This window comes from Melitaea cinxia, chromosome 22 (assembly GCF_905220565.1).
Source record: "Melitaea cinxia chromosome 22, ilMelCinx1.1, whole genome shotgun sequence".
Lineage (NCBI taxonomy): Eukaryota > Metazoa > Arthropoda > Insecta > Lepidoptera > Nymphalidae > Melitaea > Melitaea cinxia.
In genome coordinates, this window is record NC_059415.1 from 10,156,848 (window position 1) to 10,733,563 (window position 576,716).

At 34.9% G+C, this 576,716-nt stretch overlaps 13 protein-coding genes, 1 non-coding gene and 1 pseudogene across 15 annotated transcripts; 13 read left to right on the forward strand and 2 right to left on the reverse strand.

The window, feature by feature from the left end:
- Window positions 1–50,864: 50,864 nt before the first annotated feature.
- LOC123664614 (piggyBac transposable element-derived protein 4-like) lies at window positions 50,865–52,640 on the forward strand. The gene has a single exon (XM_045599132.1). The coding sequence runs from the start codon at window positions 50,865–50,867 to the stop codon at window positions 52,638–52,640; it is 1,776 nt and encodes a 591-aa protein (XP_045455088.1).
- An 87,406-nt stretch (window positions 52,641–140,046) lies between these two features.
- Window positions 140,047–222,913, forward strand: LOC123664615. Its single transcript, XM_045599133.1, has 2 exons — window positions 140,047–141,419; window positions 222,853–222,913. Exons 1-2 carry the CDS (start codon window positions 140,047–140,049, stop codon window positions 222,911–222,913), a joined length of 1,434 nt encoding a protein of 477 aa, XP_045455089.1.
- On the forward strand, window positions 154,781–154,868 carry Trnai-uau. The gene is given in 2 exon segments: window positions 154,781–154,818; window positions 154,833–154,868. It is a non-coding gene; the product is annotated as a tRNA-Ile (tRNA).
- Window positions 222,914–239,799: 16,886 nt separating the features above from the next.
- Window positions 239,800–265,739, forward strand: LOC123664616 (Down syndrome cell adhesion molecule-like protein Dscam2). The gene is made up of 29 exons (XM_045599134.1): window positions 239,800–239,991; window positions 240,844–240,935; window positions 243,063–243,214; window positions 243,364–243,454; window positions 243,633–244,011; window positions 247,335–247,470; window positions 248,332–248,451; window positions 249,475–249,651; window positions 249,980–250,124; window positions 250,403–250,551; window positions 251,060–251,228; window positions 254,768–254,907; window positions 255,449–255,598; window positions 255,880–255,964; window positions 256,499–256,581; window positions 256,872–257,006; window positions 257,512–257,664; window positions 258,236–258,365; window positions 258,582–258,742; window positions 259,146–259,325; window positions 259,752–259,952; window positions 260,396–260,596; window positions 261,325–261,470; window positions 262,200–262,374; window positions 263,104–263,221; window positions 263,711–263,865; window positions 264,387–264,509; window positions 265,140–265,217; window positions 265,711–265,739. The coding sequence occupies exons 1-29, from the start codon at window positions 239,800–239,802 to the stop codon at window positions 265,737–265,739; spliced, it is 4,245 nt and encodes a 1,414-aa protein (XP_045455090.1).
- A 4,897-nt stretch (window positions 265,740–270,636) lies between these two features.
- Window positions 270,637–475,633, reverse strand: LOC123664617 (flocculation protein FLO11). The gene is made up of 24 exons (XM_045599135.1): window positions 475,465–475,633; window positions 388,673–388,734; window positions 386,990–387,063; window positions 312,202–312,286; window positions 310,063–310,279; window positions 300,781–300,897; window positions 300,026–300,133; window positions 298,287–298,434; window positions 297,172–297,272; window positions 295,503–295,603; window positions 294,972–295,099; window positions 294,174–294,259; window positions 293,121–293,232; window positions 291,965–292,065; window positions 277,309–277,426; window positions 276,784–276,966; window positions 275,757–275,860; window positions 274,492–274,585; window positions 273,697–274,062; window positions 273,178–273,306; window positions 272,311–272,433; window positions 271,778–271,891; window positions 271,207–271,322; window positions 270,637–270,808 (listed from the first exon to the last, which is right to left on the reverse strand). Exons 1-24 carry the CDS (start codon window positions 475,534–475,536, stop codon window positions 270,701–270,703), a joined length of 2,967 nt encoding a protein of 988 aa, XP_045455091.1. The 5' UTR covers window positions 475,537–475,633; the 3' UTR covers window positions 270,637–270,700.
- On the forward strand, window positions 278,861–290,922 carry LOC123664489. The gene is made up of 5 exons (XM_045599027.1): window positions 278,861–278,946; window positions 281,305–281,337; window positions 286,753–286,942; window positions 288,908–289,047; window positions 290,420–290,922. Exons 1-5 carry the CDS (start codon window positions 278,879–278,881, stop codon window positions 290,499–290,501), a joined length of 513 nt encoding a protein of 170 aa, XP_045454983.1. The 5' UTR covers window positions 278,861–278,878; the 3' UTR covers window positions 290,502–290,922.
- Window positions 316,517–323,469, forward strand: LOC123664487 (phenoloxidase-activating enzyme-like). Of its 2 annotated transcripts, none has more exons than XM_045599025.1 (6): window positions 316,517–316,637; window positions 319,244–319,333; window positions 320,844–320,973; window positions 321,761–321,957; window positions 322,386–322,543; window positions 323,098–323,469. In XM_045599025.1, exons 1-6 carry the CDS (start codon window positions 316,571–316,573, stop codon window positions 323,362–323,364), a joined length of 909 nt encoding a protein of 302 aa, XP_045454981.1. In that variant the 5' UTR covers window positions 316,517–316,570; the 3' UTR covers window positions 323,365–323,469. The 2 variants fall into 2 exon arrangements, with proteins under 2 accessions (XP_045454981.1, XP_045454982.1); XM_045599026.1 differs by having other exon boundaries at window positions 319,250–319,333.
- LOC123664485 (phenoloxidase-activating enzyme-like) lies at window positions 352,884–370,835 on the forward strand. The gene is made up of 8 exons (XM_045599023.1): window positions 352,884–353,060; window positions 362,528–362,682; window positions 363,867–364,024; window positions 364,634–364,785; window positions 365,855–366,023; window positions 369,187–369,392; window positions 369,883–370,034; window positions 370,534–370,835. The coding sequence occupies exons 1-8, from the start codon at window positions 352,997–352,999 to the stop codon at window positions 370,789–370,791; spliced, it is 1,314 nt and encodes a 437-aa protein (XP_045454979.1). The 5' UTR covers window positions 352,884–352,996; the 3' UTR covers window positions 370,792–370,835.
- Window positions 377,863–386,240, forward strand: LOC123664486 (phenoloxidase-activating enzyme-like). The gene is made up of 6 exons (XM_045599024.1): window positions 377,863–378,023; window positions 381,876–382,030; window positions 383,475–383,706; window positions 383,956–384,100; window positions 384,762–384,958; window positions 385,126–386,240. Exons 1-6 carry the CDS (start codon window positions 377,954–377,956, stop codon window positions 385,515–385,517), a joined length of 1,191 nt encoding a protein of 396 aa, XP_045454980.1. The 5' UTR covers window positions 377,863–377,953; the 3' UTR covers window positions 385,518–386,240.
- Window positions 475,634–506,463: 30,830 nt separating the features above from the next.
- Window positions 506,464–510,740, forward strand: LOC123664618. Its single transcript, XM_045599136.1, has 6 exons — window positions 506,464–506,507; window positions 507,667–507,802; window positions 508,678–508,878; window positions 509,359–509,442; window positions 509,668–509,886; window positions 510,627–510,740. The coding sequence occupies exons 3-6, from the start codon at window positions 508,729–508,731 to the stop codon at window positions 510,738–510,740; spliced, it is 567 nt and encodes a 188-aa protein (XP_045455092.1). The 5' UTR covers window positions 506,464–506,507; window positions 507,667–507,802; window positions 508,678–508,728.
- Window positions 510,741–510,997: 257 nt separating this feature from the next.
- On the forward strand, window positions 510,998–512,248 carry LOC123664780. The gene has a single exon (XM_045599258.1). The coding sequence runs from the start codon at window positions 511,376–511,378 to the stop codon at window positions 512,123–512,125; it is 750 nt and encodes a 249-aa protein (XP_045455214.1). The 5' UTR covers window positions 510,998–511,375; the 3' UTR covers window positions 512,126–512,248.
- Window positions 512,249–516,384: 4,136 nt separating this feature from the next.
- Window positions 516,385–543,478, forward strand: LOC123664781 (structural maintenance of chromosomes protein 5-like). The gene is made up of 4 exons (XM_045599259.1): window positions 516,385–516,444; window positions 538,997–539,154; window positions 542,407–542,518; window positions 542,916–543,478. Exons 1-4 carry the CDS (start codon window positions 516,388–516,390, stop codon window positions 543,036–543,038), a joined length of 450 nt encoding a protein of 149 aa, XP_045455215.1. The 5' UTR covers window positions 516,385–516,387; the 3' UTR covers window positions 543,039–543,478.
- An 8,931-nt stretch (window positions 543,479–552,409) lies between these two features.
- LOC123664517 (armadillo repeat-containing protein 6 homolog) lies at window positions 552,410–562,348 on the reverse strand. Its single transcript, XM_045599054.1, has 9 exons — window positions 562,056–562,348; window positions 560,328–560,477; window positions 559,484–559,701; window positions 559,009–559,162; window positions 557,857–557,992; window positions 556,986–557,139; window positions 554,461–554,554; window positions 553,648–553,797; window positions 552,410–552,779 (listed from the first exon to the last, which is right to left on the reverse strand). The coding sequence occupies exons 1-9, from the start codon at window positions 562,170–562,172 to the stop codon at window positions 552,564–552,566; spliced, it is 1,389 nt and encodes a 462-aa protein (XP_045455010.1). The 5' UTR covers window positions 562,173–562,348; the 3' UTR covers window positions 552,410–552,563.
- Window positions 556,312–556,429, forward strand: LOC123664853 (annotated as a pseudogene).
- A 223-nt stretch (window positions 562,349–562,571) lies between the features above and the next one.
- LOC123664723 (charged multivesicular body protein 4b) lies at window positions 562,572–569,209 on the forward strand. Its single transcript, XM_045599221.1, has 5 exons — window positions 562,572–563,122; window positions 565,810–565,987; window positions 567,086–567,236; window positions 568,310–568,415; window positions 569,032–569,209. Exons 1-5 carry the CDS (start codon window positions 562,942–562,944, stop codon window positions 569,070–569,072), a joined length of 657 nt encoding a protein of 218 aa, XP_045455177.1. The 5' UTR covers window positions 562,572–562,941; the 3' UTR covers window positions 569,073–569,209.
- The last annotated feature ends 7,507 nt before the right edge of the window (window positions 569,210–576,716 follow it).

Here is a 576,716-nt window from a genome sequence, read left to right on the forward strand (position 1 = left end):
GTACAATGTACTCTCAAGTAGTATTTCATTAATGAGGTGTGAAAGGCAGCCAGAGGGTCAGCAACGCGCTTGCAATATTCCTAGTGTTGTAGATATTCATAGGTACGATATATATAGATAGATATATACGATATTCGCTTACCATCAGGTAGACCGACCATACGCTTGCCACCTTTATAGTGCAAAAAAAAATCTTAAATATACGTATAATAACATCCTAACGAGAAAGGATTTGAGTTTTTTGTTTCTATGTAAGATATAACTCAATGCTATTAGATCAAATTTGCAAATTCTCTCACTACCAATGAACCAATGCTACATTATCGCGGAGTGATGCAAGCTATATTTTGATCGACAAAATCATAGATTAAAAGCTAGTAAATAAGTTGGCTAGTAAGCATTACTAAATCATAAGGCTATAAATGTCGTGAACATTTTGTGAAAGGGATTTTTTTTTTTTTCATCTTTCCCCTAATCAATTTAGAATCTTAAATTTACTTACGTATAACAATAACGAAATTTAACTAAAATCCACGAATTTTTAAGTAATTCAATTTTGTTCAGAACTATATTATATATATTTAAAAATTTATAAATTCTAATACGTATTTATTGACTTTAAATTTATTCTATCAATATAGACAGTTCTGACATTGGACAATCTACCAAGTTTTGCTGATATTAATTCTTACTGATCTACTTTTAACAGATATTTATAGTACTAAACTATACCACCAACCAGGTCTGAACATTAAATTTTACTTATTTTACTTGTGTAGTTTAGAAGAAATAGCTAATTAGCTATAACTCTATCCATTGTAATTATTTATTTTAATCTTAAAGACAATTAAGTTATAACACTTAAAAGTTTGAAAAAAGGACATTGTAAGTTACCATAAGGAACGTACGGTGTGTAAGTCACGTAGACGCTCTATAGTACTCGACATAACTAATATAAAATCTTAAGTGCCTTTCGCACTAATCCTAGACAAGTAGCGATCCATAATAACACTTGGGAGGGTCGATTGCACCGTGAACTTAATCTGTAGTTTAATTATTTATTAATTTTAATACAATCGATATATTATCATTAATTTGATCTCACGAGTCTTTTCTTAATAACATAAAGTAATAACAGCACAATAAAAAAGTTCGAGAGACAAATATTCAGCAATCAACAGTTAGAAGCCTTTCAAAAGCAGTGCTACGGTTACAGAGAGTGTGAGTATAGAACGGGTCTTTTCAAAAATTGCTCAATTTGTTTTATTATTTATCACAATGACAACATAGTATTATAAATGATAAGAATAATATTTATTCTCATCATTTATAATACTATGTTGTCATTATTTTAATACCGATTAAACCTATATTAACATAATCATTATTTAAAGTAATACTTAATCACAGTTTACAAAAACGGTGTCATTGGACCAGGATAATAATAAAACTTTATGTACCGTATTGTCCATTCGACGAAAAGAAGAAAAAATATATACATTTATATAAAATAAGCTATGAATTTTTGTAGTAAATTACGACTTTCATGATACCAATGAGTTTCCTTGCTCCTTTCCTGTTCATTTCTTTGGAATAAATTGGCGTAAATTCGAATCGGAAACTATCGAGACATGAACTTAAATTGGAGATGTTTTGAGAAGCACAAAGTAAAATGTGTATTACTGGAATATATATGTATTTTGGCTTTATATTTTAAAGAATTACTTTTTTTAATAATATATAAATATAAAAAATATGTTTGTATGTGAATATGGAAGGAATTTTCTTACATAAAATCTTGAGTAGCATTCATCACTCATCATCATCTCTTCAGCCTATCTGTCCACTGCTAGACATAGGCCTACACAAGTTTGCGCCAAAAATGGCGTAAACTCATGTGTGTTGCCCATAGTCACCACGCTGGGCAGGCGGGTTGGTGATCGCAGGGCTGGCTTTGTCGCACCGAAGACGCTGTTAAGTAGCCTGACTGAGAAAGTATTTAACCTTTAACACCATAATAATACTTTTTCAAAGTAGCGGTTGTCGTATGTATGTATGTATATGTGTATGTAGTCAGTAAAATAGCCAAAACTCCTAAATATATGAAATGTTCAAAGAGAGGTAAGGTTAATGAAAAAAAAAACCGTTAGAACAGCACTAATATTATTTGCGTGAAGCAAATAATATTAGCGCGAAGCAGATAATATTAGACAATCCATTATAAAATTTATTTCGATGTAGATGATGTAGATTCGATGATGATGATAGATGTGTATGTAGTCAGTAAGATAGCCAGAACTCCTAAATATATGAAATGTTCAAAGAGAGGTAAGGTTAATGAGGTGTGAGTCACCGAGTGATGGCTTCCAGAAGCTACTCATGAGACAGTCCATAGTCTTGTTTTTAACCGACTTCCAAAAAAGGAGGAGGTTCTCAATTCGATTGTATTTTTTTTATCTATGTTACATTAGAACTTTTGACTGGGTGGACCAATTTCGACAATTTGTTTTTAATCGAAAGGTGGTGTGTGTCAATTGATCCCATTTAAATTTATTTGAGATCTAACAATTACTTTTCGAGTTATATCTAATAATGCGTTTTTACTTGACGCTTTTTTCGTCGACCTATATTGTATTATACCGCACAACTTTCTAATGGATGTACCGATTTTGATAATTCTTTTTTGATGGAAAAAAAATATCCCTAGTTTGGTACCATGATAAGGAAACCAGGATCTGATGATAGGATCCCAGAGAAATCGGAAATCGGAATCGGGAAACTCTCGAAAATCCACAATAACTTTTTACTAGGTGTACCGATTTTGATAAATTTTAATTTTATCGAAAGCTGATGTTTATCATGTGGTTACATTTAAATTTTATCGAGATCTGATAACTAGTTTTTGAGTAATCTTTGATATAGCGTAGTTACTTGACTATGTTTTCGTCGATCTACGCTGTATTACTCGTCGATGTAATTGAAGTCGGTTTTTTTTTCGTTTACGAGCAAACACAATTATTTTGTATTATAAGAAAAATCTGTTATATTACTCTCAAATGAAAAAAAACCGTTAGAACAGCGCTAATATTATTTGCGCGAAGCAAATAATATTAGCACGAAGCAAATAATATTAGACAATCCATTATAAAATTTATTTCTATTTTGAGATTCGTTTAAATTCAAATCAACTATCGTCAAATTGACTTCAAATATTGACTCGGTTCCCGCAATTTAGAGAATCGAGACTACTTTCAACATAATCAACATTTTAATCGCTAATATTTGTCAAGCTCTCGATTATTTGAATCGATTTATTTTGATAGACGATTTGGGAGTTGTTTATTGAGGATTTCTGTATTTTGAACGAGGAGTAATGTCACTGATTGTACCCTTTAATAATACCTGTTTAATTTACTTGAGAGAACAATGTCTGTTTATTCACATCGTTTTGTTAGGATTGTTTAAGATTCATTATTTAGTAATTTTTTTTAAATAATCTAATCAATTGACAGACGATCATTTGTATCAATGTAGTGGTGTAAAATCAGCTTCACGTAGCTCTTGCTGATTCAATTTCCACTTGGAGCAGATATTTATTTAACTGAGGTAGAGCACAGTAGGAATTTCCTGCTCAAAATTTGGAGCAGCCCGACTGGGGTAGTACCTCGACCTTACAGAAGATCACAGCAAAATAATACTGTTTTCGAGCAGTATTGTGTTCCTGTTGGTGAGTATGGTGACCAGAGCTTCTGGGGGGATTGGGGATTGGGTCGGCAACGCGCTTGCGATGCTTCTGGTGTTGCAGGTGTCTATAAGCTGCGGTAATCGCAGCTTATAGACACAGTATTTATTCGTCATGAACTCAACCTATTTTATTTTTATTGAGTTTTTGCATTAGTTTCAGAAAAAAAGGAACAAATTAAGTGTAATTTTAACAATTTTTTGTAGTATATTATATTTATTTTTTTATAAAGTATTAGAATAAAGTTATATATAGGTATGTTTGTATATAAAATAAAAATATATATAGAAACAGCGGTCATATTGGATTCTAATAATAGGTAAAAATTTGTGATGAGAAAATACCTTAGCATTTTAATTAGTAGATAAATAAATAATAAGAAAAAAAATACTTTTAAAAATGTAGTCTTTGAGATTTTCATAACTCCGCAGTCATATTATTCCAAATGTGACTTTAAATTTATATTCATTAACATAAAGATAAAGGTACCATCGTAGAATATCTACTTTTGTATTCACAACGACTTAACTCTTTCAGCTTTACGTTAAGGTATAGGAAGCTTCATTTCATCCGGAAATCACTACCGGTCTTATCGTTAAATCTGCTTTTAATTTTTAAGTACTATTCTAGTTTAAGGCTTAATCTTATGTTCCATGGAAGATACAAACTTTCTTTGGAAACTAGCTATGGTGAAAGTTTTTTATTAATCATGTCCACCTATATGCAATCCCATTTATGGACAAAAATGTCCTTTCTCTAGTTGTCTTAATATTATACAATATTACGAGTACTGTATCATTTTTTGTTTTCTTTTAATATCGTCGTCTGTATTATGCAAGAATGTCGCTTCAACTTGCCTAAGTAGCCGATTTTCGTGGAATTCGGTACCGGAATATGTTCCAATCCTTTTCTCTAATTGAGAATCGCATATTAACAGTCTTAATCTTCTTCTTCTTCGATGCGTTCTTGTCAAAATGGTCGTGGTCATTACGAGTGACTAGCAGATGTAACTCGCCTCACAATCTCTTGCTATCTCGGCCTATTTTACAATGTACAATGGTCCACCCACAGTATATTTTATCTTGTCCGTCCATTGCATGTGTGCTCTTCCGCACAGTCGAGTAACATAGAGTCGCTGTCTTGCCTCGAAACGTGTCCGAATAATTTGAGAATTAGAGTTTGTACTAGCGTGGACAGACACTGCTTGATGCCGAGCGCTAAGAGTATGTAAACATTTGTTCGGAATTCACAGTAATAAGTAGTAATAGCAACCCCTCTGGTGTAATGGTCCATGCACCGTGTCGGCGGCGCCTAAACACGGTCGCCGGTTCGATTTCCGCTCGGAGTAGATAATTATTTGTGTTTATATAAATATTTATTTCCAGTCTGGTTGTTAGTCCTTGTGGGTCTTCCCACCGTGCCTCGTGCTACGTTAAACTGTCGGTCCCGGTTGTTATCATGTACACCCGACGGCGATCGTTACTCATAGGGAATATATCCGCCAACCCGCATTAGAGCAGCATGGCAGATAAAGCTCTGATCCTTCTCCTACATTGGGAAACTATGCCCAGCAGTGGGATATTACAGATTGAAGCGTAAATAGTAATTAACAGTAGAAGAATAAGATAATATAATAATATAGATAAATATAGATAAATAAAATAATGTTACAATATAATTGTTAATTCTACTTTTATACCATTATAGACAAAACGTTGGAGCAGTAGTTTAGTAACTAGAGATCGTAGTTTCCGTACTTGAAAAGTATAAGTAGGGCAAATGTTTGTGCAGATCATGTATAGCTTTTGTAGTCGGTGGGTTGTGGTGCCGGTGCCTATTATGTTTATTTACGGACACTAACATAGAAAATTTTATTCTATTCGTCAGCCAAATGTGAAGCTTTTATTTATTATTCATTCATTTTGAATAACATCTGTTATATCTGTTTATATAATTTAGATATTAAATGCACCGAAATATAAATACGTATTCATAGTTAATTTTCAATGTAAAAAAAACCCAAAACTATAACTATTAAAAGTAAATTGATACTATTAGCTTTATACAATCATCCCTCATTAATCTACAATCAAACTACGAAACCACTAATATTATAAGACAATTAGAGTTTCAATTACTATAATAATTATACAAGTAATTATAATATTATCTATTATAAGCAAACAACTTAAATGTAACCTAACCTTTACTAATATTACGATTTGAAACATCAATTAATTGGCGCAAACTTCTTTAAAAATAAGTGGAATCAAAGTATTTGAACAAATCTTGAGCAAACATTTGCCGAACGCTCCCGCGGCATTTGTTCAGTGGAATAGTTCTCACGTCTGGAATGAAACGGTGTTTACCGTGATCGACTTTTTTATTTCACTACATTTAGAATTTTTACAATAACTAGAGACTTAATTCTTAAATATAGAAATGTAGTTTTTTTTTAAAGATTCTTAATTCATAAGTTTAAAACATATTTTAAATCGAATTCAAATACGATCAAACGAAAAAATCAAATTACATCGACAACTAATAAAACATAAACAAAAAAAAATAGTCGAGTATATATACGTGTCATCAAAAATTGCTTATCAGATCTCGGTCAAATTTAAATGGAACCACATAAAAAGCACTAGCTTTTGAATAAAAAGTAATCATCAAAATCGGTCCGCCCAGTAATAAGTTCTGAGGTAACACACATAAAAAATACAGTCGAATTGAGATATTCCTCTTTTTTGAAATCGGTTAAAAACACTATTTTACTATGTTCGTCTGTATGTTGTTCGCATATATCTTTACCTCGAAGATAGGAATGAAAATAGTGTTATATTATTGCTTATTGACGACGATGTTTTAACATCTACAGCCCTACGAAAGACGAACGCACTGACAGGGATTTTTAGTTATAGAGTTTGATCAGGATCATTTGGATGCGTAACTCATAATGCTAGTTAACAAGCCGCTTTGAATAAAATTTTATATGAAATTCCTGACCTACACTATGTTGTTTTTGTACTTGTTTCTAAATAATATTCCTTTAAATCATTTTTAAAATTAATCTAATTTTTTATAGTATAAAAATAAATAAATCATAAGTTGAAAAGGGACACAACTGCATACCAAAACCGTAGCGTTAGTCGCATTGTTTCACGACAGTCTAGAGATCGGCTTCGAATTAGCGTTTTCGGTCAAACTTCTTGACTTCAGCGGAATTGTTCTACAAGTGCCTTGTTCTTGTCATAACGTTTTGGTAATCAAAATTGTAATAAAATTTAATAGAATGAGGATGGATGACGCAGGTAGTAGTAGTATAATAGATCTTGAGTTAATTGAAATTGATGTAGTTCCCCCCCCCCCTTTAATCAACTTAAGTAGAATTAAAATTTTTGGAGGAGGTTCCATATTTTATATTATTTTCTTCTCGGTGTTACGTCATATTTTTTATTAGGTATGATGATTTAAACGAATAAATAAATAAATATCTACACAATACACACACGGTTGTCAATTCCTAAAATATGCAACTTAGTACTTGTGTTATAGGTAACAGTCGACTGGTACAGCTACATATATATTTTTTTTTCGATAAACATACTTATAAATAATACATATATGAATATATAAATAAATATTTATATTACACCCAGGCTCGGGTTGGGAATCGAACCCACAACCCTCGAAGCAGAAAGCAGGGTCACTACAAACTGTGCTGAGGGGCTAGTCATTTTGATGATTATTTTTTTATTCGATAGCAGGTCCTTGTTATATGGTTCCATTTCAATTAGAACGAGATCTAACAATAGCTTTTGAGTTATTCTTAATAATGTGTTTTTTATTTACCATACCTTCTTGTAAACGATTTGATTTGTACATTGGCGACTATTGGCGCAGTTGGCAGTGACCTTGATTTTTACTCGACGGTCGTGGATTTGAATGAAAGGGTGTGATCGGCTTACCTGGTGGTAAGCGATTATCATACCTTATACACCAGAAGCATTACAAGCGCGTTTTCGACCCTACTCGTAAACACCCCAGAACCCTGGTCACCTTACTCTCTATAGGAACAACACTGCTTAAAATCAGTATTATTTAAATGTGATCTTCTATAAGATCGATACTTTCTCAAATAAACTACTCGAAATTTAATCAAAATAGTGTTGTACCCTATCTCAACAACTTCTCTATCTTCAATATAATCATTTTATAATAATTATATTGAAGTAATTATTTTAAGCGTCAGCACTTAAACGATTCATTTACTACAAAAAAAAATGTGTCAAATGAAATGAAAACAAAAACATTTACTTCGCCATAAGGTGATACTGACACTTTATTATAGTCAAAATAAAATCATTTACAAAAAAAAAGTTAAGGTAGCAAAAGTATCAAGCAATAAAATAAATATTTACACATTAACATTAGGTACATTACAAACTTAGGCTATAAGTAACCTTAACTTAGTCAAAATAGTCAAAAAATTATGTTACCAAAGTTTTTAATGTCAGACGGCTGTTATCTAAAACATACTTAATATGTTACGAAACCTTACCTCGATACCTTACGAAACAAACTATCGTTTGTATATGTCAAACGTAATTATACTTTAATGAAAAAAATAAATAAAAATGAGTAGAAATATTTTGAACTAAGTTTTTTTTACAAGTACTTAGAATCTTCAAGTACTATCAGTAAGACTTGACTTCATCGAAGAGACACACCAAGAGTCAACAGTTATTCATTTTAAAAGGCTATCGAGGTTCCGCCGACTCTCGTAATTTGGAAGGTTCTTTTAATTCTCAACAACTGCTCGTTCATTTTACTGTGAATCAGTGAAAAGTGTCTCTGATTTTCCGAGTATCTGTTCCTTCTTTCATACAAGAAATCTTCTTGAAGTGTTCATAAAATAAAAGATACAAAATCGGTTTGAGTAAACAGGCTGATTTTAGCAGCTATAAGTTCCATTTGTAAGTAAAGTTATCTGATGGTAAATGGCATTCAACGGATAACGTTTATGAGGCTTTTTTTCTTTTTCATCATCGAATCCGGTGTTGCAGTTTATCAACAGAAGGTGAAAAAAATCTAATAATATTTGTAATTAAAATCTGTTACATTTTCATCTTATTTAACTGTTTAGTGTAAAAAAAAACTTAAATGATAAACTATACTCTCAAAAATAAAAACTATGTTCCGAATTACAAAATTACTTTCATATCTTAAGAACTAATGTTTTATTTTAAGATACTACAGTTTTTTCTTAAGCGTAGCTAAATCTAAGACTACAAGCTATAGCTAGTGTAAGATAAATTTGAATGGCTTTATTTCAGTGCAGTTTCGTCCACCATATATTGCCTTTGTTGGCTTTGGCTCGGAATCATCCATCGTAGGATAATTCCTGCGGATTTCCTTTAGTAAAGTGGACGGTAGGTACGTAGAATTATTAAACCATATTTTTAATTTTGGAAAGTAAATCCATAAGTGTATTCGTATAAACTATTGTACGGAATATAGATAAATTGTTTTTTTTTTTCAATTCTCAATTTTCTTCATATTTAAAGTATATTTTGTAGTTCATAGCGTAAATATGGTGTTATAAAAATATAGGTGAAGTCAACCAACGGACGGACAGCAGACAGCGGAGGAAGGACAAAGAAAGAAATGTTGTGCTCAAAATCTGGGGCTAATCTATAGCTACTGGAGCACCTTACAGAAGACTGGAGAAGTACTTCAACCTTACAGAAGATCACAGCTAAATAATACTGCTTTCAAGCAGTTGTGTGTGTGCAGAGTTGTGTTCCTGTGGCGAGTAAGGGACCAGAGCTCTTGGGGGGAATTGGGGGTAGGATCGGCAGCACGTTTGCAATGCTTCTATTGCAGGCCTCTATAAGCTACAATAATTGCTTATCATCAGGTGAACCAAGTACGCTTGTTTGACAACCTAGTTGTATAAAAAAAATTGGTAATTGATTACTCAAAGCAAGTGAAACTGCGAAATGTATATATCGTAAGTATTTTTTTTTTTTGTTTATTTGCCTATAAGAGAACGCTCTAAATGAAGGAGTGAAATGGAAAAATATATTTTCAATATTATTAGAAATAGATTCTTCTATGCTTTGCAAGAACTTGTCATCAATAAAATATGTATTTTGTGACATACAAATAAAAAAATTCTCACATCACTTTCCCCTAACGCGCCAAATCAAAAAAAAAATTTTTTTTCAAAAGTCAACGATGTCGAATACAATTCCCCTGTCAAAAGTGACAGATAAAGAATTATTCGCGTAAAACAGCTCTTACCAAATGAATGAAAACTTTTCTTCGCGTTCATTGACTCTGTAGCCCTAACCACATCGCTTTCTGACAGTTTCATTAGAACATCAAACGGTAATTGCAGCTTTTTGGGATTCATTTCAAAGTTAATGAGCACTGATAAACCTAGACGATTCATAAATTGAAAACACAGGAATCGATACCAGACTATCATAGGTTCGAATTTGGAAGTTTTCTAGTGCTAAATTTGTCTTACTACTTCTTCTAAGTTTGACCTCGTTTATAAGCAGAAACAACAGGAAAGTTAGATAATACACGTTTTAGAAGTACCAACCGCCAGTTTATAGCGTGGTGGCATGGGCGTACCCATAGTGGAGTAAGGTGGGGCATTTGCCCAACTTTGAGTCGAAGCTAATAAATATTCCAAATTATGAGAAAGACTAAAGTTAGATTTAGTCAAAGCTTCCGTAAGCTATTATTGAAGTGGTGTAAATTGATAGTGAAGGTAAATGAAAACTTGCACTAAAGAAAAAGCACTTTTGATTCCCACTACTTATTGAATTCTTACATTTGTTTGTTGGATGGGGCCTTACAAAATTCCGGCAATGCCTATGCGTGGTGAATTAAAATTTTGCAACCACTTTGTAAATTTTTAGTACGTCAGTTTTTTATCTCATGTATAATACAGAATAATAATAATAATAATAATACTCTTTATTGTACACCATTAAAAGAAACAACAGAGAAAAAAGAAACATAAAATGAAAGATGTACAAAGGCGGTCTTATCGCTGAAAGAGCGATCTCTTCCAGACAACCTTTGGGTATAGGACACGAAATAGAAACTGCAGTTAGGAAGTAAACAAACGATTGGTGTGCGAATTAGAATACTCGAACAAAGTACTAATAGACAATATATAATAATAATAAACATACATAACAATTACATATATAAAATACACATATAATACATACATATATATATACATAGTAAATATATATTATATCATACAAAGACGATATAGGCGATCATGACGTGCTTAGTGACAAATAATGTAGTTTAAGGTATTTTTTGAAGGAGAAGAGAGATTGAGCTTGTCTAATAGGAAGAGGAAGAGAGTTCCAAAGTTGGACAGCTTTAACGGAGAAGGAGTTAGAGTAATAAGAAGTGGTATGAGACGGAATTTTAAGGATTAAATTGGTGTCAGATCGAAGGGAACGATCATGGGTGTCGCAAAGAAACTCAAAGCGTTCCTTGAGGTAAGAAGGTGAATCAGGACGAAACAACACGCGATATAGCAGTGAGAGGATATGAGTATTCCTGCGGAAGCGGATTGGGAGCCACTTGAGTTGATTGCGGAAATTGGAGACATGGTCATATTTGCGAAGACCAAATATGAACCGTATACAGAGATTTTGGAGGCGCTCAAGTTTATTTAATTGCTCCTCCTTAAGGTCAAGAAAGCAAGTATCAGCATAGTCAAGAATTGGTAGAAGGAGTGACTGTGCTAACGCAATTTTGGTGGGCAGTGGAAGGAAATATTGTAGTCGACGAAGTGAATTGATTGCAGCAAACACCTTGCGGCTCAACTCGTTCACCTGAGGTGTCCAGGAGAGACAGTTATCAAAAATCACACCGAGATTTTTTACTTTGTCACAGAAGTTAATGGCAGTTTTATTAAAGATGACAGGTGGAACAAGTGACCAATCTATTCGACAAGCTAGTTTTGGACTGCCAATTACAATTACTTGACATTTTTCCGGATTAACCTTTAGTCCAAATGAGGTACTCCAACTATAGATTTTGTCCAAGTCATTGTTTATCTTATTTATACATATAGGCAGATCACTCAATTTAGAATGGCAGTAAATTTGAAGATCATCTGCATACAAGTGGTAGAGAGAAGATATTTGGAGGCATATTGAATTTATGAAAATTGAAAATAGAAGGGGAGACAACACGCCACCCTGCGGCACGCCAGCAGTTACGATTGACCAGTCAGAGTATGAATCCTGGACACGCAACCGCTGCCGACGTCCGTAAAGGTAAGTATGAAACCAATCAATTACTGATGGAGATATGTTAAGAGAGCATAATACAGCCAACAATAAATCAAAATCTACTGTACTAAACGCGTTGCTAAAGTCGAGCAGTGTCAACACCGTAAGATTTTGATTATCCATTGCAAGTCTAATGTCGTCGGAGATTTTGACGAGAGCCGTAGCCGTACTATGACCCTTACGGAAACCGGACTGGTAGGGGTTTAGGAGATTATTTGAGGAAAGGAACAGTGATAGTTGTTCATGGACAAGACGCTCAAGAACTTTAGACAAAAAAGGAAGTATTGAAATAGGACGAAGGTCAGAATACGCAGTAGAGTTAGGTTTTTTCGGTATAGGAATAATTTGAGCGTCTTTCCAAGAGGTAGGAAAAGTACTGGAGATAAAGGATTCGTTGAAGATATGGGTTATGACGGGCAGGATAGAATCTATGATAGGGATGATCATATTACGGCTAATAGAATCGGACCCTACTGCATTTGAACTAATGGCCAATATGCTCTTCTTAACATCACATTCAGATAATTGAGAGAAAGTAAAAGGAGAAGTCGAAGAAGTTGTAAGAGCAGAAAGGCGACTAAGTGTGTTAGACTTAGTTGTATGGTCTATAGAGACAGAAGAAGTAAAGTGCTTATTTATCGCATTAAGATCAAGTGAATTTGAAGTTAATTGATGTTTGGTTTTGCCAACTCCAAGCGACTTAAGGAATTTCCAGATCTTCGCAGAGTCTGGTTCCTCTAATACAGATACAGAATTATCCACATTTTAATAATTAAAGCGTAAAATATCTAAATTTTGGATACAAAGACGCCATTTAACAATTTCCATTACCGAAGCCAGACCATATACAAAGGTAATACGCACAAAACAGAGATGATTAAAGAATACCGTGAGTTCAAGCGAAACAATACGTTGAACGATACGATGTTTATTTCACATTACGTTCAGAAAGTAGAGAAAATGTTTATACGTTGAGTATTTTTTTAAGTTTCTAATATCTATCTAGACTATTCAAAACACTAATATAGCCTGTTTCTTACTGTCTTCTCTTACACTATTACGCCTGCAGTATTATCTTTTACCATCGTGGGTTTACTGGAATGGATTTCATTTAGACTTACGCCTTTGTCTATTCACCCGTCCCTTCTTCTTTTTTTAGGTATTAGCTGACTGATTAGATTTCTTAAGAAATATATAACATCTATACGAATATCAGAACGAGTGGCCTATTTGGGGTGGTAATCGAACCTACGACCTTGAAGTGAAAGGCTGAATCACTACTAATCGTCGACGGGTCAGTCCAAAGTGTTATGTGCCTCGAACAAGGGGCTATTTCTGTTTAAGTAGTGTAGATAGGACACGTAGTTCCAAACAGATAAGTTTTGGTTCGTTGTTTGCTATAAAAGCTTAAAATTGGAAGCAATTTATATTATAAATCATAGTAATAACAGATACGATGTACGAACATTATCAATAAAGCAATCAGAATTAGTAATAAAAATTAAAAAAAAAAAAAAAAATCAAAAATTTAATCTAGTTACGGAAGCTATCATGCAATCCGTGGTTTCCGTTAATTTAATGTAAATCACACTCAAAACTACTGAAGAAATTTTGATAAAATTTGGTATACACATGAATTTGCTCTAGTAAATAGATTAATTATAAATACATTTGTATGTTTCAATTTGAGATGAGTAAAAAAATATATATCTCAACATTTTACAACTATAGATTTAGATCCGCAGTCGGAATTTACAGGAAAAGAGATATTCAACTACAATGTTAACTTTGTTATTGGATTGAATTTTATTAGTACAATTCACACAACCCACTGCTTGCGGCTGCATCACAAATTCTTGAACAAATACTTATTTTAAAAAAAAACTCTCAAATCCATATCACGGTTCAGCCTGTAAGATCCTACTGCTAGGCGTAGGTCTCTTTCTTCTTGTACGAAAAGTATAGGAGCTTAATCCACCACGAGTAACGATCGCATATCAGGTACACATGATAACATCCGAGGCTGTCAACTTAACGTGCTCTACGAAGTACTTTGGAGAGACGAACAAAGACAAACAACGAAATCTGAAAGAAATATTAGTAGAAATACAAATATCCGTCCCGAGCGAGAATCGATCCCGTAAACCGACGGTTTTAGGTGCTTCTTTTATACAACTCGCTCCGCAAACAAGCGTACGGCTCACCCGATGGTATTACCGTAGCTTATAATGTACTACACCAGAAGCATCACAAGCGCGTTGACGACCCTTTTCTTTTCCTATGTAAATTTATAAAAAAATATTAAGCTTTTAGAGTCAACTGTTTATAACACAAGCATTAAGTTGCTTACCATGGGAACAAATAAATAAAATTGGAGTGTCTGTTTGTAATATTAAAATAACTGCTTATTAGTAAATGTATACACGGTATATATACGAAAATAACTTGCCTTCTTAATTATTTTGGTTTGTGAGACATGCAACTCATATTAACCAAATTTCAATTTCAAATTATTTTTTGGAGTACAATTCAATGTTCGTATAATTTTGTCATGCAATATACCAATACCCAATAACGATGAAAATTTAAACGATCTAGAAACTTTTATCGTGAGTGGGCACTGAACCCGCGATTAAAATTCGGTGGCGTTTAGTTTCCGTCTGCTGCTGTTCCTTTGTTAAGCCCTTACTGAATTTAAGTAAACTTATTTTTTGTTGTATAAATACATTTATTTTGCGTAAAATACAAAGAAATGTAATACCATTCACACTTTAAAATTTTAAGTTTTTACCAATAATAATTTGACTGATATTATTGTTAAGATCCAACGTGACCGTGTCATAGAGCGTGACCTTGCAAGTTTTTGCAAAAAAAAAATTAGAAATCAAAAATTGTATTTGATAAAAAGAAACTGGTTTTGTTTGATCACGTAATTAGCTGAATAACAGATTCACAAGAACCCATTTCTTTCCGTGGGTGTCGTAAGAGGCAACTAAGGGATAACACAATTTCGCTACCACCTTGGAACTTATTAAGCCGACTGATGGCGGAATGGCCATCCAACTGCTGGTTTTCAAATACACATGCCGAAGACGGGCAGCAGCCCGTCACACCAAAGGGTGTGACAAAACCAGTCCTACAGTCACCAACCCGCCTGTCCAGCGTGGTGACTATTGGGAAAAACACACAAGTTCGCGCCATTTTTGGTGCGGGCCATGTTCGGAGATTTTGATGTCAAGAGATCCAACTTCTTCCAGGGTGTCTCCTTCCTTGTATCTTCACCTTCGATGAGTTGGAGTTACTTGTACTTATCGCCATGCATTATATGCCTCATACTATTAAACCCTATTCGTAACTTATGTGCAAGATAAAATTTATCCACTACCTCTGAAACAGGCTCTAAAAGAACTTAGTTGAATATACCATCTATGTCCATATACATTTATACATAGACAAATGCGTGGGTATTTAAAAATTAAGGTTTTTTAGCAGTAACCATTGTAGCCGTTGTTCTTTATACTTGAACCGTAGAATGATTTTAATTACAGCGCAGGCAAAAATATTTATATAGAAGTATATAGTTGTATTTTCGTAAACAATGCACTTTCGACTCTTAACAAAAGTATGATCATTTTGTTTGTACGAAATCAAGGAAGTACGAAATTCAAGGATGTCTTTGCGTCTCGTGAATAAAAGTCAGGCCCCTGCAAGCGGGAGGGTGTTTTTGTACATTATACGGCTAAACTTAAATTATTTTTATGTAATTGTTCAACCCTAGTAGATACAATGCTCAAATTTTGGCTAAGAGTGGTATGTATAAGTCTAGAATAGAATGGAATGTACAATTAGCGAGCGAATTTTTTTTAGGGTAGTATGAAAAAAGTTTTGAGTGTGAAAATCGAGTGAAACAACTAACGCTGACGCTAAGTGACGCTGATGTTTTATTGCTTGGTGACGCCGATGCTTACCGACACTGAAAGTGAAGTGTTAGAGCGCTTTTACATGTTTATGTAAGACTAACTGTGCTCCGCGATTCTGCCAGCGCTAATTTGAGTAAAACATATCCCATTGCATTCCTCAGTAAATGGGCTATACAACACAAACATATTTTTTTCAATTCGATGCAGCTGTTCCTGAAATAATCGTATTTAAAAAACAAACAAACCTTTCAGCTTTATAATATTAGTATAGATATAATTACAATACTGTGCGAGCATTTACTGTACCGATAGAAATAGCATACGTCAATTTACGTTTTGATTTTAGAGTTTTATTATTCAAAGTAATTATAGTTGATCTCATTTAAAAATATTTTAATTTTTATTTAATAAAACACTTTTTTCGGATTTTATCGCGGTTTATTATTAAATTTTGATTCCCGACGTTTCGGATACTTTACAGCAACCATGGTCACGGGAGGACTGAAATTTAATAATAAACCGCGATAAAATCCGAAAAAAGTGTTTTATTAAATGAGTAAAATTCGCGTAAACATTAGAAAACAATATTTTAATTTTTATATTAAATATATATATTTGCCTTGTGGTGCCGAGTAGAATAGCACCACCTTTGCACCACTTTTCTTCCCGTGGGGGTCGAAAAGGCGACCGAGGGATAAACCTGGCTCAAAATCATCAAGGTCCTGGAGAAGGAAAACTTCATTTGAAACCCGGAATGGGGTCTCCGTCAAGCATTCGTGGTATAGCTCTAAAATGCGAAAGACTCCTGCAGCCGAACTGGCTCCACACGTATCGACTCGTCGTTCCTGTGGGCCTAGCCAGTGAGGTCGAGAGGGTCGCGCAGAGCTTAGGCAACTCTGCCTTTTCCTGAAGAGTGTCGTAGGCTACACAGTGTCTGTCTGACACTTTCAAAATCGTCTGCAATAATCGGACTAAGGCCAATGAATAATATATGTATGTATGTATATATAGCTAGCAATATCCGTGCGGATAACTCGCACTAAATGAGTAAAAAAATTACCGACTGTCAATCATGTTGACGTTATTTCAAAATAAAAGTCGTCATATATAATTTTAATAATTAATTAATTAATTTACAAAAATAAAAGCAATAATAATTTTTTTAATCCATTCGTAAGATAAAAAAAAAATGTTTATTTCACGAGCTACATCCTCACTTCGAAATTGTGAGGTGATTTGGAACGTTTAATTAATCAATAATGCACATGCAGTTAGTTTTAGCTGTATCAGGCGTCAATATATTTCAATTAAGCCACTTGGCAATGTTCTTAAGCTCCTTTTCATGTATGTTCGGGGATAACTTCGTGATTTATGAACCGATTTTGATAATTCTTTTTTTGTTAAAAAGAAGGTGTCCCAAGCGTGGTACCATGTTAAGGAACTTAAGATCTGATGATGGAGTCTTAGAGCAATCGAGGGAAACCCTCGAAAATCGTAGCGACGACTAGTACGTTTGTTAATTTTTTTTTTTCGTCAACTTACGTTGAATCGTTATCGTCGATAAGTATGTCGATGTATTTGAAGTCAGTTTTTTCGTTTGCGAGCAAACACAATTATTATTTTTCACGTCTATGATTAAACAAGGTTAAAAATTAAACTGTCAAAAAAATTTTCGAAAATTTATCGAGTCCTATACAGCAGACGTGTTTTTCCCATCACTAGGGTTTTTTTTAATCTTCAGTGCGTTGTGTGGTCAAACGGACCCTACAAATGTTATCTCTTTTAGACGCTAAACGAAATAAGCGAGCTAAAAACGCAGCTAGGTATATATTGCTAGGTTATTGGTCTTTGATCTCAAAATAAAATATATTCAATAATAATTATTTATTACCATTAAGAAAAACATATATCAAAATGAGGGCTTATTCGACCACACGACGTACTCTAAAAAGGTCCTCTATGAGTCAACATAACCACATGACGTACCAGCAAAGAAGACACTAAAAATCCTTACGCAGTGAACGTGTTATTATACTAAGACACTGAATATTATATCAATTCCAAATTTATAACTTCAAGTATTAATACATTATACTGTAAAGAAGGTCAAAGTCAAAGACCGTAAAAGAAAAAAATATATATCATAATATAATCTCTAAAAGCGAACTGAAAACGTAATACGAAGGAAACATTATAAGGGAGTACACATCAATCTGGTACATTAGGCGTAACATTTCCCGAGTTTTGTAACGTACATCCTTTCCGGCACACAAATTAGTGTCCATATGAAATCGGGAACCCACCGAAATGTAAACCGCAACAATGTTAACTTTACATTTACTCCAAAAAAATATGAACCCTACCTAAAAGAAATAAGATTTAGATTAGTTTGACATTTGGTTTTTGAAACGTTATATCGTTGGTTGTTTCCCGAGGGATGATTCTCGGTGCTCTTTCAGTGCGATTCTGAGTTCCGTGAAGGTTGCATGTGTTTTTCCTTCTAAGTTTTACGAAAGCGGTATCGGAAAAGTTTTGAATACGAATTTTTTTTTGTTTTTTTTTTTTTTTTTTGTTATTGTGAATTAAGTGATTATGGATTGTTTTTGATGGATTTGCGTAAAACTTTTTCGGAACTAATGTTTTGTTTGTTATCCGACATTTGATAATAGGTAAGTTTTTGATGTTCTTAAACTATTTATTAAGAACGATGTTCTATTTTTTAATTTAAAATATATATCAAAAACCTTAACATATTGATTACTATTTAAAATATTTTAAATTCTTTCTTATAAACAGACCACCAGTCTGAACAAAGAAATAATAATTCATTTTAGTAGTTTAGTTAATTTAGATTTCATAATACAATAATAAAAACAAAATGGTTTATTATTTTACGTCTAGGTAATTAGTTTTTTACTTGTGAAGATTATTAGTTTTTAACTTATAATTTCTACATTAACTTGATACAATAATAACAATATAACGAATGAAAATAATTTTTAACAAAAAAAACCGACTTCAAACAGGAAACTTCAAAATTATAAAATATTTATTTAATCATTTCTGATTAACTAAATCAAAATACGAATTACTTTGTACTAAGTAAATTTATTTTTCACTTTTTAGTTTCCTGTTTGAAGTCGGTTTTTTTTTTGTTAAAAATTATTTTATTTTACAATTTTTAGTGATGGGTAGACCTAGCAAGGATGCTTTTTCTCTTATGTCGGGGGTTCGGAAACATACACAAGCGCAAACACCCAGATCATGATAAACATCTATATGGCCAATACAAATGTCTGTCGTGCGCGGGGATTGAACCCACTAACGCCAGCGCAACAGCCGGTGCTGTGACCGCTGCGCTAACGCGTCGACTTACTATGAGTAAAGTTCGCTATCAGGTGTACGTAATAACAACCGAGACTGACAGCCTAGCGTGTTCTCCGAGGCTAGGTTGGGAGAACCACAAGGATTAACAACTAGACCAAAAATAAATATTTATATAAACATAAATATCTACTCCGAGCTGGAATAGAACCCGCGACCGTCGGTGTTTAGGCGCCGCCGACACGGCACATGCACCATTATAACAAAGCGGTCATCAAAGTGCAAAAGGTAACTGCTGTAAATTGTTGAGAAATTCCCTCGAGTGTTTATGGGCTCCATCATCAAACCTGGTCCTGCGACACAGATGATCACACAGCAGGAAATTACTATAAATCGTTGAAAAGTTCCCTCGACTATCTTTCGTCTCCATCATCAGACTTTAATGGCACTTGTAACTCATAAAGGTGCAAAGTTCTCATCAATAGAAACGAATTAAGTTCAAACAGCAGGTAATTGCTATAAGTTGTTGAAGAGTACCCTCGACTATCTTTCGTCTCCATCATCAGACTGAAATGGCCCTTATATGCAAAGTTCTCATCAATAGAAACGAATTAAGTTCAAACAGCAGGTAATTGCTATAAATCGTTAAAGAGTTCCCTCGACTAACTTTTGTCCCCGTCATCAGACTGTAATGGCACTTATAACTCATACAGGTGCAAAGCTCTCATCAATAGAAACGAATTAAGTTCAAAAAGCAGTTAATTGCTATAAATTGTTGAAGAGTTCCCTCGACTATCTTTCTTCTCCATCATCAGATCAACTCCAGACCTTTATTAAATAGTATTGCTTTATAGTACTTAATGAAAACATGATTAAATTTACTAGTCACCCATACGATTTTTGAAAGTTTCTCTCGATTTTTCTGGGATCCCATCATCAGATCCTGGTTTCCTTATCATGGTACCAAACTATGAATATCTCCTTTCCAACAAAAAAAGAATTATCAAAATCGGTTCATAAACGAAGAAGTTATCTCCGAACATACATAAAAAATATATATATATAATTATATATACGGTCGAATTGAGTAACCTCCTTTTTTTGAAGTCGGTTAAAAATTGATACATATAGTCAATGAATGTTCATTAATTCTTCCACACTAATATGACATAGTTTTTAATTATGTGGTTTTGGTTAAATCTGGAATAAATCTATTTAAATAACTTTTTTTTTTAATTATTATTATAAGTTATATTTATCGCGTTGGCTGGTATAAAATTTTTGAGGGAAAGTTTGAAAATTGTTCTAATTAAAAAAAAATATATTGACTTTTTGTAAACATCTTTTTATTTTATTTTAATAAAAGAATATATTTTATTTTAGTATAACTAAATAGAATATGTGATAAAGAGGATGTCAATGTAAAACTAATTATTAATGACGACGCGTTGGCGTAGCGGTCACAGTACTGACTGTTGCGCTGGCGGTCGCGAGTTCGATCCCCGATCACGACAGATATTTGTATTGGCCATATAGATGTTTGTCGTGGTCTGGGCGTTTGTGCTTGTGTATTGTGTGTTTCCGGATCCCTGACACAGGAGAAAATTCTACTACGTTTCTACGTCTTCTACGTTTATTTATTTATTTATATATTTTATTTCATCAAGAGTATTTTTTATTATTATTATTTTTTGTTATGGAATCAGTAATATTGAAAAACGAAATATGTATGATGAGTTATAAATTAGTAAATCTTGAAGGCTATAATGTTTATACAAAGAAACAGATAGAAGGAAGCAAATGGGATTCATTCACCTGCTATACACCAATAATATAGGAACTAAACGTCACGTTAGGTATACCTTCGAAAAGTTTACATAAATAAGTTAAGTTAAAACACAATACAAAAAAAATTTTTTTTCATTGGTATGCTGATAATAATTATTTTTTAAGATCTCATCACTTTCACTTTAGCCTATCGCAGTCCACTGCTGGATATAGCCTCCACAAGTTCGCGCCAAAAATGGCGTGAACTTATGTGTATTGCCCATAGTCACCACGCTGGGCAGGCGGGTTGGTGACCACAGAGCTGACTTTGTCGCATCGAAGACGCTGCTGCCCGTCTTCGGCCTGTGCATTTTTCTGCCACCAGTCGGCTTTTTAAGTTCCAAGGTAGTGGAACTGTGTTATGGGATGGCTATATTGTTTATTGCCGTAACCACACAGCAATCTCACTGTTTGCATGTTTGACTGTTCTGTTGCACTTTATAACAATTATTTACTCTTAGTGCCTGTAAGCGTCAGAAAATTCGCCAACAATCTAAAATTGAGCATCGTAATTGACCAAAAAGTTTTCTCGTATAATAAAAGTAAGAGTCCTTTGCTTAGCAGATAAGTTACAGACCGTTTCAGTTCGATTCAAACAAGTATATTGGCGGGAATTTTTTCTTATCATTAACATCGACAACGTGGTTGAAGTCAGTTAAATATTATTTTTTAATTTGCGTAACTCAAAAAGTAATCGTCAAATCCCGCAAAAAGAAAATTACGCGATAGGCACTAACTCAAAAAGTACGCGAATATGCAAAATTACGCCATAGGTACTAGCTTTCGATTACAAAAAGAATCATCGAAATCGGTAGCAGTAAAAAATTAGAAGATGACATACAATAATTGTGTTTGTAGGCAAACGAAAAAAAAACCGATTTCAATTACATCGACAAGTAATACAACGTAGATCGACGAAAAAATAGTCAAGTAACTACGCGTTATCAAAGATTACTCAAAAATTAGTTATCAGATCTCGATAAAATGTGACCACATAATAAAACATCAGCTTTCGATTAAATTAAAAAGTATCAAAATCGGTACACCCAGTTAAAAATTATGCGGATTTTTGAGATTTTCCCTCGATTTCTCTAGGATCCCATCATCAAATCCTGGTTTACTTATCATGGTACTAAACTAGGGATATCTCCTTTCCAACAAAAAAAGAATTATCAAAATCGGTACACCCAGCAAAAAGTTATGTGGTACAATACAACGTAGGTCGACGAAAAAAGCGTCAAGTAAAAACGCATTATTAGATATAACTCGAAAAGTAGTTGTTAGATCTCAAATAAATTTAAATGGGACTAAATGGCACACACCACCTTTCGATTAAAAAAAATGTCGAAATCGGTCCACCCGGTCAAAAGTTCTGATATAACATGCATAAAAAAATACGAATTGAGAAACTCCTCCTTTTTTGGAAGTCGGTTAAAAATACTCGAATTGAAAACCTCCTCCGTTTGTTTGGCTATCTGCAGTTTCCTGAAGACAACCTGTGTGCAAAGGAAATTAAGAAAATAAAATGGAAATAAGTTGTACCAATGATAATTAATTAAAAAATAAATTTCCAAATGAAAAATATTTAGTAAATAGATAAAAGGTAGCGAATAATAGACAAGTTCACAATATGGAATAACGACATAATTTTTAGCTTTAGTTTCGAACAATCAACCCTCGGGGACATCAGGATATAATGAGGCAAACTTTTACTTGTAATACCTGTATACTACATAGGTACATTTTTATTAGGTTTATGTCTATATAAGTTTCACTCCACCATTTTCTGTTAGTATTGTCCATATTATTTCAGTCGTTTAATAGATAACCAAGTGGAAAAATATAAAAGAAAATAGTACAATTATATTGAAAATATAGCCAGCTTTATTTTTGTTTTTACTTAAATAACAAAATTATATATTTGTTTGTTTATATTACATTTTTTTTCGACGACGCTTTGGCGCAGCGGTCACGTCGCTGGTTGTTGCGCTAGCGATCGCGGCTTCGATCCCCGCACATGATATATTGTATTGGCCATACAGATGTTTGTCATAGCCTGAGCATTTGTGCGTTGTATTGTGTGATTCCAGACCCCCGACACAGGGGATAATTGAGTGCCGTTGCAGTTACCGTTGAGTGTGAAATATTTATTTATTTATTATTATTAAATGCTTTCGCGCTACGGCGACTATTTCGCTCTGTTAGTTTAGATACTTTAACAGCTAAATATAAATTTGGAGAGTTGGATTATAACGATAAATTTTATAATTTAACAAAATCATTTACATTTTAAGTGAAAATTCAAAGTATTATTATTTAGTCGTTTTTTTAAGATGTTTCAAAAACAATTTAGATTCCATAATTTTTATTATGAAAAATAATTTTAAACATAGAATTTCCTTATTGTTTTGCGATGTTTACGCGAATTTGACTAATTATAATGAAACAAGTTATTGTTTACGCGAATTCGACTGATTATAATCAAACAAGTTTTCGGATTTTATCGCGGCTTAGTTTCTTTTAAAAGCCGGACGTTTTGGATACTTTACAGTAACAGAAACTCCTTCTGAATTTACAGTAATCGAATCTTCTTCCGTAAAATCGATTCCAAAAATAAAAAATAAACAATAATTAAATATTTCATACATAAAATGCAAACCAAAAATATTTCAATTTAAATTATTTACGCAATAAATCATTTTGTGTGCAGAAAGCCGTTGGCCATTATCGGCTTTCGACGCATTTAGTCGTTGTTTTATGTAAACGTAAAATATTTGGATTCGCTATTAGATTTTACGACTTCATCTTATATACAAAATATATATACATCAATAAATACATAGATAAGTAAATAAACGTCTAAAGCTCAAAGGACCTCGTTTTAATGAAAATCCTGTGCCAGGATTTCAGAAACACACACAACCAGAACACCTAAGCATAGAAAACATAAGCCTACAAACGTATTTACGAAACATACAAGTATAATTTATGTGTGAAAACTAAAGCCCCATCTGTCATTTGATAGTACCTGAGCCAGCCTCGACCGGGAATAGTGGGACTGCCGGGAAATGAGGGCTGAAATTTTTGGCGCGCACTCATGAGTTTTGCACATAATAACAACGCTGGACAGGTGGGTTGGTGACCGAAGTGGTTTATCGCACCGAAGACGCTGCTGCCCGTCTTCGGCCTGTGTATTTCAAAGCCAGCAGTTGGATGGCTATCCCGCCATCGGTCGGCATTTTAAGTTCCAAGGTAGTAGTGGAACCGAACCCAGCGTGGTAACTATGAGCAAAATACATGATTTCACGCCATTTTTGGCGTGAACTCGTGGAGACCTATGTCCAGTAGTGGACTGCGAAAGGCTGATGTGATTGCTTAGTAAGCCCCTAATACGAACTAAGTACAGAGGTGATTGTTTGTTTAATAAACATTTACTAAAACAAGAAAAAAGCACATTAGCGAATAAACAGCGGATACTTAAAAAGAAGAAATATAACTTAATACAGAGTTGTAAAATTAAAGTCGTAAGACAATTCTCAAAGTAGCAATTAAAGTTTTAATTCATAAAAAAATATTCATGGATACAAATCTTAAAGTAAGTAAGATTACACAGAAATAAGCGCCTCAGGGTAGGAATGCTTATGCGCCTAAACACCGATAGTCGCAGGTTTGATTCACGATCGGGGTGAAAATTACTATTTGTATTGGTCTAGGCATCTGTCCTTGTGGACCTACTCCAAATACCTTGAATAGCATAGAGCTGTATACATTAGGGATTACATGTGGTGAAATAAGCTCCAAACCTTTTCATACGTGGAGAAAAAGGCCCATGCCCAGCTGTTATATTACAGGCTTAGTCGATCAACCGAAAAATAGATAATGATAATATTATGTATAAATTCAAATCAGACATAAAAATCAAACACTAAAATTGTGAAAATTCCTTCCCATTAAATCACAATAGTCATGCAAAATATTTGCAACGTACCATGTAGTAGAAATTAATGATGAAAGGCTTAATTACGTGTTGTGAACTATATTCATCCCTTTTTCACTTCAAATTCTATCACTGATGACGACAATGTTGCAGTGATTATCGCAACTGTCTGTTGATATTTTAAAATTATTTATTATTATTATTATTTTTTTTTTTTTTTTTTTTTTTTTGTAGAAAAATTCTATACTTTTTTACACAATTTACGATAAAAAATAACTGAGATAAACGCAAAATTTAATATGAAGATCTATCAATATTCCAACTGTATTAAAAAATTAATTTGTTTCGTTAATTTTTTTTTTTATTATTATTATAGGAATAAATACGGTAACTATTAGATATTTACATGTCAAAACGCCAATTGGAAAGTACAACCTTATAGTTACAGTAAATCGTAGATTTAATTATAGTTTTAATTTTTTGAAAAACATCACGTACGACATTTGTGTTTAAAAATTAAGTAACACTAGGTACATATCAGATTATAATATCTTACTATTATATTATATTATACTTATAAATAGAGTTAGAGTATTGAAACGCAATTCTTCTCAGATCACCATGTACCATACCGTGACCGTGCTTTCTGCTGCCGAGGTAGTGAGCTCGATTCCCGCCACGAGTCTAGGAAAAATAGATCTATTTATTAATTATTAATAGTCCTATTTAGTTATATTAAAAAAATGCTATATTAGTTGACTGTTACATATAACCTATGAACTAACATATGACCGTTACTGTATGTTGAAGATATTTATATTGAAGAAATGATTTATTAATTTATCAATATAGAATAAAATAAGACAAAATATTTGGCGTTCTAATAACATACAAAGAAAACAACTGAACTAAATCACTAAAACATGTACATACTATCAATATATTTTAGGTCTGGCCGAGTTTCCATTATCCACACATTATTAATACGTCAGTTAAATTCACTAATAATGAGTATTTTTTTATTTTTTTTTTTATGTCACTAGGTTGACAAACAAGCATACGGCTCACCTGATGGTAAGCGATTACCGTAGCTTATAGACACCTGCAAAACCAGAAGCATCGCAAGCGCGTTGCCGACCCAATCCCCAATCCCCCCAGGAGCTCTGGTCACCTTACTCACCAACAGGAACACAATACTGCTTGAAAACAGTATGATTTAGCCGTGATCTTCTGTAAGGTCGAGGTACTACCCCAGTCGGGCTGCTCCATATTTTGAGCAGGAAATTCCTGCTGTGCCTTACCTCAGTTAAGGTACAGTACCTTAGTAGTCATAAATATTAAAATATAATTCAATAACGTCGTCTTACACTCGTTTACATAATATCGTCACAGTTTCCATTAAAACAACTTTCATTTTAAAGGTCATTAAAAGCCAAAGGTAAAATATTTTAATGAATATGGTTGTATTCTAATAGAAAAAAGTTTGTGGAAAAATTCTAAATAATGTCTCGTGTTCTTTTTGAAACAATAAGACATAATAATATTAATAACATCACGGACTCTTAGTTCCCCATACCATTTTTACTATATAAAATATTTGTTACTATACGGCGTACGTTTTTTTTTTTTTTTTTACAATAGTTAACTTCAGACCAGCATGCAAAAGATTTAAAAATATTCCTTTACTAGTAAAGTAGGCACTCGTATATAATAAATTTTAACCCGTTTTATTTATGATCTTAAGATTTATGATCTATATTACCCTAAGTATAATGACTGAGGTTATGTATAACTGCGTTACTTCACAGACGAAAAAAAAACACTTCAATTTACATCGACTCTAAATCAAAAAGTGTTAGTTCGAAATAAAATTTAAAAGGGGATGACGGGACAAGCACCATCTATCGATTTAAAAAAAAACATCATGATTAGTATACCTGATAAGAAATTATGAGGTAACACACATTAAAATATAGTAAAATTGAGAAACTCCTCCTTTTTAAAGTCACCTAAAAGAGGAACGATGTAACAAAAATAAGAGTTTTTACCATCCATGTCCTTTATGTATTCCAGCAGATTTTTGTCATAACCCTAACGAAGCATACTGCGCATATTTCCGCTTAGATAAAAATGTGACTCAAAGAAAATATAAAACCTAATAAAACTGAGAGTTGTCCTCTCAAATAAAAGGCATACAGAGTAGCTGGTATCACAAACAATACTAAAAATTATATATAATACGCTGCAATCGAATGAGGTGAGAGCAAAAATTGCGAAGGAAGGTTGAATTTCTAAAATTCGTTTAAGGTGTATGCAGGTCACGTTAATGTTTTCATACGTGAAATTTCTTGGAATTCTACCGTATTCCAGTCAGAAACTCCTGTAGCGTTAAATACTGCTTATTACCATTTTTTGGTATAAAATATCTAATTTACTAAAATATTTATATAATAGTTTTAATTTGTAAAATGACGATACGAAGGTGCTCTTGGAGCCTATTTGAATAAAGCTGTTTTTGATTTTGATTTGATTTTGATTTTGACATTAGTAAGATTAAAGGAACTTTAAACATGAAAAAGAATTTATAAATTTGTTTTTATTTTCAATTCAAGATTCGATATCTCTGCGTGCTTTGTTTCAATGATTTAGGTAGGCACAGCATCAAATAAAAATCTGTATCTGGTTGGTTAAGCAACTACCTTACGTAAATAAAACTGTTGAATGAATGGTGATGATGTATGATCAAGTAGTTGTGTTTTCCTGTGGTGACTGCAGTAGCCAGTGCTCATGGGGCAAGTCGGGGGTAGATTAACAACATGCTTACAATGCTTCTGGTTCTGCAGACGTCAATAAACTACGGTAACCGCTTATCATGAGATAGGCCGTACGTTTACTGGCCACTCTATCCGAATTAAAAAGGCTTATATCAAGTTGATCTTGAAAAACTTTTGATACCAAATTAAAAGAATGTCTTAAAATTTAATTCAACATTAAAAATAGACGATATAAAATTGTAATCCCATAAATATTAAAAGTCCAAAATGTCCATAATTTAGCAAACCCCTGGTATCCATCTGTCCTTAATTAGTAGGATAACGGCACACGCTCTAGTATCATCCACCGTCGGTTTTAGATTAAAGGCTGTAAAATCTCCAATTCAAATAGCAAGACCGAATTCAAATGAAGCTTCCCCCTACCAGGGTTTTTATCTCATTGTTGAGTCTTTTGTCACGTTTTTTTAATCACTGATTGTGTATATAGAAGGTAATAAGTTTGATACAATGTTTATGTACGTTTAACCAGTCTGCGGTTTGAATGCCTTGATCAGCTCTATTGTCTGATCGTCCTTTATATGAGATCTCTAAAGGATTTTAGAATTTCTTTCGCTCTTGTGTATATTAGAAAATTTGTCCCTTCGATAAAGATAAACTGACATCTTTTATCCAGTGTAAGAATTAATACAAATCTACTGAATTCGAAATTAACTTCAAACCATTGAGATTTATAAGATTATCAAAAATAATATTTGTGATTAAAACTTTATGACAACGTCGAGTACTTCAAGTAGAAGAAAAACAATTGCCTTATTGAAAAGTTCAACGTTCGAAGGTATCAAGGGATTTCTGGAAAAATCGATGATAAAATCTCACTCAGTATTCGATTCTATACAATTAGTAGCTCCCTGTACGTCCAGAATTACATAGCACTGTGGAATTTAAATGGGAGCCTGTGCAAATCGCCGGCGTCTTGGTGCGAGATTTATTTCGGTTTTTGCATTTCTCCCTCGTTTGTACGTCTGAGCGTTCGAGAGACAATCCCGTGGTGATTGGTTGAATAAAATCAAGCGAATTTGAATAAGGGTTAGTTGAGACTTTTTTCCTAGTGTCCTCCGTTTGTGGAATAATGATCCATTGATTTTTCAGGTGAATAAAATTGTTCTAGATATTGAAGTGTTTTCTGGATATCGTTATTGAATAAAATTCTTATCACGACGTCATCAAAATTCGATTATTCTGTATGAGAATATGAAATTGGCTGCAGCGTGTTTCATAGCTTGTAATAAAATTTCATAGTAGAGTCTATTGTATGTATACATTTAGATCAATTAAATGAATACGGTGATAAAACCTCCTTTCCATATGGGTAAGTGAGTTTACTCAGCAACCAGCTCTACTGCGGTTTGGTGTATTTTTTTTTTCAATACTCTACAAGTGTGATATGCCACAAACACATTATCAATTCTATCTTCAAATAAATAAAATTATAGACGATAACTATGATTTTATTGCTGACGCAGTGTTAGTGCAACGATCACGGCACTGGGGGTGTGCTGACGGCCGCGGGTTCGATTTCCATACATGGAAACAATTTATTTAGGTTATACAAATGATTTCCGTAATCTGGGAGTTTGTGTATTGTGTGTGTTTCCGGACCCTCGATATAAGAGTAAAGCTCAGCCCTATCTGAGAGAGAGCTGTTGAGTCAAAGCGTCTTTACTTATCGCTTGTTAATTAGTAAAGGAAGAAGTGTTTGTGAATTTTTTTTAAAATAACTCTAATCAAAAATAATTGAACATTAAAAAACAAATGAACGTCATTATTGAACAAATAGAATTAAGCGTGGATTTGTTCTTTTAAAAGATAAATATTAACGCCTCTGTTTAGTACTTCGCTCGAATGCAAGCACCGTGTCAATAAGAACAAAGTTTCCAAACGATTGTTCTTGTTCGAAAACTCCGGAATAACTCGCAGTTTTTGTTATTTTTTTATCAGTAAAGAACGATTCTTTTGTTCGCCAGCCTCGAAAACGATTTTTTTTTCGATTTCAACAGATCTGGTTTCGTTTTTAAACTACAATTGAGCGCGGAATTATTTTTTAAGAACTCCATTAATTATAGGTTTTACGTTTTTTTTATTCATTTATTTTTATTTACAATTCACTTTACGTGTAAAATGAAACAAAACCTTTAAATTAAAACAACGTAAACCTAGTATAATAGGCGGTCTTATCGCTTATGTTATAGCAATATCTTCAAGAGTGAGCATTAAGGAGATTGGAAAGTTAAAGAGGTAGATAAAACTTAACACATTCGTGTAAAACGTATATACATACAAATTCAACTTAATGTTATATATATGAATGTTGATATGATTTTGTATTTTCTTGCTATCGGAATAACAATCTTAGAAACAATTTGAAGACAATAAAAATAAAACGCTTTATCTTAACCTGTACAAATGTATCACTTATATATCTTTACTAGCTGACTCGGCAAACGTTGTTTTGCCGCTAAACGCTATTTAAAAATAGGGTTTGATGGTAGAAGGGTGAAAATTTTGGATTGTATGTATTTTTCAACGCTAAGTGATAATAAAATAAATAATTTTGTATTATTGTCAATTATTAAAAAACAGCATTCGTAAAATTTATTGTATTTTTTTTTGGTGTACAAAAAAGAATATTTCTATTTTATCTATCTTCTCCTTCTTAAAGTGTCATTTTCTCACGAAGTTCGGCGATTATTTTGGTAACTTGTACCCTTGATACCGCGGCCCTGAATAACGAACGGGTGCTTTTTCCCAAACCATTGGCGTAGATTTTTTAGCCAAGATGTTCTTCCACGACCCGCACTGCGCTTGCCTTGGATCTTGCCCTGGATAATAAGTCCAAGCAGCTGGTATTTTGAGTTCCTCATGATGTTGTCATGTTTTTCTCTATAAACATAACTAGAACTAATTACAAAACTTACCTAATACATAAATTCTTGTACTTGTTACAGTTTAATAGTTTAAATTCTTTGAGCTTTTAGCCTACTCAAGGAAAGTTAACTGTTTTAGGACGCACATTACATAATCGAATGACTGAATATTACTATTTGTTGGTGAAACTTCTATGGGCATATTAGGGTAATTTTTTTTGGATGAAATGGCAACGTTTTTATCAGACTTAAAAATTAGTTTGACCCGCGCACGCTCTTTTTTTTGTACGCAGACAAGTTCAATACGAAAGTATAAAATCATATAAAGAATGAAATCTGACTCTATCAGAGAAATGTAGAACCATGTTGTGCCTTAAAGTATGACATCAATCTCTAAATCTATGACGTGTTTGTGACTTTGTAGTAGGTGTAACTGAGGTAGGGCACAGCAGGAATTTCCTGCTCAAAATATGGAGCAGCCCGACTGGGGTAGTACCTCGGCCTTACAGAAGATTACAGCTAAATAATACTGCTTTAAGGCAATGTTGTGTTTTTTGTGGTGAGTAATGTTACCAGAGCACCTGGGGTAAATTGGGGGTAGGGTCGACAAGACGCTTGCGATGCTTTAGTGTTGCAGGCACCTATAGGCTACGGTAATTGCTTACCGTCATGTGAGCCGTTGTTTGCCGACTTAGTTATAAAAAAATAACTTGGGGATTGGGTCGGCAACGCGCTTGCGATGCTTCTGGTGTCGCAGGTGTCTATAAGCTACGGTAATCGCTTACCATCAGGTGAGCCGTACGCTTGTTTGCCGACCTAGTGACATAAAAAAAAAAAAAGGTAAACAAACAAACTTGTCCTTTAAATACATCGATATCCGATTCACACAGTATAGAAGAAAACAAAAATTATTTGAGGTTCAATAAGTAATTTGAGCTTTATTTAAAAACCAGTGGTACCCACGTTTCTCACATCTCCAAGGAATACGACATCAACTTGACAATCTTCGTCTTGGAGGAGTAACCCTCGTTAGTGGCATATTTATACGATTTTCAAATGTACTTTATCTTTGACGTCACCGTTACGTTATTCTAGGAACTTTTCGCTCTCTCATTATTTGTAACTAGCTTCTGCCTCTGACTTCGTCCGTGTGGAATATGAACAATTCTGTCACACATGATTTTTGCAAAACTTTTACTGTTTACACAGGGCACGCAGCGGAAGCTCTGAAAAGGAAAAACAAAGCCGATTTTGAAACATTCTTCATTGGTGCTCCGCTCCTATTAGTTATAGCGTTATAATATATAGCCTATATAATATATAGCCTATATAATATATAGCCTTCCTCGATAAAAGGGCTATCTAACTTTGAAAGAATTTTTCAAATCGGACAAGTAGTCACTGAGATTAGCGCGTTTAAGCAAACAAACAAACTCTTACGCTTAATAAAATTAGTATAGATAAAAAATTTGAGAACATGTTACTAGAATATTTTTGAGTAGTTTTTCCGATACTAACATTTTTCTTTATTCGTTTTACAGCCTTAATTCAAATGTGTCTAAGGAACAAATACATTGGTTTACGCATGTGTACTATGAAATCAAACAAACAAACAAACTCTTCAGCTTTGTAATATTAGTATAGATAAAATTTTGAGAACATGTTAATAGAATATTTGTGAGTGGTTTTTCCGATACTAACATTTTACTATATTCGTTTTACAGCCTTAATTCAAATGTGTGTAAGGAACAAATACATTGGTTTACGCATGTGTACTATGAAATCAATCAAACAAACAAACAAACTTTTCCGCTTAATAATATTAGTATAGATAAAAATTTTGAGAACGTGTTACTAGAATATTTGTGAGTGGTTTTTCCGATACTAACATTTTGCTTTATTCGTTTTTAAAGCCTCAATTTAAATATGTGTAATGAACAAATACATTCGTTTACGCATGTGTACTATGAAATCTGATCTTATTTGATACTATTTTATGTCCACTACTTAACTCTCAAGATAAATGGGAACGTTTATTATTAAAACAATTATTAACAGTAATTCCTACCTTTATATTGTTTTCTAATGTTTGCGTGAATTTCGCTCATTATAATGAGACAACATTTTCGGATTTCATCGCGGTTTACTAAGTTGTTTACATACTCGACGTTTCGGATACTTTATAGCGACCATGGACACGGGAGGACTTACCTACCATTATGGTAAATATGTAAAATAAAACGTAACGTGAAGTGGTTACAACACGTCTTTATTTTTTATGAACTTTTATATTTTATGAATTTTTTTCCAAAATAAGTACTTCAAAGTGATTCTTTTATCACAGCTCAATAAAACTGCTTTCAAGCAGTTGTGTTGTGTTCCTGTGCTGAGTAAGGTAAGGATATAGTTTCTTGTACTGGAGTAATTCACCAAATAAAATAAATAAATAAATATCTACACACACAGTCGTCTGTTCCTAAAGTAAAGCATTAATGCTTGTATGTTATAGGTAACAGCTGACTTCTATGGCTATATATTTTTTTCGATAAACATACATATAAATAATACATATATAAAGACCCGGACTCGGGGTGGGGTGGCAATCGAACCCACAACCCTCGGAGCAGAAAGCAGAATCACTACAAACTGCGCCAACGTGTAATTCATAAAAATAAAAAATATATTATTCTTTAACATATAAATAAAACCATTTAATATATATTTTTTTAATATTCTGTGCAATTACATAATACCCATTCCAAGTTAAAATGTTTCCTTCAACTATCATTAACAATGGAATTCTAGTCATCACTAACTTACCAACATACTTGTAAATTGGATTCATCCATAAAACCTTTCAGATTTTATAATCGACCGACAAAATACTTTAATTACCGTTCGAACACTTATTATATATCAAAGACTTAATCTTACAAAGGGATGTCAAAAATACCGGCTGCCTTTCAAGTCTAAATTAAAATTACTGAAAATAATAAGACATATAATACGTAGGTTAATAATGTTATGTAAATAGCTAAAATGTAATTTTGTTGTTATGTTTATTAAATAAAAATATCTTAATATATATAAATCTCGTGTCACAATGTTTGTCCTCAATGGACTCCTAAACTACTTAACCGATTTTAGTCAAATTTGCACACCGTGTGCAGTTTGATCCAACTTAAGAGATAGGCTATATTTTATTTTGATATATTATGTTATTATTATATTTCAGAAAAAAATAAGGTGATACAAAGTTCGCCAGGTCAGCTAGTTATATAATAATTTTTGTTTTATTATCACTATTGCGGTAAAAAAAAGCATGGCCAATCTGATAAATTAAGATAACGGAAGTCTAATTACATTTGCAATATTAGGAGCATCTCAAGTTCGTTGTTGACCTCACCACCGCTGTTCACCGGTAATCGCTTACCATCAGGTGAGCTGTACACTTGTTTGCCACCCTAGTTATATATATATATATATATATTTGGATGTAGTTGATAGCAACGAGAATTAAAAAAATAAAAACATAAGATTTCGTTTCTTGTACCATGATAAATATCTATATATATAACTAGGATGGCAAACAAGCGTACAGCCCACCTGATGGTAAGCGATTACCGTAGCTTATAGACGCCTGCAACACCAGAAGCATCGCAAGCGCGTTGCTAACCTTATCCCCAAGGAGGGGTCCAGGGGCTCCGGTCAACTTACTGACCAACAGAAACACAATACTGCTTGAAAACAGAAGTAATTAGCTGTGATCGTCTATATTTCTATAAGGTGGAGGTAATTCCTCAGTCAGACTGCCCCAGTTATTGAGCAAGATATTTCTTGCTGTGTTTTTTTAATAATAAATATGAAGCTGAACAATAGAATCATGTTGTGTCAGCTGAAAAGAATATCATTAAAAGGCGTTTTATAGTCAAGCATTCGCAAACCAGACAGTGGGTTTATGTTGTTGTAAAACTTTAAACAGAACGAATGATGAATGAATCTGTAAAACGCAGACGTGGAATTTTCAAACAATATAAAAAAATATTTAAAAAAGAAAATCTTATGAATTAGGTCACTCGATGATTGTTCCATTCATGATAAAATACTTTCACACTAAATTAAAAATGAGGTACGGGCGAAAAATTAAAGTGACTTGGACTGCCTTTATAAGGAGTACAAACTAGAACCTTTGAACTAAACTGAATCACTCTATAAGTATCCCATGGCTGGGCAAATGCCTCTTCTTAAGACGAATAGAAGACGAATTTTAGTTTAGTACGCCAAGTGACGACACTGCGAGTTGATGGATATACAATTGATCTACTATAAGAAACAAGCATTTGGATACGCTTCAGCCTGTAATATCCCACTACTGGGCATAGGCCTTTTTCCTCATGTGGGAGAACGATCAGAGCTTAATCCACCACCACCAAGACCCACAAGGACCGCACAAACACCCAAACCACGGCAAACACCTGTATGGCCAATACAAATGTTTGTCATGTGCGGGGATTGAACCCGCAACCGCCAGCGCAACAGGTACAATAGCATTTTTGGATAAATACAACAAATTTCAATGCAGTTTAATTGATTACGAATAAGGAAAAATAAAATGTATGTTTTTTAAATCTTTCACTTTGTGCCAATCAAAAAGCAAGCTTTAAATGTAAACTATTAAATTTTATGTCTTATTGAAATTAGAGTTAAACTAAACCCTAAAATGTTTAAAAAGGGCCCTTAACCGTATCTTTAACGTAAAGGGTCAGATGATATTGAATAAAACTTATTCGAACACCTATTACTTAATAGAAATTACCAAGATCCGAAACTCCATCCCTATTCGAATTCGGGTCCTTTGCCTCATTACCCTATCAGAAATATCTAACATACCCTCCGAATCCTATCCCTAAATATCTCACATTTCAAGCCCCTTGGAATTGATTTAATGAAATTCAAAATTTGCTTTATGTGGATCATATTGCTTTACATTTTACTTTGAGCTTTTAATAACGTTTAAGCTTAATGTTTTTGAAAATAGGAAAAATATTTAAATATTTTATTTCCTTCTGAGTACCTTTATTATAGAATAAACAGCTAGGGATAATAGGCTGGTGAAACCACCTATGAAAGAATTTATAACACCAGAGACAGCACTAGTCATCCAGAAAAGACATGAACTTAAGGAGAACGGTATACGCTCAACTGAAGATATGCAGCGCTACGCGGAACTCAACCGCCTAGTTCAACTTCACTGTCGGAAAGATTATGAGAAATACATCAATGAAATCTGTCTCGAAATTGAACAACACGCGATGAATAACGAAACCAGATATCTTTTTCAAAAAATAAAAGAATTAACTGGAACTCGTAAGCCAAAAGCCTGCGCCATTGAAGACAAAGACGGGCGTCTACTCACTAATATGGACCAAGTGTTAGAGTGCTGGAGAAACTACTGCGCAGGGTTATACACGGGAGAGTCCAGTAACGCTAATATTTCATGGTCGGAAGAAGAACCAGATATCCTTCCATCTGAAATTGAGCATGCCATCAAAGCTCTTAAGTGTAAGAAGTCACCGGGTAAGGATGCCATAACAGCCGAAATACTTCAAAATTTAGGTCGGCGAGGCACGCACGCGATTACTGAAATTTGTAACACCATCTGGAAGACTGGAAGGTGGCCAAAAGACTGGACGGAATCGGTGTTCATACCCTTACATAAAAAAGGTTCTTCGAAAGACTGTGGTAACTACAGGACGATAGCGTTAATATCTCATGCGAGCAAGATCCTCCTCCATGTGATTAATCGACGCCTGAACTACTTTTTGAGCCGTCAAATACCCGAAGAACAGGCAGGATTTGTGAGAGGCAGGGGAACACGGGAGCAGATACTCAACGTTCGGCAAATCATTGAGAAGAGTAGAGAATTCAATAGCCCCGTGGTCCTATGCTTCATTGACTACACTAAAGCCTTTGATTGCGTCCAATGGGACAAACTGTGGAGTGTGCTACTTGAAATGGGAACTCCGGAACACCTCGTTGCGCTTATTCACAATCTGTACACTGAGAACCGTTCTTTCGTCAGGATTGGTACGGAATGCTCCAGTATGTTCCAAACAAAGAAAGGTGTGAGACAGGGTTGTATTCTGTCCCCCGCACTTTTTAACATATACGGAGAGTACATTATTAGAAAGACGATTGAAAATTGGAGGAAAGGTTTTCCTATAGGTGGAAAAAGACTGTCAAATCTCAGGTATGCTGATGACACCATTCTTCTCGCAACATCCGTAGAAGATATGAGAGAGCTGTTCCATAGGCTGGAGTTGGAAAGTCTAAATATGGGGCTTGCAGTAAATCGAACGAAAACCAAGGTTATGATAGTGGATCGAGCCGGAAACCTATCAAAAGATACTCTCAACATTCCGGGCATTGACACCGTCGATCGCTACATTTACCTGGGTGCCCAAATCTGTAATGACGGCAGTTGTGTCCCCGAAATAAGAAGGCGTATTGGGATGGCAAAGGATGCTATTGCGCGTCTGAACAACATCTGGAAGAAAAGAGGAATCGGTATCAGAACCAAGACCAGGCTGGTACGAGCCCTTGTGTTCCCTATCTTCCTGTATGGAGTTGAGACATGGACAATCCTGGCCCGAGAAAGGCAAAGGATTGATGCATTCGAAATGTGGTGCTGGAGGCGAATGCTGAGAATACCTTGGACTGCGAAACGCACTAATGCGTCGATCCTGGCCCAGCTCCATATCAAAACCAGGTTGTCCACCATATGCCGACGGCGTATTTTGTCGTACTTCGGCCACACGATGCGCAGAGGCGATAAAAATCTGGAGAGACTGATTGTGGTTGGGAACACGGACGGCAAAAGATCGCGCGGTCGTTCACCAACGAGATGGGTAGACCAGGTCAAGAACTCATCTGCCACTAAGTTATACACGGTCGTAAGAGACGCCATGGACAGAGACCGGTGGAGGCACATCATCCGCTCCAGATGCAACCCTGATACTGACCACGATCCTCAGACATGAGGGACCGACAAGAGAGAGAGACCTTTATTTAGTATATATACGATTTTTTTTCTAAATAACTTAAACGTTTAGGCGATTTTTTTTTTGTAACTTTAGCTGTATGTTAAAATTAAATTAGTAAATTAAATAATTAATTATTAATTAAATTTAGTTGAATTTAAATTTGTAGTTATGAGTTGTGTTAAGCGAAATTTATGGAAAAAGAACACCTTATCGTGACCAAGTTTTTAATCAGATAAATAAATAAAAAAAAAAAGTATTTTATTCGTAACAAATAAAGGTACAATTCACACTTTTACAATTAAGGTTATATCAATAAATGTGTTCATAATTAAAGTGCACCTGTTATCTGAACTAGTAAGATAACTGTATCTCAGAATAACAGGGTTCAAAAAATATAAGAAAGAAAAATATAAAATATATGAGATATTACAGGTTGAATTGTAATCATTTATAGGCAGAGAGGCAAATATTGATAACCAAAAATCGAGTAAAGTTAAAAAACGAGTGGTCTAACCACACGACTTAAGTAAATCTCTGCACAATGGGCCTTCACTGTGTCTCAGATATACGAAATGTAACTGACTATGAGAGAAAGAGAGAAAGAAAATGTGTGCTCCTTTCTCTTTCTCTTGCTCCGTTCGCCTCACCTGATCACCCTTTTTGTAACGCTCTCGTCACGCATTCACCTGCTTACTCCCAAAGTCAGAAAGATATATAAAACTTCGGCCTTTACACATTTAACTTTCGGCTTTACCCTAGGTTGTAGTATGTACGTAGTCTACGATAGGCTACGATACTACCTACGATAGTCTGCGACGTAGCCCACAATAAGCTACGACATTCGTTTTGTACTGCATAACGATAGCTACCTATCATCAGACATGTACCATATGTTTGTTTGCCCTTCTCCCGCAAATGTGTTTCAATAGTAAATATACATTATTAATTTTGTACATGTCTATATTTTCTTTTTCGGTGTAAAATTTTTTTCTCTCTGATAGTGTACAATAAAGCGTATTTGTATTGTATTGTATTAATAAAATGCTTTGTAGATATAAAAAAAAAACATTATAAACTTTATAGTATTTTTTAACCGACTTCAAAAAGGGAGGAGGTTACTCAATTCGACCGTTTATATAGATTTTTTTAAATGTATGTTCGGGGATAACTTCGTCGTTTATAAACCGATTTTGATAATTCTTTTTTTGTCGGAAAAGAAATATTTCAAGTGTAGTACTATGATGAGGAAACCAGGATCTGATGATGGGATCCCAGAGAAATCAAGGGAAACCCTCAAAAATCAGCATAACTTTTTACTAAGTGTAACGATTTTGATGATTTTTAATTTAATTGAAATTCGATGTTTATCTTGTTTCACATTCAAATTTCATCGAGATCTGACTACAACTTTTGGAGTAATCTTTGATAATGCGTATTTACTTGACTATTTTTTCGTCTATCTACGTTGTATTACTTGTCGATATAATTGAAGTTGGTTTTTTTTTTTCGTTTGCCAGCAAACATAAATATTATATATAAATATACTTCAATATTTCAAAACAATCGCATTAAATAAACTATATATATATTTGGATGTAGTTGATAGCAACGAGAATTAAAAAAATAAAAACATAAGATTTCGTTTCTTGTACCATGATAAATATCTATATATATAACTAGGATGGCAAACAAGCGTACAGCCCACCTGATGGTAAGCGATTACCGTAGCTTATAGACGCCTGCAACACCAGAAGCATCGCAAGCGCGTTGCTAACCTTATCCCCAAGGAGGGGTCCAGGGGCTCCGGTCAACTTACTGACCAACAGAAACACAATACTGCTTGAAAACAGAAGTAATTAGCTGTGATCGTCTATATTTCTATAAGGTGGAGGTAATTCCTCAGTCAGACTGCCCCAGTTATTGAGCAAGATATTTCTTGCTGTGTTTTTTTAATAATAAATATGAAGCTGAACAATAGAATCATGTTGTGTCAGCTGAAAAGAATATCATTAAAAGGCGTTTTATAGTCAAGCATTCGCAAACCAGACAGTGGGTTTATGTTGTTGTAAAACTTTAAACAGAACGAATGATGAATGAATCTGTAAAACGCAGACGTGGAATTTTCAAACAATATAAAAAAATATTTAAAAAAGAAAATCTTATGAATTAGGTCACTCGATGATTGTTCCATTCATGATAAAATACTTTCACACTAAATTAAAAATGAGGTACGGGCGAAAAATTAAAGTGACTTGGACTGCCTTTATAAGGAGTACAAACTAGAACCTTTGAACTAAACTGAATCACTCTATAAGTATCCCATGGCTGGGCAAATGCCTCTTCTTAAGACGAATAGAAGACGAATTTTAGTTTAGTACGCCAAGTGACGACACTGCGAGTTGATGGATATACAATTGATCTACTATAAGAAACAAGCATTTGGATACGCTTCAGCCTGTAATATCCCACTACTGGGCATAGGCCTTTTTCCTCATGTGGGAGAACGATCAGAGCTTAATCCACCACCACCAAGACCCACAAGGACCGCACAAACACCCAAACCACGGCAAACACCTGTATGGCCAATACAAATGTTTGTCATGTGCGGGGATTGAACCCGCAACCGCCAGCGCAACAGGTACAATAGCATTTTTGGATAAATACAACAAATTTCAATGCAGTTTAATTGATTACGAATAAGGAAAAATAAAATGTATGTTTTTTAAATCTTTCACTTTGTGCCAATCAAAAAGCAAGCTTTAAATGTAAACTATTAAATTTTATGTCTTATTGAAATTAGAGTTAAACTAAACCCTAAAATGTTTAAAAAGGGCCCTTAACCGTATCTTTAACGTAAAGGGTCAGATGATATTGAATAAAACTTATTCGAACACCTATTACTTAATAGAAATTACCAAGATCCGAAACTCCATCCCTATTCGAATTCGGGTCCTTTGCCTCATTACCCTATCAGAAATATCTAACATACCCTCCGAATCCTATCCCTAAATATCTCACATTTCAAGCCCCTTGGAATTGATTTAATGAAATTCAAAATTTGCTTTATGTGGATCATATTGCTTTACATTTTACTTTGAGCTTTTAATAACGTTTAAGCTTAATGTTTTTGAAAATAGGAAAAATATTTAAATATTTTATTTCCTTCTGAGTACCTTTATTATAGAATAAACAGCTAGGGATAATAGGCTGGTGAAACCACCTATGAAAGAATTTATAACACCAGAGACAGCACTAGTCATCCAGAAAAGACATGAACTTAAGGAGAACGGTATACGCTCAACTGAAGATATGCAGCGCTACGCGGAACTCAACCGCCTAGTTCAACTTCACTGTCGGAAAGATTATGAGAAATACATCAATGAAATCTGTCTCGAAATTGAACAACACGCGATGAATAACGAAACCAGATATCTTTTTCAAAAAATAAAAGAATTAACTGGAACTCGTAAGCCAAAAGCCTGCGCCATTGAAGACAAAGACGGGCGTCTACTCACTAATATGGACCAAGTGTTAGAGTGCTGGAGAAACTACTGCGCAGGGTTATACACGGGAGAGTCCAGTAACGCTAATATTTCATGGTCGGAAGAAGAACCAGATATCCTTCCATCTGAAATTGAGCATGCCATCAAAGCTCTTAAGTGTAAGAAGTCACCGGGTAAGGATGCCATAACAGCCGAAATACTTCAAAATTTAGGTCGGCGAGGCACGCACGCGATTACTGAAATTTGTAACACCATCTGGAAGACTGGAAGGTGGCCAAAAGACTGGACGGAATCGGTGTTCATACCCTTACATAAAAAAGGTTCTTCGAAAGACTGTGGTAACTACAGGACGATAGCGTTAATATCTCATGCGAGCAAGATCCTCCTCCATGTGATTAATCGACGCCTGAACTACTTTTTGAGCCGTCAAATACCCGAAGAACAGGCAGGATTTGTGAGAGGCAGGGGAACACGGGAGCAGATACTCAACGTTCGGCAAATCATTGAGAAGAGTAGAGAATTCAATAGCCCCGTGGTCCTATGCTTCATTGACTACACTAAAGCCTTTGATTGCGTCCAATGGGACAAACTGTGGAGTGTGCTACTTGAAATGGGAACTCCGGAACACCTCGTTGCGCTTATTCACAATCTGTACACTGAGAACCGTTCTTTCGTCAGGATTGGTACGGAATGCTCCAGTATGTTCCAAACAAAGAAAGGTGTGAGACAGGGTTGTATTCTGTCCCCCGCACTTTTTAACATATACGGAGAGTACATTATTAGAAAGACGATTGAAAATTGGAGGAAAGGTTTTCCTATAGGTGGAAAAAGACTGTCAAATCTCAGGTATGCTGATGACACCATTCTTCTCGCAACATCCGTAGAAGATATGAGAGAGCTGTTCCATAGGCTGGAGTTGGAAAGTCTAAATATGGGGCTTGCAGTAAATCGAACGAAAACCAAGGTTATGATAGTGGATCGAGCCGGAAACCTATCAAAAGATACTCTCAACATTCCGGGCATTGACACCGTCGATCGCTACATTTACCTGGGTGCCCAAATCTGTAATGACGGCAGTTGTGTCCCCGAAATAAGAAGGCGTATTGGGATGGCAAAGGATGCTATTGCGCGTCTGAACAACATCTGGAAGAAAAGAGGAATCGGTATCAGAACCAAGACCAGGCTGGTACGAGCCCTTGTGTTCCCTATCTTCCTGTATGGAGTTGAGACATGGACAATCCTGGCCCGAGAAAGGCAAAGGATTGATGCATTCGAAATGTGGTGCTGGAGGCGAATGCTGAGAATACCTTGGACTGCGAAACGCACTAATGCGTCGATCCTGGCCCAGCTCCATATCAAAACCAGGTTGTCCACCATATGCCGACGGCGTATTTTGTCGTACTTCGGCCACACGATGCGCAGAGGCGATAAAAATCTGGAGAGACTGATTGTGGTTGGGAACACGGACGGCAAAAGATCGCGCGGTCGTTCACCAACGAGATGGGTAGACCAGGTCAAGAACTCATCTGCCACTAAGTTATACACGGTCGTAAGAGACGCCATGGACAGAGACCGGTGGAGGCACATCATCCGCTCCAGATGCAACCCTGATACTGACCACGATCCTCAGACATGAGGGACCGACAAGAGAGAGAGACCTTTATTTAGTATATATACGATTTTTTTTCTAAATAACTTAAACGTTTAGGCGATTTTTTTTTTGTAACTTTAGCTGTATGTTAAAATTAAATTAGTAAATTAAATAATTAATTATTAATTAAATTTAGTTGAATTTAAATTTGTAGTTATGAGTTGTGTTAAGCGAAATTTATGGAAAAAGAACACCTTATCGTGACCAAGTTTTTAATCAGATAAATAAATAAAAAAAAAAAGTATTTTATTCGTAACAAATAAAGGTACAATTCACACTTTTACAATTAAGGTTATATCAATAAATGTGTTCATAATTAAAGTGCACCTGTTATCTGAACTAGTAAGATAACTGTATCTCAGAATAACAGGGTTCAAAAAATATAAGAAAGAAAAATATAAAATATATGAGATATTACAGGTTGAATTGTAATCATTTATAGGCAGAGAGGCAAATATTGATAACCAAAAATCGAGTAAAGTTAAAAAACGAGTGGTCTAACCACACGACTTAAGTAAATCTCTGCACAATGGGCCTTCACTGTGTCTCAGATATACGAAATGTAACTGACTATGAGAGAAAGAGAGAAAGAAAATGTGTGCTCCTTTCTCTTTCTCTTGCTCCGTTCGCCTCACCTGATCACCCTTTTTGTAACGCTCTCGTCACGCATTCACCTGCTTACTCCCAAAGTCAGAAAGATATATAAAACTTCGGCCTTTACACATTTAACTTTCGGCTTTACCCTAGGTTGTAGTATGTACGTAGTCTACGATAGGCTACGATACTACCTACGATAGTCTGCGACGTAGCCCACAATAAGCTACGACATTCGTTTTGTACTGCATAACGATAGCTACCTATCATCAGACATGTACCATATGTTTGTTTGCCCTTCTCCCGCAAATGTGTTTCAATAGTAAATATACATTATTAATTTTGTACATGTCTATATTTTCTTTTTCGGTGTAAAATTTTTTTCTCTCTGATAGTGTACAATAAAGCGTATTTGTATTGTATTGTATTAATAAAATGCTTTGTAGATATAAAAAAAAAACATTATAAACTTTATAGTATTTTTTAACCGACTTCAAAAAGGGAGGAGGTTACTCAATTCGACCGTTTATATAGATTTTTTTAAATGTATGTTCGGGGATAACTTCGTCGTTTATAAACCGATTTTGATAATTCTTTTTTTGTCGGAAAAGAAATATTTCAAGTGTAGTACTATGATGAGGAAACCAGGATCTGATGATGGGATCCCAGAGAAATCAAGGGAAACCCTCAAAAATCAGCATAACTTTTTACTAAGTGTAACGATTTTGATGATTTTTAATTTAATTGAAATTCGATGTTTATCTTGTTTCACATTCAAATTTCATCGAGATCTGACTACAACTTTTGGAGTAATCTTTGATAATGCGTATTTACTTGACTATTTTTTCGTCTATCTACGTTGTATTACTTGTCGATATAATTGAAGTTGGTTTTTTTTTTTCGTTTGCCAGCAAACATAAATATTATATATAAATATACTTCAATATTTCAAAACAATCGCATTAAATAAACTAGTTTGAAATAATTGGTTTGGAACTCACAATGAACATAGCAACTTCGACAATTAATAGTTTACAAACTTGTGTTGTTAGTGACTTCAAATTCAGTAACTGAATCAACAAAATGTGTCAACTTTTGTGTTTATCATAAGTAATGTAATAACACTTTCAAATTGAATAACCTTAGTTTCGTTTGTCTAAAATATACGAATATATTTATTTGATAATATTTTATACTATTAATTAAATTTAAAATAAAATTAAATTATAAATGAAACACGATATCATAATATTTTGACGGACGTTAATTTTTCTGTTTTTATATTACGACCTCAAACTTCAGAAATTGTAATTTGACTTTAAATACATGTAGCCACGTATTCATCATTACAGCCTATACAGTCCACTGCTGGACAGAGGCCTCCACAAGTTTACGCCAAAAATAACGTGAACTCATGTGTTTTGCCCATAGTCACCACGCTGGGCAGGCGGGTTGGTGACCGCAGTACTGGCTTTGTCGCACCGAAGACGCTGCTGCCCATCTTCGGCCTGTGTGTTTCAAAGGCAGCAGTTGGATGGTTATCCCGCCATCGGTCGGCTTTTTAAGTTCCAAGGTGGTTGTGGAACCTTGTTATCCCTTAGTCGCCTCTTACGACAACCACGGGAAGAGAGGGGGTGGCTAAATTCTATAGTGCCGTAGCCACACAGCACGTATTCTATTCATTAAAAATTCTATTTTGTATAAACTGTACTGATATTATAATTTACATGTTATTAATAAACTATGTGACATTGGCGAAATCATCTGTGCTCATTTGGCACTATTGAAAGCCATTAATCAAGACGAAGAAGAAGAAGAAGTTATTGATAAACTAAAGAAAAACAACTTTATTCTTTACAACAACAAAGCTACATAACATAAACATAGACTTTAAAAAATCACCTTGTCTGACAAATGTGTTACAGTTAACGTACGCAAAAATGTTTAAGTGTTCAGATAAATTTAACACAAAAGCAGTTATATTATTAACAACATTAGTAAAAGATAACGTAAAACTTCCTAACATAAGCTCGGCCGAAGTTTAATTCGTAAAGTTGCTACAAATGTGGCCGCAACTTTCTTAATTAGCGGAGTTCAAACCAAATATCAGGTCTCGTGGCAGTTTACATATGTAACATTTTATTTATTATATAGAGTCTAGTAGATACTTCTTATATCATAACTTTTACATACATTTCGAAGTAAAACTTCTTTATGCACGCTTGACTGGGGTAGCAAGCTGGTGATTGCGTGATGAGAGCGTTACGACAAGTGTGATCGGCCGAGGTGGAAGAAGCAAGAGAAAGAGGTGCAAACACATATTTTATTTCTCTCTTTCTCTCATAGCCAGTAACGTTTCGTATATATCTAAGACACAGTGCAGGCCTATTGGTAAAGGAGTTTTACTTCAGTCGTGTGGTCTAAAGCACACTTGTTTTTTTTTACCTAAAATTACTTTCCAATTTTATTTTTCTTCTAAATATGTTACTTAGTTAATCTGACAGGTTTTCAGATAAGTTTATTCATATGACTACAAATAAACTTACTTTCACCCCACTTGCTCGACCCCATATTTGATATTGATTTGACATAATGTGTTTTTTTTTTCCATTATCGTCTAACGAACGCCATCCCAATGGTCGATCTTGTGTCATATCTTTTTCACACAATCAATCTATCAATTACCATATAATTTAACTTTGTGTATTTATAGTACTATTTTGATTACGCTGACTTTCTCGATACTTAGATGAGTCAAATTAATAGAACCAAATAATATATTTTTAAAAATTATATGTTCTGGTTGCATTGTTACTGGAAACGTAGTACAAAATCATTATTGTTTTTATTGCTCTGTTTATCATATCATCATATTTTTTTCTTAACTTTAATTGAGATAATAAAATATGTATAATCATGCAAAACATTGTCCTCATGAAGTGGAACAAGGAGAAACAACCTTAATTAATATTCTATAATAGAATAGGATATCCCAACGCATATTGCGCAGTAAGCGTCAGTTGAAACGCTCATAATATACACAAAATGTGCCTTTTAATATCCCATACATTTCTTGTAAGTGAAGTAGAATTGACATTATGATCAAATTCCCCTGTTAATTAGGAAACTTGGCTACGAGGTGCCATCGAACTCAAGGCGCTCACTTTGAGCTGCGAAAGCAATTAACGGCCAAAAGGATTCGTCTTACTAAGAACGAATGAGAAATTTAACGGTTACAAAGACGAACGCTATTGAAATACTTCTAATAACTAGTTTTTGGTATGTTTCTTGAAAAGTACTTTTTTGTGAAGAAAGAAGATGAGGATGAAAGATGGTTAAACTGGGTATTTATTGTTTGATTTATATTTCATTAATCCTACATTTTTGAAGTGACTAGTCTTGATATAATGTTAATAATAAAATGTAGCCACGCCCTCTCTTCCCGTGGATGTCGTAAGAGGTGACTAAGGACAATACTATAATACTGTTCCACGACCACCTTGAAACTTAAAAAGCCGACCGATGGCGGGATAACTATCTAACTGCTGGCTTTGAAACACACAGGCCGAAGATTGGCAGCAGCGTCTTTGGTGCAACAAAGCCAGCCCTGCGGTCATTAACCCGCTTGCCCAGCGTGGTGACTATGGGCAAAACACAAGAGTTCACACCATTTTTGGCGCGAACTTGTGGAGACCTATGTCCAGGAGTGGACTGCGATAGGCTGAACTGACTGACTGATTGATGTTTAATGATTTCTTAGGTTTTTCTAGATATATCTTCAAGACCTACCCATTCCGTAGGTTATTGTTTTAAGAATAAATTAATAATGGTCGTTTTATGAGTTACAAAGTGTTCACTTGAGTTGAGTTTGTAACTTCATAAAAGCACTCCCAAAGGCTCTAATACTCTTGAAAGTAAATTCCAACTTCAATTAGTTTTGTTAAAGGATGTAGCAACGATTTGTTAGCTACAAACTTTGTATTTGATATTTGTATCAGGTGTTAACAATCGGTTAAGCATTCAGTTTCCAACTCAATAACATGTAATTATGAGAAGTTGGAATGGAACAGCGTATGTTTTGGCTTAAGGGGCAAAGACAGGGTATTTGACTGCAGTATACCATCACAAGATATATCCTATTTTATAGATTCCCTTCTATTTCCTAAAGTACCATTGAATACGCACAGATATTTAATACATCTAGAGTAAATGAAGAATAGCTATCGATATGATGACGTCCGACAACTCGCAGTAGTGTATTGGACCAAGCTCTGATCCATCTCTTTAAGAGGAGAAAAAGGCTTATACCCATTAGTGGCATATTACACTAACTATTGGCTATCATAAAAAGTCTCTCTGGTCAACCCTATATGTCCTAAAAACCCAAGGCTACGCTAACATTGCGATATTAAGAAAATGTTTTTATTACTTGTATTTAAAACTATATCATCATAATATCACTGAGAAAGCCGAGAATCCGATTATATAACTCGGTTTAAACTGAATTTTATCCAATATTTGGCTAGAGTTCTACTAATTGGCAAAGTTTGGCGACCACGTGCATGCCAGACGCAGCGGTCATAACTTCGGAACGCAAACTAAACTGCTTCCCGGGGAGGTTTTTGTACATTTTATTGCTAAATATGAGAAAACTTTTACATTTGCATGACAGTTTTTAATTGAGATAAATGATAGGAATATTTTACTACTATAATTTATATTCACTAATTGTCGATTTTTTTTTTTGTATACTTTTTAAGCATTTTTTTTTTGTCTCAAATTATACATGCAATTTTTTTTTATGTTTATTTTATGTGCTTCGTTTCTGGTTGTTTTTATGGGTCTACCCACCGTGGCTCGGAGACGGCGACGGAGATTTGTTGTTTAAATTTGGATTTATTTATTTTTTGACGAAATAAATGTATTTATCACCTAAACTATAGTAAGATTTAGTCTTCAGACTATTACAGTATTGTGTACGTCCAACTTGATCTGTATTTTCTTGGTGTTCCATAAATAAATAAATTAACATCTACAGTATCGACTTATGATCTGCCTTACCGTTCATTAACAGCTGATAAATGTTCAAATACGCCTTAATATCAACAAATCGTGACGAGGTCCTTGAAGAAAACTAATTGCAGTTGGAGTTTACTTTTAGAGTATCAGAACACTTGCGCGTGTTCTAATGAATTTACAATCTCATTGAACTTAAGCCGATACGCTGTGACTCATAAAACGACTTATCTTTGATCTGTACGTAAACCAATATACAATTACTCTAGAATTTTCTGGAAATCTTCAAATTAATATTCTGAAGATTCAAATGGTCAAAAAATTTCTTAAAATATATAACTGGCAGACTTCTTAAATGCATAATGATGTCATTAATAGTCGACATAATTTTATTATCGTCATCATCATTATCATCAACATTTCAGCCTATCACAGTCCACTGCTGGACATATGCCTCCACAAGTTTGCGCCAAAAATGGCGTGAACTCATGTGTATTGCGCATAGTCACCACGCTGTGCAGGCGGATTGGTGACCGCAGGGCTGGCTTTGTCGCACCGAAGGCGCTGCTATATTTTACCATCGTAAATGATGCTAATTCCCGGGGTGCATCCAATGTGCTTGTGTGGTATATTTTAGGGATTTTCAAACATTGAGAGCACAGATAACTTTTCTCTTAAGGCCTTAAACTTTTGATTACTACAGTTGGTTATTGTAACAGTTTACCTTTAGGCCACGGCGTCTTTCATTTTCTTATTGTATATACCACAAATTGAAACCAACAATTTTTGAAAAAAATGCTATATGTGATGCAAAAGCTGCTTCTTTCAGACAATAATAATACCTACTGTAAAAGTTAAGAAAAGAAGAATAGAAGGTCACTAAATGAGACATACAAAAATAATTTCCCTCATTGCCAAGTTAACAAACAATTAACCAGAGACTTTTAACTGAGGTAGGGCACAGCAGGAATTTCTTGCTCAAAATATGGAGCAGCCCGACTGGGGAAGTACCTCGACCTTACAGAAGATCACAGCTAAATAATACTGCTTTCAAGCAGTATTGTGTTCCTGTTGATGAGTAAGATGACCAGAGCTCCTGGGGTGGATTGGGGATTGGGTCGGCAACGCGCTTGCGATGCTTCTGGTGTTGCATGCGTCTATAAGTTACGGTAATCTCTTACCATCAGGTGAGCCGTACGCTTGTTTGCAGAACTAGTGATACAAAAAAAAAAAACCAAAAATTAGGGTGTTGACCCAGGATTTGACCAAAATCCCAAACATGTGGAAAATCTATCAATAACATTAGGCACTATAAGCTTCTTACTGAACATGTGAGAACAGTGAAGCGTAGGATCATACTACGTGTTCTAAAAGCAATTTCGCTATTCAACTAGAACAGTGTACTGTTACACAATATTTTTATTTAAAATTTAAGTATAACATTGGTTAAGAGAACAAGAAAACATTGGGTACAAGAAAAACACAATGACTTGATGTTTTTGCATCTTGCTCGTTTGCTTGGGCTAGGTTTTTTTTTTTTAGTTTTACGATCAAACCCGAAAAAAGAAAGGTTTTTATACTTCAGCTAAATTGGGAATTTTATATAAATATGCGGCCATTTTTCGTGTGATATCCGTTATCATTATGTTGAAATGTATAGGCTATTCAGAAGTAATACATATGTAAAAATATTTTTAATGAACAACATCCCCTTTTAGGCCTTAGATATGATCATATAAAGTCTAGTAAATTACACGATATATAAAACAAGATACGAATACCTAAGTCACCAAGAGCTATAGATATGATAAAAATGCAGTCTAAATAAAACAAATATTTTTCTGAATAATTGCAGTATACATATATAAAGGACTGGTAATGTAGTAACTAGTCAATAGCTGTTGATTTATATGATACAAACAGTAGTATTAAAAAATGCTAATAATTATTCTGTTAACCCTTAGGGTGCCTGGTGGGTCTGACAGACCCGCCACTTAAAATAATTGACAACATTTCTTCGAATTCGTATCCTAGCCGGATGCGCTCCTGAGTAGCTTCGCGATATAGACTAGCGGCCATTTTGCCACCACTTCCGCAGTCCGCAACGCGCATCCGTAGCAGTAACACGCATGTTTTGTACGCACGGGTCCGTGAGACCCGACCAGGCACACGACGTAACTTTTAATTGGTAAGTAATTATTTTCATTTTTTATGTTGTAATGTGTTTTTATTGTAAATTATTCATGTAAATAATATTATTGCAGATAAAAATGGCCAGACAAATCACTGATACTGAAATAAGACAACTTTTAGAATTAGATTTGGATGAAAATGAAAATGAGGATGTAGTTTTTGATGAAAGTGGTGCCGAGTCGGACCACGTGAGTATCCAACATGATTCAGATGATACCGAGAAAGAAGAGGATGAACACCCTATTGAACCAAATAATAGTGACAGCGATAACAGTGATGTTGAGATGTCTCAGCCATTGAGTAATTTTGCTCGCAGATCAATTTACAAAGGTAAAGATAACACAGTATGGTACCGTAATCCTCCGAGTTCTCGCGTCCGCACAAGAGCAGAAAATATTATAACGGGAATACCTGGAGTAAAACCTCATGCAAAAAATGCCCAACAAGAACTCGATTGCTTCCATCTGTTTGTCACCGAAAGTATGCTAAGTGAAATTCTAGAACATACTAACAGTAAGATTCGCAATGTGAGGAAGGGTATTAACAACACTTCGAATGAATATGCCTATTCAGACACCACATTAAGTGAACTAAAAGCAGTTATTGGTTTACTCTTCTTGGCTGGATTATTCAAATCTGGAAGACAAAACCTAAAAGATTTGTGGGCAAATGACGGAACAGGCATCGACATATTTCGAATAACGATGAGTTTGAGACGGTTTGTGTTCATTGTTAATTGTATGAGATTCGATAACTTGGACACGCGTGAAGAAAGATCAGCAATTGATAAGTTGGCACCTATCAGATATTTGTTTGAAGAGTTTGTGAGAATTTGCCAAGACGTCTATGTTCCATACGAAAATTTAACAATTGATGAAGAGCTGGTAGCTTTTCGTGGTAGATGTGGGTTTCGCCAGTACATACCCAGCAAGCCAGCCAAGTATGGAATCAAAATTATAGCCCTTGTTGATGCCCAAACGTACTATTCTCTGAAAATGGAGATATATGCAGGAGAACAGCCAGATGGTCCATATAAGGTAAGCAATAAGCCCCATGATATAGTTGATCGTATAGTACAGCCAATCTCTCAAACAGGAAGAAACGTAACGATGGACAACTGGTTTACGAGCCATCCCACGTTTGAATACCTACTGAAAAATCATAAATTGACGGCTGTGGGAACAATGAAGAGAAACAAAGCTTGTATTCCACCAAAGTTTCAAGAAAAACGTGACGTGAACACCACACTTTTTGGGTTTCAAAAGGATATGACAATTCTATCGTATATTCCAAAACGAAATAAGAATGTTTTCATGCTGTCGTCATACCACCACGATTGCGAGATAGATCTTGAAACAGGTGATCAACAAAAACCTGCAATTATAACCTTCTACAACCAAACAAAAAGTGGCGTAGATAACGTGGACAAACTGATACGTACATACGATGTATCTCGAAACTCGAAAAGATGGCCACTGACAATTTTTTTCTGGATTCTCAACACCGCTGGAATAAACGCGAAAATTGTTCACATGTTGAAAAATCCTGGTGCAATTGCAAGTAGAAGACAATTTATAAAAAAATTAGGCATTGCATTGACGGCTCCACATCAGGCTGAACGACTTAATAATATGCGTCTGTCAACTACCCTACGTAAGAGAATTGGCTCTCATATAGGTGAACCCTCCGAGCCAACACCCAAAAGACCTGATTCATACATAAAAAAGCGTTGCTATTTATGTCCGAGCAAAAAAAATCGCAAGTCTAAGTACACTTGTGCCTCTTGCACAAGTCACATTTGCCTGGAACACGCGAATTTTATATGCGAAAATTGTCGCACAAATACTGAGTAGTTAGGAGCAATATTCTTTTTTGTATCCAAAGATAAATAGTCTGTAAGTTGATTAATCTGTGTTAAACTATTTTAATATATTAACCTTTTCAATATTGACCAAAAAAATTTGATATTGTTGATTTAAACTTAAAGAGTTGATTTTTGTTACATAAAATTAGAGGTTTATTCTTTTAGTTAATAAAATTTTGTAAAACAAATTCTGTTTTATTTTTTTTATTTTATCATATAAAGCAATATTCAGAATTAACAAATACTGGTTATTTCACTTTTTCAAATTTTGAATAACATAAAAAACAAAGATATTGTTTACGGGTATGATAGACCCACCAGGCACGCCATGTGATTTTTGCCCACCAGGCACCCCAAGGGTTAATGCAACACACATGATTTCACGCCATTTTTAGCGTGAACTTGTATACCTATGTCCAGCAGTGGACTGCGATAGGCTGAATTGATAATAAATATTGCAATAAAATACTAAACCTTATATTACTAATTAACCACTTATTAGATTATATAATACTTACTAATATAAAATCCATAACTACAACAGTGTCTTACCATAATTAATACAATATTGTAAGGTATAATGTTTCAGATTACGCAGAGTTGTTTATCTACTTAACTCGCTTACGATGCTTAAGTGATTCATAGTAATATACATATGATCTAAGTTATTAACGAAAGACTTTATGTCTGATAACAATCTATATAGGTATCTTGTACATAAGGGATGTCAAAGATCCGGCCCGCGATCGCAATGTATCACAGAAAGAAGAATCATGACTTCACTCGATTTCTCTACGGAAGTTTTAAAATGTGCACACTACATTTATAAGTAATTTCAAGAGCAGCGCTTGCTTAGACAAGCGAGAGAGCTAGACAGAAACGCCATCTTTTAGCAACAAGCGGAAATAACTTATTATTTTTGTTTGAAATTTTTTATTTAAATCTGGCCCATCACATCATCATCATCGTTTCAGCCTACCACAGTCCACTGCTGAACATAGGCCTGCACAAGTTCACGCCAAAAATGGCGTCAAATCTGGCCCATCTACACATTCTGAATTTTATAAATTTAATATATGCCTTAAAATAGTCTTAAAATAAAAAATACCTGGGTAACCGAGCTTAGCTCGGTATTTTTAGTAAATCGTGTTTTTTGGAAATCATATTTACGAATTACATATTGATAAAATACGAATAAATATGAACTGGTTATTTAAATAAAAAATCATGAGTGCAATTTAAAAAAAAGGAAAAAAAAATCGATCTGGGGCCATGGGGATTTAAAGCGTGGTTATCGGTTGATCTCGATCGACTGACTTGACTTTCCACCTGAGCTATTACAACTTTATTTACAATTGCGAAATTTGCGTTCGTATTCTAACTATATTGTAGCCATTTTTTCATTGTCTAAAAACAGGGACAAAGGAATTGCTCGTTTAATAGTATTAGATAAAATGTCTATTTAAATGATGACATAGAAGTTGATTATTCATAGAAAAATTATTTTTAAATGTTGTGTTTGTATTTGTATTAAAATTTATTTCTAATTAGAGCGTATATACTTGTGGGAGACCTTATAGTGCCTCGGAGAGTTGTCGTTACCGGTTGTTATCACCTGAAAGCGATCGTTACTCGTGGCTTGATAATTATCCGCAAACAGCATTGTTGATTAAGCTTCCAAACCTTCTCTTATTTTGATATCAATTCAAATTACTAATATTTCAAAAATATTACTGATTTTGCTATCTTTCAACCTCCAAAATCCATTAGGAAGGGACTAGTCGTATATATTACAACACTTTCCCTCGACGTTCAAATTTTTATCAACTAAAACAATTACAGTGAAGTGCTCCCTTAGTCACAAAGGTCGAGAGAATCTAATAAAATTTTATTAAATAAAAATTGCATTTGACGAAAATGAAGCTTGGTCTTTATTAAAATTATTATTCGCCTTTTCATTTTGTATTAAAGTAATGTTTTTCTGTCTATCTATGTCTATATAAGTAAAAATGAATGTTGCTAAGCGCATAACTCGAGAATGGCTCGACCAAATAGGCTAATTCATTTTTTGTATATTCTTTAAGGACCACGGAAGGTTTTAAAAGTAAAAAAAAAATTACTACTACAGAACGAAGTTTTTCCGGGCAGCTACTTTATAATAAAAATGAATTACCGAATTTTACGAACATAGTTTTTAAAAGACAGCACACATGGATGAGTAAATTTTTTTTGATCGTTATTCTCGAAACTAAAATAAAAAACAAATAATTATATATGTTGATATATATAAAAAATATTTGAACTAGCAGAAGATATGTATATACTTAGAATAGGACAAGTCTATTATAGATAAATTTAGATGTTAATCAGATTCTGTTGATATTCATTTATATTTACTGCGTTGTTTGTATGATACGTAAGTGTATATGTGATATTTTATACCCCATAAACCGCTTACTAATCGGCCGTGTCACAATCTTTGAAAACAAAATACATTTTTGAACATGCCTAGTGAACAGTCATTCAATAAGGGAGGTGATATATTTTTTAATATTTGATTCCCTCGCGTTTGATAAGATGCAGTTGTCAATTATAGTCACATATTTAACGTAACACAGCTCTGCAGTAAGCAACAACATTGTATTTAGAGATAAAAGACTGAGTTTCAGTTTTTTTAGCTTTTAATTATTGTAAGCTTTCTAATTATTATGTAGAATGAAACATAATATAAAATAGTTTCAACAGGTAACAACGAACAGGAAAAAAAAAATAACATGGAAATATTCATAAGTATTGGTAAAAAGAAATTATCATAAATTTTCGTGAATAACCCATATCCGTACGTAAAAATTAAAATTCGATATTGAATCAAGGATTACCATCAAAAAACCATCGAATCCGGTAAGCTTTTAAACAAATGACATCGCGATACGCCATCGTACTCAAAAAAATTAATGTTCCGCTCATGCATAGTTTTTGCATACAAAATAGTCATCCGTGTGGAAACGCATATCTGATATTAATCTCAACTGTTTGGGAGCAGTCTTTTGTTGGAATTAAAAATATATATATATACATATATTGTTTTGTGTGCGTTCGCGTATTAAAACTTATATGTCGCGAGGGTGAGCGCTGTGATTGATTTTTCGACTTTTGTTTGTAATATTAATACGTGAGTTATTTTGTGACATTGTTTGAAAAAAAAAAATCTTTTGTTTTCAGTTTTTTTTTCAATGTTACTTTATTTACAAATGTGTCTGTGATTTAGTTGTTTTATTATGGACTTATGTTTTGTGTGTGTGTGTATGTGTGTGTGTGTTCTTTAAAGATGGATTCCTTTGATATATTTTGTTGTGTATTGTGATTATATTTATCAACTGTACATACATATCAAGGATTATCACAAACTCCATATATCCAGTTATCAAATTATCGTATTATATATAGTATATAATATCAAACATTAAATATAATAAAGTTATTTCCAATAAAGATGGATTTTCCTTTGATATATTTTATTGTTTATTGTGATTATATTTATCAACTGTACATACATATCAAGAATTATCACAGACTCCATATGTCCAGTTATCAAATTATCGTATTATATATAGTATATAATATCAAACATTAAATATAATAAACTTATTTCCAATTTTACGATATTATACAATTCACAACTTAAGAACTAAATATTTACAGATAGTTATGACGTAATCATCCGCGTGGAATATGGTCAAGGAAAAAACGAATTAAAGGTCGACACTGTGTGACAAAACAACAACAACAAAAAAGCCTGGTGGTCTAGCATTCTGGCTCAATTCAAGTTCTTGACAAATGTTCGCATAGGCCATATAAATATTTGCTATTGGTCTGGGAAAATGTGTTTGAGTTATACCTACACTCGATATATTCAAATACCCGAAACGGAATCTTGGGAAAGCCGTTGAGACACATTTATAATATTAATGTTTAAGCACTGTACTAAAGACAATTTTGATCAAAATTTAACATGAATGACACCGTTGACACCAAAATTATCATAATTATGTTTTACGTTAAAACGACGACGCCGTGGCGCAACGGTCACAGCACTGGTTTTTGGCTGTTACGCTGGCGGTTGCGGGTTCAATGTCCGCACATGACAAATATTTGTATTAGCCATACACATGTTTGCCGTGGTCTGGGTGTTTGTGCAGTCCTTGTGGGTCTCTCCACCATACTTCGGAGAGCACGTTAAGCCGCCAGTCCCGATTGTTATCAGCCGGAGCAACATGGTGGACTAAATTCTGATCCTTCTCCTACATGGGGAAAGAGACCTGTGCCCAGCAGTGGGATATCACAGGCTAAAGCGAGCGACACCTGTCAAGATACGGGTCTATTCAAATAACAATTCAAAAGTTCCACAAAAAAACAAAATCATTCATAAAAACTCATATCTAAAGCAACTTCTATTAAAACAAATTTTTACTCACTGTTAACGTTTTAACAACACATTTAATATTTTAAGTGTTGTTTACCCGGGGGCGTCTGTGTAAAATTCGGCCCGTACTTGTAAAGTAGAAGTACGTTTTCGTTAATTGCTCTGTCGAAAAACAACGTTATAGGTTATAAAGAATGCAAGGCTTAATGCGAGGTGTTTGAAACTAAAACGAAGTTATTTAAGCACTTTCGTCTAGATTTAGCATTTATTATTTTTATGTTTTTTTATTTAATTTTTTTCGGCATTTTATAGTTTTTTTATTTTGATTTTTTATTTTTATGCATGGAATTTTTTTTTTAAATTATATTAGGTAGCAAATAATTATCAAAATTCGATCTTAATATTATATTGTGTGTTTTTCTGTATTCATATTCCTGTATAAGTATCTTATCTATACAAATAAATAAAATTAGAGTGTCTGTTTGTGATATTAAACTATCCGCTTTTGACTAAATTCATATGTATGACACGGTACATTTACTAAAATAACATCGTTATAATTTTTGTCTGTCTGTTTGTTCCGTTCCGGCTAATCTCTGAAACGGCTGGATCGATTTTGACGGGACTGGTTCACTTCGTTCACGGACTTCACTGACAGATAGCTGATGTAATAAGGAGTAACTTAAGCTACTTTTATTAGATTTTTTTAGTTTGTTAAATTCCACGCGGACGAAGTCGCGGGCACAGCTTGTTAAAAAACATCATGTATTTTAGTTCTGTGGATTCAGAAATATCAGTGATCTATAATTTTTTCTCTGCACATGACAATTATTTGTATAGACCATACAAACATTTGTCCTAATCAAGTCGTTTGGGTTATTCTACGTGTTTCCCGCCCGATCCATATCATCATACTGTGACTGAGCATCAGTACCTACATTTTTAATAATAATTCATAATTTTATTTAAAAAACAACACTAAAAATAGATAGTTGTTTATAGATCTCAAAATTATGAATATTATATTATCTACTTGCGTTTTAGACGAAATCCGACATCACGTGAGGTCTGCGGGAGTCAGAAGCGCTTTGTATTCATCTGTTTGTAGTAAAGACTTCAACCGTCGTGAAGTCCTATGTGACTGACTGGATTGAATAGATATATAACATGTTTAACTATCTTAAGTAGATCTAGTGTGTTGTTCATTGCCTTGTCGACCTGCTTGAGAGTTTAGAAGGAATATTATCGGATATAGGTTTTCTATCTGTTCTATTATATATATATTACACTGTAGTACCCCAAAACTTTATAGAAGGAATCAATATGTTAGCATGGAATAAAGTAATTTAATATCTGAGTCGGAGAACTTTTGTCAGAGTGACTCAGCAACTCCAGCTACATTAATCATAGAAATTTTTAAGGATTAGTTACAATTTTTTTTTTTTTTTTTACATGTGATATGTATTATGTGGATGTACCACGGGCTTATGAACCCATGTCCTTTTTTATTCTAAAAACATGCAATTTTTATTTTTATTTTTTTCTATTAGGCGTTACATTACAAAAATGTTAGTTTTACCCAGGTTCTTTACATGCAAAGCTGAACTGAGATATTTTATTTATAGTGAAATAGTGGCAAATAAGTAGGCAGGCCCTGATGTTTGGTGGTGGTAAAAGAGGTAGTGTGCACATTGTTGGCCTTTAGAGAAACTGTTATCACACTACATAAGCAATAATTTGCTTACCATAAAACAGACGACCGTATGTGTGTATTATAAAGAAAATCTACAAAATATAATCATAAAGCATGTTCTTGACATATAAAGTTGTTATAATATTTAACAGCTTCGCTTATAATAAATAACATCTTATCCTCGTTCCTTAATCTCTATAACATAAATTGTAACATATTATGACGTCGTAATATGCTAATGAAGTTGATGACGTCATAACGTACTAAAGAGGTTTGTAGGTTTAATAAGACAGAATAAAAAACCCACATTACAGAAAAACTTATATTAACTATTAGCCTTGGTATGGTGTTTAAAAACCTAAATTCTTCATAAAAAAACCTGCTTCTGAATACGAGTATACATTTGTGTTTATCTATGATAATTTTCATTCAAATATTTTTAACTGACTTCCAAAAAGGAGGAGGTTCTAAATTCGATTGATATTTTTTCCGTATGTTAGTTACGTCATAACTTTTGACGGGGGTTATCGATTTTGAAGATTTTTTTAAACGAAAGCTGATGCATGTGATTTGTTGCCATTTAAATTTAATTGAGATCTGAGAAGTACTTTATATTGTGTATCATAACTATACTACTACATAATAATTTTTACTGAGTGTACCGATTTTGATAATTCTTTATTTAAATTTGGTCGAGATTTGACAAATAATTTTTGAGCTATCTCTAATAACGCGTATTTACTAGATTATTTTTTTGTCTACTTACGTTGTATTACTGATCGATGTAATTGAAGTCGCCTTTATTTTTCGAGCAAATATAATTATATACAACATCCACGGGCTCGTAATTGCCCGTGCTTTTTTTAAAAACATCTAGCATTTTGTTACTTGTCCGCGAGTGGTTTTTTTATAACATTGGCACTTAAGGCCAGAAGTTCTCAAACTGCTTAGAAAAACTAGAATATGGTCCGACTTTGACGGTTTTTTTCTGTTACTGATTATTTGTGAAATATTTTAGATCTTGAAGAGATCGCTCTATAGCGAGTCTTACTTATGAGCAGAGTACAAGAAAGAATTATTATTTTGTTTGTAAAAATACTGGCTAACGACCGCCACCATAAAAAATTTAATCAAAGCGAGTAAATAGTTAACATTTTTTTATTGTAAACATCGGAAAATTCCACAAAAATGTTTTGATTAAAATTCTCAATAAATGCCTGATGTCTGTACATCACAGATATCTAGGAAAATAAGCTTTAGATATCTATGAAGGCTGTAGGAATAACAAAAGTATTGTTAGAAATTTTGTCTATCTGTATGCATGTTTATTTTGGCATCTAACGAAGTCTTTAGCACCAAATCTTGTTCGAACCATTTTTGTATGTACATATACTAACTCGGTAACGCAATTGTCCACTGCCATTACCTTGCTTTGGACTTTAGAGTTGTGACATCTATAACCGTCTCGATGTACTATATATCTCTGGATCTACTATATATTTACTTACATAATATCATCTGGATGTAGTATATATTTATTTACATAATTATGTGATATTTTTGGGCCCTTTGGCGCCCACTGGTTTGTATTGGCCCTGCTTTCTCATTCAGGGTTGTAGATTCGATCCGAGTCTGTGTGTATTATTTATAGACATTTATTTATAAATGTATTATTTCTATGTTCTAATAACAAAAATATTTACCTATGTCAGTTGGCTGTTACCTATAACACAAGCATTAACTTGCTTACCTTATAAACAGACGATTTTGTGTTGTGTGTTTAAAAAATCTTATATAAAACAGGGATTAAGTTGTTTATCATAGGAACAGGTAGATAGATAGATAGATAGATAGGAACAGGTTACGTATAAGTAAAGTAATTTATTACTGATTTTATTTTATTTTATTTTTTTTTATTTTTTTTATTTTTTTTTATTACTTACTGATTTGTATTTTTTCTTATTGAGGCAAATGAAATCGTAGTTATTAGTTAGGTATAAATACTAGTGGTCACTAACTAGTTGAAATTCGACCATAATTAATTTATATTATAAATTTCAACATATTAAGGTTCTGTTGTCAAAGACTATACTTCTATAATAATAAACAAAATAGTATATATGCGTGTGTGTTAAATACATAGTAGTGTGTGAAATGTGTTTTTATTGAATTCATTTTTCAATTAAAAAATATATCATTCTGCACTACTTTTCTATATAAACTGTAAGTGAGCGAAATTTGATACTCCTCCGTCCGCGCAATATTCGTAAAAAGGGGTACAAAGTTTTTGCTTCACGTATTAATATATAGATATCAATGTTAATCCTATTGGATGATTTCGTTTCTCAAATGAACTATTAATCGATTCAATCAAATTATTACTAACTTTGTTGACTGAACTCGTAAGAACAGTACAAGTTACTACAAGTTATTAATTACTTCGATACGCCACACTCTATTGTACAATATAATAAAGCGTCCTTATTTCCCTCTATTCATGTTTTGTAAGGAATAATATCATTATATTACTTTAGCATAATAGTAATACAAATAATAATTTTCCCTGAGGTAGGGCAGTAAATATCCTGCTCAAAATCTGGAGCAGCCCGACTGGGGAAGTACCTCGACTTTACAGAAGATCACAGCTAAATAATAATGTTTTCAAGCAGTGTTGTTTTCCTGTGGTGAGTAAGGTTACCAGGGCTCCTGGTGGGGGGGGGGTGTAAGGTCGGAAACATGATTGCATTGCTTCTTAGGTTGCAAGCGTCTATAAGCTACGGTAATCCCTTACTATCAGGCGAGCCGTACGTATGTTTGCCAGCATAGTTATATGAAAAAAACAAAAATAATATTTACTTTCATCATCATCATCGTCATCACTTCAGCCTATGGCAGTGCACTGCTGGACATAGGCCTCCCCAAGTTCGCGCCAGACATCCCGGTTTTCCGCAATCCTCATCCAACCTACACATAATTAGGTACTTTAAAGAAGGTAAACACCAAAAAATACAATATAATATAATATAATATAATGATATAATAAAAATACTATAGCGGTCATCTATATATTGTATAATTTTTGTACTTATACATACTTTGTAGGTAAACAATATTTTTATTACCTTAAAAAAGAAAAGGCCGTGATCAAAGCTTACTCAAAAAGTAGTCTTAAAATCTCAAAAAGTTCTGAGGTATACATGAAAAAATACAATTTCGATGTATTTAAAAATGGAAAAGGTTCTTAATATTATGTTAAAAAGTGTGTGTGTGTCATTTCACACACGGCAGAAGTGAAACATCTAAAAAGTCGTAGGGAGGTATCACGGTATTGTGAAAGTTCCATGCAAAACGCGTCCCATACGCATTTTGAACAGAAATGCATTTTATCAATCACTCCTATACGTTTATGTGTTTGTTTCTCTATCGTTACGCAGTTTCATTGAGTTTCAAATCAGAACGATTCTAAGAAATTTTCCCTTTACAATTTTTTTTTTTAATACGATCCTGATAGGGCAAACACTTCAACCATTCATAATGACGAACGAAATTTTAATGGGCTTAAATTTTGTTGTAAAATCAACTACTTTTTACTTCCGCAAAAACCTAACAAAACACGTAAAATGTAGGTGTATAATATATTAAAATTGATAGCAAATTGACACCATATACGCTGCGCGCCGCGGCGTCGGAATTCAATATCGCTTTAGTCATGACATACTGCAGAGTTTTTGAGGACAAGATGTCAGATTTTACCCTCAATATTCACGAAAATGATATGTGATATTAACAGTATGATAATAATAAAAATAAAACACATTCCACGGCTTCATCCAAGTTGAAATCCCATTAAATTTTGAAACTTTTTATTATTTTGTAAACACTTCGAATTACAAGCTGAAAAAAATATCCTAATACTATTATATTTTTTTTAAATTCAAAGCAAGGTCCTCGAATGACGACCACATCTCGGAAAAAGGAACATCAGTTGCCCTGCAACCAGGTGGACTGACTTCCTGGAACAGGACCAGATAGAGTGGCGAACAGTAGGTTCCCCTAAAATAGACCTCCGTCTATATCCAGTTAATTTAATGGTATATTCTTAAACAGCAAAAAAAAATACTACATTGACAGGTCTTTCAAATAACACAACATCAAAATAGCCAAGTTTATAACTGTTTTTTAGCTAGCTAAAAGTAATTAAGTCCAGATGTATTAATTAGTATATTTAGACTACATACATGACTTGCACTTCCATAAATAGTTTTGCTATTTCGTAGTTGATGGATTAGCCGTCGAACGTTGATCTAGCCGTCATTAGTGTCACAAATAGAGCGGTATCATATGGGCCGGTAATCGCTTACGAAATGACGGGGTTATTGATAGCCGTTCAATTAATCTTGATCACCGTAGGCTTTCGGCTTTCAGCTAACTGATTCCTTGATTCGATAAAAGAACGATTTGTTGGCTTAATATGGTTACGTTCGGTGGGTAAATTAGCATTGCGAACGGGAAATGTTTTCAATGTAATTATATAAGGACGTTCCTCGGGAGTTTTACTACAGGTAGGTATTTATTACGGTAGGACACAGCAGCGAATATCTTTCTTAAAATTGCAGCAATCCGACTCGGAAAATTTGTAAATACTACGCGCAGCTAAATAATACTGCTATCAAGTGGTTGCCTGATAAAATAAATAAATAAATAAGTGGTGTTTATGTGGTGAAAAATGTAACCTGAGACCCTGAAGAGGATCGAGATAAGGGTTGGTAACGCGCTTACAGTGCCTCTGGTATTAAAGTTGTCTATAGGCCATCTTGTTTACCACCCATGTAGTTTGAAAAAATACTAATGCCTGTAGTAATAAAATTGTAATCATCAAGCGCCAAGGACTAGTCAACATGCGAAATATATAAAACTAGCCTCATAATTAACAAAAATATTTCTTCTCTTGCATTATAAGCAACTAGCGACCCGCTCCGGCTTCGCACGGGTATAAAATATAATTATAGCCTATGTCATTCACTGAAAAAATGATTAAAATCGATCCAGTAATTTTGATTTATTCATTACTGCCCGTGGCCCGCACGGCCGGAACCGCCGCAAACGCTACGTACCCCAATGTCTAAATATGTAATAATTATCTTCGAAAATATTCATTTAAATCATATGCTGTAAAGGGCTATATAGATCTATATTAAATCAACAATGTATTTAAGGTATTTAATTAGATAAGGATTAATGCTGTATTGGTTAAAATCGCTTTGAAAATTAGCCGTTATTTGTCGTAAAAAGTAAATGACAAAAAAAATGTTATTGTGGGATATCTATAAGAGATAGACATATACCATAGCGGAGTTTTCTGTTGACCTTTTCAATGTGTACAATACTTAGTACATTATTTTGATAAATCTCGTAGGGTTCAGGCTGCGTTTGCAATGTAAGCGGAAAAAATGTAATTATTTACGACATCACATTAGAAACCTCAAAAATAACAGTATTTCTCCACTATTTAATGGATGTTATTATACATATAAACCTTTCTCTTTATTTACTCTATCTATTGAAAAAACCGCATCAAAATCCGTTGGGTAGTTTTAAAGATTCAAGCATACATAGGGACATAGGGACATAGGGAAATAGGGATAGAGAAAGTGACTTTGTTTTATACTATGTAGTGATGATGATGTACACGCTTGTAAATAGTTCTAACCTAATGTATCTCATCAATCCTAGGCCTTCCGTCTAATAAACCGTAAATCCATAACACTGTGTAAGCGGGCTCGTAAAACTTGACCCCGTCATAAGTCTATCCTGTTTTATGTTTTATGTCTAGTTTTATGTCTCTGAGTTTGCCTCGTGATAAGATATGAGACTTGTATTGAGTTTATGTGGAAAATTCTTTTAGTATTTTGTATTAGAAAGAAAATGTTTCTACGAGATTATTTTTTCTAGATCTCTATCTATCTATGCTATAAAGATAAGGTTAGAATTGTCGCAGTTATTCCAAAATGCATGCATGCATTTATGCATGTTACATCAGAACTTTTGACCGTGTGGACCGATTTCGACAATTTTTTTTTTAATCGAAAGATGGTGTGTGTCATTTGGTCCCATTAAAATTTATTTGAGATCTAACAACTACTTTTCGAGTTATATCTAATAATGCGTTTTTACTTTTTGCGTTTAACTTTATACTGGATGTACTGATTTTGATAATTATATTTTTGTTGGAAAGATGATATCTCTAGTTTGGTATCATGATAAGGAAACCAGGCTCTGATGATGGAATCCCAGAGAAATCGAGGGAAACTCTCGAAAATCCGCAATAACTTTTTACTGGGTGTACCAATTTTGATAATTTTTAATTAAATCGAAGGCTGATGTTTATCATGTAGTCACATATTAATATTATTGAGATCTGACAACTAATTTTTGAGTAATCTTTGATAACGCTAGTTACTTGACTATTTTTTCGTCGATCTACGTTGTATTACTATTACTATTTTACTATGTAATTGAAGTCGGTTTTTTTCGTTTGCGAGCAAACACAATTATTTTGTATAAATTAACGTGTATTTAGTATTTAATGGAAGAGTGACTGCATCTGGCTCAAATGCTTTCTGCACCTAATTGAGAGAGTCAATCACATGTGTAAAATAGCTCGATAGTACGGAAATAAACATTTTTTTTCTTTTTTTTAAGTTCCTTATCTCATGCTTAAAAAACTAAGTCTATATACTAATCCAGTGTGGTTTATGTGGTGTTTGTCATTGTGAGTTTCCCCATCGTGTCACGGACAGCGAATTAAATACCTAATCAGTGTGAGATGTTATTATAAACTTCTACCTTCAAACTTTGTTATTCTTAATAGGAAAATTATTCCACCCTTTTGTAGAACATTGCCTTTTAACAAAGTCTCGCGCTCTAAAGCGCTTTTTGCTGTTTAGTAATCATAGAAGGTTCCCAGACTTAAAACATCAATGTTTCGCTTAAGATAAACATAATGTGTGTCCATCTTTGCTATCACTGAATGCAACTTTATTTCACTGTACAATACAATATTGCATTAACAGGTATAATATACTACTATAGTAGCCTACGTGAAGATTTAAAGAGGTATTAGGAGTGACGAAAACCTCTTCAAAATACGATATATTTATTTCTCTACCTTTTTTCAAATCTTTTTTTTAATTCTTTTTGGGTTAATACCACTAAATCCCTATTCATCTTCATGTAAAAGCTATTGACAGGATTTTAAAAAAATTAGCAGGTTAAAATAAATGCGTAATATCGACATATTTTTAAACTATTCAGTTATAATGTTGACTTTTGTATCATCCATATAGATTCAACTCATTCAATCCTTCACTCAATCAATCTCTTGTTCTATCTTCTGAATTTTTAAAACTCCTTTGTATATTAACAATATTTTATACAAAAATGTAAACAGGAAAATTGCAACAAGTAAAAAAAATATAAAAATACTCTCAATCCGCGCTAAGAATCCATAACAAAAACAAATAAAAAAATCTAAGAAAGCAAAGTTAGTAAAAAAGAAGGTTTAATCGTTAAAAGCCTTCGAAATATTCGAATACAGCTTCCAAGTTTCGTAATTTCGCGATAATCCTTCAAAGGGACGCTAAACCCGAGAGTAAACAAACTTTAAAGAGAACGATTTAAAAACTCCGACATCTTAAAGCGTCGAGATGCACTCAATGTGAGGGTCGCCTTAGGAACCTCATGGTTGCGAAACGTAATACTAAGTTCTGGTGCACACCGAGCACTTATGTAATATTTAATTATTATTTATTTATTTCACAAACTCATTGGCTTCTGTTCTTTTGTTTAAGTATATTTATACGAGTATGTATATGTGCTGTGTGGCTACGGCACTAAAGAATTTAGCCACCCCTCTCTTCCCGTGGGTGTCGTAAGAGGCGACTAAGGGATAACAAGGTTCCACAACCACCTTGGAACTTAAGAAGCCGACCGATGGCGGGATAACCATCCAACTGCTGGCTTTGAAATACACAGGCCGAAGACGGGCAGCAGCGTCTTCGGTGCGACAAAACCAGTACTGCGGTCACCAACCCGCCTGCCCAGCGTGGTGACTATGGGCAAAACACATGAGTTCACGTTATTTTTGGCGTAAACTTGTGGAGGCCTATGTCCAGCAGTGGACTGTATAGGCTGTAATGATTGATGATGATTGATGATGTATATGTATGTGTGTTTATACGTGTAAATATATTTTCGTACGTATTGTTTAAAGCGTTTCTTTATTATTCTTTTTTTTTAATTTATTGCTTTTTGTTTTACTGTTTGTTTATTTTTTTTACTATTGTATAAACTTACGTCAACTCGTGTTTTTCTGTTTGTGTACATCTTAAGCAACATGTTATTTTGGGTTTTGTAATAATGTTTTAAAATATTTTTAAGTTATATGGCTGTTAGTGATTCCTCTTTCTTTTCGTAGTTTTTCAAATACTACAAAATATGCTAATATTAACGCATATAACACTTAATGTAGAGAAATATTGTATCTTGACGATGATCTCTTAATTACTATTACTAAAACATATACATTAATTTCATACAAGCACGAATTATGCTGTTTTTGACTATATTTTGTAAGTGTAATGAAACGTACTTTTAGTTGTAGGCAAAAGCTTTAATGCAATATTGAATAAAAATTATTTAGAGAAAAAGAAATGAATGCTGAGTGTACAGACAGCTTTAGACTAAAAATGACACCAGCCATTTTATATGAATATTTTATAAAATTATCTTTGAAACGTATGATGACATTCTTGGGTTGTTATTTCATTATACTCATAAAAAAAACATACAAAAAATAACTTTTTAGACATAAAAAAATAGATATCTACAACATACACACACGATCAACTGCTCCTAAAGTCACTACAAACTGCGCCAACGGGCCAGTCAAATGGGATGCTTTCTACATTTGTACACTATTTGTTGCCAATCTAAGTGTATGTCCTTGTGAACCGTGCCTCAGACAGCATTTTAAGCTATCAGTCCCAGTTATTATCATAGACAACTGATAGCAACCGTTACTCATAGTAGGGAATATATCCGCCAACCCGCATTGGAGCAGCGTGGTGGATTATATATCGCGTGCCTAAGTTATTGCTTCTTTTAGACTGTTTTTTTTTTTATAGAGCCTATGAACGGAATGTGGAAATATGTATGTCGGAGAATATGTCTTGAGAGGTACTATTTATTGTCAGTAAAGATTATTGCCGATCTAAAAATTATTACCAAAATTATCATAATTATATTTTACGTTAGAATGGCGACGCCATGGCGCAACGGTCACAAAACTAGTTTGTGGGTGTTGCGCTGGCGGTTGTAGGTTCGACCCCCGCACATGACAAACATTTGTATTCAGATGTTTATTATTAGTATTCAGATGTTTGCCGTGATCTGGGTGCTTGTGCAGTCCTTGTGGGTCTCCCCACCGTGCCTCGAAGACGTTAAGCCGTCATTCCCGGTTTTTGTCATATACACCTAATAGCGATTATTAGTCGTAGTAGGGAATATATCCCCCAAACTGCATTGGAGCAGCGTGGTGGATTAAGTTCTGATCCTCCCCCTACATGGGGAAGAGGCCCATGCCCAACAGTGGGATATTACAGGTTGAAACGTTTAGCGTATAGCGTGAAGCGTTACTTAAAAAACAATTATATTTGTTAAAATGCATAAAATGCATAAAATGCTTTGAATATATCACTAGTCACAAAGTAAAACTCTCCATTACTGCTGCGCAAACATTTGTTAATCTCTGCACTAAACAAATAACCTACGCGTTCACAAAGTAACACAACTCAGCGTATATAACACTACAAAAAAATTAATGTTATTTTTAAAGATTTAAAACGTTTTTAGTTCGTAAACTGTTGCGTTTGTATACAGATGATATTTTGTATTCCGTGGATAGGAAAGCATATCATATTTCATTTAAAATAAAACTCATATGAAAGCGAAAATCTGTACTATTATAAAAATTTATAACAGTTTGTTTTCGTTTGTTGACAAACTGATTGTTTGTGTAGACGCCTGAAATCGCGGTGTATAGTGCTGCGCGTAGCTGTCTAAGATACTGATTTCTACGGATTCGATTCCTGCTCGGGTTAGATATTTTTTTACGAATATTTATTTGTGATATTGGAGTGTGTTCTACCCGACGTTCCTCGAGAGCTCGTGAAGTCAACGGAACCGGTTGTTATAATTGACACTTGGTAGCGCTCGTTACATATGATAGGAAAATTTTCTGTTAACCGGAAGTGGAACATCGTGGTGATTCTCATCGAAGATAATAATTTACATTCCATTAATAGATTAGATCTATTGGTGTACGTAATAAACAGTGTGATATTATCAAATCCTTTCTTCAAAGTTAAACTACTGAATAATAATAGTGACTAACGCGTCTGCATAGTTTGGAGTCGCAGGCCTTCTCCTCCGCGGGTTGTGGGTTAGATTTCCGACCGAGTCTGGGTATAATATTTGTATTCATATATCTATATATGTATTATTTCTATGTGTATGTATTAAAAAATATAGCCATAACAATCAACTGTTACCAATAACACAAGAATTAAGTTGCATTTGTACATCTTTCACAATAAAGAGTATTTATTATTATTATTATTATTATTATTAAGTTGCTTACCATTGAACGATTGTTTATGTATGTATGTTATAGAATAAGAAAAATTAAATTAAATTTAAAAGTACTGACTTTGAATAAACTATATAAAATATTATATAAGCTATTTTACAATTATACTCTTCCAAATGTAGTTTTTCCTTGTACATAATTATTTTTATGTTAACAGGATACTCCATGGTTTACAGGATGGATCAGGGTAACATTCTTCTCAAAATTACTATGTACCGACCAAAACACAATTGTGTTATAATAATAAAGAATAATGAATACAATAATATCATTGAGGTAGGGTTCAGCAGAATATAGCGTACTCAAAATATGGAGCACCCCGTCTGGGGAAGTACCCAACCTAATAGAATCATTCCAGCCTATTGCAGTCCACTGCTGGACATAGGCCAGCGGTTAGATGGTTATCCCGCCATCGGTCGGCTTTATAAGTTCCAAGGTGGTAGTGAAACTATGCTATCCTTTAGTCGCCTCTAACGACACCCACGGGAAGAGAGGGGGTGGCTATATTCTTTGATGCCGTAGCCACACAGCATAGTAGAATATAGCGTACTCAAAATATGGAGCAGCCCGTTTGGGTAGTACTCAACCTTATAGAAGGTCATGGCTAAATACAACTGCTCTCAATACAATTCCTCTCAAGCAGTGTTGTGTTCCTGTGTGAGGGGACCAGAGCTCCTGGTGATGGTCGGGGGAAAGGTCAACAATGCTATATTTTTTCATAAAATAATATTTATATTAAACGTTTTATTCCAATATTTACAAGTTTACAATACTTTACAATCACTGTATTGAATATGAGTCTCTAATATCGTCTTTCGAGCTGTTCATTCTATCAAGTGTACAGCTTGTTCAGGCTTTATGTAAATTGGTTGAAAATTGTTGGTAATGTCGAAATAAATCAAGCCGTCTGGGAGCTTTCGTTGAAAACGCTTCCTTCTCACTTTGAGATATAACAAAACAATGTAATGCGGAATTATTACTCTTTTATAGTTCTACAAAATAGTCTGCAATGCGGCAATTGGAAAACTATTAAAACGACTACAGTAAAATCTTTATCAGCTTAAACATGTTAGTTACCTAAGGGACTTTATACACATTTTAAAGCCACATATAATTTGGAATTATATCTAAGTGCATGTCTCAACGATGACAGGACTCGCTTGACGCGACCACACGCCACACGCCGATACTACTCGAACGAACCCGAACGATCACGAACGAACCCGAACGGCGCGCTAGTAAATATAATATGACACATATCTTTTTATGCTATGTATCTTATAAAAGATAACATTTTATATGCTACAAAATATATTAATATCAAAATCGGTTCAATTCCTCGCTCATTCAATCGTACAGATTAATATATTTGAACAACGATAGATATAGTTAAATTTTCATATATAATAAATATCCTTTGTCTACCAGAACATAATAAATATTATATGTAGAGTATACATGTGAGTAATGCGTCAGTTTTCATTAAAACCCTCCTATGGTTACCGCTTTGTAAGTGACAGACGGATAGACAGACTGACGTTAACATAATATTTAAAATAAAAGTAATTCACTTGTGTAATGCTTATATGTACAATTTAGTTTATTAAATTACGAGTTTCGGAATTAAGACAATTTGTGACATGGAATTATATGTCACTGAGCTAAATGGAAACACTATTGTTACAAAATTGTTATATATATATACATGGTTAAATCGTTATTTTTATTTAATTTATATAATAATGATAAGTAATAATAAATAACGATAGAAATTAAGTCGAATGTAGACTCAACAATAAAATTGTTCTAATCGTTGTATGGGTCAATCATACCAAAACCATAAGAAACTCTCGCTTGACTATTGGACCAAGGGTCCAGATACTGTAGGCAGTATTGCTTGACAAGGCACGGTTTGTTCGGTTTCTCAACCTGGAACTATAGCTACCGTTGACCTGGGACTTAACCTGGGTGAGGTAGGGCACAGTAAGTAATATCATACCCAAAATTTTAAGAAGCACGACTCAAACCACATTACCAACCAATATTATATTAAGTAAACTAGCTTGTTGGTGTAGTTTGTAGTGAATCTGCTTTCTGATCCGGGGGTGGTGTGTTCGACTCCCGTCTCAAGTTTGGGTGTGATATATATATAATTATATTTATTTATATATAAGTATTACTTACATTTATTTATCTAAAATAAAATATGTTTTATTAATTAATATTAATAAACGCTTCACACTCAACGGATCCCCCAGTAGGAATTTCTCCTGTGTTGGGGGTCCGGAAACACACAGTACACAAACACAACGCCCAGACCACGACAAACATCCATATGGTCGATACAAATGTCTGTCGTGAGCGGGAATCGAACCCGCGACCGCCAGCGCAACAGCTAGTGCAATTACCGCTGCACCAAGGAACTGTTAATATGTATCTGTATCAGCCGTTACCTACAACACAAGCGTTAAGCTACTTACCGTAGGAACAGACGACCGTATGTGTATGTTATAAATATTTATATACATAACGTCAATTTTTGTTTCAGATAATAATTTATCTGACACCATCATGACATCGTTGGTCTTCCTTCTAGTTGCATCTCTGTCTCTGGACATACGTAAGTAAAAATATATATTATGTAAATTATTTTATAAAATATCATTACATGGGAAGTTAGCGACGACGAAGAACAGCCAAAAACAAATATATATTAGTATTTAATAACGAAACAAAAAAAAAACACATTTATCGGTGGGGACCGTAAGATGACAGTAGGAGGACAGTAAGATTTCAATACTGTTTGGATGTGGAACACGAAATCACAAACGCCCAGTTCACGAAAAATATTAATTTGTATAAATACGTCAAATCGCTAGTGCATCAGTCAGATGCTGTGACCACAGCAACAACATGTCGTCATGTACACGAACAGCTATAAGCTGAAACGGTCATTATTTTAAATGATCACGTCTTATAAACAAGAAGGATGATTAAAAAAATCTGCAGCTACCAAATACTTTGCAACATAAAACTTAATGAACCCGCAACCAACCCGCGTGGAGCAGCGTAGTGGATTAAGCTCCAGAACTTCTCCTACTTGGAGAAAGAGGTCTATGCCCAACTGTGCGATGTTACAGCCTGATTGCATAAAAAAATTAATTAGTTTATACCTTAATTATTTTATTTGTAACCTGCTCTTACTTTGTTGTGTATTACGTCACGTCAGATATTTGTAGATTAATATCACGTCATGTCAAATAACTTAGCTTCGTCTCGCATCGCGGTGCTCATTTTAAGACAGCGTCACAGATAAGTCTAGCCATAAGTCTTTTTATTTTTCAGACTAATAATATTATACATAATAAGTGGTGTAAATGGAATCGTGATACCAACTCTAAACCAACAATTCGAAAGTAAAATCGCTCCAGATAAAGTACAAGTCGTAAAGTACATTTCATTGGATATTCAAATGTAACAATTCGACTTATTATCGAAGCTTGATACCAAAATAATTGGAGGTTAAATTATATTCCTCGTCGTTTTTGTTTTAATATTCTGACATAAATTTATTTTAAAGAGTGTACTTTACGAATAAATGAGATTCTTCATAAATATTTAACAATGCGGTGTGTATATAGTATTGAGGTAGTCGGTAGTCGGCACCAAATTTCGAACAAGGTTTTTCCTGCTGTACACTAGTACAGCGCGACTGGAAATATACCTCAACCTTACAGAAGTCATAGTTGAATAATAATACTCTCGAATAGTGTTGTGTTCCTATAGTTAATAAGGTGGCCAGAACTCTTGGGAAAGGTCGAGGGTAGGGTCGGCAACGCGCTTGCGATGTTTTTATTGGTGCAGGACTCCGTAGGCTATACAATTGTTTGACGCCCGTTTTGTTAATCGAATATCAAAAAAAAAAAAAAAGAATTTGTACATTATGCCATTAAATTCGATCGCAGTTATAAAATAATCAATAAATTCAAAAGATTCTGTTGCTACCTAGGACCTTTTCTTAATAACAAGATCAATTCCGCGATTTCTATTCATGGGTTGACGAGATTTAAGTGCAAGCAGGCTGTGATTACATATTTACAAGATAAAAATTACGATGAGACAGAAGAATTATTAAAAATACAATCACAGTTACTTATCGTATTTACGTATTATAAAATATATTTATTTACAAATTATACAAATTACATATACTTATATTATTTTATTTTAGTACCTACATTATTTAAATTGACAAAGCTGTAGACTCTTGTGTACTTAAACTGATACATGTACTAGCTTAGACACTTTCGCACACTCACTCACACACACACATACATACACTTACACTCACACATACACTAACTAACTCACATATACTTGATTTCTTATTCAGCATCTCATGCTTTATTACTTTTTTAAGATTGTATCTGTTGTAAATATGTCTACCCCTTCTTATAGAACCTGTGCCAAAATTGTAGCATAGGGGAGGTTGGCTGATCATCCATAACACAGATTATATCTATTATCCATATAGGATGATCAGTCTGAACTCAAAAATTTTGTGTATTTAACCTTATGCATAAGTGAATTTTTGTAATTGTTACCATTTGTTCAAAATGTTTATTTTTAAATAAAGCTATTATTATTATTATTATATTATTATTATTAAATTGAATGATGTTTATGGTAAGTACTATTTCATTTACATACACCGAGCCCAAAGGAAGACGAATTGATCTAAGTGGTTCATTTCTTTTCTTGGGGGACTTAGGATTTACAAACTTCAAAGGGTATTTGCAGAAAAGCTAGACATCCTGCTTTTATCTTAATATAAACTATCGTTAAACGGTGGTTGTGTGACAACAATTGTCGAGCGGTAGCAATTACTATTGCTTACACTTACAAAAAAAATCTATTAAAGGCGACAGGTATCCATATAGAATTATACAATAAAAATTATCAGGGATAGTTCAAAAAATATTATACACGAATATACGGTAAGTTTCAGCTTTCGATTAAAGAGAAAAAAATCATAATCAGAATCGTAACTTGGTAAAATGTTATACACATACTAGCTGAAACGGCAAACGTTGTCTTACCGCTAAACGCTATTTAAAAATAGGGGTTTGTAGTAGAAGGGTGAAAATTTAGGGTTGTATGTATTTTTCAACGCCAAATCATAATAAAATAAACAATAAATAAGTTATCAAAAAATTTAAAAAAAAATTAAGGGTGGACTACCCTTAACATTTAGGGGGATGAAAAATAGATGTTGTTGGATTCTCAGACCTACCCAATATGCACACAAAATTTCATGAGAATCGGTCAAGCCGTTTCGGAGGAGTTTAACTACAAACACCGCGACACGAGAATTTTATATATTAGATAAATTATAATAAAAATATAATTGAATTGAGAACCTTACCCTTTAGAAATCGATTAGAAATATAATTAGAATGTCAAATTTCGTACATTGCGAACAATTTACATAATATAAAAACAATATTAGTTCGGGCGCAACGGTCATAGCCATGGATTGTACCTGTTGCGCTGGCAGTTGCGGGTTCGATCCCGGCACATGACAAACATTGGTCCATACAGGTGTTTGCCGTGGTCTGGGTGTTTGTGCAGTCCTTGTGGGTCTCCCCACCGTGCCTCGGAGAGCACGTTAAGCCGTCGGTCCCGGTTGTTATCATGTACACCTGACAGCGATCGTTACTCATAGTAGGGAATACATCCGCAAACACGCAGTGGAATAGCGTGGTGGATTAAGCTCCACTCCTTTTCCTACATAGAGAAAGAGGCCTATGCCCAGCAGCACTGGCTGAAGCCGCGATTAATTCGGAAACACTGCTACGCTTGCATAGAGCATGCCACAATGACAGCGTTCAATTTGGACTGCTCAAAGTTTTAATTACACCGCGAAATTAATTTAGAATTAAATTTCACAAGCAATTTATGTTACTGGGTCTGATGCGTTCCTCCACCTGCTACATGTTACATTGCTCATTAAGAAGTTGCAGTTTTGTTTACATTGAAAACATTCGGTTTAATTTTAATAGTGTTATGTTCCGCTCAATCACTGCCGTTTTCTCAATTTTGGATTTGGTTTTTTACCAAAGACTATTTTCCTCTTCATATTGTCTAGAGTGACATCTGAATTTATTTAAGATATTTTCTGTTTCCAAAATCAATAATTTGTAATATTCTATCTATACAAATAAACAAAATTGGAGTATCTCTTTGTAATATTAAAATAACCGCTATTCACTAAATGCATATGTATGTATACACAAATTTTGTCTGTCTGTCTGTTTGTTTGTTCCGGCTATCTCTGAAATGGCTGGACTAATTTTGACGGTACTTTCACTGGCAGATAGCTGATGTAATAAGGAATAACTTCGGCTACTTTTATTTTAGAAATTTGTTTATTTTATAATTCTGCAAACTGAACAGTAACTTTTTTGTTAAATTCCGCGCCGACGAAGTCGCAGGCAGAGCTAGTTCCAAACAAATACTTTTGACCTTGATATTGTTACGCGGATTACAAAATAAATACTTAAAGCTAACACACTAACAACCTTTCAATAAATAAAATAAAACAAAGCTTTAATATTTTTGTTAAACTTCAAAACCAGTATAAGCCTTTTTAGACGTAAAAAATGGTGCCTACATTTTTAAAAACCGCGCAAATCTTTAATTGGCGGAAAAGTTTTCAATATATCAAAGTAAAGTAAAATTAATTTAACTGGGGCAGGATACAGCAGGAATTTCCTGCTCAAAATATTGGAGCAGCCCGACTGTGTAAGTACCTCGACCTTACAGAAGATCACAGCTAAGTAATACTACTTTCAAGCAGTGATATGTTCCTTTTGTGAGTAAGGTGACCAGCACTCCTGGGAGGGATTGGGGACAGAGTCGGCAATGCGCTTATGATGGTTCTGGTGTTGCAAACGTCTTTAAGCTACGGTAATCGCTTACCATCAGGTGAACCGTACGCTTGTTTGCCTAACTAGTTGTATGAAAGAAATGTTATAGGAGTTTTTTAATAAAAAAATTTGGCTGATTTAAATGCAATTTTTTACGCAACTTAAATTCTCAAACTTAAAACTTTAACTAAATTTATAATCTTCGGTCAAAGTTGTAGATTTGTTTGTTCACTGTACTAGTTGTTTTCTAAAACAGTTCTAAAAAAATTGCTTCTCGCATTCAAAGAAACCTCAAGTGTTTATAGCACTGTTAGAAGCTTAAAACTTAAATATAAAACATAATAAAGCAATGACCACACCTGTTACTTCGCTTGGCTACGCTAGTGTGAACGATCCTTAAAGCGGGAAAACCCGATGCAATTCTATTGTACTGGATATATCCTTTGTTCCCTCAAATTCCGAATTCCAATTGTACAACTGTAAGCCTATAAGCCTTCACCACAGAGGTTTTGAATTGCAATGAGTTTTTTTTTCCTGTCATTTGTAAAAAAATATCACCAGGATCAAAGGCTACCGTATAGCCAAACATTGTTATATTTTTTTGAAGCCCTATTTACGTCCGAATATCATTTCCGAATGTCGCAATATAATAATTTTCGTAGCTTTAAGCGAAAATGAATCTTTTTCGATAGTGATAAAGTCATTTTTGATATATCTTACTCTATGCATAAACTTCCTTTGATTGTCGAGGTCTCCCAAGATAATATTACTGCTGAAATATCTAGATAGAAAAGAGGGCGCTGGAGGTGGACTCATTAAAATTTATACGGACCAGTGCGTCTGTAAGTGGTGTTGTGAACAAAGATCGAGTTTTTGTAGTTCGGGCAAAGAAGTTTTTGGTTCAAGTACGAACAAAAACAATGTTTAATCTCGTGCTGCAGTCTGTAGGTCTGTTCACGTTTTGTTTGACCACGTTTAATTGTTCTCACTTACCGATATCCACAACTTTTCACATCACTTGAACTTTTAGACGAGTTATATATATTAATTGGTATTGTTTTTTAATTTTTACGCGAATTTCACTCATTATAATGAAACAACTTTTTCGGATTTTGTCGCGGTTATTGAAGTTTTTTAGATGCCCGATGATTCGGATATCTTACATCAAACATATTCACGAGAGGACTGTCCTAAAAACCACGATAAAATCCGAAAAAGTTGCTTCATTATAATATTAATTCGTGTTCCAACAAAATTGAATGGTATGACATTGCTGCTAAAATCTCATAGGATATTAAATAACATAATGTGAAAATTATATTGTTTATAAGGGAGTCAAACAACCTTGATGTAAAAACTTTTTTCTTATATATCGAGGTATCAAAATAATATGAAACCCTAATAACAAAAGAAAAAATAAAGACTTAAACGGAATACACAGACAAGACATGATCATTATGTATATATTTTTGCTGACGTCACTAACAGAGCTAAGAGCGGTTGACAATAATATTTGTTGAAGTTTTAAAACTTATGGTACTAAAAGAGAAAGTAAGTACATTTATCTATCTCATGGTTCGAGGCGAAGAAAAAATCTTAAGAAGATATTGATATTTCAGAAAAAAATGTGTGTGCCACTCGACTGAAATAAAACTGCTCTAGTAGCCCGTGCAATAATATACTTCTATTTAAAACTTATATCTCCTTCTCAACTTCCGTGCGCCTCACCCGATCACACTTTTCGTAACGCTCTCGTCACGCATTTACCAGCTTACTCCAAGTGAGATACAAACGCAAAAATATGCGGAGTGAAGCGACGGGAATGTATAAAAAGTTATTACAACTATAAACTGTCCGATACAGTTGCATTAAATAATCTTAATTTTACTGCCTTATATAAGATAATATAGATATTCTGAATCAATAGTATATTGCCATTGAGTAAAAATTAAAGTCTGATTCAAATCACCAACCAATGATAATTCTTAAAAAATACTTGACAAGAATCTCCGCAAAAGACTCCTTTAAAAGACTATCGCACGCTTCAGCCTGTAATATCCCACTGCTGGACATAGGCCTCTTCCCTTTAGAAAAAGATATATAATTCTAAAGGTTATAATTTGTCATAAATTTAGTAATATCTTGCATGAAATATAGCGTCACGAAAACTACCAAACCAAATTATAATATTTCTATTTTAATTAATCAAAACAAATAACAAAAATGTCTTTTATTCAAGCGCTTCAAAAGCACTTTTCAGTCGACGTATATATTTTAGAACTACCAAATTATAATTAATATGAGACTACCAATGATTCGGAATGTAGATTTTAATGAGCAATTAATAAGATACTCCAACAGTCTTTCTTTTAATCTAACTTAAAAAAAATATGAGCCGTCACGTGACGACTGTCAGATGTGAAACATTTAATAAACATTTATTTTCTTTATATACAAAAATTCCCTTAAAATCGCGACAACTCAATTATTATATAGTATAGTACATAATTATATTCCGTCATATAGCGTGGCGTTGGGTCGCCACTGCCTGTATCGCCACGCCATCAACCAGGTTTCCCTCGCTTATAGAGATTTAACTGAGGTAGGGCACAGCAGGAATTTCCTGCTCAAAATATGGAGCAGCCCGACTAGGGTAGTACCTCGACCTTACAGAAGACCACAGCTAAATAATACTGTTTTCAAGCAGTATTGTGTTCCTGTTGGTGAGTAAGGTGAGCAGAGCTCCTGGGGGGGGGGGGGAATTGGGTCGGCAACGCGCTTTCGTTGCTTCTGGTATTGTAGGCGTCTATAAGCTACGGTAATCGCTTACCATCAGGTGAGCCGTACGCTTGTTTGCCAACCTAGTGATATATATAAAAAAAGAGGTTTCACAAAAAAACACAATGCCAATATAGGTTTCACAAAAAAAAATACTTATGTAACTTATTAATTATGAAAAGAAATCACCAGCTATTTTTTTTTTTTTTCATAGTAAACAGATAAACAATAAAAGACATGTACGTAATTTATTAATTATATAAATGTCGTACAAGAGAACAATCTTAAGTATTTTCTCTTGATCTTGGTTTGATTCAGAAATCGTAACAAACCGGTGATTAATTAACGTGCCTCATTACGTTGAGTCAAAGCCTGAAGCCTTAACGATACCTTTATATTTGTAACATTATGGAAAAAATATCTTTGACGTACTTCGCCAAATGATTTCTAAATACTGTTCATGTCTCTATTATGTATATTTTGGTTGGTATTAGGTTTTGATAAATATTATATTTCGTCAATATAAATAAGTAATTATTACTTAATACGTAAAAAGTATTTTGCTTTAGCTTCAAGAGTTTGGTTCCAGAGTTAGTCTAGTTTGATTTTTTTTTAATTTGTAGATAAATGTACTGAGAAAATTAACACAATAATGTTAGGGAGTGTTAATTACATGTAATAACAAATAAATACATTTAACATATACACACGGTTTTTTGTACCTAAGTTAGGCAATCATTTATAATAGCTACCCAAATGATCATTTCTACCCTCGATACAAATTCCACCGCATTTGAGGGTATTTTAGTGCGAAGTTTTTTTTTAAAGTATTGTTACTTAATCGCTTCAGCCTGTAATATCACACTGCTGGACATAAGCCTCTTTCTCCATGTAGGAAAAGGCTCACAACTTAATATACCACGCTGCTCCACGGTGGGTTTGGCTGATATATTCCCTACTATGAGTAACGATCGCTATCAGATGTACGTGACAACCAGGACCGACAGCTTAACGTGCTTTCCATTAAACGGTTGGGAGACCCACAAGGACTAACAATCAGACCGAAAATAAATATTTGTATAAACACAAATATTCACTCCAAGCAGGAATCGAACCCGCGACCGTCGGTGTTTAGGCGCCGCCGACACGGCACACGTACGATTATACAAGAGCCGACCGCTCTTTCTATTACTAAATATTAACGCTTCAGCCTGTAATATCCCACTACTGGGCCTCTTTCCCCAAGTAGGAGAAGGATCAGAGCTTAATTCACCACGCTGCTCCAATGCGGGTTGGCGGATATATTGCCTACTATGAGTAACGATCGCTATCGGGTGTTCATGATAATAACCGGGACCGACGGCTTGACGTGCTCTCCGAGGCAAAGTGGGGAGACCGACAAGAACTGCACAAATACCCAGACCACGGCAAACACCTGTATGGCCAATACAAATGTTTGTCATGTGCGGGGATCGAACCCGCAACCGACAGAGCAACAGGTATAATCCATGGCTGTGACCGTTGCGCCAACGCGGCTATTACTAAATATTAAGCAATAAATAAAATTTTCCTTTCATCTTTCTTTGGATTTAACTTTAATAAAATCTTTTAAAACATCTAATCCCATGTAATGTGCCTTCCATTTGACTCATTTGCCAAAATATATTACTTAAATTTTTTCCTGGCTTTAGGCTGAAAGAGCTCGGCGTAAAAAGAATCAATATCAATCAATCAAGAGGCAGACGCTTCCTGAAAAAAACGCTGGCGTCGACTCAAATACCATTTGGGTCATAAAACTATATCGCTTTCGGGAAAACGGAGAATAATTCAAGCTGAAACGAGCATTAGATTGAATATTTAAAAAACGATATCATTCACATTTTATGTGTAAAATTGTTTGTTCGTTGATTAGTCAAGCGTAGTAAGAAAAACTCTCAAAATCAAGTTTAACTTTATTCAGGTATTACAATATACTCAAAACTTAATAGCTGTGTAATAGCTCTTGCAAAAAGCTTACAACAACTGCCTAATTAAAAAAAGTGTATGTCAGCTCCGTCACATGACTGGAGTTTACTCCTTCAGATCTTCTGTCTAAATAGGCACAACTAGTCTTTCCTTAGACTAGGCTTACTAGTCTAAGGAAAATATTAATACCATATAAAATGATAAATAAACGAATCAAATAACGCCATCTATCGGAACCCTATTGGGTTCCAATAAGTGGCGCACAAAACGTAACGTTCAGTAGATTTTACTACTTATATTTTTTTTTCATACCGGGCCTTATATGAAAATCAATTCTTAAAGTGTAAACTCCAAAAAAATGACTAACTTTTCGAAGTAATTGTAACAAAAACAAAGTCGCTTTCATCCCATTATCGTACCAAGAATTCTTTACAATGCCATTGTATTCATAAGCACATTACAGCCTATAAATCAAGTCTATTTTGCTGAATCCATTCACATCACAGTATAAAGCCGCTATTAAAGCAGCATTATGGTAAACGGCATATCAATAACAAGGCTTTATATTCGATTAACGTGCGAAACGTATGGTGCCGACGAAATATATAGCCCAATATGTCAACGTCACACAAACGTAAGAGACGGCGAAGATGCAAACATACATTTATCTGGAGGAGTTTTTCGTGAATTACCTTCCTTCGTAAATTAGAAAATATACATTTTAACAGTCGTTATGAATCATTCGTGTTTCATTTACAGCTGTTGCATAGTATATATTTTAAATAAAATATGAGAAACATTTTTGTTAAGTGTGTGTGTGTGTGTGCGTGTGTGTTCATTTGCTTATTCCGTGTTACCATTGTCATATGTCAGTGCTTTGCTTTTTATAGACCTATATAGTTGTGTAAAGGAGGAGCAGTAAAAACCCTGCTAAAAAGCACAACCCGACAAGGCAAGTACCTAATCTTATAGACGACCCCAGCTAAATAAAACTGCTTACAACCAGGAGGACCATACGTTTATTTACCAACTGGAAAACAATAAAAAAAATACACACACAAACGCACAGTTCATAGACAACTTAATATCTGTGGAGATCACTCGGGATTTGCTTATTTGATTTTCATAAAGTTCACGGTTATAACTTTTTAGACCGGAATGGCATAGTTTTATTTCACCGGAAATTAAAGAATGTTTAGGGAATAGCCGACAAATGATATCTCTTCCAATATAATACTCTCACAAAGTAAATCGGTCACGACTCACTTAACCCAATTATTTTAAGTTAACCGAAACGTATGTCATTATTCTGTTCTTAAAATGTTTATTTTACGTAACAAAATATTGAATAAAAATTGTAGATATGTCAATACTTTGAAAATGCCCGTATGCGTGTGTGAGTGTGTGTGTGTGTGTGTGTGTGTGCGTGTGTATGTGTGTGTGTGTGTGTGTGTGTGTGTGTGTGTGCGCGCGCAAGATGTTTGGCTCGACGTACATGCGTGTGAGCTGACTTGTAATCAGTTGTTAAAATAGCGCTCTTTCACTACTATAATATTTCCTTATCTCTTATACAGTCTGTAGAAAAGCGCTAAAGTTAAGTTATTCTTTCCATCTTCAATCAGACTTAAATTTAATTTATTATAAACTGTTTGTTTTCTGCAGAAAAATTGCTATGATGTGAAGTCTTTTTCCGTAAAATATGAATTTAGAAAAGAAAAAAGACATTATTTCCGTATTTATCTAGCATATATACTCGTATTATACGATACTTCCGATTTTTCCTTCTACAATTAGTTCATAGAATTCAGACTTAAATGAAATTGTTAACTGGAGTAATTCTTTTGGATTGAAAGTAAACCCCGTGAAAGGTCATGCTATTATTATTGGTAGCTCTCGTTTGGTTCGTCGCTTAGATGAATCACTTCTGCCACCTATTATTTTAAACAACAATATCATTCCTTACAGTACAGAAGTGAAAAATTTAGGCGTCATTTTTGACCGAAATTTAGCTTGGAATTCACAAGTAAAGGAACTAAGCCGTAAGATGTATTGTGCGATCAGTTCTCTGCGCAGGTTACGAAATATTTTACCTATCCCCACAAAGATTGTGTTAGCAAAAACGATCCTTCTACCTATCCTTGATTATGCCGACACCTGCTATCTTGACCTAAGGGAAGACCAACTTAATAAACTCGAGCGTATTCAAAATCCCTCTATTCGGTTTATTTTTGGGTTAAGGAAATATGACCACATCTCTGATTTTCGGAAGCAACTCGGGTAGCTCCCAATTAGGTTCCGCCAAAATACTCACTCTCTATCGCTCCTCTACTGTTCACTGTTCAATCCGAAGACGCCTTGCTACTTAAAAGAACGCTTTGAATTATTATCGAATTCTCACGATCGGTCTCTCCGCTCTGATAGTAACCTCCTTCTTAAAATTCCATCTCATTCTTCTTCTTTTTACTCTAACTCATTCTCTGTCCAAGCGGCCCGACTATGGAATTCTTTACCCGTATGTATACGGCGCGGCGTGCACAATCATTAGAGTCATTTAAGAGCCATTTGAAAGACCATTACTTAAAGTTGCTATAATATCGTTACTGATTTAGTACTATATTTCTCTTGTACTCTGTCGTTTATATTTATAATATCTATTAGTTGTTTATATTGTATGTATGTATGTATGTATGTATGTATGAATATATGTATGTATGTATGTATATATGTATGAATATATGTATGTATGTATGTATGTATGTATGTATGTATGTATGTATATGTATGTTTATGTATGTACTCTTATATGTAGTTTCATGCCTGTAATTATATCTATTTAAGTGTATGTATAGTTATATAATTATATGTGTTTTACATATATTATTTTAAAGTACACCTCTATGCCGCTTTATTCTTAAAAAAAAATATAGTTAACGTTAAGTTGTTATTGTTTATAGATAAATTGTATTTTTTTTTTCTTTCTATCTTTTTGTAAATTTTAATTTATATAAGAATTAGTTATTTGGAGTTTTTGTTTTTTACATTTATATAAATTTAAAATAAATAAAATAATTACTACTTAGATGGAACTGTCCTTAACCACGCCGTGGCAACTTGTAAATAAAACAACACTCAGCAAATTATTGTAAACATTTATTTTTAAAATCTGTATTAGTGTATGTTTTGTAAGTTGTCCTAAAAAAAAAAAAATAAATAAATAAATTCTTATTCATGTCCTTTTTCTAAAGGTTATCTGGAAGAGATCGCTCTTTAGCGATAAGACCGTCTTTTGTACATTCCTTTTTTTTTACCGACTTCCAAAAAAGGAGGAGGTTCTCAATTCGACTGTTTTTTTTTTTTTTTTTATGTATGTTACATCAGAACTTTTGACTGGGTGGAGCGATTTCGACAAATTTTCTTTTAATCGAAAGGTGGTGTATGCCAATTGGTCCCATTTAAATTTATTTGAGATCTAACAACTGCTTTTCGAGCTATATCTAATAATGCGTTTTTACTTGACGCTGTTTTCGTCGACCTACGTTGTATTATACCGCATAACTTTCTACTGGATGTACCGATTTTGATAATTCTTTTTTTATTGGAAAGGAGATATCCCAAGTTTAGTACCATGATAAGGAAACCAGGATCTGATGATGGAATCCTAGAGAAATCGAGGGAAACTCTTGAAAATCCGCAATAACTTTTTACTAGGTGTACCGATTTTGATAATTATTTTTTTGTTGGAAAGAAGATATCCCTAGTTTAGTACCATGATAAAGAAACCAGGATCTGATGATGGGATCCCAGAGAAATCGAGGGAACTTCTTGAAAATCCGGGATAACTTTTTATTAGGTGTACCGATTTTAATGATTTTTAATTTAATCGAAAGCCGATGTTTATCATAAGGTCACATTTAAATTTCATCGAGATCTGATAACTACTTTTTGAGTAATCTTTGATAATGCGTAGCTACTTGACTATTTTTTCGTCGATCTACGTTGTATTACTCGTCGATGTAATTGAAGTCGGTTTTTTTTTTCGTTTGCGAGCAAACACAATTATTTGTTATTATTATTATTATTATCATTTCTCGCTTGTTTCTTTTTCTTTTATGTTATTTATATTGTTTTTGGTTGTACAATAAAGTAAATTTGTATTGTATTGTATTGTACTTAGTTGAAACCAATCAATTCAAAAAATCATAACCACAACCACATACTGCAACCATAAAGCCAATTATTATTTATTTCAAACAAGCTGAAACGTCGACCTTCGGACTGACTGATTTCTTTTTCTTTTTGTGTATATCGTTTTATTTCGAATTTTATTTTATAAATAGGAAAAGACTTGTATAAATGATAAATACAAATAAAAACAATAAAAAATGTTTTAAAGTTATGAAACTTAGTGGACTTATGCTATTTAAATTATATATTGCTTTGCTGCTCTGTCGACGATCGCCTTTCAATTTTAGCGATAGATAGACGAAAAATTTGTCATCGAAAAAAAAAGCTTTACAAAAAAATACGAGTATATAGGCGGTACATGGTTAAAACGAATTATAAATTACATTTTATTTTTATTGACAACCAAGTTCTCAAATGACAAAGGTAACTAAAATAAAACATGTAACTATAAAGAATCCATTTGATTTAGATTAAATCACTTCCGCTAAGTAATTCCTATAAAGATATCCGGAAAATGGACGGGGGAATTCTAGAAAAAAAAAAAAACATTGCATTTATTTATTTTATTGCATGTTCCTAACAGCCGACAAAGAGATTGTATTGTGACAGAGATTAAACAACGAGGTAAATGGGCAATGTTATTTGTAGTCAAACGAAACAATACAGCTTATTTCATTTCAATATTCGAAAAAATATTATCTTATACTCACTTATACCGATATAATAATTATGAACAATCATTAAAAGTAAAATTATAACTTGCGATTTGTCGAAATTAACTTCCCGTGTATATACCCTATCGTAATATCAAACACTTTTTATTTATTTTATTTTTTGAATTATAATTAAAATCTTTAAGACTATTTAATAGGTTTTAAATAGTAAGTACTTTTATTTTTGTAGTTTTATAAAAATATAACAATAAGGTAACGACGTGTATTTAGCAAAAACTTTAAATCCGTTTAGGTATTATGTAGCTTAAAAAGTATTTGAATTTAAAAAGTGACCTTTGACTCTCAGAGACGAGGTTATTTAGGGCGTAAAAATAACTTTTACTCTTTGACCGCTCTCTTCATGCATTTTAATGAGGGATATCCACACAAACATCGTACTGCATACGCTCATGGATTTTTTTTTTTTTTTTATTTGGAATGTTAAAAAAATTGTTTGGAAAGCGCTTTGTGATACAAATGACAACAGTTCGAAAAGTTCGTCTCTGTTCGGTTGTTTATTTCAAATGAAATTACGTCTACTGCGTAAAATGCCAAAATCGATAACATTACAATACAAATAGAAGATTCTATAAAAGTGTTATGTAGTTTTAAAAAGACGTAAGATGACAGGTTATTCGTACTTACGCTAGTTGTTTTTCTAATCTTTTTCATTATTTTTTTCAGTTTCATTATCAGATCAAAAGATGTAATTTGTACGAATCGATTTAATTTAAAAAGTGTGCCGAGTTCTTTTTATCTATTGTAATTTATTTGTGTGTCTTAATACAAATTCTTGTAGATCTTCCCACCTTGTCTCACTTAAAGTTGATATTAAGCATTTATAGAAAATTTAACACCTATTTTAATACCCAAGTAAAACAACGAGATTAAGTGGAAATTTCCTTCCCTGAGAAGAAGGCTTTTGCTTCATAGTGGGGCGGTAATAGACTGTTTAGGTTAAGCCTAGTTCAGTTAAACTACATGGTGTTGACTATTGTCGTAATGAAATAAATTCTCAGATCTTAAGACGAGATTTTCAGTCTTTTTGGATTTAGAGGTGGACATTATTATTGGAACTCTTCGTGTATATACCCATTTGACTGATTTTCTCACTTTATCATATTTGTGTTCATGTTTCACTACACAAGACCTTCCCCACACACAATGGGAAATTATCGTATCGGATGGTTTCCTACGCAGAACCGCATGTGGCCCGCAAAATGTATGAGTGTGTGTTATATGCGTGATTGAGATTGTGACGACAGACATTGAAGCCGTGGTCATAATTCAATAAGAGATAAATTAAATAAACTTTACTTGAATGTTATTCCTGAAATATGTAAGTAGAGTTATAATTAACATAAAAGAAAAGTATAGTTATTAATTTACATAAAAAAACTCATAATAATTTTAAAACTAAGACGTGAAAAATATAGAAGCTAAAATTAATATAGGTATAATACGGAGAAACGTCAAAAGAAACTATTATTGTTTTTTGTTTTGTTTCTCAGAAAGATTCAGACATATCTATACATATAATAAAATGGTAGGAAAGTCAAAATTGTACATTGAATAATTTTTTAAAATAATACTTGGGGTGTGATCTACAATCGATATCGAAGCCAAAAATATAGTTTTTTAGAATTTTTGTCTGTTTGTCTGTATGTATGTCCGGGATAAACTCAAAAAGTACCGCATGGATTTGCTTCAAATTTGGCACGAATATTATGAAGAAGTCGGGTCAACATATAGGCTACATATTATCACGCTATCACCCACGGGAAACGAGCAGTGAACCTTTATTTCTTCAACGCATTCTGTAACAACGTGTAATCTAACGACGCATATTTTAATGTTTTTGTTATTATGTTACTAACCATGCTATAAGCTAGCTTTACACTATAAATAAAGACATTCTGTAATATATTTAGTACCAGCATTGCACCCGTGCGAAGCCGAGCGGGTCGCTAGTTTTAATATTAAATACTATAAGTTACATAGAGTGATGTAGAAATTAGAATCTTGCCGAGCATTAGATAAAACAATCTTAAATGCCATGTACGAGTAGACGGCAGTATTACATATATCTAGTCAGACATGTATGGAATAATTTATAGCGACATAAATCAACTCTCTCAACTCCAATTCGAATAGAGTGAAGCCAAAGTTTACCGTAAATAAAACCATAGACAATATAACTAATGATAAGTAAACATGAATTCCTATTTCTATTGATCACATCATTACTGAAAAAGGACTTTACCGAGCAGTAAAGAATTTTTTAAAGACTGAAAAATAAAAATAAATAAACAAAAAATGACTTCAACAAACTTAATGAATATACTCGTATAACTTTAAATCTTTGACAGTTCCAAAGAGAGGAAACAATAGTTTATATAGTATACTAAAAACATTAAAAATCACTTATATCTCTACTAAACTTTACGTTTATAACTAAAATTTCAATAGTCGAAATTGAAAGGTTAAAATTTTCATTGAATGCGCTAGAAAGGAATGACAATTGGACACTTACTCGTCGATGGATTGAAATAAAAAATGAATTGTTCCAAGTAATGGACTAAGGTAGCAGCGACACTATTATAAATCTAAAATAAAATATCGTCCACAAAAGTTGTAATGTGATTTCCTTTAAGATAATTATATGTTTTTTTTTTTTATAAAGCATGTTGACTGATCTGTTAAAAAGTTGGCATTGTGTTAAAAATGACATTGTCATAAATTGCTGCTTTGCTTTTTAAGAACGTATATACTATAGTAGATATTGTTGTGTAATTTTATGTAACGTGTCATTTATTAAACAAGATCTAAAAAATATACTTTTATGGTATGGCTTTTGACAAAAGAATATCATTCTACTTAAAACAGATTATATTGCGACGCTAAAACAAATCAACAAAACGAAATAATACAATCACCTATACCTACCAGCAATGAAATGCACGAACTACTTATGTTTTCTGTCCATGACACCCTGACACAATTTCCTTGATGATAAGTGATACACAACGTCAGTCTGTCAAAGAAACTGCATTATCACTTTTACGGAAAACACAAACGTGCATTGTGCAGTGGATGTTAGCATTACTTTGTAAGCATACGAAAACTAAATCAAGCAAGAGACGTTAAATTAAGCTACATTCAAATAATTGTGTTTGCACGTAAACGGAAAAAAAAACGATCTTCAATTTCATCAATAACTACGTAAGACGTAGGAAGTCGATAAATTAGTCAATTAAATACGCATTAATAGGGATATCTCAGAATTGTCAAGTCTCGATCAAACTTCAATGGGAAATGCAACCGAATTAACGGACAAACCAATGACTTAAAGACTTTTGCAAAACCCGAAAGAATTGATATGGGCCTAAAGTTGCGATATTTTTCGTTCTCACTTTTAAATACCAGTACGACTCTTGCTTGTTTCCAGATAGTTGAAAAAGTTCCAGAAACTATCAGTTCAGTCAGTTAGGCCTATTGCAGTCCACTGCTGGACATAGGCCTCCCCAAACTCGCGCCAGACATTCCGGTTTTCCGCAATCTTCATCCAGCCCACACCGGCAATCTTACGTAGATCGTCGGTCCAACGGGCCGGAGGGGGTCCCACACTGCGTTTGCTAAGACGTGGTCTGCACTCCAGGATTCGTATGCTCCAACGGCCATCGGTCCTGCGACACAGATGACCAGTGCGCTGCCACTTCAACTTGCTAATTCTGGGGGCTATGTCGGTTACTTTCGTTCTCTTGCGGATAATCTCATTTCTAATCTTATCTTTGAGAGAAACCCCAAACATAGACCCCCGTACCATTCCCATTCCAGAAACGAATAAAGAGTTAAAAATTAGACATAAAGGCAAAGCTAAATACTTTGACGTTTTCTTTAAGAAGACTGGTGGTATACTATGAGGTTCCAAGACCACGAACATTTTGATATAAAATATTAAGTAACTACATCTTACTTATACACTATTCTTTAATAATTTTCTTTATGTCTAATTATAAGACCTAAACCTTTAGTTAGGTAATTTATTTTATTTTATTTATTTATTTTCAGTGGAAACAAACAGTATACAATAATTTTTTACAAATTAGCACATATTTTCAAAATCATCACCAGAACAGTTTCCAACGACTAATAACACATAACAAGTACGTTGCGTAGATGCGCCACAAAACAAAGCAAATTTACATAAGTCAATGAGATTAAAGAGAGTGTGAAACTATTCAATTTACAGATTACATCAAAAATACCATAAATAAAACAATTGTGTCGATCAATAAGAATGTCAACTAAAATTTAAAATCTAAATTAAAAATGATAAAAAGTGATAGTAATAATTATAATTATAATTTTAAATCATTTTAAATACGATTACCTTTAGACAAAATATCCCTAATATGAGAATTAAATATGGTCAATGAAAGATTAAATATATCACAGTCCAGAAACAACTTGTTGTACCTATTACAACTTCTATTGATAAATAAATTTCGTGCAAAATTAGTTCTGGTTGCAGGAACGCAGAATGTCTCCTTTCGTCTAGAACTAATTCGTGGACAATGGAAAAATAATCTCGAGAGCAGATACGGCGAATCAACATGACTATTTATAATTTTAAACAGTAGTATTTGGTCCCGTTGAACACGTCGATCAGCGGCCGTCATCATTGTAACAAAATTATTCTGGTTAAAAGTTGTGGTCGACTTAAGGGCCTTGACAAAACGATTATGAATACGTTCTATTCTAGAGACATGATTATTATACTGAGGATTCCAAACAGAAGAAGCATACTCTAAAGTAGACCTAACAAAAGCATTATATAATAATATAAGCGTAGACGAACGCTTAAATTCTTTAGAAATCCTCAGCACAAAACCAAGCATTCGGTAAGCCTTATCTGATATATAACCAATGTGATAATCAAAAAGCAGCTTCGAATCGACGTAGACACCAAGATCTTTGACAATGTTAACTCTCGAAATGACCTCCCCACACAATTTATACGCAAAATCAATAACTAATCTTTTCCTAGTGAACGTTATTACGTTACATTTTTTCAAATTTAGAAATAAGGAATTATTTAAACAATAGGAGCTGAAAGAGTCAAGATCTTCCTGGAAACACAAGCAGTCCTCAGGGTTTTTGATTTTTTTGTATATTTTATTGTCATCAGCATACAGTAAAAACTTTGAGTGTTTGAAAACTAAATTGATATCATTGATGTAAATATTAAAAAGCAATGGACCCAAGTGTGATCCTTGTGGTACTCCAGATGGCACGGGAATGAAAGAAGAGCAAAAACCCTTTATTGTAACCGCTTGGCTTCTATTAGACAAATAGGATTCAATCCAACGCAAGAGGTCGCCATGTACACCAATATATCTTAATTTTTCAAGGAGGATAGAATGTGAAATTTTGTCAAAAGCCTTAGAAAAATCAGTGTACACGGCGTCCACCTGGTAACCCTCATCCATAGCATTCGCGACAAAATCAATAAATTCACATAAATTTGTTTCAGTAGATCTTCTGTTAATAAATCCGTGCTGCTGTTCTATAATAATTGGTCTTAAAATAGGTTGTAAGTAGTCATATACGATCTTTTCGAATAACTTTGGGATGCAACTCAGTTTTGAGATAGGACGATAATTTTTGACATCGTGTTTATCCCCATTTTTAAAGACAGGAACTACGTACGACCTTTTCCAACTAGTAGGCATTATACGTGTTTTCAAGGATAAGTTAAATAAAATGTATAAAGGAAAACAAAGAGTTCCAGAGCAATTTTTAAGGAAAATTGCTGGTATACCGTCTGGATCACTACTTTTAAATGTATTTAAGGATTTTAAGTACTTTTCTACAGTAAACATGGAAATATTAACAGAAGACAAATTAGCACTAGTATTAGTTGGCGTAGAAACAACTTTATCACTAGAATAGTTCATTAGTGGAGTTTGTTCAAACGATGAATGAAAATAAATATTAAAAAGGTTAGCTATTTTTTGACCTTCAGTAGCAGAAATACCGTCCAAATAAACCATATCAGGCAAATCCATACACTTCCTTTTAGACTTAACATAAGACCAAAAGAACTTAGAGTTTCTCAGTATTAATGTTTCAGCATTATCAATATACCGCTTGTAGCATTCATTCTCAACCCTTTTCTGCCTCTTACGGAGAGTTCTAAATATACAATAGTCACTGTAGTTTTTGTATATTTTCCATTTCCTATGAAATTTTAATTTCTCCCTGATAATTTTTTTGAGTGATGAAGAATACCAAACAGGATACTTACCATTCTCAATAACCACCTTTGTAGAAACGAATTCATCGATAACACTATTTAGAATTTCATAAAATACCTCAACCGAACCCTCAACGTCCAAACAACCAAAACAAGCCAACCAGTCGACTTCAGATAATTTTTGATTTATGTCAATATAATTAGCCTTTTGAAAAGTTTTACAGTTCGTGGAATACCAGATATGTATCTAGTATATAGCGCTGAGAGCTCAATATCTAAGGCAGGATGATGAAGATCTTCCGGAACTAAAGGATCTTTACTACGTTTCACCAATAAGTCCCTGGAATTGCTAATAACCAAATCCAAAAATCGATCATTATGGTTAGGTACCGAGTTATACTGGCTTAAATTATTCATATGTAAGAATGCCGACAAGATACTCACCTGGTTATAAGTGTTCACATCTGAATTTGAAATTTTAAAATCATGCTTGTTGTCGTTCTGAATCCACTTAGCAGTAGGTATATTGAAATCACCAACCAGCAACAACATGTCTTTTGGATTGGATACAATAGATTCCGAAACTAACTCATAAAATTCAATTTGGTTTTCGCATTGCAGTAAACATTGTGGAAAGTAACAACAATACACCCGACAAAATACAAACTTAGTACAGGATTGAATACCGATACATATAGAGATAGAATCATAAGAACAAGTATCGGACGATGGCTGAACCATTACATCCTTAACAATAAAACACTTGCGACAAGCGATCAGAACTCCACCACCCATTCTATCACTGCGAGAAGCATAATTGCGGTCGCAACGATAAACAGTGTATCTACCGTCAAAAAGTTCAGAATCATAAATTCCTGGCAATAACCACGTCTCTGTCAAACAAATAATATCATAATCGGCGGACAGTAAATTCGAAAAAAAGCAAGATGTTTTAGAGCGTAATCCGCGTACATTTTGATAATAAACCTTAAGACAGGTATCCATCAAAGAAAAATTAAACTAAAATTAATATAAATAACGATTATAAGGAAATAAGACCCCACGCTCGAGCAACCAGAACCAATTAAAATTACGAAGAAATATTTCTGTGATACTTTACTTGATAATTTCATCACAAATGTCATGATTTCAGATAAAAAAACAAAAAATATATTAAGGTAAATTAAAAAATAAAAAGTCAAAACGCATAAGTACAAGTTAACCAAATTACAGCCAACAATAGTAACACACTCTCCCATACTACAGTAACAAATTTTAACAATAATAATGGAAATTATAAAAAATTGCGAAAAAGATTTTATAAAAAGAAAATTAGTACACAACAAGAAATTCATTAATATAAAAATTAAATTCATTAGTATTAAAATTACAAGTAGGATTAAATAAAACAATAAATTTACAATAAAATTCAAAACGCAATTACTTATGAAAGAAATATTAAACATAATAATTAATTTTGAACATGCAGTATTATGGAGATTAAATAGCACATGCATATTAATAAAATTGTAGGAATAGACAATATTAAAAATTCCTATATTATCTTTTTTAAATCACTTTCCGAATGCACATGTAAAACAGGACTCGTGTCATTTTTTCTTGCCATAATTGAACAGTTTTTAACCCACACAAATCTATAGTTTTTTTCTTTCGCCAGGTCCTTAGTTTTACGAAGGAGGGTTTTATTAAAGCTGGTCAAGTGATCATTAAAGTAAACTCTATTGCTATTCCCATTAAAGCCAATATCACAACACATCAAATTTTTTTCTCTCAATCTAGCCAAAAAATTATCTTTCTTGTATCTGGCAAGAAAACGGACTATTATGGGTCTAGGTTTACTTGAGTTATTTTGCTTCGGAGTAACTCGAGTCACGAAATCAATATCCGACTCTGTTAAAGTATTAATGTTGGCCGCACATGAAATCTTAGTTATAATATTCAACAAATTCTCATTTCTCGTCTCGGGAACTCCAATTATTTCAATATTTGAACGTCGAGCCCATTGTTCCTTATTATTGAGGTCTGACTCAAGCGAAGACACAACTCTTTTCATGTCCGAAAAATCTGATTTAATCGAATCTAATAGTTTTATTTTAGTTTCTAGGTTATCCACCTTTTTAGTGATTCTGTCATAATTATCACTAATAAATTGCAATGAATCATGCAAGGTTGATATCTCCGCCTTAATATCGTCAAAGTTATTCTGGAACATACTGAATGCCTGACTTATTTCTGCTTTGATTATAGACCGTATTTCTTCGATTGTAATCTGTGCCGGCATCGGGATGGCGGACTCTTGTACTATATTAGCCGCTTTGACGGTTGACATAGACGTCACCTTCTCGCATTTTTTCTTAGATCGCTTTGTAATGCGACAAGGGGTATCGTCATTGTTACCACGCGGAGAAGTGCCACAACATGATGGGCACCGCCACTCCAGCCTCAAGTCGTCATCCGGTTCCCACTCCAAAGATCTCGAAGGTAGCACACAAGCAATATGGAAGCGTTGCCGACATGATGAACAGAGTAACGGATCACGTGCGTCCGATGTGGTTTTTCTACAACACGCAAATTCCATAATTGTTTATAGATACAACAATAAATATTATTTTGTAAAGGAAAAAGACTCGAGCGATTGCAAGGTTTTGAACTCTGATCTCAACCGATCACTTGTTGAATCCGCCGTTGTCACCGTTCGGCCAACACAAGATTATATGCCTTTGCGAAAAATACAATGTGTATATTATGTTTTTGTTCGAATGAATATGAACTGCCGTCTTCGGAGCAAAGGTCATTCACATCAAACAATATTACCCGCACTAAGCTTCTTTGTCTATTTAAAATAATGTTAAATATAACCACTATTTTAAAACATAACTTGCACTTATAGTAATAAAATACCAAATCAACGATCTTTTAAACTAAAACTGCAAAAAGCCGCACTTTAAACAACTTTTACGAATTATTAAATTGGACAATAACGAAATCACATCCACAGCCGACCTTGTCGCACAGCACACTGATAATAAAATAATAAAAGTTTAAATTTTTTTTAACTTCAATTTACAATAATTAACCAAACGAAAAACATGTGTACACAACTTGCTTATACGGCGCATCAGCGTGAACTTTAGATCTGTAATAAATAAATTCGGTAATTTATTCAGAGGTTCAAAAAAAATTATAAATACGTGTATTTAGGTTATATTTTCATAAAATTTGAGATCGAAAACAAAACAAAATATCAAAACTATTAAATATTAAAAGCAAATAAATGAAAAGCTAAAATATTCATCAAGCAGGTGTTGTAAAATTTTTAATTAGTTTCGTCCAGAAGTCTAAAAGTTTGCCAGCGTTCGGACTATATCTGTGTATAGTCGACCCATCGCTTGTCGCCATCGGTGCGAACTCGCTAACAAGCAAACTTCTAAATCTAAATTACGAAAGTTGATCTTTTGTCCGTCTACGGTTTTATTATAAACCGATGAATGGAATTGACGCTATTATGTTTTTTTCAAATCTCTTCGTTACAGCCTATACAGTCCACTGCTGGACATAGGCGTCCACAAGTTTACGCCAAAAATAACGTGAACTCATGTGTTTTGCCCATAGTCACCACGCTGGGCAGGCGGGTTGGTGACCGCAGTACTGGCTTTGTCGCACCAAAGACGCTGCTGCCCGTCTTCGGCCTGTGTGTTCAAATCTCTTGCAAATAAATAAATTAATTAATTTAATTGCAGGCTACTACTATATATGTAAAATATTTATTAATAATATTTATTTTATACCTAAAAGTTTTATTTAGATACCAGGGACAAAAAAGAAGGTCAGTAATTGTAATCTTCTATCTTTATCTTTGACAATTATGGGGTAATTATTGGGGGTAACCTAAGTAATAAGCAGATATTTCAACAGATGATTATCACGATTACCTTTAATTCTTACAGCGCCAAAAAATTTAGAATGAGTTCCTTTGTATGTCATATGGTCTTACTTAAATTTAATTACGATCTAACAAGCTCTCTTTGAGCCACATCTGATAATGCGTATTTACTTAACTATATTTTCGTCGACTTACGTTGTATTATACCTCATAAATTTTCACTGGATGTACCGATTTTGATGATTCTTACTTTAATCGAAGGCGAATGTCTTGTAGTACTATTTAAATTTCATTGAGATCTGATATCTTGGCGCAACGGTCACAGCCATGGATTGTACCTGTTGCGCTGGCGGTTGCGGGTTCGATCCCCACACATGACAAACATTTGTATTGGCCATACAGGTGTTTGCCGTGGTCTGGGTATTTGTGCAGTCCTTGTGGGTCTCCCCACCGTGCCTCGGAGAGAACGTTAAGCCGTCGGTCGGTTATTATCACGTACACCTGATAGCGATCGTTACTCATAGTAGGGTAGTCATCCGCCAACCCGCATTGGAGCAGCGTGGTGGATTAAGCTCTGATCCTTCTCCTACATGGGGAAAGAGGCCTATGCCCAGTAGTAGGATATTACAGGCTGAAGCGTATTCATATGTATAAAGTAATATTTGATTTTGATTTTGAATAAAATTAATTATACATTTTCAAATTATTATTAAAAGATGTTATTTAAAACACTTGTGTAATGGAAAACGTTTCTTAGCTCTGATCTTTTAAGAAGTTGAAGACTTGAATTTTGAACTTTACCAAGATTGAACTTTCTTCGTAGTTATAACTCGTACAAGTATAAAGTCGGTAAGAGCACGGTCCCATTTAATGATATACTATCTCTGACATATGTTTAGTGGTTTCAGTGGACATGGAAACTTTATTTAAAAAGTCATAAAAAAACCTACTGTTTTCAGCTCAGTTGGTTAATTTTTAAACGAGATATTTTTCTTTCTTTTGGTCTTCTCTCTCTCTCTCTCTCTCTCTCTCTCTCTCATTAATTATCTTATTTTCTCTATAACCATCATTTCCTTATTTATTTAGACTAGCCCGTTGGCGCAGTTTGTAGTGATCCTGCTTTCTGCTCCGAGGGTTGTGGGTTCGATTCCCACCCCGAGTCTGTAATATAAATATTTATTTATATATTTATATATATTTATATATGTATTATTTATAAATATGTTTATCGAAAAAAAAATGTAGCTATATACCAGTTGGCTGTTACCTATAACACAAGCATTAAGTTGCTTACTTTAGAAACAGACGACCGTGTGTGTATTTTGTATATATTTATTTATTTATTTATTTATTTATTTATTTATTTATTTATTTATTTATTTATTTATTTATTTATTTACAAGTATAAATTGATAATCTATACTAATAAAGCTGAAGAGTTTGTTCAAACGCGTTAATCTCGGGATTATAAAGTCACGCTACGACCAATAGGAGCTGAGCAAGAACAAGAAATGTTACGATACGATAAAAAATATTCTTTTTCCAGTGCTTCCATCCATCTAACCAAAAACTGTGTATGACGGCATTGATCGCCATTAAAAGTTCTATAAAAATTTGGCGACAGTATATGTCTATCTCTTAAGCTTAGCTCATCATATTTAAGGTAATCAAGTTTGTTCTAAAATTCACTATTTGCAAAGGATTTAATAGACATGATATAAAACCTTATCCAAATAAATAAGTTATTCTACAAAGTATTTATTTTGAACTTTGATTCCAATTAGTATAATCTATATTATTATTAATACGCAAAAACTTTGTACCCCTTTTTACGAAAATTGCGCGGACGGAGGAGTATGAAATTTCGCACACTTATAGTTTATATAGAGAAGGAATGCAGAATGCTAACGTGCTTTCTAATTATGCGTAAAATATATTAAATCAATAAAAAAAAAAAACATTATACAAAATATACTGTATTTGACACACACACGCATATTATAACTCTTTTTTGTCTGATAATTCTAATTTAATTTCTGAAGTCAAATTGAATTTTTTTAAAAAGGTTCTTTATTTTCATTACTTTTTTGTTTTTAAATTTATTATTTTAATAATGGTCGAATTTCGACCTGTGTGACCACTAGTAATAATTAATTCTTTACAAACCTTAGCCAAATACTTTTGCAATTTCTTAACCCGCCAAACTGCGTGTCAGTTTGTCTGCGGAATTAACGCGTGTCAACATATTATAAAATAAATATATTTATATGTTTACTACATTTATATCATAAAAGTTGATCTTGTATAGCTATCATTTATTTAAATATTTAAATAATTTTCGAAAGAAAAAATTAAAATTACAAATTTAAAATTTAATAATTTTGGCGTTCTTGGTAGGTGTTTCAGTTTTCAATATTTTTTATTTATTTTATTAACTTTGTTTGTTTGTAGGAGCTAATCTTCGCAAATACTGATCCGATCATGAAAATTCTTTCATTAACAGAAAGCTGCACTATTCAGGAGTGATATAGGCTATATTTTATTGTTATTGAACAAAAAATTCAGTGAATCAACAGTGATTAAGTGTAAAGTAAGTCGGAGAAATACGAGCGAGATGAAAACTTTACTATATATTTGCATTACAAAAATATTTAACGCCCAACGAAGTGGGCACGGGTCGGCTAATAAATTTGAATGACATACATTTAGTATTTCGGGACATCACATTTCAAAATATAATATAACTAGCTGTGCCCGCGGCTTCGCCCGCGTTGAAATCAGTGTGTCACAAAGTTTTCCCGGCAAACTTCTAGTGAAACTCTCATCAAAATCGGCTTAGCTGTTCCGTAAACCTTCCTCTTGAAGCTCTCTCTTCATTGGTGAAACTGCATGAAAATCCGTCTAGTAGATTTTGAGGGAATCGATCACATACATTTTTGGGAACTTTGTTTTATAACACACTAACTGTTGCCCGCGACTACGTCCGCGTGGTTATGAAGATATGTATTGCTATTAAGATGCTTAATGCAATTTTTTTTTATTTCAGTCACTTGAAATGCTTATATCACACTGAGTAACTTTATAAAAGGCACAATTTAGTATAATTTATTAGTTATTTTTATAAAACCTCTCTATACACCACATTTTTAGTATTATTTTCAGGCTGCAGTACAAATAACCTAGCAGACGTACTTATAGCTGCTGTATATGTTTCATACAAACTATCAACCCCAATCAAAGCCCCTTAGCGGCATTCTTAGCGGACGTCTACTAACTATAATCTAATTTCAAATTTAACCTTTGTCCATCCTGGATGGATGGACCATCTAGCGGTTTTTGAGTTCTTGTGATGAGTGAGTCAGTGACCTTGCTTTTTTATATATATAGATTACAATGCATTATTTGGACCCCTCCTCACCATCTATAGAGCGTACATTTTAAATTTCAAGTCTCTTACTTCAAAACATAGGACTTTGCTACAAATTTCCAACCCCAGTTTTATCCCTTTAAGGGTCGAGTTTCGTAAAATCAGTTCTTAGCGAATGTCTACGTCCTATAATGAACCTACTTGCCAAATTTCAAGTTTGTAGGTGTTATGGAATGGTATTCCCCATTTTAACCCCAAAAGGAACGTTATTTCTAAAGATACATTATTTGGATACCTTCTCGCCATCTATAGAGCATACATTTTAAATTTCAAGTTTCTTACTTCAAAAACATAGGACTTTCATACAAACTTGCAACCCCCGTTTTACCCCCTTAGGGGTCGAGTTTCGTAAAATTCGTTCTTAACGGATGTCTACGTCCTATAAGGAGCCTACTTGCCAAATTTCAAGTTTGTAGCTGTTATAATTTCCTGATGAGTGAGTCAACCTACCATCCCCCGTTTTAACCCCAAAAGGGAGTTAATTTCTTAAGATCCATTATTTGGACACCTGCTCACCATCTATAGAGAATACATTTTTAATTTTAAGTCTCTTACTTCAAAAACATGGGACTTTCACACAAACTTCCAACCCCCGTTTTAACCCCCTTAGGGGTCGAATTTCGTAAAATCCGTTCTTATCGGATGTCTGCGCTCTATAAGGAGCCTTCCTGCCAAATTTCAAGTTTGTAGGTGTTATAGTTTCGGAGATTTCGTGATGAGTGAGTCAACCTACCATCCCCCGTTTAGCCCCAAAAGGGAGTTGATTTCTAAAGATACATTATTTGGACACCTTCTCACTATCTATTGAGCATACACTTCAAATTTCAAGTCTCTTACTTCAAAAACATAGGACTTACATACAAACTTCCAACCCCCGTTTTACCCTATTAGGGGTCGAGTTTCGTGAAATTCGTTCTTAGCGGATGTCTACGTCATATAAGGAGCCTACCTGCCAAATTTTAAGTTTGTAGGTGTTATAGTTTCGGAGATTTCATGATGAGTGAGTGACCTTTCGCTTTTATATATATTATTATTATAGATTAATTTTACTTTCGGAACCTTGCCTAAAGGAACTCCTTTTATTAATATTTTTTAGTTATTATATTATGTATATATATACTTAAGGATTTTTTTTTACTTTAATGTAATTTATCTGTTAAATATAGCTTATTATTTATAGTTACAAAAATCAAAATACTTGTTGTCTATTTCGTGCTTGAAAATCGCTTATTACAATATTATTAATTAATTTTTGTTAAGTGGAAATAAAAATAATATCTAAGCTGTTTTAATTTAATGAATAATAATTTATAGCTGCTAAATTGCAAAATGCGTATAAGGTAAGTCTCATAAATATGACCATGAAATTGGTGTGACGTAATTTATGGATATCTATTATTTATTAATTAAACAAAATTTAATGACAGAAATTTCTTATTGGACGAAAAAACGTTTAGAATGAATTATGGCAATTAAATACGAAACAAATAACATTATCAAGCGCATGAGAAATTTACGATCCTTTGGGTATAATTAGGCCATTTATTATATCCCTAAATCATTGTTATATAAGTGTTAACTGTTCAAACTCGAATAGTATGAAGCGCTTTTTACTAACGTTACGTAGATATGGAATACACTAAAAGAACGGCTGTAAGCTGGACTGTCGTTTTGGGCTTATAAGGTTATTTTATTACACCGGTACGGTCACCAACCCACCTGTTCAGCGTGGTGACTATGGGCTAAACACACGAGTTCACGCCATTTTTGGAGCGCTAACTTGTGGAGACTTATGTCCATCAGTGGACTGTATTAGGCTGAAATGAGGATTAAGCTCTGATCCTTCACCTACATGGGGAAAGAGGCCTATGCCCAGTAGTGGGATATTACAGGCTGAAGCGTAAAAAGCGTAGAGGAATTTACCTAAGAAACAACTGCAACAATGTAACAATGTTGGATAACTTTTTTATTGCGCAAGTATCTAATGCGTATAACCTAGCATTCAAACGTTATATTTCAAGCCAGAGCGAACCTATACAAATAATTTCTGACAATAGATAAAAATTTTTGGTGCAATGAATAAATTCGCATAGTTTTAAAAAAGGCTTCAGATAATGTCACATTGTATTATTTTTTAAAATGGTTCAATTTTATGTTACCTGTTAAAGCACCTTGTTAAAAACCTTGAACCCAGTGGGTGAAAGCTCTATGCTGAGATTCTTCAAAATGAACAATTGTTTTTGCGAGAAAACGAAAAAAACCGACTTCAGTTACATCGACAAGTAATACAACGTAGATCGACGAAAAAATAGTCAAGTAACTAAGCATTATTAGAAACAACTAAAGAAGTACTCGTCAGATTTCAATAAAATTTAAACAGAACCACGTTACAAACACTAGCTTTCGATTAAAAATATATCATAGCTATAATTTAAAAAATACAGTCGAAGAACCAGCTCCTTTTTTTAAAGTCGGTAAAAATGAAAGGAATTGAAACATAGAGGAAAAAAACTAAGCTTAAAACGCATACTAATCTTACTAGCTTGTAGATTTTTATACGATATATGTTTGACAATGTGTTTAGGATCTTCACAGTTTTGTTCATCACGCTTCTTCTTCCGAAAATATGGCAAAATTTGTTATGTCAATATAGTTAAGACCCAACCCGCTAAAGGAAAAAGTTTTTTATAAACATTTTATGATTTTTTCAGCGTCTGTGGTTTTTGTCACATAGAACTTAGTTATGAAAAGTTATGAAAAGGTATTTTCTCTGCAATTGTAGTCCAACTTAGACTACCCCCGCTTTCCATCGGGCAAGGATGCTTAGGCACTACACCATTGTGCATAAAACATATACATTTCGCATATATTATGATAAATTGTAAGCATCTATCCCTCTTAGTAAAGGGAATATAAAAAATAAACATGCAAAACTTCATTTCAATCAGTATATTAAACATGGAATTTTAACCATAAATACAATTGAAATAAAAACTAAAATCCTATGTACAAATGTAATTACTATGTCCTAATACCTATTGTTTGTTTGCAGATGCTCTCGGAGTCTACAATACGAGGCATGCTTCTATTGTGGAATCCCATACACTGGAAAATTTTATCAACGGGTAAGCTATATTCAACCTTTACGTTATAGGTATAAGAGTCTTTATCCCTTGTGCAGATATGGAGACTCGCTTGCCCATTCACAAAATACTTTCTGTCATTCCATTTTGAAACCTCTGTTTAAAGAATTTAGATATATTTTTCTACAGTCTTTTGATGTCGTGAAATTTAACCCAATTCAACAAAAGAAATTTTCGCACATACGTACGATTTTGTACCTTGATTTCATATAAATAAAACACATTTCTTAGTGACCAGGAATAATAGTTTCTATATTATAATGAGACTGAGACAGAAAAGAGTTTGCATGTAAAGGATTTTTCTGGATTTTTAAATGAAATGTTTGCTTTTATGTCTCCTAGTATAAATATTATACGACTATGTTAGAATGTCCTACTTTAGTGTAAAAGAAGTTGGAATATTATATACTTTTTAAATTATTATCTCTTTGACTTACCTTCGTATAACCCTAATTAAAAGGTTAAAGAACTCCAAATCTTCTTTTCAAAGACATAAATATAATTATTTGTACACTTCCTAACCGCTTTTCTATGCCGTGTCCTATACTCAAAGGTTGTCTGGAAGAAATCGCTCTTTTAGCGTAAAAACCGCCATTGTACCTTTTGATGGATTGCAAAATAGAATATTATTATTATTATAATTCGTTCACATTCTGCTATGTTTGTATATAATACAATAAAATTTAACGAAATAATTATATTTACAAAGTGATTTAAATGATTCAGCTGGACTATTTGTAGATCTAAATCTACAAATAATATAAGACATAAGAAGGTTTGGTTGTTTGAACACGTTGATCTCTTTGTCTGGGACCGAGGACCCAGCCGTATCAGTACATCACTATATAGTATAAAGCAAAGTCGCTTCCCGTTGTCTGTTTGTCCCTATCTGTGCTTCATCATTACATCATTACAGCCTATACAGTCCACTGCTGGACATAGGCCTCCACAAGTTTACGCTAAAAATAACGTGAACTCATGTGTTTTGCCCATAGTCACCACGCTGGGCAGGCGGGTTGGTGACCGCAGTACTGGCTTTGTCGCACCGAAGACGCTGCTGCCCGTCTTCAGCCTGTGTATTTAAAAGCCAGCAGTTGGATGGTTATCTCGCCACCGGTCGGCTTTTTAAGTTCCAAGGTGGTAGCGGAACTGTGTTATCCCTTAGTCGCCTCTTACGACACCCACGGGAAGAGAGGGGGTGGCTATATTCTTTAGTACCGTAGCCACACAGTACAGTATGCTTAGTTCTTGAAAACTACGCAACGGATTTTGATGCGGTCAGCATTGGACCCGTCTTGGCAAACGCAGTGTGGGACGTCCTCCGGCCCGTTGGAACGACAATCTACGTAAGATTGCCGGTGTAGGCTGGATGAGGATTGCGGAAAACCGGGATGTCTTTTGCGAACTTGGGGAGGCCTATGTCCAGCAGTGGACTGCCATAGGCTGAAGTGATTGCACCCGTGCGAAGCCAGGGCGGGTCGCTAGTATTATATATAGAACAGGCCACAAGATTGATATAGTGGATTAATTGGGAAATTTTGTCAGTCTCTTTTACACGATATCATATGTAGATGATTATAACGCAATTATAATGTGATATAGAAATGACATGTCAATATCAAATTATCTTTAAACTAAATTGGTTGAGTTTTCTGATTAATTAATTCAGTTTTATTAAATTGTTAATATTTTTTTTATCGTAATCTTCACTCACAAAATCACATAATCTTCAATCACAGCTAAATAACACTACTCTCAGTAGTGTTATTTTCCTATAGTGAATAAGGTGGCCAGAGTCGAAGTTAGGGTCGGCAACGCGCTTGCGATGTTTCTGGTGTTGCAGGCGTCTATAATAATAATAATAAGCGTTTATTTCAGACGTGAACATCCATGTGTATCCATAGTGTCTATGAGCTACGGTAATCGCTTACCGTCAGGCGAGCCGTACGCTTGTTTGACGAATTAAAAAATTACTTTGTAATTACCATGGAAAGACGATAGGGTCATCACCATGACTGTATTGTCATATTCTCCAGTCACTTCTTTTGAGTCAAGTAACAACTTTTTTAAAGATGTTTAATATGTATATACAAAGTAAACTGGAGTAGTCATTTGATGAACCATTTGAAGATCTAACAAGTACTTTTCGAGCTATATCTAATAATGCGTATTAACTTGACTACTTTTTCGTCGACCTACGTTGTATACCTCATAACTTTTTACTAAGTATCGATTTTGATGATTCTTGCTTTAATCGAAAGATGATACTTGTCTTGTTGATAATACTTGTCTTGTCTATTTAAATTTAATCGAGATCTGATCACTACTTTTGGAGTAATTTCGTTGATAACGCGTATTTACTTGACTATTTCTTCGTCTAATCACGTTGTATTACTTTTCGATGTAATTGAAGTCCGTTTTTTTTGTTTGCGAGCAAACACAATCACTTTATTTTTTCATACAAATTTTGTCCGGACAGTAACAAACACAAAAGGAAAGAATTATTTAATTTGGTGCAGTCATTCGAAAGTTACACGCTTACATACATATCGGCGATTCGTTTTCGTTATTATGCTATCGCGCATTCAGCCTGTAACATGCCACTACTGGGCATAATCTTTTTTATACATGTAGGAGACGGAAGGAATTATTCTTCTTATATTTCTCTAATTCAAACGAACCTCCGAACTGACTATTCATTGTCATTATTTATTAACATTTAAGTGATATTATACCACAGCCTACAAATAATTTATTTTTGGTCCAAGCAAAACCAGGCGGTTCGTTTGTAAGAAAATAAATAACTGCTTTATGGCATAACAACCACTGTGTATGTTCTTAAAAATAAATATAAGTAAGAAATATCATAAGTAACAAATCCGTAAAGATCCTTTGTGACAACGGACATAATATATAGGAAAAGCTCTAACACGGACTTAGCAACTGAAAAGCCTAGCAATAGGGCCACTCCACACTATACCCATAATTCATTTTTCTATTTTTCATGACGTTTTATTGTTGTTTTATTTTTTATGACGTTTTTACTGTTCTGAAATTATAAGGCTTGGTAGTAATAGTGGTATGATGAAACCTTAGCAAGTCGAATGTGTACCTATAATGTCGACGACACTAATGTCTGGTAAAACTGTGACATCTTACTGATATTTTTAATTTATATTCTTTCTTTTACTATCTTAATACGAGTATATAGATTATATTAATTTATTACTTTGTCATTATTTAATGATATTGTATTAAAATTAATTACATACTAAATTTTATATGACTTGTTATATTTTAGACCGGAGAAAGTGGTTGTACCAGTATCTACGGCTATTTTTAAATAATTATAGTTATGATTTTACCATTTATTATTTCAAAAATGACATTCATATTGCGACAAATTATATAAAACACTATTTCTATTACTGTATTATATATGTTTGAGCAAATAAAGAATAGGATTATTTTGAAACGAATGAGAGTGAGTTCCAGCAGAGTGTGTCGCGATCCTTCCAGTATAGGATAGTTCGTAAGCCGATTGGAAAAACTTAGAAACTCCGCTCTGTCGGTTAATAGGATTTACTCTACAAAGATGTGATTCCTTTAGAATGCTTGCTTTTCCACTCTGTAAATATTTATAGAGCTTACTTTTTTAAATTCTTCTGAAGTAAAATATTACTGCAGTAAATCTTCTAAATGAATTGAGTTATTTCAAGAACTAATGCTTATTTTTTTTTTTGAGAGTTTTTGAGTACTTAACAATATATAGGCTTATTTGATTTTTATTCAGAAACTACGTGAATCTGATAGATTCTAAGTACATGTTTAGCATATAAGGTCTACTGTATTGGATCTGATAAATTCAAAGTACATGTTAACAATATAAGGTCTACTATTTAATTTTTGAAATAAATGTTTTCGCCGACTTTATTGTTTGTTAAAACCCTTTTACAATTTTAAATATTTAACGTGTTTTCAAAATACCATAAAATAACACGAAAGCTTAAAAGATAAATCCAATCAAGGGGATTACCGACTCAATAAGCCCGTTTTAATCAAAAGCTTTATGCAATGTAGCAACTTTAAAAGAATAAATGGAAGTTATGCAATAAACGTCTTGGACATACACACACAATATGATAGATCCAATGCCTGTGTTTATAAGTAACAGCTGATTGATAAAGACACATTTTTTTGAACACACACACCGTAAGTTGTTTACGTCGGAAACACAATACTGACTAACCCGGCGTAGCTACTTTATACCGCCTTTTTTTTTCGTTAATATACAAAACTTGCACTGTCAATAAAATGCTTTTTTAACGGCCACCACGATATTTTTCTCGTGTGACGAGTATCCGTAAATATACACAATACACAACCATCAAATATCTGTATTGCTAATACAAATGTGCGGGCATCGAACCCGCAACTGCGCTAGCGCGTCGTCAAACTTGTGCTGAAATGGAAATATTGACAAAAAATTGACCAATTTAGTGTCGTGGTTTTAAAGTTCTGCCCATACATACATTTTGCTGATTCATTTATAAAAAACAATCAATTTCTTCTAATATTATAGAAGTTATTCAGTCCAAAACCTTAACAATCCCAAAGTTCCAGAATACCGGACAACTCATAACATAAGTCCATTGAATGTGAGGCGTTTATTGACGCCTCAGAAATTCGAGGCTTCTGACCAAAATTTTGCTTCATTCAAAGTTCATTTGAAATAAAATTCCACTAAGTTATCCTATAAAGTAAGGTGTAAACAATTTCCAAATTTCTGTAATCACAGATTTATTGCTTGGAAATGACCTGTTAGGTGTAATATAAAACATTGCGCCTTATAACACTAGTCAAACATTTGACCATTTCTGTTGACTTCCAAAAAGAGGAGGTTATTAATTCGAATTCTGATTCAAAGGCAACTCAAGGACGATTATATTTTAAGTAATATCTAATAATATACATTATACTATACTTGTCAATGTTAATTACAGTCATTTTTTCGTTGCTAGATATAAAAAACAATTATTTTCTCTTTCTGCTCAGTGATGTTATAGTGACTTTATTCTTGTGAAAGATGATCTTCATTCTCGTAAATTAACTTAAATATAATATTAATCAGTGGTTATTAGCAGTTGTGGCTTATTTATTCCAATCAAATCTCATAAATACAAAACAGACTAATATTGACTGCCATTAAAAACTACATTTCGAATTACAAATTAGAAAAACAATAGTAACTAACCTAACCTAACCTAACCATGATCCTATTACGGAATTGTGGAAATGTCATTCAAATTATCATCTATTGTACATACAAAAAATAATAAACTAGAATGAAATGAGCATAGACTATTTGTCAACAAGGAAGAATTTTAGAAGTAGTACATTTTTTATTTATTTATTAGACCAACCAATGTCTATTTTACAATCGTTCTTTCTTTCAAATCTACCTCAAATAATTGCAACAGATATTTATTGGTTAGCTCTGTTTGCATTTTTAACGATAATTAAAATTTAAATGTGTAAGATGACGATTCGGGGGTGCTTTTGAAGCCTATTTGAATATAGCTCTTTTTGATTTAGCTTTTGCATAAATTAATAAAAAAATCTTAACTATTAATGTAATTTTCCTGGTATCAATAATAACAAAATAATAAAAACTAAAGTAATAAAAACATTATTGTAATAAAATTTTGCAACATTATTGTAATATTAAAATGTGACTAATTGTAAAATCTATTTGATTAATTATTCAAGCGTCATTATTGTAAATGCCGTGCCCATCTGTAATTGCGGGTACACGAACATTTTAACGAAATGTACGTACGCTAGATAGTTAGCTGTGCACCTTGCGTTGATGAAGCCGTGAGTAAATAAATAAATAAATAAAAACGTATTAAGTTCCTTTTAAAGGACTGAAGAAAACTTTTGGTTCAAAATGTGATTAAAAATTAAAATTAAAACAAAACGTCAAAAGCACTTTTGAATCGTCATTTTGAAGGTATAATTATAAGAAATATTATATTTGTCTTCAATTAATTAATTATAATTAAAGTACATACTTCACTTCAGCCTAATACAGTCCACTGCTGGACAACGGCCTCCACAAGTTCGTGTCAAAACGGCGTAAACTCATGCGTTTTGCCCATACTCACCACGTTGGGCACGCGGGTTGGTGATCGTAGGGCTGGCTTTGTCACACGAAGACGATGCTGCCCGTCTTCGGTCTGTATTTCAAAGAATGAAAGTAAAGCTATCACCAATTTGGAACATAGATTCTACAAATATAGTGTTTAATAATGTAAATTCTATATTACACGAGTTTCTCAACCTTCTACCGTGTACGCGCCGAACAACCAGTGGTTTGCGGGTTTGATTCCTGCTTGGTTTGGATGTCTGTCCTTTGGAGCCTGGGAGGGCCTCGGAGAATAAATTAAGCAGTCGGTCTCGGAAGCTATCATATACAATTGGTAGCGATCGTTACTCATAGCAAAGAATAAGTCTCTCGTTTTAATCGCATCACCCAGTAATTTTTTTTAACATTTTCTTAACACGCTTCAGCCTGCAATATCCCACCACTGGGCGTAGGCCTCTTTCACCATGTAGGATTAACCTTTCCTTAATCTTCTTCAAATTCCCTTAGCCAGCAACGCCTTCATCATTCATATTTGTGAATGATGCTGGTTTATTATAAGTATGCAAGCAGTGGTTCAGTTGTTGAATATTTTGATAGTAAAAGATGTATGTAACAGTATTCTTAAATTCGCTTCAGCCTGTAATATCCCACTGCTGGATATAGACCTCTTTTAGCTCCTAGACCTCCTAGACCTCGATCAGAGCTTATTCCACTACGCTGCTCTAATGCGGGTTGGAGGATATATTCCTTACTATGAGTAACGATCGCTATCAGGTGTACATGATAACAACCGGGACTGACGGCTTAACGTGTTCTCCGATGCACGGTGGGAAGACCCACCAGGACTGCACAAATATTCAGACCACGGCAAACATCTGAATGGCCAATACATATGTTTGTCATGTGATGGGATCGAACCCGCAACCGCCAGCGCAACAGCCACAAACCAGTGCCAAAAGTCGTCATTTTAATCGAATTTGTACATAATTAGGAACGAAATATTGATGAATATGAGCTGTCAAAATGGTTCATTTCATTTTCTATTCACGATCAGGAACCTTCGTCACTTTGACAATTCGTCTTCGGTCTTCAATTTGTTCCGAATTTTAATTAGAACGATGGACAGCGGAGTTATTATTCCTTTTCATTCAAGACTAGGTTAACGAAAAACTAAATTGCCTTTAAAATTTAACTATAACGTTTCAAATAATAATTATAATAACTATTTTTTTTTTAAATAAAATTTATAGGTTTGCAATGAGCAACACCTTCCAGGCAACTTGTGGAAATGAATGAACTTGAACAAATAGTACATACCTATATGGGCGTACAGTTTTTATATTTTTATACAAAAAAAAAATATATATATATAAATGCTTGTGTGTATATAAATGCAAGACAAAAATTGTAAAAAAATGTTATGTCGGTACCGTGTATTAGTAAAAAGTGCATTAGTAAAAAGCGGTTATCTTAATTTTACAAACAGACAGTCTACTTTTTATCATGACATTTGCACTGGAACCGTGAGGCGTAACTTGTTTTATAATAATTTGACAACGTTGTCAATGATCACTCCTACAAGCTGTTCTGTTAACAACAAATATTTGAGTAGGACATGTATGTTGTTAGACCACGGCGAGTTTGCTTGTCTGTTATGTGAATGAGTTTGTCAGTATAGACTGGCACTACTGAATTTCCAATTTGTCTTTTTTTATCTTGGACTTGGTCATGGAAGATATTGTATGGAAAATTTTCATTTTTAACCGTCTTCAAAAAAGGAGGAGGTTCCTCAATTCGACTGTATATATTTTTATTTTTTTATTTGAGTCCGCGGATAACCTCGTCATTTATAAACTGATTTTGGTTTTTTTTTTTTTTTTTATTAAAAAGAAGATATTACATGGGGGTACCATGATAGGGAAACCAGGATCCTTCGAAAATCGTAGTGGTGACTAATGCGTATGTTAATTTTTCTCATCTACTTACGTTGTATTACTTGTCAATGTAATTGAAGTCGATTTGTTTCGTTTGCTAGCAAACACAAATATTATTGGAAGAAGTTTCGCAATATACTTATCAAACCAGTAAGTACCTGATGAAACAAATAGTTTATGCTGTGTGGTCAATATGATTGTCAGCATATCTAATAGTGTGTGTATTAATTGCACTAAACATTTAACATCGTTGGAAAATGTTAATAAAAAATGACATGATGTAATATTGCAATAACTTTGTTCTTGTTTCAACTTCATCAAGTATTTTGTGGGATTTATTTGAATTGTTATTATTAAATTAATTTCATTTTTGTTTCAGATCAAACATGGACACACACAATAAAGGTAAGAAATAATGATTATGACATTAATGAAACAAAGAAAGAAAAATACCAAACGTAATTTTACAGATTTCTTAAAAATACTCGTAATAATTGGATTTGTGTTCTTTACACTTATCCACATTAACTAAATAAGTAAGAAAATGTTATTTCACCCATGTGTTTATGTTCATAAAAACAATAATACAAAAAAAAATTGTTTCATTATTTTCTTTCACATTTGCATTCTCTCTGGTGTTACCAGTATCAATGAACAATCACTTAAACAATACAAAATAAGACAAGGTACCTCAACCTTGGAGCTCAGACACAAAACAACGCTAAGCAAAATTAGCAAACTAAACTAGTTAGTTAGTATTTCAAAAGAGCACAGTAAGTATTTCATTCAAAAGCAACATTCACAACAAAAAGAGATGCAAGGAATTTTTCATTACATCGCTACAGGGGAACCTTGTTTAGAAACAAGTCATCGCTAGTACGCCTCGGGAAATTGAAGATTCCGAGAAGTTTTACAAAAATAAACAAAAACAAAACTTTGTTTAATTACTTGACCGTTTTGTTTTGTTTTGTCCAAGTTGAGAAGAGCATTGGTCTTAACTGAAGATCTTCAATCAAGACTGAGAAAAAAATCTGTTTAGTAAATATTTCATCACTTTTATGTTTATGAAAGAAAGTATTTTAAGGAGACAATAATGTCGCGGCAGTTTTTTACATCGACTTGAAACAACGTGCTTTGGGAGAGTATCTGAAGCTTGCTCAATTTCCAAATCTCAGAAGACTATCGAGATATTGTACAATTTCCACAACACTCTGGGTACCCAGAAGACTTTCTGGGGCTTGTATAATCTGCATTGCTCACAAGACTCTCTATAAATAATACAACTTGCATTTCTCAGTAATCTTTCTGAAAGTAGTATAACTTTCATGTCTTAGAGGGCTGGTGATCTTTATAATCTGCATGTTCTGAAGGCTTTCTAACACTTTTACATTTTTTGATTCAAAGCGGAGTAGCATGAGAGTAAAACGTTCAGCTACAAATTATTCAGCTATTAATTATTCTCCTAAATAACAGAAGTTCCGAAAATCATTAGGCATGCATAAAAATGTATTCCTTTTTATTTTAATATAAAGGAAATGATTTTTATGACACACCATTGTGTGTATGCGTGTGTGTGTGTGTGTGTGAGAGTTTTTTTTTTATTTCAACTTAGTTTAATTTTAGTAAAGTTCTTATACTTTTTCACTGAAATAACTTAATAATTAAACATTTGCCAGATAAATAAAAAATCATTTTCTTTATATAAAAATGAAAATTTAAAATGAGAACTCACTAACAATTTTATATGGCAAATTAAAAATATTTCTAAACTTAAAAAAAAGCTTACTACACAAACCCGTAAAATTCATACTTTACACAGAACTGGCGACTATCAACTATGTATATTTATCGTTAATTAAAGCGATAAATATTACCTAACTAAATGGAATAGCTCCACTAGACAGGACACAAGCTATTGAACTCTGACCTATCTGAACCGACCGGGTAATACCAGTAGCATATATCAAGCTGTATTATGTAATGGCTGGAGGTGTTATATTGTTTAGATAACGATGTCTATGCGTAGATTAAACATTGTTATATATATGACTGGCATGAGAGGAACCAATAAAATTAATGTATATTTAAATTAGGCTACGCTTACGCTTTAGCCTTACATCCCACTGCTGGGAATAGGCCTCATTCTCCTCATCAATCTATATATAATTAATCATTATATAATTAATTAAAATAACCCGGCCGCGGATAAAATATTTAAATATAAGTCTATGTTCACATACATATAAGTCCGAAGAATAATGTGCTTAGAAAAAAATATATGAGCGAATTCATTTTAATATGTAAAAATAAAATATCAAATTCAATTGAATTACATAAATACTGTCTCATTAAAATTGTGTAATTAATCAATTGTAACTTTTCATTCCTTTCCAGGGCTCTTTATAAAAGTAATTGGTAAAGACTTGAATAGACGTGACCTTTTGTCTAAGTTTGTTCGTTTTCAAAACTTCAATATTAAATAAATTAGTAAATGTTGATAACGATTAAGTCGTGTATTTTGTCCTGTAGAAATCAAAGTGCATGAAAGTTCTACTTGACTATATTATTCTATAAGATTTATTTATCATTTGCTTCAGAAACAATATATAAATATACCTATATGGATATAGAAAAATAAATTAATATTTTATATAATTAATTTTTATTAATAAGTCATCGATATTGTAATTTTTTTTTACGTTACTGGGTCGGCAAACAAGCGTACGGCTCACTATTATGCTATGACGACTGTGACACTAGAAGCATCGCAATTGCGTTAGTGACCTTGTATGAAACTAAAAAACTCTTAATTTTTAAAATAACGTAGGTATAAAGAACTAATATGAAAAATAATTTAAACCACTTCAGATGACTAAACATCAGAAAGATCAGAACATGTCATAAAGTATGATCTACCTATACACTTTTTTCTTTACAATTGTACCAGTACCATATACTAGTTGCCTATTTTGTTATTATTTGCTGTAACAGTTATCGCAGAGCAATCTAATTTACAAATTTCATTAATTATTTGCCTTTACTTATCCGTCTGGGTAGGCAAATGCTCTTCTATTGCGTTCTTCGCCCATTTTTAGGCTATGGACTAATCTAAAAATAATTAACGAAAATGTAACGCAATTTAGAATTAATAGTTATGAAAAGGGCATAATTGAAATCATTCTAATTTCAAATTCATATTCCATTCGGTGTCGGTTTGACAGACCGATAGTCGCTATAAATAGAGATATATGTTGCACTTACGAGCGATTGCGCATTACTAATTTGTAGTTACCCACGAATCATGAAGCTACCAAAAAATCCAAAGTGCTAACGTAACCCACTTTATTAAAAATAGGCAAATTTATGTCGTTGGTCTGACGGACCAACGCGCGGGTATGGGAAGGTCAAGAAACGATATATAGGCAAAAAAATTAATGATTATATTTAAAGTAAAATTGTAAGAAACAGTAACGCTGAAGCCTGAGAGAGAGAGATAGAAAGAAGACGTTTTACCACGCAACGTCACTTGCCAAAAAGAGATAAGCATTTTTAAATATCACTCGGATCGTAAAGAGTAAACTCCAGTTGTGTGTCAGAACTGACACTTTTTTTAATAAGTAATGAAATAAAATAAGGACAAAATTAATCGTACTTATACAGTTGATACTATATGAAGTTATAACTATAATAAAACCTAGTTTTTATGTATTTTTGTCATAACTTTACGAGGATTATGAAAACAAATTGAATGCAACCTCATTTCAATTGTACCTAGTTTTATGAAATGTAGTTTTCAATTGTTGTTTGTTTTTAATGATGCTTTGTTACTACACTGTTCAGAGAGATTTGTAATGTATTACATTTTTGGTATAATTTCCTACTTTATCTATTTCTTTGGCATGCAGTGCTATGGTTAATTGAATTCAAGAAGGCCTTGGCCGGGGACAAAATATTTATTGTATTTTTAACTGACTTCAAAATTGAAAGAGATTTCTCAATTCGACCGTTTATATATTACTTTTTTTATGTGTTTTCACAGATAACTTTGTCTTTTATTAAACGATTTTGCTGATTTTTTTTGTTGGAAAGGAAATATCCCAATGGTGGTACCATGATAAGGAAACCAAGATCTGATGATGACATCTTAGAGAAATTGAGAGGAATCTTCGAAAATCATAGTGGCGACTAGTGCGTTTGTTATATTATTATTTTTTTCGTCTACTTACGTTGTATTACTTGTCGATGAAATTATTGAAGTCACTTTTTTTCATTTACTAGCAAACACAATTATTAAATATACTATAATATGAAAGAAATTAAGGTTTTTTAACCATATGTTACAAATATATTACTTAATACAATCCATAAATATATATACCTCAAGGGTCGGATTCAAATGAAAGTGTTGCTTGAGATGGCCTGCATTGTGAGGAGGTTCCTTAGCCTGTAGCTTTAACTACCGGCAGCCTGGGTCACTACCTGCCAACGGTGGACAACTGGTTGTATACGTATTTTAATATTTTATATTCACAAATATATTTAAAACGGAATAATAGATCAAAATATTAAAATAAAGAAAATAATAAATGCGTGAAGTCCTCATACTTTACAATCCTCAATAAAATAAAGATCGTCAGTCGAGAAACACAAGGCACAAACACACGCCCAGACCAAGACAAATATTATTAAGTCTTAGAAACACATATACTATGACAGAAATCGAATTCAGTAGTTAACATCAGTTGCAGATAACAGTGCAGTCACACATACAATGAGTAGAAAAACTCATAATATATGATGCGAAACTTGATGCTACTAGAAGATCACTTCGCTGTTAACGCGGTGGTCGAAAATTTCTATTATAAGGACTTGTAAATTTTTAAGGTGTTATTTGCTAAAATTACTGGCCATTTGATGAAAATTCTAAAAAAGATAAACTCTCTAAAAGAGACTACATCTACAAAAAGTCTCATCTCAAAATTCGTTTCCCAATTCGTTCTCTCCTCTTATCAGTACATATGACAGGCACATGATGTTCATTGCATTTAATATTCAGATAACAGATAACAGTAATTGAACACGTCTCCCATAATTATGCAATCTAATCCGCACATCTAGCCTCTTACCATGATAATCTAACAAACGTTCATAGCTAAGTCGGGAATTTATGTTGAACTGCATAAATCCGGATTTATCCGGTTTCGGCCGGATTTCGGCGGCCGAAACCGGCGCGCAGCCAATCAGTGAGCTTAGCCCGGTTAGCTGGATTTGCATTTTAATATCGTTACAAAGGTCTGTTTTGTTAATATTAAAACGTAATTTTATGATAGAATACTAATTACCCGTACTGTGTACGCAAGGTTTGAATTTAAAGTTGCCTTTGATGTTAGTCGACTAGCCCATTGGCGCAGTTTGTACTATCCCTGCTTTCTGTTCCGCGAGTTGTGGGTGCGATTTCCTGAGTCTATGAGCCTGAGTCTGAGTATAACATTTCTATGTATGTATTTACATATGTATTATTAATCAAAATAAATTGGTTGTCTGTAAAGTCGGTTTACGGACGATAATTTTACGTGATAACGTCATAAAGAAGCATTGATGTTTTCATTGCATACTTTTATTAAATCAATAAAAGTATGCAAGTATTATCACTGAGTTTTTTCGAACTGCTAGCTCTGACGTTACGCAAGAAGAGAGACAAATGTGTCACAAGCCAACGCTTGGGCCGATCATGCCTCTCTATCGTTCGTTCCGCGCTCTCGCTTGCACGCTTAGGCTCAGGCGGAACGGGCCACTTTTGTGTGTATTTTTCATAATTATTATAAATCAAGCTTTTTTAAAACCCAAGGATTTTAAACCTACTAAACTTAATCTAAATTTTAACTTGATAGATTATACATTAATTGACTGTTATCAAAAAACAGACCCTTTAGCCTACCTGAATGATAAACGACCGAGTGTGAACATAATCAATTCAGCCTAATGCAGTGCACTGCTGGACATAGGCCTCCACAGGTTCGCCCCAAAAATGGAGTAAACTCATGTGTTTTGCCCATAGACACCACGCTGGGCAGACGGGTTGATGACCGCAGGGCTGGCTTTGTCGCACCGAAGACGCTGCTGCCCGTCTTCGGCCTATATATTTCAAAGCCAGCAGTTGGATGGCTATCCTGCCATCGGTCGCCTTTTTAAGTTCCAATGTGGTAGTTGAACTATGTTATCTCTTAGTGGCCTATTACGACACCCACAGGAAAAGAGGGGGTGGTTATATTCTTAATGCCGTAACCACACAGCAATATGCACATAATAGAAAAGTAAAAAAAATCATTATTGATGACCGTTTATTGCACAAAACTTAAACTGACTTATTTGAATACAAAAAATAGTTAACTATATTTAATCAAAGCACTTTCTGACAGTAAAGCTAAAAATGAATCAATATTTCTTAAATCAGATCATTAATTACAAAATGTTTATAATAAACATAAAATAATGCAACACAAACATTTTTGTTACGGCACTCAAAATATTTTTTTAAGTTTTAACTTAGGGTCCTCGGTGCAAATCCGGGATAAACTCACAAGATCTCAGTAATAACATTAGAATCCTTTGCTTATGCGTAGGCTTTAAAATATTTGATATAATCTAGGGACAAATTCACGTACGGACGTTTACTATAACGTCATAATAAGCTTTATTGAAATATGAAACGCAAATTATTTTACTCGTATTTCAATGCAAATATTATAACGCAATGTCAAACGTTGAGAAATAAGCATCAAAAAATGATATACTAATGTTATCAATGTTAGTAGGCCAATTTAGTGCAATATGTGAGGAGATGATGAGGATAGAGATAGGTTAATAGATTTTCAATATTTTCCAAGCTGACTAATAATAAACGAAAATATAATATTAGTTAATTAGTCAAAATAATGTGCTGTGTGGCTACGGCACTAAAGAATTTAGCCACCCCCTCTCTTCCCGTGGGTGTCGTAAGAGGCGACTAAGGGATAACAAGGTTCCACAACCACCTTGGAACTTAAGAAGCCGACCGATGGCGGGATAACCATCCAACTGCTGGCTTTGAAATACACAGGCCGAAGACGGGCAGCAGCGTCTTCGGTGCGACAAGCCAGTACTGCGGTCACCAACCCGCCTGCCCAGCGTGGTGACTATGGGCAAAACACATGAGTTCACGTTATTTTTGGCGTAAACTTGTGGAGGCCTATGTCCAGCAGTGGACGGTATAGGCTGTAATGATGAGTCAAAATAAATAAAAAAACTATATTCAAATAGGGATCAAAAGCACCTTCGAATGTAACAGATAAAAGTTTTATTTACCGTTAAAAGTGAAGCTACTACCGATACGGGCAATAAATTCTTCAGGGAATAATCGTCAAGAAACTTCGAAGTTACTCATTTTGGAGAAAAGCTGTGTTTTTATACTAATTTGGTAATATTTCGCATGAAATACAAACAAAGAATTAGTTAGAAAGAATTAGTTTTAAATAGTAAGAATTAGCGAAAATAAAATGTATAGTTAATTATTATACTAACGAGAAATTTATTAATATGTTGGTCTACCAGCAGTTGTTGAAATAAAACATTAATTGCAAAAAGAACACGGTCTAAGTCTAATCTAAGTGCACAACTCATGTATGTAATTTATCAATAAAATATTTCAAAAAATAACAATAATACATAACTGTTGTCATATGCCATAACATTACACTTTATATTTTACATAATAATGACGTTACTGAACTGGATGAAATAAAATTTTCAAATTCAAAGTCTATTTGAATAAAATGTTGTTAAAATTATAGGTGAAAGAAAGGTATAGAAGCAAAAGTGATAATATCCATTTTCATTTGTTTTTGTAAAAAAGAAAAAAATTGTATTTTTGAATGATTATATTTGATTAAAATTTTTATTTCTTGTAATTTTATACATATTTATAATAATTACAATTCACAACTTAAGAACTAAATATTTACAGATAGTTGCGGTACAAATCATGTCCGCGTGGAATTTTACCAAGAATGCTGGCAGCATTTCCCCGTTGAATCGCTATGCCGATTCTCTGGGCAATAATTGTGTTTGCTCGCAAACGAAAAAAAAAACCGACTTCAATTACATCGACGAGTAATACAACGTAGATCGATGAAAAAATAGTCAAGTAACAACGCATTATCAAAGATTACTCAAAAAGTAGTTATCAGATCTCGTTGAAATTTAAATGTGAACATGATAAACTTCGGCTTTCGATTAAATTAAAAATCATTAAAATCGGTAAACCTAATAAAAAGTTATTGCTGATTTTCAAGAAGTTCCCTCGATTTCTCTGGGATCCCATCATCAGATCCTGGTTTCCCTATTATGGTACTAAACTAGAGATATCTTCTTTCCAACAAAAAAAGAATTATCAAAATCGGTACACCTAGTAAAAAGTTATTACCGATTTTCAAGAGTTTCGCTCGATTTCTCTAGGATCCCATCATCAGATCCTGGTTTCCTTATCATGGTACTAAACTTGGGATATCTCCTTTCCAACAAAAAAAAGAATTATTAAAATCCGTACATCCAGTAGAAAGTTATGCGGTATAATACAACGTAGGTCGACGAAAAAAGCGTCAAGTAAAAACGCATTATTAGCTATAGCTCGAAAAGTAGTTGTTAGATCTCAAATAAATTTAAATGGGACCAATTGGCACACACCACCTTTCGATTGAAAGAAAATTTGTCGAAATCGCTCCACCGAGTTAAAAGTTCTGATGTAACATACATAAAAAAAAAAAAAAAATACAGTCGAATTGAGAACCTCCTCCTTTTTTGGAAGTCGGTTAAAAAATGTACCAGCGTTCTTGTCACCAGTGGAATTTATTTTGTATTTATATTTCAATGTTTAGTACAGCCGAGGTAAAATAAGTTGTAAGGCCTTGCCTGCAGTACACATAAATTGTATTTTATTTCATTTTAGTGTGATATTATCAATGCTATTGAGATATTTTATTTGTTACTTTTTATTTTTATTTCTACCCTTTTAATTGTGTATACGGAATGTGGAATTGTGAATAAAGTCTTTGTCTATCTATCTAAAGCTAGTTTAAACTATAATACATTTATTTATATGTTTATATTTCATCTTTCAGTGTAACACCAATGTTATTTGTTTAAATAATACTGAAACAACTAATTTTCAGTCCGCGCTCAACAAACGAGCAACTGTGTAACGTGCTTTATGAGCTTTAGTTTTAATAAGGCGTCATTTCAGCGCGTTGTTTACCTAAATTCGTAATGCATTTTTGTGTAATTTTTGGGTCATTTATATATTTTTTTCTTTTCTTCAAAAAAAGGTTTTTGTTACTAATGTTTATCGAGATGTTAGTTTAGTGTGCTGTGTGGCTACGGCACTAAAGAATTTAGCCACTCCCTCTCTTCCCGTGGGTGTCGTAAGAGGCGACTAAGGGATAACAAGGTTCCACAATCACCTCGGAACTTAAGAAGCCGACCGATGGCGGGATAACCATCAAACTGCTGGCTTTGAAATACACAGGCCGAAGACGGGCAGCAGCGTCTTCGGTGCAACAAAGCCAGTACTGCGGTTACCAACCCGCCTGCCCAGCGTGGTGACTATGGGCAAAACACATGAGTTCACGTTATTTTTGGCGTAAACTTGTGGAGGCCTATGTCCAGCAGTGGACTGTATAGGCTGTAATGATAGTAATGATAGTTTAGTATACAACTTGAATCTTACTAAGTTGTTTCATAATAAAAGTGCTACTAGGTACTCATGACTTTTTTTTGTGTTAAGTTCACGTCCTAAAACTGCCAAATTCCAATTATCCAAGCGTACATTCTTACTCCGAACAAATAAATAATTATTGAAAATTCATTAATTTTCATATCAAGAGGTAAATTATTAATTATTTAAATTAATAATTTAATATTCACGCCACAGCTATCCATGTCATATAATTATTTAATGAAAATTATAGCATAATTACTCGATGTTTTTATCTCATAAAATGTCGAGGCCTGTATAAATGTACACAAAAAACATCGTTAGGAGTCAGGACCCAGTGAAGTGTACTTTAATGTGACAAGGTGACTCCGCTGAATAATCAGGGTACGAGATTCATACTTCTGCATTATTAATGTTGAAATTCAAATGAACTGGTTATTCTCGGATGACGTAACTCGCGCGTTATGTTTTATAATTTAGGTGCTGTGTTGACAACGTGAATGGACTTAGTTTTATAATTAATATCATTAAATATAAATAGCAATAAAGTAAGTTTTATAAAGAAATAGATGAAATTTAATTTATTAAGGTTATTAAGAAATAGATCATAAAAATTAAGTCGTAGGTTAGGTAGCTATGCGGTTACGGCAATAAAGAATATCGCCACCCCCTCTCTTCTCGTGGGTGTCGTAAGAGGCGACTAGAAGGTAACACAGTTCCACTACTACCTTGGAACTTAAAAAGCCGACTGATGGCGGGATAACCATCCAACTGCTGGTTTTGAAATATACAAGCCAAAAACGTGCAGCAGCATCTTCGGTGCGAGAAAGCCAGCCCTGCGGTCACCAACCGGCCTGCGCAGCGTGGTGAGTATGGGCAAAAAACATGAGTTCATGGCATTTTGGCGAAAACTTGTGGTGGCCTATGTCCAGCAGTGGAGTGTGATAGGCTGAAATGATGATGATGATGAAGTTAGGTAGTCTTGATGTAGTAGTAGGAAAATTCCATTAAGGTGTCGATCATATTTCAAGCGTGGCGAATAAAACTCTTACCATACTCCTTTTTTCTAAACTCTGTTTTCAAGCAGTGTTGTGATCCTGTTGGTGAGTAAGGTGACCAGAGCTCTTGGGGAGAACTTTTGATGGGGTCGGCAACGCGCTTGCGATGCTTCTTGTTGCAGACGTCTATAAGCTACGGTAATCGCTTACCATCAGGTAAGCCGTACGCTTGTTTTCCGATCTAGTTATCTAATAAAAGTAAAATTAAAAAAAATGTCGACCAATGTTTAGTTTTTAATTATTTTATTGTTGTAACTGGTAAGTCTGCAGGCAAGTTCGCTAAAATAAAAGTTAAAGATAAAATAATAAAATTTGGTACTTCCTATGACTTCTCGCCCCTTTATGACTTCTTGCTTACAAAGTATTTCTATTCCATTGACTTCACAATATACGAATTAAATACGTATCAATTGGCTACACCAACCCTTGAATATTAAATACAATTTTAGTTTTGAAGCTTCAAAAAATCTCTCAATAACTTTGAATCAGTCCAATTAATATGCGTGCATTAAAGAACCCTATCATCATATGCTGATTGGACGTCAATGAAACAGTAATTTGCTTTGATGCTATCTGCTATTGTAGCTAAACTATATACCTATAGCCTATTTTGTAAAAGAATCTAGTTTTATGTGTTAAGTATTTTGACTTAGTAATAAAAATTATTATATTTTATCTAAATGTTTTTGTTTTTTTTTTTTTTTTGTAGTTGTCGAATTAGTTTCTGACAGTAATTTTTAAATTTAATTTCGAATATTCCTTACTGTAAGATACATAAATAATTTTTGATTTGACTTATTTCGATGATGACGATATTGTAAGTAATTTAAGAACACCTGTGACAGAGTAAGCAATTATCCAAATACATCGGTAATTGTATTTGTCAATGTTGTATTTATTGTTGTACTGGTTGTTGAAATTGACTAATAAATAAATTAATAACTCGTCTGTTCCTTAGAAAGGCGAAATAATGCCTGTGTTTTAAATAAAATTAAATTTATATTTAATACTATAGCGAACGTAATACGAATAATCGGAAATTTTCAGTCCAGTACGATCCTAGTTAATAAATCTATACAAATAAATAAAATTGAAGTGTCTGTTTTTAATATTAAAATAACCGCTTTTACTAAATGCATTGCTATGCAAATAACATTTTTTACAATTTTTGTCTGTTTGTTTGTTCCGGCTAAACTTTAAAACGGCTGGACTGATTATGGTGGGACTTTCACTGGTAGATAGCTAATATAATAAGGAGTAACTAAAGTTACCTTTATTTTAACTGAATTATAACATTTTTTATTAAATTCCACGTGAACGAAGTGGCGGACAAACCTAGCACCGAAATAAAATTTCAAATGATTTATTCTTTCAAAAGTTTTGTTTTCTTGATTGATCTTACTAACAATTTTTGAATAAATAATATACTATTTAATTTTCTCTTAATATATTTATTTAAAAATAATAGAATAGAACAGAAGAGAACTGAATAAAACAGAATATTATTTATTAATAACTATTCTGTTTTATTGTTGTTTTTAGTAAAAAGTTATGCGGTAATTCCTTTTTTTGCATTCATTAAAAAGGTTATGGTAGTAAGCTCTGGTTGTTATTAATTGAAATGCCTAGAAATCATAAATGTTAACAACATTCATAAACACGTATTTGTTATATTTTATTGATGAAATAAAATAAAAGGACAAAAAAAATTGCGCTCGAAGTTCTATCGAACACAATTTTTTTTTCGTTCATTTTTTAAATGTTTATGATGCATCGTGTGTCCACTGTAAAAGAAAAAAGAGTTAGAAAATTTGCATGTGGAATTTTTTTCCCGATGGATCTTCATATCGGTCCTCAAAAAAATATTTCGAGCTATGGACATTACAGATTGGTTTCGAGTATGTTAAAAATGATTTTAAATGAAAGAAAGTTATTAAATTGTCACCGTTTTAAGTCTAACAAAAAATATCTTACCGATATCAGCATCAGCCTTACAAAAGGCCGAAAAGTAAATAATAGTATTGCTCTCGAGTAAAATAAGAATATTCCACGCATACGATTACAAACAAACGTAAACTTTATCGGAGTTTATTGGAGTTCCTTAAAAGTCGATTGTCATATAAGATATGAAAAAATTTGAGGAGTAAAATCTACTGAACGAATGACCTCGTTACGTTTCTCGTAACGCCATCTATCGAAAACATGAAATAGGGTTATAAAATAGGGTACCGATAGATGGCGTTGTTTGATTCGTTTATTTACCATTTAATATGGTATTCATCTTGTTCTTAGACTAGTAAGCCCTTTTTGTGCCTATTTAAACAGAAGATCTGAAGGAGTACACTCCAGTCACACTCCTCGCGTCGGAGCTGACACACATACTTTTTTTATATTAGTACAAAATGAATGTATCAAATACGCAGTAAATTTAATTACAAAAAATAAACTCTTTTATATATTAATAGCAATATTGAGTATACCTAAAATTATTTTGAATTTTGATGTGTGCAAAGAAACCGCTTTTAAATTTGTTTTCTTGTTTGATCTTTTGATAAACAATAATCAACAGACTTACGGTAATAGAATGTAAGTAGTGTTGGAGATATATTGTAAAGGGCGAATATTATTTTCACTTGTTGACGACGGATTATCATAGTAAACACTACAATATACTGTTGCGTTAGCAATCACGGAGCAATATCGCTCATGGAAAATAGTTGTAATAGTTCAAACAGATGCTTATCGTTGTCTGTACGTTCATTTTTTTTTTTCTAGTCAAGATTGTTGCAGTATTCTTTACAGAAAATAATAATATTATTATCCTCTTGGGGATTGTTATGTGTAAGTCATTTATATCATAGGCAAAAATCAATTGAAATTTTAGAAATTTAAAGAAACTGAAAAAGGAGAAGGGTAAAGGAATTATGATGCATTATAAACTAATTTCAAATAATTTTGAATAATGATTTTTCATAAATATCAAAGGAGCTGTAAGTAATAGGACCATAGGGTAGTTTTTATACAGATTTTCAAACATAATAATTTGCATACATCTTGCAAATAATTACATCGTTTTATTCTAGGTATCAGGTGAATGCAATCAGACTAAATCTCTGCACTGCATAACGCGTGCAACATATGTTAGGCTTTGTGGCTATCTCCGGACTGGCTTAGCGCGGGACTCGCTATGTGACCTATATAAAATAAGCCTGTTTACTTTAAGGTTTTAACACATGAATGATCTAACGATTAAAGTGGCCTGGTTTTTAGATCTTAATGTTAGTTTTAGTTCAATTTGATTAGAGTCAATATGATTAATTTTAAAACATTTAAAAAAATATAGAATGCAGATAATTATTAATTAAAAACAATAATATAAATTGCTAAATTTTAGTTTCCTTTAAGTATTTATCATTTCATCTTTCTATGATTAACGATGTTGACAGCTTTTAATTTTTTGTTCGAGCTGCTTAAGTAGGAATAAGCTTCGAAACAAATCTATTTTTGCGGAGCCAGTTCTTATCAAAACTTTATATCTATCACTAAAATTATGGGTAAGTCTAAGCTTAAAATTAGACCGTTTATCGACAATCTTTCGTTACAAAAAAAAAATAACCCTAACCTATCTGACTTCAATATGACGGCTCTTAATCTAAAGATTAGCCAAATTATTGAAAATGAGAGATATTTACCATGCTTTTTATTTTCATTTTGCGGCGCTCCATATTTCAACATTATCTACGAATGTCTTGTTGACGATACTTAAATTTGCGGGTAGATGTTGACGGCATTCGAAACATCCATACCGGCCTACCTACTTTCCGTACGTTTATAATACATGGTAAATATCCCGTTTTAAATAATTTTAGTAATGATAATAACCATGGTAATTTAAAAAACTCTTTATCTATTCTATCGGTAATCAATTTTGCTGCTGTTAACTAACCTACTCAAATTAGTACTCAATGTGTTAAGAGAAATGATAATTTGAGGCTGGCACTTCGTAGACAATCACTCTGGTGTAGTGGTGCGAGTAGACGCCTAAAAAACCGATTTGCCGGTTCGATTCCCGCTCGAGATGAATATTTTTATTTGTACAAATATTTGCGATTGTGCCTCAGAGAACACATAAGCTGGCCCTGGTTATTTCTTGCAAATTATGAAGTTTAAAAAAAATTGATTTTTTGAATTTCAGACAGTTTCATTTTATTTGTTTACGCAGTAAAAAACTTTAAGAAAGTATTAGAAAGTTCTTGTAAGACTTTTAGCGATTATTTTTTAAGTATGTAAGATGTTATAATGTATATTATACATAACTTAGCGATATATATTTGAAGTACAAATAATATGAACTCAGCGGTTTCTATGAAGATGAAGTCACGTACAGCTTGATATTTCAGAACGTCTGCAGAAGACTTGCTCTTATCAGATGACTACGTAGCTGAAGGGGAAAATGCATTTATTCGTAGTCTGCATATTTTTACTTACACTCTGCATTACGAACAAATGACTAATGGAGAAAACAGTAATGCCAACACGATAAAAAAATAAATATCGGATGCGTTGAATTTTTTTAAAATATTGTCTGTTTTACGTGTCCACAGAAGAAGACTATAGAACAGAACAACATGTTTCTATGTTTTTATTCGTAATTTAGGAACGATGATTTTTTAAAGTTTATTTATTTGAATTGTTGCTTAGTTTCCAAATGTTTGTTTAATTCAAATAATATACTAATTGATTAAATATTTTTAAATCACCGTCAAACTGAAGTGCATAGTATCCGAACAGTCCACAAAAGGGGATATTTTCGCTCAAAATAGATCCTTAAATTAATATTTTAGTCATCAAATCTGAAAAACTTTAGAAATTAAATTGCGCAAAATTTGACCTTGAATTTAAAAAATACCTGCAAGATAAAATAATTAATATCTATAGTTTATGTAGCCTGAACACTTTTATTAACGTTTTTGTGTTTGACCCACATCAGTAATTTTTTTTAAGAGTCAACATTAAAATATTAAAAAAAGTCATCGAGTTTTTGTAGTGGTTTGTTTGTAGTTATTTTAAATTGGCAATAAAGTATGCATAGCAATGATGGTAAACAAGCGTCTTGTTAGCATGATTGAAAGCGTAAAGCGTATAACCTATAGACGCCTGCAACGCCAAGAGCTTTTCAAGCGCATTGCCGACTCTATCTCCTACCCCCCCCCCCCCAAGCTCTGACCACTTTACTCATCACAGGAAAACAATACTACTTCTTTAAGGTACAAATACTTTCCCAATCGGGCTGCTTCAAGTTTTAAAACGGATAATTCCTGTGTGGCTTACCTAAACAATTAGACTTAAACAATAATTAGATCTAATATTAGTGCAAATTAGCAGAAATTACTTCTGCATATTATTATTTAAACAAAATCATGTTCGAGTGAACCACGCTTATATAATCAGTGATTAGTTAGCAGTGTTTGTTAAGCTCGGAATTAGGCAAATGATCGGATCAAACTAGGTTCGGCTGTATTGCAGGTAATACCTCTAAGGCTTCTGGGAATCTCACATAGTATGTCGTAGGTATATGACCTACATAAGTAGGTCACATACCAACCAAAATACTTGGTAAGATTTCGGATTCTGATTCTCCCTAGGTCTTATGATGTTTATTATACTTACGGGTATTTTTTAAATATGTTCCGCAGTACCGCTCTCGTAGTTCCCGATTTTTCTGAAATGTCTGAAGTGTCTCCAGCCATCTAAATATCATGTTTCATTATAATTAATTCAGTAGTTTTTTCATGAAAGAGTAAAAAGCATTCATTGACCCTCACGAACAAAACATACCTTGAAAAAGGTACAAAATTTTCAAATTTGACTACCTAGGCCCTAGCACTCTACCCTGATAGAGATCGTTGACTATGAATAAGGTATCAAAAAAGGTGACTGAGGTAAGGCACAGCAGGAAATTTCCTGCCCAAAATATGGAGCAGCCCGACTGGGTTAGTACCTCGACCTTACAGAAAATCACAGCTAAATAATACTGTTTTCAAGCAGTGTTGTATTTCTGTTGGTGAGTAAGGTGACCAGAGCTCCTGCGGGATATTGGGTATAGAATTGGCAACAACACGCTTGCAATGTTTCTGGTGTTCTAAAAGCTACGATAATCGCTTACTATCAGGTTTGCCTTATGCTTGTTTGCCGACCTAGTTATATAAAAATTAGGTACTAGGTATTTTCCTAGCTAAAAACCATCTAGTTTTATAATTTATATTATATTTATGATACGTGGATATATTTGTACACGACTATATATTATATGTTTAGTAAGCCATTAGCTGAACTAAAGGATTACGTGAGAACGATCTGGCATCGCCCCTATTTATTATACGGCTTATCTTAACGTTACATTTATAGGTTTGATACTCGCACATAGATATAATTTTATGTATACATAATATGTGTCCATAAACTTGTGTGTATATTAGTTGTAAATGTTGTAATAGATAATTTATAACGATGTAGGTTACTAAACTATATATAATTTGTTAATTGTACTATTTAATCGCTTTTGGATTTGGTATGGTAGTAATAGTTATTTCAAGCGAACACAGACATACACACGCTTACGCACATGCAATCGCACACGCGCACATGAAATATACACGCACACACGCGCAAAGCCACAGTTCCACACACACAGACACACACACACACACACACGCGCTCAAATAGTCACTTATACACATATAAAAAATCAGGTAAGGACACAATTTATGCTCGTGTATCGCCCGTGCACATACACAAACAACAACCTACATGCGCAATCTTTGGCCTGAAAATTCCATACATAAATTATTATTGTTATAATAACTTTGTGTTTTACGAAACAAAACGTTGGGGCTTAGAAAAACCAAGCTCCGCTGATTACACTCGTGCTTTGGAGAAGCAAAGTGTTTTGCTTGTTACCGCTCTTTGATCTGACGCATAGTTGTATTAAGTATTCATGACTTACATGCATGTTTACATAAATAATACGTAAGTTACTCTAATGTGGTTTATTTTAAAGTATAATTAAGGTGTGTATAATATGCGACGTGTGTTTTGTTAATTGTAAGCAGCAGAATGGACGTTTTGAATTAGAGGTAGCTTTACGTTTAGTGTTATTAATTTATTGATTTATTTATACTATAACGACCAACTTCTAGAAAGAATTTACATTTCTCATATAGGATGGTTGGTGCTATATTCATTTCACTACTTTATTTAATTGGCAGTGTTTCTCGAAGCACGGTAAAGAGATCTATATGGACATTCATCGTGCCTAAATACACTATTAATTAGGAGCGTTTTAAGGCGATTACACGTACCCCGAAACGGTTCTCAATCATACAATGTTGAAACTAGCCTTCTGTCTTTCATTCTTCCTGCCTATATATACCTGCCTATTTTTACACTTTTTTTTTAAATATATTCAATTTTAAATTAAATTGGAATTTTTTGAAACATTAAGAGAACGCTCTTAGGGGTTTTTATACACTAGAGGGCCGATTAGGATCTCTTTGGGATTCCTGCTGAGCCAGAAATGTTGACCCTCTGAGGGGTTTAGCTAAAGGATTCTAGTGTACGGCATCTTTTCTTAACTCAAACTAAAAATTTCTTCTACACATTATTATATGGTGACCGCATATACCTACCTATAGGTATATATAGGCAGTACTGGCTTTGTCGCACCAAAGACGCTGCTGCCCGTCTTCGGCCTGTGTATTTCAAGCCAGCAGTTGGATGGTTATCCCGCCATCGGTCGGCTTCTTAAGTTCCAAGGTGGTTGTGGAACCTTGTTATCCCTTAGTCGCCTCTTACGACACCCACCTGTTTACGACACGCCTGCCCAGCGTGGTGACTATGGGCAAAACACATGAGTTCACGTTATTTTTGGCGTAAACTTGTGGAGGCCTATGTCCAGCAGTGGACTGTATAGGCTGTAATGATGATTATTATATGGATTATGAGATTTTGTCTTTCGATGAGAAGACGAAGTTTTAGTTAAATAACCAGTTCCACTACCACTTTGGAACTTATAAGGCCGACCGATAGCGGGGTAACCATCCAACTGCTGGCTTTCATATACCCAAGCCTAAGACGGGCAGCAGCGTCTTCGGTGCGACAAAGCTAGCCCTGCGGTCACCAATCCGCCTGCCCAGCGTGGTGACTATGGGCAAAATACATCTATGGTCCATCAAGCATTGGACTGCGGTAGGCTCATGTAAAGAACACTTAATTTTACGCTACCTACCGAGATTGTTATTATAAAACTTCGGATATTCCCAGTCACCCGCATCCATGGCGCCTGCAAAGTCATCAAAATGTCAAAAAAAAACGAACCGAATATTAACCGAAGTGTTAAAATAACCAATTGGTAATAACATCCTTAATGTATTCAACATATTACGATTATTACTCTATTTCGATAATAAATATTCGCCTAACATAATCTTAACAAATTCAAGACGTTATATCTTGTTTCATTAGTGTACTGCCTTCATTACAACGTACACTACCTCATAAATATGCAAGCTTATGTGCGGAGTCGAGACTGACAGCATCTGTAATGTACGAATATGAATTATACATGCTATGGTTATAAGGGTCAGAATCGCTTGTACGTATGTAAATATACAATCAAACTTAGGAGCAATAGGAAGGTAAGTTGTATTGAAATTGTTTGTTTTAATATGAACGGTTACTTGATAATTTTCATTAATTGTTTAATTTAGAATTTTATCGTTTATCTATGATGGTATTTGACGTGATTTTATTATTTTTAGCCTGTATTTGAGGCCTTATAAGAGGCCTTATAGCAGTTACACGTTTACGAGTACAAGCTTATTCAGCTAAGTTCTGGACAAGTAGGTATAGGTACATATTATTACATAAAGCACAACGAAATATATAGGTATACATATGGCCTATTCTGTATGTTATCAATTTCAAATTAAAAAAAATTAGATACTAAAAAAAGTTAAAACAAATTCGTTCATCAATCAAGCGCTGTAATAAAGTTCTGTTTCACAATTACTAATTATGTTTGTACAGTTTTCGCCACGAACAAGATGATTTATTGTTCATTGTATGTTTATTATAGCTTAATTAGGATAAATTTCAAATCTTTTAAAACAACTTGCTTACATCATATTGTTATTTTCTTTTTTTTTTCTTCTGATAGTAATTACTTATTAATGAACTTAACCGAAAACCTGATTAGGTGATTGTTCTGGAACATTAGCATTAACGAAGCCTTGGTAGTTTGTTTGGTTAATGTCAATGTTTGATACCCATTATGAACAGACATTTGTATTTACAACTAGTTGTCCTCGCGACTTCGTCCGCTTGGAATAGTGACTTTACATGTTCCACGTGATTCTTTAAGTTGGTATAACTTTCTTATTTTTGAACCAATTGGCATGAAACGAACACTTCATATCAAGCTAAGTTTGCCACAATATATTAATAAAAGCCACATCTAAATTGGATAAGCTTTTTCTGAGATTAGCATGCACAAACGCACAGAAAAATAGACAAACAGACAAAAATTCTAACAATCATTATTGTGGGTGCTATTTACGTTGATAAATGTCTCGATAATATTTTTTTTTCATATATCTTAAATATACAGGCAGCGACCCGTTACATTTTTATTATATGTATTGATAATTATATGTTCTTGCAAAAGAAAAAACAAACTTCACTTCACATCATAAAACAAGTAGTTCGTTCTTATTTTATTATTTTAGTTAGAGAATTATCTACCAATCCGTAGTAAAGTATCGTAGCGCCTTAAACTCTATCCTTTCCCGTATGAAGTATATTTAATTATTTATAGATTGTCCCAATTTATAGAGCCTTAATTAATAATTACAGCTCGCACGCTGGCTGGACTAAAATATATTTATACTCTCCCAAAATATCAGCTAGAAATAGCTACCCTAACTGCATTGCTGCTGTCGACTGCGCTACGCTAGCTATCGTTGATTCAATACCTTTACGTGGCAAATGCTTGTATAGGCTACATAAATGTATGTCATTGTCTAGGGATTTGTATTTGTATTAAGGGTTTCCGGACCGCCAACAGGACTCACATCCCATTAAGGGCCGTGTGAAGTGTTTTTTTTTTATACAAGAACCGCAAATGCTCACATATATATACACAATATATACATACACAATATATACATACACAATATATACATACACAAGCACGAACGCCTAGACTACAGCAAATACCTGTGGCTCATACAAACGCATGGGCAGAATCCTACCCGTGACCATCAGCACAGTAGCCAGTGCTGTGACCGCTTTGCGCGTCGTCAGACTTCAATATTGCCTTTTAATGTATTTATTTCTTAAGAGTGTATGTTACCTCAAATTGTTTATTTTCCACTCGGCAGGATGTCCATATCTTCCAAACTACTGACTATTTAAGTTTGAAATTTATGTATGGTAAAGTTCAGGACATAAACTATCTGAAATGAAATGAATGTTTCATATGAAATGTTTCGAAAATACGATTCCATAAAATTTTCTCGATACAAAAAAATCGCAAAATTACCTCTATTTTTGTATTAAAACCTTAATATCTCAGTAAATATAGAAGTTATGGACTTGAGATTAAGCATGGTAATTGAAATAAGTATGAAGAACATTTTATATGTTGCGTTTTTTAAAAAATAACTATTGATAATGTTTGTGGGAAGAAAATAAATATAATTCGCGCGATGAAAAACCAAGCGCTCTCAATTCTCATGTGTATTTAGTACGGGTGAAATCTGAATTCGAGCTGAGGTTGTGTAGCCCCTTAATTACGTCTTATATGCCAGGCAGAACCCGATTCGTAACCATAGAAAAAAACCAGTTCGATAATATTATGATATAATTGTTACAATCTTACTAATATTATAAAGAGGTAAGTTTCTAACTTTGTTTGTATGTAGGGGGTAATCTTCGCAAATACTGTTCCGATCATGAAAATTTTTTTACTAATTAAAAGCTACACTATTCAGGAGTATCATAGGCTATATTTTATTGTGATTGGACAAAAAATTCAATGAAAAATCTTATATATAAAATTCTCGTGTCACGTTAGTTACAAAATACTCCTTCAAAACGGCTGGACTAATTTTTATGAAATTTTGTATGCATATTGGGTAGGTCTGAGAATCGGTCAACATCTATTTTTCATACAGCTAAGTTATAAGAGGGGGGGGGGGTTATAATATATAAGGCAAAACAACGTTTGCGGGATCAGCTAGTTTATTATATAATTGTATCACACAAAATCACATAAAATTCCCATATTATGAATCGATTTTGGGTTTATTTGGAATTTTGTCTCAGTTCTCTGATTTTTAAAAAGTAGAGAGATATTAATATTTATACTCAGACATTATGTAATAACTTCGTCTGCTAAAGAATTTTAATATAACATTGTATTCCGTTTTATTAAATACACTTAAGGAATATTAAGCGTCTGTCGCTGAGATATATTTGAAATTATGAATAAATTTCACAATTACAAAAAAATATAAACGGAATACAAAGATGGATTTTTTTCTCTGCTTGGATATACCTATATTAGGACTCGGGAAACACGCTTGCACATACGTATCTAAAAACAAGTTATTTTTATGACGTAAGGTCGCCGGATCAATATATATATATATATATATATATATATATATATATATATATATATATATATATATATATATATATATATATATATATATATATATATATATATATATACTATTATTAATTCATAAAAAATTTATCTACAGTAGGTAATTATTTTTTATTTAAATATGTATATGGTGGCTTAGACTAAAAACGTATTATAAGTTCACGCCAGTTACCCCGGCTTACCGCAATCCTCATCCAGCTTACACCGGCAATCTTACTTAGATCGTCGGTCCAGCGGGCCGGAGGACGTCCTACACTGCGTTTGCCAACACGCAGTCTCCACTGCCACTTCAACTAACTAATCCTGTGGGCTAGGTCGGTTACTTTCGTTTTCTCGCGTATAGTCTAATTTCTAATCCTATCTTTGAGAGAAACCCCAACCATAGCCCGTCCAATGCACGTTGAGCGGCTTTAAACTTGTGGACTAATCCCCTCATCAGTTTCCACGTCTCATAGGATAATACGTCGATATGTAACATTATACTACCACAACTAATACAATAATATTATTTAACAAAACACAAACTAAACACGTACTCCATAAACTTCCGTAACCTTCTCGAACATTCCTCCGTGATGTTGTAACGTTGTATTGTGAAACAATCTCGAAACCTTAATCAATATCTTACGGAGTTAGTTTATTTGTTACCAAATCTTCGTGTATGTTATTCATTGTATGTAAAAGTCAATACTAAACAGACACGCATCAAGTTATACGCGGAAAGCGGAATTATTTATTAAAAAATAATATTTTAGCTACACAACTATTTATTTTAAGATAGTTGTAACTGTGTTTTACGTCGCAGCCGACTAATATAATGATATTATTTTTATATATAATATAATATCACTACATAGTATAAAACAAAGTCGCTTTCTCTGTCCCTGCACATGTATGTACGCTTAAATCTTTAAAACTACGCAACGGATTTTGATGCGGTTCTTTTTAGTAGATAGATTGATTCAAGAGGAAGGTTTATATGTATAATAACATCCATTAAATAGTGGAGAAATGCTGTTATTTTTGAGTTTTCTAATGTTATGTCGTAAATAATTATTATTTTTTTCGCTTAAATTGCAAACGCAGGCTGAACCCTACGAGATTTATCAAAATAATGTACTAAGTATTGTACACATTGAAAAGGTCTACAGAAAACTCCGCGATGGTATATACCTATCTCTTATGGATATCCCACAATAACATTTTTTTGTCATTTACTTTTTACGACAAATAATGGCTAATTTTCGAAGCGATTTTAACCAATACAGCATTAATCCTTATCCAATTAAATACCTTAAATATATTTTTTATTTAATATAGATCTATATGGCCCTTTACAGCATATGATTTAAATGAATATTTTCGAAGATATTACAGATTTAAAAATCACGGTACGTAGCGTTTGTGGCGGTTCCGGCCGGCTTTTACTCTAAGTTAACGCGTGCGGGCCACGGGCAGTAATGAATAAATCAAAACTACTAATGACATAGGCTATAATTATATTTTATACCCGTGCGAAGCCGGAGCGGGTCGCTAGTAATTCATATTTTAGAAATAATAATATACTAATATTTGCTGAAAAGTTTGTTTTTCCTAATATCAGTAACTACTAGTTCGAAGTGAAAAATTATTTTCGTGTTGGATAGCCCATTTATCGAGAAATGCTATAGGTTATTTTTATCTTAAAATTAACGCCTGTAAATAATTTCGGAATTTAAGAAAAAGTAGGTTGTTATTTGAATCTCTGACAATCGGGAGTTCAAAACTTGTTATCTAAAGTTATCCAAAAACACCAAGAAACATTTTTCTATTTACTCACGTAAGCTCATACTTATACCCGATTATAGGCAAATTTTTAATACAAATGAAAATAAAAATAAAAACCTAAGGTAATTATATTGATATAGAAAAATAAAAGAGGAAGAAAACGCTTTACTGCTGTTACTTGCACCACACTGATACATAATTCACAGATAGCTTCTGCCTCCTAATGTATTAGAGCTTGCTGCTAAATATTTATACGTACCCTCAATCTACTAATGAATTTTAGCGAGTAATTGTGTTGCCATACATTTGTACCGGCGTTGTTACGAACATTTGACATCACCTTAGGTTTAATTAAACTTAAGACATATTTCATTGGTTGGTGATAAATAAATAATTATAACATCCGTTCTGGTTTAGTTGTGCGTGTGCCATGTACGTGCCTAAGCACCGACGGTTTGCGAATTCGATTCTTGCTCGGGATGAATGTTTGTATTTGTACGAATGTTTATTTCCAGTTTTGATGACTGTCCTTGTGGGTCTCCCTGCTGTGTATCGGAGAGGACGTTAAGCTGTCATTGTTGTTGTCATAGATATAGGTTATCAAACTACGGAATATATACGCCAAACCGCAATGGATCAGCGTGGTGGAATAAGCTCCGATTTTTCTCCTATATTGAGAAAGATGTCTATGCTGAGAAGTGGAATGTTACAGACTGAATCGTGAATTCTTAAATAATAATAATTTCACTATTATATTTATTGTGCTGTGTGGTTACGGCATTAAGAATATAGCCACCCCCTCTCTTTCCGTGTGTGTCGTAAGCGGTGATTAAGGGATAACACAGTTCCACTACCGCCTTGGAACTTAAAAAGCCGATCGATGGCGGGATAACCATCAACTGCTGGGTTTGAAATTCACAAGCCGAAGACGGGCAACAGCGTCTTCGGTGCGACAAAGCCAGCCATGCGGTCACCAACCCGCCTGCCCAGCGTGGTGACTAGGGGCAAAACACATGAGTTCATTCCAATTTTTGGCGCGAACTTATGGAGGCCTATGTCCAGCAGTGCTATCCAATGGAAATATTTTTCGTTTTCTGCGGTGTTTTTTGGTGATACTTCTTTGCAGAATGTACAGTTATTTTTACTCTTTATTGTACATAACAAAGATCAAAACAATAACATATTATAAATAAAGATAAGTTTACAAAGACGACATACATTTAGAATCAATGGTAGTTTCACATTAACTGCAGTTAATTTACTTAAGACAAATATAATTTTAATTTGTAAAAAAGAGAATCAAAAGTACTTTACCTACCTGAACCTACTTGTATGATGTAGATGTTAATTTTTTTTCTTTATTTAAGAAGTTTTAGTCCATAAGGACTACGCTACTCTATAGGAACATCGCACATGTTTTTAATTAAGATTTTTGTTTGGTAGTCGATAAATCTATAGGTTTATACGATCGATAATCTATAGATAGGACGTGTAATTCTATCTAACAGATAACGTAATAGTAGTTTATGATAAATTATTCTTTTTTACTATCAAACTCTGCTTTATCAGTCAGATATTTCTATTCATAACCTAAAACTCACAAACTTTTTAATTCATCTGCGTTGTATTACTTATCGATGTAATTGAAATTGGGTTTTTTATAATAAAACAACTTTTTCGAATTTTATCGCGGAGTTATTAGGTTTTTTTATATGCCAGACGTTTCGGATACTTTACAGCAACCACAGGTGTCAGACGTCTTAACGTTACAAAGTTATTGGAAACTTTCCTCTCTACGCAAAAAGTGCTAGCTGAGACTTTAATCTGTGGCAAATTATGCTTGGTTTTTTATTTAAATATTTTAATAATTAGATCCCAAGCAGGTGGTAAGGGCCAGCCATCTCTTCTATTGAAATTTAAATTGAAATTTGGATTTTTTTTTTATTTCAATAGCTTCATGGTTTATTATCATTGGTTGAAATCGGTATTATTTTGCAAGGACCTGTGGTTTATCAAATCCAATATAATAGCAGGCTCTGTCTATACAATGTTTACATATTGTTTAGTGTAGCGACAGTGTTTTAAGTCAGCAATACGACCTTTAACGGGAGTTTTAATCGATCGTTTGATTTGTCCTATATAAGAGAGACCACAGTCACAATCAAACTTGTATACTCCTGCATCTTGTAAGGGTATATGACAATTTACAGATGCTAAAAATTTACTTTTTGGCGGCTTGAAAAAAGTTTTTATAAATGCTCGCTTAAGGATGAAGCCAATCTTGTCAGTAAGTCCTTTCATAAATGATAGCACAGCAGGTACTCGTTCGATGGAGGCTGGTTGCACCCGTTCACTGTGATGAAAGCGGTTTTTTTTTCGTTGGCGAGCAAACACAATTATTCACTTTATTTATCAATAGATAAAGTGCTTAAATTACCAAAGTAAATAAATATTCCTAATAAAAACTTAAGATTTGTTTACAGAAGTAACAAGTAAGGTAATTGAAAGCTGCAAGCGGCTCGCAATCGTTCGCTACACGCGTCGTTTAACCGTAACTTATCTCCATGTATCAAATATTAGGTTCACGTTCATTTATAGAAGCGCGTATATGCGCTAGTCTCATAAACGTATACGAGACAACGGTTAAATATGATTCAGCCTGTAACAACACAAAAACATTTTTTTTCCATTTGAAACTGCAGTTCCTGAGATTAGCGCGTTTAAACAAACAAACAAACTATTCAGTTTTTGTTTTATTTTATTTATTTATTTATTAACGTTTGTTAGCAGTTGTTACATTTATGATACATTACAATATTAATTTTAAAAGTGAAGATCTTTGTAGTATTAGTTTAAGTGTTTGCTTTCGACAAGAAATTGAATATTAAAACACACAGATTATATTATATTCTAAGTATGTACGTGTCGCATTTATAGCAAATACGGTACCATATACGTGATAGCTTCAATTACCAGTTATGAGATAACTATTTATATTTTTTCTATCTATTTTTACTATATTTTCAGCACATACTCTACGAAATTCTTTATAATTTCCTTCTCAATAATAAAATCTTATAAATTTTAATGAAATAAATGGTTACACGATCGAAACCAAACATATTTTTAAGAAACGATCATAAATACTTCGATAACTTTGTAGTTTTTACGTGTTTACGAAAAGTGTACTTCAGAACTTTCGTTCAATGTTTTCGACATCGTATCTCAAACTTTGTTGCGTTTAGTTTGGCAGAAAAATCATTCAAGGTGGAAAGATTTTAAGTAATAAGCCTTTTCTATTCTATAAAAAAAAAATTGGCGAAATCATCTCTGCTCTTTTGACGATAATATTAAAATAAAAAATAATATTATTCAAATAGCCATCTAAAAACAAAACTACCTTCAATTCGTCATTTTACAAATTAAATTATTAAATATTGATCAGTAAAAGTAAAGCACGTATATGTATATATAAAAATTGAAGCTACCACCGATTCGGCTTGCATAAAATACAGTGTCGCCTAATCCTTGAGCTTTCGCTACTAATTTATTTTTAAAATAAAAACCATCAATCTAATATAAATTAAACTTGACATTTGTGTATATGTGGTTAACTTCAATAAAGATACAATACAAAACACGATTCAACGTCTCGAACAACCCAATCGTATCACAGCAAGATGGCGGCCAATATAAGTCACATGATAATCTCGCGCCAAAATATAACGTCGCACCCTCGTCACACGCGACCCGGCTTAACACTGACAATGTCTGTTTTATTCCGACTTTAACACATTCATATTCAAAAGGTTAGTTTTTTTACGAACTTATAAGTGTTTTACTTAAATAATTATTTTAATTTTTTTCCTTTTTTTTTTTTTTTTTTTTTTTTGTAGTAAAACTTCTTTACTCTCGCTTGACTTGCTGAAGCGAATGGAAGTTGAAATGGTAGGGAAGAATATATAAAGGAAGATATAAATTTGTGAAGATAGGAAGAGAAAGAGTTACGTTTCATTACTTTTACTTCAGTCATGTGGTCAAAAGTACCTACACTCGTTTTTTTTTTTTAAGTTTTTATATTAAATTGATTTAGCTTATTTCTTTTAAGTTAATTAATATGAATTATTCATCATAATTATTATGAACAGTATTCCATGTAATTAAGTAGATAATTAAAAATTTATGTGAATCAGTTGGCTGTAACTTAAAACATAGAACGAAATGTAAACAATTATAAAAATTAAACTGATGTAACGACAAAACAAAAAAAATACGCTAAACTTTAAGAATAGTAATATATCTTCAAACGATTCGCTAAGAAATAAAATTCACCATTACACAGTAATTGAACATTCAAATACGATAGTTAAACCCTCAAAAACAATCTTTTAAAAAGTGTCACTAAAGCTAAGATATTCGACGTAAACAAAAAACTTAAATTCGTTCTCCACAGCGTTCTAACGTTATACGAGTTTGACTCTTAAATCTTTTGATTTAAGGTTGAGTCTGATTCATGATTTTTAATCAATAGCAAGAATCTCAGCTATCCATCCTCTGAATCTTCTTTCATCCCTATAACTATTCGAAGATCACCCGATCAGAATTTAAATCGCTCTTTTGAATTGAATCACGCCTCCGAACAATTGGGATAACTTCAGAAAATTCCTATTACCATTCGTATAATAAATGTACCTAAACATTATTGTTGCATTCATTTGAATTTGCAGTTTAATTATAAATAGGTAAATAAGTTTAAATATAGTAATAAATTATTTATTTACATTTACAACAGACTTCAAAAAGGAGTTTATATTCCGAATGTTTTTTTTCATCGTGGGGAGCATCTAATAAGCTTCGGTTTGCGCCCCACAAGACAAACGCTATGGTTGTGACGCGCAAACTGAAGTATGACACCCCGCGTCTTCACATGGGCGGGGTCGACATTGTCCTGGCGAGCGAGATCAAGCTGCTGGGGGTCGTCATAGATCACAAACTCACCTTCAACGCCCACGTCGCGAACGTCTGCAGGCGCGCGCTCGCCTTTTATCACCAGCTGGCCCGTGCGGCTAAGGCCAGCTGGGGTCTCCATCCTGAAGTAATCCGCACTATTTACAGGGCGGTGGTTGAGCCCGTGATTTTGTATGCGGCTGCCGTCTGGGCGCCGGCCGTGGACAAGCTCGGTGTTCGCAAGCAGCTGAACGTGGTCCAGCGGGGCTTCGCGCAGAAGCTTTGCAGGGCATACCGAACCACCTCTCTGAACTCTGCATTGTTGCTCGCTGGGATACTCCCCCTCGACCTCCGTGTCCGCGAAGCCGCGAATTTGTACGAGGCGAGACGGGGGGTCCCCCAGCGGGTGATAGGGGATCGAGAGGTGGAGCGGATGTCCTCGGCTCTGCGGTCTCCGCACCCCGCCTCTCATATCGACCTCGAGTTCAAGCGCCTGGCGGACCAAGAACAGTTTACCGCAAACAGCGAGCACGCCTTTAATATCTTCACGGACGGAAGCAAGATTGAGGGCAAAGTGGGCGCGGCGCTGTCCGTATGGGCTGGCGCCGCCGAAACCAAAACCCTCAAGCTTGCTTTGCCGTCTTATTGTACGGTCTACCAGGCGGAACTCTTGGCGATATGTCGGGCGGCACGGATGGCCGCGGACACCTTGGCTGGATCCGTCGGGATTTATTCCGACTCCTTGTCGGCACTGCTCACGCTGGAGAACCCGGTAGCCCCCCATCCCCTAGCCGTTGAAGCGCGGGGACACCTGCGAAGGGCTCTGCTCCGGGACAAACGTGTTAGTTTGTTCTGGATCAAAGCCCACGCAGGGCTGGAGGGCAATGAGCGTGCCGACCATCTGGCCAAGGAGGCTGCGCTGAGGTCTAAACGCGCTTTTGACTATGACAGCTGCCCGGTTTCATTCATCAGGCGGAGCATTCGCATGCAATCGCTTGATGAATGGAACCAGCGGTATCGAGCCGGCGAAACGGCTGGTGTCACCAGGGTGTTCTTCCCTGACGCGATAGCCGCGTACAAAATCACGAGGAAAATAGGGGTGGACTGGTTTGTCACCCAGGCGTTGACGGGGCATGGCGGATTCTCCGAATACTTGTACCGCTTCAAGTGTAAGGAGAGTCCGTCGTGCGTCTGCGACCCTGGGTGCTCCGAGTCCGTCCTCCACGTCCTCCTGGAGTGTCCTGCATTTGCCTACGAGAGGCTTAGATTAGAACACCAAACGGGTGTGCAAATGGTGGAAAGGAACCTGTGTGAAATAATTGCAAACAACACAACTAGAGATCTGTTCCTACAATATTGTGTAAAAATAGTTAAAGCAGTTAATATTAGAAATAAGAATTAGTAAAATTATGTTTTCTGGATATAATTGTATATTGTAGTATAACATAAGCAAGTAAGATTTAAGTAGGAATAGTATAAGAATTAGAATAGCTTCCAATGTAAAATTAGTTGTAAATTTTCATTAGAAGTAATAATAAATGTGGAAGAGAATCTGTAAATATAACCTTGTAACAAATAAAATAGTAGTAAGAAAAGTAAATAAAATGTAAATAAAAATTGTTGTACCCAAACCCCACTCATTTCCCCAAGAGTTTATAATTTTAAGTAATACAGAAATAGTAGAAATAGATTAGATTAGATGGGAACCCACCCAGTGTGTGAATGAGGAATGAATGACAGAAAGACCTAGTATGCTGAATGAAAGTGCGAGAGGAATACTAGCGAGAACTGGAATGAATGAGTAGAGTAGGACAGTCTCACACCTACGTGTGGGGGTCTAGATAAAAAAAAAAAAAAAAAAAAAAAAAAAAAAAAAAAAAAAAAAAAAAAAAAAAAAAACCTAACCTAACCTAACCTAACCTAACCTAACCTAACCTAACCTAACCTAACCTAACCTAACCTAACCTAACCTAACCTAACCTTATATATATTCTTTATTGCACTTTAAAAAAACATAATTACAAGTCATTTTTACAAAGAATGTTGGCAAGGGCGAACTTATCTCTGTAAGAGATCTCTACCAGTCTACCCATGGTGGTGAGAGAAGATGTTATCGCGGGACTCATAAGTGCATTTGTGATAAAGTGGAAAAAAACTGCGTTTTGTTTATACTGCGTGTGCAGATTTCTTTTATTTGTCATGTTGTCAAATAGAGACGCGGCGAGTAGTTTTTGAATTATCCACTGTAATTTCTGTTGTCATTTTATGTAAATTGAATTATTACGCTTCGCTTCAGCCTGTCATATCCCACTGCTCTTGTTATAGTCCTCTTTCCCCGTGTAAGAGCAGGACCGAGGAAGGATAGGAAATAGAATAAATTATTATTTTGTATTAATTTTTATATTAAAAGGTCAATAAACAATGGATCCTATAATAAGCCTGTCTTTATTATTTAATGGAAGACTGAATATTGAATCTTAACAATATAGTAGTCTAAGTATTTGAGAGCTATTGTAATAAAGGATTCTATTCTATTCTACGAGTACGAAGACATTGTACTACAATTACAATAATACCCTTTTGTTACTTCAAGATTTATTGTTACTCGTGTACACAGATTAGCTTAAAAAAAATATGTTTTTGTAAGGGTTTTAAAAAACTCTTAGCTGTCTTTAAATAAAAGAAGGTTCAGCGTTTGTTAGTAGGTACGTATTATTTGTATGTACATATTTTATATAGTAAGGAGACAAACAAGCGTACGGCCCACTTACTGGCGGTTAGCGTACTCTATGCTTGCAGCACCATAAGCGTACCCCCAATCACCGCCAGGAGCTCTGGCTCCTTTGGTAACCATTGGAACACAACAATGTTTGAAAGCAGGATCATTTAGTTGTGATTTTTTGTAAGGTGGAGGTACACGTGGACGTGCACTTTTAATTTGTAAGATAGAAATGTTTTGATCGCAAATGGTGTAAAGATGTAAATCTGTATTGTTTATACTATTTAGTAAGTTAAAGAACCCAGCTATTACTAAGGTTAATATTAGCTTCAGTTATTAACAAGTTGAAACAAACAAACAAATATTAGAACTTTATTTTATTAATACAGTGGCTGAGCTCCGCGGTTTCACACGCATTAATTTGTGAACAAAAAAGCACATTACCCTTCCTTGGTAAATGAACTATCTAACATAAAAATTAATAATTTTTTAAATTGAAGTGAAAGAAATTTTCGAATCGGTTCAATAGTTTCGGAGCCTATTCAATGCAAACAAACAAACAATCAAATATTTCCTATTTATAATATCAGTATAGATATATTTTATACGAATATTTAATAAATAAAACTATTACTTTCATGTAACATCACAATATTATCAAGGGACATTTACTAAACAAGCTCTTATTTTTTCCATTTAAGTAAAATCCAGATTGCCCAAGAAACGGTTGAGATAACGCAACGCTGTCACATTTCAGCTTTAAGTAATATATCATTTTAGCTTTGAAAAAGTTTTACGAGAAAAACTCTTTCTGATAAGCGAACGATGACAAAAAAAATATCTGATTGTGATATGAGGGCACAACTCAATATTGAGGTCATTTCTATTATATCACCAAACAAAATTTTGTGTGGTATGCATTTGTGGATGTTATTATTTCTTAATTTTAGCGTTTTCAAAAAACGATTATTTTCAAGGAAGGGTTTTCTCAATTAGACTGCATTTTTTTCTGTGCTACCTCATAACTTTTTAATGTGTGTGATTTTGATGATTTTTTTTATTGAAAGATGGTGCTTGTCGTGTGGTCCCATTTAGTTAAAAATAACCAAAATTCAGTCCTTTAAAATTAAAATAAATGTTCAAAAATACATGGACGTACTATAGCATAGACACTATCTGCTTTAAACGTTAGTAAACATACCACTAAACAAAGTTATCATATCCGTACAGAAGAAAGTATTACCTTTAGAGGTTTGCTACGTCAATGTAACATAGTAAAGCAAATATTGTATCTATTTCATTAAAGGTATGCGAATATTTTAGCAAACGGAACTCAAATATAATGTTTGCAGTAGCCAAATAACCGGAGTAAATATTTGTCACAGCCTGAGCAGTAATATGCCAACTCGGTGTTTGTCCCGTTAGGTACAAAACATTTGATAGCGCGTATAGACAGTAATGGATAAATACTGGATGTTTAGGTGGAACGTAATTAACTTTTTAATAAAAAAACTCTACTAATTTTTTGTTGAGTGTTTTGAGGGAACTTATGTGTTTTGTGTGTCAAACTGGTTCTTTATTTGCATGGTCGATGTAATTTATGGGTACCGTTTTGTTTCTATCGCCGTTCACTATTCGACATAGAACTCCCCAAGTTCGCGCCAATTACCTCGGTTGTCCGCCATCCTTATTTAGCTTCCACCAATCTTACGTAGATTATTGGTATATATTATATGATAGTTTATATGTAATATTTGAAGATGGCGTTTTATAGTGGTCATTAAAGTTAAGATGACTAAATTGAAATAAAAAATTTTACTTAGATAGGACAGCAATGCCGTTTTGTAACTTCCTACAGCAGAAAAATATGTATATCTCAATAATAGAAATTATATGTACTTTTTTAATACAAAAAAGTTGTGATACTATTGAGTAGTTGTGATACTATTGACTTGTGATATAGTACTTAGATTTTAGTTTAAGTTTGTAAGCCATTTCATGTTCTAAATTCTGGAAATAATAATGAGAATTTTTCTTTTAAACTTTAACATAAAAGTTTTTGTAAATCTATATAAAAATATATCAAGGAAATATATGTACGTAGCTATAAGTTTCGAAAGACTGCACCAAATTAGAAAGGTATTTTTTTTATTAAAGGCGCTGGGCGTTTTGGTCTGTCATACAGTCAAAAAATACAATAAACCCACTATACAATAACCCCACTGCACCGAGGCAAAGTTCTCAAAACATTGCATTACCGAAATAAACCAAACATATTCGTTAAGAAAGGTAAAAGAGAATAGTTTCTCCATTGCCGCAATAGTGAAAATTATTATTAAAGTTATATATAACTTTATTCAAATAGACTTCAAATGCACTTTCAACCGTAATTTAAGGAATTAAAATTATATTCGTTATTAATTTTAATTCATTAATTATACTAGCCCACTTCACTTCATTTTGCCTTTTTGATGATCGTACTCTGTTTTGTTTTAAAATCTCCTCTACCCCAAGGTTGTCTGGAAGAAATCGCTTACTTAGCGATAAGACCGCCTTTGTGCATATTATTATTTTGTAAGTTTTTATTTCTTTAAGATACCTATGTACTTTAACTTTTATGCACAATAAAGTATGTAGTATTTCTTCTTCTTCTTTTTCTAGCCCGTTGGCGCAGTTTGTAGTGGCCCCTGCTTTCTGTTCCGCGGGTTGCGGGTTTGGTTCCCGCCTGAGTCTGAGTGTAATATATATGTATTATTTGTATGTATATTAAAAAAATAGTTATAACAGTCGGATGTTACCTGTAACACAAGCATTAAGTTGTTTATCATAGGGACAGACGACCGTGTGTATATGTTATAAGATATTAATATTTATATTTAAAGTGACGCTATGACCGATACGGAATGTAGATTCCGCAGAGAAGAACCGGCAAGAACCTACGCAGTTACTCTTAAAAACAATCAAAAAACATTATATATAAAACAATAAAAACATTCAAGTAATATTAATGCAGTACGTCGTAAACAAAAGTAAATTTTACTGTTCATTGTATATACACTAAATAATAACTTACCTTTAACCAATTTATTATGTACATCATACATGAACAACGTGTTCTAATATTAACGGACAAAATATTACGTTGCGCATTGAAAACGTAAATATCCATATATATATATATATATATATATATATATATATATATATATATATTGTTTTGTCCTATACAACGTACTAATAAACTGGCGTCTTTTCATTTAACTCTTATTGAACTTGATATTATAATCTACATGTGCAACTTACTCGTCCTAATGCTTTAATAAAAATAATAAAATTAATTATTAAATAATTATTGTTTATGTATTACCGTCGTGTGTACGTTAATATCGTGTCAATAACACCACAAAGTCACCTGAGTTTTACATTTAAATCGGTTATTAAAAGAAAGTTTTATTTGTCTTCACAATTTTTTTTATTTTTTTTTTTGATTTTGGCGATTTTCGTTACGGTGTACGACTTAATGTATCGTAGTAATGAGCTGTACTTACTACTGCTTCATTTTAATTTTAGCTATGGTATGCCTCCATGATTCTCTCTATATGTCACTAAACGGAAGGAAGGCAGTTTAATAACATGTTGGATGTATTTATATATGTATATAGCTTTTTTTCTATTCATTTACCACCACCATGCTGCTACACAGCGGTTTGGCAGATATAAAAATATATTAAGTCACAACTTCCGTAAACGTTTCACTAGTGGGGCCTCTTTTTTATATAGGGAAGGCTTGTAGGTCAATATCCACCACGCAGCTACTAGGTTGAAATGAAACATGCCCAAAGTCTCTTAATCTATTCCTTTTCAACTAACATATTTGGTTTTACAGCTTGCCCATAAATATATCTAGGTTATAGATAAAATAGAATTTAATGGTAATACCCGAAAAAAAAAATCAGACATTTATAGCTGCGAGGAATCTTAAAATATATAAGCTAAGTATGATTACATATTCTGAAGTATTTTAACTACTTACATTTTTCTCAGGATACACGATGAAATATTCCAATCTTTATAGGTAGTTATTTTCATGGTATACCTTTCCCTAACATAAATATGAGCATAATAACAATACAGAGTTTATTTAGTGCTTCAATAACTTTTTATAGAAGTCATAACTAATTGGTTTCAATCCCAAACTCGGCAAATTATTTCTTATAATAGACGAATATCAATACTATAGTACACTCAAATCAAATGAAATGAAATAAAATCAAGAATTCCTTTATTCAAGTGGGCTTCAAAAGCAGTTTGAATAGTCATTCAACTGCCCCACTTTTGGGCACGTGAAAGCTTCTAGAATTAGAAGAACGGTTAGAGCGCAACGCTGCTTATATGTAGGTTGGCGGGTAATTTCCTACCATTAGCAAAAACTGATGATATTTGAAATAATCTGCTTCCGTATCCAGGAGTAGTGGGACTGTCGAGAACTGATGGCCAAAATTTTTCATAGAAATTCCAAGGTGATAGTGAAACTGTGCTATTCCTCAGTCATCTCTTACGACATCCATGAAAACACCCTTGTGTTTCAGTTTGCCTCCTTAGTGGTTATATTATTTATTGCCGTAACCACATAGCACAATGATCAATGACAACTTCACATGTTGTCTGAGTCATGGTAGTGTAGCAAGGTACATAGTGGGACTGTCGAGAACTGATGGCCAAAATTTTTCATAGAAATTCCAAGGTGATAGTGAAACTGTGCTATTCCTCAGTCATCTCTTACGACATCCATGGGAACACTGGGAGTGGTTATATTATTTATTACCGTAACCATATAACACAATAATCAACAATGACAACTTCACATGTTGTCCGAGTCATGGTAGTGTAGCAAGGTGCATCACTTGTACAAAGTACAATAAGGTACAGTACTTGTATAGTGTAGTAAGCTACTTACACGTAACCACATAACGAAAGAAACGCGACAGGTAGGACACAACAGAGATGTCTAGATATCTAGCTCCTAATTTAAAGCAGCCCGACTAGAGAAGTACCTCACTTACCGAAGATCATAGGTAAATTATATTAAATTGTGGCGACATATATCGCGCAACATACTAACTACATAATTAGAGAAAAATAACTTATTCTACATCGCGCTATCAAAGTTGTCAGAGCGATTGAGTATATATACAAGAACCCGACAACAACCGTTGGGGCGTTAGCCCACCAGACTCAACACCCGTCTGGTCGGAGGATCCTCCCTTTTCGATGGCGAACAAGGAATTCGACACCCTGTTCTCCAAATTGGTGGCCCCGACGTGATTCTTCACACTTCTCCAAAAAAATAACCTATGATCTCCTGTAGTGTAGTATTTGATTCGTTTATTTTCCATTTGATATGGTATTAATCTTTTTCTTAGACTAGTAAGCTTTTGTTGTGCCTATTTAGACAGTCAATCTAAAAGGGTAAAAACTCCAATCATGTGTCGGAGCTGACATACACACTTTGTATATTTTAAATTTAAATTCATTTCTATTTTAGGGATGTTTCTTTACTGACCAAATTATATTGGTACCTAAATCTGTTTTACTTACTTCCTTTTGTTCGTTTGGTTTTCCTTTGGAATATATAAAAAAAGTAACTAATATAATAAATAACAGCTCACACTTAATGACCCCCAGTGGGATTTTGTCCTATTTTGGAGGTCCAGAAACACGCATAATTACACAAGCATAAACACCCAGACACTAACAATCATCTATACGGCCAGTACAAGCGTTTGTCATGTGCGGAGATTGAACCTGCGATGCTAGCGCAACAGTGATTGCTGTGAATACGTCTCCGTCTTTTCTATTACTAATACCAAACTAATTCCTTTCATATTCGTCATCAGTTTCATTGCAAAGACTGTAAGATGGTAAAAATTGTTTGATTACCGTCTTTAAAAGTAACGTTTTTAACCTGTGAATTCCGGCCATCATTTGTTCTCTATTTAAAAAAAGTCAGAACATTATTTAAAATCAAAAATTTATTTAGTATTAAGCAACATTTGAAACCAAACGGATACAAAACTCCTTGACGATTTTTTAATTTTATTTTTATAAATAATTAAAGAATTCACGTGAGCTGTATCTTCTAATATATAAAATTCTCGTGTCGCGGTGTTTGTAGTTAAACTCCTCCGAAACGGCTTGACCGATTCTCATGAAATTTTGTGTGCATATTGGGTAGGTCTAAGAATCGAACATCTATTTTTCATCCCCCTAAATGTTAAGGGTAGTTCACCCCTAATTTTTTTTTAATTTTTTTTAGATAAATTATTAATTTTTTATTTTATTTTGATTTGGCGTTGAAAAATACATACAACGCTAAATTTTCACCCATCTACCACCAACCCCTATTTTTTATTTTTAAATAACGTTTAGCCGCAAGACAACGTTTGTCGAGTCAGCTAGTCTAAATATAAAATTTGTCCTTGTTTAAATAGACGAACTACTTCGGAAGACTCGTTCCGCGTGATACCTTTCGTGAGCACGTCTGTATTCATAATAAAAAACATTCTACGAGCAAAATTAATTTTCATATGCGGTTGTTTAGTTGTATACGGCAGATAGTATTAATATTTCAATTTATCGATGGTTTAGGGCTAAGACAAATACTATTGAACTGTTTTGCAGAAGTACGGGATTTATAACACCTACAGAACCCCTTTTAAAGAAACGCAGTTAAGAGTCGAACATCCTATACATATATCTGATGGTAAGCGATTACCGCAGCTTATAGACGTCTGCAACACCAGAGCATCGCAAACGTATTGCCGACCCTATCTCCAATCCCTAGGAGCTGTGGTCACCTTACTTACCACAAAACAACACTGCTTGATAGCAGTGCTATTTAACTGTGATCTTCTGTGAGGTCGATGTACTTTCCCAGTCGGGCTGCTCTAGATTTTTTGCAGGGTATTTTCCTGCTGCTGCATCTACCTCAGTTTTATTAGTATCGAAATAATTAATTATTTCTTAATATTTCGGTATTGTTATTTTATATACCTAGTGTTTAATTGTTTTTCAATATTATTCAATGAACAACCGAGGCCAAGTTCACGGAAATTATTAAAATTAATTGTTCTCGTTAGGCACTAATGAATATGCATATACCTACGATAATAAAACCTTGAACTTTCCTTCTGGGTAATACTTTAAATTGATTAGAAATAAATATTCATAAAAAATAAGATTGTCCGATTTTTTTCATAATCTATTCTAACTTAATGCTGAAATATTTGTTTGTTTGAACGCTCTATTCTCAAGAACCACTGCTTCGAATTAGAAAAATTATTTTTGTGTTAGATGGTCCCTTTCCCGAGGAAAACTATCGTCCATAAATTGTTTTGGTACCTTTTTTTTCTCAAATATACGCTGGTAAAACTGTAGGCCACAGCTAATCTATAATATAAAAATAAGTCGCTGAATGTGTTGCTAAGCGCAAAACTCGAGAATGGTTGGACCGATTTCGCTAATTATTTTTTTTAAATATTCCTTGAAGTACGAGGATGGTTCTTACGGAGAGAAAAATTCTAAAAAAAAAAAAAAAATTTTCTGAAAAAGTCTAAAAACAACACTTTTCTATACTCCCATACAAAAGATTTGTGATAATACTTAAAAGTCAATTTGAACTTTAATACCATACGATAAAGTTTGTGTTAGGCGATACGAAGTTCGCCGGGTCAGCTAGTTATCTATATATGTATAGAAATTAATGAAAAATTAACTTACACAACAACAAGTTACATTTAATGAAAATGTAACTTCTGAACAGTCAAGTATGTGTTGTTGTGTATGAAAGAAAAATATCGACATATTTCCAAAAAAAATGGCCGAACAACATTCGTTGGGTTAGCTGGTATTATGGGCTTTGCTTGCAATAAATATTATTATACTAGGTGAAGAAAGAAGCCTTTGCCCAGCTGTGGGATGTTACAAACTGAATCATCGATCAAATGTTATTATTATATTTTTACAATACTTACAAAAGTCCTGCGTCCACCGCTTACCCAGCGTGGTAACCATTGCCCCGATAATTTCGATGCAGGCACTTCGGCCGTAAGATCGCCGGTAAGTGCTGGATGAGGACTGCGAATAACTGGGAAGTTTGGCGCAAACTTGAGGAGGCTTATATCCAGCAGCGTTCCGTGATAGGCTGAAGCGATTTACAAAACTTATGAATTCAAATCCTAGGCAAGAACTCTTACATAGGTAGGTAGGGTAGACGAGAATTCCCGTCATATGAATGTACCGTAAAACTCCAAGGAACGATATTAGTTTCAATTTTTACATATCTCTGTTTTGTAATATTTACGCTGACACGCTCATATATTTTATGAGATTGTATCCACGTCTCGGTTTGCTAGGACGTTAGAAAGGAGAGGCTTTTTATTATATTTAATGTAAAGTTTCGTATAAAAAGTAAAATTTTCGATGTTTTAAAACCGATAAAAAACACGTTGTTGATGAAGGGACTGAACCTTCCATCAGGTTAGTTTTTATTAATTTATTGATTGCTTTTGAAATAAGACTTCAAAATATTCCGTCTTGTAATGGACATTCAAATATATAGTTCAACTAGCCGCGACCCGTGCCCACTTCGTTGGGCGTTAATTATTATTATATTAAACAAATAACATACTTTAAAAAACAAATTTTATAGCACTTAAATAAATAATAATATGTTGCTCCCGTGTATTTATTATTTTAAATTACAGAACCAAATAACATACTTTAAAGAACAAATTTTATAGCACTTAAATAAATAATATGTTGCTCCAACGCCATCTATCAAAAACCGAGAAAACGTCGTCGATAGACTAAAATAAGACTAAATTAATAACGTCGAAAGACTAATAAATTGTTTTCCAATAGCAATAGATGGCGCTAGTTTATTTACCATTTTGATATTATATTTTAATCTTTTTCTTGTTTACCGAATTTTTTGTTCCATTACAATACAATATAGCCTATGTCACTCCTGAATAGGGTAGCTTTCTGTTAGTGAAAGAATTTTGATGATCGGATCTGTATTTGCGTAGATTACCCCCTACATACAAACAAAGTTATAAACTTTACCTCTTTATAATACCAGCATAGATGATAAGAGCTTGGACTCTAAACGTCAAGATCGTAGATATACAGAATGTAATAAAAGTGGGTACAGTTAATTTTGAGATTTTATTTAAAAAATCGCATCATAAGTGATGGCACGACCCAACATACACAATACAAACCTTCTTACTACCAGCAATTCCCACTAAGGCGGACTTATTAATTAGCTTAAGTCATAAATAAATTAATTGAAAAAATTAAAAAATAAACAAACAATAATTTTATTTGCTCGTAAACGAAAAAAAAAGCCGAGTTCAATCACACCGACTGTTTGGGACCAGTGCTCTGTGCCGCGGTGGTTAGGGAAAACTGGATATCCGAATGCTGGTTAATGAAGTGGACTGTATTTTAATCGTATCGTATATTGTTGTAAATTGGTAGGAATCTCCTAGGCGATGTAGAAATGATCAATGAGCGGATTTTATGATAACTTATCTCCAATAAGGATTGCAAGGGTGGGCGTTAACAATGAAAATTTTAAATGTATGTAACTCCAAAACTACTGAACCAATTTTTATCAAATTTTGTAATCATCAGTAATTTGGTCCAACTTGGGAGATAGGGTAGTTTTTATCTCAATCGAACCTGGTAGGTGACGCTGCTATCGGTATGTAACTCGCAAACTACTGAACCAATTTTTATCAAATTTTGCAAGCATCTATAATTTAGTCCAACTTGAAAGATAGGGTAGTTTTTAGGTATTTGCATCACAAAAATAATTAATGCTCAACGAAAAGGACACGGGTCGGCTAGAAATAATAATAAACGGTTCACACTCAACGACCCCCAGTAGGATTTTCTCCTTTTTCGGGGGTCCGGAAACACACAATACACAAGCACAAACGCCACAGACCACGATAAACATCTATATGGAAAATACAAATATCTGTCGTGAGCGGGCATCGAACCCGCGACCGCCAGCGCAACGGCCTTTGCTGAAACCGCTACACGAACGCGTCGTCGTAAATGTATTAAATATTTACGAAAATGTGTATGAAAATACAAAGTACACTTTTGTGTTATTGGATACAAATATTTAATGATGTAAAGAAAGTGTTTTCTCGTCGTATCCAATTTAATATTAATATTTATTCTAGCATTGAAAATAAACATCTGATTGCTTCACTTTCTCCAATTCTACTTGAGATTTGCTTAATTTTTTTTTATTTTTTTTTTATTAACAGAACCAAACAAAGTTAGCTTACGGGTTGGTGGATAATTTTCCAACGTGAATAGCAATCCTTTTGGCCAATTTTGGGACTTTTTCGGGCTGATTCAGTTTAAGGTTTCAAAAAATAATCGATTATTTTGTAATTACAATTGAATTTTAAAAATTGTTTATGTAAATAATAATAATCGGTTTTTAATTAAATCCATTGTTTTATGTAAACGGTGACATGTAAAGAAAGGTCTGCTGAAAAATTTCGCCTAATTGATGCGGTAATTTTAATCAAGATCAAGAAATGAATCGATAATTTATAAATCTCTTTTTTCCTCTACGTCTCACAACCCTAATTCAATTTGAGTTAGTATACCTATATTTTACGGTTATAGTACCACGTTTCACTAGTCCTGTCTACTAAGTCACGAATATGTAAAAAAAAATATTGTTCTGTGTGTGCAAGCAATATCGCTGAGTACGTTTCACGAGACGCAATTTAAGAGATCCTGACTCGGTCTCATTACTTAGACTGGATGTTGTTGCTTGTGCACATCGTACGTGTATTTAAAAATTACTTTTTAAATGATATTTTTAGCTATTTATTGAATTGAGGTACTTTAATTTTTTTTTTTTTTTTGAAGTTATACTTCTTTTTGCGCGTTAAGGAAAAATGATGAGAGTAAATTTTTACGATGCGCGCGCACACCGTGATAAAAAACTGACACCCTGAAGCTAGCTAGTCAACGAAGACGAAGTTAGTAAAGTTAAATTAGCTACACAATGAAGTGTAACTTCTTACGTTCATTCATATGTACACACATACACATACACTTTTTTATTTTATTTAAGTAATCAAATAATATCAATAAAGTTACTATTTTGAAATGCACAAGTAAAAGTTAGAAAAGTTACATTAAATTAGAAATTACTTTTTATCATTGTCTTTTTTTTTTTAATAGACTAACTATCAGTAAAACCAGCTGTAAATATTGCCAAAAAATCTGTTACTAGGGTCGCGGTTGCTCCTGAGGTATTAAATAAACATTGTATTATTTAAAAATTTACAAATAAGCAAATTTCATAACAATCTGAATATATTGATAGAACAAAAATATACCCAACAATAGAAACCTAGATGCGTGGTATTGGAACACACGAGTGCCTTTTATCTCCCTTCAAAGGGAAATTTATGAGCCCATACTTATATTCGTGACTATCACACCGACACACATCCCTATAAGTAAAAAAATGTGATAGGTTTTTTTTATATAATATCAAAATCCCTTTTTCTCCTGACGATGATCCATGATGACATGGTTCTTTTTTCACACATATATTTTGATATTAAAATAGAAAAAAAAAGTTTTATTGACAACACAGATATTTTTTTTGTTGCGTATCATGCAGAAGTACCAAACAGAAAAAAAGTTTTGTTCAGGACAAAAATCAAAATAAAAAAAAAATGTAGAAGTATTAAGTACTCATTAAATATCTTTATCCATAAATTTTTGAAGTAACGTTGAAGGTCAGCGCTCAATATCGGTTCCGATAACTATATTTAGGGATATAAGATTTCATCCCAATAGAGCTTGTTAAGCAGTTACAATTTTGACGGTAGTCCAACAAGCTCCAGTGGCGCAATCGGTTAGCGCACGGTACTTATACGACAGTACTAGGCATGCCGGGGTTGTGAGTTCGAGCCTCACCTGGAGCAAAATTTTTGTATGTAGTAGGCAAACTTTCAAATATCGAAAAACTATTTTTTAAACACATTATATGATATATCTGAGCTACGAACTCGTAGAATACTTTGATTGCCCCAACAGCAGTTGGTAGTGATCTCACTTTCCGTTCCAGAATGTCTGAATCCCATTTCGAGTCTGGTGTAGTTTTTATAAATATAAATGCATAACGCTTTTATTTAAAATCAAAACTATAAATTTTAATATCAGTTGGATGTTATCAGAAACAAAGACATTAATTTTGTCCTGTATGTACGTGTTTTATGTAACCTATATGAATATTATATATTTATATATAGGTATAATCTATAGATATATTTATAATAAAAAAAAATGACTATATCAGCCAGCTGATACCTAAAACAACAAGTACCTTAGGAAGAAACAACCTTGTAATTAAAAAGTAAGTGTAGGTACTTGTAAGGTAAAAAACATTTAATGTATTTTTAATTATTTAAAATCAAAATCAAAATCAAAAATATCTTCATTCAAATAGGCTTCAAGAGCACTTTCGAATCGTCATTTTACAAATTAAAAATTTAAAAATAAATTATTGTATTTGTAGAAGTAAAGCTACCACCGATTAGGAAATTAGATTCTGCAGAGAAGAATCGACAAGAAACTCCGCAGTTACTCTTTTGATAAATAATATATAAACTGTGTTTTAGTACAAAATTAGTAACATGTTGCATGAAGTACAGCGTCACTAAGTCCACACATCTTTATCAACTATGTAATCCTGCACCGACTAATAAGCTTTATCTATTAATTTTTTTTAGTGTTTTTTAAGCTTATTTTCAAGTGTTATCACCATTACAGTGTAACAGAGGGACCGTTGTCTCAAGTTGCCAGGATCAGATGTATTATATGTGAGCTTTCCCAAAACTCGGTATAAATTATATATCACTCTTACACTGAGCATTTACCTTGAAGCGTCGTCATGTTGATGTTATTTATGTCTTCCATTAGCTTTATGTTGTGTTCTGGTATTATTCCAATCACAACTTTAATTTTTCTACAGTTTAATATATCTACAGTTATGATATTATTGGCTAGATATCGTGATATTAACTAGGTTGACATTTGACATTTGGCTACAGCTACTCCACTGTGAGTATGAAAGTTTTACTTCTTTAATTTGTTTTGTCTTTTTCTTAATTAATTTCGTCGTTTCAATTATATATACATGTATATTTCTTCTATATATGTTCGGGAATAAATTCGTCGTTTATGAACCGATTTTGATAATTATTTTTTTGTTGGAAAGGAAATATCCCAGGGCATGAGAGTGGTACCATGATAAGGAAACCAGGATCTGATGATGGAATCCCAGAGAAATCGAGGGAAACCCTCGAAAATCGTAGTGACGACTAATGCGTTTGTTAATTTTTTTCGTCTACTTACATTGTATTACTTGTCGATGTAATTGAAGTCAGTTTGTTTCGTTTGCGAGCAAACACAATTATTATACATATTTTAAACTGTATACTATTTTAAAATATTTTTGTAAATATAATAAATTTCTACGTGAGCAAAACCACGGGTAAACACTTAATAGATACACATGTCAAATATTACCCCCTGCTCTTGTAGTCGTAAATTGAACTTTATAGCCTATACTCCAAATTATATAAAAAATCACTTCCTTTAAAATTCGAACTATAAACTGGAATTAACGACTCGAAACAAATATAGGCAAAATATGTTATGACGTTACGGAAAAATATGTTTGGCCGGTGCGAGAAATCTTTTTTATTTTTTTTTATTTTTTATTCTTGTATTTAAGGTCTTTAATGAGCTCTTTCAATGAAGTACCATAAATGCATTGTACATTTAGTACAAATCAATATGGCCCTTTACAGCATGTAATTTAAATGAATATTTTCGAAGATATTACAGAATAGAAAAGGCCGGGACATAACGGTTGCGGCACTACCCGCCGGGGATATTGCTTTGGCCCATTGCTTACTACGCCTGCCTAGAGATATGAACTCTCTGGGATCAAGCCCCACGACTTGTATAGTTTTTTTTATTCTTTGTCCGGGCCTACCGCCGGGGCGAGGTGGCGAATGCTAGCGCGACCCCATCTCGCCCCACCCAGGCGGAGGACTGCTCACACGTGGTGGTTTTTTAGTCAGTAGGAGTCTGACATAACCCTCTGGCGCTGGAGTGTATCCATGATGGATTTTCCCCAAGTAAAAAAAAAAATTACCGGCCGGGGGGTGCCCATGCCGGTGCGCCGCGACAATTTTTTCGAAATTGTATGTTCGTACTTTAGTCTGTATTAAGGTTAATTTTAAACCGCATTTATAGTAAGTACATTAGGTTGGATAGGATTAAACTAAAACCATAATTTATCATTCAGTAACCTGTAAAGAAAACATGTTTGTATTTGACAAAAAAGCTGCGGTCGTTGTATATATTTATAAATATAATTTTATACGTTGTTTTCTGTAAGTTGTAAAAAGTTCTTTAATGTTTCATTCTTTTGTATGTCATGAAAGAAAATTATCCACAAGAACATGAGGTATTTTGTCAAATTATGTTAGATTATAGACATCACATTTCGTATCTCGAATTTCTTTCATACCTTTTACTCTAAGTATCTATTCTAATACAAATTAAGTTTCATAATGTAATCTATAATTTATGATAAGCTAAATTACAAAAAACTTGCAATGAGAATATATTATATTGTCAAACACAGGGTAAAACTGGGTCACCGAGGAAAAGTCGCCAGTCTAACGGTCTTTTACAGATTGTAGTTTGGGAAGTGTGCCCCTACTAACTTTGACATATCTATAATATAAAAATGAGTCGCTGAATGTGTTGCTAAGCGCAAAACTCGAGAACGGTTGGACCGATTTCGCTAATTCTTTTTTTTAAATATTCCTTGAAGTACGAGGATGGTTCTTACGAAGAGAAAAATTCAAAAAAAAAAAAATTAAATTTCCTGAAAAAGTCTAAAAACAACACTTTTCTATACTCCCATACAAAAGATTTGTGATAATACTTAAAAGTCAATTTGAACTTTAATACCATACGATAAAGTTTGTGTTAGGCGATACGAAGTTCGCCGGGTCAGCTAGTTTAAAATATATTTCTATTCGTAATTACGAATCTAAAAAGTAATTCATTAATTGAGATGAAACAAACTAATTGACTATTTTACCTTCTGCTGTTAAAGTCTATTCGTAACTTAAGCTTGAAATAAACTTTATCCGCTGAACTGGCTCTAAGTGTTAACATATTTATCATAGAAACATATTTTATATTTAATAATCTTCCTCATTACATTAGCTACTAGGCAACGTATATTTCGCGTCATCTTGTTATAGTGTAATATACTTTTATACTTTGCGAGATTATAACTCGTCCGATTATTATACGAGATTTAACGAGATTACGATTTACGTGTGATACTCATTAATGTGATGTAATTTAAGCCATTTTCCAAATGTTTACTTTGTATTTATTTATACAGGAATTTATTATATTATATATAATTATATTTGCAAATTAAAATTTTAATTTGTAATTTAGGTGAATATATTAAATTTTTTAAATGTTTTAACACTTCATAAAATAAATATTTTAAATATTTTTACACGTCGAACATATTTATATATCAACACTTCAGATATTTTCTGATTATTTTTTGTCCTTTCACGATGCTTTTTGTTTTTTGTTTTTTTTTTTATTTCGGGTTCGATTCCCACTCGGGATGGTTATTTGTACAAATATTTGTTTCCGGTTTGGACGTCAGCCCTCGCGAGTCACCCTACCTTGCGTCGGAGCTCTAGTTATACTGTCGGTCCCGGTTGTTATCGTAAATACCTGATAGAACGTTATTCAAAGTAGTTAGAAATTTATTTATTTTTTAACTCTGCGAACTGAAAAATATATTTTTTTGCAAATTCCACGTGGACGAAGTCGCGTGCACAGCTAGTTGATTGGTATAATGATTCCTCAGACAGGACAAAGTTATTTCGTATAATTTTTATTCAGCTACGAGTAAGTACGTACTTAAAGAAATAGTTTTTTTTTAATAAACTTACAACGATCCCGTAGTTAGATTAGCGTATTCGAACAAAAACTAGCTCCCTAACTGTATTATAGTTACAATTAGAACGAGTTATTCGAAACTTTTATCAAAACCTAAGCATTGTCAGGAGTGTGAAAAAGCGCGTAACTCACGTGAATGGGGTAAATTTTTCAAACTCTAGTAATAATGGAGCAACAAGCAACACGGAACAGCGCTCCGTTCCATTATGAAATGAAAAATGATGTAAATTTTACATATATTATATTTTATTTCGTTAAAAATTACCGTTACTCGTGATATTGCTTCAGAGTGAATTTTGTTGTTAATGTTTTTGATGTACGTGCGTAATTTTTATTTTATAATCGAATATTACTTTTGTGTTTTAACCGTTTCTAAGATGATTTTTTTATAGGGCTGTCAATAATTTTGATTGCGTTTGTGTTTATTTTTGGAGTTTATTATAGCTTACCCCTTAAGAATCAATATTCATATAAGACCCCAGGTTGATAAAAATAAGAGGATTAAAATCTACTACACAAATGACCTTATTACTTTTCTCGTAACGCCATCTATCGAAACCTAATAGGTTTTCGATAGATGGCGTTATTTGATTCGTTTCTTTACCATTTGATACGCTATTAATCTTTTTCGTAGACTAGTAAGCCTTTTTATGCCTATTTAGACAGTCGATCTGAAGGAGTAAACTCCAGTCGTACGTCGGAGCTGATTCACACCCTTTTTTTTCTTTTTGTCGAAATCGACAGAAAGTTTTTTTCTTTTTTCAAAGAAAATGACACTTAATCTGCGATAATATAGTACAGCTTATTTTTTAGTCTGTATATACTCTATATTAGTCCCTGAAGCAAAACGTTATCCTATAGTTTTTTTTTTTTTTTGTATTCTGTCATATGTTTGTCTAATATTTTAATTGGTAGACCTAAACCTGTTAACCGATAGCAATGTTTGGATATCTAGCTTATCTTAAGCTGGCGCAGCGTGGGAATAGTCGTAAATGAAATGTCATAATACCTGTGGTTAAATAAAAATATTTAAAAAAACCTAAAAAAACACGCTTTTATAAATAAACCAAACTAAAAAGGAATAATCTTATCAAATTAGTGTATTGTCATTGGACCTCGATAAGTCTACTAAGTTTGAGTGTAATCTAAACGTTTGAAGTGAGTCAAAATGAAGTCCAAAAGAGTCGGTTACAAACATCCAAACATACAGATGAAGCTAATAATAAGCGTGTAAAAATGGTCTGAAAAGAACAAAACAAACCGAGTAATAGCTGCTAGCATTGAGACGATTGGTCGTCAAATTATTGTCTTTAAGTTACAGATACTTATAATATTACTAGTTTTCAATAAAATTATAGTTTACTATAGTTGTTGTGGAGTAAGGAAAAGTTGGAAAGTGTTTTATAAACGAGCGGAGACCGCTGAGCCTTTAAAACTTTATCCAGACGCTAAGTTCGCATGTATTCCATTCGCAATGTAGGCTATAAAATGAGTTTTTATATACTTAGTAAATATTTTAAAATTTTACTTCAGCTTATCGCATTCCAAAAATATAAAAAAACCGCCAAAATTGACTAAAAATAGCAAAAATGCATTTATGCAAATGATTTTTTTTTTAACTAGCACAAGTAAGAAAAAAGTGTAATTTGTTTGACTATAATTAATGACTATTGGCGTTCGTTCAATATTTTTTATATTATATGATATTAGTTTTCGTTGTCTGTGTTTTAAATTTATAAATTAAGACTTAGAGACTATTTTTTAACTTATTTCAATTTTATGTTAAATTCTACGAGTATAAAATGTCAAAGTTATTAGCTAAAAAATTGTTGATGTTAACGCTGTCACTTTTCATATTTCTTCAAATATTTATATAATTTTTTAAGTAAAGTGTCAATTTCAGTTGTCACGAAGTTTCTAATTTTATCATTTTTGGTTCTATAATCTAATTATTGAAACCTGTCTTTGCAAATACTGCTAGCATTATAAATACTACTTCACAATTTAGGTTGTAACATTCCACTACTGGGCATAGGCCTCTTTCCCCATGTAGGAGAAGGATCAGAGCTTAATCTACCACGCTGCACCACTGCGGGCTGACAGATATATTCCCTACTATGAGTAACGATCGCTATCAGTGTATATGATAACAACCGGGACCAACGGTTTAACGTGCCCTCCGAGAGACGATGGGGAGGTCCACAAGGAAAGACATCCAAACCGGAAAGAAATATTTTTAGAGTTACAAATATAGCCTAGCAGAGCTCGCAAATCGCCGGTGTTTTAGGCGCCTATACGACACACACACCACTGAACCAGAGCACTTTTATAAATATTATTCTTAACTATGCAGTTATTAGTGTGATTATAATAAATCATCACTCATCACTTCAGCCTATCGCAGTCCACTGCTGGACATAGGCCTTCACAAGTCGCTCCAAAAATAGCATGAGTCATTTGTGTTGCCCATAGACACCACGCTGGGGAGGTGGGTGTCGTAAGAGGCGACTAAGGGATAACACAGTTCCGCTACCACCTTGGAACTTAAAAAGCCGACCGGTGGCGGGATAACCATCCAACTGCTAGCTTTGAAATACACAGGCCGAAGACGGGCAGCAGCGTTTTCGGTGCGACAAAGCCAGCCCTGCGGTCACCAACCCGCCTGCTCAGCGTTGTGACTATGAGCAAAACACATGAGTTCACGTTATTTTTGGCGTAAACTTGTGGAGGCCTATGTCCAGCAGTGGACTGTATAGGCTGTAATGATGGGCAGGCAGATTGGTGACCACGGGGACGGTTTTGTCGCACCAAAGACTCCATTATAAATGTAAGATTATATGATAAATGTTGTTAATTTTTACAGCAACGGCAAACCTTGTACCCCCATATTTTTCTATGGATATATCTTTTTTTTTTACTTTACACAAACCTCGTAATGCTAATAACGGCCAAAAAACGAATATTCAATTTGGTGCAGTCGTTCAAAAGTTATGTGCGTTTCATGTCGCTCTTATATTTTTATTTATATAAATTAAATGCCTAAATAAATATCATAGCACAATAAAATACTAGCAAAACTTCAATCTTTCCCATCACTCAAACAAGGAGCGATATTCCTTGTTCTAGATCTTTTCACATTGATTTGGGAGTTCGAAGTGCTTCATTTCCCCGAGGAAATCTACCGGTCGAGGTAAATTGACTTCAAAAACTTCAATACTAATATTGTACATTGTTTTCGGATTATTATTATTATTTTTTTATTAAATTATTGTACTATAACGAGAGCTTCATGTACATTTTATTATTAGATACTCTAAGTGAACCCACAGATTAAAAAACACACTAAGCCTTTTTCCATCTGTGGATCGCGATGTCCAGTTTGGTTGAGAAGTCCTACTCAGAGATTAACAAGGAAAAGAAAAAGAAATATTGGCAGTTACATTTTAAAAAATTATAATTATAATATTATGATTGTTAATCATATAGTGAATAACAATCAATTCTAGTCCTCTGCCCAAAGGTTGCCTGGAAGAAATCGCTGCTTTAGCGATAAGGCCGCCTGTTGCAACTAATGCAAATTTATTATATTTTTTTTTGCCTCATTGAACTTGTTTTGCTTTTGTGTTGGTATGCAGAAGTATAAATAAATAAATAAATGTTCAAATTCACAGACATTTGTAGCTTTAGGTTATCAAAATTTAGTTACTGATTATAGAACAAGAAGAAATAACGATATTTTAAACTTTTTAGAAAGAAAAGAACAATGTACAACAGGCGGTCTTATCGCTAAACAGCGGTTTCATACAACAGACAACTGAAGTAAGTACCTATAGGAGATAATTTAAAAAAAGTGAAGTGATATTTACAACAAAAAAAAAACAATTATTCGCCAGAACTTTACGAGTTAAATAATTGTGTTTGCCCGCAAACGAAAAAACCGACTTCAATTAACATTGTTATGTAATATAACATTGGTGTTCAAAATAATAATACGCATTATTCGGAATAACTTAACAAGTAGATACCCATCAGGTCTCGAACAAATTTAAATGGTACGACATGACGAGGACTAGGCTTCGATTAAAAAAGTATCATCAAAATTGGTACATCCAATAAGATTTTGTGTGTTATTTCAGTATCACAAATAAAAAATACAGTCGACCATATTTCTATCAACTTTTGCCTGTAACACATCCAAACGTTTTATAAATTTATACAATGTTAATGATCAAAGTTAGAAGAAAGTAAAGTGAGGTTATAATTTCAGATCCTCTTTTAAAATTCTTTGAACACGAACTTTAACTAACAACGAAAGTAATATAACTACCGTCCACAAATAATTATCTTCGCAAAAGTTAGCTGGATTTTTGGCATAAGTTTTCAAAAAGATTAGAGTGCGATCCAGTACGATATGTTTATATTTAACGTAAATACTATACTATCGTCTATTTTTAAGGTATATTACTCTGAAATGGAAAGCAGGGTCTTAGCCAAATACACCAACGGGTCAATAAAAAAAAGAGAAAAATAGGAATATGCAACAGAAATTTGCAGCTAAATTCGTGCCATAAATTCAGGTTAACATATCCTGTGAGATAAGTCTGTTAAACCAAAACAACAATGTCTAGTATATAGGTACATCATTAGATTCGTGAGTACCATCTCAGTTGGTATAATGGCCGTGAAAAGGCACCTTTTTCTAGGTACCTTTTCTACAATATTTTTTGTCACTGTTAAATAATAAATTATTACGTTTCAGCTTGTAAAATACCACTGTTTGGCATAGGCCTCTTTCTTCGTTTAGGAACAGTATTGGACCTTGATGTGGTGATGTTAAAACCTTTAGTCAATATTTCAGATCTTACATTACCAGCACGAACAAAGAATATTTCAAAGACTTACTAAAACATATATAAAATATACTATATATTAATACGTGAAGCAAAAACTTTGTACCGCTTTTTACGAAAATTGCGTGTACGAAGGAGTATGAAATTTCACACACTTATAGTTTATATGGAAAACGAGTGCAGAATGCTAATATTTGTTTTTATTATCCATAAAAATACATTGAATCAATAAAAAACACATTACACATCTTACCACGAATTTGACACACACATAGACACACACACACACTTTTGTTTTTTATTATAGAACTTATAGTCTTTGACAATAGAACCTTAATAATGTTCAAGCTTATAATTTAAATTAATTATGGTCTAATTTCGACTACTGAGCGACCACTACTAGTACTATCATCACACAAATAAAAAAAACAAAGTCAAGTCTAAAAACTAAAAAGGCTTTGTTATACGATAAAAACAACTGCACTTAAAGCTAATACGGTTTAGCAGAACTCTTTTGTTTTAGAATTAGAAAAAAATCATGACCGAACATTTCAGCAATTGGTCGAACTTTATCCAACTAAGTTTTGTGAAAAAATGACTAAGACTTATTTCCTCGTTTTTTGCCTAATCGTTAGGTTTTAAATCCTTTTTGTTTGTATACTGCTTTAAAGTCTAGTGTATGTTTATTTGTGTGTGTATAATTATATTAATCTGTTATTCTGGTTCGATTTTGAACCAAGTTTCATGGAATTTCATGGATTTTGTATGGAGACCGACTGTTTTTAGGATACCTCATGGTATGTTCTTTTCTAGAAAGCAAACGGTCAAAACAGCCGAGCATAAAAAAGTTTGAAAAGTGTCATGTTAAATACGATTATAATTATGCTCTGCATAATGCTCTTGGTAATAATTCTATATATATATATATATATATATATATATATATATATATATATATATATATATATATATATATATATATATATAAACTACATACTATGACGATCGCTCTGGTGTAATGGTGCGTGTCAGCGGCGCCTAAACACTGACGGTCGCGGTTTCGATTTCCACTCGGAGTGGATATTTGTGTTTATACAAATATTTATTTCCGGTCTGGTTGCTAGTACTAGTGGATCTACCCACCGTGCCCGGGAGAACACGTTAAGCTGTCGGTTTCCGTTGTTGTCATGAACACCTGATAGCGATCGTTACTCATAGTAGGGAATATATCCGCCAACCCGCATTGGAGCAGCGTGATGGATTAAGCTCTGATCCTTCTCCTACATGGGGGAAAGAGGCATATGCCCAGCAGTGGGATATTACAGACTGAAGTGTAAAAAGTACATACTGAACCGATAAAGCCTCTGTTTTTTGTTGACCTAGAGGAAACCTTTTGTGTGTGTCCACAGCCGGGGGAGCCACAGGGTATGTCCGACTCACAGAGACTAAAATCTCTGGGGTATTTCGCCGACGCGCCTATGACGGGATCACGGAGACGCTATAGCAGACATAGACATTAATCGTAGATTCTCCCGCGTCAATATTTATCGTTACTGCTACGTGATATAGACTCGGAGTCTCATATTTAACGTGTACGTACATAACACGTAGACAATTTATTTTCGATGGTTAAGAAATTATTGAACTCGGTTTACTGGGTTCACTATTTGTTATTCATAAGCAAGCAACTATTTTTGTTTTATTTACGGTATTAGTATATATTAATTTTTTTTTCATTTTTTTTTTAAATTTATTTATTGATGTTTGAAGAACTTCCACGTTATCACCATGTAATACAAAGTTATCGGCAAAAATAGTTTTTGCTGAAAAATCAACTGAGACTAAGATCTTACAGCTTACCTGCTAAAATATATTTTAGCAAATCATTGGCTACAACAAACAAATCAAATAAAACACAGACTAGAAAAAGATACCAGTGGCACAAACAATGCATACTAATTTCCTTTTGACTAGAAAACTAATCCTCTAATTCGGGTCCACTGATTGTTAGTCGTTACGAAATCCCTTGACATTTGACCCATCCTGTACGTTGATAAGCCAATGTCCAATACATTTTCAGATTGGTTCTTTTGCTTCGAATAGTTTAAGTATTCATTTAACAGCTTGCAAATGTTCTACTACTGAGCAATAACAAGTAACCAATAGCAATGAACTAGCTATTCCATTAAAGATTGACAGATGTAGATGAAGTTATCTTAGAATTTATTCTTAAACATACATACCAGTTTTTCATTAATCTTTTTCTTCTAATTTGTGTGTAAGATGGGGTATGTATATACCACGTTTGTTGATGGTTATTTTGAGTCTTCGATATTAGTGATATTACGACAATATTGCAAGAGCTGCCAGCTGCTGAGCTGGTCAAGGTTGCGCGAATCAAAATAGCCAACATTAAACATATTATTACTGTTTTTAGACATATAAGCAAACAAAAACTTTTCAGTGCCAAATCCGCATTTGGTCTTTCAATGTTTTTCAATTCTTGCCTTAGCACAAGACAATTTTTTTCAATGCAAAGCTAGCCTACCTTTAGTTTACTAAATTCTACCCACTGTAAGCCATCAAGGATCAAAAAGAACACCAGAACAAAACGATGCCATTTTGCTCTTGTGATAATCCTAAATCAGGCTTTTAAAAGGGGAAAGATAAATAATTGAAATTTCCTCACTTTTGTATACAGCGGACATTAATTCTCCGGGTCGATCCCGTTCCTTCAGTTCGGTAATGGTAGCTATTACTACAACGAATTGATAGCTGATGGGCCGTTTTCTCTTCGGAGATAAAAGGATCTTCGCCCATCTGACAGAAGAATTTGATATTAGGAACATTAGTTATGCTAAACTATTTTGTCAATGTAAAATGGCGGATTGTTTTATGAGCTATCATTGGGATTTAGCGTGTACGTGTAGATGTGTAACAAACTTCAATAGAGCTTGAAAGATTAAAGCTTAAAACCAGAGTTTTATAGCTTAAAAGACGCATAGTACCGAATATAAATGAAAAAAAAACACATCCACTTTCAACGCATTGGTACAGTTGTCACAGCACATTTACTAGTTAGGTGCTGTGGGTTCGATCCATCGTAAATAACAAATGTCTATACATTTGTTATTTACGATGGCCAAACCAATGATTGTTGCGATTATAATCTATTAGGTAGACTTTTTTCATGTTATAAGGAGGGATATTAGATTAGTTCAACAGGATATTGACCTAATTTTATGGATATGGACGATTTGTTAAAAAAATTCCTAAAACAGATTTCTTGGAATCATTTACTTCAACGAAAACTATTCTATGTACAGTGTTATCTCATTCTTTGCATCTCTTAATACTAAGGGCAGATCATAAAGTACGATATTTGTAATGTAACAGCATAGTATATAATAAAAATCTACCCTAACATAATTATTTTTGAAGTGAAATTTCTTTAGTATTGTTGTCATTTGAAAGTCGATGAAACGAAAATGCGTTACGATAAAGAAACAGACACATATATGCATAGGAGACAATGAGCTATATAATTATTACTGCTCGAAACGTGCTCAAACGTGTGCGTTTTGCATGGCGCTTACAACCTTTTTCACAAGACCGTAATTATCGTCGATGGGAAAAATTACAATGGCGTACCTTCCTACGACTTTTCAGAAGTTTCACTTCTGCCGTCTGTGTATTGCACACACACACTTTTTACGTCTATTATCTTCGTAGTTTTTTTATTTCTTATACCTAATTAGCCATAATATTTAGTTATGATTTGTTCGAATTTCTATCTATTTTTATCTCGGCATTTCTTTAATTACCAAATCCTAACTAGTTTTATTAAGTAATGTTTCTGATGTAGATTTTTTAATCAATTGATATTTTTACAACACCCGCGGGAAGAGAAGGGGTGGCTATACTCTTTGGTGGCGTAGCCACACAGCAAGGGACTATGGATAGAGATATAAGATAGAGGGCTAAGGGATAACAAGGTTCCACTACCACCTTGGAACTTGAGAAGCCGACTGATGGCGGGATAACCATCTAACCGCTGGCTTTGAAACACACAGACCGAAGACGGGCAGTAGCGTCTTCGGTGCGACAAAGCCAGTCAAGCCAAGCCAGCCAGCTAAGTTGCTACTTTAAGTTTATTTTTGTAGTTTTTCATAGTTCGTTCGTTAAGGTAGGTAGGTACCTACACTTTATGGCGAAATAAATATTTTAATATTTTAATTTTAGACAGAAAAAACTCAGTATTTTGCCCAACTTTTCGCCTAATGTGAAATACTCCTTAATGGTGATTTTCTCCTTTTATTTTCTTGGCACGTGCCGTCGATATTTGCAAATTCTTATCGCTGTTTCGAATCCGTTACACAAAAACGGATTTTTTTTTTTTTGTCTATTTATGCATTCTTAATAAAAAAACTGGTTTTTAGTTGTAGATGTTATTGGTATTTGATGCTGACTTTTCTTCACGTAAGTACGAATTTCAAGATTTTTCATATTTTTTTGATTTCCCCGTTTATTTTCAGATTGGCTTGTGACTTAGGTGTTTCCTAAAAAAAAAATTTTAAAGTGTTAAGACGTATATTATAAATAGATAAAGAATAAAGATTTAATAGAGCCTTTTATCTCAAAATTTCACCTTTTTTAACCTACTTCAAAAACGGAGGCTGCTCTTAATTCGACTTGTTTTTATGTATTAAGTTTGATCACGATCTGATGAGTAGGAAGTAACTACCTACTTTTGGGTTATAATAATTCTTCTAATAATAAGTATTTAATGTACTGTTTTATCGACTACCTACGTCGTATTACTTGTTGATGTAATTGAAGTAGGTTTTTAATATAGGAATTAAATGCACAATCATTAAGATATCGAAGCGGAATTCTTAATTATCTTATTCAAGCAATACAAAATTCTCAATTTAATTTTTTTTTAGAAATGCCTATTCAACCACGAATGGAAAAATAGAGCATGCGGGTCTAGACAAAACGATTAAGAAGTTGTACGAAACAAAGTTTAGGCAAACATTTGTTAAGTTAGGATAAGATTTTACCAATTCGCAAACCTTAACATTCAATAGTAGTGACTATTTTATAGACAATTTTACAAACTTTCGTTTGTCAACAATCGAGTTTGTCAAACGCTTTCATAATGATTAACACTTGTCCATTTTCTGTTGTCTCAATAAAAATAAATCCGAACTGAATATAAATATATTGTATTGCGTAAAATTGTTCTAATTTTAAAATAATTTTCGTCCATTTCGACGTAAAATCTCGCGCCATATTGTTATTCCTTTATCCGTAGCTAGTTCCGACAACACATTGTGGACAAAAAAAAAAAATTTTGTTATTCATGGAATACTATAAAAACTTTTTTTTCTTTTTACTATTTGGCTAATTGTGAATGTGGATCAGCTCTAATTGACAGATAGTGAATTTTTACTAAAAATATTAATTTTCATTTATTTTTTTATTTTCTGTTCTTAAATACGAAAAATGAATTTTTGTTTCATAGTCCACTGTAGTATTGAAAGTATATACAAATGATAATGTATACAATTATATACGTGTATATTCAGATGTCATGAAGATCACAGTTAAATAATACTGCTTTCAAAAAGTGTTGTGTTCATGTGATGAGTAAGGTGACTAGAGCTTTTGGGGGATTTGGGGTAGGATCGGCAACGCGATTGCGATGCTTATGCTTTGTCAGGCGTATAGCCGTATGTAAGCCGTACTCTTGTTTACCGACTTAGTTGTATTAAAACATCCAAAATTACTTTGGGCTTCCTTAGGGAACGAAATTAAAAATTTCTGGTCACGACAATCAAGGCCATAGCTTTTTAATAATAATCCCAAATCATCATTCCCTTTTATTCCAAAATAAAACTCTTACAAACAAAAAACATAAATCAAACGTCAAACAATTAAAACTGAAAATAAAAAAAATAATAATTGATGATTTCAACCCTTCAAACTTGTTCGGCGCTGTAAAGACAATAATGACGGGGCGAAAATACAACACAGCCTTACAACGTGGCCGCAACAATTAATTGTGGTCGGGCGTGTAAAAAGTCGTAACTTTCCATTTTATTTAACCGGTTTTTACTGGATTTAATAGTTTTTTTTTTCTGGATTTTGTAGTGAAACTTTTTCAATGAAATCAGACGATACAGTTGGAGATTGTAGTTCTCGAAATAGATGAGAGGTGAAGAGATGTAATTTTTGTTGTAGACTATACCTATCGAATAGCCAGACTAATTAATCATAGGTAGACGTCATAATTTTATTATTTTTTTTTAAATCCTTTCTAGTAAAGTGATGGAAAATAGTGAAGTTGTTGCTAGTTTAAAATTATATTTTGTTCACTGGTTAGTTTTTTCCTTTTTTGTGTCTCCGTTGAAATCACGTAAAGCTGGTAATGGCAGTTCAGTTCAGCCTATTGCAGTCCACTGCTGGACATAGACCTCCCCAAGTTCGCGTCAGACATCCCGGTTTTCCGCAATCCTCATCCAGCCTACACCGGCGATCTTACGAAGTCGAACGGGCCGGAGGACGTCCCACAATTGCAGTTGATATCATAAAAATGTGACAGTGATAATTTCTCTTAGTATGAAAATTATCGGTCAACTTTTCAGTGTTAAAAACACAAGTAATTGAAGTTAGACCCTATTTGTCTAAACAGAAGAAGAGACATTTGCCAAGGTTCCGATAAATTAACAAATTTCTTTAGTTGTGATTTAGTAAAAAAAACTGTTTAAAATTTAGTTAAAAGCACTATTGTTGGGCTTATAGAGAAATTGAGAGTAAGAGTAGAGTTAGAGAGAGTAGTCTGTTGATTTGAACTAATCCCTTATGAACTTTTTTTGTTGGGTAAAATAATAAACTACAAATAAGTGCAAATTCAAGTTAGACAGGTAATAGTAGGTAATACCACGAAACTTCGATCATTTATTTGCTTCTACAATTTCTAAGTAACAATCCAGCGGTATTTGTTATTAAAAATTGAAGAACAAACAACACGTCCAGTTAGAATAATCGCTGTTACTTGTTGTTAGACTAACAATTGTTCTCCGGCTTAGCTCGAGACGGTTCAAGACGAACTTTAAGCAACTACTTTGGCATAGGATTTATGCATCACAATGTCATGGAGATCACTCGTAAACGATGTCAGCAGAAAAAAGACAGAATGTAATAAAGAAAGAAGAAGTTGAGTATAGTAGAGTAGGTTATAGAATTGTCTTTATTATGTAATTAGGGTTGTTGGTTACAAAGGTTCGGTACAAAACGTGTAAACTGTTTTTGTTTTTAAACAAAAAAAAATCGAATTCACTTTACATCAACCAGTACTAAGTGGACATAATAGTGACATGAATGTGCATTATTAAGTATAACTAAAAACTATTCGTCAGATCTCGCTTAGGTTTAAATGAAAATAAATGAAAAGCTGGGACTGAGCTGACAAAGTTGGGAATATAAAAATAATTATCAAAATCGATACATCTAGACCCATAAAAAGTCGAATTGAGCACATCTTCCTTTTTTTTCAAGTCGTTTAAAATGTGGCAATTAATAAAATGTGACCCCTTTTCTCTCTCATTCAATTTTCTAGATAGAAATTCATTATTAGTAAAATAATATTTGTTGACAATATATTTGCGGATTTATTACTTAACGAATTTGACTTCACTATTACACAAGTTGGTACGTGTTATCTGTGACAGAAATCTGGAAACAAAACAAGGACTTGTAAAATTTTAGAAATAAATAGTATTACAAAAACTACAATAAGTTTAGAGTATTTATAAATGTTACGTCTATGTGTAAGGCAGAATACTTCATTCTCATTTGTACTGATTTTAGAAGGTATGTTCTAAATTTAGAATTGATGAAATACTCAACATAATACGAAAGTTTTGACTCAATGACTTATATATATAATTATATTACTTTAATACAAAACCTTTAGGTAGTTCAAAACTTTCGTGATAAACGTCGAATTTCCACCAAAATTATTCCCAAGGATACAAATATTAAGTATTCTAGACTAACTATAAATACCGATGTCAGCTTATCAAACTTTGGACACCGCTGGTGACTTAATAATTGCCAAAGTTTAATGCCGGCTTAGTCCCCTACGTAAATAATCCGAGCTTGCATAAAACTGATGTTCGAATTGTGATGCTACACTATGTTGTAGATGTGCTACATCAATTTTATAAAATAAATTAAATTAAATTATCGAAATGTTCGTTTTCAAAAATATTAACGAATGACGATATAAATTGACCTATGTTCGGAAGAAGCAGAAAACATTCTTAGATAAGATTACTTGACCAAAAGCAGTTTACTGTAGCATCTTACAGCAAGGTGTAGTTTAAATCTGTATATATGTAAAAAAAATTCTAATCCATGTGGGAAAGTAATCACTATTGCAAGGAAAATTTATTCAACTTTAAATAAAGCAGTGTTGTTTCATAGGATTACATATTATATACACCACCACCCTTATGATAAACATCCAACCTTTGCTACTAAAAATATTTTTATCTATGTTTTTGATACAATCTGCTAGAGTATGAATTATATTACTAACAACCTTCTTAAATAATCTTGGTACCTTCGATAAGTATCTTCTATTTAAGAGTAGTCTATCGTAAACCTCATCTTCGCTGTCTATTAAGTAAGCTTTCAAATGTAAGATTAATTTTCATAAATAATATTTCAATCAAAAATATAAACTTTTATATTTCTTTCATCAGTATAGTACGTAATCAGACTTCAACTGAAAACCAACTCTATGCTTAAGTAATTAAAGAACTTGAGAGTAGAATTATAGCGTCATCAAACTTGCAACGAGCCTTAACAAGCTGTTAATGATTCAGAATCTGAATCGACCTTTAATGATATGATTTATTGATACCCAACGCGAACATTTTAATAATTTCTCTTTAATATTATTTGGAAATACTATCATGACTTTCCTGGATGTTTCGTGAGACTTATCTAAGAGTGATTTATGTTAGTGAAGATAGGTAAGTCACAAAACAATCACTATTTATTTCCGTATATTTGGACTTATTTATGTAACAATTAGAAAATTTTTCGTCAATCTGTAATACAAGCACTGTTTTTAGTTTCAAACACGTTGTTCTTAGTAAAATTTTGAGAATTTTTTTTTATAATTTTGGTCCTGCATTCAGCATTCGTCATACCAAATTTAACCGTAACATTTGATTTAATAGTTTTGTCTCAAAGAGTAATTATTGTCCATTTATCCAACCACTCTGGTCTAGTGGTGCGCGTGCTGCGTGTTGGCGCGCAGACACCGGCGGTCGCGGTTTCGATTCCCGCTCGCAGTGAATATATGTATTTGCACAAATAATAATTTGCTTGTGTGTGTGTGTGTCATTGTAGGTCTTCCCGACGTGCCTCAGAGAGCACGTTAAACAGTCGTTCCAAGTTCCTATTATAGACATCTGATAGCAATAGTACAGAATATATCCGTCAACCAGCAGCGGAGCAGCGTGGTGGATTTCGATCCCTCTCCCACATCGAGGAAGAGACCTACGCCCAGCTGTGGGATATTACTGGCTGAATCGTATTCACTCAACCACAAAACCTATTATAAATTTGTAATATCAATAAAAATAGCCTGTTTATTGAAGAACATATCCTTTGGAATTCTTTAAAGCAAAGAAGCAGGTAAAATTGGAAACTAGATGTCCAAAAAATTTTAAAGTCTTTTCTTTTCTTAATGTTATTCAACATCAGCAAAAGCACACAGCTATTAGAATTTAATATCATCTATAATATAACTAGCTCACTATTCCCTTGTTTATTAAATAACTTGATATAATTATATCTTAATTGCTATTTCATACTAACATACAAACTCTTACCCCCTATAATAAAGCTTCATTATCAATATTATTATAACTCATTATAATGAGCCTTTGGACGTCAGATTTCATTAAGAATATACAATGCGTTACTCACTAATGATCGTAACACCCATTCATCTATTGTTCTCTACTAATGAGTTATGTGATTTTTTTCCACACCTGGCTCATGTGGGAGGTTAATGACCTTATTATTTGCGACTACCCGCAAATTTTTGCCGCAGATTTTATTTTATTCAAAATTTACACATTTCTGAATGTGTATCGATGGTGACATTATCGATTTAGTTTATCCTGTTTCGTTTGGCTTCCGAATTTTTTTCAAGTCTTCAATTCAATGTGACAGTTATTAATTTTGTGTAGCAAATTTTTTTTTATTCCACATAGCGGCTTATAAACGGCCTGGTAATATCAGAAAATTTATTTGTGACATCACACAAATCACGTCAATGTCATGTCATTCGGAACCAAGGCTGAGGAAAGTCAAGGAGTATTTGTGACTTTTGTTAAAATTCCACAATATAATTCAAAATTAATATGGTCAGCAATTCATTTATTGATATTTCTCTTTATCCAATACAAAGGGACATCTGTTTGAAGGCTTCGTATTGGGGCCGATTTCAATTTCCCGTTTATTTCCGCCCGCCTATGTTCCGACGTGTCGTATGTTTGTTTATGTGCATTTTTAACAAATACGGATGTCCACTAATGGTTTTATCGCTTTATATAAATTCCTTTGTTCGAAACGTCCATTTAAATTGGACGCAAATGTCAAGTTGAAGTGATTTGAGGAAATGACGAGTATCTTCTAAATTATGCAGCTACTCTAATACAAGAAAATAGTAGAGAGATGGTACAGCGAATAGAACAAGAATCTTAACTTCCAACTAGCACTACTATGTTGTCGAGACCTAAATTTATTTAAAAATTCGTTCATTTCTGTTGATGAAAGTAAGCAACAAAATATTCTGAAACTCCCACTCAGCATAGTTCATTAAATTCCAATGATTGTTTTTGAAAAGAATGAAAAATAAAGAGTATTTATAAATCTGGAATTCCCAAGTTTTAAAATAGCCTACTTGTACGAAATATCGCAACTTACCAAAATTTTTACGTACGTGTGTAGTGTTTGTTATCGCAGAACTTAGGATAGATACAAGCAGTATTTTAATGAATTATTTTTATTTGTTTTTATATTATTTTTATTTAATCATATTAAAAAAACTAATTTTATAAAATTAGAATCTTTGTTGTAAGTTTAACAATTATTTATTTAACAATCTAATTATAAACATTTTTTTTTTTATAATTTAAGTGATATATCCACAGGCTTATTATGCCCGTGCTTTTGTTATTCCATTTTTTAAACATTTGTATCATGAAAAAAAATTGTTTCTGGTAATTTTTAATCGATTGAAAAAAAGATAAAAAAGACTCGGTTCTCGATTCGACCGTATTTTCTTACGTTTGATGTACCTCATAACGTCTTACTAGGTGTACCGATTTTAATGATATTTCTATTTGAAAGCTGATAATTATCATATAAGCAACATTTAAATTTTAGCGAGATGCGACAAATAGTTTTTAGTTATACCTAGCTAATAATGCATATTTAGTTTTCTTCAACTACGCTGATAATTTTCTCAATTTACTACTTGTAGATATGAGCTGAAGTCGGTATCCTTCATTTGAGAACATACACATATACTATCTCTGTACTAATATTTTTGATGCGTGGAAATTCTCTGGCCCAGCACCTTAATTATGTATGAACTGGTAAATAAACAATGAGCTTATATATAATTAAAACATCATACTAATAGCGGTTATTCGTTGATCTTTGTTGTGTATACTATTTAGTACATTTAAATTAGTCACAAGGGATCTTCTACCATCCGTCGACTAGTTCCTTTCTCTAGTTTGAGTTTACTGAATACTAAACACAAAAAAAAACATTATTGTCTGTACGCAAACGAAAAAAAACTAGGTATGTAAAAAATAATTATTGAAGTACGCCTTGTTTGGGATAACTCAAAAAGTACTTGTCAGAACTCGATCAATTTTAAATGGGACCACGTGACAATGATCAGCTTTCTATTAAAAGAAAAATCATCAAAATCAGTACGTCCACCAAGTAAAAAGTTATGAGATAATAAGTCTATTTTTTGTTTTTAGTACAAACGCAATTATTGTCTTTATAATAAGTTTTTAAATACTTTAAAGAAAGTTCTTTTAGGATGATAAATTAAGAAATTCTTGAATATTAACGAAATCGGTTCACCCGGTGAAAAGTTCTGAGGTAACATACATAAAAGAAATTTAGTCGAATTGATAACTACCTCCTTTTTTGAAGTCAGTTAAAATGGTTTACATTTTGAAAAGATATTCTGTACGGCTGCTTCTATGAGTTTGCAAAATGTTGGCCAACATCTTGGCCCAACACTTTTAATCCTATTTGATTTTCAGTACTCAAGTCTGGGCCAGCATATTGGGTCAACACTTTGGTCCAATATCTACAAGCCTAGTCTGCTTATTGAGCCAATGTTTATCCCAACGTTAACGTTACTTTCAGTAGTTAGATTTTTATTGGCTAACATCCTAAATAGTGTGTTGGTTTTCGTGCAAGTATCAAAACTTGTCGCTCTCAGCGATCCGTGTTTACAAGTTGGTGTCTCATTGTTTATTTTTACTCGTCAACAAGGCGGGGATTATCTTACCATGGCAACAGCGGCAGTTGAAGATAGTTGTGGAATGGAGCAATAATGTCAGATACACAAACATAAAAACAAATTCTTAAAAAAAGAAACTGAGTTGATATTCTGAACATTATTATTAGTTATTTATTGCACGATACATTTTAATAAATACATATGCTTATTCTCTACGTTTATTTTTGTTTATTTGTTATTTAAGATATACATAAGCTATGTCAGTGTCACCTGTGTCAGAGTAACAAAATTATATACACTTTGTTACACAAAATAATACAATAAAAATGTATAAAATAATTTGCGTAGTTTCATATTTCATGGATGACAAAGAAATCTCTCTCATTCCTTATCATAAGGTTGAAATCCAATCCTCGTCATAAGGTTGACAAAAAAAGGCTTGAACAAGTCCTAAAGCCTAAACATTAAAACTATAATGAGAACTCTGAATCCCTTGAACAACTTAAGAATCATTAACAAAAAAGATACATTTATTATTTTAAATGAATTAAAAAAAATATAATCATTAATTTCATTACCTACATACATAATTATATACTTTGCAAAAATTTCAGGAACTGCTTAACCTTAACAAGTAATACCATTAAAATAATAAAGCAACATTTATTTACTACAAGCAATCCTTTTCAAGTCCTTTGAAAGTAAAACAAACATCTTAAAGAAGTAATATAACGTCAGACGTAACTCGAAGTCTATGAAGTAAGGCTTCACATCGTTTAATATGCACACTCGGCGTACGTAAACACAATCAACAAATATGGCGTAATTAGAGAAATTTACTTGATACTGGGCCACGAAACGTACTGAAATTTTAAATTTAAATCTTTATTAATTTCTACGATTTGAAGTGAAACTTCTTTAGAGTCGTTATCTTTTGAAACTCGATGAAACGAAAATACTTCACGATAAAGAAAGAAACACATAAATACGAGTATATAGGAGAGAATGAGATGGAATACATTACTGCTTGATTGATGTCGTCCAAGACGTATCCGTCTACGGCGACCCACTGTTAGCGCCTGGCGTGCGCTCTGAGATGACTAGCGAAGCCAAACTTTGTTTTAAACGTTCGGCAGCAAGAGAAACAGTACAATTGCCCGTCTTTATTGCCCGTAGTTATTACTGCTTAAACGCGTAAGCGACGCGTTTTTCATGGCGCTTCCGACCTTTTTCACGAGATCGTGATCATCGTCGATAGAGCAAATCGCAACTACTGACCTTCCTACGACTTTTCAAAAGTTCCATTTCTGTCGTGTGTGAATTGCTCGTAATATTTTTTTTTTTTTTTTTTGTTATAGTCAAGTTACTATATTCTTAAAAATACTACATAGGTAGCTAATTTTCCAAGAATAAGTACAGCTACGCAAACATATATAATTAATTACTAAAATAAGTTTTATTATACTTTAGAAGAATACATAACTAATACATATGCTAATTAGAGATATTTTACTTTTTTGATTAATTATAGACCCAAAAAAATTTCCGATAAAAAGTATTTTTATGATTCTTCTTCGAGGCAACATAGATTGGTGAATTTCGGTCTAGGACCGCTGAATTTGTACCAGTTATGTTCGTTTAAAAGTTATTTTGTACACCGGATATGTACACAAAGTCTAACAGCGCTTTGCCTTTCTAGAGAAGTTAAACTATTTCTTCACTAACTGCGCCACGCGTTTTCACCCGCGTAAATTCTGATCCCGCGGGAATATCGGATAAAATATAGCCTATGTGTTATTCTTGATCTCCAGTTATCTACGAAACAGGTTTAAATAAAATCGGTCAAGTTGTTTTGCGTGAAAAAGTTACAAACATACGTAATACATACAGACATACATAATACATACACACATACATATAGACATATATACTTACAGAAATCCATTTTCACAAACTATCGTATTTATTATATTAATAGGAATAGTAGGATAATTTACGACTAATTATGTAGCAACTTGCTCACTCTTTTTTTTAATACAACTAGGTCGGCAAATAATCGTACGGCTCACTTGATGTGAAGCGATTACCGTAGCCTATAGACGTCAGCAACACCAAAACAAGCACGTTACCGACCCTACCTCCAATCTCCCCAGGAGCTCTGGTCACCTTACTCACCACAGGAATATAACACTGTTTGATAGCGGTACTATTTAGCTGTGATCTTCTGTCAGATCGAGGTAATTCCGCAGTCGGGCTGCTCTAGATTTTGAGCAGGATATTTCCTACTTCAGTTAGGCTTTTAACTACCTCACTCGTCCGAGTGATTTTTTTTCCGTGGAAAATTGTATATCCGCGAATTTTTAATTATTTTTCGTATTTCAATTACGCTTTTCTAAATATTTACTGAGCAATTTATAACTTTATAAACATTATACTAATACTCGTATAACCTTATTTTCACTGAACTTATCAAAGAAACGAAAATAGCTCTAATTTAAATATTGAAACTAATAACAAATCTATAATCAAGATTAGATTATAAAAAATATATAACATTTACTTAAATAAAAACATATTTAATAACAGAAAAACGTTTCAAAAAATCGTATATAGTAACTTTCCTTATTTACATTTTTTTTATATAAACAACAAAATATATAACAGCTCCTAAATCGTTCTATTTTATTATAATCAAGAGAAAGGGTAAATTCAATACAAATACCCGCCGATTCCATAGCCCCGATGTATCTCCATTTATTTGCTGCTCGCAAATTGTCACTCTACTACTATACCTTAACAAGAGAGAGTACACTGCCGAGCAAACTAAGGGAATACAAAATGACGTGAACGCACACACCTGCGTAAATTGATATTTACATTAACACACACATGTGGGATGTGTTTATCGTATTCATTATTAACGTTATGAGATTAAAACTTCTAATCTCTATAAGACTAGTTAATGCCGTGGTTTTACGTGTATAAAATTTTTAATCACAGTTTTTTATCTAATATATATAAAATTCGCGTGTCGCGGTGTTTGTAGTTAAACTCCTCCGAAACGGCTTGACCAATTCTCTTGAAATTTTGTGTACATATTGGATAGGTCTGAGAATCGAACAACATATATTTTTCACCCTCCTAAATGTTAAGGGTAGTCCGCCCCTAATTTTTTTTTAATTTTTAGAAAAATTATTTATTTTTTATTTTATTATGATTTGGCGTTGAAAAATACATAGAACCCTAAATTTTCAGCCTTCTACCACCATCCCCTATTTTTAAATAGCGTTTAGCGGCAAGACAACGTTTGCCGAGTCAGCTAGTAATATATAACATTGTAAAAGCACACAAAAACTATGACGAACACTTTAATAACTTCTTGGTCTAAAAGTTTAGCTATCATTTTAATATTTACTAATAAATTTAAGAAGAATTTAAAACGGTTTGCAATACCGACATATTTTTTCTTAATTAAAAGAGACGTTTTTAATCACTCAACCTTATACATTTAGCTATCTTCACATATCCAGACAGTACCAATATTTACTTCCGCAGTAAATATTATCAAAAAGAGGAAAAAACTAAAACCTTTTACGTGTTTATACTTTTTCACGTCCCGCTTTGGAGGGTGCTCGTTACACTCAAGGGTTCAGCAAATATAGTCCCGTTTTTCTTCGCAGACTCAATTGCCCTTTGTTTCATCCCTTTGGGCCCTTCTTAAACGATAGTCATACGCTTTGTTGTGAATGAGCTGAATTAGGGTGACATCGGTAGATCAATTTGTTGAAGGGCTTAATAAATTTTTTTTCGGTCCAAGTAGTTAGTTCTCTTTGTGTATTTTTCTAATTGTTCGATATTGAAGTTTTATTTTATTTAATAATGGAACTATTTATTGATTAACGTTTAAACTAATTTTGGTAAAAGAAAACACAATGTTGAACACGTTGATAAAGTACCAACACACAAATTATACAATTTTTTTGATTATTTTTCTTATTTATAAACCCTTGTGTTGTGATTTTTTTATTATTATTATGTTAACTTTCTTTATTATGTTCAGGATTTCAAACAATATTTCATGAAATGAGTCAAGAATATGCAAGTAAGCAACCTTTCATGGGAAATTTCAATGGAATTAACGGTTTGTATAAGACTTCTCTCGTTACATATTTCACTAATGAAAAGGCAATGCATTAAACACACATAAAAATACTTCGTTTTCTTTCAAATTATGGTATCTAAATAATATATAACCATTTAAATAATCGGCTAAAATTTCATATTTGAATAGTCTTAATGAATTCGTCACATCTCAGTTTGAAATAAATTAAATATTTTATTTATAAAAATATTGGAGTAACTCGTTGGCGCCGCCATACAACTCACTGCTCCGGGAGATGCTAGTTTGATTCCCATAACCAGTCTGGGTGTAATATGTGTTATTTATATAAGTTATATTATATATTATTTATATCACCTGCTAACTATGATGTTAACTAAAATGCAGGCATTAAGTTACCAATCTCAGGAACAGACGACATAGTGTGTAATTTAAATATGTTTAAATAGTAGACTTCTTTATTTTATTCATAGGACGAAACAAAAAAACCAAGCTTCAGTGAACGTGAATGTCGTTTCAAGGATTGGTTTCCCCACATCCCTCGGGAAATACTCTATTTCCCGGTATAAGCATTCTTTATAACTATCTAATCGGAGCGACTTTTGAAATATGCCAATATCCATTAAAATATTATTTAAAAAAAAACTTGTCGAATCACACTTTTATTTGTAAAACTATATAAATAAACATAAATTGCTAAATATATTACTAAGTAATTCTGAAAGGATTTGCAACCCCTAAATTTATAAAAATTATTTCGATTTCAGTAAAATTTTTCAGAGGTATTTACCATGTCGTAATAATTCCGATTAAAAATCTATAAAAACAAACTATTCGATCCGATATATGTTAATTGACGTATTTTTCTAATGCCGTTGACTAGCTTAGTCTTCTCACAACTGGCACAGAACAAGTTTACAGCTTAGGTTTTTTTTTTTTTTTTTATGGAAGCTGCAATATCGGTAATGCTGCTAATTTTACTGATTAAAATATAACACTAAGGAATGAAAGATCTAAGTATTTGTGTTTGCTTTTGTGGTTCTTGGATTGATTGATTATTATCAATATATTGTTTAATTTGATTATAACTCTTGTACACCGAAATGTATTAAATGTTATTGAGAGCTATGCTTGTTATTTCTCTATGCAACATAATCCGTAATGATGAAATCCGTAGACGATCGAAGTTCGGCGACATAGCTCTGAAAATCTGCAAGCTACTATATGAAGTGGCAATGGGGAGACCATATTATTAGGAAAACCAAGAACCAATAGGGAAGAAAGGTCCTCGAATGGCGACCACGTTTTTGGAAGAGCAGCTCAAATCACCCTCCAACCAAGTGGATTGAGGACCTGAAGAAGACTGCGGAAAGCCGCTTGATGCAGAGGACTTAGGGCTGAACGGAGTGGCGTACATTAGGGGGGACCTGTATTCAAGAGTGAACGGCTGATGAATGGCTAGAAAATGATTAGATGAAAAAGATTTTTTTAAGTTTGTCTGAATATTCTAACTTATATCTTATAACTTCAATTTTTATATGTTTTTTTTTTTCTTTACAGTTGCTTTTAAAAGTCTAATAAAGTCAAAATTAATCGATGAATGTGTTGTAAAGCACTGAACTCGAGAACAGATGCACATATAAGTATTGCAGTTCATTTTTTATGCGTTAATCCGCATACGGTTTGCAACTCTGGACAGCGTTTGTAGGTGTAGCTAGTCATCATAAGCATCAACGATCAGAATTGAGGTCGAGTCATTCTCTTCTTCAAATTCATCAAGTTTAATTTTGGGTTAGAATGTCAGTGGTGCTTTTTAATTTGATTGAGATTGATTGATTTTATTTTGATTAAATTTTGATTTTAGATTCTGTATAGACATCCGGTTCTTAGTCTCAACTTGTCGATTTAATGCTTTTGAAAGTTATCAAAACAGGAAACTTTGCTCTACAGACTAGTTGACTACTAAAATTCACTGGTCTCAAATTTTGTTATTTGACAAAAGCAATTTTAGATAAAATTTATTAGCTTCTAGCGATAAGACCGCCTTTGTACACGCTTCTTTATTTGTAATATGTTATTGTGTTGATTGTTGTTGTGTAAAATAAAGAGTATTATTATTATTATATTACTATCCATCGTATGTTAGTAAAATATTGTAGATAAGCCAAGAACACACTACTTTGTCCCAGGCTGAAACTGATAGCAATGAAGAAAAAATATAACGCCTCAAACTTAACGGCCCTCACTAGGAAATACTCCTGTGCCGGGGTCCGGAAACTCGCAATTAAAAAAAAAACTCCTAATACAAATATTTACTATAAGCGAGGATCCAATCCACGGGCACCAGTGCAAAAATAAGGACAACATTTCAAAGAAGCAGGACAATTCTTTGTCTAAATGAAGCAGCGTGATAGATATCAACCCTCTCTTATGAGTGGGACGCTTATAGACCGATTCAGTACTATTAATATTTGTATTTGATAGGTGAAGGTTAGATGGAGTAGTATACAACTTCTGAAAATGCTGCTTTTCAAGAGTCTAATGAAATAAAACTGGAAAAAGCATGAGAATCACTCACGATCTTTACAAGCTGTCCATTTAATTTCATATAAATTATGAAGGAAACCTTTTAAACTATGTTTCAGATCACGTTTAAAATGGGTTTACACGACAAGCAAAGGTTTTCAAATCAAAAATCCTCAAATTAGAACCAACGAAATCGGTACACCCATAAAAGGTTACGAGGTAACATAATAAAAATACAGTCGAATTAAAAACATTTTCCTTTTTTTGAAGTTGGTTAGTAAAATAAATATTAAAAACCGCGCTAAGCGACAAGGTTTACAAGTTCACGCTTTGTTCCCGGCATAAGAATTCCTTTGTTTCGGTATAACGGAATTTAAATTAAATTGTCTCATAAACTAAAATATGTTGTTAATCTTGCTCTAGACACGATATATTAAATTATCTATAGAATTTAATAAATTTATTAAAAATTTACAGATAAAAAAAATAACTATATTAAACAAATATTATTATTAAAATTATTGAATCCTCTGAAATCTGAATCTGAAAAGTCTTGACACGAGATAGAAATTTACAAAGAAATGCAATACATGAGAAGGAAAGTTTTTTTTTTTTCATTTTCACTTATCATCAGATGAAATAGCGGTCAAACGCCAGCCTATCTACAAAAAAAAGTAAGGAAGATAAAAATAGTAAATGTAAAAATTCGTAAAAAAAAAAACATACACAAACAGTCAAGTTATGAATTCTCGGATTTCATTTAGGCTATTGTAAAAAAATTATACTATAGACTTTGTATGACCAAAATTAAACACGTACATTTATTACATACTAACAGTTGCATGCGGCTTCACTAGCGTAGAAATTGACAATATTTATAAAAAGGGATTAAAGTAGTGTATAATCATTATATTACAACAATTTAAAATATCATCAAATCATTAAACAAAGACTGTCACAAGTTTCTATGTGTTCATATTTGTGTGTGTCATCATTTGTGTGTATTTGTCACTTGGTATAAACTAGAGATGCAGATCAAATAGCTGTTTCATTCGAATCACAGGCGTCGCTTTGTCAAACTTGTCGCTTGGAAATTTGACTGAACTCCGTTTGCACTTGACCTAGTCAAACATACAACGCACTTCTAGCGCACACAGATCTGTTAAATCAGTGTCTCCTAGAAGTATAGACGTTAAAGTCGTCGACGTCGTAAAAGTTACGATGTTCCAAAATCAAATTTACATCTATTAACATACGCATCCTCTTGTATACTTTTCTGATTCTGTTAACAAAGTGTAACTTTTGTGTTAAGCTGTATGTAGCTTTGTGTAGCTTTAGTAGTATACACTTGTGTACTTTGAATAAAACTGTTACATTTCAAAATCATTGAAAATTATAACATGGGTTATGGTAGATAAAGAGGGGAATTAATATTCAAAAGGTATTTGACCGAAATTTATTTCATAAGACACGTGGTGGTATAAGCTTCCTTCTCCTACATTGAGAAAGAGGCCTATGCCCAGCAGTGGGATATTACAGGCTAAATCGTGATCATGATGATTATTTAAGTTAATCAATCGCACCCTTAATAAAACAAAGATGTAACTCAAAAATCGCAAATTGTGGGAATTGGCGTTTGAAGTTTAGCACTTTTTCCGCATTGTGTTTGATTAAAAATTACCAATTATTTGTAATGCTCTTAATGACTTTTACTATTGATATCAGTAGTTTAAAGTACAGAGATTAATAGAATAATAGAAAAACAACTGTGTTACAGTCTATAATAGCTGTAAAATGGAGATGAAAAAAAAGTTCCGACTTAAATCTCTTTATGCCAAAAATTACTTAATATTTTAGGTAGTATTTCAAAAAAATTCTCTTTAGTATTAAAACATAACAAAAAGTTTTAAAAACAAATCACAATGTTTCGTTTTATCATTATTTAATTGTAATTATAACGTTGTATGTATTAATGCATCATTTTTTTATAAAACGAAAACTGAAATTTATCACCTTTTTTTTTAAATTAAACAAATTTTTATTAATCATCTGATATTTATATATCTCTTTATGGCTACAAATATTGTTTTTTAAACAAAACAAAAACTATACACTATTATAAGAATTAGGTACAATTAGTCTCCAGTAAATATCTCCTAAAATCACAAATAATTACTAACCACAAATAATCTAATATATAAAATTCTCGTGTCGCGGTGTTTGTAATTAAACTCCTCCGAAACGGCTAGACCGATTCACATGAAATTTTGTGTGCATATCGGGTAGGTCTGAGAATCGAACATCTATTTTTCATACCCCTAAGTTAAAAGGGGGGTGGGGGATTAAGGGGTTTAATAACATATATGGCAAAACAAAATTTGCGGGGTCAGCTAGTAAATAGTATAAAAATCAGCAGTCTCTTCTTTCTTATAATGTCTATCATCTTGTTTTTGCTCATTGTTTGAATTATCATATGATACACATAGATCAATCACACTGACCTGTTTTTGGTTGGTGAAACCCTAAGTTAAATACCGTCGGAATCAATATTTTCTGCACATTTGAATCGTCTCGCCATAAGACTCGACGAATTCCAACCACCAGAGCAGGTTGGGTTTCGAAATGGCTACAACACTGTAGACCACATCCATACTGTTCGACAGATTATTCAAAAGACAGAGACATATAATCAGCCGCTGTGTATGGAATTTGTGGACTGCGAGGAAGCCTTCAACTGTGTCGAGACCTGGGCTGTCCTGGACTCTCTGCAGAGATGTCATATCGACTGGTGATATATCGTGGTACTGAGATGTATGTACGACGCAACGACGATGACAGTTCATGTCAAGGACCAGAGAACAATACCTATTTCCCTGCGGCGTGGGGTAAGACAGCAAGATGTAATATCATCGAAACTGTTTACCACTGCGCTGGAGGATATCTTTAAGATCTTGAACAAGGCATCAATGTCAACGGTGAATACATCTCTCACCTTCGTTTCGCCGACGATATCGTCATCTTCGCGGACACGTTAGATGAGTTAGGCCAAATGCTAGCCGGTCTAAACGAGTCCTCCCAACGTGTCGTTCTCTGTATGAACTTGGACAAAACGAAAGTTATGTCTAACAACCAAGTCATACCGAGACAGGTATCGGTCGATGGTACCCTTCTCTAAGTTGTTCAGGATTATATTTACTTAGGCCATACTATCCAACTAGGCCTCAACAACTTTGAGAAGGAGGCCGATAGGAGGATTCGGTGGGGCTGGGCAGCATTTGGCAGGCTTCGTCGAGTCTTCACTTCGAAGATTCCGCAATGCTTGAAGACAAAAGTCTTCGAGCAATACGTCCTGCCTGTGTTAACATACCGAGCCGAGACATGGACACTGACGAAGGGACTGGTCCACAAATATAAAGTCCCTCAACGTGCAATGGAACTGGCCATGCTTGGGGTTTCCCTCAAAGATAGGATTAGAAACGAGACTACCGCGAGAGAACGAAAGTAACCGATATAGCCCACAGAATTAGCAAGTTGAAGTGGCAGTGGGCTGGTCATCTGTGGCGCAGGACCGGTGGCTGTTGGAGCAGACGCGTCCTGGAGTAGAGATCGCGTCTTGGCAAACACAGTGTGTGACGTCCTCTGGTCCGTTGGACCGACGATCTACCTAAGATTGCCGTGTAAGCTGGATGAGGATTGCGGAAAACCGGGATGTCTAGCGCGAACTTGGGGAGGCCTATGTCCAGCAGTGCATTGCAATAGGCTGAACTGACTGACAAATATTTGGTTTATTATTGCAGTCAGAGTCAGAAGAACTTTGATTTTCAAACATAAAATTTCTTCTGTTGACAGGCTTATTAAACAACGTATTAAAATCTACAGTGCATCGTCGTCACTCAGGTCGACGTCACTTAGATCTGTGTATTATACTGGAGAAATATTGTAACTGGCCACACTATTGTAATTTCGTCGCTCTCTCAGCTGAATTTGCTCATATTTTGCTCAGTATTTTGTGGTGAATTGGTATAAGACGTCTTTTCTTCACAATCCGTTGTAACGTTTTGTGGGGTAGGGTTTTGGGTAGGCATTGAACTATTGGAGCTTGAAAAACTGGATGAAGATGAGCTAGAAGAGCTTGACGATGATGAGCTAGATGAATCGGAACTAGATGAAGATGATCTTGAAGACGAACTAGAAGACTGTAAATGGCTAGTATTATTTAGGTGTCATTTTTCTCGTCAACTCATAAGTGACAGTAAAATATTGAGTCGGTGTCATCATTTTCGTCAGCTCTGCAGTTACATTTTTGGGCTCTGGAGATATAAGTATTTTGTTGATTTTCCTCTTCAACCTGCATAACTTCTTTAGTCTAAAATAACAATAATTCATAGCACTGTAGTATATTTTAAGGATGAATAATAATCATAATTATTTAACGTCAAAATAGCAGCATTGTTGAATGACAATGATCTATTCAGTCGTTTTGCCATAAAAGAGTAACAATCATCCATCCATACGTCGTCCTCATAAACTTTCACATTTATTACAGTAATCAGATGAAAAAAAAATTATAACTTATTACACTATTATTATATTACTTAAAAAGCCGACCGGTGGCGGGATAACCATCCAATTGCTGGCTTTGAAATACACAGGCCGAAGACGGGCAGCAGCGTCTTCGGAGCGACAAAGCCAGCCCTGCGGTCACCAACCCGCCTGCCCAGCGTGGTGACTATGGGCAAAATACATAAGTTCACGCTATTTTTGGCGAAAGCTTGTGGAGGCCTATGTCCAGCAGTGGACTATATAGGTTGTAATGATACACTATTATGTTTATCTTATAACTTTTACGCTCGATACGCTGTAATTCTTCATTGTGGTGTTCAGTTTCTGAATGTGGTATTAAACTTAAAAAAAATTGTGAACTCTAAGACCATTTTCAAAACCTATACAAATAAGCACAACAGTTACAAGTTATTCTTAACTTTTACACGAAAAGGGAATTAATGTTGAAAGTTTTTACTTATCTTTCGTCATTCTAAATAATAAAAAGAAGTAAACAAAAGTGACTTTTATAAATAGCCTTATTTATTACAATAAAGTGATACTTAACCAATTACTCCAACAACTAAGGCATATATTTCAATATAAAACTGAAGTGTTAGGCGTTAACTTTGTAAAATTTGTCAATTTTTAAAACAAAACCGAAGTAAATCCAAATGTTACACATCATTATCAAACGCGTTTTCTGAGAGAATGAAGTATAACAAAAATCATCTTTTTATTTTAAATCCCTTTTAATCTAATATCGAATTATTTGATGTTACTCAAAACGGCAGCACTTCAATCTCCGCTCACTGCCGGTGCATCTCTGAATCACGCCACTTTATAAGAACTGACTTGTCAGTTCCAGTTGATAGAAAAGAGAGCAACAGTCGCGTATCTCTCTGTATCTTATAGTTAAAACGCCGGAGTCGAAGTCTAACTATTCTTTACGCGACGAAGACGGGTTTTATTGTAAAATCTCCAAATCCACAAATTTTGAGTTACATCTTTGTTTTATTAAAGGTGCGCAATGTTAGGGTATGTTCTTTCAACGAGTAATTGTATCTCAGTTTTAAAATGCACATTTTATGTACGTCCACGTCAATGTGTGTGTTATGATTTGAATAGAAACAAACTAAATAAATAAATTGACCTTATATTTTAAATCATACTAATTTCATAACACCACCGAGTGAATCTAAAATAATGAGATCACGTTCTCACAACATGTCAGAACACTAAACGATTCTACCCGTAACGTGTCCAGCGACACGTGTCATGCGGCACACGTGACACGAGTGACACATGTGACGTAGATGACTCGTGTCAGAAAAATCTCTATATTTGTTACGCTGTGAATTTAATTTTGTTAAGTTCGGCTACTTGGTTTCTTATTTTATTTTTTTATTTGGTAGTACATAATACCGTTAAAATAAGTTTTGAATAGCCTACAGAAAAATAATGAATCAAAATACTTTTTAAATTATTAAAAAGTAACTCTGACTCGCTATTTTACACGAGTTAATTTGAGAAAAAAGAGTACGAAAATATTTTGATTATTGAGGGCTATGTCGTTCCGAGTCTGGGTGTAATATATATTTTTGTATTATTTATATGTAAATTTATTGAAAAACTAGCGCAACCGCGACTTCGTCCGCATGGCATTTAACAAAAAAGTTATTTTTCATTTCATTGAATTATAAAATAAACAAATTTCTAAAATAAAAGTAGCCTAAGTTACTCCTTAGTACATCGGCTCTCTATCTGCCAGTGAAATCCGTCAGCCGTTTCAAAAATTAGCCACAACAAACAGACAGATAGACAGACAAAAATTATAAAAAATGTTATTTTGGTATATGTACCGCGTATACATTACATATGAATTTAGTAAAAAGTGGTTATTTTAATATAACAAACAGACACTTCAATTCTATTTATTTGTACAATAGATTTATTAATAACTATGACTGAAATTTTCCAGTCATTGGTATTATGTTCGCTTTAGTATTCAATTCAAAGGTGATTTTGGTTTGATAACTGCCATCAGATAAGCCATCAGAGAGCGATCAAAGCCCTCAGCTTAATATATATAGTAAACAACATGTGTTGCTCCTGCAATAGTCGTGCGATATTTGCTTATATAAAGATTTATTATGCATTGGAAGGAGATATCATACTAGATACAATTTGATCTTTTTATTCTATTATTGTGATCTTTTTATTTTCAATTTTATTTATTTGTATAGATGTATAGAAATGCAACGTATAGGGCACCCCATTGTTATGTAGTCAATAACCTTCTTTAGGAAATGAGCTATTTTAGTAATTTTTTTCTAAAATTAACGCGGATAAAACCGCAGCGCACAACTTGTTTCAAATAAGAATAGAATGGTATCCTATTGCAAAACTTACTTTAAGTTCGTAAACTCTAAACAACAATTTCCTTTTAACTCGATTACGAAATCGACTAAACCCAAACTAATAAAAGAAAAACTAGCAATAAATTCGGTAAGATGAGAATTGTACATTTATTCGAGACAAAAGTACATCGAAGCGACAGTTGGATCCTTTTACCGAGATTACGTGTGACTGCCACACAGCATATGTACTGACAATAACGCCGTGCAGGGTAACCTGCAGGGCACTTAACAGATTGCTAGCCTGACCTATACCTAGATGTTCAACTACTGGATGCCTTAATATATTGAAAAATACATTATTAATTTATTTTTAAATACTTCACGTGTATGGAAAAAAATTACATTAAATGATTGATTAATTGATTCAGACCGTAGCATCCCACTAGTGGGTATAGGCCTCTTTCCCCATGTAGGAGAAGGATCAGAGCTCAATCTACCACGCTGCTCCAATGTGGGTTGGCAGATATATTCCCTATACCACGAGTAACGATCGCTATCAGGTATTTATGATAACAACTGAGACCGACGGCTTAACGTGCTCTTCAAGGCACGGTGGGGAGACCCACAAGGACAGACATCAAAACCGGAGAGAAATATTTGTACAATTACAAATATATCGTACCCGCAAACCGTCGGTGTTTTAGGCGACTGCTCGCATCACTACACCAGAGCGGTTGTTACAATAAATATCAAATACAATAAATATATTTATGTCATATTGATTGAGTTTGTTCTTAATGATGAAAGCGACTTCATTTTACGTAGACAAGTACAATACACAATATGAAGGATAACTCAAAAAACACTTTTCAGAGTTCGCTCAAGAAGGAATCATGAAGCCATGCACCAGCTTTTTAAGGCATTAATAGGAATCGATTATGTTATATATGTAACAAATTCATTATGCCAACTATAAAATTTATTCAATCAAACTTCTTCGTGTATTATCTACTGTGCGTGACATTGGCGCAATTAATCGTGCACCACTGGTGTAACTGCTTATTTAAAAATCAAAAAATTACTTAGAAAATCTACTACTTGTACACATAAACTGTTATTTTAAATAGCCTAAACTTCTGAATGGAAGTCGCTATATCGACTGAAGCAATACATCTGAAAGGTCCTTACATTTTCATTTAAACTACCATTTTACGTACAACTAATGATAACATAAAGTATTTCATATCCATCCGCCAAGCTTCAGTAGAGCCGTGGGGTAGATTAAGATCTGACCTTTCTCCTTCATGAAAAAGAGGCCTATGCCCAACAGTAGTTACAGGCTGAATACATTAAAATCAAATATTACTTTATTCAAATACGCATCAAACGCACTTATAAATCGTCATTTTAAAAATTAAAATCATATTTCTTTTAATTAATTAATTACCTATAAATTTAAAATGAAGTTAAAACCGATTCAGAATGCAGATTCTGCGGAAAAGAATCGGCAAAAATTTCCGTCGTTAATTCTTAAAAAATATTTTATTTTAAAATATACTATTAGAAAATATTAAATAAATTTATTATCATCAGTACAAGTTTATTTCAGCAATTATTGTCACATTTCGGCAATAAAACGTTATTTAATTGGCAAGTGAACGCATTATGTGACCACGACTCGTTAATAACAAGCAGATGTTTGTTGCTACGACACTATATACCGAACATTTAACGCGGTTGTATTGCCAATTCTGTCAAATGTATTTAATTATAATTAAATTTTATTATAAATGTTAACTGACTACCTTTCCGCTCACCACTTTGCCCACATGTTGTCAGTCAGTCAGTTCAGCCACTATTGCAGTCCACTGCTGGACATAGGCCTCCCCAAGTTTGCACCAGACATCCCAATTTTCCGAAATCCTCATCCAGCCTACACCGGCAATCTTACGTAGATCGTCGTTCCAACGGGCTGGAGGACGTCCCACACTGCATTTGCCAAGACGCGATCTCCACTCCAGGACCCGTCTGCTCCAACGGCCATCGGTTCTACGACACAGATGACCAGCCCACTGCCATTTCAACTTGATAATTCTGTGGGCTATGTCGGTTACTTTCGTTCTCTCGCGGATAGTCTCATTTATAATCATATCTTTGAGAGAAACCATGTTGATGAAGTACAAAAATATGTTTAGGTAAGTAGAAAATATCTTCTTCAAAATCTGGAGCTCCCAACTGCTTAACTTCGAGAAGATCACGACCAAACAATACTGCTTTCAAGTAGTGTTGTGTTCCTGTGGTGATTGGGGTAGCCAGGAGTTTTGGCTGCGCTGCTTTGACACGAGGAATCGTTGGAGCAAAGCGCGTGTGATGTTTCTGGTTTTAACTGAGGTAGGGCACAGCAGGAATTTCCTGCTCAAAATATGGAGCAGCCCGACTGGGGTAGTACCTCGACCTTACAGAAGACCACAGCAAAATAATACTGTTTTCAAGCAGTATTGTGTTCCTGTTGGTGAGTATGGTGACCAGAGCTCCTGGGGGGATTGGGGATTGGGTCGGCAACGCGCTTGCGATGCTTTTGGTGTTGCAGGTGTCTATAAGCTACGGCAATCGCTTACCATCAGGTGAGCCGTAAGCTTGCTTGCCGACCTAGTGACATAAAAAAAAATTATTTTCATCTATAGGCTACGTTTCCATCTTGTGTCCTTATCGTTCATTAGAAAAATAATCATCATCATCATCATTTCAGCCTATCACAGTCCACTGCAGCTGGACACAGTCCTCCACAAGTTCACGCCAAAAATAGCGCGAACTGATGTGTTTTGCCCATAGTTACCACGCTGGGTAGGCGGGTTTATGATCGCAGGGTAGAAAAAGAACAAAAATATTATAACTGCATTACGGTACGCTTGAAAACTAAGATCTGATAACTCCCCGATTTCTTTCTACCTCCTCTCTAAGGTATACGTGTTGATGTTATTCAATAAACGTCAGAACCAATCTTTTCATCAATTGTTCCAAAAATGTAATATATCAATATGAAATACTACTTCACTATGGAAACTCAAGAACTTTGAAATTAAATTTTTCCTTCTATCATCATATATCACCGTATTAAAGGTTCGTGTGTATATAACGCAAGTAAAACTGAATAAAACTACTAGTATTATCGCGAAAAACTTTCAGCCGTCTGATTATTAAATATTAAAACGGCCACATCTAGGGAATGATGTATTCGCACTCCGTTCCGTGTTTACGGCAGGTGTTCGCATCCCTTAAGTAGGTCTTAAAAAATTCAAGAGAGGAATCTCCTCTTAAAAATTTGATACGTTCCTAAAAGCTTGAGACAATTAACAAATCGATACACAGGTTATTTTTAATGTAAACTGAGTTACGATATTTACGTCGTGAATACTGTAAAACTAATTTGTCGTATGCGTAGCGGATTTTATTAACATTACGTCTCCCTAACTAATAAATATATAAATGAATCTCCGAAATATCTACATAATTGCTAATAACTTCTGAACCACTGCACAAAATTAGACAGTTTGTACTACAGAAAAAGAAAAAAAAACTGCCGTATATAGTTCGCTGGTTCAATCCAATCCAATAATAATATTTATTAGTTCTTATCGTGGACTCAAAACCAACATCAATACAAGTAATATTACAAATCTGATCATTGAATTCTCAGATCAGAAGATTTGTTTGCAAACAAGATAAGCTGGGAGTATATTTTCAATTTTCGGCTTCACTGATCTGCGTAATGTTATTTATATAGTCGACGACAAGTCAATAAATAAATTATAATCGTATGCGGTAAGGATTCATGAATTTCTTATATGTATCGACTTCGAAATAAGGATGTTGTTTGGCTCGAACACTGAACAAGTTTACTGAAACGTAATTGTAACAATAAAATTACAGAAATGTTTATAAGAAACTCACCCAACTGTTGTTCCAAACGTTGTACTATCTTATGATCACGATATAGCCTGTGACATCCAACTGCTGGGCATTGGTCTCTTTCAATTGCGTTCTCTCTAGGATTGGAGCTCAATCCACGCTACACCACTGCAGGTTGGCGAATATATTCTCTACTATCAGTAACGAACACTATCAGCTATTTATGATAAAAACCGGGACCAACGGCTTAACATGTTCCTATGTAATCCTGTGTATGCCTGTGTAATCCGAAAATAAATATTTATAAAAGTATTCATCCCCAACGGGAATCAAAGCCCCCAACTGTTGGTGTTTAGGCGCCTTCGCTCACCACTACATTAGAGCGTTTGTTCTTGCGAGCTGCAAACGCCTGCAGTTGTAATAATCGTTATGTTTTATGAAATTTGTTGGGCATTTTCTAAAATTTTTCTTTTCATGACAATTTTCTACAAACTTTAAGAAAAATACTGCTGAGATTAATTAAGTCGTTCTCGAGGTTTTGTCTTCGCAACACATTAAGCAAATAATTTTTAATTGTAGAGATTTGTATGTCAAACTGTATTTTCACTGTAACTGTATTCAGTGCTATTTTTTTGTTGTTTTACTACATATCTTATTTTGTAATTAAAGAGATGATGTCGTTATTCTAATGATAATATTGTCGCTGTACATCGTTTATTCTAGTATTACATGCTTGTATTAGGCGCAATAACTCCTTGCTAATCTTAAACATCGTATCTAGTCTTATTAGAATTTTTCACTAAATTTACCTCTGCTCGAGCATCGATGATAACATTAAACATTATATTGGGTTTATTTTAGAATTTCTTACCACATTCATCTCTGATTGATAGAACATCGATTAAAGGGTACCATACAATATGGAAAGCAATTTTGTCAGTTCTATTCCTGTTGATCTAACTTACAATCTAGTACATGATGTTAAACTTTTGAAAGTCTACGTTACTTTTGTAGTTGATAAAGCTTCATAAATAGATTCCGTTACAGCATACCTAGTGTTCAATCAGGTAAAAAACGACATATGAGTATCTACTGATCCATGAAAAATAGATGACGAGAACGAACGACGTCTATGTAATCCGTATTTCCATTTCTTGATATTATATTGAATGAAAATAAGAATGACTTATATTAGATCTTTTTTTTCTTATCGCTGGGAAAAAGTTTCCCGCACCCCGCCGACGAGGCCAGCGGGAGTGTGGGGCTCCCGGCCCGGAGCAAACGACCCAGAATACATACTAAAACCCAGCGGTGCCCTCGTCGTCATAGATGGTCGCCACGGGATCGCTGTCACATACTGCCGTGACGCCCCGACGGTTGGTCCGCCTGTGCGGGACCTTTGGCTATAGAACGCCCACGGGCACTGTGAGCGCTCTGTTACCCCGGTGGCGAGTGGGAAGAATGGTGTCCTTCTCCCACTCTATTGCGAAGGGTGAAGGAGCGAATATCGGCATCTCCTTCCCCCTGGTCGGCTCCTGCGGAGCGGGTTAGCGTGGCGTCGGCCTCGCGCTAACTTATACTAGATCCTAACTAACCTTGGGAACTATTAAGCTTAAATAATTGCTACGTTTTCTAAAATTTTCCCAATTTCTCAGCGCATTTTTCCTAACGTTTCTTTAACTAACAACTTTTTACAAACTATTAGAAGATTTAATAAAAATCGAATTGAAATTAATCAGCCAAACTTGAGTACTACGTTCATCAATAAATTTAGCGATTAATTTTTATTTATATAGCTTAGAGGTACTTTTCTTCGTTTACATAGAATACTTTAATTAATTATAGTTCTATATATCCAATACCACTGTGTGGCTACGGTACTAAAGAATATAGCCAACCCACTCTCTTGCCGTGGGTGTCGTAAGAGGCGGCTAAGGGATAACACAGTTACGCTACCACCTTGGAACTTAAAAAGCCGACCGGTGGCGGTATAACCATCCAACTGCTGGCTTTGAAATACACAGGCCGAAGACGGGCTGCAGCGACTAGGTGCGACAAAGCCAGCGGTCACCAACCCGCCTGCCCAGCGTGGTGACTATGGGCAAAACACATGAGTTCACGTTATTTTTAGCGTAAACTTGTAGGGCCTATGTCCAGCAGTGGACTGTATAGGCTGTAATGATGATGATGATGATCATGACATCCAATACTCGTACTGTAAATGGGAAAGTTCGTCAGAATGTATGAGTGTTTATTAATATATTCATTAACACAATGGCAGTGGGTTGTAATATTATTACAACATGTAACCTTATACATAATTTCTAGTGAGTTCGTTGTTTTGTATTCTCTCTATTTTCAAGAAAAACTAGCTACTACTTCATCAAATATTCATTGGCGTTGCTTGCTTAAATTCCTTTTCTTGTAATATATTTCAAAGGTGCCAGACGTAACTTACGAAATGAAATATAGCCTATGATCTTCAGAAAAACTGTAACTATAAATAGAATCACAATTTTTATACTATCCTTCCTTAGCAACACAAACAACACAAACACAATTGTTATACTTTCCTCTCTTTTACTTTAGTTAATACACATATACTTATTGTGAAAACGAAGCTCAAAGTATTCTTGTTTGAACAATAATCCTATTCTCGTTAAATGTCGAGAAATAATGATCGTAAAGGAGATCGGTTCGCGTGATCATTTACTGAGATTACGTTACGCCTTGTGTAACGCTTTGTACACGATAGAATGTGTTATAAATTGTAGTCTTTGTAAGCTGTAAGGAGTGTGGAGTCGACAACAAGGTGTGTATTTAATTTCATATAGATTAAACAATACCCTATCATTATAATTAAACAACTTTTTCGGATATTATCGCGGTTTATTAAATTTTTTAAATGCCCGACCTTTCAGGTACTTTACAGACCATGGTCCTCCAGTAACTGTAAAAGTGAAGAGTGAAAAACACCACGCTTATATATTATAGTTATCTATATATTACTATGTGAAGCAAAAACTTTGTACCCTTTTTTACGAAAATTGCGTGGACGTCGAAGTATAAATGTTATTTTTTTTTATTATGCAAAAAAAATATTAAATCAATAAAAAAACATAGCACACATTATCATGTATTTAACACACACACACGCATAATTATACTCTTTTGTTTATTATTATAGAAATATAGTCTTTGACAACAGAACCTTAATAATGTTCAAACTTATAATTTAAATTAATTATCGTCGAATTTCAACTACTAGGCGACCACTAGTAAATAAAAATAGACAATGATATGTACGCTATCATTCTAAGCCATTACACTAAACACCTTATACTTTTCCTAATTGAGCATAAAACTCAGAAAATTGAAGACGCCATCTTGAGTTATTCTTGAATAAAATTGAATTCAATAAAACGGTAATCTTTCAGCGATAAACGACAGCTGACAGATGAATCAACCTTCATCTTGGACTGATGGAGGCATTGGGGCCTTTTATATTTTATTACTTAACTTTTGACCTTCGTAGATCGTTAGTTACACGGGGTTATCGAGAATCAAACCTGCACTAGTTTTTCTTGCTATATATAAATTGTTACGAAGTGTAAAAATTGCGAATAATTCATATACATGTTCTATTTTTAAGCTTTGGGCAAATAATTATTGTTAACATAACTACTAAGCCTTAATTAACTATCTCGAGATTTAGGAAGGGGTTATTAAGAGAAGGGTTGTAGCTTATGCTCCGTGCTGCACACTAGGCCAACATTTTTCATACCTGGAAGAGTAATGGATTTATTCATTAATAGTAAAACAAAGAAGATGGCTTTGAGTTGTTCTCAGTACACGGTGGAGATATGCAATAGTATAGATGCACACACGCGCACATACACAAAATATGTATGTGCGTCTGACCACACGACTGAAGTAAAACTTACGAAACGTAACTCTCTCTTTTCTATCTTTCTATCATCACTAGCTTATATCTCCCTCTAAACTTCCGTTCGCCTCGCTCGATCACATTTTTCATAACACTCTCGTTTAATTTAGTTCATCTTTACTTAATAAAATATATAGAATTTTTTAATAAAAGTAATATGTGTATTTTAACAGAGCAACACTAATGAACCACAAATATCAGCCAATCGATCGTAAAATGTTTTTGTTACAAACCAATAACGATTGCGAAAACCTCAAAAACCTCAAATCACGAACGCATGTGGTTACCTTCGTTATAAGAGCATTTTGTCATTTCCGATAACGGAATATCGTCAACGATATTTTGTAACGATATAAGTATTGTTTTCTAATGTTTACGAGAATTTTACTTATTTAATGAAACAACTTTTTTCGGATTTTATCGCGGTTTATTAACTTTTGTTACCCGACGTTTCGGATACTTTACAGCAACCGTGGTCACGGGAGGACTGAGGTATCAGACGTCCTAACGTTACAAAGTTAATCGAAACTACCCGACATACATCAATATTTTATTTAGTCCTATCTAGGCAGAATGTGCTAATCATAGATGAAGTAAAAAAAAGTAGATAATGCGCGGCCTTTGTTGTTACTGAAGCCACAAAACTCAGCTCCTTCAAGTAAACACACGCGCTCACGCACACATATGCATAAAACTACGCTCATTTTCGTTAGTATCTCACGGGGCCTCGCACAGTAACTTTGCCTATAAAATGCCGTTCTTTTGTAATTAAATGGTGCAAAAACAATACCAAAGTGAACAAAAAATCTGAAGAAATATCGTTTCACACGTAAGTACATACAAAACTTTATATTTTTTGTTATTCCAAAATAATATTGAGGTTATTCGAAACTTATAATTTCTATGCCCCGAAATGACGTACCAAGGGAGTGTTACCAGTAATTCTTATTTCCATTAGCCCAAAATGCGGGTAAGTAAATTGTAGGCAATCATAGAAAAATAATTAAGTAGAAAGTGGACATGTTTTACCTAAATTGAAGTCAATATGAATTTTAACTCGTTTGTGTCTGTTTAAATTTGTGAAATTACTACTCATATTTTACTACTAAATATCATGATTTTAGGTTTCCAACGAATATTTTAATAGGAGATAGATAGAATAGGTAGCTTCTGTGTGACTGAGCTGAAATGAACTACAACGACAGCCATCCTCATCTAGTGTGGTTTGTTCAAACCTTTTTGATAAAGCTGACATGTACGGCACAAACGTGGACTTCGCAGAGTACCATCACGTATATATATTACTACTTACTACTAGGTATTTTAATGTTGAATTTTTTGTTCTAGGACCTACCGGATGAGTCTAAAATTAGTCGTTAACCAAGATTCAATCTTTGATACACCTAGAAAACATAAACTAAGAGAAAAGTTAAAAAAACAGGAACTTTATTTTAAAAAAATGTAAAAAAATTAAATCATTACAGCAAAGAGTTAGACATCTTTAAAACAGGAACTTGCCCTTCAGAGGAATCATCAATTACTTAAAAACGCAATTTTCATTGACACAGATTTATATAATTCATTAAATCAAAACATGGCTGCAATAGATTAATTTAACAATTTGAAGCAAAAAAAGGAGTAAATATATTTAAAACTATAAACAGATTTTTATTTTCGCATACCCATTTTACCTATATTAAATTAATTGTTCAGGGACTTTTTTTAAAAAGTGTCAAAACTTCACTCACTCACACATATTTAAAAAATTGGCTTCACTTTTTTGTTCTACGTGCGTTATCTATTATTTTTACTTGATCTATGGTGCTAATTGAGTTTTTAATCTGTGATAACTTATGCTTGGTTTTTTATTTAATTATATTAATAATGGGGTCCCAAGCAAGTGGTAATTGGTGGTAATATATTAAATTTGATAAACCACAGATCCTCGCAAAAGAACACCGATTCCAACCAAGGATGATCCGTGAGGCTATTGAAATTAAAAAACATCCAAATTTCAATAGAGAAGATGGCTAGCTATTTAGAGATTTTTTCGAGATAACTTGGAGACTTGCTTAACTTGGGAGTAAGCTGGTGAGTGCGTGACAAAAGCGTTACAAGAAGTGTGATCGTATGAGGTGAACGGAAGTTGAGAGGGAGATATAAGTTAGTGAAGATAGAAAGAGAGAGAGAGTTTCGTTTCGTATGGGGGCAACTAAACAAGTTTTATTTCAGTCGTATGGTCTAAAGCACTCTTGCTCATTTTTTTTTTTAATTACTCATTATATATTTCAATCTTCGTCTGAGTTATACATAATATATCTATATAATGTTATGTGTTTTTTAATTTATATCATACCGAGTCCATCCATGCATCCCATCCATCAGCCCTTGCAAGTCCACTGCTGGGCGTAGGCCTCCACTAGTGCTCGCCACTATATTCGGTTTCGTGCCCTCTGAATCCTGTCCACTGTGTCACCAATGAAGTCCACCTGGTTGGAATCTTTCTTCCCCATCGTTTGTCGGTTCTTCTAACAATATGGCCTGCACATTGCCACTTTAGTTTGCAGATTTTGAGAGCTATTTCGGTGACTTTTGTTCGTCTACAAATTTCATCGTTTCGGATTCTCTTGCGTAGCGAAATACCAAGCATTGCTCTTACTTTTAAGTATCTTACTTTGTGATTTCCCGAACGCTGCCCAACCGAGTTGGATTCTACGAGTTACCTCTCTCTCGAAGTTGGACTTACCCATACGGAACAGTTGTCCCAGGTAAATGTACTCGTCGACAATAACAAAAGCTAGGCAAGCTAGCAAAAGTGCTCGTTACTAGATATTGTAAAAACGTGTTGTAAAAACAGATAGCAGTAGAGCTAGTCAACGAATTGATCTGATCAGAATTTTCTAATCTTGGTTAGTCATGTCGTCGTCAATACCGTTGTCGTGTCAGCTTTTTTATAGGGATGCTGCCGTGTGAACAACATTACATACATAAATTATATTCTGATAAAAAAAAATTGTATTGGTAAGTAATATCGTCATAAATATCGTTACCGTTGGAAACAATGTAAAATACATCTAACTTTCTTGTTTATAGCGATTTTGTCGTTTGAATAACATTACGCAGATCATTGAAGCGACAAATTGTTTTGAATGTTCTCGTTCTGAATCAATCTAATTTCGCGTTTAAGATGATTAATGTATAAAGGAGTCGTAATGAGATTTTGTAAATTTATAATTTTGTAAATCTTTCCACTAGATCGATTCGAGTTTAATTTATTTCACATCATATAATTTACGGGTTGATATTAATTTTTGTTCCATAAATATGTGAATGTGAATTTCATTATTGAATAATAGGTTTTTGGTATGTTTTGTTAATGCGTGCTGAAACCCTTTGAATAAAATATAAGTAGGTATGAGGGGAATGAAGACCGAGCTCTTTAATTGTTTCTTTATTGTTTTTGATTTGACGGTTATTTTCAGGGATATTTTATACGATAAGGGGTAATAAATTCCAGGTCTAATGCTGTAAATTAAAGACATTTTTATTTTTGTAATTTTTTTTTTGTCTGTCTGACCAGTTATCAATCATGAAATATATTAAAATTAACTGAGTTCATTTAAATAAGTCTTACAAAAGATTGAGCTTATTATTATTTGAAAAGAAATATTGATATTTAATACAATAATTGTGTTTGCTCGCAAACCAAAGAAACTGACTTTAATTACATCGACAAGTAATACAACGTAAGTAGACGAAAAACATTAACAAACGCACTAGTCGTCACTACGATTTTCGAGGGTTTCCCTCAATTTCTCTGGGATCCCATCATCAGATCTTGGTTTCCTTATCATGGTACCACACTTGGGATATGTCCTTTCCAACAAAAAAAGAATTATTAAAATCGGTTTATAAACGACGAAGTTATCCCCGAACCCCCGGAGTAACCTCCTCCTTTTTTGAAGTCGGTTAAAAAGAAATACTATTTAACGTTGAAAATATAAATAATACCTCCTGATGGTAAGATACAAAGGAGTAAAATTCCCGTATTGAGGATTCAGCACCCTCAGCAAAAAGTGGTAAATGTTGCAGATAGTAAGGTACTCACGTTTTGCATACTCAGTATATATGATTCGATTATTTTTATATTCTTTCACAGACTACTTACATAGACTGGTTATAGTACAGATAACATAGTCTACTTAAGTAGTCTGATCTATAGAAGCTTATAGTTGTGTGGCGTATACATATATAGACTTTTTATATGAAAATAATAATGAAACCTCATTTTTTGTTTTTATTATTTTTATAAAAATATTTTTTAATAGATGTCGAGAATTTTCGTATTTTGAATTATTCTTTATAATTTATGTTTTACAATTTATTATTTTTTTATATTTTATTTTGGAATTATATTGTATATTTTGCTATGTGAACATTGTTTTTTATATTATTATTATTTTTTAACCGACTTCAAAAAAAGAAGGAGGTTACTCAATTCGACCGTATATATTTTTTTTTTTTTTTATGTATGTTCGGAGATAACTTCTTCGTTTATGAACCGATTTTGATAATTCTTTTTTTGTTGGAAAGGAGATATTCATAATTTGGTACCATGATAAGGAAACCAGGATCTGATGATGGGATCCCAGAGAAATCGAGGGAAACTTTCAAAAATCGTAAGGGTGACTAGTAAATTTAACCATGTTTTCATTAAGCACTATAAAGCACTACTATTTAATAAAGGTCTGGAGTCGATCTGATGATGAAGAAGAAAGATAGTCGAGGGAACTCTTCAACAATTTATAGCAATTACCTGCTTTTTGAACTTAATTCGTTTTTATTGATGAGAACTTTGCACCTGTATGAGTTATAAGTGCCATTACAGTCTGATGATGGAGACAAAAGTTAGTCGAGGGAACTCTTTAACGATTTATAGCAATTACCTGCTGTTTGAACTTAATTCGTTTCTATTGATGAGAACTTTGCATATATATGAGTTATAAGTGCCATTTCAGTCTGATGATGGAGACGAAAGATAGTCGAGGGTATTCTTCAAAGACTTATAGCAATTACCTGCTGTTTGAACTTAATTCGTTTCTATTGATGAGAACTTTGCACCTATATGAGTTACAAGTGCCATTAAAGTCTGATGATGGAGACGAAAGATAGTCGAGGGAACTTTTCAACGATTTATAGCAATTACCTGCTGTGTGATCATCTGTGTCGCAGGACCAGGTTTGATGATGTAGACCATAAACACTCGAGGGAATTTCTCAACAATTTACAACAGTTACCTTTTGCTGTTTGACGACCGCTTTGATATAATGGTGCATGTGCCGTGTCGGCGGCGCCTAAACACCGACGGTCGCGGGTTCTATTCCCACTCGGAGTGGATATTTATGTTTATAGAAATATTTATTTTCGGTCTAGTTGTTGATCCTTGTGGTTCTCCCAACCTAGCCTCAGAGAACACGCTAGGCTGTCAGTCCCGGTTGTTATTAGGTACACCTGATAGCGAACTTTACTCATAGTATGTCGACGCGTCAGCGCAGCGGTCACAGCACCGGCTGTTGCGTTGGCGTTAGTGGGTTCAATCCCCGCGCACGACAGACATTTGTATTGGCCATATAGATGTTTGTCATGATCTGGGTGTTTGTGCTTGTGTATTGTGTATTTTTCCGAACCCCCGACATAAAAGAAAAAGCATCCTTGTTAGGTCTACCCATCACTAAAAATTGTAAAATAAAATAATTTTTAACAAAAAAAAAACCGACTTCAAAAATGAAACTAAAAAGTGAAAAATAAATTTACTTAGTACAAAGTAATTCGTATTTTGATTTAGTTAATCAGAAATTATTAAATAAATATTTTATAATTTTGAAGTTGGTGCCAAGTAAATACTACAACAACCTGGCTACAATAACAAATACAAACAACACACACACACAACAAACAAGTACAAAAAATATTATTAGATATGTCAAAACAATAACAGAATAATAACAGTATTCAACCTAATAGTCAATGAAACAAATTATGAAAGAAAACTGAATATAACTTACGAGTAGATACTAGAGTAGATTGTTTTACTTGGCACCGACTTAAAATTATAAAATATTTATTTAATCATTTCTGATTAACTAAATCAAAATACGAATTACTTTGTACTAAGTAAATTTATTTTTCACTTTTTAGTTTCATTTTTGAAGTCGGTTTTTTTTTTGTTATTATTTCTTACTTCAACCGTTAAATAGCTCATTCGCTAAAATCGAAATGTCAATTTCCAGGTTCGAACTAACCAATGTTTACTGACAAATTTGTATTTATCTCTGAACCCGTATACTGTGTCTACGTTGCGTCTGCCTGAATCGATTTAACTGAATTTCGATGAGCATTTGGCTAACGTAATAAATAAATAAAATGGCTCTCAGTAGTTCGAAATCGTGTATGGGTTTCAAACCCCTGCAAACACTAAAGGAGCATCCGAGAGAAATGATAAACATCTGTATAGTCCATTATTGTTCAAAACTGCGACGAATCCTTAACCACAATAACCTATCCATACTTTTTTGAATTAAAACTTCTTTACGGACACTTGACTTGGGAAGTAAGCTGGTAAACGCATAACAAGAGCTTTACGAAAAGTGTGATTGGGCAAGGCGAACGGAAGTTGAGAGGGATATTTAAGTTAATGAAGATAAAAAGAGAGAGTTACGTTTCGTAAGCTTTACTTCAATTGTGTCTAGAGCACACTTGTTTTTTAAAGAAATACTGGTTGCCTAGTTAAATTATTTTTATAGATTAGTAAGACTTGCAGGAGTTGCTCCTAGATATAAATTTGGTGTAAAAATTATTCTATGTGGCATATACAAATCTTTACCATGGGCGGGAAAAAGCACTAATGGCAAAAGCCAGTGCACCTATCCCTTTTGAAATTAAACCATAATCCAAACAAACATTTGAAGAATAAGATGAACTCTTTTTCTCAAGAGATAAACGAAAAGGCGAATGTTATCTAAGTTTATGAGTGCTATCATGAGGAACATGAGAGCGAAAATAATATTACAACGCTAACATTCATCTGGATTTTTTTGGTTTACTGAATCAATTTCTGACAGTCATAATGCAACGAATTTTCTGGTGCAGTGGTAACAATTGTTTAACTGCAATTGAGGCGTTTTCGATTCTCACTCGAAGCAGCTATTTCTAATTATACCGATTTTGGTTTCTGTTCTTGATATTTGGTTTTGTCGATCTTCCAACAGTGCTTTACAAACAATCAGCGATCCGACCTGATTGTTACCATAATTACCTAAATGATTACAGTAAGACAAGAAGTATTATATCACTATATTGAAACAAAATGGTGAATTAAGTTTAAAGTCTCTTCTAAATGTTATAGGAGATCTTTGCCCGGGCAATGTTAAACAAACGAACATGTATTATTATATATTTAGTATATATTTGTTATATGTTTGATATATTTATTGCGTATATAATATCTTTCATAACTGCTGGGCTAAAGTTAAACTATTGTAAACAAAACATAGTAAGAAACATTTTATGTAGTAAAAGTGGTATGGGCAACTAAAACAAAAAAAAAATGAACTCGAAACAATCAAGTATATAAAGTATCGTTAAAGAAAATTCGATGATGACGACGACGATAAGAAAATGAATGAAGTACTGTAACAATCTACAAACGCACCACTTTTGGATATGAACGTCATCTTTCAATAAAAACGTTAGGAATTTCTACCATACTTACACATGTATATGCGGTATGTATATTTGTCAATCTGCGGCGTAGTAGAGGTAGAGGTGTAATATGCCAGTTACGAGAATATCCTTTATCACAGCGGCTGAATAATTTTTCAATATTCCTAAAATTAGAAATTAACGCGAACAACGTCACAAGCATAACCTAGCGATAAATGGAATATAAATCAAAAAAGATAATAATTTTCATAAAAAGGTCGATTTCTGTCGGAGCGAATATTTCTCGTTTGCGATTCCCGTCAAAGCGATTCTTCAGTCCAGCGCTTTTGATATTATTTCTCTCTTAACAACGGACAGCTCACCAAAAAACCGTGCCTCGCTTCTGATATTAATAATATCTTATTTTAAATCAATTGTCATATTTTTGACGCCCTCATTTTCTTGATACAAATTTAAATTCAACATATAATTACAGATATTTTATTTTAGTACGGTTACGCGAATATTTTTATATAATTTTATCAATAGTTTAGTGACCAGTGGATACGTAACGACTGATCCGTTATAATAGCTGTATAAAACACACAACAGCGTGACTTGACGTTACGTGACACGAAAATGTCAAGCAGTTACTGTCATACTTTGTCACGTTAATCTATATCGCGAGTTTTAGTTGTCTCATGATGTGACGTTTCTTATCGCTTTTGGTGATCTCCAAAGGACAAATGTGAGAGAGAAATGAATGAATATGAATTAAGTTCAGAAATATTAAAAATTATAAATCAAAATACATTTATAATTTACAGTATTTAATTTTCAACGCCAAGTAATTAATTTTGTACTCTTACATGGAAAAAACGAGATCATATCCAGCACTGTGATGGCACAAACGGGACCGATAAAATTACTTCGTAAAAATTATCAAAAATTCAATATTTTTTCTTGCCAGTAATTAAATATAACTCTACCTTAATTCCAGTCTTAATATTTGACTGATTTAAACATCCAAAAGTTTCCAGGTTGGTGATTTAGTTATAATACACACTTGAATAAGAAAAGTTTTTCAAAGTCGCTAAGTAAATAGGAGTCTGGGGCGGACAACTCGTGAAAACATCTATAAGTACATTCATATTTGAAATACACTTAATTCAAATTTCCTTCTACAACAATTTCAAATTATAGAAGTGTCTGTTTCCAGGTAACTACTACTTCAGTAATATTCTACAGAGAAAATGAGAAAGTTGCATGTTATTATTTGCAACTCACTTTAGTACCTGCGCTTTATAGTTCTGACTCAGCATAACCCTTAAAAACTATATTGGACTGGGATACTAAATTAAGCAGCTAGTTTTGCGTTCTCTAATCCTCAAACCTATCTTATCAAAAGTTGTTGAGTATAAAAAGTTTATTTATAAAACGAATATATTTATTATTAATATATTATTAATCTAATATATAAAATTCTCGTGTCGCGGTATTCTCATGAAATTTTGTGTGTATTTCGGATAGGTCTGAGAATCAAAAAACAAATTATTTCCATCCCCCTAAATGTTAAGGGTAGTCGGACCCTGAATTTTTTTTAATTTTTAGATAAATTATTTATACTTTATTTTATTATGATTTGGCATTGAAAAATACATAAAACCCTAAATTTTCACCCTTCTACCACCAACCCCTATTTTAAAATAGCGTTTAGCGGCAAGACAACGTTTGCCGAGTCAGCTAGTGGTAAATAAATGTCTACACAATATACACACGGTCGTCTGTTCCTGAAGTAAGTAACTTAGTGCTGGTGTTATAGATAACAGCCGACTGGTATAGCTACATTTTTTTTCCGTAAATATACATATAAATAATACATGTATAAATAGATAAATATTACACCCAGACTCAAGGTGGGAATCGAACGCTCGACCCCCGGAGCGGAAAGCAAAGTCACTACAAACTGCGCCAACGGGCTAGTCGAAGTGTTACAATATTCATATAACACGCAATACCCGGATATTGCAATTTAAAGACAATAAGCGGCATCGAAATTTTTATATAATTTGCATTTTATATAAGCAAATAGATTGAAACAAAGTGACAAGTTTTAATTTGGCTGTACTCAAATTCCATTCGAGCTGAACATAACTAAGTTTCGCATTCTTTTCTAATTTATTTAAGATGAACTCAAATATCAACACATATTTATTCTATATAAGGATACTATGTTTCCCATGCGGTTCCTACGGTGGTTATAATTTCGTACACTTACTCATACATTTTAATGATAAATTTTAAAACAATATTTTCATACAACAAAATTTTTTGTATTACCTAAGCTAAACAAAATTCTCATCTTCATCTACTTATATAGTAACATTAAATTTATATTCAAAGAGCTTAGGTATATATATAAAATTTAAAAAACCTGATGTTCTACAGAGATTTGATAGTATTGTGCCCAAGACGACAGCACTATTGCCTCTTTGTATGGCACTCTTTGATATAGGTAAATCAATCTCTTGGGTGACTAGACTAGAAACTCTTGTGTAGTATACAAGTTTTATAAAAACGATCTATTTTTAGTACTAACTGACTCGTTGACACAGACAAGCACAAGCTATCGATTAAAAAAAAAAACATCAAATCGATAAAAAAAACAGTCGAATTGAAACCTCATTTCTTGAAGTCAATTTATAAATAATGCACGTAATATATTAAATGTATTTTGAAGACTGAATAGGTGTAACAATTTGTGTAACTATTTGAATAAAACAATACGAAACGAAAAATTAATATAGATGAAGCCTAATGTAACCAGCGGCGTTGTAGCCGACAGATATGAAAAATATCTCGTTTGAAATAGTATTGCACATCGAAACACAACGAAAAAAACTATATACCTTGAACTTTTATATGAGTATTTGTTTTGAAATATTGTATAGACAAAACAGTTAGTCAGTTATTATGTAAATAAATATTAACCTCTAGTTGTGTTCCTAAACGCGAAACTCGGGATTGATTTGATTAAGTTGTAACCGAATTCTTTAACAAAACTTTCTAACCTATACTATTATAAAGCTAAAAATTTGGTTTGTTTGTTTGTACACGCTAATCTCAGGAATTACTGATCCGATTTGAAAAATTCTTTCAGCGTTAGATAGCCCATTTATCGAGGGTGGCTATAGGCTATATGTCATCACGCTGAGGCCAATAGAAGCGGAGTACCAAAGAAAAATGTTTCATAATCAGGGTTTTTTCCCTTTTGAGGGCTTTCGCTGCGTGCGCTGAAGCTTCGCAAAAATCATGTATGACAGAATTGTTCCTATTTTCCACACGGACGAAGTCGCGGGCAGATGCTAGTACTTTGTAAAAGGTTTTTATGAATTAAAAATTAATAATGTTACACAGAAAACTGTAGAATTTGGCAATTCTCAAGATGACCCTGTTGCATCAGCTACTTTGTGATAATAAATTACATTTTTTCATAATTAAATTCCTTCTACATTCTCCTTTACATTTACTCTCTTCCGAAATCTCAAAAATGCTACTTTTTAATTTCATCACTACAAAATGTTCAAGTACAAAGACATACTTGAACTATTCATCAGGAAAAACTTACTTACCCCTCATTGAAATAACTATGATTCTTGAAGTAACAATTAGCAAATACAAAAATATATGGAAATATTTTTAAAGATGAAAGACGTATTTCATGGTACCTAAATCTGACGTCAGTATCTACGATAGTTACACGCACCAGTGACTAGAACATCACCGGCGTCAAGGGTTACCAAGCGAATCTCACAACGTAGAATTTATACTAAAACATTTCTGCTGGTTTACTGATACAATAATTGTGAAAATATTTGTATCTGGCTGTAAAATTTAAATACTGTTTCAGAAACCGTATTATTTTCGTTCGAGTATTAGGGAACACCGTGGGGGGGAGAGTCCATGAAATGAGACATCACATTTCAAAATATTATATATATAATTTTATTTTTCATACCTATGTGGCATTAATGTTGATATTATTAAAAAATAATTTATGTAAATGGAAATAACAATAATTTCAAAAGTGATGTTTTAATAAATAAAAAATTATATGTGAAAAATTGCAACATAACGTCTCATAAATTTGACAGCCGGGGTAGAGGTTGAAAAACGTGACACGTAATTTATGGATGAATATTAATTGTTAATTAAAAAAATATTACACACACCAGCATTTTTTATTTTTATTTATCACTTCAGCCTATCGCAGTCCACTACTGGATATAGGCAAGTTCGCGCCAGACATCCCGGTCTTCCGCAATCCTCATCCAGTCTACACCAGCAACCTTACTTAGATCGTCGGTCCAACGGGCCGGAGGACGTCCCACACTACGTTTGCCAAGACGCGGTCTCCACTCTAGGACCCGTCTACTCCAACGGCCATCGGTCCTGCGATACAGATGACCAGCCCACTGCCACTTCAACTTGCTAATTCTGTGGACTATGTCGGTTACTTTCGTTCTCTCGCGGATAGTCTCATTTCTAATCCTATCTTTGAGAGAGACCCCAATCATAGCCCGTTCCATTGCACGTTGAGCGACTTTAAACTCGTGGACCAGTCCCTTCGTCAGTGTCCACGTCTCGGCTCCGTATGCTAACACAGGCAGGACGCATTGCTCGAAAACTTTTGTCTTCAAGCATTGCGGAATCTTCGAAGTGAAGACTCGATGGAGCCTGCCAAACGCCGCCCAGCCCAACCGAATCCTCCTATCGGCCTCCTTCTCGAAGTTGTTGGAAGCTAAATAAAAAAAAAGCTAAGCTTGTTTTAAGCCGGCCTAAACGAGTCCTTCCGACATGTCGGTCTCTGTGTGAACTTGGATAAGACGAAAGTTATGTTTAACAACCAAGTCATACCGATACCGGTATCAGTCGATGGTACCTTTCTCGAAGTTGTTCAGGGTTATATTTACCTAGGCCATACTATCCAACTAGGCCGTAACAACTTTTTTTATTTAATATATATTTATTTATTTTACATATATTTTGGTTAATTTTACTATAGAGATACATTGAAGCTTTCTTCTTATTCTCGCAAATAAAACCACTACTGATTGCTAAAAATATTGACCTTTTAATCCATGTCAAATATAAAATTTGTACACATACCTTCTATTAGTATATACCATATCCTATCTACGAAAGTTTAAAATTATTGACAATATTAAAAAAAAGTAATTTTATTATTTTATTTTTATTTGTTCAAAAATAGAACACATACTTAACACTTATTCATAAGCCTGCTACGATTACGAGTTTATCCGGACAAGCGGCCGCGCCAATATCTATACCGTACCGTACCGTAGCATATTATAGCAATCAAATCTAATCTAAGGTAATTACCAAAGTTTTGTGACTATTAAAGGCTTAAAGATTTCAATAAATGTTAATATTCTATTTAACAAATAATCTGATTTCAATAAATATTATATTACAAATAATATTAATTAAATTATGTATCAGTTTATCAATAAAGAACATTTAGCGTCTAACTAGCCCATTTGCGCATTTGGCACCGACCATGACAAATGCGCCAATGGGCTCCTGACCAGTGTCTTCTGCTGCAGGGGTTGTACCGCCCAGATTATTGGACACATTACTGTGTACGATAAACATACATTACCACCAATATTACCAGCATGGAGGATTAAACTCCGATCCTTCTCCTATATAGAGATCGTGATTGTGACATTACAAATAAATTTTTAATAGCCTAACTCCATCAACAAATATAATTTACTGAAGTCATTATTGGTCAATATTTATCCCATTAGCTCCTGTCACTCTCCGCAAGCATAAACACACCACCCATATTAATTTATAATTATTCATCCTAAAGTGACAGCCCTAATACTTCATCGACAAATATAATAACAGCCCTCTGACCCTTCATATGAAGGTAAACGTTGGAAATTTTTAAGTATATGAATCACTGGTTCCTAAGCGCCATCGTGTCACCCTTTTAGGTATATTAAAAAGGGTAAATTCTTTATTTAAATGAATTATGTCAAAGTATTTGTAACTTTTACAGGTTTTATAAAATGCGTAATTGGTTTTTTATCTTCACTCGAGACACTGCTGGGCATAAGAACCTTTCCCCATGTAGGAGAAGGGTCAGAGCTTAATCCACCACGCTGCTCCAATGCGGGTTGGCGGATATATTCCCTACTATGAGTAACGCTATCAGGTGTACATGATAACAACCGGGAGCGACGGCTTAACGTGCTCTCCGTGGCACGGTGGGGAGACCCACGAGGACTGCACAAACACCCAGACCACGGTAAATACCTGTATGGCCAATGCAAATGTTTCTCATGTGCAGGGATCAAACCCGCAACCGCCAGCGCAACAGATACAATCCATGGCTGTAACTGTTGCGCCAACGCAGCGTCAGGATTGTAAGAATTTACATTTTTAATTCTAATAATTAAAATATTGTATTTTGTATTGATATTACTCTTACAGTTTATTCATTTAATACCGGAATGGTACAAAGATATCGACACCATCTTCCGAATGGTTAATATTAATTTACGATTAGTCAGTCTCCTCAGTCTCCATCTTTGTTATCTGTTTTGTAGGGTAGTTACCCAATAAATCCTGTTATCATTTAAATTAATGCTTCTAATCTAATATATAAAATTCTCGTGTCACACACAGTTTTCGTTGCCATACTCCTCCGAAACGGCTTGACCGATTTTGATGAAATTTTTTGTGCTTATCCGGTATCTATGAGAATCGGCCAACATCTATTTTTCATCCCCCTAAATGTTAGAGATAGTCCACCCCTAATTTTTTTTTTATTTTTTTTTAGACAAAATTTTTAATTTCTATTTTTTTATGATACAACATTAAAAAATATATACAACCCTAAATTTTCAACCGTCTACCATCAACCCCTATTTTTAAATAGCGTTTAGCGGCAAGACAACGTTTGCCGGGTCAGCTAGTAATTTTATAAGATTGTATTGATTGTAGCTTCATTAGATTGTAGTGTTCTTACTACAGTAAGAACACTACAATCTAATGTAACTGTTATTTGTTGAAGTACTGGAAGAGCGTAAAGATAGTGATACCATCTTCCGAACAGTTAATACTAATTTTCTGATTGGTCAGTCGCCATTTTGTAATCTATTGGCGCGATTATTGTCCAATAAATATGATAATTTGTAACTAAAGAGACAGTTGTTATTGTTTATTGTGCGGTTACCGTTGCTACTCGATAAGTGGCATATAAGTGATTAGTGTGATAACTTATTAAATGTAGTTAAAAGTGCGTATTGTGATGAATAACTATAGATTTGAAGTGAGAAATAAGTGTTGCATTGAGTGTTTTTCAGTTGTGTTCAACAGGATGATTCAAGTTGAATGTATAAAAATCTTTGTTAAAATTCTTTATAAGTAAACTTCTTAGTGTACTCGAAAAACTTCGACTTTTAACGAGCAAACAATATGGTACTAATTTCGCACTTACTGTAACATATTTTTGTCAGATAAATAATAAATAAATAAATAATAAATAAATAAATATCTACACAATACACACACGGTCGTCTGTTCCTAAAGTAAGCAACTTAATGCTTGTGTTATAAGTAACAGCCGACTGGTATAGCTACATTTTTTTTTTTTTTTTTCGATAAACATACTTATAAATAATACATATATAAATATACAAATAAATATTTTATATTACACCCAGACTCGGGGTGGGAATCGAACCCACAACCCTTGGAACAGAAAGCAGGGTCACTACAAACTGCGCCAACGGGCTAGTCAAAAATAAAGAATCCAAAATTATATGAAACCCGTCCAGCACACTAAAAATAGACTTAATGATATGACAGTTTAACTAATGTACTCCAACTTTATCATAAAAACAAGTTTCAATTTCGAAACAGAACATTGACCACCTGACGTATAGTAAAACTTTCCGTTCATTTAGTCTATAAAATAAATGTACACAAATAAATACGGAATGTTTGCGAAAGCACTTCGCTCCGGTGAGCCAAAAGCACTCCACGCGACATCGCATCCTACCTTTGCGTTTATTAAAAAAATAGGCGGATACGAATATTGTGCGGATGTTGAAGTAGCTTTATATGATATACAGACATACATATAGATATATATTTTGACAGAGAGCCTACACGTGAAATATTTTTGACGAAACTTTTCAAATACAACGGAGGGTTTTATTACATGTATTAATATTGTTCACTCGTTCCAATTTGAACGGTATTTTAATATAAAAAATTTTGATCCCAGAGAAGAGATTTTTTTATTATCGCATAGTGTAGTTAATATTTAAAATATAAGCAGCTATTTATCCAAAATATGAAAATGAATATTTTATTTATTGGATACTAGCTGTGTCTGCGACTTCGTCCGCGTTTTGGGTATTTACATGTTCATCGTGATTCTTTAGATAGGAAAAACTTTTTTATTTACGAACCGATTGACATGAATCAAACACTAAATGTTAAACTAAGCTTGCGATATATCAGTAAAAAACACATGTAAATCGGATAAGCCGTTTCTGAGATTAGCGTGCACAAACGCATAGACAAGCAGACAAAAATTCTAACAATTATAGACTATATAACATTTGGGTGCTATTTGCAAGGATAAAGATCTCAATAATGTTTTTTCTCATATATCTTCCATGAACAGACAGCAATACGTTACATTTTTATTATATGTATTAAAAAGTATCCTAATCTGTCTGTGTTTTCACCTGTAAACATCTTACTTCTGGACAGAGAGGAGACATCGAAAAGAGGTGAAGATTAAACACGATGAATGAGCCAACCAAAACAGTTGATTTTCATTTTTGTCTTCCTACAACGTTTGAGCCTGTAGTTTTACTTTTGGTACCCACATTTTATATTCAAAATAATCTTTTCAGTGATTGAGTGAGATTTTGTTCTTTTTTTAATTAAAAAAAGGAGTAGTTTAATCTCCAAAGAAATAAAATGTATTTAAAATTTCGTCAATCACTTCAGCCTATCGCAGTCCACTGCTGGACATAGGCCTCCACAAGTTCGCGCCAAAAATGGCGTGAACTCATGTGTGTTGCCCATAGTCACCACGCTGGGCCGGCGGGTTGGTGACCGCAGGGCTGGCTTTGTCGCACCGAAGACGCTGCTGCCCGTCTTCGGCCTGTGTATTTCAAAGCCAGCAGTTGGATGGATATCCCGCCATCGGTCGGCTTTATAAGTTCCAAGGTTGTAGTGGAACTGTGTTATCCCTTAGTCGCCTCTTACGACACCCACGGGAAGGGGGTGGCTATATTCTTTAATGTCGTAGCCACACAACGCGATAAATGCGGGAACCAAAATAGTTGATTTTAATTTTTTACTTTTGGTACTCACATTTTAAAATCAAAGTAATCTTTTCAGTCGTTTTATTTTGTTCTTTTTTAATTTGAAAAATGACTATTTTAATCTATAAAAAAAATAACGTTTAAATAATGGCATCAAAAAAAATCTTAATAAACCGCGGTAAAATCCGAAAAAGTTGTTTCATAAAGATGATCACTCATTCGCGTAAACATTAGAAAGCAATAAATGACTTCATATTTTTAAAAAAATCTGGCACTGTCGGTCTGGCGCGAACTTGTGAAGGCCTATGTCCAGCAGTGGACTGAAATAGGCTGACACTGAACTGATTAATTTAAAAATACGGAATTAACATCAAGTGTGAATAAAACCTACTGTAGTAACAATTTAAAATTATAACAAAATTCATAAAAAGTAGTGTATTTGTATTTCTAGTTTACGTTTAAAGAATCAGTTACGGAAAATTTTGTTAAGAACTAACTGAGCCCGCGACTTCGTCCGCGTGGGATTTCACAAAAAAAATTATTGTTCAGTTCGCAGAGGTTATAAAATAAATAAATTTCTAAAATGAAAGTAGCCTAAGTTACTCCCTACTACATCAGCTATCTGCCAGTGAAAGTACCGTCAAAATCGGTCCAGCCGTTTCAGAGATAAGCCGGAACAAACAGACAGACATACAGACAGACAAAAATTGTAAAAAAATATTATTTTGGTATTTTTACCGTGTATACCATTTAGTGAAAAGCGGTTATTTTAATATTACAAACAGACACTCCAATTTTATTTATTTGTATAGATGTATATATGTATAACGACCGGTATCGATCATATTAACTACCGGGGCCGACAGATAAATGTGCTTTGCGTCGGCCTAGCAGCTATAATATATGGTGATCTGGATGTAAAGAGATTTTGTTGAGATGGAACACAGCAAGAATACCTTGTTACAAATCTAGATTAGCTCTGCTGGGGCAGTACCTCAACATTACAGAATGTTATATTTCTGTGGTGAGTAAGGTAACCAGGGCTTCTGAGGAGAATTGGAGTTGGTCGGCATCGCGCTTGGATCCACCTAATATTGCAGGTCAGACTTGTGTCCTACCATATCGATATAAAAAAAGTTTGACAATTGAGTTCGACCTATTTTATGTACCAGCTAATTTTAATACCATCGATCAGATTAAGAAAAATCTTTACAAGGGTAATCTGAATAACTTTGATAATTTTATTGTATTATTTGTGTGTCAAGTATCAAGACGTATTAAGATCGAATTGTTATAATCTTTATCTCTAAAGAAAGAAACAATTTGCACAGCATATATACATGTAGTTATTAATATAGTAAAAATATTTTCCGCTCCACGCAAATATAATATCAACATTGAATACATAAATTCAATATGACGTTTTCCCACAATTGTGATAAAATAATAACTTGCGAGAAATTTAATAATGGTCTCGTTTTGTATTAAATTAAATTATTTGGTATTTTTATATTTTATATTTAACAGTTTTTGCCTGTAGTCTTATCTTTTATATAAAATTCTCGTGTCACAATGTTAGTTACCAAACTAATCCAAAACGGCTGAACCAATTTTTATGAAAATTTGTGTGCATATCGGGCCGGTCTGTGAATCGGCCAATATCTATTTTTCATACCCCTAAGTTATAGGGGGAGGGATAAAAGGGGGTTAATAACATATATTCCAAAACAACTTTTGCGAAATCTGCTAGTTATAATATAAAAATCTATACTATTTAATAAATTTGGAGTGTCTGTTTGTAATTTTAAAATACATTATTTATTATACATTTATGTACTTTTATCAAATACATATGTATATACGCGGTACAGAAACAAATTAACATTTTTACAATTTTTGTCTGTCTGTCTGTTTGTTCGGGCTAATCTCAAAAACGACTGGACCGATTTTAATAGAACTTTCACTACTGGTAGATAGCTGATGTAATAAGGAGTAACTTAAACTACTTTTATAAGAGTTTATTTATTAACTTTTATTTATTAATTTCCATTCTATTTCATTCTGTTCTATTATATTCTATTCTGTTGATTTTCTATTCGATTCTTTTCGATTATATTCGATTCTAATCGATTTTCAATTATGTTCTATTCGTTTTCTAATCGATTTCCTATTCGATTTTAATCGATTTGGTACTCGCTTTTCTCATCGATTTTTAAATTGATTTTTAATCGATTTTCTATTCCATTTTTTCTTCGATTTTGTAATCGATTTTTTATTCGATTTTCTTATCGATTTTTAATCGATTTGTGATCGTTTTTTAATTCGATTCTGTAATCGATATATGTCTTTTGGTTAGCAGTTACCATAGTGTGGATGCCTACAGAACTTGAAGGATTCTAAGTGTGTTGCCGACCCCTTTCCCCACTCTCCCTAGGACCTCTGGTGGTTAATTTATAGAGATTTAAAAATTCATCACAGTACAAAATAAAAAGAAAATTAAAATTAGTATCGAAAACTTTAATTGTTCATCACAAACAATAACTCAATCAGAAACCTCTGATTGTCGTAACAAGCTGTTGATAAAATTTTCAACTTCCCGTTGTAAATTTTCAAATCCCTAAAGTTGGTTCTTCTGTTAAATTATGTAAATTTTGACTTCCCCATTCCGGCGCGTGGCCTTGTCTGTATCAAGCGTACGTGAAGATGCGAATGAATTATTCAAGATGTAAGGCTGTTTATATACGGAACTTTTCTTTACACGCTTTGACGTCACTTTTTTTTCAGTAATCTAATTACGACGTAAGCTCCATCGCCCTTCATAACGTATATCAATTTATTTGCTTATATTATTTTATAAAACAATAAAGTACAAAGTGTAATCAAACTTATTTAAATTATGATGTGGTGCTATACGAGTATGCGTGATTTTTAACTCCGTAATGTCTGTCTGTAAATTGGTCCACTGAGATTGATACTGATTTTGATGTAATATTAATTTTTTAGTTAGATATAAAGAATATGAATAGTGTATATGTATGTCTATATGTATATAAGGTATTTCTTTATAAATAATCAAATTGCGTTGCTCTGAAAATAAGAGTTTTAATTTCGTTAAAATTTAATTTACATTGTAAGAAAAATCACTTAAATCTATAGACGTTCTCACCTGCAAATAAGAGAAACGACAATTTATTATTATTATTTATGATTTTTACTGTATTAATTATATCTTATTATTAATATCCGTCTTCATCAGCCACCATATTTTTATAGTTTAATTATTTTTCCATGTCATCTCACAATGACATTTCAAAATAGTAAATTTAAATATTTAAAGATGGAATACTCTTTATATGAATATATTTAAATTTAATACGAACGAATACATAGGATTGTTTTATACTAGTTGTTCGTAGTACGGTCTATATATTTTAAATAAGGTTATTTGTAACTTAAATAAATAATAAGGTTATTTCTATATTACTATTATTATAGTCCTAGTGTGTTGTATAATCTAACATTTTAATAGAAAAATGTGTGTTGCTATGTAATAAAAACAGCTGGTAAGCGTTAAAACTCCACGTATGAACTTAGCCTTATTCTCACGTTAGCACGCTGTATTATATTTTTGGGGGAAATGCAACGATGACACTATGGCTTTCGCCGTGTCAGCGTGAATAAAGAAAAGGTTAGAAAGTGTCACTTCATGCCTCTTGTAACGGTATGTCATTATAACATGACATCAACAGACATATTTACATTACAATATTGAAGGTAATATATAAACGTATTTACATTTTAATTATGAAAACTTAAGACGCAGACACGAGATGTTATTAGGCTTTTGAGACAACTTTTGGAACACCAAAATGAACGTGTATACGTGTTTACAGCCTAGTGTCTGTCAATGCAAGTTTGACCCTTTCGGCTTAAGTGAATAAAAAAATATATGTTTTTTTTGAGTGAGTAAAAAAATATGTTTTTTTTTAAATTAATACAAATTATATTTTGAAGTTGACGAACAGTTCAAATGTATAGGTACCTAACAATAAATTAAGTGTGTGTGTGTGTGTGTGTGTGTGTGTGTGGAATTCACACATGGCAGAAGTAAAGCTTCTGAAAAATAACCTGCGAGGATTTTTTTTTCAACGAGTATATAAAATACTGTGTAATCTATTTCTAATTTATGTGAGCGTTTCTTTATCGTGACGCATTATCGTTCTATCGATTTCAACTCAAAAAAAAAGTATCAATTAAAAATTATCGGCTGAAAACATCGCACTTATAAAAAATTAAGCCATTAAAAAACCGTGATTTTATAAAATATATATTCACAATAATTTCATTAAAATTTAATTATATAGACCCTCATTAAAATATCCAATTATAATATCTAATTATATGAATTTGCGGTAATTTAATCGTTTATTTGTTGGTGTTTTAGAGAGTATCATCTAAACCGCGGAATAATTTATTTATTATTAATTTTAATCATTCCACACAAATTAATATTTTTGATATTTATTTCAAAATCAATTTTATTTAACGAAATACAATTTATTAAGTTGTTGGAACTTTATTAAGTTGTTAGAACGTTTTTCAAATAAAACATAAATATATAAAGACTGCTATGAGCTATCTGCGAATGAAAGTCCCGTCAAAATTGGCCCAGCTATTTCAGTGACTAGCCAGAACAGACAGACCGCTAAACAATCGTAAAAAATGTTATTTTGGAACCGTGTATACGTCTATATGTAATAAGCGGTTATTTTAATATAGCGAACAGACTCTGCAATTTTATTTATTTGTATAGATGTATAGAAGCCGAACACTGTCGTCAGTAACTCTTGATACAACTTTCTGATATCATAATCTGTATACAAGTCATCTGTCAGTAACTCTAGAAATTGCTACTAGTACATAATTATATCCTCACCGATTCCTATGGAGCTTAAACCATTTTTTTTTTGTTTCTCGTAATATGGGACTTCCAAAATGATAATCGTGGTAATTCCCGTACAATACATAGTGTTTATAGGGGCTGTGAAAGTTTAAAAACTTTTATTTTATCTTTAGTAAGCCAAATTAGATAAGATTAGATTATCTATATAAAAGGTAAATTGTTTGTTCAGAGATATTTTTTAAGATTTTTTTACGTGATAGATTTTCTAAGATGCATATGTTTTCGTCTTGTATATTTTCTATTTAACCGACTTCCAAAAAAGGAGGAGGTTATCAATTCAATCCGAATTTCGATCCGAATTCGCTTATCCAATATTCTTTTGATAATCGAATGAAATTATGATTTTCTATCCAACAGCTTGGATTCACTTTTTAACCGACTTCCAAAAAAGGAGGAGGTTCTCAATTCGACTGTATTTTTTTTTAATCTATGTTACTTCAGAACTTTTGACTGAGTGGAGCGATTTCGACAAATTTTCTTTTGATCGAAAGGTGGTGTGTTTCATTTGGTCCCATTTAAATTTATTTGAGATCTAACAACTACTTTTCGAGTTATATCTAATAATGCGTTTTTACTTGACGCTTTTTTCGTGGACCTACGTTGTGTTATACCGCATAACTTTCTACTGGATGTACCGATTTTGATAATTCTATTTTTGTTGGAAAGGGAATATGTCTAGTTTGGTACCATGATAAGGAAACCAGGATCTGGTGATGGGATCCAGGAAAACTCTCGAAAATCCGCAATAACTTTTTACTGGGTGTACCGATTTTGATAATTTTTAATTTAATCAAAAGCTGATGTTTATCATGTGGTTACATATAAATTATCGAGATCTGATAACTACTTTTTGAGTAATCTTTGATAACGCGTAGTTACTTGACTATTTTTTCGTCGATCTACGTTGTATTTATTACTCGTCGATGTAATTGAAGTCGGTTATTTTTTCGTTTGCCAGCAAACACAATTATTTTAGTTATGATGTATTCTGTGAACCGCATTAAGATTTCCACACAAAAATAGAACTGCAACTCAAAAAAAAATTATCATCAAACCCATACGTGTGGGATAAAATGTGTGCCTTCTAAAATAAGAGAATGATATAACTAAAAAAATATATGATGTACATTACCATGCAGCTTCCACCGAAAATTGGTTTGAACGAGATCTTACTAGATCGTAGTTATTTTTTGATACGTCATAAATCGTAAACCGCAATTTACCTTTCATTCAATCAACTAAAATTAAAAAAAAAAATTTTCATAAACATAAACCTTATGCATAAACCGCGAATTCTAACAAAAAAAACACTATTATTAAAACATCGATCAAAGCTACAACGAAATACAATATTTTTTTATATTATTTTTATATACTTGCTGATACGGAACCCTTCGTGTGCGAGTCCGACTCGCACTTGGCCACGTTTTTTATATATAAAGTATTAATTCAATAAAAGCCTTGTCTAGTGCCTGGTACAATATATGAATATTGTGGAAAATCAAAAAGAATATTTCACCCTCTCGAGGGAGGGCTCTCGGTGAGAACCCCACGTTGGACGGGATCCTACGGGTGCGCCGGATGAGGCAAGAAGCATTAATGCGGAGGTGGGGGGAGGATCTGGTGGAGCAGCCGTATGGCACTCGCGTAACGGCTGCGTTGCGCCCGGTCCTTGAGCGGTGGATGCGCCGTAAGCGCAAGCCCCTCACCTTCCGTCTGACGCAGGTTCTCACCGTGCACGGCTGCTTTGGTGAATACTTGTGTCGGACGGCACAAAAGGAGCCGACGACTGGATGTCACGATTGTGGCGCGGCGGTGGACTCTGCCCAGCACACTCTCGAGCTGTGCCCGAGATGGGCGGCGCTGCGTCGCGATCTGACGACAGTCCTCGGAGGAGACTTGTCACTGCCGAGCGTCATCACCGCGATACTTGGCGACGACGAGTCCTGGACGGCGATGGTCTCCTTCTGCGAGACAGTAATGTTCCAGAAGGAGAACGACGAGCGGATGAGAGAGGAGGCCACCGACGAGGCCTTCGTCCGCAGGCGACGAACGGGGGTGCGTAGGAGGCGCTACTTAATGCACCTCCAGTAACGCTCCTGTACTCGTGTCGGGCCGGAATGGGAACCCGGTCCTGCTAGACATGGTGTCGTCGGGATTGTTCAGAGGTGAGCCGGACAGCCCCCATGGAGGAGAAGTCTGGCCTTTTCGCCGATGCCAGCCGGTCGCTGGAAGGGTCCTGTTGCCTGCAGATCCGGGACCCTCCAATTAAAGCGGCTGAAGGCTCCCGCAGGGGTTTGGTCGGTATTGCACCCCCAAGTGTTGAAGCCGACATACGGTCTAGGACTGCCTACCCGGGCGTCCTGGATATCACTCGTAAATGGGTTCCCCTGCGATAACAAAAAATAAATAAATAAATAAACGTTCCAATGCTGGGCAAAGGCTTCCTATCTATATATATGACGACGATTAAAGTCTAATTCTTCGGGATTTTCCACTGCAGATTGGCGTGATGATAATAACCATAAAGATATAAGAAAGAAATAATCATCATCATCATTTCAGCCTATTGCAGTCCGCTGCTGGACATAGGCCTCCACAATTTCGCGCCAAAAATGGCGCGCATTCATGTGTTTTGCCCATAGTTACCACGCTGGGTAGGCGGGTTGGTGACCGCAGGGCTGGCTTTGTCACACCTAAGATGCTTCTGTCCGTCTTCGGCAAACGTGATTCACGTGAGCCCTTCGGTACTTTTGCGACCTAGCCGTATAAAAACAGGAAGACTTAGGAATTCCAATTTATATTCAAAACAGTTAACATCATAAGTTACGCACTTTCTATAACAGAAATTAGAAACAAAAAAGATATGTGTCAAAACCTGTACAATCTTCTGTATTCCTCTTACGTGTATTGTTTTAAATCGACGAATAATATAGGCATAATGAGCAATATTAATAATAATTTAATTGTACAACTTTGATAATATTAATATGTTTTAATTTGTTACAGGTACGACCACAATCCCACATCAAAGTCAAAAATTAATTACAGAAAAGGTAATCACGATTAAATTAATAGCCCGTTATTAGCCCAGTTCGCAGTGATCCTACTTTCTGCTCTAGCTCTCTCTTTGGTTGTGGATTCGATTCCCGCCCTATATTAATATATTTATTTATATATGTCTTATTATTATCTATTTACTAGAAGACCCGGCAAACGTTGTTTTGCCAATAAGCTATCTACTATAAGTGTGCGGGGATTTATTTATAATCGAAAGCGTTGTAGACAATGAAAGTATGTTTTATTGAGTGCACAGAAAAATTAAAATAATACGCATAACAGTCACTGCTACGATCTATACACAAATAAAACCAAAAAAATTGCCGAAAACGGTATAGTGAGTAAGACAGGAGATCGGCTTCATTCTCATTCTTACTCCGTGATGTTTGCTGGATGAGAGGTGACAACGGTAGAAATCTAGCGGAGATAACTGATCGATTGATAGTTATTGACCCGCGAAAGCAGGAAATCAAATTGAATTGAGAAAAAAGTCATAATTAAAGGGAATTATTAAAAATAATAAAAACTAAAAATTGCGAAGGAAAAATAGGGGTTGGTCGTAGAGAGGTGGAAAATTAAGAGTAATATAATATTTTTTATTCTAAGTCATGACGAAATAAAAATAAAAATCTTGCCAAAAAATTAAAGTTTATAATTAACTAATAAATATAGGGGTGGATCGTAGAGGGTTGAAAATTTAGGGTTGTATGTATTTTTTAATGTTGTATCAGAAAAAAATAAATAATATATATGAAAATTAAAAAAAAATTGAGGAGTGGACTACCCTTAACATTTAGTGGGATGAAAAATACATGTTCGATTCCCAATATTCACACAAAACTTCATGAGAATCGATCAAGCCGTTTCGGAGGAGTTTAACAACAAACATTGCGACACGAGAATTTTATACATTAGATTAAAAAACTAGCTATTTCCACGACTTCGTCCGCGTGAAATTTACAAAAAAAATTATTCAGTTCTCAGAGTTACAAAATAAATAAATTTCTAAATTAATAGTTGCCTAAATTACTCCTTATTACATCAGCTATCTACCACTGAAAGTCCCGTCAAAATCGGTCCAGCCGTTTCAGAGATTAGCCGGAACAAACAGACAGACAGACAAAAATTGTAAAAAATGATATTTTTAACGGACTTAAAAAAAGGAGGAGGTTTCTCAATGCGACCGTGTATATATATATATTTTTAATGTATGTTCGGGGATAACTCCGTCGTTTATGAACCGATTTTGATAATTCTTTTTTTGTTGGAAAGAGATATCCTTAGTTTGGTACCACGATAAGAAAATTGAGATCTGATGATAGAATCCCAGAGAAATCGAGGAAAACTTTCGAAAATCCGCTAACTTTTTACTGGGTGTACCGTTTTTGTTGATTTTTAATTTAATCGTAAGCCGATGTTTATCATGTGGTCAAATTTAAATTTCATCGAGATTTGATCACAACTTTTGGAGTAATCTTTGATAACGTGTATTTACTTGACTATTTTTTCGTCTACCTACGTTGTATTACTTGTCGATATAATTGAAGTCGGTTTTTCTTCGTTTGCCTGCAAACACAATTATAGTTGTTATATATTTATTGTTTTACTTTTATTGTTTTTTCGTGGATTTTACTGTTTTGATTTGCACTATAATATGTTGTAAATTTTTAAATTTCACTGGACAAGTTATTATTGTTATTGTTCACCTTAAACTGGTTGTACTAGGAAGACACAAAGTACGCAGGGAATGGAAGTGATCCTAAACACAGGTTTCTAGTTAGTAGTCAGTTCCTACCTTCGTTTGCAAACAGCCAAGTTTTGACCTTAGTAACGATGTGTCAATTTTACTTAGTATTATGTTATGTTTTATGGTGTGGGTTTGTGATTTTATACTAAAAAACTGTACTCTATGTGTGTAAGCGCTGTTGATTGTATACCAATAAATAAATAAAGTAAATAAATTATTTATACATGCAGCGTCTTCGGTGCGACAAAGTCAGCTCTGCGGTCACCAACCCGCCTGCCCAGCGTGGTGACTATGGGCAACACACATGAGTTCACGCTATTTTTGGCGCGAACTTGTGGAGGCCTATGTCCAGCAGTGGACTGCAATAGGCTGAAGTGATGATGATGATGATGATGATAAATGATGTAGATGGATTAAAGTAGATTAATAAAATAAAAAAAAATAAAAAAATAAAAAAAAAAATAATAAAAAAAAATGTTTATTACTCAGACAACAAAGGGTCCATAATTGTTAGTAAAAATAAAAGATGAAAGCTTAATAACTAATGTTAGTACTTAATAACTAAAAGTGACATTGTAATGTTACACAAATGCCTGAGTAGTGGACAGTCCCCGCTATCGGCGATGACCCTTAAGACATTGTTGCGGCTCGCCTTAAAAGTGAGCTAGCCTTTTTGCGGAGAATGGCCGGGAAACTGTCGACCCCTGCGTGCGCGAACATACTAGAGGCACTGCAGTACCGCGGCAGCCCCAACAATGCCTTAAAGGCGTTATTGTACTGTACACACAAGGCGTTGTAAGACCTCTGAGTATAGCTGACCCATAGACTGCTCGTATAAAAAGAAGTGCAGTAAGCTTTAAAAAGCGTGATCTTAACTGGTGTTGAGCAACGAGCAAATCTGCGGGCCAACATGTTCGCCCTGATCGACAACGCCCTGCGCTCTCGCTCAATATCAACATTATCCTTTAGGTCTTCTGTGACAATGTGACCTAGGTACTTGAATTGGTGTACTCTAACAAGACATGTCCCGTTTAACTTTATTAAGGGTATATTTTCCGGTAGTCTGTTGGCAGCCTTGAAGACTAGGTATTCACTTTTCTTGTTATTATACACCAATCCATGCGTCTCAGCGTATGACTCGCAAAAAGCCAGCATCCTCCTAATTGCGCTGACAGAGGGGGCCAGCAGCACCATGTCATCCGCGTAGCTGATATTATTGAAACATACGCCACCAATATGGCATCCGACCCTCATGCTGCTGAGCCCCTCAATCAGCGCATTGACATACAGGTTAAAAAGATTAGGTGAGCTCAACCCCCCCTGCCTCACTCCACATTCCAACCTATATGGCTCCGAGTACTCATTTGCCCACTTTATAGTATTTAATTGGTTGCTATACCAATATTTAAGCAATGAAATCAATTCTGCAGGCATTCCTACCTGCTGTAGCTTGTTCCACAGGATGTTGTAGATGACCAGATCAAATGCTTTCGACAGATCCAAGAAGCAGGCATAAACAGGTGTGTTTCTGTCTGTGTAATACCTGACAGCATGCTTTAAGCTCAGAATTGCACTTTCCGCGGATAATTGAGACCTAAATCCAAATTGGAGTTCGTGAATGTGCAGATAACAATCTAACTGAGCGTTAAGCACACTGTCAAGTACCTTGGCTATGATTGTTGCTAATGAGATAGGCCTATAATTCGAACTGTTCGCAGTATCACCTGTTTTGTTCTTAATAATCGGTACCACAACCGTTTTCATCAAGTTCGGCGGTAAATATGAATGTACTATGCATAAGTTAAAAAGAAAAGCCATCACCTCAGCAAGGCGAGACCCCGCATGTTGAAGGTGCTCGATGCTTAGACTATCGTGGCCAGGAGATTTGCCCCTTGTCATTGATTGTATAATTTTAGCAACGGTTTTAGCATTTACCAAGGTGTTAATATGTTTAAAGTTAATCTCAGCATCAGGCACCCTCACCGAAGATTTTCGTGGAGGCTGTACAGCAAAATGATCCTTAAAAAAGTTTGCTATAGCCCGGGGCTCACCCACGCCATCTATAACCGCTGACAAGCCAGGTCTAGAACTAAATTTATTCGTGGATTTCCAGAATTTGCTGAGATTTGCTTAATCATTTTTTTTTTCTAATTCTTATCACAATATATCACTTTACTTCGATCGATAGGACCATTCATTCTAGATAATGGACCAAGTGTACTACAATACCATCTTGTACATAATTGGGCCATTTAACAGGTCGAGGTTCTCATAAATCATTACGAGGGCGTCAACAAACACACGGATCGCGAGCAGAATGGTAAAAACCACGACCGACTATAACTGCTCAGTGCTATTTTATTAATATTTTATACGAAAATCTGTAATGGTATATCTGAATTACGGTCTAGCTGGGTATAACTTGCAAATAATACTTCGTTTATGCTCAACTTATTATTATAGTTTACAATCGAGGCATTTTTTTGTTATATAGAATGTATGTGTGGGTATTATTGCCTCATCGTTTGATTATAAATAAATAAATAAATATCTACACAATACACACACGGTCGTCTGTTCCTTGTACTAGTACTTGTTGCTTTGCAAGCGAAACCCTAAAAGCAGAAAATTTCGAAAATTCAATAAATAATAATAATAATAATACACTTTATTGTACACCAAAAACAGAAATAATACATATCAAAGAAATAAAAAAAATATATATTGACAATATATTCATTAGGTACAAAGGGCGGCCTTATCGCTAAAAAGCGATCTCTTCCAGGCAACCTTAGGGCAAAGGAAATGGTCTAGCGTCAGCATAGTTGTACAAGTTACAACAAATTTATTATAAATATTCAAATAATTAAACATATACATACATACACACATACATACATACATACATACATACATACTGACATATATACATATATACCCACGTACATGCATACATACATATAAATACATAAATGTATACATTATAATTATGAATTACTTGTTTATTGTTGAGTTTGAAGAAAATGCTTCCAAACAGTCTTTTTAAAAAGTGCAGGTGTTTGTACACGTCTGATATTCAAGGGCAAGGTATTCCATAAGCGAGAAGCTTGAACTGTAAAAGATTTGTCATAAAAGGAAGAGGAGTGAGAAGGAATTTCAAGAAGAAAATTACTGTCAGAACGAAGACAGCGTTCGTGAGAATCACCAAGGAATTTGAAAAGTTCTTTCAGATAGGAAGGGGTAAAGGGATTAAATAAAATGGAGTAAAGTAGGGTAAGGATATGAGTATTCCTGCGAAGGCGGATTGGGAGCCACTTGAGTTTTTTGCGAAATTCTGAAATATGGTCATATTTGCGTAGTCCAAATATAAATCTTATACATACATTCTGAATGCGCTCAAGCTTATTAAGCTGCTCCTCTGTAATGTCAAGAAAGCAAGTATCAGCATAATCATGAATTGGTAATAGGAGACTATGTGCAAGAGCAATTTTAGTAGGAATGGGCAGAAGATTACGCAATCTGCGGAGAGACCCAACCGAAGCGAACAGTCTGCGACTAATTTCACATATTTGAGGACCCCAAGAGAGATGTTGGTCAAAGATAACACCTAAATTTCTCACGCTTTCGCTATATGGAATGGTGAATCCATTAAATGTAACAGGAGATAGCTCAGATTTATCAATGCGGCTGAGCAGTCTGGAGCTTCCTATAATAATAGCTTTCGTTTTATTTGGATTTATATTTAGGCCATAGGCTTTACTCCATTTACCAATGGCTAAAAGGTCATTGTTTATACGCGATACACACTGAGATAAGTTATGAACAGTGGAGTGAGAGTATATCTGGAGATCATCTGCATAGAGGTGGTAGAAAGACAAAAGAGGGGAGAGCACGCCACCTGGCGGGACACCGGTATTGACCATTGACCAATTGGAGTATGAGTCATTCAATTTAACTCGCTGCCGGCGACCCTGCAAGTAACTAAGAAACCAATCAGCAACCTCAGGAGATTTGTTAAAAGAACGTAAAATATCACATAGTATATCAAAGTCCACGGTATTAAAGGCGTTACTAAAATCGAGTAACGTTAGTACCGTGACCTGTTGGTTTTCCATATTTGATCGTATATCATCAGTTATTTTTACAAGCGCAGTAGTCGTCTTGACCTGGGCGAAAACCGGATTGCATGGGATTCAACAGACGGTGTTTCAAAAGGAAACTGCTGAGCTGTTGATGCACAAGCCGTTCGAGTGCTTTTGACAGGAAAGGGAGGATGGAAATAGGACGATATTCGGATAAGGACGACGGATTAGTTTTTTTTTTGGGAGAGGTACAATTTCAGCATCTTTCCACATTGATGGGAAAGTGCAGGTAGAGATGGAAGTATTAAAAATGGATGTAATTATCGGTGTTAGTATATCAAGGAGAGGAATGATCATTTTCCGACTAATGCTATCAGAACCAACGGAATTTGAAGTTATTGCTAATATATTCTTCTTAACATCCCATTCAGAAAGCTGATCAAGAAAGAAAATGGGAGAATCAGGAACTGACAAAGCTGAAAGTTGATTTCTTGTATGGGCTTTAGTTGCACTATCTATGGCAACAGACGAAGAGAAGTGGAGATTTAACTCGTCAAGATTAAGATTTTGAGAACTATTATCCAGACGCGCTTTGCCAATTCCAAGAGATTTAAGAAAATTCCAGACTTTGCCAGAATCTTCTTCTTCGATGACAGATTTGTGGATATGGCGACGATGTGCATCTCTACACACCCTATTACAGTGATTCCGAGCCTTTACGTATACATCTCTATTAGCCTCACTGTTATTCAGTCTGTACTGCGACTTAGCACGAACTTTTTTTTCCTGCAATTTTTTAATTTCGGGTGTAATCCATGGGGCAGGTAGATGTTTTATTCTTACTGGTCGAATGGGTGCGTGAATATCGTAAAGTTGTGTAAGCAGAGAGCTGAAAACAGCTACCTGGCTGTCAATTGTACCTGCATCGTAAACCGCAGTCCAATCAATCTCAGCTGCATCCCTCCGCAGTTGTTCCACATCCATTCCACCAAAACTACTCTGCAGAAGAATTCTTTATTTAAGCTTAGGAGGTTTGATTTTGTAGGATAGATATAATAAATCGTGGTAAGAAAAAGCATCAGCAGCACATCGACCATGTTTTTCAACATGGTCAATGGAAGAAACAATAATTAGATCTAAAAGAGAAGGAATACAATTTGGTAAAGTATGAGTAGCAAGCAAAGGTAAGATATGAAGATTTGAACCATTAATTAGAGTTTTTAGCCGGGAAGACCGGTGATCGTTTTTGAGCAGACAGGTGTTAAAATCACACATGATTACCGTATGACTGTATAAAGGACTAAACTGTTGAAGTAACGATTCAAGCGAAGTGAAATAGTCTACAGTAAGACATGGACTATAAAAAACACCGAGCAAGAGTTTTGTGTGTGACAGATTCACTTCAACAAAAAGATGCTCAGCTCCACCGGCCTGAGGTTGTGAAGTATCTATGATGGTAAAAGGAATATGAGAGCGAAGATATATGGCAACCCCTCCACCTGTCCGACCAATGCGGTCATTACGGATTAAGTGAAATCCCGGTATGGAAAAGGAAATAGAAGGCAAACAAGGTTTGAGCCAAGACTCGGAAACTAAATATGCATATTTTAACTGTAAGAAAAGCACCAACTAACTTCTTTCTTCAGTCATTTATTTTTCACGAATTATAATTTTCGCCACACAAAAATACGCAATTTTCGTATTTATAAACATAATTTATTATCTACTAATATGTTGAACCATCGTGTTTAAATATCTAATAGATTGTGAATTACATTATTTCAAATCACACAAAAAATATTCTTTATGATATTATTACGCGTCTTGTGCAAAAGCCCCACATATTCAATCGCTGGAAGTTAAGGCCACTCAACAAGCCCGGTGTCGCGGGCAGGTTATTTATCGCCCCTATTTATTCACCGTCGAATGGGGTGTGTGAAACGCCTTTCTTTTGATTATTTAGCTTGCCTTGCCATTAATAAATCTTAATGTCTATAATCTATAGTTTTGTATTTGGATTTATCTGTATTTAAAGAGATGTATTTATTTGTGGTAAATCTGATTTGAATCTCTTATAATTGTACTAATCTGTAGTAAAATTGTGTGTATAGATTAAATAAAGCAGTAATTGTTTTATTATAATTAAAAGATTTTAATTTATATTATATTTAATTACACATTATTATTCGTTTCACAATAAAAAATTATAGCTAAATAAAATCATATTCTTTGTTATGAAAGCAAGAGATTGAAAGCACGATTCGAAGACATTAATTTTAATGTTTTTGATACAATCGCACTTGACAAATCAAATTTTTTGGTAGATAAATCTTAAGCCTTTATTTTCTTTCAAAATAATTGTGTTTGCTGGCAAACGAAAAAAAACCGACTTCAATTACATTGACAAGTAATACAACGTAGGTTAGACGAAAAAATAGGTAAGTAAATACGCATTATCAAAGATTACTCCAAAAGTTGTAATCAGATCTCGATGAAATTTAAATGTAACCACATGATAAATATCGGCTTACGATTGAATTAAAAATCAGCAAAATCGGTACACCCAGTAATAAGTTAGCGGATTTTATAAGTTTCCCTGGATTTCTCTGGGATTTCATCATCAGATCTTAATTTTCTTATCGTGGTACCAAACTAGGGATATCTCATTTCCAACAAAAAAAGAATTATCAAAATAAAAATAAATATATATACGGCTATATACGGTCCAATTCAATAACCTCCTCCTTTAATGAAGTCGGTTAAAAATGAAAGCTAACCCGCAATCATTGAACCCTGCTTTGATAAAAAAAAATTTTTACTTCATCTTCAGCCACATACAATTGCAACATCATACCCATATTTTTACACCATAACATCACTAAAAAACTAAAAAATATATTAACTATATCTTTCCTCGTGCTAGTTTAGATTGTAATTAACACGTAATAACATTCGCAATCGCATTAGCCATCCCATCAGGGCAATCAAACGGTATGATTAAACTCGGGGTCCATAAACTTGGTACCACATATTGAGAGATATGAAAGGTACTGTTGTTAAATAGTACTAGTACGTTCATACTACCTCACTGGTATTTTGTACTTGTACTAGTCACGTACTTTTATTATTTCAGTGATGTCATATTTCGGTGGTTAATCAATGGCTTTGAAAGATTTCAGTCATAATGATGTCACAATTATTCGGTAAAGTTTTTTTATCAGCTTGACAGCGAAATTAAGTTTATCGAAAGTATAGTTGATTCGATTATCCCATTCCCGATCCCCAAGTTCAGACTTGGGAATGTTATAAAAATGTGTTATTTTAGTCTAAACTAATACATTTTAAGAATTATTCTACCGAAGTAGGTATAGGGTAAACATATTTATTTAATTTTTTTATTTACACTTTCGCACAAGGTTTTAACAGCATAACAAATGATATATAAAAATAGAATTTGCATCAGTTGCAACAGGCGGCCTTATCGCTAATTCAGCGATCTCTTCCAGACAACGTTTGCGCAGAGGACTAAATAAGAAGTTTGGGATGGGGCGCACAAATGTAATGTAACATAGTAATTAACCGTTTTATAAGTTACATTAATTTCCATTTTTAATTAGATTATTATGTATATTCCGAAACGCGACTTCGTCAAAACCAAAGAAAAGTTATTTGCATGCAAATAAATCATTTCCAAGTCTAAATAAATATAAATCTGATCTTCTATTGTTTATATTAAAAATCTAAAATCAATAATAAAACAATACAATTTTTTTGCTACTTAATTTTAACAAAACATGAATATAATTATTTCAATTTGAATATAGATAGAAGGCTTGTAAACGACTGGATGTAATTAAAAAAGTTCTGTGGAGAAGTCTTAACGTTTAATACTAATATATATTCTCTTGACAAATTCTTTAACGTATTGTTATGAACATCAGACATTTATACCCTTTCCTTCTGAAGCACGAACAGCACCAGTTCAAACACCCAGACCACGACACAGTCATATCCGTATAGTCTACACAGGCATTTATTGTGAACGAGGATCGAATCCGCGATCGCTTGCAAAGTAGCTAATTGCTGTCATCACAACGACAACCATATTAAAAGTGGAATATAATATGAATGAAATCAATCCAGTAATTTTAATTTATAGAAGATAATTTCATATGAGGTAGAGCATAGCAGGATATTTCCTGCTCAAAATCTGTAGCAGCTGGACTGGGGAAGTACCCTTAACCTTACAGAAGACCACAGCTAAATAATACTGTTTTGAAGCAGTATTGGTTCCTTTTGGTGACTAAAGTGACCAGAGCTCCTGGAGGGAGTTGGGAATAGGGTCGGCAACGCCCTTGCAATGCTTATGGTTTTGCAGACGTCTAATAGCTACGGCAATTGCTTTCCATTAAGTGAACCGTACGCTTGTTTGCCAACCTATTTGGATAGCGAAAATTTAAAGATGAATAATTTTCCCAAATACCTTAGAAAAAATATTTTTATTTTTTTCACAATAACAATACATACGATAAAACTACGTGATTTTCAACCATTGAACACTACTACCATACCTAACTCTACAACATAATAGAAATTATAAATTTATTACTATAAAAGATGAAATATTTCTACACATTTTCTACTCTGTGAAGCAACAGTTAGATGACCATCCGCCAGCAAATTGCAATCTGCCCCATATAATTATATTCCCTGCCCCAACGAGGGAGACGTAATGATACCCTTGATTTGGATTTTCGTTTAACTTTCAGCTATCAAATCTACTTGGACACTTAATTTTGATTGAAGCGGTACAATTTTAGATATTGTAGCTAAAAAGGTCACCTGTGTAGATGTGATATGAAACAGGGTAAGGTTTTAGGGTAATGGCTCTAATAAGAGGCGAAGTATTCTCATTTTCGTATATGAAAATCTCATGTTGTTCTAGATAATTGTTCTGTGCTGCGAGATAAGGCCATACATTAAGGAAAAGCTTATTATTCAATTATAACTTAATTCAGTCTTCTATTGAACAAAACCAAATCAGTCAGGATGTACAAAGGATTATTCTATGTATGAGAATAGGTTTAAATCTAATTTGCTTTAAAATTAATCCATCAAGCTCTTCCACTGCAGGTTGGAGAATAGTTTCTCTACTATCCCTAAAAATTACTATGAGGTGTTACTTTGAACAACCTGGACTGACTGACTGATGTAAACATCTACAATAATATGTATCTTGAACAAATTTGAGTATTTAACTAATTAAAAATGTCACACTAAATCAACGGGAATTGGAGATATGCATTAAGATTATTCCAGAAACGTACATTTCTGGATAATGTAATTTTCATATTTGTATTTAGTATCAAACCACTCTTTAATAAAATATAATATGCCTTAAATAGCTAGCTTTGAAACAGCTTCTCTGGTATTGTACCATTATCTTCAACTGTCAAGAGTTCAATTCCTAACTTGTACCGCATATTTACATGTTTGCAAACTAATGAGGTAGAAAACAGTAGCAAATATGATGCTCAAAATATGGAGCAGCCTGACTTGGGTAAGTAACCCCCTCTTACAGAAGATCACAGCCAAATAATACTACTCCTAAGTAGCGTTGTGTTTCTGTGGTGAATAAAGTAGCCAGCGCTTAACGCAAAAAGTACTCAACCGCTTATATTGAAAATACGTAGGTTAAATATTAATTTTGTATTACCAATTAAAAAAGAAACGAAAAATTATGAAGCAATTGGTGTTTGTTGAAAAAAATAAATAAAATATAATTGTGTTTGCAGGCAAACGAAAAAAACCGACTTCAATTATATCGACAAGTAATACGAGTACAATGTAGGTAGACGAATAATTTGTCAAATAAATACGCATTATCAAAGATTACTCCTAAAGTTGTAATCAGATCTCGATGAAATTTAAATGTAACCACATGATAAAAATCGGCCTTCGATTAAATTAAAAATTATCAAAATCGGTACACCCAATAAAAAGTTATGTGGATTTTTGAGTTTCCCTCGATTTCTCTAGGATCCCATCATCAGATCCTGGTTTTTTTTTTTTTTTTTTTTTTTTTTTTTTTTTTTTTTTTTTTTTTTTTTTTTTTTTTTTTTTTATATTTGGGCAAACTTTAAAGTTATACAAACAATACAAACTTAGTTTTTTTTTTAATACAACATTATACATGATACAAGAATTACAGTAACAGTATTTTGTGACAATCACAGTTCATTTAATTAATTTAATTGCTTGATGACAGTTTCAAATATATTAGGTTTTAAATGAAAAATGTCTAGCATATTGTAATTATTATTATACAGTCTGCAGGCCCTAACGACAAATCGATTCGAAGCATAATTGGTTCTGCAGAATGGAATAGCAAATGTATAAGTTCGGTTTGATCGCGGATTATATTTAGGACAATTGAAGGATATTTCATTTAATAAATATGGTGAATCAATTTGGTTATTTAAAATCTTATACAGAAAAATGATATCACGGTGTTCACGTCGAGCTTCAAGGGCTATTAATGTTCTAGGCGGAGATGTCTTAAACTTATATTTGAGTAGCTTACAGAATTTATCTTGAATACTTTGAAGCATATGCTTATATTTGTCATATTGCGGATTCCATGTAACAGAAGCATATTCTAGATGTGATCTTACGAGTGCATTGTATAGAATAATGAAAGTATTGATATCTTTAAAATCAGCTGTTTGGCGAATCAAGAAACCCAACATTTTGTACGCCTTGGCAGTAATTTTCTCAAAATGTGATCGGAAAAGCAACTGGCTGTCCAAAAAGACACCCAAATCTCTCACCTCGGTCACTCTATTAAGGATTGAATTATTAATCCTATAGTTATATTGAATAGTTGCTTTCTTCCTACTAAAAGAGATAATGCAGCATTTACTAACATTTAAAAATAGCTTATTGCCCAAACAATACTCATTGAGAGCATTTAAATCCTTCTGTAAATGTATGCAATCCTGAACAGATTTTATTCTAGTAAAAATTTTAGTATCATCAGCATATAATAAAACGCTAGAGTGACGAAAACATTCCAAAACATCATTTATAAAGATGTTAAATAGAAGAGGACCGAGATGCGAGCCCTGAGGCACACCAGACGTAATGGGAACGAAACAAGATGTGAACCCTTTGACAGCAACCGCTTGAGAGCGATCCCTAAGATATGATGACAGCCACCTGAGGAGGTCGCCGTGTATACCGATGCGCTCTATTTTATAAATTAACAATGAATGGGAAATTTTATCAAAGGCTTTAGAGTAATCAGTATACACGGCGTCGACCTGAAAGCCTTTATTCATAGAGTCTAAAATTATATCTAAATATTCACATAAATTAGTTTCGGTGGATCTTTTATCAATAAAACCATGTTGCTGAGCGATTAAAAAGGGCCGAATAGCAGGAAATAAACTATCGTAGATGATTTTCTCGAATATCTTGGGCAAGGTTGAAATTTTAGAAATACCCCTATAATTACAAATATCGTGCTTATCCCCACTCTTAAAAATGGGTACAACAATAGAACGCTTCCAAATTGGTGGCATTATACCACTGGATAGAGATAAATTAAAAAGAACACTTACTGGATATGCTAGTTCACTACAGCATCGCTTCAGAAATACAGGATGTAACCCATCAGGACCACCACCTTTACTTACATCAAGTTGACGCAAGTACCTTAAAACAATACTAGGAGTGAAAACGACAGAGTCAATAATTGCATTAGCACCATATAATGATGACGGTGAATCACACACATCACTCTCAAAGACTGAATGAAAATATGTGTTGAAAAGATTAGCTATTGACTGGCCATCTGAGGCATATGAGTCCCTAAAATACAAGGTATCCGGTATACCTCCGACAGATTTTTTAGACTTAATAAAGGCCCAAAATAATTTAGGATTACCTTTAATATTCATTTCAGCCCTGGATATAAATAAATTATAGCAATTCTTGGATAATTCTTTTGTTTTTTTTCGAAGTTCAGAGAATTTTTCGTAATCACTAAGTCTATTATAACATTTCCATTTTTTATGTACTTTAATTTTTTTCTTGATAAGTTTAATCAGATGAGATGAGTACCAGACCGGATACTTGCTGTCACCGATTATTTTTTTCTCAGGTACGAACTCTGAAATAACTGTGTTCAATACACCGTAGAAACTATTAACGGCCGAATTAATATCGGTAGACGAAAGCAGACTTCGCCAATCTATATCACTTAACCTATTATTGACCGCGTCATAGTCAGCCGCAAAAAACTTGCGTATAGTGCGTGGTGACGGGCGCAGCTCTTGTACTGATCGAGTGACAACACACTCGACGCTCAGCGACGGGTGATGCGCATCCTCCGGCAGCGCCAACGGCGACGTGCGACGTACCAAGCAGGGACGACTGCTAATTACGAGATCTAAACACTTACTATTAAAGTTTTTAATTCCATTGTATTGCGACCAATCTTTATAAGACATAAATGAAAATAATTGATTAGTTAATAAATTAAAAGAGGGGTTAATTAAGAAATAAACATCTGAATTAATAGTCTGAGTATCCCAAATGGCATCGGGGATATTAAAATCTCCCAATATGACGTATTCACTATTAGGCATGCCATCACTTAAATCTGCTAAATAGTCTAAAAACAGTTGCTGTGCTGCAATCTGATTCTTATTTTGTGGAAAATAACAACAAAATATATATAAATAATTAGTAGCAACAACACCGCCGCTATCAAGTGCGATCCCAACGCCGAGCACATCGGGCGCGCCAGGCAGCAGCGGCGGCTCGCGCGGCGGGCCCACCGCCAGCGCCAGCTCACGGCGTACCGCCACCAGCACGCCGCCGCCCAAGCGCAGCCCCAACCTTCCGTAATCACGGTCGACTCTGTATACACTGTAACGTGGGTCGAATAATTCACTATCGAAAATACCTGGAAGTAGCCATGTCTCCGTAATACATATGATGTCATAATCGGAATTCAATACATTAGTTAAAAATTCTTTGGTTTTTGTACGTAAGCCGCGTACGTTTTGGTAAAATATATTCAACGAGGCCATTGAAACTGAGTTAGCTTTTTATAATTATCGTATTTATTTAATATGAACAGAAAATTAATTTTACTTGAATCAGCAAGTAGACCCAAACAAAATAAAATGGTTGAAGTGGTAAAAAAGTAGTAGTATAGTGACATTCGAAACACGCTAAATTCGTTTAATATCACTCTGTATACCTCAATAGCATATTCATCATATTCTTATACCACACCAGGGATATCTCTTTTCCAACAAAAAAAGAATTATCAAAATCGGTTCATAAAAGACAAGGTTATCCGCGAACACACATAAAAAATATATACGGTCGAATTAAGAAAGCTCCTCCTTTTTTTAAGTCTGGTAAAAAGTACAGTCGAATCAAGAACCTCTTTATTTTTTAACGTCGATTAAAACTGAAAGCACTTTCACAGAAAATCAAAAAAATTAAATAAAATAAATAGATAGAATTTATCAAAGCCAATGGGCCGAGGGCAACGCAAGTCTTCCATAATTGTAATCAGATATTAGGACAAATTTATATAATATTGAGGTCGCCTTCATATACCGAGTAATGGTTGCTTAGCAACCAGTTATTTCTCTAACGACGTAATTTGCTTCGATATTCGGTTGTGGTAGATCGATCTAAGTATGTCGACATTGTAAATAAACATGGTACATAATATGTATACCTTGTCCGTTGTGCTTATTGTGTTGTAAATATACATTTTCAATAATTAATGAGCGTCTTCATTAGCTACGGATGCTCTGATTTGAAAGAATGTAGACATAATTAAGAGATTAGTTGGCGCTGGGTTTATACACAATTATTAAATAGGTACATATATAACTTATTATACATATTTAACTTCTCAATTCAAACACAAATATGTCAACTTAGATGGATAAAATTGTTTGTGAAATTGTTTATTAAATTCACACAAATTACAGTTCTTTAAATGTGCTAACTAAAAACATTTTCAACTAGCTGTGCCCGCGACTTCGTCCGCGTGGAATTTAACAAAATAAGTTATTTTTTACGATTTTATTTTTGTGTTACCCACACATTAGGAAATTCTAAACATTTTTTAATATCATATCAAAAATCAACCGTTTCAGCGGGGATCGAACCTGCATCTCCGACTGACCGTGTCGCTGCTCTAGCCAATTAAGCTATGGAACGATGTACCCGCTAGATCGAAATTTTTGATATGATGATTTTTATTTTCGAAGCGACCGTGGCGCCGTCTATAGTGATATAGTTATTGTTTAGTTCGCAGAGTTATAAAAAATCTAAAATAAATGTAGCCTAAGTTACTTCTTATTACATCAGCTATCTGCCATTGAAAGTCCAGGTGTTTCAGAGACTAGCCGGAACAAATAGACAGGTAGACAAAAATTATAAAAAAGTAATCTTGGTATATGTACCGTGTATACATACATATGAATTTAGTAAAAAGCGTTTTTTTTTTTTTTTTTTTATGTCACTAGGTCGGCAAACAAGCGTACGGCTCACCTGATGGTAAGCGATTACCGTAGCTTATAGACACCTGCAACACCAGAAGCATCGCAAGCGCGTTGCCGACCCAATCCCCAATCCCCCCAGGAGCTCTGGTCACCTTACTCACCAACAGGAACACAATACTGCTACTGCTGCTGGTTATTTTAATATTATAAACAGACACTCCAATTTTATTTATTTGTATAGATGATTCTTAACCGAATCGACAACTATTTAACCGTTATTTTCAATGATGATCATTTAACAAAATTAATTTTACATTTAACTATTCAATTGATAAATCGATGCCAGACCGCTGTACTGACTCAATCGTTTTTTATTAAATAAAATTAAATTGTAACGAGTACATTAAAATTTAAGATACATTAAAAGTGTAAATTAATATTTGGCTAGAAATATAGAGTTTTTGTTTTACTTTAAAACGTACTTTATGAAGTTTTCTCCTATATAAAAGCCAAAACGAAGCCATAACAAATGGCAAAAAAATTTTGGTGTCACGCTGATTATGGACTATATGAGAATATTATGCTGATTTGCATTACAAACTTCAACAATTTTATTTTTTCAGGATTGGACCGAAGAAAAAGATTGCGAAGAGGCCTGAACGATAATCGAGTTATTATAACTCAGCACTTCACGGAGAGAACTGTGACGCCGGGTGGAGACGTAAGTGATTTTATTAAAAAGTCAAAAGGTGAACATTTTTTATTCACAAAAATTTTACTTAAATTTTCAGCTCAATACCACCCGACCCACTTTTCCAAAACACAGATAGCTAATTTGTATCTCTTTCTCTCTCTTATCCATGTGCAGGACATGCTTGTCTTATCTCCTAGGCCCTATGCGGGAGCGTCCATGATCCAGTTATCAATGAGATCCCCTATTTCCTGCCAGATCAGCAACCGATAATCGATGCTGCTGACATACAAGAATAAAATGTCTATTTTGCCGATTCCGATAGCCGGACTACAATTCATGATTATAATAGCAATAGGGGTATTATCTCAATGTGTTCTGGGTTCCCATTAGGTTAAGGACAGCAATTAACACATAAGGTGATTTCTGACTGATTGAAGTTGCATTTAATTTGAAAAAACTTCTAATTGCCTAATTATTTTGTAATCTATGTGTACGAAAAAAAAATCTAACATTTTGATAAACGTAGAAAACGAATATTCAATACTTTTGTATTGAATATCGAGCTTCGCAAAATAAAAATAAAAAACTTGGTAAATATCCCGTTTTAAATAATGTTAGTAGAGAAAATTGTTGTATTGTAAAATGAAGACAAAGACCCTGGAGCCTAAAAATCAGAGGTGTTTGGTTTTACTCTCGTGGTACGTCATCGCCCCTTTAAACACATAATTTAAAAAAATATTAATGCGTAAAGATGCGTTATTAACAGCTTTTTTTAATGTATATTTAACATAAAAATAAATTTCATTTTTTATATTGTTGTTTATCAATAAATAGCGTGGTCAATTAAATCAGTCTGCTCCATTATATATAATATTCCAGATCAGCATGCAGTGCTCTGCAACAGGGGATAGCCCACCACAATTTATATGGGAGCGAGATGGCGTTCTTATGTCCAGTAATACTGATCCCAGGTAAGTAGCGTTTCATACATTAAGATAGCTTTCGGCGTCATTACATACAATACAAAACATAGCTGGTCAAAATAGCTTCGAATCAAATGTTTCATAGTACTGACTGAATTGCACTGATCTGATCACAGGCAGCATCGGTCACCAACCCGCCTGCCCAGCGTGGTGACTATGGGCAAAAACGCCCATGAGTTCACGCCTAAAATTTAGGCCCTTAGTTCTCGGCAGCCCCATTATTCCCGGCTACGGCAGCGGCCGCGGTAAGGGTGGGGTAGAGGGTGCTAAAACCGGGATGTCTGGCGTGAACTTGGGGAGGTGTATGTCCAGCAGTGGACTGCCATAGGCTGAAGTGATGATGATGTGAAGTAATGATCACAGGCAGCAGACGGTCGGTAGTTTAGGACCTTAAAACTTATAACTGAACAAACGTCTTCACTATATAGAAGAAGAGGCTTAGTTTAATTATAACTAAGCCTAAGTATAGTTTTATTAATAGTTAAATATATATTATAATTAAACTCTACCTGTTTATATATTATTTATCTTATTATACCTCTTATGCTGATTAAGTAGACAATCTCCCTATCATGTATATAAGATTTTTTTTGTATATAACTAGATTGGCAAACAAGCGAACTGCTCACCTGATGGTAAGCCATTACCTTAAATTATAGACGCCTGCAACACCTGAAGCATCGCAAGGATCTCTGGTACCTTACTCACCAACAGGAACACTACACTGCTTGAAAACAGTGTTATTTAGCTTTGATCTTCTGTAAGGTCGATAACCGTATAATAACGAGCTTTAAACTATTTGGGATAAAAATGCCTGGTACATAACATGCTCTTTAAGCACGCTGGGAAGACCCACAAGAAAAAACCACTGGACTGAGAAAATCATTTTCAACGGATGGGAATCAAGTCTGCTACCGTTGATGTTTTTGAATCTATCAGTACCACACACTACACCCGAACGCTTGACCTTCAACTGGATCAAATTATTAGTTAACCAGATTGTTTGGGTAGTAAGAAGAAAATTTTAATTAAGATCAAATATTAAAATTCGTTAACAAATACTGTCGTGCGGTATCTTCGTAATATTAATCGTCATTATAATGACAAACCGTAGTACGAAAACCAATTTAAGTACCTGCGTACTCCCAACAGAATGACAGAGAAGAAAATACATATATATAATAATAAATTTTACCTATAAGTCTTTATGAACAATTCTTTTCCAACTTAACTCCATTTCTACTGTGTCATATGTGCCTCAAAAAGTAGTTGAACAAAACTAAATATAATAATAAACGCCAACGACGCGGATTTCCATTCGACTTCGTTTAACTAGGTCATTGGGGTATTTTATTTAATTAGTTTTTAAAAACTTTTTTGAGGTTTAAATATAATATCCTAATTTGAAACAAGTTCTCATTTTCTATCACATACTAAAATGTGTGTTAATTTATTACAAAGTATAAAATTGACACTTCAAACAATTTTAATGAATAATTTGTCACTAACAAATTTTCAAATAATCAGTGCAGTTGTTGACACATTATGTAGAATAAAGCACCAGCTCGTCTCCTATTAATATACTTATATTCATTGGTCAGCAGTAGTAATTTTTAAGCTTTTTAGTTCAGTTCGATACTTGTAAAAATGCACTTAGTATTAAAAAAATTATTACATATATCTCAACCGGGTGATCCAGATCAGATGATCAGAGTTACCAGGCAAGTTTCAAACGGAAAAGAATGCCTACCTTATGCATTTATGTCTGATTTTTTTATTGTAATATAGTATTTTTTTTTAGATATAAATAAAATAAAATAAACATCTCACACTCAACGGCTTCACTAGTATTTACTCCAGTGTCAGGGGTCCAGCAACAAAGACAAATACAAGAGCTCAAACACCCAGATTAATAGCAAAAATATGTATGGCCAATACGAATATATGCAATGTGCGGGGATTAAACACGCAATCGCCAGGGCAACATAGCCATAAGCCAGTGGTGCGACCGTTGCGCTAACACGACGTAGCTTTAAAAGTATTTCGTATAGGTTGTCTAATTTATATCATAAATTATGAAAATTCTAAACTTATAAAGAGTTTGTAATGTTACAGGTACGCGTTGGGTCAAGTGATGACATCTGACAACTCAGTGGTCGCTCAACTAAATATCACGAGGGTAAGAGTTGAGGACGGCGGTTTGTATTCGTGCACGGCAAAAGAAGGTGACCAAATAGCTATTCATGAAAATAGACTCGATGTATATGGTAAGCATGCAGTATTAGATATAACTAGTATAATTTTAAGATGTTGATTTTTGAATCTTTATTACAAAACAGTCAAGAGATTTTGATCTGACACTAAAATCAGTAATCGTATATGTATGTATATTAATAGCTTATTTTTTTGTTTTCAGGACCGCCTTACATTAGATCACTACCGCCTATCAAAGTTCAGAGTGGTGAATCGTTCAATTTAAGATGTCCTTTTTATGGATATCCTATAAGGTTATTATATGTACATTACATTTTTCCTAACAATTTGTATCATTTCAATTAAATATCTATCCTTTTGTTAGCTTTTAAAAATTGGTGTGCCTATCAATAATAATATAGATTTATTTTTTGTAACTTTACAACACGAGATATATTGAAATATCGTTTTAATACCTTATTAATTTTCCAGCAAAATTGATTGGGAACACAAAGGCAAAACGGTAAATTCAAACAACTTATTCCAAAGTCGTTACAAAAGGAATCAGATTAGGAGGAGGAAGTCTCGAAGGAGCATTGTCAGTATTCATGGAGTGCTAACAATACCAGAAGTTTCTAAAGAAGACAACGGCGCTGTGTACACGTGTATAGTAACATCACCTTCTGGCGAGATGGCAAGGCGTCAGTTTGAAATACAAGTGATTGAAGCTCCTATTCTAGAAGATTTGCTCCTCGGCAATAACCTACAAGAAGGTCAGATTGTAAATATTTACTGCAACGTACGGAGTGGTGATTTGCCGATACATTTTGAATGGTTAAAAGATGGGAAGAGAATTCCGAGTACGCTGAAGGTGATTTTATCTTATACTATTAAACGAGCAATTCTTGTATATATGTATATATATATAGAATCTGGATCTCGGAAACGGCTCCAACGATTTTCATAAAATTTAGTATATAGGGAGTTTCGGGGGAGATAAATCTATCTAGCTAGGATTCATTTTTAGAAAATGTCGTTTTATCCCTGTTTTTAGGGAGTGAAAAAAATATCATTAGAATGCGAAGGTAAATTTCGCGTTTGTCAATTTAGTTGCAATAGCTCGGTGGTAAATCGGTCGGTCGGGATCAACCGAGAAGATCATGGTTCAAATCCCCATGTCCCTGATCAATTATTTTTTCTTTTTCTTTTTCTAATGGCACTCGTTATTTTTTATTTAAATAGGCTGCTCTTATTTTTTATTATTATGTCGGTAAAATCGAAAAATATTATTCATATTTTATCATTATTATTTTTAAATAATTTTTTATTTTTGATTTCTAAATTTATTTATATTTTTTATTATTGTCGGTAAAAAAAATATTGTTCATATTTTATAAATATGTAATTCGTATTTAAATGTGATTTTCAGAAAAAAAAACACGATTTGTTGGAGCGCCTATCAGTTTTGAGAAGCAATTACTCTCAATCTTGTAATTGTGTATTTTATATCAATTTTTAATTTATCGTTATTTTTTTTGTGTTAATTCATTATTAGTAATTATCTTTGCAGCCAAACGAAAATAAATCGACTTCAATTACATCGACAAGTAATACAATAAAAAAAATTGTCAAGAAATACGCATTATCAAAGATTACTCCAAAAGTTGTAATCAGATCTCGATGAAATATGATAAATATCGGCTTTCGATTAAGTTAAAAATCATCAAAATCGGTACACCTAGCAAAAAGTTATGCGGATTTTCGAGAGTTTCTCTCGATTTTTCTGGTATCCCATCATCAGATCCCGGTTTCCTTATCATGGTACCACACCAGGGATATATCCTTTCCAACAAAAAAAGAATTATCAAAATCTTTTCATAAACGACGAATTTATCCCCGAACATACATTTAAAAATATAAGTATATATATACAAATTAATTATTATTAAAAATATGTATATACTAGCTGTGCCCGCGGCTTCGCCCGCGTTTAAATCAGTTTGTCAAAAAATTGTCCTGGCAAACTTCCAGTGAAACTCTCATCAAAATCGGCTTCGGTCGTTCCGTAAACCTTCCTCTTGAACCGCATGATAATCCGTTCAGTAGATTTTGAGGGAATTGATCACATACACTTTTGGAGACTTTGTTTTATACACTAACTGTAGCCCGCGACTACGTCCGCGTGGTTATGAAGATATGCATTACTATTAAGATGCTTAACGCAAATTATTTTTTTATTTCAGTCACTTGAAATGCTTATCACTCTGAGTAACTTTTTTAAAGGCACAATTTAGTATAATTTAATAGTTATTTTTATAAAACCTCTCTATACACCACATTTTTAGTTTTATTTTCAGGCTGCAGTCTGAATAACCTATCAGGCGAACTTATTGCTGCTGTATATGTTTCATACAAACTATCAACCCCAATTAAACCCCCTTAGCGATGGAATATCACAAAATCCGTTCTTAGCGGATGTCTACTAACTATAATCTACCTCCCTGCCAAATTTTATCTTTGTCCATCTTGGATGGATGGACCATCCAGCGGTTTTTGAGTTCTCGTGATAAGTGAGTCAGTGACCTTTCTATTTTATGTATATAGATTACGATGTATTATTTGGACACTTCCTCGCCATCTATAGAGCATAGATTTTAAATTTCAAGTCTCTTACCTTAATAACATAGGACTTTCATACAAACTTCCAATCCCCGTTTTATCCCCTTATGGGTCAAGTTTCGTAAAATCCATTCTCAGCGGATGTTTACGCCCTATAAGGAACCTCTCTGCCAAATTTCAAGTTTGTAGGTATTATAATTTCGGAGATTTCGTGATCAGTGAGACGTGACCTACGATCCCCCGTTTTAACTCCAAAAAGGAGTTGATTTCTAAAGATACATTATTTGGACACCTTTTCACCATCTATAGAGCTTACATTTTAAATTTTAAGTCTCTTACTTCTAAAACATAGAACTTTCATACAAACTTCCAACCCCCATTTTACCCCCTTAGGGGTCGAGTTTCGTAAAATCCGTTCTTAGCGGATGCCTACGTCTTATAAGGAGCCTACCTGCCAAATTTCAAGTTTGTAGGTTTTATAGTTTCAGAGATTTCGTGATGAGTGAGTGACCATTGAGTTTTCTCCGGCTGGATTGAGTAACCTCCTCCCTTTTTTGAAGTCGGTTAAAAAAGACTTCATCCAAACCGGCAGCGAATCATTTTAACTCTCTCTTCTACTACTAATCCTTCATGATTTACTAAAAATACCGAGCGGAGCTCGGTCACCCAGGTACTGTTAATATATAGTTTTGGTTATTATTGGTATGGTATTGTATTGAAAACCCTTATGGCAATATATTTTCAATGCATAAATTTTCTATTTGCTACTTTTTTTTTTTAATTTTTACCTTCAAATATTGAAATAAGAAAAGTTTTTCATCGCTATTTTATTTTTACCATCACAATATTCCCAAATAATTCCAATAACAATTGTTTATGGCTGAATTACGTTTGCAGCAATCACGAGGTTGAAAAAAAACTAATAATAATTATTATTTTTTATTCATATTAATACAATAATTATCTTTTAATGAAAAGTGCTGTGTGGCTATGGCACTATAGAATTTAGCCACCCCCTCTCATCCCGTGGGTGTCGTAAGAGGCGACTAAGGGATAACAAAGTTCCACTACCACCTTCGAACTTAAAAAGCCGACCGATGGCGGGATAACCATCCAACTGCTGGCTTTGAAATACACAGACCGAAAACGGGCAGCAGCGTCTTCGGTGCTACAAAGCCAGTAGTACTGCGGTCACCAAAACACATGAGTTCACGTTACTTTTGGCGTAAACTTGTGGAGGCCTATGTCCAGCAGTGGACTGTATAGGCTGTAATGATATCTTGTAATGAAAGACTGCTTTAGTCGAAGTGGAACTAAAAGAGTGATCAAAATAATATTACAATTAATAAAGTTAGAAATTAAAACAGTGGGGCATTGAAAGGCTAATATGGGGAACTCATGAGGTGGTCGCCTGGGAAACTTCCATCAGTTCGGTACGTCAGAAAATTATTGGTATTAGGGTTCCGTAACTGCTGTCTGTATTAGATAGTTATAATGTTAATAAAGATTAGGAAACAGACAAAATAAATTTGCCATAGTACATATTGATAAAAATTAAAATTAATATCATTATAGGTGGTGGAAAGAAGTTCAGAATTGTTCAGTGCATTGGTAATAAAGAAGGTCTCTCTTGAACACTGTGGAACCTACACATGCGTTGCTTCAAACCACGTCGCTAAAGTAAACAAGTCAACTGAACTATACATTAAAGGTAAGCAGTTTTTATTATTTAATGAAGTGAACTGAAATAGCACGCAACGTTCCACTGCTGGACAAGACAGGTCACTTTCTCCACATAGGAGAAGAGTGGGAGTTTTTCCATCACACTGCTCTACTACCAATTCAGGTGATCTCCGAAGCAAGATAGGAAGAGACCCAGTGGCAAATAACATACATCCATATCAGAAATGAATATTTATACGAATATCTTCTCTGAATTAGAATCGACCCTGAAACTGACGACTTTAACTAGAGCACCAGAAAAACGGTCGTCGTGTTGTAATGAACTACAAGATCCTTAAAGAAAGTTTTAGAATACAAAGTCCTGCAACTTTACAGAGAATATTTTTTCAAAGTTTCATAGTATTGTTCGGTTCACAAAAGAATTTTAAATAGATATTCAAACACTAAGTTTCTTGATGGCCTTTGAAGTTCGTACTGCCGTATCTTCTATACTTCACGCGTATTCAATTACTGTTAACTTTTCATTTCTTATTGTAGTTTCACAATGTGACAGTTTTCTTGTTGAGGTTATGAAATAATACTTTTTCTTTAGTAAACTCGATAATATTTATAAAATTAACTATTTTCTGCAACATATATAAAAGATAACTAAGCTCACTAACTTTACTTTTATTTACTTATTTTAAAGACAAATTTGAAACTTGAAACGACAGCAACAAAAATTATCATACTTGATGAGTTTTTGACATCAATGTAACTTTGTATGTTAATGAAGTATATACTAGACTCAAAATTTCATACATACGCTAAGTGTCCACCAACCCAACAAAATAAGGTTAAAAAGCTTGTTTAAATGTTCGTTTATAATCAAATCTTTTCTTTTTTTCAGTTGCACCAAAATGGTTAGAAGAGCCTACTAATTCGTCGTTACTTCTTGGAAGGAAGGGGGCAGTTTCTTGCAGCGCTAGCGGCTACCCACAACCACAAGTACATTGGATGAAAAAAGATGGTAACTTTAGTTTTGTTATAGCTAACAGATCCCAAGAAATTAGTATCAAATATTTTCCTCTTTCTCCTCCTTCTCCTTCTTCCTCTTCTCCTTCTCCTTCTCCTCCTTCTCCTCCTTCTCCTCTTTCTCCTTCTCCTTCTTCTCCTTCTTCTTCTACTCCTTCTTCTTCTCCTTCTTCTCCTTCTCCTTCTTCTTCTTCTTCTCCTTCTCCTCCTTCTCCTCCTTCTCATCCTTCTCCTCCTTCCCCTCCTCCTCCTCCTGCTCCTCCTCCTCCACCTCCTCCTCCTCCTTTAATTTATAAATCTCTTGCTAGTTACCTACGACAGCACATTCGCCGACATATACAAATATTTTTCTATTTATACTATTAGCACGGAAGACGTCCTACCAATACAGATTTTCGGTTAATGTATGGGCGAGCATACATAGAAACACCATAATTGGTCCTATTTTTATTGAAGGCAGTTTAAATGCTGAAAAGTTTCTGGAACTCCTAGACGGACCAATTGCTGATTACATTGACAAGCTTAATCTAGAGGCTTATAGCCAGATGTGGTATCAGCTAGTCGGAGCACCTGCTCATTCAGTTGTGTCTGCCAGGGAACGTTTATCGGAAATGTTCGGGCAGCAGTGGAATGGCCGTCATGGACCATCAAGGTGGCCAACGAGATCACCAGGTCTCACGCCTATGGATTTCTTTTTGTGGGGTTTTATAAAAAACGACGTGTACTCAACAGATGTAAATACAGTTGATAAGTTATTTTGATGTTAGGACTTATTTGATGGTTTTGAAATACTCCTATAAACTAGTATTACCCGTGTTATCACTTATCGTTATATTATCCCCACTCTGTATACAAAAAAAATTGACCCTATGATCTTTTTTCTACTAAAGTTTGAGTAAACCTCTGGTTTTAAAACATTTTTCTTAGCTATTGACAAATTTTAACCAAAATGATGATCAAAGTCAAAACCTATAACTAAATTAGTTGAAACGCTAAAATTTGATTGCTCCTGTTTCAGCTCTTCTGGGTACTTGGCAACCTGTTTTAGAATTAGCTGGAGGTGGGATTCTGAGTCTTCCTAACGGGACCCTGGTGATCGAAGAAGTATCCCTAACGGATGAAGGTCTTTATTCCTGCAACGTTGAGAATGGAGTTGGTACACCGCTTAGTAAAACTGTCTGGATGAGTGTTAACAGTAGGTAACTTTATACTAATAAGTCTTCTAAAACAATATATTATATTTAAAAACGATTGTACGAGTATAAACAAATAACGCATACTTTAAAGATTTTTCTAATGTTCACGTGAATTTCAGTAATTAAATTGAAACAACTTGTTTTTAAAGATTATTTTGGCTTTTTTATTACTTTAGTTATTATCCACCATCGATACATTTGTCGCATTTTAATTAATTTTGGCCATGACTTCGTAGAACTTTCATTTTTGATTGGCACTATATTTTCTCAACTGAATTTTAAATCAGACATTTGTATTTATAGACAATAATAAACTGACCATTTCAGAACCGGTTCACTTTGAAACAACATCAACTAATGTAACATCGCGTCTCGGACATCCTGTAACTCTAGAATGTCGCGCTTTAGGCGATGATCCGATCAGAATTGTATGGACACATGATGGCAACATCTTGGATTCTCAGCATCACAGGTCAGTAAAACAATAACACATTTAAACATTCTGATGAAGCTTTAATAGAAATCTGGCTGTTTTGATTAATTGAAATGAATTTTGTCGCTAAACGCTTATAAATTTTTGTTATTTTCTTTACAAAGTAGTGAAGTAATTCTAACTAGATTTTGCAAGAATGATCGTGGTTTAATTAGATATTTGTAACTATTTATAAGCCATTGTATTTTAAATTCTATTTTATTACTACATTGTATAAATTATGTTGTTTAAAATCTGTGTTTATTCTCATTTTCCAGATCAAAATATTCTGAAACAAAAACGTCGGTCGGTGTAACTAGCACAATTAGCATGCAGTACTCAGAAGCTAGCGACGCAGGCTTTTACCAGTGTCGAGCCACTAATCCTTATGGAGCAGCAAGTTTCAATATCTTTCTTACAATTTTAGGTAATAATAATTAATATTCTTTATTTTACACTAAAGATAAATACAATATATTTAAATTCACAACATAGTCTTAGCTTTGTAAAATTGGCGGCCTTATCGCTAAAAAGTGATTGCTACCAGGCAACTAGTCCTTTTTCACAACGAATTGATTCAACATTTTTTTGGCAATGCAGAACAATTAAATCTGAATAATAAGAAATAGCGCAACGTATAGAGAATCACTTTTACGACTGTATGAACATAATCTGGATTTTGTTATGCTGTTTAGCTTTTGATGATGTAAAAGTTTCTTTTAATGAAAAATAATTATACCTAGACAGAATTCAATGCACTTCCGTTTTTAACTGCTTATACGTTCCATTAAAACGTTTTTTACTAACTAGGTAATATTCAAGTCTGTGCTACTCTATACCTTGTTGTACTTTATTTTCTTTTTCCAAAATGATTTGAAGGTTATCTGTAAGAAATACTTAATACTTGCGATATATCCTTAGCCTCTTAACCGCAGAGCCGCCACAGCCACCGTCAGAGTTGCGGGTAGAGAGCGTCCGCGCGCGCACCGCCCAGCTGTCGTGGCGCGCCGCACGCGCTCGCGCCCCGCACTACACGCTGCAGTACGCGCCCGCGCCCTACGAGCAGGCGGGCTGGGAGCGCGCGCTCACGCTCAACTTTACTAGGTAACCTGCACTACCTGTGTGCCCTACCTGTCACTCCAATACGAACAAGCTTGAGCTGTGGCTGATTGGAAACGATTAGTACGAAAAACACCTACAAACGCCTCATCATTACTGAGGTAGGGCACAGTACTGAGGTAGGGCACAGCAGGAATTTCCTGCTCAAAATATGGAGCAGCCCGACTGGGCTAGTACCTCGACCTTACAGAAGATCACAGCAAAATAATACTGTTTTCAAGCAGTATTATGTTCCTGTTGGTGAGTAAAGTGACCAGAGCTCCTGGGGGGATTGAGGATTGGGTCGGCAACGTGCTTGCGATGCTTCTGGTGTTGCAGGTGTCTATAAGCTACGGTAATCGCTTACCATCAGGTGAGCCGTACGCTTGTTTGCCGACCTAGTGACATAAAAAAAAATCACCTACAGTTCCTAGTCTCGGGAGAAATATGTATGATCAATATAACGTTTAGCATGTTCGGAGATCGTACCCGCGACCTCAAGTGACATGTCCTACGACCGCTGCACCAACGGTTCGTCAAAAAGATGGCTGTAAAGACTTTTAGATAGTATACTCGGTCTCTTTTAGTATATTTATGTTATTTATTTTGTTTAATTATAATATAGTACTAGGATGGATGAAATACAGTAATATGCTATATTTTAACTGAGGTAGGGCACAGCAGGAATTTCCTGCTCAAAATATGGAGCAGCCCGACTGGGGTAGTACCTCGACCTTACAGAAGATCACAGCTAAATAATACTGTTTTCAAGCAGTATTGTGTTCCTGTTGGTGAGTAAGGTGACCAGAGCTCCTGGGGGGATTGGGGATTGGGTCGGCAACGCACTTGCGATGCTTCTGGTGTTGCAGGCGTCTATAAACTACGGTAATCTCTTACCATCAGGTGAGCCGTACGCTTGTTTGCCGACCTAGTGACATAAAAAAAATATATCCAAAGTCCAATTCAAGAACGTATTAATTAAAAACTAACTCGTATTAATTCTTTAAGTGTTTTCTTAGTCAAAAAGCAAAATAATGAGTAAAAAGGTACAATATTAAAAACGCGTCTCCTCGATGAAATTTATTATTTTTTTATTTATTTATTTATTTATTTATTTAATTAGAACCACCAACAGAATTGCATGTTTAAAAAATTTACAATTAGATATATGCAAAGGTATTAAGTATATACATGTAATTCCTCTTAAAGGTAGTTACAGCATGCGCTTTAGACAATTGAGTCATCAGCATCAAAAGATTTTAAACATATAGGATTTAAATTAAAAAAAAAATACATACAAAATAAAGAACTAAATACATAACTATTACTATTATAAATTAAGATAAGTTAATATTAGTGCTACATAACTTTTGATTTGAGGAATCAAATGACTTTAATAGTTTCTTTTTAAATACAGCTAAGTTATCTGCAAAGATGTCTAATGACTTGTTTTTAACTGTAAATTCTCTGTAGAGCCTACTCAGTCTAGGGATGAGGGAATAATAACCGAGGTTTGTTCTCTGGGTTTTATAAGCAAATAGTGAAAGGGGATATCGTGGTATGCGAGAGGGAACGTTAATTGAAATTTTGCTTAGGAGTTCTGAATTATCCACTGTTCCATTCACTAGTTTGTGTAAGAATACCATATCAAGTAGCTTGCGCCGGTTATAGAGTGAGTTTAACCGAAACTTATTTAGCCGTGAGTAGTAGGGCATTCTTTTGTCCTGTCCAATAGAATAAAATTGCGTAAACCGTCTCTGTATACTTTCCAATCTATCTTTATGGGTCTGGTAGTTAGGGTTCCAAATGAGCGTTCCATATTCTAGCTTACTCCTTACTAATGTAGTGAATAAAATTTTTTTGGTTTTCAGTTTTTTAAATTGTTTAGAATTTCTAAAAATAAACCCCAACATCTTGCGTGCAGACCTGCATATGTTATCAATATGTACATTATAACGTAACTTACCATCAATAGTGATACCTAAATCGCGAACATACTCCAATTTCTGTAATTGGTGCGTACCAATAAAATATTTTCCCTCAACCAAAAATCGTTTACGTGTGAAAGTAATATATGAACATTTGGAAGGGTTAAGCTCCATTCCATTTAACTTACACCATTCGAAAACTCTATTGATATCTTCTTGTAAAGACTTAACGTCATGCTTATTTGTAATTTCTTTAGCAAGCTTTAAATCGTCAGCATAAATTAAACATTTGGAATTCTTGATGCAATCAGTAATGTCGTTAATGAAAACATTAAATAGTAATGGTCCTAAAATTGATCCTTGAGGAACACCAGACACAGCGAGATAAAATAGAGAATTGTGACCTTTGATAACTACGTATGAGCGTCAGTTGGCTAAATATGAAGAAATCCAAGACAAAAGAGGCCCTCCTATGCCAAAAGTTGAGAGTTTTGCCACCAGCAGTTTGTGGTTTACCCTGTCAAATGCTTTTGAGAAATCTGTGTAAACTGCATCGACTTGTCTACACGCATCTATAGATGTTGTAACGAAGTTCATGAAATTAGCCAGATTTGTTATGGTAGATCTACAGTCAATAAATCCGTGTTGAGATTCTGAGAGAGCATGGTGAACGTGGCGTGACAAGATTGGATGTAGCAAAGATTCGAAGACTTTCGATAGTGTCGAGAGTATTGATATAGGCCTGTAGTTGGTTATAGATTCACGATCGCCATTCTTATAAACAGGGACTATTCTTGCTAACTTCCATATCTCAGGATAAACACCTGTGCATAAAGATTTGTTATATATTAAGTGAAGTGGTAATGATAATGGAACAGCGCATTCCTTAATGAATAAAGGAGGCAAATTGTCCGGACCTGATCCTTTTCTTACATCAAGTCCTTTCAGCTTTCTGATTATATCCTCAATGGTAATTTTAATATTGCAAATGCTACCTGAGATAACATTCAAGACATGTGAGTAATTTTGTGAATATTCACTCGAGTCATAGACTGATGCGAAGAAATCCGCAAAGAGATTGCACAAGCTAGAGCCATCAGTGGCAATTTTATCACCAAGCTTCATCTTTGCGGGATATGTATTTGTTGACTGCTTCATATTTTTTAGATGAGTCCAGAAACTTTTAGGATTTTTCGTCAAATTATCTTCAATTGATGCAATATATCTATCATAACATTCCTTCATTAACTTGTTACTGTCGTTTCTTAGAGATTCAAAATGAATTTTATCAAGTTTGTTTTTGAATATTTTAAATTTTAACCTGTATTTATTTTTTTGTTTCAACATGGAAATTAGTTTATAGTTATACCATATAGGGAATTTACTGTTTTTACGTTTAGTCTTAGGAACATGTTTTTCAATGATTTCCCTCACTTTATTATAAAATATTGTGAGCATAGAATTGACATTAAAACAATTTGAAAATAAATTAAGCCAAGGTGTATTATTTAAATCATTGATAATATTACCATAGTTTGCCTTATAGAAGTTTAATCTTTCAGTAGTCTTTTCATCTATATTAGCTAAGTCGCTTTGTTCAAGACTAACTATTTACAGGAAAGAAAACGACATTCGTCAAACAGTCGAGCTGCAGAACCTAAGGCCGGCGACGCCCTACGCAGTTCGCGTTGCCACCGCTAACGAAGTGGGCGTGAGTCGATACACGGCACCCGTACACTTCACCACTCATGAAGAAGGTTTGTACACTTAGAGAAGGAATAAAAATAATCAGCAATTTGACAACAGGTTAGCGCAGTGGTTATTGTAATAACAATTGAGCGTTCACTATTACTCATAGAATGTGTTAACCCTATCATAGGAAACAACTGTAAAGTAGTTTACTCAATAAGAATCGATTTTCGATCGATCATATACAGCCCAGGGTATGAAAAAAGTATGAGAATTAAAATCTACTGAACGAATGACCTCGTTACGTATTTTGAGATTCCGATTCTTAGACTAGCAAGCCTTTCTTGTGCCTATTTAGACAGTCGATCGGAAGGAGCAAACTTCAGTCGTGCGTCGGAGTTGATACACACTTTTTTTAAAGTCATAAATAATGTTCATAAGCCCATCAGTTCTGATAGCATTTTTAACTTGCCTTGGCTCACCATCAACTATCTCAAATAATAATAAGTTGTTGAAATAATTATAAGAATAATTTATATAACAAATCAATGTTTGCGTGTTCCTTGTGTAACTGAATTTATAATAATATAATATATAATAATTCTCCAGCTCCATCAACCCCACCGATCAATGTCCATGTGGAACAGACAGAAAATCCAGGAGAGTTATATGTAACGTGGCTTTCTCCGCCTAAAGATAGCCATAACGGCATCATTACAGGGTACCACATCAAGGCTGTGCCACAGAATGTGAGATCAAGTAAGTAGTATGATATTTTAAAAATATTTTTATTTACTATACAATAAATTTCATGATATAGAAGAAACAAAAAGTTTTTTGGAACTCTAATACCGTAATAATTAATGTTTAAGCTAATGAAAGAGCAAAAAGGGGTATAAATATAGTCCGTTATTCCGAAACTTAAGATAGCTTAGTATCCTAGATTGGGTAAGAAACAATTCTTAGCTCCGAAAATTTTCAAACTAAAATTTTTAAAAGTCTATTTACTTCAATTGTAAATATATCTTATCCAGTTTCAGGCGACAGTGATACCAGAACGATAAAAGTTACTCAACAATCTGGCAAACAAGAAACTACCATTAGTGGACTTCTTAAGAATACTAGGTAATAAAATATTTATTACCTTTAAACCATGATTGAATAACCATTCATTCAGATAAAGTTATCTTCTAGTTTAGTACTAATTTTATTTATAAAACTCAGGATCATTTAGAAGTAGGAATGATATTGTTATTCAATCCACGTTGATGTTCAAGCGTCGTCATTACCTACTTGATTGAGTTTACCCTTTTGTGTAGTAATTAGTAAAGTAAGAAGACATTTTGGAAACTATTTTTTTTTAACTTAAAGTAATTATCAGTATTGATATGTTATTTGTTAAATATTTTCTGGAAGTTCCATACATCGTGAATAAAGATATATTCTATTTTAACTTTGAGTTAGAATTAATTTTTAAATAGTCGGTATTATTTTTAAAATATCCTGATAAGGCGAAATACCACTGAAATTGATTAAAGTTTACAAAGTAAGGCATGCAATACCAACCTTAAGGATTTTAGTGAAAACCTTTTTCTAAGACTATTTTGTGAATATATTTTTAAAAACTTTATTATTATTATTTATATTTTTACTTTTCAGGTACGCAGTGTCTGTATCAGCTATCAATAATGCTGGTTCCGGCCCATTCTCTCTTCCTGTATTTCAAGACACTATGGAAGGAGGTAGTATTCTTCTTAGAAATAGTTTGAGAGAAAAATGTACAAAACCAGTTCAAAAAATAATCGGTAATAAAAAAATCCTCATGTTCAAATAAACAAAATTATATCTGCACATACTTCCCGTCGAATATTTAATCATGTTGTCATTAAATCACTGGATACTGGGTGAATTAAAAAGAAAATTCTATAAAATGTGACTTCAAAAGTATCTAAGCAAATTTTACAGAAGTATTTTAACACATTTATTTAGTTTTACATACCACTAAAATCTATCCTCCACTGTTGTATTATAGCACCAGAACACGCACCATCTTCTGTGGAATGCACAGCAGTATCTTCAACTTCTCTGAGGATCGGTTGGCAGCCGATTGCTGTACATGGACAAGGGAGCTCGTTGATTGGCTACACCATAATGTACGCTACTGAAGGTACTACAATATTATGCTGGTTTTTAGTACTTTTTCTTTTAAGTTATATGTACTGTACTGAGTTGTATTCACCTTTAACGTCACATTGCTATGCAATGTATGTGTTTGTAATAAAAATCGGGATCGACTTTAGATGCTCTCTGTACACATCACCCACAATCCACCACAAATCAGAAAAATATATTAACAAATACAAATATACCAATATAAGGTTGAGATGATTACACCCCTCATTTTATACCAAAACGGTTAAATTGTGTGAAGAATTTGATGGTTTGATTTAAACATTTTGTTTTTACGTAAAAAGATACTTAAATGTTTCAAAATTAGTTAGATTTTTTAAATAAAGTTGAATTACTTATCAAATGGAATATCAATGAAAAAACCCAACTCTCTTACACACATTTATTTTAATAAAATAATTATTTCCATTAATTTAAATACTACCGTTATATGCTCGATGCAATGTATTCTGTTATATTCACGTAGCTAAGGTTTATTTCAGATAGTGCCTGGCAGAACCACACGTCGCTACACGCGGAGATATATCTACAAAGTCTCATCAAGTACACGAACTATACGGTCAAAGTAGCTGGCTTCTCAAATTATGGCGCTGGTCCTTTTTCATATCCCATCATATGCACTACCTTACAAGATGGTAAGAATAATTTTAATAAAAATTTTAATGTTAAAAAATAAATTTGAAGAAATTGTGTAGGTTTTAGGTTTTTTTTTTATGAGGTAGGACACGGTAGGTAATCTTCTAATAATATTGCTAATAATATTCCTGCGGTGCGCGAGGTAGCCGAAGATCCTAGGCAAGGTCGAGGATCGATAACGCACTTATGGTGCTTCTGGTGTTCCAAGCGATAATAAGCAATGGTAACTGCTTACTATCAGGCGAACCGTAAACTTGTGTATATATGTATAATAGCATAAAATAAGTAAAAAAGAAAATCTTGGTAAAAATTGAACAATATCCTGATTACTATTGGCCATTGATATCATTGATACATTTCTATTCACTTTGTCTGAATGCAATAAATATTTTCGACTCAGTATACTAATCTCACCAAAATACAACAAGTAAAATTTGCAGAAGACGTAAGTGCCGATATAATGTTATCGTTAATCAAAACCCTTGCTATTTCTTTAATACCCATGTTTGTACATTTTGTCCCATTGAATTTACACTCAGAGATCAAATTTAAAATAAAACCAATGTTCAGTCCCAGACGCACCAGCTGATATAAAAGTCCTGATCCTGTCTCCTACGTCGCTTCTTGTTAGTTGGAAGAAGCCAAAACATCCAAATGGGGAGCTGATATATTACACTGTATACGTGAAACCGACATCTAGGTATGTAATATAAATATGTATATTATGCTTTATGCATTTCATATTATCTTGTTTATTTTAGGATGACCACATTAATATTATTAACAATTGAAAATCAATTGAAAAATTAAGTCTAAAATTTATTAAATTATATTTTTTAAACTAATAATTAGCCATTATCGTAAAAATAATCGCCGTGCTTAGTTATAACGATAAAAAAATAATGATTTATTGCAGCAACGGTTCTCCTCAAACGTTCCGAGTAGACGTTTCACGAACAACAGCTGAAGTAAAGGACTTGACGACGGAAAGGACGTATGAAGCATGGGTCACAGCGAGCACTAGTGTTGGAGAAGGTACAGCCAGCAAACGAGTACTGCAAACGCCTGTACAAAGAGGTAAGAGCATAATATTTTGCTACAAATCTTCTCCAGCTTAGTATTGCCCTTTATTTATTTTTTTAATGAAGAAAATCGGTTTCAGAATAAACCCTTGTGGAATACTTAATGAAGTGATGCAGTAATGTGAACTATACCTACTCAGTTACCGCTACCCAAATTTTATGGTTTTTATCTAGGAACTGAATCATACTAAAGTGGAGACATTTAAATGAAGTTTTTTTTTTAATTTGCTAATAAGTATATTATGGTCTATTTTATCCAACGCTTTGCTTAAATCTCCATCATTGTTTGACGCATCCTCTAAAACTGTTCAAAGAAATTGATGGTAAAGATTGCAAAATGATCATAATAGTATCAAATATTTTTTCTCTTACTATAAGCATGCAATCTTATATTCCAGTAGTAGCAGGGGTGGCGTCTCTCGGCGGTACCATTTCAGTGGGAGTGGGCTCATCCCTGTTGCTGGTGTGTCAGTGCGTGGGCGCGCCGCCGCCGCGCACGGTGTGGTACCACAAGCACAACATCATCACGCACCACCCGCGCTTCACGAGGAACCACGACGACAGCTTGCTGATCAACAGTAAGTATAAATGTCGCTAGCACGATACTGGTGGGAGTGGGCTCATCCCTGTTGCTGGTGTGTCAGTGCGTGGGCGCGCCGCCGCCGCGCACGGTGTGGTACCACAAGCACAACATCATCACGCACCACCCGCGCTTCACGAGGAACCACGACGACAGCTTGCTGATCAACAGTAAGTATAAATGTCGCTAGCACGATACTGGTGGGAGTGGGCTCATCCCTGTTGCTGGTGTGTCAGTGCGTGGGCGCGCCGCCGCCGCGTTAACAATTAATACTATATACTTTTAATTCATTTTCGTTAATTTTACTGCACTTATTTAAATCGATAATTTTCATTCATCATTTCATCTCATGCTCTAGTGGTATATTATTTATTTGTCTCTGATACGTAGTAAGTGTATTTAAATTATTATTAATTTCTTCTAGATATAGACCAATCACTTAGTGGCAACTACACGTGTCTAGCTAAGAATCTGTATGGATCGGACTCCGTAGAGTACACTGTGATTGTCCTTCCTCTACCTGAAGCACCAATTCTAAGAGCGACACCATATAAGGACTCAATATTAGTAGAGTGGGAACAACCGTATTATTCTAGCAATAGAAGTCAAACTGGTCAAAAAATAAGTAAGTTAAAATATTGTTTTTATCGCTTGTCTTTTTTTTAATTTTTACTTCTTTTGGCACGTTAGGAAAAAATTATGAAAGTAAATATTTACGATGCGCGCGCACACCGTCAAAAAAACCGACACCCTGAAGTTAGCTAGTCAACGAAGAAGCTAGCATCTTAAAGTTAGTGTAAATAAAAATATATGTATAAAAAAACGTCTTTGAAAGTCGATACCAATAAAACAAAAAAAAATACAAAATATAGTTATGCTAGTGTTTATTTAATTGTAATTCTATTCTTTAACCTATGACGTAAGAATTAAATTTAAAGAAAAGAACATTATTTTCTCCTATAATGAAGGATAAAATTGTAGCAGTAAAAGTTTCGCAAGAGCTATCAATCAAAAACAATTTCAAGCTTTTGGCTACCAATAAGTTAATTCTTATACCTAATTTTCTAGCTTACAGCCTCACATGGAAGGAAGCGAGCGGGCCGTGGCAAGAGGCCTGGTCACCCAATAAGTTGTCCAATTTGTCGGGAGTTCAGAAACATGCTCTTACTGGCCTCAAATGTGGAACAAAATATTCGCTGAGGATCACAGCAACCAATAAAGTTGGGACCTCACAGCCTGCTTATATTGATGTTAGCACTTTGGGAGGACGTAAGTCACCCTAATTGTAATATCACCTATTAAAAAAATAATGTACCGTACATAATCTAATAAATATCACAAATGACTTAGTACTACGTTTGACTGGGATAGGGCACAGCAGGAAATTTCCTGCTCAAAATATGGAGCAGTTCGACTAGGCTAGTATCTCGACCTTACAGAAGATCACAGCTAAATAATACCAGAGCTCCTGGGGAATTGGGGATGGGCTCGGCAACGCGCTTGTGATGCTTTTGGTGTTGCGAGCATTTATAAGCAACAGTAATCGCTTACAATCAGGTGAGCCGTATGCTTGTTTGCCAACTTAGTTATATAAAAAAATAAAAAATAATAAATTACAGTTAACACCTTTCTTTTTTTTGCTTAAATGGTGGCAAACAAGCTTACGATTTTGTTCGATGGAAACAATAAGCGTGTTGCTGATCCACTCCCCGACCTCCCCAGGAGATATGGTCACCTTACCCACCACAGGAACAAAAAACCTGAGAGCAGTATTATGTAGCTGTGATATTTCTCTAAGGTTGAAGTACTTCCCAATTTGCTAGCTTCTATCGGGCAGCTCCTAATTTAATCAAGACATTTCCTGCTGTGTCCTATCTTAGTAAATTCCTCATTCGGGCTGCTCCAGATTTTGATCTGATGTTTTCTTCCGTGCTGTACCTCAATAACACCTTATTCAATATAATCATTGTACTCACCTAACCACTACACGTCCACAGCGCCAGTGCCCCCGACGTCGGACGAGTGCCTGTGGAGCAATAGCTCGCACGTGGTGGTGCAGACGGCGGGCTGGGACGACGCGGGCTGCGCGCTGCGACCCTTCGACATCGACTATAGGCCGCGCGCCGCCCGCGCCTGGATCCGCGTCCATTCCGCTCTTGTAAGCCCTTGCTAATTAATTTCTCAATGTATAATATAATAAATTCGGGGAAATGCTGCCAGCATTCTTGGCACAATTCCACGCGGACATGATTTATACCAAAACTATCTGTAAATATTTAGTTCTTAAGTTGTGAATTGTAAATATGTATAATATTTTGTATAAATAAAGTCATTGTCTATAGAAAAAAAAATCTCAATTTATTGTTCACTGTTTGGGAAGGCACTGACCCTAGACTACGGGTTTTCCTCGTTTAGGAGCTAGAATTCCAACGTATGACAATGTACAACATAGACAAATTAAAATTTCATATTCTTATTCTTATTTGGCATAGATCTTCTCTATTTTGTAAAATTTGCAGTTTGTGTCTGTTCTGTGTGAGAAAGGAAACAAGTAAAGACTTGTAGATATATCATTATTATTTGTAAATAAAAGATGATAGCATTATCCACCACACTGCTCCCTGCGGGTTGACGGATATAATATGTAGCGACCAGGTGTCTAACAATAGGGTCAATAGCTTTACGTGCTCTCCGAGGCAAAAGAGACCCACGAGAACCGACTGAAATTTGATTAAAAAGAAACAAATTACTAAATGGAAACTGTTATTGTTGTAAGAAAATACAAGTAAATATACAAAACCTAACAAAGTCTTGTCAAAATTAATCAAACCAACAATTAACTCGCATCACTTATTTTTTAATTGATTTTCAGACATACTCAGATACATCATGGAACATGCCTCTCTACCAGTCGAGTTACCGCACCAGCTCTTTCGCTATCTCCGACCTGACACCCGGCACGTGGTACCAGATACGAATCACCGCTAGTAATGAGGCTGGAAGCGTCACCACTACTTACAATTACGCAACCAAGAACGAAGATGGAAGTAAGTTTTAGAATATAACTTATAAAACACAACTCAAGTTGTTATATCTACATAAAAGTTTACAGTTAAAAAAAAACTATTAAAAGTATTCTAAAAGTGATAATTAAGAAATTAAAAAAAAAATATTTCAGATCCATCAGTCAATATCGTACGAGTATATTGTGAGGTCATTATACCAACGGGTCAATTTAAAAAAATACGAATCAATGTATAAGTAAAGTGTGTGTAAGTAATTCTGTTCATCTGTCAATTTTTTATTGCAGTCTTCGTGCTCCAGTAAGATAACGAAAGAATTTGCATCGTCCCATTGATTTTTTTTATTTGATATTCAAAGTGCACTCCAGGTGAACATAAATTAAATACATTCTTTATATTTTTACTAACGACCCGCTCCGGCTTCGCGCGATTACATAAATTATTATCAGTGTTCCTCTACTATATTAGGCATGTATTATAAGCCTTTCTCTGGAATCACTCTATTTACTAAAGAAAAACGCATCAAAATCCGTTGCGTAGTTTTAAAGATCTAAGCATGCAGATAGCGGGAAGCGACTTTGTTTTATACTATGTAATGATTAAGCAAGAAGCCAAATCCTTGACCTAGCTTATCTGACACTATTACTATTATTACAATTTGTTTCTAAAACATTTTTTAGCATCTGTATGCGATTGCCACAGCAAACTAGTACACTATAACACTTACACTTTAAATATGTTATCTTTTCAAAGGTGAAGTGGGCCCACCTTCGGACCTGTTCGATCTAAACATGTTGGTGATCGTCTTCAGCTCCATCCTCCTTGCTGTTTGTCTCATCTGCTGCATTTATATCTTGATTAAGAGACAGAGGTAAATTTAAAAATTAATCCTTTTTTAAATTTATAGGATTCCCAAAATGCGCAGGAAAAATTCTTGTCATTTACGTTATTCTTGATTGTTTGGTTGTGAATTCACTTAAATTTTTCTATCGTTCTGTTCCCTTTATAATAAGCTGTTAAATTATACGTATTTTATTACTTTCAATATTCAAAGTAATTTGTAAGAAATATTTTTTTTGTAAATCTCAAGTATCTGCAAGGCTTGACAAGAATCGGCGAGATATTCAAGTTTTTTTTTTAACACAATTGATGCTATAAGAACAAACAAGAACACAATACCTATTATTACTTCGTAAAAATCAGTAAAAAAAAAATCAAAGCGATACATTTTAAGACCTACGAAAATAACCATTTTCGTACCACATTACAATATGTTCAACTTGCAAATATTTTAATTATAAATACCAATAAACAGAATTAGTAATGCCCATGACGTATGTAATAACTAAAAACATTCCAGACACGTGACATTTACTGAGTACCGCGACTCCATCACAGTGGACAACAAGTCTGAGAGCGGCAACATGACGGCCACCACCTCACATAGCAACCTTGCCAAGGACGCCGGACGCGTCTACAGTGCTCCCCTCCACGTGAGGAACGACAGCAAGCACGGTACGTTGAACATATCTAGCTAACTTTTATTTTTCGAATATGTTTTTATATCAGTGATTCTCAACCTAAGTTTTGTTTTATACTAGGGTCGCAAATAAGCGTAAGGTCATCAGACAGACCTTAGTATTAAACGATAATGAAAAAATAAAACAATTACAAATTCTGAGTCTTCTGTAACCGAGAAACTTTGAAACTTTATTGTATGTAATCGTCTCACTGATGGGCAAATCATCCACTATAAAGACTAAAGACTTCAAAGATCATTTTATTGACTATGGATATTGTTACTGTTTCAATCTGGAATGGCAAAAGTTTTTTAGAGTCTGTAACAAAACTTGCGAATGCCAGAGAACTAAGCCAATAGTAATGATTGTGTTAGGTCTCAAAAAAAATACAATTTCGATTTACATCGACGAGTACAGTACAATGCACAATATTAGGGATAATACCTCAAACACTCCTCATCAGATCATTGCTTTGAGATTGATTAAATCGATAGCTACTCTTATTTAAAAGCCCAGTTTTTTTTTCAGAATTGTACGAAATAAGTCCGTACGCACAGTTCGCAGTCGGTTTTCGTACGTTCGGTCATGTGGAGAACCAGGACATGCCCAGTCGACACATGAAGCACAGATATGACACAGGTAAAAATACAAACAATGTAATATATACATGTACATATATTATACCGGGGAGGATTGGGGATAGGGTCAGCAACGCGCTTGTTATGCTTCTGGTGTTGCAGGCGTCTATACACTAATCGTTTACCATCAAGTGAGCCGTACGCTTATTTGCTGACCTAGTTATATTTAAAAAAAAAGTGCGTGCGTACAAAGTACACATGTCAGAAGTGAAACTTCTTTGACAAACTAATTTTTATGTCTCGTTTATATTTATACTAATCTAAAGATTTAGATTTCCATTCCAGCGCCATCGACAAAAACATTGCCATTTCATCAAAACGTTGCCGTTTCATGCGTAAAAATGTTGACCTCATGCGCCTAAAAAATTTTCACTTAAAAAAACTAATTGGCCGAAGCAAGCAAAAATTTTGATAGCAAAATATAATAAATAATACATGAACTAAACAATGAAAAGAAATTTTGAATATATTTGTTTTTGTCGTAAAACTCATATTCTCAAATTCAGAATAGATATGGAAACAAGTACAAAAACATTTTTCTATAAATATACGAAAAGGTTTAGGTTGTTTAGTTTAGGTTTTCACACTTACCTTAGAATCGTGAAATACAAACTTTCAATTTTTTTTTCAGAAACGAGTTTTCAAGTCTGTTCAGAGTCAGAAGACAGTGACAGTATATCGAAATCAACATTAAAAAGTGTACCAAGGAGTAAGTATTAAGTTTTATTACGATTACCCATAAATATTATAGTAGCAAAAATTCTACTCCTAGCCGCTGGAGCAGACGACGAGTCACGAGACGACGAGCAAAGACGTACTCGAAGCCGGATAAAGATTAGGAAAACCGGGATAGTCGCTTAATCTGTTCTTGCATAACGCTATCCAATTGTCTTTTCTGAATAGTCAAAAGAGAAACTATATTCTAAGAGACTTTTTTTTTAAGATTGATAATTCATATAATATTTTGAATTGTTTTATCAGGAGTTAACTAGAAGGAATTTGAATGTAATTAATAACTATAGTAATCAAAATATGAAGAATTTTAAGATACTATCATGAGCTAAGATTTGGATTCATTTTACTAATTTTGTTTAAAATTTAGTTGTATATTAAAGGTAAAATAAAATAACTGAAATGAAATGTCCTACCCAGTAGGATACTTAGAAACTGCTTTATTTAGATATATTTATTGCTTGTTCCAGAGGTCTGCAGAGCTCCGCATCATAGGTAACTACTAACTAGGTATAAAATTCCGACGACCATTTCATTATTGTAAATTCGTGATGTAAATTTATTCACGCTTCGTGTTATTTAATAAAGAAAATCATGTTATAAGTATTATTGTTATATAAGTATATAAATATATGATCTCATTAGTCGTTCACTATACATAATTTAACATACACCTTTAGCTAGTAATATTTTTTATTATTTTTATTCCTTTAGGAACTTTTTTGTATTGTCTCGACGAATTAAGTTTGATCTTTACTTTGTTAACTGTTGATTTTTAAAGATTTAAACTATGTTGATAACTTATTTTTTTTTAAAGTTAGTAAGTAAATTTTATCTATTAAAATAATTACGACGTTTAACAAAGTAATTACAACATTAAGTTGTAATATTTATTTTGATTTAGGTATCATATTGTAAAAAGGTCAGCGTATGTACTTTTTGTTGACAGCCGATTTCAATTACTTGTTTAACTCTCATTTTTTTAAGGAAACATGAAGAATAGTAAAAAAAAAGGAATTTTGACAACCATCAAATCATCATAAAAACTATGTCAAAGTTCTTTCTTTAATTATACAGTTTGGCGAATATTATTTTTTTAAGACTGAAGCCGGCTGGAAAACAAAAATGATTTAATGTCAAAGTTGTTATTCTTGATATTTTAAATTGTAACCGTTTTTTTCAAGTTATATCAATAGAATAACTTACTACCTATAAACACATGACATAGGTATGTCAGAATTGTAATATTTTATAGCTGACATTAAATATTTTTATGTTAAATTATATTCGTTATCTACAATGTTAATTTTGGTTGGTAACTGAATATTATTCTCTAGTATTAAGTCATGTGCCAATCATCATTCGCCATATTGTAAATATTTAATTGTATATACATAACTTACTGCCAATAACTCATTCCATTTAAAAAATTACAGAATACGAATATGTGCGTATTTCCTTTGCAATTGTAATAAATCTCTTTTTATATTCCTTCTCTAGGATTCATTTTTATAATTAAGGTTTTAACAATGTTCAAAGTTGTAACGAAGTAAAAAAAACCACCAAATATAAATGTTGCGGTAGTTATACACATAAGGACTTACTTGTACAAGCTTTGTAACTTTTACATGTTATATATACAGATTATATTCTGGTTTATTGCAATTTTTGTGTATAAATTTTAATTGTTTTCAACTTGTGCATGTTTGAGCTTGTGCGAGTCAATGCCTCCTACGCATAAAGTCAGAACTTAGTATATATAATCAAAATTAATACTTTAAATTAAATAATAATTATGTAATATAGGTACTTTTAATGATTTAAAATCATGTTATACCTTATTGAGTTGGTCTTAGTAGGAAATATTTGGCTCGAAATTTGGAGAAGCACAACTTAAGAAGTATCTCAATGTCACAAAGGTCACAACTAAATACTATTCTCAAGTTTGTGTTTCTGTGACGAGTAAGATAAACAAAGCTCCTCAGGAAGGTAAGGAAGTAACAAAAAAAACTAAGTTCAGATTTTAAGCGTAGAAGGCAAGAAAATAGTTTTCCAGTGTGTAACCATAAAGTTTTCTATTACTTCTAATATTTGAACCCAGCTAATAATGCCATTCATAATAAAATTACTTTTGTAAGCATAATATATCGAAATAGAATTCTAATACATGTCATTAGTTCTAAGTCGGTTATAAATTATCGGATTTTGCAGCTCTGAACCTGCGAGAAGACTGATTATTCATCTTAATAGTTATTTTTGTTTACGATTCTAATTTATTGAAAATAAATGTTAGACAAATATCATTGAAGTTTTAATTATAATTTATATATTTAAGATTTTTTAAATACAATTTCTGGTTTTGAAGCATACCACAGGCAGAGAGGCCTAACCATCTTTATAGATTTTTTTTTATTTTTTATTCTTTTTTTACACAATACACACACGGGCGTCTGTTCCTAAAATAAGCAACTTAAAGCTTGTGTTATAGGTAACAGCTGACTGGTATAGTTACACATATTTTTTTCGATAAATATACATATGTAAATATATAAATAAATATTTATATTACACCCAGACTCGGGGTGGTAATCGAACCCACAACCCTCGCAGCAGAAAGTAGGGTCACTACAAACTACGCCAACGGGCTAGTCAAATCTTTATAGATGTTACCACCATATCATTTTTGTAGGCACAAAATCACTGTACTAAAAACACTGTTTCAATTTGACAGATTTGTTAAAAGATGGTATGGATGGTGTGTTGAACGTTTGTTATAATTTGCCCTTCATAGCTCTGACAGTATGTCACTAATATTTAAAAAGGTAAACATACTGGTATTAAGAAATTGTTTTAAACGTATCTTGAAGTACGGAAAGATTTCTTTTAAAATAAAAACACAATTTGGGACAATATTCGTTTATTTTTCACCAATTCATCAATTACATACGCAAACATTACCTAAACACATTTTTAATAACAGACTTTCTCGGAGAACTACTAACCATATACATCTGGACTATATATATTATATTGTATATTATGTGATACAGACGCAGATACTATTATTGACTCCACCGAAGCAAAGAATAAATTCCAACACTGACAATTTTCTTTTTAAACATTGTATATGAGATATGTCAAAAAGCTACCATTTTTTTTAAATATAAACACGCTTAACCTACCATTTATTATCTGTGCTACTAATCCTAATCTAAGATCTTAAAATAATTACAAAAAAAATAAAATCATGCATTAGAAAATATGAGGAACGAACGTCTAAGAAATACAATTACATACATATATATATATAATATTGTTTTATTCGCGTAAAAAAATAATAAATAATTATATAGCCTTTCACATTTACCTAACTACCCTCTTAGTGATGTTTATATCTATTTATAAAATATATGTATAAACATTCTGGCGATCATTTATTTATAACCACTACAATAAAAAAAATCAACTATTTCAAAATGGCGACATCAATGTGCATTCATCAGATTTAAGACTCGAATAAAAAAAACTACATTTAGAAAATTAAGAAATTATAAATTAAAAAATTAAACACTGAATAACAATTAGACATTATTACGAATTACATGATTTATAATACACCTTAAAATTTATTTAAAGTAATAAAATCAAATACACGAAATCTATATTTTTAAACATTTATATTCAATATAGTGTAAAAAGCCTTAATTATTAAATTTTATTAAGGAAAAAGGCTCGAAGAACACAGTTGCGGGAGTGACTTCAGTCAAATTTACGAGAGAATTGAAGAAAAATAAAAAAATTGGACTAGGGCTGTACCAAATATGTTGAAAACCTACTGGCGGTAAAAATTTACTTATAAAAATGAAGTTTTGTGGAAATTATACAGCCCTGATAACGAGAAAAATCTTTAATATAAAAGTCGCATTCAGAAAACATCGATTATAAATTTATTACATTTAATTAGATATGATTTAAATATATAATAGTAGATATGTCCGCGTGTATATTGTATTGTCCATATGTATAGTCCTTTAATACATTTTTTTTAGAAGTTTCCAAAGAGGTAATCTACTGTCAACGACTATGAATAACGAAAATTTCTTAAATGTGTAGGAAATTTTGTGTACGTAAATATTACGTTGTTATACAACAAACACAATAAAAATCGTTATATTTGGCAACTTCTAAGAAATAGTACAAATGAATAATATTGTATTTTTTCTTTTCGTTCTTTTACTGCTGTGTATTTATTGTTGTTTTGTGTCATGCTTTTTTGCATTTGCATTGCGTTTATCGACAAATCGTGTTCATCTTAAGAAAATGAAATTATCAAATTTCATTTGTAAGATGAACCTTCTTTAGGTATTAAAATTTCGTTCGAATTTTCGAGTGATCATCGCTTCTTTACTTTAAAACACTAAAGATAAATAAATCTTTAGATATCATAGAAGTGATACAGAAATTTATTTTAAATTTTTAGTTTTTCTTATTTACTAAAACTTTTTAAACGAGCTGCAAAGTTGTATAGTTTTCAAATGTTTATTTACTAAGTTTTACTTTCGTTACAAAAAAAAAAAAAAAAAAAAAAACTTTATATTAGATTTCATAAAAAGGTTGTTTAATTGTGTGTATTTTTAAATTTGTCTCTAGGGATATTTTTTTAATTGTAAAATTTAACTTTTTTTTATCTGTAACCATTAAAGATGACTGAAACAAAATATCTTTACATTTTTGACAAAAAAGTAAACTATTATGTGATTATCAAACACAATAATATCAAAAGATTTAAAAAAAATTTTATTGTACAAACAAAAACTTTAATTTCTGAACTTGCCAGTCGTAAAATTTAAATATTTTATTGTTAGCAACATTTAAATAATTCCATACATAACGAGATTATAATCAGTGTCACGGCCTTTTGTTATATTGTTATTTCCGCACTGCTTCCAAAAAAAGAAAATTGAACGCAAATCAAGTCAAATGATTTCTTTTTTAGTGTGTCATATTAATTATTTAGTAAATTTTAAAGTTTTAATTTCCAGTAGAACTTGCAAGATATTGTTGGCATTAAGATTTTATATGTCGTTATTTCATCGTTGCTTAGTTGTCAACGTTCAAGTTTATTATTATTATAAATTATTCACTTTTGATATTACTACTAGTATTAGGTTATTTATGAAGTAAAAACTTGCAATTTTTAAACTTATTTTGGGTTACATATGATATATGTAGGCCTTATTTAATATAACGCTTGTCATTAGTCAAAATACTTATTTTGTTACTTACTTGGTTGTTACTTAACAAAAAAAATTATTAACCAATCAGAACTAAGCACGCATATTATATTCTTGAACGATTTCAACAAAGCAACGTTACTTATGGAATTAAAAAATTTATTTAAACTTCAAACTAAAATAGCTTTTATATTTTCACGTCAAGGGTTATTTTTCTATTCAAATATTAACGTATTTTAGGCGCTGATCGATCGTTGCACAATTTGTTCCTACGCAATGTTGCTCCGCGTTTGATTTGCTCCATTAGTGACGTGTGACACACTCTTGGATCAGGCTGCAAAGAAAATTGTCTTTTAATAAAATTAAATAAAGACTAAGATTTAATTTTAAACTACCTTCAAATTGACATAAAAAAATAATACTTTCAGTTTTCGTAAATCTATTCACAGTCATTTCGGCGAAGTAGTGTTTGTATTATAAGTTATTGTAGGACAAGAGACAAATGACACAACAACAAACAGACAATAAAATCGGTATTGACAATTATCTCTTACCAACATTCTGGTTACACATCACATATCAGTACAAACCACAGCTAAGTAGCTGCTCTCAAGGAACGCTGTGTTCCTGTGGTGAATAAGGTGACGAGAGCTCCTGGGGTGAATTGGGGGTAGGGTAATACGCATTTGATACTTCTTGTGATGTCTTCTTTAAAGAAAAAGTGTCCATTACCTGCGCATGCGCATTAATTCGTTCCCTGACGTTAGTAGCTCGAGTGGATAGAGCTCGACGTTGTAATGTGGCCGACAGTTTGTCCAAGAAAGCAGGCTGTACCGCAGCTGGGACAGCTGAGGATATATTTAATAAAAAAACGATATTAATGAGTCGCAAATTTTCTTCAAATTCGTTCACAATTTTTTTAAATGTCCTAATGTTGGGCAAAAGAAAAAAGTATGAAACGAGTGTGCTTTAGAACACCCGACTGAAGTAAAACTTCTGCACAATAGAGTCTGCAGTGTCTCTTAACTGGCTATAAGAGAAACAAAATGTGTGCTTGCACCTCTCTCTTACTACGTTCGCCTTACCCGAGCACACTTTTCATAACGATTTCGTCACGCATTCAATGGCTTACTCCTTAAGTTAAGCGTTCGTAAAGAAGTTTTACTTCAATATTACACTTGGATTCAAGGCAGAAATCGAACCTATAAACCCACGGACTATAAAGCAGCGCCACTGCAAACTACAGCAACAGGCGTTTAGAAAAATATCACTCTAAATTATATATTCATAAAATTACTTATACCTTTTCCTTTCGGTGGAGAATCAGATGTAGTGATGGTGGATATCGTCCGCCTCGTTGTTCTAGGAGACAGTTGCGGGGCGAGTTTAGCACTGAGACTCGCTATTAGACCTCCATCTATAAACATTTGTAAAATATTACCACATTTTTTTTATATATATTACTAGGTCGGCAAACAAGCGTACGGGTCACCTGATGGTAAGTGATTACCGTAGCTTATAGACGCCTGCAACACCAGAAGCATCGCAAGCGCGTTGCCGACCCAATCCCCAATCCCCCCAGGAGCTCTGGTCACCTTACTCACCAACAGGAACACAACACTGCTTGAAAGCAGTATTATTTAGCTGTGATCTTCTGTACGGTCGAGGTACTCTATTTCAGTCGGACTGCTATATATTTTTAGCTGGAAATTTCCTGCTGTACCCTACCTCAGTTAAACTATTTTTATTTAAAAGGAAATGTTAAGAAGTAACTGTTGCCCAACATCGTCTATCAACTAAGGACAGTTAATCCCAGCAGTGGGACGGTGAACTCACGCTCAGCCATATGCCTCTCCGCGCTGTGAGAGCGGGCCGCCAGTCTTCGGGCAAGCGCGGCGCCGGGCTGCGCGTATATACCGGAGCACTTACTGGCTGATAGCTTATCTGACAGTTTCACTCCTGGAATATAAATTATAAAATCTCTCTATATACGAGCCGGTTTTTTTTTTGTTTGGTTATACTGCGAAAACTACTAAACCGATCGGAATAACACTTATAACATAAGATGCAACGTGTTTCGGAGAAGGTTTTAGTAAATGATATGTTGGTGATAACTTATCGTGTAAGAACATATGGACGGACAGAGGTCGCTAGTATATGTATATATGTCGTCTCTACATGTGTTTGTCACCGAACTCCTCCTAAACGGCTAAACCGATTTGGTTAAAATTTTGTACGTATATTTCTATTGGTTCATGGATGGTTTGAAAATACAATTGGATCCGGTAGGTTACCACCTAAATCCTACTATCGGTATGTCAGAAATCAATTTTTTTTTTAAATTAATTAATAAACGCTCTACACTCAACGACCCCCAGTAGGATTTTTTTCTGTGTTGGGGGCCAGGAAATACAGACAATACACAAGCACAACACCCAAACAACGACAAACATATATGGCCGATACAAATGTCTGTCGTGAGCAGGAATCGAACCCGAGACCGCCAGCGCAGCAGCCAGTGCTATGACTGCTACGCCAGCGCGTTTCTGGTAGCTGTATTCCAGGCAGGAAAATATGAGGAATCTGCCGGGTCCGCTAATACCTCATAATTTTTATCGAGTGTACAGGCTTTAGTGATTTTTTTAAACGAATCTACATTAAATTGAACTCCGTTTTTTACCATTATTTCAACAACAATCTTACCCGTCTGCCCGTAATGCGATTCATTATTAACCCTCGGTCCAAAGCTGGAGAACGTATTCGTTTCCCCATAGCTGGGAGTTGACGGTGACGAACCATGGGGCGACCCCTTGCTCTCACCATATATGCCTCCTGGAAATTATAGTTCATTATTATATTTGACGAGCCGTTGGCGCAACGGTTGACGCACTGGCTGTTGCGCCAGCGGTCGCAGGTTCGATTCCCGCCCACGACAGACATTTATACGGTTGGGTCCACATGTTATGTTATCCGCTTACCATCAGATAAGACTCTACAATTATTTGCCACCATCCCTACTAATATTATAAATGTGAATGTAAGTTTGTTAGTTACGCTTTCACGCTAAAACTACTCAACCGATCATCATGAAACTTTGTACAAATATTCTTGGAGGTATTAGAAGTAACATAGGATACTTTTTATTAAAACAAATTCAATGCGAGCGAAGCCGCGGGTAAAAGCTAGTTCTTCTTAATAATTAATCTTAATTGTTAATCTTACCTGTATTTGTTCCATAGATATCCGAATTGGAACTATTCAAGCTATTCTTCCTGACAAACATGGAATTCTCGACATACGTCATGATCCTATTTCCCGTTGTTCCGTATATAGGATTTAGACTGCCCGAATTATTTAGACTGACCGTAGACGAAAAATTACTCTTCGCTTGCTGGAAGGTACTCAGCTGGGTCGGACTTTGGGACTGGGCATAATTTTGGTTTTGGGTCTGGCCATAATTTTGGTTTTGGTTATTTTGACTTGTTTGATTTTGATTTTGAGCGGTTCGACGGACGATACCGGGCGAGGCAGGCATGTGTTTTAATTCAGTTAACTGTTTCACTGTCTCAGCTACGTTTATGCTTGGCACTAAAAATAAATATTAAGATATTGATGATTATGGCATTTTTTTTAAATTAATTATGACTCTTATATATCTATGTGTTACTTGATATTTATAATGAAACAAAAAGAAAATATGACTAAAACATTGGATCTGGACATGGACTGGACAGTTAAAATGGCGATGCTCACATTATGAAATAAATTTTCAATTTAATTATAAGGAAATTTAGATGAATCTTATACAAAATCTCAAACTACTTTAAAACGGTACTAAAATGACAACATCAAGGTACAACAGCTGTATTTACAAAATCAAATACTTTATTAAAATAGGCTTAAGGGGTTGAAATCGCTTTAAGGGGTTCAAAAGCACTTTCAAATCGTCATTTTACAATCCAGAATTTTTTTTTACTATATAGACTTTTTGTACGGTAACGTATTAAAATACATTACCTGCGCTATTTTCATCAGGTTGCAAGAGGAAAGCGGGGGGCGGCGGTAGATTGTCTGTATCGTTAGTGTTTAGCGATGGACTTTGACCAGTACTCTGAAAAATAGATTAATATCCAGGAATATATTTACATATATATTATTTAATATCATATATTTTTTAATAACATATACACACGACCGTCTGTTCCTACGGTAAGCAACTGAATGCCTATGTTGTAGGTAACAGCCGACTGATATAGCTAAATAGTTTTTTTTTTTTTTGTAAATAGAAATAGAAATAGTACATATATAAATTAATAAGTACACATATCACACCCAGACTCAGGCGTGCATCGAACTTGCAACCCGCGGATCAGAAAGGGCCGCTGCAAACTGCGCCAACGGGCTAGTCATTAATATCTACGAATGTTTCTAGATTACAAAGCAGATCTGCTACTTTAAGGGTCAAACAATTTAAGGTCAAAAATTTTTTTTGGAAAACATTTTTTTTGTAACAGTTTTTTATACGTGTTACAGCAACTTTTTACTGAGTGTACAGATTTTGAGTATTATTTTTTATTCGAAAGCTGGTGTTTATCGTATCTCCCATTCAAACATGATCAAGATCTGACCGTACCTTTTGAGTTATCTATAATATAAAAATGAGTCGCTGAATACACATTCGTTGCTAAGCGCAAAACTCGAGAACGGTTGGACCGATTTCGCTAATTCTTTTTTTAAAATATTCCTTGAAGTACGAGTATGGTTCTTACGGAGAGAAAAATTCAAAAAAAAAAATTAAATTTCCTGAAAAAGTCTACAAACAACACTTTTCTATACTCCCATACAAAAGATTTGTGATAATACTTAAAAGTCAATTAGAAGTTCGCCGGGTCAGCTAGTAACTAATAATAAGTTTTTTCGTTTTCTTTGTTTGAGAACAGACAATTATAGTAAGTATATATTTTTCATTTAAACATTTTATGATATGTCGGAGACAGTCGTTTATACGATTGAAAAACATCGAAGAAATCAAGAATAAAGTACAGAAAAGGACAGCGAAGAGGACAGCACTGTCGAACTGTTGGATCAAGACGTTAAGAGGAAGTCTTGTCACACAATTGAGTAGAAATTATTAAAAAAAGATCAAAGCAGTTTCAATCTATTTTTCGTTCAATTCGGTGTTATAATTTAAGTTAATCTTAAAAAATTATATTTTACTGTTTTGAAGTATAATCGATTGTATGCTCAAATCGTTTACAAAACAAAAATTATTTTCTATGTACCTGATAGGAAGGCCTCTGCGGTCTCGATATCGATGAAGATCTCCGGACCGGCGGAGGAGGCTTTCCCACTGAACTTGATGAACCACGCCGAGACCACGCTGTCGCTGGGGACATACATACACTTAATTACTGCGCCAAACTGAGAGAGAGAGAGGTGAAGAGACAGAGGTGGAGAAAGGGAGAGATGGAGAGAGAGACGGAGAGAGAGATAGAGAGAGAAAGAGATAATAGAATATTTTCAAATCAGACTATTGAATCCTATGATTAGTGTGTAAAATAAATAAATAAAAATTAAAAAATATTAAACTTTCAATAATTTAATGAAGAGTACAATGTTAAAATATTTCCTACTACGAATCAATTAATTATTTTGTCTTTAAACACAATTAACAAAACTATATTGTATATTTTGAAACTAATTTTCAAAGGTAAAATCAAACTTGCTACTTTTTGTTGATTTTTAATTTTCTGTAATAATTATGTTTATTTGCTACCAATTTTAAAGCCAAATTCGCAATAAAAAACGAGTGTGCCTTAAATCACACGACTGAAGCAAAACTTATAAAGCTCCATCTAACTTATATCTCTCTCTCAACTTCCGTCCGCCTCGCCCGATCACAGTTATGGTAACATTCTCGTTACGCATTCACCAGCTGACTCATCAAGTCAAGCGTGGGTAAAGAACTTTTATTTAAAAAAATGAATGTAATTAATTACGCTCCAACCCTTCGTCCTTCACTTCCATTAGCAAAGAGAACCCTTGTTTTCACTACCCCGGCTAATGTAACTTCATACAAACGACTGTACCATCATCCCAGCCTAGCAGTCCACTGCTAGATATAGGCCTCCACAAGTTCGCGCCAAAAATGCGTGAACTCATGTGTGTTGCCCATAGTCACCACGCAGGGCAGGCGGGTTGGTGACCGCAGGGCTGGCTTTGTCGCACCGAAGACGCTGCTGTCGACTGCAAACGACTGTATACTATACCAAATTTCCAAAAATCTTTTGCTAGAGCCATTCAGCCTACCTGTCATAGAAACGGGTCGTTTCTTCGGTACGGCGGGTTTCTTGCCGATAGTCGCAAAGGTCGGAGAGTCGACCGCCTCGTCTAACGATCGGACCGCCTCCTCCAAACTCCCCAGCGATATGGAGAAGTTTTCCCTCGCTATCGTCACTGAGTCCCTTCGTAACGTCACGATCTCCGATTCGACTAACGCAAAACAATCGCATGCAAAGCGTAAACAATAAAAAAAAAAAAAAACACATACGAGGCAAGTAATTGAAAAGAAAAAATAACTAAATTCATCAATCATCGACAAAACACATCTAGCACAATGAAAAACAAATAACGACAAATATGTCTAGATGTTTGCATACAGTCAGAATGTTGAATCAAATAATAAAAACTAAATATTACAAAAAAAAATTAAGACAAACACACACACAACTCAAATAATTTTAAACAAATTTAAAAATAATTAAATCCATCAATCATCAACAAAACACATCTATCACAATAACAAACAAATAACAAAAATGTCTAGATGCATACCGTCTGGATGTTGGATCAAATGTTGGTGGCCATGGTCTTCAGCTGCGAAGGCCCCTTGGCTTCCGTATCCACTTGATGATTCTAGCGATGATTCACTTGCACTGCTTTCTGAGCAGACCTGCCAAATAAAATATTGTTTTTTTTTTTTGCTTCATTTTCAAAACATTCCTTTAAATATCGTTTAAGGGCACAGGTGCTAGAGCATCCTGGTAATATTACAGGCTTTACTAAATAAATGAAGTTCAAATTTGGTTAGGGGGGGATCTTAATATAGACTTTTTTCCTTTTGTGTTATGTGGCTTCTTCACTCGCCTTAGCATTGCTAAGTGCATTACTAAGGCGAGTGAAACCACATAATACTAAATATCGTTTAAGGGCACAGGTGCTAGAGCATCCTGTTAATATTACAGGTTTTACTAAATAAATGAAGTTCAAATTTGGTTGGGGGGGGGGGGGATTTAATATAGACTTTTTTCCCTTTGTATTGTTTATGTAGCTTCTTCACTCGCCTTAGCATTGCCAAGTGCATTACTAAGGCGAGTGAAACCGCATAATACAGCCAGTTAGCATATTACATTTATTACAGAATGACTGTAGGATTACATCGATCAAGGCAAATATTATGAATTTCGAAGAGTGTTTATTGTATATCGATGTAATTCGTAGGCCTTCATAATAAGTGTTTATGTTTGAGGTTCTCTTCGCGCACCGAACAATGGACTCGCTCTAAATAGGTTATATATAATGAAGCTGATTGGTTTTGGTACTTTAAAATTGTCTTGTAATTTTTTTTAAGTAATATAGTGAAAAAATGTAGCTTTTTTTCTTTTGAAATAAATATTTCCGCATAATAAAAAGAACAGGAGAAATAAGCAAACATTTTTTCATACAAATAAACATCTAAACTCAAATCGGTTGACATTAGATGAAGAGTTGTATTTTTTTTAAACTATACATTACATAACTGTAAATTTATTAAATATGATGTAATGTATTACAAATTCGATAAAAGCATTCAATATATATTAAAAAATATATATATATTTAAAAAGTCACGCACATGTCGCCAACAAACTCACAAAGTGTGAAGGTTAAAAACACTTAAGTGTTTGCACCAATATAAACTTTTTTTAATTTTAATGTTTCATTATAATATAAAAAAGAATGTAATTTAGACTACACGAAAGAAGTAAAACTTCTGCACAATAGGCTTGCACTGTCTTAGATATACAAAATGTAACGGGCTGTGAGAGAAAGAGAAAATAAATGTGTGCTCGCACATCTCGCTCTTGCACCGTTCGCCTAACCCGATCACACTTTTCGTAACGCTCTCGTCACGCATTCACCATCTTACTCCCCAAGTCAAGCGTGCGTAAAGAAGTTTTACTTCAAAACTATAAACAATTTTATAACATCATATTTAACCGACTCGGTCATCTCTAAAAATACTTAATAAATAATCATCAAATATCAAGACGTATCGGTCTAACTATTGCATCGTACCAGAACGGAGAGCGATAAAAGACGCGTACGTACAATCTGAGACGAATTCCTGTTACATTTGCACCGCATGCGGACGACAGTTTCATTACGTGTGAAAATAATGAAAATTGCCGTGAAATACGCTACGTATTACATGTGAGTATTATTTTAATGTCAGATTTTTTCATTTAAATAAAAATAAAAAATATGTCCAATTGTACGAAAATAAAAATGTATCATTAATATGTGTTTGCGCATAACTTCCAAATGACTGCATCGAATCGGATAATATTATTTTATGTATTTGTTATTGTCAGAACAGTGTTTGTTTTAAGTATAATAAAATAAAATAAATCGATATGTTGACGACAATAATGGCGATAAGATGATTGCCAGCTAGTGTTATTAGTTATTAGAATTTAATTTGGATCGTGGAAGCTAAGCTTAAAATTGGTATTTCGTTCATTGACCCTTTGTGCATCTCGAATAACACTCTGTATATTGTATTTAGGAATAATAACATATCTTTATTTAAAAAAAATTGTGATATAAAATTCGTTTTCGGCCCCTATATAGTCCGTGTTTTAGGTGCACATATAACTCACATTTATACATTTTCCATTTTGAATATAAAAATTTATTTTTTATAAAAAAAAAAAATAATGTGCTAGAACTTAATAATATGATGTATTCGGATCCCCGACACGGGATTCACATCCTACTGTAGGCCGTTTTTTATTAAGCGTTTGTTTATTTATTTAAATTTATAGCCTATATGCCTGTATGTGTGAAGGATAAAACTATAAACATAACATAAAGGCGGCGCCATGATGCAATACACTTAATTAATTATTTTATAAAAAACAATTGAATTAGTAATATTATTATAACGGTTGTAACTTGTTTACTTTATTGTTCCACTCATTCATACGTAGAGGAAAAATATTTTGCACGTGAATCAAGCGGAGCGTCATTCAGTTCTGATTTTTATTACCTTTTGAGTTCGTGTGAGTAGTATTTGTGTGATAATACACGCGACAAAATACCGGTAAATGTCAATAAAATTAAATAAATATATGTAATTCACACTCAACGGCCCCAGTAGGATTTACTACTGTGCCGGGAATCCGCAAACACACATAATACACAAACACACATAATACACAAACACACATAATACACAAACACAAACGCCAAGACCACGACAAACTTCTATATGACCATTACAAATGTTCGTCATGCGCGGGGATCGAACCCGCAAGCGCGACAACCAGAGCTGTAATCGCTGGACCAACGCGTCATCACATTCCAAATGGGCGATAGCATTATTGATATTATTTTTTTTTAAATATTTTAAAAACATTATTGCAAAATGATATTTCTAAATTGCTTTTGAAGAGTATTTCAATAGATTTTTATTGATTTTTTTTTTTTTTTACATTAATAACAAATTCTACGATTATGTGTCGTCGTTTGATGTTGAATAAAAAATAATTACATTTTACTCATTCAATCATTTTCATCTGAACATATTTTTACGAAACATTAAATTTTATCAAAGTTTGAATTCGATTAATCTAAGAATGTTGGGTGTAGATATTTTTGTAATGCTTACTATATACCTTTTTGTATGAATCGTAATAACCGGCAACGTAGGAATTTATTTAACGTCATAAAAAAATTAATATAAAACTAACTTTAGCTACGTTTTAATAGTCATTAAATTAACGTTTAAGATCATAAAATCAATATCAAAAACAAAAAACACACAAAGATACAAACAAAGATAGAAACGTGTTATTCCTATACACCTATCCCATATATTCATCATCATCCTCATCATTTCAGCCTATCACAGTCCACTGCTGGACATAGGCCTCCACAAGTTTGCGCCAAAAATGGCGTGAACTCATGCGTTTTTCACCACGCTGGGCAGGCGGGTTGGTGACCGCAGGGTTGGCTTTGTCGCACCGAAGACGCTGCTGCCCTTCTTCGGCCTGTGTATTTCAAAGCCAGCAGTTGGATGGTTATCCCGCCATCGGTCGGCTTATCCCATATATTGAATTTATATAAACTTACGCTTACGCTTCAGCCTGTACCTTATATCCCACTGCTGGGTATAAGCCTTTTTCCCCATGTGGGAGAAGAATCAGAGCTTAATCCACCACGCTGCGCCAATGAGGGTTGGCGGATATATTCCCTATTATGAGTAACGATCGCTATCAGGTGTACATGAGAACAATAACAACCGGAAGCGAGGGTTTAACGTGCTCTCCGAGGCACGGTGGGGAGACCGACAGGGACTGCACAAACACCCAAATAACGGCAAACATCTGTATGGCCAATAAAAAATGTATGGCCAATACAAATATAAACTTACACAAATAAATTTGTGCGGGTAGAGTTTGTAGCTAACTATTACCCCTTTAGACTGCTTTCAAACAAACATTTCTTGCATTGTGTCTAGTTCGATTTTTTTTTTTTTTTTTTATATAAATCAATTTACTGTTTCAGATTGGCGTTGAACATACTCAGTTGTTTAGGATGGTGAGTCAAATTCCAACCACAGTAATTATTATACCGTAACATCCTATTTATGTCCCACCACTGAGCAATGACTTCCACGGATATAAAAAAATGATTTGAGCAGAATGTGTAACGCTATTTCACTACAGACTTACTGATGTAAATGTTATATAATTGTTGAAAAATCCAACATGCTCGAATGGGTTTAAGCTTTTGAGCTTTGGTAAAACTTTTCTTGTTAATTTTACTAGGTTGTCTCTACTCACGCACGTTTATACATTACTAGCTGTGCCCGCGGCTTCGCCCGCGTTGAAATTAGAGTGTCACAAAGGATTCCCGGCAAACTTCCAGTGAAGCTCTCATCATAATCGGCTTAGCCGTTCCGTAAACCTGCCTCTTGCCAATGGTGAAATCGCATGAAAATCCGTTCAGTAGATTTTGAGCGAATCGATCACATACACTTTTGGGGACTTTGTTTTATAATACACTAACTGTTGCCCGCGACTACGTCCGCGTGGTTATGAAGATATGCATTACTATTAAGATGTTTTACGCAAATTATTTTTTTATTTCAGTCACTTGAAATGCTTATCAAACTGAGTAACTTTTTAAAATGCACAATATAGTATAATTTAATAGTAATTTTTATAAAACCTCTCTATACACCACATTTTTAGTTTTATTTTCAGGCTGTGTATGTTTCATACAAACTATCAACCCCAATTAAACCCCCTTAGGGGTGGAATATCGTAAAATCCGTTCTTAGCGGACGTCTGCTAACTATAATCTACCTCCCTGCCAAATTTTATCTTTGTCCAACCTGGATGGATTTCGAGTTCTCGTGATGACTGAGTTAGTGATCTTTCTCTTTTATATATATAGATTACGATGCATTATTTGGACACCTCCTCACCATCTATAGAGCATATATTTTAAATTTCAAGTCTCTTACTTCAAAAACATAGGACTTTCATACAAACTTTCAACCCCCGTTTTACACCCTTAGGGGTCGAGTTTCGTAAAATCCGTTCTTAGCGGATGTCTACGTCTTAAAAGGAGCCTACTTGCCAAATTTCACGTTTGTAGGTGTTATAGTTTCGGAGGTTTCGTGATGAGGGAGTCAACCTATCATCCCCCGTTTTGACCCTAAAAAGGAGTTTATTTCTAAAGATACATTATTTGGACACCTTTTCACCATCTAAAGAGCGTACATTTTAAATTTCAAGTCTTTTACTTCAAAGGCATAGGACTTTCATACAAACTTCCAATCCCCGTTTTATCCCCTTAGGGGTAGAGTTTCGTAAAATTAGTTCTTAGCAAATGTCTACGCTCTATAAGGAACCTACCTGCTAAATTTCAAGTTTGTAGCTGTTATAGTTCCGAAGATTTCGTGATAAGTGAATCAATCTATCATCCCCCGTTTTAACCCCAAAAGGGAGTTGCTTTCTAAAAATACATTATTTGGACACCTTCTCACCATCTAAAGAGCGAACATTCTAAATTTCAAGTCTCTTACTTCAAAAACATAGGACTTTCATACAAACTTCTAACCCCCGTTTTATCCCTTTAGGGGTCGAATTTCGTAAAACACGTTCTTAGCAAATATTTACGCCCTATAAGGAGTCTATCTGCCAAATTTCAAGTTTGTAGGTATTATAGTTTCGGAGATTTCGTGATCAGTGAGTCAACCTACCATCCCCCGTTTTAACCCCAAAAAGGGGTTGATTTCTAAAGATACATTATTTGGACGCCTTTTCATCATCTATAGAGCATACATTTTAAATTTCAGGTCTCTTACTTCAAAAACATAGGACTTTCATACAAACTTCCAACCCCCGTTTTGTCCCCTTAGGGGTCGTGTTTCGTAAAATCCGTTCTTAGAGGATCTCTACGCCCTATAAGGAGCCTTCCTGCCAAATTTCAAGTTTGTAGGTATTATAGTTTCGGAGATTTCGTGATGAGTGAGTGACCTTTCGCTTTTATATATATTACTAGCTGTGCCCGCGGCTTCGCCCGCGTAGAAATCAGTGTGTCACAAAGTTTTCCCGGCAAACTTCCAGTGAAACTATTATCAAAATCGGCTTAGCCGTTCCGTAAACCTTTCTCTCGAAGCCCTCTCTACATTGGTGAAATCGCATGAAACTCCGTTCAGTAGATTTTGAAGGAATCTATCACATATACTTTTGGGGACTTTGTTTTATAATACACTAACTGTCGCCCGCGACTACGTCCGCGTGGTTATGGAGATATGCATTACTATTAAGATGTTTAACGCAAATTATTTTTTTATTTCAGTCACTTGAAATGCTTATCAAACTGAGTAACTTTTTAAAAGGCACAATTTAGTATAATTTAATAGTTATTTTTATAAAACCTCTCTATACACCATATTTTTAGTTTTATTTTCAGGCTGTATATGTTTCATACAAACTATCAACCCTAATTAAACCCTCTTAGCGGTGGAATATCGCAAAATCCGTTCTTAGCGGACGTCAACTAACTATAATCTACCTCCCTGCCTCATCTTTGTCCATCCTGGATGGATGGACCATCCAGCGGGTATTAAGTTATCGTGATGAGTGAGTCAGTGACCTTTCTCTTTTATATATATAGATTACGATGCATTATTTGGAAACCTTCTCGCTATCTATAGAGCATACATTTTAAATTTCAAGTCTTTTACTTCTAAAACATAGGACTTTCATACAAACTTCCAACCCCCCGTTTTGCCCCCTTAGGGGTCGAGTTTCGAAAAATCCGTTCTTAGCGGATCTCTACGCCTTATAAGGAGCCTTCCTGCCAAATTTTAAGTTTGTAGGTGTTATAGTTTCGGAGATTTAGTGATCAGTGGGTCAACCTACCATCCCCCGTTTTAACCCCAAAAAGGGGTTGATTTCTAAAGATACATTATTTGGACGCCTTCTTGCTATCTATAGAGCATACATTTTAAATTTCAAGTCTTTTACTTCTAAAACATAGGACTTTCATACAAACTTCTAACCCCCCGTTTTGCGCCCTTAGGGGTCGTGTTTCGTAAAATCCGTTCTTAGCGGATCTCTACGCCCTATAAGGAGCCTTCCTGCCAAATTTCAAGTTTGTAGGTGTTATAGTTTCGGAGATTTCGTGATCAGTGAGTCAACCTACCATCCCCCGTTTTAACCCCAAAAAGGGGTTGATTTCTAAAGATGCATTATTTGGACGTCTTCTCATCATCTATAGAGCATACATTTAAAATTTCAGGTCTCTTACTTCAAAAACATAGGACTTTCATACAAACTTGCAACCCCCGTTTTACCCCCTTAGGGGTCGAGTTTCGTAAAATTCGTTCTTAGCGGATCTCTACGCCCTATAAGGAGCCTTCCTGCCAAATTTCAAGTTTGTAGGTATTATAGTTTCGGAGATTTCGTGATCAGTGAGTCAACCTACCATCCCCCGTTTTAACCCCAAAAAGGGGTTGATTTCTAAAGATACATTATTTGGACGCCTTTTCATCATCTATAGAGCATACATTTTAAATTTCAGGTCTCTTACTTCAAAAACATAGGACTTTCATACAAACTTCCAACCCCCGTTTTGTCCCCTTAGGGGTCGTGTTTCGTAAAATCCGTTCTTAGAGGATCTCTACGCCCTATAAGGAGCCTTCCTGCCAAATTTCAAGTTTGTAGGTATTATAGTTTCGGAGATTTCGTGATCAGTGAGTCAACCTACCATCCCCCGTTTTAACCCCAAAAAGGGGTTGATTTCTAAAGATACATTATTTGGACGCCTTTTCATCATCTATAGAGCATACATTTTAAATTTCAGGTCTCTTACTTCAAAAACATAGGATTTTCATACAAACTTGCAACCCCCGTTTTACCCCCTTAGGGGTCGAGTTTCATAAAATCCGGTCTTAGCGGATGTCTACGCTCTATAAGAAGCCTACCTGCCAAATTTCAAGTTTGTAGGTGTTATAGTTTCGGAGATTTCGTGATGAGTGAGTGACCTTTCGCTTTTATATATATTATAGATTATAGATTATACAGCACATAACCTTAAAGTTAATAATAAAATCTAATACGGCCTCACTTACACGGGATACTTTTGACCTAAGACCTTAAAATCTATTCAGGAAATTATCTAATATCTATTAATATATAAATATCTAATGTTAATTAGTTTTTATTAATTAGTTAATAGTAATTATTTACTCATCTATTCCCTTAAAAATAAAGATAAATAAACGCCTCACACTCAGAGGCTCCCACTGGGATTTTCTCGTGCCTCTGAGCCACACAAAATAGGAGCACAAACGCCCAGACCAGGGTGTCTTTGATTCTAGTAATTTTGTTCAATTTAAAAAGGAAAAACCAAATAACTGTGGCTAATACTAAATTTACCTTATTTCGTATCGAATTTTATAAATATCCTCACTAGCCATCCACTTACGTAACACTTGATTACATTTACTTACGTTACATTTGTTTTAAAATATTTTTAAATCATATCAGAGTTGTACAGATTGTCAAAGTGGTATTGATAAAAAAATAATTTTTAACAAAAAAAAAACCGACTTCAAACAGGAAACTAAAAAGTGAAAAATAAATTTACTTAGTACAAAGTAATTCGTATTTTAATTTAGTTAATCAGAAATGATTAAATAAATATTTTATAATTTTGAAGTCGGTGCCAAGTAAAACAATAACTACTCTAGTATCTACTCGTAAGATGTATTCAGTTTTCTTTCATAATTTGTTTCATTGACTACTAGGTTGAATACTGTTATTATTCTGTTATTGTTTTGACATATCTAATAATATTTTTTGTACTTGTTTGTTGTGTGTGTGTTGTTTGTATTTGTTATTGTAGCCAGGTTGTTGTATACTAGTAAGCTACGGTGATCGCTTCAGGTGAGCCGTACGCTTATTTGCCAACCTAGTAATATATATGTAAAATCTTGAAAAAACTACAAATAAATGCTCCAACTTTATTTGATAACTCTGGTACGTTATCTCTCCTACGTTATTATAGAAACATAAGCTAATCCCTACTAATATTATAAATCTAAATGTAAGTTTGTTTGTTACGCTTCCTCGCGAAAACTACTTAGCCGATCATCATGAAACTTTATATTTTTGAAGGTATTAGAAGTAACATACTTTTTATTAAAAAAAAATTCAATGCGAGCGACGCCGCGGGTATAAGCTAGTACTCAATAAAAAATTCATTAGTTTCAACGTTAATAAACATAACTAATTAGTGTTATCGAACTTCAGTTGCATCGGAGCTACAAGTCCATTTCAGAATTTCTTTATTCATTTTAATGCCTTTTTTGTCATCTTTAGCAGCAAGAGAGTTAACATCAGAGAGTAAACATCTGTATGGCCAATACGCGCAACAGCCAGCCGTTACACTAGCGCGTCGCCTTACTAACAAGAAACTTTAATCATATTCCAGTCCCCACGAATCAGAAAATGTGAAGGCTGCATACAAATCTGGCGAAATACTAGACCGAACAACGCCGGTTACTCTCGACAACATCAAGCGGAAGTTGAAAGAAAGCGGTATCTTCAACTGGCAAGACCCGACTTTGACTGAACGAGAGAAGAAGGAACTGAGTAAATTATTTGAGGCCGTTGAAATTATGGTCAGTAGTTGTTGTTATAGAATCATCACCAGTTCGTAAATAGTATTCTTATCTATATAAACAAAAATAATCGCTAAATATGTCGTTAAGCTCAAAACTAGAAAACGGTTGGAGCAACTCCAAATTTTTAGTTTTATATAATTAGTAATGATTTCTTATGCAATAAAATATTGAGGAAATTGCGCGGAAAATTGGTAAATTTCAGTAAACGAGACGCTTATTTAGACCTCGCGTGTTCTACAGTTTACAGGACAGGACAACTCCGCGATAGTAAAAATTAAAATCAAAAGCAACTGTCTTTAGGCAACAAACTATATAGATACCTTTATACGTTAGAAGGGAATATCTTGCGGGTAAATTTTGGTTTAAATGTATGTCTCTAGTTCAAAATGATCTTTATAGTGTTTTAAATGAAATTATGGATACCTTCAACAATAATAGATGGAGGCGTAAAAAAATCCACCATTGGCATTAAGCTCATGAAAAATTTAAAACAACAACTTTTTATAAAAATAACAGGTTAGGATGTTTCTGTTTAGACACGTGGGTAAGCAATGTGGATTTATCGGATGTAGTAGAACCAAACATTAATGAAATAGATGATGCTAAAAGAAAGTATAATCCTACTAATCTAAAAAATATATGTACGAGATATTTAAATGAGAAATATGTAGACTTTTATAGAATTTATACCGATGGCTGTAAGAGAAGTGAAGGATCAGGAATGGCTTTGTTAGATTATCAAACAGGTGTGTCATGTAAATTTCAAGTAAATCACAATATGTCCATAATGCATATTCTGTCAGCTAACTGTCAGCTATAGCTGAAGCGATTTCATATTTAGATTCTATGGTACCAGGTAATTACTTGATTGTGACAGATTCAAAAAGTTCCTTACAGCATCTTTTAAAATGTACAACAGATGTTAGGGGAGCACCTGTGGCGTATGATATATTAAAAGCAATAAATATTTTGTCTCGTAAAAATAAACAGTTAAAGCTACAGTGGGTTCCATCTCATATAGGGTAAGTTGGAAATGAAGATGTGGACCTTCTCGCGAAAGAGGCTTGTGTAGTGTAGTGATATACCTTTTGATGGACTTTCATATTTCAGTGAGCTTACAAGATTAATTAAAATAAAATGTAATGACATTTGGAACGAACATTTTGATGTCCGATCGCTCACTAAAGGTATTTGGTATAAGACCATTCAACCTTCACTTCCGCTTACAGCATGGTTTTCTGACGTAAAACTAAAAAGAAAAGATTTAGTCACGGCTTTTCGACTTCGATCCGGCCACATTTCCTTGAATAGCTTTGCAAACCTTGTAGGGAAAGCACAGTCTGCAAAATGTACCGAGTGCGACCAAATTGAAGATGTTTATCACATACTCATGGAATGTATGCGGGTCGAACTGGAAAGGCAGACCTTTATTACTGTTAACGATATTAATCTGCATGATATAGGTATGGTTAATGTAATATTAAGTCATCCACAATCGTCAGAAGCAAAAATTCTTTATTATATTTATAACTTAGCGTGTAAGCGAAGGTAGTTTTAAGGTGGTTCTATGAGGGTGTCATTTTCAACACTTGAACAAACCCTCTTTAAATATTGAAGGAAAAAAAAACTATATAGACAACTGTTAGATCATATATGTACTCGGGCAATTAGTTAGCAAACCAGTCGGACAGTAATTATTAGTCAGGCAACTAGCCGGCAATAGTCGATCAATTCGCCACTCATCATCATTTCGCCAGACATTAGCAAGTTAGAAGTCTGCTGGTCTCATTTAAATTACGGATTTGATATGTCTATGGTCACTATCACCTATCTCAAAATAGTGCCAAAACAACGAAAGCATTAATAAAGTTACAGTACTGTCTTAGCGATATTGCACTACGTTAGAAGATGACAGTTTTCTACCTCGATAATAAAGGTTTTTTTTCTCATTAATTATTTCAGACAACGTCCCGAGCACGCCAACCTTCAAATGTTCAAAATATTTTCTATTCTCTACGCCTTGTCGAAAGAGCGGTAAAGAAACAACTAAAAGAAGGACAGCTATCAGAAACTTTAGCCGCTAAATTCCATTGGGAGAAATTGTAAGTTATATTCCTAGAAAAATGTTTTTTTTTTAAGTAAATCTTTAATCAATTTTGACTTGTAGAGTAAGGTAGTGAACGCGTGATGAGAGTGTTACGATATATGTTATCGGGCGAGGCGAACGGAGCAAAAGAGAGGTGCGTCTCTTTCTCTCATAGCCAGTTACGTTTCGTATATCCAAGACACAGTGCAGGTCTATTGCTAAAGAAGTTTTACTTCAGTCGTGTTGTCTAAAGCGCACTCGTTTCTTTTTATATTATATATTATATCTTTAATATGTTCAATAAAAAGATTTATAAGAGGAAGAAATATGTCTCTTGGAATGATGAAATAAAAAGGGATAAAGGTGTCACAAGACAGATGATGATAACGATTTAGAATATCTATATTTCTATTTTTAATGTCTAGTTCATAATAATCATATCTATAAAAATAACCAATCAAATAGATGACGTCATCATATATATTAATACGCTAAGGTTAAGATTGTGCCTCCCTTTTTGAAAAAAACCTCACAATTCCTCCACATTAATTATTTATCATTTTATAGATAATTGCTTGCTCTGCCGGCATCCACAACTTAAAAAAATATTATTGCTTTTGTTATTGTAAATTAATTGATTATAAATATTATATATATGACGGCCTTAACTTTGAGACAACGTCAACATGATTGACGGTCGGTAATTTGTTTGTTTAATTTCAAATTAACTCACGCAATAAATACTTTTTTGTTATTTTGTAAATTGATAATTATTTAGTGCGAATTATTCGCATGGGTAGAAGAACTAGCTAGTTCTTTATATTATAAGGCTAATACAGAATATCATGATACGGCCTATAAGAGCCTAGTATTCGCTAAAACTCTCTGGATAATACTTCAAGAAGCTCTTTATGTTACAGTATCTGTATGTTATCACCGCGTTTTATTCCTGCTAAATTTTGACAATTGTGAATAAACATAATTCATCATCATCATCATCATTACAGCCTATACAGTCCACTGCTGGACATAGGCCTCCAAAGTTTACGCCAAAAATAACGTGAACTCATGTGTTTTGCCCATAGTCACCACGCTGGGCAGGCGGGTTGGTGACCGCAGGGCCGGCTTTATCGCACCGAAGACGCTGCTGCCCGTCTTCGGCCTGTGTATTTCAAAGCCAGCAGTTGGATGGTTATCCCGACATCGGTCGGCTTCTTAAGTTCCAAGGTGGTTGTACAACCTTGTTATCCCTTAGTCGCCTCTTACGACACCCACGGGAAGAGAGGGGGCGGCTAAATTCTTTAGTGCCGTAACCACACAGCACAATAAACATAATTATGAAGAACATTTTGGGAAAAAAAATTAACTTATTTTTTTTTTCATTTCAGAGCAACTCGACCGAAACGACAGAAAACCGCTTATCACATAGACAAAAAGACAAATATGAGAATTTTTAATACGAAAAATTAATTATTAGTAAAAAAAAAAAAACTGTAGTATAGAGAGAATGAATTGAATGGTTCAATTTCAATATTAATGTATGAAACGTATATATTACTTCATAAGGATTTACTTATAAGGACTTACCACTGATAGTATTCAAGAAGGTTTTTTTTTTAATTTCTGTTAAATAAATTGTATTATAATGTTAATGACTACTTAAATGACCATATGTGACATGGTTTTTGCTGTTTATTAATTCATTTTTTTTTTCTTTATCTATTGAGATGATTTGTTTTGTTTTTTGACATTTTATAAATTAAAATGAGCTATTTATGTTACATTAAAAAAAAAAATTGCACACCGAAAATCGGTAGAATATGTTGGCTAACTATGTAATTTGACAACTTGTATACCATATTCTTGCAAAATAAATAAATTACTATTATTATTCATATTAAGATTTTTTTACTTTGAATAGAATTTCAATAAATAAAATTATGACGTAATTAACTTTTGTTTAAAATATTGTCTTGCAATATTTAACAAAACGTGACCTATTATTACATTATTAATATTTTTCTGTATGAGTATTGTAAGAAGGATCAGAGATTGGAAGAGTTATGATATGATGTAATTTTAATATTAATTATATTTATTAATTAAACAGACTGAATATACATTTTTGGGAATATTCTTATATATTTTTTTTGTCACTATGTCGGCAAACAAGCGTACGGCTCACCTGATGGTAAGCGATTACCGTAGCTTATAGACGTCTGCAACACCAGAAGCATGGCAAGCGCGTTGCCGACCCAATCCCCAATCCCCCCAGGAGCTCTGGTCACCTTACTCACCAATAGGAACACAATACTGCTTGAAAACAGTATTATTTTGCTGTGATCTTCTATAAGGTCGAGGTACTACCCCAGTCGGGCTGCTCCATATTTTGAGCAGGAAATTCCTGCTGTGCCCTACACAGCAGGAATTTCAGTTAATTTCATCATTACTATGTTATATTATTTATTTTAAAAGAATTAGTTACAATTGCTAATTGTTTTAATTGCAGAATATAAATAAAAAGAGACGAAATGTTGCCAATACACTCTATTAAAGTAAAAAACGAGTGTACTTTAGACCACACGATTGGATTAAAACTTCTTCAGTTGCTCCTACAGTAACGTACGAAACGTAACTCTTTCTATCTTCACTAACTTATATCTCCCTCTCAACTTCTTTACGCGCGCTTGACTTGGTGGAGTAAGCTGGTGAATGCGTGACGAGAACGTTACGAAAAGTGTGATCGGGCGATCCGAGCGGAAGTTGAGAGGGAAATATAAGCTAGAGGAGGATAAAGTTTTACTTTACTCGTGTGGTCTAAAGCACAATCGTTTTTTTTTTTTTTTTTTTTAATTAAATCTACATGCTTTTTCTGATTTTGTTACTTTTTCTTATTGTTGTTGATATAAATAAATATAAAATATTATATTTACCTTTTCCTGCTGCGGGTATTCAGCGTTTTGTTGTTGTTGGGCTCGGGATGCGGCCATCGTCGCTAGTTCGGACATGTTCACATATAGAGCTTGTGGCATTTCTGTTAACAGAATATTGAATTTAAAATTAATGATCTAACTGGATAAACGCTTAATAACTGCATGGCTAATTAGTTTATTTATCGACTTGGTATTAGTAAAAATATTTTTATCCTTTAAAAATAAAAGTATTATTTAAAGAACGTTGATGCAGTGTTTTGATTGTTGTACTTTGAACATAATTTACAACATAGAAATTTAAATGATATTTTGCAACTGAACTTGAATGTCGTGCAACTAGTTGGGCAACCAGTAACTAATCGACTAAATTATCCGATAACTCATTAACCAATAAATCGTATAATTATAGTACGGACGCGGAGCACGAAGAATTTCGTACATTGACCCTTCATCTTTTGTCTTTGTCGCTCGCGTATAAACATATTGTTGCGCTCACACAGGTGTAGTGACAGCCGTATTTACAGATTGTCAACCTTTTTACTTTTATTTTTTTACCAAATTTAAGTCACAAGATTCATCGTTTTTCATTTTTAATTTAACTCAAAAATTAACATTACTTATATTATATGCGAATGTGTGTTTATTGGTGTCTTTTTTCACACAGCAACAGATCTAAGATTTTTTTGCATATACCAAATTGTACACATATATATAAAATTATAATATATATAAAATTTGAGAACCACTGGCAGTAGGCAAAAAGTTCATTGTACGAAATTCTTCGTGCTCTGCGTCCGTACTATATTTGACCAACTAGTCGAACGACTAGCAACGAAACTAGTCGAACAAAAGTCGAACAAGTCGAGCAGTTAATCAAAACAGTAAGTCGAAAAACTTCATAAAATAAATATAAATTGACAAATTGTTTTCTGTTTACGCTAATACCACTAATATATAATGAAATAATTTTTTCAGATTTTATCGCGGTTTATTAAGTTTTTTAAATGCCCGACGTTTCGGATACTTTACAGCAACTATGGTCACGGGAGGACAGGGTGTCAGACGACCAATCTAAATCCTCACATGAGCATAAATTTTTTCATTATAAATAGACATTACTCGAATAAAAATAAACAAATTAATTAAGAGAAACAACCTTTAGCAAGATGTGGTGGCAAAGATGACGGCTTGGCTGGTTTGAATTCTACGTGAGCGATGTTAGAATTAGTCTTGGCTGGTACTGACGGCCGTTCTAGAGATGAACAACGCTGAAAATATACAAAAAAATTAGTTAACATAATATTTAAAAAATGCCTTATTACAACTAAGAAATTGGACCTATGCTCCTGGACATATTCGAGGGTAGGCCGACAACTGGCTTGCAATGCTTTTAGTGTTGCAACGTTTATAGGCTACGGTAACCATCAGGTGAGCTTATGTTCTGACCCAGTTGTATATAAAAAAGGACTTGGAAATCAAAAACGTAAGCAAATGATCTTTGTACTTTGGACGATCCTTGTAAACTTAAGTATAAAAAAACGAGTGTGCTTTAGACCATACGACTGCAGTGACACTTCTTTACTTCCTACAGTAATATACGAATGGGACTCCACCCCCCCCCCCCTCTCTACCTGTTTCTATCTCTATTATCTTTTCCGTTCGCCTAGCCCGATGACACTTTTCGTAACACTCTAGTCACGCATTCACCAACTTACTATTAAATTCAAGCGTGCGTAAAAAAGTTTTACGTCAAATATGTTTGAAATTTATCTTTTGTTATGTGTATCAGTCCAGGTATTTTTTTTCGAATTGTCTAGTACTGTTAGCCCTATCGGCCTTTTAGACCAGGTGGGGTGACTGGGTACTGAGACCCAGCCGTGAAAGAATGTGAGCCCTTTAGGAGAGCTCGGGAAGTCTTGATGTGATAAATAAATTTCATGCGATAATTTTCAATATATCCAAGATTATATAATTAAGGCCGGATTCTTGGCTATCTCCACTTGGTCTTTTCTATCATATTACATGATATTACCTTCTCTGCTGGGAGTGGGAATTACTTTGTACAGTCGCTGACACAAAATACTTTTGTTCAATACAAAAGTAATAATATAATATAAAATATATTTAATAATCACTAAATAATAAAAACTTAAAGAATCCGTGCCGATAACTATAATAGATAAACACGAACAATTTTATATAAACTTACAGTAGGCAGAGGCGGTCTCGCGTAGATACTCTGTTCGGTGAAAGTGTGGACACTCAGTGCGGCGCGGGGGTGACCACGCTCTGAGCCTGGGATAGACGGACAAAGAAATTAATACAAAGATATAGAAAATTGATTAAATAAAGTGAAAAATATAACATTATTATGAATTACGCCAGTTAAACATAAAAAAAGTAATATTAAAAAAAGGAAAAAAAATCAGTTACATTATTTTTGGGAAAAACATACTTGTGATAATATCTACTGAAACTAATTCTAAATCAGATATTAATATAAAACAGACAGACAGTGTATACACATATCGTTATAAATAGTTCCATTAATTTCTTTATCCCTTCAGCCATATTTGGCTTTGGGGGGCCAAAAGTTTATACTCACTAAGCGCAGACCCTATGGCGTAAAGGAATTTAAAAAAAAAACTATTTCTACCACGTTTTTCCATCACAAGTCATCGAACATTCAGCATATTATTTAACATAAATAATTTTAATATAATTATGTGCATATTTTTATAGCTTGAAAATGGGGGTCCAAATTTGTAGTACGTGAACTTTTTTCTATGGGAACACGTGAGGAATAGCCTTACCTGATGTTAACTAAGTAATACCGCACTTCTATGTAAAAAACATCTATAAACTCAACGTTTGGAAACTCCTGAATTTTACACATGTGCATATTACAACTTCATATTGCCAAAAACTTCAGAACTTTCAACCATTATCACTTGCATCATGGATTCATAAAACCACACAATTCTGTTTTTTTTATTTATATATTTACCAGCAGAAATAGTATGAGGACGACCTCCCATTATAGCGGAGGCGGCTCTTTCAAACTGCGCTGTATCTTTCAGGTCAGGCCATGTTGCTGATGCTAGAGGGAAAAAAAAGATATATTTGAAGATATAACTATAGTATTTACCCTTAGTTAGGCTAAATAAGAACTTCGGGAGGCCTATGTCTAGCAGTAGACTGCAATAGGCTGAAATGACTAACTGACATTGTGAAAAAAAAAATTGAAGGGTAAAGAGGACATTAAGAACCGACAACTTTAAAACGGTTATTTTTTCAAATTTCAAGTTCATGATCAAGTCACCTGAAGTTTACACGCGCGTTGTAAGTGGATACCATAATCTATGGACGATTGCAACATCGGGAGCATCTGAATCGCGTTGCGGACCCTACACTGACCCTCCCTATGACATCTGGCTACATTCACCACACAAGTCACCACAGGGACACAGCACTACTTGAAAGCAGTGTTATCTAGCTGTGATCTTCTGTAAGATCTGTACACGTACAATTAAATTACCTACCAACATTAGACATGACGTCATTACTGTCGTCTGTGACGTCATCGTCTCCTTTGGAAGGTGTCACGCATTCGCTACTGACGCTCTGATTGTCTGAACCCTGGGAATATCGAAATGTAAATATAATGAACATTTTATACTTTAAAATAAGACTGTCACCTTAATTACATGTTGACTAACTTACGGCGGTTTTCAATGATCTATCTAATTCATGTTATGCTTACTAGCAATAGGGCCAAAATTCTACCTCTAGTCAGCAAAGTCAGGGATAGATAGAGTATTGAAACTGGCCGTAAGTGTATATTCAAATCCGTTATAAAAGCTTTTAATACTTTTTTTTTTTGTAGTTCAAGTTCAAAGGTCGGGTTGAAGGTTAGTTGTGCCAATTTGACACCACTTTTTCACAACTATTAATGTGACGAAAAATACAGTGATGATTGTATAGTACAAAAACTCTCAATACTAACTTATTATTGTTTTTTTTTTTCATTTATAGTCTAGGACTAAAATACCGAAATTGCTGTAGCTATATTTATAAGCCATAACAGAATGCATGCAAAATTATAACGCGTATAAACTAAAATAAAAAATAATCAAAAAATAACAAAAGAAAAAAAACTAAAAATAATTTACATTATCAACGTAGAGAGAAGGGCGTTGCAGGGCGTCTTGTGAACGAAATCCAGAATCCGAGCTGCAAACGCTCGCTAATCTTGCCGACTACAAGCGATAATACACAAAATAAACAAAATAAAAATTAAAAAAAAAAACAAGCATAAATTGGCTTCATGCGTCAGTCACATAGTCTACCAAAAGTTTATTTTTGGCGTCGACTCCTTACGAATCGATTTAAATATAAGGCCCCGGTATGAAAAAAATATGAGGAGTAAAATCTACTGAACGAATGACCTCGTTACGTTTTTCGTAACGCCATCTATCGACGTTAGACGGCGATATTTTCTAATAACGCCACCTATCGGAACCATTTGATATGGTATTAATCTTTTTTCTTAGACTAGTAATCCTTTTTTGTGCCTATTTTGACAGTCAATCTGAAGAGGCAAACTACAGTCGTGCGTCGGAGCTGACACACACACTTTTTTTTAGTTAGAGCGACTGTGGCATAAATTGACATAGCACGTAAGTGTCACACGGCTGGTAAATGCACTTTGGGGCAAAAGTTGTTGAGACCATTATTGTAGAGAATAAAATTTCGCATCTTTTGTTTCTCGTAAACTATCATGTAAAACTTTCCATTTACGATTTATAACTCATTTGATGAACCGGTTTTATTATTAATAATCACATATTTTAAGAGTTATCGGCCGAGATAGGAAAATCGACTGACCATTTAAACTAGGGTATTAAATAAGGGTACGTACTAGCCTATGAACGTAAAATACGCACAAAAAACATCAGGTTGATACCGGATCAGGTCAAGTTAAATTAGAACATTTGTAAATGTGCGAAACTAAAAAATAAGCGTAATTAAATAAAATAATAATTGAAATCAAATTGATTTCTTTCTAGTGTAGTTATATGCCTTTTTACAACTACCCACGTTATAAAACACCTTATTAAAATATGCGGATACAAACCAAATTGGGAATAAAATACTAGTATAACTAAATTTTATTACAATCAAATCTAGCAGTTTAATGAACGAACCTGTGAAAGGCCCCTGAGGGAATCCGGTGCTGGCGCAGGTGTGATACCCGAGGACGCGCTTGATATGGGCGTAGAACAACTTACTGTTGATCCTGATACACCTAGATTTACAAAAAAAAAGGTCTAGAAAAATCCTTTATAAGTTATATTTTGCTATCTTTATCGAATTTATGACACTGGACTTCAAATTAAAGTTAGTGGTTGATACGCGCAAAAAAACCACTAAGACGAAATCTTTCGAAATTCATTGAGATAACTATGCTTGGTATTTCTCTACGTAACAACGTAACAGTCTGAACGAAGGTCACCGACATAGCTCTCAAAATCGGCTGGCTGAAGTGGCAATAGGCAGGTTATATTGAAAACGGATGGGGAAGGAAGATTCTCGTATGGTGATCACGTCTCGGCAAAATAGTACTGGCCGCCCAACCAGGAAGACTTAAGGAGACAGCGGGAAGTCGGTGGATTCAGACTGGACGGAGTGGCGAACATTAAGGGGCTACACTACCTCAGCTCGAATTCAGATTTCACCCGTACTAAATACACATGAGAATTGAGAGCGCTTGGTCGTTTATCGCGCGAATTATATGTATTTTCTCCCCACAAACATTATCAATAGTTATTTTTAAAAAAACGCAACATGTTCTTTATACTTATTTCAATTACCATGCTTAATCTCAAGTCCATAACTTTTATATTTACTGAGATATTAAGGTTTTAATACAAAAATAGAGGTAACTTTGCGATTTTTTTGTATCGAGAAAATTTTATGGAATCGTGTTTTCGAAACATATGAAAGATAGTTTATGTCCTGAACTTTAGTATACATAAATTTCAAACTTAAATATTCAGTAGTTTGGAAGATATGGACATCCTGCCGAGTAGAAAATAAGCAATTTGAGGTAGCATACACTCTTAAGGGAGGCCTATTTCCACCAGTGGACTTTTAAAGGCTGATAGATAGAACACGTTAAGCGATTCATTAATAATTGTAGTTTTTTTTTTCACAATTCTTCCCCTAACCGTCAAAAAAGAAGACAAAAACTTCTCTCTTAATTCGTACAGAGTACTCAAGTTATAGTAATTACTGGTTACGTATTGACTAGTCAGCTTACCATGCTGGTCAGAACATTGGCTGGTCATAGAGGATATAGAGGTCAAAGAGGATTTCCGGCTTCCAAGTCGCGAAGAGGCGGATGGGGAGTGAGGCGCCGAGCCGCCTTCCGCCCAACCGCTGTAGCATGACTTTATGTCGCATATCACCTGAAATTTAAATGATAAATGATAAATTTTGAATAGCCCGTTGGCGCAGTTTGTAGTGGCCCCGCTTTCTGTTCCGCAGGTTTCGGGTTCAATTCCCGCCTGAGTCTGGATGTAATATTTGTATTTATTTATATATGTATGGTTTCTATGTATATTTATCAAAAAAAAAATAGTTATAACAGTCGGCTATTACCTGTAACACAAGCATTAAGTTGCTTACCATAGGAGCAGACGATTGTGTGTGACTTTTATAAGATATTTATTTATTTATTTATAAATAAATAAATTATGCACCGCTTCGGTATGATGGTGTGAGTAGTTGCCTAAAACACCGGCGGTTTTCGGGTTCGATTCCGAAAGGATATTTGAATTTACGCAAATATTTATTTACGGTTTGGACTTCTGTCCTTGTGGGCCTCCCCACCGTGCCTCGAAGAGCAAGTTAAGCCGTCGGTCCCGGATGTTATCATAAATATCTGATAGCGATCGTTCCTCATAGTAGGAAACATATCCGCCAAACCGCAGTGGAGTTACCGCAGTTACAGGCTGAATTCGAATGCGAATTGCTTATTTCTCTGATCATATAGGTACTACATATGATGTATAAATATCACGTATCACGTCATATCATATGTCACGTCACGTATAAATATCACACTGACTCATAATTGAGGATCATCATTCATGCTAATACTTCTGTTGTAATACTTCAACAAATTATTTTTTATTCCAATTATTTTTTTTATATAAGTAATACCGGCTTTAACCACGCGTGTGTATAAACACACAAATATCACTCATACAAACTCAAAGGTAATAAAAATCGGAAATGAATGACGCTTCGCTTGATTCACGTGCAAAATATTTGCCCTCTACGTCTGAATGAGTGGATCGATAAAGTAAACAAGTTATAACCGTTGCAATCATATTAATGCTTAAATTGTTTGTATAAAATAATTACGTTAATTAAGCGTATTGCGTCATGGCATCGCTTTTATGTTTTGTTGACAGTTTTATCCTTCACATACGTAGCTGGCACTAGGCTTACAAATTAAATAAATAAACAAACGCTTAATAAAAAACGGCCTACAGTGGGATGTGAATTCTGTGTCGGGGATCCAAAAACACACAATATACAAGCACAATCATCCAAATCAATATAAACATCTACATGACCTTTTTTGAATTAAACTTTACGCGCGCTTGACTTGGGGAGTAGGCTGGTGAACGCGTGACAAGAACGGAACAAAAAGTGTGATTGAGCGAGGTGAACGGAAGTTGAGAGGGAGATATAAGTTAGTGAAGATAGAAAGAGAGAGAGTTACAATTCGTAATTTTTACTTCGATTGTGTGGTCTAAAGCACACTCGTTTTTTTTTCTATAAGGTGGCTAACTAGTGTACGGTCAGTCTGACAGTGAGTGAATTCCATAGCTTATAGACGCCTGCAAAACAAGGAGCATCACAAGCTCGTTGCCGGCCCTTACACCCCATTCCCCCAGGAGCTCTACCTTACTTACATCAGGAACAACACTGCTTGAAAGCAGTATTATTTAGCTGTGATCTTCTGTAAATAAATAATAAAAAGTTCACCTGTAGACTCGCAGCTGGTAGACTCCTAGGTTCGGTAGTTTGTCTCGACAATTGTTCTGTACCTTCTTGAAGATGCCCAACTTCCGCTAACATAGCCACTTCACTCTCCTGAAATTGACATTAACGGTTTTTAGGAAACATAATATTATATCAAGCGGTTTGATGATACTTGATGATACTTTATTATTATTATTATTATTATTTGATAGTTTACTAGAGGTTCTAACAGATTTTGTCTTGTTTGCAATGTGTCAGAACGCGTGTACTTTATCTAAGATTTAAGATTGCGTTCAATATTTTGGTCCAAATTCTACTCGCTACGGTTCAGACTGTAATATCCCACTGCTGGGCATAGGCCTCTTTTTCCATGTAGGAGAAAGATCAGAGCTTAATCCACCACTCTGCTCCAATGCGGCTACTTGACTATTGCTCATATCAATCAAAAGATTACGATAGAAAACTGACACAAATAGGAGATTCGTGTATTTTGATTAATTATAAAATTATATAACGATTTTTTATTGTAATTCAAAATCAAATGTTAGAAAACATATTTACAGAATTCAACTTATATTAGCATCGATTCAACTTATATTAGTATTTTTTGAAATGAATACTTAACTATTTCTACAAATTAAAAGTATGCTTAGTTCGTGGAAATAGTTAAGTAAAAATAGACAAAAAAGACAACAAGAAAGAGAGACAGAGAGGGAAATATAAAACAAATAATGGAGTTAATAAGGAAGGGTACGTACAACCACAGGGCTGAGTAAGGACACGAAGTGACAGAAGCGGCTTCTCTCTTCGATCAGCGCGGCTTTGACCGCCTTTTCTTCCATCTCTTCCAACTGTTGTTTTCGCTCTTGGATATCCTGGACAGAAAATTTTAGAAACATTAATTCAACTATTAAAGTGTAATATTGTAAGTCATTTCTGGTTTAAAAAATAATACACTACTAAAAAGCGCCTCCTACTCAACGGTTCCATAGGCTTTGTTAATATAAAAATACAAACGCCCAAATCACGACAAACATCTCTATAACCTATACAAATGTATGCTATGTGCGGGGGTCGAACCTGCAACTGCTAGCGGAACACAAGTCAGTGCTGGGACCGTTGCACTAATAAGAATAATAACAATCAAGAATGATGAAAGTTAATACAGACATTACAAAAACCTAGAAACGCAAATCTCGCAACCTGTGAACTAGCTTCTGAATAGTTACTTTGGGATGCATTATTATAGAAAAAAATTTGGTTAGCATAAAAAAGGTTATAGTGAGCCAACGTTAAAAGATGGAAATATACTGTCGCGGACTTTTATTTATAACCTATAAAAGGGGAACAATTCTATCATACATAATTTTTGCGAAAATTTTAAATGTTTACGCAGCGCACGCAGCGGAAGCTGAAGGTTCTATTATTTGCAGTTACTTATTTAAAAATAATATATAAATTGTGTTTTAATACCAAATTAGTAGTCTTGCATGAAATACGAACATAACCAACTATGATTATTTTAATTAATATATTGAACGTATTTCAATTTTCAGATTAATTACAATAAAACCAATAATAAATATAAAATGGAATATTTGCATTAGCAAATATATCATTACACGGCGAATGAGGAAAAATCGCGAATAAAATAATTAACAAGATTAATAATTCATTAATAATAATTAGAACATTTTCATCAAACATCTTTCCTTGTAGGTGTAGTCAATAATATTTAATTATATATAATGTAATGTAAGCATTAATATATGTATATTCTATATATTTGTCATATATTTATATGTACTAGTGGTCGCCCATTAGTCTAAATTCGACCATAATTAATTTAAATTTTAAGTTTAAACATATATACCTACTCGTATATTACTTATTATGTTTGACATTCAGTAAAGACAAACAATATTAACCTATAGTCTATAATCTATTCTCAATTTGATTGACGCGTGTGTGTCAAATTTATGGTAGTGTGTGTAATGTTTTTTTTATTGATTGAATGTATTTTTATGTATAATTAAAAAAATATATATTAGCATTTTACACTCCTTCTCCAAATAAACTATAAGTGTACAAAATTTCATACTCCTCCGTCCGCGCAATTATCGTAAAAAGGGGTACAAAGTTTTGTTCGAACCCATAGCTATCACCTACCCAAGGTTGCCTGGAAGAAATCGCTGCATTAGTGACAAGGCCACTTCTTTTTCTGTTGATATGTAAATTGTTTTTTTTTTTTGTATACAATAAAGAGGATAAAAATTAAACAACTTTAATAAACTGCAGTTTGAATATTTGCATAACTGAATTTCTCCCGAGATTATCTTAAGCTGATTATAAATCAATTACATACATAGCACAATAGAAGTATTGGGCACTAGATGAATCACTCAACTTTGTTCCGTCATATTTTTAACCAACTTCCAAAAAAGGAGGAGGTTCTCAATTCGATTGCATTTTTTTTTTATGTATGTTACCATCAGAACTTTTGACTGGGTCGACCGATTTTGATGAATTTTATTTTAATTGAAAGGTGTTGCGTGTCATTTGGTCCCATTTAAATTTAATTCAGATCTCACAAGTAATTTTAGAGTTATATCTTATAATGCATGTTTATTCGAGTATTTTTTCGTCAACCTACCTTGTATTAAACCACATAACTTTTCACTGGGTTTTGTCGATTTTGGTGATTCTTACTTTACTTCATAGCTAATGATTGTCATGTTTGATCTAGACCTGATGTCTACTTTTTGAGTAATCTTTCATAGCGCGTATTTACTTGACTTTTTTTTGTCTACTGAAGTTGTATTACATGTAATAAAAGTCGGTTTTTTTTTTCGTTTAGAAGCAAACACAATTATTTCTCTTGTCTTTTTGATGTGAAGCATCTATAGGCGAGGGTAAACCTGATTGTTGGCGTGGCGATAAAGCTTTTTTTATATATATTTTTTATACAAAACCTGACAACGATTCAAATTTTGTAGGTTTAGTGATATGACTATTGCAACAAGTTGTGCATGGCTGGACTTTTTTGTCTATATTGTACGTTTCCGGACCTCGACACGTGATTTTCATCTTGCGTTTGATAAGGAACTTATAATAAGTAACTTACACATTCAAATTTTTGAAGTAAAACTTCTTTGTGCACTCTTGACTTGGGGAATAAGCTGGTGAATGCGTGACGGAGCGTTACGAAAAGTGTCATAGGACGAGGCGAACGGGACAAAATAGACTGGTGTGAGTAAACATTTTTTTTCGCTCTTACTTTCATATGAAGCCAGTTACGTTTCGTTTATCTAAGACACAGTGCAGGCCTATTGCTAAAGAGGTTTTAATTCTATCGTGTGGTCTAAAGCACACTCGTTTTTTTTTTTTGTTTCATGTACCATAGTAGTTTATTTTATTTTTATTTATTTATTTATTTTGTTTCAGACATAAGTAGTCCATATCTTAATGTTAGTATTACAAAAACAACTTATATCTAATGTTAGTAAATCAATATAAATATGAATAAAAGTAAATAAAGATATCAAACAACAAATAAAATCAATACAAATCCATAACAAGCAAAAGTAAAAAAGTAAAAGTAAAAGTAATAGCTATCTGGACACGACCCTCGTCAGTCAGAATGTAGCCGTATCCAGTGGCGCAGTATTGCTGAGTCCCAGCGGTCCGCCAGTGCACTCAGAATGCCGTTCGAGCTGGTTCGTAGCCTCCGGAGCATGGATGCACACCTCTTACGAATAATAGCCTTAAAGCTATCAACGCGCCTCGTAGTAAACATTTCGGAGGCACTGCAGTAACGCGGCAACTCGAGCAGCACTCTGAATGCATTGTTGTACTGGACTCTCAGGGCGTTGTACGCACGCTGCGTATACCTGACCCAAAGGCTGCAGGTGTAGAAGGATTGGCAATATGCCTTAAACAGAGTTACTTTTACACTATCACTACACCTTGCAAACCTTCGGGCCAGCATGTTGCAGCGCACGGCCAGTGCCCTGCGCTCTCGCTCCACATCCTCGTCATCACTGAGGTTGTCCGAAACCCAGTGACCCAGATACTTAAAACGTTCTACTCTATTTAAAGCAACACCTCCAAGATATAAAGGTGGCACATTCGCATAGACTTTCTTGCCGGCCTTAAACACTAGGAGTTCACTCTTCTTCGAGTTATATCTGAGTCCCTGGGCCTCAGCGTACCGTTCACAAATCCGCATTAATTTGCGCAGTGCACCTATAGACGGGCTTAACAGTACCATATCGTCAGCGTAACTGATGTTATTTACGCAGACGCCCCCGATATGACAGCCAATGTTGCTATTACTAAGCTCGGCAAGCAGCCCGTTCATATAAAGGTTAAACAAACGAGGAGAGGTCAAGCCCCCCTGTCTAACCCCACATTCCAACCCGTACATTTCTGAGTGCGTGCCCGCCCACTTTACAACATTCCGTTGGTTGTAGTACCAGTATTCTAGCACAGATGCAACCTCGCAGGGTACATCAGTCTCCTCCCTTAATTTTTTCCAGAGCACATCATACCGTATTGTATCAAAAGCTTTTGATAAATCCAGAAAACAGGCATAAACTGGAGTTTTTCTAGCTGTATAGTACTGTACAGTCTGCTTGAGGCATAGGATGGCACTCTCTGTAGAAAGACCCGGTCTAAAACCAAATTGGGAGTCTTGAAGCTTAATATGCCCCTCTAACTGCTTATCAAGCAGACTGTCCAGTACCTTAGCTATGACCGTAGCGAGTGAGATTGGTCTATAGTTGGACACATCGGATACATCCCCTGTTTTATTTTTCAATATAGGTACTACTATGGTGTACATAAGACCCTCTGGCAGATAACTGTGACTTATACATAAGTTAAAAAACATAGCGAGAACTCTAGACAAGTCAGGCTCTGCATACTTCAGATGCTCAATACTGAGCCCATCGTGACCGGGTGACTTACCTCGTACCATCTGACTTATGACCCTCTTTACATCGTTAGCGGAAAATCTAACGTTTATTGACTTCGGTTGCACAGTATTGAGCATCCGAGTACCGGAGCTGCTCGATAGATCAACCTTGAAATGTTGTCTAAAAAAGTTTGCTATATCACGGGGTTCGTGAAAGCCAGCAACGCTCGCAGGGCGGCTATTTGACTTTGGATTCAATTTGTTTGTTTTCTTCCAAAATTTACTAAAATTTTTACTTGCGTGATGTTGCGCTATGATATCTAACTTTATTTGATTTTCATTTTCCTGACACAATTTTAATTTTGACTTAAAAACCCGTCTGCTTTCCCTCATCTCCTCATAAACCGATCCCCCCTTTGGCTTACCCATAAGAAGCCAATTTTGATAGAATAATCGTGCCGTCCTGTGAGCGTCACTGACATGCATATTCCATCCCGGTACAGATCTATGTTTTCGAAAAGTAGGGCCCACATAGGAGTTCACAGCCGCCTCTCTAAGTATTTGCACTATGTTATCATACATTCGTTTTAAATCGTATCTATGTTTAATGTCACTACAGAAACCATCGGCGCATTCGCAAAAATGCGCAGGAAACACTATCTTACTAAGCTCATTTTGACATAACTTCGAGTATTTACTGGTCTGTTCTGAGCTTCTTTCCCCCCAAATAACTTTATTAACCCTGGTGTTAGGGGATGTCAACTTAGGCGTTATAAGTTGAAAATTACACTCAACAATTAAAGGCAAGTGATCAGACCAGTAAACATCATATAGTATCGCAACATTACAAATCGAGCGACTGGCCGCGTCGGTCGTCACGCAGTGATCGAGCCAGCGCCGACAGCCGTGCGCATCACTCACGAATGTATAACTGTCTAGAGGAAGTATTTCCATGTCCACACACGACCACTTTCGTTCGACACAGAAGTTCAATAGTTCGTTTGAAAATAACTCACCCGGGTGTGCATTAAAATCCCCAAGCACATACACAGCCTCCACGTCGTTGTTTTCTATTAACGCGTTTATTTCACTAAGACACTCCGTATATTCGAGTAAGTTTTCCGGTTTCGCGGTAGGCATGTACACCGACACAACTAAACTCGATCGATCACCGTGCACTATTTTAATAGCTGCCACTCGAACACTAGCACTAGTTAACGCGGTGACACACGGGAACGTTGACTTTCTCCATAGCAGAGCCACTCCACCGTACGGCCTGCCCCTCAATACTCCAACAGACGTATCTACAGCAGAGGTCCCGGTAAATGCAAACCCGTCGTCGATGGTACCCAGGTAGGACAAGTCATGTGGCAGCAACCAGGTCTCTTGCAGTGCAACGACATCTGCCTTGAGGCAGAGCTTTCTAATACATTCCGTGGATCTCACTACGCTCTTACAATTAAAACTTATTAATTTTATGGGCGTACTGTTATCCATTACGATGTTTTATTTACATATTTCTCGCTTTTCCCCTGACATTCTTCCGTTCCGATGAAAACTAATAAAACGACGGAACGATATTCCTTCTGGCCAAAAGTCCTCACACAAAAAAGTTTCAAGTTTGTATTGTGGTACAAAAATTTTAAAAGCACAATACGCTTTATCATGCCGCATATTCCACTTAGTTAACTTAACATCTAGACTTGTTTTATTTTTAATGTAATTGAAAATATCTTCTTCCGTTGTCTGTTTTGATACATTGTAAATGTATATAGGAACACTAATATCCGCAGCTCTAAAGTTATTTTCTGGCTGAACAACCGCTTTTCCTTTATTTCCCGTAAAGCGATTTCTATATTTTTTCCTTTGTACTTGCTGCCACTCACTCGTTTTCTGTTCATGTTTCCATTTCCCATTTTCCTTGGCTACGCTAGCAAACGATTTCACAGATGTTACAATTTTTGTTTCCGTATTTGATTCGCCCGCAAGTTCTAATGCATCGTTGTTTACATTACGCGTCGCAGCCGGCAGTGATAGCTCAATGGGCGGGCTAAGCGCGGGGTGCGGAGCGCGTGGCGATCGCAGCTGATTCATCGTAGGTTCAACGTTTTGCACGTCGTCAGCTGTTTCTTTGTTTCGTCGCGGTGTACAATTTATGTCCCTACCCTCTTTCATGTAAACGACATCATTCGATTTTATTATAGGAAATATTCCTGTTGGCCCACTATTTAATTCAAAACTATTAATTAAACATGCACCACGATTAGTATTTATAATGTTGTTGGTGTTACAGTTATAATCGAGCGGATTATTTATACTCGTACATTTTTGTTTTAATTCTAGCACTTCTTCTTTTGTTGCATAAATGTCTGTCATCCGATCTATGTCTTGTCTTAACTTAACAAGGTCCTTGAGAATCCGAGTAGCGTCCAGGTGATCGAACAAAACTGGGGGTAGTTTATGCAATTCCCGTGCCACAAAGACGGGAACTATCTCTGGATCGCTTTCTTTAAGACAGCAAATAATGTCCTCTATGTCCCTCACCACTTTTCCTTTCCGTTTTCTTACTTTCTTCTTGCTGTTCGCGATGGAATCAAAAAGTAAATTCTTTGCGACTGTAATTTCGTTCTCCGAAAATGCTGTTTCGCAGATTCGACATATACTGTCCTCGTCCATTACGTCTATTTTATTACAGACAAATGCAAGGACTTCATTAATAACTATATTACACGAATTGCATTTAACTGTTGTAATTACTTGTTCACCACTATCTTTCGCCTTGTGACTCATCTTCGCAACCGTCCGCTCGTAAGCGCAAGCGACAGACGATATCATAATTAAAGTATTCAGATTACGCTGAGACACCTCCTTTTGCAAACAAATTATATCCACAATCATGTTATACATTCTGCAATTTTTTAAATTATATTTACGAGGTCATTACTGCCATATTTACACCTATTAGATAGGGGTTACCGTAGCCTACAGAAGCCTGGAATACCAGAAGCATCGCAAGTGCGTTGCCAACCTATGTAAGAGCTCTGGGCTCCTTACTCACGAAAGGACTACTTGATATCAGGCAATTTAAGCTGTGATCGTTCGTAAAGTTGACTCCGAACCAAGCTCTCAATATCATGTAGGATGGAGAAAACATAACAGAGGTTGTTAGCCATTATTTAGCTGTAAAGTTAAGGTACTTCACCAGTCGGGCTGCTCCAGATTTTATTATTAATCAATTTTACATGATACAGGATATATTCTGCTCTGCCTCAATAGATTATGGAATAGTCTGGCCTTACACATAAGGGAGGCTAAATCACTGTTGACTTTTTAAAAACACGTTAAGAATTATTATCTTAAGATGGGGACGATTTAGTGAAATAAAAATAGGTAAAAAAAACTTTTTAAGTTAAACGGTTTTATGTTAAACATACATTGCAATGTTTAAAATAAATGTACTAAAAACCAAAAAATAATAAAATAGATACAGTCGTGGGAATTATAAACATATGCATAGACTAGACTAAAATAAAACCGTGGGGCACGTCAATTGTCTACAATCGTCAACATAAAACCGTTTAACTTAAAAAGTTTTTTTTACCTATTTTTATTTTCTAGTTTTTAGTTTTTATTTCGCATTCTGTTTAATTCATTTAGTGCTTCATTATTGCAAGGCCCATCTTAAATATTGAGGTTGTATAGTGCACTGTATTCTTCTTGTCAAGCCCTTTTATTTGATACCCATATTGGTGGGATTGATAAAAAATTGTTATCAGACATTTGGTAGCGGCGGCCAGCTTAGATTTCAATTTTGCATAGTAAATTGTATTCTACTTGTTGAGACCTTTCATTTGATACCCATATTGATGGGATCGATAAAACCTACGTTATCCGCCATTTTGTAGCGGCCGCCATCTTGTATTTCAATTTTTTATAGTATATTGTATTCTGCTTGTTGAGCCCTTTCATTTGATACCCATATTGATGGGATTGATAAAACCTACGTTATCCGCCATTTTGTAGCGGCCGCCATCTTGGATTTCAATTTTTTATAGTATATTGTATTCTGCTTGTTGAGCCCTTTCATTTGATACCCATATTGATGGGATTAATAAAACATAAATTATCCGCCATTTTGTAGCGGCGGCCATCTTGAATTTATAATGATAATGAATAAACATAATTGTATTGTCACCAAAATCCAAAGTGTATACAAAATTTCAGATTAATCGGTTGACAGGAAGAGGGTGAAATTTGAATTACTAAATTTGACCCAAGAATAATAAAAAATAAAACAAACGGGGTGAGCTAAATAAAACCGTTTAATATGGTGCAATTTCTTTTCTTTTTCTTCTCATCATTTTGTTTATAATATGTATATTTGTGTTTTTATCATTTTATTTAATTGTTATCTTCAATTTACGTTCATTGCTCACATACTTTATTAGTTTATGATAGAATATATATTATATTTTTATTCTTCTTTTTATTAATTTGTGTATTTTTTATAGTAATACTACTGATAATAACAAACTCTTTATTTTATTATAAATATTAGATTGAGACATTTTTATGTAAGTTTATTATACATCTACACCACCTACCCAATTAAGATAATAAGTTTTCTTTTACTTCACTGTCTGTAACTATCTTTGTACTTTGTTTGTAATATATTTGTGGTGTACAATAAAGTATAAAATAAAAATAAATAAATAAATGTTACCTGTGTTACATTAGCCTAACCCCACGGTATCAGTGTGCCTCCGACTTAACTTCATACGAAGATAATTAAACAATATATTTGAATATAAGAAACCCAGGTGTGCCCACAGCCTTATTTTCTCTGTACGGCACACGTGCAAGATTTCAACATCATTTCGGACGAAGATGGCAAGCAACGGAAAGCGACCACCGCAGAGACCACCGCAGCGACGGCCACACCGTGGAAACCTTTCTTCAACTTCGTTTTATTAAATCATTCTTCTACTTAACATCAGTAGGGAATCACCTCTTTAGTATTAAGTTTAATTATAATGTAGATTAATAAATTATTATAAGTAAATTGCTTTTTTTTGGCATCTGCGGCTGTAACAATCGTAACTCCTGTAAAAATATGTACATTTACCTGTAAACACACATCCGCCCGTCTCTTTACATCAGGCGTCGCCCTCCTCGCCTTCCTAGCGTGCCTCTGAGCGTCGTGAACCCTCCTCCGAAGCTCCGCGCGAGCCCTCTTACACTCGCGCGCGTGTTCTCGACTCAACGCACCGCCTCCATTGCAACCGCGACGCCACTCATCAGCGCGCTCCGACAGAGGCGTTATTAGACGATCCATTAGTGTACTGGAAAAAAGTATCAACAGAATTGAATGACTTCCCGTTTTGAAATCAGATAAAAATATACCTTATAGGGACTAGGGCCTGTCAGTTTGTATAACATTTGAATATATTTTAACAGAAGCAGTTATTATTGTGTTTCGTGCCCTATACCCAAAGGTTGTCGGGAAGAGATCGTTCTTTCAGCGATATGACCGCCTTTGTACATTTTATGTTCTTATTTTGTTGTTTCTTTTAATGGTGTACAATAAAGAGTATTATTATTATTACTGTATTCGCTCGCAAGCAAGAAACCGGCGTCAATATACATCAAGTTAACTCCTTCTTTGTATTATACAAAATAATGAAAATTCAGTTATAATAATTCAATTCAATTCATATGATTTTATTTGCAGGCAAACGAAAAAAACCGACTTCAATTATATCGACAAAGTAGTTAGACGAAAAATTAGTCAAGTTAATACGCATCATCAAAGATTACTCCAAAAGTTTTAATCAGATCTCGATGAAATTTAGATGGGACCACATGATAAACATCAGCTTTCGATTAAATTAAAAATTATCAAAATCAGTAAAAGTTATGCGGATTTCCAAGTTTCCCTCGATTTCTCTAGGATCCCATCATCAGATCATGGTACCAAACCAGGGATATCTCCTTTCCTACAAAAGACGAATTATCAAAATCGGTTCATAAACGACGTAGTTATCCCCGAAAATACATAAAAAAATATATATAGGTCGAATTGAGTAACCTCCTTTTTTTTAAGTCGGTTAAAAAGTATGCATTTCTTAACAATGTTTTGTCTATTTTTATTTATAACGTTATCACGTACAGCTATCGTCCATAAGCCAACTTTACAGACAAGCAATTTTTTATCTTTACATTTGTTGCACTATAATATGTAGAGTGGAACATACAAAAATAATGCTTAGCAGGAAATATGTATATGAATTGACATCAATTAACGAGTAATAATCATTTCCTCCAATCCATATTTGAAATTATCGAAAATGATTCCATGGACTTCAATGTAAAGTTTTCAAACGTTATAAAGAAATATTACATCAAAAACGGTAACTGTAACTGAATTCCGAAAATTCGAACATTTCAAGGAAATTACTTATTTCATATCCAACACTGGTGACCAATAATTTTATGAAAACAAGTATAATTTCAACAAGTAGAGCTTATCTTTTCTATCCAGCTAATAACGGCTCAATGATTTTTGTCACGCCGTTGAATGCTAATGTTTTGAGTTAAGATTCTTTGTAAATAAATAAATAAAAATAAGTAAAGTCTAATCGATGTAGTCGTAGATATATTTTCTCTGAATTTTGGCCTAACGGGTACTAATAATGCTCGCTGTCACGACTATCATAAGCACCAGATGAAATATTCATGGAAGGGAAACTGTCCACCAACACTTTTTTTATCTAAAACTTCTCCTTCACATATGGACACTAACGGACAAGTTCAGTGTACACTTCAGCCTGTAATATCCCACTACTGGGCATAGGCCTCTTTCCCCATGTGGGAGAAGGATCAGAGCCTAATCCACCACGCTGCTCCAATGCTAATTGGCGGATATATTCCCTACTATGTGTAACGATCGCTATCAGGTGTACATGATAACAACTGGGACCGACGGCTTAACGTGCTCTCCGAGGCACGGTGGGGAGACCCACAAGGACTGCTCAAACACCCAGACCACGACAAACATCTGTATGGCCAATACAAATATTTGTCATGTACGGGAATCGAACCCGGAACCGCCAGCGCAACAGCCACAAAACAGTGCTATAACCGTTGCGCCAACACGTCGTCAAGTTCAGTGTAATCAGAGAAAATTTTCAGACCTTATTATTTATATAAATTTATTTGTAAGATGATTTTTATCATTAAAACATTGGAAATAAAAGTGTCTCACCTGATAAATGTTTTCATTCTCGACTCGATGGCTCGGTGTCGTAGACATACTCGAGTCAGCGCAGTGCCTATTTCTTTTGTTGCTCCTGAAACAAAGAGGATTCTGTCGTTATTTTTACTCAATTATAACAAGTGACGTCGGTTACACGGAAATATAACTCTACGCTCAAATAATACTAGAAATAATATCAGAAGATTCCAAAACGATGTGCAATATTTATTTAGCATCAAAAATCACATTAAGATTATTTAGGCCGTAAAATGACGTGCTATTACTCGTATGAGTGCCAGTATAGGCAGTGTGATAATCAGTAAAGTTAACTGATCTGTCAACTATCGAATTGCACATGAAAATGCGCAGAACATCTTAAATTGTTCTTTTTCCCTTGAAAAAAAAATTATAATAAATCTAATACAGATATTAAATACGAAACAGGTTTATATTTTATGTTATTATATCATATTTGATACCCATGAGGTAGAAAAACCTAAACACTTAGGCAGCCATCTTTACAGGTTCGCCATATTGGACTTAGAGTAACTCCAACCTTTTTTCGAGTTACTCTCAATTTATCTGCATATTGTAGGAGTGCATTAATAATTAACTACTCCGCCATTTTGGGCGTGGACGCCATGTTTGATTTAGAATGACGTCACATAACTAAACATGCATTGTAAACTAAACGTGTATACAAAATTTCAGCTCAAACTGTTAAAGATATATGCTTTAAAATTGAGTTCCAAGAGTCCAACCAAACATACATACTTACACAAATTGTAAGTTAAATAAATATAATCACGTCACCCGCACAGGTTCATAGTAGATCAGCAAATATTATGCCAGTAGGTATGTCACGTATTTTCTGAAATATTAAATTTTCTCAAAATTTTGTGTGATCGACTTTTCTTGCAATTCTTATGGTGATATACTGTATTGTACTACTAAGCCTACAATAACCCAAATCTGGACAAAGATCTCTCATCCTCGATAGGATGTTAAAAAGCTTAATCCGGTATGCTAATCCACTGTATATTCTCAAATATTACAATTATTGTTGATAATTTATACGAAAATTTAAATATTTATGGTAAATATAACGGTGTCAAAATAAAAATAAAAATTAGATGCGTTTTTTTTTCTGCTTCACCATCAAACTACTGCTATTTGATCTGTTTAATATTCTACTAGCAACCTATAAAATGACAGTTCTAGCTTATTAGATGAGGCAAAGCAGGTTCTGAGAACCTGTTTAATATTATGCTACTAAAGTCTCTGGTATAGTTTTAGTTACTTCTGATAAACATAATAAAGTTTCAGAAATCAGTGCAATTGGCTTCAACACGACACTGAGATTCCGATACATATTATTCTCTGGAACATTTTATACAAATTATTGCTTATTCCTCTAATGCATATAATATGAATCGGTACTTGAATACAATATATATTCCAATTAAGACCTACGTTCCGTATCGTCTAGTTCTCAATACCATCAGATCAGTAATACGCATCTGTGTAGTGATAGCTAGATAAAATTTTTATCTTATAGAAATTTACATACATCAATAATAATAATACATTTTATTGTATACCAAAACAGAAATATTACATAACAAATTGATTTCAATGTGATGAAAATGTCATAAAGTAAGGGCTTAAGGGCGTAAGGCTTTATCGCTGAAAAGCGATCTCTTCCAGGCAACCTAGGTGTTGTTTTATAAAAATAAATTCAGTTGTAAATGACGAGTCGTTACATTTTACAACACTAAGGACAGAGGAGATGGTATTGTGTCGGTGGATGTGTAAAAATTGTCATATAAAAATTTAAAGTGTGACATAAGCGTGTAAACATTCTTATATATACACATATATCCATACAAGTCTATATACGTATGTAAGCACTTATCGGTCGGGATCAACGTCACCTACCTGTGCCGTGAACTTGTTTCAACCACATTAACGACACACATCAACGAAAACAAAAAATAAATAAATAAATACGATTTACAACTTCAGATTCGATTCACATTAATTAAGATTTAAATTTTTAATTAATAGCATCGAATATCGTATATTACTTATTATTTTTCTTTCCTAATCGATACATTAATGGAGTCAACAAAAGCTAGCTCGTTTATGCAGTTTGCCCTGCTTTCTGCTGAAGTTTGATGTAATATACATATGTATGTATCGCTAACGCGCTTAGGGACACCAATGCACTTAAGATCGCCAACGCGCTATGGTCGGCAACACGCTAGGGTCGGCAATGCGCTAAAAGGTCGGCAACGCGCTAGGGTTGGGAATACGCTTATAACATTACAGGCGTCCATAAACTACCATTAACCGCTAACAATTGTACATATGTTTTCCACACTAGTGGTATAGAACGTTGCTTCGAAGGACCCCTACGACTGTATAAATAATTTAATTAATTATGCATGAAAGCATATTAATATACAAACAATAAAAAAAACATCAAAACACGTAAATATTATTCTACGCAGAATCATCTCATCTGATTAAGGTTGTTGAACTCTATTCCATACACCTGCTGCCTGTCCATAGAAAGAAGTTTTATTGCAAGCTTAAATTTTATTTTATCTCAACCTGAGAAACATTAATGGAGACTTAGTATCCGATGCCAATACACAATCAAGTTTAGTAATTAATTAAAATTATGTTTTGATTTTTTTTTTTATTTGCTAACATAACTGCTTTTACAAAGAAAAAATTAAAACACGTTTAAAGTGGAATGATTTCAAGTATAAATATTATCATTTTTTTTCATTGGAATTATCAGATTGATGGCTGTATAGCATTATGAATAAACAATACTACTTTTAAATCTATATATTTATACGTGAAGCAAAAACTTTGTAACCCTTTTTACGAAAATGCGTGGACCGATTAAATTTCGCACATTTATAGTTTATATAGAGAAAGAGTGCAGAATACTAATTTTTTTTTTTCAACTTATGCATAAAAATATTTTAATCAATAAAAAAATAATTACACACACTACCATGTATGTATTTGCACACATAGCATATTATACTCTTTTGTTGATTGTCAAAGTCGTAGTCAAATTTAAATTTTTTCTAAAAGGTTTAAGTGGAAATGGACTGGTCACCTGTGTCGCAGGGACGATGATCACTAGAGCAGACGCAACTTGGAGTGGAGACCGCGTGTGCAAACGCAGTGTGGGACGTTCTCCGGCGCGCTGGACAAGATTGCCGGTGAAGGCTGGACGGAGATTGCGGAAAACCGGGATGTTCGGCTAACTTGGGGAGGCCTACGACACCTATCACCGGTTTTGAACCGCATCTCTCTCATTTGAAAAGGTCATTGCAGGAAATATCTTGCTCAAAATCTGTTGCAGCCCAGCTGCGAAGTAGCTTACATAAGATCACAGCCAAATAACAGTACCCCTAAATAGTATTGTGTTTCTGTGGGTAGTGAGCAATAAAAGCTCCTGGGGATACCCTGTGCTGACAGCAAGGCGCTTGTGGTATTCTTGGTACTGCAGGTGTCCACGTGCTACGGTAACCGTTTACCATCAGCCAGGCCGTATGTTTGTAAGCAGTTTACCAGCCAAAAGATTAAAAAAAATCCCATAAACACGCAGAATTTGCCTTACAACGTATAACAATATCGCTCGCTTCAGCCTGTAATATCCCACTACTGGGCATAGACCTCTTTCCCCATGTAGGAGAAGGATCATAGCTTAATCCACCACGCTGCTCCAGTGCGGGTTGGCGGATATATTCCCTACTATGAGTTACGATCGCAATCAGGTGTACATGATAACAACCGGAACCGACGGCTTAACGCGCTATCCGAGGCACGTTGGGGAGACCCACTAGGACTGCACAAACACCATAACAATACAACACAATACAAGTGTAAAACACGAATAAACATATATTGGCAAAACGATTTCTATTCAAAGAATCATGCAACAATGAATCAAAAGTTGATACTTTTTTTTACGTGATATCAAAATCAAAATTACTTCATTCGAGTATATATATAAAAAGGACTTTTGAATTATCATTTTACGAATTAAAATTATACTATTTTTAATAAATTAATTACGGAATGTAGATTCTACAAAAGAAAATCGGTAAAAATTCTACACTTACTATTTTTATTTTTATTTTTATTGTATTAGTAGGATCTTGCATGAAATACAGTTCCACTAAATTATCTTTATCGTTGCTATAATCATGAGCCGAATATATGCTTCAGCTATTAAAATATTTTTTTAAATAAAGTTAAAATTTATTTTTTTCTGGCAATATAAAACCTGATGTGTCTCATATAAAAGCTAGTCGAAGACAGACGTCCGTGCCGATCGTACAAGTAGACAATGTTACCTCAAAAGAGTCACCTTTTAATTTTTACGCTTGTGTCCGCCTTTTGCACTGCACTAGCAGGTAAGTCAAGGCTGTATATTAAAAAAGCTCTATATATATTACGTTATGAATGTTTATTTACTGGTTTTAAGATAAGGTATAGACAGTAATTAAAGTATTTTGAAAAATGCTTAGGTACAAGCTAATGCTACTAAATTTAAGTCTTTTTTTAAAAAAAATCTGTAGTATTTATAATACTGTTCTCCTGTGCTCCTTTGCTTCTAAATGTTACCAAACACCTAGAGGCAAAGAAATTCATTAAAGGTTCTAGCTTTTCGACTGTTACGATGAAAAGATCCTTGTCGTGTGGTGAGATGCTCTCAGTTTGGTTTGAGTTATAATTACCGTCTTAAAATATACTTTCAAAATGACAATACTTGGCTAATATATTTGGATTATACGCCAAAATATCTGAGATGTCGATTAATATCTTAGACGCCAAGCTGCCTGTTTTGTATGGTACTAATTACAACAAGCAAACTTTTTTATTAATATTCGCTTCAGCCTGTAATATCCCACTACTGGGCATAGGCCTCTTTCCCCATGTAGGAGAAGGATCAGAGCTTAATTCACCACGCTGCTCCAATGCGGTTTGGCGGATATATTCCCTACTATGAGTTACGATCGCTATCAGGTGTACATGATAACAACTGGACCGACGGCTTAACGTGCTCTCCGAGGCACAGTGGGGAGACCCACTAGGACTGCACAAACACCCTGACCACGGCAAACACCTGTATGGACAATACAAATTTCTGTCATGTGCGGGGATCGAACCCGCAACCGCCAGCGCAACAGGTGTACCTGTCCATCCATGGCTGTAACCGTTGCGCCAACGCGGCCGTCTATTTCTTTTTAGACAGTCATAAATAAAAAAATAAGTAACCTTTTAAGAGAATTTTAAAACAAAACTAATTTTTTTCTGATCTCCGCTCCCGAAATTATCCCAATCGGGATATCTTATGATTATTATTGTGCAAGATAACAACACATCGATCGATGGTTTTAAATGGGAAATTACAATAAAATAATTAATTAATTTTTATTTCAATTTTTTTTTATCTGTTATATTTTTTGTGTAATTTTTCATCAAGAGAATCTATCTCTTAATACCTCTACGTACCTCGACCTTACAGAAGATCACAGCTAAATAATACTGATTTCAAACAGTGTTATGTTCCTGTAGTGAGTAGGGTGACAGTAACTCCGGGTGGGGTTTGAGGGTCGGCAACGTGCCTGTGATGCTTCTGGCGTTGCAGGCGTCAGGCTACGGTAATCGCTTACCTTCATGTGAGCCGTACGCTTGTTTGCCTACCTAGTTATATACAGTAGGTATAAGTTCCTTAGTCGTGAGGCTTCCGTTACGTTTCGCCCATATGCTGCAAAAACAAGAACCGTGAATTCGGAATATATTATTATTTTGGATAGAAGAAAAAATAAATTTAAATTAATTGAAATCAATTTAATGGCAATTTCATTTTCATTACAATTATCAGTTATTAATTTTTATTATCACGCTTAGGTAAGAGCTAAAAAATTGTGTAGTTTTTACTTTTTTGACACTTGTAAAAAATTGTCTTTGAATTCTGATTGATATTCAGCTGTGACATTATAAATTTGCCATTTTAATACTAACACGATTTTAATGTGTATGGTTTCAGCTCATCTAACGGTTAATATTTTTTGTTAACAATTCACTTTGCTGTGTCAAAATGTTTCTAACATTGCAAAACATTTGTATCAGAATCCGTACGTACGTTCAAAAAGCCAAATCTTTTTCCTTCGACTACATACGGGAATAAAAAAAAATTTTAGTCAGGAATACAGAAAAATGGTCACACTTTTTACCCAGCGAAGAATGCGGGAACCGTGTATAAAGAAGGAACGTTTACTGTAATTAAAAAAAAATATTACTTCAAATCGATTGTTACTACGCTACATATAAAATCAAGTTGTATGCTGTTTAACTCGACTGCCTTGCAAGAATTAATACATATGTATGTGCCGATTGCCATTTCCATTCTAATGCGATATACAAATTAGATCATCATATTAATGTAACCTGTTCTCATCGATTCGCATAACACTGCTTTTAGCTGCACATTTACTAGTTATTATAATTTTATTGTCAATTAAGTTTCACGATAGATTGGTAACCATTATACTCATGACATGAGCGAGTTTATCTTTTATTATTATGTATTTTTAACAATAATGTAATTTATTAACCTCTCAATTCGTATTTTATTATTTATGATGTTTTTATTTTTTTATATACGTATTTATTATTACATATTTTTAAACGCCTTTTTGTACATAATTAAACTGTATCAGTCACGTGCATGTTTTATCGAAAAAGGCCGACCAATCCTAACTTTTGATAATGTTCCACGTTCACACGAGTAGATGCACTAAAGCTTATTTTGTTCACGTAATTAAGTGTTCATTTAAATCGTGTTCAATTATGATATATTTTTCTCATTCATTTATAAAATGTAACATACGTTTTTGAACTTTGACATAATAAAATAAAATAAAGATAGACCATATCTATACATATAATCTAATAATTATATTATACTGTCCAGTATTATGATGTTTATACCTTAAAATAACTATTGTTTCAGAAACAGAAACATGCGGACAAACAGACAAACCGCCCAGCCCCACATCGGAGTGCTGTGGTTTAGACCTTGCTGATGATCATCGTAAAACAAGTAAGTTCTTCAGGTCCAAACCACTTTTCATACTTTGGAATAGTAATATTACGGAGCTCCGTAACGGAATCTATCGTATATCCGAAATAAGCAAATATCCGTAACCGTAACCGGAACGAATGTTTCAGATAATTTCGAATAGAGCGACGAAGTCTAAAAAACATGTTATAAGATGTTTTTTTTTTCTCTATTTGTCAAGTCGACACACACGCTACAGAGCCGCACATATTCCATTTGATTATCTTTCTTTGATAAATAACTCTACAGATAGTGGTACCGGAATATCCGAAACCGATATAATATTATTCAAATATTCGCATCCGTTACCGAATCATAAAATGGCATATCCATTACATCCTTGCTTTGGAACATATTGTTTATTTCTAACACGTACTCCTCGCATAAACCAATTTCGATTAACAAAATAAGCTACCCCCTATTTTGACGTTTACCTTAATTCCCAAAAGACCCACTCGGATACCCCTTTAGGGATTATCCTTCGTTTTGTAAAGGGCAGAAACCCATTGAATAAGATAACCCATTAACAGGCTTCATTAAATAATTACTTGATACAGTTAACCCTTCATGTTTGGGGATGAGGTTACCGTGTTGGATGAGTTAATCATAAGTTATGTAATTGTAAATGTCACAAAAGTACATAGTTATTTTCATTTCCCCGGGCTAATTATGGAAAAAGACAGCATACTCGTAATACAAAAATAGGTTCCAATGTCGATAAGTAAGAAATTATTTCTCGTTTACTCTTTACAGAACACATTCTTCACTTATTTAATTTTATCGATAAGATTGATTTTGTGGTTTGGGTTTTCATTACAAATTAAAAACCTCCCATTTTGTAACAAAGGGACATACATTTTATTGGTATAAATATTTTTATAAAGCAATTATGAGCAACTCTATTTATTGATGTTAATTATAATCCCGGATTTATCGTCTTTTATTCGTTTATCAGTAAAACATAACTTATACGCATACAAAGCAAGTAATAAAGCTTCCATATTTATCATATTACATTATGAATAAATTAAATAATTTTGCAATTAATATTATTCAAAAGTACGTTTCTGTTTCATATGTTATCGTATATTATCACTAAACAGTGGAACAGCGTGGTCGATTCATCTTCCTTCTTTTTCATCATATCATCATACATTTTCAAAAATTAATCGCCGACGATAGGTATGTACGGATATCACTTTTGAACAACTACACAAAAAAAAAAATTGTGTTCCTAATGTCTGGCTTAATGGCTTACGTTAACTTGTAAATTTGAACGCGACGTTTTAATTTCGCATCGCATTCAAAGGACTCCGCCCTTAGGACGATTACGCCCGTTTTAATTTACTAAAAGTTGGTAACATTGGTCAAGGTTCGTGCCTAAGGCCTAGTGACAGCAATGTCTCAATACTTTCTTAATGAGAATAGACTAAAGTCATGCAGTATAGTTACAAATATACAAAACACTAAGAAACTATTAAATCTTTTCCAGGCGGAGACGCGGCTATCAACCAGTTTCCCTGGCTGGCTCTGATCGAAGCTAATGGAAGGCCGACCTGTACAGGCGTAATCATCAGCTCAAGATACGTATTGACAGCTGCTCAGTGCTTATATCAATCTCCGTGAGTTGATTTTGTTTTTTAATTTGGATAATATTCTCAATTCGCAAAATCAAAGCTGATTGTAAATTTTGATACACGGTTCAGCCCATTACAACAGAGCGGCTGTTGCCGACTTATATATAATATCTTAGATTAGTATTTACACTCTACCAATACTATTATATACATGCAAAAGTTTCTGAGGATATGTGAATGTGTGCTACTCTTTCACGCAAAAAATAATTATTGTAAATTAAAATCAATATACGTAAAGACGTATATTGATTCAATATCTATATACCTATGTAAACACTCTACTTTGCTACGTACTTGATATGTAGATTACTGGATTTTCAGAATAAGACATACGCTTCAGCCTGTAATATCCCAATACTGGGCATAGGCCTCTTTCCCCATGTGGGAGAAGGATCAGAGCTTAATCCACCACGCTGCTCCAATGCGGGTTGGCGGATATATTCCCTACTATGAGTAACGATCGCTATCAGGTGTACATAACAACCGGGACTAACGGCTTAACGTGCTCTTCAAGGCACGGTGGGGAGACCCACAAGGACTGCACAAATACCCAGACCACGGCAAACACCTGTATGGTCAATACAAATGTTTGTCATGTGCGGGGATCGAACCCGCAACCGCCAGCGCAACAGGTACAATCCATGGCTGAAACCTGTTGCGCTAACGCGGCGTCATAAAAGCGTCAATAAGACATACTTATTAGGAATGGAAATTACGCGACTGAAACCGCAATATGCAACGCAGCTAGCACGTATGTACATATTTCTTACAGGACAAACGTTCGTCTCGGAGAATTCAACAAAACAAATTCTGGACCTGACTGTTTGATGGTCGGCGGGAAGAAGATCTGCAACGGCGGCGCCATCACCATCGCAATAGAGGCTACAGCCTCACATGCCCATTACAATCAAGACTACCACGGTCACGACATTGCGATCCTAAAACTTGCCAAGCCAGTTCCTTACAACGGTAAACATATTTAAAGACAACAACTTAAACAAATTAATGAAAAAGTAATTTATACGAATGTCAAAAGTTAGTATTTTATCGCGCTGGACGTACCATGTCATTTCATGTCAATTGAAGGGCTATTTGTATTTGCGAGGAAATTGTAGCCCTTAGTAGTGTTATAATTTCCTCAAATTATCAAAGTATTAAGGAAAATTAAACATTTTTTTATTTATTTCTTTGTTATGATGAAAATCATTAAAATTAAATTTAAAAAATAAGGTAACAGCCAACCACACACCCAATAACAAAATTACACATAAGTAAGTGAAGAAATGTAGATTAATATAGACAAATGAAAATAAATAATTAGTCTGAAGTTTTAGACAAATCAAAAATATATCAAGAAAGTCAAACTTTTACTAAACTATTATTTTTATTAATTTCAGAATTCATAAGACCGATCTGTCTACCGACATCCGACATAACAGTTTCTCCGCCAGAAAATCTGAGGCTGATCAACGCCGGCTGGGGCAGCAAGCCATCGAGCGATCAAGAAGAAGATGTTGTGAAGCATTACGTCGAGCTACCGTATGTTCCTCTGAAGGTAAACAATGAGATTCTTACGACTTTATTACAATAGAAGCTATATGATACGGTATGGTATGAATGATTATTTTATTTATTTATTTATTCTTAATGTACACCGAAATACAGACACATATAAAGAAAAATACAATACAAGATGTACAAAGGCGATCTTATCGCTAAATAGCGATTTCTTCCAGATAACCTTTGGTTACTGGACACGATACAGTAGCAGCGGTTAGAAGTGTGCACAAATTAAGGAGGAAAAATCAATAATAACTAGATAAAAACTACGATATGATACACTTACATAATTGGATGAATGGTATTCTCGCAGTGATACAGTAATCTCTAAGCCAAGAAAGCTTCCATAGAATAATAGTAACCTGTGTAGTAATTTAAATTGTGTTTGCAGATAAAAGTGTAGTGGCTTCAGTCTTATTAGTAGTAAAGTAATTCCTGATTTTGATTGTTTAAATTTATAGTAGTAAAGTAATTTTTGATTTTGACTGTTTAAGTTAAGTAAAATATTTGAAAGCTCAATGTTAATAATAGTCCTTTTTTTCATTCCAGCGCTGCAAAGAAATATATAAGGATATATCACATAGATACTCCTCGACTATCAGCGAAAAGCACATATGCGCTGGAGGAGAGAAGGGTTTAGACTCTTGCAGAGGAGACGGGGGCGGCCCTCTGATGTTCGAAGAAGGTGGACGCTACTCGCTAGCCGGTATCGTCAGCTTCGGTGCGGTACCCTGCGGTAGAGTTGGAGTACCGAGTGTTTACACTAAAGTCTTTTACTACCTACCTTGGATAAATAACGTTACTTCGACGCTCTAAAAACAATAGGAATGGCGAGAATGTGATAATAGATTTCTTTAAACTTTTTTTATTAGACATATTGGAGTGAATTTTAATGAATTTAATAAATGTACGAAAAGAGTATTTTGTTTTTTCTTTTTTTTTTTGCTAAGAAAAGAACTGTAAAGGAAAATAGACTAGCCCGTTGGCGCAGTTTGTAGTGACCCTGCTTTCTGCTCCAAGGGTTGTGGGTTCGATTCCCACCCCGAATCTGGGTTGTAATATAAATATGTATTTATATATTTATTTATATATTTATTTATATATTTATTTATATATTTATATATGTATTATTTATAAGTATGTTTATCGAAAAAAAAAAATATGTAGCTGTATACCAGTCGGCTGTAACCTATAACACAAGCATTAAGTTGCTTACCTTAGGAACAGACGACCGTGTGTGTATTGTGTTAAAAAATAAAAAAAAATAAAATAATAAAAAAAAAATAAAAAATAAAAAAAAATAAAAAAATTACATTTTAACATACATATCACACAACTACATTAATTTCAAAACAATTAGTAGTAGTTGTTGTAACAAGTACCTAAAATTTAAGTTATTTGTATACCGTATACAAGGAAAAATATTTTCCTTCATAATCGGTTTAATTATGTACGGATAAAACATCTCTGTTGTTATGGTTCCCCAGTACCTACGTATTAAATTTCATTACTATTGCAATGAGTTCAACAATTTTTCCGTGAAACAGTAAAAAATATCCATCTATGTAATATCCTCGCAACATTTCGCATTTATAATGTCATTAGGATAGGATAAAAAAATAATGTTACGAAAAGTATGTAACGTAAAAAATAAGTTTTTGTAATGTTATGGCGAAGTTCTTTGGCGAAACAGATAATAGCTGTTATACTAGTAGATCTTCTTTTTCTTTGGCTTTAGCTTCCTTGCGGAATGTACTAGTAGATCAAAAAAGCGCGAGGGCCAGATTTTCATCATTTCATGGAGCTTATTTTTTTCATATGTTTTAAAGCTCGCACATGATAAATGTTTTAACTGAGGTAGGGCACAGCAGGAATTTCCTGCTCAAAATAAGAAGCAGCCCGACTGGGGTAGTACCTCGACCTTACAGAAGATCACAGCAAAATAATACTGCTTTCAAGCAGTATGGTGTTCCTGTTGGTGAGTAGGGTGACCAGAGCTCCTGGGGGGATTGGAGATCGGATCGGTCTATAAGCTACGGTAATCGCTTACCATCAGGTGAGCTGTACGCTTGTTTGCCGACCTAGTGACATAAAAAAAGTCCTGTATATATTCGTCTTGGTCTAGTACTTTATAATATTAAAATTTTAGATTCCTATACTAAGTTAGAGACATTTGATTTTCGAGTTTGATAAAGCCTTGGCTGTGATGAGATGCAATGGACATGTTTTCCTTAGTAATAGGGAACAGGACATGGAGTAAAATTTTTTTTATATATACCTAACAATACATAACTGCATCTTTTGACATACGCCTCGTGGGCAGTAGTAATAACTGTTATCTAAACAAATATATTAAAACTAATTATTTAGTTTTATAGTGTATTATAAAAAAAATAGAATTAGTCGAAACAACGATTAATTATAAAATAATTATTATAAGTTATTAACTTACATTCAACTACCGTGAAAGACAAATATTTCACTGATAGTAAAATTTTATAATTTTAATCAATCGGAACAGCGGCGGGGGGAACATAGTCACAAATCTACTGTTCCACTCCATCTATTTCATGCCTATAGCAAAGACTGTGACATCAATCAAACAAAATATATCCAAGATACAATCAAAGAGATTCAGATATATTCTCTAGTATGAGTAACGATCGCTATTAAGTATTTATTATAACTGGGACCAACAGCTTAACGTGCTCTCTGAGGCACGGTAGGGAAGAAAGAAATATGAGGGGATATACCTATACATGGGGTAAGAAATATTTGTACAAATACAAATATCCGTCCCGGTCGGAAATCAAACCCGCAAACAGTCGGTGTTTAAGCAACTACACGTACTACACCAGAGCGGTTGATTTTCCAAGTTCCATGATCACATCATACATATACAACATACATAATAATACAAAGAACCAAGACTTTGTGAAGACAGTATGATGTATTTTAAAACAATGAAATTGTTGTGAATCACAGTTATTCCCTGAAGAAAAAAAAATGTTATTATCGCAACGTCTATGATCGCTTAATGATACAGGGCTCACGCATATATTTACTGAGTTATGGCACATCAGGTAATGTTTCTAAGAATTAGAAGCAGCCCGGCTGAGGAGTTAGATCAACTTTACAGAAGATAACAGCAAAATAATGCTCTCAAGTAGTTTCGTGTTCTGTGGTCAATCATATAATTCCGCAGCGAGAGCTTCGAGGGACCGTCCGACGTATGATATAGGGTCGATAACGGCCTTGGAGTGCTCCTGTACAATGTGATGTGTTCCAGGCATCCATAGGCTACGGTATCCGCTTAGGATTAGGACCGTACGTTTGTTTGCCACCTTTATAGTATTAAAACACATACCTAGTGACTCACATAAGCAATCGATATCGCCATTCATTTTTAAGTACAATAACTATAACACATTAACAAGAATTATAATTTTAATTGTATATGACTTCTTATCAAAATTTATTAATAACCAGAACTAGAATCATACATTTTTTACATTATTAAGTGAATCCCCTAATAGTATGAAACTTAAGAAGCGATTATTAAACTTTAAATTGCTTTGAATGACGCTATGATGAATCAACAAGTAGTCAATAAAAATTAAAAATTTAAAAAAAAAACTACATTTAACTAACGAATCAGTAAATTTACGAACGGCTGGACCAATTCTAGACGATTCATTAAACTTTCTAATACTTCGTGGTTTCTTCGGAAATGAAAAAAAATTTAAAAAAATTAACATAAAATTTTAAAATCAGAAATCATTATATTTAGTTCTACTTAGTCTCTCAAGTGTGGATCGGATAACACGTTAATCTGTCGGTCTCGGTCAATATCAACGGAAAATATCAGCCAGCCCGCAATGGAGCAGAGTTATGGATTAAGCTCTGATCCTTCCCCTACATGGTGAAAGCAATATTCCCAGCAATGGGATACAAGCTGAATTTGAACATTATTTTAACTTAACGCATTTGATAGTCTACAACTTGCAAACTATAAGACAGAACAACAGCTGTCGAGTAATAAAAATAAGAGTCCACTACGAAGCACAGACATCTACAAAAATTATACCGGATAGGTACAAATATTATCGTTCTAATGAATATTTTATTACTTTTTTTTCTATTTCTTGTACAAAACTATACCAACAGTAACAATAATTATATTTAGATCAATTAAGATAAATCTATTGATTATTCTACTGATCTCATCATAATTTTGACTAATTCATTAGAAAAATTACGTTATTTTCTTATTTAAAAGTAAAGTTAATAACGTCAAACTCTAGCAACTAAAAAATTATAAAAGAGTAGGAAGCAGACAGGGTCGAAATAAATAAACTTATTTAAATTTATAAAACTTATGTTTCAACTAAAACGTTCGAAATGAAACTTAGAATAACAGGAAGTAATAATATTGCTGTTCTCTAAAAAAACCATAATTATCCTAAAATAGGTACGAAACAGTTGACTAATTGAACACCATCTAGGTATATACAAGTTAATTATTCTATATAACAGTGTTTATTTGTAGAAGGCTATATTTAGGTGTGGCTGGTCAAAATATTAGTCAAAATTATTTGGTTTCAGTAGGCTTCAAAAGCACTATTGACTCGTAATTTTACAAATTTTTAAAAATTGTATTTGATTTATTTGTTTATTATAAATTATTAAGCTATGTTAGAGGTTGCTACATTTTATGACACATTACAATTTTTCGACGTAAAACTTATGTATATTGAAGCTGACCCCTACACGGTAAGCACACAAAATTTCATAAAAATCTATCAAGTCGTTTCGGAGGAGTATGATAACTAACATTGTGACACGAGAATTTTATATTTAGGACTAGCTGACACGGCAAACGTTGGCTTGCCGCTAAACGCTATTTAAAAATAGGGGTTGGTGGTAGAGGGGTGAAAATTTAGAGTTGTATGTATTTTTCAACGCAAAATTATAATAAAATAAAAAATAAAAAATTTATCTAAGAATTAAAAAAAATTAGGGGTGGACATCCCATAACATTTAGGGAGATGAAATATAGATGTTGTTCAATTCTCAGACCTACCCATTATGCACTCAAAATTTCATGAGAATCGGTCAAGTGGTTTCAGAGAAGTGTGATAACTAACATTGTGACACGAGACTTTTATATTTATATATTTCAAGAGCTTTGTAAGCTAATTGTGACTGAAAGAAAGAGATCGGCTGTAAGAATTATCCTCGTCTCATATAAACACATCCATACTGACTTTGCCAATGTCCAGTAGAGAGGAGACGTAAGAGATTGGAACTCCCGATATTCCGGCGACGTTGCTGACGCCAGGGTCGTCAAACAAAATAAGTTCATAGTGTTTTCTAATGTTTACGCTAATTACACTTATTACAATGAAACAACTTTTTCGGGAGGACTCCCGTGACCATGGTTGCTGTAAAGTATCCGAAACGTCGGGAATCAAAAGTTAATAAACCGCGATAAAATCCGAAAAATTCGTTTCATCGTGAAATTTTAAAAACTAACATCACTAGTCTTTATTATTACGAAAATGATTGAATAATCTAACTATTGTCTATTTCAACGAAATTTCCAAAAGCTCTGTTTTTTATTGTATTTTACAAACACCATTTGTTTATAAATCAATCGATTTGTATTCTGTATTGCAGGCTTATTTTTCCTTATCAGAAATGCTTGACGCAATTGTTTAGACATACATGGTATTTGTATTGATTGACTGAAACCGCATTTGTATTTGTCCTTGTGCAGGATGTACATGATCTACAGCATGTAATCAGTGGCGAGGGGCGCAAGGGGGGCATCATGTCCGCAAAACAAAAAATTGCTGGACATATTACATGGTTTTCGATTGGAGTGGGCGCTAAAAAGGAATTGTGCCCCGGGCGCGAGTTAAGCTCACTACGTCATTGCATGTAATGCCAATTTACTCATACTTATCTAAAATAAAATAGTAACTACAAAAATGAAACGATTAATATCTAATAAATGGTTTTCAAAATCACTTTTGTGTTTAATATTGTCGTACCTTCTAAAGATTTTTTTTAAATACATAAACACATATATTTTAATGGTGGGGTTTAGGTATTTACCTACCATTTTTAGCACATTTTTAATAGAATTTTCTTTATGGACAACATTATCAAAACATTGTGAAATTTTTAGATGAATCAATTCAATACAAACGAAGACGCAGTCTTTGTTAGTTAACTTGGGCTAAAGGCTTAACCAACCGCGCTTCATAAATGAGTCAGCGCACCGGTTAGCTATAACGCTCTCTATTTAATCCCTAATCAGAACCACCCGTTAATTATAGAAATTTAAACCCAAGAACAAACTTGACTGTACCTATACTCTGTATTTAGTCAATGTAGAGAAATACACTGCATGTGATTTCCGATTTTTGTCAAGATTTGTGTTATATTATTGCTAAAATGGCTAAACTCACAAGACCTACTGGAAAATCATCTGGTACGAGACTGTATTGAACTGGAATAATTATATAAGTATCAGCAACGTAAAAAGGAAGATTGTTCAACAAGGGACGGGTCATTAAAGAAAATAAAAGTAAATAAAAATTTATGGAGTAACATAAAAATTCTAAATAATAAAATAAAATACTAAATAAGATGCTTTAGACATCAATGAAGTTAGCAAAAATCTTTTATGTTCTCGGAATCGATGATTCAGTGTGAGGTAAGCCGGTAAAACTTTTAAATTTAGAAATTCTTTACAGTTCAAATTTTGATTAGTTTTTCTACATGAAAATTTCACACAATACTCTTCAAATGTTACAGTTTAATTAATAGTTCATTTTGATAAATAGAATTATACTCTGTCAAAAAAAAAAACCACAAAATATATCTCTCTTACCCAAATTAACGCCCCGCTATATCGCTATGTATTTTGCGACAAGAATACTTCTGTGATGATACGCAAATCATGCAATGTTATTTTTTTTACTAGTTTTTTTATAATAAATTTCATTCCAATTCTATAATTACATTACATTCATTAAAAAAAATTAGATTGTACGGTCTACAATCATTTTTTTATCGCAAGCTCATTAACTAATTATTTAATTATCTGTTTTAACTTCAGTATTATTTTGTCTAATTTGACAACCCTATTTCAATCATTCGAAATGGTATATTTAATCAAACAATTTATTCCTGAAAATAGAAGACTGTTTAAGCTATGGCTTATAAGTACGTTGAGAGAAATATCCGTAAGTAAATATCTGTACGCAGAAAGAAATATCCCTTTGCTTTAAGTTTAACTCGAAATATATTTACAGATACCTGTAAGTCTCCGATGGGAGACGACAGTACGAGAACTTTACTAAAAGACTGTCAAAATCAAAATCAAAAATAGCTTTATTCAAATAGGCTCCAAGAGCACTTCCGAATCGTCATTTTACAAATTAAAACTTTAAAAATAAATTATTATTTTTGTAAAAGATATGTAAAGAAACCCGTCTCAGATCGAGAGATTCTTAAGCAATACCATTTGGGGTTTAAAGGAGATGTGCCAATTGTTAGTACCTATTCATATTCTTAAACCAAATATACATAATGTCATAACAGTAAACTTAATTACGACGCGCTGGCGCAACGGTTACAAAACTGGTTTGTTGCTGTTGCCTCGACAGTTGCGGGTTCAATTCCCGTACATGACAAATACTTGTATTGGCTATACAGATGTTTGCCGTGGTCTGGGTGTTTGTACAGTCTTTGTTAGCCTTCCCACCGTGCCTCGAAGAGCAAGTTTCGCCGTCGGTCCCGGTTGTTTTCATGTACACCTGATAGCGATCGTTACTCACAGTAGCGAATATATCTACCAACCCGCATCGGAGCAGCGTAGTAGATTGAGCTCAGATCAAATCCGAACCGAAAGAGGCTATGCCCAGCACTGGGATATTACAGGCTGAAGCGTAAGCTTTTAAGAGCAGTTAAGTTCTATAGTTATAATATATAAATAAAAATATTCTAATATAAAAATAAAAATATTCTAGAAAATCTATTATGTTACGAATAAGAATCAAACCTATACAAATCCGTATCCGTCCGATAATTAAGTACCGTCAAAATTTAAGATTAATTTGAAAATGTGCAATATACGTTTTAAATTTTATTATACATTAGCGGTCTTTCATTATTATCATTCGTCAAAGCCGATCAGCCTCCTCTGTGTTTTCTCCAATCTACGTGATATTGTATAATAAATAATATGTTTCGTTGTGGATGTTGCGCTGGCGGTTGCAGGTTTGATCCACGCACACGACAAACAGTTACACAGTTCGCAGAGAAATACCTAGGTATACTTAAGGTTGATAACAATCTATCTTTTTACATATACAATTTTGAAAATTTTCAATTAATCAAAATAGTGCCAAAATAACACGAACTGGTGATTAACCGATGCGGTCGAGATTCGATTAAAATCATTTTTGTAGACTATTGACATAATGGGGGCAAACCATTTCATACATGTTACTTCAGTAAATTTTTAGCGCAAATTAAACATACACCTTAACAACAACGTTACTTAACAACAACAACAAGCGTGTAACAGACAGAGAACCACTGGTTACAATTTTGACCAATTCATCCCGACTAATCACAAATTACACTTCCTATACACACCGATTCCAAATCCATATTGTCAAACAATTATATACTTGTTCACACGTCATCAATCCGATACTATCGATCATGGCATGAATCATTGCATACGAAAAAAAAATACTACAAACCAAACATTAATATATGCAAGTGACGAAGTTGGCAGTCAGTACGCTTTCGGCATTCGCATCGAACGGACGTTAAGTGAGAATGAAGCCTGTGTCACAACTCTTGGCATTAGTGTCTTTAACGTGTGTCGTCTTCGGACAAGAAGGTTCGTAACTTTCAACTTTATCCGGTTTATCGACACCATTTCTGTACGTAACAAGGCTGTGTTATATTTATTTTGAATACTTGAAATTTATATACATTTTTTCTTGCATTTCGTATTTGATACAGCGTTATATTTTTATTTCTTTCGACAATAAATATATGTTATTTTTTTTCAAGTTAATCAAGTTTATTACGAAACTACCACTGCGTAAAACGGCTTTTGTGAGAAAAAAGTTTAAATTTATTCTAAAACATTAATTTAGTGTTTAATATTGTATGTCGTAATTTGCGTAAATAAGTTATTACTGTATTTTTACTCTATACTCCGAGTCCTATTGTTTGGAACCCATAAGTTAAGTTTATAAGTTTCATAATTTTATATTCAAACAACATACTATATGACGATAAGTTCGTCCTGGAAACCTAACTAAATTGCCATCTAATTTTAAAAAATAAAATAAAAAAATAAAATAGCCCTCTTTTTAACCGACTTCAAAAAAGGAGGAAGCTACTCAGTTGACGTTGTGTGTGTGTATGTATGTATATATATATATATATATATATATATATATACGTACATACGTACAACGTACCACTATATATATATATATATATATATATATATATATATATATATATATATATATATATATATATATATATATATATATATATATATATATATATATATATATATATATATATATATATAGTGGTACGTTGATAAGGAAACCGGGATCTGATGATGGAATCCCAGAGAAATTGGGGGGAACCCTCGAAAATCGTAGTGACGACTAGTGTGTTTGTTAATTTTTTTCGTCTAATTATCTTGTATTTATTACTTGTCGATTAATTGAAATCGATTTTTTATTTCAACTTGTAGGAATCAACTGCTGGGCATAGGCTTTTTCAGCATTTATGGTAACAAGAAATAATGAGAAACTTACGTTAAGTAGTAGGTAGTAATGCCCGAATCATAAGACCGTCATAATACTAATATATGCATGTCTCCGGAATGATTCATTATTCTTTAACTTCTTAACTTCATTCTGCTTTATTCCGCGAACACATTAACTTTTTTTTAATTACTTTAATACAACCTTTTTTCTGACAATTACGAACACAAGAAAAATAATTATTCAATTTGGTGCAACAGTTCTGAAGTTAAAAGCGAACATACATTTAGGCTACTTTTAATGTGTGTTAGGTACAAAAATTACAGTAATTCTAAAACTTTCGAACTGTCAGTGAACGTCTGTGAACCGACATTATTTAGATACCAAGTATTGCAATCATTGTGTTATTTTGAAAGAAAAAAAATTTTTGGTCTACAGCATAGTGTGTATTTGTGACAACAAATACTATACTAGCGTCATATGTATTCTTAATTATAATAAATAGACTACTTAAATTTAAAAAATAAATATTATAGAAACGCCTACAATATAACCTACAACAAAAGTTAAAAATTAAAGGGGGTTCCCCGTAAAAGAAATTGTTTTATCGCGCTTAAGTTTAATATTAAAATGAAGTTAAAAAAAAGTATGAAGTACTTTCCCGTAAGACGGAATCCTTACATCAACGTTAATCAGACATCGCACTTAACATTTAACCAAACATTACTGTATATCAGCCGTGAGTTTCTTCACATGTTATTAATTAGTTAGCACTAGCATGATGTTTTGGCTGCCTTCGGAACAGACGACCATGTTTAAATGTTAAGCTTATTTATTAAGTAGTCGACAAGATGGGCATTGCTTTGTTTTGAAAGTTTAATTTATGTTTACGGAAGTTGGTTAAAACATTAATTTACTATTTTAATGAGGCGTTTGTGATAGCCCATTAACCTAAGGCTATATATAGGCTATATTTGTTCTCAAATTAACGCTACAACTAGTAAATAAACATATACGAGAAGAGCCTCACATCTTACCCACATAATTTGTTAGTATTACAGTTACGGATTGGAAATACCAAAATGACAACTTACATGTTGTGACAGAAAACGTTTATCCATCATACGCCGTAAATTACCGTAGTATTAATTGTGTACTAGTTTTAGTTTCAATGTATTTATCATTAACGGCGAACACCGGTAACGTTGTTACGTCAATTTAACATTAAAAATATATTAAGCAGTCAACAAGATGGGCATTGCTTTGTTTTGAACGTTTAATTTATGTTTACGGAAGATGATTCAAACATTAATTTACTATTTTAATGAGGCGTTTTTGTCAATAACTGTTGTGTGGTTACGGCAGTACAGAATTTAGCCACCCCCTCTCTTCCCTAGGGTGTCGTAGAGGCGACTAAGGGATAATACAGTTCCGCTACCACCTTGAAACTTAAAAAACTGACCGATGGAGGGATAACCATCCGACTGCCGGCTTTGAAATACACGGGCCAAAGACGGGCAGCAGCGTCTTTGGTGCGACAAAGCCAGCCCTACGGTCACCAACCCACCTGCCCAGCGTGGTGACTATGGGCCATTTTTTGTCGTGAATTTGTGGAGGCCTCGGTCCAGCAGTGGACTGCAATAGGCTAAAGGGTGTGTGTGTGTGTTAATAAGGCCTTTGAAAATGTTGTGCGATGAAGTACATTCTCTCTTTCTCTCTAATTTCCAAGAATATCTGTCTCTATTTCAAGTAAAAAATCCAAATTAGTAAAAAGTAAACTGAACAATAACAGTTTAAGGTTACATTGAAAACTGATAACCTTCCTCATATAGAAGAACAATGACTGAGAAACAGCGATGCATGGGACGTTGGTGTGGTGTCAGCTGTAACTGAGACACTTTCTAATTTGTACGATTTTATTTTTGTACTACCCACACATTAGGAAATTTTATAAATATTTTAATATCATATCAAAAATCGACCGTTCCAGCGGGGATCGAACCTGCGTCTCCGACTGACCGTGTCGGTGCTCTAGCCAATTAAGCTATGGAACGATGTATACATCTAGATCGAAATTTTTGATATGATGATTTTATATTCGGTCAAAGCGACCGTGGCGCCGTCTATAGTGAGTTCTTTACAGAAACCCGTAACTATTCAAAGTTTCATATTACAATGAAAATCTCAATCTCTTGAAATCTTAAGATCGTTTGCCGTGATGTTTAAAAATTGGAGTTTTCTATTAAATAAATCGCAACAAACGCTCTGGTGTAGTTGTGCGAGTAGTCGCCAAAAAAACATCGACGATTTGCGCGTTCGATTCCCGCTCGTGATGAATATTTGTATTTCTTTCCGGTTTGGATGTCTATCCTTGTGGGTCTTCCCACCGTGCCTTAGAGAGCACGTTAAGCCGTCGGTCCCGGTTGTTATCCTAAATACCTAATGGCGATCGTTACTCGTGGTATGGAAGATATCCGCCAACCCGCAGTGGAGCAGCGTGGTGGATTAGGCTGCAATCCTTCTCCTACATGAAGACAGAGACCCAATAGTGGCATGTAACAGGCTGAATGCGATAAAATGAATCAAATTATAATTAATTGAAACAATAAAACTCTAAACACAAAACATAAATTAACGCTAGCTATTCGTAATGGTACACTAAATGCTGGTATACTCTTTACACATATATCATCCAAAAGCAGCTTAAAGCGCTGTAAAACTTCAATCTCAACATCACTAAGCGCCAGCGTCAATTGTTTAACACGATTTCACAACCCAAATTTCGTTCATATCATCGTAATTAAATCGTTCCTGAAGAAGTAATATCCAATTACAAAAATATGGTCGATTTTATTAATAAAATAATTTAATTTTTATTGTTCTCAGATAGTTGCAATACACCGAATGGCGATGATGGTAAATGCGTTTACATAATCGAGTGCGAGATACTCAAAAATTTAATAAAGGGCTCGGCTGCGGACCGAGAGCGTCTAAAGAAATGGCACTGCGGCTTCGAAAGCCACATACCCAAAGTATGTATTTCTAAATTTAAGTAGACTTAAAAATAACACGGTAATAATTTTAAGTAAACAGTTTTATTGCATTAGTGTTGTAATAATTGTTTGTTTACCAAATGAAAAAAAAGGAAGCTAATTAGGCTTAGCCGTAATAAAGCTATTTAGGCTTTCAGCTTTTGGCTGGATTGACTCAATGACAAATTTAAACTTATAAGAAATTCTAAGGTCATAATTATTTTTGCTCGTAAACAGAATAAAACAACTTCAGATACATTGACAAGTATACTCAAAGTCGCCTTATTTTTTGAAGTCAGTTAAAAATAACGATTATTGCCACATTACTAAAGAAATTTCGTTAAAATTTTAAATTACGTAAACCCACGGTAGTTACTAGAAACATAATAATTGACATTTTTTTTAGATTTTCCTTGAAAAAAAATAAATAAATAAACAGTTCGCGTAGTAAACTTGGAGGGGTCGAATTGTTAGTCTCCTAGTTCAGAGCATAGTATTATAGATTAGAATCTTCCATAAAAAATACTAACAAACTATATAATTTTCTTGTGTGTATTTACCTCTTAACTTCTAATTGGGTGTACCGATTTATGTGATACTATTTTATTCGAAGGCCGGTGACATTTTCGCTTCAACCTGTAATTACTCACTCTTGGGCATAGAACTCTTTCCCCATGTAGGAGAAGGATCAGAGCTTATTCCAACACGCTGCTCCAATGCGGGTTGGCGGATATATTCCCTACTAAGAGTAACGATCACTATCAGGTATACATGATAACAACCGGAACCGACGGCTTAAAAGTGCCCTCCGAGGCATGGTGGGGAGACCAACTAGGACTGCACAAATATCCAGATCACGGCAAACATCTGTATGGCCAATACAAATACATACATATATGTATATTTGTTTGTACTAACTTGTTTTACTTTGTAAATGCGGTTTTTACGGTTTTGACGGTTCGGTGGTTACTCTTCACTACAAAGTATTCATAATATCCTCATAAATACTAGAGGATTATTGAAATTAAAACTACGCGATAGACGTACCGGCAGACATTCTAAATTTAAATGTGTCGCATTTATAAATAACAGTTGTGTACAATAACAATAAACCGCAAATAATTGTTACAAAATCATTTCAATATATTATGTACTCTTATATTTGGTTTATTTATTAACCGGTAGCATCAAAAATTGTAGCTTGATTGTGCTAATTTTCGTTAAATGTACAAAACATTTTTTTTATGTGCAAGCACATACAAACAACTAAAACAGGTTTTTATGTAAATTGATAATAATATTCATATGGTTCGTTACATTAATCATAATTACATCGTTACAATTGTTTTAGCAAAAAAGAAATATAAAGATATAAAAATATTTTTTCTATACGCTTTGCATTTAGATTACCAAACAGATCACACTCTGACGACCGCTCTGGTGTAATGACGCGTGTGCCGTGTCAGTGGCGCCGACGCCACGACGATACCGACGGTCGTGGGTTCGATCCCCACTTGGAGTAGACATATGTGTTTATAGAAATATTTATTTCCGGTCTGGTTGTTAGTCTTTGTAAGTCTCCCCACCGTGTCTTGGAGAGCACGTTAAGCTGTGGGGTCCCGGTTGTTATCATGTAAACCTGATAGCGATTGTTACTCATAGTAGGAAATATATCCACCAACCCGCTGTGAACCAGTGTGGTGGATTATATATAAGCTCTAATTTTTCTCCTATACATGGAGAAAGAAGTCAATGCCCATCAGTGGGATATAGAGTCCCCGGTATCATTTCAATTATGTGTCGGGGATTCAGAAACGCACACAACAAAATCACAAACGCCCAGTTTATGACAAATTATGTCTATGAATTTGTCAAGTACGTCATTGGCTAGTTTCTGTGACCACTTCACCAATGCGTCGTCCGTCTGTTTCCAATTGTAGTATTAAAAATAGTTTCAAAATTAACGCATTGGTCACAACAACTTGGTATTTGCTTTACAAATACTTATCGCCATCGAGCCGTATGGGAATTTCCTGAATCTCGACAAAGTATCTGTGGTTAAATAAACTTTATTTTTATACAGAAATTAAAAAAAAAAAACATTTGCGTCAAACTCAAAAATATCTACAATTGGTATTTTATACTTTCTTTTGTTTTACTATTTTATATACAACTAGGCCGGCAAACAAGCGTACGGTTCACTCGATGGTAAGCGATTACCGTAGCTTATAGACGTCTGCAACACAACGCGTTGAGGACCACTTCACCTTAGTCACCACAAGAACACAACTCTGTATGAGAATGCAGTATTAAGCTGTAATCTTCTTTAAGGTAATGTCACGGAGGATATTCGTTGGGCTATGGATAACACCAAGCTCACTGCAATGGTCTTGTTGGACTTCAGTAGTGCCTTCAACTCTGTTGACTATGACATACTTCTTGGCTCACTCCGTGCAGTTAACTTTTCACCTGCTGTCCTTGACTGGTTTCATTCTTATCTTTCTGGACGCCAGCAGAGAGTAACGTCCGATGATAACTCGTCTGACTGGTTGGATCTCACCGCTGGTGTCCCACAAGGCGGCGTACTGTCTCCCTTATTATTCTCTGTATTTATTAATAATATATCTCGTGCTATTTCTTCTCCCTACCACCTGTATGCGGATGATTTGCAAATATATCGTCATTTTGAGCTGACCGAGCTGCATGAGTCTATTAAAACTCTAAACGAAGACCTTTCAGCTATTGACCTGTGGGCTAAATCGTTCGGTCTTCTTATTAATCCAGCTAAATCACAAGCAATAATTGTCGGTAGCAGTCGCTTAAGAAACCGAATCGATTGGAGTGCTATTCCTCCCATTTTGTACCGTGGCACACCTATCTCTTACTGTGAAAAAGTTAGGAACTTGGGCTTGGTTATAGACAAAAACTTATCTTGGATAGCTCATGTCAGCGAGGTCAGCAGAAAAATGCACCATACCTTTCACTCTCTGAAGCGTCTCCAATTCTTTTTACCATTTAAAACCAAAATTTTGCTTGCGCAATCCCTTCTTTTACCCATTCTCGACTATGCAGATGTGTGCTATTTAGATGTGACACAGGAGCTACTTGGTAAATTGGAGCGTCTGCAAAATCTTGCCATACGCTTTATTTTTGGTTTACGCAAATATGATCGTATCTCCCACTTTCGTACTAAACTTAAGTGGCTCCCTATCCACCTTCGCCGTGATATGCACATCCTTTCTTTCCTTTATAACATACTCCATGATCAAAAATCTCCTCCTTACCTTCTTTCCCGTTTCAAATTGCTTCCTACCCCCACCCGCTCTAGACGTTCTTGCATAACAACAATGCTTGAAGTTCCTAGGCATAACACCAACTTCCGATTAAATTCATTTTCCGTATACGCCGCTAAACTTTGGAATAATCTCCCAAAATTCATCCAAGAAAGCTCATCGCTGTCCACTTTTAAAAACAATCTTAAGAACTATCTGCTTTCCAAAATCACTACAGATGTATGAGATGTATATATGTATTATATTTATGTTTTATGTATATATGTATGTAGATGTATGTATGTATATATGTATGTATGTATGTATGTATGTATGTATGTATGCATGTATGCATGTATGTATGTATGTATGTATGTATGTATGAATTTAGATGTATCTGTGTATGTTTATATATGTTTATGTATGTGTGGTGTATGCATTTTATATGTTTTATTATTATTTATATTATTATTACTCTATTCCTGCACTACTTTGCCCCGCGTTTCACATTATAACTCACTGCCATGGGTTGACTGGAAGAGATCTCTTTTAGAGATAAGTTCGCCCTTGCCAACTTCCTTTATTATTATGACTATTGTAAAATTTACTTAGTGCAATAAATAATATATAAGGTTAATGGACTTCCCCAATCGAGCTCAAGACTTTGAGCAGGAAAATTTCTGTTGTGCCTTACCCCAAAAAAGATTATTATTAACAGAACTGTTTTTCTTCTATTATAGGTATGCTGTCCTATCACAACATTAACAACAACTACGACAACGACAACAACAACTACAACAATAACCACACCGCCTGGAAAAAAATGTGTAACATTAGAAGGCACTGTCGGCGCATGTGTCAACCTAGAAAACTGTCCAAAAGTAGCCGTAAGGTTGAAAGATCCCACAGAGACAAATTTGGAGTACGTTCAAAGATCTAGGTAATATATTTTGTACAATAACATTTTTAAACGTTTATTAAAAATAAATAATATGAAAATTGTAAATGAGTGATGCTGTGTGGTTACGGCATCAAAGAATATAGCCACTCCCTCTCTTCCCGTGGTGTCGTAAGAGGCGACTAAGGGATAACATAGTTCCACTACTACCTTGGAACTTAAAAAGCCGACCGATGGCGGGATAACCATCTAACTACTGGCTTTGAAATACACAGGCCGAAGATGGGCAGCAGTGTCTTTGGTGCGACAAAGTCAGCCCTGCGGTCACCAACCCGCCTGCCCAGCGTGATGACTATGGGCAAAACACCTGAGTTCACGCCATTTTTGGCGTGAACTTGTGGAGGCCTATGTCCAGTAGTGGACTGCGAAAAGCTGCTGTGCTGATGATGATGATGTGAAGTCTATACGTGAGAGGTGTTAGAGGTGTGTCTGTACGTGAGAGAGTGAACTTAGGTGAAGTGTAATTAACGTTAATTTTACAATATTTTATGAAATAGTTACTCTCGGTGACGAATACATAAAAATTTAACTATTAATAATAATAATAATAAATTCTTTATTTCAACCAAATTAAATTTAATATGAAATCTTTCGTTTACAATTTGAAATTTCAATACATCGAAAAATTATACTATTGCTAAAATTATAGACTAAACTTATAGACGCAGACTTCTAAAAATTATACACGCAATAACATAGGATCTTCCATTTAGGCCATACTTATGAGCTAAAAAATGCTGTATTTATAGTAATACTATACAGTGCATCAATATTTTATTTCTGTAGCACCAACTATCTTAAAAATAAACTATATCAACAGATGCCTCGGCACAGTTAAATACAGCGTGTGCTGCGACAAACCGATCAACGGACTTCAGATCACAAAGATACCAGGATCAACAGATAGATTTTCAAACGATGCATGCCCACCATCGACAAAACTGCCCGATCCCAACAGCGGTTGCTGTGGAATCGACAGCTCTAGTGGAAATAAAATTATATGTAAGTTGAACACCTCAAAATGATTATATAAGCAACCAGACTTTCTGTCTAATTAAGAAACAACTGAAGTCGTCAACGTGGGAAAAATTAATCAAGCATTATGCATCTTAACGATCGAAGTCAAGTTACCTGTAATTACGACAAGAAATTAAACAAGAACCAATTAAAACCTGTTTTAGTTCACATGATACAATTAAGTTAATTAATGTTAATTCTAAGAATAATAAAGGTTACGTTATAATAAATATTGTTTATTTCCAATTGACAGATGGCATACCAACTTCAATAGATGAATACCCCTGGCTGGCGTTGATTGAGTACACTAGAGATTATCTTTGTGGTGGAACACTTATAAGCAGTCAATACGTGATCACAGCAGCTCATTGTGTCCTCACAGTAGATTATAAGAGTAGGGGAGAGTAAGTAAAACTTAAAAGCATTATCGATTTTTATGAAATAACAAAATTTACTTAAAAATTGCAAAAGTATTTCGATTATATCAAACGTTATGATTCAAAAAATTAGTCTGTTAGATGGATAACGTTTTTGAATGTTCTTTGGAACTTCATTAATAATAATAGGCACAAAAATATTTTTATTATACCTTTTTAAACAGCTTCCAAAAAGGATAAGGTTCTCAATTCGATTCTATTTTTTTTAATGCATGTTACCTCAGAAGTTTTGACTGGGAGGACCGATTTCGGTGATTTTTTTTAATCGAAAGGTGTCGCTTGTCATGTGGTCCCATTTAAATTTGATTGCGATCTAACACGTACGGTTCCATTTAAACTTGATCGAGATCTGATGACTACTTTTTGAGTAATATTTTATAACTCATATTTACTTGACTGTTTTTTCATCTACTTACGTTGTATTACATGTCGATGTAATTGAAGTCGGTTTTTATTCCATTTGCAAGCAAACACAATTATGTAACACATTTTATTATTAGCTGTCACTTAAAAAGCGTTTTTGATTTAACAGATAATTAAACATATCACTTCCCTTTGCCTCACAATTTCCTTTTTGAGACAGACTTAGAGAACGACTTTCTATATTTTATCAGGAAATCTGTCCGTCTTGGCGAGTACAACACGACAAACGTTGGTCAAGACTGCGTAGAAGTTGAAGGAGGCGGTACCGATTGTACGTTGGGTGCAATTTCTATAGCAATCAATCAAACGATTGTCCATCCCGACTATAATATAGACAAGAATGTTATATTTTCAAACGACATCGCTATACTAAAATTAAACGAAATGGCGCCTTACAACGGTAAGAGAATTACAATTTCATATTGCAAACTCGTCAATAAAATTGTTAGAAATATTTTAAAGTACACTGCTGCTGCTGACACTGTGCTGACCTGACAGATGTTGCAAACTTGCAAGATAACGCCAGATGTTTTGCGGAATGTCATAAGAGTAGTTTCAATAATCGTAACATTTTCTTAAATTTTACAATTGTCTGCGCAATTTTCTTAATCTGTTTCCATAAGAACCTAATCTACAAAGTTTTATAAAAAAAAATAGCAGAATCCGCCGTTCCCAAATTTACGATTAACAACATATTTGGCAATTCATTTTTATTTATATAGATTCGAAACATATGTAAAACTGAATAAATGGATGATAACACAATAAAATTATTGAAAAAAAAATTAAAGTTATCCAAGATGCAATTTTTAATCCGGACATACCGAAATTTTACATAAAGCAGTAAAAGTTTTATGTTAGTTTAAATTTAATTTTTTGTTTCCTAAACGCTAAAGTTATTTATTTTTAATATACTTTTCAGATTTCATACGACCTATCTGCTTGCCAACGTTAGACATAACAAATTCACCGCCAGTCGACTTGCGGTTCTACGTAGCTGGTTGGGGAGCAATCGACGAGCGGCGGAGTAGAAGCGATATCAAGCTTCATATAGACTTGCCTTACGTAGACATGGCGGTATTTATAAAAATTACTACATTTTTAATTACATATGCGTATACACTGTCGTGATTCACCTTACTTACCTGTACATCTTTACAGCGTTGCCAAAATATATACGTTCGAAATCAAGTTCCGATAGTATGGAAGAAACAAATTTGTGCCGGAGGCGAGTTTAACAAGGACTCCTGCAAGGGAGATTCTGGAGGTCCTCTAATGTATCTCAACGACAAGATATTTGAACTACTTGGAGTCACAAGCTATGGTACCTTACAGTGCGGTAACGAAGGCAAACCGAGCATCTACACGAAAATCTACGAGTACATGCCATGGATCAAAAGCGTAGTCGGTTAAGTAAAATTTTATACAAAAACAAGGGATTAGAAAAGAAGAAAAAAACGTCGACTAGACGCTTATATAACCAATGGTTTAATTTGGAATTAATTTTGATCTTTCCAACGACACCTAGATATAATTTAGTACTTTGTTTAGTGAGATTTCCTATCTCTATTATTTTTCTAAAGCATCAATGTTTTATTTTATAAGTCTTTTTTCGCCTACAATATGCCCTGTGGTATTTCTTATAAGTTTCACACACACAACAGGAAAGAATACAAAAGCACTCAGTATTAAGTTAAAAAACGTATTACAAAACTTTTTAATTTATTAATTTTCAAACGATTTTGACGAAAAAAAGCTTTAACAAAAGTCTCAAACTTGAATGTATTATGAAACAATTAGAGGTATATATTAGAACCCGGTTAGTACGTCCAGAAAACGATTCGTATTCGAAATCGAACAGTTCGTAAGTAAAATAAAACATCAAAAATCGATTTTTTTTACAGAAAGCGTATGTGTATTGATAAAAATTTACCGAATATTGTAACAAGAATTTACGATACAATTGGGGACAAAATTTTTTAACGTCATCATGTCTTAAAACCGTATTTTTCTTGTTCGCGTATTATTAAAATTTTTAACTCCAACGCAATTTAATATTACCGGTTTATAAATATCATCTCCAAATACTCATATATCGAGTTTTGCAATCACAGATAATGTGTGCATATTTTACCATTTTCCTTATTTGAAGTCTTAAGCATATTAGCTTGCATTATAATTAAGGATATTTTTTTTTTGTATTAGCTCTTTGTAAATCTCTAGAATGAGCCAAAAAAGTAAATAAATGCTCAAGAAATATATAGTCAATAAAAATAACTTTAAAAACATGTAAGGAATGAAATCCTACCAAAGATTCAGGGCCTGCTTCACCAGTTGGTATTTTTTTTATTTTTCACAATCAAATTCTACTTAATTTATGTGATATTTCTATACACTTCCTAACCTAAAAATTATAATTTATTAATTGAGGTAATTATTACCTTACCCTAATGAGCTTTTTACCTCCTGTGTTTATTGTCTATTCGCAATTTGTTCGAAGCAGGCCCTTATCAAGCTAAATTAGCTTTGCCGTGTGAGAAGCCACATGCCAATAACATAGCGGCAAGTTGCACCTATTTTATTTAATCTTTTGAACAATTTTTTTAATAAAGGGCTATGAGCTTGTCTATTTTGGTGTCCAATTTTCATTTTAGATACATTTGTAAACATTTTACAAAAATTTAAAAAAATATATTGTTACCCTAACATTAGCAATTTCATTTAATCACATTAATGTAATAGTTAGAAAAATAGACTGACTAATGAAATATAATTAAAAACACTAAATTATATTAATATTTTCTTATTAAGTATTCATTACTGCTTGTGCAATAATAATCAATCTTACTAACTAAAGAGAACAATCCATATGGAATTTACATCAAAATATTATCTGTAGTAAACATCAGCCTATTTAAGGATGGTTCCTATATTCAAAATAGCCCATTCTAATTTTTTAACCGACTTCAAAATAGGCTCTCAATTCGAATGTTTTTTTTTTATATGTGTTACATTATAACTTTGTACTGGGTGTACAGACTGATAATTCTTTTTTAATTCCAAAGCATATGCTTGTCATGTAGTCTCATTCAAATTTGATTGAGATCTGATGAGTTGCCTTTGAATTATACCTGATAATGCGCCTTTGTCGTTTACTTGTGCATGTGAATTGAACTCATTGCGTTTTTAAACTAACACAGCTAACACAGTTATTTGAATATAAGAACCAGATTATATAAAGATTATATAATTGTGTTTGCTGGCAAACGAAAAAAACTGACTTCAATTACATCGACAAGTAATACAACGTAGGTAGACGAAAAAATAGTCAAGTAAATATGCATTATCAAAGATTACTCCAAAAGTTGTTATCAGATCTCGATGAAATTTAAATGTGACCACATGATAAACATCGTCTTTCGATTAAATTAAAAATCATCAAAATCGGTACACCCAGTAAAAAGTTGTGCGGATTTTCGAGGGTTTCCCTCGGTTTCTCTGGGATCCCATCCTCAGATCATGGTTTTCTTATCACGGTACCACACCTGGGATATCTCCTTTTCAACAAAAAAAGAATTATCAAAATCGGTTCATAAACGACGAAGTTATCCCCGAACATACATAAAAAAAACATACATACGGTCGAATTGAGTAATCTCCTCCTTTTTTGAAGTCGGTTAAAAACAGCATTAGTCGTTATTATAGTCGTGATAGCAGTAAGATACAAAGTTTCAAGTGTTAAAATCTAGCTCAATGTATGAACAAAAAAAAGTGTATGTGTGTCAGCCCTGACGCACGACTAGAGTTTACTCCTTCAGATCAATTGTCTAAATAGGCACAAAAAAGGCTTACTAGTCTGAAAAAAGGTTAATACCATATCAAATGGTAAATAAACGAATCAAATAACGCTATTAATGACGTTATTAGAAACGTAACGAGGTAATTCGTTCAGTAGATTTTACTACTCATATATTTTTCATAGCCTTATATGAAAATCGATTGTTAAGGAGTTAACTCCAAAATTAGATTGTAACATTATTTGTAACGATCTCGAATGTGTATAGAAATGATACTTTGTAAATATTTGCAATAAATAATATTTAAATTTACACGTTTTATAATTTTAATTTCATAAAAAACAACAAATTCTCATATTCCCTTTCTGCTTCATGGTGACTGACGCAACCCGATCGAATTGAATGCAATTGATACATTATAAAGGAGATAGTAAAGGAGGAGATTCTCAATTCGACTGTATTTTTATGTGGTTACCTTATAACTTTTTACTTCTTTTTTTAATCAAAAGCTTGTACTTGTCACTTGGTCCATTTTAATTTTAATCCAAATCTGATAAGTAATTTTTGAGATATATCTAAAAATGTGTATTTACTTGACTACTTTTTTCGTCGACCGGCGTTGTTATTACTGGTCGATGTAAATAAAGTCTTGTTTTTATCGTTTGAAGCAAACACAATTATCTTACTTCGCACTATTAAATTTCAAATAATAATTTGGATTATACATTTGCATTACAATATTTTAAATCTCGTTTCTCGTTAATGTGCTTTACTCGTGTACATCCAGTAAAATATACGCACAAGGAAAACACATTATTGGACCAGTAAATTTAATCACATACAATAATAATTCGTTAATTTTAAGTATTTTTGATATTACAAAGTTCTATAGTAACAACTGTACGTATTGAATACTTACGATTAAAAAGTAAAAACATCACTTATAACATGTGTGTTGACTAATATGATACAAAATTAATAATTCAAATTGACAATGAAATGTGTTTTTGTTTTTTTATTATACTAGATTGGTAAACAAGCGTACGGCTCACCTAATGGTAAATGAATACGATAGCCGACCCAATCTCAATCCTCCCAACAGCTCGGTAATCTTACTACACAGGAACAAAAACTGCTGAAAGCAGTATTATTTAGCTGTGATGACCTTAGAGAAGGTAAGGTTGATGTATTTCCCCAGTCGGGCTGCTCTCGATTTTGAGCAGAATACTATCTGCTGTGCCCTTTTTTTTTACGTGGGGAAAATCCATCATGGATACCTTCCGACGCGGAGGCGCCAGAGGGTTATGTCAGAATCCTACTGACTAAAATCCACCACGTGTGAGCAGTCATCCGCCTGGTCCGGCCGGTCGAGTCCCCCGACTATCGGCCGGCGAACCTACTGTGCCCCACCTCAGTTTATACCATGTAGTGTAATCAAGTAACTCGTGTTATTCATCGACTTTATAAAAAAACACAAAAAGCTATATCCTATAAATGAAACAAGTTACACTTAGGGCCGGTTTCACAAGTTGCCGTTAAATCGATCTGACGGGTAACGGTATCCAACAGATAAAATTTAAGGTTTTTTTATTAGCATCGAATTATACTTTATTTCATCATTTCAGCCTATTGCAGTCCACTCTTGGACATAGGCCTCCACAAGTTCGCGCCAAAAATGGCGTGAGCTCATGTGTGTTGCCCATATTAACCACGCTGGGCTGGCGGGTTGGTGACCGCAGGGCTGGTTTTGTTACATCAAAGACGTTGCTGCCCTTCTTCGGCCTGTGTATTTCAAAGCCAGCGTTTGGATGGTTATACCGTCATCGGTCGGCTTTATAAGTTCCAAGGTGGTAGTGGAACTGTGCTATCCCTTAGTCGTTATACTTCACTTAATTATGGGATATTTCTATTCGATAACTATGAATCTATAAACTGTAGTCTATTAATTAAGGTGTAACGGACCCCAATGGCATATTTTACTTATTAATTTACGAGTATCTCTTGCTGTTAAAGTATATTTGTAACTTATGTGCTCGATAGACTTTATTAAAAACCGATTAAAAAGACCGTCTATATTTTGTTTCTTGTATTGTAGTATGTTATCTTGTTAATGTATTTATAGTCGACTTCAAGAGGTTCTCAATTCAACAGATTTTTTTTTTATGTAACGCACTCGTAATTTTTTACTGGGTCGATTTATTTTGTTGATTCTTTTTTTATTCGAAAGGTGCTTGTAGTTTGGTCTCATTTAAATTTAATTATGATCTGGCGCGTACGTTTTGAGTTATCTCATATAATGCGTATTTACTTGACTATTTTTTCGTAGGTACCGTAGGTAGCTACGTCGTATTCTCTTTCATTTGCAAGCCTATATTAAAACTATAATCATTGAGGATACAATAGGACAGTAATAACTAAACTAATAATATAATTAACGTCACCGGTTTATCCTTACTTATAATTAAACCAACGCTATATACAGAGCGTACTTACCTACTATTGTACATATATTAATGACTGTTTCAATTTCCACGAGATATTATTTGAATCATGTTATTAAAAAGTAATTGGAGAAATTAAAAGAAGTATTTATACATATAAGTAAAAAATACATACATATAACCCGCGCTAGACTCTCCTATTAAATATAGGGATTTAAAGTTACCACACTATATTGTTCCACTGACAAGCGAATTAACAAATTCAAAATGAGAATATTTTTTGTAAAATTTTTAATAATTAAATATATAGATATATTTAAGCCCAGTTCATATATACAGATAACAACTCTGGTTTTAAAATGTCAGAAGATGTCTAATACTAGCGTTCGCGGGTTCAATTCCCGTTCGTGATGGATATTTGTTTTTGCCGATTTTTATTTTCAATCTAGGTGTCTCCAAATGTGCATCGGAGAAAACATAAAGCTTTTAGACATGGTTGTCATCATAAACACCTGATAGCTATGGTTACTCATAATAGAGATTGCATCCGTGAACCTACAATGGAGCTGCGTCGTGGATTAGGCTCCGACCTATAAGGTGTGGGACGCCTATGCTAATCAATCATCGTATATTCGTCGAAGTTTCGAAAGCGACATACTTTAAATTTTACCGTCCGTTTACTAAACTATACGTTTTCTGAATAACGAAGCCGCTATTAGTTATATTGGCTCGACAAATACATACTAACTGTCTATTTCGCCCTCGCTCAATCGGTGCTAACTTATTGTATCACCTCCTGGGGTGGTGCACCGAAAACCAAACTAATTGACCTGAAGAGAGCACAAAAAGGTATTCAAAGTTAGCATTATTTAAGCCGTATCATTACCCCACTGTATTGTTATAAGAGTGCCAGGTCTTAGCGGTGCGCAAATTATTTATACTTAACACCCTACTAAGACAAACATACACTTCTTGAAAACCACCTGTCAGCGTCAGACGCCAAAAAGCGATACAATCCTACAGTCCTACAGTGTAGCAAATTTTCCACGAGGTTTTCAAAGAGATGCTTTTGCAGTTTGGGTGACTTCTTATACAACACAATCGATTCGAACGAAAATAGATTTATAGCTACATTCAACCTCACTAAAAATATGTGTCAACGGAAATTAACTAACTGGTTACAGAAATTGAATTATGATGGCACAAAAGCGATTCTTTCTGCCCTAACTTAGATAACTTCTAACATACACACACCCACGCCTAAGCAACATACTACTACATCATATTCTACACACACACACGCACACACACATACATACACATGCACGCACGCACGCACGCACGCACGCACGCACGCACGCACGCACGCACGCACGCTCGCATGCACGAAAGCACGCACACACGCACGCACGCGCACGCGCACGCACGCGCACACACACACACACACACACACACAACAAACATACACCAACTAATCCATATCGTACCATGAATAACAAATATACTAACCTTAGATATAAATACTTACATAAAGTTACTATCTCATATTATATTGTTCACAACAAAATTTTTAATGCCCTTATGATGATAATTGAAATGTACTTTATAAAGGGGTGGAGACCTATTGTCCTGAAACACAGGCCTCGAGCCTAGCTTAGGCACCGGTCTCCTACAATAATATTAGTGCTCGTGTTATTATGTACCTATCTAATATCCTGTTAGCAATAATGTGGTGAGAAAATAAATAAATCTTATTATTATCTCATTAACTTGATTTAATAACTATTATTTTGCCATAAAACGCTTACTGTCAAGGTCGTGTGAATCAACCAGCCGTTAAGGTTAATTAAATGTAAAACCATCTCAACCGTGGATTCGACACAGCTGAGGAAAGGTCTTATAATCGAAGAACATTATATTATTTACAATTATATCATAACTAGCTTTTAACGCGGCTTCTTATTAAAAATAATTACTAAAAATTTGTTGACATGAAATATTAAAAAAAAAACACGTACTTTTGCTAAACATTCCTTTTAAGTTTCTATTGGCATTAATAATGTTTTTAAAACATTACTAATTTTTGAGATATTTTCATTATTTTTTCTTAAATCTTAATTGAAATACCAGGATTATGGTTGCGCCCGTGACGATTTTCCGCTATCCTTCGGAAACTACGCATTTTTCGGTGATGAAAGGTATGTCCTATGTCCGTTCCGGGTCCCTTAGCTATGAGCATGTCAAAAATCATGGCAATCGGTCAAGCCTTGAGCCGTGAAAGTGGAACAAACGAACAAACTAACTTTCACATTTATAATATTAAAAAATATGGTTTATCCACTAACCCGCAGTGGGGCAGCATTTTTTATTTTATTTTTAATATTATTTAGGATACAAACAAGTAACAATACACAAACCAAGAAAGTTTCCAATAGTAAACAATTCATAAATGAGCTAAAAAACACCCATTACCCATGTACACATTTAGCCTGGTGGATTAAGTTCGATCTTTCTCCCACATGGAGAAAGAGTCCTTTTCCCAGCAATGGGATGTTACAGGCCTAAATCGTGTTACAATTATCTGACTTCAATTGCATTATTCACAACGAGCATAGGAACAACAAGTTGTATGCCAAACTTAATATTTTCATATTTTGATTACATCGAAGGACTAGGTATTATTCATACTTTCAGGCAATTTTTTCCGCATACGTGCAAATTGTATAATGATCTTCTTTCTGAGGCTTTCCCTGAGCGCTATATTTGGGGGGGGGTCAAGCGTCGAGTTTGTAGACATCTCTTACTTAAAAGGCAGGCAACGCAGCCGCAGCTCATATTATGTTGCAGATTTCCATGGGCAACGTTAACTGTTTAACGTCAGATGGTTACTAGTCTGGTCTAGTACCATCTGAGGTTCATCTTGTATGGCTCTCTTTTTATATAAAAGAACACATTCGTGGTTCAAACATATTTGGAACTAATAAAATTGAGGGTTTGTGATATCTATAATTTCTGAACCAGCATACCAAAGAATATGGATATACATAATATTAGCACATCTCTTTTCGAATTAAAAAAGGCTGGGTGAAATCAGACCATGCGTTAATGTATTACAGCTAAATAAAAGATTTGTCTTTCATGCTCTATTCTAAAGAAAACCTCGCTGAATCACGAGGCAAAAAGTGCCAAAGCAGAATATAATAGATTCGTCATGATACACGACCAAAATATAGACCGAGCGACGCCCAAAGATGCGCTTGTGGCTACCATAACGATAGAGTATCCTTTAAAAAACTTAACTGAGGTAGGGCAGAGAAGAGGGGTGGTGAGTAAATAAACCACAACTTCTGAGGTCAGTGAGGAAGGTCGGGGGTAGGTAAGGCAATTCGTTAGCGATGCTTCTGCTGTCGCAAGCATCTATAAGCTATGGTGATCGCTTACCATTAGGTAAGCCCTACTCTTGTTTGCCAAACGAGTTGTAAAAAAAATATTCAAAATGCATTTAACACACGTTTTTTTTTTCTTAAAACTTTCATAACTTTATAAGTAACAAAAATAAAACACTTGTAACATATAGGAGCCGAATCACTTAAAAATAAATGTCAATAAATAAAGACCCCCTCCTCCGTACCTAGTATGACGACACATATTTTGCAATTTTTATACATCAGTTTCGACATAAATTGATTAATATACATAATTTAGCGAAACAAATAATTGAATATTGTGTTATTTTACATTGTTTAATATCATTAATTGACAAATTACGCTTTGAAATGCAAAATTGTACATTTACCGCGAGAAAAAAGCAAAAATTTTAATAATTTAACACATTAACATGGGAATAGAATCCAATCGACAAATTTATCAGTTGATTGATACTTTTGAGAACTAAGATTTTTCCATTGAATTAAAAAATAAATATATTTCTTGTTCTTGTCTTTGGTAATCTTTAGAGTGACGTCGGTTTCTGCGGTTCCAAACCATTATTTTTTGTGTATTAATTCGTGATCATTGTTTTTGTTGCTATGCACGCATTTTGGAATATTCGAGTAATTGACTATAAATTATTTTTCTTTTTATTCCATCATTTGTTTGTTTAAATAATAAATATACAAAATAGTTAAGGACCTAAACAAATATAAGACCTTAATATTATTTATGGCTAGTTTTTTTTCACGTCTCAGGGATTGTGGCAAATTTTTTTTAGGAAGCTAACTGACGGCTTTTATTTATTTCAAAAATTTTCTGAAGCCGCGTGAGAAGCCGCGTGGAACCTTTAGTAAAGTTGATAAATTTTTGTAAACTTATATTTAGGATATATACTCGGTCCATTGTAAAATAATTATTTTGGTGCTTTCTTGTCCCTCACTTATCACATCTGCTGTGCGCAAAATTCAGCAATACCTACATTATTATTTGTTTAACAAAAGAAATTATAATAATCTATTATAGTGACACTAACAGCGCACAACTTTTGATTCGACCTATAACATCCCATTGCTGGGACACCTCTTTCTCTATGTAGGAGAAGGATCGGAAATATGGAGCAACCACGCTGTTGAAATGTAGGAGTGAAAATAATTCAATAGTGGTATCAATTGATGAAAGTGCAATTTAACTATGGAGATGGGATTATAGAACAAAATAAAAGTTAGCTTCTTAGAAGAGGATCGCCTTTATGATAAACAGCGAGAAACGAAATCTACCAAACAGTATATTATCAGCGATCTCTGTGATTAATTTTGGGAAAAGCAAGTCATATTACTATAGTCACCACATGATATGACGCATATCCTAACATAAATCTGTAAAGAACCGAGGAACTGAAAATACCTACTGACTACGAGACCCATTGACAATCCCAAAAACTTCCCGAACTCTAAAAGACGATTCCAGGATTCAGGCAGACTACTGGCAGACTACTGGCAGACTACTGGCAGACTACTGGCAGACTAATGGCAGACTACTGGCAGACTGTCTGCATATAATATTAAAAATCAATTACTATGATTTAATTAGCTCACATCATATATGGCGTCACTAATGGAAAAACATCAAACTTTGTATCTGATAAAATTGACGTTAAACTTTAAAGAGATGAAACAACTATTATAGGCACATACTCATATAACGACCGCTACAAATCCGCAGCACCCGTACACACATCAGTACGATTCGATCGTCCGCGTCGACGACACGCGTTCGGACATGACATTTAATTTATACTAGTTATTATTATAAAGACGAATGAAGATGACTTCAATATTAGTACTATCTGTGATCAGTTTATATGTGTGCCTCGTACAAGGACGTAAGTTTAAATCCTGTTTGGTGCTTTGTTGTGACTTGTTTTTTTTTTGCCGTTTCGCGAGAACGTCTGTATCTGTGATAATTATATGATTGAGTTCATGTTTTGATTGATAAAGTGTCATCTTTAAATAATACGTTTGAGTGTGTTGTGAATTGTGCAATCGATAAAATTATCAACTTCATTTGTTTACTATAAATCACCCGCGATTCTATAACTCTGCGTCATCCGTAAAACAAACTAATAAATAAAAATCGATTGTGTTACTTCTATTGGACTTGAAAGTTTTCTTAAATATCTATAATGTACAGACATCGCCGACCACAATTTTATTATATTGTATTAGCAAAAGTAAAAAATATATAAATAAACACATTTACAAATTCACCTTTACATTTTTACTACTTTATTGTAACTTCACAGTAATATAACATTTTATAAAATATAAAAAATGTACGATGGCGGCATTATCACAAAAAGCCATTGAATCGTAAAGTTTAAATCTTTAAGGAAGATTATCTTATAATTTTATTTAATTTACGCTTCATCCACATAGTAAAATAGCTGCGCAAGTAATGCTCACGTACAGAAATATCTTTAGATACATTCCTATTACCTGTACTTGAATATAATTAAAATTGATTCTGTGCCATTCTGATATTACAATTGGATTACTATGGAACATAAGTGGTCGATTAAAACAATATAATAATTCATTCATTTGGTTTAATATCTTTCAATAACTGGTAATGAATATGGCGCAGTTAGCAGTGATCCTGATTCTTTCTCAAAGGGGTTATGTGCCTATTTGATTCCCGCTCCGTGTAGAATATACCGCGGTTATCGTCATCGCTTCAGCCTATCGCAGTCAACAGCTGGACAAAAATATATTCAACCCGGTATACTCTATATATATTTTAATTTAAATATTATTAATTATTGTATATTATAATAAAATTATATTTATTTGACTTGTGAGAATATAAATTTGGTGACTAAATAACCTGAATAAGTGTGATAAATGCGCTAAAAATATTACCAAACGAAGTCCAAAACTAGAATGTAACAAATGTGGTAAAATGGTACACAGTAACACTACATGTTCAGATTTAACGAATAAGCAAATTACCGCATTACGCACAACAGAGAATCTGGAATGGACATGTCAAGATTGCCATAATTCCTCACTAAGACGAAGTTCATTCTTTACACCCAATTATGATGATGATATGAACAACGATGAATTACCTCGTGATTCACCAAGCCTAGCAATGAATATGAAATACATATTAAAAGAATTAACAAAAGAAATAGAAAAATCTATACAAAGAGAAATGAAAGATTTTATTAAAACGTTACAATATCAAAGTGACAAAATGGACGAAATAGTGGAAAATATCGATTTCTGTAAACAAACAATTCAAGAATTAAAAAGAAAAAATACAGAATTATTAAATAAAAACTCTAATTTAGAAAATAGAATTAGAGCCTTAGAGCAGACTCAACAATTCAAGAATTAAAAAGAAAAAATACAGAATTATTAAATAAAAACTCTAATTTAGAAAATAGAATTAGAGCCTTAGAGCAGATTCAACAAGAAACAGAACAAAATAAACTAAATGATCAGTTAGAAATTTTTAATATACCAAATAGTGAGATAGAGGAAACAAAGGTTATTGTTGAAAATATAGCAACAAACTAAACTATATCGGGTTGCATGCACAGCAGAGAACCGGTATGTTTGGAGTGAGCTTGGAGAGGCCTATGTCCAGCAGTGGACTGCAATAGGCTGAAGTGACTGACTGACTGGCTGACATATTATGTCAACCTGCTGTTACCTAAAACGGGTATTAAGTTATCTTAGGAACAATCGACCGTGTGTGTGTTGTTAAACATAATAATGGTGCTAAAAGGGCACATCCAATATTTCCCGTTTCAAGTACAACATATAAAACACAAGGGAAAGGTTTAATCTTGTCACAATAATCGAATTAACCAAATATCGTTGTGATTTTTAATGATGTCTTATTACTTATTTGTTTATGCTTTACTGCACACAATGCTACTGAATCATCAGACTACGTTCTTATATTATTAAATATATCTGTATTTGCTCGCAAACGAAAAAACACCGACTTCAATTACGTCAACAAATAATAATACAAAGTTAGTAGACGAAAAAAATAGTCGAGTAAACGCGCGTTATCAAAGATTACTCGAAATGTATTCATTACATCTCGATTAAATTTTGTTGGCAAGCATTAAGTTTCCATTAAAATAAGAAAGTAAATACGCATTATTAGATATAACTCGAAAAGTACTTGTTAGGTCAAAAAATTGAAGAGATTAATTCTCAATTAAAATGAAATGGTACCGCATGATTTTTTTTTTTTTTTGGTACGCAGGCAGAGGCATTCACCCGTAAATGGGTTGGTCTGAAAGAGGTTATTTCTTACAGCAAGGCGTCTTGTATCGTACAGCCCAGATGTGGACACTAAAGAGCCACAATTGATAGTCCCAGCTTCTCTTCGCTCAACTATTTTAAAATAGTGCTATGATTCCGATATAGGTCATCATCATGGAGTCGATAGGACATATAAAAAGGTGTCCCAAACTTTTTATATTCCTGGCATGCGTAGAGCCATTACTGATTATGTCAAAACATGTGTCACTTGTCAAAAATATAAGTGCTCTAATAAGAAACCTTCCGGATTTTTACAGACTCCTGTGCTCAATCAGAGGTGAAGTTTTAGCAATAGCCTTGTTCTTTCCACTCCCTCGAGGAGAAAATGGAAAAAATGGATCTTGTTGGTGGAAGATACAGCAACTCTCTGGATTGAACTGTACAGAGACGTTTTGTGTCTGGCGAATGCGAAACTTAATAAACTTATTATAATAAGTTCTTGGGAATGTAAATAGGATTAATGTTAACGTATTATTTATTTATATATAAATAATAAATAAAACATTATATATATTCTCTTTTGAAAGTAATTGAATCTGTTCCAATATATCCATATTTTTGAAAATTTACTTGATACAGGCCCACACTATGACTAGTGACAAGCGCGTAAAAACTCAGCGCGGGTTAAGCCCGCAGCTGATGTTTGACGTTCATGTCAACGCACACAAAAATACACATTATGTTTACAGTCAATACATATGTGTGAGTCAGCACAGTACGTAAGTTGTGTTTCGACATAGGTATCAATTACATGTTTTTTGAAGTAAAACTTCTTTGCGCACGCTTGACTTGAGGAGTAAGCTGGTAAATGCGTGACGAGAGTGTTACGAAAAGTGTGATCGGGCGAAGCGAACGGAAGTTGACAGGGAGATATAAGTAAGTGAAGATAGAAAGAGACATTTTTTTCTCTCTTAACTCATAGCCAGTTAGTTACGTTTCGTATATCTAAAAACAGTGCAAGCCTATTGCTAAAAAAGTTTTATTTCAGTCGTGTGGTCTAAAGCACACTCGTTTTTTTAATAATCATAGTACAAGTAAATTTTTTACATTTTATACGCACCTATAAAATACAATGTATTTGAATCTAGTTAATAACCCATGAGCCCATGAGGGCCAGACCTTCATCTTTTTATAAAAGCTGAAAGTTTCTCATTGCATGCTCCTAAAAAAACAGGTTGAAGCAATGGCCAAATATGAAGTTTAACTCATTGTTACTTTGGCTGATACCAAGTATCAAAGGCGTCTCATAATAAGGCATTATTTTAGAGATAATAAATATGTCTCATAATAAGGCATTATTTTAGAGATAATAAATATAGACTAATTATAAAAATACAAATATAAATGTATCCCCAACACTCACAGCTTATCCTTTTTTTCCTTATATATGTACTTCAATTAACAAAGGTTAATAATAATAATTAAACATTGCGATATTTAATAGGGCCAATAAGGGACAATAAATAATCGATAATCAATTGTAACAATAAGTATATCCTAATTATCACACACACACATACACAACATTACCGATTACGTTACCGAGTACACATACCATACCGATACATTACCGAGTACATTATCGATTGTAACAATGAATTTCACAGAATAGTAGAAAGTTTTAAATCAAAATCAAAAATTATTTCATTCAAATAGGCTTCAAAAGCACTTTAAAATAATCATTTTACAAATTAAAATTATATTTTTTCACAAATTAAAAAGCTAACAACGATTTGAAACGTAAATTCGATTCGTAAAGTAACACTGCACTGACCTACTTAAAAAAATGATCAAAATAATATTAATGACAATTTTTAGATTGGGACACTGAAGAATTTTTAATGGTTTTAAAGGCTTTACATACCTCGTGTAATGAAAACAACGGGAAACTTGAATGTTTCGAGAGAAATTCGTGATCAGAGTGAAAGCATTTTTTTTAACAAGTCTGACAATTTAAATGTACATAAAGAAAACAAAACGCAGTATCAGCTTTATCCTTTAGTGTCGAAACAATGAATCATGAAATGAAAAACCCACAGCGATAAGATATATACGAGAGTCAGTAAACATTTTGATATTTGATGCATTATAAAAAAATACAATAAATGTAATAATAGTTTCGAAGCAGATATTGTTTTTTTTATATATATATAAAGTTATGTCCACAGGCTTATAGTGCCCGAGCTTTTGTTATTCCGATTTTTAGTTTTATTACTGATCGTGTACTTGTTACACTACTGCTTCGCAGATATTGTTTAAGGAAGCGTGAGATTTATTGCGCATATGAATTATTTTTTATGAATTTTGAAAATATCTATCTAAGATTCATACATTCGCCACCCCGCAATGGAACAGCGTGGTGGATTAAGCTCCAATCCTTGTCATACATGGAGAAATGGACCTATGCCCAGCAGTGGGATGTTAGGCGCTGAATAGTAAGATACATATTTAAAAAAAACAAAATTTCCGTATTTTTATTGCGATCAAAGAATGTTGGTTAAGTAAAAATAAAATTATTAATTTGGAGCAAAACGATTGCATAGCAGACATAAAATTATAAAAGAAAACATTTTTAATTAATAAACTGTACTTGAACAAAAGATAACCATTTCAGGTTCTGAGGTCTGATGACATTTTAATTACTTATGAGTATTATTATTATTAGTATTAGTAAGTTATATAGTTATTATTATTAGTATTAGTAAGGTTGCATGATAAAATATTACTCCTGTTTTTGTACTTAGTAATCAATAAACAAAATACATAAATTTTTCTAACGCCAAACAAAAAAACCTTTCCCGTAACTCACATAAAAATTAAGTTACGCTTGTATATGGCAACAATCTAAATCTATATTGAAATTCACACCGGCTGATGTCTTTACATTAGAAAAGATGACAATATTATTAATAATTTATCTTTTATCAAAAAAATCATCTCGTTTTTTTTATGTCCGTCAATATAATAATTCCAGCATATCACAAACACCGTAGAACGAAATTAATGTGTACTTAAGTGGTGTCGTATCTTGAATGTCAAAGTAAAATATTCGATATTTTTCGTCTTGATAAGTCTTAAAATACATTTAAGTATTTCTCTACAAACAATCGCAAAGAAATAAATTCCACGCGTACAAAACTACGCATAAAAGCTAGAATGTGAAAAAAATAAATCATCTAAGAATCGGGTAAAAAGGTCAGCAACAAAAAATTTACCTCGAAGTTATTAAAATACTAACTGCAACGGAATAAACCTTTTATTATTATAATTATTCAACGATCTTCCGTAGATCGTTTCTTCCCTCTGATCCAACGGGTCGAATAAATAAATCACGAGGGTAGATCGAAAAGTTCGCCTGATATCCGTATATTTTATTTTTACAATATTACCCTCATTGTGTTAACACATGCTTTGACCGTCAAAGTATAAAATTTTGTTGCTGTAGTATTTGTGATTTTTAAGTTATAACGTGCTAAACGAGACAGACTGTGAAGCTTTTAAAAAAATTGACAAAATTGAACAACGTGAGGTAATCAAATATTTGTTTAAAAAGGGATTAACACCGAAACAGATCCACGAGGATATGACGGAAACTTAGGGGGATCTGGCACATATATACCACTGTAAAAAAGTGGGTAGTAGAATTTAAACGTGAACGAGAGAGCATTGAAGATGTACCTATCCCTCGCCCCAGCCGTACGGCTACGAAGGAAGAAAACATGCAGAAAGTGTGTGATCTCATTGAGAATAAATAATTGTGTTTGCTCGCAAACGAAAAAAAAACCGACTTCAATTACATCGAAGAGTAATACAACGTAGATCGACGAAAAAATAGTAATACTTTGTTCGTATTCCATATAACGCGACATTATAAAATTGTAGAATTATATAATGTTCTACTGTTATTTCTAGCATTTTGTTAGCGATTGTAGGCAGAAATTTCATAAAAGGCCCGTCGTCGATTCGCGCGAAGCGCTGACATCGCTTATTACGGATTTATATTGAATTACGGTTTGTCTTTTTTATTAAAAATATGTAATGTTCATGTTTTCACACAGCTCCGATGCACGACTGGAGTTTACCCCTTCAGATCAACTGTCTAAATAGGCACAAAAAGGCTTACTAGTCTAAGAAATATATTATTACTATATCAAATTGTAAATAAATGAATCCAATAACGCCATCTATCGGAACCTAATTGCGTTATTAGAAAACGTCTGAACGCCATCTCTAACAAGGTCATTCGTTCAGTAGATTTTACTGTTCCATTTTTTCATTCCGGGGCCTTAAATGAAAATCGATTCTTAAGGAGAAAACTCCAAAAACAGTCAAGTAAATACGCCATATCAGATATAGCTCAAAAAGTTCGAGTCAAATCTCAATTATATTTAAATGGGACCACATGACAAGCACCACCTATCGATTAAAAAAAGAATCATCGATATCGGTCCACCCAGTAAAATAGTAATGAGGTTAATATAACGTTGGTCGACGTAAAATAGGCAAGTAAATACCCAGTATTAGCGATAACTCAAAAATTAAAAGCTCAAATATATTTATAACGAATAAACTGCTACTCTCTACTTTAGTGGAATATTGTAATTTGATCGATAGTGAACGAAGTAATTTCATTAAATTTTGATAGATGGCGTTGTGGCAAAGTATTGAACATGACCACAGTCGTCTTAACATCGTTATGTAAATACGTGTCATCAAAGATTACTCAAAAATTGCTCATTATATCTCAATCATATTTAAAACGGACGACATGACAAGTATTAGCTTTTGATTTATACAAAAAAGATCAAAATCAGTGCACCCAGTAAAAAGATATAACGTATAATACAACGTAGGGTGACGAAAAAACCGTCAAGTTAATACGCAATATTAGATATAACTCACAAATTACTAATCAAATCTCAATTAAATTTGAATGGGACCACGTGACGAATAGTAGCTTTTAATTTATATAAGAAACGTAAAAATCGGTGCACCCAGTAAAAAGTTGTGAGGTATAATACAACGTAAGGTGACGAAAATAATGTCAAGTAAATACGCGTTATCAAAGATTAATCAAAAAGTAGTTATCAGATCTCGATAAAATTTATATGTGACCACATGATAAACATCAGCTTTCGATTAAAGTAAAAATTATCAAAATCGATACACCCAGTAAAAAGTTATTGCGGATTTTCAAGAGTTTCCCTCGATTTCACTGGGATCCCTTCATCAGATCCTGGTTTCCTTATCATGGTACCAAACTAGGGATATCCCCTTTCCAACAAAAAAAGAATTATCAAAATCGGTACACCCAGTAGAAAGTTATGTGGTATAATACAACGTAGGTCGACGAAAAAAGCGTCAAGTAAAAACGCATTATTAGATATAATTCGAAAAGTAGTTGTTAGATCTCAAATAAATTTAAATGGGACCAATCGGCACACACCACCTTTCGACTAAAACAAAATTTGTCGAAATCGGTCTACCTGGTCAAAAGTTCTGATGTAACATACAAAAAAAAAATACAGTCGAATTGAGAACCTCCTCCTTTTTTGGAAGTCGGTTAAAAAATCATTATACAAAATACATACATTTTTCTAACGCACAAACAAAAAACCTTTCCTGTAACTCACATAAAAATTAAGTTACGCTTGTATATGGCAACAATCTAAACCTATATAAAAAAAATTGAAATCGGCTGATGTCTTTACATGACATATCTAGAAAAGATAAAAATATATGGTTTATTATAAAATAAAATAAAAAATATCGATTTTTATTTTTTATGTCCGTCGTAAAAAGTACACAATATAATAATTATATATAACAAGAGTATATGACAGAAACTTAGGGGGATCTGGTCCATCGTACACCAGTATAAAAAAGGGGTAGTAGAAAGGGTAGTAGAATTTAAACGTGAACGAGAGATGAAGATGATGCACTGAAGATGTCCCTGGCCCCAGCCGTACAGCTACAAAGGAAGAAAACATTCACAAAGTGTGTGATCTCATCGAGGACAACAGCAAATTAACTATAAGGAATATGGCAGCCACTATGTGCTTTTCACATGAGCGAATACAAAATATAACTATCAATGAAATTGGATTTTCGAGGTGGGTCCATAAACCGCTTTCTTTCGAACAAAAAAAAATTCTTGTAACAGTTTCTTGCGACTGATTGGAGACCTTTGTAGCTGATCCGCAGGACTTTCTGAACCGCTTTGTTACTATGGACGAAACCTGGACTCATCACTTTACGCCAGAGTCTACATAGCAGTCCAAGCAGTGGAAAAAATCTAATGAACCGATCCCAAAAACAGCAAAGGCAATTTCATCAGCTGGAAGCATGGCATCAGTGTTTTGGGAAGCTCGTTGAGTCATAATGGTGGACTATCTTTCAAAAGTCCAAACAATAAACGCAGCATACTATTACACCCTAATATATCGTTTGTGTGAAGAAATTAAAGAAAAACGTCCAGGATTACTTAGAAATAAAGTATTGTTTAACCAGAATAACGCACGCGATCAAATGTCTGTCGAAAGTATGGCTCAAATTCGTGATTATGGTTTTAAACTTCTGCCCCACCCGGCTTATTCGCCTGATTTGGCACCTTCCGACTTTCCTCTATTTCCTAACAAAAAAAAACCTTGGTGGCCAGAAATTTCCGTCAAATGAAGGGGCTGAAACCGCAGTGAACCGGTAGACTATTTGTGAAACAAATGGAAAAAATAAATTAAGTTAGGTCGAGATTATATTGATAAATAAAGTTATTTTTGTATCTTATTTATTTTGTTTTCTTGATGAGGCCGCGAACTTTTCGATCCACCCATTAATTCAATGGATTCAAATAAATGTAGCAAAAAAATTAATAGACTTTCACATCTAATTAACCTATTTATAAAAAACCTTGTTATTCCTTCATTATATCTTGAATTGATAAACAAAAGTTGCTTTATTTCATCTACCAACGCTACACATCTAATCAACAAAAAAAAATTAATTTCAGAGTCATGCCCAACACCGACAGGGAGTAAAGGGAACTGTATTTCAATACTGAACTGTCCTGCACTGCTGGTGCTGGTTAACAATCCAAAAAGAACCAAAGAAGAACTACAACTATTACAACAGTCCCACTGCGGTTTCGAAGCCGAAACACCAAAGGTAAATGAGAAATTGCATTTCATAGTTTCAAGAAATATATCATACCAGAACAATGACTATTTTGAAACAACTAACTGATGAAGATGATCTATACTAATATTGTAAAGCTGAAGAGTTTGTTTGTTTGTTTAAACGCGCTCATCTCAGGAACTACTGCTCCGATTTGAAAAATATTTTCAGTTTTAGATTTCCCATTTATCGAGAAAGCTATATATAGGCTATTTATGATCACGCTAAGACCAATATAAGCGGTGCACCAATAAAGAATATTTCAAAATCAGATTTTTTTCCTTTTGAGAGCTTCCGCGAAACTTCAACGCTGCGTGCGTTGCACAAAAATCATGTATGACAGAATTGTTCCTGTTCCACGCGGATGAAGTCGCGGGCAAAAGCCAGTTTAGAATTAAAAAAACACGGCATTTGGCGATATCTGGGCGGCCGCATTAAATAAATTATATTATAACTGAAATTAAAAGAAAATATATATATGTTTTTAACTACGATTCACACGATCACTTTTGTCGCATATTTTCAAGTTAAAAATTTAATTCATTAACATTTAATACAATTAAAAAATAAATAAACGGTTCATACTCAACGGACACAAGTATACCTAAATTACTCAGAGACAAGCTCTGAGACTCTTAGCAATATCTGTATGTGATTGCACACGCAAAGTTACTCTTGTACCACTGCGCAAATGTTTCATCAAATCGGTGCTTAAGGCGTCCAAAAGCAACGGTCTACCATCAAGCAGACCGTACGTTTGTTTGCTATCTTAATAGAATACGCTTCAGCGTGAATATCCCACTACTGGGCATAGGCCTCTTTCCCCATGTAGGAGAAGGATCAGAGCTTAATCCACCACGCTGCTCCAATGCGGGTTGGCGGATATATTCCCTACTATGAGTAACGATCGCTATCAGGTGTACATGATAACAACCGGGACTGACGGCTTAACGTGCTCTCCGAAGCACGGTGGGGAGACCCACGGGGACTGCACAAACACCCAGACCACGGCAAACACCTGTATGGCCAATACAAATGTTTGTCATGTGCGGGGATCGAACCCACAACCGCCAACGCAACAGGCACAATCCATAGCTGTGACCGCTGCGCTAACGCGGCGTCTTCTTATCTTTATCTTTATAGAATATATAAAAATTATAATAAAAATATTTCAGGTATGCTGTCCAGTAGTCGAGGAAAGAACAGATCTTCGGTGCTTCACACCAGACGGAAAAGTTGGCATTTGCAAGGGTTTACATTCCTGCCCTAATTTATTAAACTTATTAAAAAAACCTATCGCGGACGAAGATTTGATTTTCCTTCAAACCTCCAGGTATTTATCGAATTATTAAGGCGACTAAGGCTTCTGGGGGATTGGGGGTCGGGTCGGCAACGCGCTTGTGATGCTATGCTGTTGAAAGCGTCCATAAGCTACAGCGATCGCTCACAATCACGTGAGCCATACGCTTGTTTGACGACCTAATTGTATATTTAAAAAAATAGCGATAAGAATTAAAAATCTATTACTTTTCAAAAGTTCTGTACGAATTAAATATCACAATCAACATTTGTAAATTTTACCCAGCCGATGTTAGTGCATGAGAGATGTGTAGGAAAAGACGCAAAACGTATAAGCACTCCAACTATAATTCCTGTAATTACAAGAATATTGAATACGTATTAATACATTTAAATTATATATAAAGAAAGCTCCAAAATTATTCAATAAATTTATCTTTTTTCTGTCTGTCTCTATATTTATTCTGACATCATAGAAAATTTGTTGAAGGAAATTGAATTCGATGTTTTTAAGTGTGATGCTTTTTAGAACAACCTAGAATCAAATAAACAACATAATCTTTCTTATACAAATCCGCCTGGTACTTTTTTTACGTTTTTTTTTTTTTTTTTTTTTAATTTTCGATTTTAAATTCAATCACAGATGCGAAGGCCCGGACCCTTACAGCGTGTGTTGCGGGTCGACGATCGAACGGGCGACGGGTCCGTCCAATGCTTGCAAGCCTTCAGTAGCGCCTGCTGATCCAAAAACAGAGTGTTGCGGACTCGACAGTTCGAGCGGAAACAGAATTTTTGGTAAAATATCGAGCAGCTCAAACCCTTAACATCAAGTGATTATTCTTCGTAAAATAATAAAATAGTATCTCATAGCTCTGCTATTAGAAATGCAATACTTAACTGACACAGCTCGTTTGCGAAAATATTCTCGCTAGCTTAAGCCCATCTCACAAATGACTGTACTATATCCAAAAATATTTACGTATTTGATTGGCAACCTTTTAGAATAAAACGATTTTACTAACGAAAACTTACATAATTTTTTTCTCTTTATTTGGGTAAACAAACAGTATTACAACAGGTAAAAAAAACAATCTATGTATAAAAAAAAAGTAGCGCAACATCAACACCGTTTACTTCGAATTACAAACAGAACACACAACAACAGAACGGTTATATAACAGAATGTACATATATACTCGTAGATATCGCTACAACTTAACATTATAAGCTAATAAGGTTTATGAGCTCTTTGAGAGTTGATGGGAAAACCCAGTATAACATGCACCTGGCATAACTTTATCTTAAGTAGAAATCGATAATAGACAATATATTGTACATCCAAAACCCATCAGTTAATCCACTTAATACTAGTCATCGTTCTTATTAATAATTTAATACTTTTCCTCAACAATTTACCTTGAAAGTTTTCAACGTGACTTCCATTAGATACTATGGAGTCAATTATTTCGATCAGGTATACATAATTAACAAATAACATTACAATTACCGTATCACTTTTTATGATTTCTTATCACGCCACAGTCAAGTTGTTAGTAACGCGTTATCCTTAATGATACTTAATTGTCTTACGTGTTTCATTTACTTGAAATTATATCTTGAAAGTAACGCTGTAGATTGTAGACAATTTTAATCTTTTTCCAATAACTTGGCAAGTTCCAGTAATATTAGAATTTGACCCAAAAAAATTCTCTTTCCTTATTGAGACAAAAACTCATTATCATCATTAGAATAATCATAGAAAGTCATTATTAGAATTAAATTGTCATTTTTTTTTAATCGCATGTAATATTATTTTAGACAATGTTATAATAGTTACTTAAAAAAAGTTGTTGCATTTTTTCAGGTGGGAATGTGACAGCGATAGACCAGTATCCCTGGTTGGCGATCATAGAGTACCGGGCCATTAAGGACAATAAGATAAAGCTCCTGTGTGGCGGAGCTTTGATCAGTAGCAAATACGTTTTAACAGCTGGGCACTGCGTCACTGGACCTGTATTAAGAGTTGGTACACCGTAAGTCTTTGTTACTCATGCAATATGTTTAACGAAAACTTTAAAAAGAGATCTTAAAAGTCTTAAACTTGGACATACAAAATCAAACTTAGAAAATTCTTACTAATTCACTACTAATTCAGATTTACTCGGACAAAACTATTTTTTTTTTTTTTTGTATTAACATAAAAGAACATAGTAATAACATGTAGTCAAAATCAAAATCGAAAACAGCTTTATTCATTCAAATAGGCTCCAAGAGCACTTTCGAATGGTCATTTTACAAATTAAAACTTTAAAAATCAATTATTAAATTTGTAGAAGTAAAGCTACCGATTCAGAATGTAGATTCTGCAGAGAAGAATCGGCAAGAAACTTCGTAGTTACTCTTTTGATAAATAATATATAAACTGTGTTTTAGTACAAAATTAGTAACATGTTGCATAAAATACAGCGTCACTAAGTCCACAGATCTTTATCAACTATGTAATCCTGCACCGAGTAATAAGCTTTATCAATTATTTACTTTTTTAATAAAAACTTTCAATTTATGTTGAGACAATTCCAAAATCGTTTGTAGGATTTTATTATACATGCGAATACCATGACCCAGAAAGGAAACGTTTACTTTGCGCAGTCGGAAACTTGGAGTTACAATTTTATTTCTTCTCGTGTTTACAATGCGGTTATTACTATTTATTTCAAAACAATGAATATTTTGGTGAATATACATAATATTGTTATAAATATACTGCGACGCAATTGTTAATATGTAACTTTTGGAAAACATCCTCTCGAGAGACTCGAGCTTCAAGATCGTAAATGCCGCAAATAGCATTTTTGCAAGATAAATATAGTTTCAATATCTGCAGCATTACCCCACAGTAACAGGCCGTAAGACATAACACTATGGAAATAGCTAAAATATATTAATCGTGCAGTTGCAACGTCGGTCAGTTGTCGTAGTTTTCTAACTGCGAATGCTGTGGAGCTGAGTCTACCATTCAAGGATGACAAATGGGAATTCCACTGAAGTTTTGAGTCCAAAATATCCCTAAGAAAATTGTAGTATCTGTAGTATCTCGTTATTTATTATAAAATTATAATTTGGATGCCTAGCATTAGGTAACGAAAACACAACGCACTTGGCTTTTTTGGCGTTCAAAACCAAGTTGTTTATTTTGAACCAATCTCGAATTCGCGACAAAGAAGTGTTCACGTCATCATTTACTTTTTTCCTATCAACTTTAAATATTAGAGAAGTGTCATCTGCAAATAGCACTATATCACAAATATATTTAATATAAAATGGCAGATCATTTATATATATTAAAAAAGAAACGCACCCAGAATCGACCCCTGTGGAACGCCCATTTTTTGCACAAATCCAGAAGAGTTCGTTCCGTTTATTGATACGGGTTGAATTCTATTAGATAGATACGAAGCAATTAGATTAAGACCTTTACCGTTAACGCCGTAATAATAAATAAATAAATAAATATATTTAAATATCTACACAATACACACACGGTCGTCTGTTCCTAAAGTAAGCACGGCTACATTTTTTTTTTCGATAAACATACTTATAAATAATACATATATAAATATATAAATAAATATTTATATTACACCCAGACTCGGGGTGGTAATCGAACCCACAACCTCGGAGCAGAAAACAGGGTCACTACAAACTGCACCAACGGGCTAGTCAAAACAACTCAAGTTTACTTAATAAGATCCCGTGGTCCACGCGATCAAATGCCTTTGATAGGTCACAAAATATACCAATAGCATTTTGTGATTTTCGCCAAGCGTCACATATATGTTTGAGAAGTGCCACACCAGCATCTGTCGTAGAGCGACCTCTAGTGAAACCATATTGTTTACTGTAAAAAATTCCATTAACTTTAAAATGGAAAAAAAGTTGATTTAGTACAATTTTATTAAATGTTTTATTTAAGGATGGTAGGATTGAAATGCGTCTGTAATTACTGGGATCACTTCGACTTCCCTTTTTAAAAAGTGGTAAAACATTACTACATTTTAGCAAATCTGGAAAGGACTCCACTTTAATAGAATTGTTAAAAGTTAAATTAATTCTAAATTATTATATTGTTAAAAGTTAATTTAATTTAATTTTAAATTAATTACAATAATGTGACACTTCTCAATGCAGAGAGAAAAACATCTATACAAATAAATAAATAAAACTGGAGTGTCTGTTTGTAATATTAAAATAAAAGCTTTCTACTAAATACATATAGATGTTTACACGGTACATATAGTGAAATAACATTTTTTTACAATTTTTGTCTGTCTGTCTGTCTGGCTGTCTCTGTTTGTTTTAGCTAATCTCAGAAACGGCTGTACTGATTTTGACGGGAATTTCACTGGCAGATAGCTGATGTAAGAAGAAGTAACTTAGGCTACTTTTATTTTAGAAAGTTATTTATTTTATAAATCTGGGAAATTAAGACTTTTTTGTTAAATTCCATATGGACGAAGTCGAAGGCACAGCTAGTAAAAAAATACAATAAATGTTTTAATAGTTTTAACGCAGATTTAGTTTTAGGGGGCGTGATAGATCCTCAGTGAAATTTACTGCACAAATGAATTATTTTTATAGTTTCACATAGACCTTAGACACAAAAATAATAATCTTCTTTGTTCGTCTGTATTTTTATGAGTTTTCATAACTCTTTTGATTCGAAAGCTAGTGTTTGACGTACAGTTTCATATTCATCCATCGGTGATAGTTTTGTCTATTAATTAAAGGAGAAGCGTTTTTTATTTGTAGGGTAGAAGCGAAACTTCGTTTAACAAAGAAATTGTCGAAACTTAACATAGCATATATATGTATTTTTGTAACTATTGTAGCAATTATGTGTAAGATCTGTTTTTGTTAATATTATAGCAATATGTATAAATGTTATATAAATCGTGTGAGACTGTTACTTGCAGCTTTTGCAAGTAAATGTAATTGATTACAGAAATAAATAAATAAAAATTAAATTCGATTTATGCAATTCGAGATCTGAGGAGTACTTTTTTAAGTTATCCCTAATAAGGCCTATTTAATTGAATATTTTTTCAATTAGTCATCGATGATGATTTCTTTTTATGACTTGTCTTCGATGTGAATTAAAGTAATTTTGTTGTTTGACAACAAACACAATTATTTTAGGGCAAACGTTCGTCTAGGCGAATACGACACGTCCAATGATGGATCTGACTGCGTGGAAGTTGAAGGGGGAGGAGAAGACTGCACAGATGGGCACATCGTGTTGCCGATTGAAAAAGTAATACCGCATAAAGATTACCAACCTGAATCGCCCCTGAGGAGGCACGATATAGCTCTACTGAGGTTAAAAGATGAAGCTCCTTACAATGGTAATAACACAATTCAGATTTAATGAGAATAAGGGAAATAAAAGTTACACGCTCCAACTAGTACAAATTAACTCTTCAAAAATACACCCAAAAAAGAACAATATGGCGATTAATTTTGTTTAAAAACACTTCAATTATCAGATAATTTATCGATGTTTTTCATGATAACCAATGTGACATTAATGTTCTCATTTATTCAAATACATATTGCTGAGATTCAAACTACACAAAGCAGAACTACATCAGAAAATGTAATGCGAGTCTAAAATCAAAACCCCTGTTAATAAATTTTCTATATATAATTAAAAATCGAAAAATAATTAATAGGAAATGTTCAACTTGAAAAAAAAAACAAAAAAAAATCGAGAAAATTTAAGAAAACTTAACGAATATTGCAATTGTATACGTTTGGAAAGTGACAGTATCGCGAGACAGGTCAACGTCTGTCGGATCAGCTGGTATAAAATATATATATATATTTATTGTTTAGATTTCATCCGCCCCATCTGTTTGCCTACAACCGACATCGCGCTGAGCAAAGAACCGCCGATGCTCGTAGTGTCAGGCTGGGGTGCTGTTGACGAAACAAAGAGTTCGAGCAACGTTAAGCTTCACGTGGAACTACCTTACGTAAAACCTGAGGTCAGTTTAAGTGACATCGTACTTATATTACAAATTTGAAAGTTTGTGAGGATGAATGATACTAGTTAGCATACTAGTTACTCTTTAATGCGAAATCTATTCAACTAATTGTAATTAAACTATGTATATAGGTAGTTGGTGATCCGAATAATATACGCTATTTTGATCCCAACATTTCTAAGGGATCGATAATTACGCGGCAGCAATCACGAGGCGTAGACAGATTTATAGGAGTATATTCCATTAATTTTATAACACTCATGGACATAAGGTACTCAGGCTTCAGAACTATCTACAGTTTACAGAACATCAAAGTCAAATCATACTGCTCGCACATAGTGTTGTGTTCATGTGGTGAGTAAGGTAGCTTGAGCTCCAGGATTGGGATGCTTATGTAGTTCTTCTTGAGTTTATAAGCTACACTTTCGTCTATAAGTCATAGTGACCGTTTACCATCAGGTAAATCTTCATTATCTTAAAATCTTCATTAACTCCACAGGAATGTCAACCGCCCTACAACGTTGCAGGCCGTAAAGTAAAGTTATGGCAAGGGCAGTTATGTGCTGGTGGTATTGAGGGGAAGGACTCTTGCAAAGGAGATTCGGGAGGGCCCCTCATGGCCGACAACGGGAGAATCTATATGGCCGTAGGGGTTGTAAGCTTCGGACCTTCTCCTTGTGGCTTGGATAACGTACCTGGTGTCTATACCAAAGTTTACCAGTACCTCCCCTGGATACGAAGCCAAATGAAACCATGAAAAAATTATAATATTAGAATGTTAAATAAATTTATACGATTTTTTTTTGTGTTTAATTCTTACTAAAACTAAAAACGATTGCTTAAAAACAAGGGCACCTTCGGAGTAACTTTGAATGTTTGTATTTCTTATTACCTATTGCCTGGACATTTTACGAATTATAACAATAAAAATCCTTTATAACTATCTAATTTGGACAACAACCAACGATTTGAGAAAAATAAAATCTTATTCATACGTGTAACCGTCACCGACATCAGAAATCCTTCAAAAAAAATCCAGATTAAAGTTGCACCACGTTAACGTCGTAGTGCAACTTTCGTCTTCTATATGCCCCATGCAAAAATACATGATAAAAACGAGTAACGATTGTCAGCGAACCTTTTAATTTCAAACACGACCTGTTCGAAATAGTTTGTGACAAAAACGAAACATTTTTTTAAATATAGAAATCGGGTTTTAATTGCGTCTATTAATTTCAAGGTTATGAAACATCGTAATCTAATGCTGGTCTACTGCTATCATAGCTGTTCCAGTACCTTGAGATGGTAATGGTATGTTCTTCGAACTAGGAATACCCTGTCTACTGCAGCTACAACTTTCGTCATCACGCAACGAGTCATCGTAAAGTAGAGAATAACGCGAAATTTATGGAAAATTGTCCAATGGAATTACGATACAAAAGAATACTTCGTTACTAACGAAATTCTAAAATACCCACGTCTATATCTCATTGATATCGTTGCTTTTACTACAGGGATAAATTTTTAATAATATAAAGGCTATTTTTTTAAGCTCTGTGGCGCAGTTGTCAGTTACCCTGCTTTTTCATTTCAATATATTTTTATTTACAATTGAGGATTTCTTTATAGGACTACGTCATGAAACAAGCGTACAGTTCACCTGATGGTAAGCGGTTACCGTAGCTTAAAGACACCAGGAGACTTTCCCCCAGGAGACCCTCCCCCAGGAGACCTTCCCCCAGGAGCTCTGGTCACTCACCACACGAACACAACAATACCAGAAAGCAGTATAATTCAGCTGTGATCCTCTGTAAGTGCTGTGTGGGAATATTATTTATGTACGTACGCAAACAAATGCGGTTCTTTTATAATAATGCAATTTCAATCTGTGTACAGTCTGGATCGAGCAAAAATACCGCCGGTAAATATGCCGGGTAAAACGGTACACGACTTGAATAGATGAACAAGAGATATCATGCACAACTCACCATGCTCAGCAGGAACGGAAGACGGAGTGGTTCTTGATAATATTGTTGCGACTTTTAGGATATATGCCGGCCGGCCACGTTTTATGTATGAATAGTCCACTAATCACGCCACACACAAACTTTACTCAAGAGGGAGTATATTTAAAACTGTCGGGTTTAATTTTTGGTTTCAACGGCCGCAATGGCGACACGTGCCGTTAGATGGTAGATGTTGTAGTTGTTGGCCGCCGCGGGCGCTGCTTTCTTCGTGAGGCTCGATTGCGCATGCGCGCCGGTGATTCGGGCGCTCTCATTGGTCAAATACACAAGTTTGCACCATTCGAGACGACATTTTGACATGGCATTGGTTGAATTAATAAACACGCGGAAAGTTTATTTATTTATATAAAAGATCAAAATATAATAATCAACAGTAATGTAACTAAGTGCAAGCATAATTACAGGTGACGACAACATGCAAATGAATATTAGTGAAAATTAAGTTAATAATTATAGAACATTTAATGTTGAAAACGGAAAAATTTAAATGTTATTTTTTTTTTTTGTATTTAAGACAAAAAGTATCTGTCTATATCAGTCGGCTGTTATCTAAAACACAAGATTAATTAATTTAAAGTTTAGGCAGACAGAAAAACAAATGAAAAGTGGCTGGAAAAAATATTTTTTACTTTTTAGCACATTGATCTATAAGGGTTTTTTATAGGTCAATGTTTTAGTATTATTTTTAAAATTTGATATATTCATGGCATATAAACCAGATACAAGTTACAAACAATACAACCAATAAGATTTTATTGTAACTTTTTACTAGAAAATACGAAAGACTTTTTGACGTGATGACGTCCTATAAATCGATGAACACCGGCCTGAGCCTGAACGTGTAAGCGAGAGGCAGGATCGGCCTAAGCTTTGGTTTGTGACACATTTATCAGTTCGAAATTCGAATAGTTCTGTTACTGGAACGCCGCCGCGCGAGCTTCTTCGTAACCGACTTTACAGACAACCAATTTTTTTTAAACGACCTATTAGGTTTATATTAAACACTATGGTATTAAATCATTTATTATTATCTAATTATATACCAGTAATACGTAGCTATATGCGTAATGCTAGTATGCGAGGCAAAATAAGGATTTTACTCGTACTACATATCACAATCTTGCGGTTTCCTGTCTACAACTCACGTAAATTAAGTAACATAATCTTAAAATTTGAACACACGAAATACCATAAATAATAAATTGAATAATTTACCGTGTTCGTTGATTAATTCAACAATACATGCATATTGCATACAAATCAAATTTAAAAATAACGTAATAAAATTAACGGTTATTTTGTCCGTCATTCACAGGGCTGAGAAAAATAGTATTTAACCGTTATGCTGAAGTGCGTTGCCAGAGTAGCTTGTATATCAAGACAAAGTCAAATTTAAAAAGAGGCTAGGATCTTTTTTTTCACGTCGCACGTGATATAATGTAATGCGGTTAGGAGTCGGACACCTTATATAACAATTTAGTTTTAAACATATCTAGCAACGCTCAGCATTAACAGTAGACCTTGAAAGCTTTGCACTCTTCATTATTGCATATTTATTTAATAAATTCTTATTTGCATTTTAAAATGAATCATTATTCAATAACATCCCGCCCCGGCTTCGCACGGGTATTTAACAAAATAAACAAAATATTTTTTTTTCTAAATTCTTTAAAAATATATTATAGCCTATGTTACCCGCGGATAGTGTAGCTTCCCAACAGTGAAAAAATCTTTGAAATCGGTTCAGCAGATTCGGAGCTTATTCAATGCAAACAAACAAACAATCCTGTTTATAATATTACTATAGATAATTCTACTACTATGATATGGCTACGTATGATGTAAATAAATAAAACGAGTTTGAAATAATACCGTAACAACATTCTTGATCATCTTCCTTATACAAAACGTGTTAACTTAACTACGTAGTATCTTATTTAGCGTTTTAATACTTTTTATTGCGCCTACCTACTTAAATTAAACGATTTTAGTTTTTCAGTTATGTCTATATAAAATATAACCTAAAATATAGTAGGTATATCCTGGAAATATAATTTAAAATTAATCAAAATTAATTAAGGTGTTTTAAGTTTATCCATAACAAATCTTACCTCTTCATTTTTGTAAAGAATAATTTAATTTTGTAACACAGAAGATGTCTTTGTTCTTGCAACTTGTTCAATACTGAACGTTATATTTTTGAAGTTAAACATCTTTACGCACGCTTGACTTGGGAAGTGAGCTGGTGAATGCGTGACGAGAGCGTTACGAAAAGTGTGATCGGGTGAGGTGGACGGAAGTTGAGAGGGAGATATAAGGTAGATGGCGCTAAAGAAGTTTTACTTCAGTCATGTGGTTTAAGGCACATACTTTTGTTTTTGCTTGCTGTGCTGTTATGTGCCGGATACAATTTGTTAGAAACCGGGTAAACAAGCCCTAGAAAAACCGGTGATTGAATGTAAAGAATTGAAATTTGTATGCATCATAAGTTATTTTACTTATTTATATAATATATTATTCTATTATTCTATTTTTCTATTTATTCTATTTATTATTTTATTCCTATTATTATATTATAGAATAATAACTTGAATAATAATAATAATAATAACTTGAATATTAATAATTTACCTATATTATAGTATACTTGATTATTCCATTTTTCTATAAGATACATACAACTGAATCTTTTTTATATATTGTTAATTGTTAATTTTATTGTTGATTGTTAATTTTTTGTTTTTGATTTATATTCTGTAATAGTAAAAAAAAAAACCACTTATAATAATAATAATAATAATAATAATCAAATAATAATCAAGCATGTAATTTTTGAATTAAATTTTGTTAATTATTCTGTAAATGCATGGAATAAAAGGCTTTTTTATTTTATTTATATATGTATATATATATATATATATATATATATATATATGTGTGTGTGTGTGTGTGTGTGTGTGTGTGTGTGTTTTAATTAAACATTTTATTTGAACCTCAACAAAAATATATTTTTCAGAATGTAATAGTTGTACGAAATACTTCTTTTTTATTTATTCATTTCGGACACAACAATAATTATATAAAAGCGTATTTTTTTTTTGTACAAGGACACATCATTAGAAGAAATATTTTTCAATAGGCCTAGGGGTAAGAGGAAAAGTCATACATAAGTTAAAAGCACTATTCGTTTACCTATTAATTTTTAGTTTTTCCAACCGTTTTACGTATGCACAGTCAAACCAACTTTTTTCTGTAAGACATAATTACATTTATTTTGTTTATTTAAGCATTTTTAAATGAATTAATAAAAAAATTATATTTATACATTACATACAGAATATTAGTAAGGAATTCCAACACGCAACCGGGTTTTTCTATTTAAAAAGATTTTAGTCAATAAACAAAAAAATATACCTGCATCATTAAATTATAAATTTCATACAAATTATTGTTTAGTAAAAATCTAAACGCCATAATATTATACTAGCTATTTATATTCCACTATTTATTATTGTTTTGGACTAAGGACTAAATAGTAAAATAGTTAGGCACAATATTAAAAATTGTAAAACCTATAGTAAAAAAAATCTGCGCAGCGAAGCTCTGACGTCACGCGAGAAGAGATAAATGTGTCAAAAGCCAACGCTTGGGCCGATCGTGCCTCTCTATCGCTTGTTCCGCGCTCTAGCTTGCACGCTCAGGCTCAGGCGGAACGTGACACTTTTTCGTGCGTGCAGCCGGTGTTCATCGATTTATAAGACGTTATCACGGGCTATGCTATACCTACTATAACCTATCTAAGAAACAAATATCATCTGGATCCGTCCTTCCATTCGAGTATGATCGAGTAAAAAATAACTTTTGCTTACTTAGCATATATAACAATGTTAAGATATGAAAAATAATACTTTTAAAGTAGTATTTTATAAATAAAACGTAAACATGTATAAAAATAAATGTCACAGTCACATTCTATTTTGTTATGATACTAGTGCTGAGATTCACGGGATTTCCCGTCGTCAAGTCTGCAGATACATTAATTAAGGACACAATCGCCCGTCGCGGTTAAACCCGAGTAAAATTTTCTGGTATGTTTATTATAAGAGCCGAAAAGAATTAAAACAATACAGTACAATTGGCGTCTTAACGTCTAAATACAACCCAGTTGCGGAGGACATTATGATTAATAAAATACCACGTACCGACGCGCATATAGCAAAGAAAAGATACAACAAGACAAACAAGATAACAACTCTTACAATATACTAAATAGATTTTATCATTAGAAAAAAAGCACATAATCTAACATCAGCTTATTTCATTTTTCAATAACCTAACTTTCTAACTAAACTTCTAAGACAAACTGCTTTCTAACTAAAAGGTATTTAATTGTTACATTCAAGAAACTTTCCCCATAACTAGCATCACTAAAAATAATATAGAACCTGCTCGTTACAACTGTTTTTGAATGAAGGTAGATTAAAATCAAAATCAAAAATTACTTTATTCAAGTACCTTTAAATTTCCTTAGGCTTCAAAAGCACCTTTAAATTTTTCATTTTGCAAATTAGAATTATATTAATTTTAATTAATTAACTATAGTTAAAAGTGAACCTACCACCGATTAGGAATGGAGACTCTTCCGAAAAAGACCAACAAGAAACTCCGCAGTTACTCTTTAAATGTGTTATATAACTAAGCAAACAACATTTAAAAGACATGGAAGAATAGAATTAAGAATTTACATACGTTATCCAAAGAAAATGGCATTGACGCTAAAATTTACAATTAGACCAAATTCTAACCAATCATCGGAAAGGTGGCCTTAGAACTAACAGTGTGAAGTTTGTAGGTTGTAAGAGGACAGTAAAGGATATGCTGTAAATATAATATGTTAGACTCCATTGCGACATAATTCGATATCTATTTTCTAGTACCAGGTTACTGAATGTTTATGTGTCATTATTGATGATCAATGTTGACTCTGTGGATTTTTATATCTATTTCCAAAAAACATCAAAATACTCAGCTCAAAATTTTCATGTGATTTCTATATTATCTTTTTTGAAATTAAAATTAATGTTGTATAAATATTGATGAACATATATTAGTGTTATATGATGCAATTCCTTTTTTTCTGTTTTGTTTATATGTATATTTGTGTTTTTATCATTTCACTTAATTTTCATCTTCAATTTACGTTCATTGCTTGCATACTTTATTAGTTTATGATAGAATATACGTTATGTTTTTATTTTTATTTTAATTTATTTATGTATTTTCTATTTCTATAAGTATTAGTAATGAAGACACTTGTAATTATACATCTACACCACCTACCCAATTTAGATAATAAATTCCTTTTTATATCTGGGTTGTCTGGAATAAATAGCTAATTAGCCATAAGTCCGCCCATTGAACTTGAATCTTTATGATTTGTTTGTATTTGTGGTGTACAATAAAGTATAAAAATAAAATATAAATAAATATAATACTTATATCGTATTTTGACTAATTACTACCTCACAGATATTTAAAAAACAAAAGATTTTATAGGTTTAAAAGTATCAATATTTGTCCCAATAACAATACCTTCTTGTCCAATTCGAATATTTTTCATTTCACGATCGACCCAAAGAGAAAAGTCATATGTCATACATGTGTAATCAAAAATGACGCTAGTACGTTACCGTATGTATGCAAAGCCAACCGCAATCCCATAAGAGACATTAAATGATAAATAATATTACACATTGTGGGGATTCCATTTCAAATTATATTTTCTTGATTACCATATACAATGTGTCTTCGTTATGTCTTGGATAAAACCTGAATCAGTCGGTCGGCAGCGGGCTCACGGGTTTGACTGCTTTACGAATTATCCTCGTGCAAATGGAATTTGTTATAAAAATTTGTTTTCTTTCCTTGTTCGTTTTGTTACTGTTCGACATCTGCGAAACATGTGAGTTTAAATTTAATTTATTCGAGATTTTATTTTGCTTAATTAACTCAAGTATTTAGAACCATATTTTTAACAATATCGTTTACTGCGTAACTGCATATTATATTTTTTTTTTGCATAAATTCACAATTCATTCTCCCTCGAACTAAACGTGAATATTTAAATCTTAATCAAGTCAGTTCGCACTACTGTTATTATATTTATTTAAATAATTATTGCATAATACAATTTAATCTAAAAATGAATTGAAAATAATTTGAATTCTATTAGAATGATATGATAGTTTAAGTTATTTGTCTAGTTTATAACATTACTCATGTACCTTAACTTCTTAATAGTAACTGTATATTTATCAATCTATAATGTATATAAAAATGAGTCACCAAAATGTATACGGAATGATAAGACCATATTGGATAATTTTTTTGTGTTTTTATTATCCAAACAAGGTTTATAAACAAGAACATTAATAATTGTATTTGCTCGCAAAACGAAAAAAACCGACTTCAATTACATCGACAAATAATACAATGTATGGAGACGAAAATATAGTGAAGTAAATACGCGTTATCAAAGATTACTCAAAAAGTTGTTATCAGATCTCGATGAAATTTAAATATGACCACACGATAAACATCAGCTTTCGATTAAATTAAAAATCATCAAAATCGGCACACCCAGTAAAAAGTTATGCGGATTTTCGAGAGTTTCCCTCGATTTCTCTGAGATCCCATCATCAGATCCTGGTTTCCTTACTGGTACCAAACTAGGGTGTTTTTCAGAGGACGCAATTTTATTTTTTAGATATGATTGATGTGATTGAAATGATTTGGGGGGGTTAGTGTAAAGTTAAATCCAAGTTTGTGGGGGAGCAACACTCGTTCCGCGGCCGCTATTTTGGATAAAGAGGTTTAAATGGTTTCTATGATTTATCTGGCAAACAATGTATCTCAAAAAAAATCACTTACGAATTAATTACGAACTAATTAATTACGAAATTACGTAGAATCATAAATAAATAAAAAGTTATAAGCGAAAATCCATAAATATTTGAGAGAAACAGATCTATTTTTCGATAAAACTTTTTTTCTAATCTTTTGATTTTTATTATTTAAGATTTTACAGCGCTGCGAAATGAATACTATTCTTCAGTATTCATAACTATCATCATTTCAGCCGATCACAGTCCACTGCTGGACATAGGCCTCCATAAGTTCACGCCAAAAATAACGTGAACTCGTGTGTTTTGCCCATAGTCACCACGCTGGGCAGGCGGGTTGGTGACCGCAGGGCTGGCTTTGTTGCACCGAACACGCTTCTGCCCGTCTTCGGCCTGTGTATTTCAAAGCCAGCAGTTGGATGGTTATCCCGCCATCGGTCGGCTTTTTAAGTTCCAAGGTAGTAGTGGAACTGTTATCTGTGTGGTGTGTTATCCTTTAGTCGCCTCTTACGACACCCACGGGAAGAGAGGGGCTGGCTATATTCTTTACTACCGTACCGTTTGTACGACTATGACGATATGTTTCTACACACAGTAATTCATAACTATACATATATATAAATATAAGTATTACTGATTTGCCATAATTTTTAATAATCTTGTTATTTTTTTTTTTAATAATATTCTTTGCAATTATTGATAGTAAAATATTGTGTTGGAATTTATGTAAGCTTGTTAGTTAGGATTCCGGACTGGAGCCACAAAAAAGTCTAAGGGGCCAGTCTAGTAAAAATACCATATAGACAGTGGTTTTACCCGCGTATGTTGTACATGTCGTGGATACTACTTGGCTCTCTAAACAAGTTAATAAAAAAATAATTTATCATTTTAAACTACATAAAAAAATCTACAAGATGAACGCGTTAGAGTTGCGTGACGTTACTAACTAAAAAACATCATATTTTTTACTGTGATATATGTATTCATAGTAAAAAGAACAGTTGATATCGAAAACAAAATATATTTGTACAAGACTACTCCGTTACAATTGCGCCACAATTATTCAACTTTTAAATGAAACCTAGATAGACTGTTTTAAAGTAAAATTTTAGTATCACAAATTTAATCCTCATCCAATAAAAAATACGAAGTACATTTTATGTGATACCGGATTATCAATACAGAGTTTTGGGATATTATTAAATTGCTGCTTAATATTTGGAAGAAAGAAACAAAAAAAACTGGATGAATACAATTGTAAAACACAATTGTCAAAGGCTTTCATTGCTTTCATAAATACACCATAATAATAATTCGTTTTTCCTAAATACCTTTCATGTAGGTACAGACATCGACCGATTACGGTTAAAATAAATGAACGTAAAGGATTAGGATTTTTTATTATTATTCGTAGGATTATTTCCTGTGTCGGGGGAAATTTTATGTGTATTAACTGCTTGGAAACTTTAATAAACGTTAATTAAAAATCTCGTTGATTGTTGGCGGCTGATGTCACGATGTTTTGCAATGTTTGAAAGATTCAATTAAATCTTTTAAGTCCAGCCGGAATAAAAATTCCTTACTATTATTAATGTTGATGCCCATCTGAAGCGGGAATAAGACGAAGTCAATGAAATTAAGGTATTTCGATTATTTTCTATGTTAACTAAACAGGGAAACTTTTTAAAGCAACTACTACATCAGAAAGCTTCTCAATTGCTTATTTCTATGGCCTAATAATACATGTTCACAAATTCATTTGAGTCTTTAATTCGCAATATTTCGCAATACCTAATTAGTTCACATACATCAGGAATTACGTCATATTAAAAAAAAAATATAATAATGTCAATGAAAGCATTAATCATTTTATTTAAATGAATTAGTCATTATTAATAATAAAATATGGTAAAGTTCATGCTATAGGTATATCTTAAACAAAAAAAAATCCAAACCATCCAGCCAAGTGCGAGTCGGACTCGCGCACCAAGGGTTCCTTAAAAAAAATATTAAAATTTTTACTATATGATCCAACAAAATTTTATGCTTTTCGCAATTTTTCCTTTATGATATTTCATGATATTCCTTTGTGCTATAAGACGTTGCATCATACCATATTTCAATATTCTGAGTTCACAGGAAATACCCTATAGGTTTTGATTTCTTTGCGAGTGTCGAAAATTAGCAGCATAAACGACTATATCATTTGATTGCGTTGGCTTAGAAGTTTGATTATTTTTACAGCTCCAAGGAACAGTAGACCTGAGTATTTGATATGAATTTCAGCTTGATATCTATACGCGCTACTGAGACAAAGGTTCTTGACAGACAGACGGACAACAAAGTGATCCTGTGAAGGGTTCCGTTTTTCCCTTTTGAGCTACGAAACCCTAAAAACTGTAGTAAAACGTCCTTTATTAAAACAAGTCTACACTTTTTATGTGATCTTGCTATACTCCGCCATCTTGGATATCATCTCAATTCACTCCCAATAATTTTTCATACCATTTAACCCCAAATCTATCGTTTCTTAACGAGGAAACTATAATTTTTTTTTCTGTGGGTTACTGCACGATATTTCACGACGGATATTTGACTGAATTTGTGGTTAATAGTAATTGGCGCCAGCTTCCTAATTCCTATGTGTAGCAGTGGATTGTAATAGGCTACGGTAAACAAGAAAGAAAAAGAGTAGCTTTTGACTTTCTTTCCTACTCAGAATCTATATCACAACTCGATAATAACATTATATTTATCATAATTAAATTATAAAAGTTGCATCACTCCGCGCAGACATGAAATCACAACTAACTGTATTTAGTTATTAAAATGTGAATTTCAAATATGTATAGTATCATCCTCCTAGATACCTATAGAACCACCTAGATAAAGAGAAATTATTTTATTTTCAGATTCACAATGTAAAGTCCCAAACGGAGACGCGGGAACGTGCATGGCGATCGCAAAATGCAAAACAATAAACGATCTTTACAAGAAAATACCAAAAACTGACGAAGAACGCTTATTCATACGACAGTCTTCGTGCGGCCTCGGTGAAAAGATTAAAGTAAGCAAAATATGTACAAAATAAATTAATACATGTGACACGACTAATGAATGAGGTTTGTCCAGTGGTCACAGCGACTGGCCATTCCGCTATACAATATATAACAATCGCAAATTCTCGAACGTTACCTTTTTTTTAAATATATATATATATATATAGTCCATCCCGATCATTACATTTTTTTTGTATATATGCCATTGAAACGTTTATTAAACTAATTGTTTGATCGCAAATGAAAAAACCAACTTCAAGTACATCGACAAGTAATACAACGTAAGTAGAAGAAAAAATATTCAAGTAAATGCGCGTTATGAAAGATTACTCAAAAAGTAGTCATCAGGTCTCAATCAAATTTTATCGGGACATCAACTTTCGACCAAAACAGAATCATCAATTTTACGAGAATATGTTGGTAACAATTCAATTCGCATGTTATGAAATGAAGTAACACACACAACACAAACAAAATCCAAAAATGGATTCAATACCTCGTGCGACTTGTCCGGTAAACATTTTGTTAATAATTATATCAAATCTATTTAACTCAAGCGTAGGTATCAGAATTAAATTATTTTAAATGAACACATCAGTTTCATTGAACTTTTTCCTTATATTTTAATAATCTTTTGCACACATGAACCCGTAATAAATATTTTTAATTTACATATCCTCAACGTTGAGTACATCTTTACTAACCAAATACACACACACACACACACACACACACACATATATATATGTGTGTGTGTGTGTGTGTGTGTGTGTATACTCGAGTCTTTTAAAAGAGTGAATATTACAATCACAAAATTGTCAATAGTATATAATCAAAATTATGTACTTGTTAAGTTACGATAACTGTATGGGCATAGAAATTTATTTGCAAGGCGATTAAAAATAGGTATAACTTAAATCATAGAGAAAGCCGTATTACTGATCTTTTCCATTCCTATTTAGATATATATTGTTATTGTAGTTCTACTTATTGGAATAACCTTCTTGGTAAACTTACAATCTGCTATTACATAAAAAGTGCGTGCGTACAAAGTACACATGTCAGACGTGAAACTTCTTTGGTAAACTAATTTTTGAGTCTCGTTTATATTTATACAAATATAAGCTTTAGATTTACGTTCCAGCGCCATCGACATAACGTTGCCGTTTCATCAAAACGTTGCCGTTTCATCAAAACGTTGCCGTTTCATCCGTTAAAATTTTACCCTCATGTGCCTAAATAAGTTTCCCTTTAAAAACGCAAACTTAGTCTGGCATTGTTCATCATCAGATTCATCGCCAGGTTTTGCCTTCCGACTAAGACTTGACCAAATTGCAAGGTCTTTTACAACATTCGGGGTTACAACATCGGATCGTTGATGTTCTGCTTCACGAGACCAGACGAGGGATCTAATTCTACTAGTTGATTGTTATAGTGTAAATATGATTTTAGGTATGTTGTCCTCATCAGTCAAGATTACAAGTAAATCCAGTGATTTTCCCCAACTTGATATCAGATACTACAAAAGAAATCAAAACTCCAGTTGCAGTACCCCTTATTGTGTCACCAGCGTCTTCTGGAGTGAACTTGGATAATACTCACCTTGAAACAAGGGCATTACCCTCTCAATTACCGAAACCAGGAGTTTGCGGCATTGATTCATCGAGTTCAAACAAAATTTCTGGTGAGTGACTATTGAATTCATTGTCTTGATTATTTTCTAAAAGTTACGAATGATTAAATGATGAACAAGGTAAAAAAAAATCTAAGTTTCTTCTCGATATGAGTCTAAAATTAGACCCTACGATAGTTCTTCGTCAAAGTCAATGGTTGTAAATATTATTTTGAATATTTTAATATCCTTTCCAGTTCCTTCGTTCAACATTACCAAACTTTTAGTTTAATGCCTAAAAACTGAATTTAACACTTTTAGGTGGTGGTCCAACAGCGATAGATGCGTATCCATGGTTAGCACTCCTAGAATATTCAGGAGAAATCTTGGGCTGTGGAGGCAGCCTCATCTCCTCGAGATTCGTATTAACAGCAGCGCATTGTTTAGATTCAGTAAATGGAAAACCGTAAGTACATTTATTCACCTCAAACGTATAATCCATATTCTTTTGAATCTTATGTATATAAAATATTCTCAAATATAGTTTTTGAAATAAAGTTTCATGCCTCACTTCCGCATCAAGGACATAACTCACGAAACTTCAAACTGACTCATCGAGACCAAAGAATTTGGAATAACGATTTCTTTTGAGTTTTTAGCTACTTTTTAGGGACTAACGGATTAATTTTTTCATATTTTCTATTCTCTACGTTTTTTAATCGTCGTGGTACATTAAAATACGCAACACAACGTGCCAAAAAGACAATTTCAAGAATTATAAAGTTGATTTATTACCTCAGCCCGTAACATCCCAGTGCTGAGCATAAACCTCTTTCTCGTGTAGGAGAAGAGTCCGAGCTTAATCATCCACGCAGCTTTACTGCGGGTTGGTGAATATATTTCCTATTATGAATAACGATATTATGTATCTATACTAAAAACTGGGACCAACAGCCTAAAATTCTCTTCGAGACACGATGATCCAAATAGGAAAAAAAATAGTGCAAACACAAATATCTATCCCAAGCGGAAGTCGAATCCACGACCGGCGATGGTTAGGCGCCAACACATAACATGCACTACAGCATAACGGTGTCTGAAGTTATATTAACTTAAATATATTTCAGGATAATAGTTCGCCTGTCGGAGTACAACACGACATCGTATCCGACCGATATCGTAGAAGTGGAAGGAGGCGGTTACGATAAAATTACCGTTTCTATGATCCCAGTTAATAGTGTTTTCAAGCACCCAAATTTTAACAGGAACCAAAGGATTCACGATATTGGATTAGTTAAGATGGAATACACTGTTAAATATAGTGGTAAGATAAAAATTTCTATAATACACAGTTCCCTACACATATGTGTTATATTCTGATACGTGATCGCTAGCTAACGCGTCCTCAAATTTAAAAGTAAATTAACAATAAAATAAATTTTATGATTATGCCAAATACAGCTAAGATTCAAAGATTTCTTTTTTTTTCAGATTTCATTAAACCTATCTGTCTACCTCAAGTGAACTACATGGGAGAGTTCAACAAAACCACCAACTTTACAGTAGCCGGTTGGGGTACAGACAATGGTAAAAAGAACGAGGTTAAGATGGATGTCGTTGTACCTTTCATGCCGACGAATGATTGCAAAATCGTACATGATATTGTAAATGAATATCAGATCTGTGCTGGAGGGGTTGAGGGAAAGGATTCCTGCGACGGTGACTCTGGCGGACCTCTCATGTACGAAAAGGATCAATACTATTACGTAACAGGAATAGTTAGTTTCGGAGCGCAGAAATGCGGAACTCCCGGTAACCCTGGGGTATATACCAACGTCTTTATGTATTTGTCCTGGATAAATAAAGTGTTGAGCGCAAATTAAGTTAATTCGTCTAAAATATTGTAGCTACTTTATAGTCACAATCCAAACTATTTGGATATATCTAGTCTAATCTTTTCCGCGTACGTGCAAACTATGGAATGACCTCGTTCCTAAGGTTTTCCCTGAGCGCTATAATTTGGGGATTTTCAAGTAACGAGTGTACAGACATATTTTCCTTAAAGGCCGGCAACGCACCCACCACTTATCTTATGTTGCAAATATCCTACAGCGACAGTATGTACTGTATGCTCGTTGCCCCCTTCGTTATATAAAAGCTTTAAACCAAAGCGTATGCAAACGCAATGTATAAAACAGATTTATTAGTAATAATTCGATTAGTTTTAATTATTTGTAAGTATCTATTTATTGTTTTATATTGATTCAATAAATACTTTTTTTTTGATAAACTATTATTTTCATAAAAATATTGTAAAATAATGTTTTTCAGTAGTTTTTGTGTGAAAGAGTTACAACCATCAATCCATCCCCACGAACTTTTGCATCTATAAAATTAGTAAGACAATTGATATACACAGAAGAAACATGACTTTTAATGTTTTAATTACCTAAATATTATATTGAGGTTTAGAATCCCTCGTGTGTGTATTCATGACTAGTTATTTATGGACATCTGCAAATTGCCTTGACCTTATTTATATCTGTGAGGGTCTTGTCTTTATTTAATATATCATTTAAGCTATTAAATAAAATTGTAAAATATAATCGTTACAATTTTATTTAATAGCTATCATCTATACATCTAATAAAATGGTAGGAAAGTCAAAACTGTACATTGAATTTTTTTTAAAGAATACTTGGGGTGTGATCTACTATCGATACCGAAGCCAAAAATATAGTTTTAGAATTTTTATCTCTTTTCTGTATGTATGGCCGGGATAAACTCAAAAAGTACTGCATGGATTTACTTCAAATTTGGCACGAATATTATTAAGAAGTCAGGTCAACATATAGGCTACATATTTAGCTATCACCTACGGGGAACGAGCCTTTATTTCTTCAACGCATTCTGTAACAACATGTAATCTAATCACGCATATTTTAATGTTGTTATTATGTTAATAACCATGCTATAAGCTAGCTTCATACTATAAATAAAGACATTCTGTAGTATACTATATAGTATCAGCATTGCACCCGTGCGAAGCCGGGGCGGGTCGCTAGTATTTAATGAAGCCATCTTTAACGAGTAGGTGAACTACATTAGAAAAAATACATCAAACAGCTACTTAGTAGCGACACTCTCTAACAGATGGCGCTTATTGTAGCGCTTCTTATTCGACAGCAATAATGGTGATATCCTGTGACAAAGGTCCAAAATGAAAAATCATACAAACTAAGACAAACTTTTATATTACCTATACAAAGATTTGTCCCAATAAGGGATGAATTTTGCGTAACTTGATGTACTCGTAACAGATTGCTATTGCTCTGTTAAAAAAAAAATTACTAACCTCTTGCATTCGTGGCTGCGTCGGCGATTTTCTGGAACGCATCTAGAAACGCTGCTATGGCGACCAGCGCTGACCTGAGACAAACAAAATTATAAATACATACACACACTGTCCTCCATTCTTAAGGTAACTTAATTGCAATTGACTTAAACACAAGTTTATATAAAATGATTTTAAATTGAAAAAAACAAAAGCGGCTCCGAATATGATTTTGTCCCATTCGGTGTCGAGACCCTTAGTCCGTGGGGTCCTAGTGCTATAGCACTTTTTAAGGAAATTGCAAAAAGGTTATTCGACGTCACAGGAGACCGAAGAGCTGGTAGCTACTTCGGACAAAGAATTAGTCTAGCTATTCAAAGGGGGAACGCTGCCAGTATCTTCGGAACCTTGCCTAAAGGGACTCCTTTTAATAACATTTTTAGTTATTATATTATATATAATAACCCAAGCCCAATAACCACTAAAATTAAACAATTTAATATAATCATTATATATATATATATATATATATATATATATATATATATATATATAGAAATGTTTTTATATTTCTCAATTATTCTGTATATCATCACACTACATATACGTATTATCAACATTTATAAATAATTATGACCCCTTTTTTTTTTAATTTGCCGTTTTACTAATTACGTTATTATATATGTAAAGATGAGTTATCACACAGATAAGCTAAATTATTAAATAAAAAAACTAATAGCCTTGAAAACATTTCCATATGAGCAAAAACAAGCAGATAACCCTTGTAACTTGAACGCAGGCGGAACTTCTAATAAAACGAAAAATCACTCAAGCACTTGTCAACTAACCAAGAAACCTCGAACATTCCAAGATCTTTCGAGTTTAGGAGAAAACTCTCCGAAAAGGTAGAATATAAGACCTGTAGGAGGGTATTTCAGTTTCAATGTTAATGTAGTAATCGATAATTGCCATATAAAAAATTGTACTGAGAACTTTTTTGATGGGTCATAAAAAGACGAAAAGCCCTTTTAATTAAAAGTTCAAATATATTATTAGATTCATTAATTATAAACTATAAGAAAACAATAGCAATTATATTGAAGCGTTAATAAAACACCTAATCGAGAAAGGATCTAATTGGTAAGATTATAATTTATTCATTCGTTTTGAATTAATGGGTTTCAATAGTGCCAAAATAACACGAATGATTTTCGCTAATTGGCGAAGGCGTGAAGGAGAATTGTCGATGTTGTAGGTAAATAATAATAGCGTTATAATTAAATAAGTTATAAAAATCAATTAATTCAATATTTCTTTAAAATTAAGCGCCTTTTAAAAATAAATAGCAGTAACGAAAGTATGCTCATATAAACGACATTCTTAAACCTTAAAATTATTGCCTATTGATGTAAAGAAAATCTCTTGCCTACGGTCACGATGACCAGTTAAATCGTATTAAAATTGAGAAAAGAGAAGAATAAGAAGAAGACAGGCCTAAGCATAACTAGTCTTAGTTAAAAATATTATCTCTGAAAGAGATTTCTTCCAGTCAACCCATGGTCATGAGTAAGTGTTTCATATAGCGAGGCAAACAGTGCAAGAAAGATTTATTTAAGAAGAAAAAAACACCAAAAATGAAAGATAATAAACAAAATACAGAAAGTGCAAGAGATAACAGGTACGAATAAAATATTGTCAACTTACTTGAGTGCGGAGTGAAGTTTTGTCGCCTTCGAGATAAACTCCTCCCACATCGGTGCGCTGTTCTGTAATAAATAAAATATTTATTTAATCAAGTGATAAAAATGCTCAAACTTTTCAATACTTAATAAATTTAAAGGAATGATGCCTAATATAGATAAATAAATATAATAATAGAAGACTTGAGATCCATATAGACTACGTTTTATCAAAATTACTTTAATATATAAAATTCTCGTGTCGCGGTGTTTGTAGTTAAACTCCTCCGAAACGTCTTGAGCGATTCTCATGAAATTTTGTGTGCATATTGGGTAGGTCTGAGAATCGAACTATATCTATTTTACATCCCCCTAAATGTTAAGGGTAGCCCACCCCAAAAAAAAACTTTCATTTTTAGATAAATTATTTATTTTTTATTTTATTTATTTTATTTTATACTTTATTGTACACCACAAATATATTACAAAAAAAAAGCATAAAGATAGTTACAGACAGTGAAGTACAATGGATGGACTTATGGCTAATTACCCATTTCTTCCAGACAACCAACATTATGATTTGGCGTTAAAAAATACATACAACCCTAAATTTTCACCCTTCTACCACCAACCCATATTTTTAAATAGCGTTTAGCGGCAAGACAACGTTTGCCGAGTCAGCTAGTAATCACTATAGAAAGTTAAGCTGCTATAATCGTGTTTACTTCCAAAAAAAACTGAATTCACATAATATCAACAAGTAATACAATGTAGGAAGTCGATAAAATTCTGAATTAAATACCAATTATTAAGGATAACAACTTTGATTTCCCTCGACCAGATCTCAATTCGACTGCACTTTTGAATGTGTGTTATCTCATAACATTCACCATTTTAATGTTTCATTTTTTAATCCAACGCTGGTGCTAGTCGTGTGATCGCATTTAAATTATATTTAGATTTAACAATGAAGATATCAGAAAGGATATGCTGCAAATAACCCGAAAGCTTAACCTTGGAGGCTGTAATTCAATTTTGGCGTACCCTCTCTGATCCGACTAAACTGTTGTCCAAGATTGTAAATATTGGTATGCGACGAACACTTCATTAATTTTCTTGTATATAGCATGTGTGATGTTCCTAAGGAGTGGCGTAGTCTTAATGGACTAAAAAAGCTCCTTAAAAAAAGAAAAAAAAAAAATTTAGCGACTATCAACTATTTTAGTTATCCCAAAAATTAATAATTAATTAATTATTTTTTCGGCTACCTACGTTATAAAACTTGTCGATGTAGATTGGAGTCATTTTTCGTGAACAAATACAATTATTTTCGTAGTCTGGTCAAAACCGAAACGAAAGATCTGACAAACCATTAAATCATACACACAAGCGTACATCATGTTCGCTTACACGGAATAAACACGTTCACACAAACAATTTACACAAACGGTATACAAACTTTGATATTATTACATTCGTGTTTACATTTCTGCACACTATCATTTTTCATATACACGAGCTGTGGTATTAGTGCAAGAACAAGCGAGAGCCAGCCCATCGTCATTTTATAACAGCTGAAAATTACCTTACGTCATCTTTGATCCCTAATGTTATTTCATAGACGAAATAGTTTTGTATAAAAGAGTAACTGTTAAGTTTCTTACCGATTCTTAATAATAATAATAAATACTCTTTATTGTACACCACAAAGAAACATTACAACAAAAGTGATACATGAAAAGAAAGATGTACAAAGGCGGTCTTATCGCTAAGAGCGATTTCTTCCAGACAACCTTTGGGCAAAGGACCATAGCGAAGAAAAAGAGAAGCGGTAGGGAAGTGTACAAACAGTTGATAATGAATTGGCATAAAGCTAACAAGCAATTTTTCGCAGTAGAATATACTTTCCTAATCAATGGTAGTTTGAAATCAACGTTACATATTATTGCACATTAACGATTTACGGTCATTTTCAATCTATCTCTGGTTATGTTTATTCTTTATTGCGATAGATTTGACACAAATTGTATACGTAAAAATTCTATCCCTAGTAAGCAAATTCAAAGGTAGAATATTGTAACTATCAGTTGAAAACACTTTATCAATCTATTAAAATCAAATAAAACAATATTTATTTTGATTTATAATCACAAAAATGAGAATTTTCTTTAATATGCCCAACGTAAAAACTATTTCAATCAATTTATTAGGTATTTTTTATTTACTTAATTTTTAAAAACTCTTTTATTATTTTTCATGGCCAGAATCTTGGTTCTAGTTACTCAGCACTAGATATACCTACTCGCTTTTAGGTACTTTGTGTCATTGCAATTTTAACATTCTCCATCAATCATTTTATTGTCTTACAAATTTTTATTTTAACAACATATTTTGATAGAAAAATACTTGAACTTTGACATTCAAGATTACATACAGTACAGTATCGTGATCACGTTGTTTACTTAAGATATTTGACATTTGCCAATTTTAGGCCAAAACTACGGAGCACGTAAACATACACCTACAGATAACACGATATAATTATACTTTCTTGTATAATTTAGTCGATTTGTGTTAGAAAATATCTTAGAAAAAGAAATAATTAGAAGAGAAATATTTGAGAATTGTGTTTCGTCAAAAAAAATACAGTCGAATTGAGAACATCGTCCTATTTAAAAATTATTATTTAAAATTAATATTAATTTAAAAATTTGAGTGTCTATTTTTAATATGTATTAAAACAACCGCTTTATAATAAATGCATATGTATATATACATTTATTAAAAAACGGTGCATATACCAAAATAACATTTTTTACAATTTTTGTCTGTTTGTCTGTCTGTCTGTTTGTTCCGGCTAATCTCCGAAACGATTGGACCGATTTTGACAGGACTTCCACTGGCAGATATCTGACGTAGTAAGGAGTAACTTTGGCTACCTTTATTTTAGAAATTTATTTATTACTCTGCGAACTGAACAATTTTTTTTTTTTTTTGTTAAATTCCACGCGGACGAAATCGTGGACACAGCTAGTTCGGTATAATTCAAAAAATAGTCGTTAGACCTCATTTAAATTCATTTCTCTCTCAAATATTTCTCATTCAATTTAAATTTGACTACACGACGAATATTATTAAAATCAGTACATCCACTAAAATAAGAGGTAACACGCATAAAAAATACAGCGGAAATGAAATCGTTCCCTTTTTTTTTAACTCGGTTAAACATAATTAATACGGCATATTTTATATATAAGTCATGTGTTTATTAGAATAACCAGATTTGTAAGGGATATGATATCGCTTTCATGAATCGAATTAAATTGAAACTTTTTTTCGCGTCGTAAATCCTCGTTTTACTAATATTGGGCAGCTTATTGTTACGTTTAATATTACATACTTAAGTGCGGAATATGTAAAATTATGCATGGTATTTGCTTTATACTTGACGCCACGTTGGCGTAACGGTTACAGTCATGGATTGTACCTGTTGCGTTTGCGGTTGCGGGTTCGATCCCCGCTCATGACATGTGTTTCCCGTGGTCTGGGTGTTTGTGCAGTCCTTGTGGGTCTCCCCACCGTGCCTCGGAGAGCACGTTAAGCCGTCGGTCCCGGTTGTTATCATGTACACCTGAGAGCGATCGTTACTCGTAGTAGGGAATATATCCGCCAACCCGTATTGGAGCAGCGTGGTGGATTAAGCTCTGATCCTTCTCCTACATGGGGAAAGAGGCCTATGCCCTGTAGTGGGATATTACAGACTGAAGCATATTTGCTTTATACTACAAAGACCAGATATCAAGATTGAGCTAACAATATGATAATTTTTAATTTTCGGTTTAAGCGAACCGTGGCGCCGTCTATAGTGAGCTCTTTACAGAAACCCGTAACTATTCAAAGTTTCATATTACAATGAAAATCTTTGACAGGAGACGACACCGTGCTATTTTTAATATCTAAGATTTTTATTTTTGTGTTACCCACATTAGGAATTCTAAACATTTTTGAATATCATATCAAAAATTGACCGCTCCAGCGGGGTTCGAACCCGCGTCTCCGACTTGCCGTGTCGGCGCTCTAGCCAATTAAGCTATGGAACGATGCACCCGCTCGAGCGAAATTTTCGATATGATAATTTTTAATTACTATTCTAATTTACGGCGCCACGGTTCCCTTAAACCGAAAATTAAAAATTATCATATCGAAAATTTCGCTCGAGCGGGTGCATCGTTCCATAGCTTAATTGGCTAGAGCGCCGACACGGCAAGTCGGAGACGCGGGTTCGAACCCCGCTGGAGCGGTCAATTTTTAACCGACTTCCAAAAAAGGAGGAGGTTCTCAATTCGACTGTATTTTTTTTTTTTTTTTTTTTTTTTTTTTTTTTTTTTTATGTATGTTACATCAGAACTTTTGACCGGGTAGACCGATTTCGACAAATTTTGTTTTAATCGAAAGGTGGTGTGTGCCAATTGGTCCCATTTTAATTTATTTGAGATCTAACAAATACTTTTCGAGTTATATCTAATAATGCGTTTTTACTTGACGCTTTTTTCGTCGACCTACGTTGTATTATACCGCATCTATCTTTCTACTGCATGTACCGATTTTGATAATTCTTTTTTTGTTGGAAAGGGGATATCCCTAGTTTATTACCGTGATAAGGAAACCAGGATCTGATGATGGGATCCCAGAGAAATCGAGGGAAACTCTCGAAAATCCGTAATAACTTTTTACTGTGTGTACCGATTTTGATAATTTTTAAGTTAATCGAAAGCTGATATTTATCATATGGTCACATATAAATTTTATCGAGATCTGATAACTACTTTTTGAGTAATCTTTGATAACGCGTAGTTGCTTGACTATTTTTTCGTCGATCTACGTTGTATTACTTGTCGATGTAATTGAAGTCGGTTTTTTTTTCGTTTGCGAGCAAACACAATTATTGATATGATATTCAAAAATGTTTAGAATTCCTAATGTGGGTAACAACTAACACAAAAATAAAAATCTTAGATATTGAGCTAACAAGATTGAGTGAGCAGGTGAGTCGAAAGAAAATCCTCCATATGTCGTTTACAAATCTGGGTGATGGTCTAGAGTATGCTCAAAACAAAAAACCGAGTTATCACTGAGTATCATTTTAGCGGAAGAAAACGTAACAATCACAATCTCGTACTCCACCCATGCGAAGTCACGGTGACGAACTAATCATACATAAATCAACAAAAGATCACCGACCAATCAAAAAGTTAAATAAATAATTTCAATCAGGAACCAACTGACGAATCGTTTATTGATACGTCCATACATAAATTTATTCCTAAAGGATATTAAGGGTATTTAATTTACACGATTTTAAACTATATACCGTTTGTGATAAAGTTTATTTTTCTTCAGCATATGTTGTTTATTTGTAGGTAATATTTTAACGTTGGCAATGGACGGTGTTGACCTTTACAAGTGAGTTTGTTGTCAAATCGTGTCAAGGACCAGACGCGTCTAGCCCTAAACTTAAACATAAAAGTTTCATGTCAATGTACTAAACAGTATATTGCAATAAAGTAAAATTTTCATTAAACTTACCAAGTGTCAAAAATATACTTATTATTTCAAATGTGATTACTCGTATGTCCTGAGTGAGATAAAATGATGTTGAATAAAGACAAAAAATCAGAACCTTGCTCCAGATTAGTAATATAAGCTGAAGAGTAACATAAATCCACCATTTAAAAACACGTACGAAAACTCAATGCAAACAGCGAAGAGCATCTTTCAAAAGAAAGCACACAACTTTAATTGAGAGCAGTATTAATTGACCGTGGTCTTCGGTAAGATTGAGGAACTTGCCTAATCAGACTACTCCAGATTTTGAGTAAAGATTTTTTGATGTTTTTTTGATGTTTGATGATGCAAGTTACGTAATGTATACCAGTTATCGCTTCAGCCTGCAATATCCCAATGCTGGGCATAGGCCTCTTTCCCCGTGTAGGAGAAGGGTCTGAGCTTAATCCACCGCCCTACTCTACTATGAGTAACTATCGCTATCAGATGTACATGATAACAACCGCGACCGCCGCCCTTGCTCTCCGAGGCAGGGGGGGACCACAAGGACTGCTCAAACACCCAGATCACGGCAAACATCTGTATGGCAAATAAATATCAATTGGCGTAGTTTGCGATGATTGCTTTGAGTTTCAAAGACTGGGCGTTCTTATTTTAAGTTTATAAATATTTCAATTTATTTTTTAATAACTACTGAAATGAGGGCTTCAGTCCTGACACGTTAATTACTTTTGAAAAGCAATCACGCGCACGCTACTGCAGCTGACTTATTAATTACTCATGTGTAAAAAATTAACTGTCTTTATTACTGTGTTTCAAAATAAATATTGGAAAAATAATTTGAAAAATATTTTTTGTTACAAAGGTACTAAATACAAATGGACTGTGAAGAATTAAATTATTTAGTTTTGTCCGCAAATAGAAAATTAATAAAAATAAACAAAACGTAAAACTATGTAATACTCATTAAATATCAATATCCATAATTGTGTTTGCTCGCAAACGAAAAAAAACCAACTTCAATTACATAGACAAGTAATACAACGTAAGTAGACGAAAAAAAATAAACGCACTGGTCGTCACGATTTTCAAGGGTTCCCCTCGATTTCTCTAGGATTCCGTCATCAGATCCTGGTTTCCTTATCATGGTACCACTCCTAGGATATCTCCTTTTTAACAAAAAAGAGTTATCAAAATCGGTCCATAAACGACGAAGTTATCCCCGAACATATAAAATTTGATAATGAAAGCATAAAATTGAGTAACCTCCTCCTATTTTGTCGGTTAGTAAAATGTTGAAACAAAGTCGAAAGTCATCGCTCAATATCAGTGCCGACAAATACACCTAATGGCGTTTTGGGAAAATTTCATTTATTCCATTAAACTATTTTTAATGTTTTTTTTTACAATGTTATTATTAAGTATATTTTAATTATTTTCCTTGCATCAACACAAAACTAACAAATATTAAATTCAAAATAATATGTTACCTTGTTTGCAAAAATACTTTTTATAGAGTTGATTGCTTACATTAAAATTCCTCTAATAGCTATACTATAATTTTCTATTATTTTTTTTCTATATCTAAAAAATTTGCTGTGTGGCTACGGCATTAAAGAATATAGCCACCCCCTCTCTTCCCGTGGGTGTCGTAAGAGGCGACTAAGGGATTACATATTTCTACTACCAGATTGGATCTTAAAAAGCCGACCGATTGCGGGATAACTATCCAACTGCTGGCTTTGAAATACACAGGCCGAAGACGGGCAGCAGCGTCTTAGGTGCGACAAAGCCAGCCCTGCGGTCACCAACCTGCCTGCCCAGCGTGGTGACTATGGGCAACACACATGAGTACGCGGTGTTGTCCTGTCCAGCAGTGGACTGCAATAGGCAGAAATGATGATTGATGATTGATTGATCTACAAAATTACAACCAGAAACAAATCTTCAAAAGAATTAATTAAATATCTTTGAAATGGCGACACAAATACTCGCTCAATATTCAATCTCATTCAAGGAAGTAATGATAACGAAATTACTACCCGTTCGATATTACATACTTGTTATATAAGATTTCGAAACTACAAAAAATATAATTAAGGTTTACGATAAAACATAAAAGCGCAAATTTAATAGTATTTTGTTTACCACTCCATTGTTTTAAGGATTAGCGTGTTTGTACCTAATAAATTATCTCCATTAACTCGATACAAAAATATAATTATACTTCCCGATTTATTAATATGACCAAAAATATAATTTAAATGTAAGATTAACACAACGTTAATATCAAAGTACGAAAATAACAATATTCATTAATTCATTTGGATTAATGACTTTAAATAATACCAAAAATAGCACGAATGTTTTCGCTAATGTCACGTTGAATGGAAGTATGAAGGAGAATAATAAAAGAAATAATACCACTAGGTAACCATATTTTGTAACGAATTAATAATAATTTGTATACTTACTAAGGAGATAATTTAAAGAAATAATTTCAGATCTTTGAATACGATTTTTATAATTTTAATAACATTAAAAAGTATTATACTTCTATAAATTTTTAAATTTGTCTTTAAACGATGAACATTATTAGCTATAAAAGATCCCACTACGACTCAAAGAAGCATAGTAATTAGCAATTATAACTACCAACTAACCCGGTATTAAAACTGTGTAAGCAATTTGAGTGCGATAGATTAGAATTTCTAGTGATAAAATAAAACTTATCAAAGAAAAGTACTCAAATCTTGCAAGATTCCTTGTTGAATGATTTTCAACGATGCCAAACGAACGCATACGATATCGTCAATATAAAATAGAATACACACAATTATGGGGTCGAGCTAACAGTCGCTAAATTACTATTAACATAGAGGGAGGATGTAGGGCACTACAGGCTCAACATTTGGAACAGTCCAATTGGGAAAGTACCTCAACCTTACAAAAGATCACAGCTAAATATCAATAACACTGCTATCAATAAGTGTTGTGTTCTTGTGGTAAGTAAAGTAGACAGCGCTTCGCTTGAATGGTATATAGGCGTTGTCTTAGAGAAAAAAATAATAGAAGGGGTGGTTTTCCATAGTTAGATGAACAAACGATACTTATTTGTGTAAAGTTACAACTCAATCTGTTGTTTAGAAGCAGAGATATAAAGAGTGGCTGCTAGTTTCAGCGTCATAAATCACATTAAATATTTCGTCCTGTAAATAATATTTTTTATTATTAATTCCATTTATTTTAAATCGTAGAGAAGGCAGACGTAATATCAATTTGAAAATCATCAGTGCAGCTAGATTGTCGAGAAAATTCGTTTTACAAAATTACAGCGGGGAAGTAAGATGGAAAAATCTAATTCGAGGGGAGATCCCGCTGAAATGTTCCGGATATAACGCAATTATAAAATTAGTGAAAGGAATATGGGTGACTGATGGTGTAGTGGTAACAGTGATTCGATGCTGAGTTGGCGATCGCAACGATCCCAGCTTATAACGAAGACTTGTGCGGGCTTACAGGTGTTTATCGTTTTCTGGGTTTTAGTGATTATATGATGGTGTGAGATGACGAATTACAATTTTTAAAGTAATTTAATTTTACGATTCATTCAATTTTACAAAATGCATTAAATAAACATAAGTAATTTTAGTCTTCTCAGTTTAATTTATACAAAAAAAAAAAAAAATTGAAACAAAAAAAAATTGAAAATAAACTTCAAATATTAAGTAAGCAATTTAAAATTAATAAAAGTATATATTTATTTATTTTATTTACTTTACTCAAAGGATTTTAAATTATTTTATTAATTGAAATTTTATCATTTAACTTCGATTTTACCTAAGATATGATTCAAAGTAGTCCGTAACATTGGAAAGAGTAAATTGCACGATCATAGTCGTTTAGAATTGTACACTATTTATCAATTTTTAAACACATTTTATTGACTTTTAATTTAGACACCATAAAAAAAGAAATAAATTTAACTTTAAACACACACTCAGTTGTTCTTGTGTGTCACACTCAATAGTACAATAGCCTGCTGACATAGGCATATATAGTGACATATTTTTATCAAAATCTGAAGCAGTCCGTCTGAAAAAGTACTTCAACTTTACAGATTACTGCCAAAAACACTGCTCTTTTGTAGTGTTGTATTCCTGTGGTAAGTAAGGTGACCAGAGCTCCTGGGTAGGGTCGGGGAGTAGGGTCAGCGACATGCTTGCGATGCTTCTCACGTTGCAGGCGTCTATAAGCTCCGGTAACCGCTTACTATCAGGTGAGCCGCACGCTTGTTTGACGAAGTAGGCGTATAAAAACAACATTCGAACTGACAGTACAATCGCACACATCTGTCTAAATAAGAGAATTCCTTACAATTGTATTAATCAAATTCGCATACCGTCTCATAAATACCTATCAATTAAACTTTGCCACCGTCACTTGAAAATAACGATCAAAAATTTAAAATCGACATCACGACGAGATAAACAAACCTATTAAAGCAATGCGTACTTTTAAAATAATTACAAAGCAATCAAAACAATTATTATAACAGATATTTATGTAATGATTTATTTTAATTTTCATTGAAAATATATTAAACATCAACTTCGCTCATACATTAAAATTCCGTATTGTTAATCCAAAAATAAACAATGAATATACCTAAACTTAAATTTAAGTAAATTTTTATTTATGATATGTAACGCTTACAGACATACTGTTAATTGAACAAAATAAGAAAATACAAAAAAAACTTATATGAAAAATACTACTAATATCAAACATGCCAAAGTTTGAAAAGAAAAATGAGACTATCCGCGAGAGAACGAAAGTAACCGACATAGCCCACAGAATTAGTAAGTTAAAGTGGCAGTGAGCTGGTACCTTTAATGGTACTTTCAGTAAGTCAAGAATAAAAAGATCCCAATTTGCGATTTGAACAGTAAACCTTTCTACCGAAAAAATTAGGTTCATTTCTAAAAAAAACTGAAATTTGTGGAAATCGTTGCGTTTCGGTATTTCGGTGGGACGGAGCCCAAATCGGTAGAAATACAAAAAAATCAGTAGGGTCAAGACCACTGCAGTCAACCCACTACTTTCAACTATCATCCAAAAGCCTAGTAAATGAACAAAACGGATTAATAAATCACGTAGCAAATGACCAAAGAGGGATCGACCCAAATCTGTGGAATTGTAAAACAAACTCAGTAAATGCCGTTAGACCACCGGCGCCGCGGGTTATTTTCAACCGTTACCGCGGAATTATGACTTACGAGCAAATGAGTAGCTACCACTGTCATTATTCACTTCAGAAAGTCGTTTAGCTCTCAATTCATCTCCTCGCGCGGAAAAAAAAATGTAATTGAATAAGTAGGGTGTTATCAATTCATACAATAAACACGAATCTCATTGGAAACTTCTTTTGTGACCCATGTTTCTATATGACAGTTTGTCTATAACTAAGCTTGTACAAGTGACAAGATTCTTTAAATAATTAGGATATCCTCACAGAGAGTTATGATTTAGAATCCGCTATTATTTTGTTTGTCCATGTGTCTGACAGACAGTAGTTGTATCTCAAAAACCGAGCTATGTAGACAGCTGTACACACACTCCTAATAATAAAACAAATGGAAAATAAAGAGATCTAATAAACAGAGACATATACGCTTCTCACCCGACGGTCCCTAGTAGGATTTTTCAGGGGTCCGAAAACACAATACACAAACGTAAACGTCTGACATCTATGGCCTACACAAATGTTTATCATGTGTCTTTGATAGCAAGCGCAATTGCCAATACTATAACCACTGCACTAACGTGTCTTCTAAATATAAATAAAATAAATATAAATGGCTATAGCCAGTTACTTATCTTGTAGAAAGGCGTTGCAAGATGTATTTTATGGAATTTTAGATGGAAAATCAATAATGTACGATGACTGACTAATGCGATGAATGACACGCACTTGGTCACTTTTAATTACACCTTATGTTGCCGATAAAAATTTGCAGATTGTTATTTAACACAAAACAGTATGAAATAGAAAAAAAATCTTTTGATTCGACTTAATCATCAAACTCCACTTTATACGTCACACAAATCTATTTAAAACTTGTGAAACCATATGTATATTCTACCTCCTGCTAATAGACTCTGATAGCCTATCAGTGACATATGAACTAGACAAACTTTGTCCGCTAATGTTAACACAATCAGTTAATATTGTCATTCAAAAAAGCGAGAATCGACGGTAACAATTTTTAGTGAAAAAACTCGGTCATAAAGTTATAAACAGAATATTTAACAATTGTCTATATATCTTGAAAATATTTTTAACTATACCTACGCAATTTAAAGTTCACGTTCACTTAGGAAAAAATATTTAACCTAATTCGTGACGTACATTCTTATGACTTCAACTAAAAAACAATCATCTGTTTTATGTTTCACTCAAGAGGTTAATACATCAATTTCAAACTCAGAAAACTTCTTGTTGACTTACTTTCATAACTGGTTGTTAGTAGTCGATTTTGAAATTAAAAAATTATAAAGACGTATATATGAGCGTGATAAGGACTCCTACACAAAGGTACTACCACTTAATTATTTTGAAATACATATCGACACTTCTACGTCGATTCAACTTACTGTAGGTACCTATTCCGGGGACTTTTTATCGACCGCTAGATCTGGTGTAGCGGTGCGTGTGTGCCTTGTAGGTGCCTAAACACCGTCGGTTGAGAGCTCGATTACCACGCAGAATGGATATTTGTGTTTGTAAAAGTATTTTTCGCCGATCGGAGTGTATGTCCTTGAGAATCTGAGAAGTCCTTGAAAAGAAGCAGTGGGGTATTCGGGGACCTTTTTTTTCATAATGTTTACAGATTTAAGATCTAATAAGAACATAACATTAACACGTCTATGAGTGGTTGGTAAATTAAAGATGTGGTATATAAACATAGTTATAGCATTGACTTCCACTTTCATCAAACCAAACGAACTCAATATACAATAGTAGGCGATAGAAAGCGATACTTCGCAACTTATTAGATAATCCAGAAGCCTTATTATTATTGATGTAAGGTGTAAATTCGCCTGTCGATAATAAAACCCGCTATAGACGGAGAACAGACGTAGGCTGGTAGTGATGGGCGCGTGACTGAAATATCGATAAACCGATGGACATTCTTGTTCAATACCGCACTGACATGAATTTCGTGAACGGAATGTTTTATCGGATTCAGTTAATATTGACTATTTATACTATGTTTAACTGTTATTAACTTTAGAAAGTCAATTTATTAGCCAACTAAGTAGACAATGTGATCATCCATTCCCATGCCTCTAGGCTGAAGTTTGGTAACCTTGATAGCGTTCCGCAATGCATACGATTAAAACATTTAAACAAAAATTTGCACCTCATAATATTAGTAGGCCAGAAATACAGACTATAACATCTAAAGCTAAAGAAAAAAATTCTGCCGTTATCATATAATCATCACCAAATGAAATGATTTTAAATCAATCAATATTTTATTAGGGACAAAATAAATAAAAAATCTCTCTTATTATCTAAATAGCAACTAATTATCATTTTCACACTTCATATAATAACAACATACTGCTTAATCAATACCAGAATCCAAAACAATACAGCATTACAAAAAAATATAATACACAAAGGCGATATTACCGCTAAAAAATTTCAAAATGTAAATATATTTATATAATTTGGTACTTAGAAAACGATATTGGATTCAGATGGCGCAGGACCGTACGGAATAGCGAACATAAGGCCTATAGCCAGCAGTGGACTGTTAAAGGCTTAAGTTAGATCGATGGATGAAACGATATCGTTAAATTAAAATCATATTGTAACACCTAAATTAAAAATAAAATAAATATTAAAAACTAAATATATCGCTAACTATCGATACATATAAACAATAAATTATGTAACCACTACGCTTCCTAATATAGAGCGTTAAGCGTAGGTCTTTTACGAAATTTGTTCATGCCTTTTACATCGATCCATCTGCTCTTTAGAACCGAACCATATATGTTTAGTAGCCGTTAAGTTTTCTTTCGGTTTTCTTCATATTACTGTGTTTACGTTATACTTCATTTGGTATCAGATCAGGGCATAAAGGAAATAGCACGAGTGTTAAAAGTTAACAACCAACTATGAAAATTATGAGTAACAAAAGCCAGATGTTAGGTTTGAAACAAACAAATGCTAACTGCTAGACACCGGCGGTTTGTGGGTTCGTTTCCCGCTCGGGATGGAGATCTGTATTCGTTCAAAAAATTTCATTCTGGTTTCACGTCTCACGATCCTTCTCCTACATCCGTCATGAAAATCGCAAACGATCTCGAGCAAAAAATGTTTCATGATGCGAAACGAACATAAAGGAAAAATTGTAAATATATTTTCGGCTCTATTACTCCTTTAAAACACCTAATTTATTTTACATAAATATCTTTCAGGTATAATGGTCAAACACTTACATTTTCAATATAATGCAAGATATTACTCCGTATCATAGACCAGACTATGCTGAACCAGCGTACGCTGAAACTTAAAAACTTACATAAGGTCAGTCAGTCAGTCAGTTCAGCCTATTGCAATCCACTGCTGCTAGACATAGGCCTTCCCCACGTTAACTTGCGGAGGCCTATGTACAGCAGTGGATACAGGCCGTGCATCCAGTAAATCTGATTCCACTTAACAGAAACAATACCAAAGCAACTACCCTATTACGTGTAACATTTCACCTGGCTCTGCTCTGTTGCAACTATTTATATTCCCATTAACTTTAGACCAGCATCAGACGCTAACCTTTAACGTAATCGTTCAAGTTCTGAATATTAACGAGGTGCAATCACGTTTCCTTTGGATGGAATGTTAATTATGAACTAAAATACTACTTGACGCGCTGGTGATGTGGTCACGGTAAATTGGTGATGTGCAAGCTATTGTAAATTCAATCCCCGCTCGTGATAAATGTGTGTACAGGAGATAGGTATGTTTGTCTTGTTCTGTTTGTTTTGTCTGATTCCAAATTTTCAATCATACATTATTATATTAATTTATTACATATTTTATTTATACAACGAATCAGAAGATTTCGCTTGCTTAAATGCGGTAACATTAGCAAAATTAGCTTTATTGTTCATTCAGAATAGTACTTTGATAATACTGTAATTCAATATCAAAATATCTAATATTTAACTTTCAATAAATCAAATGGACAAAACACATGAGTTCACGCCATTTTTGGCGCGAACTTAGTGAGGACTATTTCCAGCAGTGGACTGCGATAGGCTGAAGTGATGAGATGAATTCAAAAGAGACACAAAAATCCAACTTCCTAATCGGAGAAACTAGTATATGCATGTATTGTTATAAAAACATAACAAGAGAACTATGACTCAGATAAAACTATTTACTGTAAAAAAAAAAACATTGTATTCAAGTAATATAAGTCAAATAGGTTTTAAAAAAAAAAAGTTAAGGTAATTCTCTTTTTATAAAGTACTTTTGTTATAAAAGTTTGTCTTTTGATTTAACGTTTACAACACAATCTTTATAGAAGAAAACATTTTTTATCGTATTGTAAAATTATTTTCTTGTAACAGTCTCAATTTGCGTTTCATTTCATTTATATTAATAAAAAAACGTAATGATGTCTGTTTGTATTAACTAAGCACGGTAGCCACAGACTTGACTTATGACCTTTTAAAATATTTATTGAGTTAAGGTATATTGGATAATTTTTTTCTGTCAAAAAGGTCATAAAGTGAGTGATTGGGTGTGGGTTGTATAAAGATTTATAGTTTGAATACTCATCCTTGTGTGTATCCAACCGTACCTCGAAGAACACGTAGATACTTTTTTTTTTATTATAACTAGGTCGGCAAACAAGCGTACGGCTCACCTGATGGTAAGCGATTCATCACATTATCATCACAGCAGCCTTTCGCAGTCCACTACTGGACAAGCCTCCACAAGTTCACGCCAAAAAATAAAAGCCGTTACCGTAGCTATACAGACGCCTACAACACCAGAAGCATCGCAAGCGCGTTGCCTACCCCATCCCCAATTTACCCCAGGAGCTCTGGTCACCTTACTCACCAACAGGGACACAATACTGCTTGAAAACAGTATTATTTCGCTGTGGTATTCTGTAATTACTATCATAAACATCATATACACAACTAATGTTTAGACCACCACATGGATAGTATAAAAACAATTGCCATGAGCGGATCTGTGCCCGCAACCAATAGCGCAATAACCGTTTACTGTACCCATTGGGCCAAGCAGTCGTCATTCGTTATAGTAAGTAATATTTATTACATACATTAAACATTATTATATTTAATGACCCTAGTTTTTGCTTTGTCACTTAATTTCGAATTGCCATATCCGCGTTGAAGACGCGTTAGCGCAATCGTGCTAAAAATTTAAAGTATTAAAAAAAAATGATTTGTTTGCGAAACACGAACTCCTACCACAAACAAGTATTTGCACAGCACGCAATTCTGCACTATGGTACAGAAATAAATAGTTGTGTTCGCTCGTCAACAAAAAAAAAAACGGTCATCACATCACAATCAGTCCACCCAATAAAAATTTAAATAATTATACACACAGAGAACTGGTATAAAAAATCTCTTTCTTTTAAAATCGGTTAAAAACACCCTAAGGCAATCCTCGTTACAACGTTTTCCAGTAAATATTGCGTTAATTCGAAAATACGGATTATTATATTATTTCTTTTGTTACAATAAATGTAAGCAATCCCTGTAGCAACAATAAATAATTTTATTTGCTCGCAAACGTAAATAAACCAAATTCAATTACATCGACAAGTAATACAACGTAGGTAGACGAAAAATATACAAGTAAATACGCATTATTCGAAAACTCAAAAAGTACTCGTCAGATCTCGAATAAATTTAAATGGGACCACATGACAAACACCACCTTTCGATTTAAAAAAAAGAATCATCGAAATCACCTAATAAAAAAATCTAAGATAAAATACTATTTTGACGTTACAGACACTCTCGAATTAAATTTAATTATTTATATAGATGACTTGTTTCCTCTCGGAAATCAATTATAGATAAGACGAACTGCGGTCCGTTAGATCATAGCTATGACTGTTAATAATCATCACTCACCGTTATTAATAATAGTTATTATAATAATTACATAAATTATAGAATTATAAGACGAGACAACTCTTCTCACAACTTCAACTACTTCTAACTACTAAATAATTCGATTTTTTAATTTATTTTCTAAGTATAAACTGAACTGAACTTAACCACTATTTGTTTTACGTTCGTTAAGTTTGTGTAATCACCTTATGGCGAAATAAATATTTTCATTTCATTTTCATTTCCTAAGTATACACTTTTCCATAAAACCAAATGTTTATCGAATCAAACTTGGCTTTTTCATTGTAGTTAAAATAGATAATTAGGTAATTACACATTCTTATAAAAACCTAGGATCTTTTTAAATGTAAGAAGATGGTGTAATAATTGCTTTGAATCGCTTGAATTTGAACACTCAAAGTCTCAGCCAGATGAATACAATATTTATTTAGCGGTGATTTGTCTTTTTAATACCAGGTTCTTGAAAAGACAAAAACCACTAAAAGGTAATTAATAATTCAGTAGTTCACAATTTCACACTATTCAGTGACGTCATCACTCGGTTACTTAAGCCGAGTATTGACCAGTTACGAATAATTACAAAATAATTCACACGTCGACCTACTTTCGTCCGCTCAACTTGACCTTGAGACTTGATTGAATATATTACAGTTGCCAAGAAAAAAAATACCTCAATCACTTTTACATATGCCATGTACATATAGTAAAAATATCCCATGGTTTTACTCGCCTAAGTACCAATCTCGTAGGAATTTTAATTTTATTTGAATTTTCCACATACAACGCTAAAATAGTCTAATAATTGGCGTAAAATCATTACAAAAACGCCGCGTTGGCGCAACGGTTACAGCCATGGATTGTACCTGTTGCGCTGGCTATTGCAGGTTTGATCTTCGCACATGACAAACATTTGTATTGGCCATACAGGTGTTTGCCGTGGTCTGGGTGTTTGTGCAGTCCTTGTGGGTCTCCCCACCGTGTCTCGGAGAGCCAGTTAAGCCGTCGGTCCCGGTTGTAATCATGTTCACCTGATAGCGATCGTTACTCATAGTAGGGAATATATCCGCCAACCCGCATTGGAGCAGCGTGGTGGATTAAGCTCTGATCCTTCTCCTTCATGGGGAAAGAGGCCTATGCCCAGTAGTGCGATATTACAGGCTAAAGCGCGAAGCGTATTACAAAGATGGGCTCATTACTTAAATTTTTAACTAATAAAACAAGAAATATAAAATTTATTGCCTTAGTTATACTGTGTAACAGCTTGAGTTAAGCGTACGGCCCACCTGATGGTAAGCAGATACCGTAGCTTTTTAGTTAGAAACTATTATCAAAACATACACAGAATTTGCTCCTAAAATGTCCTTCAAACGCTGACCGCTCATAAATAAGCCATGGCTGTCATAATCGGGGAGATTGTGATTGTACAGCGTTAATAGACACTTAAGAATTTTTTTTATATATTACAGGAAGATTCTAGCAGGTTCGATGGCCGTTCATAAGCCATACAAATGTCTGACATAGCCATGGCACTTGGGTCTATATAACGTATCTTTTGGCACAGACCATAAGATTTCTTTCCAATAGGACGGAGCTCTTGGTGTGAAGCATTTATTCAAAAAATCTTTCAGGCGTTTACGAACTTTGTCCTTGACATTACCTCAATATTAAAAAAAATACGAAAATCGGTCGAGTGTTCAACAAGTGATCTCAAGCACGCAGCAACGTTTTATATGCAAAGTGGGCTTGAATAGTCAAGTCCCTATAGTTTCGGGGGATATCGAAAAATACTCAAAAGCGCTCGAGCCCCGTTTTGATAAAAATCTAAACTCTTTCGACTAGCTTTCGATATTTTTTATTTTAATACGCAGCCTGTGTTACTGCATAATTATACTCAGAGAAAGAACTAATATAATATGTCCTATAATGCGAAAAGATAATATATGTATCTACTCGTTTATAGTATAGGTAGACCTAGTTGAAACAGTAGATACTAGTATTAATTATAAACATTAGTTAAAGAAACATTTACAAATATATTCCACTATTTTAATAATTATCTTTTAAGTGATTCTTAAAATTGATTGATTATTTTTCAAACACAGAATTTATTATAATTATATATATATATTTCGTGTCACGATCTATATATGTGAGCGATAAACTCTGAAACCACTGAACCAATTTTTATCAAATTTTGTAAGCATCTGTATTTTGGTCCAACTTGGGAGATTGGGTAGTAGTAGGAGGCGCTGCTATCGGTATGTAAGCAATCAAATTTGATAGCTATTTTCCGGACAGGACAACGTCTGCCGCATTCCCTAGTAAAAATATAAAATTTTAATAAGTTACGTGTCAAACATTAATAAGCGCGCATTAGTGCGGTTCAATGACCTCAGTGACATAATTTTGTTGTTTCCATGTCATCGTAATACACTCAGATGTAGCCTTTGTGTGTTAGCCTATACATATTATACATTTACAGTTATTCATAGTCCAATATGTAATAATAGTAATCGATATTAGTTTATAACAGAAAATTTATTTATTTATTTATTTATTTTTATTTATTTATGCATTAACTTAGAAACTTAGAAAAACTTAGAACTAACATTACAGTAACCCAATGCGTTAGTTAAGTTGATCACAACAAATAACATTAAATTTAACAAACAATTTAAACAATTCAATAAAAACAAAATAATCAAAAAATATAAAATAATCAATGAATAATCAATAAAAATAAAATAATCAATAAATAATCACACTTAAAAAATTCATAAAATTCATAAAAAACAAACATAATAATAATACAAATTATTACATTTATATTAATAAAATTAAAATCAATGTCAATATGTAACATTAAATTCATCAATTAATTAAAACAATTTAATAAAATCAATAAAAAGATAATAATAATTTGATTAATTGATTTAAAATGTTCCCATACATGAAATTATAATATTCATAATATACGTACTTAATATTAAAAATCTTGTATGTGACTAGCTACGCCACACGTTTCACCCGCGTAATTTCTGATCCCGTAGGAATGTCGGGATAAAAAGGTCGGGATAATAACGTACCAAATTTCGTTAAAATCATACATCAATCCACGAAAACTTTCGCATTTATTTTATTAGTAGGAAAGACCGAAATGAGATGATCAATCTAGTGCAGTGGTACAAATACAGTCACGATTTCAATTACCGCACGGAACGGATTTTTGTATTTATAAAATTATTCATTTCACCTTACCACGAAGACCATAAATCTGTTGGTCCCATCCTAAACGTATCAATATATTAGGTTTTAATTTTACAAGTTGAAATTCAGACTAATCATATTGATTATAATTATATTACTGTATCTGATTATTATTACAACATTTCAATAACTTGAAACTAACAAAAAATAAATTAAATTCATGTTTTATGATTCCCAAAAAACATAATAACTCAATTAGGTTTTAAAAAAAACGACAAAATAAAATTAATCTTATGAGTTTATCGGCGGACACATTGAACTAATGATATCATCAATTAATTCTCCACAATTTTAGAATCATTAGTCAGTATCATTAAATGACTCTAAATCCGCTTCTGTATACTTCTCTACCTACTAATATTATATACCTACGTAGCTAAAGAGTTTGTTTGTTTGAATGCGGTAAGGACCAAAAAGGTTGTAAACATGTCGAGTAACGAGTCTTAAAAAGATTAATCTCGTAAAATTAAAACTTTAATTTCGAATTTGAGGACGAGTTAGTGGTTACAGTAAATAAAATAACGAAATAAACGTTTCACACTCAACAGTCCCCGTAGGATTTGGTATTTGTATACGTGTATGTGTATGTATTTATGTAGGTGAATTTGTATGTATATGTGTATGTACGTATATGTGTATGTATGAATATATATAATATGTACTTATGTTTATGTCTGATAGTACATATTTTGCGCCTCTATTCCCACTAACAATCAATTGTAGTCCTCTGCCCAAGGGTTGCCTGGAAGAAATAGCTGCTTTAGCGATAAGGCCGCCTGTTGCAACTAATGCAACTTTATTATTTTTGTTTACTTAATTAAATTTATGATACTTCTGTGTTGGTGTGCAAAAAAGTGTAAATAAATAAATAAATAGTATTTTCTGCTCTGGGTCGACAAACACACAATACACAAGCACATACTCCCAGACCACAACAAGCATCTATATGACCAAAGCAAATGTTTGTCATGAGAGGGGATCGAACTCGCGACCGCAAACGCAAGAGGCAGTGTTGTGACCGCGCACAACGCGTCTTCATATTACATTAGCTTTACTAGCTAGCGGTCGAGGCTTCCATCTTGAGCATGACAAATATGTTTATACTCACTACAGGCATTCAGTTTTATACAAACCATACAGATGATCTTCATGGGTCTCCCCACCTTGCCTCGGAGAGCACGTTAAGCTGTCAGTCCCGGCTGTTATCATAGACACCAGATAGCGATAATTACTCGAAGTAAGGAATATATCCGCTAATCTGCAGTGAAGTCGCGGCTCCCGACCCTTCACCTACATGAAGAGGCCTATGCCCAGTTTGCTGTTACTTGCTGAATCGTGATCGATCGTGATACAGATGATAGCCGTATACGAGTATATTGTTGTTTGATATATTTTTGACGTTTTTGTCTTTAATTTGTTACTGATGGCTCACACAGAAATTGATTCTCTTGGGAACTACTGAGTGTGAGTTTTTTATACATTAATTAACATTTTTATTACCTCACATACGTTTGCTATATTCAGATATAAAAACGAGTTTTGCAAATGATGCTTAAATCCGGTTTTTTACATTGTTACTATCGTTCATTTTAATTTATTAATTATTCATTAAAGTTTTAAAAAAGACAAATAGAGCAAAACATCTCCCCTTCGAAGTTATTTGTAATTACATATATTTTCGATTACCGAACTCAAATGCTATTAAATTTTGAAATTGAATCTATATGTATAGAACTAGATTTATTAAAAATTTATCTCCTATTGACGGTAAATAAAACATGGTTAATGGTTATTCCCAATACATATCTGTATATAATAATAATAATATAATCTTTTTCCACAATTTACAATTTTACGTTCCATATTTAAATTCTGCACCAGTCAATGATCAACATGTTTATCACTACGGTGACAGCAAGATTACGCTCCGGATGGTGTTATCGTAGCCAATGGATACCTTCCAGACCACAAATCACAATAATCAAAATCACGTCACTAAACCTTAGCAAATTTTTCATTCCCCAGATTTCCAATTCTAAACTCGTAACCCAATCTTTAAAAAAAAAGTATTGCATATAAAATAAACGAATAAAATTACTCTAATTTAATTAAAATTGAAGTATGTATGTAGATATTAAATACCACATTCAACAATACATTTACACCCGAGTTAAGCGCGGTTTCTGAACGTACACATTATCTTATGAATACCAGTAGAACCACAGAGAATGCGGTCATCCGCCAGTTAAACAGTCCTCGTCTACGTTCCTTAGGGTTGTTTGCTTGACTTCGGGTAACAGTCTAGTTCAAATCTAAATAAACATTCAATTTCTGACCATATTAAGAAAGCTTTTTGTCATTATTTCGTATTTTATATTCTACTAAGACACGAACAAGAATTATCCCTATGGAAAAAGTATTATGAGACCTTATAGACCATTAGATTCTTGTACTGAGTTATGATATCTAAGAGAATTTGGTCTGCATTTGTCCATGTTTTATGAGGTCTAATAAGACTTTTTCCATAGGGATGTACCTTTTATTTTACCAAGTAATAATTATCTATTTTGAGTACATATAAATAACAATAACCAACTAGTTGAAGTCATTAACTGTTTCTATCAGGTCGTGGTGTAGAAATGGAATCGTTTTATGTCTAAACTCTCAACACCGTAAGTTTATTGACTCGCATAACATTCGCCAGGTCATAAATATCCAAAAGACAGGGCAAAATCGAAAATCAGGCAAATATTTATAGCAAACGATCATAATGAAAAATAACCAGCAAAGCAAGCGGACAAAGCCTGGCGAATATACGGACTAATGTGTTCTTCGCACTTAATTCAATACATACAATTAAACCTTCAATCTATAAATAAACTAGCTGACCCGGCAAACGTTATCTTGCCGCTATACGCTGTTAAGAAATAGGGGTTGGTGGTAGAAGGGTGAAAATTTAGTATTGTATGTATTTTTCAATGCCAAATCATAATAAAATAAAATAAAATAAAAAAGTTTTGTCAAAAAGTAAAAATAAAAATAAAAAAATATTTAAGGGTGGATCACCCTTATCATTTAGGGGTATGAAAAATAGATGTTGTTCGATTCTCAGACCTACCCAATATGCACACAAAATTTCATGAGAATCGGTCAAGCCGTTTCGGAGGAGTTTAACTACAAACACCGCGACACGAGAATTTTATAGGTATATTAGAAGATAAATAAATAATGATGGGTGCATAAAATTCAAACGATATTAAAAAAAAACACAAAATATTAAAAAACCACACATGACACAAATAAGAACTGACTGCGAAGTTGAAATCAATTACCGAGTTACAAGCGGCATTAATTTACATATATTTAAATTCGTTAAGATAGTATAATTACTTGAGCGTCAATAACACTACATTTTGATGTGCATATCCTATCGCCTAATTTGTTTGACGAAACCATCCGTTCGACGGTCACGTGGTACACATACAAAGTGGTAAATCAAAATAATTTCTCCTAATTTAATTAAAAAAAAAAATCAAAACTACAACTAAATATATATAATTTATATATATTTCATAAATATTTATATAATGTTCACTATTATTATTATCATTATTATATATGTTATATTTCCTTCCATATAGAGTTAATTGTTTTTAAATTATACTTCCCAGGGGTATTTTTAGGTTTAATATGAAAACAAGTTTGCTTTTTTTTCTTGTGTTTTTCTTTTTATTTTATTTTTTCACGTTTGTTAATTTAAATTTTAAACGGATGGATGGTCGTAATTGGCCTTTTTGATTATATTTCATTCTAGTTTGTTTTATAATTTTTTCTGTGCTGTGTACCATCCCTTATAAGTAAATAAATAAATAAATAAATATTTGTTTGACGAAACCATCTGTTCGACGGTAACGTAGTCTACATCCGAAGTGTTAAATCTATAATTAATAAAAGCATAAACAAACGACACAAATTCGTAAGACCATCGACGTTATGTTTCATTATCATTCGAAAAAAAATTGCCTATAGCCTTCCTCGGTAAATGGGCTATCTAACACAAAAAAGATTTTTTTCAATTCAAATCATTAGTTCCTGAAATTTGCGCGTTTAAAAAAACAAATAAACTTTTGAACTTTCTAATATTAGTATAGATAACCATTATTTATACTACACAAAAAATGAATAAATATTATATATATTTAATACATATAAATATGTATTTAATAAGATCAAAACAAGAATAAGAAAAGTTTTGCTTCTTGTATATTTAAATTTGTGTGTTGTGCTGTGTGGCTACGGCACTAAAGAATTTAGCCACCCCCTCTCTTCCCGTGGGTGTCGTAAGAGGCGACTAAGGGATAACAAGGTTCCACAACCACCTTGGAACTTAAGAAGCCGACCGATGGCGGGATAACCATCCAACTGCTGGCTTTGAAATACACAGGCCGAAGACGGGCAGCAGCGTCTTCGGTGAGACAAAGCCAGTACTGTGGTCACTAACCCGCCTGCCCAGCGTGGTGACTATGGGCAAAACACATGAGTTCACGTTGTTTTTGGCGTAAACTTGTGGATGCCTATGTCCAGCAGAGGACTGTCTGTATAGGCTGTAATGATGAATGATGATATTTAAATTTATTTAAGAATCATTCTGTCTGCTTAAACAACAACTTAGTACTTGATACAATTTGTAGCAATTGTAATAACTGAAGGCCTAACTAAAAACGACGGGCAAATAATTTCGTTTACCTTGATACATCGCATACAAGAGAAACTAATGTAATTTAATCATACAACTACTTCCTTCAATGTCAAATCCCAAAAAAATTACCTTCGTTGTGAAAATTATCGTTTGTTTTAAAAACCAGCATATTACATTTTTTAACCGATTTCAAAAAAAGGATGAGGTTACTCAATTCGACCGATTCTTCAAACCGATTTTGATAATTCTTTTATTTTTGTTGGAAAGAAGATATCCCTGGTGTAGTACCATGATAACGAAACCAGGATCCCAGAGAAATCGAGGGAAACTCGAAAATCCGCATAACTTTTTACTGGGTGTACCGATTTTGATAATTTTTAATTTAATCGAAAGGTAATGTTTATCATGTGGTCACATTTAAATTTCTTCGAGATCTTATTACAATTAACTTTTTGAGGAATCTTTGATAATGCGTATTTACTTGACTAATTTTTCGTCTACCTACGTTGTATTACTTGTCAATATAATTGAAGTCGGTTTTTTTTTCGTTTGCCTGCAAACACAATTATTTAAGAAATGTCTGGAAAAAAGTACTAGTAAGAAGACTAATGATCGTGTGGAAGAGATCGCTACTTATACAGCAATAAGTCTTTGAACATCACTACCTGTAAGTTTAAATGAACTTTTGATTTAAATAATTCCTAAATGGCGTGCAATTAAGTATAGTTTAACTAATGGTATGGTGTTACCATATTGCTACAAGCTTGAATTTTTATTTACCAATAGTTGAAGTTAGAGTAAGCACACCAAGGTCAGAGCTACACGTACATACAACTAGACCGTTTAATATGAAGACGGCCTTTCAATAGATTCACGTCCTAGAGATCGAGAGGTCGAAGTAATGAATACTGGGTGACAATAAAAATTGTTGTAGGTAAAAATGATTACTAGAAGGAAATAACTTACCTACGAACGCACTTGTTAATTTATTTTCAAAGGATATTCTCAAGAAATCTGTGTATAATGAATACTATGAAATTAACCAAATACAACAATCAAGAAAAACTCCTGATTTAAAGTTTTTTCGAGGAGTGAAATGTATAACTTTTTTGTCATAAAGCCTTACAAAAAGTTGACTTAGTTTACGACAAAGTATATTTGTGTTCAGGTTGTACAGGCGTTTTAGTAGGACATTTGCATTGTTTGTTCCAGCCCCACAAAATAGGGTTTCAGGACAGGAGAGCTTTGAAATTAATTGTTGTGAAGTTGTGGTTTTTGAGTGAAATTGATTAATTCATCCTGTAACATCACAATGGTAGGCTAAAATAATGCTGGGCAAAGGCTTCTTTTTAAGTTCTAACTATATAGGAGAACAGACGCTTAATCCACCACGTTGCTTCACGTACCTCCACGGTGCGGGTTGCGGATTAGACTGAGGGATGTTTATCAAATATCATCATCATCATCATTTCAGCCTATTACAGTCCACTACTGGACATATGCCTCCAAAAGTTCACGCCAAAAATAGCGTGAACTCATGTGTTTTGCCCATAGTCACCACGCTGGGCAAGCGGTTTGGTGACCGTTTATCAAATATAAAATTTCTAAAAAAAGTATTCCGAAAACCCAGACAAAATTATAAAATTAATAAAAGATTTCAAGACTTCCAAATACCTTTAAAAATATTACGCCTTTCAGTAAATCATTTACTTGTTGACAAATAACACGCTCGGATACGAATCTCGTTACAAATAAATCTCTTCGCATCCTAACGAGACAAACGACGGCGATCCTATCGAAGGTAAATATCCAGGTCACTTCCCGTGGACCTTGCGTGGCGATGGCAACCGGCCAATCACATTGTAAGGGCTCGACTAAATCAGCGTCGACGGATTACACAAATAGACCACGTGGACTGTTTATAGCTCGAATACGTGAGAACTGAGATTTAGATTAGGTGTTATTTTTGTTTGTTTATGTGTTTCGGATACTGTTTGCTTTTTTAATGATTTTTATTGATTTTTTTTTATTTCTTAAGTTAATATGAATGAATGTTTTAGAGTATTTAATGCTAACACTGACTCGTCAAACGTTGATGCATCTTGGAAACTGTCTAACACATTAAGTTGAAATAACCAACAATTCTCTTAAAAATATTCTAAATTAATGATTCTCCTTAAAAAGAAACAGATAGCTCAGCTACCTTGGCTAGGAGAAGTAGAGATTATACTTAGTAATTACTTTCAAAATACGGAAATAAATAAATAAAAATATTTTGGAACGTATTAAAACAGAGGTATTTTAACCTATTAAATGTGAATGGTTTTTGTGTTTGTTCTTGTTTGTTTTTATTTTTATTACTAAAATTATTCAAAAACGACTCTCGTGAACAAGACATTCGTAGATAATGTCGAAATATCGAGCTCCGCAAAATGAAAATAAAAATATGGTAAATATCCCGTTTTTGAATAATTTTAGTAATTCTCTTAATTGATCTTTGCGTGAGAACCTTGTACAAGGTATTGTTAACATTTTAACAACTACCCGAAGTAGTTCTCGAGTTTTGTACAGACAGTACGTGAAAGGAAACTATTAAGAGAGATTAGCAGGGTTACTAAGTTACGATGTTTGGATGTTACACTGATTATTAAAGTTTTTAGGAAATAAAAAACGAAAACTAGTAAATTAAACAAAGAACTGATTATTTGTAATTGGAATTAGGTCGAGTTAAAATTCGTTCGTAAATTAGTCGAGTTGAAGCAGTAATTTATCTGTAATAAAAAAAGCTTGATTTACAAAAGTAATATTGCGTCCTATTTTTTTAAACGTCAGAATTAAACTGGGACAAAGCCAATATATACATTTCAAAGCCTTCGTACAAAAAAAAAAGTTCTACGAGGAAACAATAGACCCTTTGTGAAGTTCCTGATGTGCTGAAATTAATTTTATACGTTTTTTAATCTACTAAACTAAAATAAACATATATTGTACCTATTAAAAACTTTTTAATGGTTATTTTTAGTTTATCGGCAATATGTAAATGTTGAACAATTACACGAGTTCGATTTGAAATTAGGTGTTTCGAACTAATTACAGTTGCAAGCGCTTTAGGACTTTCTTTATTCATTTTTTGATAAAAAAACCTGTTCTACGGTTATGTTCTAACTTAAAACTTTTTTGTATAATCGTTGTACGAGTTTTTCAAATAATAATTTATGTTTTCTAGACTACCTACTTATTTTATTTTGCTGATATTATTAGTTAACTTTCAAAATAATAATTAATTTTTACGATCAATCGCCGTGTACTTATGATTTTGCCTTTAAATTTTTACTAACCAAAAACTTAATGCATATTAATACTACTTCAACTTATCGCAGTCCAGTGCTGGACATATGCCGGTCCTCCGCAATCTTCATCCAGCCTCCACCGGCTTATGTTAATCTTATGTATCGATGATCTTATGTATAGGATCTTATGTAGATCGTCGGACCAGCGGGCCGGAGGACGTCCCACACTGCGTTTGCCAACACTCTCCAGTCCAAGACACGTCTTCTTCAGCGGCTATCGATCTTGCTACACAGGTGACCTGCCCACTGCCACTTCAACTTTGTTGGTTACTTTCATTCTCTCACGGATAGTTTCATTTTTGATTCTATCTTTGAGAGTGACCCCAAGCATAGCCCGTTTCATTGCACGTTGAGCGACTTTAAACTCATGGACTAGTCCCTTCGTCAATGTCCACGTCTCGACACCGTATATAATATCAGGCAGGACGCTTTTATGTTTTTATTATGTAGTTGGAATATCAATAAATAAATGTGTAGCGACAGTTTAGGGACACTATATTGTATATTTTTAACAGACTATTAAGACAGAAAGCGATTCTAACGGTTTGTGCAAATGATCATAGAAACTTGTCGATTATATGTAAACCGATTACCAAAAAAAAAAAAAAAATATTTAGAAAGAATTTTGCGGACATGTTTACAAAACTAGTTTACGAAGGAAAGGAAATCGAAAAAAGTTATAAAATAATTGTGTTTGCTCGCAAACGAAAAAAAACCGACTTCAATTACATCGACAAGTAATACAACGTAGATCGACGAAAAAATAGTCAAGGAACTACGCGTTATCAAAGATTATTCAAAAAGTAGTTACCAGATCTCGATAAAATTTGTATGTAACCACGTGATAAACATCAGCTTTCGATTAAATTAAAAATTATCAAAATCGGTACACCCAGTAAAAAGTTATTGCGGATTTTCGAGAGTTTCCCTCGATTTGTCTAGGATCCCATCATCAGATCCTGGTTTCCTTATCATGGTACCAAACTAAGGATATCCCCTTTCCAACAAAAAAAGAATTATCAAAATCGGTACATCCAGTAGAAAGTTATGTGGTATAAATACAACGTAGGTCGACGAAAAAAGCGTCAAGTAAAAACGCATTATTAGATATAACTCGAAAAGTAGTTGTTAGATCTCAAATAAATTTAAATGGGACCAATTGGCACACAAAACCTTTCGATTAAAACAAAATTTGTCGAAATCGGTCTACCCGGTCAAAAGTTCTGATGTAACATACATAAAAAAAAAAAAAAAAAATACAGTCGAATTGAGAACCTCCTCCTTTTTTGGAAGTCGGTTAAAAACATGTGTATGTTTTAACAACACAAGAATAAAAAAGAAACTTCGCCAAAAAATAACATGTTCAAATAAATTTCTTGAGGTTCCTGAGCTAATTTGCTTAATTACGTATATTTTTACATATTCCGATAGTTAATGCCACAATTATATACACGCCTATAGAAATATAGAGTACAATTAGGTAATGTATTGCATGTAATAGATATTTAACTATCTCAACGCTCGTCTCAAATCAGCCACGTTAGTTACAGTAAGGAATTTTTTCAAAGGGCCACCGGGACCTTACAAAAGTACAATAACGTGTTAAAACCGTACATAATCGTACAGCTTGTTATTGATACAGTTTTACGTCCCAGAGCGTACGTGACTTGTATTACGATCGCCTCCTTCGTACGCTCCGTGACAGTAAATCATTCGCTTATGAATCGTAACCGGTTTTATAGTAAAACAACAAAAACGCCGTCTTGTTTCTGTGATCTTTCCTCGAGGGACTTTCCATCGAAACTCGATGATCGCATAAATTAGTGGATTAAATGAAATCTTTCATCAAAATTCGTTTAGCTGTATACTATATATGTGTATAAATGAATGTGTGTATGTGTGTAAGTTTTTTTAAGCACGCTAATCTCAGGAACTACTGGTTCGAATTGAAAAATTATTTTTTGTGTTGGATAAGCCCATTTATCAAGGAAGGCTATCGGCTATTTTTTTCTCTTCAAATGAACTCTTGTAAAACCGCAGGTCACGGCTAGTAATACATAAAACAAATTTCATTTATTACTTGATGAGAGCAAACGGTCCGACGAAATTAAACATTTCTTAAATTCTCTTATATCGTAAAATTTTCATTAAATAGGTAATTCAGAAACAGATTATTCGCGAAAGAAGTCACTTATTGTATAAAGAAGAGTACAAATCAGTAAATTTTCCTTCCACAGCATCGGTGATCGTGTGGATGAGCTCCGATGACAAGCGGTGTTTACACAAGTGTTTAAATCAATAGTGTCAACGATAAACGCAAACGTAAGAATACACGTGGCATGTTATAATAGTATTCAAATATGAGTGTGAATTGAACTGAACTAGCCTGTAAATATTTTAATGTTGGTGTATAGCACTTGGCGTGCTATGGCGGCTGGGAGTCGACTTTTGGACTAGTTGTGAACTACTTGAAGGGTTGAATAAACAAAACCACGACAGTATTCTGATCTACGGTATCGACCACCGACACCGACGTCCAATAGCTCGATCGCTCGTTTAATTAAATTACTAATCTTACATACTATACCGCGTAAATAAAGTTTTAGCGCGATCTATTTTGATCCGCACGCCATCTGTCGAGCGCTGGACTAATTTAACATACAACGATATTTAATTATACACAATATTGGTAAACGTTCTAAACAGTTGGGTAAAATTCCTTCTCCGTGTACCTATATGGATTGGAGTTTAATCGCCACGGTGCGATACTAGACTGCGGATAGGATTGGGTATTTTAACAAGAATGATGACCGTAGTCAGATTTTTATAAAAACAGAATGGATCAACGGTTTTTTTTTTTATACAACTAGGACCGCAAAGAAGCGTACCGTGACTTATAGACGCCTACAACATCAGAAGCATTGCATGCGCGTTGCCGACCCTACACTGGGGGTAGGGTCCCAGAAGTCCCCTCAAGAGCTGTGGTCACCTTACTCAACACAGGACCACAACACTGCTTGAAAGCAGTATTATTTTTACCCGACTGCCAAGGAAGGGTTATGTTTTTCGCGCGTATCTTGTATGTATGTATGTAATATTCTTTACTACCTCATATTTCCAGAACCACTGAACGGATTTACATAATTGAGGTATCGTTAGGTTCGTCTTAGCTGCCCAAGTGTTCTTAGATAGGTGAAATTGAAAAAAAAATCAAACATGGCGGCTGCGCGAAGCCATTGTAGTTAATGAAAAAAAATTTTTTTCTCGAATACTACAATATGGGTATCAAATTGAAGGGCACAATACAAGGATTTTAAAAAGGTATATCATGATTATTATTTAGCTGTGATACTCTCAGATTGCTCCAGATTTGGAGCAAGAAATTTCCTGCTGTGACCTACCTCAGTTAAGAGTTACGTGTTCTCCGTTTATCACAAACATTTTTTTTACAATAGAAGTATCCCTTCGAGCGCAGTCGTTAATGAAAGTCGACACCAGAACGATCCACTAATGACATTATGTAAATTTTATTGCACGCAAGGACCATTTAATACATATTAATGTATTTTATGTATTTCTATTTTAAAAAACTTTTAGACAAATTACGTTAGCGCACCTCTTTTTAATATAGAATATGTTTTCCATTAATAATTACTTTCATAGATTAAACCGTTGATGCATAAAGCTGTACAATGTAATACACTCGATATTACACAAAACGTTGAAGACCATAATCTACTATACTTTTACTTACACGTACTTACCGTGACACCAGTGACCATGGCGTCTCCAACGGAATACCGGGAATCTCAAAACGAGATTCACAGTAAGTCTCGTGGTAGTAAAACTATTAATAGTGACCTTAAAACCTTAAAAAGTTATAAAAAAATCAACAAAAAGTCTACACTGTCGGTCAAGAAATTGCCACAAATTGAACAGACCCGGCATGTTCAAAACAGCGAGACAAAGCCAATCTAATATAATAACAACAATTTCATCACGCACTACTACTTACTACATCACGAATATAACATACGGATAAAAAACGAAGCGGATAGAAGAGACCGGCGGTTAGTTTTCACCATTGTTAGCTTCAGCCGATACTCCGTTACCCAATCTCCTATGGCGCAACGGAACGGAACAAGCATTTTTTTATTAATGATGAATTTTTAAAGTGAAACTATACGTTTGCGAGGAAGCTCGTTTATCGATGTGATGAAATAATATTCAACAATTATAACTGAATGCAAAAAAATAAATATTTTTTTTTATAATTAATAGCATTAATCGAACGTACCATACGTTCGTATTAGATTTTGCTTCAGTAAGATACAACGTTGACTGTGACGGTTTAGGGCACTAAATCTATATAAATAAAAAGGAATCGAGTAATATATTCATCATCATCATTACAGCCTATACAGTCCACTGCTGGACATAGGCCTCCACAAGTTTACGCCAAAAATAACGTGAACTCATGTGTTTTGCCCAACAAACACATGAGTAATATATTGCTTGGCTCAAATTTCGAGAACGGCTAGATAAATTCGGTTTTTTTTTAAGTTTTCTAACATTTTGCTAAGTTACGTTATCATTGAGCGAGAAAAGCTATATTTTGATAAGCGGAACGAGCGAAGCCGCGGACGAAGAGCTAGTAACACAAAATCTTAATTAAAAGACACATTCAAAAGCGCACTATTTAAAGTATTCCGGAAAAGATCACAATACTTAGCTCAACCCACACCACGAGAAATGACTAACTTACCTAACCGAACCTGCATGTATGAACCCTTATAAAAATTTGTCATATTTTGTATATAAATCGAACCGGCGACCACAAACCAAACAGGTAATTTATTTTTCCACTAATGTATCGTCATAGCCTAAAATATATTTGACAGATACGCGCTATATCCTTTCACATGTACCTAATATTCAATTAACATCATACAGCTCTGTGAGTCCTTGAAGTTGAACTTTGGCACAAGTGAAATCGCGAATATCACAGACAATGAATATAGAACTGGTCGTAAATATCAAGACGCCCTTTAGACCCTTTAGTAGCGCGGTGCACGGCGCCGGAGTGGCTGGCGTAACTGAATACCCGTTCTCTTATAACGATTTAAATAAAGCTAGTCTTCCTATACCCATGTTAGACTAAATGCTACAGTATAAGATTTAGGGCTCTAAACGTGTCTTGTTTTAAATTTCATATCGTTAAGTAATCTATAAACTAGTATACTCGTATGTAACTGTACTATAACTGAATGTACAATAAAAATGCATAGGCATTTCTGTCATAATTTGAACTAGACGTCGGTTGCCAGTACAATGAGAATCTTGACAAAAGGGGTCAACGCAGCGACAAAATTTGTCATTTGTGGCGATTGAATCCGCGACAACTAAGACGCCATTTTGCGGGAATTCGACATAATACAGTTTTAATATTACATATAAATTTACTTTTTTTACAAAATAATAATAATAATAATAGCCAAGTGACCGCTTAAAGGAATTAGAATGAATAACTGTATATGACAATATTGACCTTGTTCATTCTCCAAACATTTACTCGGTCGAAATGGAATTGTGTACCTTTGACCTCGCTCGCGAAGTGCCAGTGAGTCGAATTGCATTATTACCAGCAAGCCATAACGGAGCGTTGAACTATACGCTGACCATAACTACGATTTTTATAGGATTTTCTCTACCAAGTTTAATTCCCTTTATTTACGACTAATTTTTATAGGTCGAAATGAGAAGATATATGAAGCAGTTGCGCAAAAATTTTACTAATAATATTTTAATTTAAACAAATTAAAATTAATTTCATTATTGTGTTGGTATTTTGCACACTTAACCGCTGCTACTATAGTAATCTGTGTCTTTAAATCTTTTTAGCGATAAGATTGCCTCATTGTGTAAAATTTTCATAAACAGAGTTCAAAAAAGGAGAAGGTTCTTAATTTGACTATTTTTTTGTGTGTTACCTCATAACTTTGTACTGGGTGGACCGATTTTGATGACTCTTTTTTGTAACCCAAAGCTAGTGGTTGTTATATGCTCCCATTTAAATTCAATTAAAATCTGACAAATATTTTTTGAGTTTTTGCTAATAATTCGTATTTACTCGACTAGTTTTTCGTCTACCTACGTTGTTTTCCATATAATTGCAGTCAGTTTTTTTCGTTTGCGAACAAATATAATTATTTTGTACACATAGCTGCTGCTACTTTATATTCTATGTCTAAAAATTTGCTAAATATAATCGCTATTTAGCGACAAACTTACCTTTTTTTCTGTACATCACAATCGTAGCCGTATCTATATTGTATTGTATAATAATGAGTTATTTATGAACACCTTCTAGTAACGCGTTTCTAAATTTTATGCTTATGAACATTGTAGTTAGTTATCGCTCACATACAATTGAAGCTTTATTTATATCTTTTATGACACAATTTCTAATGAAACTGAAACTAGCAGCTAGCAGCTAGCAGCCAAAATTAAATGACACTGAAACTAGAAGCCACGCTTTATATCTCTTAAAAAAGCAACAGATTAAGTTGTAACTATACAGAAATTAGTGACGTTATATCATCTCGCTATGACAAAGATCTAAAGGGTAAATTCCACCCCTTCTATTTTTTATATTTAAAAACCCAAACAGGGAGGTTAATTCGATATAAAAGCAAAAAATCTATGTCTTTAAGCATGAAATAAGGTTAAAATTTAAATCAAAGGTCGTTTAGAATATTAAAAAAAAAATAGAAAAAAAGGTAAAAAAATAAATAATCCACTTTGATTATTTTTTTAATATTGCAATTTCCCTAAGGAGGCAATTATATTGTATTTGTGAAAGTAATCATATCTCTGCTCGTGGACACTACATTTTGTTGTAACTTCGTAGAAGCCTTTCTATTACTGTCTAGAAACGATGATAAAAATTTCAAAAGGGATACTCAATCCCTTCTATTTTTTTTTATTTTTTTTTCTCTAAGGCAATGCCTATATACTACTTTTTCAAATGTCTATATCTCTGCTCGTGGACACTACATTTTGTTGTAACTTCGCAGAAACCTTTCCGTTACTGTCTAGAAACGATGATAAAAATTTCAAAAGGGATACTCAATCCCTTCTATTTTTTTTTATTTTTTTTTTTCGCTAAGACAATGCCTATATACTACTTGTTTAAATGTCTATATCTCTGCTCGTGGACACTACATTTTGTTGAAACTTCGTAGAAACCTTTCTATTCCTGTCTAGAATCGATGATAAAAATTTCAAAAGGGTTGTAACTAGAGAAAAAAAAATTAAAAAAAATAGAAGGGGTTGAGTATCCCTTTTGAAATTTTTATCATCGTTTCTAGACAGTAATAGAAAGGTTTCTACGAAGTTACAACAAAATGTAGTGTCCACGAGCAGAGATATAGACATTTGAAGAAATGGTACATAGGCGTTGTCTTAGAGAAAAAAAATAAAAAAAAAATAGAAGGGATTGAGTATCCCTTTTGAAATTTTTATCATCGTTTCTAGACAGTAATAGAAAGGTTTCTACGAAGTTACAACAAAATGTAGTGTCCACGAGCAGAGATATAGACATTTGAAGAAGTAGTATATAGGCATTGTCTTAGAGAAAAAAAATAAAAATAAAATAGAAGGGATTGAGTATCCCTTTTGAAATTTTTATCATCGTTTCTAGACAGTAAAAGAAAGGTTTCTACGAAGTTACAACAAAATGTAGTGTCCACGAGCAGAGATATAGACATTTGAAGAAATGGTACATAGGCGTTGTCTTGGAGAAAAAAAAAATAAAAAAAATAGAAGGGATTGAGTATCCCTTTTGAAATTTTTATCATCGTTTCTTGATAGTAATATAAAGGTTTTTACGAAGTTACAACAAAATGTAGTGTCCACGAGCAGAGATATAGACATTTGAAGAAGTAGTATATAGGCATTGTCTTAGAGAAAAAAAAATAAAAAAAAATAGAAGGGATTGAGTATCCCTTTTGAAATTTTTATCATCGTTTCTTGATAGTAATATAAAGGTTTTTACGAAGTTACAACAAAATGTATTGTCCACGAGCAGAGATATAGACATTTGAAGAAGTAGTATATAGGCATTGTCTTAGAGAAAAAAAAAATAAAAAAAAATAGAAGGGATTGAGTATCCCTTTTGAAATTTTTATCATCGATTCTAGACAGGAATAGAAAGGTTTCTACGAAGTTACAACAAAATGTAGTGTCCACGAGCAGAGATATAGACATTTGAAGAAGTAGTATATAGGCATTGTCTTAGAGAAAAAAAAAAATAAAAAAAAATAGAAGGGATTGAGTATCCCTTTTGAAATTTTTATCATCGTTTCTAGACAGTAATAGAAAGGTTTCTACGAAGTTACAACAAAATGTAGTGTCCACGAGCAGAGATATAGACATTTGAAGAAGTAGTATATAGGCATTGTCTTAGAGAAAAAAAAATAAAAAAAAAATAGAAGGGATTGAGTATCCCTTTTGAAATTTTTATCATCGTTTCTAGATAGTAATATAAAGGTTTTTATGAAGTTACAACATAATGTAGTGTCCACGAGCAGAGATATAGACATTTGAAGAAATGGTACATAGGCGTTGTCTTAGAGAAAAAAATAAAATAAAAAATAAATAGAAGGGGTTGAGTATCCGCTTTGAAAATTGTCTTATCTTTTCTTGATAGTAAAGAAAAGGTTTCTGCAAAGTTACAACAAAATGCAGTGTCTATGAGCCGAGATATGATAACTTTAATAAATTTTATTTAATCGTCTGCTTAGAAAAAATCCCAAAATAAAAAAAAATTAAAGTATTTTTTTTTTTATAATCTTTCTTGTTATTATAAATTACCTTTGTTTTCAAATTTTGACCCTATTTTATGCTTAGTAACATTAATTTTTTAGCTTTTATATCGAATTAACCTCCTTTTTTAGTTTTTAAATTTAAAAAAAAAAGAAGGGGTGGTATTTACCCTTTGGATTTTTTTCCATAGTTAGATGAACTAACGATACTAATTTGTGTAAAGTTACAAATCAATCTGTTGTTTAGAAGCAGAGATATAAAGAGTGGCTGCTAGTTTCAGCGTCATAATTTCTAATCCATTTCATAAATGTTAAATGTTTTTTCATACTAAAAACACAGCTTAATACATGCCATTAAGAAGCGATATTATCACCTAGGGGCTGATAATATTATTAGATAGTTGTGGTTCATATAAAAAATACAAAGTAACGAAAGTAATGACGGTCTGAATGCAAGTGAAACAATTAAATATATTACAGAAATATATTCCGCTTTTAAAATTTAAATAATGAACGATTCATACTAATAATGAATCTACGAGTATACAAATAAATATAGACAGAAGTCAAAGTGAACAGATTGTCTGTTTGTAATATTAATATAACCGCTTTTTACGGTACATATAACCAAACAAACTACTCAATTCCACTAAAATAACACTTTTTACAAAAAAATGTTTGTCTGTCTGTCTGTGTGTTCCGGCTAATCTCTGAAACGGCTAGACCGATTTTGACGGGACTTTCACTGGCAGATGATGTAGCTGATGTAGTAAAGAGTAACTTAGGATACTTTTATTTTAGAATATTATTTATTTTATAAATGCAAACTGAACGACGAAGTCGCGGGCACAGCTAGTATAAAATATAATATAAATTAATATATTTTTTTAGTGCATTATTAAATACAATTATACTTTAAAAATATGATGTAATATGAGCTACAAAAAGACACAAATTTAGCCTTTAGTTAGGTTAGGGACCTTTCTCAACATATCGTACTTGGTAAGCGTAACGACACTGTTGCAAATATAATAAGGCATGGCAATTATGAAACCGTTTCGATCGCTGGTCTAACGCGAATCATTAAATTTATCTTGAAGAGTATAAAGTATTATTTATTTAATTACAGAAATGTTAAAATATTTATTACAAAATAAAATCATCAGCGTCATCACTAAAAGCACTGAAAAAAAAAAAAAAACTTCTTGCAAACAAGAAAAAAGTTATATTAAGTAGTAATTATTTTTATTGCGATACAAATGTATTATTAATAAAGTGTAGTAACGTTAAATGACTTGGAATTACCGTAACTTAGAACATATCAAAAAGCCTCTGTAAACTGTAATGTATGTAGATTTCAGGTAGAAACACTTTTTCTATTTGTATAAATAGGGGGTATATCGAACTTGCTTTTTGGAGTCGCAATAAACGGTCAATCAAGTGCTAACGTGTGTTTCCTTTGTTTCTAATAATAAATATATTACGGCTAGATATTTCTCAGTGGCGACGAGTGGACTTACGCATCTTATAAAATTATTACATATTAGTGTTATAATATAAAAATGTCGATCGGTAAAATCGCGGAATTTAATGTGCGGTCGGACAATTGGCGGTTATATGTGGAGCGTCTAGAACAGTATTTTATTGTTAATAAGATAGCGAGCGAGCTAAAAGTACCAACGCTAATCACCGTAGTCGGATTAGAGTGCTACGAATTATTGGTAGATTTGTGTACCCCAGACAAACCGTCATCTAAAACTTTCGAACAGTTGACTAAAATTCTAGAAAAACACTTGCAACCCAAGCCGAGTGTTTTAGCAGAGCGTTTTAAGTTTCGACATAGGAAGCAAGTGAGCGGTGAATCGTTAGCGGAATATGTAGCTGTGTTAAAAAAATTGTCTAAAACCTGTGAGTTCGGGACGTGGTTGGAAGAAAGCCTGAGGGATCAATTTGTATGCGGTATACAGTGTGAAGCGATACGGCAGCGTTTATTTCAAGAGGATCATCTCGATTTTTCGAAAGCTTATCGTTTGGCCGTCAGCATGGAGGCAGCTGAGAAGGATGCAGCGGCAGTAGACAGTCAGGCTGTGGCGTCGGGCGGAGTGCCGGCGGTGACGGCAGTGTGTCGGGCGGCAGTAGCGGCCGCAGCGAGACCGTCGGCCACGAGCGGTGCGCTCGGCCGGCGCGCGGAGCGGACAGCGGCGGCGAGACCGTCGGCCGCGAGCGGAGAGCTCGGCCGGCGCGCGGAGCGGACAGCGGCGGCGGCGGAGTCGTCGCGGTGGCAGGCGGCGGCCGGGGCGCGCTGTCGCGCCTGTGGCGGTCGGCACGGCGAGTTACCGTGCAGGTTTACGCGCTATGTGTGCAGGGCGTGCAAGCAGCAAGGGCACCTGCAGCGGGTCTGTCCTAATGTGACGGGCGCTTATAACATCGAGACGGGAAATACGATGAAAGCGGCAACGTCTACAGATAGCGAAGAGAGTGATGAGGTAATAGTAGTTGAACTAAACCAATTAGCTTTAGAACAATGTAAACCATTCATGGTGACCTTGAATGTTCAAAATAAAGCCATTTCCATGGAATGTGATACGGGTAGTGCAGTGTCATGTATAAGTAGTGAATTTTATAAAAAATATTTATATGATTTAAAATTAAACGATTGTAAATTGATTTTAAAATACTATACGGGGGAGACGGTGCGCCCGGTCGGGGTCATTAGACCTCTGGTTAAATACCACGAGCAGGAAAAATATTTGGACCTATATGTGGTACGTGATGCTAAGTCTGCTTTATTGGGGAGGCAATGGTTGTTAGAATTAAACATAAAATTACCTAAACTAAAAATTGATGCAGTGAATTATATAACAAATAATAATTTTAATATGAATGATTTCAGTTCCAAATATTGTGAAGTATTTGCGGAGGGCCTCGGACGGTTCACCGGTGGCGCGGCGAGTATTCACATACGCGAGGGAGCGCGGCCGGTGTTCATGCGTGCGCGCCCGCTGGCGTACGCGCTGCGCGAGCCGGTGGAGCGCGCGCTTGAGCAGATGGTGCGCGATGGCATCCTCACACCTGTCGAGCGCTCGGACTGGGCCACGCCGATAGTGCCAGTTATGAAGAAAGACGGTAATGTACGGATTTGCGCTGATTACAAATTAACTCTCAATAAGGTAATCGAGATTGACCGTTACCCGCTACCTCGTACGGAAGACTTGCTCGCACGGTTACACGGGGGCGAGTTGTTTACTAAGATAGACCTTTCACAGGCCTACGCACAGATTGAATTAGATGACAGTAAGAAATATACAGTAATTAATACGCACAAGGGACTTTTTATGTTTAATCGTTTAGTGTTCGGGTTATCGTCTAGCCCAGGCATTTTTCAAAAACGGTTGGAGCAATTATTTTCTGATTTACCATACGTAGGAGTATTTTTAGATGATATTATAATAACGGGACGGAATAATCAAGAACATGTTGAGAATTTACATAAAGTATTTGAGCGTTTAAAAGTTAGCGGTCTCAAGGTAAAGAAAGACAAATGTGAATTCTTCCAGGAGTCAATTTGTTACTTGGGGCATGTTATTAATAAACGAGGTATACATACTAACCCTGAAAAGGTTAAGGCTATTGTTAACACTCCCGCACCCACCACTGTATCTGAGCTTAGGTCTTTCATAGGTATGGTCATGTATTACGCTAAGTTTATAAAAAATGTTAGTACTATTTTAGCACCGCTATACAATTTACTGCGAGCTAATGTCAAATTCATATGGACTAAGGAATGTGAAAGGGCCTTTCATTGTACAAAGGAAAAACTAAGTTCTAGCGAAGTATTGGTGCATTACTCAAGCGACTTGCCGCTAATACTGACGGCGGACGCGAGCGGTGTAGGGGTAGGGGCCGTCATCTCACACAGTACTCCCGAGGGCGAACGGCCTATAGCTTATGCATCGCGCTCATTAACGGCAGCCGAACGGGCGTACTCACAGATTGATAGGGAAGCTTTAGGAATAGTATATGGAATCAGAAAATTTCATCAATATCTGTATGGTCGGCGTTTCACATTAAGAACAGACCATAAGCCACTTACTTATATTTTTGGTAATAAAACAGGCATTCCGATCATGGCTGCTTCGCGGTTGCAGAGATGGGCGGTGTTGTTAGCGGGATATAATTATGAGATAGAGTACGTGTCGTCACAAAAAAACTGTGCGGATGCGTTGTCCAGGCTGCCGCAGTGCGGTGTCACGAATAAAAAGATCAAAGAAAGTACGTACTTAAATTTTGTGGAGACATTCTTGCCCGTGACTAATGACGATATAAGAACGGCTACTAGCAGGGACGCATTACTTAGTAAAATAGTTTATTACGTTCATTCTGGATGGCCTTGGACCTGCCCGGAGGGTGAAGAATACAAGCCATATTATAATAAGCGTAATGAAATATATATAGATCGAGGATGTTTAATGTGGGGCTATAGGGTTATAGTACCAGCAGCGTTACGTAGTGTAGTATTGAAGCAACTTCACGCTAGTCACATGGGTATAGTTAAAACTAAGGGTATAGCGCGGAGTTACGTATGGTGGCCGAACATAGATGTCGATGTGGAAACCGTGTGCAGGCAATGCGAAACGTGCGCGGCAGAGGCCCAGGCACCTCCACGCGCTCCTCCAAGTCCTTGGACTTACGATTTGCGTCCGTGGAGTAGAATTCATTTAGATTTCCTAGGCCCTTTAGGGGGTAAAACATTTTTAATATTAATCGATTCCAGTAGTAAATGGCTGGAAATATTTGAAATGCCTCGAACGAACGCTACATCGGTTATAAAAATGGTAAGGGCAACGTTTGCACGTTTCGGCTTACCGACCGAGGTCGTGTCGGACCGTGGGCCACCTTTTACGAGTCACGAGTTCAGAGACTTCTTATTAAGAAATGGTGTCCGTCAATCGTTTTCACCGGTTTATCACCCTTCATCCAATGGGGCCGCGGAAAATGCAGTGAAGCTTTGCAAGCGGGTGATTAAAAAGGCCATGCGGGAGGCAGTCGATGTAGACGCTGCTCTTCAAACCTTTCTGCTGTCATATCGAAATAGCGTGCATAGTAGTACCGGTGAAAGCCCTTCCATGTTGCTTCAAAAGCGTATTCTTCGTTCTCGGTTGGATCTCCTAAGAGGCGAACGTGCCCGTGAGGACAGCGTGCGGGACGCACAGGCGCGCCAAGTACAATATGCGAGGGGTGTGCCACGTAACTTACACGTAGGAGACCAAGTTAATGCTAGGGGCTATGGCGGTAATGATAAATGGCTGGACGGTACGATAATAAGTAGAGAGGGGTCCCAAAGGTACATTGTCGAAAGCGGTAACGGTCAGAAGTTCCATAGACATATTGATCAAATAAAGCGCAAATCCCGTTATTCGGGAAGGTTGAGCTCGGCAGGTGAGGGGGAGGTCGTCGCACAACCAGATGATAAAGATAACCTGGAATTAAATAATGGAATACCAGAAAATTGTATCGGTGGGGAGGATGATAACGGTAGGGCTGATAAGCAGGTAGATGACCTTGCACTAAATGAACCTTGTTCATCTAATGGTTGTTCACCCCAGTCACCGCTGAACCGTCCTAAGCGCCAAAGAAAACCTGTTATTAGATACGGAATAGATGTTTAAGTTCAATGATTGTGTTTTTGATTGAATTGTTCATTGATTGTATTTGTGTTTTATTATTTAGGTATTAAGTCTAATATGTACTTGTAATTATTTACAGTTGTAGTTTAAGTGGGGAGGTGTAATGTATGTAGATTTCAGGTAGAAACACTTTTTCTATTTGTATAAATAGGGGGTATATCGAACTTGCTTTTTGGAGTCGCAATAAACGGTCAATCAAGTGCTAACGTGTGTTTCCTTTGTTTCTAATAATAAATATATTACGGCTAGATATTTCTCATAAACAATATATTTACTAGATAGAATTTTAACTTCTTTAGAAACTATGGCTCGATCAGTCGCCAATGATTTTGCCAATGACAAGTGCTAACAGTGAATTACAAAAGTCCGAAGATAGGATCCAGTTTTGACAGTACAACAGTGGGTTAAGCCACGGCTAATTGAAGTGGTTATTCAATTCGACTCTTTGACCAATTATAGTTTTTTATCATCGATTTCAATAAACCTTAGCTAAGACAACACAAAAACAAGTTGGCATAGCACGGGTTATCTCCTGAAAACTCGCAAATGCCCACCGATAGATAGTTTATTGAAAACGGCCGTTTATTCAGTCATTGTCACGTAGAACAGAGAAGACACGGAAGATTTATCGGTGTGGTTGTAATAACAGAACCAAACATTATGGTCACCCTGCTGTACTTGACAAGCTGCCAACGGTCCGTATTGTTTTTAGTGACGTCATTTGTTTATCGTTGCCTCTTAGCTACACATCCAGTAATCCTGGTCGAGAACATCCATTTTTATTCAGATCAGCTAGTGTAATATTACGTAAGGTTAGTTTCTAATTTACTATTGAAATACTCTATAGTATAGTACTGTAATGCCATTTTAAATTAAAAGGTAGTAGGTAACTGTCTTTTACTGCTTGTGCACCGTGCAACACATGCTGCTTACGATGACCTTCAATGGAGAGATATCATTCGTGGTCTCGTTCCTTATCATTGCGCGAACACGGAAGAAGAGACTGCTTTCGTAAAAAATTTGACATTATCACATTTCTTTTATGAGTAGAAAGTTAAAATATTGAATCAAACCATTGACATTATTAGAACACCATTTATTTAGTTCAAACAAACCTTTGAACTCAATTATCCTCTTTTACCCTAGCTCACCATCGTATAAAGTATACAAGTACTACCATCTTAGTATATAAATGTATACAAAAAGTCTAGCAAAGTATTCCACGCTTAAGAGACGAAGAGATTGTGCTGTTAATTATGATAAAATTACGTACTTGTTATTACCAACTTCGAGTATATATAAAAATCAAATTATATAAAAAGGCATTTAAATAATAACGTAATTAACTTAATTCCTTCAAATTAAGCAGATTAAAAGGGACTTAGTAAGCTGATATTTCATTAACCATCAGTTGAGTCAAGGGCGTCTTTTATAGCCTTATACTAAATTACTTGTGGCACTAATATGAAATCATAAATTGCGGTTGCTAACATATTACGAACTTGCAATAGCTGAGCATTAGGGAGCATCCTACACGGGGAAAGAGGCCTATGCCCAGTAGTGGGATATTACAGGCTGAAGCGTAATAGCTGAGCGATAGCATTGTACAATAACTGCAAAAACATTAAATTTTCGTAGTTTCCGGTTAGATATCGGTAAAAAAAAATACGTACCAATTACCACTGCAATATTGATTTTGGCACTGGTTTTACATCAAATAAATAAAAAAAAAAAAACTATTTGACTCGGAGCCAAAAGCAAGTAAACAATTATTGACTCACAGAATTGAACTGTTGAGCATTTAATCATAAGTTGACAGTACGATAATCGCTAATTGGTTAATTTAAAGGAATAAGGCCACCGTTATAACAGTATTTCGTATATCTTCGGTATACTTTATTAGATATAGCAAATTAATGTTACTTTTAAAAAAGATCTATCACTTTTCGAAACGCTGTAATATCCCACTGCTGGGCATAGGCCTCTTTCACTGTGTAGGAGAAGGATCAGAGCTTAATCCGCAACGCTGCTCCAATGCGAATTGACAGATATATTCCCTACTAAGAGTAATGATCGCTATAAGGTGTACATTATAACAACCGGGACCGATGGCTTATCACTTATCGAAAATTGTAGAAAATAAAACTTTTATTCAAGAATAAAAATATAACAAATGTAATAACCTCCGACGTCAAATCACTGTTTCAAATCCAGTATACCACCGCTGACGTTTCTAGCATATTTTTGTTTAAAATTCATATTGCGTTCAGTGGTAGGGGATAACATCGCAAGACAACCTTACGTTTTGGCAAAAATGATGAACCATTTATATTCAACAATGTGCAGTAAAGAAATATGGCGGATAGAGCTTTATACAGAAAGCCGTAAGAAATATCATTAAATATAACAAACGGTAAACAAAGGCAATGTTGAAAAGCTAAATTTACTATTGATGGTGTCTTTGTTAACTAACACTATACTGAGCGCTATAATGCACATGAAATCAGAAATATTAATTAAATTTTATTCACACAAATTAAATATTTTTATTGAAGTTATACTTCTTTGGGCGCGATTTTAATGTTTTTTATATTTTAAAAAAAGAACGATGATGAACCACACCGTCAAGAAAAAAACCGACACTCTGAAATTAGCTAGTCAACGAAGAAGAAGTTAGCAACGTGAAGTTAGCTAGCCAATGAAGTGTAACTTATTACGTGCGTACATAAATATACACACTTTTTTATTTTTATTTTATTAATGCAGCCATTATTATTATCACGTTTTTTTGTGATAATTTCAATTTTTCCAATCATTATGGAATATCTAAAACTGAAGTAGGGGAACGAAAAATCTGGTGCAGCCCGACTGGGGAAGTACCTCGACCTTACAAAAGATCACAGCTAAAAGTATTGTGTTCTTATGGTGACAAAGGTTACCAAAGTTCCTGGGTGGGATAGGGGGTAGTGTCGGCAACGCGATTGCGATACATCTGTCTATTAATATGCTACGGTATTCGCTTACCATCAGGTGAGCTCTGAGCTTATTTGTTGACCTAGCTGTATAAGATAAAAAAAAGGTTAACAATATAGTATAGTGGAACATACCTATAGATGATAATTATAGATTAACATATTCTCAATTAAGACATTTTGCGCTTTATCGTATATAGTGTTGCCCAAATTCAGTCTTGGTCTTGCAGTCTTGGTCTTGTTCTTGCGTTTTTGCAAGACCAAGACCAAGAACAAGACCGCGTATTTTTAGCAAGACCAAGACCAAGACTGACCGTGCAAGACTTGAGCAAGAACAAGACATAGCCTGCAAGACTCTTGCGTCTTGCAGCTAGGACTTAGCGCTATTTCACTGAGTAGTTAGGTGTAACAGTTCGGTGTATAGGTAGGTACGCTTAGGAATTCTATGAGACGCAAAAAACTGTATCAAAGAATATGAAAAACTGGACCTATGCGCATTACGACTAATACCATAAACATAGCGAATAAAAAAATATCTATTAAAATCAAACTGAGTGCATGCATAGTTATGTTTTAACCATCGGCACTTTGATAATGCGGCATCAAAGGTTTTATTATTTATTTATTTATTTTACACTTCTGCACACTAACACAAAAGCAAAATAAGTTCAATGAGGCAAAAAAAAAAAATACAATAAATTTGCATTAGTTGCAACAGGCGGCCTTATCGCTAAAGCAGCGATTTCTTCCAGGCAACCTTTGGGCAGAGGACTAGAATTGATTGTTATTGGGGATATGGGCGCAAAATAAGTGCTATCAGTCATAAACATAAGTATATATTATATATATTCATACATACACATATACATATGGTTTTGTACTTACTTCTCAAAGAAATTTGTCGCTTTTCGGAAGTACATGGTTATGATACACGCGCCGGCGGCTTCTTTTGAAATCTAAAACAATCGTTGCCGCCACGCCGAAATCATAACATTTGACACTATTTGATTGCCGCCATAGGGCGTAGGTATACTCATGCAAAATAATTTCGAATTTTAAGAGTACCTACAGGTGTTCCAAAGAATAAATAAGTTTCAGAGTGCTTAGAATGAAAATGAATACATTATACTGATCACGCAAGTAGTATTATGATTAGGATAAAATGGTAAGGATAGGTAGTAGATGTCATATTAATTCATTCTAGTAAGTATATATTATAATATTGATTACTTATATGGTTTTAAACTAATTACTTAGGTACTATTATTGTACATTTAGTCATTATATTTCTTAAGTTTTTACAAGAAAAAATAGCAAAAAGTGTTCAAATATCACCCGTTTAATAAATATTGTAGCCACTTTTAAATATACTTGAAACGTGTAAAAAAATTCTACAAAACTAATAAAATAATATAAAAAGCGTAGGTACTTACCTACTAATAAAATAAAAAGCCTGCGATAAGAGTTTTGTATTACTTACCAGCCCAAATATCTCTGAGAGAGATGATGAGAGTAAGTATTTACTAGCTGTGCCCGCGACTTCGTCCACGAGGAATAGTAACTTTGGAGGTATAGTGACGTTCAGGACTTATTTATTTATTTTAAAACTTCTGTCATCAAACATACAAACGAACTCTTCAGCTTTATAATATTAGTATAGATGTACGCCAAAACATTCACTTATATGTAAAGAATAGTGATTGGCACTAATTCTTTACATATATTTTATTCACGCGTCGCGTCTGTACAAGTAGGTAATATTTAGTGTGTGTTTGTACGCCGCACGCGGCATCGTTTGATTTGCGGCGGCATCCTTTTCATAGAGCCGGCACGTGGCGAGGCGGCGCGGTAGAAAGCAAGGAAACGTACTATAAATAAAGGAATTATTTTAATTCCAGTCATTTCCAATTGAGCTGTGCTTCGAGTCTAACTTAATAATTGTTTTTACTAATTCTCGTTGTTTTCTAAAAACGTATCACGTGTACAATTTAATATGAGTGACGAAGATTCAAATTATTCTAGTCCGAGTAACGAGAGTTTGAGTCACAGATCTAAAAGACCCAAAAGCAAATTTGAGGAGTTTTTCGAAATAATTCATGCATCCCAAACTGCCTTCTGTAAATTGTGCCAACATAAAAAGATTGAAATAAAAATGAAAAACAGAAACACTTCAGGCTTAAGGAAACATCTAATATCTTTCCACAAAAAGGAATCAGAAATATTTCTTCCTGTTAAACCGGTGTGGAGAAAAGTGGAGATATCACAAGCTTTTTAGTAACCGCTGGAAGAAGTGGACAGGTAAGAATATTTTTTTAACAGTTAAAGAATTTTAACTCTGCGTAGCTATTCATGCGATACTTTCAAAAACGCCATTAACTTACGTAAGTATTTTTGAGTTAGTGGTGTTTTCATCTAGGGGTGCGACATATTAAGTATGTAATTATCGTCTTAAATATTTTTTATAAACACCCATATTTTCATTTAATCGGCCAGTAACAACTAAGTACTTTATTTTGGTAAATTACAGTACAGTGCAACCTTAATATAACAAATATCAATTTAACGATTTTCTCGATTTAACAACAACAAACCTCCTCCTCTTATACGCTCAAACCTAGTATGTTTTAAATAATAACACAAGATTTATTGTTTTGTTTCAGTCGGAAAACAGCAGTGACAACATCACGACAGCTACAGTTGATTGGGTGGTGAAAAAATATCTTCCCTTCTCATTTTTCGATGACGAAGCTACACAAGTATATTTTCGATGTATTTGCCCTAATATGGTGTTTCCTAAAAGGTCTACACTTAGAAGGAAAGTCAAAGAGCGATTTGAAGAGCTCCAATTGAATCTCAAGGAACGACTTCAACAATTATCATCTAAAATGTCTTTTACCATTGATGGGTGGACGTCAATTGCTGGTAGGAGTTACTACGGGGTTACTATTCATTATATAGACAACGAATGGAAGTATCAATCTGTAGTTCTTGATTTTATACCATCACGCGGTCGACATACTGGGGAAGATATTGCAACGATTTTCCATGAATGTTTATTGGAATATGGCATAATTGATAAAATACAAGGTATCACGGTCGACAACGCAACTGCAAATACCAAATTTATGTATGAACTGGGCAAACAGCTGCCGCCACACTTTGATTCAGACAATCAACATTTCCGGTGCTTTGCTCACATTTTAAACCTTGGTGTACAAGATTTATTAAAGACCTTAGCATTACACTGTGAGTCTGACACTAACGCGCAAGATCAGCAGTACGAAGACTATGCAGACGAAACTGAGGATGAGGAAGATGAAGAATCTGCACCAAATATTGCTGACTCGCGTACATCTGTAACAAAGTTACGCAGTATTTCCAGTAAAATAAAAAGAAGTGAGATAGTGAAGAAGAAGTTTCAGTCTGCTTGTGAAGCAGCTGGCGTGCCATCAAATCTTAATGCCATTCTTGACTGTCCAACGAGATGGAATTCCACACATGATATGATTGGATTTGGTTTAAAAGTGAGAGCGGGCATTGACATATTGTGCAGTTCTGTCACCGAATTAAATGATTTTCAAATCATAGCTAATGAATGGCAGGTACTCGAAAAATTACATAAATTTCTAATAAACTTTAAACTTTTAAGTACAAAACTTGGTGGAGACAAATATGTTACATTACCGCTAGTCATTGTATCATTCAATCTCTTGCTAGATAAAATTGAATCCATGGTAAAAAACAGTTAGATGAGAAACCTAATCCATCTGAAGTGGATGAAAGGCTCATTCTAGCTTTCCAAGCAGCTCGAGACAAAATGCTTAAACATTACAAGAAGAGCAACTGGATTTATTGTACTTCTTTAATTTTAGACCCAAGGCATAAGGCTCAGACTTTTGACCTGACAATGTGGGGGAAGCAACTTAAAACAGAAAGTCTGCGCAAGTTCAATGAACTTTATGAAGAATATAAAAGTCTACACTCACTGAACAAATCTCTGGAATTACCAGAAAAAGAAAATAAAGTATGTGATGAAGATGAAGACGTAATAGACTTTGATAAACTCTATGAATGTCCCTCGACGTCATCTGGATCTTGTCTTCAAGGCTTAGTGATAGACGAGTTGGAGGAGTACCTGAGAAAACCAAGAACTGCCAGCTCGGAAGACATTTTAGATTGGTGGAGGACGCATGAGACAGAGTATCCGATTTTATCTAAAATGGCCCGTGATTTTCTCTCAATACCTGCAACTTCAGTACCTGCTGAGAGGTTATTTTCTAAAGCATCATTAGTAATTAGAAAACATAGAAATAGGTTAAGTGATGAGTCAGCCAGATGGTTACTTTGTATTAATTCTTGGTCAAAAAAATTGATATAAAGTATCATAACCTAATGATAAAGCTGTTGATTTGTGTTGTATTTTATTTTTTATTCAAATAAATGATAAATCGTAAAACTCTTTTATTAAATTTCTTATAAGTTGAGGGTTCAATCTCTTTCTAGACAGATAAGTATTTTTCTTTAAAATACAGTCAAGTTATTGTAATTAATTTGTTTTTTTACATGTTTTAGCAAATGTAAGCTTATAAATCATAAATGTTTATTAAGAAACAGTTACTTCCATGGAAAACGACATATAGGTCAGTTGATTTTTCGAATTTCTTATCAAATCTTCAGTTATTTATTAATCTGCTTGATCTTTACTATGGCTATGTTAATTCAAGCTCACAATGTTCCAATTCTAATACGTTTTTCTAAGATTTAAAGTAAACTTTAATAAATAGTAATAGACTAATAGGTAATTGCAAGACTTGCAAGACTCTTGCTGCAAGACCAAGACCAAGACCAAGACTGGGAGCGCAAGACCAAGACCAAGACCAAGACCAGGTGTATTGGCGCAAGACCAAGACCAAGACTGGCTAAGTCTCGTCTTGTTCTTGCATTTGGGCAACACTAATCGTATAGGAGAATTAAACAAGTATTATCATTGTAAAAGGCTTAAAAATTGCACAGCATCATGAGTCCATAACACGTGATCGAATACTTTATGCGTCTTATCTTCTCACAAACGGTCTGTTCAGACTTCATCCTACAATCGCCCTTTAAAACAAGACCTCTTACATAAAGATGCATACAGTATCTACCTCATTAAATAAGTAATTGAAATGTATTTGTCTGGATCGAGATCGTTGTGGTAGGCAAACTAAAATATTATAAAGCTAAAGAATTTATTTGTTTGAATACAATAAAACTTAACACAGAGTGATAACAAATGTGTGTATTTTTAACCGACTTCCAAAAAAGGAGGAGGTTCTCAATTCGACTGTATTTTTTTTTTATGTATGTTACATCAGAACTTTTGACCGGGTAGACCGATTTCGACAAGTTTTGTTTTAATCGAAAGGTGGTGTGTGCCAATTGGTCCCATTTAAATTTATTTGAGATCTAACAACTACTTTTCGAGTTATATCTAATAATGCGTTTTTACTTGACGCTTTTTTCGTCGACCTACGTTGTATTATACCGCATAACTTTCTACTGGATGTACCGATTGATAAGGAAACCAGGATCTGATGATGGGATCCCAGAGAAATCGAGGGAAACTCTCGAAAATCCGTAATAACTTTTTACTGCGTGTACCGATTTTGATAATTTTTAATTTAATCGAAAGCTGATGTTTATCATATGGTCACATATAAATTTTATCGAGATCTGATAACTACTTTTTGAGTAATCTTTGATAACGCGTAGTTGCTTGACTATTTTTTCGTCGATCTACGTTGTATTACTTGTCGATGTAATTGAAGTCGGTTTTTTTTTTCGTTTGCGAGCAAACACAATTATGAATTGTTACTGTTTGTTACATGATCGGTTTATTTTACGTTTTTAATATTGAAAGTAATTTACGAACACCTGTAAATAAAATTGGACGATCTTTTAAATTCCGTTGATGCTCACTTTTACGATATATTATTTAAATGTGTTTGACTCAGTTTTTTTTTTAAATTAACCTTTCATAGTTTTCATAGTTTTGACAATAAGTTCTGAATATAATCTCGAATATTCATTACTGTATTGCTACGTGGACAATTTTTAATTTGATTTATTTCGATGTTGACGATAATATTAGTAACTTAAGGACACCTGTAAAAAAATAGGCAATTATCTAGATACCGATGTTTACTTTATTGATTTCGTATTTGTTGTTGTACTACTTGTTAGTGTTGACTTATGAATAAATAAATAAATTAATTAATGTTGTCACTTAAAAAAGTAGTATCAAAAATTAATGGGAGTAAAATCACCAGAGACGTCTAGTGCAAAATATTACAAACTGCAACCGACCTACTAAACTTAAAAGTCAAGCTTCGCAGTTAAAAAAAATAAGCAATAAAATTTATTATTCTGAAAACAATATTTATATGATGAAAGTAAGAGAAGTAAGTAGAGTGTAAAGAGTGATATTCCCTAAAAGAAGCATGAGGATAATATTCGTTAATAAAACTATTCGAAATCTAAAAGCACTCGTCAACAAAAGTAACCAAAATGCGAGCATGTGACGGAGACAGGAGCCCGTAAGTGTCTACATAAAAATTGTTAACTTAAGTTCAGTTGTTAACCAATCTAATGCTTAAAATTTCGCTTCTATTTGACTAATTTAATACCTCTCGATTTACAGCTCTCTATAAATATGTTCCCGGTAAAACTACTTAGCAATTTTATTGTTGACGTCAAGACTTATACTTTGCTCGGCTTCATCAAATAACGCTACAATGAAGAATGCATCCTCCATACAATCATTTTTAGTTGTTTACACAATAAACTTCTATAATGCATGTTTCCCTCCATCCACCAAAACTATTTACACGGCACTCCATGATATTCCAACCATGACATCAATCCGAAGCGACTAATCGATGTAAATTGTAATCGCCTATAGAAACTGGTAAAATGCACCTAACAATCCTGCAGGCATGTACAGCCTTTTTTGAAACAAAGCAATACACAGACCAATGCATCAGCACAAAAGCATTGCTGTTCATTCGGCACTCATTGGAAATGGTATACTAATATTAGACTTTATTTCTACGGTGTAAGATTCAATAGCACTGAATTTTCAAGTTCCCCTCCGATTTCCTCGTGTTTTTAAAGTGTATGGAACACTCCCATATGTTTTGTTGTTCAGCTTTTTGTATTAAATAGGAGGGGATGGTTTGTTGTGAAGTTCGATGACCTTGAAATAAGGAATAGTAATGTGAATACTCTAGAAATGTAACTAGAGTTACGATGCATTTGTGAGATTTAAATAATAAATAAATATGTACAATTGAATACACTAAAACAAAATGTTAGAAATGAAGAGGATATAGAAAGGAATCGCACAGTAGAAAGAGCGCCTTATCGTTGGAAAGCGATTTATTCCAGGCAACGTTAGCAATCAAATTGAATGTGAAACATTGTACCTCCTGTACCCTATACATTCTAGCGCTGGTTTATCTACATTTATTTTTATCGAGGTGTCTGGATATTTCTGGAAAAACTTAGAAAATCAGACAGTTTCTATTGAAGCACAGCGCACGATGAATTGTAAACAACGCAGCACTTAAACATCTCATGCTAACAATATTTTAAACCACGACAGTTTATTTCAATACATCTGTTCTGTCCACTAATCGATTACAACACCAAGCTATATTACTTACCAACTTATATTACTATATATTATAACTACCAAAATAGTAAACAGACAAGGACAACCATTTTGTATTCGCCAAAAATGTGCATGTAATGAAACATTTAGCTGTAAACGAATTCGCCATTCTTTCTTTAAAATATAAAAATAAAATGTCAAAAAATATATTAATCATATCAAGTTACCTGCATTCATTAAGTTTAAAGAAATCGATACACCAAAATACAACGAACGCTAATAGAACGAACATGAGACAATAATAGACACAAAAAAAAACATACATGCGACATCTACGAGATACAGTTTACAGGGCATCGACTGCTAGTTTTTACCGTGCATCCTGTCGACTAATGAGATGCAGCTTCCTCTGTCTTTGCCATCGTATTGATCCTAACTGTTCGACACACGTCGATAAATGAAGAATGAAACGGTCTTAATGACCGGTGTATTTGCGTTCGTTTAATTATTGAATTTAATAGTCAATTTCATATGAAAATCCTATTTAGTAATCACTGATTATCGAGTAATATAAACATATTGTCCATTCGAGATTTTAAGGGTATCTAAAACTAAATCACATTTTTTTGTTTGCTCTAAAACTATTGCTACGACTTATCAATCACTTCACGATTTACAAAGAGGCTGCAAAATAAAAAATCGTAAAAACCTCTGACAGAACTAAACCGATTTAATAGCATTTCAGTTCAACAACGAATGGATATGAAAACCTCTTCAAATAAATTGAGCGGGATCGCGAACGGCTCATAAAAGTCGATAAGGGTCATACATATTAGATACGATGGCAGCGGTGTGAACTATTTTTGTCTTTTAGCGCTACGCGACCAAACGAAACGTAAGTGAAGGACTCTTTTTCTTTATGGGAGAAGAATTAGAGCATAGTCTATCGCACTGTTCCACTGCAGGTTGAAGAATAATTTCACTTATCATGACTTTGATAATCTATCCATCTCTGGTTTTGTCCACTAGCGACAGATTTTTGACAAACGTACGGATCTTATTTTTAAAATTTTATCTCCAATAAGTAAATTCAGAGACAGATATTGAAACTGGTCGTTAATGAGTAATAATAATCTTGCGGTGTTTTTTTTTTTATAATAACTAGGACCGCCTGCTTTAAGAGCTATCCGAGGCACGGTGGGGAAGCCCCTAAAGATATATGCACCCAAACTAGAAAAAATATTTGTACAAAACAAATATTTGTAAGCAGATTGAACCCATAAATATCGGTGTTAAAGCGACGACACTGTTACATCAGAACAGTTTAGTTGACGTAGACTATCATTTTTTGGAGGGTACTCTTTAAGAAATAAAATAAGGCCTGTGGTATAATGCAAAAGGAGACTGAAATCGTCCCACACATCAGCCTCGTAAAGTGACGTTTTAAAGAGATATTTACATGTTTTGAAATGTCACGTTGATCGTTTTTAAAGTACAAATTCCGTTTGCGTGTTTGATTTGACACATACAGTATTTGCACATGTATCAGTCGTATGTAAGCTAAACAGTGAACTATGCACCATGACGAACACGCGAAGTCACTGTAGGCACTTTCTCGACACTGATAATATCAACAATGGGGGATCAGTTACCTACTAATGATATACGTTGTCATATAAATAAGTGTATGTAGGTAACATGCGTCTTAACTACTTAAATAATACATAACTATTACTTTTGTCAAACAGTCTATAAATTCCAAATTCTTGTCAATATCAAAACAGCTAAAAAATGTTTCTAGTATCCGAGCATCATAATTATATCCTTATTATATTAAACTGGAACCATTTTCTATGAATTTTTAACAATATTATTTAAAAAATATTGCGTGATATACAGACAAAAAGGTAGAACAAACATATTAGATACATAATTATCATAGACACATCTTAGTTGGCCACATTCTCTCTATATGACAATTAGAAAATAAAAAGTACAATAATAGAATTATTCTCCTTGGCAAGAATTCATCATTATCATCATCATTACAGCCTATACAGTCCACTGCTGGACGTAGGCCTCCACAAGTTTACGTCAAAAATAACGGGGACTTATGTGCTTTGCCCATAGTCACCACGCTGGGCAGGCAGGTTGGTGACCGCAGGACTGGCTTTATCGCACCGAAGACGCTGCTGCCCGTCTTCGGCCTGTGTATTTCAAAGCCAGCAGTTGGATGGTTATCCCGCCATCGGTCGGCTAGAAGAATTAGAGGCAAGAATTATTAACACTAAATTTTACTTTATGATGAGGATTGCGAAAAGTCGGAATGTCTGGCGTGAACCTGTGTCCAGCAGTTGACTGCAATAGGCTAAACTATTCTGTACTGTAACTGTAAATTTAACTTTAACATGCGTTACAAAACCTGTTTTTCTTTTAACCTGTTTCGCTATAATATTCTTTTATTGTTATTTGCATATGCTTTTATTGCGGAAACAGTAAATCTTTAACAGCAGAAAAAATTTAAATTATGATATTTACACATAGAAAGCGCCAAATAAAAGCTAGTGCAGTTTAAAAACAAACGTGTTAAAAATTTCGCAAGCACCTTTTGTAGCGCAAGTCATAATTAGGCGTGTAATTATGCATTACTAAAACAAGACAGAGGATAGCAACAAGTAACATTCGTGACTGTATGATATATGAACGGAATTAACGAAGTAATACATCCAATTTATTATAGTACCTATTGAAGGATTTGTTTCATCATTACAGCCTATACAGTCCACTGCTGGACATAGGCCTCCACAAGTTTACGTCAAAAATAACGTGAACTCATGTGTTTTGCCCATAGTCACCACGCTGGGCAGGCGGGTTGGTGACCGCAGTACTGGCTTTGTCGCACCGAAGACGCTGCTGCCCGTTTTCGGCCTGTGTATTTCAAAGCCAGCAGTTGGATGGTTATCCCGCCATCGGTCGGCTTCTTAAGTTCCAAGATGGTTGTGGAACCTTGTTATCCCTTAGTCGCCTCTTACGACACCCACGGGAAGAGAGAGGGTGGCTAAATTCTTTAGTGCCGTAGCCACACAGCACATTTGTTTCATAAAGAAATAATTCACTTTCAACGCTAAATGGTTATCAGTAGGATTAGAATCCAGCGTCGGGGATCTAAAAGCTCACAAAACCATCACAAACGCCTAGATCACGAAAAACATCTGTACGACTCATACATTTACATGCATTACGAACATTTGTCCTTATAGTACAAATCTTACAACCTTAATTTGCCTCTGTTGTTGCATAAACAATTGTTGATAAATCTTTAAACTGGCCAAATTATAAAGTTATGTATTTATGTAAAATACTAGCTGACCCGGCGAACTTCGTATCGCCTAACACAAACTTTATCGTATCGAATTAAAGTTCAAATTGACTTTTAAGTATTATCACTAATCTTTTGTATGGGAGTATAGAAAAGTGTTGTTTTTAGACTTTTTCAGGAAATTTAATTTTTTTTTTTTGAATTTTTCTCTCCGTAAGAACCATCCTCGTACTTCAAGGAATATTTTTAAAAAAAGAATTAGCGAAATCGGTCCAACCGTTCTCGAGTTTTGCGCTTAGCAACACATTCAGCGACTTATTTTTATATTATAGATTATGAAAGACTAGAAGGCTATATGTTAGTTTAAACATGCCCCGTGCGGATTGTTATTATGTAGATGTTGGTACTGCTGATGAGATTATTTTACGATTCGTACGATTCCAACCCCGAATAATTCAATTCATCCTCAGGGGTAGGGGTGTTTTTTTGCCAATAGAAAATATTTACTCGTAAGTGTACCAATATATTTCGAATAAAGTTATTTACTTCTGACATACAAGAGCTAAAAATAAATAACTCTCGACTTAACCCAATAATTCTTATACTCTGTGTAATATATAAAAAAATTCTATTTCTATCATTCCCGCAGCATATTACACTTTTTTTCTTCTTGTTTTGCCACTATGACGACTATATTACAATTTTAAAACCGCCAAAACTTTAACAATTCTACTTCATAACTCAGTATGAATTCCGAGCAAAAATTATAAACGCTATAGAAATTCATAACACCAATTCAGTGAAGATTGCAATCTTCCACCGGTGAATCGACATCCTGAGGATGCTCCAGTTTCGGAGCGGAACAAAACTGATCCACGCTATAGCGTAATTGCCACGGCACACTATTTTTAGTTCAACATATTCCATCTGAGGCTAATTACTTCCGCGTCTAAGATAAATTAGCGTGAAATTTATGTAAACATTTCGAGTTACTAATGATAATTAATTAACTAATAATTGGTTATGAGATTTTGTAAAACATTGACTAGTAAATAACTAAAAACTAATCGTCTCAAAACGATTTTAGAAGTTAAACCATTACAATATTAGTGAAATAAATATTGTAATATTAATATGATGATATTTTCTTTATAACTTTGTTACATAAGTATTAGTTGTATCTACGTTACTTAATAAAAAAAGTTGGCAAAAGTAACTAGACTTTTTTACTTTAATCTATCTATACAGATAAATAAAATTGGAGTATCTGTTTGTAATATTAAAATCGGTTTTTACTAATACACAATACATATACGAAAATAACATTTCTTTTTAATTTGTCTGTCTGTCTGTTTGTTCCGGCTAAGCTCTGAAACGGCTGGACCGATTTTGACGGGACTTTCACTGGCAGATAGCTGATGTAGTAAGGAGTAATTTAGGCTATTTTTATTTAAGAAATTTATTTATTTTATAATTCTGCGAACTGAACAAAACCTGTTTTTAAATTCCACGCGGACGATGTCACGCTCTCAGCTAGCAACTAATAAAAGAATGACGTGATTAAAATTACCATAAAGACCAAATATGTGTTACTCTATTAGCAACAAGAAGATGAATCAGTCAGTAAGATTACTTTTTATTATTATATCTTTAAAATTTATTATAATAAAAAAGTAATCTCGGTCACGTGTGCCTGTATAAAATCATATAGAATAATCTCGAATTACCAATGAAAGTGGATCGTATCCATGTTGTGGTTTTCTTGTGGCTAAACTATTGCTTTTACCAGTCGTGGTACTTGCACAATTTCATGCCTACATTCTTTAGGAAAATTTAAATAATATCAGGCGACCGACAACTATCCTATAATAAAAGTACATATATAGTTACAATAAAGTTCATTTAGATGCCTTCGCTAGAATAAGTTTATTGAAGTAGGCCAGAGAAAGAAATTTTTTGCTCAAAATTTAGAACAGCAATTGAGATAAAACTACCACTAGCATAAAATATTAATTAAGTGTTAAAACAACTATGAAATCCTTATTCTAGAAATATAAAAGAAAATGAATTTGTTTGCGTCATTTCAGAGTATAAAGATGAAAATACAAACATTGCAAATGAGGCTCGTTAATAAAGATAAGTTTCCTAACAAATAAATAAGCTATAAAAATGGACCAGAAGAGCAATAAAATAGCAATTGAATTTACTGATGGAAATGGACATTGAAACTGGAAACCGTTTTTAGAATATTATAAATGCGATATTAGACGATACATCTTGCGCCTTTTCGCATCTCTAGGTAGTGGCCATCCATAAATTACATTACACGAATGTCACGATTTTTTGCCTACTCCCCCGTCTTTGTCACAGAATAATCCCCATCCCCCCCCCACCTGATTGACGGCACATTTTGTATTTTTACACCTAAAAAACAATTCCAAATTAATTTTTAAGATAATCATTAATATGTATGTATCTCAAATATCATGTTTTAATACTTAACAATTGGACACATTATACTTTGAAAAGAGTGATTTAACAAAATGTTTGACCCCTGCCCTTGTCACGCAATGTGACATCATCGACCTCATCGACAACCTACCCCTCCCCCCCCCTCTCCTAAACGTGTGACGTAATTTATTGATGGCCCCGTAAATAATAATAGAATAGAATGTTTTTTTTATATTTCTTCATTTGGACAAGAAGAGCAGTAGCAGTAATTGTAAATGGTTCAAGTTAGATGACCGATTGGATGAGATATTTTTGTTATGTTGTTTATCAATTATTTTCGGACAAGAGTGCAATAAAATTGTCTCTAAATAAAAAATGCTCAGGATCTCACGTCAATCTAAATTAAATATTGAAATCGATCTTTTGTGTATTAATTACAAAAAAAAATGTTAGGTACATTATAAGTACAACATTTATAAGATAACATCGTAAGTAAAAACCTACCTATATTTTAAACGTCCTTGCTTAGATATTTTTAACAATAAGTATGAAACTCGATATAGCGGAATGCGATAGGGTATCGAACATTATTCTTTTTTACAACAAGTCTCGCCATTAAAACTTGAGGAACAATGCTAATAATAAAACGATGCTTCTTAGAACTTTATAATGAGTTTTGTTACTCGTAATTGGTTCATAATAGTTCTGGTCCACAAGACTTTATGTAGTGCAGTTTAAAAATCAAGAGATCTTAATGCTGGATGCATTATTTGTTGGGTGTTTCGGAAGATACCCAACTGTATGCAAGAGTACGATTTTGCAATTATAGACAATATTGGACAGCTTCGAATCCTGCTAATAAATATTTTAATTGTTTCATAATAAAATATTGATATCTGAGTCTGTATTATTTACGTACTTTACTGACCAAAAAAACTGAAAAAGTCGGAATCAATATTTAGTGGGTTTTTCTCCAGTTAACCTTAAAACCAAAAACACAAAAATAGTAGGCGGTGATATTAAAATGTTAAAAATACATATCAGTGACAATAATGGTAGTTTACTATATTTATGTGATGTATGTAATGTAAATGTATGCATAAAAACGCGTATGTGATGCAATCAAATCCGCTCCAAACGGTTTTATGTTAAAAATTTGACTTTTGTTTATCTCGACCCAATTTATTATTATGTTTACTTCGATGATGTACCTGTAACAAAAATAACAAAAATTAGAATTCATATTTTTTAACAAACCTAACAATTAAAACAACAAACAGTTCTATTTTATAAACACCAAAGGAATGAACTAGATGGAATAGATGTTTTGCTCCAATCCTTTAAGGAGCCGACTTTTAAAATGATTTTACTTATAATTAGTGAGCCTCTTTGAGGCAAAAAGCTGAACTGGTGTTATTACGTGATGGTAAGGCAGATTAGTCAGATTGAATCATATAGCCTAGATGACCCATACGATATCGTTCATTTACTCTTGTCATAGTAACCGTAGATACAGCAATACTCCTTCGTTCTTTCATTCATTTGGATTGGTGGCTGCCAATAGTACCAAAATAGCCGGAGTGATTGACCAATCTTAAGAAAGAAACAGACGCCCTAAAGTCAATCTCTGCAGTAACAATATTTCTTTGACTGGTGTCAATAAAAGTGATGATAGATAAGAACCCGGTTACAGATTGGATTTAAAATCCAAAAATGCGCCTACATCAGGATCTAATAACTACTATAAATGGTTATGGTTAAACTGGTAAAAGTCTCTTTTGAAGATAAGTTCGCCTTTGCCAACTTCCATCGTATTAAAATATTGCAACTGTTTTAAAACGCGTTAAATTATATATTATAAATTTCGACTTCTTTCATATTTAAATTCTTAGCAACTTAAACAAATAAAAATATCACTAGAACCGATATAGTATTGTGTGCAATAACCCGTTCGTCAAAAATTATCATAAAGTCATCCTACGTTTTGAATTTTTATAACCGGATATAAAATTGAATCGGTCATCGATTTCGGGAGATTTATGACTTATTTTTATTATTTAAATATTTATTGCTAACACCTACTTTATAAACTTAGTCTAACCGACTCTGAAAGGAGATAGTAATGCCATTTATTTGTATCTAAGTCTAGATACATGTGTTTTGATGTGTTACCTGTTCTCAGGTAAAAGATTTTCACTCTCCGCTTACGCCTGTAATATCCCACTACTAGACATAGGCCTCTTTCCCGTGTAAAATAATGATCAGAGCAATCGATATGATGATCGAATGATAGGAGCTATTATTAAAGGTTTTTATTTTATTTATTTATCGATTAATTTAACAGTTACTATAATATCAGAAAAGTATTATCAAAAATTTGATGTAACTTACAAAGTATTTCTACATCCTTACTAAAATACATATATAAAGGAAATATAAATGTGTTAATATGTCCGTAATAACTTCAACAAACAAATTACATGGTACAACATAGTGGATAATTCGGGCTTTAAAACTGTGTTCCATTTAACACACGTTTTATAGGTAGCACAACGGTCGATATTGCTGACACGCTGTAACTTTATTAAATCCTCATTGTGTAGTTAAATCTAGTGGTTAGTAGAACGGTACTGTTACTATATTTATAAACATTATTTAAATAAATGCTCTTTATAAACGACGGAATCTAAATTTAAAAGAGCTTCTGTATTATTCCTCAAATTGTTTTATATTTAATTACTAGCTGTGCCCGCGACTTCGTCTGCGTGGAATTTAATAAAATAGTTATTGTTCAGTTCGCAGTTATAAAAAAAATATGTCTAAAATAAAAGTAGTCTAAGTTATTCCTTACATCGGCTATCTGCCAGTGAAAGTCTCGTCAAAATCAGTCCAGCCGTTTCAGAGATTAGCCGGAACAGACAGACAGACAGACAAAAATTATAAAAAATGTTATTTTGGTATATACATACTTGCATTTAGTAAAAAGCGATTATTTTAATATTACAAACAGACACTCCAATTTTATTTACTTGTAAAGATTACTTGTACGAAATTCATCTAGTTTTTATGATTAAAAAATTTTCGCTGTCATTCAATATGACCAATCAGGCAGTGTCAAAACAAATGATAATAAATGAGGCAAGATGAAATCATCACGAAGAATAGTGATGATGCGAATCGCTCTGACCATGATTGAAGTACCTTCATTTTAATTGACACGTGTAACAAACAATAAATAATATTAATTTTTATTTTATTTATTAAAATTTATTGCACACACAAAAAAGGAGATACATTTTAGAACGATTAGATACAAAAACAAATAATGTATGCAAAGGCGGCCTTATCGCTTATAGCCATCTCTTCCAGGCAACCATTGCATGCAACCTTTTGATTAATGATTATTATTAGGTCACAAACTTTTCAAATGATCGCGGTAGACGTACTTTATCAATACAATTTTATTATTGTAGTGTGGCATTGCTTATACGTATTTGGCAGCAGTTCGTTAACAGCAGAAAGAGCGATATTACGACATTTTCACATAGAAATAGGTGAAATAAAGTGGGGTAAGAATCTACTAGATCTATTATTCTTATCTATGGCTATAGTCCTAGCTAGCTACAAAAAATAAACGGAATGGTATTATCAAAGTTACAATCGTAAATACAGAAGTTTTCCAAGATTGTTTTTTTCATTAATTATTTCAATTCGTTTTTAATACAATTCAAGACAATAAACTTCTTTTTACAACTGTACTCATAACACAATCCAAACCCAACTTATCGGCTTTTGGGTGTCACATACAATAATCAAAGTTAAACTAACATACAGATATATTTATTTTACCGTAACCTAGAAACACGGTGAAATATAAACACAACGCTAGCCCGTAGCTGTGAACTGGCAACGGTTCCGCCGCAAACCAATTTCGAGATGTAATAGTTAGAACGACCAACGTACTCTGTACATACCTACCTATTGGACGTAATTAGATACTAAATTGCAAATGGCAATTTTACACAAACGTTTTAAACATATTCCTATTGAAACTATAAAATCGATAAAAAAATCAGTACTACCGATAAGGTTAATCAATAACAAAATATAACTATTTAACATAAAGGTTCACAAGTGCTTAAAGAAAAAAAACGTTGTGTATAAATATTAATAAATTGCTTGTGAATTTTAGTGACCAGAAATATTTTTAATATTAAGCGTTTAAATATTCCAACCCATTCAGTCGACGAATTTTAAATACGATTCAGCCTGTAATATCGCACTGCTGGGCACAGACCTCTTTATTCATGTGGGAGAAGGTGGGTTAACGTGCTCTCCGGGGGACGGTGGGGAGACCCACGAGGACTGCACAAACACCCAGACCACGGCAAACATCTGTATGGCCAATACAAATGTTTGTCATGCGCGGGAATCGAACACGCAACCGCCAGCGCAACCGCCACAAAACAATGCTGTGACTGTTGCGCCAACGGTTAACCTAACCTATCCTAACAACTTTTTAATGGGAGTACCACAGTTGATAATTATTGTATTTAAGTAAATATTTATATATTATTATATTTAAAATACCTATACAGTAGTACATCATCTCTTACTCCCTTAGCTAAAGCAATAAAATATTTATGCAAATATAACAAATAACACACTGGAACAAGAGCAAGAACGGTAATCTTAATTAAATTCCATCCGTCGTTCTCCCAGTGCGTTGTCAACGCAACCCCCGAGCGCTGCTAACGCAATAATAAAGCAATTCCGAAGCGACTAGGTTTTGCTAAATACGCCCACAACTAGCAATATACAAAATATGAATGGAAAATGTACTAGTATATTTCGAATCATAACAGAAAATTGATATAAAAAATAGAAATTACTAATATGCCAAATCTAAAATATATCTTTGTAAAGACAGACTGGTGTAATTGTGCAAGAAATCGCCATAGCGACACGGTCGCGAGTTCGAATTCTACTCAGGGGCATTATTCGTGATTTATATGAATATTTGTTTCGATACCATCTCGAAGAGCACGTAAGTCTTGGCTGTCATCACCGACACCTGATACTGAGCAACCGTTACGCATTGCAAAAACTGTATCCGCCAAGCTGCGACTATTCACTTATGTATATGTAAAGAAAGCCTTTGCCCAACCGTAAAATGTTAACAGACTGATACAAAAAAAGGAAAAAATTCGCAGGCAAATTGATACCATTTACTAGTATCGAAAAACAATTCCATATATAGTTATAATATAAACAGTATTTGTATTATCCTTGAATCCGTATCTCATTAGCAAAATTTGTATGTTTATCGCCAACAGAGTTAAAGGCTGTGGCCTTTGACGTAAATAAAAACGTCGAACCTGCAAATGATATTAGTTGTTTTTTTTTTTGTTTTGTTTATTAATATATTTTTAGAATATTATTAATTGCTGAAACAATTTTCGATTCCAGACGTTCCGAGTAAACGATTTTTTTTTATAATTTATTTTGAAGTAAGAAATCGTTTTATGTCAAATTAAAATTAAATTATATTGAAATAATATTTAAAACACATAAAATTTAAACGACAATAAATTTAGGTGCTAACTGCTCTCATTTCCATTCGGTTTTATTGAACATTTTGACGTAAATTATGTGTTTATAAAAATAAGCAGATATATTAAGATATTAAACTGAATAACTGTACTTCTTAGGGTTCCCCAAACATTGTAGTTTCTGAACTAAAGTTCCGATATTGATGTATCTCATAAGATCATAAGTCTTTAATGCTTTCAAATAATTTGTTATTTGTAATTTTTATAAGATCATAAGTCTTTAATACTTTCAAATAATTTGTAATTTGTAATTGTAAAAATATGTAATTAACTGTAAATACTGTATAATTGTATTGGATCGATTTTTATCAAACATAGCTAAGAACCCCCTCAAGGAAAGTCGTTTTCACGATAAAATACCACATCTAATTCGACGCCACAGATAATATTTGACGTCAAACTTAAAATAGACCTCCTTTTAGCGTCGAGGGTTAAAAAAGCAGTAATAACTAGATCCAAAGCTATTTATTCAGTTCCATCCTAATGACCGTCTCTACTCTTTACATATGTTAAAATTAAAAGTTCAATCAACGTTGAGAGATAGTATTACAATTTTTCTTTTAACTGTAAAATGATTTTTATCACGCAGTCAACAGACTCAAATGGACCAAAATGGATCAACCATCTTACTTTTGATGTAATTTTAAAACCATTACATCTCACAATATGTAAATTTCGTTACCTTAATTGGGCCAAAATTAATTGTCTAAGCAAAATGCAGAAAGAAATTATTGAAAGTTTTCATAAATCTTTGCTTATTTTATAAACTAAATTAAATGTTATCCTATTCTAAGGATCGTGTAATAAAAGTAATAAGGTAATTTAATTTTCATAATCGTAGAAAGATTAGGTTTATAGGATTGTTACGTAAAGACCTAAACCTACAAAAACATTTAAAAATGAAATCAAATATTTTATAACTTTCGTAACTTCTATAATTAACCATCTTTGATAGAGTAATAAGATGAATTTAAAAGTGCAAATAGCTACTGACACACGAGCTCAAAACACAAGACTACTCAACAACACTAGTGAACCGCAGAGGCAAAAGTGTCAACAATCTTCAAGTCAGCGAGTATTTGACCCATACTGGAAAATAGGCTGTTACGTTTCTTGGTTTCTGCACACCGCGGTTCAACAATACCGCATCATCAGGCCGTTGACCCCGTCATCAAGCCAAGTTTCCTAACCACCCCATCCCCTTCTCTCGACCCATTTGCAGTGCAGCGACCTATGTTTTTATTAAACTACCACACGACACGGACAAGATAAGCCCAAATAATTGTCTTTTGTTTGATATTTCAGTGCAATTGTAACTTATTTTTTAAAATCTAAAAAATACGTTATTACATATTATATTTTATATGTTATTTTATTTAAAGACTAGCTTTTACCCGCAGCTTCGCGTGCATTGAGTTTTTTTTAATAATAAGTATCCTATGTTACTTCTATTACCTCCAAGGGTACAAAGTTTCATTATGATCGGTTAAGTAGTTTTCGCGTAAAATCGTAACAAACAAACTTACATTAACATTTATAATATTATTAGGGATTATATTTCGATAAACATCCCAGAAGACTATGTTATAATTAGACATGAAATGACACACATATAAATAAAAGTAAAAAAAAAACAAATATATCCTACAAAAAACTTATCTAGAATATTCTCAAAATTTAAAAATATTACTAAATTTATCTTCGTCTACAAAATATATAATTTTACACTTAAAACGAGTTCAGCTGACCGTTGCGATTCAGTTAACGATACGTGATCCAGACAAAAATCTGGGTTAAAACATTTACGAGATATTTTTTTACGATTCGATGATATTAACACATTCCATAAATACCGCAACCCATAAACGCAAGGATAAATTATTAATTAATCTAAGAATTTTCTTGTTAAAATTCATATAAGTAATAGGCATCCCATTTCCCAAATTAGAAGATAGAAGACGTTTCCAAGTCCACTGCAGTACAGAAGGCACGTTACCCAACAATAGTTGACCGTAGCATAATAGAGTCACTGGTCTCAAACTAGGTCAGATAGGCACTACAAATTGACTATCATCTAAATCTGTATCCAAAGATTACGTTTTGAACATTTATTCTTAAATCGTAAACGCTATCGTAAAATCTTTTCATCTACAGTTACGTTGAAAATTAAAATGTGTGACTGATCTTTGTAATATAAAACACATTGTAAATTATATTGTATTTAAAAAAAAGAACTGGCCAAGTACGAATCGAACTTTACAGTAAAATAATTAATAATTATCCTATAAAAGTTGAGACAAAAGACAGCTCGAGAAAACGTACATCTTGAGTGGTTACATCCTTATTTTATTTTTTTACTCTTATGACCGGTTGCAGTAACAGCCACGGTGACTATACATTATGGTTTTGAAGATGTCTGTGATAAAAAAAACGATTAGCAGAGCCCTATGTAGAATTGCTATTATTCTTCCGTTAGACCGAAGAAACCAAGAATAATTAATCAGTCAAAAAGGTCGGAACCTTTTTTGTCTTTAAATGACCATTTGAGAGACCCTGTTATAGATATAGATGATTTTTTCAACAACCATTTTATGTTCTAGCATTTCGAGGGTTCCCAATTTTTCCCTTTGCATACCTAAGTTCCATTTGAATTTAAAACTATTTTAGTGATATCCAATGGTTCATCGATTATAAAGTAGTTTTGATAGTGTCCAAATGTGTATCTTATTAATTCTACTGTATAAAAATCCGACACGACCAGACAAGATCAGGTATCTTTATATGGTGCGTCTGTCGGCCGTTAGCTTGGTGTAGCGGTAATTAGTAACGCTGAGGTGACCGTAAGTATGGTTTTCATATCTTACTTGTAACTTTTCGTTTAGAATAACGCATAAATCATAACTTCTATTCTGATATAGGTATCTAACTTTTTAGAACAAAGATATCAACGGGTTTTTATCTTGTATACTTGCATTATGGTTTACAACTTCTCGCGTATTTTTTTACTAATAAATCTTTCAACTTATTTGCCAGAACAGCTATACTTATATATATGATAGCATAAGCTGAGAAATACATATCAATGATAGCCCCATTTAGTCATTTCCTACTAAGATACCCAATACGCTTATATAGAGGATGAATTACTGGGACACAAGAACCGACACAAGGATAAATAGCAGTACAGACATGACCAGATCTTCCAGTTGAAAGCGGGGCGCTTAATGTAAGAAAGGTCAGTTAGCATGTAATGTAATGAGGAAATCAGTATTTTATTATTTATGATTACTGCTCGGTCTGCTTTAACATTTACGTAGAATTCAATAATATAAATTTGGGTTTTGAAAGATTCGTTACAAACGAATATTTTCCGATTCTTTTGATGAATATCAAAAGGTTTTTACGATAACAATAAGAACTGAAGGTTTTACGTACTCCCTGAGGCACTGTAAGGAAATCTACAAGAAGATACATCATGACTAGAAATAACAAGCTGAAATTGTATCCACGACCGTAGGTGTTAAGACCACTTCTCGCACTACATCAGTATGATGGCTGCTTTCAGTTTATTAATCAATTCAAATTCTTAATCGCGTTGGAATAAAAATCTACATTATTGAATACGTAAATATTTAGGCCCACTTAGTCACTTTTAGATTTTTTGGGACAGCGATATTACTAGCTAATTAAACTTTTATTTCCCATCTCAAACAATATCACCAGTTCGCTCATTTCAGTAGAGCACATTTGAGGTCCGTTATCAAGTTCAAGCCCGTGGGATCCGACCCGTTACAGAAGACAATAGGTTCATTTGTTTATAAATAGCAGTACATTGTTATAAATTCTTGTAAATTTGTTTTACTCGATTGCTAAACCGTTAAAATGTTGCTACTTCTGTTGAAGTAGGTTATAGTATTGTATTTATTAGAGAAAATATGGGTAACATAACGATGTTGACATCTCGTCTAACTGCATAGCATTCGTTACTTGATGTCAGACTTCTAACAAGTATAAGCAAAAGTTTGAACAATGAAACTTATCGACGGACAATGACTCGAAGATTTTAATACGCAATTATAAAGAATCATTACCGAGTGCATACACCATACGTTTGACTTTCATCAACGTTAATCGCTACAAATGAGCTTTCTACTACTCTACACATTAAATACAGACGCCGATTGGGATTTATAAAATACACGAAGAAAAATATTTAGATAAACTTTTGTTATTATTTTTTTATGGACGGTAAATATTTCATGTAACTTTTTAAAATTAACCTAATCTACAACAACGAAATCAGCAACGTCGCCAAAATATTGGGAATCTCAAAATGATAATCGTAGTACATTCAATGTAAGTAAAATATTAAAGTTCTAAACATCTTTGTAAAAGGTTAGACAATTCTACTTTTATTTATACGTTAATGAAAATGACACAAAAAAAATCTCAGGAAAAAAGCTAAGAAAATAATCATGAAAATAGACAAATTAAAAACAAGGATGCGCCAAACACGAGAGTGTAAGGCTTTCATTCGCTCTCACGTATGTGCTTTGTCTACGACGCTAGATTTCCGTTTCGAGGGGCTCTTGATCTCGTGGAGAGTTTGGAAGTAGCATTCTTCAAAAATAAGCCGTGTATATTTCCTTCTTTTTAATAAAAAAAAATTCCGACTGTTTGTCTGATGTCCGCGTAAAAGTAAAAAGTTTGTGATGGAAGCTATGTTAACGTTCATTTCGAATTTCAAGCTTTAAAAAGTCGATTATATTTTTTTTTTAATCTGAAGCGTTTACGAATTACTGTAAAATTTCTAAAATACGGATTATAAGAAATTAATAAAAAATGTTTTTTTTTTTAATCCCAAAAATTCTTAAATACAGATTATTAAAATTACTAAATATATTTTTTTTAATTTAAGAAAAGACACTATGACATGACGATGTACGTTACGTACGACATATGCAATAGGTACGTTAAAATGGTATAATTGCCGAGTAATTCCTTACAATATTACAAACTTCACAGCGATTGTATTTGGTCCCGGAGTTGTTTTAAGAGACGCGCTTATTTATATACAAAACTTACATTGTACAATTACGAATTTTCACATTTAGAAAAATCGTCAAAAACCCTACATGATCATACTTTATGTAATAGAAAAATGAACTTATACGAACTTTTGTATGAATTTAAAAAATTAACTACAATCCAAAAACTAGGAACTAAACTTATCAGTTACCAACATTAGAGACATCAAAGTGCTTTCAATGGTGACTACTTAGGTCCAAGTACAGGCAGTGCCTACTTTGAAATGGACAAAAGAAATATCGGATTGGCACTAAAGTAAAAAGCGCTTTAATGAGAGGGTTTGACAGCACACCCTTTACTACTTAGAGCTCGTTGAATGCGGCTCTCAGACAAGTTAAGATACTTTACTTTGACGCGGACCAAACAATAGGTTCTTTACTTCATCCCTTTGTTTTAAAATACGAAAGAAAGTGTTGTATAAAAACTTACATATGAAAAAATACATACACCATATTATAACAATATTTGTCAAAAAAAATTCAAAATAATTTTAAACACTATCCATTTTACCTTTGCGTAACTCGAAGCGTCAACATGGGCCGTTCTATGCATAATATCTTGTATATCTTTATCGCACTTTTTTACCGTTTTATCCTTCTTTTTACATAAATACATAATTATATGTCCGTAAATACGAACATGGAAGACAGTAGAAAAGAAGTTGGTACCGTAATGTGTACACATTTTATGAGAAAATATGATAAACAACCGGTCTCAATATTTAATCTATCTCTGACTATGCTTGCTATTGATACATTTTTGACACATTTCGTATTGAGTTTATGTCATGTTCTGCCCTAGTAACTCAAAATAATAAATAGAGTATTGAAACGGGACGTACACGTAACAAGATACACAAGACTTGGAGAATATTCAGAAGTGGTACAAGTATATATTATATAATATATATCAAAGATAGTACTTATACAAAACATAATAATCTGGTTAGTCCATATGAAAGAAATTAAGCCTATTAATAATAATCTATATCCGTGCCTCCTCTGACAACTAATACAAGTCAAAAATCATCATTTTACAGGATAACGAAAACAAGGTTTCAAAAATTCTCGTTCGTGAACTAAGTCGGCTAGATTCAATTGGAGTATATTCTTTTATAGTGTAAAACATTCTCTTTCAATAAACACTTGAGATTTTTTTGGTGAAAATTTAATTTTATAGATAGATTACAAAAAAAATATATTTTGAGTTGTATGTATATTTCACAGTTGTTAAGTGCTTGAATTTATGTGATATCAACGTCGTTTTACACCTTTAACTTTTATTTGTGTAAACTCTAGAAGAATGATCCTAGCGGAATGTTTCTCAACCAATAGATAAAGATGTAACCCTTTAGACTTCATTTTTTTTTTTGTTGTCACTCTCCTAATTACATAATTTACTTGAATTTCACCAGATTACGAATGTTTTAGGTTCGAAATTATATAACTCTAGATATATCAGTATTCACGAAAAATTTACTGAAAATTATTTGTGAAATTCAATACAATCGCACTTAAATCACAAAGCAAGAAAAATAGTGCTGATAACTTACAGTTCCAGTTACAATAAACTATTTTCACGAATTTTTAACAATTATAATCACTTTGCAAAAAAAAATATTTCCTTAACTAGAGATAGAAGAACGTGAATTAGACAAAAACAATTCGTTATATTTTCTAATAGTCTCGACAATACATACCTATATATAACAATAACTCGACTTACATTATATACATAACAGGAGACACACGTTTTAGAATTCTTTAATCAAAAGATAAAATCAAACTAAACCTTACTTAAGTTCCGCGATCCGGCCGTTCCTTTACCACAGGACTACGCGTCAGCCTGTAATATCCCACTACTGGGCATAGGCCTCTTTCCCCATGTAGGAGAAGGATCAGAGCTTAATCCACCACGCTGCTCCAATGCGGGTTGGCGGATATATTCCCTACTATGAGTAACGATCGCAATCAGGTGTACATGATAACAACCGGAACCGACGGTTTAACGTGCTCTCCGAGGCACGGTGAGGAGACCCACAAGGACTGCACAAACACCACAGGACTTTACAAAAAGTGATTTAAACAATTACAGCTGGGAATTCACCTCTCAAAAACAATAAGTAAGATTTTATTCAGGATTTTTGCTCAAACTGAACTGTGATAGGGAACCCAATGTGCGATCTTCATTCGCACTTAGCCGGTTTCTTTCGCTTTCATTATTTCTAAAGTAAACATTATCGTATACGACCTTGATATAAAGATATTTAAATATTAGACGTACGGACGACAGCTTGAATAATTTATTAGTCTCCGGAAAGAATATTGATTTGTAGAGACTACGCATCGAGGTAAGTAAATAGTAATGAAATACGAATTTTCTATAAAACTTGAGATATACAAAGTTAAGACTATTACGTAATTTGACGTGATGGTACAGTAGTCACAACTTCCTTAGGGGGGGATAATCGAACATCACACTTCAACTTCAAAAAATATAAAATATTACAAATATTATAAAATATATGTCAACACTAGCGCTGTCATACGCAATTAGAAAGGAATTTATAAACAACAGATGTAACGATCGCGCCACCTAGCACATCGTTCAATAGTCATCTACCCTCATTTATTATATTACTCGATTTATTCTGACGTGTACGAAACGACCGGTGCAACCGCCGCTAAGGCAGTCTTGGCTCTGGCTTGGCACGATACACTTGTTGTATCCTGCTAGTAGCTTAACCTAGACTCGTTCAATAATTAATTTGTGCAAACGAATTATTTGTTATCTATTACGATTAATTTGGCTAGGCGAGGCGTATAACTCGAGCAGTGATGGTGAGCGTTGATGCGCATCTCAAAGGGGATCTCCTTAAACCTACACCTAGGTCGCAAGTCCTAGGCACTGCTCTTTACTCCCTCCGCCACACGATAGACACGTGTTCGGTGGACGTTACAATTTCGTTATAATCTTTTTAAGTACTACCTACATAATACTGTAAAGAGTGCGAGTATAACCTACGCCCGCGCCCTGAAAATATAGAAAAGGACCTTCCTACAGTCGAAAGACTACATATATATATTTTGAGTGTTCATTTTGCCCGCTAAAATAAATCTCATTGCTATTAAAATCATTTAGTTTTTGCTTTGAATTTTATTTAATTTAAATAAATTAACTATAGTATACTTGAACAGATTATTAATTACCGTCAATCTCTATTATATTCAACGTCAAACTCACGTAAGGGGGGGGGGTCCAGGCAAATCTTACAAAATCTCACCTAAAGAGGGGGAGAGGTTTAAACTGATCGAAAATAGCTCACGTAATTAATAGATTAGTCGTGAAAATTATTTTTATAGGCCATAAAATGTTTGTGGTAGTATAGGCTTTAGTATTGACCCTTTGCCAAATTTTGGTCTATCTAGGAGAGGCTTGTCCTGCTCTTCCTACTACCTATTAATTAAATAAAAGTTATAGACGAATTATTATTAGTTTAAAAACCGATAATTCTTATAATTATTATGTCGATAAATCTTTACGCTAGACCGTCCCTCAGTAAATCACCCAGTAGAACTAAGTGGCTTGCCTTTTTTTTTTATTTGGAGGGGAATAGTGCTCTTTTTAATTACTTGTACGTAATAGTATTTATTCTTTTCATGACTTATTTGCACACAATTCGTATATAAAAAATATATGTTTGTTGATTTATATGAAACGACAAACTTGGAAACTACTAGAACAATTTTAATGTTTATTTCTTTCAATAAAAAATATTACAAAGCTACACTATGCAAAGTAAATTATTAATATTCTTAAAATAACGATGTATTTTTATTTTAATTATTACTTTTATATAATTATTAATATTTACTTTAATTATTACTTTTAATATTTACTTTACTTTCTATAACAGAATAATAGTACCTATTAAATAAGGTTAAGCTGTGTGACGTAGACTGACACTGTAGTCCACAGACAAAAAAGGGGTCTTATAACTATTTCCAGGACAAGGAGATGAATAATAAAAATTTCGTTACACGCAACGGCCCTCCAGTAAAATTCAATTCTGTATCTCAAGTCCAGAAACAGACACAAACTACATATTTAGCATCTAAACAGTGCTTCGTAAAATATTAGTCACGAGTGAAGATCAGACCCATGACCTTTAGCGCTAAGCACCTTATTGTTACTGACGCGCTAACTCTTCGTCAGTGAAATCATTAGGTATATCTAATATAATATAAAATTCTCGTGTCACAGTTTTCGTTGCCATACTCCTCCGAAACGGCTTGACCGATTTTGATAAAAAAATTTGTGCTTATCCGGTATCTATGAGAATCTGCCAACATCCATTTTTCATCCCCCTAAATGTTAGGGGTAGTCCACCCCTAAATTTTTTTATTTTTATTTTTTAGACAAAATTTTTAATTTCTATTTTTTTATGATACAACATTAAAAAATACATACAACTCTAAATTTTCAACCCTCTACCATCAACCCCTATTTTTAAATAGCGTTTAGCGGCAAGACAACGTTTGCCAGATCAGCTAGTAATGTACATAATAATGTTATTTTCATTTTAAACACCGATTACCATTGATGACGTCACATATTGTTTTCAAATTAAATCGATACTTAATTGAAAAAGTCAGCGGCGCCATTTATAAACTTTCAATAACAAATATATTGTATTGTAAGTGGTTGCGTGACATCAGCATATTCTTTAAATAATACCAGTTACGTAATATTGTCATTTCAATTTGTCTACAGATAATAAATATTAGATTTCTTTGATACGGCTTTAAAACTCTTCAAATTTGTTTTCGAACAAAAACAAAACCAAATTCAAATACTCTTTTTTAGAGATTACTCGGAGAGCACGTTAAGCCGTCGGTCCTGGTTGTTATCATGTACATCTGATAGCGATCGTTACTCAAGTAGTGAATATATCCGCCAACCCGCATTGGAGCAGCGTGGTGGATTAAGCTCGGATCATTCGCCTACATGGAGAAAGAGGCCTATGCTCAGTAGTGGGATGTTAAAAGCTGAAGCGTAGAGATTACTTAAAGATTACTTTTGTCAGATCTCGCTCAAAATTAATCGGCAACATACAAGCACCAGCTTTCAATTTTAAAAAAAAATATCTTTATTTAACATAATTATACCCAGTAAAAAGTTATGAGGTAACTAACATACTAAAAATACCTAGTGTTAAATCGAGAAACTCCTCCTTTTTTAAGTCGGTTAGCAAAATAATATTTAAATGCGTTCAAACGCGTAATATTTCGAAGCCGAGCTGGGTGTATATTACGTATTAAATTATTAATTTCTAAAACACCCCCAGAAGCCTCAAAGCAATATGTAATATAAGATTTATCTTTGCTAGATACCCTCGTTCTGTCTTTATTCCACATATTTAATGTTAAACATAGTTCTCTAAAGACTTTAATACAATAAAAAAATTCAAACAGACAAACATAGAACCTACTATTTTTTTAAGTCTATTAAAAATAGATGGCTCCATGTTATCCGCGTTCGTTTTACCGCCCCTTTACTTCCAGCTTCTGCATCCTGTGTGTTTATTAAAATATTTTAAAAGCAATCAAATTGTTACAACTCTGGGTAAAAAACTATTACCAAAAACTTCACGCTTACTGATTCAATTAACACGTTTTACAACAAGCAATATTGAAATAATGCAAAACGCGTAGACAGTATAATTAAACATGCTGTTATAAGTAGCAAAAATCTTTTAAGTTTCTATCTACTAACTCGTTGGCGCAGTGTGTAGTGACTGATTTCTGCTCCGAGGGTTGTGGGTTCGATTCCCACCCCGAGTCTGGGGTGTAATATAAATATTTATTTATTTATATATGTATTATTTATAAGTATGTTTATCGGAAAAAAAATATGTAGCTATACCAGTCGGCTGTTGCCTATAACGCAAGCAACAGACGACTGTGTATGTGTTGTGTAAACATTTATTATATTTATATTTTATCTCTAATTTTATTTCAACTTTTGGTTCAATAACCTTTAGTCGTGCTAATCGTCTATGACTTCAATTATTTCAGCAATGTCGCGTAAAAATACAAAACACATATCTGATATTGATTACTATTGATAACATTTTGATAAAATTCGTATGCAGTTCATATCAAAAATCTATCTCTATATAAAAATAAATAGAACATTTTAACTGGTGTTATCGATTTTATATAACATTTTTAACTTTTATGAATTCTGAGAATAAATTAATAAAGCTATATGAGAATGTATTATCATAGCCAGATTAGCCAAATGACAAGCCCTTCTGTCACCAGTGGAGGTTATGTCTTTTGATAACTGGTACAGACCGTATATTTATAATGATTATATTTAAATCTAATGCAACATCAAGTGTACGAAAAAAAAAATCTAAACGTAATATTACCCCAATACTTGTATGTCGTAACGTGTAACCCTAACCTCGGTACAAAAAAAAATCGATAGTCTCCCCCTAAAATTGCACCCTTAACGCGGGCCGTTTGACCGATTATTTTACACGATGCAATCGTATCTTTAGGGTATTCCGGCAATTGAAACCCTACGTTCCTGCCACCCTCCTCGAAGTCTAAGTGAACATTACCTTATGGAGACGACTCGGGCTGTTTCACCTGCGTCACTGCTCGTCGTGAGATGATTTATTGTTTCGTAATTATGTTATTTTTAGAACTAGTCAAAGTTTATAACGAAGCCTTATATTCTCTGTAACCTTTATACGCAATGAAATATAATTTATTTTCCACAGCAACAGTATATGATCAGAACTCGAATCAATTAACTTTATTTGACTAATGAACTGAGGAAGAAAAACCCAAATACCCGATATACCGAATCGTAACAAAAATTGAACGCTTCAATAAAAAACACCTGTAGACTACAAATAAATTGTGAGAGGCTACCCAATAATGCTACAAGAGGAATGTCAACAGACTAAAACAGCAGTTGTTTTAATTATACATTTATCTAAATGTACGACATCTAAGGCCTTCGTTGCTCACTCGTAAATCATAAAGGTATCATTATAATAGCTGTCTTTTCTACCCACTAATTGTAAGACAAAATATCACCAAAATTGCAACAACCCCTAAAAAAAACCATAAGAGAAAAAAAATTAAAACTATCCAACATAATGTCATAAGTTTCAAATCAATATACTCGTACTTGTGATGCGAACAACTAAAATAGACCATAAATCATGGTCAAGTCCAACTTAGTGAGATCACAAATGACGTAGCGTCTTAAAATATGTCTAGGTAAATCATACATATGCCCATAATATTTTATGCCGACCACATCTCACGGCGAACATTATTAAAGGGCTGTATAAAGATACAAATATATTTTGTCTTCATTATTTTGAGTTTTTTTTTTTTTTATATATTTCAAAAATTACAAAATATTAAGTCAACTACATAGTTTAAAATTTCCTTTAAGTATGAATAATAAAGAAAGAAAATATAGTTTAATTAAAATACCTACAATATTATTTACAGTCTACATTGTATTACTTTTTGATGTACACTTGAATCAGTTTTTTTCGTTTGAAAGCAAACATAGTATTACTGTTCGTTTAAACTTGTCTTCTTAAAAAACTATTATCAAACTAATCCCTATCACTTTCGATAGATCTTAGTAGATATTTCGACTAGCCCGTTGGTGTAATTAATAATTACCTCGGTTTCTGCTCCGCAGGTGTATGGCCTTGCGGCTTCTATACCAGCCTGAGTCTGGATGTCATATATATATATGTGTGTGTGTATGTGTGTGTGTGTGTGTGTGTGTGTGTGTGTGTGTGTGTGTATTTCTATGTATATTGCTCAAAAAAAAATCCATTTAGCTATAACAGTCGGCTGTTACCTATAACAGAAGCATTAAGTTGCTTACCATAGGAACATACGGCCGTGTGAGTATAATGTAAAATATTACTGTATCATTTATTTATTGACAAATATACATATTGTATTTTAATAACAAATATCTCTAGCAACACTACAATTTATATTACTGTAATTTTGGCTATATTTTACCTGATAGAAATTTCGACGAAATCCATGAATCTTCATACAAAATACGCTGTGAAAAAATAAACAACGAGAATGCACGCGCTCCGTACAATGCTTAAGTTAAACAAATGGAATCCAGGAACAAAAATAGGACGGTCTAATGAAACGTCCAATTCTTCGCTATCTAATGTTTCTTAAAAATAAATTATTCTACATTTTCCCGGGTCATAAGTGAGATTATGTAATGAAAAACAAAATCAAAATATTTGCTTGAATAAAGAACTGCAAGGCAAATTATTGTAAAAATATAATTCCTAAAAATCAATCGCCTGATTTTTATCTATCGCAATCCACTGCTGGACATAGGCTTCCACAAGTTCGATCCAAAAATGGCGTAAACTTATGTGTGTTGCCCATAGTCACCAGCTGGGCAGGCGGTTTGGTGACCGCAGGGTTGGCATTGTCGCCCCAAAGACGCTGCTACCCGTCTGCGGTCTATGTATTTCAAAACCAGCAGTTGGATAGCCCGCCGTCTGTCGGCTTTATAAGTTCCAAGGTGGTAGAAGAACTGTGTTATCCCTTAGTCGCCTCTAACGACACCCACGGGAAGAGAGGGGTGGCTATATTCTTTATTGCCGTAGCCACACAGCTTTAAGGTTTACTAATATCTACATTTAAAAAGTTCTTACGGAAGGAAAAAATTGAAAAATGGTTCAGAAAATTGAAAATTATAAAAATACATACTTAACTATATAAACACGTGTTTGATAGTTCGCAAGACGTCTTATCCTGTCTTGTAACGTCAATCGAGTCAACTAGTTAAAAATAGTAATTACATTTTAGGCGTCATAGTAACAAATGGGAACGAAATCTCTACATGATTTTCGAGGTACGGTAGGGAGTAACCCACTACATGGCATGACTGCGTCGCTACTAAAAGAAACAATTAAAATTACCAGAATAGACCGCCCTCGTATTTACTTACATTCGAACTTCAATCCAAGTTTGCTTTTTCTATGCATCCACTGCCGAGAATAACATACCACAATAAATGTTTACATATACATTTAAGGCAGGTAACTATATCAATAAAACGGTACGTTTTACTTACGAATCGTTTAATTACGAACAAGACATGTTATAATTTCAACTGTTCTCAAGCGTTTTCTGAATTCCGAAAATTAGATTAAGACACTGAAGAAGTAGTTGTAATATCAGACGAAAATAATAACGCACCTTACGCAAAGTTTACTATAGAGGTTGAAGACCCGTGTTTGTTTACGTTACGTATACGGAACCGCTAAAAACACGAACCGAACTAACGCTAAATATAAAACGTTCGATACAGCTGTTATACACAGATTATTATCATCGCTAAACGTCGAATAAATAATTTAATTTTACACACCGTGCTTTAAAGGTGTTCATTATCTATTAAAAATGTTCAATTTTTTTGGTTAATTTTTAATTGTGTCGGTTTATTTTATAATTAATGACAAATTAATAACAAGATCGCTGTTTTATCTTTTAAGATTTCATACTAACACAGATTGACTTCTCCTCGATCATCTTAGGCATTTTTCCCATGTAGGAGAAGAATTGGAACTTAATCCATCATGTTGCTCTACTAGGTACGAGTAAACAGTTATTTGAAAATTTTACTTGTTATATAAAAAGATCACCTGTTATCAAATAGCCACTGCCTATAGACATCTGCAGACGTCCATAGCGACTACATCAGAAAAAGTTTTAATAGGTACTCGAGTACCTATTAAAACTTATTCCCTTTTTTCCCTTGAAAATCCCCAAATAATAGCGAACAGAACCCATCTAAAGCATTTTTTTTTACTGGGATAAGCTGAGTACATACATTAGCGCGATAAAATATACAACAGCCCAACTTTATAAATAAACCCTCGGAAGCTTTAAAAGCCTACAACAAGCACTAATAATAAAGTTTGGCTACGTACGTCGTACGTTTGGGGCTCGTAAAAGAGTCCTACATGACTCATGGTAGTTAGCACGTCTTAAGGACTATTAAGGTTTAGTGCTTTATGTAAGACTGTTTGTAATTAGATACAAAGGAAATAACAAACTAATATTTTGTGATGTAGATTTTAAATATTTTAGCAGAGAAGTAATAATATGAGTGAAATAGCGTTTATTAGTTACAAATCGCGTGTACTAAAGTCACATAATTATAACAGTAAAACGAAACAAAAAAGTAATAATAATCGTGGGACAATCGACAGAAGCAAAGGTTCTCACTCACTACACTAATATAAAAAAAAATGTCTTTATTTATTTTACCGAATCATCATCATCGTCAGTCGTCGACCTTTTATTTCAAGAGTTTTTTATTTTAAAGTTAATACATTATATATCGTAGCCCTCATTTATTAACGTTTTATAATCTCATTCATAAAACCATGTAAAATCTAGAACCTCTTTTTTTATTCAATTCAATTTATATTCACATTAAAAAAGAAATAATGCGTTCCAAAAAAAATTAAAACAACGCAAAATGAAACCCACTATTTTCTAAACAGCACTAACGATAAGTTCTGATTACCACATCGTTTGTAAAACTATAAATTATATTTTCACTTCATTGCACTAACTATAAAGTCGGTGTTTATGTTACCGACCCGTTGTTGTACCGTTAAAAAGGGTATAACGCGACATGCATACTGAGACACAGGCAAATTCTGTTCCGCAGCACGACGCAGTGCGATCGGGTAATTAGGGTAAATAAGAAAAGTTGTTGAACGCTTATTTCGATTACCTTTGCCATTCAAGTCTGACTTGATACTAAGTATATTTTGATCTTAAGTTAGAAATATAGGAATTGTTAAATAAGCAATAATACTTAAAAAATTTAGACATATACCTACTAGCTGACTCGGCAAACGTTGTCTTGCCGCTAAACGCTATTTAAAAATAGAGGTTGGTGGTAGAAGGGTGAAAATTTAGGGTTGTATGTATTTTTGAACGCCAAATCATAATAAGATAAAAAATAAATATATTATCTAAAAAATTTAAAAAAACAATTAGGGATGGACTACCCTTTATATAGGGGAATAAAAAATAGATGTTGTTCGATTCTCAGACCTACTCAATATGCACACAAAATTTCATGAGAATCGGTCAAGCCGTTTCGGAGGAGTTTGACTACAAACACCGCGACACGAGGATTTTATATATTAGATTTTTAACCCAATATAAAACGCATGCCAAACAAGACCTAGCGCCGCATAATAATATAGACTCTCCGATAAAATATGAATCAGAAATATCACTAAAAATTTGATTAAATATTTGACCAGACACAAACGAAAAAAGTAGAAGATTTCCGACCTAAGCCGATAATGAAGAACGTGAAAATTAGATATTTCATTAATACAAAGACCTGTATAAGACATTTTGTAGAATTGTTATTTATGCTCAGCTTATCCCATACCTACTACGAGATCCATTTCAGTATACTCGTACATAATATAGGTTCAACTTAAAGAGTCAGTTGTATTCAAAACAGTAAACGACACAATTTTTACGAATAATCGGTACTATAACCTAAGCATGTAAAAATTTATCCACATCTATACATCTATACATATAAATAAAAATGGAGTGTCTGTTTGTAATAATAAAATAACCGCTTTTTACTAACGGCCGAACCCAATATTCAATCTATCTCTGGTTATGTCCTACTAGAGACAGAAATATCTATCTATCATTCATTTTACTGACCCAATAAACTTGTCGACGATAGGCAATCTTATCCTTCAAAGCTGTCTATCGACGAGAGGGAGGATAGCTTACTAGAGATAACAGTTCGTATGAAAATGACAGTGTAAGCGTCCCAATAATAATAGAGTTCTATCTGTCAGTAACGTTGGTTATCTTTAGTAACAACAATATCCGATCTATAGTTTTCGGGGGATAACTAAGATTTATTAATTGAAAAAGTATTTTCTTTGTTTAAAATAAAATTAATTTCGAGTGAAAAATAATGGCAGACTCAAGTTCAAGTAGCAGTTCAAGTGATATTGCTCTTTTGCAACAATTAATTGAATAAAAATAATATGTTTCTTGTGAAATAATACTTACTTTACTCATCTTGTGAATAAAACAAACAATTTGGTGAATGATTGTACCTATAATTTGCAATGATTTGTATAATTTGATTTGTAAAAAAAATATACAAATTCAAACGAAACAACGATTCAATAAAGCGTAATGGCGTCGTAGCGTCTTTTCGTGTCGTGTTAAAACGTTCCGTTACTAGATTTACCATGGATTCCATATTAAAATAATATCATTTATTATAAATTAAAAAGTCTGTGTAAAAATTAATTTGTCCATATTTTTCTAAAACAAGATTACTTTAATATGAATAAAATTTGTATGACAAATTTAAATACTACAAAACATCTGTGTAACATAACTGAGGCCGTCTGTGACGCTGCGTATACTGGAATGTAAGGAAGAGCTCAGGTAGCCGGTCTATCTACAGCTAACTGGAGATAGTAGTCCCCTATGCGAATTATTGGGACAACTACAAAGGATAGATAGTTAGTTATTAGCAGTCGATGATAACTACCTATCTCTATCTTTAGATTGAATATTGGGTTCGGCCGTAAATGAATATCGATCTATACACGGTCATGTATATACCAAGATAACATTTTTTTCAATTTTTGTCTGTCTGTCTCTCTATTTGTTCCGGCTAATCTCTGAAACGGCTGGACCGATTTTGCCGAGACTTTCGCTGGCAGATAGCTGATGTAATAGGGAGTTACTTAGGCTACTTTTATTCCAGGAATCTATTTTATAACTCTGTGAACTGGAAAATAGCTTTTTGTTGAATTCCACGCGGACGTAGTCGCGGGCACAGATACTATTTTATATAAAATCCGCATACCTATATCTTCTTAATATCTTAATAAATATAAATTACGCGTCACATTGTTTGTCCGCGATGGAGATAGGCTATATTTTATTTTGATATATCGCACCTTCGGTGCAACAAAGTCACAGCAGCTCATTTCTTAATTTTACAGGAGAGGACTTTTAATTTTTTTTTTTTTTTCGCATTTATTTCCTCATTTCTTGATTACTATTTATGGAAGGTTTCAAATCTTTATAAAATTAATAGTTTACTTTCTTTGCTATAGTTTAAAAATCTTATATTGAATTATCAAAATGTCCTAATAAAAGACATGATAAAAAAGAGTCCTGAATTGTGACTTTGTTGCACCGAAAGTGCGATATGTAATTATTATATTTAAAAAAAATAAGGCGATACGAAGTTCGGCAGGTCAGCTAGTATAAAATAAATAAAAACATAATTATAAAGAAATAAACGCTTCGTAACCGTCGATCACCAGTAAAATTAAGACCCTGTGTCTGGTGTCTATAATATAATCTATAATACAGACACATCGCAACAAACACGCCCAGACCATAATAAACATCTTTATAGCCTATACGAATATTTGCCACAATAACTAGCTCCGTAGAAAGTGCAATCGTAATTAGCAATCATTACTAATTGTAGGAAATATAACCGCCAACCTACAGTGGAACAGCGTGATGGATTAGACTACGACCATTCTTCTATACGGAGAAAGATGCCTATTCCCATTAGTGGAATGTAATAGGCTTAATCAAATTCAAAATCACCATTTGTATTCGATACTGATTTGTCAAAGACGACTTGTATTTACCAAAACTGCCTACAAAAACTTTAAACTACGTAATAGAATCCTCATTTGACACGTCAATATTCAACATTTACTTACTAACTAAACACTCATCAATGATTCTTTCTCCATTTATTAGCATAGTGGGAATTAGTGTATGATGAGGCTGGCCTGTCTGTGTAGACAAAAGTCCCTAAAAAAATAAAGAATTAAAAAAAAACTAAACATTGAAAAAACCGTCAAAATGTAAATTAACAGAAAACGATTAGATATCTCAACCAGTCCGCGCTATGTGGAACAAAACATTTTTGACGTAACCACCCACTTGGAATTGTAACGTTCCATATACGATATTAATTGTAGATGTTACAATTAAATTAGATTAGCAAACTTTATTAACTAACAATTTTATAACTTACTAGCTGACCCCGTAAATGTTGTTTTGCCATATATGTTATTCACCCTTAATCCCCCCCCCCCCCCCCCTATATTAACTCAGGGGTATGAAAAATAGATGTTGGCCGATTCTCAGAACTACCCGATATGCACACAAAATTTCATAAAAATCGGTCCAGCCGTTTCGGAGGAGTAAGTTAACTAACATTGTGACACGAGAATTTTATACACATATAAGATAATACAAATGTATTTTAAGCATTTTAAAGTAACGTCATCATTGTTTCGATAGGGTAAGAAGCAAGACTTACTCTTGTACTTTATGATGACTCGAAAAGCCCTCATAGGTACTATTTATGTGTGGCATAAAACAATATAATCAAGTTGATTGATGGCAGGCACACTTAGAACCTATTACAAAATACTACGCAACATTAAAAGACTTAACAAAAATTAATGTAAGTAGCCTCAGTGAATTATTATAATTGATAATTGAAAAATTCAGGAGGAAGGTCCACAGTTTGTATGTTCGCGGAAAAAAAATAAGCGTGAAGCCAGTACATTGGAATGGATTGCTTCTGCATCAAGATTCCAGTTCTTTGACATTACTTATTTTGTGGTGGACAAAATATACATGTATGGTGTATTTGCATATAATAGTGTAGTATTAGAATAATCACTATATACAATACAATACGTCTGGTTGACTGAAATCTTAGACCAATAGTCCTACGGTGAACGATGCGCTAATAAAAACGAGATATTGGCATATCGAAGAACTCTTCAAGACACTCTCCATTAAATAATTGATTCTATTTTCATATTACGTCGATAATATGAAAATGGAATAGTGTTATTGACAGTGCAAGCGCGTTAAATACATCGTAATACGCATAATTATTGCGATTAATAGACCGTGACACGCCTCCGCTGTATCCCGTAATACATCGATAGTTTTTTATACCGCAATAAAGGTAATATTCAAAATTACTTATTAAATATACTAAATTATGGTAAATAATTCGTTTATAAAAAGCGTATGTATGCCTGATGGTAAGCGAATATCAGCCTATCAACGCCTGTAATATGCCCTAGCCGCCCTAGCCACGAGCCTTCTCAGGAGCTTACCTTACTCGCGACTGGAACACAGCACTAAGTGAGAGCAGCATTATTTATCTGTGATCTGATTAAGGTTAATTTACTGCCCCAAATTTTGGGCAAAACATTTGCTGCTGTGTCCCAACTTGGTAACATAATTATAATAGATAGAATCGGATTCTATCATTCCGATTTAAGAGATTGGATTGTTATAATGAATTTAGAATCATTAATAATGCTAAGACCATTACGATCTAATAGTAATATATTTTTATAATCGATTACTTTGTTGAGACTTGAAAAAATTAATAAAGTCTTAAGGGTATTTTCAAAGTATATTTTTGAGCTTTATACAACTAGGTCGGAAAACACGCACACTGCTCACCAGAGCTCCTGGAGGAAATTGGGATAAGGTTGACAATGCTCTTGAGAAGCTTCTGGTGTTGCAGATGTCTAAAAACTATGGTAACAGCTTACCATCAGGTAGGCCGTACACTTATTTGCCATCCAAGTTATACTTATTAAAAAAAAAAACTTACCTCTTATAAAGTATATAAATGTAAAACATATAATTATATGTTATATATTTAAGCATATATTATGTTTACCACCTACAATGAAAGAGTACATCTGATCTCATGATTATCAATTATTATTCATGAAGTTTTAGAAATAACTCATATTATTTCTAGTTTAATTTTACATATTATGTACATGACAAATATGGTGATTTAGTATTAGATTTATAATAAATAATACAATAATTTACCTTTCCTTGAGAAAGACAAAGCTATAAAATTATTATAATTATTTTTAAGTCAATATTAAGTATGTAGAATTAATGTTTTTAGGCAAAATACATAATATGCCTTATCTCATTGTAAGTTAACGGCCACTTTTATGATCTGTCTGAACATGCTTACTAGAGATAGAATTTTAACATAAACTCCACACACACTCTCACACTTCAGCCTATCACAGTTCACAGCTGGACATAGGCCTCCACAAGTTTGCACCAAAAACAGAAGGAAGATTGGTGACCGCAGGGCTGGCTTTGTAGCACCAAAGACGCAACATAAAATATTATATATAAACTCCACACAAATTATGTCAAAAACCTATCAGTTTTATACCAAACCAGACAAAGATAGATTATTGAAAGTGATCATAAGATAGCCTTGGCAAATAACTGCTTATAGTATCCTAGGAATAATTGTATTAATACATATTTTTAACGTTATAAATAGTAAAAGAATTTTTTTTTTTTTATTTCTGTACATATTGAGGGTAATATATAGAATGCTACACTGACTTAAAATTATATTCACAGTTAGGAAAAACCACACAAACAGTCATTAAAAACCTTTGACAAAATTCATAGCATAGTGGTCATAACAGTTATAACATCAAGCATAATCCTGTGAATTCAAGATCAAGCATAAGTCAAATGATAAATTCGTGTGTTCTCTACAACTGACTACAAATAAGATTTTTTACATGTCTTTAGTTATAATAATATAACAATATTATAACTCCCAATTTATTATTAACTTTCACCTAATTTTTAAATTTTTTAATATAAAGCTGTAGAAATAAAAATAATGAAGAAATTTAAAAGTTCCCCCTGCGATATTTTAAATTGATTACCTGCCTTAACTTTTACAGTTCGTTTTATCTTTTTAACGTAATAAATTGCGTACTTTACCGATTCGCTATATGCATAACCGTGTTAAATGAAAAATTGCAGCAGTTTTCTTTTACTAATCTACGGATAAAAACACTTCGTTCAATTTGAGCGAGTTTAAAGAGCGTTTAGAAAATGTGGACGGACAAGTGAGCGGTCTAGAAAACTATTTCAAATAACTTCAATTCTATGACCTACCTTCATATCCGAGACGATTTGTTGATACAAGTTCCACAAGGGAGAGCAATCCTTCTCAGTGGTCCCCTCCATTGTCTAAGTAAACACAAATTGGACACAAAAACACAAAAAACACCGTCAAGCACAAAAGTTCACATCGCACAATGCACTGTACGCACTATAACGATTAAACAATAACTGTTGCATTTTTGATATTATAATTATTATTATTATAATTAACGCACTCGTTTAGGTACTACCTACATTTCACTTTTTAATCAAAGGCACAAATCTATGCATTTAATATGGAATGTAATAAATCAATATTTATAAACACAAAATCCTCCATTGAAACAGGACGAGAAATGAGAAGACAATATTTCATTAAAACATCACTGAAAGTATTAAAAATAAAATTACAATAATATATAACCGAACCAAATTTACTGTTTTTCATTCAAAAAAAAAGCGCTGAGACTCGTTTTGCAATGTAAATTGCAAACAAATATTACAGGCGACTACTGTAACATCGGAGCGGCGAACCGATAGACACAATGTTTGTTTGCTTGGCTCCTTTGCGTAAAATTGTTGCTATGCTTTATTATCTGAATAAAATATTGCCATACGTAAAATAAAATACAACCAGTCACCAGGAGAAAATAAAAATATTAAATTTTCAAAATAAAGTCTGATCACCATTATAAGTAGTTCTCTCACTAAGTAACTTTACAATAGTCATTATAATATAGGATAGTCATTATAAGTTAGTAAGGGTGAATTTATCTCTAAAAGAGATGTCTTTCAGTCAACTCATGGTAGTGAGTGATGATGTGGACGCTAGGCAATATAGTGCAGAAATAAAAGAATAAAAATGAAACATAAAATACATATACTACACATACATAAAAATACACACATACATCCAGTGGCGTAGCGTAGTGGGGGCGGGGGGGGCGGCCCGCCCCGGGCGGCACTTTTTAGGGGGCGGCAAAATTGAACAACACTTAAATAATAAAAACAATTAGTAAATACTAGCGGCTCGGTACGTGCTTCGCTACGTATAAAGTGAAATAATAAAAAAAAAATACATCAAATTCACTTATTAATACAAAAAAAAAGTTAATTGCTAGGCTATTTTAAAAATTAATCCAAAAGTTGTTTTTCCATTTTGAGAAGCAATAGTCGAAGACTTTTTCGTAGTCTACAAATGCCATACACAGCGGCTGATTATATTCTTCTGTCTTTTGTATAATCTACCGAACAGTATGGATGTGGTCTACAGTGCTGTAGTCATTTCGAAACCCCGCTGTTCCGGTAGTTGGAATTCGTCGAGTCTTCTGGCGAGACGATTCGTAACAACACTCGAAAACAGCTTATAGACGTGGCTCAGAAGTGAGATCGGTCTGTAATTCTTTGACAGAGACTTGTCGCCTCTCTTAAAGAACAGCACCAAACACACTACTGGACCACACCTCCGGCGTGTTACCTCGGTGGGTGAAAGGCGTGAAAGAGTCTCGCCAAGACTTTTAGGGCAGGTCGCCCTGCGGCTTTAAGTAGCTCAGTCGTAACTACGTCATCCCTATTCTGCTCAATCAGAGTAGCAATCTCTCTCGTATTTGAGCAGTGGAGGTCTTGGCGTACAAGTTTTCGTATCTTCTTGGAAAGAGCCCTCTGTTCTGGCAAAGCTGCTTGAGCAGTGAGCAACTCGCGCCTCCGCCACATTAGATCCAAGGCTTCGGAAGAGAGTTGGACTGCTTTGTTGACTTCGTCGGCGGAAAATGCCTACGACCTAGTGTACACACCGTCTTCACCACGTTGTCGGTCATCTCTTCCACGTTGCCAGTAGTTTCCAGCGAATCGAATCGGTTTTGAAGTTCCCATTGAAACTGCTCGGAGCCACATAGTAATTGGGGCAGCGTACGTCGGAGAGTAGATTTCACTAAGCGGGCCCGCTCTTTTCGGAGGTATATATTTAAAGTGCTCCGCAATAGCCGGTGGTTACTGCCAGTGTTAAACTAATTAACCAAGGAGACATCTCTGAATATATGCCTTTTATCCGCTATGATGAATCTATCTCGTTCCTCATCATAGTGTTAGGGCTTTGCCATGTAGGTACACCGCCTTTGGGGCTTCTTCTCAAAAAATTGAATTCATCAAGAAGAGCCCCTCTGACTCGTAGTAGTTGACGAGCATCTGCCTCCTGCGATTCCTGTGCCCCTACCCGTGTGGTCCGATCCTCGATTCGTCGCGGTCTTGTATTCCCACTTTAGCGTTGAAGTCTCCATAACAACGTTGTAGAATGCCGAAGTAGTCCCATGCATGGCCCTAGTAATATCGTCATACAAGGCTTCGAGTTCATTGTCAGATTGTGCTGAGGTCGGCGCATAGAGCTGTATCACTTCTAGGGAGTACCTGTCAGTGAGTTTAAGTACAAGGTACGCTACCCGGTTCGACACATTGCTGACTTCCACAACGTTGTTAGTGAGAGTCTTGTGGACCAGAAAATCGACGCCACCTTGGGAAAGCCCATCACCTTCACGGAAGCAGAACAAGTGCCCGGAGTCCAGGATCATCGTGTCTTCGCCCTCTCTTCAAACTTCGGACAACCCCAGTATACTTCACTTATGTTTAAGTTTAAGACTCGATTTTACTTCCAGTTCGGTAAGGTTGTGGTCCAGCCGTAACATGCCTCCATTATACGTAGCCGGTACGTAGTACCTGTAGTTTTGAGTGGCAGCCTCCCGTATCCCGGTGATCCTCAGCACCCTCCGCCCCACCGTTACCGCGGCCGCTGCTGTAGCCGGGAATAGTAGGGCTACCGAGAACTGAGGGCCTAAAATTCTACCGCGAACTCATGAGGGTTTTTGCCCATAGTCACTACGCTGGGCAGGCGGGTTAGTGACCGCAGGGCTAGCTTTGTCGCACCGAAGACGCTGCTGCTCGTCTTCGGTTGTGTATTTAAAAAGCTAGCTGTAGGATGGCTATACCGCCATCGGTCGGCTTCACTAGTTCCACAGTGGTATTGGAACTTTGCTATTTCATATTATTAACTAGCTGACCCGGCAAACGTTATTTTGCCAATAAACTATCCACTATAATATAAGTGTGCGGGGATTTACTTATAAACGAAAGCGTTGTAAACAATGAAAGTATGCTTTATTTAGTGCACAGAAAAATTAAAATAATACGTATAACAGTCACTACTACGATCGGTACACAAATAAAACCAAAAAAAACAATGGCCGAAAACAGTATAGTGAGTAAGACAGGAGACCGGCTTTATTGTCATCCCCGTGATGTTTGCTGGATGAGAGGTGACAACGTAATGTAGACCTCTAGCGGGGATAACTGATCGATTGATAGTTATCGACCGGCGAAGGCAGGAGATCAAATTGAATTGAGAAAAAAATCACAATTAAAGGAAATTATTAAAAATAATAAAAAATAAAAATTGCGATGGAAAAATAGGGCTTGATCGTAGAAAGGTTGAAAATTAAGAGTAATATAATTTTTTTTATTCTAAGTCATGACAAAATAAATATAAAAATCCTGCCAAAAAAATAAAGTTTATAATTAACAAATAAAATATAGGGGTTGATCGTAGAAGGTTGAAAATTTAGGGTTGTATGTATTTTTTAATGATGTATCATAAAAAAAATAAAAATATAAATAATTCATCTAAAAATAAAAAAATAAAAAATAAAAAAACTAGGGGTGGACTACAGTTAACATTTAGGAGGATGAAAAATAGATGTTGTTCGATTCTCAGACCTACCCAATATGCACACAAAACTTCATGAGAATCGGTCTAGCCTTTCGGAGGAGTTTAACTACAAACACCGCGACACGAGAATTTTATATATTAGATTAATTTATTTATTTTACAAGAAATGTCTTAATAATGATCACTAATCTAATAAAATCTAATAAGTACTATTAATTATTTTGTATTGTTATTTAATTGATTGAAATTTTGATTTGGGCAAATTGAGATAAGGATTGATGATTTTGCATGGAATTAAATAAAGCTTTATCATTATTATTATTATTATTGGAACTTTTCTATCCCTTAGTCACCTCTTACGACACCCACGGGATGAAAGGGGGTGGCTAAATTCTATATGTCGTAGCCACTCAGCTAAGTAAGTTTTAGTATACTTTAAATTGAAATACCTACATAAGGGGGCGGCAAAATTTTCTTCCGCCCCGGGCGGCCGACAACCACGCTACGCCACTGCATACATCTACATACATACATATACATACATATACTATTATACACATATACATCTCATACATCTCTTCTGATTTTGGAAAGCAGATAGTTCTTAAGATTGTTTTTAAAAGTAGTAGTGTTTTTAGAAGTAAAATTTCTTTACGTACGCTTGACGAAGAGAGAAAGAGAGAGAGAGAGAGTTACGTTTCCTATAGTACTGTAGGAGCTAGAGAAGTTTATACTTCAGATGGGTAGACTAAAGCAATTCGTTTTTTTTTTTTAAAGTAAAACTTCTTTAAGCACGCTCGACTTGAGAAGCAAGCTGGTAAATGCGTGACGAGAGCGTTACAAAAAGTGTGATTGGGTGAGGCCATTGGAAGTTGAAAGGAAGATATAAGTTAGTGAAAATAGAAAGTGAGCGAGTTACGTTTCCTAAGTTTTACTTCAGTCGTCAATGTGAGAACACTCGTTTTTTTTCTATATTCTATGTATCTGGCGGATTTTTAAGAAAATAAATAGCCCAGTGGTCAAAATTCGACCATCAGTTGCCATGCCAGTTCAGCCTATTGTAGTCCATTGCTGGACACACAGCCCTCCCCAAGTTCGCGCCAGACGTCCCGGTTTTCCGCAATCCTCATCCAGCCTACACCATCAATCTTACGTAGATCGTCAGTCCAGTGGGCCGGAGGACGTCCCACACTACGTTTGCTTAGATGAGGTCTCCACTCCAGAACACGTCTGCTCCAACGGCCCACGGTCCTGCGACACAGATGATCAGCCTACTGCCACTTCAACTTGCTAATTCTGTAGGCTATGTCGGTTACTTTCGTTCTTTCGCGGATAGTTTCATTCCTAATCCTATCTTTGAGAGAATCCCGCTCCCGAATTGGGGCTCCCGGTGCGGTCAAAAAACGTACGGACTACCCACTAAAACCCAGCGGTGCCCTCATCGTCATTGTGGGTCACCACGGGATCGCTAACGCATGCAACCGTGACGCCCTGACAGTAGGCCCGCCTGTGCAGACCACTGAGTGGCACTGAGAGCGCTCTATCTTCCACGTGGAAGAATGTTTAAAGGGCATCAGCTCTGTTGCGGAAGGTGAAGGAGTGCGTGGCGGCGTCTCAAAACGTTGCACATTTCATCAGTAAAAAAATTACCCACATGATGCGCTTAAAGAAGTTTCATTTCAATAAAAAATATTACACACGCTACCGTGTATTTGACACACACACGCATATATATACTCTTTTGTTTCTTATTATAAAAGTACAGTCTTTGACAACAGAACCTTATAATAATGTTCAAACTTATAATTTAAATGAATCATGGTCAATTGAAGCCGGCTCATGGCGGGATAACATTCCAACTGCTGGCTTTGAAATATACAGGCCGAAGACGGGGAGCAGCATCTTTGGTGCGACAAAGCCAGTACTGCGGTCACCAACCCAGCGTGGTGACTATGGGCATGACACATGAGTTCACGCCATTTTTGGCGCAAACTTGTGGAGGCCTATGTCCAGTGGTGGACTGCGATAAGGATGATGGGTACTTTGTACGCACGCAAGTTTTTTAATTTCATTTTTTTACGCATAATTGAAAAAAAAATATGTGCACTCTGCACTCCTTCTCTATATTATAAACTATAAGTTTGCAAAATTTTATACTCCTCCGGCCGCGCAATTTCAGTAAAAAGGGGTACAAAGTTTTTGATGTATTCATAGAAGAATTTTAGAGATATCAAATTTTATAAAACGGCAACACTGGTTACACTCGCTTTAGTGAGTCTGTGGCCTGTGCCGTAGATATTATAATTTTGGCATTGAAAAAGTTAATCTGTGCGCTTAAGGAAATAAAACATAGATTTTACGAAAGTTTTTCTTAAAATTGTGCCGAATATTTACTTTTAACATGTAATAATTTGAAGAAATATTAACATATAAAATGTCATCTGTTTATAATACAAATAATATTACCGCCGGTTCTATTTACAGAATTTTTCTTGAAAATTTCGTGTAAGTAATTTACGCGCCAATTCTGTTTAATGTATTATTCGTTTCAACTTCGTTTTTCTAATTGCTCTGAACTGGAAATTCATCCCGAATAATAAAATATATAATAATTTATCTTATATCATACAAAATTCTTGACATATATATATCTTAGTTTAGGTTTTTGTGTAATGTTTACAGGACTTACAGTGAGGTTGAGTTATACCCAGGAACATCGTTAAACATTATTATTGGTCCAAATGGAACGGGAAAATCGACATTTGTTAGTGCTATCATATTAGGCCTATGCGGGAAACCTAATATCATCGGAAGAATGAATAAGGTAGGCGTTTTTATATTATCATTGATGATTTCAATCATTTTAACTAAAATTAATATTCCAGTTCAAAAAAATTAACATAAATTTTATCAAAATATCATTGTGTTCATGTTATTTCATGTATGTACTTACTATCAAAGTTATTCATAAAATATGATTAATTGTTATTTACATTAAATAACATAATGTAGCATTCCTATTTTATATAATCAATATGTACTTGACTCAACATTGATTCAGGTTTCCGACTACATTAGAACTGGTTCTGATAAAGCCATCATTGAAATAGAACTTTATCAAAATCCAAAGCAGCGCAATGTCGTTATCAGAAGGACAATATTTAAAGACACTTCAAAATGGTATATTGATAATAAAAATGTTGATGAAAGACAAGTTCAGGAATATATTTCAAGATTTAAAATACAGGTACATTTTATACTTCTGATAAATTTGATGTATATATCTTACTAACTGTATTATGTGGTTTCACTCACATAGAAGAAAAACAATCTAAAATATTAGCTGACCTGGAGAACTTCGTACAGTCATATTTTTCTAATTTGACAATGAAAATAAAATATAGCCTATATTTTTAGTTTCTCAAAGTTACAAATCTGTGAGAAATTTTGTTAAAATCAGTCCAGTAGTTTCAGAGATTAGCCAGTACAAATATTGAGACACGGTATTTTTATATATGTATATAGATGAAACAATATTATGGAGTCTATTTTTACAAATAGAAATCCTTCCATCTCACTTCTACATGCAACTTCTCATTTGGAGATAACTTTTATATTTGGCTAACTGTGCTCGCGACTTCGTCCGCCTGGAATTTAACTAAAAAGTTATTTTTCAGTTTACAAACTTAGTTATAAAATAAATAAATTTCTAAAATAAAAGTAGCCTAAGTTACCCCTTATTACATCAGCTATCTGCCAGTAAAAGTTCCGCCAAAATCAGTCCAGCCATTTCAGAGATTAGCTGGTACAAACAAACAGACAGACAGACAAAAATTGTAAAAAATGATATTTATTTATTTAAAAGTGTAAAACTTTCACACACTAATACAAGGTTTTAAGAGCATAACAAGTGGTATATAAAAAAAGAATTTGTATCGGTTGCAACAGGCGGCCTTATCGCTAATGCAGCTATCTCTTCCAGGCAACCTTTGAGCGCACAAATGTTATGTAACATACACATGAACATATTATACTCACATACGTACATGTACACAGACATACATTCAGATATACACATATACAAACACATATACATACATACACAAATACATATACATATATCAATAAAAATAAAAAAAAAACTTGATAAATTTTAAATGAAAGACAAAACATCATAGCATAAAGTACTCATGATATATACATTTCTTTTGTGATGTCTCTAATGTTATTTTGGTATATGTACCGTGTATACGTGCTTATGCATTTAGTATGCGGTTATTTTAATATGACAAATAGACACTCCAATTTTATTTATTTGTATGGATTATAATATCAATTTAAATCTCATTTACAGGTAGACAATCTGTGTCAACTGTTGCCACAAGACAGGGTCCATGACTTTTCAAAACTAAACCCGCAGGAACTCTTAAAAAGTACATTATCAGCCATCAACATAACAAGTGTCAATGAACTTCAGAGACTCATTGATATTTGTATAGAGAAACGAAATTTGAAAACCAGATTTACACAAATTGAAAATCAATTAAATAAACTACAGAAGGAAAATGAGGGGTAAGTTTCAAAATCAAAGTCATAAATTACTTTACTCCAGTAAGCTTCAAAAGGACTTTTGAATCATCACCTTACGAATTACAATTATATTGTTGTTTTTATGAATTAACTAACGACCCGCTCCGGCTTCGCATCGTTGCAAAATTTATCAGTGTCCCTCTACTATATTATGCATGTATTATACATATAAATCTTCCTCTGGAATCACTCTATTTACTTAAGAAAATCGCATCAAAATCCGTTGCTAAGTTTTAAAGTTCTAAGCATACAGACAGCGGGAAGCAACTTTGTTTTATACTATGTAATGATTGTAGTTAAAAATAAGGCTGCTACTGATTTGTAATGTAGGTTCTGCGAAGATGAATCAGAAAGAAACTCTGCAGTTACTCTAAAAAAAAACGAATGTGACAGACCACATGACTGTAGTAAAACTTCGTAAAAACGTAACTCTCTCTCTCTCTTCACTAACTTATCTCTTTCAACTTCCGTTCGCCTCTTCCGATCACACTCTTCGTAACGCTCTCGTCACACAATCATCAGCTTACTCCCCAAGTTAAGCGTGCGTAAAGAAATTTTACTTTAATAAAAAGTATATAAACTGTGTTTGTATACAAATTTGGTAATAGCGTGACGTACAGCGTCACTAAGTCCACACATCTTTATCATCTAAACAACTCCCTGTTTTGTTATAAAATTAGTAAAACCCTGTATACAACAGTACTACCTACACATTACAAATTTCCTTGTACTGATTGATTACTAATTTCAAAAGCAGAAGCTATCCAAAGGTTGCCTATACATTTATTCAATAATAGCTTACTTGACTTGACGACGCGTTGGCGTTACGGTCACAGCACTGGTTTCTGGCTGTGGCTGTGGCGGTTGCAGGTTTGATGATGCACATGACATTAATTTATAATATTTGTATCTGCTATACAGATGTTTGCCATACACTTCAGCCTGTGGATATCCCACTACTGGGCATGATAGATATTGTTACTTATAGTAAGGAATATATCTACCAACCCGCATTGGAGCAGCGTGGTGGATTAAGCTCTGATCTCCTAGATGGGGAAAGAGGCCTAGCAGTGGGATATTACAGGCTGAAGCGTTACTTGACTTGTTATCCCGCCTTGTAAATTGAAAAACGTAAAATTTAATCTAATTCATAATTATTACGTTTTCTGAAATTGTATAATTTTCTATGTAATTTTCCTAATTTTTCTGTATTATTTTAATTTTATACACAGTTTTGTAAATGTTGAATTTCTTAAGAACTTTCCTACAAATTAGTAACGAATTTTAAGTAAAGGTGTATGAAATCCGATAAAACATTCTCAAATTATGGTGTTCCCAAGGAAAATAGTTATTAATGTTTATAAAAAAAGATAACTTTAATGTTTCACTCATAATTATATTTTTTATGGTAACTAACCAATTTCTTTTTTATTAGTCGATTTTTTTTAAATATCATTTTTTATGTTTCACTAGGTATGTTGTTGTGTATTTTACAATTATTACTTTAGTGATGTGTGCAGTTGTAATTGGTAAAACGGATTTACATTTGTATAGTTTTTTACCAAATGCTGTATATTGTATTGGCTAATAGTCTGTTATCTGTTAGTGTACCTTAATAAAAATAATATAATTATTAAATACCTATTTATATTTATTTTCTTAATATTTTTTTTAGGCTAAGAGGTGAATACGAAGCAATGTTAGAGAGAAAAACGTACAAGAAACAATTAAATATTTGTGAACTGAAAGAGCTTTGGTTGGAATATGATAAATTGTTGTGTGATATAACTATACATGAGAATGATAAAAAAAAATCAGAAAAGATTCTAAAACCTTTGGAGAAAAAGTTAAAGGATATTGAAGACCAAGTTAGAAAACGCTCAGATAATATTAAAAGGATGACTACTGAAAGGGATAACTTTGTAAGTTTTACCATATATATATATTTTTTTTACACAACTAGGTATATACTGTTGCAGCTAATAACAACAGCAGATGGTAAACGGTTATCAAAGATTATAGATGTCTGCAACACCAGAAGCATCGCAAGCGCGTTGCCGATCCTATCCCCAATCCCCCCAGGAGCTCTGGTCACCTTACTCACCAACAGGAACACAATACTGCTTGTGAGTAGTGTTAATTAACTGTGATTCCTCGAGTTACTTCCCCAGACGGACTGATTCAGATTTTAAGCTGGATGTTTCCTGCTGTGCTCTACCTCAGTTTAAAAACTTATAAGTAGCCAATTATCCCGAGCACTGATTTATTTTTCAATTATATGGTGTAAAGATTTATCATCATCAGAGCAGCCTTTCGCAGTTCACTACTGGACATAGGCCTCCACAAGTTCATGCCAAAAATGGCGTGAACTCATGTGTGTTGCCCATAGTCACCACGCTGGGCAGGCGGGTTGGTGACCGCAGGGCTGGCTTTGTCGCACCGAAGACGCTGCTGCCCGTCTTTGGACTGTGTATTTCAAAGCCAGCAGTTGAATGGTTATCCCGCCATCGGTCGGCTTTATAAGTTCCAAGGTGGTAGTAGAACTGTGTTATCCCTTAGTCGCCTCTTACGACACCCACGAGAAGAGAGGGGTAGCTATATTCTTTGATGCCGTAATATAATTTTCATTTCGCATTCAATAATAATAAATAAACAGCAGCAAAGAATTATCATAAAGTGCATAAAATAGTTATCTAACATATTAGTTGATAAGTATTAATACAACGTCATACTACTTGTAATAAGCTTTTCAATTACCACTTTGGTACGAATGTTGCGACATTTGTTAAGTGTTAATAATTATTAACTTATGTCGGTCGATATAAATATTTTCATTTCATATCAGTCATCTTTAAAAGATGCATATTTTATATAGACCTTTAAAAGAGATAACGACACTATACATTGCTTAGTTATATCTGAAAGACATTAAATAATAATAATAATAATATTATTTATTGTACACCAAAATACATGCAAACATAGTAGTAAATAAAAACAAAGATATACAAAGTACTAATTGCACAGGATACGATATTGTAGCAAAGGATAGGAAGTGAATTCATAGGATGAATCATAATCGTGTTTGATAGATTCATACATATAAAAACATACATAAATAATCACGATAGTATAATATAATAACTATGTGTATAAGTGTAAAATATACACTGATATAAAACATCTATCTATAAATACTTAAATATGATACTACTGCTGTGTGGTTACGGCATTAAGAATATAGCCACCCACTCTCTTCCCGTAGGTGTCGTAAGAGGCGACTAAGGGATAACACAATTCCACTACCACCTACTCACCTACCCTCACTTATTCTTTACTCGAGTAATTCTGACGTGTATAAAACACAACAACCGGAAACAACCGGAACAACCGCAGCTAAGAGAGTCTTGGCTCTGGCTTGGCACGATGCACTTGTTGCTTACTGCTAGTAGCTTAACCTAGACGCTTTTGATAATTAATTTGTGCAAAGTCATATCTTGTACTACTACCTATAATTGTTAACTAATAACTATCTTGTGTTACCTTACATTGTTATCAAACAGTGTGACCTCTTACACATCTTTTTTTATGTTTCCTGAATCCTTCCTTCACTTTCAGGCGGCGAAAATAAATGAAGCAAAAAATACGACAAAGCTGCATATAAATTCAATAAAATCAAATGAAGATGTTATAAGGAAAGCCGAGTTGTCGTACAAAGATATTTTAGCTCGAGAAAATAATAGGGAAAAAGATATTGCTACAGAAAGACTTAGACTTGATAAGTTAAAGAATGATAAAATAAACTTTGAAAATAAAACAGGAATTGGTATGTTGAATATTAAGTAAAATATTAGCTGTGCCTGCGGTTTCACCCGCCTAAATTTGAGGCAAAAAAACGTACTAAAATACAATACAGTTTATACATAGCCTTCCTTAGTAAATAGAATATCTAACACAAAAAGAATTGTTTAATTAAAACCAGTAGTTCCTGAGATTGGAGCGTTCAAATAAACAAACTATTCAATTTTATATTAGTATAGATGCCAAATCTATGAAATAAAAAAACAACACGTTTTATAGTCTCATATATTTTTACAATCTACTATTGTGAGACTTAAGATAATGTTTTGTACCGTTTGTGGTTTCTAACGCCGCGTTGACGCAACGGTCACAACACAGGTTTGTGGCTGTAGCGCTGGCAGTTGCGGGTTCCATTGGGACAAGGGGACAAACATTTGTATTGACCATACAGATACAGATGTTTGCCGTGGTCTGGGTGTTTGGATTAAGCTCTGATCATTTTCCTACATAGGGAAAGAGGCCTATGCCCAGCAGTGGGGTATTACAGGCTAAAGCGAGGTTTCTGGGCCTTCTAATGATGGAAGTATTTGTGTCTAAATAATGTTATAAAATCTTTTTTTTTTGTTTACCATAAAAAAATATTTAAATTTTTATTGAAAATTAATTATTGTGAATAAAGTTAGTAGTAAATATTAATTTGTAAATATGTATTAAATGATGAGTGTAATATTATGTACAAATTAAAACCTTTGTTTCTAAGTTTTTTTTTTTTAATCCTGTAAATACACTATATATTGAATACATATAAAATAATTTCTTCAGAAAGTGAATTGCAAAAGAGTTCGGACAAGTATGCATTGGTTTTGAATGTAAAAGAGAGACATATAATAAAGAAGGAAAAGGAAAGAGATGCAATATTGCAAAGAAATCGTAGTAAAGAACAGGAAATAAGGCAATGCCAAGAAAGGTATGAGTTACACAAAGTCCTACCTTAGAAACAGATTTCTGTGTAGAACATATACAGGCTGTTCGAATCTTAACTGCGTTTTTTCAAAATGTGGCTTCTATATGTCTGTTTGTTAAAAAAAATCCTAGTCCATTTTTAAATTTGACTTTGTTTACATAGACTAGCTACTTTGATAGACTTGTTTTGCTTGATATCTTTCGTGAGCACGTAAACACTCCTTTAAAGGGAAAATTATTACTAACTGACTGATTGATAAGTTCGTATTGGAATGAATTCTTTTCCTCATAGAATGTTATTAATTGTATATTATAGTCATGCTTACGCGCTCATTAGATGCAGATGTACCTTGCCAGAGAGTATTTTAAGAATAAGTAAAATTTAATAAAAACTACGATTTCTTTTTTAACGCTGAACATGATTTATAACACCTACAGAATTCCCCATTTAATGGAACGTAGTTAGGAGTCAAACGTCCTAAATGTGCAATGGACTTGATTAAAAAAAATGGAAGTTATGTAACATTACTTCTAACAGTATGGAAGTATTTATATTTACTTATTAACATGACACAAAAGTGTAGATTTTTAATTTCATACTTATATATCTATTTTATTGTACTATTTTATATTCTTTTGTTTCTAGGATACAAAGACTCGAGGATATGAACAATAATCGTTTGAGGATATTAGAGAGATACAATAGTGACACATTCCAAGCCGTTAAATGGTTCAGAGAAAACAGCCATTTGTTTCAAGAAGCGTACGAACCGATGATGTTGGTGGTAAGTTCATTGACTTTTAAGAAGTTATTCTATTTAACTAATCATTTTTTTGACGACGCATTAATAACACAGCCTTTTCTGGTCTTACACAAAGTCGCTAAATGGGCACTCCCGGGCGCTACCATCTGTGATGACATATGAGGATCAATCAGGAGATACTGGACAATCAGTGTGTAATTTATTTGCAGAATATTTTCAATCTAATTTTCTCGTTTCCAACACTAACAGCTGTACACCTTATCTTGATAATCAGTGCCAAAATAATTTTAGTCTTGGTGATATAAATATTGATCCAAAGGAGGTTGAAATATTGCTGAGAATTACTGACGTGAACAAGGGCGCTGGGCCCGATGGTATAACCCCTTTTTTTATAAGGCAGTGCGTAGATAGCCTGGTTACGCCTCTATGCATTATTTTCAAGCGTTCCTTAAGAGAAGGTATAGTGCCAAAGACCTGGAAAGCTGCATTTGTCACGCCAGTACATAAAAGTGGTGACCGTTCTAATGTGAAAAATTATAGGCCTATATCTAAGTTATGTGTCTTTGCCAAAATATTCGAGAAGGTTGTTTACCGTCAGGTCTATGCTGCACTGCAGTCTTCTTTTACTCCAGAACAACACGGTTTCTTAAGACAGAGATCGACGGTGTCCAACCTTTTAGTTTTTAATGAATACACCTCTTCAAAAATGGACGCAGGGCTACAGGTCGATTGCATTTTTACTGATTTCAGTAAAGCTTTTGACCGTATAGATCACCTGTTGCTCCTCGAGAAACTGTATAAATCCGGTATACATGGCAATTTATTTAGATGGTTTACTTCTTATATCAGTAATAGATCCCAGGCGGTTGCAATAAATGGTTTTACGTCTTCGTGGCTATCGATTCCTTCTGGCGTGCCTCAAGGCTCTTTGTTAGGGCCTTTGCTTTTCGTCATATTTATTAACGACATCGCTTTATGTTTCAAATCTGCCAAAGTTTTATTATATGCAGACGACACTAAGATTTTTATGGCCACTAACAGTTCTGGTGACTGTGATCGCCTCCAGTCTGATCTTAACAATTTTGTGCAGTATTGTACTCAAAACAAGCTTGATTTGAATGTTTCCAAGTGTTTTGCTATGACTTTTTCTCGAAAATATAACACTATAAATTATCTGTATAAAATCAACAATAAGTCGCTTAACAAAGTTACATCTATGAAGGACTTGGGGCTCATTCAAGATTCTAAACTCTTATTTGATAGGCACATTGATTACACAGTAAAAAAGGCCTCCAAGGCTCTTGGTTTCATTATAAGGTCTACACATGAATTTAAATCTATTAAATCGATTAAAGTACTTTATTGTGCTTACGTGCGCAGTATCCTTGAGTATGCTTCTATGGTCTGGAGTCCAAAATATAACGTGTATATTTCCCGTATTGAGTCGGTACAGAAAAGGTTCTTGAGGTATCTACAATACAAGTGCGAGCAATCGGATCGCGGTTATGAGGCGAGATGCAACAGATACCACTTCTTACCCTTGGAAAAGAGACGGCAACTTTTTGATATTACGTATCTCTTAAAAATTGTCAATGGCACCATTGATTGCCCTGCTTTGCTGGAAAAAGTTAGCATCTGGGTTCCTCGCAGATTACCAACTAGACGTACCCAACCGCTAGCAATTCCTAAAGTTAGTACTAATTACCGCCGCAATTCATTTATTATTCGTGCGAGTGAACTTTTTAACAAACTGTCAATGAATTGTGACGAATTAGAATTATTCTGTACTAAGCCTCAGAACGTGAGTAGATTATTTGCTTTGGAGTTCTTTGGCCCCCGCGTCGAGGGTGCAACAAATTCTTAAATACATTCATTCCTCATCTTCAGGGATTTTTGTTTTGTTTTTGTTTTGTTTGTAGCTTTATTGTCATTGTTCGATGGTCTCATCATTTAAATAACCACATGCGAATACCTGTAAATGGCTTAGTCGAAATGTACATTTTGTACTCATTTAATGTCTTATGTGCTGTTGGTGTTCCAAATAAAATAAAATAAAAAAAAAAAAAAAAAAAAAAAAAAAAAACAGTACTGGCTGTTGTGCTAGTGGTCGCAGGTTCGATCCCTGTACATGAAAAACTTTTTATAGTCATATAGGCGTTTATCGTGGTCTGGGTGTTGTGTGTTTTCAGACAGTTTCCCGTGTCACGGGACACAGGAAAAAATTTGCTAGTTTAATTCTCGCTCTGGATGAATGTTTGCATTTGTACAAAAATTTCTTTCCAATTTGCTATTTTTGCAATGTGTGATGTTTGCATTTGTATAACAATTTCCTTTCGATTGCTTGCCTTTATGTCCTTGTGGGTCTCCCCACCGAGCCTCGAAAAGCACGTTACGCTATTGGTGCCTATTGTTGTTATAAATAGCTGACAGCGATCGTTACTCATAGTAGGGAATATATCCGCCAACCCGCATTGGAGCAGCGTGGTGGATTAAGCTCTGATCCTTCTCTTACATGGGGAAAGAGGCCTATGCCTAGTAGTGGGATATTACAGGCTGAAGCGAAAGTCATAGTAATAAGATTATTTTTTTTAGTTACTATAAGCCTAGCATCTGACTGACTTTCTAAGTGGTGAGAATATTACAAAAAAAAATAGGTCGTTTAAGTTTTTTTACTTTAGTGTACGTTTTTTTCTCCTTGCTTTTCAAAGGGAACAATCAGCCGGGGTAGCACCAAGACCTTCAAGATACACGCAGCCTTTGTCTTTTCTGTTACGGTGTGGTGAAATATTAAGAGAAAATGATTTTTTTTCGCAGCTGCAGTTCACGGAGCCGCAGTACGCGGCGCACGTGGAGGCCACGGTGGCGCGCCGCGACCTGCTGGCCTTCACGTTCACGCGCGCCGACGACATGAACCGCTTCCTGCGGGCCGTGCGCGCGCCGCCGCCCGGGCCCGCGCTGCGCGCCGTGGGCGCCGTGTGCGCGCCGCGCGCCGAGCCCGCGCCGCGCGCCGAGCCGCCGCCGAGGTAGGTTCAGACGGCACTGTTTACTGCACGTTCAGCCGCGCCGACGACATGAACCGCTTCCTGCGGGCCGTGCGCGCGCCGCCGCCCGGGCCCGCGCTGCGCGCCGTGGGCGCCGTGTGCGCGCCGCGCGCCGAGCCCGCGCCGCGCGCCGAGCCGCCGCCGAGGTAGGTTCAGACGGCACTGTTTACTGCACGTTCAGCCGCGCCGACGACATGAACCGCTTCCTGCGGGCCGTGCGCGCGCCGCCGCCCGGGCCCGCGCTGCGCGCCGTGGGCGCCGTGTGCGCGCCGCGCGCCGAGCCCGCGCCGCGCGCCGAGCCGCCGCCGAGGTAGGTTCAGACGGCACTGTTTACTGCACGTTCAGCCGCGCCGACGACATGAACCGCTTCCTGCGGGCCGTGCGCGCGCCGCCGCCCGGGCCCGCGCTGCGCGCCGTGGGCGCCGTGTGCGCGCCGCGCGCCGAGCCCGCGCCGCGCGCCGAGCCGCCGCCGAGGTAGGTTCAGACGGCACTGTTTACTGCACGTTCAGCCGCGCCGACGACATGAACCGCTTCCTGCGGGCCGTGCGCGCGCCGCCGCCCGGGCCCGCGCTGCGCGCCGTGGGCGCCGTGTGCGCGCCGCGCGCCGAGCCCGCGCCGCGCGCCGAGCCGCCGCCGAGGTAGGTTCACACGGCACTGTTTACTGCACGTTCAGCCGCGCCGACGACATGAACCGCTTCCTGCGGGCCGTGCGCGCGCCGCCGCCCGGGCCCGCGCTGCGCGCCGTGGGCGCCGTGTGCGCGCCGCGCGCCGAGCCCGCGCCGCGCGCCGAGCCGCCGCCGAGGTAGGTTCAGACGGCACTGTTTACTGCACGTTCAGCCGCGCCGACGACATGAACCGCTTCCTGCGGGCCGTGCGCGCGCCGCCGCCCGGGCCCGCGCTGCGCGCCGTGGGCGCCGTGTGCGCGCCGCGCGCCGAGCCCGCGCCGCGCGCCGAGCCGCCGCCGAGGTAGGTTCAGACGGCACTGTTTACTGCACGTTCAGCCGCGCCGACGACATGAACCGCTTCCTGCGGGCCGTGCGCGCGCCGCCGCCCGGGCCCGCGCTGCGCGCCGTGGGCGCCGTGTGCGCGCCGCGCGCCGAGCCCGCGCCGCGCGCCGAGCCGCCGCCGAGGTAGGTTCAGACGGCACTGTTTACTGCACGTTCAGCCGCGCCGACGACATGAACCGCTTCCTGCGGGCCGTGCGCGCGCCGCCGCCCGGGCCCGCGCTGCGCGCCGTGGGCGCCGTGTGCGCGCCGCGCGCCGAGCCCGCGCCGCGCGCCGAGCCGCCGCCGAGGTAGGTTCAGACGGCACTGTTTACTGCACGTTCAGCCGCGCCGACGACATGAACCGCTTCCTGCGGGCCGTGCGCGCGCCGCCGCCCGGGCCCGCGCTGCGCGCCGTGGGCGCCGTGTGCGCGCCGCGCGCCGAGCCCGCGCCGCGCGCCGAGCCGCCGCCGAGGTAGGTTCAGACGGCACTGTTTACTGCACGTTCAGCCGCGCCGACGACATGAACCGCTTCCTGCGGGCCGTGCGCGCGCCGCCGCCCGGGCCCGCGCTGCGCGCCGTGGGCGCCGTGTGCGCGCCGCGCGCCGAGCCCGCGCCGCGCGCCGAGCCGCCGCCGAGGTAGGTTCAGACGGCACTGTTTACTGCACGTTCAGCCGCGCCGACGACATGAACCGCTTCCTGCGGGCCGTGCGCGCGCCGCCGCCCGGGCCCGCGCTGCGCGCCGTGGGCGCCGTGTGCGCGCCGCGCGCCGAGCCCGCGCCGCGCGCCGAGCCGCCGCCGAGGTAGGTTCAGACGGCACTGTTTACTGCACGTTCAGCCGCGCCGACGACATGAACCGCTTCCTGCGGGCCGTGCGCGCGCCGCCGCCCGGGCCCGCGCTGCGCGCCGTGGGCGCCGTGTGCGCGCCGCGCGCCGAGCCCGCGCCGCGCGCCGAGCCGCCGCCGAGGTAGGTTCACACGGCACTGTTTACTGCACGTTCAGCCGCGCCGACGACATGAACCGCTTCCTGCGGGCCGTGCGCGCGCCGCCGCCCGGGCCCGCGCTGCGCGCCGTGGGCGCCGTGTGCGCGCCGCGCGCCGAGCCCGCGCCGCGCGCCGAGCCGCCGCCGAGGTAGGTTCAGACGGCACTGTTTACTGCACGTTCAGCCGCGCCGACGACATGAACCGCTTCCTGCGGGCCGTGCGCGCGCCGCCGCCCGGGCCCGCGCTGCGCGCCGTGGGCGCCGTGTGCGCGCCGCGCGCCGAGCCCGCGCCGCGCGCCGAGCCGCCGCCGAGGTAGGTTCAGACGGCACTGTTTACTGCACGTTCAGCCGCGCCGACGACATGAACCGCTTCCTGCGGGCCGTGCGCGCGCCGCCGCCCGGGCCCGCGCTGCGCGCCGTGGGCGCCGTGTGCGCGCCGCGCGCCGAGCCCGCGCCGCGCGCCGAGCCGCCGCCGAGGTAGGTTCAGACGGCACTGTTTACTGCACGTTCAGCCGCGCCGACGACATGAACCGCTTCCTGCGGGCCGTGCGCGCGCCGCCGCCCGGGCCCGCGCTGCGCGCCGTGGGCGCCGTGTGCGCGCCGCGCGCCGAGCCCGCGCCGCGCGCCGAGCCGCCGCCGAGGTAGGTTCACACGGCACTGTTTACTGCACGTTCAGCCGCGCCGACGACATGAACCGCTTCCTGCGGGCCGTGCGCGCGCCGCCGCCCGGGCCCGCGCTGCGCGCCGTGGGCGCCGTGTGCGCGCCGCGCGCCGAGCCCGCGCCGCGCGCCGAGCCGCCGCCGAGGTAGGTTCAGACGGCACTGTTTACTGCACGTTCAGCCGCGCCGACGACATGAACCGCTTCCTGCGGGCCGTGCGCGCGCCGCCGCCCGGGCCCGCGCTGCGCGCCGTGGGCGCCGTGTGCGCGCCGCGCGCCGAGCCCGCGCCGCGCGCCGAGCCGCCGCCGAGGTAGGTTCAGACGGCACTGTTTACTGCACGTTCAGCCGCGCCGACGACATGAACCGCTTCCTGCGGGCCGTGCGCGCGCCGCCGCCCGGGCCCGCGCTGCGCGCCGTGGGCGCCGTGTGCGCGCCGCGCGCCGAGCCCGCGCCGCGCGCCGAGCCGCCGCCGAGGTAGGTTCACACGGCACTGTTTACTGCACGTTCAGCCGCGCCGACGACATGAACCGCTTCCTGCGGGCCGTGCGCGCGCCGCCGCCCGGGCCCGCGCTGCGCGCCGTGGGCGCCGTGTGCGCGCCGCGCGCCGAGCCCGCGCCGCGCGCCGAGCCGCCGCCGAGGTAGGTTCAGACGGCACTGTTTACTGCACGTTCAGCCGCGCCGACGACATGAACCGCTTCCTGCGGGCCGTGCGCGCGCCGCCGCCCGGGCCCGCGCTGCGCGCCGTGGGCGCCGTGTGCGCGCCGCGCGCCGAGCCCGCGCCGCGCGCCGAGCCGCCGCCGAGGTAGGTTCAGACGGCACTGTTTACTGCACGTTCAGCCGCGCCGACGACATGAACCGCTTCCTGCGGGCCGTGCGCGCGCCGCCGCCCGGGCCCGCGCTGCGCGCCGTGGGCGCCGTGTGCGCGCCGCGCGCCGAGCCCGCGCCGCGCGCCGAGCCGCCGCCGAGGTAGGTTCACACGGCACTGTTTACTGCACGTTCAGCCGCGCCGACGACATGAACCGCTTCCTGCGGGCCGTGCGCGCGCCGCCGCCCGGGCCCGCGCTGCGCGCCGTGGGCGCCGTGTGCGCGCCGCGCGCCGAGCCCGCGCCGCGCGCCGAGCCGCCGCCGAGGTAGGTTCAGACGGCACTGTTTACTGCACGTTCAGCCGCGCCGACGACATGAACCGCTTCCTGCGGGCCGTGCGCGCGCCGCCGCCCGGGCCCGCGCTGCGCGCCGTGGGCGCCGTGTGCGCGCCGCGCGCCGAGCCCGCGCCGCGCGCCGAGCCGCCGCCGAGGTAGGTTCAGACGGCACTGTTTACTGCACGTTCAGCCGCGCCGACGACATGAACCGCTTCCTGCGGGCCGTGCGCGCGCCGCCGCCCGGGCCCGCGCTGCGCGCCGTGGGCGCCGTGTGCGCGCCGCGCGCCGAGCCCGCGCCGCGCGCCGAGCCGCCGCCGAGGTAGGTTCACACGGCACTGTTTACTGCACGTTCAGCCGCGCCGACGACATGAACCGCTTCCTGCGGGCCGTGCGCGCGCCGCCGCCCGGGCCCGCGCTGCGCGCCGTGGGCGCCGTGTGCGCGCCGCGCGCCGAGCCCGCGCCGCGCGCCGAGCCGCCGCCGAGGTAGGTTCAGACGGCACTGTTTACTGCACGTTCAGCCGCGCCGACGACATGAACCGCTTCCTGCGGGCCGTGCGCGCGCCGCCGCCCGGGCCCGCGCTGCGCGCCGTGGGCGCCGTGTGCGCGCCGCGCGCCGAGCCCGCGCCGCGCGCCGAGCCGCCGCCGAGGTAGGTTCAGACGGCACTGTTTACTGCACGTTCAGCCGCGCCGACGACATGAACCGCTTCCTGCGGGCCGTGCGCGCGCCGCCGCCCGGGCCCGCGCTGCGCGCCGTGGGCGCCGTGTGCGCGCCGCGCGCCGAGCCCGCGCCGCGCGCCGAGCCGCCGCCGAGGTAGGTTCAGACGGCACTGACTATACGTCATTCTTTACTTTTCTAATTGTTAACTCACCTCCGTGTAAGTACACGGCTTTAGCGCAAAAGATAGTTTTTTTTTTTATAGAAGAGAGAGCAAACGGACAGTTGGCTCACCTGATGGTAAGTGAAAATCAACATCCACAGACACCCGCTACATCGAAGGATTAGCAGGCGCGTTGCCAGCCTTTCAAAAAAGAATATGCTCTTCTTTTGAAGGTCCCTAGGTCGTATTGATTCGGAAATACCGTAGGTGGCAGCTGGTTCCACAGGGGGATCATGCGATAGTTTTTAAGTCAATATTTCTAAATCACACAACTAAATCTAACGTATTAACATTGCCCCGCAGTCACCTGGGCTTCCACTCGTACCTGCTGGACAAGGTGCAGGCGCCGGACGCGGTGCTGCGCTACCTGCGAGCGCTGGGGCTGGCGCGCGTGCCGCTCGGCGACCGACACACCTACGAGCACGTCGAGAAAGTGCCGCCGCGCATCACCTGCTTCTTTACCGGTAATCGCCATACACACACGACACCTACACGACTGCGGTACGACACCAATACGATACCAGACTGTCGTACCGGTGACGGCGCGATGCGTGAACAATCGTGTCACTCGATATCGGGTATCTCGGTATTGCGTTACGTACTTAATATTATATTTTAAATATGCTGTTGTGAAGCACCCACTTACTATTGTCTTTGTAATTTTATAAAACGCGTCGCTGACTTTAATAATTATACGAGTTTTTTTCAATGAAATATAGATTTCATTTGAAAACAATGTGACGTCACCGATGTCTCAACTGGTCGTTGCTTAAAAACACTTTAGGCCAATTCTTATTCTTATATAACGATTCATTTTGTTTAATAACTGTATAATATGTGCAGCCCGACTAGGGAAGTACCTAAATCTTATAGAAAATCACATATAAAATAATACTCGTCTCAAGTAGTAGTGGCGAGTAAGGTGGTCAGAGCTCGGGGTAAAGTGGAGGGTGAAGTAGGCAACGCACTTGCAATGCGTTAATTGTACGTCTATAGACTATAGTTATCGTTTACTATCAAATGGGTAGTATGCTTGTGCTTGAATGAATCGATAATGATGATTTAGCCTGTAATATTCCACTGCTGGGTATACTCGTAGGAGGTAGGAAGATGTAGGAGGTGTAGTTGGAAAATAATTGGAGCTCAGTCCACCACGCTGTTTCGTTCCACTGTGGGTTGGCGAGTATATTTCTTACTACAAGTGATGACATTATATCATCAGCAAATAGCATTATATTACAAATACCCTTAACATAAAATGGTAGGTCATGTATATATATTAAAAAAAAAAGAAAGAGACCTAGAATCGATCCCTGTGGAACGCTCATTTTTAGTGCAGATTCTGACCACTTCGTTCCTTTTATTTATACGTGTCGAATTCTACTAGATAGATATGAATCAATAAGATTAAGATCTTACCTTTAACACCGTAATACTCGAGGTTACTCAATCGAACTTTGTGTTCTACGCAATCAAAAGCCTCTGATAAGTCACAAAATACATCAATAGCTTACCGAGACACGGCAGGGAAGTCCACGAGAATTAACTAAAACCAGTAAAAGATTCGTATCGATAAATAATCGCTCGCTCGCCCGCAGACCGGCACAAGTTCACGGCGCGCACGTCGAAGTACTCGGGCGCGGTGGTGCGCTGCACGCAGGAGCTGGCGCCGGCGCGCCTGCTGGCCGCCGCGCCCGACCGCGGCGCGCTGGCGGCCGAGCGGGGCCGGTGAGTGCTCACTGCTTCTGTGTACACATAGTTCACGTCGAAGTACTCGGGCGCGGTGGTGCGCTGCACGCAGGAGCTGGCGGCCGAGCGGGGCCGGTGAGTGCTCACTGCTTCTGTGTACACATAGTTCACGTCGAAGTACTCGGGCGCGGTGGTGCGCTGCACGCAGGAGCTGGCGCCGGCGCGCCTGCTGGCCGCCGCGCCCGACCGCGGCGCGCTGGCGGCCGAGCGGGGCCGGTGAGTGCTCACTGCTTCTGTGTACACATAGTTCACGTCGAAGTACTCGGGCGCGGTGGTGCGCTGCACGCAGGAGCTGGCGGCCGAGCGGGGCCGGTGAGTGCTCACTGCTTCTGTGTACACATAGTTCACGTCGAAGTACTCGGGCGCGGTGGTGCGCTGCACGCAGGAGCTGGCGGCCGAGCGGGGCCGGTGAGTGCTTACTGCTTCTGTGTACACATAGTTCACGTCGAAGTACTCGGGCGCGGTGGTGCGCTGCACGCAGGAGCTGGCGGCCGAGCGGGGCCGGTGAGTGCTCACTGCTTCTGTGTACACATAGTTCACGTCGAAGTACTCGGGCGCGGTGGTGCGCTGCACGCAGGAGCTGGCGGCCGAGCGGGGCCGGTGAGTGCTCACTGCTTCTGTGTACACATAGTTCACGTCGAAGTACTCGGGCGCGGTGGTGCGCTGCACGCAGGAGCTGGCGCCGGCGCGCCTGCTGGCCGCCGCGCCCGACCGCGGCGCGCTGGCGGCCGAGCGGGGCCGGTGAGTGCTCACTGCTTCTGTGTACACATAGTTCACGTCGAAGTACTCGGGCGCGGTGGTGCGCTGCACGCAGGAGCTGGCGGCCGAGCGGGGCCGGTGAGTGCTCACTGCTTCTGTGTACACATAGTTCACGTCGAAGTACTCGGGCGCGGTGGTGCGCTGCACGCAGGAGCTGGCGGCCGAGCGGGGCCGGTGAGTGCTCACTGCTTCTGTGTACACATAGTTCACGTCGAAGTACTCGGGCGCGGTGGTGCGCTGCACGCAGGAGCTGGCGGCCGAGCGGGGCCGGTGAGTGCTCACTGCTTCTGTGTACACATAGTTCACGTCGAAGTACTCGGGCGCGGTGGTGCGCTGCACGCAGGAGCTGGCGCCGGCGCGCCTGCTGGCCGCCGCGCCCGACCGCGGCGCGCTGGCGGCCGAGCGGGGCCGGTGAGTGCTCACTGCTTCTGTGTACACATAGTTCACGTCGAAGTACTCGGGCGCGGTGGTGCGCTGCACGCAGGAGCTGGCGGCCGAGCGGGGCCGGTGAGTGCTCACTGCTTCTGTGTACACATAGTTCACGTCGAAGTACTCGGGCGCGGTGGTGCGCTGCACGCAGGAGCTGGCGGCCGAGCGGGGCCGGTGAGTGCTCACTGCTTCTGTGTACACATAGTTCACGTCGAAGTACTCGGGCGCGGTGGTGCGCTGCACGCAGGAGCTGGCGGCCGAGCGGGGCCGGTGAGTGCTCACTGCTTCTGTGTACACATAGTTCACGTCGAAGTACTCGGGCGCGGTGGTGCGCTGCACGCAGGAGCTGGCGCCGGCGCGCCTGCTGGCCGCCGCGCCCGACCGCGGCGCGCTGGCGGCCGAGCGGGGCCGGTGAGTGCTCACTGCTTCTGTGTACACATAGTTCACGTCGAAGTACTCGGGCGCGGTGGTGCGCTGCACGCAGGAGCTGGCGGCCGAGCGGGGCCGGTGAGTGCTCACTGCTTCTGTGTACACATAGTTCACGTCGAAGTACTCGGGCGCGGTGGTGCGCTGCACGCAGGAGCTGGCGCCGGCGCGCCTGCTGGCCGCCGCGCCCGACCGCGGCGCGCTGGCGGCCGAGCGGGGCCGGTGAGTGCTCACTGCTTCTGTGTACACATAGTTCACGTCGAAGTACTCGGGCGCGGTGGTGCGCTGCACGCAGGAGCTGGCGGCCGAGCGGGGCCGGTGAGTGCTCACTGCTTCTGTGTACACATAGTTCACGTCGAAGTACTCGGGCGCGGTGGTGCGCTGCACGCAGGAGCTGGCGGCCGAGCGGGGCCGGTGAGTGCTCACTGCTTCTGTGTACACATAGTTCACGTCGAAGTACTCGGGCGCGGTGGTGCGCTGCACGCAGGAGCTGGCGGCCGAGCGGGGCCGGTGAGTGCTCACTGCTTCTGTGTACACATAGTTCACGTCGAAGTACTCGGGCGCGGTGGTGCGCTGCACGCAGGAGCTGGCGCCGGCGCGCCTGCTGGCCGCCGCGCCCGACCGCGGCGCGCTGGCGGCCGAGCGGGGCCGGTGAGTGCTCACTGCTTCTGTGTACACATAGTTCACGTCGAAGTACTCGGGCGCGGTGGTGCGCTGCACGCAGGAGCTGGCGGCCGAGCGGGGCCGGTGAGTGCTCACTGCTTCTGTGTACACATAGTTCACGTCGAAGTACTCGGGCGCGGTGGTGCGCTGCACGCAGGAGCTGGCGGCCGAGCGGGGCCGGTGAGTGCTCACTGCTTCTGTGTACACATAGTTCACGTCGAAGTACTCGGGCGCGGTGGTGCGCTGCACGCAGGAGCTGGCGGCCGAGCGGGGCCGGTGAGTACTCACTGCTTCTGTGTACACATAGTTCACGTCGAAGTACTCGGGCGCGGTGGTGCGCTGCACGCAGGAGCTGGCGCCGGCGCGCCTGCTGGCCGCCGCGCCCGACCGCGGCGCGCTGGCGGCCGAGCGGGGCCGGTGAGTGCTCACTGCTTCTGTGTACACATAGTTCACGTCGAAGTACTCGGGCGCGGTGGTGCGCTGCACGCAGGAGCTGGCGGCCGAGCGGGGCCGGTGAGTGCTCACTGCTTCTGTGTACACATAGTTCACGTCGAAGTACTCGGGCGCGGTGGTGCGCTGCACGCAGGAGCTGGCGCCGGCGCGCCTGCTGGCCGCCGCGCCCGACCGCGGCGCGCTGGCGGCCGAGCGGGGCCGGTGAGTGCTCACTGCTTCTGTGTACACATAGTTCACGTCGAAGTACTCGGGCGCGGTGGTGCGCTGCACGCAGGAGCTGGCGGCCGAGCGGGGCCGGTGAGTGCTCACTGCTTCTGTGTACACATAGTTCACGTCGAAGTACTCGGGCGCGGTGGTGCGCTGCACGCAGGAGCTGGCGGCCGAGCGGGGCCGGTGAGTGCTCACTGCTTCTGTGTACACATAGTTCACGTCGAAGTACTCGGGCGCGGTGGTGCGCTGCACGCAGGAGCTGGCGGCCGAGCGGGGCCGGTGAGTGCTCACTGCTTCTGTGTACACATAGTTCACGTCGAAGTACTCGGGCGCGGTGGTGCGCTGCACGCAGGAGCTGGCGGCCGAGCGGGGCCGGTGAGTGCTCACTGCTTCTGTGTACACATAGTTCACGTCGAAGTACTCGGGCGCGGTGGTGCGCTGCACGCAGGAGCTGGCGGCCGAGCGGGGCCGGTGAGTGCTCACTGCTTCTGTGTACACATAGTTCACGTCGAAGTACTCGGGCGCGGTGGTGCGCTGCACGCAGGAGCTGGCGCCGGCGCGCCTGCTGGCCGCCGCGCCCGACCGCGGCGCGCTGGCGGCCGAGCGGGGCCGGTGAGTGCTCACTGCTTCTGTGTACACATAGTTCACGTCGAAGTACTCGGGCGCGGTGGTGCGCTGCACGCAGGAGCTGGCGGCCGAGCGGGGCCGGTGAGTGCTCACTGCTTCTGTGTACACATAGTTCACGTCGAAGTACTCGGGCGCGGTGGTGCGCTGCACGCAGGAGCTGGCGGCCGAGCGGGGCCGGTGAGTGCTCACTGCTTCTGTGTACACATAGTTCACGTCGAAGTACTCGGGCGCGGTGGTGCGCTGCACGCAGGAGCTGGCGGCCGAGCGGGGCCGGTGAGTGCTCACTGCTTCTGTGTACACATAGTTCACGTCGAAGAACTCGGGCGCGGTGGTGCGCTGCACGCAGGAGCTGGCGGCCGAGCGGGGCCGGTGAGTGCTCACTGCTTCTGTGTACACATAGTTCACGTCGAAGTACTCGGGCGCGGTGGTGCGCTGCACGCAGGAGCTGGCGCCGGCGCGCCTGCTGGCCGCCGCGCCCGACCGCGGCGCGCTGGCGGCCGAGCGGGGCCGGTGAGTGCTCACTGCTTCTGTGTACACATAGTTCACGTCGAAGTACTCGGGCGCGGTGGTGCGCTGCACGCAGGAGCTGGCGGCCGAGCGGGGCCGGTGAGTGCTCACTGCTTCTGTGTACACATAGTTCACGTCGAAGTACTCGGGCGCGGTGGTGCGCTGCACGCAGGAGCTGGCGGCCGAGCGGGGCCGGTGAGTGCTCACTGCTTCTGTGTACACATAGTTCACGTCGAAGTACTCGGGCGCGGTGGTGCGCTGCACGCAGGAGCTGGCGCCGGCGCGCCTGCTGGCCGCCGCGCCCGACCGCGGCGCGCTGGCGGCCGAGCGGGGCCGGTGAGTGCTCACTGCTTCTGTGTACACATAGTTCACGTCGAAGTACTCGGGCGCGGTGGTGCGCTGCACGCAGGAGCTGGCGGCCGAGCGGGGCCGGTGAGTGCTCACTGCTTCTGTGTACACATAGTTCACGTCGAAGTACTCGGGCGCGGTGGTGCGCTGCACGCAGGAGCTGGCGCCGGCGCGCCTGCTGGCCGCCGCGCCCGACCGCGGCGCGCTGGCGGCCGAGCGGGGCCGGTGAGTGCTCACTGCTTCTGTGTACACATAGTTCACGTCGAAGTACTCGGGCGCGGTGGTGCGCTGCACGCAGGAGCTGGCGGCCGAGCGGGGCCGGTGAGTGCTCACTGCTTCTGTGTACACATAGTTCACGTCGAAGTACTCGGGCGCGGTGGTGCGCTGCACGCAGGAGCTGGCGGCCGAGCGGGGCCGGTGAGTGCTCACTGCTTCTGTGTACACATAGTTCACGTCGAAGTACTCGGGCGCGGTGGTGCGCTGCACGCAGGAGCTGGCGGCCGAGCGGGGCCGGTGAGTGCTCACTGCTTCTGTGTACACATAGTTCACGTCGAAGTACTCGGGCGCGGTGGTGCGCTGCACGCAGGAGCTGGCGGCCGAGCGGGGCCGGTGAGTGCTCACTGCTTCTGTGTACACATAGTTCACGTCGAAGTACTCGGGCGCGGTGGTGCGCTGCACGCAGGAGCTGGCGGCCGAGCGGGGCCGGTGAGTGCTCACTGCTTCTGTGTACACATAGTTCACGTCGAAGTACTCGGGCGCGGTGGTGCGCTGCACGCAGAAGCTGGCGCCGGCGCGCCTGCTGGCCGCCGCGCCCGACCGCGGCGCGCTGGCGGCCGAGCGGGGCCGGTGAGTGCTCACTGCTTCTGTGTACACATAGTTCACGTCGAAGTACTCGGGCGCGGTGGTGCGCTGCACGCAGGAGCTGGCGGCCGAGCGGGGCCGGTGAGTGCTCACTGCTTCTGTGTACACATAGTTCACGTCGAAGTACTCGGGCGCGGTGGTGCGCTGCACGCAGGAGCTGGCGCCGGCGCGCCTGCTGGCCGCCGCGCCCGACCGCGGCGCGCTGGCGGCCGAGCGGGGCCGGTGAGTGCTCACTGCTTCTGTGTACACATAGTTCACGTCGAAGTACTCGGGCGCGGTGGTGCGCTGCACGCAGGCGCTGGCGGCCGAGCGGGGCCGGTGAGTGCTCACTGCTTCTGTGTACACATAGTTCACGTCGAAGTACTCGGGCGCGGTGGTGCGCTGCACGCAGGAGCTGGCGGCCGAGCGGGGCCGGTGAGTGCTCACTGCTTCTGTGTACACATAGTTCACGTCGAAGTACTCGGGCGCGGTGGTGCGCTGCACGCAGGAGCTGGCGGCCGAGCGGGGCCGGTGAGTGCTCACTGCTTCTGTGTACACATAGTTCACGTCGAAGTACTCGGGCGCGGTGGTGCGCTGCACGCAGGAGCTGGCGGCCGAGCGGGGCCGGTGAGTGCTCACTGCTTCTGTGTACACATAGTTCACGTCGAAGTACTCGGGCGCGGTGGTGCGCTGCACGCAGGAGCTGGCGGCCGAGCGGGGCCGGTGAGTGCTCACTGCTTCTGTGTACACATAGTTCACGTCGAAGTACTCGGGCGCGGTGGTGCGCTGCACGCAGGAGCTGGCGGCCGAGCGGGGCCGGTGAGTGCTCACTGCTTCTGTGTACACATAGTTCACGTCGAAGTACTCGGGCGCGGTGGTGCGCTGCACGCAGGAGCTGGCGCCGGCGCGCCTGCTGGCCGCCGCGCCCGACCGCGGCGCGCTGGCGGCCGAGCGGGGCCGGTGAGTGCTCACTGCTTCTGTGTACACATAGTTCACGTCGAAGTACTCGGGCGCGGTGGTGCGCTGCACGCAGGAGCTGGCGGCCGAGCGGGGCCGGTGAGTGCTCACTGCTTCTGTGTACACATAGTTCACGTCGAAGTACTCGGGCGCGGTGGTGCGCTGCACGCAGGAGCTGGCGCCGGCGCGCCTGCTGGCCGCCGCGCCCGACCGCGGCGCGCTGGCGGCCGAGCGGGGCCGGTGAGTGCTCACTGCTTCTGTGTACACATAGTTCACGTCGAAGTACTCGGGCGCGGTGGTGCGCTGCACGCAGGAGCTGGCGCCGGCGCGCCTGCTGGCCGCCGCGCCCGACCGCGGCGCGCTGGCGGCCGAGCGGGGCCGGTGAGTGCTCACTGCTTCTGTGTACACATAGTTCACGTCGAAGTACTCGGGCGCGGTGGTGCGCTGCACGCAGGAGCTGGCGGCCGAGCGGGGCCGGTGAGTGCTCACTGCTTCTGTGTACACATAGTTCACGTCGAAGTACTCGGGCGCGGTGGTGCGCTGCACGCAGGAGCTGGCGGCCGAGCGGGGCCGGTGAGTGCTCACTGCTTCTGTGTACACATAGTTCACGTCGAAGTACTCGGGCGCGGTGGTGCGCTGCACGCAGGAGCTGGCGGCCGAGCGGGGCCGGTGAGTGCTCACTGCTTCTGTGTACACATAGTTCACGTCGAAGTACTCGGGCGCGGTGGTGCGCTGCACGCAGGAGCTGGCGGCCGAGCGGGGCCGGTGAGTGCTCACTGCTTCTGTGTACACATAGTTCACGTCGAAGTACTCGGGCGCGGTGGTGCGCTGCACGCAGGAGCTGGCGCCGGCGCGCCTGCTGGCCGCCGCGCCCGACCGCGGCGCGCTGGCGGCCGAGCGGGGCCGGTGAGTGCTCACTGCTTCTGTGTACACATAGTTCACGTCGAAGTACTCGGGCGCGGTGGTGCGCTGCACGCAGGAGCTGGCGGCCGAGCGGGGCCGGTGAGTGCTCACTGCTTCTGTGTACACATAGTTCACGTCGAAGTACTCGGGCGCGGTGGTGCGCTGCACGCAGGAGCTGGCGGCCGAGCGGGGCCGGTGAGTGCTCACTGCTTCTGTGTACACATAGTTCACGTCGAAGTACTCGGGCGCGGTGGTGCGCTGCACGCAGGAGCTGGCGCCGGCGCGCCTGCTGGCCGCCGCGCCCGACCGCGGCGCGCTGGCGGCCGAGCGGGGCCGGTGAGTGCTCACTGCTTCTGTGTACACATAGTTCACGTCGAAGTACTCGGGCGCGGTGGTGCGCTGCACGCAGGAGCTGGCGGCCGAGCGGGGCCGGTGAGTGCTCACTGCTTCTGTGTACACATAGTTCACGTCGAAGTACTCGGGCGCGGTGGTGCGCTGCACGCAGGAGCTGGCGGCCGAGCGGGGCCGGTGAGTGCTCACTGCTTCTGTGTACACATAGTTCACGTCGAAGTACTCGGGCGCGGTGGTGCGCTGCACGCAGGAGCTGGCGCCGGCGCGCCTGCTGGCCGCCGCGCCCGACCGCGGCGCGCTGGCGGCCGAGCGGGGCCGGTGAGTGCTCACTGCTTCTGTGTACACATAGTTCACGTCGAAGTACTCGGGCGCGGTGGTGCGCTGCACGCAGGAGCTGGCGGCCGAGCGGGGCCGGTGAGTGCTCACTGCTTCTGTGTACACATAGTTCACGTCGAAGTACTCGGGCGCGGTGGTGCGCTGCACGCAGGAGCTGGCGGCCGAGCGGGGCCGGTGAGTGCTCACTGCTTCTGTGTACACATAGTTCACGTCGAAGTACTCGGGCGCGGTGGTGCGCTGCACGCAGGAGCTGGCGGCCGAGCGGGGCCGGTGAGTGCTCACTGCTTCTGTGTACACATAGTTCACGTCGAAGTACTCGGGCGCGGTGGTGCGCTGCACGCAGGAGCTGGCGGCCGAGCGGGGCCGGTGAGTGCTCACTGCTTCTGTGTACACATAGTTCACGTCGAAGTACTCGGGCGCGGTGGTGCGCTGCACGCAGGAGCTGGCGGCCGAGCGGGGCCGGTGAGTGCTCACTGCTTCTGTGTACACATAGTTCACGTCGAAGTACTCGGGCGCGGAATGTATCAAAGTAGCTCATCTATTTAAACAAACTCAAATTCAAACATCCACAAAACCCCCCATTTGAAGGAACGCAGTTAGGAGTCGAACACTGTATATAAATTCTTAATTTTAAAATATTTTTATTTTTCATACCTTTATAAATGTAAAATTCCAAAATATGTGACGTCACACTAGATAGGAGGAATCTAATAAATGCGTATCTGTCACAAGTGTGACCGGGGGAGAGGTCAGAATATCGTAAAATTCGTGAGTCGTAATTTATGAATGTCCTCAGAGTAGTCAGGTATAAACCGTCCAATGATCGCGTAAGCACTAAGCACTTATAATTTCTCATGTATATGAAATTCTTGCGTCACAGAGTTTGTTTCAAATTTTTCTAAAATGTTTTGACAGTTCCTTATGAATTGCTTTTGTATGTATTTGATAGATCTTGAAAATGGGCCGTAGGCTATTATTTACACCACTAGGTGATTATGTAACCAACCGTATGGCAGAACAATGTTTACTGGGTCAGCTGGATATAGTAATAATGCGTTTAGATGTCTGTAGTATACTCGTAATATTTTTTCTATAATTATCGACGTTCTGGAGACATATAGCTACCATTTTCAAATTACAGGCTAACGAGTCTTCAACAGGAACAAGAGATTTTGCAAGAAAAATTACGAGTATTGGACGCTGAACTAACAACCCTTAGATCTGAATACGATAAGATCAACGAGGTAAAGAAAAGTTTCGACATCAATATCAACAAGGTAAGTAACTGTGACGTCACCTTTTTAACCTCCGACCCAAAAAAAGGGTATTTATAAGTTTGACGCGAATGTGATTTTAATGAGGTTTTTTACGCGACCTTGGTAAAAATCGATTCAGCAGGTTGAGTAGGCTTTTATTATTATTATTATTATTAATTTAAACACCTTTTATTTCGTCTGCCTTAACGTCGAGGGCTAATGGCTTCGATGACGGTGCCCCTGTGAGTTTCTCGTACCTAGAAGAGTACATCCAAACCATCTCATTTACTATATCATTCCAGCTGATCTCATTTCGAATATAATTTCCACACCGTCTTTGTTATTATATAGTTTCTTACACTGCAGAAACTCGTGATAGAGACGTATTTACATATTTCTATATGGAGACTTAACCTAGCTGTGAGGCATTCACTAATATATTTACAGACATATAAACGCATTATCGTTATATCTAAGATTTTTATTTTTGTGTTACCCACATTAGGAATTCTAAACATTTTTGAATATCATATCAAAAATTGACCGCTCCAGCGGGGTTCGAACCCATTGTCGTTATATTTGACTAGCCCGTTGGCGCAGTTTGTAGTGACCCTGCTTTCTGCTCCGAGGGTAGTGGGTTCGATTCCCACCCCGAGTATGGGTGTAATATGAATATTTATATATGTATTTTTTATTAGTATGTTTATCGGAAAAAAATGTAGCTATATACCAGTCGGCTGTTACCTATAACACAAGCATTAAGTTGCTTACTTTAGGAACAGACGACCGTGCGTGTATTGTGTAAATATTTAAATATATTTATTTATATTTTTAGCAGTATGCAACATAACTGCAATGTTTTTATTTTATTGTCTTAACACATTTATATTTTGTAGGTTAAAGAATTGTCAGCGTTAATAAGGAACAAAGAAAGTAACATACAATCAATGATTGACCAGCCGTCGGCAGAAAACGAAAAGGCGTTGTGTGATAGAAAAAAAATAGACGCTGTGCTAAATCAATGTAAATTGCACAAAAAATTGTGTCAATCATTCAAAGAATTGCAGGAGTATATAGTGAAGAGACAAATTGTTACGGTAATTATTTTTATACTACTAGGATAGCGAACAGACGTACAGTCCACCTGATAGCACACCATAGTCTATGGATGCCTGCAACAGCAGGACCCTACCACCTAGCCCATATTTTAATGTCTCTTACTTGTCTTATTACCACAAATAATTTTTTTTTTATTTCTTTCTACTGTCCAGACAACGCTCCAGGATCTCTAGCTACCTCACTCACAACAGGAATATAACACTATTCGAGAATATTATTTTTAGCTGTGATCTTCTGTAAGGTCGAGGTACCCCAGTCGGGGTGTGTGTCATTCTTTTTAATTTTGGATATAGACTGACTAATTACAGCAAATGACTTGGGCTAGCTGTCGCTTTACTTTCCCGAGCAATTATCTGTTCAGGCCATAAAGATGTTTATCATCGAGGCAAAATAAGTTTTCGTCCTACAGGGGCCGTTGTGTGAGAGGCTGTTTTTTATTTATCATTTATCTTTTTCAGATAAAATTGACTAAATACAACGAAAAAGAACACGAATTCTACACCAAGCTAAGAAAGTCTCAGAATGATGTTAAGGAACACAAGGTATGCAATCAGACAGTTTTAGACAGCGCAAGCCCGTTACATTGCTAGCTCCTTTCGGTTAGATAATCTGTGTGCCGTCAGCACATTTCATATTATGTAGTTGCAGACCCCTGTTATAATTAGACAATCGGTTGAGATACTCGCACGTATAATAAATATGTCGATATTTTTTGCTAGAAATTTCTTAAAACTTCATTATTAAATGACATTTTTTTTTTATTCCAGGAAATATTAAATAAAGTTGAAAAGAGTATAAGGGAAAAGACGATGCAGGCGAATGAAAAAAAAGTTACATTAAAACAGAAGTGTCACAATAAACTTCCGAACGAGAAAGATTTTCCATATAGAAAGGATTTTGATAAATTGCCGAATGATTTAGAAGATTTACAAGATCATCGCTACCAACTTGAAACAAGAATGGATTTAATTAGCTCTAATGCGCAGGTTTGTCGTTATTTGGGTCTTGTGGGTAGTTGCTCTACTCACATAGGTCATTGCTTTACTTTAACTCCCCCAACCTTTTGAAATTATTTAAGTCTATGATCTGTCTGATATAGTTTGTCATATCCTATGGACGTCATTAATTCACTCACCACAGGAACACGACACTAGGTATTTGAGATTAGTAATACATGTGTACTGGCTTTGAAATACACACGAAGCCGGCCGAAGACGGGCAGCAGCGTCTTCGGTGCGACAAAGCCAGCCCTGCGGTCACCAACCCGCCTGCCCAGCGTGGTGACTGTGGGCAACACACATAAGCTCGCGCCGTTTTTGGCGTGAACTTGTGGAGGCCTATGTCCAGCAGTGGACTGTATAGGCTGTAATGAATGAATATGTGTGTGAATGTGATTCCTATTGATTTTTTTAAAATATAAAGACATCACTCGTTGGACATAATATCTTTTTTATTGTGCTTAAAATTATATAAAGTGATTCAGATACATTATAGGTAGGGAGCGTCCATAAACCACGTAGCCTGGTCCAGGGGGGGTGAATTTCTTCGACAGTAAAAGCTACGTTAGGCTACATGAAGGGAGGGAGGGGTCTAAGTAGGGCTAAAATATGACCACGTAGTTTATGGACGCTCCATTAGCAACGGTGAACTTATCTCTAGAAGAGATCTCTAACCTGTGGCAATGATAACTTACTTCAACAAAAATAATACACAAATATGATTTCAGGAAATCGAACACTATGAAAAGAATTTGCAAGAAATTTCCGAATTGGAACAAGAGCTATCTCGAAATCGGGACAGCGTAGCCGATTTGGAAGAATCATCGGACAGATTGAAGTAAGTTCAAATATTTTGTAACAAATTATAGCTAGACACTGACTATGAAATTTATTTCTAACAGATGGTTTATAAAAACTAATTGTTATTTTTTTTAAATATAACTGAACTAGGATGGTTAAACAAGCGTACGGCTCACCTGATGGTAAGCGATTACCGTAGCTTATAGACGCCTGCAACACTAGAAGCAACGAGTTGTACGGTTGTTTGCTGACCTAGAAATATATATATATATATATATATATATATATATAGTTTTTTCCGGTTCCGGTGCTCATAAAGTAAACATTGTTGTAGTGCAGTCGTCAAATTTATTGTGATTAAAAATCATTGAAGAACTGGTGGACATTGTGAATAGTGAAAATCACAATCAAACGTGTTGTAGATTTGTGGAAGTATTGATTCTGGCGTAATAAACGTGGAAATAAAACGGATTATAACTAAATAAGAACCAACAGCTACTAGATTGAGGGTAGAAATTTGTCAATATACCATTATTAGAAACGTCATAGTGTCATTATCAATCACTGTCAAGTCGACTCGACAGCTGTCAGTGACATTCATTACATCGGTGTTGCCATTACGAAAATTACCATTTCACTGCTACGTTCCGTTTTACGCAGAGAAGTTAAATTAAGCATGGAAGATCAATTCCAAATCCTGTTTGACAAAATGAAAATCGAAATGCAGAAACAGACGGTTGAACTGAAAGAGTCTATAACTAATTCAATAATGGAAAAAATAGATGAAAAAATAAAGCCTATTATAGCAGAAAACCAAGATTTAAAGAGAAAATTAATAAACCTTGAGAAGGAGATAGAATATTTGAAAAGAGATAAGAAGCAAAACAACATTATTATTTTTGGACTAAAAGAGGAAGAAGAATCTACGTCAGAACTTATACAAGTGGCTAAGAAGATATTTAATAAAGACCTAAATATAATTATTGGTGATTTTGAAATAAACAAAATTTATCGCATCGGAAAGAAAAGCCCCGATGGAAAGCCGAGACCCGTTCTGCTTTCCTTTGTCAATTTATGGAAGAAAAATGAAGTAATGAAAGTCCGAAAAAATTTTAAAGACATATATATCACAGAGGATTATTCTAAAGAAGTTCTAGAGAAGAGAAAAAATTTACAAGCTAAATTGAAAGAGGAAAGAATGAAAGGGAATTACGCATATCTTAAATATGACAAGCTTGTAGTAAAAGAAACTAGTACAACCAATGAAAAAAGAAAGAGAGAAATATCTTCATCACCACGAGATAATACACAACCCAATAAACAACAAGCCTGGATGACATCACACAATAACAGGCGTAACGCCTTTGATGTCATGAGAGGACGATCCAATTCTCTTTCTTCATATACAGCGGATAATAGGCAGTAACAACCAGCTATCGGCAACCGGAAAACACAGCAACATAAATATATTGAAAACCAAATAACTAAAAACCGCCAACCTCCCCCAAGCCGACTGGTCCTCGTGGGGGAAAATGACCACGACCCTCTAAAGATAAAAAATTATAGGAAGAAGAAATATAACGATATATATATAGCAACTCTAAATTGTCGATCACTAGGAACCATGGAAAAACTGCAGGAACTAGAATTAGCATTGGATGAAATAAAATGGGACATAATTGGTATTAGTGAAGTGAGAAGATTTGGGGAAAGAATCGAAGACCATGGAAAATACGTACTACACCATATAGGGGAGACACCCGGATTATACGGAGTCGGATTTATGGTAAAAAGAGACCTCGCCAAAAACATACTTGAATTAAGGGGGATTTCAGAACGCATTGCACTTCTCAACATTCAATTACCTGTAGATGGAGAGGAAGAACAATTATGGTCTATTATACAGGCGTATTCACCTACCGAATCAAATAGAAGAGAAGATATAACAAGAATTGAAAAATTCTACGAAGATCTGCAATCCACTGCTGCAAATGCATCCAAGAACATAATAGTCATGGGTGACTTTAATGGACAGATTGGTAAACAAAAAAGTGGAGAAGAATATATCATAGGAAATCACGGATTTGGCAATAGAAGTAAAAACGGCTCACGATTAGTATCCTTTGCTATTGAAAATAAATTAAGCATTCTAAACAGTTTTTACAAAAAAAAACCATCAAAGAAATGGACATGGATATCTCCTAATGGCCAGTATAAAAATGAGATTGACTATGTTCTGTCTAACAATGCAAAAGTTTTCAAAGACGTGTCTATTATAAGCAATTTGAATTTTAACTCAGATCATAGAATGGTTAGAGCAAAACTCTCAAGTACACATGTTAAAAGAGCACGAAAATTTAGTAACATTATGAAAGCCATCGAGTGCACTGGTAGTACTGATTTACTTCTGAACAATCTCAAGATATCCTTGCATGATGGTGAAAAAGAATGTATATCTACTCAAGAAAAATACAACAGATTTCTCAAACAACTAAAAACAGAAACTAAAAAAGTAAACATGATTAGCAAGACAGCGATATCATTTAAAAGTAAGCAATTATTACAAGAACGGAAAGAACTCATACAGCAAGGAAAAAGTACTAATATCCATCGCCAAAAGATAGCAGAAATAAGCAAAAAGATTAGCGAACAACTTAGAAAGGAACGGAAAGCAAAAAGATTAGCAACATTCAGAAAATATATAGAAAAAACAGGAGGAATAAAGAAGGCGATAAAAGAAATGAACTACAAAAAGGACTGGATTCCAAATATGAAGAATAAAAATAGTGTTAAAACCAGCAAAAGACCAGAAATACTAGGGATTGCTACAGAATACTATAAAAATTTATACCAAAGCCATAAATGGGAACACGTGATAAAGGAAAATAATTTAATAAATAAAGAGGAGATTAAACCAATTCTAAAAGAAGAAACAATAAAATCTATCCAAACACAAAAACTGGATAAGGCGCCTGGATCAGATTTAGTCACAAATGAACTACTAAAAACTACGTTACCAGCGATAACACCAAGACTTACAGATTTATTCAATGAAATCCTCGAAACGGAAACCATCCCGGAAGACTGGACCAAATCGACAATCGTACTGCTGCATAAGAAGGGAGACAAGGGTGATATAGGAAACTACAGACCGATCAGTTTAATGTCCAATGTTTACAAAATATTTTCAAAAATTATACTAAACAGAATAACCACTACACTAGATGAAAACCAACCTAAAGAACAAGCTGGTTTTCGAAGTAAGTTCTCAACTATAGATCACATTCACACTCTAAGACAAATACTACAAAAATATAAAGAATATAATAAAACATACTACATAGGGTTTGTTGACTTTAACAAAGCGTTCGATACATTGGAACATGAGTATATATGGGATGCTCTAAAAAGACAAGGGGTAGAAGCAAAGTACATACGAATAATCAAAAACGTATACACAGCTAGCACCGCACAAATTAAGCTTGAATCTAAGGGCAAAGAATTTCCTATTAAAAGAGGTGTACGCCAAGGAGATCCTATATCACCTAAATTATTTTCAGCAGTACTGGAGATGATCTTCAGGAACCTAAACTGGACAAAAAAGGGGCTCAATATAAATGGCGAAAATCTCAACCATCTACGCTTCGCTGATGATTTGATTTTGTTCTCAGAGGATGCAGAAACTCTAGGTCTAATGTTGCAGCAATTATCCGATGAAAGTGCTAAAGCCGGCCTGACAATGAATCTAACCAAAACCAAAATTATGACAAACGCCCAACAAACACTAAACAATGAACAAATAACAGTAAATAACGAAAAAATAGAATATGTAAATGAATATATATATCTAGGCCAACTTATATCTATAGATGATTGCATGAATAGAGAAATAGAACGAAGAATAATTAATGCTTGGAAACGATTTTGGTCTCTAAAGGAAATAATGAAAGATAAAGATATGCCAATGAAAGGAAAAAAGAAAGTATATGAAATATGCATTATGCCATGCTTACTATATGGGTGCCAGACATGGGCGTTAACAGAACTACAAGAAAGTAAACTAAAAGTCTGCCAAAATTCAATGGAAAGAAGTATTTTAGGCATAAAAAAAGGAGATAGAGTCAAATTGCAAGAAATCAAAAAGAAAACAAAATTTAAAAATGTAAACACAGTCTACAGACAGCTTAAATGGCGTTGGACGGGACATATGTTAAGAGAAAGTAAAGAGAAATGGACTAAGTTAGTAACAGAATGGTATCCAAGAGATAGTAAAAGAAATAGAGGAAGACAAGCGAAAAGATGGGAAGATGACTTCAAGAATATAGCTGGTCCATTATGGTCACGCTTAGCAAAAGATAGGAATACGTGGAAATCTTTAGAGGAGGCCTTTGTCGACAGACAAGCTGTTCCACACAAACACCCAGTTGCCGATCATTCAAATACAAGTTAAATTTAATTAATTCAATGTGTTTTTTTTAGAAAGTAGGCATATATTATTATGTATTAGTGTTAAGAAAAAAAGCAGCAATAAAGGCTATTTTATTTTATTTATTTTATTTATATATATATATATATATATATATATAAATATATATTTATCTGTGATCTTCTGTAAGGTCGAGGTACTTCCCCAGTCGGGTTGCTCCATATTTTGAGCAGGAAATTTCCTACTGTGCCCTACCTCAGTTGTTCGTGCACACTATTACGACGCCCGACTCCGCAGGTTGGAAAGACCGTTTGACCGGGCCCTGTAGAGCTGGGAGCTACTCGCATCCGGATGACTTCCTCTTCTAGAGCTCACTAAAATATCCCCCACTTCCGTGCCTTTTCGCTACCACTTCCACAATTTTGTTATTCTCCATTCACATGATGAATCGAACCAAAATCCAAAACAATTCCATTCAAATAGGCTTTAAAAGCACATCCGAATCGTCATTTTGCAAATTAATGTTTTTAGTTATTTTTAAAAGGGAAGCTACCACAGTTTCGGAATGCAGATTCTGCAGAGCGGAACTGGCAAGAAACTCCACAGTTACTCTTTAAAAAAATATAAACAACCATTTTTTTATACCAATTTATAGAACGAATATTATGGTAATATCTTGCATAAAAAACGGACCCGGATATCCCAGGTGATGAATTTATAAAACTCGTCTCCCGCCGCTCCGTCCAGGAGTTGGTGGTATTTGCCGTTAACTCTTTTGCCTTATCTCCTTAATTCAAGGTCCTAACATCTTCCAGCGCATTCGTAAACAGTTACCCCGCAATGGTTCAAAATGATGATTCCTATCATTCTCGAATTGCCGCAATCCAATCGCAATTGTAAAACCTTCCACATGCTCCATCTCTTTTGACAATATGTTTTGCTAAAAGATGACGAGGTCAACTTACTATAGGCTGTTACATTTCTGTTCTTTATTCATTCCATTTATAAATACCTAAATTAGCCTTACTATCTCATCTATCTTCCTATACCCATTTAGCCTTTTTACCGTAATTATTCTTTAAAATATTTTTTCACATCCGAATTCGACTTAACAATGACTATCAAGAAAGTGCAGTGGGTATTGTCCTTTGTATTATTTATTATAATAAATTCGTTAACGCGATAACACGTCCTTTTACAGACCACAATGGCTGAGCGGCGTAGAAACTATAATCGAAACGATAAATAGAAGTTTTAGTGAAATGTTCCGTAGCGTCCAATGTGAGGGCAAAGTCAGTCTCGATAAGGGGGGGTCGGAGGTGAGTAACATTATACATATTACGCTTCAACCTGTAATATCCCACTACTGGGCATAGGCCTCTTTCCCCATGTAGGAGAAAGATCAGAGCTTAATCCACCATGCTGCTCCAATGCGGGTTGGCGGATATATTACATTCCATTTACTATGAGTAACGATAGCTATCAGGTGTACATTATAACAACCGGGACCGACGGAAACACCTAGACTACGGCAAACTCCTGTATGGCCAATACAAATATTTGTCATGTGCGGGGATCGAACCCGCAACCGCTAGCGGAACAGGTACAATCCATGGCTGTAACCGTTGTGCCGGCGCGGCGTCATTATACATATTAGGTCGGGGAAAAAGTTTCTTCGTATTTTATCTAGAAATTCTAGGTAAGATTTGACAAAATTTATTTAAATTTAACCTATATCTATACTAATATTAAAAGAGGTAAAGTTTATAATTTTGTCTATGTAGAGGGTAATTTTCGCAAATACTGATCCGATCATGAAAATTCTTTCACTAACAGAAAGCTACACTATTCAGGAGTGACATAGGCTATATTTTATTGTAATTAAACAAAAAATTCAGTAAATAAGAAAAAACGTGAACGTGTGAAACCAGCCACCGTCGAACGAGTACCTGCTGTGCTACCTTTTATGAAAGGGGTCACTGACAAGATTGGCTTCATCTTAAAGCGAGCTTCTATAAAAACTTTTTTCAAGCCGCCAAAAACGATAAGTCAATTTTTACCATCTGTCAAGTGTCATATACCCTTACAAGATGCAGGAGTATACAAGCTTGATTGTGACTGTGGTCTCTCTTATATAGGACAAACAAAACGATCGATCAAAACTCGCGTTAAGGAACATATAGCTGACTTAAAACATCGTCGCTATACTAAGTCCGCAATCTGTGAACACAGTCTAGACACAGCTAGCCATTATATTAGATTCGATAAACCACAGATCCTCGCAAAAGAACACCGATTCCAACCAAGGATGATCCGTGAGGCTATTGAAATTAAAAAACATCCAAATTTCAATAGAGAAGATGGCTGGCAATTACCACCTGCATGGGACCCCATTATTAATATAATTAAATCAAAAACCAAGCATAATTCACCACAGATTAAAGACTCAATTAGCACATTCTGCGTAGATAGGACTATATAAGATATTAATGTATGTCGGGTAGTTTCGAATAACTTTGTAACGTTGGGACGTCTGACACCTCAGTCCTCCCGTGACCATGGTTGCTGTAAAGTATCCGAAACGTCGGGAATCAAAAGTTAATAATAAACCGCGATAAAATCCGAAAAAAGTTGTTTCATTAAAAAAATAAGAAAAAGATTAAAATATAATATCAAAATGGTAAATAAACTAGCGCCATCTATCGCTATTAGAAAACAATTTATTAGTCTTTCGACGTTATTAATTTAGTCTTATTTTAGTCTATCGACGACGTTTTTCGATTTTTGATAGATGGCGTTGGAGCAACATATTATTTAATTTTTTTTAAGTGCTATAAAATTTGTTCTTTAAAGTATGTTATTTGGTTCTGTAATTTAAAATAATAAATACACGGGAGCAACATATTATTTATTTAAGTGCTATAAAATTTGTTCTTTAAAGTATGTTATTTGGTTAGTATAATAATAATTAACGCCGAAGTGGAAGGATGTTTTTAAAATAAAGTTTCACAGGGTTGCCATACATTTTTTTTACATCAGCTTTGTTCAAACTTCAGTTCGTAAACTTTTAAACGTAAAATTTGTACCTATTTTTTGGTCTTATTTTCTTGTTGTTGTTAATAATGCTTGAGTAGTATTTTAATTAGGAAGACTTATGTATTCTTAACTACCTTGAACAAAAAAATAACAATAAAATAAAAAAGAGATATGGTAAAATTTAATATTTAGCTTACGTGGATGATATTTTCACCATATTTTGAAAAAAAAAGCATAACTCAAGAACTGAAAGGTCTAGGACTATAAATTTTAGTATTTTTGTTAGATAATAAGTCTCACTACCCCCCATAACCCGTTGGTCCACTACTTACGGGACACCTGTATATAAAAGCGAAAGGTCACTCATCACGAAATCTCCGAAAATATAACACCTACAAACTTGAAATTTGGCAGGTAGTGAGTGGCTGGGTTTCCTTATAGGGCGTAGACGTCCGCTAAGAACGGATTTTACGAAACTCGACCCCTAAGGGGGTAAAACGGGGGTTGGAAATTTGTTTTTTTTTTTTTTTTTTTTTTTTTTATAGAAGAGGGGGCAAACGGACAGTTGGCTCACCTGATGGTAAGTGAAAACAACATCCACAAACACCCGCTACATCAAAGGATTAGCAGGCGCGTTGCCGGCCTTTCAAAAAGGAATATGCTCTTCTTTTGAAGGTCCCTAGGTCGTATTTGTTCGGAAATACCGTAGGTGGTAGCTGGTTCCAAAGAGGGGTCGTGCGTGGTAGAAAATGGCGCAAAAATCGAGCTGTCGTAGACTTCCAGACATCGAGGTGATGTGGATGAAATTTTGAATTTTGACGCGATGTCCGGTGGTGGAATTCTGCTGTAGGTATTAGTCCGAACAATTCCTCAGAACACTCCCCGTGGTAAATACGGTAGAAGATGCACAGTGACCCGACATCTCTACGCGCCAAAGAATCGAGCCGATCGGAGAGAATCTTGTCGCCAACGATTCGAGCCGCTCGGCGTTGAACACGGTCAAATGGAAGGAGCTGGTACTGGGGCGCCCCAGCCCATAGGTGAGAGCAGTATTCCATGTGGGGCCGGATCTGTGCCTTATATAATTGTAGGCGGTGGCAGGGCATGAAATACTGCTTCGCCCTACTGAGCACACCAAGTTTTTTCGAGGCTAGTTTAGCCTTTCCTTCCAGATGACCACGAAATTGCACATTGCTCGATATGTCGACGCCTAGTATCCCAATACTGGCTGAGGCTGTTAGGGGAGTGCCTTCAAATTCGAGAGGAACGACGAAGGGTGATTTTTTTGCGGTAAACGCGCAAACTTGTGTCTTAATGGGGTTGAACTGGACCAGATTATGTCGTCCCCATTGCGAGACTTTGGCTAAAAGAGACTCGATTTCAGACACAAGTTTGTTCCGACACTCATCGACTTGTTCCCGAGAAATATTAGGACGGCCTGTGTATAAGGCGTCCCCGGTGCTGTCGTCCGCATAACAATGAATGCCACTAGTTTGTAACAGGTCATTGATATGCAGGAGGAACAAAGTAGGTGATAGTACACAGCCTTGGGGAACGCCAGCATTGACAGACTTGAGGTCCGAGCATGCACCGTCAACAACGACCTTGATGTTCCTGTCTGTCAAAAAACTGGTGATCCATTTACATAGTTTCTCGGGAAGCCCATAGGATGGTAGCTTTGTTAGAAGTGCCCTATGCCACACCCGATCGAAGGCCTTCGCTATGTCCAAACTAACCGCCAGCGGTTCTCCCTTGCTCTCAACCGCCTCCGCCCATCGGTGAGTTAAGAATATTAGAAGATCACCAGCCGAGCGACTCCGTTGAAAGCCATATTGGCGATCGCTAATCAGCTGGTGCTCCTCTAAATACCGTTGGAGCTGGCAGTTGATTAAGGATTCCATAATCTTTGAGAACAAGGAAGTTATAGCAATTGGTCTATAATTGGACGGATCTGAGCGGTCCCCTTTCTTAGGGATCGGGTGCACCAAAGCCATCTTCCACGAGCGTGGGACAACGCCTAATGAATAAGAGTGCCGGAAAAGACGCGTGAGGACGGGTGCCAACTCAGGAGCACAAGTTCGTAGTACTAACGGAGGGACGCCATCGGGCCCACTCGATTTATTGATGTCCAACGAAAAAAGGGCTTTGCGTACGGAGCTCTGTTGGAAAATTATTTCCGGCATTATTGTATCACACCGAGGGATCGTCGGTGGTATTTTTCCGCTATCATCCAAAGTCGAGTTGGACGCAAAAAGAGAGCCTAAAAGATCGGCCTTCTCCTTCGCGGTGTGGGCCAACGAGTCGTCCCTCCTGTGCTATGATGGTAGGGATGGCTTACAAAAATTCCCTTGGACAGCTTTGGCGAGTGACCAGAATGCACGAGTTCCCGAAGGAAGTCGAACCAATCTCTCCCCAATTCTGCCCACGTACTCCGCTTTTGCCTCAGCGATGACTCTTTTGAAGGACCTGGAGGCAAAGTTATACTCCTTTTTTAATGCGCTGGTCTTTACATCCTGGGACATCGACGCATTAGCCCAAGCTCGGTAGCTTTCCCGCTTATGGCGTGCAGCTATTTTGCAAGGTCGACCAAACCAGGGCTTGGATTTGCCGCCTATAGGCACCGCAGAGAACGGAATAAAAAGTTCCATGGCTTGCAGAACCACTTCGGCGACAGAATCAGCAACGATGACTGGATCATCCAGCGAAAAGCAGATTCGCCCCCATGGGTAGGATGCGAAGAAGGACCGCATTCCATCCCAATCAGCTGACCTATAGTGCCAAACGCGTCGGCTGCCCGCAAAGCGGGGCCATGGTGGGCGTGTGACTGGCACAGAACTCCGGACCAGACAGTGGTCCGACGAGCCAAGTGGAGAGTCCACGGAAACTACATAGTTGTCCGGGTGAGACATCAGCAGAAGGTCCAACAGGGAAGGCGTATGATCTTCCACATCAGGGATACGCGTTGGTGATGCTACTAATTGTGTCAGATCATATGCTGAGGCAAAGTCGTAAACAGATCTTCCCGCATGATCGGTTGTACGCGACCCGAGCCACTCGGTGTGATGGGCGTTGAAATCACCAAGTATCACGATCTCTGCGGATGGGATCTGTTGTAGCACGGTGTCTGTAGCCATTTGTATGTGCTCCATGAGTCGATCAGTTTCGTCGTTACCGCTGTGGGACCTATATAGGCAGGCATAGACGCGGGGATGGTCGTCGCTGTCTATGCGCAACCACAGGATGGAGAGGTCCCCACCTTCAAGACTGCCGAGGCGACGAGAGCAGACATCCTCTCTGACGTACGCGCAAACTCCAGCCCGCGGTACAAAAAAGTGTTCTAATTTGTTCCCCGGACAGGAGAGATAGGAGCTGGAGAGGTTATCTGCGTCTCTGTCAAAAAGAGCAAGGCCGGCTTCGCCGTCTGGAGGTGGTAGTGGACGGCGTTAAGATTAGTATGAAGCCCTCTGATGTTACAGAAATCCACAGTCATAGTGGTAGGGGACTTCTGCCGTCTGCTCCGTTTACCCCAGGCAGTTAATGTTTTGAGCACAGATTTGCCCCCCCCAGAATTCGCGGGGCTGCCTAGGCTTCTGGAATCAGGTGCAGGTCCTGAGCCCAGAAGTCCAGAGAGGGATTCTCCGGTGCTATTGCGACCGGTACCCTCCTGAGGTAGTCTTTGCGTAGTCTGTGCTGCCATCATGTATAGGGGGGGGGGGAGGGAGGAGCTCTGGTCACCTTACTCACCAACAGGAACACAACACTGCTTGAAAACAGTGTTATTTAGCTGTGATTTTCTGTAAGGTCGAGGTACTACCCCAGTCGGGCTGCTCCATATTTTGAGCAGGAAATTCCTGCTGTGCCCTACCTCAGTTATTGAAATTGAATTTGTATGAAAGTCCTATGTTTTTGAAGTAAGAGACTTGAAATTTAAAATGTATGCACTATAGATGGTGAGGAGGTGTCCGAATAATGCATCGTAATCTATACATATAAAAGAGAAAAGTCACTGACTTATTCATCACGAGAACTCAAAAACCGCTGGATGGTCCATCCATCCAGGATGGAAAAAGATGAAATTTGGCAGGGAAGTAGATTATAGTTAGTAGACGTCCGCTAAGAACGGATTTTGCGATATTCCATCGCTAAGGGGGTTTAATTGGGGTTGATATTTTGTATGAAACGTATACAGCAGGGTTTAAAGGAAATAACCGCGTTTGCAACCCTATGTGTTCAAGAAACATTTATATTGATCACTTATAAGTAGTACAAAAAAAATGTATTTTATACAATATTTAACCTTTACGTTACTAGGATAATTTATTACTAGGATATTTTATATGCCCCTGTCGTCACGGAGTCACGGAGGAGCGTGCGTTACGCTATTCCGTGGCATATATTTAGGTAGAACCATATTAAAACCTAATTGCATGCAGTATATTTTAAACATATTTACACCACAATACTACATTATTACTACATTATTTCATACCACAATTCTGACGAATTCAACGAACCATTTTGTTCGACGCGACGCGCGCTTCGCGCTTTAGCTATATCGTACCTACTCAAATTTTGATCTAGCTCCACTTTTTTAAAAATATCGTCACGTTTATCCGTAACTAGGCGATCAGAGCGAGGTGCATTTTTGACATTAAAATTTCTCGACTGGAAACGCTTAAGCCAATTTTGTACTACCCTTACTGACACTACATTAAGTCGATAAACGTTATAACATTTTTTCGAGGGTTGAGTCGCATTTTTCCCTTTTTAAAAGTAAAACTTTAAAATGTATCGAATTTATTCGTTGGATTCACCCATTTTGGAGGACAGAAAAACAAATGAAAAGTGGCGGGAAACTATTTTTTACTTTTAATTTAATTTTTAAAAGGTCACCTTTTTATAGAATCAAAACCAGCCAGTTACAAACAATTTTACCGAAAAAAAAAACTATTGCAACTTTTTACTTGGAATGCTAATATACTTTTTTCTCGACCTCGTTATGTATGAATTTTTTGACCAAACTTGAAAACCTTTACGAAAGAACATTTTATAGCAAAACTATAGTACGGACGCGGAGCACGAAGAATTTCGTACAATGACCTTTTTGCCTACTGCCAGTGGTTCTCAAAGTTTTTATATAAAGTACGAAGCTTTAAAAAAATCGGTAGAGTTTAGAATTTGGGATGTCTTAGTACTCGTTTTTTGCACACTACACTAAATCTACGCTATCTGTCCGTGGATCGGTCTAGTCACAGAATATTATTTTGTTTAATCATAGAATAGAACGTATGTATGTATATGTATATTAGAAGTTAGTGTGTGTATTCACATATATTATTATGTGTACAATTTGGATTGATAACACACATTCGCATTTAATATAAGTAATGTTAACTTTTGAGTTAAATTAAAAATGAAAAACGATGAATCTTGTGACTTAAATTTGGTAAAAAGTAAAAATGGTTTTAAAAAAAATATAGTTGTGTTTGCAGGCAAACGAAGACGATCAGATCTCGATGAAATTTAAATGTGACCACATGATAAACATCGGCTTTCGATTAAATTAAAAATCATTAAAATCGGTACACCCAGTAAAAAGTTATGCGGATTTTCGAGAGTTTCGCTCGATTTCTCTGGGATCCCATCATCAGATTCTGGCTTTCTTATCATGGTACCAAACTAGGGATATCTCCTTTCCAACAAAAAAAAAGAATTATCAAAATCGGTTCATAAACGACGGAGTTATCCCCGAACATACATTTAAAAAAAATTATATATTTATATATATGTCGGAAATTAATAAGAAGGAAGAAGGTATACTTTTCGGCTCGAAGGTATATTTCTCTTTCTCATGATCTCAGAGTACTCACTCAGTCTACTGTGGGCATAAGTGGGTAATGTTGACACAAGTAAACACAATTAATGATATCACCAAATTATTATAACACAGGAATCAGTTAACAGAAAGGTAACGCAGTACGGAAGGCGGGTAGTTATTAGTTAAGGGGGCGAAGACTAACTTCTTAGCATTCGATGGATTCATGGTTCACCGTGCGGGTACCGAGTCCATCGTGTGGCAGAGGGAGTAACTCAGAGCAGTGCCTAGGACTTGCGACCCAGGTGTAGGTTTAAGGAGATCTCCTTTGGGATACGTATCAACGCTCACCTTCACTGCTCGAGTTATACGCATCGCCTAGCCAAATTAATCGTAATAGATAACAATTAATTCGTTTGCACAAATTAATTATTGAATGAGTCTAGGTTAAGCTACTAGCAGGATACAACAAGTGTATCGTGCCAAGCCAGAGCCAAGACTGCCTTAGCCGAGGTAACGCCGTTCGTTTTATACACGTCAGAACAATTCGAGTAATATAATAAATGAGGGTAGGTGACTATCGAACTGTTAGGATGCCGACCCTGTTTGTCTTTTTAAAAAAAAACTATACTACACCGCTAACTGCTTTATTTAAAAAGATTGGACACAATGTTGGAAAACTGACTTCCGAACTTTAAATTGATGTCCGATCTACTCGGGGCTCTGAGTCTAACTGACTGTTTTTTAATAAAAATAATATTAACGAAGAAACAATATAATTCAATTGCTGAGTAATGATAAAACGAAAGGAAAAATACAGTGTATATTATAAATGCTTATGAAGCTTTTACTACGTTGTAAAATGGGATATAACAGCCCCCCCCTTTTGACTGAGCTTTTTCTAAATTAAGATGAAGCGAAGTTTCGAAATAGAAAAATCATTAGAGTTCAGAAGTCATTACAAAATGTAGAAATAGAAAATAAAAATTATAGTAAAATATTGCAAAATAATTTTGTAACAGTATAAAAATTCGAACAGTTTTACAATTAAATCGTATAAAAGAAACAGAGTAAAATTTAACAAACAATTAGTAGTAGTTGTACAATTGAATAATAAAATTGTATAAAAATTAAACAAAATTGTACAAAAGAGAAATAGTAAATTTTAAAGTTACTTTTTTAATTTATTTATGAAATAGTAAAATTAGAAATTAAACTAAAATAATATAAAACACGTATTAAAAAAAATAATGAATTTAGCAAATAACATAGTATGCTTAGCGAAATAGTAAAATTTAGCAATTACATTTATTTTAGCTTATTATAACATTTGTTAAATAAGTAAAACAAGTCGTTTTACAAAAGATTTAGGATTTAGTAAATCACATTGATAAAATAATATAGTAGAAATAGTAAAATAGCATGACATAGAAATTAAAATTTTATAGTACTTAATTAATTCATTTTTAGTACTAACAAAATATAACTTGAAAAATAAAATAGAACATGAATTAGTTATTAAGATTTCGTACAGAGGAATAGTGAACCTTGCTTACAGTTTTATAAGGTTCATAATTGTTACAATTTGGTAATGATTTTACCGATTTATTATCTTCTTCAGAAGTTGATATATCAGTCATCTCAATTGAATTTGTAATTTTAGAACTATGTTTCGATGACTTTTTATTATGACACTGATTAAATATTTGGATACAATATCTATCTTTACCTTGACGATTTCTTAAACATTTAAATAGCTTATAGGTTAAGAATAAAAATAGGAATACAATTAAAATATACGTGAATGCGGAATAGTATGAGCCATATTTAATAAAATGTGATTCATTTTGAAGATTATTTAATTCTAATTCTAAATTATCCAGCTGATGATTCGCGTATTTCAAAGAATCTAAATTAATTTTACTTAAAGAAATTGGCGTTAAATATGGTAAACTTTGATTAAATATGCTCTTTTTACAACAATCGTCTTTTGTTATATCGAAACTTATATCTATAGCTGATTTAACAGAAAATTGATACGTAATTGTTGGCACTAGTTGAATAGTTTTAGAATAACCAATACAATTTTCAGTTAATTTGACAATGCCTGTGCCAATAATAGAATGATCAGTGATATCATCATTACATTTTATTATTAATTTATTAATATCGGACTGTACATAAATCCATCTGTTATTTTTTAATTTATGCCATATATCGATTTGGCCGAATAATAACTTGGCGTTACATTCAGAAGGTAGAGAAAGAGTTACTTCTGTTAATAATTTCGATTCACAATTAGGATTAGTTATGCTAGACAATATAGTAATTTGTTCACAAATAGAATAGTTATTATTAATAAATTTACAATCATTTAAATCATTAAGCATAGCATAATGTATTCTATCGTCACTTAAAGCGGTATAAGAATCAGAAGGTTGGATAAGCGCAAAAGTTTGTACATGTGAGTCATCGTGAGGAGTCGGTAATGGGATATTTTTATAAACAGTGAACTTATCCGGTGTTATTAACGGAATTTGCAAACTGAAAACAATCTTATTGTTATAATAATATGAACTAAGTTTCGAAACATCAATCAATGAATGAATATTATGTATATTTAATTGAACTGGAAAGTCTAAGTGTTTGTTTATTTGATTAATATGTTTAGTTAATTCATTATAAAGACTTAAAGGGCTTATTACACTAGGGTGCAAAATATTTAACTTTGAGAATAAAATAGCGTTTAAAGTTGTATCTAGCAAGTTAGAAATAGAAAGTAAGGAACTTTCAATTATATTTAGCAAATTATTTATTCTAGAAATATGAAGAAGCAAACTATTAGTTTTTGTAACTTGCGAAAATATTTCATTCATGTTATTAATTTGGTTATTTAATCTTAACTCATTCTGGTTTAATTTATAAATCGTGGCGTTAAAATTATTTATTGTTGATTTAATTATGTGAATATTATCTCGAAACAAATTGAATAATTCTGATTCACTTTTCCGACAGGATTCTATCGCGGCGTCATATTTTCTCGCGTCATCTGCGTCTAGAGTACCAAAGAAAAATTTAAGGATTTCCCCTCCAAATTCTAGAGATCTTTTGACTTTATTTGACGATTGATTATTACTTATTATATGCTCTAAAGATTGCAGTTTAATGTAATTGTATTTTATTAAAATTTCAACGGGATTTGAAAAATCTTTACATTGAGAAAATTCGTCAGTATTTATTTTTGAACAAAGGTTTAAGGTATCGTATAATAAATTTTCAATTTTATTGAGATACGGATTTAAAGATATAAGGTCTATATATGTTATGACTTTCCAATAATCGTTATAAAAATGAATATTCGTAATAGGTTCAAAATAAATTCCAGGACTATGAGATATAGGAATGATACTCGATTCAGCGTGGCTTCGGCTTCCATAGCATAAAGCTCTGAAAAATTAAAAATGAATAATTTTAAGGTGCGGAAATGGCAGGCTTAATCTCGTTTGTGTGATATTTAATATGTTTACGACCTATTTGTATCGTTACATTATGTTTATTGTGTACTTTTATGATTTTGTATGGACCTTTCCATATCGGTGATAGAGCCTTACGGAGTCGGTGATGGTATTTTACATATACTGAGTCACCAGTTTTATACGAAATTTCGCGTGAACTATAATCGTAATATTGTTTAGACTTTTCTTTGCTATTAATTATATTTTGAATGGCTTTTTCCCTACTGACACGCATTCGATATTGCAAAGATCGAATATATTCATTGTAAGTTGTATTGTTATTGGTTTCATATAGAGAATTAGGAATGTTAGGTTTATGACCGTATAATAATTCATAAGGGGTGAAATTAGTAGTGCAATGAGGGGTAGTATTAATAGCTAATATTGCGGTAAATAAATAGCAATGCCAATCGTTCTGGTTTTCGTTTACGAATGATTTTAAATATTCTTTTAATGTAGCATGTGAGCGTTCTAGAGCTCCATTTGTTTGTGGATGATAAGGTGTAGTAAATAGGGCTTTAACTTTTAGGATTTGAGTTAATTCTTTGAATAATTCAGACGTAAAACAAGTACCTAAATCCGTTAAAATTGTTTTAGGGAAACCGAAAAGAGACATAAAATGTACAAGATTTCTGGCTATTTCTTCACTGGTAGCCGTGACCATGGGATAGGCACTAGAAAATTTCGTTAAGTCATCTTGTAGTGTAAGGATAAATTTAAATTTTTGATAACCTGCTTCAGGTAAGGGACCAACGATGTCGAGAGCTAAACGTTCAAATGGTTTAGTGGAAGTAGAAGTTATCTCCATTGGAGCCTTATTTGACATTCTCAAAGGTTTATTAATTTGACATAATTGACATTTCTTTACGTAATCTACGATATCAGAGCGCATACCTTTCCAGTAATAGGCAGCTTTAATTCGATTATACATACGATTTGACCCTGGGTGACCTGCAATAGGTGAGTCATGATTTTCTTTTAAAATTTTAGGGATTTCCACGGGAGTAGGATAAATTAGTTGGTTCTTATATATATGAATTTTAATATTAGTGTTATGGAAAATATAAGCAATCATGTTATATATTTTAATATAAGCTAGTTTAGAAAACGGATCTGAAAAGTCCGATAAAGCGATATCTGTAATATCAGGATTCTCAATTACAATTTTATTTCTAAGTTTTATTAGTAAATTGTAAATATCTTTAAATTTAGTTTCTTCATAATGATGAACTTTAGTAAACAGAAAATAGTAAGATTTATTCTTATCGTTTACGCATTGAATTGTAAAAGGTTCGCGTTCAGAATTTAATAAGTCCTCGGGCTTTTCTAACTGCGCTAATATTTCTTCACAGTGAGGTATCGATGAGTCGAAATCTAAAGAGACGGGACACACAATGATTTTTTGTTTAGATAAATGTAATCCTTCTGTGCATTCCAAAATTATAGTATTCGAAGTAGAAAGTTTATTAGTAAATTGGTCCTTAAAATATTTTTCATAACTAGAATTATTTAAAGTGTTAATATTTATAACATTGACGGGACAGCGAGATAACGCATCGGCGTTAGAGTTAAGGCGACCTTGTTTATAAACGATTTCGTAATCATACTCTTCGAGTTTTAGGCGCCAACGAATGAGTCTACTACCGGGATCTTTAACGTTAAATAACCATACTAATGGTCTATGATCGGTGACAATTTTAAATTTGTTACCATAAAGATAGGGACGGAACGTCTTGACTGCGAATAAAATTGCTAAAAGTTCTTTTTCAGTGGTCGAATAATTACCTTCAGGACGATTTAAAGTACGTGACGCGTAAGCTATCGGCTTATCTTTACCTATAGGACCTTGGGATAAAACTGCACCTACGGCGTAATTACTTGCGTCCGTGGTTACTATAAACGGTTGAGAAAAATCTGGGTATTGAAGCAGCGGGGCATTAATTAATTTTCCTTTCAAAACATCGAAAGCAATCTGTTGTTCCTGAGACCAGTGAAAAGTTGCGTCTTTTTTTAATAAAGAAGTAAGTGGTTTAGTTAATTTGGAGAAATTTTCGATAAATCGGCGATAATAGCCTACTAGACCTAAGAAAGACTTAATTTCTTTAGGATTTTTAGGAACTGGGAATTGTGAAACGGCCTTTACTTTATCAGGATTTGGGGAAACACCTTTGTCGGTGATAATATGGCCAAGGTAAGTGACTTCGTGTCTTAAAAACTCGCATTTGTCTGGCTGAAGCTTTAAGTTAAATTGGCGAAATTTGTCGAATACAAGTTTTAATTTAATCATGTGATCTTGTAAATTTTGACTGTATATTATACAATCGTCTAAATAAATATAACAATGTAAGCCTTGTAACCCTGATAATACGGTATTCATTAGCCTTTGAAACGTGGCTGGGGCATTTTTTAACCCAAAAGGCATTCTTGTAAACTCGTAGTGTCCAGACATGCTTGAATTTGTGCTTATTGTGAATCCTGTTTTTGGAGCATCTTTGGGACATGTCTTTATCTGATGAAAGCCACTTGTAAGATCCAGAGTACTAAAATACTTGCAATGACCTAGTTGGTCAAGAATGTCGGTGATAAGAGGTAGTGGATAAGTTTCGGAAACAGTGACGTCATTAAGGCGACGGTAATCAATTACTATTCTCCACTTTTGTTTGCCAGAAGCATCCATCTTTTTCGGAACTACCCAAACCGGGGCGCTCCACGGCGAAATAGAAGGTCGGATAATGTCTTGGTCCAACATCTTTCGAATTTGGGAATCGACTTCCTCTTTGTGGCACTCGGGAAACCGATAAGATTTGACATGAATAGGAGGTGCATCACCTGTATTAATAGTGTGTTCAATAGCATTCGTGAAGGTTAAGGGTTCACCGTCTATATGAAAAATATCTGTATATAAAGAACAACACTCTAAGAGAGCTTTTCGCTCTTCATCATTTAGATGTGAACAGCGTATAAGGCTTAAAACTTTATTTGCACGATCAAATTTATTACTCGAAATAGAATTAATTTTAAAACAAGATTCCGAATCGAAACAATCTCGTTCAATTGGCGTTAACTTTACATGATAATTCTTTACTTCAATATCATTTTCAGTTGTATTTAAAATAGAAAGATTTATTTTCTTATTTGGTTTTACCTTTACTATACAATTAGCGACATAAACACCTTCACTTAAGGTGTGATTTAATACTAGAGCTTCATTGTTATGATATAAGTCGGGCGAGTAATTTGATACAGTGCACTCGATAACGGCTTCGGCACGAGCCGGAATGATATAAGTTGGCTGTGTATAGATAATCGGAATAGAATAATTCATTATAGTCATAAATTTAGAATAATAATTAATATTTGACTTAAAATAATTGCAAAAATCGCTACCGATAATTCCATCATAATTATTTAAATTAATATTATCATCTGTTACGTGAAATTTATATTTAAATATTTCGTTAGAGACATTAAATTCCATTTGAAAAGTACCTAATGTTTCCACAGGATTTTCAGAACTGTTAATTCCTTTTAATTTGACAATTTCATTCGATAAATTTGGTATTTGTAATAGACAGGAACCTTTTATAATACTGATAGATGATCCTGTATCTACAAGGAAACACAATTTATTTGAGGCAAGTTTCGAATTTAAATAAATATGCGGTAAAGACACCTTTTTGCTATAATTATTAATTTCATAAATAAGTTTGGATTTGCAATTAGTATTTAAGTCACATGTATGTGACATAGTTTTAATATTAGAGTTAGTATTTTGGGCATTATTTTGGCAATTAATTTTACCACTAGAAATAGTAGAATTAAGTTCATTTGATCGAGACATACATTTAGAGTTATTTAAGTTAGATTTGAATGATATATTCTTAGAGTTAGTAACATTTTGACATTTATAATGATTAGTTTTGCCCTTAAAAATAGTAGGACTCGGCTCTTTTGGCTGAGATATAGATTTAGTAAAGTTAGTAGGATTCAACATTTTTAGTTGAAATTTAGATTTAATAGAGCTAGTAGGACTCAACGTTTTTGGTTGAGATTTAGATTTAGTAGAGTAAGTATGACTCAACACTTTTGGTTGAGATTTGGATTTAGTAGAGTTAGTAGGATTCAACATTTTTTGTTGAAATTTAGATTTAGTAGAATTAGTATGACTCAACACTTTTGGTTGAGATTTGGATTTAGTAGAGTTACTCGTAATAGGATTCAACATTTTGTGTTGAAATTTAGATTTAGTAAAATTAGTAGAAAAGTTAGAATATGGCGTGTCCTTATGACCTTGAATGGATTTTGGCAGACACGGAACCAAAATCCTTTTTAATTTAAATCTTCATGACGATTAATTGATTGAGAATCATTTATATAATTATGTGATTCGTTTTCACATGTATGTGCACCGGCAATATTAGAATTAGCATTTGACGTGTCATGTTGCACATTGCTTGTATTCACACGGCGTTTCATATTAAATTGACGCTTGCGACATTCCATGATCGTATGACCGACGTGTTTACAATAATTACACGTTTTATTATAAAATATATTAGAGTTTGTATTTAAATTATTTTTTGGATTTATGTGAAATAATTTTCGCGAATATTTAGGCTCTTTATTTTTATAACAATCTGAGGAACTATGACCTATCTTATTACATAATGAACACTGTTTCTGAGGTCTTGAATTAATTTTGTATAAATTAAATAATTTTTCCTCGTCAGTTGCGTATTGTATTGCATCACTGAGAGTTAGAGGGTTTTTACACCTGACGATATTAGAAATTGAAGGGTTAAGCCCTAATAAAAATGAATTTAAAGCAAGGTCTTCCATGGCAGCAATACGGCCAGGGAGCTCGCTCTCGTCCTTACAGCTATAATGGATATCTGAATGTATTCGCGTTAAAATTTGCTCTAGCCTTAATGAATATTTTGTTACGTCTTCATTTGGCAATTGTTTAGAATGTTGTAAATCGGACAATAAATGAGTCGCATGTTTCTTTTCTCCGAATGTAGACCTTAGAAATGTTTTTAAGTCAGTCCAATTTGAAAAATGTTTTAAACTACATGCAACCTGAGCTTTACCTTCTAACTGCGATAATATGAATTTACATAAAATTTGTTGTTGGTCTGAATTAGCTAGTGACATCGCATTCTCACAATTGGTAAGAAATGCAGGGAGTGATTCTCTATCCCCACTATATGATTTGATAAATTTTGTTAAAAAGGATAAAGTTATTTTTTCAGACATTTCGGTTCTTTTTAGTGATTCCGCTTTAAGAGACATTAGCTTAAAATACTATTATGTATGCTGAGCTTATAATAGGACAAAAAATACAATAAGTGCAATATGACAATGGTAAAAATGCTTAAATCTTAAATTAAGTAGATTCAGAGTTTATAGGATTTAGAACACTGATTTAGAACACTGATTTATAAAACTCTACTGATTTCAGCACTAATAGCTGTTAAATTTACGATTTGATACTTTAAAAATATCACAAAACACTTACAAGAAAACGGCAATACACACTCGCATGTCGTCGCGTGGGAACCGGTGTCGCGTTGCGGTGACGTCTCTCGTAACTGGAGCGGATGGAATTTTTCTTGGTGTGGTGAGCTAGACCTGGAGACCCGGAGATTTGGAGCGGGCTCAGACGATATGCTGAGGCTGACCGTCGTCCTGGATGCAGTAGCTGGAGCGGGCTCACGCTTAAGAGCGGAGGCTGATCGTCGTCCTTTGAGCGGCTGGAGCGGGCTCACGCTTAAGAGCGGAGGCTTATCGTCGTCCTTTGTAGTTGACGCAGGCTTAACCTTTGGTCAAGGCTTACTGTCGGTCAAAAATTAAGGGTGGCTCTGTTCGGATACCAGCGTCTGTTGTTTGACTCTATGTCGTCAGACTTCTCTGGTATCCCACTTCTGACACCAATTTGTTAGGATGCCGACCCTGTTTGTCTTTTTAAAAAAAACTATACTACACCGCTAACTGCTTTATTTAAAAAGATTGGACACAATGTTGGAAAACTGACTTCCGAACTTTAAATTGATGTCCGATCTACTCGGGGCTCTGAGTCTAACTGACTGTTTTTTAATAAAAATAATATTAACGAAGAAACAATATAATTCAATTGCTGAGTAATGATAAAACGAAAGGAAAAATACAGTGTATATTATAAATGCTTATGAAGCTTTTACTACGTTGTAAAATGGGATATAACAGAACGATGTGCTAGGTGGCGCGTCGATCACCCCACTACTCTAACAGCTAATAATTGACAACTGACATAATCTGAATACACCCAAGTCAAACACTTGACGTTCCGTATTCATACTCTGCGACACGGCCATCTTGACAAGTCACACGTCCTCGTGTGATGCTGTAAAAAGGAAAAACGTACTGCGGTATCAAAGTCTCATCTCGGCCTATCCTGATTCACACTTAATCAAGGATAAAGTGATAGTACAACCACTTTTGATAACACACCATACAACCATACGCGAAACTATCATTAAATCAAAATTAACCAATCCCGATTGGTATGAACAGGACTCCATTATTAGTTCTACATAAAGTCGCTACAGACTGATTTCAGTGGGAGGTAGAAAAATATTTAACTTGAGGTATGCCGATGATACTACTCTTCTCACTCAAACAAAAGAGGACATGGAACACCTGCTGACACTTCTAGATACAACAAGCCTCTCCTTTGGACTTACGATCAACAGAGATAAGACCAAAATGATGATAGTTGATCGAGCCGAACTAAACCATCCTGACATCTCTATGATTGGCAACTGTGAGGTTGTCCAATCTTATGTGTACCTTGATTTCACTATTGCAAACACCGGAGGATGCGAAGACGAGATTCGAAGGAGATGTGCTATTACAAGATCTGCCGTTGGCAAGTTAAAAAGAGTCTGGTGCAACCGTAATATCACCAGAGCCACGAAAGTCCGCCTAATGAGAGCTTAATCTTCCCGATATTTCTTTATGGCGCGAAACGTGGACGGTTAGACTCAAATACCGACGCAAAATCGACGCACTCGAGATGTGGTGCTGGCAGCGACTGCTGCGGATCCCTTGGACAGCGTTTAGGACCAATATTTCGATCCTACAGGAATTAAAAATCAAGCAGAGATTGTCGTCGACTGTGCAAACTCGAATCCTGAAATATTTCAGACACATTGTTCGAAACGAACAATCCATAGAGCGACTCGTTGTCCAAGGGCAGGTAGAAAGCAAGCGGTCACGCGGTCGATCACCTACGCGCTGGACAGACCCTATCAAAGCTGCGACACAGACCTCCATAGTCCAGAAGAAACTAACTAACTAAACTAAGAAGACAGTCGCCACTGTCACCTAAATCGAGCGACAGCAGCTCATGCCACTCAGAGAGTGACGATAACCTTAATTAAAAGAGTCGTTACTGTCACCTAAATCGAGCGACAGTAACTTATGCCACCTCCATAGAGTGACGATAACCGTAATTGAAAGAGTCGCTACTGTCACCTAAATCGAGCGACAGTAGCTCATGCCACTCAGAGAGTGACGATAACCGTAATTAAAAGAGTCGTTACTGTCACCTAAATCGAGCGACAGTAACTCATGCCACTCAGAGAGTGACGATAACCGTAATTGAAAGAGTCGCTACTGTCACCTAAATCGAGCGACAGTAGCTCATGCCACTCAGCGAGTGACGATAACCTTGCCACCTCCATCGAGTGACGATAACCGTAATCAAGAGTCGCCGCTGTCACCTAAATCGAGCGACAGCAGCTCATGCCACTCAGCGAGTGACGATAACCTTGCCACCTCCATCGAGTGACGATATCCGTAATCAAGAGTCGCCACTGTCACCTAAATCGAGCGACAGCAACTCATGCCACTCAGCGAGTGACGATAACCTTGCCACCTCCATCGAGTGACGATAACCGTAATCAATAGTCGCCACTGTCACCTAAATCGAGTGACAGCAGCTCATGCTACTCAGTCAAACTCTACGTAAAAGGGGAAAGTAGACAAACTCTACGCTCTAAACTTAAGATATTTGAAGAACTTTACAATAATCTCAGTCATAACTAATCACTAGACATAAATACCACAGCCATGTACCATCGACGTTATCACAACCAAAACTATAGTCGTACTCTACTTCCACAACAAGTTACAACCAAGCTTTCAGAAATCTCCGAGTGAATACCTCTAACACCACGGCTCTCTAGCCGAAGAGCAAACACATTACTCTCTCACAACGGTCTCCATAGACCACGACCTCCGCCAGAGTTAAACGCACATCGCACACCCACGGACTACGACTACGAAATAACTACTGGTACGGTCAAACACATTACGGTCGATAAAGTCATCCACTCAAGTTTCTTAAGCTTCATTATCAACAATATCTTAAATTACATCAATTTCGCCTGGTACATGACCTACTGGTATTTTCCCTAACCTATCGTGAGTAAATTTGTAGGTACGTTCTAATTTTGTCTGATTTACCTCTTCGTTTTGAATTAAGACCAAGTCACCAATGTCAAACTTTAAAATTTTAGCCTTAATTTTATTAAATCTAAATTTGTCGTAACTTGCACTCGTTTCTATGTTCCTAGCCACTTACTCTGCTATAAAAAGCAAAGAGAACCTATCTGGCACCGCGTTAGGGTTCATTTCTTCACAAGTAGTATAGGACTCACAAACAGAAACCGACTGGGGCAAATGATGTTAGCTTCTATTAGCTCTCTAATCTTAGAACGCACTATCTACCTTTCATCTGGACTGAGCCTGTAAGACGTTAAACAGTACGGTAAACAGTATGATTCGCATCATGAAATCTAATTATTAGTTCACTAGATGTGACACGCGTGTGGGGTAAACAATCAATAAAAACGTGAACAAATTCCTTAAGCGAGGACAGCAGAGATTCATTACTCAGAATACCTATGTCGATATCGTCAAGATTGTACAAGAGTCCCGGTTCGTAAGTACAGGTAGCAACAGATTTTTATTTTGCGATATTAAAAAAACGACTCAGTAATGCTAATTGTACACCTTGTTTTGAAATTTCTCGACCAATGATTACGTTATATTTGAAACAATCATCGGGCAATCACATGAAGTAGAATCGATAAACGACTACCACTAATCAACACGTCACAAAGAACTTGTTCAGTACAATCTTCATTAGCATAACCTACACCCTGTAAATGAATAATCGCCCTATGAAGTTACGGCCAACAGTTTGTCTAACAAGATAACATTCGGCACTGGAATCAAAATAAAAATAGCACGACTCACAAGATTGTTGTAATTTTCCACAAACGCCTGCCACTGTACAGACATCCACGCGTCGCTCTGCTACTGCGCCGCCGGGATTGCCGCGACGCTGAAACTCATCACGACGCTCATGACCGTTATGACAACCACGGCTATTGCGGCGACACTCACGAATCACGCTCACAATCTGACATTGTAACTGAATCGAAACAAAAACAGAATCGCAAAATCAATCGCTACACAATTACCTACGTATCACGTATTAAAACAAAACTAAATTCAACAAATAACCGGTAAATCGAATAACGTAATCGAACACTGAACAAAAACCACTTACACACCGATAAGAATACAACAGAACGACCGAAAAGAACTAAAATATCGATGTACCCACCAATCACCACAAAATATTGCAACTAACTCGCACACTTGCTAAAAACAGATGTATTGTCAGGGGGTAGGCCTATAACTTCACATATTTTCTGAATAATAGCTTCCATACCGGAAGCAAAGAGAGACATTTGTTCGTTCAATGTAACTAACTAAATTAATTAAATTTTGAAAGTGGGTTTGGATCTGATCCCGCTTCTGATGTCGGAAATTAATAAGAAGGAAGAAGGTATACTTTTCGGCTCGAAGGTATATTTCTCTTTCTCATGATCTCAGAGTACTCACTCAGTCTACTGTGGGCATAAGTGGGTAATGTTGACACAAGTAAACACAATTAATGATATCACCAAATTATTATAACACAGGAATCAGTTAACAGAAAGGCAACGCAGTACGGAAGGCGGGTAGTTATTAGTTAAGGGGGCGAAGACTAACTTCTTAGCATTCGATGGATTCATGGTTCACCGTGCGGGTACCGAGTCCATCGTGTGGCAGAGGGAGTAACTCAGAGCAGTGCCTAGGACTTGCGACCCAGGTGTAGGTTTAAGGAGATCTCCTTTGGGATACGTATCAACGCTCACCTTCACTGCTCGAGTTATACGCATCGCCTAGCCAAATTAATCGTAATAGATAACAATTAATTCGTTTGCACAAATTAATTATTGAATGAGTCTAGGTTAAGCTACTAGCAGGATACAACAAGTGTATCGTGCCAAGCCAGAGCCAAGACTGCCTTAGCCGAGGTAACGCCGTTCGTTTTATACACGTCAGAACAATTCGAGTAATATAATAAATGAGGGTAGGTGACTATCGAACGATGTGCTAGGTGGCGCGTCGATCACCCCACTACTCTAACAGCTAATAATTGACAACTGACATAATCTGAATACACCCAAGTCAAACACTTGACGTTCCGTATTCATACTCTGCGACATATATATATATATACGGTCTAATTGAGTATCCTCCTCCTTTCTTTGAAATCGGTTAATAAACATTTAATTCTTTATTCAGAAAAATCGGTTCATGTTTCTAACGAACTATCAGATGTTTCGCCAGTTACATTAATTATGAAAGAATCAAGAGTTCAGTCTTTATTTGTATCACCAAAAGGTTGACAATCTGTGAATACGGCTGTCACTACACTTTTGTGAGCACAACGGCAATATGTTTATACGCGAGCGACAAAGACAAAAGATGAGGGGTTCAATGTACGAAATTCTTCGTGCTCCGCGTCCGTACTATATTTAGTCTCATTAATATAGTACGTACAAGCAATATTGAATTCGGAATTCTTTCTTGTCTAAAAACCTTCCAGAGCCTTTTGTAACGAATAGAGTAAAGTCCGTTTAACGAGAAGAGATACCAAATGTAAACAAAGCCCATCATTTTTTCGTAGCGACGACGGAACAAACAAAATGTAGTCTATCTCTTTCTATCTTGTTTGTTTGCTATCTGCTGTACGTCTCTCTGCAAGGTCGAACGATATTTTAACTGGCCTTGAAAACAATCGGACCGCGTACGGCCCTTTGAATTTGTATTGTTTATTTTTATTTCATTTCGTGTCCTGAAGCGCTCGGGATATTTTTATATTTCGATAATTATAACTTAAGAAGTATCAAATCTTAAATACAAAATTATATTTAATTCAGTAATTACAAAATATAAATATATTTTACATTTAAAATTTTTGTGTAAGTAAAAAAAAGGTTACAAAACCCTGCATAGTTGAATGACCTCGCATTTGGTTTGTTTACATTTGGCATCTCGGCTCTTTGAACGCACTATAGTTGAGTTCTTCGATCGAAGCATGAATGTCCATAACATCCTCAGGACGAGTTCGACCAGTACGGCATCGGCATCTGGGTGAAGTTCCGCGAGCAGGAGCCGTTGATGCGGCTGACGCGCAGCACGCAGTCGGGCGGCGAGCGCGCGCTGGCCACCGCGCTCTACCTGCTGGCGCTGCAGCGGCTGGCGCGCGTGCCCTTCCGGTGACTAGCGCTCTACAGCTGTATACAGCGGTACCGTCGGCCTCTGGGTGCAGTTCCGCGAGCAGGAGCCGCTGATGCGGCTGACGCGTGCCCTTCCGGTCACTGGCGCTCCATACTTATATCATCACCTCTTTATTTCAGCTAACTATTGACTCATCGAACAATTCTTCTGTGGCGACATCTATCGCGCGAAATACGAACGACTACAAACTACGTAATTAGAGACGTAATCACTGACGTATGCTACATCGCGCTATCAGAGTTATCAAAGTGAATAACTATATATACAAGATCCCGACAACAACCGTCGGGGCGTTAGCCCGCCAGACACAACATCCGTCTGGTTGGAGGATCCTCCCTTTTCGATGCCTGACGTGATTCTTCACGCTCCCAAACTTCTATGACACTGTTCTATTTAAATGTTCTGCCATGTGTGAAGACAAAAGTTTCCGAGCAATGTATACTGCCAGTGTTGACGCATTGTATTTTTTATATTTTTTTTATTTTTATATAACTAGGTCGGGAAAGAAGCGTCCGGCTCACCTTATCGTAAGCGATTGTCATAGCTTATAGACGTCTACGACACCAGAAGCATCACAAGTGCAATGGCGACCCTGTCCCCAATCCCCCCCACGAGCTCTGGTCACTTTACTCACCGACAGGAACACAACACTGCTTGAAAACAGTATTCTTTATCTGTGATCTTTTGTAAGGTCGTGGTACTTCCCCAGTTGGGCTGCTCCATATTTGGAATAGGAAATTTCCTGCTGTGCTCTACCTGAGTTAAAAGTACTCAGTTGTGCCAAAACTTAGACACTGATGATTTGATTAATACACAAGAAAGTTAAGATTTGACACAGTAAGTTTTAAAGTTATTCAACGTACTATGGAAAGGGCTTAGAGTTTCTCAAAGATAGGATCAGGAATGGAACATACGCAAGGGAACGAAAGTAACCGACATAGCCTGTAGAATCAGCTAGTTGAAGTGGCAGTGGGCTGGTCACCTGTGTCGCAAGACCGGTGGCCGTTGGAGCAGACGTGTGCTGGAGTGGAGACCGCGTGTTGGCAAATACAGTGTGAGATGACCTCCGGCCGCTGGACCAACGATTTGTCGGACAACTTGAACTTCGGAAGCCTGTGTCCAAAGGTGGATAGCGATAGGCTGAAGCAAGAGCACCTTACTATTGGCCGGAGGATAATTTCCATACCGAGAACGAAGATCATTATCAGACTTCGAGTAAAGCAACCAGGACCGTCTTATGTAATCTTCAAAGCGTGGTGGGGGGAAAACAATAAACACAATTACAGATCTATGAAAAGATTTACTTTTAATGTAAATAAACATGTAACCAGCGTTAATGTATCTTTCGTCGCCACTGTTAAGAGGATCGAATTTTTGAGAACACTCATAGTAATATCCTGTAAGATATAGGATATTAATAGTAAGGGGGTTGAGTTCTAAAAACGACGAATAAAACTCACACACTTCAGCCTGTCGCAGTCCACTGCTGGACATAGGCCTCCCCAAGTTCGCGCCAGACATCCCGGTCTTCCGCAATCCTCACCCAGCCTACACCGACAACCTTACGTAGATCGTCGGTCCAACGGGCCAGAGGACGTCCCACACTGCGTTTGCCAAGACGCGGTCTCCACTCTAGGACCCGTCTACTCCAACGGCCATCGGTCCTGCGACACAGATGACTAAAAAATAATAATAAAAAATAATAATAAAACTCAGTATAACTATTAAATCAGTTTGGTTTTATCCGACTCGAGGCATCAAAATGTGCAGCCTATGGCTTATAATACATGAAATTATATGGGAGATTTACTCCATTTTCCTACCATCCTATACCTTAACCTACCGATAATAAATAAATGTGACGATGCATGTTCCATACGACAGAATGACAAATCCACATATAACCACTGATTAAGTAAAAAATACAATGTTATAAATCAAAATATTGTGCAAGAAAATTTACATAACGCCGTTTTGTTCGCCAACATCTCTATTATCCAGCAATTACCCAAATATAAGGATCGGCTCTGATATTGAGCGATCGGCGATAGATTGGAAATCGCTTTGCGCATCGTGCAGGGGTTGCAAACTAAATAATTTTGTTCAATACAAAAATAAATAATTTTTAAAAGTATTAATTACTCGTTAAATATCTCTATCCATATAGTATTGAAGTTGAAGGTCAGCGTTCAATCCATGGCGATAACTATATAGCAAAACACAAATCTGGGAAAACCTGGTTAAAAACAATTCTTGCAAAACCAAAATTTAAAGTGTCGTTTATTACTTACGTAATGTTTTCTTAGAAACTCTAACCCTACTCTACCTCTACCCTCGGTGATATGTGATAAGGTTTTAGTTTACACCCCCATAACCAAAAATCACTTGTTTTGGTGCACAGACTATTATGTAAATGTTTGTAAAGTCTGTTCAACGAGAAGCTATACCAAACGTAAACGAAGCCCATCATTTTTTCGTAGCGACGACGCAACAAACAAAATATAGTCTATCTCTTTCTATCTTGTTTGTTTGCTATCTGCTGCACGTCTCTCTGCAAGGACGAACGATACTTTAACTGGCTTTGAAAACATTCGGACCGCGGACGGCCCTTTGATTTTGTATTATTTATATTTATTTCATTCCGTATCGTGAAGCGCTCGGTGTGATTTTTGTTAAGTAATTATCAAAATATAAATATATTTCACATTTTAAAAATTTGTGTAAGTAAAAAAAGGTCAGAAAACCCTTCATAGTTGAATGACCTCATATTTGGTTTGCTTATTTGGGGGTCTGAGGAACTGAGTGTGAAGTCCCTCATCCCCCATTGAAAAGGGAGGATCCTCCGACCAGACGGGAGTTGTGTCTCGTGGGCTACTGAACCAACGGTTGGTGTCGGGTTATTGTATATAATACTCAATCAATCTGATAACTGTGATAGCGCGATGTAGGATACGTCAGTTTTCTCTAGTTTGTATGTCGCGAGATAGATGTCGTTACATTTACGTTTGGTATCTCGACTCGTTGAACGCACTGTAGATTATTTATTTATTTATTTTTGTTAAGATATTTTAATTTTTTTATTGTCTTTTTCTCGCGTTCAATGAAAACTCGTGATATTACGCAATTTTTTTTTTCGAACCCAAGCCTCTTGCCCCACGTGATTGATGGACGATTCCTATGAAGTATTTATAAAATGTCTAAGTTTTTCACGGTAATTTTATTTTTTTCAGATGTGTCGACGAAATCAACCAAGGTATGGATGAAGAGAACGAACGGAAAATGCTCCAGTTACTCATCCAAGCGACGAAAGAAAATTCACAATACTTCTTATTATCACCGAAGGTAAATTATTATATTAATTTTTTTTTTTTGGAACAATAATGAAAAATTTTATATATTATAATTATATATATATATACGACTTGCTTGTTAATTTAGTCTGTAATTGTAAAATACTTTGTAACACTTTTATATTGACAATAGTTTTAATAATAATGAACTTATGCAATGTATTCTTAATGTATATACATTGGCTTACTAATAAATAAATAAAGAAAAAATAAAGTATTAGGTCCTGTGAGAGTTATGCGGTCTGGTCTGGTTCTGGTCCTGCAGTGTTCATAAGCTATGGTATCCACTTACCATCATCATCGAGGAATTATTGAAGTCGATTTTTATCTATAAAACATGTTTTATTATTACATTATTATTAACATAACTATGTTTTTATCTATTTCAGTTGCTACCCAACCTCCATTACAACGAACGCGTAAAGTTACACACCATAATGAACGGTAAACAAATAATGAAATGCAAAGAATGGAATTATGATAAATTCTTGAAGAATGCATCTCGTTTATAAAATATCCCTACATAACATTGAGTATTTCACTACCCAATTATATCTGTAAGTTTACGTAAGCCACAATTGTGTTTAAAAAATATTTTTATACAGTATTTATATTTTAATGGTGATTTATTCTTAATAATACTCTTACTTTGTCACTAAAATTTGAAGTTTTCTGTGATTGAATTAACTAAAGCTTTTGTGACTATAGTCAGTTACTTTGTCTGTATTTACAGTCAGTTTTTCTGTATTTAGAATCAATCAGTTTCTCTACTGACTAAAGTAAATTAGGTGGTCTAAATCCATGACAATGTGACGAGAATTCGTTAAGTTCTGAGATCAAATTAATTTGTGCTGTGCATTTAAGTGAGAACTATTAGTAATTTTAGTACGTACGTGTTTCTTTTGTACATTTATTTTAAAATTATTTTTTATTACAAGTTAATTTCTTTTTATTCTTTTTTTCATACATATAGAAAAGTTATTTAAAAGTTGTATATATAAGTATGAAATACTTTGATTCAAAGTATTAAGCGACGGAGGACAGGAACGGACTTCAGTATACCTAGCTATTATACAAAAAAAAAATCATAGAAAACGTTGAGTTATTTTTTCTATTTAATCTGAAAGCTAAAGTAAAAAAAAAAAGAAAAAAACAAATTCAAAAAAAAAAATTGCTATGTTTACCTTTGTATAGTCGTCACAAAGTAATAAGCCCGTTTTGACATTTGTCATTGGGACGTAAATAGTGAAGTGACCATACGACTCTGTATTCGATACTCACGATAAATGGATTCTGGTTTGTATGAGTATTTGATCAATTTGATTATGTAATGTAAAGTGCATTTGATCATTGATTAAAATTTTGATCAGAAAAATAATACAATGGTACAAAAGGTCAATTTCTCTTAATTTTATATTCTTATAATGTTTACACGAATTTTATTCATTATAATGAAACATTTTTTTCGGATTTTATCGCGGTTTATTAGCCAAATCAAAATTTATATACTGCTATGAGCGCCAAGCTCTTTTTTTTAACCGACTTCCAAAAAAGGAGGAGGTTCTCAATTCGACGGTATTTTTTATGTATGTGACATCAGAACTTTTGACCGGGTGGACAGATTTCGACAAATTTTTTTTTAATCGAAAGGTGGTGTGTGTCATATGGTCCAATTTGAATTTATTTGAGATGTAATAACTACTTTTCGAGTTATATCTAATAATGCGTTTTTACTTGACGCTTTTTTCGTCGACCTACGTTGTATTATACCACATAACTTTTTACTGGATGTACCGATTTTGATAATTCTTTTTTTGTTGGAAAGGAGATATCCCTAGTTTGGAACCATGATAAGGAAACCAGGATTTGATGATGGGATCCCAGAGAAATCGAGACAACTCGAAAATCCGCATAACTTTTTACTGGGTGTACCGATTTTGATAATTTTTAATTTAATCGAAAGCTGATGTTTGTCATGTGATCACATTTAAATTTTATCGAGATCTGATAACTACTTTTGGAGTAATCTTTGATAACGCGTATTTACTTGACTATTTTTTCATCTACCTACGTTGTATTACTTGTCGATATAATTGAAGTCGGTTTTTTTTTAGTTTGCCTGCAAACACAATTATTTTCAGTAAAGATCACTACACAATATTTAATTACGATTAAAATCGAATGAATGAAGCTGGTGAAAGTCAGTAATTAATTAGTTGCAGCACTAGTGTTTTAAAAAAAGACTTAGAACGTAACTGTTTTTGACGTTTCGTAATAATTAGAAATCGCATGCTACTATAAAGAAAGCGCAAAAGAATACTTCCAATATATTCTATCATATCATTTAACGCGCCAAAAAAATTACGTTATTTTTAAAAACACCATATTAATAATTCTTTTATTGTTTCTTACAGTTTCGTACCAAGTTACGTTCTAGGATATTTGTCAAATGACAAAACGTGCCTCTTATTTTGTGACGAGTATAACCCATGTTATTAATACGTTCAATGATAAGAAATTTATACACATTTTTATTGTGCCTAATATCAATTAGTTACATTCGGGTATTTGGAAGACTTGCTCAAAAAAAACAACAAAAAAAAAATGAAAGTTAGTAAACTGACTGAAGTTTACTCTTTAAGAATAACTATCGTGATAATTAAAACTTTAAAAATTAAATGAATCAAAAAAATTCAATAATTAAAAAAATACAATTAAAAAGTTGAATGATTAAAAAACAAACTTGAAACTCAAAACATAATATGACACTTGCTACTCGTATCGGTTCAGTAAATGCTGGTATACTGTTATACCTATATTTTGCTACAGCTACAAGTTCTTTATTTTATTTTTAAGTTTCGAAAACTTACAGCTCCACTTCCACTTCAGCCTACCACAGTCCGCTGCTAGACATTTGTCTCCACAAGTTCGCGGAAAAAATGGCGCGAACTCGTGTTTTGCCCATAGTCACCACGCTCGGAAGGCGGGTTGGTGACCGCAGGGCTGGTTTTGTCGCACCGAAGACGCAACTGCCCGTCTTCGGACTGTGTATTTCAAAGTCAGCAATTGGATGGTTATCCCGCCACCGGTCGGCTTTATAAGTTCCAAGGTGGTAGTGAAACTGTGTTATCCCTTAGTCGCCTCTTACGACACCCACGGGAAGATAGGGGGTGGCTATATTCTTTAATGCCGTAGCCACAAAGCAAGTCCTGTTACACTCATGTTAAAGATATCATTACCGACCCTCCGGCACGCTGTATTGAACAAACGACAAGCTCTGATCACATATGAATTCTGCCTATAGATATGGGTGGTAGGAGTGTAAAGAAAATCATGTTTTCATAACAGATCATTAATACGCGCTGTCCAATTTTGTTCACCAGCTCGGCCAAATCCGTCGAACTACTTGCAATCTATCTATACTAATAAATGTAGAGCCGGTTTTTTTGTTCGGTTATAGTGCAAAACTACTGAACCCATCGGAATAATACTTATACCATAAGATGCAACGTGTTTCGGAGGTTTTAGTATATGATATGTTGGTTATTTCTTATCGTGTAAAAAAAATGGACGGATAGAGGTCGCTAGTTTTAAATAAAAAGGAAATATCCGCTATTATTCTTCGCTGTTGCAAAGGGAGTTGAACTTTCGGCATTGGCTGAAATAATCCGGCAAATATGTTCTGGAACGATATTTTATAAACCTTAAGAACTTATTTTGAATGTTTTCTAAACTTGATATATAGATATCAAAATGGGGGTTCCCCACCTGAGAAGCATATTCGAGGTGACCTCGGACAAAAGCTCAATACAAAATTTTGATAGTTTTAATGTTTTTAAAATCTTTCGATATCCTAATAATGAATCCTAGTGCCTTATTCTAGTCTTACTAATTACGTTTGAAATGTTTGCATCAAATAAAAGCTTTAAGCGTTAACTCCAGTTATTGTGATACCCGACAATGTGTATTGGCCGATTACTGGGTTGGACTTGCGTGTAGGAGTACAAACAAAACATTTTGAGATGTTCAGGTCCAATTTGTTCTTTGTGCAGTAAATTCGCAACTGATCCAGATCGCCCTGCAGATCACACTACTAGCCGCATATGAACATATTTTAACTAAGTATTTTCATATCGTCTGTATACAACAATTTTGTAGCGCCACACGATGTCACCCCCCATATTTTATACCATAGGCCTTATTATATCGTTTCTTATAAAGTAAATTCGGAAAAATGTCATGTTGTTCGGATGGTAGCTGTTAAACGCTGGCAATGTTCAATAATTTGGACAGCTTTGTGTATCTTAATTGTATGTTTTATGCAATTCAGTTTCGTATTTATCACAAAGAATACGTAGTTAGTAGAGATGGATTAAGTTTTAGCAATAAATTCCTAGTTTTACTGTTTTTAATTATTCCTAGTTTTAGTCAGTCAACAGTATTTCACATCATAATCAAATATAAAAAGCGGTTGACTTTTATTTTTATTTTTTATCATATCTGTATCATTTATATTAGGGTTTTGGAGATATTTTTAATTTTTTTTTTTTATGATTTTCTGGCAAATAATACTCGACATAAATACTTTGAATACTTTGAAAATTTATTTTTAATGTTTTACTTGGTTAATGTAAAAAAAAAATATGACGTTTAATCTTATAATTAATTAAGATTCTTTTAACGCTTCGAAAACGTCATTATAAAAATAATTTTACAAAATATTCGAATAGAAAAAAAAATCTGAAAGTATTATCCGCATATGCCTTTATATTGATATAGAATTAAATATTTATTTATTTTTATAATATGGTATACAGTATGTCAAATTTAAAGTTTTAACCAACATATTCTATCGGTTTTTTCGATGTGCAAATATTAGTAAAAAAAGAATGTTGTATTAATTAGCCTTTTCCTGCGAAGATTCAAAAAAGATCCGCTAGGAGCTTAGTAGAGTTGGATTGAGTAGTTCCACGCATTACTCTTTATCCGCTAAACATTTACCACCATCAATTCCAATGATTTTTTTCTATTATTATTAGAATCATTTGCATTCTTCAATTCTTAAATATACAAAAGAAAAAAAAACAAACAAATATTATTGAAATTAATAAAATGTTCAACAACACAGTGACATACAAGAAAATCTATGAACCAAGTAACCTTTCAATTAGGTCACTTATTACCTGACACAGGTAAGCCATTACATCGTCGGTTAAATGGAAAAATGACATTTCTCAAATTTTCTAAAAGTAAGGTTATTACTGGAAAGAGTCTGTTAGCAATATTATTTTTATATGTATAAAAGGCCCTTTATAAAATTACCCGTCAAGCTCACTAGATGACACCGGTGTCATTTCGGTACTCTGCGGTCGTCTTCATATTGATTGTGAATTGTGAATTGTAGAAAAACGTCACTCTGCCATTTTTTATTTTAATTTAATCAAAATAACAACGATATCTTAATATTTATGTAAATACTTTTAAAGCTATATAAAACACTTACATGTAAATATAAAAATTATAAGGAAAAATTAATTTTAATAAAAGTAAAAACTTTAAATGCGTTATTGCAAAATTTGCTATTTTTATGATTAATGTCACTTTTCTATTTAACCGACGACATGCAAGCCTCATAAGAAGGCTTAAAGTCGCTCAGCGGGCGATGGAGAGGGCAATGCTCGGTATTTCCCTACGTGACAAAGTCAGAAATGAGGAGATCCGTAGGATCAAGGTAACCGACATTGCTCGTAGGATTGCACGGCTGAAGTGGCAATGGGTAGGACACATAGCTCGACCGATGGCCGATGGGGCGGAAAGGTTCTCGAGTGGCGACCGCGTACCGGGTTCCACAGCGTTGGCAGACCCACGAGGTGGACCGATGATTTGGTCAGGGTCGCGGGAAGCTGCTGGATGCGTGCTGCGCAGAACCGGTCGTCGTGGAAAGCTTTAGTGGAGGCTTATGCCCAGCAGTGGGCGTCCGTGAGCTGATGATGATGATGCAAGCCATCGTTTTAAATCCCGAACAAGATGATCTTGTTTTGCGAATGTTAATTTCGCTCCAGGAACATCATCTTCCGTTAATTCCATTATAATTCAATATATTTGACGTTGTTTTCAATAGAGAATTCAAAACATTTGTACCCCACCGGTGCTGCCTCTATCAGATCTTTTAAAAATCTTCTCAGGAAAAAGGCAATATAAAAAATAAATAAATAATTGAAATTCGATTACTGACATTTTTATATAATAGTAAGCGTATAAAACTGTAAGGAAAACGAATGTCAATCGTGTTTTGGAGGTGTGAGGGTCACGTCGGGGTCACCAGTTTGGGGGGAAGCGAGGAATAGGGTGTAAAGTTCCTTATTCACCATCGCAAAGGGAGGATCCTCCTACCAGACAAATGTTGAGTCTACCAGCCCCACGGTTGTTATCGAGTTCTTGTATATGTTCAATCGCTCTGATAACTTTACTATCGCGATGTAGGTTACGTCAGTTTTAAGTTCGTATATAGATGTCGCTACAGTATCAATAGCAAAAAATAACGTAAAATTAATAATGATATCACAGATTTTTTGTATAAATGTACTCTTTAGAACCTAAAGCTGGTCTGTTAAATATTGCTAATACCAAAAATATCGCAGCTTTGATCTCATAATTCTAGAGAATTTATGAGTTTGTGACCAGAAGTATTGGCACGGATATTGAGCGCTCATCTGAGTGAGGATGCCTTTGCGATCGCGCAGGGGTCGCATAACAGAAAATAGTATTTTCATTTGATAATTTCGATCGTATTATCTACGTATGAACATGACGTAAATTAGCAGCAGCAGCAGCAGTAATGCAGTCTATAAATAATTAATCATCTATCTCTGTTGTGCACGTAAGATCGGTCGCGAGACAGAGAGAGAGAATATGCCGTAGTGTACACCACTACACGCACAAACGCGACAACCCTATGGAAAAAAATCTCATAAAACATGGACAAATGCAGACTAAATTCTCATAAAGGGTTATGGGAGTCTATGAGATCTGATAGATTCCTATTACAATCGGTATGAGAATTTGGTCTGCATTTGTCCATGTTTTATGAGATTGCTTCCATAGGGATGTGAATGTAGGGTGCGTGCCCGCTTTAATTAATGTACCTGTATTATAATTACGTTACCGTGGCTTTATTGTTTGAATTATGTAATTGTTTTTTCTTACTTACCTTCCTCACAAGTCTTTCAAAATAAGTTCGGACCGATACCAGTAGTTTCTTATACAAACTTATTATAAAATAAAATCCTATCGTCCCGTCGGGGGTTCGATTCCCGCTTACTAAAAACATTTGTATTGGCCATATAGATGTTTGTCCTGGTTTGGGCCTTTTCTCGTGTGTTTCCGGACCCGACACAGGAGAAAATAATAAAAGGACATTTATATGTAAATATTAAAAAGTTTTTATTATTATTAAATAAGTTGTTTTACTGTAGTCTCAGTAATATTTTAGAATTTTAAAGAATTAGATTAGTGAAAACATACGTTTATTAGGTTTTAATTGAATTTAATAATTTGTTTTAAAACTATAGTACAAATTAATACACGAACTTGTTATAGAAGTATTTTTGGATATCTTTAAGAATCGTTCCCAATCAAATAAACGATTACATACGTTATATATAAAGATATAGCGTCAAATGCTGTTGTTACAATTTCCAACAACTAATATTTCAAAGAGCGAGTAATTGTAAATTTTTGTCTTAAATAACTTGTGTATAATGAAAATTTCTTAACTTAGAGTGTTAAGTTTATTTCTTTGTTTCAATCACTTGTTACTGAAAATTATTGGTAATATGAAAATGTGATATTGATTGAAAATCTCAAACCCACAATGGTAATTGCTTACTAGCGTTAGTGTATCATTTACAGGGTTAGTACTTATATTCTAAAAACAATATTGGTTGTTTAGACATCTCTGTATTAAATAATAAGAACTGTGCTAATCAGAACAGAATTGTAACTCATTAGAATTATTATGGACGGAGATTAAGGTAAGTGAAAAAAAAAAATAGTTCAGAATATCTTGTGAATACGATATAAACTACAATATGAACGCAATTGTTGTAAAATGAGTGAAGTAGGTATTGAATTAAAAAATAAAAAATAAATAAAAAAAAAAAACAATATTATCTATGGAAAAACTTTTTAATGTGAAAAGTTTAATTTAAATTGATCCAAAGGCTCCAAGCGCTATATTTATAAATGCATTTAAATGGATACTTTAAAAATAATTATATTATATAATTATAATAATTAAAATACCTTTTCCCTATCCATATTCTCGATAGTTAGAAGATACGTTGACAACTCGTGATAATTATGTACGCACGTAAGAAGTTATACTTCATTGACTAGCTAAGGGTGTCGCTTTTTTTTCGTGACGGTGTGCGCGAGCATCATCAAAATTAAAGAAGTATAACTTCAAAAATGTCAGTAAAGTACACCAGAGTATTGAGAAGCATACCAATTTCAATTATGATCGGATTATGTAAAACGATAAGTGTTTATTTTACATGAATGTAATTAAGATATATTTGTAATTTTCGTGTCGTATATATTTTTATATTCTTTTGTATGCGATTAAATAAAAAGTTATTGTGTATTGTGTAAAATGATTTATTGAAATAAACATTATGCATTGACAAATGCGTTTTTATTTATACATTAAAATTATTTTAAATTAAGCAATAGATTTTATTATAGTAAAAAATGTTCTAAAAATTGCTACTCACTACTCAGTAACAACTCACTAAAATTGGTTCCAAATACATCAAATGCATCGAAAACTTAAAAAATATTTTTTTTACATTAGTTGTTTTCAAGAGTTAATCTGTATTTAAATGATATCGTTAGTAAAATTTAAAAGATTGTATGTGTCTTATGATATAAAGTTAATTTTAACTGATATCAACTACAAAAATGTGAAATAAGAAACGCGTCAGTACTTTCTGACCAGCAAAAGTAACATTTCATTTATTTCAAAATATAAAAGAAAAATTATCTAGTGAGTGGTAAGCGTATCTTTTACTTGAATTATTTTGTCATTTGTTTTTTTATAAGACTGTCGGCAAACCGGCGTACGGCTTATCTGATGGTAAGCGATTACCGTAGCTTATAGACGTTTGCAACACCAGAGGCATCGCAAGCGCGTTGCCGACCCAATCCCCAATCGCCCAGGAGCTCTGGTCACCTTACTCACCAACAGGAACACAATACTGCTTGAAAACAGTATTATTTAGCTGTGATCTTCGTAAGGTCGAGGCGGTAGTAACCCCAGTCGGGCTGCTCCATATTTAGAGCAGGATATGTCCTGCTGTGTGCGTGGTGGATTAAGCTCTGATCCTTCTCCTACGTGGGAAAAGAGGCCTATGCCCAGTAGTGGGATATTACAGGCTGAAGCGATGTCCTGCTGTGCCTTACCTAATTTGCTAAATAATTTTGTTATACTATACATATTTCTGTAACACTATACATTGTTTAGTAAATAGAATCGTATGACTAATTCATATTGTTAAATTAGGGATGTAATGGATATGATTTCGAATACGGATAGAGTTCTAAGGATTTATCAAAATAAGAGTAGGAAATAATATAAAGAGAAGAAAAAGGACACGTGCGTCTGTTTTTCGTTGGCTGGACGAATAGAAAAAACCTACGTTATATAACGAGTTTTTTAAAACTCCGCCCCTATCCAAAATTAACCGAACCTTTTATATTGGTTAAGCGCCATCTATAAATTAGGTCACACGTTAAGAACACTGTACTACTTTATAAATTTTCATACTTGTTTAATTGCTGTAGATTTTGTTGGAAAATAATTTTAATGGAAATAAAAATAATGTCAAAACAAATGTTTTAATTTAATAATCTCTAGGTGTAAAATTGCAAACAAGGTGTCACATTAGGTAGGGGGCTCTCATGTGTAATTTTTTGTTACGTTATTTTTCTTGTGTTATTTTTTTGACCACCTTTTATTGACCATAAAAGGCCTACTTCTATCTTTCCATCTGCACCCCCCTTCCCTTCCACTGCTCATCGAACTTAACATCACAGTCTAAGTCTCTCAACGCCGACTTGATATCAAAGCCGAATTGATCCGCGAACTTATCATACGCTCGCTGTAGTACCGCTTCGATTCCCAGCTCGCGAAGCTTTGCATTGTGGTCGCGGTACCGAGCCACCATGTTGCGTACAGCCCAGCAACCGTTTTTCTGAAATATACCATTGTTTAATATTATTGCGACCACATAAAACACAAATGAATTATTATCAGCCATAGAAAAAAGAGAGTATTGAAAAGATTGTTAAGTTTAATATTACTAATCCTTTATGACAATTATTTTTGTTTATTGAAGTAAAGAAGCTTACAAATTGATTTTATACAGGATCGAAAAAAGTGTATGAGGCGAGTGTGGATGGTAGGGTTGGAAGGGGTAGACCTAGGCGGACGTTCCATGGCCAAATAAGGGACGTCTTGAAGAAAGGCCAGGTCAAGAGTACACTAAACCGAAGAGCATGTATGAAGGGAATAATGAAAGTGGACGAAGCGAAAGAAGTATGTAAGGATCTTAGCAAGTGGAAAGAAGTGGTCTCTGCCTACCCCTACGGGAAAGAGGCGTGATTATATGTATGTATGTAGGATTTATACAATCAAGACACGTTAAATTATACCACATATACTAGGGTTTTAAGATAAATACAACATATTAATCAGAAGTTGAATAGAAAATGCAGAATATCGTCAAACAGTTGTAAGTTGCTTAAGTGTGGCATTGTAGGAAATATCTTGGTCAAAATTTGGACCAGCCCGAGTTGGGAAGTACCGTAATCTTACAGAAGATAACAGACAGTATTTGTCACCAGAAATATCGCAAGTGCACTGTCGACCCTATTCCCGATCCCCCCAAGAGGTCTGAATAAGGTGATTATGCACCATGGGTACACAACACTGATTGAGAGCAGTATTACTAAGCTGCGTTCTTCCATAAGGTCGAAGTACTTCCCCAGTTGGAATGCTCCAGATTTTGAGCAGAAAATTCCTCAACACCTCAACAAAACCACACCTTCTATTCCTCTCACCTGTACATCAGCGACATTCTCGTGTATGTTGAGACACTCAACCACCACATCAGCGACGCCATGTTCTAAAAAGGCTCGTCCGTGCGATGCCTCACGGAGGCAAAGAGCTGATACACATTTCAGCATAGACGCTGTTGTTGTAGGGTTACTCTGAAATTTTTGACCAATAAACAGTCAAAATATATGAAATCGGATGCAGTGTCTTATATGAAGAGTTATTTAAAGTGCTTTATGTTAATTGGCGGTCACCAACCCGCCTGTCCAGTGTGGTGAATGTGGGCAAAACACATGAGTTCATGTCATTTTTGGCGCGAACTTGTGGAGGCCTATGTCCAGCAGTGGACTGTGATAGACTGGAATGATGATGATGATGATGTTAATTGAATTATAAGGGAAGTGATTTGACGTGATTTGTTACCCACCAATGGTGAAAGAAGTTATTTTATACTGTTGCACATTAGTCAAAAGGATTGTTGGAATAAAGTGTATGTTATTGAAGACTAAGAACTAAAGTGTCAGCAGAAATGAACCAAAATTCATCTATTAACACATCTTCATAAGCGCATGGTAGTGTAAAATTGTTTAGTGTAAAATTGTTGAGCAATAAAGTAAATACATATGTCAGAATTGTTTTTATGAAAGAAGTTTTCTCTTAACGTTTATATATATTTGATTTACTCCATATATTCTAATATAATCAAAGTTATGGCTACAGGAAATTGAGTTTAGAAAAAACGTCAAAATAATTTTCAAAAAAAGACAATTTTTTCTAAAATAAAATACATTTTTTTTTTGAGTAAATATTTTACTTACAGAATGTCTCCTAAGTAGCGACACGACGATGGGAACCAGACCTGTCTTAACCAATTCCCTTTTGACATCATCGTTGCCTGCTAACGCTGTTATTCTGAGGAGTGTAAACTTTTGTTATAAATCTATGTTAATAAGGATAATCTAAATAAAATTAAAAAAGAAATGGGCAATTGAAAATTCATCATTTTAGATCACATTAAATGAATTCTGATGGAATTTTAGTAAAAAAGATAAATTATTGTGCCATTTTTTTTTTTTAATAATAAAAGTTAACTTTAATCTCAAAGTATAACCCTTTATTTGATTTTCCTTTGGTAGTAAACCCAAACGACTGTTACTAAGGCGATACACCATGGATACACGTAACATATTTAATCAATAACCAAATCACAAATCTTGAGACACAGACTACAGAACGACACGGAAAAAAAACCAAGGATGTCTTCAGAAATAAACGAAGATTACCTTTCGTTTGGAGACAAAAATTTCGGTTTGACAACAGTTGAGAACTGGGACAGACACAACAAGCAAGTACTAAAAGGAGAGATAATTGGTATAACAAATAGCAATACTTCTATCACAAAAAACTGCATCGTTAAAGTGAATCAAACTTCGTGCAACAATTTTAGCGATAGTACCGACCAATTAAATCATAGAGTCAGACATATAAACTATTGGAAAGCCGAACTCGAAAGAGCTATACAAGACATCGACGCAGAGATCAACATTTTGGAAACTCTGAGGCAACAGTTGAAAAACGCTATGGATGTTTTGCTTATTCCAGAATACATTACAGACGAGTGTTTACAAATCAGACACAACAGAATGCAAACCGACATGGTTTACGATGAACCTCAACACGAGCTATTTAACGAATCCGTTCTTATAGAAAACGTAAAACGATTACAATCCGATTTACTCAGAGAAATAGAGAATCAAATGAAAATGAACGTTGCTGCGAAAAATGTACTAGAAAGAGATTGGAGCAATAAATATTTGGCATTCAAGTACGAAAGTCATAACGCCGATTTAGAAACGAAATCAGTTAACGTCAAAGACTCTGCTGGTGCGACCAGACTTTCCGAGGGACAATCTAACGTTCAAACTTGGGAAGAACACAGCGTCACCGCGTTAGACCAATTCAAGACCACGATAGACCGATCGAAGGAACTAAGGCAGAAAGTCGATGCCGTTTTGATAAATTCGGCGAGAGATCTAAGATCACAAGATATTGCAGTCAATAAAGCTTTGAGTGCCAGAATAGCTAGCACGGAACAAGTCAAGAAGGAACTGGAGAATCAGCTACAATTGACACTTGCGAAAATCGTGGAAACGGAAAATATATTGCAGACATTAAATGAGGAAATGTTCAAGGTATCGCAGAGGATACAAGTCGCTCAAACAAGACTGAACGTAAAGAACCTTAGACCGAACGTAGAAAACTGCAGGGAAGGCTCGTTGATAGGACTCATCGAGGAGATCAGAGACTTGAACGATAGTATGAGCCTATTGCAAAAGAGATCATTGGAGACAGAGAAGCTACGAGGGGAATTGATACACGAACGATCCAAGATAGAAAACGAGATTACAGTTAAGATGAAATCGTTACACATCGACAACGAAAGGTGTCTATTTTTGAGATCGCATTTTCAATCCGCTGAGAAATTATGCGGATATTAAAAGAATTTTGATACAAAATAGCATCAAGTTTTACATGAACATAGTAATATTAAATGTATAGAAGAACTGTTATGTTCTGTGTCATCATTTTTGAAGTAAAACTTCCCTAGGCTCATGAGGGGTAAATTTTTTTGGAATCAAACGCATCACGGCTTCATGAGTCAAGAATTTTTAAACGTCCATACCACGTTTAATTCACCGGTTTTCGTTCGATCACCGAAGTTAAGCAACGTCGAGCGCGGTCAGTACTTGGATGGGGACCCTCTGGGAACACCGCGTGTCGCTGTCTTTTTGTTTTTTTCAATTCATTTCTTTTAATTAGTTTTTTTAATTAGTTTTTTTGAATTAGTTTTTTTTTTCAATTAGTTTGACAAAGAAGTTTCACTTCTGACATGTGTACTTTGTACGCACGCAATTTTTTTGTTTAATTATATGTAGATTAGATCCACTAATAAAACGTACACAATTGTGATCTTGTTTGTTTGGACTGTTACCTTAACTTAGTCAATTTAAATAGGCAAACAGAGTAATTACGCGCCACTATTTATAACGATGACAGAAATATCATAATTATTTTATATTAATTTCACAACAGCTTTATTGTAACATATCAGTAAGTGTGTAATATTTCATGATTTAGCCACATAATAACGCTCATAACGCTAAGATATCATTGTGCTTTTAGAGTCACACACGCACACTTTCACACACGCACACGTACACGTAAACCCACACGCACACGCACATCCTCACGCACACCCACACGCACACGCACACGCACACGCACACGCACACGCTCACGCACACGCACACGCACACACACGCGCACAGGTCGAGGTGCTCACAGGCGCGCGGCGTGGTGCGCGACGTGCGCGTCGTCGTAGTGCGCGGCCAGGAGCGGCCCGAGCGCGGCGCGCACCCGCGCACACAGCTCGTGGCGCACCAGCAGGGCCGCTGTTGTCTGCAGCAGGGCGCACACTATCGTCGGACTGTTGCTCTCTGGAGGCAAATTTAATGCATATACCTAATTTTTTTTTTAAGTACACATGCTACCAAATTTATAGTATAATACAAAACTGGGTCTAACCCCCCACTTAAGAACGATTTATTAAAAATGTTAAAGTTACTTAAAATATATATAATGTACGGATCTTAAATAATCTAAACAAATTAAATAAGGTTTAGTCTTAACCGCAATATCATCTTTTTCCCAATCCATCAATTTATAATCTCTTCATTTGCATTGACAGCACTGCTTTACGGCCAGTATAACATTCAAATCAAAGAAAAGTTTTTTCTATTTCTTTACATATATATATGACTTTCATTTTACTATATCATATATAGTCTGAATATAAGCAATTTAATGCTTGTATTATAAGTAACAGTTGAGTGATATACTTAGCTAATTTTTTTCTATAAATAATTAGAAATAATGCATAAATAAATAAATACATATGTCATATATGTATACATATGTCACACCTAGAATCGAGGTGGAAATCGAACCCATTATGGAACGATGTACCCGCTAGATCTAAACGATCAGTCGGAGACGCGGGTTCGAACCCATTATCTCCAGAGCAGAAAGCAGAATCACTACAAACTGAGCCAAGAGGCTATTTATATTACAAATGCAAGTTTACTTATGTCAATTTATAAAATTAATATAAAATAATGAAAATATAAAAACGTTTATCTATAAAAATAACTCACCGTCTAATAATTCACTCAAAGTATCCAACAGATTAATGCCCAAGTCTCTTGCATGTTCGTGAGCTTTCCCGAACTCTACTCTTATGTCATCATCAAGCGTAAGCCTTCTTATTACCTGTAGAGTCTCACTTAACAACTAAAAGGTAAAAAATAAAGATTAATCACATATATGATATTAGCTACACTTACATCGTAGAAGAATCTTTTTTTTTTTTGTATTAAATATACTCGGGACACAATTGAACAAGTGACAGACTAGTTATAGTTTTTAATTATACCTACACTGCTTGGAAGCTACATTACTAAAATATCGCTTTTCTATCCATTGTAATACCTAAAGGTCGTCTGGAAGAATTCACTCTTTTAGCAATGAGTTTGCCTTTGTACATCTTTCTTTAATTGTACTACTTTTGTTTGAATCTTTTAATGGTGTACAATAAAGAATATTATTATTATTATTAAATTATCTAAAATTCAGCAAAACATGACACTAGGATAAAGTGCCTATAACATTTATACTAATATTATAAAGAGGAAAGATTTAAATGTTTGTTTGTTTGCATTTAATAGGCTCTGAAACTATTGAACCGATAAAAAAAAATTCTTTCACTGTTGAGAAGCTACATTATCCGCGGTGCGGGCATGGGCTATGTTATATTTTCAAAAAAATTAGGGATTTCTTATGGAAATTTTTGTACCCGTGCGAAGCCGAGGAGGGCTAGTTGATGAATACACTAATCGACTCCATAACTTATAGCGCCATCTATGATCAAGTTAGTGAATTACATAAGTGCAAATAGTTTTAACAGTCTTGTTTTGTCTCACAAGTATTTTATTTACAAATGATGTCAAACCTTACCTTTTATAATATATAAAAAAAATTTTGATTAGAATATCATTTATTACAAAAGTTTTACAAGACCATAAATACTCTTGCTGTTTGTATTGAATAATTTTATATTGTTTTAAATGTGTTATAATTAAAAAAAAAAATAATTCGTTCACTAACTAATTTATTGGTAAGTAAAAAATTAATTAAAAATATATAAAGAAGATATTTGACATTATCCTCATAAAAAAATACTTATATAAACCGGATGCAAAAGCATAAATCCAATTTTTAAATTTAATGAATTGTCATTCTACACTTACTTTTTTATTTTCTTTGTTCTTGAGTAATTCTTTCAAATTATTTGTTATATCTTTTGTCAGTCCCTGCCTATTCATTTCATGCTTGAGACAACACACACTTATCCACTGCAATGTTGATACGAGTACATTTTCATTTTCTTCACTGTCCAATATGCTAAAATAAATTCAATTTGTAAAAATTTTGAATTGACAATTAACTGAAAAAAAAAATTTTCTTCAGCGATAAGATTGCATTTGTACGATTTTTCATTTTTTTTTCTGTATATGTTTGTATATTGTGAATAACGATGAATATATAAATAAATAACTGCTTAATTGCACATAATTTTCACTTACATGTTACACTTTTATACTATAAAATAAGAACTCATAGATTAATGGAAAAAATGCAGACTCGTTAAAAGAAATTCACTAAAATATCTAAATTTGCTTACAATTTGCATTTATAGTAATAGTAGATTGACTAAATACATACTTTTTAATTATATCCATGGCTTTATCATCTAGTAAGTCAGGCTGCATTTCCATTAAGGCCGTCAAACTTTTCAAGATTGTTGTAACAAGAAGTTCATTTCGTGAATTCTGTTCCCGTTTATACAATTTTAATTTGGATTCTAATAAATCGATTAAAATCCCGTAAGCCCCTTCCTTGCCTGCTCTTACTCTGTGGGCTATATCTTTTTTGCATTCCGCCTAAAAATTAATTATTTATCTATTCAAATAAATAATACTTAAGTAATTTAATTTTCTTGCTTTTCCATACATACACATAAAAAAAGTCTAACCAAATAAAAAAGTACAAAAAGTGTAGGCAAACAATGAATTAATGAAAACAATTTTTTTCTTTTACATTACTTTCACATGTGTTACAGTATTGTTAAAAAAAGGTGTCTCATTATTTATGTTAAAATATACTATAACAAAACTAATTTCAGTATGTTGCCAGATCTTTTTTTTTTGTACTTTAAAAATATTTTTTCTTGTAGTCCATTAGATTATAATAAAATAAACCTGACCATTGGCGCAACGGTCACAGCACTAGTTTGTGGCTGTCGCACTGGTGGTTGCGGGTTCCATGTCACCACGGTCTGGGTGTTTGTGCAGTCCTTATGGGTCTCCCTACTGTGCCTCGGAGAGCACGTTAAGCCGTTGGTCCCGGTTGTTTCATGTCCATCTGATAGCGATTGTTACTTAGAGTAGGGAATATATCCACCAACCCGCATTGGAGCAGCGTGGTAGATTAAACTCTGATCCTTCTCCTACATAGTGAAAGAGGCCCAGCAGTGGGATATTACAGGCTGAAGCATAAATAAACCTACCATTAATATGTCCAATTCTTTTAAAAGTTCATTATCGTCATATTCACTTTTGCTACTTATTTCTTTCAGCTTTTCAACTGCAACACTGATGAGATGATTCTCTCCAGAACTTAAAGCAAGGTCTTTTATTATGTTTGAAAGGTCCACACCCTGAAAAAGAAATAATTATTTATTTAATACTTCATTGTAAATACAAAATTATGTTATAGAAAGTAACAATATTCTAACTTAAGAGCATGACTGGTTTGTGGGGACAAGTGTCACAATAGTATGTCGTTTGATGAGAAGACTTTGCAATCTTTTCTAACTCCTGTTAGAATGTTATGCAGCTTTCCATTTAGGCGGATGTTCTCTGTTGTTTTGTGATTTTATGGAGTATATATGAATCTATTGAACAAATTTCCAGAGCCCAAGAAAACAGTTCACATCACCATTTCAAGGATTTTCTTTGGAAACAATAAGTTGAGGCAATGTGACAATACTTTTCACCTTTCATGATAAAACTAAGGTATTTCCTTTGTGGTAAGCCACAGCAATTTCTTGGAGAATTTTGTGGTTTTTATTTTATTTGATTTTTCAAATGCTTCCTATTTGTTAATATTATTCTTGTAGAGAGGCATTTCAATTTGAATAATTTTTCAGCCAATTTAAAGCTGGTGTAATATTGATAGATGAACATATGGTGTCCTTGAGTGACCTAGAGGTATCAAAAGGTTGGACCTTATCAATTTCTCCAAGTAAGACTTCCACAATAAGGAAGAATATTACAGGTTTGCCATTGTGTAAACTCTAATACCCCATTTTGTTGTTTTTTTTTTTTTGAGTTTTAGGTAATAAACTAAATCAGATCTTTAAGTTTGATAGTGGACCTGGTATAAAATACTTCAAAAGTTTAAAATGTCTATAGTCAAGATTGCAGTTTAGTCGTTGTAAACATGTTCTTGCACTTGCAACTCTCTCAATCTCTCTCTCACAACTCTGGAATCGTTTTTAGATGAAGCATCCAAAAAACTGACTAAATCTATCCATGGTAAAATTGTTTGAATAAAAAAGAATGCAAATAACATCATTATGTAAACAGTACCTAGTCTTATAAATTCAACAGCAGTTATGACTATATAATGCACTTATCTGTTTTATGTATTAGTGGAAAGAGTTAATTTACTAGAATTAGTAATGACATTTTTTGTAAATACCTACTTTAATACAAAAAAAAATTTTTTTTTTTAGTTTTTAGTAAGATTTGATTACTACTAAAATTGAAAACAATTTTTTTTGGAAATTCATGTCTAATATAGCTGTAATGAGCTGTTGAAAAACTTTTTTGTATTAATTACTTATATTGAATATTTTAATGACTACACTAAGGTAAGAGGTACACTTATTTTTTTCTTAATTTCTTAGGTGAATCTAGTTTTTTTTTTATACACATAATTTATACCCATACTAGCTGACCCCCTGACATTGTTTTGCGATATATGTTATTAACCGCCTTAATCCCCCCCCCCCTCCCTATTACTTAGGGGGATGAAAAATAGATGTTGGCCGATTCTCATAGATACCGGATAAGCACAAAAAATTTCATCAAAATCGGTCAAGCCGTTTCGGAGGAGTATGGCAACGAAAACTGTGACACGAGAATTTTATATTTTAGATAAACAACTACAAAACCAATTAATATATCCAGCATACCAAGTTATACGCTTAAATATTTCCTAGTTTTATTACCTGAGCTTCAAATTGAGCCACTGCCTCCTTGATCGCTTCTTCTGGAGTCATATCAAATTCTTCAATATTTTCTTTAACAACCTCATCGTAAGTATCTTGTGTTATTACACGAACCATTTCGACACTATTCTAATTTTTTATGTAGCCTACTACTCATATAAACACTTTTTTACTAAGATTAGAATAAAACTAAAATCAGCTGGTCAGAAGTTTTAATGACAAAATTGTTGGAGTCAAGTTTGTGTGTTTTTAAAACAAGAATTTGACAGATATGACAAATTCACAGCTAGATTCACAGTGAACAATTGGATTCTCGGAATCGAAAAATCGTGTTATTTATTTTAATTAAAATTAGTTAAAAATTAGGTGGTAAAAAGTAAGTAAAAGTTGAAAATATGTAATAGTTTACTGTCGAAAGCTAAATAATATTCTAAATAGTTACATACTTGGTTAACTAATTCTTTACGTTCTAAAGTGCATTTTGTATTTTATTTAGTAACGAGTATTCAATCAACAAATATTCAACTATATATTTTAGCAGATATTAAGGTACGTTCGGAATACATAAGTTAAATTATTTTGAATTGTCATTAAAAGTAATGATTCTAAATATTCTTCTTAGAAAAATACAGTCGACAACTGAATTAAAGCCACCTAATTATTTGCACGTTAGACGTAAATTAATTTAATCAAATCATTTTTAATTTTCTTTTATTACTATCTGCACAAAAATTGTAAGTTACAAACCATGACAATTATAGATGACGCATACTTCTAAAAGAAGCGAAAAGAATAATATTAAATTTTGTTTTTTTCTACGCGTAATTAGGATTACCCACAATATTTAATAGGATTATTAGTTCTTGGTGCATGAAAATAAAGAAAAATGAGTTTTCTCGGAAAATTATTCGGTGGGAAAAAGGAAGAAAAGGGTCCGACGACTCATGAAGCTATACAAAAATTACGCGAAACCGAGGAATTGCTGATCAAAAAACAGGAATTTTTAGAGAGAAAGATCGAGTTAGAAATACAGACAGCTAGAAAAAATGGTACCAAGAATAAAAGAGGTGAGTTAATACCAACGTTTTAAACGAAAGCTATACATTGTTGTGTGTTACACATAAATGCATATGTTGCTGACATCTTGACCTTGTTATAAGAGCAATTTTGTTATAGATTATTTTTATAATTTAGATCCTTAATAACTAGATAAATCATAACCTTATTTTATTTGGAAATGTTATCTTTACTCTCATATCAGTAAATGTTCAATGGAATAACATTTTCATCGTCTCATGAGTCACTGTCAAACAATAAAAACAAATATATTTCAAACTAATAATATTTAGTACATGTGATTTCACATATATTTAAGCAATATGCATTTGAAATAAAAACAAAGGTCATCCTCGATTATATTTTGTATAAGTAACCAAATAAAGTTAGAATATTCAATTAACTAGAATGTGTATTATTAAACAAAGAAAAACTACTAATTAACTTTTAATAGTAGCTTTTATATTCTAATGGGATAATTGTTTTTATTGTAATTGTTATATGTCAAATGCAGATATGTTATAAATATAATGTTAATTTTTGTTATTAACTTGTATTTTCTTGTAATTTTACAAGCTTTATGGTTTGACTTGTGTAATTTCTTTTCCTTTGGGTGATTTGGTATTAAATGTAGCCAAACTTCAAATTCTGCAGCATTCAGATGTTCTATTCTAATTAACACATTGGATGCCATGACGGACACCATATGTCCTACAGCATACTTTCGCCTGGGGCCACACCAATAAATCGAGAATTGTCAAAAAATTGTTAAGGTGTTTTTCTGCAAATATTGTCAGTGAAAACCTCAAAAATAATGAGCGACTGACGGAAACAGTGTTTACCCATTATTTTCCAAGATCTCAAGTGGCAGACACCAGCTATAACATTTTTGGAAACAACTTGTTAAAAAGCCTATAAATTCAAAGTATTTTCGATTTTTTTTTGTGCTACGTGGCCTTATTGCACTGTGAGGCCGCGCGGGTCACTTGCCTTAGTAAAAACAGTCAAAACACTGTCCGTTGGCTCCCTAGAGGCTTCTGAAGTGATCAAGGGCATGCGGACACATGGTGTCTGACGCGGTCTCTTGGACCCAATATAATGGCAGTCACATGGTGTCCGTCGCGGCCCACTGATCTAAACATGGTTTTTGGTCTGGCATTCAACGTGTTAAACTAAATATATATAAAGTCTATTCAACGAGAAGAGATACCAAACGTAAACAAACCCCATCATTTTTTTGTAGGGACGATGGAACAAACAAAATATTGTCTACCTCTTTCTATCTTGTTTCCTGTCCTGAAGCACCCGGGGTAATTTTTATATTTCGATAATTATTATTTAAGAAGTATCAAATCTTATATAAATAATTTTATTTAATTAAGTAATTATCAAAATATAAATATATTTTACAATTAAAAATTCGTGTAAGTAAAAACAAGGTTACAAAACTCTACCTAGTTGAATGACCTCGCATTTGGTTTGTTTACGTTTGGTATCTCGGCTCGTTGAACGCACTATACTTGTAATAAATATATAAATAAATAAATATCAAATATATAAATATCAATATTAATTTAAAAAAAAATAATAAATGAAACAAAGTGAAGTAGCAAAAATATCAATCAATAAAATAAATATTTACACCTTAACATTCTTAATACACCACGCTGTTCCAATGCGGGTTGACAGATATAATCCCTACTAAAGCACGGACGCGGAGCACGAAGGATTTCGTACAATGACCTTTTTGCTTACTGCCAGTGGTTCTCAAATTTTTTATATAAAGTACGAAGCTTTAAAAAATCGGTAGAGTTTAGAATTTGGGATGTCTTAGAACTCGTTTTTTTGCACACTACACTAAATACTACTACGCTGTCTCTCCGTGGATCGGTCTAGTCAAAGAATAAAATATTTTTTGTTTAATCATAGAAAAAAACTTATATATTACTATGTGTACAATTTGGTGGCTATACTTTGTATATGCAAAAAAAATCTTAGATCTGTTGCTGTGTGAAAAAGACACCAATAAACACACATTCGCATTTAATATAAGTATTTTATATATATAAGTATAAATACTTATATATATAAAATACTTATTATATTAAAATATAATTTAATATAACTTTTGAGTTAAATTAAAAATAAAAAAGGATGAAACTTGTGACTTAAATTTGGTAAAAAAAAATAAAAGTAAAAAGGTTGACATTGACAATCTGTGAATACGGCTGTCACTACACCTGTGTGAGCGCAACGGCAATATGTTTATACACGAGCGACAAAGACAAAAGATGTCATGTGGTCAATGTACGAAATTCTTCGTGCTCCGCGTCCGTACTATATGAGTAACGATCGTTATCAGATGTACATGATATAAGAACCGGGACCGCCGCCTAACTTGCTCTCCAAGGCAAGGTGGGGAGACCTACAAGGACTAACAACCAGGCTGGAAATAAATATTTGTATAAACACAAATATCCACTCCGAGCGGGAATCGAACCCGCGACGATCAGTGTTTAGGCGCCGCCGACACAATACACCTACACCATTACACCAGACCGATCGTCAAGCATTCTAATTTACTGAGATTTAATTTGCTCAAGAGGCTTGCATAAGTTTTCTTACTTTGACTTAGTAATCAAAATTTACTTTCATAGTCTGTTTGTTTATCTTTACCTATCATGTTTCTATTTTACAGCGGCTATCGCGGCTCTCAAGCGTAAGAAGCGGTATGAAAAGCAGTTGAACCAGATTGATGGTACGTTAACACAAATAGAAGCCCAGAGAGAGGCACTGGAGGGCGCCAACACCAATGCTCAAGTGCTCAACACTATGAAGGAGGCGGCTAATGCTATGAAGTTGGCTCACAAGGACATGTTAGTATTTCCTATATTATCTTATTTTACCTATTCCATAGGCTTGGTTGCTATATTAAAAAAAAAACCGTGGTTTTTAACCGACTTCCAAAAAAGGAGGAGGTTCTCAATTCGACTGTATTTTTTTTTTTTTTTTTTATGTATGTTACATCAGAACTTTTGACTGGGTGGACCGATTTCGACAATTTTTATTTAATCGAAAGGTGGTGTGTGTCAATTGGTCCCATTTAAATTTATTTGAGATCTAACAACTACTTTTCGAGTTATATCTAATAATGCGTTTTTACTTGACGCTTTTTTTGTCGACCTACGTTGTATTATACCGCATAACTTTCTACTGGATGTACCGATTTTGATAATTCTTTTTTTGTTGGAAAGGGGATATCCCTAGTTTGGTACCGTGATAAGGAAACCAGGATCTGATGATGGGATCCCAGAGGAATCGAGGGAAACCCTCAAAAATCTGTAATAACTTTTTACTGGGTGTACCGATTTTGATAATTTTTAATTTAATCGAAAGCTGGTGTTTATCATGTGGTCACATATAAATTTTATCGAGATCTGATAACTACTTTTTGAGTAATCTTTGATAACGCGTAGTTGCTTGACTATTTTTTCGTCGATCTACGTTGTATTACTTGTCGATGTAATTGAAGTCGGTTTTTTTTTTCGTTTGCGAGCAAACACAATTATTTTACCTGGTTACCAATTTCGAACATATCGTGTTCTTGAGCAAAACAATCGTTTTCTTTTAAATAAAGAAACCGGAATAAAGTTGCATAGGAATTTTTATAATTCTAATTTTAGGTCAACAATTTGGCACCTTCAAATCAACGGCTTTTAAAACATAGTTAAGCATTTCCACATTATATTGTTAAAAAAATTAGCTAGCCTAGCTGTCTATTAGTTTCTCCTATTTTCCTATTGTTCAGCATTTAAAAAAAATTGAAGATTTCACAATATTCACTATATATTGTCTGATATTTACGTGCTTCCCAATAATAAAAAAGTGTAGAAAGTTTAGTGATGAAATATTTTTTTATATAAATAATTATATATTTGTCCCATAGATATAAAATATATTAATAAAAATTCCAGAGACGTAGATAAGGTGCACGACATAATGGATGATATTGCAGAGCAACACGACATATCTCGAGAGATCACAGACGCTATCAGCAACAACGTGGCCTTCCCCAACGATGTAGATGAAGACGAGCTTGAAAAGGAACTTGAGGAGTTAGAACAGGTCAGTTGAGGAAGGGTTATCTTAGAGACCAGGCTAATAAGTCTCTTATTTAGTGTTATGGCTTGTGGTGACTAAGATCTGGTGAGTTTTATTGGGAGAAGGAACTGAAGGAGGTAGAACAGGTCAGTCGGGGAAGGAAGACTTAGATCAGCCGAATACTTCTCAGTGAGTAAGGCTGTCAGAGCTCCTGGGGAGGTTTGGGGGTAGGTTAGGTCAGCAAATGCTCTTACAATCTTCCTAATGTCTTACAATAGATTTAATATTGTTTTATGTGTATGGAAAATGTATATCTATATTTTTGACTTTGTACATTGTGTAGTGTTTCAAAAAATATATATGTTTAAATAATTTAATTATTAAAACATTTTGTGAAAAACCAGACAGCTCTACTTGGTTTCACAAACTTAGATTCAGATGTAACAATTTCATTTTTAAGTGTCTTCAAAAAGAGAAGAAGGTTGTCAATTTGACTGTATTTTTTGTGTACTACTTCATAACTTTAATTGAATTCACCGATTTTGATAATATTTTTTTTAATCGAAGCTGGTGCTAGTTGTGTGGTCCAGATCTGACGAGTAGTTATTGAGTTATTATTTATAATGCGTATTTAATTGATTATTTTTTTGACTACCTATGCCACATTACTGCTGTGTGGTTACGCCAGTAAAGAATATAACAACCCTATCTCTTCCCGTGGGTGTCGTAAGAGGCGACTAAGGGATAACACATTTGCACTACCACCTTCTGACTATCCAACTGCTGGCTTTGAAATACACAGTCCGAAGACGGACAGCAGCGTCTTCGGTGCGACAAAGCCAGCCCTGCGGTCACCAACGCGCCTGCCAATGTGGTGACTATGGGCAACACACATGAGTTCGTGCCATTTTTGCGTGAACTTGTGGAGACCTATGTACAGCAGTGGACTGCGATAATCTGGAGTGGAGTGGAAGTGAATGTTACATTATTTGTCTATGTAAATTGAAGTCAATTTTTTTTATGTATGAAAACAAACAAAATTTTTAAATGACAAAGTTAAAATACTGTACTACATGCTTTTTGTTTTTCATTTTCAGGAGGAACTAGACAAGGAAATGATCGGTATCAACGTTCCACACAGCCTGCCTGACGTACCCGCCACTGAGCCAGTGGGTGCAAAAGCTAAACCGTCTAAAGATCACGGTATGTGTTCAATTCTATTCTATGTTAAGTGAGATTAAGTTGTGATTCTGCTTCCTGCTCCAGAGTTTGTGGGTTCGATTCCTGCTCTAAGTAGTTTCCGATGCCGCGGGAATGTCGGGATAAAAAGTATTCTGTGTTATTCTAGATCTTCAGCTACCTACGTACCGAGATTCATTAAAATGGGTCCAAATGTCTGTGTAGAGTAACAAACAAACATAAATACATCCATCTGTCCTCACAAATTGACATATATAATAGGATAGCATACAAAGTAGGATTGTTTATATGTATTTATCAAAGTAAAAATGTATCTTTATCAGCCAGCTTTTAACTAGCATATATATAACTAGGGATTACAATCTGGTGTTGTTTTTCGGTCGGATCTGGGCAAATTTTCGTCAATCCAGCCAGATCCGGACCAGATTGATCAAATTGTAATAACCTTACTTTTCTTTTTCATTCCAACATAAGCAGACCGTTAATGAAACGGAAAAACAGTACACGATATATGAAAGTATTTCTTATACTAATTAATAAAAGACAAATTTAAAAGGTAAACAGACGACTGTTTGTTTATGTTATAGATATTAATTTATATATGTTTTTAACTTTTCAGAGGACCCAGAGCTGGAACTTCTCAAATCTTGGGCAACATAAGCTTCAAATATGTATATATAAGCTTATCCGTGATATAACCTTATTCAATCGAAATATATCTGTGCAACATAACGATACCGTTGTCTTCTTTTATATTTTAATTTTTTTTTTGAAATAAAAAGTAAGTATTCATATAATTTGTCTGTTTTCTGTCACGTTATTCAAATAAATCATTGATAAGCAAGAAAAGAAAAAAACAAATCTTGGCAGAGGTTTTATAAAGTTGTTAGATACTGCGAATTTTTGGGAATTTTATCGTGTAAATTTTCTTAAAAATCAAAATTCGATAGATTTTTTTTGTAACTATAGTAAATTTCCAAAAAATATTTCAGCGAAATATGCGCAAACTTATTTATCAAGTATCAATGTAATAAATTAGAGATCTGTTATTAAATGAAATTAAATTTTGCCGCGTTCCGTACAAACTTTTTTTTTTGATCGGTTTAATTAGGGACCTGTTTCGCCGTTAATGGATAACGCTATTTGACGGATCACGGTATCGAACAGATAAACGCATTTGATATATTGTTTTTTTTTTTAATAAAATTCCAGTACAAGTTGTTTTTTATTAATTGATGAGAAACAGGTCCTAATACTACCTCCTGCTGTTAAAATCTATTCGTAACTTATTTGCAGTATAAACTTTGTCTCGAGAAGGTAGGGCCTTAAGAGTTGTTTCAGAAAAAAAAAAAAAAAATATTTTCGAATTTAAATATTAATTTTATTTAAGCTGTGTTGCTATACATCATACAGATTTAAAAATGAAACTTGATTGTAACAGTTCACATATTCGTATGAATTAAAAATCTGGCTAGCTAATTAACATTGCTTATTCATAGCATGCCTTAATTATGTCGTATATTGTGAAAATCGTTAAAAATTAATCGTTATTTAAAAAAACTGACGATTTTTTTGAAGATTTTCATAACATACATATGTATAAATATTGATAGTCTGAAAAGAACCATACGTTGTACATGATATTAAATCTTTAAAAAAAAAAAGATGAAATTTCATTAACAATGTTGACAAGATGGCGATTTGATGTTTGTTTTATAGTGTATTTTTATGTATAGGAACATGTTGAATTAATATGAAAATGTTTTTTCGACGTCCTTAGTAACACGCTAGAATAAGATTTACATTAATTATATCCGCAATATAATTAGTTTTAAAATTGGAATCATATAATTAGAATCAGAATTTTCGGACTTCGACATGTTGGTACTTGTTAAAAATTTAACTGATTTGAATTGTTCTTAATGAAAAAAAAAAAAATGTAATAAAAATTGCTTGTTGATTAAACCACTTTTTTGTACAATATTGGCACATAGGAACATATAAAGCGCATTTGAAAAAAAAAGTCATTTTGTGTTAAGTATAGACATTGTAAATTAATTTTTTTAACATATTCTCTGTGTAGTATAGTATATTTTTATTTTATCTAAAATTTTCAGTACATAATACTTATCATATGGTATGCTTATGTAAATTTCAGAAGACATTCGTTTTTCTGTTCGAAATTTAACGGTTCGTGCGCAAAACGAATCGTTTTCTGAATATAAATACTGGGTATTATAATACGATAGGTTTACATTTGGTATATAGAGTTAGACCATCGTAAGGTTGAAATTATTCCGTAAAATGCTTAGCCACAGATTAATAATATTAAATGCAGTTTCAAGTGGAGCTTTTTAAAGTAGATTTTTAAAATGTTACAATTTTATGAGTTACACACTAATTTGTGCATTGATTGTGCATATGATTTAGTAATATATTTTATTTAAATAAAAAAAATTGTGCTGTATTAAGCCAAAGGTTTTTTTTTAATGAAAAACTTATTGGCTGTTAACAGCTTTTGTTTTATTTGATACCCATTTTGCTACACTTCAATTTATTTATTTTTATCCCAGTAAGAGCCTCGTTCATTTATTTTGCCTGAATATCGTAAATTTTTCGTAAAAATATCAACTATTTAAGGTAAAGCTTACTTTTACTGGTCTTGATGATAAAGAAAATATTATTCATAAGCATTCAGTGCCCTAATAATAATAAGTTCTAATTATTTTCTAATTTCTTATAGATAAATGAATTGTCACAAAATCCCATATTATGTTTTACCTACCAAAGTTTCATAGAGTTTTGTAGATCCATTAAAAGAGTGACATTTTTATAGTGACTGTTCACTTACTAATACCTCAAACTAAGCGGATAAAAGCGGCGCAGTAACCCCTTTTTCATCCAAAAAGGGTAGACTATGACTACAGAAGTAATGAAGCTTTCTACTGCTAAAAGAAAATTTAAATTCGGTTCAGTAGTTCCTACAAACCTGCAAACCTCCAAACAGACCCACCAACATTATTTTTTAACATGAATAATAGTATATAAAAAGCTATGTATTAATGTGTTTACCAAACATCATTTAATTTGGAGTCTTATGTATCCTAGAGCAATATAATTTTTAACAAAAAAAAACCGACTTCAAACAGGAAACTAAAAAGTGAAAAATAAATTTACTTAGTACAAAGTAATTCGTATTTTGATTTAGTTAATCAGAAATGATTAAATAAATATTTTATAATTTTGAAGTCGGTGCTAAGTAAAACAATAACTACTCTAGTATCTACTCGTAAGTTGTATTTGTTTTCTTTCATAATTTGTTTTATTGACTATTAGTTTGAATACTGTTATTATTCTGTTATTGTTTTGATATATCGACGATGGAAAGGCAAAATGTATTATCCGCCAACTAGTAAAATGATCAGGAGAGACGATTCAAGGTTTAAAAACTTCATAACTTTTAAAGTATTGGTGATATCTCTATGAAATTAAGTGAAATAGTAATAAAATTTATTACAAGTGTATACATTTAATAAAAAATAATTGTGTTTGCTCGCAAACGAAAAAAAACCGACTTCAATCACATCGAAGAGTAATACAACGTAGATCGACGAAAAAATAGTCAAGTAACTTTATCAAAGATTGCTCAAAAAGTAGTTATCAGATTTCGATAAAATTTATATGTGACCACATGATAAACATCAGCTTTCGATTAAATTAAAAATTATCAAAATCGGTACACCCAGTAAAAAGTTATTTTTCGAGAGTTTCTCTCGATTTCTCTGGGATCATCAGATCCTGGTTTCCTTATCATGGTACCAAACTAGGGATATCCCCTTTCCAACAAAAAAAGAATTATCAAAATTGGTACATCCAGTAGAAAGTTATTGTGGATTTTCGAGAGTTTCCCTCGATTTCTCTGGGATCCCATCATCAGATCCTGGTTTCCTTACTACCAACCAAACCAAACTACCAAACTAGGGATATCCCCTTTCAAAAAAAAAGAATTATCAAAATCGGTTCATAAACGACGAAGTTATCTCCGAACATACATAAAAATAATATATATACGGTCGAATTGTGTAACCTCGTCCTTTTTATGAATTCGGTTAACAATAAAAAAATATTCTCTCACTTTCATTGTTTATTCACATCAATTTCAGTTCAACTTTTGGAATAATCTTTGATAATGCGTATTTACTTGACTAATTTTTCGTCTACCTACGTTGTATTACTTGTCGATATAATCCGTCGCCGATGTAATTGAAGTCTGTTTTTTTTTCGTTTCCTGCAAACACAATTATTTTAAAAAAATCATCACTGTGATTTTAGTATTATTTTTAGGTTACCTTTGATTGTTAGTATTAGTAATAGTATATTAAGTTATTGAAATTAGCCATAACTTAATAATATGACTGTAAATTTAGTAGACATTAATTAATTTTTAAGATAATGAAAATAAAAAATAATTGAAAAACAGAAAGAAAACAAATTTAGAAAATTAAATAACAATAATTTGACCGCATTAATTTAATACAATAATAATTATAAGAACTTTTTTTATTCATCTATATAATAATAAAATAGCTATATTCTCTTTCTATCCAGTTCTCTTTACTGCCATGTACACTGTTAAAAATTTCTTTGGTAAACTTACTAAAAATGTGTGGGAAGTTTTAACGCAAAACAATTTAGTAAATTTACTAAACAGAATGCTTCAACTCAATTTGAGAAAATTACAAAATGTTTTTGGAAATTTACCAAGCAGTTCCAGAAGATTTAAATAGTAATTTTATCATACAGTTTTGTAATTTTACTCAAGAATGTATCATGAAAATGCTTAGTAAATTTACTATGCTATGCTATGCTAAATTTCAAAGTTATCTTGAAAAAACGTTTTTTTTGGAATTTTTGAAATGCCATAACTGCAAAACGCGTGGTTTGATTTCGATGTTCAAGACGGCAATCGACGCAGTTTTTTGAGGTGTAAAAATGTTACAATGAGAGCGAAACCGATGAGACGTAAAGTCACTAAGTTATTCTAAGAAACGCTTGTTTTTTAATTTTTTCGATTTTTTTGGTTTTCGATATCTCACGAACGAATGAACCGATTTTGATTTGCAAAACGGCATTCGACGTCGTTTTTTGAGCTTAAGAGCTGATTAGGTTATGGAATTGATCGGTGCAATAGCCAAAAAGTTATTCTAAAAAAACATCATTTTCGAAAAAAATTTTTCGCGGTTTTTTTTTAAATTTCTCAAAATCTACCGAATCGATTCACTTCAAATTTTCAGGAAGTCTAAGTTGAGTGGAACCCTTTCGAATGCCACGAGTCTCGTTTCGATCGGTCAAGCCGTTCAAAAGTTATAAGAGGTTTACATGCGTACACACACACATCCACACAGACATACAGACACCCTCGTAAAAATAGTCAGGGAAGCTTTCTAGGGCCTTTAAACGTCGAGATATGATGAAAACTCGACTTTCGAAAAACGGGGTAAAACCAATAACTTCCCGATTTTTAAAAAAAATTTTAATTTTTTTAGAGGGAAGTTAAAAATGCTTTATTAATCATAACTTTACTATATATAATTTTCAAATCAAAATTTTACATATAAATATGATATAAAAATATTGATAAATTTTTAATAATTTCAATAATATGTAAATAAACATTTTTTTTTGTAATCTTTCAAGAAACTATGGTAAACCGAAATACTAACAATTTTGGTTCATCTAAAAAAGTAGTTACCCTATTATACTGTTAATTATACAAAACACTGTATAATTTTACAGTCAAAATAATAAAATTAATGAGAAGATTATTGAATTTCCAATGAATTCATTAGAATTCGAATTTAACTATTGTTTCACAATCTTACTAGACCACAGATTAAATTAAAATACGCACAATGTTTGTAAATTTACGAAGCTTGGAAACGAAAGTCGACAGCGTGTTTAGTAAAATTAAACAAGGCTAAAGAAAAATAGTATTTTTTAGTAATTTTACAATACATTGTGTAATTTTACAATAAGAATAGTAAAAATACCAAAAAAATTTTTTGAATTTTCAATAATTCCATTGTAGTTTCAATTACAATATTGTTTTGTAAATTTACAACAAAATTAGTAATTCAAAACACAAACAATGTTAGTAAATTTAAGGAGCTTGGTATCGAAAATTGATAACCTGTTTAGTAAAATTATACATGGCAACAGACAAATAGTATTTTTTAGTAATTTTACAATGTATTGTGTAATTTTACAGTTCAAATTGTAAAAATAATAACAAAATTTGTAAATTTCTAAACACTTCACAGTAATTCGAATTATAAAATATTTGGTAATTTTACAAAAAAATATAGTATCTCAAATTACTAAAAATTTTGGTAAATCTTCAAAGTTTGTTATTAAAATTTAATAAACTGTTCCGTGAAATTACAATACAAGTAAGATTTATACTCTAAGATTGTAAAATTAAAGCGCATCTTAGCAAATTTTCTCATATGTCTTGGAAAATTACTCAAAATGTGTTATAATTTGAATTCATACACACTGATTAGTAATTTAGCCATCTCATGTTGAGTAAAAAAATTATAATTTTACAAAAAATTTTTACAGTGTAGGATGTACAGAAAATCTTCATTTCGTCTTGATTCGTCATCTAGAGCAATAGCAATTAAAGCCGAATTTTTTAAATGAAAAATCCATCTTATTCACAACACCTATTCATTAAAAATTCCCGACAGTGTTTACTAATCACGTTCCGTTCCCTTCCCGTCCACGTTACGTATGCATCAGCCTTAAGGCCGGCAACGCCCTTGTAGTCCTAATGTTGCAAATTTTCATATGCTATGATAATCACTTATCATCAGGACCATAAACTTATGTACTATTTAAAAAATTATTAATATTAAACTATACTAATAGTATAAATAGCAAAATATTTGCATATGTCGGTACCTGCGCTGTCGTAGGTAATTAACAAGAGATTTATAAACAACAGATGCACCGATCACGCCACCTAGTACATCGTTCGATTCTCACCTACCCTCACTCTTTCTATCACTCGAGTCATTCTGACGTGTATAAAACGTCCGCAGCAACTGCGGCTAAGGCAGTCTTGGCTCTGGCTTAGCACGGTGCACTTGTTGTAACCTGCTAGTAGCTTAACCTAGACTCTTACAATGATTAATTTGTGCAAACGAATTGATTGTTACATATTATATTATATATTAGTATGTATTATATTACGGGAGCACAGGCTCCCAGGGTACGAACGCCTTCAACAGCATTCCTGTTGAGATTATTGTGGAGTCACTGAAGTACCACGACGTGCCTCCATATCTCCAGAAGCTGCTGGAGGCGTACCTCCGCGAGAGAGAGGTCCTATGCCTCGGGGGCCACCGACTGTATCGTCGTCGCGTCGATTGCGGGGTTCCGCAGCGTCCCGTTCTCGGACCGACCCTGTGGAACATCGGCTTTGACTGGTTGCTGCGGACGCCACTGCCGCCCGGGCTGAGCGTCATCTGCTACGCGGATGACACTATGCTGACGGCCCGGGGCGGCATTTTCGAAGAGGCGGTCAGTCTGGCGCGAACCGGCACACCGATAGCAATCGGCTGCATCGAGGCACTGGGTATTTTTTTTTCTATACCTTCGATATAGTGGTCTGAGCACGTTTTTTGCTATTTTCTTTTTCATTCCTGTTCTCGCTTTCATGCCTCTCTTACTTTCATGCCGCATACTTGTTCTTTCTTTCATTCATCTCTTTCTTACTCGGGGTCGGTTCCCCACTACTTTTTTTTGGCCTACTTTTGCTTGGCTACTTACTATTTTATTTCTTTAAACACGTGTATATAATTGTACGCAATTTATTTTAAAAATGATTCTGGTTTACAGGGCTATTATTTTAGGTTGTTACTAGCTGACCCAGCAAACGTTGTTTTGCCATATTTATTATACATATGATAAAATGGTAAGAAAGTCAAAACTGTACATTAAATATTTTTTTAAAAGAATATTTGCGGTGTGATCTACAATCGATACCGAAGCTAAAAATATAGGTTTTGAAGCCAAAAATGTAGGTCTGTCCGGGATAAACTCAAAAAGTACTGCATAGATTTACTTTAAATTTGGCACGAATGTTATTAAGAAGTCGGGTCAACATCAGGAACGAGCAGTGAACCTTTTTTTCTTCAACGCATTCTGTAACAACGTGTAACTTAACGACGCATATTTGAATGTTGTTGTTATTATGTTAATAACCATGTTATAAGCTAGCTTCACACTATAAATAAAGAC

Excerpts from the sequence above, each read along its gene's own strand:
- LOC123664614 (XM_045599132.1), top strand. The coding sequence starts at position 50,865 with ATGGCCAGACAAATCACTGATACTGAAATAAGACAACTTTTAGAATTA.
- LOC123664615 (XM_045599133.1), top strand. The coding sequence starts at position 140,047 with ATGGTTGTGACGCGCAAACTGAAGTATGACACCCCGCGTCTTCACATG. Across the intron at positions 141,420-222,852 it reads CAAATGGTGGAAAGGAACCT|GTACGACCACAATCCCACAT; the intron begins GTGTGAAATAAT and ends AATTTGTTACAG.
- LOC123664616 (XM_045599134.1), top strand. The coding sequence starts at position 239,800 with ATGGCAAAAAAATTTTGGTGTCACGCTGATTATGGACTATATGAGAAT. Across the intron at positions 240,936-243,062 it reads TCCAGTAATACTGATCCCAG|GTACGCGTTGGGTCAAGTGA; the intron begins GTAAGTAGCGTT and ends GTAATGTTACAG. Across the intron at positions 248,452-249,474 it reads ACATTGGATGAAAAAAGATG|CTCTTCTGGGTACTTGGCAA; the intron begins GTAACTTTAGTT and ends CTCCTGTTTCAG.
- LOC123664489 (XM_045599027.1), top strand. The coding sequence starts at position 278,879 with ATGCGGACGACAGTTTCATTACGTGTGAAAATAATGAAAATTGCCGTG. Across the intron at positions 286,943-288,907 it reads TTGAGGCCGTTGAAATTATG|ACAACGTCCCGAGCACGCCA; the intron begins GTCAGTAGTTGT and ends TAATTATTTCAG. Across the intron at positions 289,048-290,419 it reads AAATTCCATTGGGAGAAATT|AGCAACTCGACCGAAACGAC; the intron begins GTAAGTTATATT and ends TTTTCATTTCAG.
- LOC123664487 (XM_045599025.1), top strand. The coding sequence starts at position 316,571 with ATGTTACCTCAAAAGAGTCACCTTTTAATTTTTACGCTTGTGTCCGCC. Across the intron at positions 316,638-319,243 it reads CTTTTGCACTGCACTAGCAG|AAACAGAAACATGCGGACAA; the intron begins GTAAGTCAAGGC and ends CTATTGTTTCAG. Across the intron at positions 322,544-323,097 it reads TACCGTATGTTCCTCTGAAG|CGCTGCAAAGAAATATATAA; the intron begins GTAAACAATGAG and ends TTTTCATTCCAG.
- LOC123664485 (XM_045599023.1), top strand. The coding sequence starts at position 352,997 with ATGAAGATGACTTCAATATTAGTACTATCTGTGATCAGTTTATATGTG. Across the intron at positions 362,683-363,866 it reads TCGAAGCCGAAACACCAAAG|GTATGCTGTCCAGTAGTCGA; the intron begins GTAAATGAGAAA and ends AAAATATTTCAG. Across the intron at positions 364,786-365,854 it reads GAGCGGAAACAGAATTTTTG|GTGGGAATGTGACAGCGATA; the intron begins GTAAAATATCGA and ends GCATTTTTTCAG.
- LOC123664486 (XM_045599024.1), top strand. The coding sequence starts at position 377,954 with ATGGAATTTGTTATAAAAATTTGTTTTCTTTCCTTGTTCGTTTTGTTA. Across the intron at positions 384,101-384,761 it reads GATTCAGTAAATGGAAAACC|GATAATAGTTCGCCTGTCGG; the intron begins GTAAGTACATTT and ends AATATATTTCAG. Across the intron at positions 384,959-385,125 it reads ATACACTGTTAAATATAGTG|ATTTCATTAAACCTATCTGT; the intron begins GTAAGATAAAAA and ends TTTTTTTTTCAG.
- LOC123664617 (XM_045599135.1), bottom strand. The coding sequence starts at position 475,536 with ATGGAGGGGACCACTGAGAAGGATTGCTCTCCCTTGTGGAACTTGTAT. Across the intron at positions 310,280-312,201 it reads AGAATGAAAACATTTATCAG|TACACTAATGGATCGTCTAA; the intron begins GTGAGACACTTT and ends ACTTTTTTCCAG. Across the intron at positions 295,100-295,502 it reads GTCATGTCTAATGTTGGTAG|TTATATCTTCAAATATATCT; the intron begins GTAATTTAATTG and ends TAAATACTATAG.
- LOC123664618 (XM_045599136.1), top strand. The coding sequence starts at position 508,729 with ATGATTGACCAGCCGTCGGCAGAAAACGAAAAGGCGTTGTGTGATAGA. Across the intron at positions 509,443-509,667 it reads ATGATGTTAAGGAACACAAG|GAAATATTAAATAAAGTTGA; the intron begins GTATGCAATCAG and ends TTTTTATTCCAG. Across the intron at positions 509,887-510,626 it reads TAATTAGCTCTAATGCGCAG|GAAATCGAACACTATGAAAA; the intron begins GTTTGTCGTTAT and ends ATATGATTTCAG.
- LOC123664780 (XM_045599258.1), top strand. The coding sequence starts at position 511,376 with ATGGAAGATCAATTCCAAATCCTGTTTGACAAAATGAAAATCGAAATG.
- LOC123664781 (XM_045599259.1), top strand. The coding sequence starts at position 516,388 with ATGTTCCGTAGCGTCCAATGTGAGGGCAAAGTCAGTCTCGATAAGGGG. Across the intron at positions 516,445-538,996 it reads TCGATAAGGGGGGGTCGGAG|GACGAGTTCGACCAGTACGG; the intron begins GTGAGTAACATT and ends TAACATCCTCAG. Across the intron at positions 542,519-542,915 it reads ACTTCTTATTATCACCGAAG|TTGCTACCCAACCTCCATTA; the intron begins GTAAATTATTAT and ends TATCTATTTCAG.
- LOC123664517 (XM_045599054.1), bottom strand. The coding sequence starts at position 562,172 with ATGGTTCGTGTAATAACACAAGATACTTACGATGAGGTTGTTAAAGAA. Across the intron at positions 559,163-559,483 it reads GCCATGGATATAATTAAAAA|CATATTGGACAGTGAAGAAA; the intron begins GTATGTATTTAG and ends AATTTATTTTAG. Across the intron at positions 552,780-553,647 it reads AGAATGTCGCTGATGTACAG|AAAAACGGTTGCTGGGCTGT; the intron begins GTGAGAGGAATA and ends GGTATATTTCAG.
- LOC123664723 (XM_045599221.1), top strand. The coding sequence starts at position 562,942 with ATGAGTTTTCTCGGAAAATTATTCGGTGGGAAAAAGGAAGAAAAGGGT. Across the intron at positions 567,237-568,309 it reads AACTTGAGGAGTTAGAACAG|GAGGAACTAGACAAGGAAAT; the intron begins GTCAGTTGAGGA and ends TTTCATTTTCAG. Across the intron at positions 568,416-569,031 it reads TAAACCGTCTAAAGATCACG|AGGACCCAGAGCTGGAACTT; the intron begins GTATGTGTTCAA and ends TTAACTTTTCAG.